This window comes from Loxodonta africana, chromosome 1 (genome assembly GCF_030014295.1).
Source record: "Loxodonta africana isolate mLoxAfr1 chromosome 1, mLoxAfr1.hap2, whole genome shotgun sequence".
Taxonomy (NCBI): Eukaryota; Metazoa; Chordata; class Mammalia; order Proboscidea; family Elephantidae; genus Loxodonta; species Loxodonta africana.
This window is the reverse complement of record NC_087342.1, coordinates 746,179-1,320,349: the sequence shown is the minus strand read 5'-3', so window position 1 is coordinate 1,320,349 and position 574,171 is coordinate 746,179. Positions and strand designations below refer to the sequence as shown.

The following is a 574,171-nucleotide window of genomic DNA, read 5'->3' as shown; positions in this document are numbered from 1 at the left end:
AGAACAACTAAAACTCAAGTGATATCTCTCTCATTACAAACAGCAGGTGGTATTACCCCTATCTTTGTGGCATTGTCCCTCAAAGCAGGTATTTCAATCAATATAGAGGAAAATCACATATTCACGAAGTTCCCTAACTACAGTTTTCTATGCCTCCCATTTCTCTTCCACTTCCTTAAAGCAACTTCCAGCTTCCTGCATAAGTGCAAAGATGGTATTCAAACAGGCCCCAAGTTAAGAGGGATTGTTGTTGTTGCTAATTGCTGTCCAGTCGATTCCAACTAACGATGACCCAAGGTGTGCGGAGTAGAACTGCTCCATAGGGTTTTCAAGGTTGTGACCTTTTGGAAACAGATCACTGGGCCTGTCTTCCAAAGCACCTTTTGGTGGGTTCAAACTCTAGCCTGACCCTATGAATGCCAGTAAATTTCCATTAGTCAGAAAACACTGCCTTAAAGTAAACCAAGCCAGATTTGAGCCAGCTGTGACCATTAGTTGACCTCAGCAGAGGACACAGCAACAGGTGGAATGAATCAGAAGGAAAATCATCACCTGGACCCCGTTCTGAAGTGAGAGGTCTGACAAGAACCACGTTTCCTGGCTGCCATAATTCCTGCCTTCTAGAATTTTCCCTCCCCACTATGCCTGCATGGCCACCATCTTTTGCCCAAATCATATACAAGACCTGCTTCCCCATAGCTTCAGGAGTCAGATCTGAGGAACTTACTCCTGGCTCCTTGTTCTTCGCATTGCAATAAAGTTTTCTCAAAGGCTCGTGTCCAGGTCATTGGCAGGTCTAAGCACACTGGAGAGGACCCACCTTCTAGGGTTGGGCAACAAAACAACCAATCTTTGGCTAATAGTTGAGCACTTAACCATTTGCCCCACTCAGGGGCTCAAAGGAGGATTAGGTAAGGGGGAATCTATCTACACTATTTGGGGGGAAATATTAGACCCAATTCAAACTTTAAACTCTGTTTAAAGTGAGTACACAGCAACCTTAAATGTCATGGATTTTTGTCCCCCAGAAATATGCGTCAACTTGGGTAGACCATGATTCCTGGTAGTGTGTAGTTGTCCTTCATTTTGTGATTGATCTAATTTTCTAATGTGTTGTAAATCCTAATCTCTGCCTGTGGCTAATGAGGCAAGATTAGATTATGTTAAAGAGGATTAGGGTGGGATATAACAGGCTTTCTCAGAACACATTCCTGATTTAATGTAAAGGGAGTTTCCCTGGAGTGTGGCCTGTACCACCTTTTATCTTATAAGAGAGAAAAGGAAAGGGAAGCAACCAGAGAGTGAAGGACCTCATATCACTAAGAAAGCAGCACTGGGGGCAGAGTGCATCCTTTAGACCTGGGGTTCCTTCGTGGAGAAGCTCCTAGTCCAGGGGAAGATTGATGAGAAGGACTTTTCTCCAGAGGCAACAGAGAGAAAAAGCCTTTCCCTGGAGCTGATGCCCTCAATTTGGACTTCTAGCTTACTTTATTTTGAGGAAATAAATTTATCTTTGTTAAAGCCATCCACTTGTGGTATTTCTGTTACAGCAGCACTAGGTGACTAAGACATTAAAGAAAGGGCCTATACTACAGGCATTCAAGTACCCAGGCTTATGAAAACTGCTTACCTAGAAAACACACACACACACACACACACACACACACACACACCTGTCAGGGAAACCTTTAACTTCTTAGCAACATGAGTGACACAAAAAGGATAGATTTCTGATGGGAAAAAGGTGTGACTTGAGAATTATTTTCCACATAAGTGGCTATGTGTGCCTACAGAAAGTAATAACAGAAACTCAAAATCTCAGGAAGCATATCAGTCAAAAACTTTCAGGAAAGAAAATCTATTTTAACGTAGCTTCTAGCTGAGGGATTAATTACCATTAAAAGTAATGAATGAGGAAGTTACATCATAAATACATTAAATTTAATTAGTCATAATAATGGTGACTACAAAGGAAAAGGTAAAGAAAAATATATTAATTCTTGAAAGAAGGAACACATAATGAAGCATTAAAAAAAAATGACACCTTAGACTTAAAGACACAAACAAACTAAAACTCTATGGATGAAAAAAAAAAAATCAAGCAAACAATAATAAAAAAACAGCAGGAATAGCAATATTAATTTCTAACAAAATAGACTTTGAAGTAAAATCCACTGCAAAGGATAAGGAAGGACACTATATAACGATTAAAAGGTCAGCACACCAGGAAGATATAACCATAACAAATATTTATGTACCCAACAACCCGGATTTGAAATACATAAAACAAACTCTAACAGCCTTGACAAGAGAGACAGGCCCACAATAATAGGAGGCTTCAACACACCACTTTCAGTGAAGGACAGAACAGCCAGAAAGAAGCTCAATAAAGACATGGAAGATCTAAATGCCACAATCAACCAAATTAATCTCATAGACATTTACACAACACTCCATCCAACAGCAGCCAAGTAAGTATACTTTCTTTTCCAACACACATGGAACATTCTCCAAATAGACCACATATTAGGCCATAAAACTAGCCTTAACAGAATCCAAAGCATCAAAATGTTACAAAGCACCTTTTCTGACCATAAAGCCATAAAAGTAAAAATCAATAACAGAAAAAGCAAGGAAAAAAAAACAAACACATGGAAACTGAGCAACACTTTGCTCTAAAACTGTTGCGTTATAGAAGAAATTAAGGACCTAATGAATAAATTCACAGAACCAAATGAGAATGAAAACACATCTTATCAGAACCTTTGGAACACAGCAAAAGCAGTGCTCAGAGGTCAATTTATAGCAATAAATGCACACATCCAAAAACTAGAAAGGGCCCAAATCAAAACACTAACCCTACTACTTGAACAAATAGAAACAGAGTAGCAAAAGCAGCCCTCAGGCACGAGAAGAAAGCAAATAATAAAAATTAGAGCGGAATTAAAAGAAATAGAGAACAGAAAAACAATTGAAAGAGTTAAGACGAAAAGCTGGTTCTTTGAAAAGATCAACCAAATCGATCAATCATTGGCCAAACTGACAAAAGAAAAACAGGAGAAGAAGCAAATAATCCAAATAAGATGTGAGACGGGCGGTATCACAACAGACCCAACAGAAATTAAAAGAATCATAACAGAATGCTATGAAAAACTGTACTGTAACACATTTGAAAACCTGGAAATGGACAAATTCCTAGAAACTCACTACCTACCTAAACTAACACAAACAGAGGTAGAAAAATTAAATAAAACCATAACAGAAGAAGGGATTGAGAGAAAGTAATTAAAAAACTCCCAACAAGGAGGTGGAGCCTAGATGGCAAAATAGACAGATGCTTCTGACAAGCCCTCTTTACAACAAAGACCCCAAAAAACAAGTGAAACGAATATATTTATGACAAGCTAGGAGCCCTGAGCATCAAAGGCAAGCTTAGAAAACGAACAGAGGGGCAGGGGGAGGAAGAGACGGTTCAGAAGCGGAGAGGAGTTACCAGACTTGAATGGCGGGGAGCCCTCAGGCATAATTCCCGGAGCGGTGGCGGCGGTGGACTGGTACTAACATTTGGCTGCAGTTTCCTCAGGGAGAAGCAGCCAGCCACGCAGCCTACTCACACCTCTGGAACCAGAGAACAACAGCTCTCTTGGCAAAAACTAAGTACCTGTGTATATTTTACCGTGCCCTCTGCCCCCAAGACACCTTCAGCAGCTGAATTCCCTGGGCTTGAGATAGGCCCTGTTGAGTATCTACAGCCATCCTCCCGGCCTTGGAGAAGGAAAAAATTTGCAAGTGGGGGAAAAGATAATTTGCCAGCTCCACTAACAAGGGGAGCTCAGGACAGAAGCGGATCCTGTCCAGGCTTAAACGGTCCATGGACTTTGAGCACCTTTCCCTTCTGCATGGGCCTGTGTGGGCCTATTTCAGGAAAATAGGCCCTTGTTGGCAGACTCCAACCATTTCAGCTGTGTGGTGGAGACGTGGGTGTTTGACGTTTGACATTGCTTTGGCTATTAAACAGAGTCCTCACGTACCCACATCAGGGGCCTAAGGACTGGTAGCTCCACTCGGGTCACCCAGCCACCTGCAACAGGGGTTCAAGGATAACTGATACCTCCCAGTCCTTACAACCCAAAACACTGGGTGCCCATGGTACATCTGCAGAACCCATCCACCTGCACGGTCTAGGGAACAGGGACATGCTTTCCTCAGAGACACTTGGGGGTCGGTTTTCAGCCCCATGCCTTCTTCAGAGTGTGACCCCTGCTGCAATCAGATACTGATACATACACCAATCACCCCTGCCCCTCTAAGACTGTAGGACAGAGCACATACAACACACTTGATGATCAGCTATCTGGACACCTGAGCTGAATTCATACAAGAAAAGTGAATGGACTCCTAGACTGATATACCTGATAACAGTGCTAGCCATCTGGGAACAGGACGTCAGAGCTCCAAAGGCAAAAATTACCAAGCTAGCTCACTCAGGCAACCCATTTGGGCATAACAAACCAAAACAAAGCAAGAAGCTTATGACACAGTAAGCAAACATAAACTAATGCAATAACTTATAAATGACTCCGAGACAACAGTCAATATCAAGTCACATAAAGAAACAGACCATGATCACCTCAACAAGCTCTCAAAACAAAGAATCCAGGGATCTTCTAGATGAAAGTGCATTCATGGAATTACCAGAGGCAGAATACAAAAGTTTAATATACAGAACCCTGCAAGACATCAGGAGGGAAATGAGGCAATATGCGGAACAAGCCAAGGAACACACAGATAAAGCAATAGAAAAAATTAAAAAGATTTTTCAGGAACATAATGAAAAATTTCATAAGCTGGAAAAATCCATAGACAGACAGCAATCAGAAATTCAGAAGATCAACAATAAAATTACAGAAGCAGACAACTCAATAGAAAGTCAGAGAAGCAGAATTGAGCAAGTAGAAGCTAGAATTTCTGAACTTGAAGATAAAGCACTTGGCACTAATATATTTAAAGAAAAATAAGATAAAAGAATTTAAAAAAATGAAGAAACCTTAAGAATCGTGTGGGACTCTATCAAGAGAAATAACCTACGAGTGATTGGAGTACCAGAACAGGGAGGGATAACAGAAAATACAGAGAGAATTGTTGAAGATTTGTTGGCAGAAAACTTCCCTGATATTGTGAGAGATGAGAAGATATCTATCCAAGATGCTCAACGAGCTCCACATGAGGTAGATGTTAAAAGAAAGTCACCAAGACATATTATAATCAAACTTGCCAAAACCAAAGATAAAGATTTTTAGGGATAAACGAAAAGTCACCTACAAAGGAGAGCCAGTAAGAACGAGCTCAGAATACTCGGCAGAAACCATGCAGGCAAGAAGGCAATGGGATGACTTATTTAAAAAATTGAAGGAAAAAAATTGCCAGCCAAGAATCATATATCCAGCAAAACTGTCCCTTAAATATGAAGGTGAAATTAGAACATTTCCAGATAAACAGAAGTTTAGAGAATTCGTAAAAACCAAACCAAGCTACGAGAAATACTAAAGAGAGTTCTTTGGTTAGACAATCAATAATATCAGGTATCAATCCAAGACTAGAACACTGGGCAGAGCAATCAGAAGTCAACCCAGAAAGGGAAAAAAAAAAAAAGATTAAAAACAAAAAAATCTGAAAACAGCCTAACAGCGATGTTATTATATAAAAGAAGACAACATTAAAACAATGAAGAGGGACTAAAAAATGTAATTATAGATCTTCCATATGGAGAGGAAGATACAGCGATACAAAGAAAAAAACTTAGGTTTAAATTTAGAAAAATAGTGCTAAACAATAAGGTAACCACAAGGAGACAAACTATCCTACACATCAAAATAAAATACAATAAATAAATAGAGACTGAGCAGAAACAAAATCAACAACAATGAATATGAGGAAAGGAGAATACATAAAGATAATCTACTCAGCACATAAAATTAAGTGGGAAAAAGAAATTGTCAACAACACACAAAAAAAGACATCAAAATTCATGTCTATAATTATGCTGAATGGAAATGGGCTAAATGCACTAATAGTCAGAGCGTGGCAGAATGGATTAAAAACACGATCCGTCTATATGCTGTCTACAAGAGACACACCTTAGAGACACAAACTAAGACTCAAAGGATGGAAAAAAATATATCAAGCAAACAACAATCAAAAAAGAGCAGGAGTGGCAATATTAGTTTCTGACAAAACAGACTTGAAAGTTAAATCCATCAAAAAGGATAAGGAAGAACACTATATAATGATTAAAGGGACAATATACCAAGAAGATATAACCATATTAAATATTTATGCACCAATGACAGGGCTGCAAAATACATAAAACAAACTCTATCAGCATTGAAAAGTGAGATAGACACCTCCACAATAATAGTAGGAGACTTCAATACACCACTTTTGGTGAAGGACAGGACATCCAGAAAGAAGCTCAATAAAGACACGGAAGATCTAAATGCCACAATCAACCAATTTGACCTCATAGACATATACAGGACACTCCACCCAGCAGCAACCAAGTATACTTTCTTTTCTAGTGCGCAAGCAAGATTCTCTAGAATAGACCATGTATTAGGTCATAAAGCAAGCCTTAGCAGAATCCAAAACATTGAAATATTACAAAGCATCTTCTCTTACCCTAAGGCCAGAAAAGTGGAAATAAATAACAGAAAAAGCAGGGAAAAGAAATCAAACACTTGGAAACTGAACAATACCCTGCTCAAAAAAGACTGGATTATAGAAGATATTAAGGATGGAATAAAGAAATTCATAGAATGCAATGAGAAAGAAAAGACTTCCTATCAGAACCTTTGGGACACAGTGAAAGCAGTGCTCAGAGGTCAATTTATATCAATAAATGCAAACATACAAAAACAAGAAAGGGCCAAAATCAAAGAATTATCCCTACAACTTGAACACATAGAAAGAGAGCAACAAAAGAAAACCACAGGCACCAGAAGAAAACAAATAATAAAAATTAGAGCAGAACTAAATGCAATAGAAAACAGAAAAACAATTGAAAGAATTAACAAGACCAAAAGCTGGTTCTTTGAAAAAGTCAACAAAATTGATAAACCATTAGCCAAACTGACAAAAGAAAAACAGGAGAGGAAGCAAATATCTCGAATAAGAAATGAGGTGGGCGATATAACAACAAATCCAACTGAAATTAAAAGAATCATATCAGATGACTATGAAAAATCATACTCTAACAAATTTGAAAACCTAGAAGAAATGGATGAATTCCTAGAAAAACACTACCTACCTAAACTAACACAGAGGTAGAACAACTAAATAGACCCATAACAAAAGAAGAGATTGAAAAGGTAATCAAAAAACTTCCAACAAAAAAAAAAAACCCTGGTCCGGATGGCTTCACTGCAGAGTTCTACCAAACTTTCAGAGAAGAGTGAATTTCACTACCACTAAAAGTATTTCAGAGCATAGGAAAGGACAGAATACTACCAAACTCATTCTATGAAGCCACCGTATTCCTGATACCAAAACCAGGTAAAGACACCACAGAATAAGAAAATTACAGACTTATATCCCTCATGAACTTAGATGCAAAAATCCTCAAAAAATTTCTAGCCAATAGAATTCAACAACATATCAAAAAAATAATTCACCATGACCAAGTGGGATTCATAGCAGGTATGCAGGGATGGTTCAACATTAGAAAAACAATTAATGTAATTTTTTTTTTATCACATAAATAAAAGACAAGAATCACATGATTTTATCAATTGATGCAGAAAAGGTATTTAACAAAGTTCAACACCCATTCATGATAAAAACTCTCAGCAAAATAGGAATAGAAGGAAAATTCCTCAGCATAATAAAGGGCATTTATACATTTTTTTTTTTTTATATACATAGCCAAGAGTCAACATCATACTAAATGGAGAGAGTCTGAAAGCATTCCCCTTGAGATTGGAAACCAGACAAGGATGCCCTTTATCACCACTCTTATTCAACATTGTGCTGGAGGTCCTAGCCAGAGCAATTAGGCTAGAAAAAGAAATAAAGGGCATTCACATTGGCAAGGAAGAAGTAAAAGTATCTCTATTTGCAGATGGCATGATCTTATACACAGAAAACCCTAAGGAATCCTAAAGAAAACTACTGAAACTAATAGAAGAGTTCAGCAGAGTATTGGGATACAAGATAAACACACAAAAATAAGTTGGATTCCCCCACACCAACAAAAAGAACATCGAAGAGGAAATCACCAAATCAATACCATTTACAGTAGACCCCAAGGAGATAAAATACTTAGGAATAAATCTTACCAGAGATGTAAAAGACATACAAAGGAAACTACAATACACTTCTGCAAGAAACCAAAAGAGACCTACATAAGTGGAAAAAACATACCTTGCTCATGGATAGGAAGACTTGACATTATAAAAATGTCTATTCTACCAAAAGTGATCTATACACTTAAAGCAATTCCAATCCAAATTCCAATTCTTTAACGAGATGGAGAAACAAATCACCAACGTCATATGGAAGGGAAGGAGGCCCCAGATACGTAAAGCATTACTAAAAAAGAGGAACAAAGTGGGAGGACTTACTCTACCTGATTTTAGAAGCTACTATGCCGCAGTAGTCAAAACAGCCTAGTACTGGTACAACAACTGATACATGGACCAATGGAACAGAATTGAGAATCCAGACATAAATGCATCCACATATGAGCAGATGATATTTGACAAAGGGCCCAAAACAGTTAAATGGGGAAAAGACAGCCTTTGTTACAAATGGTGCTGGTATAACTGGATATCCATCTGCAAAAAAATGAAACAGGACCCATACCTCAATCCATGCACAAAAACGAGCTCAAAATGGGTCAAAGACCTAAATATAAAACAATAAAGATCGTGGAAGAAAAAATAGGGACACCTTTAGGAGCCCTAATAAACCCAGTGCTGTCGAGTCGATTCCGACTCATAGCAACCCTATAGGACAGAGTAGAACTGCTCCATAGAGTTTCCAAGGAGCGCTTGGTGGATTTGAACTGCTGAACCTTTGGTTGGCAGCCGTAGCACTTAACCACTATGCCACCAGGGTTTCCAGGAGCCCTAATACATGGCATAAACAGTATACAAAACATTACTAAGGATGTAGAAGAAAAACTAGATAACTGGAAAAGCTCCTAAAAATCAAACACCTATGCTCATCCAAAGACTTCACGAACAGAGTAAAAAGATAACCTACAGACTGGGAAAAAGTTTTTAGCTATGACATTTCTGATCAGCACCAGATCTCTAAAATCTACATGATATTGCAAAAACTCAACTACAAAAAGACAAATAACCCAATTAAAAAATGGGCATAAAATATGAACAGACACTTCACTAAAGAAGACATTGACGTAGCTAACAGATACATGAGAAAATGCTCACGGTGATTAGGCATTAGAGAAATGCAAATCAAAACTACAATGAGATTTCACCTCACTCCAGCAAGACTGGCATTAATCCAAAAAACACAAAACAATAAACGTTGGAGAGGCTGTTAGAGAGATTGGAACACTTATACACTGCTGGTGGGAATGTAAAATGGTATAACCACTTTGGAAATCGATTTGGCACTTCCTTAAAAAGCTAGAAATAGAACTACCATAGGATCCAGGACTCCACTCCTTGGAATATATCCTAGAGAAATAAGAGGCTTTACATGAGCAGATATATGCACACCCATGTTCATTGCAGCACTGTTTACAATAGGAAAAAGTGAAAGCAACCAAGGTTCCCATCAACAGATGAATGGTTAAATAAATTATGGTATATTCACACAATGGATTACTACGCATCAATAAAGAACAGTGATGAATCTGGGAAACATTTCATAACATGGAGGAATCTGGAAGGCATTATGCTGAGTGAAATTAATCAGTTGCAAAAGGACAAATATTATATAAGACCACTATTTTAAGAACTCAAGAAATAGTTTAAACAGAGAAGAAAATATTCTTTGATGGTTACAAGAGGGGGGAGGGAGGGATTTTGGGAGGGGGTATTCACTAATTATAGTATATAAGAACTACTTTAGGTGATGGGAAAGACAACACACAATATAGGCGAGGTCAGCACAACTGGACTAAACCAAAACAAAAGAATAAACTGAGTGCTTTGAAGGCCTGTGTAGCAGGGGCAGGGGTTTGGGGACCATGGTTTCAGGGGACATCTAAGTCGATTGGCATAATAAAATCTATTAAGAAAACATTCTGCATCCCACCTTGGAGAGAGGCATATGGGTTCTTAAATGCTGGCAAGTGGCCATCTAAGATGCATCGATTGGTCTCAACCCACCTGGCTCAAAGGAGAAAGAAGAATACCAAGGACACAAGGTAATTATAAGCCCAAGAGACAGAAAGGGCCACATAGACCAGAGACTACATCAGCCTGACACCAGAAGAGCTAGATGGTGCCCAACTACAACCGATGACTGCCCTGACAGGGAACACAACAGAGAACCCCTGAGGGAGCAGAAGAGCAGTGGGATGCAGACCCCACATTCTCATAAAAAGACCAGACTTAATGGTCTGACTGAAACTAGAAGGACCCCGGTGGTCATGGTTCCCAGACCCTCCATTGGCCCAGGACAGGAACCATTCCCAAAGCCAACTCTTCAGACATGGATTGGACTGGACAATGGGTTGGAGAGGGATGCTGCTGAGGAGTGAGCTTCTGGGATCAGGTGGACACTTGAGAGTATGTTGGCGTCTCCTCCCTGGAGGGGAGATGAGAGGGTAGAGGGGGTTAGAAGCTGGCTAAATGGACATGAAAAGAGAGAGTGGAGGGAGGGAGCGGACTGTCTCATGAGGGAGAGAGCAATTAGGAGCATGTAGCAAGGTGTATATAAATTTTTGTGTGAGAGACTGACTTGATTTGTAAACTTTCACTTCAAGCAGAATAAAAATTAAAAACAAAACTCCCAACAAAAGAAAAAGCCCTAGCCCTGATGGCTTCACTGGAGAATTCTACCAAACTTTCAGAGAAGAATTAACACCACTACTACTAAAGGTATTTCAGAGCATAGAAAAGGATGGAATACTCCCAAACTCATTCTATGAAGCCAGGGTAACACTGATACCAAGACCAGGTAAAGACATCACAAGAAAAGAAAATTCCAGACCTATATCCCTCATGAACACAGACACAAAAGTCCTCAACAAAATTGTAGCCAATAGAATTCAACAGCATATCAAAAAATTAATTCACTGTGACCAAGTGGTATTCGTACCAGCTATGCAGAGATGGTTCAACATTAGAAAAACAATCAATGTAATCCATCACATAAACAAAATAAAAGACAGGAACCACATGGTCTTATCAATTGATGCAGAAAAGACATTGGACAAAGTCCAACACCCACTCCCGATAAAAACTCTCAGCAAAACAGGAATAGAAGGGAAATTCCTCAACATAATAAAGGGCATTTATACAAAGCCAACAGCCAACATCATCCGAAATGGAGAGAGTCTGAAAACATTCCCCCTGAGAATGGGAACCAGCCAATGACGCCCTACCACTCTTATTCAACATTGTGCTGAAGGTCCTAGCCAGAGCAATCAGGCTAGAAAAAAAAAATAAAGAGCATCAAATTTGTAAGGAAGAAGTAAAAATATCTCTATTTGCAGATGATACGATCTTATACACAGAAAACCCCAAAGAAACCCCAAGAAAACTACTGGAACTAATATAAGAGTTCAGCCAAGCATCAGGATACAAGATAAATATACAAAAATCAGTTGGATTCCTCTACACCAACAAAGAGAACATCAAAGCGGAAATCACCAAATCAATACCATTTACAATAGCCCCCAGGAAGATACAATACTTAGGAATAAATCTAACACAGATGTAAAAGACCTGTAAAAAGAAAACTACAAGACGCTACTGCAAGAAACCAAAAGAGCAGAAAAACATACCTTCCTCATGGATAGGAAGACTCAACATTGTGAAAATGTCTATTCTACCCAAAGCGATCTACAGATACAATGCAATCCCGATCAAAATTCCAATGGCATTTTTTAATGAGATGGAGAAACAAATCAACAACTTCACATGGAAAGGGAAGAAGCCCTGGACAAGGAAAGCATTACTAAAGAAGAAGAATAAAGTGAGAGGCCTCACACTACCTGATTTTAAAACATATTATACTGCCACAGTAGTCAAAACAGCCTGGTACTGGGACAACATAGATACATAGACCAATGGAACAGAATTGAGAATGTAGATGTAAATTCATCCACCCATGAGCAGCTGATATTTGACACAGGCCCAAAGTCCATTAATTTGGGAAAAGACAGTCTCTTCAACAAATGGTGCTGGCATAACTGGATATATATCTGCAAAAAAAAAAAAAAATGAAACAAGACCCATACCTCACACCATACACAAAAACTAACTCAAAATGGATCAAAGATGTAAATATAAAATCTAAAATGATAAAGATCATGGAAGAAAAAATAGGGACACCACTAGGAGCCCTAATACATGGCATAAGCAAAATACAAAACATTACTAACAACGCACAAACACCAGAAGAGAAACGAGATAACTGTTGTTGTTAGCTGCTGTCGAGTTGGTTCTGACTCATAGTAACCCTATGCACAACAGAAGGAAACACTGTTTACAATCGTTGTTATGCTTGAGCTCATTGTTGCAGCCACTGTGTCAATCCACCTCGTTGGAGGTCTTCCCCTTTTCCGCTGACCCTGTACTCTGCAAAGCATGATGTCCTCCAGGGATTGATCCCTCCTGACAACATGTCCAAAGTATGTAAGACGCAGTCTCACCATCCTTGCTTCTAAGGAGCATTCTGGTTGTACTTCTAAGAGAGATTTGTTCGTTCTTTTGGCACTCCATGGTATATTCAATATTCTTTACCAACACCACGATTCAATCGATACACTGTTGCAGCCGTTTTTGAAAGATCTTCAGCAAAATTTTGCTTGTGCGTGATATTAATGATATTGTTCTATAATTTCTGCATTCAGTTGTATCACGTTTCTTGGGAATAGGCATAAACATGGATCTCTTCCAGTCAGTTGGCCAGGAAGCTGTCTTCCATTTTTCTTGGCATAGATGAGTGAGCACCTCCAGCGCTGCATCTGTTTCTTGAAACATCTCAATTGATAATCCATCAACTCCTGGAGCCTTGTTTTTCACCAATGCCTTCAGAGCAGCTTAGGCTTCTTCCTTCAGTGCCATCAGTTCCTGATCATATGCCACCTCTTGAAATGGTTGAATATCGACTAATTCTTTTTGGTATAATGACTCTGTGTATTCTTTCCATCTCCTTTTGATGCTTCCTGCGTCGTTTAATATTTTCCCCATAGAATCCTTCAGTATTGCAACCCGAGGCTTGATTTTTTTCTTCAGTTCTTTCAGCTTGAGAAACGCCCAGCATGTTCTTCCCTTTTGGTTTTCCATCTCCAGCTCTTTGCACAAGTCATTATAATACTTTACTTTGTCTTCTCGAGAAGCCCTTTGAAATCTTCTGTTCAGTTCTTTTACTTCATCAGTTCATCCTTTTGTTTTAGCTGCTCAACGTTTGAGAGCAAGTTTCAGAGTCTCATCTGCCATCCATCTTGGTCTTTCTTTCTTTCCTGTCTTTTCAATGACCTCTTGATGTCATTCCACAACTTGTCTGGTCTTCAGTCACTAGTGTTTAATGAGTCAAATCCATTCTTCAGATGGTCTCTAAATTCAGGTGGGATATACTCAAGGTCATATTTTGGCTCTCATGGACTTGCTCTGATTTTCTTCAGTTTCAGTTTGAACGTGCATATGAGCAATTGATGGTCTGTTCCACAGTCGGCCCCTGGCCTTGTTCTGACTGACGATATTGAGCTTTTCCATCATCTCTTTCCACAGATGTAGTCAATTTGATTTTTATGTGCTCCATCTGGTGAGGTCCATGTGTATAGTCGCTGTCTATGTTGGTGAAAGAAAGTATTAGCAACGAAGAAGTCATTGGTCTTGCAAAATTCTATCATTTGATCTCTGGCATTGTTCCTATCACCAAGGCCATATTTTTCAACTACTGATCCTTCTTCTTTGTTTCCAACTTCCGCATTCCAATCACCAGTAATTATCAGTGCATCTTGATCGCATGTTCGATCAATTTCAGACTGCAGCCAAAACAGCTGGTAAAAATCTTCTATTTCTTCATCTTTGGCCCTAGTAGTTGGTGTGTAAATTTGAATAATAGTCGTATTAACTGGTCTTCCTTGGAGGCATATGGATATTATCCTATCACTGACAGCATTGTACTTCAGGATAGATCTTTAAATGTTCTTTCTGACGATGAATGCAACATCATTCCTCTTCAAGTTGTCATTCCCAGCATAGTAGACTATATGATTGTCCAATTCAAAATGGCCAATATCAGTCCCTTTCAGCTCACTAATGCCTAGGATATCCATGTTTATGCATTCTATTTCATTTTTGATCATTTCCAATTTTCCTAGATTCATACTTCACACATTCCAGTTTCCAGTTATTCATGGATGTTTGCAGCTGTTTCTTCTGAGTCATACCACATCAGAAAATGAAGGTCCAGAAAGCTTTACTCCATCCATGTCATTAAGGTCGACCCTACTTTGAGGAGGCAGCTCTTCCCCAGTCATCTTTTGAGTGCCTTCCAACCTGGGGGCTCATCTTTCTGCACTATACCAGACAATGTTCCACTGCTATTCATAAGGTTTTCACTGGTAATACTTTTCAGAAGTAGACTGCTGGGTCCTTCTTCCTAGTCTGTCTTAGTCTGGAAGCTCAGCTGAAACCTGTCCTCCATGAGTGACCCTGCTGGTATATGAATATCGTTGGCATAGCTTCCAGCATCACAGCAACATGCAAACCACCACAGCACGACAAACTGACAGACACATGGGGGACTAGATAACTAAAAAAAAAAAAAAAAAGGAGCTCCTAAAAATCAAACACTTAAGCTTATCGAAAGACTTCACCAAAAGAGTAAAAAGACGACCTATAGACTGGGAAAAAATTTTGGCTAAGACAAATCCGATCAGTGTCTAATCTCTAAACTCTACAAGATACTGCAAAACCTCAACAACAAAAAGACGAATAACCCAGTTTTAAAATGGGCAAAGGGTATGAACAGGCACTTCACTAAAGAAGACATTCAGGTGGCTAACAGATACATGAGGAAATGCTCACGATCGTTAGCCATTGGAGAAATCCAAATCGAACTACAATGAGATACCATCTCACCCCAACAAGGCTAGCTGTTAATTCAAAAACACAAAATAATAAATGTTGGAAAGGCTATGGAGAAACTGGAACGCTTATACACTGCTGGTGGGAATATAAAATGATACAACTACTTCAGAAATCGAATTGGCTCTTCCTTAAAAAGCTAGAAATAGAACTACCATACGATCCAGCAATCCCACTCCTTGGAATATATCCTAGAGAAATAAGAGCCGTCACACGAATAGATACATGCACGCCCATCTTTATCACAGCACTGTTCACAATAGCAAAAAGATGGAAACAACCTATGTGTCCATCAAGGGATGAATGCATAAACAAACTATGGTATATTCACACAATGGAATACTACACAACAATAAAGAACAAGGATGAATCCGTGAAACATCTCATAACAGGGATGAACCTGGAAGGCAGTATGCTGGTGAAATCGGTCAGTTGCAAAAAAACAAATATTGTATGAGACCACTATTATAAGAACTCAAGAAAAGGTTTAAATACAGAAGAAAACATTCTTTGATGGTTACAAAGGTGGGGAGGCACAGAGAGGGATATTCAGTAACTAGACAGTAAAAAAAAAAAAATTTTTTTTTTTTTTTTTAGTAGATAAGAATTATTTTAGGTGAAGGGAAGGACAACACACAATACAGGACAAGTCAGCACAACTGGACTAAACCAAAAGCCAAGAAGTTTCCTGAACACAACCAAACACTTCAAGGAAGAGAGTGGCAGGAACTGGGGTCTGCGGACCATGGTTTCAGGGGACATCTAGGTCAACTGGCATAACTAAGTTTATTAAGAAAATGTTCTACATCCCACTTCGGTGAGTGGTGTCTGAAGTCTTGAAAGCTAGCAAGCAGCCATCTAAGATGCATCGATTGGTCCCAACCCACCTGGAGCAAAGGAGAACGAAGAACAAAGACACAAGGAAAATATGAGCCCAAGAAACAGAAAGGGCAATATAAACCGAGATTTCATTAGCCTGAGGCCAGAAGAACTAGATGGTGCCTGGCTCCACCAATGACTGCCCTGACAGGGAACACAACAGAGAATCCCTGATGGAGCAGGAGAAAATTGGGGTGCAGAACTCAGTTTCTAGTAAAAAGACCAGACTTAACGGTCTGAGACTGGAGGAACCCCAGAAGACACAGCCCCCAGACTCTCTGTTAGCCCAAAACTAAAACCAATCCAAAAGCCAACTCTTCAGACAAAGATTAGACTGGACTATAAAACATAAAATGATACTTGTGAAGAGTATGCTTCTTAGCTCAAGTAGACACATGAGACTGTGGGCAGCTCCTGTCCCGGGGTGAGATGAGAAGGCAGAAAGGGACAGGAGCTGGTTGAATGGACACGGGGAATACAGGGTGGAAAGAAGAAGTGTGCTGTCACATTATAGGGAGAGCAGCTAGGGTCACATAAAAATATGTGTATGAATTTTTGTATGAGAAACCAACTTGAACTGTAGAAACATTAACTTAAAGCATAATAAAAAAAATTGAACTTTTAAATTTCATCAAATCTATTCTAGCACCAAATTCTAAGAGGCACCACTATTTTGTGTCCTGCTAAGAAACCATGGGAGCCCTGGTGGCGCAGTGATTAAGAGCTATAGTTGCTAACCAAAAGGTTGGCAGTTCAAATCCACCAGCTACTCCTTGGAAATTCTATGGGGCAGTTCTACTCTGTCCTGTAGGGTCGCTATGAGTCGGAATTGCCTCAATGGCAACAGGTTTGATTCAGGTGTAGTAATAAAACAGACTAGCAATGTAAAAGGAATTTATTTCAAATATTAAAAGAAACTTTCAGACTGGTTCAAAATATCAAACTAACTTTCTCAGGGAGGTTAATGTACACAAAAGGATAAGAAAAAATATACCCAGTAATTCAATCAAAAATATGCTAGCAACAATAATTAATAAACTTTAATGATATCAATACTATCAACATAAATATCAATACATTATTAACATTGTTATAACATTAGCATTTATCATTTTTATATTAATGCCAAAAAATACAACAGTGAACAATGCAAAAGGAAAATGGTAAGAAACACCAGACAGTGAAAGAAATCTTGTAATAATAAATGGTGAACTGAGAAAACAGGCTATACCTTCTGTTTCAATGGCCATGGAACATACATGAAAACTGTCATAATGGAAAAATCCATAAATTCCAAAAACAGAAAGAGTACAGATCTCATTCTCCAACCAAAATGTGTGAAAACTAGAAATAAAGCGTGAACAAAAACCTCCATCACACTGCTGTTGACTTAAACGAGAATCTCGGGTAATAATGACACCACTATATTTCAAAGTCTTTGGGGACTGGCCAAAGGTGTGCCAACTCCAAGGAATGTTTCTATTGGTCTTAAGCAGATTCATTAACAAACGAGACAGAACAAATGCATTTCACCAAGATGGAAAAAGAACATAAAATAAAACAGTAAAAATGACCTCGCCCTGCAGAAAACCTGTGCTCACCAGCTGCTGTAGTTGCCTCAAGCATCATCTTATCTCTGCCAGGATAAGTGACCAGGCTGAGGGGGCTGGGGTTGCGTTTCATTCTAACAATCCCATACGGATGTGGCATGGGGCCGGCTGCCTGCTCCCACCGGCCTCCGTGCCCTGGAAAGATCTAAAAAGCATCAGATTGATATGTTCCCTTGAAGTTTTGAAAGAGCTCACCAATAAAATTGCCTAGGCTTGGCCCTTTCTTGAGGGGCCCTTTTTTCCACAACATTCTGTATTTCTTCTTTTTCTTGGTTTGCTCTTGGTCATTTGTATCTTGCTAAAAACAAAGGAACAAAAAACTGATTCTTCATGCAGAATTTCAAATTTATTAGCATAGGAATTTATGACTCATTCTCTCATAATTCTTTTTATTTCCCCTGTTACTGTAGTTCTATTTTCTTTCTCATTCTCAATTTTGTACGAATGGTTTCTCTGGGTCATTAAAAAAAAAGTTGGCAAACTGTTTCTAATGAATTTTTATTTTATCAAGGTTTTTAATTTTTTTTTAAAGGTTTATTTTATGTTCTTTTTCCATCTTATCTAGTTGAAATGCATTTGTTCTCATTCTTGTTTGTTAATAAACATGCTTATGTTAGGGGGTTGGCTGTGATTCAATTTCACCAAAACATTACCTTCTCATTAAATTCATGTTTGACTTTAAAATGTATTGGTTGTATAGCTTTAGTTGTACTTTAGAAATTTGTTTTGGTTTTCATATAAAAACTATAAGCAAAGGACGTTGTAATTCGTATTTTTTTGTACATATTTAAATAACATTAAAGCAGAATAAAATGTCAACACTGATATGCTTGAGAATTCGTTTACATTTAAAAGAGAACGACTACTCTAGGCTTTACGGAGGGAGGATCACTTTCTTTCCAGTGAGTTTGAGTTTCTCTGCCTCTTCTTCCTGCTGTAAAGATGAGTTTGTGGCGAAATGAGGGCACAAGCAAACGGGAAAGGAGGCAAGGGGAACATGGGCTGTGTTTGGTCAAGTTCGTTGGGCTGGCACATAAGGGAAGGATTCCCTGAAGTCGTATATTGTCTTGTCCAGCTCACCACTGGCAGGGATTCCACATGGCACATTCGGAGGCAAAAAAGCCTTAGAGTTATAAACAGAGTAACTGTCCCGAGTGTCCCCTCTGACACGGACCTTCGAAAGCCTAAGGCAACAGGATGTTGCTGGCTAAAGGATTCAGATCCTGTATCTAACTCATCTCTCCTCCTCTAACCAACAGCTGCCTTCCTGCCCCTCCTGAGGGTCAGGCACATTTCTGGGCAGAAGTTCAGTTCCAGGACCAGTGACGGCTGGAGCCAGGCCATGGCACAACGGGCCCTTCCGGTATCTAATCAATGGCCATTCAGGAATTATGACAGAAGAGAATAAGAGTAATGGGAAGGGGCTTTAGAAACCATTTAGTCTAACTTCTCTGCCAAGGAAGCAATCTCTTCTAAAACATCCCTGATAGTGATGCATAAAAATAACCTCTCCCTAAATCTTAAGAGAATTTACTACTCATTCTCTACTACTCTCCAGGTGCACCTTCCATTGGTGAAAACTATCAGTTGTTGGGGGGGAACCGGTTGCCATCAATTCCAGCTCATGGTGAACCCCAAACGTGTGTTACCGAGTAGAACTGCTCCACGGGGTTTTCTTGGTTGTGATCGTCACAGAAGCAGATTGCCGGCCTTTTTCATGGTGCAGCTGGGTAGGTTCAAACTGCTGATCTTTAGCAGTCGAGCGCAAACCGTTTGTGCCACTCAAGAAACCTTTTGTTCAGAGTCTTCTTTAAAACGAAAGAATAGCCACTGCCCTAAACTCGCACTGCATTTGGTTCTCCAGCGTGCAAGTCTGCTTTTTAAACATGACCGTTGCTCTTCTGGAAACCCTGGTGGCATAGTGGTTAAGTGCTGTGGCTGCTAACCAAAAGGTCTGCAGTTCAAATCAACCAGGAGCTCCTTGGAAACCCTGTGGGGGCAGTTCTACTGTCCTGTAGGGTTGCTATCCGTCAGAATTGACTCAATGGCAGTGGGTTTGGCTTTTTGGTTTTCATTGCTCTTCTCTCCAGGTTATACAGTCCCTTGACTCCAAGAATATCTAAGATCACAGGATGTTGTTTCTAGGCCTCTCATCTTTTAAAATGGTGGTACCCCCAAAGTACTCCCGTGCATTCACCTCAGTTCCAGTTCTATTGGTGGTGTCATGGATTGAACTGCGTCCTCCAAAATATATGTCAACTTGACTATTATGTTAATGAGGCAGACTCAATCAACATGATTAGGCTGTATTTTACATCAGTCTCTTTTGAGATGTAAAAGACAGAAGCGAGCAGAGAGGATGGGGACCTCATGCCACCAAGAATGAAGAACTGGGAGGGGAGTGTATCCTTTCAACCTGCGGGCCCTGTGCTGAGAAGCTCCTAGACCAGAAGATTAATGACAAGGACCTTCCCCCAGAGCTGACAAAGATAGAAGTCCTTCCTCTGGAGCTGGCGCCCTTAATTCAGACTTTTAGCCTCCTACGTTGTGAGAGAATAAATTTGTTTGTTAAAGCCATTCACTTATTTGTTATAGCAGCACTAGGTAACTAAGACAGGTAGTAAAAACGCACAACTAAACCTTATTCTGAGCAACAACACGCTTCCCAAAAAGGAGTGTGATGGATAAGGCTGTGTGTGAACCTGGCTGGGCCGTGAGCTTCCGTGGTTCGGCAGTTAGGACGCAGTTTTGCAGTCCTCCGATGCTGCGATCACTTCCACGATGAGACTTGGTATCATGTGAGCACCTCCATGATGGGATCTGCTGTAACCAGTCAGACTGAAAGGGAGTTTCCTTGGGCATGTAGCCTCCATCAAATAAAACTAGACATCCTGGCCGGGCTTGCGGGCTTTTGCTCACTCTGGATCCCGCTGCTGGCTTCCGTTCATCTGACCTCTGGTTCTTAGGACTTGAGCTAGCAGCTTACTTGTGATTCTGCCTGGGGATCTTGGAATTTGTCCATTTTTGCAGGCTGTGAGCAAGAGCCTTGCTCTCTGACTTGCTGATTTTGGGTTTGCCAGCCTCTGCGGCTGCATCAATCAGGAGAAGCCTCTATCCTGACCCGTGGACTTGGGACATTCCAGTCCCTACAACCTTGCGAGCCATTTCCTTGATATCAATCTCTCTCTACATATATGTATATGCTTTACTGGTTCTGCTTCTCTAGAGAACCCAGCCTAAGACAAGGGGGGTGGAAAAAAAACAAACTGTAAATAAAAAACCAATCTTCATGCACTACTGGAATCTTCTATTTAATGCATTTTATAAGTGTCACCTTTGTAAATAATATTTTTACAATTGTGTCTGTTCTGTAAGATAAAATTTTTGCACGCTTTATTTCCCAAAAGTGAGCTTCTTCCGCACCTTATTTTCCTTATCTTTAAAATGAATCGCCATAACAGATGTAATCTTCCTGGTTAATGGAACTCTGGTTGGAATGCCTCTGATAAGGTGACCAGATTACTTATTCTCAGAAGTTAAGATCTACCAAAGAGAAAATTTTAAAACTTGTCTCATTCCATTTTTAGAAATAAACAGAATTCCACATTGCACCTGACATCACAGAGTGGCGACCCATGATAAAGGGTTAAGAAGTATTTTAATTACAAATTTTCCACCAATTCCTGCCAACCATATGACTCTGCATATCACAGATGGAGGCTTTCTCCACTCCTGTCAATACAACAGAAAAAAAAAAAAATCTGTCAAGATGATAAGCACTTTGTTCAGAGTTGGAATTTCTCTCCTATTCAAGAATCTGATTGTCGATCAACTACCAGGACACTTCATTTTTCCGTTTTTGAAGAAACTCTAAGATGTAAACATTCCCTACCCCCAATAATTTTTTTAGTTATTATTCATATACGATATGAAATAAATCACAGTATTTTACCTCACGGATGCTGGTGGCGCAGTGGTTAAGCGCTCAGCTGCTAGCTAACCAAAAAGGTTGGTAGTTCGAACCCACCAGCAGCAGCTCCACAGGAGAGATGTGGCAGCCTGCTTCCATCAAGATTGCAGCCTTAGAAACCGTATGGGGCAGTTCTAGTCTGTCCTATAGACTATGAATCGGAGCTGACTCAACGGCAACTTAAAAAAAAATCTTTATATTTACTTGCATGAAAATCAGGGTAAAGAGGAGAAGTAATGCATATAGGCTGCATGAGAATGACACCTTGAAGTTCACATTTACAGGGTGGTACCTGTTGACATAGGGCCCCAGAAGCCAAGGCCTGCTTGTCTATCGCCATCCACCTGTATGACACAGGCTGGGCCTCAGTTTTGTTAGTTTTCTATCACCCGACTGGAAACCCTGGTGGCATAGTGGTTAAGTACTACAGTTGCTAACCAAAAAGTCAGCAGTCTGAATCCACCAGGCGCTCCTTGGAAACTCTATGTGGCAGTTCTACTCTGCCCTACGGGGTCGCCCTTGGCAACTCTACGGGGCAGTTCTACTCTGCCCTACGGGGTCGCCCTTGGCAACTCTATGGGGCAGTTCTACTCTGCCCTACAGGGTCGCCCTTGAAAACTCTATGGGGCAGGTCTACTCTGCCCTACGGGGTTGCCCTTGGCAACTCTATGGGGCAGTTCTACTCTGCCCTACAGGGTCGCCCTTGAAAACTCTATGGGGCAGGTCTACTCTGCCCTACGGGGTCGCCATGGGTCGGAAAGGCAACGCGCTTGGCTTTTGGTTTATCACGTGATTTCTGTGCCTTATAAAGTGAGTGTGCCGCATGCAAACGCACCTCAAAAGACATCGTGCGTGCTAAGTGTGAAAAGTTATTACTGTAAAATGCTGTATTTTCTCGGCTTTTCGAGTAACGCTATTTACGCTTCAATCTAAGTCAACACTTGGCTGCAAAGGAATCCCTTTAAAAGGGTTCTTAAGCATTAGTCTTATTGGATGAGTCTGAAGTCAGAGCCTTAACTCTGGCAACAGGGTATGACACAAACACACAAAACAGTCACCAGCTCTGAATAACAAAAATAAAACCAAATTCCTTTGTATCAATTCTCCAAAACGCAATAACCCAAGAGTAACGAGGTCAAGATTCTGTGATCTACAAACTGAGGAGAAACAAAGACATGACTTGTCCAAGTGATGAGTCACAAGCGGTAACTGGTGATTGGGAAACAACTTTCACTTAAGCTGCCGCTTATCGGTGCAGAGAAACATCGATAACTAAAAATCCGGTTTCCCATGAATTCCTAAAAATTGCTTCTTCAGCAAAACATTTCGCTCAGACTACATCACCCCAAATCTACAGTGTAGCCGGAGAGTCGGGCTCCTCAGCCACATTTTAAGACAGAGTCCTATTGTTTCTTCGCTACAAAATGAGTATCTCTCAGGCCTTAAAATTCAAGGGGCAACCTAGGTGATGTTTATAATCATAAAAAAGGGAAGGCTTTGGCGTGCAGACTAGCACTACGTGAATATCAGTATCTGGCAAACTGATTTCTACTGGTGTATTTACAGGGTACGGTTACTACTGTGATTACGGCAAGCTTTCTGGAACTCTGAAGACAAGGGAAACATCTGTAAGTACCCCTTCCTGGCTTCTCCAGCACGGGGGCATTGCTGCAGTCGCTACGCTATTAAGTCCTCCGTCAGTCCCTCAGAACTTGCCAGTTTTTGGCTGCTTCAAGCCTTGGATGGAGTTGTTTAGCAATTGGTTAGACACAGGCAAAGGGTTATATTTTAGAAACATTCTCAGTTTATCAAAGTGAAAAGGTAAGTATTTCGAATGTGAAAATTAAGCTCGTGAGAGCTGCCAATTATCTGGGTACTAATCAGAAAGCATCTTCATCCGACTCATTATCACTCTTGGGTTTGGTAAGTCGCTGCAGCTCCTCCCCGTCCTGCGAGGAAACAAGAAATCAGCCGTTAAACCCACACTAGGGAGACACCATTTCTAATGACTGCTAATGATGACTTATGTGTCATCAGTCTTTTATTTAATTAAAGTATAAATATAATATGGTCAAATGAAGTTAAATAAATACTTTTTTAAGTTTTTGGAAAGCTAATTGCAGAAGAACACCGAGATAATGAAAAAGTGAAATGCACTCAGTACTTGGATTTCAAAGTCAACAGGAGGAGCCAAAGCACCCTCTGCTGGTCTTGAGGAGAAATAACTAAAAGGTGAAGGAATAAATTATAGACCTTGCTACCTACACTGGTTTTCCTTTACTTAAAAAAGTAGGGCAAACAGTGTTACTGGCCAGTTGGAGAAGAACGAGGGGCTTCTGAGAGCAAAGCATTTGGTACCCGCGGTTCCAGCCTTTCACCCTGCGCACCTGTCCTCACCACTTCAGGGCACTGCATCAAGCTGAACTGCACCCTGAACCCTAATAAGCAACAGCTTCACTTTCCCAACGAGTGAAATGTTCACGTATGAAATGTTTCCAATGCTGTGCTCACGAAAACTGAAACCTAAAGCTCGACAGAGGAGTCTATTTTAGCTCTGATTTAAACACATATTTAACTCCTTAACTGTATCTGCAGAAGATACCGGATCTGCTAACAACACTACTGACAGACCCTTTTAAAGACAATGACATGCAACGGGCAGATATTCAGAATAACAGCATCAGCATTTGTCTGGAAAATATTTTTCTCCTAAATGCAGAGATCTCTTTGAAAACCTTCTTCTTAGTGGGATTAAGAGGCCCTGCTCTTCTGGCACACTGGTTTATCAGTAACTACAGGGAGAATTAAGGAGCCAGGTTCTCTATTTAATAGGACGTATTTTTTTATTTTTATCAACGTATAAGGTCAAGTTTTCTTACGAATGAGGCTTGTCTCCTGAACAAGGTGGAGTGGAAAGACCAGCGGACTAGGAGTCGGACCCCACAGGTCTACCACCAGGTCTTCACTGATTAGCTGTAAACCAGTCTCTGAGACGGCTTCTTCACTTGCAAAATTAGGGAGACTGGACAAGATAACTTGCAAGGCATCTCCCAGTTCTGTGAGGCTATGGTATTCTATGATACAACTAACTTGTAAGCTCCTTGGGGCCATGGTTTATACTTTTTCTCCACACTTGACAGCATTTATCACAAGCCCTGGCACACATCAGCAGTCCAACAAATGCTGCTTGGCTGATTTTTAAAGTCACAGAGCTCCAGTGCACTCTGACAAATCAGGCCTTTATCTCTGAATAGCCACACTTGGAATCTGAGAGCAACATCCTCACAGCTTACCCCACTGGAGCGCTCCCGAAGGCTGCCACTCAGATCGCGGACCCTTTCTTGTCTAGGTACGTGTTCCAGTCCTTGAGGCTTGCTGGCGTTATAAATAAATATAGAGAGAAGGACTGACGGGGCTTCCAAGAAAAACTCTAGGGAGGGCCTGAAGTCAAACACCAGGACAGACACGGTCATGATGATGACAGTGGTGACCTGGGCCATCAAAACATGGAACATATTATCCAGAAACTTAAGGATGAAAGCCACTGAGAGACCCTGGAATGCAGTGACAAAAATAAGGGCTACTGAAAATGCATTGTGGCCAAAGAACAATCCGCAGTTCTTAACCTGATCGCGGTTACTCCTCTGAAGGCCCAGGGTGAGCGCGTTAAAAAGGACACCAAAGAAATAGAGTTTGCTGTTCTGTATGAAGATGCTCTCGGCGAGCTGCTTCCCCTCCTTCAGGATCTTTTCATTATAGACATTGGCCATCGAGGAGATGAAACACTGTACTATAATAAGGACGTGGCCCAAGCCAAGACGGAAGTGACGGAAGACCCTGGTGGTGGCATTCCACTTAGCTTCAGGGAAAGCCCACTCCTCCGCTGTGCAATTATCTTTTCTGGGACACTCGTGTTTGAAAAGCAGGCAGGAATTGGACGGCTGGAAGAAGGCATCGTGATGAAACCCATGCCCTGCCAAGTTAGGCTGGGAAGCTTTGGTTCCGGCAGTCAGAGCCATAATAGACAAAAACAGAATCAGGAGGGAGGCCCACTGTATCCAGGTCAGGTGCCGCCTAGTCAAAGAGGAAAAACAAGATTTTACTACTGTTTTCTTTTGCTATAGCAGTAACTTCTACTGACAAGTCCAAGAGATGCCCGAGTACTTGGTTGGGCAAACTGTACATTCGTTGCTAGCACTGCCCACAATTCAAGCTCCAAGGAAACATGTTGGTGCCCGTCTTACTTATCTAGCGCTGCCAGAACAGAAATATCCCAAGTGGATGGCTTTGACAAATGGAAGCTTATTCTGTCACAGTCTAGGAGACTAAAAGCCCAAATTCAGGGAGTCAGCTCTGTTGGCTCTGGAGGAAGGTCCTTTTCATCAATCTTCCCCTGGACTAGGGTTCCCATGCAGGAACCCGAGGTCCAAAGGATGCTCTGCTCCCAGAGCTGCTTTCTTGGTGGTAGGAGGTCCCCTACTCCCTGCTTGATTCCCTTTCCTTTTACCTCTTGTGAGATAAAAGGTCACACCCCAAGGAAACTCCCTTCGTGTTGGATCAGGGATGTGACCTGAGTAAGGGTGTTATATCCCGCCCTAATCCTCTTTAACGTAATCTAATCGTCCCGCATTACCCACAGACAAAGATTAGGATTTACAACACACAGGGAAATTATATCAGTCCTACAAAATGGAGGACAACTACACAATACTGGGAATCATGGCCTAACCAAGTTGATACGTATTTTGGGGGGACATAATTCAGTCCATGACAAGGCCTCTGCTTCTCACACGTGGTGTTTTTATTCACTTCTGTCCCTTAAAGCCAGTGAGTCACTTCTCCCCTGCAGATCTGTGGTCAACCTATAGGTTTCAGTAAGCCTCCTTTCATTTCCAGAGGTGATCTCAGGCCCGGACAGCATTTATCATCATATATTATTATTATTAAGTTGCCTGGTAACTTATTTGCTATAAAGCCAGTTATAACAAGGATTCCTAACGAAGTGTTCACGAACCAGAAAGTATGTGGATGAGCTGTAGGAACCTGTGGATTCTCGCAGTGTTTCCAAATCTTCTGTACAGGTGCATTCTCCCCCGCTGGGGCGATTCTTCAAAGCTTCATCAAATTTTCCAAGGTGCTCATGAGCCAAAAAAGGCTTGAGGAGGAAGCTCGCCCCTCGATTCGTGATCTAAGCACAACACGTTATTCAGCAAACTGCTGGAGGATTACACAAGGATGAGGATGATCTTCTGAGCAGTGGTTCACAGTTTACAAGGTCCTAACAGTGTTTTTTCCTTGGCGGCGGGGGTGGGGGTGCTAACTACAAACTTGTGAGATACAGAGGACAGGTATTATGATTATGCCATTTTGCCGATTTATTCAGTTCAACAGACATTTAATAAGCAGCCACCAGGTTCCAGACATCTTAGGGAAATCAAGACTTGACCCCCATCCTCAGGATTTTATACTTCAGTAGGGAGACAGCCATGGAACTAGCTGACGACGATATAATGTGTGGTAACTGACACAAGCAGAGATATGCATGGTAAGAGTCAGGAGCACCGGAAAAGGAGTCACGGATGGCTTCCAAGAGAAAACGGCACTTGAGCTGGTGGATGAAACATAAACTGGAGCCTGCCATGTGAAAAGGAAGGGGGTGGATATGGCAGGCAGAGGAAGTTCTGTGCAAGGTCAAGAACATACGATGCTAATGGTGGGAGGAGCACCTGACCCAGGTCATCAGCAGCATTCTGGGGGGAGCAAAATCTTAGCCAGGTGAAGAGGAACCCCAAGAATGACCTAAGCTAAGGCAGAAGTTTAAAGCAACAGGTGAGAAGCTGAAATTATAAGGCATTTTTGCACTGGCACATTGATGGAATATCTACTATGGGGCCGGGCAATTCCTGCTCGTGAGGAAGAAGCAGTGCTCAATGAGGCTGACTGACTTCCCTAAGGTCACGTATTTGTGAAAGAGTAAAGAAAGGATAAGGTAGCACAGTAGTTAAGTGCTTGACCGCTAACTGAAAGGTCGGCAGTTCAAGCCCACCAGCCCCCGTGTGGGAGAAAGATCTAGCAGTCTGCTTCCGTAAAGATTGCAGCCTTGGAAACCCTACAGGACAGTTCTACTCTGTCCAAAATGGTCACTATAAGTCGGAATCAACTTGACGGCAATGGGTTTTACTGTATATTACAGACAAATAAGGCAAGACATAATCTACTGTTCCTTTAGATTTCAATTCTGACAACTGCAAGCTTTCAGATAACGGTGACAGTGAGAAAAAAAAAAAAAAAAAACCTAAGAAGACACTTAAGCTAAATGGTACCTACTGCAAACAATTACTGATTCAAAGTAACATTTCAAAAATCATTAAAGATATGGCTGAAAATGGTGGATTTCCAACAAAGAAATTACCCTACAGTGTTGGATAAGGATCTGAGTCCTTACACATGATCACTGGCTCTGCATGGTGGGTTCTGTACCTCACAGCTAAGCCAGTGCAACACAGACGTTCATTATTGCGCTCTGCCCACTGCCCCTGTAAAGCATCCCTGCTGGTGCTCAGAGCTGAGCGTGAGCCATCAGAAGGTACTCCACCCGAGTGCCTCTGCTCCTACCAGACTGTTTGTTCATGAAGAGTCTGTTTCTAAATGTGATTCTGCCAGGTGACCTCATTGTTCTGTGTATGGGTGCGTGTATATACAGTACATATGGGTACATAAACTGATAAACTATGAGTGGAAAAACTAAGTTGAGCAACTTGGAAAAACTGTTGTTGTAAAGGGCCATCGAGTCGATTCTGACTCACAGCGACCCTACAGGACAGAGAAAAACTGCCCCCACAGCGTTTCCAAGGAGTTGCTGGTGGATTCGAACTGCCGACCTTTTGGTTACCAGCCATAATTCTTAACCACTGCACCACCGGGGCTCTTGAGCTAATTATAAAAGATGAGGGAACAAACAATAAATCTCTAGAAGAATTCGACTTTAAAAGTATTTTTAAGGACTTGTTTCACTTCAAAGAAACTGAAACCAGAAATCATGGATGACGTATAATAAATGTCGCTTCATGCCAGAAAGAACTCAAAGAACTCCTATCAGCAAACCTCACCCATACTCAAAGGACAAGCCTTAGCTCTACAGGCAAAGAATGATCAAATAAATGTACATTTACGTGTTTTAAGCTAAAATAAATTGCTTAAGGGATCGATTCGGTTGCATGATTCCCCACTCTGAGTTCTAGCAAACTGGACAATTAAGTATAAATTGCATCTGGTAAGTGCACTCCTAACATACCTGGTGGCAGTAAGCCAAGGCAGAGCAAGCATGTGACTAAGTGGAGGCCTGCACAACTGTTTTCTGAGGAAACTACACACATTTCTTAGTAGCACAGAGTGATCAGGAGCACAGCTCTGAGGAATGATGATTTATCAAGTGGATGATTTTGGAGAAAATGCCTGTACTGCTCAGCAGCACTTTCCTTCATTCTTCTGCTGGTTTAGACAGTAACTAAGTTACCATAACTTCCAAGGCATCTATCATATGTTTCAAAATGTTTTTTAATAATTTTTCCCATAGCTTCCCTTTGAAGACATCAGAGAAGCTTAAACATTCTTTTTTTAAAAAGTAAGTGCTGATCTTGGTTACCTTTTGCTCCAAAACCTCAATGTTCAGGTTAATGCTACTTCCCACAGCCAAGACAGACAAGATCACAGGATTTTGCCAAGGCTCAGGAGGAAGCCAGTGAGGTCTCGGGCCCAATGCCTGCTCCAGTTTCCTTTGAACTGGGGCTATATGTCAATGAGCAAATTGGTACATTCACAGAGAGTTCCCCAGAAAAAGACAACAGAGCTTTGGGATGGTGATACTTCACTTGTTCCCACTATCAAATTCTTCCAACTAATCCTTGCATTAGTCCTAGGCTTATTTTTCCTACATCTGTAGCCTCATATTCTTTATCTGTATGGGAACCGGTGTATGACGTCAAGTTCATAAGGCAACAGCTTTACTAACATAGATGAAAAATGAATGAGTTGAGGCAAACAAATTAAGAATGCCATAGAATGCTTACACGGCTGTGCCTAGACCAAGATTTCACTGCCAATGGCAAAACAGTCAAATGACGCATAACCAATCGACTGGGTAGGGACAGACAAAAGACACACTAAACCAACAAAAAGATCAAAACAACAGCCTTAAATGGATTTAAAGTATAATACAATACTGAAAAGACATTCTCATAAAAGATATTATTAGAACAATGTTCACATTATTTCATCTATTTAGAGTAGCTTTAGTGTTGATTTTTCAATCAGTCAAATGAAGACCTACTCAGTGAGCTAAGTTATCGCTTGTGGAAACAGAAAAGATGGAGGGGTTTTATTGTTTCTTTAATGTAAATACCTTCCAGTAATGTAAACAAACAAGGACTGAAACAAAGACGTGAAAAACAAAGCAAACGCGTGTCTGAGATCTACACTGCTGCTCAGAAGACTAGGAGGTAAAGTACATGGAAGAAAAATTAACTATAAAATCTATACCAATGTTCATCATTATTAAAACTAGCAATAATTCAATCGGTATTTTTATAATTAGCAATATTAAAAGCAAACATTTAAAGTTTACAGTATAGATTTTTGATTCAGTTAAACTAAGAATTAACTTTCTTAATACAAAGAGTTAAATGCTTAACATTTTAACAAGAGATCTTTACTGTGGGGCAGAGCTAAGCCTACTGGCCAGTTTCAAGTAGGGCAATCCGTACATTCTATCTTCTCTTTGCTAAGTTCAATTTTAAATTGATGTTATTTTTACAGAACACTTGTATATAATAGCTTACTTACAGTACCATGTGTGCTCATAAATTGTAATTTCATAGAAAAAAATATTTTTACTTCAAGATATCTTTGAGAGTTTTGCTCCCTTATTAAATACTGAGCATTTTATTATGCCTTGCGGTCAATTTTTTCCCCTCTTTGGAAATGCATTTCTCATTTTATCCCAGGAATCAATACAAAAATATCATTGCTGACATTCATTTTCTCAGAAGCCAACTTTTTATCCTTCCAAGTGAGCTACATGTCAACTTCCAAAAGGCTTCAGAACATTTTGAATAGTGTTCTTTAAATTGCAAGTTAAATATTTTTCATAATTCGTAAAGAAAAAGAAAAACGGGATGCATAACGCATATTTCAATGTACTCTAACATTTGAATTGGACTAAATGTAATGTTCTGCTGCTATTCATGAGGTTTTCACTGGCTAATGCTTTTCAAAAGTAGACTGCTGGGTCCTTCTTCCTAGTCTGTCTTAGTCTGGAAGCTCCCCTGAAAGCTGTCCTCCATGGGTGACGCTGGTGGTACCTGAATGCCGGTGGCATAGCTTCCAGCATCACGGCAACATGCAAGCCTCCACAGTACGACAAACTGACGGACACGGCAAAGAATACTGAATATACCACGGACTGCCAAAAGAATGAACGAATCTGTCTCGGAAGAAGTACAACCAGAATGCTCCTTAGAAGCAAGGATGGTGAGACTGCGTCTTACATACTTTGGACATGTTGTCAGGATCCATCAGTCCCTGGAGAAGGACATCATGCTTGGCAGAGTGCAGGGTCAGCGGAAAAGAGGAAGACCCTCAACGAGGTGGACTGACACAGTGGCTGCAATAATGAGCTCAAGCATAACAACGATTGTTTAAGGATGGCGCAGGACCGGGCAGTGTTTCGTTCTGTTGTGCACAGGGTCGCTATGAGTCAGAACCGACTCGATGGCACCTAACAGCGACAACAACAAATGTAATGTTCGTTTCCTGTCCCCATCTTTCACACTAACTATTAAATTGAATGTTTCCTCAGGTTAAAAGAAAATGTTTCATGGATTCCATATACCGGAGAGCAGCAGGTTCATTAATTCATGTACTGAATTTATCTTCAGGCCTAAATGCCAAGTCATTCTTCTCCTCTACATACAAACGTGAAGAAGCACACTCACACGGCACAGTGAGAAACAAGAAATTAGAGGGAGACAGTGAGTGGAAAATTAAAAGGACAACCACGACAAATACGACAAGAAGGTGCTTTTATTTTTATCATCATCACCATCACCCCCACGTAACAAATTAAGCTGGAGTTAAGTCCCCACCAGACCGTCTCTCATCCTTCTTTAGGGCACACCCCGGTCCTCCCTTCCAGGCAGAGCCTATTTACCCAAAAGGAGTCACACTATTCAGGGGTCCTCCTGGAGCTAGGGAAGACTGGCCATGGCCTTTCGAAAAATTAAAAAACCCAGCACTCTTCCTCTCTAACCTAAACTCTAAACGTGAAGATTCCTCGTTCAAGTTCTCTGCCTCAAATCACGTACTTATCTCGAGTCATGTAATGATGAATTTGTCACCCTTCATCACCTCCAAACTCCAAATCACAAATGTACCAATAATCTTTGGAGCCTCCTGGTTTCCCATTAATGCAGAGCGATTCTGCCAAAGCAGCTGCTCATGAATTTTGTTGAAAACTCAGCACTAAAACTTAAGACAGCAATTATAACTCAGTTGATTCTCTTTTTCATGTGATGCTCAAAACTTTCCAACATCTTGTTACAGAGGTTTCAGTCAGGCTAGCAGCGGAGCAGTTTCCAGCAGTTAAACAACTTGCTCGACACACAAAACCAACTCAGCATAAAATCCCGGCCCTGGGACCTGAGGGTTCTGAGCCCTGGGTGTATCACTGCACCGAGGCTGGGCCCTTTCAAAGGAGGGTAGAGGCTCCCACAGTGAATTACTTACTTCAGCACTATCCTGAATAGAAGAGCTGTTGTTATAATGCTAAAATTCGAGAAGAGAACAGCCATGGCCTAGAAAGAAAGAGAAGATAGGGTTACAATCCAAACAAAGTACTGACCTCAGAAATCTCCCAGCTTGCTGGCTCACCTGACAAAAAAAGCTTTTGGTCAAAAGCCAGAGGGGTGATAAGGTCAGTTATTTCACTAGCGGATTCAATTTCATTTTTATCGCTTGCTAAGTTTATTCAGATATGATCAAATGGTTGCAAAGCCTTTGAAAATAGGTTTACATCCGGCGAATGCCGGTGAAAATAACCTGCGCGTGCAGATCGGAGGTCCTCCCACCCAAAGGCTCAGCTCTGAAAGTAACGGCTGCTGTCTTACGAAGTACTTCTTCAAGCTCTCAATGCTCTTTACAGACCTTTAGTGGCGCCTCCACAGCTAGACAGAGGGCAGGTACTGAGAGGCCCACTGAAATGGGCAGAACACGGAAGCACAGGTTTTTAGGCATCTTTACTGTTCAAGGAATAAAATCCATTTTTTTGGTTGAACTGAAGTGACTGAACACCAAACTCCTATCTGACAGTTCTTTGGATTTATTTAAGTTACTTTAAATACTTAGAAGTGCGTTAACCAGATCTTACAAAGACTTGTTCTTGTGATTTCAGTCCCATTTCACATATGAGCCTATTCATCTGAATAAATATATACTTTGCTCAGAAAGTAGAAAATGGTATCACCGCTCCCCATAACCGGACCTGACAACACTAGTAATTACTTTTAACACCAGTCCCGCTGATTTGTCACCCTGCCTTCCTCCTTGCTGCCACTTTAAGTTGATTAAACCCCGAGAGTATCCATAGTCTTATACAATCACTGTAACAGCCAACATGGCTGATGGGCAGCAGAACTGAAGAAATAAGAGCAGACACCTAGCAACAATTCCAAGAATATAACACTGTTGTTTTTCTATTGAATTTTTATGGGAATCAACATTTGAGGTTTTCTCAGTGTATTTCTCTGCAGACAAATGCTTCTGAGCCGCCACTTACAATAAAGAGGAAGAGCTGAGGAGGAAAGAAAGAGTGGCTGGTAAGGGGACGTGGTGGCCGTGATCAGTCAATAAGAGCAATACAAATGCATCCAGCCAAGCAGGCTAGCTGGAGTGGTGAACTCTGAACACTTTCCAGACTCTTTTATCAAGTGGTGTGGAATAAATAAAACACCAGAGCTCTCTGCTCCAAACCTTCTCTGCCTCTCTCTTTCACCCCACCCAGCTGGCGATCCAGTGCGCCAACTGGTTATTTCTCAACACCTGTGGATGCACACAATCAGAAAAGGAAGAGCAAAGCAATAACCTGGAAGAAGAACAGGGAAGTTGCAGTCTTGCTTTGGCACCAGCAACCAAGGCCTAATTTAGAACTAATCTGTTTAATATAAATAAAAGACAACAAATGTGTTTACTGAACGTGAGTAAGTACCTTGTAGGATATAGGGATTCTCAGATCTGAAAACACAGAAAGCGGAAGGAAGAATTTATAGAAGGATACCCTGGTAGCGTAGTGGTTAAGTGCTATGGCTGCTAACCAAAAGGTCAGCAGTTCGAATCCACCAGGCACTCCTTGGAAACTCTATGGGGCAGTTCTACTCTGTCCTACAGGATCACTATGAGTCAGAATCGACTCGACGGCAGTGGGTTGGCTGGTTTACATTCTAGGTGAACTGAGCACTTGCTAGTAGCATGGATCACAGGGCTGAAAGAACTTCCAGTCATCAACTGTCCCAGGCCCCTGCCTTTGGGCCCGAATGGTATCACTGTTCTATTTTACAGACGTGGCAAGTGAAACCTGGGCCAGTTGGGACCTTCCAGTCACACAGCTTCTGAACTGTGGGCAAAAGTCAAGCTCCTGTCTTCTACTTCAGGGCTCTTTCTATCACAGCATGTCACTCAGCTGTTTTCATCCCACTCCAAACTAAGGTGGCCACATGTAAGAGGCTTCACACGGAAGACTAGTACTAATGAAAATCTACTTACAATCAAAATGCCCGAATTCATTTTTTAAAGAAATCTGCAACATTTTGGCAACAAAGGCAACTGGGAGCTTGATTTTATAAAATACTGGGAAAATACGCACATGATCTGAACTGAGTACATAAAGGCAGAAAGAAGACCAAACATGAATCCTGATTACCAATGGCTCTCCAAGTTGAGACAAAGGATGCCGAGAGCGATGAGAAGTATTCTTAGTGTTATGAGTTACAGACGGCATTTATCCCTACCCTCAAAGAACATATTAATAAAAGGATTAAAGAAAAAACAAACATATGTACAAATAAAACACATACAAACTACATTAAAACGAGGCTAAGAGAGCACACAGAATGTATAACCTTCTGAGTTAATCACGGAAGCCTGTCTGGAAGTCCTACATGCTGAAGTTAACGCTAGACGCTGGTGGCTACAGGATGCTCAAGAAATGGGCAGACTGGTTAAGGTTTCAGGAGGCAACTGCGGCTCCTCGGCCAATAGGGCAATCCCCTAGAGCAGTACGCACAGTTGAATGCAGTCATGTTTGACAGAAAGAGACCCTGGCAAGCAGGTTGGTCATTCAGTGTTCAGATGATTCTGGGAAAACCTGAGGAAGGCCACCGAGGGCAACGGAAAATGAAGAGTGCCAAGGAAAATGATGAAAAAGAACAATTAGTTCTGGGATTCTCCGTGTTATTCCACTGTGGTTTTCTTTGTCGTATTTACTTACAGGCTGAAGGTAGGACAGTACGTAGAAGATAATCAAGTTATCCAGGAAGTACAGGAAGGCGGGAATGGACCACTTCATGAAACTGGAGACTTCCTTCCAGGAAGCACATCCCAAGTTTCTACTTTGATGATCTTCTTAAAAAACAAACAAACAAACAGAAAACACTGTTATAAATCAACAGTCTTGATGAGAACGCTGCATCCTGAGAAAGTACACTGCATTTGATTACTGACACAATAGTTTACGATGGGCTTTACGAACTTGCCTCTGGGAGTGACTATCAGCCTTAGGAAGTCAAGACAATCACTGCCTGCCTCGCTGCCCTTCCTCGCTGACAGCCAGCAGCATGTCTGGGATACGGTGCTCCTGATGCCCCTGAGCGTGGGACACAACAGGTAACACTTAAGATGGCTCAGGACAGACGTACGGTTTCTCTGACTACTCGGAGAGCAGAAGGCCGAGAAGGAGATCAACAAGTTAAAACAAGTAGAAAACATATGATGTCTTCATTCTGGGATTTTTCTTGTCTTCCAGGTAAGGGAGACGCTAAGTGGAAATTTACATTTATGGGACTAGAGAAAATGAGCTTTTACTAGTCCCAGTATGGGTCACTGTCCCATCTCCAGATTTACAAAACCTGAGGAAGGCACAGTAACAGAAAATGTGAAACGAATAGGTAGAAAACAGAAGCAATTTCAGTTTAAGCCCTGCAAACAATGCATGAATTTCATGAGATTAAGAAATACATTCCACTAATAAGAAATTCTGTGCCAATTGTGTCATGGCTTGAATTGTGTCCCCCCAAAATATCTGTCAACTTAGCTGGGCCATGAGTCCCAGTACTGTGTGACTGTCCACCATTTTATGTGATTTCCCTGTCTGTTGTAAATCCTATCACTATGACGAAACGAAATGGATTAGTGGCAGTTATATTGATGAGATACACAAGGTTAGATAGTGTCTCAAACCAATCTCTTTGAGATGTAAAAGAGACAGACAGGGAACCCCATACCACCAAGGAAGCAGAGGGCATCCTTTGGACCTGAGGTTCCTCACTGAGACGCTCCCAGACCAAGGGAAGACTGATGACAAGGACCTTCCTCCAGAGCTGACAGAGAGAGAAGAGAAAGCCCTCCCCTGGAGCCGGCACCCTGAATTCAGATTTCTAGCCTACTGGACCGTGAAGGAATAAACTTCTCTTTGTTAAAGCCACCCACTTGTGGTATTTGTTATAGCAGCACTAAATGACTAAGATAGACTGCAACCCTTGAGTGTGAAAAGACATCTTTCCGGACAACCTTTATACTCTAAATCCTATGTTTACCTCATGTGGGAAGGAAGATCAAAGTGACAAGAGAGAGCAAACGCTCAATGAGGTGAAGCCCAGCCCCTGGGTGGTGCGAACAGTTAATGTGTTCAGCAGCTAACTGAAAGGTTAGAGGTTCAAGGTCACCCACAGGTGCCTTGAAAGAAAGGCCTGGTGATCTACTTCCAAAAAATCAACCACTGAAAACCCTACGGAGCACAGTTCTGTTCTGACACACAAGGGGCTGTCGTGAGTTGGAATCGACCAGACAGTGATTTATCATGGTGGTGGGAGGCTACGTGTTCCACAGAGCACTCAATACTTTACAAACATTATCTAATCATTTGAGGAAGGGCTTGCTATCCCTGTTTGATCCCTGAGGAAACTGAAGCTAAGAGAAGGTAAATAATCCACCCTAGAGCAGTCTGGGGGACTCCAGCGCACTAAGCCGCCGCCCCTGCAGGACGCGGGAACTGATTTCAATATGCTACGTGTCAGTCAGAGGGCACAGTGATGCAGAAGATCTGCTGTGTGACCCAGCACAGGAACAGTTAACACGGTGGAGTAATGGGCAGGCACCAGGAAACCTGGAGTAGAGTCCAGGCTCTGCCCCTTCCTACCCATCCTGCTTCTCCATCCGTAAAATACGGGCAATCCTGCTTACTGCCCAAGTGCTGTGAGCATTCGACCAGGTAATAAATACTAAAAAAAAAAAAATTTTTAAATACTAAAGCATCTGTAAATGTCATATTGCTCTCCAAGTACTAATACCAACACCTACTATTATCATTAATAAAAATATCCTGCTTGTACCTTAGCTTCCTCATATGTAAAAGTAATGGGCTGGACTAATTAACACAATATGTTTCAGTCCTAAAAATATTTTGATTTTGTGATTTTTTTTAAACAGATACATAATACCATTTCAAGACTCACCTTTCTTTATAACCCAGAATGACACGAGCACACAGAAAACAAGCTTTACCAGTTCTGAGCAAATGTTCACGGTGGTTGGAAGATAATCATATTTGTTCTCTGAAATGTAACAGAAATGATTAATTTTAACTATATATTTCCCTCAAGATAATGCTTATGTACAGTTCATCGTTTCTAATTATTTTTAGACTTAAAAGTTGGATTTTAACATTAGTTATATTAAGCCTTATCCAGTTGGTTGTGCTCTATATGGATTCTTGAATCAATTCCCCTAACGTATTACCTATTCCTACCTCCTTCAGCTTTTTTTATTATCCTTGAATTTGATCGATATGCCTCTCATACTTTCATTCCAGTTGCTGATATATGTGTTGAGGAGGCCAGGACAAAGGCCAAGAAAGCTGAGAGGCATGGTGTCGACCCTGTCTTCAAAACACGACCATTAATCAAGACTCTCTGGATCTGGCTCATCAACCAGTGAGGAAACACCTGGCTGAGTTATTACCCAGCTCACGGTTCTTCTCATGTCACTTGTTTGCCTTGCTCAAATTGAGATACATTCAATGTATAATATTCTCTTAACTCAGCTTTCCAATTTATTTCCTGTCATGGCACACATAGAAAACGTCAATGTTTCTTCGGCACTTGGGGCTAACAGGTACGTTAAGGTAAAAACAGCAAGCTACTTACGGCAAGAAGCGGCTGGCCCAGGGCTCGGCTACCCCCAGGGCTGAGAGGAAATACTTTGGCACATTCAAACCCCTTCACCAGCTGGGAAGCTAAGTCCTAACTTAGAATTCAATCTAATTAGGAAACAAGGTCTGGTTAGCACAGCTTGGCCTTAGCAGTTACCAGTTTTTTCAAAACGCTTACAAACAACTTAGTTTATGATTTTGCCAAGGACAGGCACAAACTTTATTAGACCCAATGTTCAGGAATGCATTTTCTCTCTTCGGAAAATATCTGCTTATTCTTCTTGGTCATCACACAAAAAACAAAACCAGCAAAGCACAGGGCGGGAAAAAGCCAAGGTGACAGTCTCTCCATCCAGAACATCCTTTCTTCAGAGTCTTTCTTCCTCTTTTCTGCGGTCTCCCCTGACCTGAACCTAAGCAGACTCGTCCTTTACTCCTCCCTGCTCCGTCGCACCCTGTAAACCTCTACGACAGTTACTTGCCCCACTGCTTTACAGTTACTTTTAAGCATCTGTCTTACCCCCAGAACGTAAGCTCCCCATGAGAACGGACCATGTGGTCCCCTTCATGTGAGTGGCACCTTCCGGGGTCCCATGCGAAACAGGCACTTAACGTTAACCTGAATTTAAACATTTCACGAAATAAACATGTGCCTGCCAGGCTTTCCCCATTATTCAAAGCCTGGTTAAAACATCTCCTCCTTCCTTTTCTAAGGTCAAAGCCAGACCTAAATCCCAGTTATCATCCAGTGACAATTTGCATTGATCACTCTCATGTTGAAGAAGACAATTAAGGGCAGACATCTTACTTTGATTTTAAGGTTTTTTTCATCTAGGAAACCAGATATTAACTGTAAAAAGCCTGACCCAAGCTGCAAAAAGCCTCCTAGATGCTGCTCTACCACAACATAAATTTGTCTTTTCCTGCTAGCAAAGGATAGTCAACAACCATTACCTCCTGAATTTAGCTAGAAAAGACTTTGTTAGTTCTGGTTAGGTGCTGTCGAGTTGGTTTCAACTCATAGTGATCCTATAGGACAGAGCAGAACTGCCTCAGAGGGTTTCTAAGGAGTCACTGATGAATTCAAACTGCTGACCTTTCGGTTAGCAGCCTGAGCTCTTAATCACTGCGCCACCAGCACTCCAAAAAAAGACTCTAGGCTCTGCTAATTTAAATCTCAGAAAGTCTCATAACTGCAGGTGGGCGGAGGGCCAAATTTTTACCAACCAGGCCAGGGGTCACCTAGTAACCTGATATCAGCTGATCTCAGTACAAGGCAGAAGGCTGAAAACAACAACAACAACAAACAAACCCACTGCCATCAGGTACATTCCAACTCACAGAGACCCTACAGGACAGAGCAGAAACCCCCACAGGGCTTCCCAGGCTGTAATCTTTATGGAAGCAGATTGCCACGTCTCTCTCCTGCAGAGCAGCTGGTGGGTTCAAACTGCCAAGTGAACTGAGTGCTTAACCACCGCACCACCAGAAAAGGCTCCCTGAAATTTCCATTTCATCAGAATCCAAAGAATCAAGCATGATCTTGCAAGAGAGGGAGACAGGCTTAATTCTGGCAGCCCTAGACGCTGCTTCTTCAGTTTCTTTTTAAACTACACACCGTATTTCTCCACCTCTCTGCTGCTGCTGAGCTGACTCTCTCTCATGTCTCTATTCAGCAGTAAGGCTGGGTGGGTTCACGCTGCCAACCTTAGGTTAGTGGTTAGTGCAAACCATTTGTGCCACCTAGGGACGATACTTTCTCCATCCCTCCCTAAATAGCAGTCGGTGTCCATTCTCTCTACTTTACCCAGGTCCCTAGGTGGCACAAACGGTTTCCACTCAACTGCGAACCTGAAGGTTGGCGGTTCGAACTCACCCTGCAGCACTGCAGAAGAAAAGGCCTGGCGATCTGTTTCCATTAAGGTTACACCCAAGAAAACCCAATGGAGTAGATCTATCCTGTAACACATGGGGTCGCCATGAGTGGGAACTGACTCCAAGACAGCTAACAATCACCACGATCACTTTACCCCCTTTACATTCAGTTTCTTGTTCCCAAGCAGTCTGGTTTCTGATTCCATTACTGTACTCAAGCTATGTGGTCAAGGAGATTACCAAACACCTTCTAATCGCTAATTCCAAACTGTGGCCCTGGAGTTGATTCTGACTCATAGCTACCCCGCACTCCAATTCCAAAGGACAAGTTTGAAACCGTATCTTATCTTGACCTTGCAGTTCACTTGGTCTTTTACTGTTTTGTGTGTTTCTACAAGTCTAAGTACATCTGGACAATGAATAAGGAAGACTGAAGAACTGATGCCTTTGAATTGTGGTGCTGGGAAAGGATATTGAATATACTATGGACTGCCAAAAGAACAAACAAACCTGTCTTAGAAGTACAACCAGAATGCTCCTTAGAAGCAAGGATGGTGAGACTACGACTTACACACTTTGGACATGTTGTCAAGAGGGATCAGTCCCTGGAGAAGGACAACATGCTTGGCAGAGTACAGGGTCAGTGGAAGAGAAGAAAACCCTCAGCAAGGTGGAATGACACAGTGGCTGCAACAATAAGCTCAAGCGTAACAACGACTGTAAGCATGGCTCAGGACCAGACAGTGTTTCGTTCTGTTGTGCAGAGGGTCGCTATGAGTCGGAGCTGACTCGACAGCACCTGACGACAACAAGTGCATCTAGTTCTCACACCTCCCTAACAATTCTTTCTTAATGTCTTTTATAGTCTCTTTTAAATGTTGACATTCCTTAGACCTATCCGAGGCTCTCTGCTTCTCATTCTACAGTGCTTGCGCTGAATACGCCTTCCTCTCCCAAGGAACCCTGGTGGTACAGTGGTTAAATAGATCAGCTGCTAACTAAAAGGTCAGCAGCTCAAACCTACCAGCTGCTCTTCGGAAATCCCCTGGGGCGGTTCTACTCTGTCCTATGGGGTCACTATGAGTTGGAATCCACCCGACAGCAACGGGTTCTCCCATTAACGTTAGTGGCCCTGAAACTAGACTGTGAAAATATTTAACTTACTTCCCACTAGACTATCCACGTGAATAACTATCCCCATTCGCTTCTTTAATTGGTTATTTCCTTCACATGCTCGATGTGTCAACGCTGCAGGACTCTGCAAAGAACAAGGACGTAGCTCCTGGCCTTTTGGAAGGCACGTAACTAGAACTATGTAACCTCAGAACTCTGCCCCGACTTGTTCTTCCTCCCGAGTCCCCATCTCAGCCGAGACACCGTCAATCCACTCAGCATCCAAACCAGGAACGTTTGAGCTCTCCACCATTTCTTCTTCAATCCCCACAGTCAGTATACCCTCCAAGTCCTGTGTTCCTAAATCTACCCACAGCCCATCCCTACTTGCAAAGCCTGCGTGAAGTTTTCATCATCTGTGGCTTGACTGTGCAATGAAGCCTTGACTGGTGGCTGCCCTGCTCTTAGTCTCTTTCCTTGCAGTCCATCCTCCACGCAGCGGCCACAGTAATCTTCCTGGTGTTATTCCTTCGGTTTACTGTCCTGCTAGGATTCCTTGGCCCTTAGCCACCTGATTATGACTTCTCTCTCCAGACAAGCACTCCTTCTCCTTCTCCTCCAAGTCTTTAAATTTTTTGCTTAGTAATTCTGAACTACCTGTTCTCACCACATACCCTGCTTCTTTATGACCCTATTCCTTTTCATAAGCTGCTGTCTCTGTTTGGTGTATCTCTGGCCACTGTGTCTTCTTGAGGATCAGCTATCACCTAACTGGGGAAGTGTTCCCTGGCCCCTCTGAACTCCACACCTTCCCCTCCCAAATAGAATCTACCACTTCCTCCTCTAGACTACCTCAGTATCTGCTGCCCATTTCTAAGGCAGTCTGGTGGTGCAGTGGTTAAAGTGCTCAGCTGCTGACTAAAAGGTCGGTGGTTCAAACCTACCAGCAGCTCCACAAGAAAAAGATGTAGCAGTCTGCTTCTGTAGAGATTAAAACCAAAAGACCAAACCTGTTGCCATCAAGGCGATTCCGACTCATAGCAACCCTATAAGACTAAGTAGAACTGCCCCATACAGTTTCCAAGAAGCACCTGGTGGATCTGAACTGCCAACCTTTTGGTTAGCAGCCGTAGCTCTTAACCACTACGCCACCAGGGTTTCCCTATAAAGATTACAACCTTGGAAACCCTACGGGGCAGTTCTACTCTGTCCTACAGGGGCACTATGAGTCGGAATCAGCTCGATGGTGATGCTTTTTGGTTTTGGTTTCTGCCTACCTCTATTACTGTGTTGACTGTATTTTCATGGTGTGTTTACATGTATGCCTCCTTTAATAAAATCAGTTTTAGAGCACAAGGTCCTCATCTTACCTTCTTTGAAACCTACCAGTAACACTTAGCCCAGTGCCTGACAAATAAATGTGAACAGAAAGAGAGACTTAGATACACATCTGACTCCCCAAGCAGACTGACATAACGACTGCATGTGTCCTCAATAAATAGTGTGGGTACTGTATTTAGTTTTGTGGAATTATATTAAATTTGCTTAAATACAAACTATTACATTTTAAACAAAAAGAACAATCCCTGAGAAAATATTTATCAAAGCTGGTCATCTGGCCCGTTCCACTGTCCCACTGATATGCTACCTTGCAAATGTCAAATGTCCTAACAAATATATGGTGCTTCCTTCAAAATATGCTATAACTGTACGTATTGTCGCAGGCCCAGAAACACCTGTGGACTGGAGCAACGTTCTCATGTAAAGGTCTGACCTGTGCCAAGGGGTTATGATTCTGTACCCAACTAACCCAAACTTCACCCCAGCCTCAAACTTTTTCTGATGAAAGAATGAAAGGCCTAAAAAAGTCCAACTTTCCTATGCTTTATTGGTCACGTGAAGTAGAGTGCTCGATGTTATTACACCATTTTATACACCAAGACACTGATGACAAGGGTCATGGTGTGTGATAAGATGGAAGCGTTCCACACATACTCCCAGTCTTCGCTTACCTTCGTTGGCGGAATATTTCACCAGCAGGAGGCGACTTGAGCTCAGAGCGATGAATATGGCTCCCAGCAGGAAGGTGTACATTGTAGACAAGGACCACAGCACAGGACGGCCACAGCGCTTGCTTTCCATTCTACTGCTCTTTAACTGTCTTGGAGAGAAGAACGCTTTGTCAGCAAATACTCAAAGACAAATAAGTGTGCACATACAAACCAAAAAAACCAAACCCGCTGCCATCGAGGCGATTCTGACTCACAGTGACCCTTCGGGACAGAGTAGAACTGCGCATGGGGTTTCCAAGGAGGAGCTGGTGGATTCAAACTGCCAACCTTCTGGTTCGCGGTCAAGCTCTTAACCACTGCGCCACCAGGGCTCCAGAACAACAGCAAAGGAATTTTTTTACACGTCTTGGCTATAACTGTATCAGAACAGAGTGGAGGAATACAGGAGAAGCTATAGGAAGGAGATGAAAAAATCATAACCAACAGGAGGGGGAATTCTAGAGACAGAAAAGGCAGGGCCAGATTAGAAGTGCTGACAAAGGGAGCAAGTGAGCAAGGACGCTCTGAGGCTGCATTGGAGGAAAAGAAAACGGCAACTATGAGAAAGCGAACTTTCCTACGTTCTGAAGACAACTAAGCGGATCACCAAGGTACACCAGCCACTAATTCCTAAAATAGTGATTTTCAACTGGGGGTGATTTTGTCCCCAGGGGACATTTGGCGATGTCTAGAGACATTGTTGGTTACCACAATGGGGTAAGTGCTACCAGTATCTAGTGGGTAGTAACCAAGAATGCTGCTAAACATCCTACAATGCACAGGCCACTCCCTAACAAAGAATCGTGTCGTCGTTGCTACGTGCCGTTGAGTTCATTCCAACTCACAGAGATCTTCTTTGTAACAGAACAAAATATTGCCTGGTCCTGCACCATCCTGACAATCATTGCTGCAGTCACTGTGTCAGTCCATCTCACTGAGAGTCATCCTCTTTTTCGCTGATCCTCCGCTTTATGCAGCATGGTGTCCTTCTGTAAGAACAGCACAAGGGCAGTGTCTGACCTCCTCTAGCTTCACAAAGCGAAAAGAGAATCAAGACCAACAGCCCAAGGCTGATTCCTACGAGGCAGAGGCCAGACAGGCCTTCTCTCTCCCTCATCTTTACTAATTTTGACATCAACCGTCCCTCCCGCAGCACTCTCCATTTCTCTGCTGGGTTCAACAATTCATTGCAACGGCCACAAAGAACTCACAGACCATACTCACAGTTATGGGGTTTATTCGGGAAACAACAAGTTACAATTCAGGATCAGGACCACTCAGGATACAGTTCTTCCATCAAGACAGCCTCTTCCAAGCCGTACGGCCTCTGCCCAGAGGCACTCAGCTTTCTCCCTCCGTGGGCTGGGAAGCCTACCGCGCCATTTCCTGCTGCAGTTTCTTTGCTACTGCTTCTCGCTGTTTTCAGGGCTACAGTTCTCTGTTTCCTGGGAGCCTCTGAGTGCAGGGACCCAGGGTCCAAAGGATGTGCTGGCTCCTGGCTGTTCTTCCTTGGTGGCGGTAGGATCCTCTGCACTTCCTGCCTTTGCAATGGCTCATTTCAAGCCCAGAAGTATGGCAAAACTGACCAATCCCCTTGGTGGGCTATAATTACCCCATTTGCACATCCCCATCCAATCACTTGGGTGGAGTTACAAGACCATGGCTAGAAAGGCCACACAAAAGCGATCCATTGTACTGCACCTTCTCTAAAGATTGGAACCTCCTAGTAACACGTCCAAAGCAAGTGTGGCAAAGTTTCGCCATCCTTGCTTCTAATGAGCATTCTCTAACCCAAAGTAACAACAGCACCGAAAACAGAGAAATCCTGCCCTAGAAACAGTTGTCTCTGGGTAGTAAAAATGGATAACGTGCTGGGCTGATAACCAAATGGCTGGGCTGATAACCAAATGGTTTGAGTCTACCCAGAGGCAGCTATCTACTTCTGAAAAATCAGCCATTGAAAGCCCTGTGGAGCAGTTCTACTCTGACACACACAGGGTCACTATGAGTCAGAAATGACCTGACAACAACTGGATTACTGGTTTGGCCCTAGAAGCACTGGCAAAGGGCAGATTATGCACAACTCACTTTAACAGTGTCATCAAACATCAGCGTCTCAGGCCGTGGCCAGCTCTGTGACTAGTCTCCAAACAGGTCCACTTCCTTCCCTGTCCTGATCGTCCAGCCGCCGATGCAGGGCACTGTGATTTGTGAACTAGGGAATGGCATGACCTTAATTTAAATACTGCATGTTGAAGACTTCATACACATTACTCCTTGTAATAGCACACGTACACCTTTAGGAGCTCCTGACGATGTTGCTATAACCTCAGCATACGTCATTTCAGAGTGGGAGGTAGTCGTTTCTCAGGTAATATTACCTCTTTCAGAACGGGCAAAAGACCTCTTTAAAGTGCTAAAAAGCAAAGATGTCACCTTGAGGACAACGGTGTGCCTGACCCAAACCATGTTATCTTCAATTGCCTCATATGCGTGCAAAAGCCGGAGAATGAATAAGATAAGACCAAAGAAGAACTGATGCCTTTGAATTATGGTTCTGGCCAAGAATATTGAATATACCATGAACTACCAGAAAAATGAACAAATCTGTCTTGGAAGATATACAACCAGAATGCTCCTTAGAGGCAAGGATAGATAGCAAGACTTCGTCTCACATGCTTTGGACATGTAATTAGGAGGGCCCAGTCCCTGGAGACAGACATCATGCTTGGTCAAGTAGAAAGTCAGCAAAAAGAATAAGACCCTCGAGGAGATGGATTGACACAGCGCCTGCAACAATGGGCTCACACGATTTCAAGGATGGTGCAGGACCGGGCAGTGTTTCGTTCTGTTGCACGTAGAGTTGCTGTGAGTCAGAAGCAATTGGACAACACCTAACAACATCAGAATGGGCAATACTTTGAAATTGGCTCATTATTCTTTTTCAATCAATTCTATTACAGTACTTACAAACTGATTACTGAAATGTCTAGTATCTGTGCTCTTCATTCCAAGAACTTTTTAGTTTTCATTCTTATTAGTAACTCTGCTCTAAAGCAGAATTTTTAGTTTGTATTCTCAAGGCACAGTGGTTAAAGGTAGTATATCAGTTTGAACTCACCAGGTGCTCTGTGGAAAAAAGATTTGGCAGCCTTCTTCTGTAAAGGTTATGGCCTTGGAAACCTTATGAAAGAGTTCTACTCTGTCCTACAGGGTCACTGTGGGTTACAACTGACTTGATGGTAATGGGTTTGCTTTATTCTCTTCCTTAGCAACAACCATTCTCTAGGAAGAAAAAGCTTGCTGGGAGAGATTCAGGAGCAGTGGTTAAGTGCTACGGCTGCTAACCAAAAGGTCGGCAGTTTGAATCCATCAGCCGCCCACTGGAAACCCTATGGGGCAGCTCTACTCTGTCCTATAGGGTCCCTATGAGTCTGAATCGACTTGAGAGCAAAGGGTTTGGCTTTTCTTAGTTGGGATTCTGTCACAGTAAAGGTCAGAATGGAAATATTTGAAACACTGCTTATTTTCACTAAACCAGCGTTAGAAATTGATCTTAAAAATCAGTGAGTGAGTCTAATACAAATCCTTTTTCGATATGTTGGCGGCACTAAACCCCAGGCAGGTGAAGCAACTTTCCCAAAGTCCCCCAGTGTTTCGGCAGGGATGGTGGAGACCACCGAAGTGCGGACATTAGAAAAATGGGCTTAAAGTGTCAATACTGAAATTCCACCTGAGAAAGACACCGCCGGTCAGAGGCCCCACTTCACACATGCGCACTGAAATTCCACCCGAGAAAGACACCGCCGGTCAGGGAGGCCCCGCTTCACACATGCGCAGTAGGAGATCTCCGCAGACGCGCCCTCCCCTCACACGCACGCGCAGTCGTCTGCCCGCGGGGAGCGGTTACCTCGGTCCCCCGGAGGAGCTTGTAGCGGAAGAGCTCACATCCTATAGGTGGGACAGTATCTGCCTAGCACCGCAGTAGCAGCAGTAGGTTTTAAGGTCCATAGGCGGGGAAGCTATGGAGCGGAAAGAGGCGAGAAGCCCCTGTCCTCAAGCCTCCAATTCCGGAGCGGAAGCCTGAGCGGGAAAGAGCGCAGCCGCAGCCCATGGCGCAGGCGCGCCCCCTGTTCCGCTTCCGGTGGGCGGGGAAAGCGGGCTAGTCCCGCCCCCGCGGCGGGGCCTTCCGGCGTCACGTGTCGGGAGCGTCCGGGGTCACGTGTCGGGAGCGTCCGGGGTCACGTGGGGCCCAGGTGGCGGCGGCGCTACGGCGAGAGGGAGAGAGGAAGGGGAGCCGGAAGGGGCGCGCAGGGCGCGGGGGGACGACAGCGCCCAGCGGACCCGGGCTGCGCGTGCGCCCGCTTCTCCCGCCGGCGCTCGGCCGACCCGCTGCCTCCCTTGCGCCCGGGCGACCGCCGGGCCCGGCCCCGCTGCCGCGGGCGCCGAGAGCGCGCCTCCCCCTCGCCCGACCGGTCCGCCCCGTTGCCTCCCGTCCCCGCGGGTGGCGGCGCCCGGGTGCCGATCGGCGGCAGCCGGGACGCTGCCTGACGCCCCGGCTCCGGTCCCGGCTCCCCCGGCTGCCGTGCCCACTGCGCCGCGGGGCCGGCCGCTGCCCGGGCCCCAGAATGCAGAACGTGATTAACACGGTGAAGGGAAAGGCGCTGGAAGTGGCTGAGTACCTGACCCCGGTCCTCAAGGTAGGCCGGGCCCCAGGCTCGCGGGGGCTGTCAGGGACGCGCTCAGGTGTGCAGGGACCGGGGGTCGCAGGGGCTGTCAGGGACGCGCTCAGGTGTGCAGGGGCCGGGGGTCGCAGTGGCTGTCAGGGACGCGCTCAGGTGTGCAGGGACCGGGGGCCTGTGGCCGGCCAGGCTGCCGCTCAGGTGTGCAGGGACCCAGGTTTTCAGGGGCTGTCAGGGACGCGCTCAGGTGTGCAGGGATCGGGGGTCGCAGGGGCTGTCAGGGACGCCTTCAGGTGTACAGGGACCGGCGCGCCCTTGGTCGGCCAGGCTGCCGCTCAGGTGTGCAGGGACCTAGGTTCTCAGGGGCTGTCAGCGACGCGCTCAGGTGTGCAGGGACCGGGGGTCGCAGGGGCTGTCAGGGACTCGCTCAGGTGTGCAGGGACCGGGGGGGCCCTTGGTCGGCCAGGCTGTCGCTCAGGTGTGCAGGGACCGGGGTTCTCAGAGGCTGTCAGGGACGCGCTCAGGTGTGCAGGGACCGGGGGTCGCAGGGGCTGTCAGGGACGCGCTCAGGTGTGCAGGGACGGGGGGGGGGCCTTGGTCGGCCAGGCTGTCGCTCAGGTGTGCAGGGACCGGGGTTCTCAGAGGCTGTCAGGGACGCGCTCAGGTGTACAGGGACCGGGGGTCGCAGGGGCTGTCAGGGACGCGCTCAGGTGTGCAGGGACCGGGGGGCGGGGCCCTTGGTCGGCCAGGCTGTCGCTCAGGTGTGCAGGGACCCAGGTTCTCAGAGGCTGTCAGGGACGCGCGCAGTTGTGCAAGGACCGGGGGTCCAAGGGGCTGTCAGGGACGCGCTCAGGTGTGCAGGGACGGGGGGGGGCGTTGGTCTGCCAGGCTGTCGCTCAGGTGTGCAGGGACCCAGGTTCTCAGAGGCTGTCAGGGACGCGCTCAGGTGTGCAGGGACGGGGGGGGGGGGCCTTGGTCGGCCAGGCTCTCGCTCAGGTGTGCAGGGACCCAGGTTCTCAGAGGCTGTCAGGGACGCACTCAGGTGTGCACGGACTGGGGGTCGCAGGGATTGTCAGGGACGCGCTCAGGTGTGCAGGGACCGGGGGCCCGTGGCCGGCCAGGCTGCCGCTCAGGTGTGCAGGGACCAAGGACCCCTGCCCTGCGCCTGGCCAGACTGCCGCTCAAGTCTGCAGGGACCAGGGGCCCGTGGTCTGCAGGCGGCCAGACTGCTGCTCAGGTCTGCTGGGACCGAGGACCCCTGCCCTGCGCTTGGCCAGGCTGCCGCTCAGGTCTGCAGGGACCCGGGCTCGCAGGGGCTGTCAGGGCCGCGTTCAGGTCTGCAGGGACGGGGGACCCCTGTCCTGCGCCCGGCCAGGCTTCCGCTCAGGTCTGCAGGGACCGGGGGACCCCTGTCCTACGCCTGGCCAGGCTGCTGCTCAGGTCTGCAGGGACCGAGGACCCTTGCCCTGCTCTTGGCCAGGCTGCTGCTCAGGTCTGCAGGGACTGGGGGGCCCGTGGTTGGCCAGGCTACCGCTCAGGTCTGCAGGGACCGAGGACCCCTGCCCTGCGCCTGGCCAGGCTGCTGTTCAGGTATGCAGGGACCACGGGGCCCGTGGCTGGCCAGGCTACCGCTCAGGTCTGCAGTAACCTGGGCCCTTGAACTGTCAGGGACGTGCTAAGGTGTGCAGGGACCAGGGGGCCCGTGGTCAGCCAGGCTGTCGCTCAGGTCTGCAGGGACCCGTGCTCTCAGGGGCTTTCAGGGACGTGCTCAGGTGTGCAGGGACCAGGGGCCCGTGGCTGGCCAGGCTGCCACTCAAGTCTGCAGGGACCAGGGGGCCTGTGGTCTGCGGCCGGCCAGGCTGCCTCTCAGGTTTACAGGGGCTGGGGGGCCTGTGGTTGGCCAGGCTACCGCTCAGGTCTGCAGGGACCCGGGCTCTCAGGGGCTGTCAGGAAGTGCTCAGGTGAGCAGGGACCGGGGGGCCGTGGTCAGCGGCTGGCCAGGCTGCCGCTCAGGTCTGCAGGGACTGGGGACCCCTGCCCTGCGGCCGGCCAGGCTGCAGGAGGTGGTGGGCATGGAACCCTGTCCATACCGTGGTCTAACCCAGCTGCTCCTCGGGGCCCTCTGGCTCCTAGGGAGAAGCTCAGAGGCACGCTGTGCGCACTTGTGCCCGCTCCAAATGCAGTGTGTCTGGGGACCTGGGGTCGGAAGATAAGACCCTCAGACCATCACTTCTGAAGTTGTTTAAACTCCCCGAACAAGGATTTGGGTTGTCCTTTTAAAAAATAAAGTCAGTGTTTGGTCTTAGATGACACGTCAATTTTTTTTTTGTTGTTTCGACTTTCATGGAAAGTCTCCCATAGTTAGAAGTAAGTAAGTCATAGACTGAGACCCCAACTTGTTTGATGTTTCACAGGAACAAGGTGAAATTTGCAACATTGTCTCATTGAAGTGTCATTAGCTAAGAAGCAAAAACCTGCCTCTTGCGAGCTTCTGTAATAGTCATCACTAGTTGTTAATCTTGAACTTACTAAGGAGTAGCTTGACTCTGCTGTATGTGTTTTTTACATTTACAATATGATAATACAGTACTTTTAAAGTAAAAATTATGAAACGTTAGCTATTACAGAAGTTTTCTTCCTGTTTTTAGAAATAAGTTACTAGAAATGCATTCAGATTTTTCTTCTATAACTCTATCAGACTAGGCTTTTTGTTGTCATTTTTTTTTCTTTCTGAAAAGCAAGCAATAGAAATGAATGACAAGTTCTTGCTCAGTTTTTTTTTTTTTTTTTGAATTTTCAGTTTTTAGTGAAAGCTTTACAAATCTTAATGTGGAAATGAAATATTTTGGGGAAGAGTTGGCTTTGTTTATCCAAGAAGTTATGATCATGTTCTCCGAAGAATAAAAAATCAAACTCAGGGCCATAGAGTAACTTCTGACTCCTGGTGACCCTATAGGACAGAATAGAGCTGCCCCGTAGGGTTTCCAAGGCTGTAATCTTTCCTGAAGCAGACTGCCGTATCTTTCACCCTCAGAGCTGCTGGTGGATTTGAACCACCAACCTTTCGATTAGCAGGTGCTTAACCAGGCACCACCAGGGCTCCTAGGAAGAATAGTAGACAATTTTACATTCCTCCCTTTCCGTGACAGAGGGAAACGCTAGGTCTGTTCTTTTGTGTGCTTATTTCTGTGACTGCCTTTAAAAGTGATAATCTGTTGGGCCAAGTTAAAAAAAAATTGGGAGAGTTTAGGAATGAGATTTCCAGCTTTCGAGCTGCTCATATTAGCTTAATGTGAAAGTTATCTTAATTCAAATTATTCAGTCAGCTATTTAAAGTTGAAAATAATTCTGACTTTTGAATCCAGTGCCTGTTTTGTATATTATTTTACCTTTTCAGAATAGCACAGCTACCTAGCTATAAACCTGTTGCCATCAAGTCGATTCCAACTCATAGTGACCCTATAGGACAGAGTAGAACTGCCCCACAAGGAGCAACTGGTAGATTCGAACTGGCGACCTTTAGGTTAGCAGCCGAGCTCTTAACCACTGAGCTACCAAGGCTCCATCTAGATAAATACAACATTTAAGTAATGTAGCAGTGTTAGGCTTCTTGGTTTCGAGAAGAAAAGAACAAGAAGATCTCCCAAATTAAAGAGATGGACGGTTGAACTGTAAAGGAATTGTTAGCATGCCACTATGTATGGTGTATTCTTTTTAGTAATAAGGAAAGCAGAATTAGTGATCCTTTACTTCTTCCTCCCTGTAGAAACTACTAGCTTAAAGTAAGAGAATCCTCGTAGTTTTCTACTAGAGGTGGGAAGGCAAAGAGACAAAATACTCAAAGAAGTAATGGCCTTCTAGCATGTAAAAATTGAGAAAAGTCATTTTTTGTCTGGAAGACATATGTGAGGTAAAAGCTGAAGTCTTTAAGGTGATCGATCTTCCAGGCTCTACTTGATCCCTACAGGTCACAGTCTCATCTACTCTATCCCTTGTCACTCTTGCTTAAACCAGGCTGACCTCCTCTGTGTTACTGTCAAGCAGGCTTTGACCTCAGGGCCTTTGCAGGTGCTCTCCACATTGCCTCAAGTGCTCTTCCCTCCAGACATACTTATGGCTGGTTCCTTTCCTCAAATTCTCTTCTCAGATGTCACCTTATCAGAGAAGCCTTCTCTTGCCATCCTAGTCATCTGCATCCCTCGCCCCACTCCTCTCTGCTTTATTTGTCTTAATGGTTTTCATGACCATTTAGCATAGTTTCTTTGTTGTTTTTTCTCCTCCACTAGAGCTTAAACTTCCTATGAAGTTAAGGATGATGTGGGTCTGTTTTACTCATGGTATATCCCCAGTGCCTTCAACAATGCCTGGCACATCGTTGGTACTTAGTAAATACTTGTTGAATGAATAATGTTCTTAAATGAATCTTTTTGTTTTTGTAGACTCTACCATAAAATCTCATATATATCTTAAAATTTATTTAAAAAAAATTAGTGAAATAACATCCTTGCTTTAGAGGCGAGAATGTTGTATCAAAGTCTTGGTAGAAATGAGAATAATGGGCAAATGCTAAATGGTTTCTAGATTCAGCTTCTATATTGATCAACTGCAGTAAGACATTGGCTGAATTGTGCTGTGTCTAGACACCTGTAAGACGTTTTTATTGTGTTGTAAAATAAAAACTGTTGGTCATCTTACAGAGTTACTGTAAGGCTTCATGTTTATATAAACCTTGGGATGCCTTTCCAAAGACCTTGCTCTATTATAGCACCGATCAAATTTTATTGTAATTTCTTCCATGTCAGTTTTATCTGTTAGACTTATATGTTCCTTGAGGTCAGATACCCGTGTTATATTCTTTTTTTTTTTTTTAATCTGCTTCGTTGCCTAAAAAGGTGCCAGGCAAATTCTTGCCCCACAAATGTTTTTTAATTAAATGAATAAAAGTACAAGTTTAACACAATTATTTTTTTATTCTTTCTGCTTTCTTTAGGAATCAAAGTTTAAGGAAACAGGTGTGATCACCCCAGAGGAGGTAAGTATCCAATTGGAGAGATGTTGAGGCTGTAATATTTACAGGAACAATTACCATACTAAACTCAATGGTTTTTTCTGCTTTGTGAGAAAACATTTGGAACTTTAATTTTGCTTTGAGTAAAATTGGATTCTATTGGCTATGTGCAAGAATTTTATAAAATGTTCTGCTTCCCATAGAAGAGAAGATGTTACTTCCCTCTTAATTTGCCACTTCTCACATTTCTCTACTTCTCTTTATTTAGCAATAAGGGTGGTGGAGGGATGGCGGATATTCCTCTGGTCACTTACCCTCCGCTGGTGTTTCTATCATGTTAACCTTGCAGTGGGGCCTGTAGCGTTTCCTGTCTTTTCTCTCTTTGCACCAGATACGAGTTTTCATGGCTTTCCATTGGGAAACTTGGCTCACTGCTTGAACACTTAAGTTTTCTCTTAGTATTCAGCTTACATAGTTTATTGCAACATACTTAATACTGATTCTTTTCCGCCATTCTTTCACTTTTATGAACTGGGTTATATTGAAAATGCTGCTTAATGTTGGAAACTGCAGCCATCTTACAGGCCAGTTGTGTTTATTGAACTTTTAGCATAAAGTTGTGTAAAGAGTTCTCTTCCATTTAGATAATTTCATTTTGTCCTCGGTAAAGAAGTAAATACTGAGCTAAAAAAAAAAAAAAAATCCCTTTGGAATTCAGTATCATAAGCAGTTATGGTTGTTGTGTCAGACTTATTTTTGTTCTTAACAAATGGCACAGAATTTACCTGAGCCTGACTTTCAATTCTCACTAAAAACACCACTCATTGGCAATAGCTCTTAATTCGTTGTTGTGAAAGGAAGCTTTTGTAGTGAGGCATGGTATATGATCTGGCCACTGCTGTAAATTCAAAGACCTCCAGCCAGAGAATTAACTGGCCTTTCAATTTGCAATTGTCATAGAATCTATAGAATCCCCAATCCTGGTGAATTCTAAGAATAATGTGCTGAACTGATCATTTATCTAAAATTATCTTTATTTTTAGTGAAGACACATGATGGTGTAAAGGAGCCTGGGAGACTCGCCTTCTAGACCAATTTCTCTAATTTTTCCTCAGTGGCTCAGTGGTTAAGTACTATGGCTGCTAACCAAAAATGTCAGCAGTTCAAATCCATCAGGTGTACCTTGGAAACTCTGTGGGGCAGTTTTCCTCTGTATTATAGGCTCGGCTCAACGGCAATGGGTTTGGTTTGGTACTTGGTACACTTGTTTATGAATTGAGAGATTTTGGCTAGGCATTCTCTAAAGGACCCATTCTACTTAGTTACCTAGTGTTGCTGTAACACACACACCACAAGTGGATGGCTCTAAAGAACAGAAATTTATTTTCTCACCGTTCTGGAGGCTCAGAGTCCAAATCAAGGTCGTGACCATGTTGCTGCCTTCCTGGTCTATGACCTGGGCTTCTTTCGTTCCTTGGTGGTAGGTGTTCTTCACAGGGTGTCTGTCTTTCCCAGTCAGTGCGTACCTGCCTCTGTGTCTGTGCTGTTCTTCCTATAACTCAGAAGTTACAGGTTTAAGATCCTCCTGATGCTGTTAGGACCTCAGCTGACTGACTGATGATACTGGAGACATTAGGGGAAGTCATTACATCACATTAGATTAGATTGCATCCACAGGTGTGGGGTAAAATATGTGTTTTGGGAAGACACAATTCAATCCACGTTGTTGTGTTGTTAGGTGCCGTCGAGTCGGTTCTGACTTATAACGACACTGTGCACAACAGAACGAAACACTGCCCAGTCCTGCGCCATTCTTAGAATCGTTGTTATGCTTGAGCTCATTGTTGCAGCCACTGTGTCAGTCCACCTCGTTGAGGGTCTTCTTCTTTTCTGCTGACCCTGTACTCTGCCAAGCATGATGTGCTTCTCCAGGGACTGATCCCACCTGACAACATGTCCAAAGTATGTAAGACGCAGTTTTGCCATCCTTGCTTCTAAGGAGCATTCTGGTTGTACTTTTTCTAAGACAGATTTGTTCGTTCTTTTGGCAGTCCATGGTATATTCAATATTCTTTGCCAACACCACAATTCAAAGGCGTCAACTCTTCTTCAGTCTTCCTTATTCATTGTCCAGCTTTCACACGCATATGATGCGATTGAAAATACCATGGCTTGGGTCAGGCACACCTTAGTGTTCAAGGTGACATCTTTGCTCTTCAATACTTTGAAGAGATCTTTTGCAGCAGATTTGCCCTGTGCAATGCGTCTTGATTTCTTGACTGGTGTTTCCATGGGTGTTGATTGTGGATCCAAGTAAAAGGAAACCCTTGACAACTTCAATCTTTTCTCCGTTTATCATGATGTTGCTCATTGGTCCAGTTGTGGGGATTTTTGTTTTCTTTATGTTGAGGTGTAATCTATACTGAAGGCTGTGGCCTTTGATCTTTATTAGTAAGTGCTTCAAGTCCTCTTCACTTTCAGCAAGCAAGGTTGTGTCATCTGCATAACGCAGGTTGTTAATGAGTCTTCCTCTAATCCTGATGCCCCATTCTTCTTCATATAGTCCAGCTTCTCGTATTATTTGTTTGGCATACAGATTAAATAGGTATGGTGAAATAATACAACCCTGACGCACACCTTTGCTGACTTTAAACCAATCAGTATCCCCTTGTTCCGTCTGAACAACCACCTCTTTATCTATGTAAAGGTTCCTCATGCGCACAATTAAGTGTTCTGGAATTCCTATTCTTCGCAGTGTTTTCCATAGTTTGTTATGATCCACACAGTCGAATGCCTTTGCATAGTCAATAAAACACAGGTAAACATCCTTCTGGTATTCTCTGCTTTCAGCCAGGATCCATCTGACATCAGCAATGATATCCCTGGTTCCACGTCCTCTTCTGAAACCAGCCTGAATTTCTGGCAGTTCCCTGTCAATATACTGCTGCAGCCGCTTTTGAATGATCTTCAGCAAAATATTGCTTGTGTGGGATATTAATGATATTGTTCTATAATTTCCACATTCAGTTGGATCACCTTTCTTGGGAATAGGCATAAAAATGGATCTCTTCCAATCTGTTGGCCAGGAAGCTTTCTTCCATATTTCTTGGCATAGATGAATGAGCACCTCCAGCACTGCATCTGTTTGTTGAAACATCTCAATTGATATTCCATCAATTCCTGGAGCCTTGTTTTTCACCAATGCCTTCAGAGCAGCTTGGATTTCTTCCGTCAGTACCATCGGTTCCTGATCGTATGCCACCTCTTGAAATAGTTGAACACGGACTAATTCTTTTTGGTATAATGACTCTGTGTATTCCTTCTATCTTCTTTTGATGCTTCCTGCGTCGTTTAATATTTTCCCCATAGAATCCTTCATTATTGCAACTCGAGGCTTGAATTTTTTCTTCAGTTCTTTCAGCTGGAGAAACACTGAGCGTGTTCTTCCCTTTTGGTTTTCCATTTCCAGCTCTTGGCACATGTCGTTATAATATTTTACTTTGTCTTCCTGAGAGGCCCTTTGAAATCTTCTCCTCAGTTCTTTTACTTCATCAATTCTTCCTTCTGCTTTAGCTGCCCGATGCTCAAGAGCAAGTTTCAGAGTCTCCTCTGACATCCATCTTGGTCTTTTCTTTCTTTCCTGTCTTTTCAGTGACCTCTTGCTTTCTCCATGGATGATGCCCTTTATGTCATTCCACAACTTGTCTGGTCTTCAGTCACCAGTGTTCAATGTGTCAAATCTGTTCTTGAGATGTTCTCTAAATTCAGATGGGATATACTCAAGGTCATATTTTGGCTCTCGTGGACTTGCTCTGATTTTCTTCAGTTTCATCTTGAACTTGCATATGAGCAATTGATGGTCTGTTCCATAGTTGGCCCCTGGCCTTATTCTGACTGATGATATTGAGCTTTTCCATCGTCTCATTCCACAGATGTAGTCAATTCAACCCATAACACTTAGTTTAGGCCTTATTAGTTTAATACCTTGAGTGCCAAATAAAACTAGGATTTGATCTTAAGGATGTCATTGAAATTCTTGCCAAATGAAGCTACAATTTAGATATGACTCTTGAAACTAAGTATCTGAAATCAAGTGGGAGATGAAAGTAGTCTGTTCTTCTTGTATGCATTGACTTTATCTCCTCTGTGGAGATTACTGATGGGTGAATAAATAGTTCGGGTTAGAGATACAAGTGGCTAGAATTAAGTTAACTCTTTTTAAAGTAGGCATTAATCCTATGGTTTTGGCATTTATCTTCTAACTTAGAATAACTCTTACACTGAATTGATTTATGAATTTCCCCCCTTTTTAAAAAAAATCCAAGACAAAACCAGCCCAGTGGGGTATAAAGCACATAAAGCTGAATTGAGGCAGGCTAGAATGATCCTGAAGGAGCTAAGGCACCATTTGCTTTGTGTAAGTACAGTACCTAGTTGGTCTCTTTCTTTCTGTTCTTCTGTTTCTGGGCTTCTGGCTCTTAGCTTCCAGCTACCCTTTAGTTTTCAACCAGAAGTATGAAAGTATTATGTTTAAAAAGAGGCCAAATAGTATCTAATACTGTATTGTCTAGCTGAAAATATGTGACTGTTGGCTGTGTGTATGATTTGATTAAGTAGAGTACTATTAATAGAGGGTAGCTTGAGAAATAAAGTTGCTCACCAGATGTTAAAATCAGTTTTATCTTGTTGGACTTAGTATTTCATATTGATGATGAATCTCACAAGAGAATGTTTAATCACTAAGAAAAAGCTATAGTAAGCAGTATTGATAATTTAGAAATTTGAGTCCATGTCCATTTTACGTTTTAGCTCATTTGAACGTTTGAAGCAGGTCATTGTTCATAGTCACGGTCATTGTTCGTAGTTGCGGTCATTGTTGGTAGTTGCGGTCGTTGTTGGTGAGGGCAGATGTACACACATACTCATTACCGTCACACTTCATTTCTCCTGTGGCTTTTCTTACTTTCTAGTGTTTCTTGTTTTTTTTTTTAATAGATGCCACCGGAAGGACCGTGGGATAAAACATTAGAGTCTTATGACTTCAAGGCAATTATCATTAACTTTAAAGAATTTTTCATTTTTAATTTTTTGCTGTGCTTAATCACAACCCTATAGGATGGAGTAGAACTACCCGATAGGGTTTCCAAGGAGCAGCTGGTAGATTTGACCTGCTGACCTTTTGGTTAGCAGCCTGAGCTAACTGCGCCACCAGGGCTCCCCCACTTTGACTAGGTTAATACTCTTCTGATGGTGATAAGTTAGTTCCTGGTGACCACAGAGGGAAAGGCAGCGTCTGGTTACAGTGAACCCAGAATACTTGGGGGAGAGGGCGTGTTTGTGTTTTATTTTGGTGTTTGTTTTTACCTCACAATTTAAATAATAAAAAGATTTATTAGAAGAACTAGCGTTTATAAAGTCACTGTTGGGAATACTAATATCACTGTTGCAATACCGTTAAGTCTTATCCTGTTAGTGTATTGCCTTGAAAGAGGTTATTCTCAGAGTTCTTGATAGAATTTTACTCTCTGAAGTTAGGGTATTGTTTGTAGACATACTTTTTCAGAGAGGCATTAGAAGATGAAAGAGATTGTAACTTTTTTGCTGTGGAATAAACCCATAAGCAATATAAAACAAGTTAGAGCTGTTATGAAATAAAAGTGATTGGGAAAGTATGTTCGTACGTTGCTTGAGCTGGAACATGGGAAATTATGCTTACCAGACTTTTTGTTTCCTGCTCTCAAGAGCAAGCAGGATTTCTGTCCTCCAGTAAGGCCAGCTCCTGCCTAGACTGGAACATCTCGAAAGGTGAAAATGTTTCTCCGTTTCTCCCTGAGTCAATGATCAATTTGCCCAGAAAGTGAGAAGTTTGTTACAGGATTCACTTTTCTTAAGGAACTGGGCGTTTCCGAAGTCATTCCAAAAGCTGACTTTTCCCCCATTCTTTGGCACTTCATTTCTGTTTTCAATGATTCATTTAAGAGTAAAAAAGCTTTCAAAATTGGCTATTACCTAAATTAAGCGGGAAGGAGAAAAAGGAGGAAGAACCACGTGGTGCGGTGTAATGACTCGCCTTACACCGTAAGCTGGTATACATTTAGCAGCTTTTTTCAGAGATTTTCAGTGAATTTTCAGCCAACAGCAAATATCTCTCTACATTTTATTTATCCCTGAAATGGTTATTGACATTTTAAATCCTGTAGCCTACCTTTATTCATTTTATCATATTGTGTCCTGTTAAGGAGCTCTGGTGACGCAGTGCTTAAAGTGATTGGCTGCTAAGCAAAAGGACAGCGGTTTAAAACCACCAACCGCTCTGTGGGAGGAAGATGTGGCAGCCTGCTTCCGTGGGGATTGCAGCCTCGGAAGCCCTATGGGGTTGTTATGTGTCGAAATCAACTCAATGGCAATGGGGTTTTTTTGGGGTGTGCTGTTTGTTAGCATTAGTTAACCTGATAATAAAAATTGAATTTTTAGAAAAAAAAGCAATTTTTTTCTTCCAAAAATTAATTTGAATTTTTACCGATGTTAAAAATGTTGCTGTTTTAATAATTAAAAATACGTTTTAAAAAAAATAAATTTTCAGACCGTGCAGAGAAGTTTTCGTGCTGTTGACGTTTTAATGCAGAATCTGGCACCACAGTTGTGCAGGGTGATTGGTTGGTACTTTACCTCCATGTATTCAGTAATGTTTACTTTTTTTGTCTTCTCTTTTCATGTTCTTTCTAAATCCTGAATAGTTCGTGGCGGCTGGAGATCACTTAGTCCACCACTGTCCGACATGGCAATGGTAAGTAATTTTGAGTGAAGAAGAGAAAATGAGATAGAAGCTGTGGCTTCAGAATTATGGCAGTTTGAGAAACAGGTTAGTAAATGAAAATTAGAATGAGCACTTGAACCCTCTTCTATTAGATTTTCTGCTAAACAGTGCCCCCGTGATACTCAAGGTAAAATAAGGGTAGAAAAAAGTGGGTATTACGCCTATTTTGTTTTGCTCTGTTAGCAGAAAAAATGGTCTTTTTGAGAGAAATGCCTTCATTTCCTTTCCTGGTATCTCCTTTCTTTACAGTGTCTAGGCCTGATCTTGTGTTGGTTCTTGAAAAAAAAAATATCGTTCAGGAGTTTAATCAGTTTGTTCAGTTCACTTATTCATTTCATGTTTTAGGTCCCACGTAAACTGCACTGATGACTGGAGAGAGATTCTGCAGTCTCCTGTTCTTCAAAACATAAGATGTGAACATTTTTCTGTTGACGTTCTAAAGCAGCCTCTCTCTTCAGGAATTAGCTCAAAAATTAAAAGGGGCATGATTGAAGTCTGTAACTGTAAATCTGCTTATAAAAGACTTAAAGTTTTTATTTTCTTCATTAACTTTTGTTTTGATTACAAAAGTAACTTAAACAAGTTAGCAGCCCTTATAACAACTGTTTTAAAATATTGTGAATAATAACAATGTTTTAAAAGAAGTGTGGTTTCTGTGTTTCCAAGTACTTACGGTAAAACTCCGTGCTAGTGGCTGAAAAATGACCCCAGTACTGACAGAACCCTTCAGCTTAGGCTGGAGTCTTGGCGTTATCGCCTTTTCGGATATAGGTGCTTCAATACTGACATCCGCCCTACTGCCCGCCTCCCCCCCCCAACACCGTGATAATTTTTTTTATTGTAGTTCAAATGTATATTTTTTATTTTGGGGAAGGGATTCTAGAATTAATGAGATCCTAACTGATAACATTTTAAATATTTAAAGATCTTAAATAAACTATTTTAAACTAGAGTTGGAGCTCTTTTCTACCTGCGGTCTATTTTATTTTCCTTAGTTTTTATTGGCACTGCTTTTTATCAGTTGCTCGTCATTTTCTAGGGCATTGGCTTTTATGTACTCAGCAAAAACCAAAATGTCAGGTTCATTTATTTTTATGTCCTTTTTCTTCTCCATATGTATAAAGTCAAGTTCGTATCATAGAAGGTCTCTGATTTACTAAAGGGTGGTTGACTTTTTTCCTTTCCATCTAAATTGTCTGTTGAAAAATGTGTTTACTAAGTTTTCATCTATATTTATTTATATTTATTAACTTGCATTTCAAAGTCAAATAGATATGTAAAACTTAACTTATTCATTTTATAAAAAGAACTTAGGATTTTCTTCAGCGTAATAGATAATATTGTTCTTATGCACCCTGACTCATAGCGACCCTATTTGCAAAGAACGAAACGCTGCCTGGTCCTGCGCCATCCTCACAGTCATTGTTACGCTTGAGCCCATTGTTGTAGACACTGTCAGCCCATCTGATTAAGGGTCTTCCTCTTTTGTGCTGACCCTTTACCTTACCAAACATGATGTCATTCTCCCAGGACTGGTCCCTCCTGACAACATGTCCAAAGTACATGAGACGAAGTCTCGCCATCCTCGCTTCCAAGGAGCATTCTGGCCCAACTTCTTCCAAGACAGATTTGTTTGTTTTTCTGGCAGTCCGTGGTATATTAAATATTCTTCAGCAACGTTATAATTCAAAGGCATCAATTCTTCTTTGGTCTTCCTTATTCATTGTCCAGCTTCCTCATGCATAGGAGGCGATTGAAAATACCATGGCTTGGGTCAGGTGCACCTTAGTCCTCGAAGTGACATTTTGCTTTTTTAACACTTTAAAGAGATTTAAAAAGCAGCGGATTTGTTCAGTGCAATACATCATTCGATTTCTTGACTGCTGCTTCCGTGGGTGTTGATCGTGGATCCAAGTAAAATGAAATCCTTGACAACTTTAATATTTTCTCTGTCTATCATAATGTTGCTTATCGGTCCAGTTGTGAGGATTTTTTTCTCTTTACGTTGAGGTGTAATCCATACAAAGGCTGTAGTCTTTGATCATCAGTAAGTGCTTCAAGTCCTCTTCACTTTCAGCAAGTAAGGTTCTGTCATCTGCATGTCGCAGGTTATTGATGAGTCTTCCTCCCATCCTTACGCCATGTTCTTCTTCATGTAGTCCAGCTTGTCGAATTATTTGCTCAGCATACAGATTAAATAAATGTGGCGAAAGAATACAGTCCTGATGTACACCTTTCCTGATTTTAAACCACACAGTATCCCTTTGTTCTGTTCCAACGACAGCCCCTTGGTCTATGTACAGGTTCAACATGAGCACCATTAAGTGTTCTGGAATTTGCATTCTTTTAATGTTATCTGTAATTTGTGATGATCCACATGGTTGAATGACTTTGCATAGTCAAGAAAACACAGGCAGACATCTTTCTGGTATTCTCTGCTTTAAGCCAAGATCTACCTGACGTCAACATTGATATCTCTCGCTCCACGTTCTCGTCTGCTTTATTTCATCCACGGCATTAAGGTCGGCCCTACTTTGAGGAGGCAGCTCTTCCCCAGTTGTATTTTGAGTGCATTCCAGCCTAAGGGGCTCATCTTCTAGCACTATATCAGTGTTCTGCTGCACTTTGTAAGGTTTTCACTGGTCAATTTTTTCAGAAGTAGACCTCCAGGTCCTTCTTCCTAGTCTGTCTTACTCTGAAAGGTCTGCTGAAACCCGTCCACCATGGCAACCCTGCTGGTGTTTGAAGTACCAGCGCGTAACTTCCAGCAGTTCAGCAACACACAAGCCACCGCCGTATGAGAAACTGACGGGCGAGTAGCGGATGATAAATACACGTTTTCTTTATTCAGGTTGCTTTGTCATAATCTGTAATTATCTAATTAGTTTAGGTATTGATTTTTGGCATTATTGTAAGGGTTTATATGTGTGGGCAGAATCTTTTTCTTTTAGCAGATACCGGTAGTTTATAGTTCCACTTTATGAATTGTGAGCCCTGGTGGTAGAGTGGTTAAGAGCTACAGGTGCTAACCGAAAGGTCGGCAGTGTGAATCCACCAACCACTTCTTGGAAACCCTATGGGGTAGTTCTACTCTGTCGTATAGGGTCACTGTGACTTGGAATCGACTCAACTACACCGTATTTGGTTAGGTTTTATGAATTGTGGAGGTTGAAATAATTTTATTGTAATTTAGGACTCAGTTATCGTCTACTCCGATGTCCACATGTCTGGCTGGGTTGCTGGGTCCATAGGAATAATCCACTTTAAATCAGTGCTAGAAACAGGTTATTGCTGTGCTGTATCTTCCCACGTATAAGCCCACAGGCCCTTAGGGAACCTTCCTCCCTCATAACTGTGGCCTTTGCCAAGATCGTGTTGAATTTGACACTTGGGAATGGTCTAGAGAAGCCATACCTTGCCATGTATAAGCCCATAGGCCCTTATGGAGCTCTACTCCCTCATACTGTGGCCTTTGCTAAGATCGTGTTGAATTTGACACTTGGGAATGGTCTAGAGAAGCCATACCTTGCCATGTATAAGCCCATAGGCCCTTATGGAGCCCTACTCCCTCATACTGTGGCCTTTGCTAAGATCGTGTTGAATTTGACACTTGGGAATGGTCTAGAGAAGCCATACCTTCCCATGTATAAGCCCATAGGCCCTTATGGAGCCCTACTCCCTCATACTGTGGCCTTTGCTAAGATCGTGTTGAATTTGACACTTGGGAATGGTCTAGAGAAGCCAAGAGGGCTGCCAGATGATATTGAAGTGCTTCCTGGCTTTATCTTGTGCTAAAAATCTACGACCTGAACTTAGGACCGAAGCTCAAGAAGGCAGCAGAGCTCTAAGTTTATGCTTGTATATTTGTGACAGCCACTAGATGCCACCCTGGCTAGCTCTGATGAGTTCCAGTAGATGACGCACAGAAAAATCTTGGAACAAATTCTTCATGAGAGATTTCAGTGTACTCTAGAAAAATGGGGTTCTGTTTTTGAGCCACAGGGGGAGCAACGCTCCAGAGTGGGAACCCTGGGGCCTTTGGCTTGATCTTGCTTGTTCCCCCTTCTGGTTTTGTGTCCCTGGGCAATCTGACCTCTTTAAGTTTTAGTTTACTTACCTATATTGCAGGGATATTGGTATTACCTACCTAAGGTTATGTGGGTTAAATGAAAATAATGCATATTAAGTCTTGTGTTTTGTAAGTATTCAATAAAAGTTTGTCTTATTATTTTTCTCAACATTACCATTTTGAGATTCGAAGCATCTCTTATCCTTGAGTTCTGGTTTTAATACAGCGGTAGGAATGGCATCTTGCCAGCAGCCTGCTTTGTTATGTAATGTCACACAGCTTCTTTTCTGCCTCCTCTTGGTCTCAAGAGGAACACAACTTTAGGGTTAAAAATATGAGATTATACAATGGGCTACAGCTCACTGGGGAACAGCGTTTTTATTTAAAGACAAACATAATGGCCGTTTGATCTATATCATTCTATCCTTTTTTCTGATATCTAATACAAATTCTCTTAGGTCCGTCTGCATCTCTTAGTACATTTCAGTTTTAGTATATGAGCTGTGCTTGTCTGTGCCCTGAGCCAGTGTATACTTTGAGCCCGTTACTTAATGGCATCCTTTCCAAACCAAGTACTAAAACCGCTCTTTCAGGGATATGGATTATGTAGCTTTGAGATGTGTATGTGATATCTTTTGTTCCATATTTGCCTTCTAAATTTTTTTTTTCTTTTCTTTTTTTTGGTGCTGTTCACTGTTTTCAAAGGGCTACAGGGGAAGAATTGAAAGTGAAGGCATACCTCCCAACAGGCAAACAATTTTTGGTAACCAAAAATGGTAAGAATTAATGTGGTATGTATTAGAAAATTTCGCACAATTATATGTATAAAAAAAAAGCAGCACCTTAACACTTACTGGGCTTAATTTGTATTTAAAGCCGTGCCTACAGATTCTTTCAAACGAAAATTTGAAAATTTAATGAAGCCCTACATTTTCTGTTGCTGGAGTTTTTTTTTTTTTTTTCCATTTACTTCGTTGATTTTACCCTCCCCGCCCCCCCCCCCTTTTTTTTTTTTTTGCGAAAAAAGATCTAACTGTGTAATCTCATTGGAAGAAGAGAGCCCTAAGTACAAAGTTGGGCTTCACTTAATTGGGCTGTTTTTGAAGTTAACATCGTAATCATAATCCCTTTAGACATTTGACTTTAATTTTCTTTTGCTTTAAATTTTTCATGGACAATGAAATTGAGACTACCTTTGACATCTCATTTCAACACTGAAGATTTTGTTGTCCAGTGTGTCATTGAAGGATTGCTTATAGGTACAAAAAATGTTTTTGAAACAGGTAGAATTTTGTTTATGAACTTAATACGGAAACAATACCAAAAGGTTGTTATAATCCCTGTTTAATCACGAAGTAATATTTTGATTTGTGTTCGTATTCAACCGATATAGAAATGGGAAAATAATATTTACAAAACAAGTTTTCCCTTATCTGTGGCATACTTTTATTAGGATTGATAATTGTTATACCCTGCCTTGTAAAAAAAATCAGAGTCGTTAACCCTGTTATCATGTTGCTTTTACCCTATTGTTACTCCATTTAAGCCTTGTAAGTGATAATACGTGTTAGTTGATGTATCTGCTGTATGAAAACTTGGCACTAGTGTTGTTTGAGGGAGTAAAATTCAGCAGGTTAGTGGATCTGAAGGTGCCTTATGCATTGAGAATAACTGGAACTTAAATATGAATTACAAAATTCTTGTCGGAAGTTCCTTTTTTACCCTTGCAAACTGGAGGTCACCTCTGCCACCCTGGAGTGTGGCAGGTGCTGTCTCTGTGCTCTAGAGTCAAAGCATGCAATAAGGCATTACTGTTCATCACCCCGAAGTTGAACAGTGTGGCCTCTGGCATCAGCTTCTGTTCTTCACGGACCATCAGGTAAAGGAACGCGTCTGTCACTCCCAGTAGGGCACATTCTCCTGCCTTCTGACGCAGCTATTTAGGGAAAGACGAATGTGGCCGAGGAATCGAGTGTCTGTGGGCTGCCTATGACTCTTAAATTAATCACGTTTATTAGACTTGAAATATAATATTACAGAATATATTGATGTTGCAATTATGTATGGAATAAACCTTGATGAAGAAGAGACTTTTCCTTTCTTTCTAATGGGCCCGTGGATAGTGGGCTACGTGCTAGTGACTGCACTTGCCATTTTCTCACAGTGCCTTGTTACAAGCGGTGCAAACAGATGGAGTACTCAGACGAACTGGAAGCTATCATTGAAGAAGATGATGGTGATGGGGGATGGGTAGACACCTATCACAATGCAGGTAAGAGGAGACCAGGATGGCATATATTCAGTTTAAATTGTTTTAAACTATTTTACAATCTTTTATAATAGCCTTGATCAAAAGAAAAGAAGCTAGGGAATGTGCAGTTTTGTCCCCAGTAAACTCTTATCTGAAAGAAGCAGGGGGACAAATTGGCAAAAAAAATTAAAAAAAAAAAAGCCCTTGGAGTATACCAAATTTTTATACTCCCTTCTGCTTCGGCTATACTTTGAAAATATGATCCCCCCTTTTATTTTTGTTTCTAAATAAAGCCAATCAGAAATACTGTGTGCACTCTACTTAGCTTTAGAATCCCTTGTTACCATGGCATTCCACTGCTGGACTGTGAGCACCTTGAGGGCAGGAGTCTTGTTATAGTCATACTCTTTTGCCCAGATAATATAACAAAATACCTAGCACTGAAAAGCATTGAATAGTTATTGAGTGATTATTGTAAGATGTTAAGGACTCCAGACTCTGTGAAATAGAGTCATTGTTGAATTCTCAGTGTCTGTCACAGTGCCTGATAGAGAATTTATTCAGTAAGTAGTTGTTAAACACATTGACTAAATGTAAGCCTTTCATAAGTGTATGTATGCGTAAGTTTTTGAAACCCTGAATACATGTTTTTTTCATTCCAAGTCCAAAAAAAATCTGTTTTACCATTATATTTATGTAACTATGCAAATGTGTAATACTGTGCACAGGTATAACTAGCTACCATTTAGGACTTGTTTTACTGAAGGAAATGTGTTCTGAGTTGAAGTCCCAGTTATTGCGAGCAAGTTTTCTCCCTCCTGAGTAGAGACTAGGAGGTGTGTGTGTCTTCAGCAGTAGCGATAGAGCGGAACGTCTCAACATTGGCACTGTTGACAATTTGGATCAGCTAATTCTTTGCTATGGGTGGCTTGCTTGTGTGTTGTGAATATTGAGCGGTATCTCTGACCTCTACCCACCAGATGCGAGCAGCATCCCCCCAGTTGTGACAACCAAAAATGTCTCTAGACATTGCCAAATGCCCTGTGGCTGGCAAAACTGCGGCCCTCAGTTGAGACCCACTGCAGCCGACAGAGGGCTAAGTAATGCACACAGGAAAAGTCCCTCTTTAGGTCCGTTTCTCCTCTTTCTGAGTAAGGGACGTGCCACTTGTTTCTCTTGGAGAGAAGGCACAGATTCATAACCCCTCTGTGTTGTTCTAACAAGACTTGGGCTTCTTGACCTGAAACTCCTTTGCTTCTTAATGAGTTGAAAGAGTTGCTGTGTCAAGGCCTACAGGAGGTAATGAACTAAACAGACTTTTAAAACAATTCAAAAATCATCTTCTTCCCCTCCACTGAGTAGTGCTGTTAGATTTTTTTTTTTTCCTCTCACAATCTTTCAGCTGTTTGCTTTAATTTTCCCATGGAATTTTCGGGGCAACGTGAGCAGCACATTTGTAGTAAAATTGTCTGTTGACTGACCGGAGCCATTGGTTACAGCCCTGTTTTTGTAGCGTTGAGTTAATGAGTTACCGTGTTGTCTAGTCATAGCGTCTTTCATAATCATGACCCTAAAATCCAGGTGCATATTTACACAGGCATTCATCACAGAGCTAAGCAGGTGCCAGTACCATTGGATTGACAAAAATCTGTTACAGAAATTGGACTAACAACTAAAAAAATGTTTGCCCTACTTACAGGGGATAAGTAACATTATTTTCACATAGAGAAAACAAGATAGTATTATCCTGCAGGTAATTTGATGTACGTAATACATTCTAACCAATGTCTGTGAGAGATGCCTTTAGAATCTTAGGTTTAAGCCGTATTCTACTTTAATTAGAGTGTGCTTCCAATCGAATCAAAAGGCCAGATGCCTTGGTTTATCCCCGCTTCTCTTCCCTTAGGTTTCTTTCTTTTCCTTCAGTCCTTGAGAATGGTAGCTCAATTAGAGTAGCAGGAGTTCTCTTTTCCTTTACCAGTCATGTCCTGCTTTTAGAAGAATCTGGTTTAATAGGGTGCTGCTACATCGTTGTATTTTGACAGGTTGAAGAGGTTCATTTTCTTTGTGTCTGTGTTCAGGATTCGGCGACTCACTTTGTAATATCAACTACCAAAAAAAGTAATATCAACTAGTTATGTTAAATATCTGGGTTTTACAGTTATAAAGTAACTCGAGTCTATTATGTATAATAGCTTCTAGAAGAACATCTATAAGGTGAAGGCTTTATGGAAGATCTGTGGATTGCGACAGTTTCCTTTAGGGAGAGTGGGCTAATCATTTTTTCTCTTAGGCACGTTGAATAGACGATAGAAAATTTTCAAAGATTAACAAAGGAGCTAAACTTTATTTATTTTATTATTATTGTGATTTAGGTGAAAGTTACATAGAGAATTAGTTTCTCATTAAACAGTTAATACATGAATTGTTTTGTGACATTGGTTGCCAACTCCGTGATGTATCAACTCTCTCCCCTTCTCCACCTCGGGTTCCCTGTTTCCGTGCATACTGTTTTCTGTCTCTTCCTGCCTTCTTGTCTTTGCTTTTGGGCTGGTGTGCTCATTAGTCTAGTATACATGATACATTGAAACACTTCCCTCATGTGTGGTATTGTTGGCCCTATGTTGTTGTTTTTAGGTGCCGTCGAGTCAGCTCCGACTCGTAGCGACCCTATGCACAACAGAATGAAACACTGTCCTGTCCTGAGCCATCCTCACAATCGTTATGCTTGAGCTCGTTGTTGCAGCCACTGTGTCAGTCCACCTCGTTGAGGGTCTTCCTCTTTTCCGCTGACCCTGTACTCTGCTGAGCATGATGTCCTTCTCCAGGGACTGATCCCTCCTGACAACACGTCCAAAGTATGTAAGATGCAGTCTCGCCATCCTTGCTTCTAAGGAGCATTCTGGTTTTACTTCTTCTAAGACAGATTTGTTCGTTCTTCTGGCAGTCCATGGTATATTCAATATTCTTCGCAAGCACCAAAATTCAAAGGCATCAACTCTTCTTCAGTCTTCCTTATTCATTGTCCAGCTTTCACATGTATATGATGCGATTGAAAATACCATGGCTTGGGTCAGGCGCACCTTAGTCTTCAGGGTGACATCTTTGCTCTTCAACACTTCAAAGAGGTCCTTTGCAGCAGATTTACCCAATGCAATGCGTCTTTTGATTTGTTGACTGCTGCTTCCATGGCTGTTGATTGTGGATCCAAGTAAAATGAAATCCTTGACAACTTCAGTCTTTTCTCCGTTTATCATGATGTTGCTCATTGGACCAGTTGTGAGGATTTTTGTTTTCTTTATGTTGAAGTGCAATCCATACTGAAGGCTGTGGTCTTTGATCTTCATTAGTAAGTGCTTCAAGTCCTCTTCACTTTCAGCAAGCAAGGTTGTGTCATCTGCATAACGCAGGTTGTTAATGAGCCTTCCTCCAATCTTGATGCCCCATTCTTCTTCATGTAGTCCAGCTTCTCATATTATTTGTTCAGCATACAGATTAAATAGGTATGATGAAAGAATACAACCCTGATATACACCTTTCCAGTCTTTAAACCAATCGGAATCCCTTTGTTCTGTCTGAACAGCTGCCTCTTGATCTATGTAAAGGTTCCTCATGAGGACAATTAAGTGTTCTAGAATTCCCATTCTTCGCAGTGTTTTCCATAGTTTGTTATGATCCCCACAGTTGAATGCCTTTGCATAGTCAATAAAACGCAGGTAAACATCCTTCTGGTATTCTCTGCTTTCAGCCAGCATCCATCTGACATCAGCAATGATATCCCTGGTTCCACGTCCTCTTCTGAAACCGGCCTGAATTTCTGGCAGTTCCCTGTCGATATACTGCTGCAGCCGTTGTTAAATGGTCTTCAGCCCTATAGACCTATAGACCTGTTCAATCTTTGCCTGAAGGGTGAACCTCAGGAATGACCTCAGTACTGAGTTCAAAGGGTGTCCAGGGTCCATACTCTGAGGGTTTCTCCAGTCTCTGACAGACCAGCAAGCCTGACCTTGGCATACTTTATTTCTAAAGTAATTTAGCTACTATCGTTTGATCGGATTTCCCATCCTTGTTAACCTGTTTGAGAACACAGACAGATATTTTGAATTAGAAATACTATCTAGCTGACTGGTACTGCTGCCACCTGCTTAAAACCTTGACTGAGACAACTAGGTTCTGTGTATTTACTCACTGAGGAAAGCAGGGACAGCACTGAACCAGAAGTCAGCAGGTATGGGTTCAAGTCCCAGTTCCGTCACTTAACTGGCTTTAAGACGCAAATGAATCATTTTACGAACTCTGGAGACCCCATTTCTTCATAGGGAGAAATTATGACCCTAACTACCTCACAGGTAATTAGTGTTTGGATTAAATAAAATGTGGAAACACTTAATAAAGTAGAAAGCCCTGTATAAATTTCTCACAGGGAATGATTATTACCCTAATGACCTCATGGATAATTAGTGTTTGTAAGGGTTAAATGAGATGTGGAAAGAGTCAAGTAGAAAGCCCCATATAAATGTGATGTGGTATTACTACCTCTGGATAGCCTAGATTCCTGAAGCAGGTAGCAGTGCTAACATCACCAGTCCCTCATGCGGGAAATTTTGATGCAGGTTGAAGTGAAGTGTAGATATGAGTCCTGTCACCTCTTAATTGGCTCAGTTTCTGAGAATGAATGTGTACTTACATAGAGACTTAAGAAAGGAAAGGAAATGAGGAATGATAAGAGTAGGATAATTCATGCTGAAATATTGGTATGTTTCCAGTTAATCTGAGAGACGCCTTTGGGATTATTTCTTCCTGTTTAGAGTTCATTTGCAAAAAATGCTGCTAACGTTTTCTGCCTCATTTCAGGGAAGCTGTGTGAGTTTAGATATTTTTAAGTGTCTTTGTGTAGTTCTAATTAGGTAAATGGCGGTGTTTAATGGCTTAATTTTAGTTATTCTTGTCCGTTGAATTTTCAGCAGGTGTTGCAGGAATAACAGAAGCAGTTAAGGAGATTACACTGGAAAACAAGGTACTGATTAGTTATATTTCTAACTTCAATGACCTAATTATTGCTAATAATTATATTTTTAAGGTTACTCATTTTTCTTTTTTTTTTTTTAACGCAAACACTGGTTATTTATTATGGAGTGCTTTCTAAATTCCAGTTTTTTCTTCCCCTTCCCCCTCCATTTTTCTATGTGAACATACCAAAAAATTACTGTTCTCTATAAAAACCAACCAGTGCCCTAGAGTCAATTCTGACTCATAGCGACCTTATAGTTTTTTTTTAGATTCTAACTGGTAAAAACTGTTTTTCACTAATTGAGAAGTCTTGGAATGTGAATTCTAGGCTAATTTAGAAGAAATTGTCTCAGATATCTAGTACGGTTAGAATAGAAATACCTTTAGTGGGTGGCTTTATCGAACAGAAATTTAATTTCTCCCAGTTGAGGAGACCCGAGGGGCTTTCTCTCTCCGTCTGCCCTGGGGGAAGGTTCTTGGCGACCTTGTGGCGTGTATCCTAAGACCCCTCCACTTGTGCTTGCTTATTCTGCTATTTTATATCTCAAAAGAGATTGATGTAAGACAAACCCTACAAGTATACTGCTTCATTAGCATAACAAAGAAAACCTGTTCCCAAATGGGGTTATAACCACAGGTATAACCTGTAAAAAACCCATCGCCGTCAAGTGAATTCCACTCATGGTGACCCTACAGGACAGAGTAGACCTGTCCCATGGGGCTTCCAAAGAGTGACTGGTGGATTCAAACTGCCTACCTTTTGGTTAGCAGCCGAGCACTTAACTGCTGTGCCGACAGGGGTCCAACAGGGTTTAGGATTTACAACACATATTTTTTGAGGAAGCAATTCAATCTGTAACAAAAATGGGTTTTTATTTTTAATTGTATTTAGTAGCTAATTGGAGTCTTGGTGGTGCAGTGGTTAAGAGCTTGGCTGCTAACCAAAAGGTCAGCAGTTTGAATCCACCAGCTGCTCCTTAGAAACCCCACGGGGCAGTTCTGCTCTGTCCTCTAGGGTTGCTATGAGTCAGAATTGATTCGGCGGCAACAGGTTAGTAGCCAATACTGTGCAAGTCGGGGTTTTGGAGGGTTTGCCCACTTGTTGATCGGTAAACATTAATATTAGTGTTTAAAACTTGTAGTTTAAATATTGTGTTAAGCAATTTAATCATTCTTTGGTATTAAATCAAAGCTTGTTTTGGTTTTTTTTTGAAATTTTAAATGGAAACTTGAGCTTAATTTCACCCAGGATCGTGACATTTCAGATGAGTGGAGGCTAAATCAGTGACATTCTTATTTGGGGGGGAGTGTAAAATACGTAATTTGGGTAGGGTTTTTCCTCTTGGAAGTTTGCAGTTAATTTGGGCTGTGTGTATTGTATTAGCTTTTCAATTCTAAAGAGAGAACAATTGTAGTTTTCTTCATATTTTTGGTTGTTTGAAATGATTTGACTAAACGCCTTCACCCTTACCTTTTAAAAATTACTTTGTTAGCAGTCAGGTCTTCATAGAGGCTAGAATATTCGGATGGAATAATTGCATTCCTGTTGTCCTTTGGGAACCCTGGTGGCGCAGTGGTTGAGAGCCATGGCTGCTAACCAAAAGGTCAGCAGTTTGAATCCACCAGCTGCTCCTTGGAAGCCCTATGGGGCAGCTCTGCTTTGTCCTGTAGGGCCACTATGAGTCTGAATCGACTTGATGGCAGCGGGTTTTTTGGGTATTGTCCTTAGGAAACATCGACTGCAACAGTTACTAGATTTTTGTCATTTGAATCTTTTGGGATTGTTAACTGGAGCCTAACAGAAAGTGTTAGAAACTAAAATGAGTTTTATTGTTTTCACCATAGAATGTTGTTTGCTAGGAATTAAAGTTTAGTGGCTCAGCCTGAGAATTTATCGTTTTGAAATTCCACTTTGGGGAGGGTCTGGATGACTCAAGGAGAAATCACACACATAGCTGTGCTTGGTCAGAAGTTCTTGCTCACTCTGCTGTTACCTTCATTTTGTGGCTGATTTCTATGAGCCTTTCATTTAGTCTTGCTCCTAGCGACCCGGTAGGACAGAATAGAACTGCCCCATAGAGTTTCCAAGGAGCGTCTAGTGGATTCAAACTGCTGACCTTCTGGTTAGCAGCCATCATACTTAACCACTGTGCCACCAGGGTTTCCATTGGGTCGCTATGAGTCGGAATCGACTCGATGGCAGTGGGCTTGGTTTTTTTGTCTTCACTTAATCTCTCTTCTGTTTATTTGTGTCATAACGGTAAAGCCATTTAGTAGTGTAGATGCCTCAGACCTTGGGGACGATAATAGCAGAGTAGTGTGGATGAATTTTTTTTGACAGATTTATGGTAATTCTTTCAACTTTTAGTAAATGTGATAATAGGTAATATAGTGCTTTGTATTCCACCTAACAGCCTCACGTTCTGCTGCAGGACGATGACTTAATCAGAATAATTAACGACCAAATTACATCTTTCCTGTCACTTCCTTTTTAATATAGAAATATGCATTATTTATTATTATAATTGAGTGCTTAGGGTACTTGCCATCCAGATCCAGGTATCAGTCTCTTGTCGTTGATGTCTGCTGCAGTCTCCTGTATCCAGTGCAAATATCACCAACATGATTAAAATTTCTCTTAATGGCCAGTTTGTCAGACATGGGACAGACACTGGCAGTCTTTCCCCTACGCTTTCACATTCTGGGTCTAATAGTGATACAAAGGAGTTCAGTTTCTAGCGGTAAATAGAATCATCCCTAAGTAAAACTGTAAATTAGTTGAAACTAGATGCCCGATTTATGACTTACTGTATTGACTTCAAATTTTTCAGAGTGTTAGTTTTATGAAGTCAATAATTGTGTGCTAGCCCTGTCGTCAGTTAGCATTATTCTTTCCTTGTATGGCCAGTATTGTTAAGAAATTGAGCTGGAATTCTGTGTGTTGAAATGCCTATAATGCCTGATGTTGGTGTTGTGTCAAGTTGATCTCAACTCCTACCGACTCTATGTGACAGGGTGGAATTGCCCCACGAGGTTTCCTAGGCTGTAATCTTTGTGGGAACAGGTCACCAGGTCTTTTCTCCCTTGGAGCAGCTGACAAGTTCGAACCACCCACGTTTTGGTTAGCAGCCAAACCCTTAACGGTTGCACCACCAGGAGGGCTCCTTGTAATGCCTGATAACTGTTGTGTAATTCAGCCAGGATATTGGTAACAATGGGGGCTCTCATGGTGTAGTGGTTAAAGCACTCAGCTGCTAACCAGAAGGTTGTGGTTCGAACCCACCAGCCTCTCAGAGGGAGAAAGACGTGGCGGTCTGCTTCTGTGAAGGTTTGCAATCTTGGAAACCCTATGGGGCGGTTTTACTCTTGTCCTGTAGGATCGCTATGAGTTGAGATCAACTTGACAGCAGTGGATTTGGTTTGGTTTGGGGTATTGTTAACAAATTAGGTCATAAGAGTTTGATCTCTAATTTGTAATAATGCATTTATTTTAATTTACAAATGTGATTTACAGATACACCTTTTTCCTCCTCTAAATTTTAAGTATGCAAGTTAACATAACTTTGAACTGAATTTGTAAAACTAATGAATTGGTTAGATAAAAATATTGTTGTTCTTACTAGGAATTGGGAACTATATTTAAACATGAGCTTAAAGTACTCTCAGTGCTGCCATACCTCTTACAGTTCTCAGTCACAGCACTTAGCACGTTTTGTTTAAGGTTGGCTTATGTGCCTGCCATCCCTACTCAAGTGTGAGTTCCTTGAGGATAAGAACTGTCTCGTCACTCTTACTGCACAGTGGTTAGCACTGTGCCAGCGCATGGGGGCAGCGTTTGAACTAGTAAACATATTTAAATGAATTCAAATGTAATTAATTTCAAAGGACAGCATAAAACTCCAAGATTGCTCTGTGATATGTGAGGAAGAAGAGGAAGATGAAGGAGAAGCTGCCGATATGGAAGGTATTTGTCTTCTGGATTTGCTATAATCACATTGTGTATTGACTTGGCCATATTTCTAACTGATGTGGGAAGAATTCTACCCCCCTGAGTTCTAATTATTAATGTTTAGCAACCCAGAGAGAATTTTGTTTAGTTTAAATTTAATCAGTACAAAACTTACCTTGATCTTGGCCTCTCTTACTTTGCCTGGAGCATAGTCTTAACAGCATTATTTCTACTATGAAAAATATTGGTCATAAATCTCTAGTGTTGGATAAAGCAAGATACAGACTCTTATTTCAGAACGTAACAAAGTTTACTAGTGTGTTTTTGTATTTTTTTTTCCCTCCTTTTTGATACCACCTTTCTACTAAAACCCTGAGAGAGTGATTCTTAATGGTGTCTTTTCGAACTGCACAGGATCCCTTCCCCCTTCCCTGAGATTCTGGAATGCCCTGCTAGGATTCCCAGTGGTGGAGGGTCACTGCTTTGGTGGACCGTGGTTAAAATATTGAAATCCACTGCACTCAGAGGGCAGAGTCACACAGGTCTATGAATATATGACTGTGAATAGCTTCCTATGTTATTAATAGGATAACCTCTAATACATATGAAACCTCAGATATTTAAAAAGATGTGAAAGTATTGCTAACACTAGGGTTACCTCTGTGAAGTCAGTCCATCTTTATCGTGCTTGTCTTCCCTGCCTCTGGCTCTCTTAACCTTCTCTCCAGCTTTTTGCCTCCCTTGGTCTCCATGACTGAATTTTCCTCCTCCTTCCTGGGCTGTTCTTCTCAGCCTCGTGGGGCCCTTGACCTACTTCCCAGCTGCTGTTTGATGGGAGCTTTTTTTCCCCTGCTTGCTCTAACTTGCAGATTTCGTTTACTGTCGTGGCTTGTGTACTGGCACACTGTGGTCTGGCATTGAAATCTGTGCAACAGGAAAGATGTATAAATTACACCACATTCTCTGTGAAAGTTTAAATACGAATTTGTGGGCACACACACACACACACAGAATGTGTCAGCAGTTGGAGAAAGAAAGAGAATATGAACAAGTTAAGGGTAGCCATTGGGGGGTGTAAGGTGACTGAATCTCAGCTATAGAATTAAGAATGAGGGGAGATGTTTTGTAGCATTAGAAGTAAAAGATGGCGTCCGTTAGAGTTGGTACACCCTCTTGGCAAGTGGTGGACAGATGGCGTCCGTTAGAGTTGGTACACCATCTTGGCAAGTGGTGGACAGATGGCATCAGTTAGAGTTGGTATACCCTCTTGGCAAGTGGTGGACAGATGGCATCAGTTAGAGTTGGTATACCCTCTTGGCAAGTGGTGGACAGATGGCGTGAGAGCTGGTACACCCTCTTGGCAAGTGGTGGACAGATGGTGTCAGTTAGAGTTGGTACACCCTCTTGGCAAGTGGTGGACAGATGGCATCAGTTAGAGCTGGTACACCCTCTTGGCAAGTGGTGGACAGATGGCGTCAGTTAGAGTTGGTACACCATCTTGGCAAGTGGTGGACAGATGGCGTCTGTTAGAGTTGGTACACCCTCTTGGCAAGCAGTGGACAGATGGCGTCCGTTAGAGTTGGTACACCCTCTTGGCAAGCGGTGGACAGATGGCGTCCGTTAGAGTTGGTACACCAACTTGGCAAGTGGTGGACAGATGGCGTCAGTTAGAGTTGGTACACCATCTTGGCAAGTGGTGGACAGACGGCCGCTAAAGAGGGGCTGACAGCACAGCCCAAGTGCCAGAGTAGCTGACTATCTCTTAGTTCTCTTCCCAAATTACTTTCAGGCCCCGTGAAACCTAGCTGTATATTTGTTCCTAAATTCTCGTCAGATTTTTTTCTTTATTTCCATGGAAAATGCCCATTTCTGAGGAAATCTGAATGACTTACTTGTAACCAAAATTGCTCAAAACAACCTCCCATACCATTTCCTATGCTCAGGACTTCCATATCTAAACCTCCAGACCAGGTCCCCTGAACTTCAGGTGTGCTCGTTCATTTTCATTTCCACCTAGATGTCTCACAGTTGTCAAACTGAACTCATCACCTTTTTGCACAGATATCCTTTGTGGGCTCTGTCTTTCTGTGAATGTCACACAGTTGTCCAAGCTGGGGTTGGGGGATGGGGACAATTTTTAGAGTGCAAGCTGTGGGACTGCCTTAACTATCTGACAGCATTTTAGCATGTTTGTTATATTTCCCTTGGGTAGGAGATAAGGAAAGAATTGCTTTACGTGGAATTTTACGGAAACTCTGGTGGCGTAGTGGTTAAGAGATATGGCTGCTAACCAAAAGGTTGGCAGTTCAGATCCACCAGGCACTCCTTGGAAGCTCTGTGGGGCAGTTCTACTGCGTCCTATAGGGTCACTTTGAGTCAGAATCGACTTGACAGCAATTTTTTTTTTTTTTTTTTTTTTAAATCTAATATAGCAGGTAGTTAATTTCAATTCTTTATTCAATAAATATTTATTGAGCAATACAGTGTCTGTGTCAGGCATGGTTCTTGGTGCTGGAAATTATTAAAGCGGTAGACGTGATCTCATGGAGTGTGTAGTCTAATTAGGGACGGTGGGTGAAAAACAGTAGAGCAAAGTGTATATTGTATTACATGATTGCAAGTGTTACAGAGAAAAATGAAGGAAGGGGGTGAGGGGTCCTGGGGCAGGGATGAGTGTTGCTGTCTTTAAGTAGTTTGGTCAGGAAAGGCCTCGTTGAGATTGTCATTTGAGTAGAGCTCAGAAAGAACGTGTGAACAAGTCATTTGGGTGTCTGGGGGATGTGTGCAGAGAGGCCTTGAGGTGGCTTCTGTGACGCTGAGAGGAGCCTGCTGCGTCTAGAGTGGGTGAGAGGGGAGCCTAAGAGGTGGACCAAAGAGGGAAGCAGGGACCAGATCATGTAGGGCCCTGGCTTTGACTAGATGAGAGGAGAAGCCAGGGAGAGTTTTTCTACGTAGAGGATTGAAGTGATTCGACCTCTGCCAGCATCACGCTGACTTCAATATGAATAGACTGAAGGGGGAGTGGGAGAGTAATGGGAGGCTGTTGTGATAATCCAGGCAAGAAATAATGGCGGCTCCGGCAAGGATGGAACATTGGACATGAGGGTAGGGCCGAAGGGGTTTGCTGCTGAATTAGGTGTAGAATGTGAGAGACAGACGTGGAGTCAAGTGTGACCCCAAGGTTTTTGACCTGAGCACCTGGAATTAACAGAGATGGGAAAACTGTAGGATTGAACAGCTTTGAAGGTGGAATCAGGAGCTCAGTTTTGATATGTGATGTTTGCAATGCTCATGAATCATTCAAGTGGAGACAAAAGTCAAGTCAGGTACAGGGAACACAACAGAGAACCCCTGAGGGCACAGGAGAGCAGTGGGATGCAGACCTCAAAGTCTCACGAAAAGGCCAGACTTAATGGTCTGACTGAGACTGGAAGGACCCCAGAGGTCACGGTCCCCAGACCTTCTGTTAGCCCAAGACAGGAACCATTCCCAAAGCCAATTCTTCAGACAGGGATTGGACTGGACTATGGGATAGAAAATGATACTGGTGAGGAGTGGGCTTCTTGGCTCAAGTAGATGCATGAGACTATGTGGGCAACTCCTGTCTGGAGGGGAGATGAGAGGGCAGAGGGGATCAGAAGCTGGCTGAATGGACACGAAAACAGAGAGTGGTGGGAAGGAGTGTGCTGTCTCATTAGACAGAGCAACTAGGAGCATATAGCGAGGGATATATAAGTTTTTGTATGAGAGACTGACTTGGTTTGTAAAGTTCCACTTAAAGCACAAATAAAAATTAAAAAAAGTCAAGTCAGGGAGTCAGGGAATAAACTTGGGAGTCGTCAACATATAGATGGTATTTAAAGCCGTTGAGATTGATTGAAATCATCAAGGGAGTAAGCTTGAGGAGACGTGAGGCCAGGTTCAGGAGCTGAACCTTTGGTTCCTGCAGCGTTAAGAGCAAACATACAGAGGAGCCTGAGGGGAGTCAGCACAGGAGAGAGTGCAGGGGCTGCAGTGAGGTGGGAGGAAACACAGCACCTGACAAACCAAGGAAAAGGATCGTTCCGAGAAGGAGGGGTTGACCTTGCCAGATGCTGCTGGGTGGTCAGCGAAGACGAAGACTGGAAAGGTGCCTCTGGCCCGGCACAGTGGAGGCCCCCGGTGACTTGAACAGGCTCGTTTATCCAGTGACGTGACCAGCCTGGTGTGTCCTGTGGAGTCACTGTGGGTTCTGTCGTTTTACGACGCCAGCTGCTGTTGCTGATGCTCCGTGATGCGCCGTACCATCGACCAGGCCAGGAGCCTGCCGACCGGTGGTGTGAAGCGTCTGCTGCTTTGGACTTAGCTCGCTGGTATCTACTCAGCGTCTTCAGTTAGGAACAAAAGCCAAAGCCGGTGTTGGAATGATACCCTGAAGTAATATCATGTGGTTTGGTTTAGGGGTTATCTCGGACTCGATTAACCTTTTGTTGCTTTTTATAACAGAATATGAAGAGAGTGGCTTGTTGGAAACAGATGAGGTTTGTAAATTGAGTTTTCTTTAGTTAATTTTTAATGAATGAACTTGGGGATTCGTGTTCTTACTAATAATATTCTGATGTTTCAAAGTTCTTATTTGTGTGTTTACATAGATTGTAACATTTATGATTTTACCTTTTGAGTTTTAAATTATGTCTGCTTATAATGGGAAAATCAGAACGAAATACAGGGTGGGAAAAATACATTTTCTGTAATACCGTATTCATACAAATTTTAATGTTCTAAATGTTTATCCATTATTATATGCCAGGCTACCCTAGACACAAGGAAAATAGTAGAAGCTTGTAAAGCTAAAACCGATGCTGGAGGTGAAGATGCTATTTTGCAAACCAGAACTTATGACCTTTACATCACTTACGATAAATATTACCAGACGCCACGACTGTGGTTGTTTGGCTACGATGAGGTAAAAACGAAACAATGTATGTTTTAATGTAAATGCTTTAAATTATTGGTTTTAATGCCTTCTTAATTAGGTACGTGACTGTATGTTACGTTCTTTTAAATTTCAGAAATCATCTGTTTTTTAATTTTATGATTAATATTTTTTATCTTGAAGACACTGAAGCACTCAGTGGGGTGACAATAATACTAAAATGTAAACAGAGATAATCCATTGCGTGCTTACTCCTTGGCCTCTGATTTCGTCCCTTCAGAACGTGAAGTGGGTTGAACCTGGTTTGTCATGCTAACTTTTGTCTGGAATCACATTTGTTATATGTACAGGCGTTTACATGTGATCGTGTCATATATGTTTTTCCCCTTAAGACACAGAACCTTTTTCACTCATCTATTTAATTGGAGCCCTGCTGGCACAGTGGTTAAGAGCTACGGCCACTAACCAAACGGTCAGCAGTTCGAATCCACCGGCCACTCCTTGGAAGTCCTATGGGGCAGTTCTGCTCTGTCCTAGAAGGCCGCTGTGAGTCAGAATCACCTCGATGGCAGTGGGTTTTATAGCGTTAACCTCGTTGCCGTCGAGCTGATTCCGACTCATAGCAACCCTATAGGGCAGAGTAGAGCTGCCCTATATGGTTTCCAAGGAGCGCCTGTTGGATTTGAACTGCTGACCTCCTTTTGGTTAGCAGCCATAGCACTTAACCACTGCGCCACCAGGGTTTCCTTTGGGTGGTAGTTAATGTCATGTGGACCAGAGGTACAGGCTGGCACAAGTGAATTGTAAACTTCCCCCCAAAGAATGGTGATTCTAAATAGTACGAAATTTTAAATTGTAAGTGAAAGGGGTAGGGGTGGGGAGAATAAAAAGATGATAAACATTGAGATTTGAGGCTAAGAGTTTCTTAACAGTAATTTCAGGGCATTTTTTTTGTACTTTCAGCAACGGCAGCCTTTAACAGTTGAGCACATGTATGAAGATATCAGTCAAGATCATGTGAAGAAAACAGTGACCATTGAAAATCACCCTCATCTCCCACCCCCTCCAATGTGTTCGGTTCATCCATGCAGGTCTGCAGACATTTTGTGTGTATTTGTGTGCGTGTGTGTGTCTCGTCTACTTCATGGGTTTATTACTTGGGATGCCCTAACAGAAAAGATTGACTTAATAAGCAAATAAAATTCCCTTTTATCTTCCTTAGAAATGCTCTTATGCTTAAATGTATAAGGAAAAAGGGAGTGAGAAGCTCACTAAGTGATTTCAAGTTTAACATACTAAGAATGTGTGTGTGTGTTTACTTACAGAATGGGTTTTGTGATTGCACCCCTCTTTTCCGAGAATAGATTCGAAGACCCTGTTTTAGATTTAAAAGTTCTGATCATTTAGACATGGTTTGCTCTAGCATGAATGTGTATCTCTGAATGTAGAGTATACAGTTGACCTTGTACTTCTGCTAGGTGACCTATTTATCCCCGTTTACTGGGGATGTGGTGTGAGGATTTCTGCATTCCTTTATCCTTCAGTTAAGAGGTCTGAAGCCCTATCAAATCAAGTGCATTTTATAATTTGGGATTTCAGCTAACTGTCTTATAAACTAATTCTGTCATAGACAGTGTAGTTCTTTTTTGAGGGAAATAAAGGAAAAGGGGCGTAGAAGTAGGGAATAAGACCCTTTTATGGCCCACTCCGGCTCTGTGTCTTAGTCCTTAACCCTCACCACGAGGCACAGATTGCCTGAGTTCAGAGGCTAGGGTAGTTGTGGAGTTCTGTCCGTGCACTGACTTCCTCTCTGTTTGGAATTGTGGGCTGCCGTAGGGGTTTTCTCTTGCCAGTGTTTTCAGGTGGCTGAGTGAGTGAGGCCAAGCCTCTATGTATGATTCGCTCAGAACTTTCATTTTAAAAATGATGTTACATTCTAATTTCCTTTGGGTTACTTATTTTTAATAGCTAACTTTTGCAACTCATAGAAAAGTACTGATAACATACTGGTAACATTTTTCAGATGAAAACTCTGATAATATTCCATTGACTAGTTAGATGAAACATTTCCTTGTCCCTCCCATCCCCTTTTCCCATAAAAAAAAAAAAAAAAATTAAGATTTTCTTCTCACTCTCTGTAACCTCTTTATTAACTTCTTTATTTCCAAACTTTACCTTGATGAAAGCCTAGTTCATTATTCAAGTTTATTTATGTCAAGAAGCATTAATAACCACTAGAATTATCCAATATAATCTGAAAGGTTTTCACTTCAAAGAGCTTTGCTGTTGGCTCCCCTTAGGGTTTGAGGTTTTAGGGTTGTGCTTATCAAACTGAAGCAGGTTTCTTTCTGAGATATAAATTTTACTCAGAGTTGAGGAAAAGAGAAAAGTAATTTAACCTGTAATTTAAGCATTTTAATGAGTAAACATGGCTGTTTATGGAACGGTTGTAAATACGGCTGAAGGCCTATAAAACAAGACTTTTGGGACATCATAGGCCTTTCTGTGGGCCGTCTCAGAGTCTACTTTCAGATTCTTAAGGCTAATATAGTCACTCTCATCTTCTGAGTTGATTATTATCAAGATTATATTAATAAAAATTTGAGAGGCATTATTTAAGCCTCTTTGATTTATGTAAGGTTATTTCTTTTGTACTTTGCCTTTTTCTTAGTTTTTATGTCTAATTACTTTGGTGTTACTCTTTCCTGTAGCACAGGAGAGATACCAGCTGGCCATGAAAAGATTTGTGCATAGGACGGAAACTTTATTTTTAAATAGAATTAGATAAATTCTGTGATACCCATTAAGGCAAAGCACCAATTAACTTTTCATTGAACCTCTCAGCTTTGGCTTCTTCTCAGCCAAGTACTTAAGCAGTCAGAAATCACAGGACTTTAGATACCTCTGTGCTTTTTTGACCAACAGTTACCAGGTAGCTTTTTGAACTCTCTGGTTCCTCAGAGCAGATGGCCATTGTCCAGCATTGACCCCTGGCATCTCTTCCCTTCCTCTCGTTTTCCACTGCCACACCACCCCTCATCCCAGAGGGAAGCTGACAGTCCATGGTGCCCATCGTGACTACCACAGCTGCCTTGTGGCTCAGCAGTCTGACTGGCTGCAGGGCCAGGGAGGGCATATTTTACAACACATTAATTATTATATGTTAAAAACCAGCTCACTCGTAATAATGAGGTAGATTGCTTCACAAGCAAAACCTTGCTTTTCAGACTATTTTGATTTTATTGATCTGCACTAATGATTTGTTCTTTTGCTTTTAGGCATGCCGAGGTGATGAAGAAAATCATTGAAACTGTTGCAGAAGGAGGGGGAGAGCTTGGTGTTCATATGTATCCTTCTGTGTGTGCGTGTATGTTTGTGTGTGATTGGGGGCAAATGCTGTATTGTGACAGTCACGCTTCGTTCCTGGTTAGCACATGTCCTTATGTACACCAGTTAGCTCTGCCTTATTACCGAGCCTTAGGTTAACACGTCCTTCAGGGCAGCGGCTCGCCAAACGCTTTTGTCTGTCTCCGAGGTAGGAGTGGTTAAGAGTGTGTGAATGGGTTAGCACAAAACCGCTGCTCCTGATGGAAAAGAGACTCAGTGGACTTAATTCATTGATGAAAGATGAGTAACGTACCAATTTAGAAGGTAACGCATGAGTATCTTTTCCTTAAGTCTATTCCCAATTTCATATATCACCATGTTTACTTTTTCCATGTAAATATAAGTTAGGTTGTGTCAGTCTGAGGTCTCTCTGAAGCAAAGAGTTCAACTTAAGTGAGTTGGTTAATTAAAAAGTAATGCTCGTGAAGCGTGTTTCAGATATTCTTAAAATACAGTATTTTAACTTTTCATCAGATAAGAGTGCCCTTGTTGTATCTCACTATGGTTCTGTAGTTTTCCGAGTTTAACAAGAGTAAACTCTTGTATCCCTAAATACATGTACCTGCAGCGTGGATTCATCAAGAGCAGTTAAAGTCGGCGATTTGGACGCCAGACACGTTGAATTGGCTTGGCGCTCGGTTGGCGTTGGGCTTGCTGCTTCATGCCCCGCAGCGTTAGGTGCAGACTGCAGGGTCCGTGGGATTCACCACGGTGTTGGAGCTGCAGTAACCTCAGCGTCACTCACCAAGTATATCCCTTTAGGGAAACTTTCATCTGATTAGATATTGAAACCAAGAAGTTACGGTGCAAGCCAGATGTGCTCTGAAAATCCTACTGGGTGTAGTTTAGCATTCATCTTTATGTTTGTTCCCCAGTAAAAATTAAGTCGGCTCTTGATGCTCCTAAGTGCAGTGGAACACAGAAGAAACTCAGAATTTTCTTAAAGACAGTCCAGTATCACAGACTCTGTGGCAAGTATATATGTTAACCGAGAATCAGTCCATTACGGAGGGTTTCCACTTCTGTTTTCTCTTGCTTCAGCGATTTTATACGCTTCATTCTGCTCATTTTCTCTAACTCACACTCTAGCAATGTCGTGAACAATAAGGGTACCATTCTCCACTTAAACGTGGACAGCCTTGTTCTTATTTTTACATCAAGATAGTTGGGCCTGCCTGTAACAACAGCGTATGAACTCCTACTCATTAGGAAGTCTCAGACTCGGCTATTAAATGGCAGTGGCTGGTCACAGAGTCTTAAAGGTATGGAGAGCCTCATTGAACACACACAAGCTTGGATGAGTGAATTTCTGTGAGATTCTTGTCTTAAAATCTTTCTGTGAAGATGAAACTTTTTTTTAGAGAAATTAATACTTAATAAAATTGCTAATTACAGTGTTAGCTTAAGCCATAGAACCATTTAAAAATCATATTTTCCTTAGCTAAAGACCTTTAGGTATCTTCTAATTTTCTTGAAATTTGTACAAGCTGTCATTCCAACCATAGAATATGACTACACAAGACACTTCACAATGTAATGAAGAGAGTCTAGAATCTATCCTAATTATTGGTTCTGATTTTTAAATAATTAACCCATAGATGTGACCATTGACCATGTTCGCCAATATATACAATTTCTCTAATAAAGGGACTTACGTGTTTATGCATTAAATAAAAAAGGTGTTCCACTACCAGCCTTATTTGTTTAATAAAAATGAATGTAAAGAAACGCTTTTCTTGCTTCTTATCAAAAGGCTATAATGGGATCTTCCTGAATAACAGCTCTTTTAATGAAGAAGTGTGTCGTAGAGAACGATGACAGCGTTTTTGATTCAATTCCTGAGGAAGGTGTTAAATGTGTAATAGCGTGTCTAAGTTTCCTAGCGCTGCTGTAACAGAAGTACTACAAGTGGGTGGCTTTCAAGAACAGAAATTTGTCTTCTCATAGTTCTGGAGACTCAAAGGCCAAGTCAGGGTCTCAGCCGTGTGGATTCCTCCCTTGAGCCTCTCCGTCGGTTTCTGGTGTCTGCTGGCCATCCTTGAGTTCCTTGGCTTGTAGCCATCTTCATGTGTCATCTGTCTTTCCCTGTGTATGTGAGCCTCTGTCTCTTCTGGTCTTTTTAAAACTCAGAAGTGATTAGGGTTTAGGATCTACCCTACACTGGTATGGCCTCAACTGATTGATTACATTGCATCGTATCATGGAGGGTATTGACATTGTACTACATTGGGGGTAAGTAATTGCATCACATTACCTTAGATCGCACCCACGGATCTAGGGTTTAGGATTCCAGCACACATTTTTAGGGGGTACAGTTCAACTGGTAACAGTGTCAGAACTAGGATAGAGGAGACTGCATGCTAGGCCGCTGTCCCTTTTCCTCTTTGTTACCTCGTTTCCCCCTCTGCCTGCCTGCTCGTAGTTGATAGTTAGAAAGCGCTTGCTGTGTGCCAGGAATATGATGAGTGTTGTTATTTATATTGTTTCCTGATTGCTTTATTAGGTTGGTTCCACCAAAAGTCTTTTCTTCAATTAAGGACACAGGAGTCTTTCTCATGACTGTCTGTTAGAGTACTTCATAGTATAATAGAGTATTAGAACAGACAGGGCTCTCTTTATCGTGTGACCTCCGTTTATAGACTTGGATGGAGGCATTTGGGAAAGGCTAGTTCTACCCTGGGACGGCACTGAGATCCAGGGCTAAGAGGACCCCGCTTTTGGACTCTTCCCTGTTTTACGTTCCCTTTATGTCCATACATTGCCTCTCATCCACCTTGTTGAGTTCCCTCTAACGGAACCTTAGGTTTTTTTTTTTTTCCTTCTTCTTCAGGGATAATCTTATCTTCAGATCCCTTTATTTTTCTCCCTTTTCCAGTTGTAGTCTAATTCTTGTATCGCGAAGGAAATCTCTGTAATGTATATAGTGACTTGGTGGAGGTAAGGCAGTGTTTGACATGTGTAATATGGAGGTGTAAGCTGGAAACCCTGGTGGCGTAGTGGTTAAGTGCTGTGGCTGCTAACCAGAGGGTCGGCAGTTCGAATCCACCAGGCGCTCCTTGGAAACTCTATGGGGCAGTTCTAACCCTGTCCTATAGGGTCGCTATGAGTCGGAGTCGACTCGACGGCACTGGGTTTGGTTTTTGGTAAGCCTATGCATCATCCGCTGATAAATATACCAGATAATCCCGCTTGTCTATGTAGCCAACAAGCTATTTCCTTTCTTAATTCAAATGAACCTTCCAAACCGATTTTACTAGAAACTTATATTGTGAATACCTATAATATAAATGTCTCCAGTATTAAGTATTATCAAATTGTCCACATTTTTCTCCCATTTAGGTCCTATTAAAAGTGCAAACAGCCTTTTTTTTTTTTTTTACTGGTTGTCAGCGGTCATTTATCTCAGTCACCACTTGGTGGCGTAAATGATCTTGTTGACCGAACCTTTTTATTTTCACAAGACCTTTTTTCCAAATGAAATCTTTACGTTGATCCCAGTACATAAAAGGAAAGTGAGTATGTTAAGGGTTTAAGTGTGTTTTTATGAGCTCATATTTATAATATTCGTTGAGGACAGTAACGTGAAGTACAGTGAACAATGAAACTTTTGGTAAACCTAGAACTGAAATTCAGCGTATGGATGACAGTCTTAGAAGCTTTAGCATCTGGCTTATTTTTTATTTGTTTCCTAGTGTTTTAAAACTTAAGATTTACATAAATAAGTAGGAGCAAATGGTAATAGCTTTTTGTCTTTTTAATTTTATTTTGAAATAACTTTAGAAGTACAGAAGAGTTAGGAAGATAACGTAGTGTTCAGGCGAACCCTTCAAGTTCCTCTTATGTTAGTATCTTGCACAACCGTGGTACACTTACCTAACCTAGAAGTTAGCATTGACACAATACTATTAAATAAGATACAGATTTTCCCAGTTTCTACTTTTTTTTTTTCTGTTTCAGGATCCAGTTCAGGGCACTACATTGCTTTTACTCATGATGTCTCATTATGGGGTGCTGTGGAGTTGATTCCAGTGCTTATTGACTTCATGTGAGAGAGTAGAACTGCCCCATAGGGTCTCCTAGGCTGTAATCTTTATGGGAGCAGATCACCATAGGGTCTCCTAGGCTGTAATCTTTATGGGAGCAGATCACCATAGGGTCTCCTAGGCTGTAATCTTTATGGGAGCAGATCACCATAGGGTCTCCTAGGCTGTAATCTTTATGGGAGCAGATCACCATAGGGTTTCCTAGGCTGTAATCTTTATGGAAACAGATCACCAGGTCTTTCTTCCCAGAGTGGCTGGGTGGGTTCGAACTGCCAACCTGTCGGTTAGCAGCTGAGTACTTAAACATTATGCCACCAGGGCCCCTTCACGTCTCTGTGGTCTCCAGTCTGTAATGTTTCCTCTCTCTTGTGATCTTCACCCTTCTGAAGAGTCATGTTCAGAGAATTTGTAGAATATCCCTCGGTTTGGGTTTGTCTCATGTTTTCTCAAGATTGAAATTAGGAATTGGGGAAAAATCCCCCAAAGGGGATGTGCCCATCTCTTTGTATAACTTTTTTTCATCTCTATCATTTCCATTTGGTTCTTTCATGTAATGTCTTAACTTTTTGCTAAAACTACCCATCTTTATATGTATGTTCTCCAGCTTTTCTATTAGTGTTTTTAGCGTTATTAACCACAATTTAAAATTTCTTGAAAGATTCTTGCAGTATTTGTATGGTATCTAAGTAGGATTCTGATGATTGCTCTGTCCCTTGGGATTGTGGCCTTGTCGTGTTTTCTTGTACCTTGTTTTTTGTTGAAATGCAAACACGTTGTGTCATACAGAAGAAGCTAAGTTACATACGTTTCTTGCTTAAAAATGGATATGCCTCCTGCTAGGTCTTTAGTGTGGGGGCTTGCAGTAACCTGATCAGGAATTGGGCTGGGCTGGCTTCTGTGGTTTATCAGCTGGATGCTATCTTCACCGCAGGCTATTAACTAAGTATAGCCTGTGATGGGGGTGGGGCTGGCTTACCAGAGCAACGTGTGTTTGATTCTTAACTTTTACACCTTCCTGTTGTGCTGGGCCTCAGAATGGGCTTGCGGCAGGTCCTCGCGTGTCCCTTGTCCTGCTTCCAGCAGCATTCCACCCTCACTTGATATTTGAAGCTTATGAGCCTGGCGGTGGAATGGTGCTGGAGGTAGCTGAGGTCTCTGATCAAGGCGTACACGCCGCCCCTTGGTCCCTGGGTGTGGCCTTGTCAGTTCCGCACTTCTGCTAGCTGCAGTTGTGGGTGCAGACTCCTGAGCCTTCACAGCAGTGAGGTTTTTCATCCTTGTCCTCCGCTCCCAGCTGCAGGGACTGCTCACAGTGCCCTAAGGCCACCAGTGCTCCCCCTTCCCCCAGGAAGTCTTCTGTTCTGAAATGGAGATAGAAGCTGGATTCCTTTCCTAGGGCAACCTACCAAATTATCACAGACTTGGTGGCTTAAAACAACAAAAATCTCTTCTCTCGCAATTATGGAGGCTAGAAGTCTGAAAGGAAAGTGTCGGCAGGGCCACACTCCCTCCGAAATCTCTAGGGGAGAATCCTTTCTTGACTCCTCCAGCTTCTGGTGATTCCTGGTGTTCCTCGGCTTGTAGCAGCATAAGTCCAGTCTCTGCTTCTGTCTTCTCGTGACCACATCCCTTTGTCTCTGTGTGTCCTTTGCTTTTGTAAGGATGCCAGAGTCTGAATTTAGGGTCCACCCTTAATTAGGATGATTTCATCTCAAGATCTTTAATTACATTTGCAAAAACCCTGTTTCCAAGTAAGATCAGAAGCCCTGGTGGCGCAGTGATTAAGAAGGTCGACAGTTCAAATCTACCAGCCACTCCTTGGAAACCCAATGGGGGCAGTTCTACTCTTCCTTGTAGGATCACTGTGAGTTGGAATCAACTTGACAGCAACGGGTAAATAAGATCATGGTCTGAGGTTCTGGTTGGACATGAATTTTGGGGGACACTATTCAACCCATTACAGAGATATTCTCGTTCCAAAAAGAAGAAATTGGATGGATTAAAGGGATCATTGGTCCCAAGCAAGTTTGAAACCCAGCAGGGCAAAGTCCATTAGGTTTCAAGGCCTGAGACTCTGCGGCTTGGTCCCACCAGCCCCTGCCTCTGGGCCAACAACTCTGGCCTCTACCTCTGCCTCTGCATCCACAGCTCTGCACTCCTAGGCATGCTGTCTTTCTCTTTCTTGAAGGGTAGCACGTGTTTGCAGCCAATTCGTTCTATCAGCCTGTTGCCTGCCTGTAGTATCTCAGAAGTCCGGTAGCCTTCTTCATTTTGTCCTTTTGACCCTTTTTGCCAAAGCTAGCAGTGTTTTTGCTGGTATGACATGATCAAAAACTTTGTGCGCCTCCTATGAATGTCAAGAGGATCCATGTCATTGGACAAGACAGTTATCCACAGATCCTTCCTGCATAATCCCATCCCTATTCCTGGCTTCTGCTGAGTCACACACTTAATCTCTTCAGCAACAGGTTGTCCAGCCACTCTCCAGAGCATGGTTTAGCATCTTTTGCCATACGGATAGGCTGAAAGTTTTCTAGTTCATCAATTTCTGGTTCCGCTTGCATGTTACTATAAGTAGCAAGGAGAAACCAGGCCACACCTTGCACGCTTTGCTTGGAAATATCCTCAGTGAAATATCCAAGTTCATTGCTTACGAGTTGTGTGTTCCATCTAAGTTCAGCCCAGTGTTCTGCCACTTTAAAACAAAGATCACCTCTTCCTCCAGTGTTCAATAACATGTTCCCCATTCTCTTCTGAGACCTTACCGGAAGCACCTTTAACATTCATATTTCTAAAGCATTCTGTTCATGACAATACATGTTTTCTCTAAGACGATAGGCACTTTCTCTTGCATGCCCCTAACTTCCCATCTGAGCCCCCCAGAATTGCCCTCATCCATGTTACTACTAGCCGTCTCTTCAAGTCCATTTGGGCTTTTTTTTTTTTTTTTAACCAAGCATCTCAAAATTTTTCCAGCCTCTACCTGTTTTCCAATTACACAGCCACGTCCACATTTTTAGCTATTTGTTACAGCAGCACCCCACTTCCTGGTACCAAAATCTGTAATTGTTTCTTGGGTTGCCATGACAAATGATGACAAATTGGGTGGCTTTAAATAACAGGAATTTATTCTCTCACAGTTCTGGAGGCTCTGAGGGAGAAACAGTTCCTTACCTCTTTCAGCTTCTGGTGGTTGCCACCAATCCTTGATGTTCCTTGAATTGTAGGTGCATCGCTCCAGCCTCTGCCTCCAACTTCACAAGGACTTCTCTGTTTCTCTGTATGTCCACTTCTTTTGTAAGGACACAAGCCCAGTGACCCCACCTTAACTTGATTACATCTGCAAAGGCCCAGTTTCCAAATAACATCACAGTCTGAAGTTCCTGGTGGACATGAGTTTTGGGTGGACACTATTCAACCGATTACAGAGGAGAAAGATATGGGGGAGTTTCTGCACCTTCTACACGGCTGTTGTTGCCCACTCCCAGATCTGTACCACAGTGGATGCTTCTTAGGGCTCTTTCCAGTCTTGTCAGTGAGTGCCAGGTGGAGTTGGTGGAGAAAAAGCCTACAAGAGGATGTGGACTTGCCTAATACCTTTGACGCCAGCCGTTTCACACTGTTTGCCATCCTGCGCTCTGACTTTACCGATTTGTCAGCTGTTGTACCTGAACTCTTATGACCTGTTATATCTACCCCAAGTGAGCAGATACTTGTGTCTCTCCTTCCTGTAGAAGAGAATTTGGACCAAGTGGGACCCATTTTGGTCCAAAATGGACCAGACCTAGTGACTCTCCAGTGGGTTTGAAAAAAGTCTTGAAGTTCACTCCTGTTATTTATTTTTTTCTTTTCACTGCAAGTGGGGAAGCAACACTCCTTCCATCTCTATATTCTGAGGCAGAAGTCTCTGTTTTTTCAAACACCAATTTCAAGATACTCCTCAGTTAAGCTAGATGGTAAAGAATGTTTATCTGAGCTCTGCACATGAATAGTTTAGCCTGGAAATACAATGTGATGGTATGCCATGTAACAATGATAGCTTCACGAATGAGAATCGGCATAAAGGCAATTCCTAGGAGGTGGAGGTCAGTCACATCCTCACTTTCCTGTTCTCCCTTTCTGACACCAGCTGCTGACAGGGTACTCCTCTCTCTCTGACCCCAGCCACCTGGGGTGAGCTCAGACCTTACAAGTTGAGAGGACACCATCTTTGGGTTCATTAATTGGCCGAAATGGGTCACAGAACTCACTAAAGATGTTATACTTCTTACTACCGGTTTTATTATAGTAAAAGGATATACTTCAGGATTGTCATAAGGAAGAAATTCATGGGTGAGGCCTGGGAAGCTTCTCAATGTGGAGGTGCTGTGTCTCAGGGGCACGTCCTCCTAGCTTCACCGACCCGAAGCTCTGAGCCTTCTAAGCCAGTCCTGAGTGATGGCTAACTCATGCCTCCTGAGGCTTCTTAATCAGCCTTACAGGTGAATTTATTCTGGTCTGGCCAGCCCCCACTTGTCAGCGTAGATCTGGTGTGGCCTGAAAGTCCCAGAACAAGTCACCCCAGTTACTTCAAGGGTTATTTCTGCGGAGCCAAAGACAAGGCTGCCTTACTTATGGTAAACCTAGGTCCTTAACCCCATAGATGTACTAAACATTTGCTATATAACATGTTTGTGTTTACAGTTTTTAGCATTTTCAAAAATGGCTGGCGTGTTTTTAAAATATTACTCAAATAAATCTGTAATTTGAGAGCTTCCAGAGTACTTCTGGCAAACTCATTTGTCTAAAGAATGCATAGTTCATTTTGTAGGATTCAGGGTTCTATTTCAAAAAAGGAGAGGCAAGCAAGCAACTTAAGCCTGATTCTCCTAAAATTATTATATAAAAAAAATTATTAGATAAGTACATATAAGAGGTCTTGTAAAAGGAATTTTGTTATAAGCACATGAGGTTTACTAAGTTGATTTATAAAACCAAAAAAAACAAACCCATTGCTGTGATGTCAATTCCAACTCATAGCGACTATAGGACAGAGTAGAACTGCCCCATAGGGTTTCCAAGGAGCACCTGGTGGATTTGAACTGCCTACCTTTTGATTAGCAGCCATAGCTCTTAACAACTATGCCACCAGGGTTTCCAGTTGCTTCATAGGTAAAGTTTATTATTTGTTAGGCTACAGAATGGGGAATGCGGTCACCATAAGTCGGAATCGACTTGATGGCAGTGGTTTGGTTTTGGTTTTCTACATCTTAACAGAGATTTAAAGGAACATGTTAGTTCTTGCGTGAAAACATATATCTGAATAGAAGTAAATGAGCCCTGATCAAAGTATGGAGGTAAGCCGGATAACTCCTGTGAGTGGTAAAATTATAAACTTACTAGAAGAAAATGTTGGAGAATATCTTGTGATCTAGGATGTAAAATGGCTTTTGAAACCCCAACATCTCCCTCCCACCCCCAGTGTAGACCATAATGCAAAAAAAAAAAAAAAATTATACCAAAGTTATGGATTTATTTTCAATGAAAGGTATTATGAATAAATTTAATACACAAATAGTAGTTTGAGAGAGGATATTTGTAAAGTCTAAAACTGACAGAACTTTTTTAATTTTATGCAGAGAACTGTAAATAACAAAAGCAGCTGGGTATTAGTTATCTGCTGCTACATAACAAATGACCCCAAAACATAGTGGCTTAAAACAATAATAAACACTTACCTCTCTCAGTTTGTGTGGGTCAGGAATTTGGGAGTGGCTTAGCCAGCTCTTTCTGTCTCAGGGTCTTGTGATGTTGCAGTCAAGATGTTGGTGCAGTGGTTAAGAGCTCAGCTGCTAACTAAAAGGCTGACAGTTTGAATCCACCAGCCGCTCCTTGGAAACCCTATGGGGCAGTTCTGCTCTGTCCTATAGGGTCGCTATGAGTCGGCATTGACTTGATGGCAATGGGTTACCCAAATGTTTCTGTCTCAGAGTCTTATGGTGTTGCAGTCAACATGTTGGCCAGGATTGCAGATATCTGAAGGCTTGACTGGAGCTGGAAGAGCTACTTATAAGATGAGCCAGTCACATAACCAGAAGGTTGGCACAGGCTGTTGGTAGAAGCCTTCAGTTTCTTACCTTGTGAACCTGTCACCAGGCTGCTAGAGTGTCCTCGGGACATGGTAGCAGGCTTCTCCCAGAGCGATTCATCTAAGAGGCAAGGCAGAAGCTACACCAAAACAAAAAAGCAAACCCAGTGCCGTCGAGTCGATTCTGACTCATAGCAACCCTATAGAAGCTACACAGGTGTCTTTTATGACATACTGTCAGAATTCGCACACCAAATTTTCTCAACATCCTTTTGGTTACACAGGTCAGCCCTATAAAGTGAGAGAAGAAACTATTCAAGGGCATGAATACCAAGAGGCGAGGATCATTGTGGGCCATCTTGGAAACTGACAATTTACACAAGAAACCCAAAAGGTCAACAAGTGTGTAGACATACTCAAACTTACCAGATAGAGGTGATTTAAAATAACAATAAAATGTGTCTTTATTAGAATGGCAAAAATTGTAGGTTAGATCATGCTAAGCACTCAAACAGATGAGAAGGTAGAGAAACCCTCATGCCGTGCTGATGGGAGTGTGGACTGGTACAGTGTTTAGAGAGGAATCCTGCAGTACCTAGTGGAATTACTTATATCCCATTCCTGAGTAATCCCAAAAAAGGACACAGGTCACGAAGGGACACAGGAGAATGCTTTACCTGTGTTTGTGGGCATTCCTCACCGGGAGAGTTACAGAGAGTAGTGTGCAACAATTAGAAGAAACAATAATACGTACATAAAGCAACATGGATAGATTAAACATTTCCTTTTTTTTCTTTTAATTTTTATTGTCCCTTAAGTGAAACTTTAAGAATCAGGTCAGACTCTCACACAAAAACTTATATACACCTCGCTACATAGTTCCAATTGCTCTCCCCCTAATGAGACAGCCCACTCCCTCCACACTCTCTTTTTGTGTCCCTTTCGCCAGCTTCTAACCCCCTCTACCCTATCATCTCCCCTCCAGGAAGGAGATGCCAACATAGTCTCAAGTGTCCACCTGATCCAAGAAGTTCACTCCTCACCAATATCCCTCTCCATCCCATTGTCCAGTCCAATCCGTGTCTGAAGAGTTGGCTTTGGGAATGATTCCTGTCCTGAGCCAACAGAAAGTCTGGGGGCCATGACCACAGGGGTCCTTCTAGTCTCAGGCCATTAGGTCTGGTCTTTTTATGAGAATTTGGGGTCTGTATCCCATTGCTCTCCTGCTCCCTCAGGGGTTCTCTGCTGTGTTCCCCGTCAGGGCAGTCATCGGTTGTAGCTGGGCACCATCTAGCTCTTCTGGTCTTGGGATGATGTAGTCTTGTTTATGTGACCCTTTCTGTCTCTTGGGCTCATAATTACTTTGTATCCTTGGTGTTCTTCATTCTCCTTTGATCCGCATGGGTTGAGACCAGTTGATGCATCTTAGATGGCCGCTTGCTACCGTTTAAGACCCCAGATGCCTCTCTCCAAGGTGGGATGCGGAATGTTTTCTTAATAGATTTTATTATGCCAATTGACTTAGATGTCCCCTGAAACCGTGGTCCCCAAACCCCTGCCCCTGCTATGCTGGCCTTTGAAGCGTTCAGTTTATTCAGGAAACTTCTTTGCTTTTGGTTTGGTCCAGTTGTGCTGACCTCGCCTGTATTCTGTGTTATCTTTTCCTGTCACCTAAAGTAGTTCTTATCTACTATCTAATTAACGAATACCCGTCTCCTACCCTCCCTCCCTCCCCCTTCTCGTAACCACCAAAGAATGTTTTCTTCTGTTTAAACTATTTCTTGCGTTCTTATAATAGTGGTCTTACATAATGTTTGTGCTTTTGCAACTAATTTCTCTCAGCGTAATGCCTTCCAGATTCCTCCATGTTATGAAATGTTTCACAGATTCATCACTGTTCTTTATCGATGTGTAATATTCCATTGTGTGAATATACCATAATTTATCCATTCAATCGCATCAATGGGCACCTTGGTTGCTTCCATCTTTTTGCTATTGTAAACACTGCTGCAGTGAACATGGGTGTGCATATATCTGTTTGTGTAAAGGCTCTTATTTCTCTAGGATATATTCCAAGGAGTGGGATTGCTGGGTCGTATGGTAGTTCAAGATGCATCGATAATTACTGGCGATTGGCATGCGAAAGCTGGAAACAACGAAGAAAGATCAGTAGTTGGAAAATACGGCCTTGGTGATAGAAACAATGCTGGAGACCGAATGATAGAATTTTGCAAGACCAACGACTTCTTCATTGCAAATACTTTCTTTCACCAACATAAACAGTCACTATACACATGGACCTCACCAGATGGAACACACAGAAATCAAATTGACTACATCTGTGGAAAGAAACAATGGAAAAGCTCAATATCATCAGCCAGAACAAGGCCAGGGGCCGACTATGGAACAGACCATCAATTGCTCATATGCACATTCAAGCTGAAACTGAAGAAAATCAGAGAAAGTCCACGAGAGCCAAAATATGTCCTTGAGTATATCCCACCTGAATTTAGAGACCATCTGAAGAATAGATTTGATGCATTGAACACTAGTGACTGAAGACCAGACAAGTGGTGGAAGGACATCATCCATGAAGAAAGCAAGTGGTCACTGAAAAGACAGGAAACAAAGAAAAGACCAAGATGGATGTCAGAGGAGACTCTGAAACTTGCTCTTGAGAATCAAGCAGCTAAAGGAAAAGGAAAAATTGGTGAAGTAAAAGAACTGAACAGAAGATTTCAAGGGGCAGCTTGAGAAGACAAAGTAAAGTAGTATAATGACATGTGCAAAGAGCTGGAGATGGAAAACCAAAAGGGAAGAACACGCTCGGCGTTTCTCCAGCCGAAAGAACTGAAGAAAAAATTCAAGCCTTGAGTTGCAATAGTGAAGGATTCCATGGGGAAAATATTAAAGGATGCCGGAAGCATCCAAAGAAGATGGAAGGAATACACAGAGTCATTATACCAAAAAGAAATAGTTGATATTCAAACATTTCAAGAGGTGGCATACGATCAGGAACCGGTGGTACTGAAGGAAGAAGTCCAAGCTGCTCCCAAGGCATTGGCAAAAAACAAGGCTCCAGGATTTGATGGAATATCAATTGAGATATTTCAACAAACACATGTAACGCTTGAGGTGCTCACTCGTCTTAACCAAAAAATATGGAAGAGAGCTTTCTGGCCAACTGACTGGAAGAGATCCATATTTATGCCTATTCCCAAGAAAGGTGATCCAACCGAATGTGGAAATTATAGAACAATATCATTAATATCACATGCAAGCAAAATTTTGCTGAAGATCATTGAAAAATGGCAGCAGCAGTATATCAGCAGGGAACTGCCAGAAATTCAGGCCGATTTCAGAAGAGGATGTGGAACCGAGGATATCATTGCTGATGTCAGATGGATCCTGGCTGAAAGCAGAGAATAGCAGAAGGATGTTTACCTGTGTTTTATTGACTATGCAAAGGCATTCAACTGTGTGGATCATAACAAACTATGGATAACATTGCAATGAATGGGAATTCCAGAACAATTAATTGTGCTCATGAGGAACCTTTACATAGATCAAGAGGCAGTTGTTCAGACAGAACAAGGGGATACTGATTGGTTTAAAGTCAGGAAAGGTGTGCGTCAGGGTTGTATTCTTTCACCATACCTATTTAATCTGTATGCTGAACAAATAATACGCAAAGCTGGGCTATATGAAGAACGGGGCATCAGGATTGGAGGAAGACTCACTAACAACCTGCGTTATGCAGAATACACAACCTTGCTTGCTGAAAGTGAAGAGGACTTGAAGCGCTTACTAATGAAGATCAAAGACCACAGCCTTCAGTATGGATTACGCCTCAACATAAAGAAAACAAAAATCCTCACAACTGCACCAATGAGCAACATCATGATAAACGGAGAAAAGACTGAAGTTGTCGAGGATTTCATTTTACTTGGATCCACAATCAACAGCCATGGAAGCAGCAGTCGAGAAATCAAAAGACGCATTGCATTGAGCAAATCTGCTGCAAAGAAACTCTTCAGAGTGTTGAAGAGCAAAGATGTCACCCTGAAGACTAAGGTGTGCCTGACCGAAGCCATGCTATGTTCAATCGCATCATATGCATGTGAAAGCTGGACAATGAATAAGGAAGACCAAAGAAGAGTTGACGCCTTTGAATTGTGTGTTGGCGAAGAATATTGAATATACCATGGACTGCCAAAAGAACGAACAAATCTGTCTTGGAAGAAGTGCGGCCAGAATGCTCCTTAGAAGCAAGGATGGCGAAACTGCGTCTTACATACTTTGGACATGTTGTCAGGAGGGATCAGTCCCTGGAGAAGGACGTCATGCTTGGCAGAGTGCAGGGTCAACAGAAAAGAGGAAGACCCTCAACGAGGTGGATTGACACAGCGGCTACAACAATGAGCTCAAGCATAACAACGATTTTAAGGATGGTGCAGGACTGGGCAGTGTTTCGTTCAGTTGTGCATAGGGTCGCTATGAGTTGAAACCAAGTCGAAGGCATCTAACAACAACAGCACATGGTAGTTCTATTTCTAGCTTTTTAAGGAAGCGCCAAATCGATTTCCAAAGTGTTTGTACTATTTTATGTTCCCCCCAGCAGTGTATAAGTGGTCCAGTCTCTCCACAGCCTCTCCAACATTTATTGTTTTGTGTTTTCTAGATTAATGCCAGCCTTGCTGGAGTGAGATGAAAACTCATTGCAGTTTTCGTTTGCATTTCTCTAATGCCTGATGATGCTGAACTTTTCCTCAAGTATCTGTTTGCTACCTGAATGTCTTCTTTAGTGAAGTGTCTGTTCATGTCTTTTGCCCATTTTTTAATTGGGTTATTTGTCCTTTTGTAGTTGAGTTTTTGCAGTAACATGTAGATTTTAGAGATCAGATCCTGATCGGAAATGTCATAGCTAAAAACTTTTTTCCAGTCTGTAGGTAATCTTTTACTCTTTTGGTGAAGTCTTTGGATGAGCATAGGTATTTGATTTTTAGGAGCTCCCAGTTATCTAGTTTTTCTTCTGCATTCTTAGTAATGTTTTGTATACTGTTTATGCCGTGTATTAGGGTTCCTAACGTTGTCCCTATTTTTTCTTCCATGATCTTTATCGTTTTAGCTTTTATATTCAGGTCTTTGATCCACTTTGAGCTCATTTTTTGCATGGAATGAGGCATGGGTCCTATTTCATTTTTTTGCAGATGGATATCCAGTAATGCCAGCACCATTTGTTAGAAAAACTGTCTTTTTGGAGGTCAGCACAATTGGACTAAACCAAAAGCAAAGAAGTTTCCTGAATAAACTGAATGCTTCAAAGGCCAATGTAGCTGGGGCAGGGGTCTGGGGACCATGGTTTCAGGGGACATCTAAGTCAATTGGCATAATAAAATCTATTAAGAAAAATTCTGCATCCTACTTTGAAGAGTGGCGTCTGGGGTCTTAAACGGTAGCAAGCAGCCATCTAAGATGCATCAATTGGCCTCAACCCACCTGGATCAAAGGAGAATGAAGAACACCAAAGACACAAGGTGATTACTAGCCCAAGAGACAGAAACGGCCACATGAACCAGAGACTACATCATCCTGAGACTACATGGTGGCCGGCTACAACCAATGACTTCCCTGACAGCGAACACAACAGAGAACCCCTGAGGGAGCAGGAGAGCAGTGGGATGCAGACCCCAAATTCTCATAAGACCAGACTTAATGGTCTGACTGAGACTAGAAGGACCCCGGTGGTCATTGCCCCCAGACCTTCCATTGGCCCAGGACGGGAACCATTCCCAAATCCAACTCTTCAGACACGGATTGGACTGGACAATGGGTTGGAGAGGGATGCTGTTCAGGAGTGAGTTTCTTGGATTAGGTGGACACTTGAGACTATGTTGGCATCTCCTTCCTGGAGGGGAGATGAGAGGGTAGAGGGGGTTAGAAGCTGGTGAAATGGACATGAAAAGAGAGAGTGGAGGGCGGGAGTGGGCTCTCTCATTAGGGGGAGATTAATTGGGAGTGTGTAGCAAGGTGTATATGGGTTTTTGTATGGGAGACTGACTTGATTTGTAAACTTTCACTTAAAGCACAATAAAAGTTATTAAAAAAAAAAAAGACTGTCTTTTCCCCATTTAATTGTTTTGGAGCCTTTGTCAAAAATATCAACTTTTCATATGTGGATGGATTTATGTCTGGATTCTCAATTCTGTTCCTTTGGTCTATGTATCTGTTGTTGTACCAGTACCAGGCTGATTTGACTACTGTGGCGGTATAATAGGTTCTAAAATCAGATAAACGAAGGCCTCCCACTTTGTTTTTTCTTTTTCAGTAATGCTTTGCTTACCTGGGTCCTCGTTCCCTTCCAGATGAAGTTGGTGATTTGTTTCTCCATCTCATTAAAGAATGTCGTTGGAATTTGGATCGGAATTCCATTAAATGTATAGATTGCTTTTGGTAGAATAGACTTTTTTATAATGTTAATTTTTCCTATCCATGAGCAAGGTATGTATTTTCACTTATGTAAATCTCTTTTCTTTCGGAAGCATTTTGTAGTTTCCTTTGTATGAGTGTTTTACATCCCTGGTAACATTTATTCCTAAGTATTTTATCTTCTTGGGGGCTACTGTAAATGGTATTGATTTGGTGATTTCCTCTTCGATGTTCTTTTTGTTGGTGTAGGGGAATCCAACTGATTTTTGTATGTTTATATTGTATCCTGATACTCTGCTGAACTCTTCTATTAGTTTCAGTAGTTTTCTTGTGGATTTCTTAGGGTTTTCTGCATATAAGATCATGTCATCTGCAAATAGAGATAATTTTCCTTCTTCCTTGCCAATCTAGATGCCCTTTATTTCTTTATCTAGCCTAAATGCTCTGGCTAGGACTTCTAGCACAATGTTGAATAAGAACAGTAATAAAGGGTATCCTTCTCTCCTTCCTGATCTCGATAGTAATGCTTTCACGCTCTCTCCTTTTAGGATGATGTTGGCTATTGGCTTTGTATAAATGCCCTTTATTATGTTGAGGAATTTTCCTTCTATTCCTATTTTGCGGAGAGTTTTTATCATGCATGGGTGTTGAACTTTGTCAAATGCCTTTTCTGCATCAATTGATAAAATCATGTGATTCTTGTCTTTTGTTTTATTTATGTGGTGGATTACATTAATTGTTTTTCTAATGTCGAACCATCCCTGCATACCTGGTATGAAACCCATTTGGTCACGATGAATTTTTTTTTTTGATATGTTGTTGAATTCTATTGGCTAGAATTTTGTTGAGGGTTTTTTTTTTTTTTATTAACTTTTATTAAGCTTCAAGTGAACGTTTACAAATCCAATCAGTCTGTCACATATAAGTTTACATACATCTCACTCCCTACTCCCACTTGCTCTCCCCCTCTTGAGTCAGCCCTTTCAGTCTCTCCTTTCGTGACAATTTTGCCAGCTTCCCTCTCTCTCTGTCCTCCCATCCCCCCTCCAGACAAGAGTTGCCAACACAATCTCAAGTGTCCACCTGATATAATTAGCTCACTCTTCATCAGCATCTCTCTCCCACCCGCTGACCAGTCCCTTTCATGCCTGATGAGTTGTCTTCGGGGATGGTTCCTGTCCTGTGTCAACTGAAGGTCTGGGGACCATGGCCGCAGGGATTCCTCTAGTCTCAGTCAGACCATTAAGTTTGGTCTTTTTATGAGAATTTGAGGTCTGTATCCCACTGATCTCCTGCTCCCTCAGGGGTCCTCTGCTGTGCTCCCTGTCACGGCAGTCATCGATTGTGGCCGGGCACCAACTAGTTCTTCTGGTCTCAGGATGATGTAGGTCTCTGGTTCATGTGGCCCTTTCTGTCTCTTGGGCTCTTAGTTGTCGTGTGGCCTTGGTGTTCTTCATTTTCCTTTGCTCCAGGTGGGTTGAGACCAATTGATGCATCTTAGATGGCCGCTTGTTAGCATTTAAGACCCCAGACGCCACATTTCAAAGTGGGATGCAGAATGATTTCATAATAGAATTATATTGCCAATTGACTTAGAAGTCCCCGCAAACCATGTTCCCCAGACCCCCGCGCTTGCTCCGCTGACCTTTGAAGCATTCATTTTATCCCGGAAACTTCTTTGCTTTTGGTCCAGTCCAATTGAGCTGACCTTCCATGTATTGAGTGTTGTCTTTCCCTTCACCTAAAGCAGTTCTTATCTACTGATTAATCAATAAAAAACCCTCTCCCACCCTCCCTCCCTCCCCCCCTCGTAACCACACAAGTATGTGTTCTTCTCAGGTTTACTATTTCTCAATATCTTATAATAGTGGTCTTATACAGTATTTGTCCTTTTGCCTCTGACTAATTTCGCTCAGCATAATGCCTTCCAGGTTCCTCCATGTTATGAAATGTTTCACAGATTCATCACTGTTCTTTGTCGATGCGTAGTATTCCATTGTGTGAATATACCACAATTTATTTACCCATTCATCCGTTGATGGACACCTTGGATGCTTCCAGCTTTTTGCTATTGTAAACAGAGCTGCAATAAACATGGGTGTGCATGTATCTGTTTGTATGAAGGCTCTTGTATCTCTAGGGTATATTCCTAGGAGTGGGATTTCTGGGTTTTTTTTTTTTTATGGTAGTTCTATTTCTAACTGTTTAGGATAACGCCAGATAGATTTCCAAAGTGGTTGTACCATTTTACATTCCCACCAGCAGTGTATAAGAGTTCCAATCTCTCCGCAGCCTCTCCAACATTTATTATTTTGTGTTTTTTGGATTAATGCCAGCCTTGCTGGTGTGAGATGGAATCTCATCGTAGTTTTAATTTGCATTTCTCTAATGGCTAATGATCGGGAGCATTTTCTCATGTATCTGTTGGCTGCCTGAATATCGTCTTTAGTGAAGTGTGTGTTCATATCCTTTGCCCACTTCTTGATTGGGTTGTTTGTCTTTTTGTGGTTGAGTTTTGACAGAATCATGTAGATTTTAGAGATCAGGCGCTGGTCGAAGATGTCATAGCTGAAAATTCTTTCCCAGTCTGTAGGTGGTCTTTTTACTCTTTTGGAGAAGTCTTTAGATGAGCATAGGTGTTTGATTTTTAGGAGCTCCCAATTATCGGGTTTCTCTTCATCATTTTTGGTAATGTTTTGTATTCTGTTTATGCCTTGTATTAGGGCTCCTAGGGTTGTCCCAATTTTTTCTTCCATGATCTTTATCGTTTTAGTCTTTATGTTTAGGTCTTTGATCCACTTGGAGTTAGTTTTTGTGCATGGTGTGAGGTATGGGTCCTGTTTCATTTTTTTGCAAATGGATATCCAGTTATGCCAGCACCATTTGTTAAAAAGGCTATCTTTTCCCTAATTAATTGACACTGGTCCTTTGTCAAATATCAGCTGCTCATACGTGGGTGAATCTATGTCTGGGTTCTCAATTCTGTTCCATTGGTCTATGTGCCTGTTGTTGTACCAGTACCAGGCTGTTTTGACTACTGTGGCTGTATAATAGGTTCTGAAATCAGGTAAAGTGAGGCCTCCCACTTTCTTCTTCTTTTTCAGTAGTGCTTTGCTTATCCGGGGCTTCTTTCCCTTCCATATGAAATTGGTGATTTGTCTCTCTATCCCCTTAAAATATGACATTGGAATTTGGATCGGAAGTGCGTTAAATGTATAGATGGCTTTTGGTAGAATAGACATTTTTACTATGTTAAGTCTTCCTATCCATGAGCAAGGTATGTTTTTCCACTTAAGTATGTCCTTCTGAATTTCTTGTAGTAGAACTTTGTAGTTTTCTTTGTATAGGTCTTTTACATCCTTGGTAAGATTTATTCCTAAGTATCTTATCTTCTTGGGAGCTACTGTGAATGGTATTGATTTGGTTGTTTCCTCTTCGGTGTTCTTTTTGTTGATGTAGAGGAATCCAAGTGATTTTTGTATGTTTATTTTATAACCTGAGACTCTGCCAAACTCTTCTATTAGTTTCAGTAGTTTTCTGGAGGATTCCTTAGGGTTTTCTGTGTATATAATCATGTCATCTGCAAATAGTGATAACTTTACTTCTTCCTTGCCAATCCGGATACCTTTTATTTCTTTGTCTAGCCTAATTGCCCTGGCTAGGACTTCCAGCACCATGTTGAATAAGAGCGGTGATAAAGGGCATCCTTGTCTGGTTCCCGTTCTCAAGGGAAATGCTTTCAGGTTCTCTCCATTTAGAGTGATATTGGCTGTTGGCTTTGCATAGATGCCCTTTATTATGTTGAGGAATTTTCCTTCAATTCCTATTTTGGTAAGAGTTTTTATAATAAATGGGTGTTGGACTTTGTCAAATGCCTTTTCTGCATCAATTGATAAGATCATGTGGTTTTTGTCTTTTGTTTTATTTATGTGATGGATTACATTAATGGTTTTTCTGATATTAAACCAGCCTGGCATACCTGGTATAAATCCCACTTGATCAGGGTGAATTATTTTTTTGATGTGTTTTTGGATTCTATTGGCTAGGATTTTGTTGAGGATTTTTGCATCGATGTTCATGAGGGATATAGGTCTATAATTTTCTTTTTTTGTAATGTCTTTACCTGGTTTTGGCATCAGGGAGATGGTGGCTTCATAGAATGAGTTGGGTAGTATTCCGTCATTTTCTATGCTTTGGAATACCTTCAGAAGTAGTGGTGTTAACTCTTCTCTGAAAGTTTGGTAGAACTCTGCAGTGAAGCCATCCGGGCCAGGGCTTTTTTTTGTTGGGAGTTTTTTGATTACCGTTTCAATTTCTTTTTTTGTTATGGGTCTATTTAGTTGTTCTACTTCTGAATGTGTTAGTTTAGGTAGGTAGTGTTTTTCCAGGAATTCATCCATTTCTTCTAGGTTTTCAAATTTGTTAGAGTACAATTTTTCATAATAATCTGAAATGATTCTTTCAATTTCATTTGGTTCTGTTGTGATGTGGTCCTTCTCGTTTCTTATTCGGGTTATTTGTTTCCTCTCCTGTATTTCTTTAGTCAGTCTAGCCAATGGTTTATCAATTTTGTTAATTTTTTCAAAGAACCAGCTTTTGGCTTTGTTAATTCTTTCAATTGTTTTTCTGTTCTCTAATTCATTTAGTTCAGCTCTAGTTTTTATGATTTGTTTTCTTCTGGTGCCTGATGGATTCTTTTGTTGCTCACTTTCTATTTGTTCAAGTTGTAGGGACAGTTCTCTGATTTTGGCTCTTTCTTCTTTTTGTATGTGTGCATTTATCGATATAAATTGGCCTCTGAGCACTGCTTTTGCTGTGTCCCAGAGGTTTTGATAGGAAGTATTTTCATTCTCATTGCTTTGTATGAATTTCCTTATTCCCTCCTTGATGTCTTCTATAACCCAGTCTTTTTTCAGGAGGGTATTGTTCATTTTCCAAGTATTTGGTTTCTTTTCCCTAGTTTTTCTGTTATCGATCTCTAGTTTTATTGCCTTGTGGTCTGAGAAGATGCTTTGTAATATTTCGATGTTTTGGACTCTGCAAAGGTTTGTTTTATGACCTAATATGTGGTCTATTCTAGAGAATGTTCCATGTGCACTAGAAAAAAAAGTATATTTTGCAGCAGTTGGGTGGAGAGTTCTGTATAAGTCAATGAGGTCAAGTTGGTTGATTGTTGTAATTAGATCTTCCGTGTCTCTATTGAGCTTCTTACTGGATGTCCTGTCCTTCTCCGAAAGTGGTGTGTTGAAGTCGCCTACTATAATTGTGGAGGTATCTATCTCACTTTTCAATTCTGTTAAAATTTGATTTATGTATCTTGCAGCCCTGTCATTGGGTGCATAAATATTTAATATGGTTATGTCTTCCTGATCAATTGTCCCTTTTATCATTATATAGTGTCCTTCTTTATCCTTTGTGGTGGGTTTAAGTCTAAAGTCTATTTTGTCAGAAATTAATGTTGCTACTCCTCTTCTTTTTTGCTTATTGTTTGCTTGATATATTTTTTTCCATCCTTTGAGTTTTAGTTTGTTTGTGTCTCTAAGTCTAAGGTGTGTCTCTTGTAGGCAGCATATAGATGGATCGTGTTTCTTTATCCAGTCTGTGACTCTCTGTCTCTTTATTGGTGCATCTAGTCCATTTACATTCAGCGTAATTATAGATAAATAAGTTTTTAGTGCTGTCATTTTGATGCCTTTTTATGTGTGTTGTTGACAATTTCATTTTTCCACATACTTTTTTGTGCTGAGGCGTTTTTCTTAGTAAATTGTGAGATCTTCATTTTCATAGTGTTTGACTTTATGTTAGTTGAGTCGTTACGTTTTTCTTGGCTTTTATCTTGAGTTATAGAGTTGTTATACCTTTTTGTGGTTACCTTATTATTTACCCCTATTTTTCTAAGTAAAACCTAACTTGTATTGTTCTATATTGCCTTGTATCACTCTCCATATGGCAGTTCAATGCCTCGTGTATTTAGTCCCTCTTTTTGATTATTGTGATCTTTTACCTATTGACTTCCATAATTCCCTGTTATGTGTATTTTTTTTAATTAATCTTAATTTGTTTGTTTTTGTGATTTCCCTATTTGAGTTGATATCAGGACGTTCTGTTTTGTGACCTTGTGTTGTGCTGATATCTGATATTATTGGTTTTCTGACCAAACAATATCCTTTAGTATTTCTTGTAGCTTTGGTTTGGTTTTTGCAAATTCTCTAAACTTGTGTTTATCTGTAAATATCTTAATTTCGCCTTCATATTTCAGAGAGAGTTTTGCTGGGTATATGATCCTTGGCTGGCAGTTTTTCTCCTTCAGTGTTCTGTATATGTCGTCCCATTCCCTTCTTGCCTGCATTGTTTCTGCTGAGTAGTCTGAACTTATTCTTATTGATTCTCCCTTGAAGGAAACCTTTCTTTTCTCCCTGGCTGCTTTTAAAATTTTCTGTTTATCTTTGGTTTTGGTGAGTTTGATGATAATATGTCTTGGTGTTTTTCTTTTTGGATCAATCTTAAATGGGGTTCGATGAGCATCTTGGATAGATATCCTTTCGTCTTTCATGATGTCAGGGAAGTTTTGTGTCAGGAGTTCTTCAACTATTTTCTCTGTGTTTTCTGTCCCCCCTCCCTGTTCTGGGACTCCAATCACCCACAGGTTATCCTTCTTGATAGAGTCCCACATGATTCTTAGGGTTTCCTCATTTTTTTTAATTCTTTCATCTGATTTTTTTTCAGCTATGTTGGTGTTGATTCCCTGGTCCTCCAGATGTCCCAGTCTGCATTCTAATTGCTCGAGTCTGCTCCTCTGACTTCCTATTGCATTGTCTAATTCTGTAATTTTATTGTTAATGTTTTGGATTTCTACATGTTGTCTCTCTATGGATTCTTGCAACTTATTAATTTTTCCACTATGTTCTTGAATAATCTTTTTGAGTTCTTCAACAGTTTTATCGGTGTGTTCCTTGGCTTTTTCTGCAGTTAGCCTAATTTCATTGTAATGTCTTTAAGCATTCTGTAAATTAGTTTTTTATATTCTGTATCTGATAATTCCAGGATAGTATCTTCATTTGGGAAAGATTTTGATTCTTTTGTTTGGGGAGTCAGAGAAGCTGTCATGGTCTGCTTCTTTAAGTGGTTTGATATGGATTGTTGTCTCCAAGCCATCACTGGGAAACTAGTTTTTCCAGAAAATCCGCTGACTGGTACGCTGGCTCCAGGCTCTGAAAACAATCGCTGCTTCCCCGTATTAGTTCGTTCTCCGTCTCTAAATCTGTGTTTGTTGTTCAGGGTTCGTAGATTGTTATGTATGTGATCGATTCACTTGTTTTTCCGTGTCTTTGTTGTAAGAGGGATCTGAGGTAGCGTCTGCCTAGTCCGCCATCTTGGCTCCGCCTCCTTGTTGAGGGTTTTTGCATCTAAGTTCATGATGGATATAGATCTGTAATTTTCTATTTTTGTGGTGTCTTTACCTAGTTTTGGCATCAGGGATATGGTGGCTTCATAGAATGAGTTTGGTAGTATTCTGTTCTTCTCTATTCTCTGAAATACCTTTAGTAGTAGTGGTGTTAACTCTTCTCTGAAAGTTTGGTAGAACTCTGCAGTGAAGCTATCCGGACCAGGGCTTTTTTGTTGTTGTTGGAAGTTTTTTGATTACCTTTTCAAACTCTTCTTTTGTTATGGGTCTATTTAGGTGTTCTACCTCTGTTTGTGTTAGCTTACATAGGTAGTGTGTTTCTAGGAATTCATCCATTTCTTCTAGGTCTTCCAATTTGTTTGAGTACAGTTTTTCATAGTAATCTGATATGATTCTTTTAATTTCAGTTGGGTCTGTTGTAATATCGCCCATCTCATTTCTTATTCGGGTTATTTGCACCCTCTCCTGTTTTTCTTTTGTCGGTTTGGCCAATAGTTTATCAATTTTGTTGATTTTTTCAAAGAACTACCTTTTGGTCTTGTTAATTCTTTCAATTGTTTTTCTGTTTACTGTTTCATTTAGTTCTGCTCTAATTTGTATTATTTGTTTTCTTCTGGTGCCTGAGGGTTTCTTTTGTTGCTCTCTTTCTATTTGTTCAAGTTGTAGGGATAGTTCTTTGATTTTGGCCCTTTCTTGTTTTTGGATGTGTGCATTTATTGATATAAATTGACCTCTGAGCACTGCTTTCGCTGTGTCCCAAAGGTTCTGATACGAAGTGTTTTCATTCGTATTGGATTTTATGAATTTATTTATTACATCCTTAATGTCTTCTATAATCCAGCCTTTTTTGAGCAGAGTATTGCTCAGTTTCCAAGTGTTAGATTTATTTTCCCTGATTTTTCTGTTATTGATTTCCACTTTTATGGCCTTATGGTCAGAGAAGATGCTTTGTAGTATTTCAGTGTTTTGGATTCTGCTAAGGCTTGCTTTATGACCTAATATGTGGTGTATTCTAGAGAATGTTCCATGTGCACTAGAAAAGAAAGTAGACTTGGTTGCTGTTGGGTGGAGTGTTCTGTGTATGTCTATGAGGTCAAGTTGGTTGATTGTGGTATTTAGATCTTCCCTGTCTTTATTGAGCTTCTTTCTGGGTGTCCTGTCCTTCACTGAAAGTGGTGTGTTGAAGTCTCTTACTATTATTGTGGAGCTGTCTATCTCACTTTTCAATGCTGTTAGAGTTTGTTTTCTATATCTTGCAGTCCTGTCACTGGGTGCATAAATATTTAATATGGTTATATCTTCTCGGTATATTGTCCCATTAATCATTAGTGTCCTTCCTTATCCTTTATGATGGATTTAACTTTAAAGCCTGTTTTGTCAGAAATTAATATTGCCACTCCTGCTCTTTTTTGATTGTTTGCTTGATATATATTTTTTCCATTCTTTGAGTTTTAGTTTGTGTCTCTAAGTCTAAGCTGTGGCTCTTGTAGGCAGCATATAGATAAATAGATAGATCGTGTTTTTTAGTCTATTCTGACAATTTCCATCTCTTTATTGGCGCATTTAGTCCATTTACGTTCAGCGTAATTATGGATAGGTATGCATTTAGTGCTATCATTTTGATGTCTTTTTTTTGTGTGTTGTTGACAGTTTCTTTTTCCCACTTAATTTTATGTGCTGATAGATTATATATTGTCCTTTCCTCATATTTGTTGTTGTTGATTTTGATTCTGCTGAGTATTTTTTCTTGTATTTTATTTTGATGAGTTGGATAGTTTGTCTTCTTTGTGGTTACCTTATTATTTACCCCTATTTTTCTAAATTTAAACCTAACTTTTATTTCTTTGTTTGCTATATCTTCCTCTCCACATGGAAGATCTATGATTACATTTCTTAGTCCCTCTTTATTTTTTTAATGTTGTCTTCTTTTATGTAGTAACATGGCTGTTTCCCTTTTTTGTGCTTCTTTTTTAAAATATTGCTTTGTTTTTTTGATTTCCCTGTCTGGGTTGACTTCTGATTGCTCTGCCCAGTGTTCTAGCCTTTGGTTAATACCTGATATTATTGATTTTTTAACCAAAGAACTCCCTTTTGTATTTCTCATAGTTTTGGTTTGGTTTTTACAAATTTCCTAAACTTCTCTTTATCTGGAAATGTCCTAATTTTACCTTCATAAAAAAAAAAATTTTTTTTTTTTTTTATTTAAGAGACAATTTTGCTGGATATATGATTCTTGGCTGGCAATTTTTCTCCTTCAATTTCTTAAATAAGTTATCCCATTGCCTTCTTGCCTGCATGGTTTCTGCCGAGTAGTCTGAGCTTATTCTTATCGGCTCTACTTTGTAGGTGACTTTTCGTTTATCCCTAGCTTCCCTTAAAATTCTCTATTTTTTTCCAGCAAGTTTAATTATAATATGTCTTGGTGACTTTATTTTAACATCTACCTCGTGTGGAGTTCGATGATCATCTTGGATAGATATCTTCTCATCTTTCACAATATCAGGGAAGTTTTCTGCCAACAAATCCTCAACAATTTTCTCTGTATTTTCTGTTATCCCTCCCTGTTCTGGTACTCCAGTCACTCCTACGTTATTTCTGTTGATAGAATCCCACATGATTCTTAAGGTTTCTTCATTTTTTAACATTCTTTTATCTGGTTTTTCTTCAAATATATTAGTGCCAAGTGATTTATCTTCAGGATCAGAAATTCTGGCTTCTACTGGCTCGATTCTGCTCTCTGACTCTCTATTGAGTTGTCTACTTCTGTAATTTTATTGTTAATCGTCTGAATTTCTGTTTGCTGTCTGTCTATGGATTTTTCCAGCTTATGAAATTTTTCATTATGTTCCTGAACAATCTTTCTAATTTCTTCAATTGCTTTATCTTTGTGTTCCTTGGCTTGTTTTGTGTATTGCCTTATTTCCTTCCTGATGTCTTGAAGGGTTCTGTATATTAGACTTTTGTATTCTGCCTCTGGTAATTCCAGGAACTCACTTTCATCTAGACGATCCCTGGATTTTTTGTTTTGAGAGCTTGTTGAGGTGATCATGGTCTGTTTCTTTATGTGACTTGATATTGTCTCCGTGCCTTCTATAAGTTATTATATTAGTTTTTGCTTGCTTACTGTGTCATAGCTTCTTGTTTTGTTTTGTTTTGCTATACCGAAATGGGTTGCTTGAGTGAGCTGGCTTGATTATTTTCACCTTTGGAACTCTGATGTCCTGTCCCCAGATAGCTAGAGCTGTTATCAGGTATATCATTCTACGAGTTCATTCAGTTTTCTTGTATGAATTCAGCTCAGGTGTCCAGGTAGCTGATCATCAAGTGTGTGGTACAGCCTCTGTCCTACAGTCTTAGAGGGGCAGGGGTGATTGGCATATATACCTGTATCTGATTGCAGCAGGGGGTCATGCTCTGAGCAAGGCAGGGGGCTGAGAACGACCCCCAAGTGTCTCTGAGGAAAACATGTCCCTGTTCCCTAAAGCGTGCATGTGGGTGGGTTCTGCAGACGGACCATGTACACCCAACGTTTTTGGTTGTAAGGACTGGATGTCCTGGGTGGAACTACCAGTGGGCTACCATTACTTAGGCCCCTGATGTGAGGACCCTGTTTTATAGGCAAAGCAATGTCAAACATCAAACACCCACCTCTCCACCACACAGGTGAAACAGTTGGAGTCTGCTAACAAGGGCCTATTCTCCTAAAATAGGCCCACACAGGTCCATGCAGAGGGGAAGGGTGCTCAAAGTCCACGGACCATTCATGCCTGGACAGGAGCCACTTCTCTCCTGAGCTCCCCTGGTTAGTGGAGCTGGAAAATTTTTTTCCCCACAATTGCAAATTTTTTCCTTCTCCAAGGCCGGGAGGATGGCTCTAGGCACTCAATAGAGCCTATCTCAGATCCAGGGAATTCAGCTGCTGAAGCCAGCTTTGGGGTGGGGGTGCACGGCAAAATATATGCAAGTACTTAGCTTTTGCTGAGAGTGCCGTTCTTCTCTGGCTCCAGAGGTGTGGGTAGGCTGTGTGGCTGGCTGCCTCTCCCTGAGGAAACTGCAGCCAAAGGTTAGTACCAGCCCGCTGCTGCTGCTCCAGGAATGGTGCCTGAGGGCTCCCTGTGATTCAGGTCAGGTAAGTCCTCTCCGCTTCTGAACCATCTCTTCCTCCCCCTGCCCTTCTGTTCGTTTTCTAAGCTTGCCTTTGATGCTCAGGGCTCCTAGGTTGTCATAAATATACTCGATTCACTTGTTTTTTCAGGTCTTTGTTGTAAAGAGAGCTCACCGGAAGCGTATGTCTATTCCGCCATCTTGGCTCTGCCACCAATTAAACATTTCTGAATCAAGAAGTCACAATTTCTTTTAACTAATGTGATTTTTCCATACCATGAACCAAAACTCATAAGCAATAACCCCTTTCCTCCCCCCTTAGTCTTATACACCTGGTAACCACTAATAAACTTTTCTCTATACATTTGATCCTTAAATCCATATTTTTGCCTATTCCAAAGAAAGGTGATCCTATCAAATGTGGAAATTTTCAAAAAAAATATCATTAATATCACACACAAGTAAAATTTTGCTGAAGATCATTGAAAAGCAGTTTCAGCAGTACATTGACAGAGAACTGCCAGAAATTCAAGCTGGATTCAGAAGAGGAGGTGGAACTAGGGATATCGCTACTATGTCAGGTGGATCCTGGCTGAAAGCAGAGAATACCAGAAGGATGTTTACCTGTGTTTTATTGCCTATGCAAAGGCATTCGACTGTGTGGATCATAACAAATCGTGGATAACAATGGGAATTCCAGAACACTTAACTGTGCTCATGAGGAACCTGTACGTAGATCAAGAGGCAGCCATTGAAACAGAACAGGGAGATACTGCATAGGTTAGAGTTACCAAAGGTGTGCATCTGGGTTATATCCTCTCACCACACTTAATCTGTATGCTGAGCAAATAATCCAAAAAGCTGGACTGTATGAAGAAGAACGGGGCATTGGGATAGTAGGAAGATTCATTAACAACCTACGATATGCAGGTGATACAACCTTGCTTGCTGAAAGTGAAGCGGGCTTGAAGCACTTACTGATGAAGATCAAAGACCACAGCCTTCGGTGTGGATTACACCTCGATATAAAACAAAAATCCCCACAACTGGACTAATAAGCAGCATCATGAGAAACGGAGAAAAGATTGAAGTCAAGGATTTCATTTTACTTGGATTCACATTCAACACCCAAGGAAGCAGTAGTCAAGAAATCAAAAGATACATTGCACTGGGCAAATCTGCTGCAAAAGACCTTTTTAAAGTGTTTAAAAGCAACGATGCTACCTAAACGACTAAGGTGAGCCTGACCCAAGCCATGGTGTTTTTGATCACCTCATATGTATGTGAAAGCTGGACAATAAATAAGGAAAACCAAAGAAGAATTGACATCTTCGAGTTATGGTGTTGGCAAAGAATGTTGAATATACCATGGACTGCCAAAAGAAGGAACAAGTCTGTCTTGGAAGAAGTCCAGCCACAATGCTTCTTAAAAGCAAGGATGGCAAGAGTTCATCTCACATACTTTGGGCATGATATCAAGAGGAACCGTCCCTGGAGAAGGACATCAAGCTTGGTAGAGTAGAAGGTCAGTGAAAAAGAGGAAGACCCTCAATGAGATGGATTGACACAGTGGCCACAACAATGGGCATGAGGATGGTTCAGGACTGGGCAGTGTTTTATTCTGTTGTACATAGGGTCACTATGAGTTAGAACGAGCACAACGGCACCTAACAACATACATTTGCCTGTTCTTATCTGTTCATATAAGCGAGGTCATACAATATGTGTTCTTTTGTGATTGACTTATTTCACTTAGTGTGATGACTTCAAGCTCCATCCATGTTGTAGCATGTACCAAGACTTCATTTCTTTTACTAGTATTCCATTGTATGTATGTACCACATTTTGTTTATCTTTTTTCATTGCTGTGGTTTTCACAATTGTTGCTGTCATGGATTGAATTGTGTGCCCCCAAAATATGTGTCAACGTGGCTAAGCCATGATTTCCAGTATTGATTGGTCATCTTCCATTTTGTGTTTTAATACAATTTTCCTATGAGTTGTAAATCCCAATCTCTGCCTGTGGTTAATGAGGCAAGATTAGTTTACATCAAAGAGGATTAGGGTGGAATGCAACCACCTTACTCAGGTGACTGCCCTGATCCAATGTAAAAGGAGTTTCCTTGGGATGTGGCCTGCACTACCTTTTATCTTACAAGATATAGAAGGAAATAGAAACAAGCAGAGAGATAGGGGCCTCATGGCGCCAAGAAAGAAGGGACAGGAGTGGAGCAAGTTCTTTGGACTTGTCTCTGCACTGTGAGGCTTCTAGACCAGGGAAAAATTGACAACAAGGACCTTTCCTCAGAACGGACAGAGAAAGCATTCCTCAGGAGCTGGGGCCCTGAATTCCGGCTTCTCCCAGACTGTAAAGAATAAATTTCTGTTCATTAAAGCCATCCACTTGTGATATTTCTGTTATAGCAGCACTAGTTAACTAAGAGAGTTGGTATGCCTGAGTACAATTCTTTTGTTAATTTCTTTTGTAGTTTCCTCTATTTTCCTATGGTCATTTGGTTATCTATTTGGCATCACAAATATATCTAAAACAGAACTCCTGCTTTTGTGTTCACTGTCAAAAAACAACTCCCACAACTGAACACTATCACAATAAAAACCCACCCTCTTCCAGTCCTTCCCATCTCAGTCACGCCACTACTCTCCACCAGTTGCTGAGGCCTTACCCTAGGAGTCATCTTTGATTCCTCTTTCTTCTTCACCACGCATCCCACCCACATATATCCCATGTCTCAGCACCAAGTTCTGTCCTCTCTACCTCCAAAATGCCTCCTGGAGTCTGGGATTCTGTGTATGTAACAAGCACCTCGTGTGATTCTAACATAGGAGATTCCTGGATCACACTTAGAGAAACACTGAGAAGCATTCTCTCTTGCTCTCAATTGAGGAGTAAACTTTTCGTCTTTGATAAATGTTGGGGTTTCTCAATAAGGAAACATTAGATGAAGATATGTTTTTTGGACTTTTTGAAATAAAGGTCACTTCCATGATTCCGTTGTAGTTAATCAGTAGAAATCAATAGCGACAACTGGGAATACCATACTGGATTTATCTCCAGTACAGATGACAGATTGAAATTTTATATTTAATGAACAGGAAGTAGTTAAGAGCTGGGCCTAGAGCCAGTGTTTCATTCCCAGGCCCTTAATTAGCTTTATGTGATCTTGCATGGTTACTTGTCCTTCTGAACCTCCAGGTTCCTTATCTACAAAGTGAGGATAACATTTTCTAGCTATAGAGCTGTTAGGAAGATTGAATGAAATAACATATGTAAAGCACTTGGCACCGTGCTTGGTTTTTATGCTGCTGCGACTATGACTGTGTTGACAATAAATATTGCTACTTCTACTATACCGCTGGTGCCCTGGTGGTGCAGTGGTTAAGAGCTTGGCTGCTAAGAGAAAAGTGGGCAGTTTGAATCCACCAGCTGCACCTTGGAAACCCTACAGGGCAGTTCTACTCTGTTATGTGGGGTCACTTTGAGTCAAAATTGACTTGATGGCAGCAGGTTTACTATAGCACTTGTAGAACTTGTGGTCTTGAGGTCACAAATATCCTACAACCAGCAGAGGGCAGTAAAGCAGCACAAGAGTCAAAGAAGCATTTTGGAGATGTACCAGATTTACCAAAATTCTCTCTTTCTTGTCGTACTTTTCATTCTAATGTAGGGGGGAGATGGACTATCTTAGTGAACCTTCTTGTGTTTGAGACTCACTACCGTTTATTGAAGAACGACGGTGCATCCAGAGCTACTCAATGTTTGTAAATATTTGCAGTCTAGATCTTCTAATATCCTTCACGTTCTGGTCCCAGGGGCCTCCTTTCCCAATGAGAGAAGTGGGCTAGGTGTTTGGTGTTTAAGCCTGGTCCCCAGAGTCCTTGAGTTGCCTCAGGACTGTCAGGGATGGAATGCAGGAGTGCATGCAGACTGGCAGGGCTCCGATTGTCTTCCCCTGTTCTCTTTGGTGTTTGCTTATTTTATTTCGCTCTTAACTGTATTATTTCCTTCCTTTCACTTCTCTGGGTTTACTTTACTCTTATTTTGCTAGTTTTTTTTTTTTTTTTACCTCAAAATTCAGCTTATTGATTTTAGACCTTTCTTCTTTTATAGAATAAGCATTTAAAACCATAAATTTCCCTCTAAGCACTGCTTTAGCTGCATCCAACAAATTTTGATGTATTGAATTTTCATTATTATTCCATTTAAAATAATTTCTAGTTTTCCTTGTGATTTCTTGGACTGTTTTTAAGTCAACTGTTTAACTCTACATTATTGGGATTTTTCTAGATATAATTAATTTAATTCCATTGTGGCCAAAGCATATGCTGTGTATGATTTTGGTCATTTTAAATTTTTTAATTAATTGAGATTTGTTATGGCCCAGCGTATGTCCTATTTGCTGAAAGTACTATCCTTGAAAAGAATTTATACTCTGCAGCTGCAAGGGTACTGCTCTATAAAAATCAATTAGATCAAGGTGATTGATAGTGTTATTCAGCTTTGTTGTTACTAACAATTGTAAGCGTATAGCAAATATGCCACTCGGGCTATGTAGTACATATGGGAAGAGGGAAAGGTTGAAAAAAAAAAAAAACTTCTTTAAGTTTGCTATTTCAGAACCCTGACTTTATAATTTACATCAAAGCTTTCTATGTGTAAGTACTAATGATTAGAGTTAAAGGCTAGGATAATTATAGCTAAGGTATGGGGTTATTGCCATCCCAGTGGGAGGAGAATTAGCTAAAAGCAGGAAGAATTAGTGGAGTTAGATTTATGGCAGTCTGAGACATGGCTGGATCTGCTGTTCAGTGAGTCAGTTGTGTCATGGCAAGCTTGCTAGACAGTCTCACCTAGGGAAGAACGAGAATTTGCCATCCCTCAGCCCCCATCATGTGCAATCATCTTTACCCACATAGCTCATTTTCACTCTTTAAGACAACTTTGTAGGTAGGTATTATTATCTCCAGTTCTCAATGAAGAAACTGAGATGGGGTAATTAGATTGTCAGGTTCATGAGGTTAGAGAAAGTGACATAAACATGCTTTATTTTCTTTAAAATCTTGTTTGATACTTTTCCTTTCTGGGTCACTGTGAGTTGGAATCGACTCCATGGCAATGGATTTGGTTTGATTTGGTTTGGTTTTCTTGGACATGAAAAGTATCCTTCCCAACTCCTTTGAAATTAAGTGGGGCCATGTGATTAGTTCTTATGAGATAGGAGATGAAGCAATAAAAATGCCCTACCCAAGGCTTCAGTGTCTCACTTCCCCTCATGCTGAGATGATGGCGGTACAAATAGAGAAAGCCTTAATTGTTGAATCACTGCTGAAGGAGAGTTGCCCTACACTTGCTTGGATGTTTTCTTTTTAAACAGGTTGCCTGAACTGATTCTATACTGCTGTTAATTGCTGTTACCTAAATCCTCTAAATTGGTTTGCAAAATTTTAAGTGCAGGCATGTATGTGCATTTTTAGGTGGCTAGAAACATTAGAGTTTAGGCTGCTAACCAAAAAGTCAGCAGCTCCAGTCCACCAACTGCTTTTTAGAAACCTTATGGGTCAGTTCTGCTTTGTTCTATTGGGCCTGTATGAGTCAGGATCAACTCAACGGTGACAGGTTTGGTTTTGTTTGGTTTAGAAACAACAGGAGGAGCTCTGGTGGTGCATAGGTTAGCACTGGGCTGCAAAATGAAAGGGCGGAGGTTCGAACCAACCTAATAGCTCCGTGGGAGAAAGCCCTGTCAATCTGCTCCCGTAAAGATTATAGCCTAGGAAACCCTATGGGGATGTTCTATTCTGTCCTACAGGGTTGCCATGAGTAAGAAAGGACTTACCTGCACACAACAACAACAGAAAGAATACAGCTTCGTTGTCAAATATGGTAGCCACTAGTCATATGTGGCTGTTTAGATTTAAATAAATTAAAATTAAGCATAATTAGCAATTCAGTTCCTTAATCACACTAGCCACATTTTAAGAGCTCAGTAGCCCACTTCTACTAGTAGCTACCATATTAGACAGTGTAGATTATGGAACATTTCCATCATCTTAGAAAGTTCTGTTAGACAGTGCTGCTATAGAGCTTTCATCAGTTTTCAAAGGAGCTTGGTCACAAAAATTAAAACAAAGAAACAAAAACATTGAATTGGCACATGGGGTCACTATGAGTCAGAATCAACTTGAAGCCCCAACAACAAGAGTTGCCTCACAGTATATAAGTATAGCATTGACCCTAAGAGATGGGCTATGCCTGTGTTCATGACGACTAGGAAAGGTCTGGAATATGAAATATAAGGACCCAAAGCATAATGTCTGGCCTCTCAGACTGTGGGTAAAGGAAAGTTGGAGGCTTCCTATGTGGGGAGCCTTGGTCACTTTTTTGTGATGTACGAGGGAAATCAGGGAGAAGCATTTTTTAGAGAAGCAAATCACCATGCCCAGAACAATGATAAGAAACAGGCAATTTCTTTACAGAATAAGTTTTTGACGGACACAGAATCAGGAGAGTTTTACCAAGGGCAGGTTTGGATGTGCAAGACTCTTTGAAGGAAGTAGACTCTTCCTATTCATTCATTTATCTATTTGAGAGATATCTATTGTCTACTTTGTGCCTAGGAAGAAGGACCCAGCAGTCTACTTCTGAAAAGTATTAGCCAGTGAAAACCTTATGAATAGCAGTGGAACATTGTCTGATATAGTGCTGGAAGATGAGCCCCCCAGGTTGGAAGGTACTCAAAAGATGACTGGGGAAGAGCTGCCTCCTCAAAGTAGAGTCGACCCTAATGATGTGGATGGAGTAAAGCTTTCTGGACCTTCATTTGCTGATGGGGCATGACTCAAAATGAGAAGAAACAGCTGCAAACATCCATTAATAATTGGAATCTGGAATGTATGAAGTATGAATCTAGAAAAATTAGAAATCATCAAACATGAAATGGAATGCATAAACATGGATATCCTAGGCATTAGTGAGCTGAAATGGACTGGTATTGGCCATTTTGAATCAGACAATCATACAGTCTACTATACTGGGAATGACAACTTGAAGAGGAATGGTGTTGCATTCATCGTCAAAAAGAACATTTCAAGATCTATCCTGAGGTACAATGCTGTCAGTGATAGGATAATATCCATACGCCTCCAAGGAAGACCAGTTAATAAGACTATTATTCAAATATACGCACCAACTACTAGGGCCAAAGATGAAGAAATAGAAGATTTTTATCAGCTGCTGCAGTCTGAAGGTGATCAAACATGCAATCAAGATGCATTCATAATTACTGGTGATTTTAACGCAAAAGTTGGACACAAAGAAGAAGAATTAGTAGTTGGAAAATATGGCCTTGGTGACAGAAACAATGCTGGGGATCGAATGATGGAATTTTGCAAGACCAATGACTTCTTCATTGCAAATACCTTCTTTCACCAACATAAACAGCCACTATACACCTGGACCTTGCCAGATGGAACACACAGAAATCAAATTGACTACATCTGTGGAAAGAGACGATGGAAAAGCTCAATATCACCAGTCAGAACAAGGCCAGGGACCGACTGTGGAACAGACCATCAATTGCTCCTATGCACGTTCAAGCTGAAACTGAAGAAAACCAGAAGAAGTCCACGAGAGCCAAAATATGACCTTGAGTATATCCCACCTGAATTTAGAGACCATCTCAAGAATAGATTTGATGCATTGAACACTGGTGAACGAAGACCGGACAAGGTATGGAATAACATCAAGGACATCATACGTGAAGAAAGCAAGAGGTTATTGAAAAGACAGGAAAGAAAGAAAAGACCAAGGTGGATGTCGGAGGAGACTCTGAAACTTGCTCTCAAACGTCGAGCAGCTAAAGCAAAAGGAAGAATTAATGAAGTAAAAGAACCGAAGATTCCAAAAGGTGGCTCGAGAAGACCAAGTAGAGTATTATAATGACATGTGTGAAGAGCTGGAAAAGGAAAACCAAAAGGGAAGAATATGCTTGGTGTTTCTCAAGCTGAAAGAACTGAAGAAAAATATTCAAGGCTTGAGTTGCACTAGTGGAAGATTCTATGTGGAAAATATTAAATGACACAGGAAACATCAAAAGAAGATGGAAGGAATATATAGAGTCATTATACCAAAAAGACTTAGTCGATGTTCAACCATTTCAATAGACAGCATATGATCAGGAACTGACGGTAGTGAAGGAAGAAGTCCAAGATGCTCTGAAGGTATTGGCGAAAAACAAGGCTCCAGGAATTGATGGAATATCAATTGAGATGTTTCAACAAACGGATTCAGTGCTGGAGGTGCTCACTCGTCTATGCCAAAAAATATGGAGGACAGCTTCCTGGCCAACTGACTGGAAGACATCCATATTTATGCCTATTCCCAAGAAAGGTGATCCAACTGAATGTGGAAATTATAGAACAATATCATTAATATCACACACAAGCAAAATTTTGCTGAAGATCATTGAAAAATGGCAGCAGCAGTATATCAACAGGGAACTGCCGGAAATTCAGGCCGGTTTCAGAAGAGGGCATAGAACCAGGGACATCATTGCTGACATCAGATGGATCCTGGCTGAAAGCAGAGAATACCAGAAGGATGTTTACCTGTGTTTTATTGACTATGCAAAGGCATTCAACTGTGTGGATCATAACAAATTATGGATAACGTTGTGAAGAATGGGAATTCCAGAACACTTAATTGTGCTCATGAGGAACCTGTATGTAGATCAAGAGGCAGTTGTTCGGACAGAACAAGGGGATACTGATTGGTTTAAAGTCAGGAAAGGTGTGTGTCAGGGTTGTATTCTTTCACCATACCTATTCAGTCTGCACGCTGAGCAAATAATCTGAGAAGCTGGACTACATGAAGAAGAATGGGGCATCAGGATTGGAGGAAGACTCACTAACAACCTGCATTATGCAGACGACACAACCTTGCTTGCTGAAAGTGAAGAGGACTTGAAGAACTTACTGATGAAAATCAAAGACCACAGCTTTCAGTATGGATTGCACCTCAACATAAAAAGACAAAAATCCTCACAACTGGACCAATGAGCAACATCATGATAAACGGAGAAAAGATTGAACTTGTCAAGGATTTCATTTTACTTTGAGCCACAATAAACAGCCATGGAAACACAAGTCAACAAATCAAAAGACACATTGCGTTGGGCAAATCTGCCGCAAAGGACCTCTTGAAAGTGTTGAAGAGCAAAGATGTCACCCTGAAGACTAAGGTGCGCCTGACCCAAGCCATGGTATTTTCAATCGGATCATATGCATGTGAAAGCTGGACAATGAATAAGGAAGACCGAAGAAGAATTGATGCCTTTGAATTGTGGTGTTGGTGAAGAATATTGAATATACGATGGACTGCCAAAAGAACGAACAAATCTGTCTTGGAAGAAGTACAACCAGAATGCTCCTTAGAAGCAAGGATGGCGAGACTGCGTCTTACATATTTTGGACATGTTTTCAGGAGGGATCAGTCTCTGGAGAAGGACATCATGCTTGGCAGAGTACAGGGTCAGTGGAAAAGAGGAAGACCCTCAACGAGGTGGATTGACACAGTGGCTGCAACAATGGGCTCAAGCATAACAACAATTGTCAGGATGGCGCAGGACCGGGCCACGTTTCATTCTGTTGTGCATAGGGTTGCTGAGTCAGAACCGATTCGATGAAACCTAACAACAACAACAACTTTGTGCCTAGCTTTTTGCTTATCATTAGGAGTATACAGATGAATGATACATGCTACTGACCATTCAAGTCCACTGCACACACACAGATCTGTACAAGGAATCTTCACTAGCAATCTTTGAGCGAGACTTAGCTCCTCACATGTAAGCGGGGGACTTTTGTTTGGAAGTAATGTTTTTGTGTTTGATTTCCCATGTCTTTATGCCACAGTGGTCAGAGGTAAGCTCAGAGTTGTTTTGCAGAAACTTTGACGCATACATGGCTTGCTCATCCCTGACTGGCTTTCCATCCTGAAACCATGTTTCAGAATATCAGTGAGGAAGGGAAATAGCCTCCCACGGGGGAAAAACATTTTCCCCTTAGGCAAGGAAGTTTCTGTGGGAAGAATGATAATTTAGCCAGGCTCTTCAGGTGACAATTAACAATTAAACACCATACAATCTAGAATTTTAGGGGAAACGTAATTCACTTACTTTACAAACAAGGAAACAGAATTCCAGAAAGGCTAAGAAGGCTTGCCTTCGGTCACAGAGTGAGTTAATAACAGAGCCAGGAAGAGTACCCTGCCTTGGTGTCAGCAACTCTCAGGTGACTCAGAGTGTGCTGGTGTTTATTCTGCATTTATGACAATGCACAGAAATTGAAATAAGCACTCAGAAAATTTTACAGCTGTGAGTCAGAATCTACTCAACGGCAACGGGTTTTTTGACATTGAAATAGCATTCAGGCACTTAATCATTTTTCTAGTAACTCACTTTCACTGATTTTTATAAAAGCATTCGTCACAAGTCGGGAAGGAAAAAACTGGCCCTTCACAATAGAGGGATTGAGAAACACTACTTCACATTATGCTCTCTCTCAGATAGTACCGGCTGGATGGCTGCATTTATTTTTATCACAACTGGGGAAGCTGTCTAAGCACTGGAGGCTGGCACATACAGGAAAACAATGCCAGGGCTCTGCCCTCCTCTGCATCCATTCTTGCTCCACCACTCCCCACCAATGGCAGTCTCTCCAAGGTCCTGTTATCTATCCCCTTCTTGTCTTTCTCCACACTCCCCTTGAGGTCTCATTTACTCTCACGGAGTTACGTCTTGGACATTCTCACTCACTCTCTGCTTCCCAGTCCCTTGTTTTGATTATCTTGCTCCCCATAGTCAACATTACTTCAAGTTCATAAAGCACCAAATTCTTCCCCCTCAATCATATCTTAGTTGAAAAACCTCTAATTGCCACCTGTTATAAGATAAATTTCCAACTTTTGCCTTGAACTGGCACCTTTTTGAGTTCCTTGATTAATTTATGTTGTTTTTTCACAACATAAATTTTTTGATTACTGTGTGCTTGATGTATTTTTTCCATCCTTTGATTTTTAATAAATTTATGTCTGTTTCTAAGGTGTGTGTCCTGTAGACAGCATATTGTTTGGTCCTGTTTTTTTTTTTAATTTTTTTTTTTATGCATTCTATCACTCTGTCTCTTTATGGGTGCATTTAAGCCCTTCACATTCAGTGTGCTTGTTGATAGGTTCGAGTTCACTGTTGCCATTTTGTAGTGCTTTTTTTCTGGAGCTGATGTTTTCTTTGTTCCTCTTAGTCTTCTGTGCTAAATTCCTTTGTGGATTTTTTTTTTGTTTCTTTCATTTTTGTAGATTTTGTGTTTATCAAGACTTTATGTTTTTCTTCTTTATTATTTTGATGAGTAGGTTTATCAGTTTGTTATACTGTGGGGGCTGGCATGTTGATGTGATCCTGGAAGCTATGGCATTGGTATTCAAATACCAGCAGGGTCACCCATGGCAGACAGGTTTCAGCTGAGCTTCCAGACTAACACAGACTAGGAAAAAGGACCCAGCCGTCTACTTCTGAAAAGAATTAGCCTTTGAAAACCTTATGAATAACAGCAGAACATTATCTGATACAGTGTCAGAAGATGAACCCCTCAGGTTGGAAGACACTCAAAAGACGACTGGGGAAGAGCTGCCTCCTCAAAGCAGAGTCAACCTTAATGATGTGGATGGAGTCAAGCTTTCTGGACCTTCATTTGCTGATGTGGCACAACTCAAAATGAGAAGAAACAGCTGCAAACATCCATTAATAATCGGAACCTGGAATGTATGAAGTATGAATCTAGGAAAATCGGAAATTGTCAAAAATGAAATGGAACCCATGAACATCAATATCCTAGGCCTTAGTGAGTTGAAATGGACTGGTATTGCCAATTTGAATTGGACAATCATGGCACATGGCACCTTCTTATGGTCTACTATGCCAGGAATGACAACTTGAAGAGGAATGGCACTGCATTCGTTGTCAAAAAGAAAGTTCAAGATATATCATGAAGTACAGTGCTGTCAGTGATAGGATAACATCCCATATGCTTACAAGGAAGACCAGTTAAAATGACTATTATTCAAATTTACACACCAACCACTAAGGCTAAAGATGAAAAAACTGAAGATTTTTACCAATTTCTGCAGTCTGAAATTGATCTCACATGCAATCAGAATGCATTGATAACTACTGGTGATTGGAATATGAAAGCTGGAAACAAATAAGAAGGATAAAGAGTTGGAAAATATTGCATTGGTGATAGGAACAATGCTGGAGATCACATGACATAATTTTGCAAGACCAATGCCTTCTTCATTGCAAATACCTTTTTTCAGCAGCATAAATGGAAACTGTGCGTGTGGACCTCCCCAGATGGAATACACAGAAATCGAATCAACCACAGCTGTGAAAAGACATGATGGAAAGCTCAATATCATCAGTCAGAACAAGGTCAGGGGCCGACTGCAGAAAAGACCATCACTTGTCCATATGCAAATTCAAGTTGAACTGAAGAAAATTAGAACAAGTCCACAAGAACCAAAGTATGACCTTGAGTATATCCCACCTAAATTTAGAGACCATCTCAAGAATAGATTTGACACGTTGAACACTAATGACCAAAGACCAGACAAGTTGTGGAATGACATCAAGGACATCATACATAACAAAAGCAAGAGGCCATTAAAAACACAGGAAAGAAAGAAAAGACCAAAATGAAAGTCAGAAGAGTCTTTGATACTTGCTCTTGAATGTCGAGTAGCTAAGGCAAATGGAAGAAATGAAGTAAAAGAGCTGAACAGAAGATTTCAAAGGACAGCTTGAGAAGACAGAGTATTATAATGACATGTGTAAAGAACTGGAGATAAAAAACCAAAAGGAAGAACATGCTCGGCATTTCTCAAGCTGAAAGAACTGAAGAAAAAATTCAAGCCTCATGTTGCAATATTGAAGGGCTCTATGGGCAAAATTCTGAGTGACACAGGAAGCATCAAAAGAAGATGGAAGGAATACAGAAGTCACTATATGAAAAGAATTGATGGACATTCAACCATTTCAGGAGGAAGCATATCATCAGGAATCAATGGTACTGAAGGAAGAAGTCCAAACTGCACTGAAGGCACTGATGCAAAACAAGGCTCCAAGAATTGACAGAATACCAATTGAGATGATTCAACAAATTCATGCCGTCCTGAAGTGCTCACTTGTCTATGCTAAGAAATTCGGAAGACAGCTACCTGGCTAGCCAAGTGAAAGAGATCCATATTTATGCCTACTCTCAAGAAAGGTGATCCAACTGAATGTGGAAATTATCAAACAATATATCACACACAAGTAAAATTTTGCTGAAGATCATTCAAAACTGGCTGCAGCAGTACATCGACAGGGAACTGCCAGAAATTCAAGCCAGATTCAGAAGAACATATGGAATTAGGGATACCATTGCTGATGTCAGATGGATCCTGGCTGAAAGCAGAGACTACCAGAAAGATGTTTATCTGTGTTTTATTGACTATGCAAAGGTATTCGACTGTGTGAATCATAACAATTATGGATAACATGGTGAAGAATGGGAATTCCAGAACACTTCACTGTGCTCATAAGGAACCTGTACATAGATCAAGAGGCAGTCTTTCGAACAGAACAAGGGGATACTGGCTAGCTTAAAATCAGGAAAAGTGTCAGGGTTGTATCCTTTCACCATACTTATTCAGTCTGTATGTTGAGCAAATAATCCAAGAAGCTGACAATATGAAGAAGAACATGGTATTGGGATTGACATTATCAATCATGGCATCATTAACAATCTGCGTTAAGCATATGACATGACCTTACTTGCTGAAAGTGAAGAGAACTTGAAGCACTTACTGGTGAAGATCAAAGACCACAGCTTTCCAGTATGGATTACACTTCCACATAATGAAAACAAAAATCCTCACAACTGGACCAATAAGCAACATCATGATAAACAGAAAAAAACTGAAGTTGTCAAGGATTTCATTTTATGTGGATCTATAATCAACACCCATGGAACCAACAAAGAAATCAAATGGTGCATTGCACTGGGCAAATGCACCGCAAAAGACATCTTTAAAGTGTTGAAAAGCAAAGATGTCACCTTGAAGAGCAAGGTGCATCTGACCCAAGCCATGGTGTTTTCAATCACATCATATGCATGTGAAAGCTGGATGATGAATAAGCAAGACTGAAGAAGAATGGACGCCTATGAATTTTGGTGGTGATGGGGAATATTGAATATACCATGGACTGCCAAAAGAATGAACAAACTTGTCCTGTAAGAAGTACAACCAGAACGCTCCTTAGAAGCAAGGGTGGTGAGACTGTATCTCACATAATTTGGACATATCAGGAGGGATTAATCCCTGGAGAGGGACATCATGCTTGGTAAAGTAAAGGGTCATCAAAAAAGAGGAAGACCTTCAATGAGATGGATTGACACAGTGGCTGCAACAATGGCCTTAAGCACAACAATGATTGTAGGTTGATGCAGAAGGAGGCAGTGATTCATTCTGTTGTACATAGGGTAGCTATGGGTTGGAGCCAACTTGATGGCACCTAACAACAATAACAATAACAACAGGTTTGTTAACTTCCTTTGTGTTTGCCTTGAAATTCGCCCCATCTTAAGTTTAAACATGTCTTTCATTACCTGATAATGCCTTGACTTCCTCTCCGTTTGAAAGTTCTATACCTACACAATTTATTCCCTCTTTTATTGTTCTGATGTTGTTGTCATTTACAGATTGACCTCTCTGGTTCCCTGTTGTAAATTTTTTAAGATTTGTTTTATCTTTGAGAGTTCATTATCTAGGTTGGTATCTGGTTGATACTGTCTTAAGTGCTAGATTCAGGTTGGTGTCTGATATTGTTCATTCTCTAACTGAAGGACTCTAATAATTTTTGTAAGTTTGGTTTGGTTTTGACATATTCCCTTAATTTCTATTTATTTAGAAATGTTCTAATTTTGCTGTCATACTTGAGTGAGAGTTTTGCAGGATACAGTATTTGTGGTTGGCACTTTTTTTCTTTCAAGATTTTATATATGTCATCCCGTTACCTTTTTGCCTGCATGGTTTCTGCTGAGTAATCAGAGTTTAGTCTTATTGTTTCTTCTTTCTCTGTGACTTTTCATTTTTCTTGAGCTGCTCTCAGGGTTCTTTCTTTGTCTTTGGTTTTAGAAAGTGTGATTATGATATATCTTGGTGTTTTTCCTTTGAGGTCTATTCTATATTGGTTTTGTTGAACTTCTTGGATGGTTAGCTTTTCACCTTTCATGATATTATGGAAGTTTTCTGTTGGCTAATGTTTAGTGATCCTCTCTGTGCTTTCCATTTTCTCCCCCTGTTCTGGAACTCCGATCACATGCAAAGTTTTACTTTTGATTTTGTACCCCACATCATTCTCAGAGTTTCTTCATTTTTCTCTGATTTTTCCTCAAGCAAAATGGTATCCAAGAATTTGTCTTCAATTTTGCTAATCCTGTCTTCCGTTGTTTCATACCTGCTCCTCAAACCTTCTATGACACTGTCCCTTTCCGAAATCTTGTTGTTTATCTTTTAGATTTCTAATTGCTGTTTTTGTATGATTTCTAATTGTGAGTTTATTTTGGCATTTTGCTCCTGTATTATCTTCCGGAATTATTCCATTGTTTTGTCTGTCTTTTCCATGATTTTGTCTGTCTTTTTCATGATTTTGTCTATTTTTCCACATTTTTCTCTACTTTTTGCTTCAATTTTTGGATAGCTCTGAATATTAAAGGTTTGAATTCCCTATCAGGCAGTTCTAGTAACCTTTCTTCTAGCAGAACATCATCTGGTGTTTTGTTTTGGTTGCTTTCTGGAACCTCTTCTCCTGTTTTTTTTCTTTGTTTGTTTAATATGTTTCGATATCTCTGCTGTCTCCTGGACATTCAGGAGTTATTTTCTTCCTTTATCAGTTGTAGATTTGATTGTTTCATCCCGTTATTTTATTTGGTTACGTCTGGGCAGGTGGGCTGGGTGTGTTTGGTTGCTTGCTTGCCTGTGTGCACAATACTTCTGACCACCTTGTCCAGGTGGGCAGGGCTGGTCACTTAGGTATGGTGTAGGAGGATGGGGCCGGGGGGTGGAGGGTGGGAATGGGTAGTTTGCAGTACAAACTGAGGACTACAGGGTGGGCTGGATTTGGGGGACCTCATTTGTACCGCTCAGGTGCATGGCACTCAATGCATGCTGGAGATAGGCAGGAGAGGGAGGATGTGATGTGCAATGCTTCGTGGGTGGGTAAAAGAAGAGAACAAAGACAGAAACAAATGCAAAAACAAAAGTAATCGAAAAAGCAAAAAAATGATGTAAAAATAATAAAAAAGTAAATATAGTGGCAGTGCAGTAGAATTTGGAGGGTGGGGGTGAGGCAGACTGCTGAGGCCATGTGTGGTGTGGCTCAGCCTGTCGAGAAGTGGCATGGGTGGCACACTAGACTAGGTGGGTGAGAGAATGGAAAAGAAAAAGGAAAGCGAGAGAAGAAATCAACAAAGAAACAAATAAAAATAAGTAAATAATAGTTAAAAAAAAAAAAGCAACAACAAAAAAATGTGGTGGGGGAGGCAGCAGAATTTCAATGGCGGTGAGCTGATGTCTCTCTCCCAGCTGGCACAACAGAGCCCATCAGGAAGGGGCAGAGACAGCGCAGGGCCTACGTGGGAGGGAGAAGGAAATGGAGAAGGGGGAAGTTAAAGAAAAAAATGGCACTGAGGGAGCCGGCCTGTGGAAGCGGCACAGACCTGGGGAGGCCATGTGCCAGACGCTGTCCAGCTGAGTGGTACAGCATAACCCACCAAGAAGTTTGAGATGGCATACAGGGCTGCATGGATGGGAGAAAGGAAAGGAAGGGAGGGAGAAAGAGAGAAGAAACAATATAAAAAACAAAACAATAAATAAATAAAACAGCATTCAGGTAGTGGGTCAGTGATGGTGCCACAGACCCAGGGAGGCTGCACGGTAACTCTCCAGCCGAGCTGTGCAGCATGGCCCCTCCAGATGGGACATGGGCAGTGCACAGGGCTAGATGGGTGGGAGAAAATAAAGGAAGGAGGGGAGAGAAAGAGAAGCAACAAAAAAGTCAAAAAACAATATAAAAAACCAAAAAGAAAGCAAAGAAACCAAAAAATAACAGCCCATCAGGAAGGGGTGGGGATAGCACATGGGGCTAGCTGGGTAGGAGAAAGGAAACGAATGAAGGGGGAGAGAGAGAAACAACAAAAAAAACCCACCCCCCAAAACAAACAAAAATACAAACCAAAAAAATAAACAAGAAAATGGCACTGAAGGGGCCAGCTGGTAGGGGTGGGATGGACCCCAGTGGCAGTGAGCTAGTGTCTCTCCTAGCGAGCAACCACAGCCTGTTGGAAAGTGGCAGAGGTCATGTAGAGGGAAGAAGGATGGAGAGCGGGAAAGCCTGTATTCCTGGTTATCAGGTGCTCTTTCTCCTGCTGGTAACTCTGTGGAGTTGCCTTCCTATACTCCCTGTCCGCAGTCCTTGGTGGCTGAGGTCCATGATGGCGAATCCAACCATGTTAGCTGGTAGGGCACTTCTACTCCATAGCTCTCCTCATTCTCTGTTCTCTGTCTGTTTCTTATTCCATTCAGTTCTTTATTCCTTCATTTGGTGCTTAGGGTTCCAGAAGTGATGTTTGTATCTGTTTTCTTGTTTTTTTCGGTCTTTGCTGCAGAAGGATGTCATGGTGCTTCTGTCTATAGCACCGTGTTGCCTCCACTTCCTTATTTTCTATTTTTAAGCTCATTTTAATCTGTTCTGTGGACACGTCTTTTTGGCATGCTTTCTTCATTTGTAAGAAAGTTATTCTGTCTTTTATTTGCTTTTCTTGTATGAATTTTGTATAAGATTTGACCTCAATACTTTTCTGTTTCTTAATTTAAAGTAAAATTAGTTTGTTCAAACTTTTAGAACGACGAATGATTCAAGGTAGCTTTACTAACTTCTATTTTTTTTTTTTTACTTGTTCAAAAATATGGTAGTTTGCATTTAGAATGGTTTCTGTCCCCCATTTTATATGAATATTTTTTTTCTTCATCTCTGTTATCCCTGTCCAATTCTATTTTGGTGCTGCTCCTAACAGCTTCTAAGGAGGCCTGGTGACACAATGGTTAAGTGCGTGGCTGCTAACCAAAATGTTGGTTGGCAGTTCTAACCCACCCAGCAGCTCCACAGGAGAAAGACCTGGAGATCTTCTCCTGTAAAGACTACAGCCTAGAAAATGCCATGGGGCCATTCTACTCTGTCACATTGGGTCTCTGTGAGTCAAAATTGATTCAGTGGCACCCAACAACAACAGCAGCAGCTTCTATTCAGTGTAGGGCTGTGTCCCGGAAGGAAGCCTTGGTGGTTCAGTTTTGAATGATCATAGACGCAAGACTTCTCCAGCCCCTACAGCACACATAGTGATTTCCTGCTAATTGAGCAGGCAAAGCTCTTTCCAGATTCAGCTGCTGTTCTCTTGGCCCACTGTGATACCCAGTGAGTTCCTGTTGGCTATTTTGGGGTCCTCCTGTTCTCAGATCTGTCAGCTGCCGGGTCATGGCCTCCTGCTTCCTTCTGCACAGATGCTGATACAGTACAGATTTATGCCCGGTGGTAGCTTGTCCTCATCTGCTTGTGTTTTGGGGCCCACAGGAATACTTTCTACATTTTTTTTTTTCAGTAGAAGTTATTGATATGATTTTGGTTTTGCCCTGTCTATTTTAATGTGGGGATTTGGAGAGATTCAGAAATCAAGCCACTGTTGCCACCATCTTCCCAGAATGACACTGAATTCTTGAGTCATGTTAAGAATATAAAATTTTCCAGAATTTTATTCTGATTCTTTTAATAAATCTACTTCAAAGGGAGGAAGTCCCTTTGATTCTTTACAATTGTCTTTCTCTTTGGCTAACAATATCTTTGCATAGATCATGTGATTTTTATCGTCACTCTCCTTCCTCCCTTCCTCTCTTAAAATAAAATAAACTTACAAAAGTTTGTCTGTAATTTCCCAGTACAGGCTTTTTTCCAAGATGAACTGTAGCAAATGCTGTCCGGAGCCCCACCTATATCCGTGATTCTCACTATTTCGGTGCCTACTGTTCAACTTTTAATAGCTGGCACCTGCATTTCTTTGCCTTGAGCTTTTCCCCAGCTACCAGAGCCCTTCAGGTTTACCTAAGCAGCAGGCTGGAAGAGCTAATGCCTCTTCTGGGACTAATTATAAGCTAATGATTGGTGAGAGTAGATGTATGTGGTAGGCAGAATAAGGGCCTCAAAGATGTCTGCATTCTAAACTCTGGAACCTATGTATGTTTCCTTATATGACAAAAGGTATTCTATAGATGTGATCAAGTTAAGGATCTTGAAATGGAAGATTATTCTGGTGGACCCACTCTTATCACAAGGGTCCTTCAACAGAAGTGGGAGGCAAGACAGCTAGAGTTAGGGAGAGAAATTTTAAGATGCTATGCTGCTGGCTCTGAAGACGGAAGAAGGGGACATGAGCTGAAGAATACAGGTGGCCTCTAGAAGTTGAAAGGCAAGGAAACAGATTCTCCCCTAGAGCCTCCAGATGTAGCCCTACTGCCACTTTGATTTTAGCCAAGTAAGAACCATTTCAGGCTTCTGAACCCCGGAACTGTAAGTTCATACATTTGTGTTGTTTTAAACCACCAAATTTGTAGTAAGTTGTTACAACAGCATAGGAAACCAATACAATTCCCCAGCTTATTCAACCATCCAGCAAGATGACTCTGAGGCATGTGTTCAACATTATCCGCAGTGGGAAATTGCTGGGGGGGGGGGGCGGGGGGCAGGGACCGCTTGTTAGCTTTCTTCCCTTCCCTATCTTTTTCTCCTATTTAATGTCTCCCAGATGAATTGCTTGCACTCAAACCCTTGAATTGTGGTTTGCTTCCAAGAAAACCCAATTAAATAAATAATTTCATGAATAAGAATCAGCACAGAGCTGCTTCCTATGAGGCAGAGGCTAAATATATCCTAGATTTCCAACTTCTCCAAGCTGCTGTGCAAGTCCTTCATCTCTGACATGTCACTCCCCTCCCCTCAGCACCCTCTTTCCTCCCTTAAGTTCAGTAATTCACTGAAATGTCTCACAGAATTCACGGTCTGTACTTACAGTTAAGTGGTTTATTGAGTACAACTCAGGAGACAACTCAGAATAGGATGCAACTTGGAAGTAACAGAGTACAACTCACTATCAGAATCAACTTGGAAGTGACAGGATACATCTCAGGGTGCAATCGGTGAATCAGGAAAGCTTTCTAGGAGGGTAACCCTTGGAGCAAAAGTGCTCCTTGGTGGTACAGTTTTAAATCAGTACCTCTGCCACTGGGGGCTCTTCACCACTAACTGGCCCAGCACATAGCCAGTGTAGCAGCTTCAGGACCACTAAACGCCCACATGGCTCTGCTTCTCTTCCAGCCCAGCTCTTAGCCAGCATCTATGTCTCAAACAGGAAAGCTAAAAAACTTCTGTAGTTCAGCCATTTACAAATCCCCATCCGCATCAGTTACAAGGTGGGGCCTCCCTCACCAGACCAGAGTTCAACCAATCCTCAATTACCTGTGAGATGTCAATCGTCTTAGATCGTGTACAAAAATAACATTCTCTGCTATCAGAGACTGACTTCTTAGGTGGGCAAAGTAACAATCTTCTGGGGTAGAGAGCAACCTGGGAGGTCCCCCAGGTTGTTTTTCCAAAGAATTAGGGGAAAGGTAACAGCACCTCAGGCTTAGGAAAAAAATATCCCAAGTTGTTTTCCAAAGAACCAAGGCAAAAAAATAAAACAACACAAAATCCACGCACTGACACATCTGTCAGTTTGTCATACACTGGGGGCTTACATGTTGCTGTGATGCTGGTATTCAAATACCAACAGGGTCACCCATGGTGGGCAGGTTACAGCTGAGCTTCCAGACAAAGACAAACTAGGAAGAAGGGTGTGGCGGTCTACTTCTGAAAAGAATTAGCCGGTGAAACCCTTAGGAATAGCAGAGGAACATTGCCTGATATAGTGTGGGGAGATGACCCTCTCAGGTTGGAAGACACTCAAAATATGACTGGGGAAGAGCTGCCCCAAAGAAGAGCTGACCTTAAGGATGTGGATGGAGTCAAGCCTTCTGGACCTTCATTTGCTGATGTGGCATGACTCCAAATGAGAAGAAACAGCTGCAAATATCCATTAATAATTGGAACATGGAATGTACAAATTATGAATCTAGGAAAATTGGAAGTTGTCAAAAATAAAATGGAATTCATAAAGATTGATATCCTACGCATTACTGAGCTGAAATGAACTGGTACTGGCCATTCTGAATCAGACAATCATATAGTCTACTATGCCAGGAATGACAACTTGAAGAGGAATGGCATTGCATTCATTGCCAAAAAAGAACATTTCAGGATCTATCCTGAAGAACAATGCTGTTGGTGATAGGATAATATTCATAAGCCTACAAGGAAGACCAGCAAAAATGATTATTATTTAAATTGATACACCAACCACTAAGGCCAAAGATGAAGAAATTGAAGATTTTTACCAACTCCTGCAGTCTGAAATTGATCTCACATGCAATCAGGATGCACTGATAATTACTGGTGATTAGAATGCAAAAATTGGAAACAAAGAGGAAGGATTGGTAGTTGGAAAATATGACCTTGGTGATAGAAATGATGCTGGAGATCACAGGATAGAATTTTGCAAGACCAATGGCTTCTTCATTGCAAACACCTTTTTTTCAACAACATAAACAGCAAATATAAAAGTGGACCTCACCAGATGGAATACACAGAATCAAATTTCCATAGTGACTTTCTGTGGAAAGACACTATGGAAAAGCTCAATACCATCAGTGAGAACAAGGCCAGGGGCCGACTGCAAAACAGACCATCAATTGCTCATATGCAAGCTCGAGTTGAAGCTGAAGAAAATTAGAACAAATCCACAGGAGCCAAAGTACGACCTTAAGCATACCCCACCTGAATTTAGAGACCATCTCAAGAATAGATTTGACACATTGAACACTAATGACCAGACCAGACGAGTTGTGGAATGACATCAAGGACATTATATATGGAGAAAGCAAGAAGTCATTAAAAAGACAGGAAAGAAAGAGAAAACCAAAATGGATGTCAAAAGAGACCTTGAAACTTGCTCTTGAACATTGAGCAGCTAAAGCAAAAGGAAGAAATGATGAAGTCAAAGAGCTGAACAGAAGATTTCAAAGGGCAGCTTGAGAAGACAAAGTATTATAATGACATATGGAAAGACCTGGAGGTAGAAAACCAAAAGAGAAGAACATGTTCAGCATTTCTCAAGCTGAAAGAACTGAAGAAAAAATTTAAGCCTCAAGTTGCAATATTGAAGGATTCTACTGGGAAAATATTAAACCATGCAGGAAGCATCAAAAGAAGATGGAAGGAATACACAGAGTCACTGTACAAAAAAGAATTGGTTGACATTCAACCATTTCAGGAGGTAGCATATGATCAGGAACTGATGGTACTAAAGGAAGAACTCCAGGCTGCACCGAAGGCATTGGGAAAATACAAGTCTCCAGGAATTGAAAAAATGCCAATTGAGATGTTCGAACAAATGAAAGCAGCATTGGAAGTGCTCACATGCCTATGCCTAGAAATATAGAAGACAGACACCTGGCCAACTGACTGGAAAAGATCCATATATATATGTATTCTCAAGAAAGGTGATCCAACCAAATGCAGAAATTATCAAGAAATATCATTAATATCACACGCAAATAAAATTTTGCTGACGATCATTCAAAAGTGGCTGCAGCATGCTGAAAGTGAAGAGGACTTGAAGCACTTACTGATGAAGATCAAAGACCACGACTTCAGTATGGATTACACCCCAACATAAATGAAACAAAAATTCTCACAACTGGACCAATAAGTGGCATCATGATAAATGGAGAAAAGATTGAAGTTGTCAAAGATTTCATTTTACTTGGATCCACATGCAACACCCATGGAAGCAGCAGTCAAGAAATCAACAGACGCATTGCAGTGGGCAAATCATCTGCAAAAGATCTCCTTAAAGTGTTGAAAAGCAAAGATGTCTTGAAGTCTAAGATGCCCCTGACCTAAGTCATGGTGTTTTCAATAGCCTCATATGCCCCCAAAAGCTGAAGGATGAATAAGGAAGACCAAAGAAGGACTGATGCCTTTGAATTGTGGTGTTGGTGAAGAACATTGAATATGCCACGGACTGCCAAAAGAAGGAATGAATCTGCCTTGGAAGAAGTACAACCAGAATGCTCCTTAGAAGCAAGGATGACGAGTGTCTCACGTACTTTGGACATGTTGTCAGGAGGGATCAGTCCCTTTAGAAGGACATCATGCTTGGTAAAGTAGAGGGCCAGTGAAAAAGAGGAAGACCCTCAACAAGATGGATTGACACAGTGGCTGCAACAATAGACTCAAGCATAACAACTATTGTGAGGATGGTGCAGGACCGGGTAGTGTTTTGTTCTGTTGTACATGGGATGGCTATGAGTCAGAATCGACTCAGCAGCACTTAACAATAACAACAAGGCAAAAGGCCACATAAAGGAACATTTTGCACCACACCAATCTAAAACAGAACTTAGAATGGCTTTGATGAGAGACGTGACGTGGGTATTTGCTCAAATTCTTCACATATAGATTGAAGGAGAAGGGAGTTTTGTATTTATCTTAAATTTTGATTATCACTTCCAAAAGACAGTGATGTAGTGTAGTGACCTTGAGTATTCAGGTGCAAGCCTTAAGCTCAGATGGTCAGTGGTAGTCCAGTGGTAGAATTGTTGCCTTCCACGTGGGAGACCCGGGTTGAATTCTGGCCAATGTATCTCATGTGCAGCTGCCTCCTGTCTGTCAGTGGAGGCTTGCATGTCCCTATGGGGCTGAATCTGTTTCAGCAGAACTTCCAGACTAAGACAAACTGGGAAGAAAGTCCTGGCTATCTACCTCTGAAAGTCAGCCAATAACAACCTTATGGATAACAATGGTCTGATCCCAATGGTCTCCATGAGTTGGGGCCAACTTGATAAAAATCTAATAACAATTTAAAATCTCCCAAATAAACTGCTTTCACTGAAAGGCTTGGATTGGGATTAGCTCCTGGGGGAACCCAATCTAAAACAGATCTTTAGCTGGCTTTGATGAGAGACTGATGTGAGTACTTACTCAAATTATTCAAGTTAAGATTGAAGGTGAAGGCAGATTTATATTTATTATAAATTTTGATTATTAGTTCCAAAAGGCAGTGATGCTGTAGCCTTGAGCACTGGGGTGGAATGCTGGAGCTCAGGTGCTCACAAAACATAGTCCCTATCTTTTTTTTTGGTATTTTTTGTGTGTTGTTCTGCAGTACTTCTAGTAAGACTCTGTAGGGCCCAGGCTTCTACTTTGTGAGTCTCCTGAAGTGAATCCTAGGAGCTCCCATACCTGCCAGGGACTATCAATCCGAGGGGTGAGTTTGAGGCAAATACTGCAAGTTGGCCCACTCTACCCCAGGGTTTCTAACATGGCACCATTTACATCTGGGGCTAGATAATCCTTTGTTGTAGGGGATTGCCCTGCGCGCTATAAGATGTTCAGCAGCATTTCTGGCTCCTACCCATTAGATGCTAGTATCTTCCCCACCCCAATTGTCACAATCAAAAATGTCTCCAGATTTTGCCAAATGTCCCTGAAGGGCAAAATTGTCTCTGGTTGAGAGTCACTCTTCTACACGACTCCAACTGGTTTTTAGCCTACCTTCTGGTACTACAGAGGCAGGAAAGCTAAAGACTGAATCTCCCAGAATCACTTGCAGTTATGGTTCTGCATGCGACAGCTTCTGAAGACACACCTGGGTGAGGCTTGGAACATGGAAGAGAACATCATGAGGCAGCGATCATGTGACTTTTCTGACAAGCACTGTCATGGAGGTGTTTTCTTTCTAGAACGATCGTGATGAAAATGTATCTAGCCTCTGGCTTTACAGGTATTGAGCGCAGTAGCAACAGTATGGTTGTTTTTTTTTTTTAATTTTATTGTTTTAGGTGAAAGTTTATAGTGCAAATTAGTTTTTCATTAAAAAATTTGTACACAAATTGCTCTGTGACATTGGTTGCAGTCCCTGCAATGTGTTAGTACTCTCCTCCTTTCCCTTTCCTTCCTGGGTTCTCCGTGTCCATTCCTCCAGTTTTCCTATCCCTTCCTGCGTTTTCATCTTTGCTTTTGGATAGGTTTTGCCGGTTTGGTCTTGTATACTTGATTAATCTAAGAAGCGCATCCCTCATGCATGTTATTGTTTGTTTTATAGGCCTGTCTAATCTTTGGCTGAAAAGTGGACTATGGGACTGGCTTCAGTCCTGAGTTAGCAGGGTGTCCAATGGCCATAGCCTGGGGGGTTCCTTTAGTCTCTATCAGACCAGTAAGTCTGGTCTTTTTTTGTGAATTTGAATTTTGTTCTACATTTTTCTCCTCCTCTGTCATGGACCCTCTGTTGTAATTCCTGTTAGAGTGGTTGGTGGCGGTAGCCAGGCACCATCTAGTTCTTCTGAACTCAGGCTGGTAAAAGCTGTGGCTCATGTGGTCCTTTAGTCCTTTGGACTAGTATTTTCTTGCGTCTTTGGTCTTCTTCATTCTCCTTTGCTCCGAACATGATGGGACCTATAGATACATCTTAGATGGCCACTCAAAAGCTTTTAAGACCCCAAATGCTGCTCACCAAAGTAGGATGTAGAACATTTTCTTTATGAACTATGTTATGCCAATTGACCTAGATGTCCCCTGAGACCATGGTCCCCAGCCCTCAGCCCCAGTAACTTGGTCCCTCAAGGTGTAGGATATATCTAGGAAGCTTCTATAACTGCCTTGGTCAAGTTGTGGTGACTTCCCTTATATTGTGTGTTGTCTTTCCTTTCACCAAAGTCAGTACTCGTCTACCTTCTAGTTAGTGATTTCCTCTCCCCACTGGTCCCTTCCCTTGTAACCATCAAAGCTTGTTTTTTTATGTGTACAATTTTTTCTTGGGTTTTTAGAATAGTGGTCTTGTACAGTATTTGTCCTTTTGTGATTGACTTATTTCACTCAGCCCTCCAGATTCATCCATGTAGTAAGATATCTCTCGGATTCATCATTGTTCTTTATCATTGTGTAGTGTTCCGTTCTGTGCATGTACCATAATTTGTTTATCCAATCATCCATTGATGGGCACTGTCATGGATTGAATTATGTCCCCCCAAAAACGTGTGTATCAACTTGGTTAGGCCATGTGTTGTCCTCCATTTTGTGATTTTCCTATGTGTTATAAATGATAACCTCTGCCTGTGGTAAAAGAGGATTAGGGTGGGAGGTAACACCCTGTTCAGGCCACATTCCTGATCCAATGTAAAAGGGTTTTCCCTGGGGTGTGGTCTGCACCACCTTTTATCTCTCAAGAGATAAAAGGAAAGGGAAGCAAGCAGAGAGTAGGGGACCTCATACCACCAAGAAAGAAGCACCAGGAGCAGAGCTCGTCCTTTAGACTTGGGGTCCCTGCATGAAGAAGCTCCTCGTCTGGGACGGACAAAGAGAGAAAGCCTTACCCTGGAGCTGATGCCCTGAACATGGGTTTGTAACCTACTAGACTGTGATTCTCTTTGTTAAAGCCATCCACTTGTGGTATTTCTCTTACGGCAGCACTAGATTACTAAGACAGGCACTTAGGTCTTTTCCATTTTTTGCTATTGTGAATAATGCTTCCATGAACATGGGCGTGCATATGACTATTTGTGTGACAGCTTTTATTTCTCTAGGGTATATTCCTGGGAATGGGATTGCTGGGTTGTATGGTTTTGTTTTTTTTTTTCTATTTCTAGCCATATAATTTTCCATAGTAGTGGTTGTACCATTTTACATTCCAACTAGTAGTGCGTAAGAGTCCCAAGCTCCCCACAACCTCTCCAACACTTGTTATTTTCTGTTGTTTTGATTAGTGCCAGTAACATCAGAGTGAAATGGCATTTCATTGCAGTTTTGATGTGCATTTCCCTAAAGCCTAGTAAATGGCGTGATTTTTGCTAAAACAACCCTCCTGTATAGTTGGACATTTCTCTTGGCTTCATTGCTTCTGACTGTGCAGCACCTAGGTTTGTTTCTCTGGTACTTCACAAAATTCTGAAATGAATCTTTTTCAGATTAAACTAGCTGGAGTTGATTCTGTTATCTGAAATACAGTCATTTTTACCAGGACCATGTATGGAGCACATCAGAACCTAAGTTATGGCTTTGGCTTCATGAAAAAAATAGGAAGGAAAATACTTAGGGTTCAGATTTTGCAGGCTAGAAAGTTAGTGAACCTACTTACGTGATGACAGGACATCTCGTCAAATGATCACCTGTTGTTCTGTGGATGGCAGAACTCATGACGACTAAGCCTATAACATTAGCCAAAGTGTTAGTGTGTGGGGGCTGCTTATTGTTGCTTTCAGAAAAGTCCTACAAGATACAGATCAACCCCAACTAGAAGGGGAAGGCAATTGCATTTGATTAAGACAAATCATAATCCTGTGATCTGCAATCTAAGTAGACAGAGTTTTAGTAATTTTGAATCTTGCTGTGTTAGACAGTTCAATTGATCCCTTACTATAAAACTGGAGTTTTAGAAGGAGATAAGACTGTGACCCCAAGTTTTTTCTTCTCTGGGCAATTCGGGGACACCTGGTTCTTTATGAACCACTCAACACACATGTATTAAGGACCTACCAGTTACCAGTTACTATGGAGCTGACTCTAACTCAGGGTGGCCCCGTGTGTATCAGAGTAGAACTGTGCTCCACAAGGTATCAGTGGCTAATTTTCTGGAAGCTGATCACTAGATCTTTGTTTTGAGGTGCCTCTGTGTGGACTTAAACCTCTAACCTTTCAGTTAGCAGCTGAGCATGTTAACTGTTTGCAGCACCCAGGGACTCCAGTCTCAAGATAGGTATCATTCAAATGAGAACTGGAAGATGGAGAGAGCTTAGTGGCCAGTAAGTGAATCTATTCTGGCTTAAAAATCCATGAGTATACATGTTCACTGAAGGCACTGACAAAAAAAAACAAGGCTTCAGGAATGGATGGAATACCAACTGAGATGTTTCAACAAACACTTGCAGCACTGGAGCTGCTCTCTCATCTATGCCAAGAAATTTGGAGGGCAGCTACCTGGACAACCTACAGAAAGAGATCCATATTTTTACCTACTCCACACAAAGGTGATCCAACAGAATGTGGAAATTATTGAATACCATTTATCACACACAAGTAAAATTTTGCTGAAGATCACTCAAAAGCTGTTGCAGCAGTACATTAACAGGGAACTGCTAGAAATTCAAACCAGATTTATAAGAGGCTATATTGTTGTTGATAGGTGCTGTCAAGTCAGTTCCCACTCATAGCGACCCTATGTACAACAGAACAAAACATCACCTGATCCTGCACCAGCCTCACAATTTTTGTTATGCTTAAGCCCATTGTTGCAGCCACTGTGTTAGTCCATCTCATTGAGGATCTATTTTTTCGCTGACCCTCTACTTTACAAAGCATGATGTACTCTCACCATCCTTGCTTCTAAGGAGCATTCTGGCTGTACTTCTTCCAATACAGATTTGTTCCTTCTTTTGGAAGTCCATGGTACAGCCAATATCTTCACCAACACCACAATTCAAAGGCATCAATTCTTCTGTCTTCCGTATTCAACCTGCAGCTTTCAAATGAATATTAGGCTATTGAAAATACCATGGCTTGGGTCGGTGCACCTTACTCTTCAAGGTGACATCTTTGCTTTTTGGCACTTTAAAGAGGTCATTTTGCAGATGATTTGTCCAATGCAATGTGTCTTTTGATTTCTTGACTGCTGCTTCCACAGGTGTTGATTTTGGATCCACATAAAATGAAATCCTTGACAATGTCAATCTTTTCTCCATTTATCATGATGCTGTTTATTGGTCCAGTTGTGAAGATTTTTGTTTTGTTTATGTTGAGGTATAATCCTTACCAAAGGCTGTGGTCTTTGACCTTCATTAGTAAGTACTTCAAGTCCTCTTCACTTTCAGCAAGCAAGGTTGTGTCATCTGCATAACACAGGCTGTTAATGAGTCTTCCTCCAATCCTGATGCCCCGTTCTTCTTCATATAGTCCAGCTTCTTGGATTGCTCAGCATACAGATGGAATAAGTGTGGTGAAAAATACAACCCTTACCCACACACTTTTCTTGACTTTAAACTACGCAGTATTCCCTTGTTCTGTTTGAACGACTGCCTCTTGATCTATGTACAGGTTCCTCATGAGCACAATTAAGTGTTGTAGAATTTTCATTCTTTCCAATGTTCTCCACGATTTGTTATGATCCACATAGTAGAAGGCCTTTGCATAGTCAATAAAGCACAGGTAAACATTTTTCTGGTATTCTCTGCTTTCAGACAGGATCCATCTGACATCAGCAATGATATCCCTGGTTCCATGTCCTTTCCTGAATCCAGCTTGAATTCCTGGCAGTTCCCTGTGGATATACTGCTGCAGTTACTTTTGAATGGCCTCCAACAAAATTTTACTTGCACGTGATATTAATGAGATTGTATGATGATTTCCACATTTGGTTGGATCACCTTTCATGGGAATAGGCATACATATGGATCTCTTCCGTATGGATCTATCTCTTGGCCAGGTAGCTGTCCTCCAAACTTCTTGTCGTAGACAAGTGAGCACCTCCAGCACTGCATCTGTTTGTTGACACATCTCAATTGGTTTTCCATCAATTCCTGGAGCCTTGTTTTTCATCAATGCCTTTTGCCAGTGCAGCTTAGACTTCTTGATCATATGCTACCTCTTGAAATGGCTGACTGTTGACCATTTCTTTTCAGTACAATGACTCTGTGTATTCCTTCCATCTCCTTTGGATGCTTGCTGCATGGTTTAATATTTTCCCTGTAGAGTCCTTCACTATTGCAGCTAGAAGCTTGGATTTTTTTCTTCAGTTCTTTCAGCTTGAGAAATGCTGAACATGTTCTTCTCTTTTGGTTTTTCACCTCCAGGTCTTTGCACATGTCATTATAAAACTTTACTTTGTCTTTTCAAGCTGCCCTTTGAAATCTTCTGTTCAGCAATTTGACTTCATCATTTCTTCCTTTTGCTTTAGCTGCTCAATGTTCAAGAGCAAGTTTCAGGGTCTCTTCTGACATCCATTTTGGTTTTCTCTTTCTTTCCTGTCTTTTTAATGACTTCTTGCTTTCTCCATATATAATGTCCTTGATGTCATTCCACAACTCGTCTGGTCTGGTCATTAGTGTTCAATGTGTCAAATCTATTCTTGAGATGGTCTCTAAATTCAGGTGGGGTATGCTTAAGGTCGTACTTTGGCTCCTGTGGATTTGTTCTAATTTTCTTCAGCTTCAACTCGAGCTTGCATATGAGCAATTGATGGTCTGTTTTGCAGTCGGCCCCTGGCCTTGTTCTCACTGATGGTATTGAGCTTTTCCATAGTGTCTTTCCACAGAAAGTCACTATGGAAATTTGATTCTGTGTATTCCATCTGGTGAGGTCCACTGTTATATTTGCTGTTTATGTTGTTGAAAAAAGGTGTTTGCAATGAAGAAGCCATTGGTCTTGCAAAATTCTATCCTGTGATCTCCAGCATCACTTCTATCACCAAGGTCATATTTTCCAACTACCAATCCTTCTTCTTTGTTTCCAATTTTTGCATTCTAATCACCAGTAATTATCAGTGCATCCTGATTGCATGTGAGATCAATTTCAGACTGCAGGAGTTGGTAAAAATCTTCAATTTCTTCATCTTTGACACTAGTGGTTGGTATGTAAATTTGAATAATTTTCTTCTTAACTTTCCTTCCTCATAGGCTTATGGATATTATCCTATTATTGACACCATTGCACTTCAAGATAGATCTTGAAATGTTGTTTTTGAAGATGAATGCAATGCCATTCCTCTTCAAGTTGTCATTCCCGGGCTAGTAGACCATATGAAACCATTAGGTGTCATTGAGTCACCATGGGCGACCTGTTGGTATTTGAATATTGGTGGCATAGCTTCCAGCATCACAGCAACACACAAACCCCCACAGTGCAACAAACTGACAGACATTTAGGTGATAAGAGGATGTTGAACAAGGGATATTACTGCCAATGTCAGATGGATCTTGGCTGAAAGCAGAGAATACCAGAAAGATGTTTACCTGTGTTTTAGTGACTACGCAAAGGCAGCCAACTTTGTGGATCATAACAAATTGTGAATAATATTTTGAAGAATGAGAATTATGGAACACTTAATTGTGCTTATGAGGAACCTGTACATAGGTCAAGAGGTAATCATTTGAACAGAACAAGGGGATACTGTGTGGTTTAAAGGCAGGAAAGGTGTGCATTAGGGTTATATCCTTTCACCATACTTACTGAATTTGTATGCTAAAGAAATAATTGGGGAAGCTGAACTCTATGAAGAAGAATTCGGCATAAGAATTAGAGGAACCCTCATTAACAACCTGTGATATGCAGATGACACAACCTTGCTTAGTGAAAGTAAAGAGGATTTGAAGCACTTATTTATGAAGATCAAAGAGTAAAGCATTTGGCATGAATTGCACCTCAACATAAAGAAAACAAAAATCGTCACAACTGGACCAATAAACAACATCGTGATAAATGGAAAATATATTGAAGTTGTCAAGGATTTCATTTTAGTTGTATTCACAATCAACACCTATGGAAGCAGCAGTCAAGAAATCAAAAGACACATTGCATCAGGCAAATCTGCTGCAAATAGTCTCTTCAAAGTGTTAAAAAGCAAAGATGTCTCTTTGGGAACTAAGGTGCACCTGACCCAAGCCATGGTGTTTTCAGTTGCCTCATATGCATGTAAAAGGTGGACAATGAATAAGGAAGACTGAAGAAGAATTGATGCCTTTGAATTGTGGTGTTGGCAAAGAATATTGAATATACTGTGGACTGCCAGAAGAACAAAGAATTCTATCCTGGGAGAAGTACAACCAGAATGCTCCTTAGGAGGCAGAGCCAAGATGGCAGAATAGACGAATGCTTCTTGCAAGAGACCTGAAAAAACAAGTGAAATGAGTATATTTATGACAAGCTAGGAGCCCTGAACATCAAAGGCAAGCTTAGAAAACAAACAGAGGGGCAGGGGGAGGAAGAGATGGTTCAGAAGCGGATAGGAGTTACTGGACCTGAATCGCAGGGAGCCCTCAGGCACCATTACCGGAGTGGCAGCAGTGGGCTGCTACTAACGTTTGGCAGCAGTTTACTCAGGGAGAAGCAGCCAGCCACGCAGCCTACTCACACCTCCGGAACCAGAAAAGAACGGAGCTCTCGGCAAAAGCTAAGTACGTGCGTATATTCTACCCACCCCCCCCCCCCCGCCGCCACCCCCAAGACAGCTTCAGCAGCTGAATTCCTTGGGCCTGAAATAGGCACTATTGAGCACCTAGAGCCATCCTCCCAGCCTTGGAGATGGAAAAAATTTGCAACTGGGGGAAAAGATAATTTTCCAGCTCCACTAATCAGGGGAGCTCAGGACAGAAGCAGCTCCTGTCCAGGCATAAATGATCCATGGACTTTGAGCACCTTTTCCCTCTGCATGGACCTGTGTGGGCCTATTTCAGGAGAATAGGCCCTTGTTGACAGATTCTAACTGTTTCAGCTGTGCATTGGGGAGGTGGGTGTTTGATGTTTGACATTGCTTTGCCTATTAAATAGGGTCCTCACCTACCCACATCAGAGGACTAAGGACTGGTAGCTCCACTTAGGTCACCCAGCCATCCACTACAGGGGTCCAAGGATAAATGGTACCTCCCAGTCCTTAAAACCCAAAACATTGGGTGCCCATGGTCCATCTGCAGAACCCACCCACCCGCACACTGTAGGGAACAGGGACATGCTTTGCTCAGAGACACTCGGGGGGCAGTTCTCAGCCCCCTGCCTTGTTCAGAGTGTGACCCCCTGCTGCAGTCAGATACTGGTATGTACAACAATCACCCCAGCCCCTCTAAGACTGTAGGACAGAGCCTGTACCACACACTTGATGATCAGCTACCTGGACACCTGAGCTGAATTCATATAAGAAAAGTGAATGGACACCTAGACTGATATACCTGATAACAGCTCTAGCCATCTGGAGACAGGATGTCAGAACTCCAAAGGCAAAAATAATCAAGCTAGCTCCCTCAAGCAACCCATCTGGCCATATCAAAACAAAACAAAGCAAGAAGCTACAACACAGTAAGCAAGCATAAACTAATATAATAACTTATAGATGGCTCAGAGACAACAGTCAATATCAAGTCACATAAAGAAACAGACCATGATCACCTCAAAAGCTCTCAAAACAAAGAATCCAGGGATCTTCTAGATGAAAGTGCGTTTGTGGAATTACCAGAGGCAGAATACAAAAGATTAATATACAGAACCCTTCAAGACATCAGGAAGGAAATGAGGCAATATGCAGAACAAGCCAAGAAACACAGATAAAGCAATTGAAGAAATTAAAAAGATTATTCAGGAACATAATGAATAATAATAATAATAAGCTGAAAAAATCCATAGACAGACAGCAATCAGAAATTCAGAAGATAAACAATAAAATTACAGAAGTAGACAACTCAATAGAAAGTCAGAGGAGCAGATTTCAGCAAGTAGAAGCCAGAATTTCTGAACTTGAAGATAAATCACTTGGCACTAATATATTTGAAGAAAATTTAGATAAAATAGTTTTTTAAAAATGAAGAAACCTTAAGAATCATGTGGGACTCTATCAAGAGAAATAACCTACCAGTGATTGGACTACCAGAACAGGGAGGGATAACAGAAAATACAGAGAGAATTGTTGAAGATTTATTGGCAGAAAACTTCCCTGATATCGTGAAAGATGAGAAGATATCTATCCAAGATGCTCATCAAACTCTACATGAGGTAGACGTTAAAAGAAAGTCACCAGGACATATTATAATCAAACTTGCCAAAACCAAAGATAAAGAGAGAATTTTAAAAGCAGCTAAGGATAAATGAAAAGTCACTATGAGTCGGAATCGACTAGACAGCACTGGGTGTTTGGGTCACCTACAAAGTAGAGCCAATAAGAATAAGCTCAGACTACTCGGCAGAAACCATGGAGCCAAGAATGCAACAGGATGACATATATAAAGACTCGAAGGAAAAAAATTGCCAGCCAAAAATTATATATCCAGCAAAACTGCCTCTCAAATATGACGCCAAAATTAGAACATTTCCAGACAAACAGAAGTGTAGGGAATTTGCAAAAACCAAACCAAAATTACAAGAAATACTAAAGGGAGTCCTCTGGTTAGAAAGTCAGTAACGTCAGATAACAACCCAAAACTAGAACACAGGACAAAGCAACCAGATATCAACCCAGGTAGGGGAATCACAAAAATAAATCAAATTTAAATGCTCAAAACAGGGACACAGAGACGTCATTATGTAAAAGAAGACAATATTAAATAAAAAAAAAAAAGGACTAAAAAATGTAGATCTTTCATATGAAGTCAAGGCAATATAAAGAAATAAAAGATTGATTGAAACTTAGAAAAATAGGGGTAAATATCAAGGTAACCATAAAGGAAACTAACAATCCTACACATCAAAATAAAAAACAAGAAAAACATAAAGACTCACCAAAAACAAAATCAACAGCAATGAAACAGAAGAAAAGAAAATATATAAAGAAAAATGACTCAGCACAGAAAATTTACTGGAACAAAGAAAACTATCAACAACACAGACATCAAAATGACAGCACAAAGCTCATAACTACCAATACTTACAATGAATATAAGTGGTCTAAATGCACCAATGAAGAGACAGAGAGTAGCAGAATGGATTAAAAAAACATGATCCATCTATATGCTGCCTACAAGAGACACACCTTAGACTTAAAGACACAAACTAAAACTCAAAGGATGGAAAAAAAACTGTATCAAGCAAACAACATTAAAAAAAACCAGGAGTGGCAAGATTGATTTCTGACAAAATAGTCTATAAAGTAAGGTCCACCACTAAGGATAAGGAAGGACACTATATACTGATTAAAGGCTCAATACACCAGGAGGACATAACCATAATAAATATTTACACATGCACTGACAGGGTGCCAAGATACATAAAACAAACTCTAATAACATTGAAAAGAGATAGACAGCTCCACAATAATAGTAGGAGACTTCAACATACCACTGTTGGTGAAGGACAGAACATTCAGAAAGAAGCTCAATAAAGACACAGAAAATATAAATGCCACAATTGAACAACTTGACCTCATCGACATATACAGAACGTTCCACGAAACAGCAACCAAGTATACTTTCTTTTCCAATGCACATGGAACATTCTCCAGAATAGAGTACATATTAGCCTGAAAAGCAAGCCTTAATAGAATCCAAAGCATTGAAATATTACAAAACATCTTTTGTGACCATAAAGCCATAAAAGTAGAAAACAATAACAGAAAAAGCAAGGAAAAAATATCAAACACATGAAGACTGAACAATACCTAGCTAAAAAACTCTAGAGTTATAGAAGAAATTAAAGACAGAATAAAGAAATGTATAAAACTGAATGAGAATGAAAATCCATTCTACCAAAACCTTTGGGACACAGCAAAAGCAGTGCTCAGAGGTCAATTTATAGCAATAAATGCACACAACCAAAAAGAAAAGGCCAAAATGAAAGGATTAACCCTACAACTCGACCAAATAGAGAACAGCAAAAGAAGCCCTCTGGCACCAAAAGATAACAAGTGATAAAAATTAGAGCAGAATTAAATGAAATAGAGAATAGAAAAACAATGGAAAGAGTTAACAAGACCAAAAGCTAGTTCTTTGAAAAGATCAATAAAATCAATAAACCACTGGCCAAACTGACAAAAGAAAAACAGGAGAGGACACAAATAACCTGAATAAGAAATGAGATGTGCAATATCACAACAGTCCCAACTGAAATTAAAAGAATCATAACAGAATATTATGAAAAATTGTACGCTAAAAAATTAGAAAACCTAGAGGAAATGGACAAATTTCTAGAAACACACTACCTGCCTAAGCTAACACAAATAGAGGTAGAATAACTACATACGCCTATAACAAAAGATGAGAATGAAAGGTAATTAAAAAACTTTTCTCCCCCCGCTAAACAAAAATCCCTGGCCCTGACGACTTCACTGGAGAATTGTACCAAACTTTCAGAGAAGAGTCAACACCATTACTACTAAAGGTATTTCAGAGCATAGAAAGGATGGAATACTCACAAGCTTATTCTATGAAGCCAGCATAAACCTGACTCCAAAACTAGGTAAACACACAACAACAACAAAAAAAGAAAAATACAGACCAATATCCATCATGAACTTAGATGCAAAAATCATCAACAAAATTCTGGCCAATAGAATTTAACAACATATTAAAAAGAAATAATTCACCATGACCAAATGGGATTCATACCAGGTATGCAGGGATGGTTCAACATTAGAAAAATAATCAATGTAATCTACCACATAAATAAAGCAAAAGACAAGAACCACATGATCTTACCAGTTGATTCGGAAAAGGCATTTGACAAAGTCCAACACCCATTCCTGATAAAAATTCTCAGCAAAATAGGAATAGAAGGGAAATTCCTCAACATAATAAAGGCATTTATACAAAGCCAAGAGCCAACATCATCTTAAATGGAGTCTGAAAGCACGCCCCTTGAGAATAGGAGCTAAAGGATGCCCTTTATTACCAGTCTTATTTAACACCGTGCTGGAGGTCCTAGCCAGAGCAATTAGGCTGGAAAAAGAAATAAAGAGCATCCAAATTGGTAAGGAGGAAGTAAAAGTATCTTTATTTGCAGATGAGATGATCTTATTAAAAAACCCTGAAGAATCCACAAGAAAACTACTGGAACTAATAGAAGAGCTCAGCAAAGTATCAGCATACAAGATAAACTTAAAAAAATCAGTTGGTTTCCTCTATACCAACAAAGTAAACGTCAAATAAGAAATCACCAAATCAATACCATTTACAATAGCCCCCAAGAAGATAAAATCCTTAGGAATAAATCTAACCAGAGACATAAAAGACCTATACAAAGAAAAGTACAAGACACTACCACAAGAAACCAATAGAGACCTACATAAGTGGAAAAACATACCTTGCTCCTGGATAGGAAGATTCAACATTATGAAAATGTCTATTCTACCCAAAGTGATCTATAGATACAATGCAATCCGGATTCCAAATTCCACTGACATTTTTTAATGAGATGGGGAAACAAATCACCAACTTCATATGGAAAGGGAAGAGGCCTCAGATAAGTAAAGCATTACTGAAGAGGAAGAACACAGTGGGAGACCTCACACTACCTAATTTTAGAGCATATTATAATGCCGCAGTAGTCAAAAGAGCCTGGTACTGGTACAAGAACAGATACATAGATCAAATGGAGCAGAATTGAGAATCCAGACATACATTCATCCACCTATGAGCAGCTGATATTTGACAAAGCCCCAAAGTTCATTAAATGGGGAAAAGACAGTCTCTTTAACAAATGGTGCTGGCATAACTGGATATCCATCTGCAAAAAAATGAAACAAGGGCCACACCTCTCACCATGTACAAAAACTAACTCAAAATGAATCAAAGACCTAAATATAAAATCTAAACTGACAAAGATCATGGAAGAAAAAATGGCGACAAAGCTAGGAGCCCTTATACATGGTATAAAGAGTATATAAAACATTACCTACAATGCACAAACATTAGAAGAGAAACTAGATAACTGGGGGCTCCTAAAAAGCAAACGCTTATGCTCATCCCAAGACTTCATCAAAAGAGTAAAAAGACAACCTACACACTGGGAAAAAAAAAATTTGGCTAAGATGAATCTGATCAGCACCTAATCTCTAAAATCTACAAGATACTGCAAAACCTCAACGAAAAAAAGACAAACCAATTAAAATATGGGCAAAGGATATGAACAGGCACTTCGCCAAAGAAGACATTCAGATGGCTAATAAATACATGAGGAAATGCTCACGATCATTAGCCATTAGAGAAATGCAAATCAAAACTACGATGAGATACCATCTCACCCCAACAAGGCTGACATTAATCCAAAAAACACAAAATAATAAATGCTGGAGAGGTTGTAGAGAGAATGGAACATTTATACACTTGTGGTGGGAATATAAAATGGTACAACCACTTTGGAAATTGATTTGGTGCTTCCTTAAAACGCTGGAAATAAAAAATACCATAGGATCAAGCACCCCAAATTCTTGGAATTTATCCTAGAGAAATAAGAGCCTTCACATGAATAGATAAAGGTACGCCCATGTTCATTGCAGCACTGTTTACAAGAGTAAAAAGATGGAAACAACCAAGATGCCCATCAATGGATGAATGGATTAACAAGTTATGGTATATTCACACAATGGAATACTGCATAACAATAAGAACAATGATGAATCCGTGAAACATCTCATAACATGGAGGAATCTGGAAAGCATTATGCTGAGTGAAATTAGTCAGTTTCAAAAGGACAAATACTGTAATGAGACCACCATTATAAGAGCTCAAGAAAAGGTTTAAACACAGAAAAAAAATTCTTTGATGGTTACGAGTGTAGGGAGGGAGGGAGAGGCATATTCACTAATTAGATGATAGACAAGAATTATTTTAGGTGAAGGGAAGGACAACACACAATACAGAGGGAAGTCAGCACAATTGGACTAATCCAAAAGCTTTTTCCTGAATACAACCAAATGCTTTGAGGCACAGAGTAGCAGGGGTGGGGGTGTGAGGACCGTGGTTTCAGAGGATATCTAGGTCAACTGGCATAACAAAGTGTTTTAAGAAAACGTTCTGCATCCCACTTTGGTGAGTGGAGTCTGGGGTCTTAAAAGCTAGCAAGTTGGCATCTAAGATGCACCAATTGGTCTCAAACCACCTGGAGCAAAGGAGAATGAAGAACATCAAAGACACAAGGAAAATATGATCCCAGGAGACAGAAAGAGCCACATAAACCAGAGACTCTATCAGCCTGAGACCAGAAGAACTAGATGGTGCCTGGCTGCCACCAATGACTGCCCTGACAGGGAACACATCAGAGAATCCCTGCCAGAGCAGGAGAAAAGTGGGATGCAGACCTCAAATTCTAGTAAAAAGACAAGACTTAATGGTCTGACTGAAACTGGAGGGACTCCAGCAGTCATGGCCCTGGGACTCTCTGTTAGCCCAAAACTAAATTCCCAAAGTCAGCTCTTCAGACAAAGATTGTTGTTGTTAGGTGCCGTTGATCGGTTCCGACTCATAGTGACCCTATGCACAACAGAACGAAACACTACCCGGTCCTGAGCCATCCTTATAATCATTGTTATGCTTGAACTCATTGTCGCAGCCACTGTGTCAATCCACTTCCGTTGACCGTCTTCCCCTTTTCCACTGACCCTGTACTCTGCCAAGTACAATGTCCTTCTCCAGGGACTGATCCCTCCTGACAACACATCCAAAGTATGTAAGACGCAGTCTCGCCATCCTTGCTTCTAAGGAGCATTCTGGTTGTACTTCTAAGACAGATTTATTCATTCTTTTGGCAGTCCATGGTATATTCAATATTCTTCGCCAACACAATTGAAAGGCGTCAATTCTTCTTCGGTCTTCCTTATTCATTGTCCAGCTTTCACATGCTTATGATGCGATTGAAAATACCATGGCTTGGGGCAGGTGCACCTTAGTCTTCAAGGTGATGTCTTTGCTCTTCAACACTTTAAAGAGGTCCTTTGCAGCAGATTTGCCCAATGCAATATATCTTTTGATTTGTTGACTGTTGCTTCCATGGCTGTTGATTGTGGATCCAAGTAAAATGAAATCCTTGACAACTTCAATCTTTTCTCCATTTATCATGATGTTGCTTATTGGTCCAGTTGTGAGGATTTTTGTTTTCTTTATGTTGAGGTGCAACCCATAATGAAGGCTGTGGCTTTTGATCTTCATTAGTAAGTTCTTCAAGTCCTCTTCACTTTCAGCAAGGAAGGTTGTGCCATCTGCATAATGCAGGTTGTTAATGAGTCTTCCTCCATTCCTGATATCCCATTCTTCTTCATATAGTCCAGCTTCTCAGTTTATTTTCTCAGCATACAGATTGTACAGGTATGGTGAAAGAATACAACCCTGACGCACGCCTTTCCTGACTTTAAACCAATTAGTATCCTCTTGTTCTGTCCGAACAACTGCCTCTTGATCTATGTAAAGGTTCCTCATGAGCACAATTAAGTGTTCTGGAATTCCCATTCTTCCCAATGTTATCCATAATTTGTTATGATCCACACAGTTGAATGCCTTTGCATAGTCAATAAAACACAGGTAAACATCCTTTCTGGTATTCTCTGCTTTCAGCCAGGATCCATCTGACATCAGCAATGATATCTTGGTTAGATTAGGCTGGCCTATAAGTTATAAAATGATACTGGTGAGGAGTGTGCTTCTTAGCTCAAGTAGACACAGACTATGTGGGGAGCTCTTGTCTGAAGATGAGATGAGAAGGCAGGGGGGACAGGAGCAAGTTGAATGGACACGAGAAATACAGAGTGGAGAGACGCAGTGTGCTGTCACATTGTAGGTAGAGCAATTAGGGTCAGATAACAATGTGTTTATAACTTTATGTATGAGAGACTGACTTAAATTGTAAACTTTCACTTAAAGCACAATTAAAAAAAAAAGAATGTTCTGGAAGATGCCAGTAGGTGTCTACTAAGTTGAATAGCAATTATCACAAGTAAAGAGGAATTTGCTTCCTTAGAGATCCCTATTTCTAAGGTTTGCTGAGACTTTTAAAATTCATTTTAAAATTAAGCATGACAAATTGCTTCTCTCTAAACTTTTCATGTGAGAATATTTTTATCTCTCTTGATCATTAAGTGAATTAATGACAAATCCTTGATTTTGCTGGTGGCATTTCTCTTTTATTTTTGTTAGATTATTCATCTTATTCATTAAATGAATGAGATAAGAAGCTAAAAAAAAAAAAGAAAGAAAGAAATCAGATGACGCCTTGCATTGGGCAAATCTGCTGCAAGAGATCTCTTTAAAGTATTAAAAAGCAACGATGTAACTTTAAGGACTAAAGCATGCCTGACCCAAGGCATGGTGGTTTCAATCATGGTTTCCTGGTGGTTCCATGTGAAAGCTCATAATGAATAAGGAAGACCGAAGAAAAGTTAATGCCTTTGAATCTTGGTGTTGGCAAAGCATGTTGAATATGCCATGGACTGCCAGAAGAACGAACGGATCTTTCTGTCTTGGAAAAAGCACACCCAGAATACTCATTAGAAGCAAGGATGGTGAGACTTTGTCTCACATACTTTGGACATGTTATCAGGAGGGACCAGTCCCTGGAGAAGGATATCATGCTTGGTAAAATAGAGGGAAATGAGAAAGAGGAAGACCCTCAAAGAGGTGGATTGACACAGTGGCTGCAACAATGGGCTCAAACATAGCAAGGATTATGAGGATGGCACAGGACTGGGCAGCTTTTTGTTCTGTTGTACACAGGGTGTCTATGAGTCAAAGTCGACTGTGCGGCACCTAATAACAACAACAACATTAAATACCAACTCTGTACCTGTACCCTAACTTGTACAAACAGGAAGTAGAATGATAAATCTGTGCATATCTCAAAGGCATTCCCTCCAATGGCCACCTCAGCTATGATCATAGAGGAAAAAGGACAAACGCCATGGATGCTATGATATACCTCCCAGATCCCCTTTGGGATAAAGAATTTATTTCCCCCAGCTTCTAGAAGTATTGTTAGCTGAAATCCCTCAGTTGTCCGTCTAGTCTGAGAATTCCCCACTGCTGAAGATAGTGCCACACACTCCATTTCCTGGAGACAGCCTATTGGCCATTGAAGGCACATAAAGACCCAGTCTCCTTGGCCCAGCTTGAAACTATTCTAAAGGGCCAGTCAGCTTCAGAACACCCCATGGGTGGCTGAGGTCTTTGCTGAGACTACATCATAGCTTCATGTCTCCTGCTCTATACTGACCTCTTCTCTTCACTCATACTCCATGATCCCTGGAGCACTCCAACTTCCTGTATGCTAATATCTGCCTTAGAGTCTGTTTCTCAGTGAATTTGATAATTTGATCTTCAACTACCAGGAAGAGCCTTCCAGAGGGCAGAGGCTGGGGTTGTTGGAAAGACTAAGGAATTCTTTCCACTGCTGAATCAATGCACCCTCATTATTGACCAGTGGGCTACTTGTGTTTCCTTTATGCCCTTTTCTGAATAGGAATGTTTGTCGGGGTGGGGTGGAGGTATCTTTTTCCTAAAATCTGAAAATTATTAAACGTAAGTCATATTGAAATTTTTGCTCTTAGCTTAAAGTAGCCACCCGTCTAATATGAACCATTAATATACAATTACCCAGAAAAGATATGCAAAAACTTGTGTTATTTTTATCAAAACTGAGGAAACATTATCCCATTAGAACTGATTACTGTCAAGTAATAATTTGGGCTAGGGGCACTATCTTCTTTATTTTGTTTGATAGCCTATTGTTCTAAAAGTGGGACTCTCTCGTTGTTTTATTGCTGCAAATAAATCTTCACTCAGCAATAAAAAATTGCCTGATTGTTTTTATTTTAAACACAATCATGGGAATGTTGGGAACATATAACTTTTAGTGCATAGACTGGAATCTTGAGGTGCTACCACAAATGTGATGGGGAGAATATGTTCTCCAAGTATGTGTCCTAGACTTTGGAGAAGCTAACAGGTGAGATTTTGGTACTGTCTCCTTTGAAGAAGGAAGTGTGCTCTTCAGGAAGAAGAGTGTGCACGAATAGTTGAGTGGTCAGCGTGGTGGGCTTCCTTCTCCTTCTTTGTTAGTGACAGAACCTGGGAATTTAGTTGGCTGTTTTGCCATTTTGGATAGAAAACTTTGTTTTCAAGCCTTCCTTGCAGCCTGATGTGGCCATGTGATGAAATCAAAGTCAGTGAGTTGTAGGTGGAGGTTTAGAGTAGGGTTCTGGAAAGTCTTCTTAAAGGGTCTGACTCAACATGGAGGGCTGCCCCTTTTGCCTTTCTGCCTCTTTGTTTCTTCCAACCTACAACTCACACATAATGATTGGATCTGGACCATTCACCTTGGGCCAAGAAGCAACCTTGAAGATAGATGCCAGAACTAAGATGTTGAGGCCAAAAGATGGAAGGAGAGTGAGTCTTTGATGAATGGGAACTGCCATATCGGTTCTATTCTGCCTGTCTCTGAACCTCTTTTGCATGTGAAAAAAAATCTTCTGTTTTAAGCCACCAGTATTTTTTATTTTCCCACAATATACTGCTGAACTTAATCTAAACTGATAAAGAAATCAAGTGATATGACCTTAAAATAGCCCTATGACCTGCCATAATTCTTCCAAGGGAAGGTTAAGAAGGTGCTTCCCAGAATCCTCCATACTCAGCAGGTACATTGAGCCTCACAGGAGGCTGTTTAGGCCTGACAGCTTCATAGCTTCTTATGGTCTAGCCTCATCCATACTATTTCTAGAGTAAATTCCACAGAGGTTCTATACTGATACAAGTCCCTCTCTATTAGACTTTTGCTTGGAACGTGGGTGATGGAGAGCAAATCACATCACTTACTGTATTAGTTTTCTGTTACTGCTGTAACATATTATCATAAATTTAAGAGCAAATCACATCACTTACTGTATTAGTTTTCTGTTACTGCTGTAACATATTATCATAAATTCAGTAGCTTAAAAAAAACACAAATTTATTCTCTTACCTTCCTGGAAACCAGAAGTCCAAAATGAGTCTTATGAGTTTGAGGCTAAAATCAAAGTGTCAGCAGGATTGATTTCATCTGGACGCTCCAGGGGAGAATAGGTTTCCTGTCCCTTCCAGCTTCTACAGCATGCCAACATTCCTTGGCTTGTGGCTGCATCAGTACAATCTCTGCTCCCGTCATCTCATTGCCTTCTCCTCCAACTCTCATTCTTCTGTGTCCCTCTTAAAAAGACTTTTGAGATTACATTGGGCCCACCTGGATAATCCATGGTAATATCTCCATCTCAAACTCCTTAACTTAAATCACATCCTCAGAGTCACTTACGCCCTGTAATATAACATTCACAGGTTCCAGGGATTAGGATGTAGATATATTTGGGAAGCCATTATTCTGCCTACCACATTCACTTAGACATATTAGTTAAAAGTCATTTAGGAAAGACTTCTAATTTTAAAAGCAATGAAAATTGTTAGATATGGCTACTCGAAAAGGGAACTCTTTGTAAACCAAAAACTACTCTAAAAGGACACATGTTGTATGTTTCTACTTATATGAAGGATCTAGAAAAGGAAAATTATATACATCTAAGGTTACTAGTGGTTGCCAGAGGTGGTGGGAAGAGGAGGAAAAGGAAACTTATTGCTTAGGAGATACTGAGCTTCTGTTAAGAGTGTTGGAAAAAGTCAGAAATGAATAATGGTGTTGGCTGAACAACATGAAGAATACAATTAATGCAACTAAGTTTTACGTGTGAAGAATGTTGAAACAGCAAATCCTTTGTTACATACATATTTATCACAACAAAAAAGAAAAAGAACAAACAATTTGATAAAAATATAGCAGGCAAGTGGTAAGAGTTTTGTATATCCAATGTACAAAGTATTAAAAAAATTGGTAAGGAGAGGGCACAGCCAACATGGCACTATATACAAAAGCACCACACCACCCTTCCATAGCAAAGACCCAAAAATCTAAGTAAAACAAAGACAAACGTCAGTCTGGAACCCTAGACCATCAAATGAAGAGATAAAGGACTCAACCAGGCACTGGATGGAATAAGAAACTGACAGAAAACAGAGAGCGAGGAGAGATATGGACTAGAGGTCCGCTATCAGCTAATGAGGCACAGATTTGCCATCTCAGACTCCTCAGCCACTGAGACAGTGGACAGGGAGTACAGGAAGACAGCTTCAAGGAGTTCCCAGCAGGAGACACCACCCGGTAACCAGTGATACATGCTTTCCCACCCCCTATCCTTCTTCCCCCTGCTGGGCCTTTGCTGCTTCCTGGAGGGCTGCAGTCACTTAGCTGGGGAAGGGCCAGCTCCTTGCTGCTTGGATTCACCCTACCCACACTGGCAGTCTCCGTTAGTGCCATTTTTTTGTTGTTTTTTCCTTTTTTTTTTTTTTTGCTTCTTTTAATTTCCTCTCTCTCACCTCCTTCCCTTCCTTTCTCTGAAACACCTGGCTGTATGTGCCATCTGTGTTCCTTCTCAACAGGCTGTGAAGCACTGATCAGCTGGGGGACCACTTCCCTGGTCTGTGCAGCCACACCGGTGGGATCTCTGGTGGCATATTTTTTTTCTCTTTGTTTTTCTTCGTTTCTTGTCTCTCTACTTTCCTTCTTTTCCTGTCTCCTGAATATCTGGTGATGTGTGCCATCTCTGCCCCTTCTAGATGGGCTGTGCAGTGCTGCTTGGCTTGGAAATCACTTCCCCAGTCCATGCCACCACACCAGGGGGCTCCCTTGGGAATTTTTTTTTCTTTTCTCAGTTTCTTGTCTCTCTCTAGCTTCCTTCCTTCCCCTTCTCCTGAACACCTGGTACCATGTGCCATTTACACTTCTTCTTAACAGGCTGTGCAGTGCCGCTCTGCTGGGGAACCACTTCCCTGGTCCATGCCACCGTGTCAGTGGGATCCCTGGGGCACAATTTATTTATTTTTCTTTCTCTCTTCTTTTCTTTTCTCTCTCTCTCTTTTTTTTGTCTCTCTACCTTCCTTCCTTACCCTTCTCCTGAAAACCTGGTGTCACGTGCCATCTCCGCTCCTTCTTGCTGGGCTGTGCAGTATCACTTGGCTGGGAACCTACTTCTGGTGGGCTTCCTTGGGGCACCTTTTTTTTTTTTTCTTTCCTTCTTTTTTTTCTTGGTTTCTTGTCTCTCTCTACCTTCCTTCCTTTCTTTTCTCCTGAACACATGGTGCTGTGTGCCATGTCTGCTCCTTCTTGATTGGCTGTGCAGCACTGCTCAGCTGGGGACCCGCTTCTGGAGGGCTTCCTTGGGGCACTTTTTTTTTCTTTTCTTCTTTTTTTCCCTCAGTTTCTTGTCTGTCCATACTTTCCCTCTTTACCCTTCTCCTGAACTCCTGGTGCTGTATGCCGTCTCTGCTCTTTCTTGATATGTTGCAGAGTGCTGCCCAGCTGGGGATCTGCTTCTGGCGAGCTCCTTTCGGGCATTTTTTTCTTTCTTCTTTTTTTCCTCTGTGTTTTTTTTTTTTTTTTTTTTGTCTCCCTCTACCTTCCTTCTTTACCCTTCTCCTGAACACCTGGTGCCATGTGCCATCTCTGCTCCTTCTTGATGGGCTGTGCAGCACTGCTCACCTGGGAACCTGATTCTGGTGGGCCTCCTTGAGGCATTTCTTTTTTTTCTTTTTTTTTGGATTCTTGTCTCTCTCTACCTTCCTTCCTTTCCTTCCTCTCAAACACCTGGCATCTTTCTTTATTTTATTTTTCTCAGTTTCTTCTTTCTCTCTACATTCTTTTTTTGTTCCTTTCCACCACCACCTAGCCACGTGTGCCTTTCTCTTTCCTTTTTTTTTTTCAGTCTGTTTTATTACCGCTCTCTCCTTTCCTTTCTCCAACCCACATAGCTGTGTGTGCTGTATCTGTCCCTTCTTGATGGACTGTGCCTCAACACCTGGCTAGAAAAGCTGCTGACACATGACTTACCTGGGTCTGACCTGTTCAAATGGCAGACTCCCTCAGTATCTTTTTTTTTTTTTTGGCTCCTCTTTCTCTCTCCACTTTCTTTTATTTCCCACACCAACTTAGCTCCACACAGCACAACTTCCCCCTCCCTCCTGCCTATCTGCACTGTGTACTGAGCATTGCACCACCAAGCAACACAGACACTGTCTATCAAAACTTGCCCTGCACTGACCCCGGCCCACCTTGTCTGCCCCAGTACCTACTACCAACTACCCATGGCAGCCCCTCCCCTTCCACTAGACCTGCACTGCTGAACCATAGCTGAGTGACTGGCCATGTCCATTGGACTACGTGGTGAGATGTATCATGCCCACAGATAACCAAACGTCAAAGAACACCAACCCCATCTGCTCAGGCATAACCAAATAACACAAAAAAGCAGGATGAGACAAACAAATCTACAATCAATAAATGAAGAAAATAACTACTGAGTGTACCAAAGACAGCAAACAATACCAAAAACATATTAAAAAACAGGACAGAATGGTTCCATTAGGCTTCCAAAATAAAACACCAGATGAACTTCCAATAGAAGAAAAAGCACTCAAAGGACCTGATAGGGAATTCAAGTCTCTAGTATACAGAGCTATTCAAGAGTTGAAGGAAAAAGCAGGAAAAAAAAAAATGAGGAAAAAATACACAAAATCATGGAAAAGACAGAAAAAATCATGGAAAGGACAGACAAAACATTGCAAGAATTCAGGAACAAAATGTCAAAATAAATACACAATTAGAAATCATACACAAACAGCAATTAGAAATTCAAAAGATAAACAAGATTTCAGAAATGGACAGTGTCTTAGAAAGTATGAGGAGTAGGTTTGAAACAATGGAAGATAGGATCAGCAAAATCGAAGACCAATCTTTGGATACCACTTTGAGGAGAAATCAGAAAAAAGAAGAAAGAAAAATGAAGAAACCCTGAGAACAATGGGGGATAAAATCAAAAGCAAAAATTTGTGAGTTATTAGAGTTCCAGGACAGGGAGAAAAAACTGAAAACACAGAGAGGATCATTGAAAATTTGCTGACAGAAAACTTCCCTAATATCATGAATAATGAGAAGCTGACCATCCAAGAACCTCAACGAACCCCATATAGGATAACCCCAAAAAGAAATTCACCAAGGCATGTCATAATCACGCTCACTAAAACCAAAGACGAAGAAAGAATCCTGAGATCAGCTCAAGAAAAATGAAAAGTCACATACAGAGGGGAAACAATAAGACTAAACTCTGATTATTCAACAGAAACCATTCAGACAAGAAGGCAATGGGATAACATATATAAAACCTTGAAAGAAAAATTGCCAACCAAGAACAATATATTCTGCAAAACTCTTGCTAAAATGTGATGGTGAAGTTGGGACATTTCTAGATAAACAGAAACTAAGGAAATATGTAAAAACCAAACCATACATAAAGTTTCAGTAAACACAAAATCTACAGAAAAAAAAAGAAATGAAAAAAAAAAATCCACAAACAGAAGGAATTCAACACAGGAGAGTAAGAGGAACAAAGAAATGGTCGGCACCACAAAAAAAAAAAAAAAAAAAAAGGCACTACAAAATGACAGCAATAAACTCACGCCTACCAGTAATTACACTGAATGTAAATGGCCTAAATGTATCCATGGAGAAACAGAGAGTGACAGAATGGATTTTAAAAAACAGGATCCATCTATATGCTGTCTACAAGAGACACAAAACCTTAGAAACAAAGTCGTAGATTTGTTAAAAATCAATGGATGGAAAAAAATATATCAAGCACGCAGCTACCAAAAAGAGCAGGAGTGGCAATACTAATCTCAGATATAATAGATTTTAAAACAAAATTCACCATTAAGACAAAGAACGACACTATATAATGATTAAAGGGACAATCCATCATGAAGACATAGCCATAATAAATATGCACCCAATTTTTTTTTTCAATGATAGAGCTCCAAAATACATAAAACAAACTAACAGCGCTGAAGAGAACCTGACACTTCCACAATAACAGTAGGAGACTTCAACATGCCACTCTCAGTAAAAGACAAATGTCTAGAAAGAAACTTAACAAAGATACAGAAGATCTAAAGGACACAATCAGCCAACTTGAACTCATAGACATATACAGGACACTCCACCCAACAGCTGCAAAATACACATTATTTTCCAACACACATGGAATGTTCTCCAAAATAGAGGACATCTTAGGCACAAAGCTAACCTCAACAAAACCCAAAACACTGAAATAATACAAAGTATCTCCTCTGACCACAATGCCATCAAAGTAGAGATTAACAACAGAAAGAGCAAGGAAAAAAACAAAACAAAACAACCAATTACATGGGAACTGAGTAACACCCTCCTTGAAAACTGCCGGTGATAGAAGAAATCAAAGATGGAGTAAAAAAACTCCTAGAATCAAACGAGAATGAAAACACACCATACCAAAACCTTCGGAACACAGCAAAGACAGTGATCAGGGGTCAATTTACAGGAATAGATGCACCCATCAAAAAAAAAAAAAGAAAGGACAAAATGAAAACATTAGCTACACAGCTCAAACAAATAGAAAGAGAACAGCAAAAGAAGCCCACAGGCGCCAGGGAAAAGGAAATAATAAAGATTAGAACAGAAATAAATGAAATCAAAGTTGACAAACCACTGACCATACGGACAAAAGAAAAACAGGAGAGGACCCAAATAACCCAAATAAGAAATGAAATAGGAGACATTACAACAGAGTCAACTGGAAGTAAAAAGGATCATAACAGACTGTTATGAAAAACTATACTCCAACAAATTTGAAAACCTAGAGGAAATGGACAAATTTCTAGAAACACACTACCTACCCAAACTAACACAAAATGATGTTGAAAATCTGAACAGACCCACAACAAGAGAAGAGATTGAAAAGGTAATAATAATAATAATAAACTCCTAACAACAACAACAAAAAAGCCCTGGCCCAGATGACTTCACTGGAAAATTCTACCAAACACCAGTACTACTCAAATTATTTCAGAACATAGAAAAGGAAGGGATACTTCCAAATGCATTCTATGAAGTCAGCATAACCCTGATACCAAAACCAGGCAGACATACCACAAAAACAAAATTACAGACCAATGTCTCTCATGAATATAGATGCAAAAATTCTCAACAAAATTCTAGCCAATAGAATTCAACATCATATCAAAAATAATAATAATAATACAACATGACCAAGTGGGATTCATACCAGGTATGCAAGGATAGTTCAACATTAGAAAATCAATCAACGTAATCCACCAAATAAATAAGACAAGATAAAAGAATTACATGATATTCCAATCAATGCAGAAAGGCATTCGACAAAGCCCAACACCCATTCCTGATAAAAACTCTCAATAAAATAGGTATAGAAGGGAAATGCTTCAATATAATGAAGGACATCTATACCAAACCAACAGCCAACATCAATCTTAACGGAGAGAGGCTGAAAACACTCCTCCTGAGAACAGGAACAAGACAAGGATGCCCTTTATATTCACCGCTATTTAACATTGTGGTGGAAGTCCTAGCTAGAGCAATAAGGCAAGGAAAAGAAATAAAGGGCCTCCAAATTGGTAAGGAAGAAGTAAAACTGTCCCTATTTGCGAATGATATGTTATACGTAGAAAACCCAAAAGACTCCATGAGAAAACTACTGAAACTAAAAGAAGGATTTAGCAGAGGAGCAGGACATAAGATAAACATACAAAATCAGTTGAATTCCAATACACCAATAAAGAGAACAATGAAATCAGGACAACAATACTATTTGTAATAGCCCTAAAAGAAATGAAATCCTTAGGGATAAATCTAATCAGGGATGTAAAATAAAGAAAACTACAAAACACCACTGCAAGAAACCAAAAGAGACATAAATGGAAGAGCATATATACCATGCTCATGGATAGGCATACTCAACATTGTGAAAATGTCAATTCTACTCAAAGCAATCTACAAATACAATACAATCCTATCCAAATACCAACAGCATTCTTTAAAAAGATGGAAAAGCTAATCATTAACTTTTTATGGAAAGGGAAGAGGCCCCAGATAAGTAAAGCACTATTGAAGAAGCATACAGTAGGAGGACTCACACCACCTGACCTCAGAACCTACTGCACAGCTAAAGTAGCTATAGTAGTCAAAACAGCCTGGTACTGGTACAATGACAGACACATTGACCAATGGAACAGAATTGAGAACCCAGATGAAAATCCATCCACCTACTTGGCCCCTCAAGGAGCTTAGATGTATCTATGAAGCTTTTATGATTGTACTTTGGTCAAGTTGTGCTAACTTCCCCAGTATTGTGTACTGTTTTACCCTTCAGCAAAATTACCACTTATCTATTGTCTAGTTAGAGTTTTTCCCTTCCACCCCTCCATCTCGTAACCGTCAAAGGTTGTTTCTTTCTGTGTGCAAATCTTTTCATGAGTTTTTATAATAGTGGTCTCATAAAGTATTTGTCCTTTTGTGATTGACTTATCTCACTCAGCGTAATGCCCTCCAGATTCATCCATGTTGTGAGGTGTTTTGCAGATTCATCATTGTTCTTTATTGTTGTATAGTATTCCATTGTGTGTATGTACCATAGCTTGCTTATCCATTCATTTGTTGATGGGCACTTAGGTTGTTTCCATCTTTTTGCTATTGTGAATAATGCTGGAATGAACATGGGTGTGCATACGTCTATTCCTGTGATGGCTCTTATTTCTCTAGGATATATACCTAGGTGTGGGATTGCTGAATCTTATGGTATTTCTGGAAACCCTGGTGGCATGGGTTTTTATGGTATTTCTATTTCTAGGTTATTATTATTATTTTTTTTTGGTGATTTAGGTGAAAGTCTACAAACCAAACTGGTTTCTTTACAAATTGTTTTGCGACATTGTTTGTCAACCCCATGCCGTGTCAACCCTCTCCCTTCTCCACCCGTTTCCCTGTTTCCATTCGTCCAGTTTTCCTGTCCATTCCTGCCTTTTTGTCTTTGCTTTGGGCTGCTGTACCCATGAGACTTATATACAAGGTTGAACTATGAAGCATGTCCCTCATGTGTGTTACTTTATTTATTTATTTATTATTATCGTGTTTTAGATGGAGGTTTACAGAACAAACTAGCTTCTCACTAAACAGTACACATGTTGTTTTGCGACATGGTTGCCAGCCCTACGACATGTCAACACTCTCAACACTCAAAAGACCTTGGGTTCCCAATCATCAGCTTTCCTGTCCCCTCCTGCCTTCTAGTCCTTGCCCCCGGGCTGGTGTGCCCCTTTAGTTTTGTTTTGTTTTATAGGCCTGTCTAATCTTTGGCTGAAGGGCGAACCTCAGGAGTGACTTCGTCACGGAGATAAAAGGGTGTTCGGGGGCCATACTCTCGGGGTTTCTCCAGTCTCTGTCAGGCCAGTTAGTCTGTTTTGTTTTGTTTTTTTTTTTGCTTCACAGGTTCTTGTTGGCTCTATAGACCTGTCTAATCTTTGGCTGAAAGGTGAACCTCAGGAGTGACTTCAGTACTGAGTTAAAAGGGTGTCTAGAGGCCACACTCTTGGGATTTCTCCAGTCTCTGTCAGATAGCAAGACTGATCTTTGTGTGTGTGTGTGTGAATTTGAATTTTCTTCCTCACTTTTCTCTCATTCTGTCCGGGACCCTCTATTGTGATTCCTGCCAGAGCAGTCAATGTATTTCTAGCTTTTTAAGGAAGCAGCATATCATTTTCCAAAATGGTTGTACCATTTTCATTCCCACCAGCAGACCATAAGCATTCCAATCTCCCCCCAGCCTCTCCGACACTTGTTATTTTCTGTTTTATTGATTGTGCCAGTAATGTCAGAGCGAGATGGTATGTCAATGTAGTTTTGATTTGCTTTTCTCTAATGGCTAGTGAATGGCTAGTGATCTCAAGCATTTCCTCATTTGTCTGTTAGCTGCTTGAATGTCTTCTTTGGTGAGGTGTCTGTTCATATACTTTGCCCATTTTTTAATTAGATTATTCGTCTTTTGTTGTAGAGGTACTGAATTTTCCTACAGATTTTAGAGATAAGGCTTTTGTCTGATTTGTCACAGCCAAATTTTTTTTTGGCTCTGTAGTTTCTCTTTTTACTCTTTTGGTGAAATCTTTTGATGAACATAACTGTTTAATTTTTAGAAGATACCAGTTATCTAGCTTATCATCTGGTGTTTCTGTGTTGTTAGTTATGGTTTATATCCTATTTATGCCATGTATTAGGGCCCGTAGTGTTGACTCTATTTTTCCTTCCATGATCTTCATAGTTTTTGGTTTTATATTTAGGTATTTGATCCATTTTGAATTAGTTTTTGTGTATGGTGTGATGTGTGGGTCTTGTTTCATGTTTTCACAGATAGACATCCAATTTTGCCAGCAGTATTTGTTAAAAGGAAACCCTGGTGGAGTAGTGGTTAAGTGCTATGGCTGCTAACCAAAGGGTCGGCAGTTTGAATCCACCAGGTGCTCCTTGGAAGCTCTATGGGGCAGTTCTACTCTGTCCTATAGGGTCGCTATGAGTTGGAATCGACTCAGCAGCACTGGGTTTGGGTTTTTCTTGGTTTATTTCTTAAAAAGACTGTCTTTTCCCCATTTAATGGACTTTGGGCCCTTGTCAAAGATCAGGTGACCATAGATGGATGAATTTTCATCTGGGTTCTCTATTCTGTTCCATTGGTCAATGTGTCTGTTGTTGTACCAGTACCAGGCTGTTTTGACTTCTGTAGGTGTATAGTAGGTTCTGAGGTCAGGTGATGTGAGGCCTCCTACTTTGCTCCTCTTTTTTCAATAATTCTTTACTTATCTGGGGCCTCTTTCCTTTTTATATAAAGTTAATAATTAATTTTTCCATTTCATTAAAGAATGGTGTTGGTATTTGGATTGGTTTGTAGTCTATTCATAGCTGCTTTTGGTAGAGATGATATTTTCACAATGTTGAATTTACCTATCCATGAGCATGGTATGTTTTTCCATTTATGTAGGTCTCTTTTAGTTCCTTGAAGTAGTGTTTTATAGTTTTCTTTATATAGGTCTTTTATGTCCCTGCTTAGATTTATTCCTACATATTTCATTTTTTTAGGGGCTATTATAAATAGTGGAAACCCTGGTGGTGTAGTGGTTAAGAGTTCGGCTGCTAACCAAAAGGTTAGCAGTACAAATCCACCACGCACTCCTTGGAAACCCTATGGTGCAGTTCTACTCTGTCCTATAGGGTTGCTATGAGTTGGAATCAACTTGATGGCAATGGGTTTTGGTTTTTTGGGTTTATTATTAATAGTATTGCTTTCCTGATTTCCTTTTCATAGTCCTCTTTGTTGGTGTATAGGAATCCAACTCATGTTTGTATGTTTATCTTGTACCCTGCTAGTCTACTGAACCTTTCTGTTAGTTCCAGTAGTTTTCTTGTGGAGACTTTAGTGTTCTCTATGTATAGTGTAATATCAACTGTGAATAGGGATAGTTTTACTTCTTCCTTACCAGTTTGAGTGACCTTTATTATTATTATTTTTTTCTTGCCTTATTGCTATAGTTAGGATTTCTGGCACAATGTTAAATAGGAGTGGTGATAAAGTGCATCCTTTTCTTGTTCCTGTTTTCAGTGGGAATGTTTTCAGCCTCTCTCTGTTGAGAATGATGTTGATTGCTGGTTTTGTTTAGGTGCCCTTTATGATTTTAAGGAATTTCCCTTCTATTCCTGTTTTGCTGAGAGTTTTTATCAGGAGTGGATCTCTGTCACTGATTCCAGCTGTGGAGGGGTAAAAGAGCCTGGTGTGCTGATAAAGGTAACAAAATGTATCTCTTAAGAAAATACGCATTCACAGTAAAAAACAAAGAAAACAATTGTACAGAGTCAACTCTAGGTCATGGTGCCCCATGAGTATCAGAGTTCATTTATGCTCTATAGGGTTTTGTGTATGTGTGTGTGTGTGGTAAAAGTATACACAGTAAAAACATATATGAATTCAACAATTTCTACATCTACAATTCAGTGACATTGATTACATTCTTCAAGTTGTACAACCACTCTCACTATCTTTTTCCAAATTATGCTACCACTAATAACATAAACTCAATGCCCCCTAAGCTTTTGATCTAACCTTTTGAGTTGCTGTTGTCAATTTGATCCCACATGACAGTTCTTTAAAAGAGCACGATACTCAAAGCAAACATTCTTCACTAATTAAGTTAAACTGTTTTTTGATTTAAAGATAACTTCAGGAGCTCCATGGGGTTTTCAAAGGCTAATCTTTCTGAAGTAGGTTGCCAGGACTTTCTTCTGAGACATCACTGGGCGGCCTCAAACTTCCAACCTTTTGGTTAGCTTCTGGGTGCCTTAACTGTTTGTGCCACCCAGGGACTCACGACACACACATTAGATGTTACATAGGTTCCACATCCCCCCCATTTTATCTAATTAAGATAGACATTTTTATATGCAAAAATCTAAAATAGTGAATCATAAAGTTTTATGCTGAGATAAACAACATTAATGTGGCTCTTTTCAGGTTTGGGACAATAGTCTGAACTCTTGGGCTTATGGTTTATGGTTTCTGACCTCTGGGACCACCATACAGGGGCAGTAAGCCTTGTCTCGGCAGCCATAGGGAAAAGAAAGAAGTTATGTATAGATAGTTCACAGAAAGCAGATGTGCATTTGATCAGGAACGGAAGCTCATAAGATATGTAGAGTCACTCTATACTACACTGTGCGTAGTTGAAATGACTGAATAGTTATTTGCCAACACGAAAGGCTGCTGGGAGGAAATGAAAACGCTGCTGGACCTTGAGCTGTTTAGAAGCAGGGACAGTGACTTTGTATCTCCAATCATACAGCACATTGTCTCTTTGAATCAATGAATGCATGATAGCTGTTTTTAACCTTTGAATTCTGGCCTTGGAAGAAAGTCACCAACCTCTGAGGGAGATACTTAGAAAATCAACTTTCTGTCCTTGACCACAAACGTCACAAATCTGATCCCTCACCCGGATCATAAATGCTGGGCAGATCTGATTAGCTTCTGTGGTTATAAACAAATCTAATTTTTATAAGCGGACTTGGAGAAAATGATTACAGGGTGACCCTAAGGTATCTGATCTGGAACTACTGCATTTTTTTCCGTTCCTCTTTCTAATCTACTTAATCCGGACAACAACTGCAAGAAGAATGTTGAAAATGGAAGTTTCCTTTCATTGATATTCAAGATGTCCTTTGGCTCAGAACCTTATTATTTAGAGAGGTAATGTAGCCAATAGGAGCAATGACCTTGTTCCACTGATACTTATCTACATACAGGTTCAAGACGGTAGTCCTTCCCTCTTCTTCAGAGAAAGTACTTCCTGTCAGTCATTTTCTCCATAACCTCAGATAAGCCTCCACTGATTTAAGGGCAATAAGCATTATCATCTTACAATAACATGATGTTTGGGGGGAAAATTCTAATACTTTCACATAAAAGAAGTTTCAAAATCACAGGCTATGAAAAGTGGGGAGAGTGTATATTTACCATAGGGACTTTTACCGTGAATTTCCTGACCCTGGCTTGATTGAAATCTCAACTTAAAGACTGCAACAATATAGATTTCTTTAAAGTTGAATTGTTCATTTCACTCAGCTTTGAATGAGAAAAACCTCAAGGTGAGGCACAAGGGGAGATACAGCGGAAGGAGAACTTAAGGATGGAGCTGCTTTGCAGATCAGAGCTTTTGAAAGAAACAGTCAATTTCGTAAGAAGCGAAACCACGGAACAGAGTATCACATTGTCTTTCTGTTCACTTTGTTTCACAAAATCATTCGGGCTCATCTTAACTGTCCTCTCCCACCTCCTAGCTCTTCTGTTTCTCAGACGCCGCTGGGGTAGGTAACCTGATTCAACCCTGAAGAACTCAGGGGAAGAAGGGAAGCCTTCTACTTTAGAATTTTTTTTTTCCATCCTTCATAGGCACACAAAATGAGGACATCACTACGCAAGCTTGGAACTGGGAAGTTGCTTTGGGTCCTCTTCCTAATCCCTTATCTGGGCATCTGGAGTATCCACGGTAAGGCACCCGCTTAGATTATTTCTGGGTTTATTTCTCGGGGGGTGTTGGAGGCAATGCTTTCTCTTGCTGAGCTCAGTAGAATGTGATGTTCACGCCAAGTGATAATGGTAGATGAAACCAGGTAGTTAGATTTGCTCACTGAAGACGTTAGAGGACATGAGCAAATTAGAGCATGGCACTCACTCACCTGAAGAGTGGGCACTTGGTCCACAGCTTGGTGAGCTTCCTGAAAACGCATGGTGATGGCGAGGAAAGCTAACGTGTATCTTATAAGCCATTATGTGCAAATCTAGCTGCCACACTGAGGGTGAAAAACAGCTTGTTCTTTCCAAATGGAGACCAGGACAGAGTTGTGCGCTCAGCTGGGTTGACGGTGCTGGATAACCGGGTATACCTAGCTCCATGGTTACTCTCTGATTATGTTGTCTCTAAATATGACCTTGCTGCTTGCTACAGTGGGTTGTGTGTTTTGAAAAGACCAAGTGAGGAAATCATGACAAATACAGGAGGAAACATTCCGTCATTGCCCCAATTTTGCTGTAAGTGAATGATCACTACTCGCCTGTTGTTGTCAATGAAGAAAATAGGAAACAGCTGGGGCTCTGGCATAGCTAACATTCATTCACCCTGTAGAGATTTATACAGCCAAAAAACACACTCTTTCTTCATGGTGAGGTCACTTGCTCCCCTACTTCGACCCTACCCACCTACTACCTGTTGCCACTGAGTCGCTTCTGACTCATAGCGACCCTCTAGGACAGAGTAGAACTGCCCCATAGGGTTTCCAAGGAGCACCAGGTGAATTTGAACTGCCAACCTTTTGGTGAGCTGCCACGGCTCTTAAGCACTAAAGCACCAGGGTTTCCTGGGTACATTGACCCAGGCACCCACATATTGTGAAGGGGGAGGCCTATGGCTAGCAGAAGTGTCTCGTTTCCTCAGTTGGTTCAGGTTTCAAATATCCTGGCTTATTGTGCTACAGGAGTCCCTGAGTGGTGCAAATGGTTAATGCGTTCTGCTGCTAACTGTAAGGTTGGAAGTTCATGTCCATCCAGATGTGCCTCAGAAGAAAGGCCTGGGGATCTACTTCTGAAAAATTAGCCATGACAAATGCTGTGGAGAACAGTTTTTGACCCTGACACACATGGGGTTGACACAAACCAGAGTCAACTCGACGGCAACTCGTTTATCATGGTAACTGGTTTTGTGTGCTGAGCTTTTAAATTTGAAAACATGATCACTAAGGTCGTATGGAATGTCATCTTCATTTCTGGAACTGTGTGGTTTAGTTTGTCTCCATGATGCCAGGACCCCACACAACCAGGTGCAAAGTAAAAATTTTCTTTCAGTCAGCTAAACACTTTTGTGCTTAGAGGATTTGGTGGCTGATCAAATTTTTCATTTTCCATCGGATACTTAGAGTCACATAGATACAACCACAGTTAAATATTATTAAGCAGAACTCTCACCAAATATATGCACTATTTTTTAATGAAATAATAGGAAGTAAAATAATTTTCAGTGCTGTGGCACATTGGCGTGGGGTACAAATTCTATTTCTCCTCCCAGTGTGGTATAGTGTGTTGTTGTTGCTAGGTGATGTGCAGTTGATTCCGACTCATAACGATCTTATAGGACAGAGCAGAACTGCCCCACAGGATTTCCAAGGAGCAGTTGGTGGATTCAAACTGCCGACCTTTTGGTTAGCAGCTGTAGCACTTAGCCACTGCACCTCTACGGCTCCAATGTTGATTACAAAATGGACTTGGGTGTTAGGGATGGGTTCCTTTACTGTCTCTTCCACTTACTGTGACCTTGGTTAAGATTCTTACCCTCTATTCTCTGTAGTTTTCTCATTTATAAAGTAGAGATAATAATTATAAACTATGGGGCTATTGTGAAGATTATAAATGCAAAAACATGGGTAAGGTGCCCAACACAGTGACGGCAAGTACTAAAGGCTCGGTAAATAGTGATGGTGGTTTACTGATATTTTCATTAACCAATCCCACAAAATTCAACTTTTAACATTATCATTTAAAATAGTTGAATTTTTAAGGCTAAAATGAAGTGAATAAAATATGTAATGCAATATATTTTGGCCAAAATATAGCGGATCAAATTATTTGGAAAGTGAGATGGAAACACCTGGTCAAAGTCCTGGCCAAGTATCTGGTGTCACAGCTTATACAGCGGGTTGCAGCATTAGTTGCATGCAATTAAGGATACAGGTTGTGATAAAGGGCATTTGGCAAGATTTATTCTCCCATGCAGAGCTAATGGCTCCATTCCTTTAAACCACGTTAATTACAACTTTTCTATTTTGGGGACTTCCTGTAATTTACTTAATCGCTGCCTTCTTAGCACTGGCACAATTTCAAGATGTTTAAAGATAATTTTTACCGGAGATTTTTTTTTTCCTCACCTGAAAGCAATGTGAGGTCTGTGTGCCTCTTCCCAGGAGGAAGGCTGCACGTGTAACAAGTTGGAAAAAGGGCAATGTTCTCTACAAAACTCCTCTTTAAGGGCCTTCTTTTTATTAAGAAATTATGCTTGCTTTTTTGGTGTGTGTTTCTCAAAAAAAAAAAAAGAGGAAATCTCTACCTCTGATGAAGGTAAATAAAATTGTCAATAGCTTTCCTTCAGGGACTGGCGATGCTGGCACTGCTCGCTGTGGGCCGTGGCCACCCCTGGCTGTTGTCTGTCCCATGACCATAAGAGCTGCTCCAGCTCTGAGGCCCTGGGCCAGTTGTTCAGTTGAGGATCAACACAGGATTTTCTACCCAGACAGGAATTGTTAAGTGTCTTCTGGGGCTTTGACAACGGCAATGCGTGTCACACAGTGTGATCTCTGTAGTAGAACGCTTTAGGAATGTGAGAAAATGTTCTGGGAGGAAGCAGAGATGTACCTTCGAATCATAACACGTACCCCACGCTTGTTCTGGGCATCGCGATAACCACCTACCATTGAAAGCAATATCCAGAAATATCCATGTTGGTTTCTGATAAAATACCAGAGGCTCCCTTTGATGCTGCTTTCTACAACTTCTGAAGTATGCTTTCTCTGTCCTCCTTTTTTTCCTGAAGCCACTGGGACCAAGCTGGGGGGCTTAGCATCCTTAAAGGGTAGGGTCCATTGGTACTAGGGAACCTGAGTCTCTCCTGACCAGAAACAGTCTCTAAAATTATCAACATGGTGAATTTTTCCTTGGCGTTTTTTTAATTGGCTAAAAACTTTTGCTGCTCAAGAGAGATAATTATACATTGGCCAACTAATTCTCCACTAGATACTCATCCTTGTCACACAGGGTGGGCAGGGGTCTGAAGAGGAAGGACACATGGAAACCCTATGGCCTGGGGAGACAAAGGTGGTGACCAGTAGGCAGAACTGCAGAAGGACATTAATCACCTGGGAGAGTTGTAGTGAAGAAGTACTGAGAACAAGCTTGGAAAGTATCCAAAGTTTTTTCACTTCCCAGTTTTGTCCAAGGCCAACCTTGTCAGATCAGTATAATTCTGTAGAATTTCATCTCTCATATAAAATAAGGGTGTCTTTCATCTTCATAAGGAATGTGCTGCCCTTTCTATCCTTGTTTGTTTGTCTGATATTTTTTATGTTATAAAAAAACCAGTCACCATGCACTGCTGATGGTCCTTAAAGAAGCAGTTGGGAATAACTGTTCAGAGTGCAGACACTTTTGACAGGCCTTCTGGGTGTCCAGCTTGCCACTGTCACTTACTGCTTTTGTGACCTTGGATTATTATTTCTTTTTCTTTTTTTTGGTCACTTCCATAGATTCATCCCATCAGAAAGAACACAGTAAAGCCAAAACTAACTCAGTTAATAAGGGGGAAATCTGTCAGAGAAGGAAAACGCAAATATTTTCCACTAAATAGACAGTGATAAAAAAAAGTGATGATTGAATCCTGTTGAAGACAGAAAACTTGCCAAACCCAGAAAAACAAAGCTGTCCATTGAATTCTGGCTCTCATGGTTTTCGCTGTCCTAATTCCTGGCATTTATTGGTATTTATTATGATCCAAGCACTGTGATGACTTTTCCTGTATGGTCTCTTTTACTTTCTAACAACCCTAAAGGCTACAACCTTGTGCTTTGGAGTTAGGCCTGGGGTCAAGTCCTTTCCCTGGCTCTGCTACCCACCAGCTGGTGCCTTTGAGTTGCCACCCACCAACTGATGACCTTGAGCAACTTAAAAATAAAAATAATAGTCACTACCTTATAAAATTATTGTAAGGATCAAATGAGGCAATTTAGGTATGGAACCCAAAAGTGCCTAGCACACAATAAGAACTCAAAAAATATTACAACATGCTTATAATTTGACCTGTCAGAATGGTGCCCAGAAGGGTCCACTGCACGTTGACTATGTGAGGAACGAAGTGGTTTTGACCATGTAGCAATGAATGTGAAGCAGCGACTCAGTGATGACCTCCCAAATATAACTTAAACTGTCCATCTGCTGTCTGACCTGATGACCCTTTAAAATCTCTGCTTGTCATATTCTTAAATATTTCAAGCAGAGGAAATGGCACAGGCACTTAGTAAACTTTTGTTACAAACAGCTATGGAAAATACCAAAATGACTGTTTCAGACAAAACATTTCAGAATTATCCCAACCTAGATAAAACCAAGAGATACATGGCTTAAGCTCTTAAATTGCTCAATACAACTTGATTGAAGAGATAGTCTTTCAGATTTTCCCCCAAAATAGTCATATCGGTAAATATGAGAAATTCTAGCCCTAGAAAAAATTTCTTCAAAGTACACCATGTGAAAGCAGATTTTTAAAAAAGGTTTTACGTTCCATTATAAGAATGTATACTTTTGGAAGAACGGAATTTTAAGAGGAGATAATAATAGAAGATGATTGTGAAAGGTCTCTCGGTTTTCTTGTTTCATGGTCTTTGTTTTTTAGGTAATGGAAATAAATATAGATTCAGACCAGGTGAATTCCTTTTTTTATTGTACTTTAAGTGGAAGTTTACAATTCAAGTCAGTGTCTCATACAAAAACATATATACACATTGTTATGGGACACTAGTTGCTTTCCCTACAATGTGACAGCACACTCCTCTCCACCTTGTATTTCCCATGTCCATTCAATCAGCTTCTGTCCCCTTCTGCCTTCTCATCTTGCCTCTGGACAGGAGCTGGCCACATAGTCTCACGTGTCTACTTGCACTAAGAAGTACACTCCTCACCAGTGTCATTTTATGTCTCATAGTCCAGGCTAACCTTTGAAGAGTTGGCTTCTGGAATGGTTTTAATTCTGGGCTAACAGAGTATCCAGTGGACATGTCCTCTGGGGTTCCTCCAGTCTCAGTCAGACTGTTAAGTCTGGTCTTTTTACTAGAAACTGAGTTCTGCATCCCATTTTCTCCTGCTCCATCGTGTGCTCCATGTCAGGGCAGTCATTGGTGGTAGCTGGGCATCATCTAGTTCTTTCGGTCTCAGGCTGAAGGCTTATGTGGCCCTTTCAGTCTCTTGGGCTCATATTTTCCTTGTGCCTTTGGTGTTCTTCATGCTCCTTTGCTCCAGGTGGGCTGAGACCAATTGATGCATCTTAGATGGCCACCAGCTAGCTTTTTAGACCCTAGATGCCACTCACCAAAGTGGGGTACAGAGCGTTTTCTTAATACGCTTTTTTACACCATTTGACCTAGATGTTCCCTGAAATCATGGTCCCCAGAGCCCTGGCCCTGCTACTCCTTCGCTTGAAGTGTTTGGTTGTATTCAGGAAACTTCTTAGCTTTTGGTTTAGTCCAGTTGTGCTGACTTCCCCTGTATTGTGTGTTGTCCTTCCCTTTGCCTAAAATAATTCTTGTCTACTATCTAGTTAGTGAATACTCCTCTCCCTCCATCCCCATCCTCGCAACCATCAAAGAATGTTTTCTTTCATGTTTAAACCTTTTCTTGAGTTCTTATAATAGTGGTCTCATACAATATTTGTCTTTTTGTGACTAATTTCACTTAGCATAATGCCTTCCAGATTCCTCCATGTTATGAGATGTTTCGCAGGTTCATCATTGTTCTTTATTGTTGGGCAGTATTCCATTGTGTGAATATACCATAATTTGTTTATCCATTCTTCCACTGGTGGGCATCTAGGTTGTTTCCAACTTTTTGCTATTGTAAACAGTGCTGCAGTGAACATGGGTGTGCATATATCTATTCCTGTGAGGGCACTTATTTCTCTAGGATATATTCCAAAGAGTGGGATTGCTGGATCGTAATGGTAGTTCTATTTCTAGCTTTTTAAAGCATCACCAAATAGATTCCCAACTGCAGTATATAAGTCTTCCAGTCTCTCCAACATTTATTATTTTGTGTTTTTTGGATTAACGCTAGCCTCACTGGGGTAAGATGGCGTCTCATTGTAGTTTCGATTTGCATTTCTCTAATAGCTAATGGGAAACCCTGGTGGTGTAGTGGTTAAGCGCTATGGCTGCTAACCAAAAGGTTGGCAGTTCAAATCCACCAGGCGTTCCTTGGTAAATCCATGGGGCCGTTTTACTCTGTCCTATAGGGTCACTATGAGTCAAAATCAACTCAATAGCAACAGGTTTGGTTTTTTTGGATAATGGCTAATTACAGTGAACATTTCCTCATGTATTTGTTAACTGCCTGAATGTCTTCTTTGGTGAAGTGTCTGTTCATATGCTTTGCCCTTATTTAATCGGGTTATTTGTCTTCTTGCTGTCAAGGTTTTGCCATATCTTGTAGACTTTAGAGATTAGACGTTGATCAGATTTGTTGTAGCTAAAATTTTTTTTCATAGTGTGTAGGTTGTCTTTTTACTCTTTTGGTAAAGTCTTTGTATGAGCACAAATGTTTGATTTTTAGGAGATCCCAGTTATCTAGTTTCTCTTACGGTGTTTGTGCATTGTAGGTAATGTTTTGCATACTGTTTTATGCCATGTATTAGGGCTCCTAGCATTGTTCCTATTTTTTCTTCCATGATCTTTATCATTTTAGATTTTATATTTAGGTCTTTGATTAATTTTGAATTTGAATTAGCTTTTGTGCATGGTGTGAGGTATGGGTCTTGTTTCATTTTTTTTTGCAGATGGATATCCAGTTATGCCAGCATCATTTGTTAAAGAGAATGTCTTTTCCCTGGTTAACAAACTTTGGGCCTTTGTCAAATATCAGCTGCTCATAAGTGGATGAATTTATGTCTGAATTCTTGATTCTGTTCCATTGGTCTATGTATCTGTTGCTGTACCAGTACCAGGCTGTTTTGACTACTGTTGTGGTATAATAGGTTCTAAAATCAGGTAGTTGAGGCCTCCCACTTTGTTCTTCCTCTTCAGTAATGCTTTACTTATGTGGGCCCTCTTCCCTTTCCATATGAAGTTGGTGATTTGTTTCTCCATCTCATTAAAAAATGCCATTGAAATTTGGGTCGGGATTGCATTGTTTCTATAGATCGCTTTGGGTAGAATAGACATTTTCACAATGTTGAGTCTTCCTATCCATGGGCAAGGTATGTTTTCCCACTTACATAGATCTTTTTTGGTTTCTTGCAGTTTTCCTTGTATAGGTCTTTTATGTCTCTGGTTAGATTTATTCCTATGTATTTTTTATTTTATCTTCTTAGGGGCTATTGTAAATGCTATAGATTTGGTGATTTCCTCTTCGAAATTCTCTTTGTTGGTGTAGAGGAACCCAAATGATTTTTGTATGTTTATCTTGTATCCTGATACTTCGCTGAAATCTTCTATTAGTTCCAGTAGTTTTCTTGTGGATTCTTTAGAGTTTTCTGTGTATAAGATCATATCATCTGCAAACAGAGATACTTTTACTTCATCCTTACCGATTTGGATGCCCTTTATTTCTTTTTCTATCCTAATTGCTCTGCCTAGGGCTTCCAGCACAATGTTGATGATGATAGAAGGCATCCTTCTCTGGTTCCCATTCTCAAGGGAAATGCTTTCAGACTCTTTCCATTTAGGATGATGTTGCCTGTTCGCTTTGTATAAATGCCCTTTAATATGCTGAGGAATTTCCCTTCTAGTCCTATTTTGGTGAGAGTTTTTATCATGGATGGGTGTTGGACTTTGTCAAATGCCTTTTCTGCATCAATTTATAAGATCATGTGGTTCTTGTCTTTTGTTTTATTTATGTGATGGATTACATCGATTGTTTTTCTAATGTTGAACCATCCCTGCATACCTGGTATGAATCCTACTTCGTCATGGCGAATTATTTATTTTTTTTGATATGCTGTTGAATTCTATTGGCTAGAATTTTGTTGAGGATTTTTACGTCTATGTTCACTAAGGATATTGGTCTATTATTTTCTTGTGTGTGTTTGGTGTCTTTACCTGGTTTGGGAATCAAGGTTATACTGGCTTCATAGAATGAGCTTGGGAGTGTTCTGTCCTTTTCTATGCTCTGAAATACCTTTAGTAGTAGTGGTGTTAACTCTTCTCTGAAAGTTTTGTAAAATTGTCCAGTGAAGCCATTACGGCCAGAGCTTTTTTTTTGTTGGGAGTTTTTAAATTACCTTTTCGATCTCCTCTTTTGTTATAGGTTTATTTAGCTATTCTACTTCTGTTTTTGTTAATTTAGGTAGGTAGTATGTTTCTAGAAACTTGTCCATTTCCTCTAGGTTTTCAAATTTGCTAGAGTACAATTTTTCATAGTATTTTGTTATGATTCTTTTAATTTCAGTTGGGTCTTTTGTGATATCGTCCATCTCATTTCTTATTTGGGTTATTTTCTTTCTCTTCTGTTTTTCTTTTGTCAGTTTGGCAAATGGATTATCAATTTTGCTCATCTTTTCAAAGAACCAGCTTTTGATCTTGTTAACTCTTTTGATTGTTTTTCTGCTCTCTATTTCATTTAATTCTGCTCTAGTTTTTATTGTTTGCTTTATTCTGGTGTCCGAGGGCTTCTTTTGCTGCTCTCTGTTTGAGTTGTGGGGACAATTCTTTGATTTTGGCCCTTTCTTCTTTTTGGATATGTGCTTGTATTGCTATAAATTGACCTCTGAGCACTGCTTTTGCTGTGTCCAAAAGATTCTGGTAGGAAATGTTTTCATTTTCATTTGACTTTTGTAATTTCTTTCTTCTGTCCTTAATTTCTTCTATAATCCAGTAGTTTTTGAGCAAGGTGTTCTTCAGTTTCCATGTGTTTGATTTTTTTCCCTTGCTTTTTATGTTATTGATTTCTACTTTTATGGCTTTATGGTCAGAAAAGATGTTCTGTAATATTTCGATGTTTGGATTCTGTTAAGGCTTGCTTTATGGCCTAATATGTGGTCTATTCTACAGAATGTTCCATGTGTGTTGGAAAAGAAAGTATACCTGGCTGCTGTTGGGTGAAGTGTTCTGTATATGTCTATGAGGACAACTTGGTTGATTGTGGCATTTAGATCTTCCATGTCTTTATTGAGCTTCTTTCTGGATGTTCTGTCCTTCACTGAAAGTGGTGTGTTGAAGTCTCCTACTATTACTGTGGAGCTATCTCTCTTTTCAATGCTGTAAGAGTTTATTTCAGTGTATTCTGGAGCCCTGTCGTTGGGTGCGTAAGTATTTATTGTAACTATATTCCCCGGCTTTATCGAACCTTTTATCATTATATAGTGTTCGTCCTTATCCTTTGTGGTGGATTTTATTTTAAAGTCTATTTTGTCAGAAATTAATATTGTCATTCCTGTTCTTTTTTGATTGCTGTTTGCTTGATATATTTTTTTCCATTCTTTGAATTTTAGTTTTTGTCTTTATGTCTAAGGTGTGTCTCTTGTAGGCAGCATATAGATGGATTTTTTTTTTAATCCATTCTGCCACCCTCTGTCTCTTTATTGGTGCATTTAGTCCATTTACATTCAGCATAATTATTGATAGGTGTGAGTTTAGTGGTGTCATTTTGATGTCTTTTTTGTGTGTGTGTTGTTGGCAGTTTCTTTTTTCCACTTAATTTTCTGTGCTGAGTCATTTTTCTTTATATATTTTATTTGCCTCTTTTTCATTGTTGCTGCTTTTGTATTTGCTGATACTTATGTTTTTCTTGTTTTTTATTTTGATGTGTAGGATTGTTAGTTTCCTTTTTGGTTACCTTAATATTTCCCCTTATTTCCCTAAGTTTAAACCAGTGTTTTATTTGTTTATATCACCTTGACTTCCTCTCCATATGAAGTATCTATGACTACATTTTTAGTCCCTCTTTTTTGTTTGAATGTTGTTGTCTTTTACATAATGATGTCTTTGATTCTCTGTTTTGAGTGTTTTAGCTTTGATTTATTTTTGTGATTTCCTTATCTGTGTTGATATCTTGTTGCTCTGTTCTGTGTTCTAGTCTTGGGTTGTTATCTGATATCACTGAATTTCTAACCAGAGGACTACCTTTAGTATTTCTCATAATTTTGGTTTGGTTTTTGCAAATTTCCTAAACTTCTATTTATCTGGAAATGTCCTAATTCTCCTTCATATTTGAGAGACAGATTTGCTGGTATCTATTTCTTTGGCTGGCAAATTTTTCCTTCAAGGCTTTATTTATGTCATCCCATTGCCTTCTTGCCTGCGTGGTTTCAGCTGAGTAGTCCGAGCTTAGTCTTACTGACTCTCGTTCATAGGTGACTTTTCATTTATCCCTAGCCACTATTAAAATCCTCTCTTTATCTTTGGTTTTGGCAAGTTTGATTATAATATGTCTTGGTGACTTTCTTTGGGATCTACCTTGTGTGGGGTTCAATGAACATTTTGGACAGACACCTTCTCATCTTTCACGATATTAGGAAAGTTTTCTGCCAAGAAATCTTCAATAGTTCTCTCTGTATTTTCTGTTATCCCCCTCTTCTGGTACTCCAATCACTCATAGGTTATTCCTCTTGATAGAGTCCCACCTAATTCTTAGTTTTTCATCATTTTTTAAAGTTCTTTTATATGATTTTACCTCAAATATGTTGGTGTCAACTGCTTTATCTTCAATCTCACTAATTCTGACGTCCATTTCCTGAATTCTGCTCCAGTGACTTTCTACTGAGTTGTCTAATTCTGAAATTTTATTGTTAATCTTCTGGATTTCTGTTTGCTGTCCGTCTATGGATTCTTTCAGCCTATTAAGTTTGTCATTATGCTCTTGTTTAATCTTAAGTTCATCTAATGCCTTGTGTGTTCCTTGGCTTGTTCTGGGTTTTGCCTGATCTCCTCTCCTTGATCTCTTGAAGAGTTCTGTGTATTAATCTTTTATATTCTACCCCTGGTAATTCCAGGAAGTTCTCTTCAGCTGGAAGATTTCTAGATTCCTTTTTTTGGGAGCTTGCTGAACCATCGTGGTCTGCCTCTTTAAGTAATTTTATATTGACTATTGTCTCCAAGCCATCAGTAAGTTATTGTTATATTTATTGTATGTTTGCTTACTGTGTTCTTGCTTCTTGTTTTGTTTTGATACATCCAAATAGGGTGCTTGTATGAGCTAGTCTGATTTTTGGTACATTTGAAACTCTAACTTCCTGGTTGTTAAAGCTGTTACTAGGTATATGAGCCCAGGAGTCCATTTACTTTTCTTGTATGGGTTCAGCTCAGGTGTCCAGGTAGTCGGTCACCAGGTGTGTGGTACAGGTTCTCACTTACAGTCTTAGACGAGCAGGGGTGATTGGTATAGGCATAGGTATGTGGTTGCAGTAGGGGGTCATGCACTAAGCAAGGCAGGGGGCTGATGGCTGCCCCTGAATGTCTGGGGGGAAAGTGTGTCTTGTTCCCTACAGTGCATAGGTAGGTATGTTTTGTAGCCAGACTAGGGGCACCCATTGCTGTTGGCTGTAAGGACGGGGATGCACCGCTTATCCTTGGACCCCTGTCACGGATGGTTAGGTGGCATGGGTGGAGCCACCAGTCCTCAGGCCCCTGATGTGGATTGGTGAGGACCCTAATAGGCAGAGCAGTGTCAAATATCATGAACCTCCGTCTCCACCATATAGCAGAAACAGTTGAAGTTAGAATTCAGCTATATACCCTGTTGTACTGTGCTAATGAGGGCAGAAGCTGTTGAAATAGGCCCACACAGGTCTATGCAGGGGTGAAAGGCATTTAGTCTGTGGACCACTTGTGCGTATGCCTAGGCAAAGAAGCTGTTTCTGTCCTGAGTTCCTGGCTTAGGGGAGCTGGCAGATTATTTTTCCCCCCTGTTTGCTGATTTGTTCCTTCTCTAAGGCCAGGAGAATGGCTCAGGACATGTGATGGGTTCTACTTCTGGCCCAGGGAAAGCGGCTATCACTGAAGCTGGCTCAGGACCCAGTGCAGAGCAGGGAGGGGTCAGGTGAATGGAAGGAAGTTTTTTTTTTTCCAAAGCGGGTGTTTTTCTGATCCTCCTCATTGATTAGACTTATCTTTCACTGATTTGGCACCACCTTTTGCTGACCCTGGAGGTATGAGTGGACTCTCCTCTGCTCAGTGTCTTCCGATGTGGAAAACGCCTCCCAAATGCCACTGCACATCTCACTGTGCTTGCACTAGCAGATCTGGCCTGTGGGACACTGGTTCCTGCTGGGTCAGGTCTGACAACTCCTCACTGTTTCTGAACAGTCTCTGCCTCCCACTGCCGCTCAGCCCGACTCCTTAACTTTTCCCTTGATGTTCAGGGCTGCTAGACTGTCATATATAATTGATTCATTTGTTTTTTTTTGGGTCTTTGTTGTAAGAGGGACCACAGGAAGCACCTGACTACTCTGCCACCTTGGTCCCACCTCCCAGGTGAATTCTTGGTGTGAAGTTAATTCTTTCCAGCTCCATTTTTGCTAAGGCAACTTTTTATCAGGGGTATTGTTGGTTCACTGGTAGAATTCTTGCCTGCCATGAAGGAGACCCAGGTTTGATACCCAGCCTACATACCTCATGCACAGCCACCAGAGCTTCCAGACTAAGACGGACTAGGAAGAAAGGCCTGGCAACCTTCTTCTTTGAAAATCAGCCAGTGAAAACCCTATGGATCTTAACTATCCTATCCACAACCGATCACGGAGAAGGCACAGGATCAGAAAACATTTTATTCCATTGTGCATGGGTTTGCCATGAGTTGGAGGCCAACTTGATGGCAGCTAACAACAACTGTTCATCATGTAAGTGCCTGTGTTGTGTGTTTAAATAGGGAGGAGATAGCTAAAGACAAATATCAAACAACATCCACAGAAAAGAACAACATCTGCTATTACACACCAGTTCTGTGACTGGGGACTCTGTTACATTAGGTGCTGTTTGTCAGTGAGGTGTGTTTTCATGGTAGGGAAATGAGACTCAGTTTTTCATTTCACACCTAAGGTTAAGTCTCGGGGTTTTCCTTAAAATAACAGTGGTCATCCTTTACTATGGAACCTCTGATTTTAATGTAAGTGCGTATGTGCACCATTCTTATTCAGATTTCACCCGATATTCCTAGAATTTCTGGTGATATCTGACTTATAATATCAGTTCTTTTATCACAGAGTTAAAGTGATAAGTTTAATCAACATGACATAATACAGCATTAAGTTGGTGGCTTCTACACGAGGGGCCCCTTGGTGATGCAAAAGATTAAAATCTTTGCTACAAACCAAGAGGATGGTGGTTTGAGCCCACCAAGAGGTACCTTGAAAGAAAGGCCTGTCCATCTCCTTCCCCAGAACTCACCACTGAAAACTCTATAGAGCACAGTTCTACTCAGACACACATGGAATCACCATGAGCTGGAGTTCACTCAACAACTGGTTAGTTATATAATGTGGAAGATTCCCACTCTAACCTCAAAACAAACAAACAAAAACAGTCCTACAAATAGTTAAGCACTTGACTACTAACCAAAACGTTGGCAGTTCAAATCCACCCAGTGGTGCCTTGGAAGAAAGACCTGGTGATCTGCTTCTGAAAGATCAGAGCCATGAAAATCCTTTAGGGTAGTTCTATTCTGACACATATGGGGTCTCCATAACCTTATTCTCATGTCACCCATTTCCGATTCTGTGGGTATATGTCAGCTAGTTTGAGATGGACTGTATTCATTCTGAACTTTCTGATGCATGCGGTTGATTCTCCAAGGCAGTCTAGGTTGATGTCCTTCCAGGACCTCTGATGCATGATTATATGGCTGCCATTGCTGTGTACGGATTTCCTTGATTATCCTCAAGGCATTGCCTGTGGGACCCTTAAGCCCACGCCAATTTGCAAGGGCAGGGGCACTTACTTCCTTTCCCTGATAACCATCATGTTCCACCTCTCCTCACCACTCCAGCTCTTCAAAGTCAGCCAGAACACAACACCAGCATGCTCTGGAGGGCTTTCCCTTCTGAGTGTGAAGACTTCTCCTTCTGTTGACTCCCACAGCACGTTCCTGAAGCTTTTGCTTATTTGTTTATTATCCTATTTTCTGACAGAAGCTAAAATTCTGGTTGATGTCACAGAAAACTAATGGTATATTATGCCTTTAGCCATCATTTTAGTGTTTCAAAAGTTATTTGTTTACTTTTCTTTGGTAAACTCTAATAACTGTCTTAGCTCAAAGACAATCTGCATCCTTTACAGCCATTGATTTCTCTCAGTGAATGTGACCATTCTGAGCTTTCCATAACTTTCTAAGCATTCTTCAATGGAGAGATAGCAGTCCATTGGGACTTTCCTCACAATGGTAGTTATAATCAGACATGTGTTCTTTAACCTTAAGAAATAATTATATGACACAAAAGATTCATAAACACAAACTTTTCATTTTTTAATAGGTAATATACTTAACAAATTAGCCCCCTCTCCAGCTCCCCACATGCAGCTACTCTGCTCGGCTGTATGGAGCAGCCATGCAGCTGTTAGTGGCCGCGCTCCTTTCCAACTGGCTGGACTAAGTGACTGGATCGGGTAGGTGGATGGCCAAGGAGTATCACTTCTTAAATGTTTTGAATATCACTTCATTATGAACGTAAATCAGGCCTTCTGACACTGCATACACATAAGGTCTAGTTCTTCTTTAGTGGTTGTAACCTAACTGCCACGGAGTGTGTTGACGTGCAGCCTTCACTGCAAAGTCTTTTAGCCTGCCCCCCTCTCACAGGGTTTACCTTGGGTCTGATGCGCAGCCTTAGTGCACAGAGAGCACTAGGCAGAGTTGGAAATCTTTCACAGAGCTCTTTCTGTTCAATCTGAGTGGGTATCCACCTTCTCACCTTCATGCCTTTTCTAGGGCTGTCTCCTCCTGCAGTGACACGTACCATGCCACCACGGAGTCCAGACAAGATAGGAAGACAGACGCATAAACAGATATTCAGTTATTATAGTGTGTGATGACACCACACAGGAACAGCTCGACCATTCTCTGGGGGAACACCAAGTGGTCTAGTGTTTCTGAAGTATGAAGGTGCGGTGATTTTGTATAAGGTAGTGGGGGCTAAATGGTATTTAAGGAACTCTGAACATTTTTCGGTAGGCATTGGGAAGTATCTGAAGGGTTTTAAGTAGAAAATCTTGTGATTAAGTTTCCACTTTAAGAATGCAAACTGTGAAAGTGATGTGGAGAATGGATGGGGGTCTGGAGGGAAAGGGGAACGCCAGGTTTGTAGCGTAGCAGACTAGTTTGTAGGCTGTAACAATCATCCACGTGAAGTGTAATGAGACCTGAATTAAGCAATGGCATGGAAACAAACTTGAAAGATATTTTCGGTACTGAATTTACTTGTTGGCTGATTGAATGGGCCAATAAAGAAGGAGGTCAAGATAGCTCCAGGTTCTGGTCCATGTTATTACATAGATGATGGTATTATATTGTGGTAAAGGGAGGAGAATCTGGTTTGCCCACAGAGGCGGGGTGGATGTGGCAGGTAGAAGAGGTTCAGCTCCATCTATCAATCCTCTCCACGTCTTTGAAAACCCTGTCAAAGTGTCACCTCCTCCATGAAGCCCTTCCTGATTGACCCAGCCAGCTGTGATCTCTGTGAGATTGTAATCTTGTCAAGATAATGAAAGAAAAATCTAGAATCATCTAGGCATCTTTTGCACTCCCTTTGCGTTAGAAACTGTCACATTACTAAACGGTCTTGGACAGTGGGACTGGACTGCCCTGGGTGTGGGCAATAAGCGGGTACATAGTCTGTATGGAACATAAGAACAACAATGAAGCCGACTAAAAGTTAGTCTGGTTTAATTAGCAGCATGTACCAGCAATTCTAAACAGTACCAGTGATGAAATGCCTCTCTTACTAAAAGTATTTTTGGTCTGTGTTTACAGTTTTAATAGTATACACGTAAGCTTCTAATTAGCACATTTTTAGTACTTATCCTTTGATAAAGAGCCCTAGTGGCGCAGCGGTTAAAGCAAAGTTCTGCTAACCGTAAGGTCAGTGGCTCACAATCACCAGTGGCTCCATGGGAGAAAGAGGTGGCAGTCTGCTTCTGCAGAGATTTACAGCTTTGGAAACCCTACAGGGTCGCTAGGAGTTGGAATTGACTCGACAGCAGTGGTTTTGTTTTTTAATGCTTTGATAAATGTTGTATACTACATGAAGGTTAGCTCAGAGAACTTCCCAGTTACAGAGTTGGCCCTGGACACATATGGATTCAGCTAACCAAAAAAAACAAAAACCAAACCCATTGCCAACCAGTTGATTCTGACTCATAATGACCCTGTAGGACAGAGTAGAACTGCCCTTTAGGGTTTTGAAGGCAGTAATCTTTACAGAAACAGACTGCCACACCTTTCTCCCCCAGAGCAGCTAGTGAGTTCCAACCACCAACCTGTAGGTTAGCAGCTGAGCACTTAACCACTGCACCACTAGGGCTCCTCATGGGCTCGGCTACATGTGTTCAAGAGTAAATTCGTAATTTCCCCATCACTGGCACTTCCTCCATGCAGCTTATGTCTCCAGCCCCTGTGGAAGTACATTCTCCTCCGTTTAAACAGTAGATTCTAAATGAACAAGGGTACCACAGTCATTGCAGAGACAAAGAGACAGAACTTGAGCCATTTCATTTCTGTCCTTTTATGTGACTGCTTTGAATTTTTGTGTGTAAAATTTTAAAGAGTGAAACAGTGCAAATTGTGAGGTGCGATGTTTTTGTTTGATTCAGTTCACGTGTGAAATGTTTTACTCAATTTGAATAACACCTTTACCACTGAGATTTATTTTCCTTAGTAAATTGTCATAGAACTAAAGAATTAATCAAGAAAATAAAACTTTAAATTAGTGGTACAATTTAGTAGTTGCCTAAAATTTATCGTTTGCAGACATTTCAGTTTTAATAAAATTCACCTACTAGTTAAAAAAAAGTTACTGGACAGTTATTTATATAAAGTAGACACAACTGAAGGCTCACGATTGAAATGGTTTAAGTAGATATAAAAATTGTTGACTAAATAGCGATGCATTTTCCCTTTTTTGTGTCACGTTATCTTTAAAATTTTTTTTACTTGCAGGATTTTATATATGAAGTTTAATAAAAGAAAATATCCACAGCCTATATTTATTTCCTGCCCATTTTTATGGTTCATTTCATGATTATTTCTGACAATATTTTTTCATATAGAGGAAGGAATTGTTAAAAGTGATCCACTCTGGACATCAAATATGCTAGCGACACCTGGTCGTGAAATATACATACTAAAATAATACAGTATACCCACTCCTCGCTTATTGACATGGTTAGGTTCCAAAGACCAGGTCATTATGCAAAAATTGGTGTTACGTAAAAATGAAAGATGACCAAATTAGATCACAAAATAGAGAATGACTACATTATTATGTAACCGCCAAATTGCATCGTTATGTAACTGCCAACTTATCACATTATATAACTAACAAATTAAATCATTGCATAACTGCCCAACCACCAAGAACCATGGCCCAGCCAAGCTGACACATAGTCTTCACCATCACAGCCAGCATTACTCTCCCCTCACATGTATGTCAGTAATGTGCAAGATAGTCAGATAGTAGATTTTTACTATTGTCATTAATGCAAAATGCCAGATAAGGAGATAGTAAGTGAAGAGTAGGTGTAGTAGTTTTCATACAGGAGCTCTGTTAGTGCAATGGTTAAGCACTTGGCCACTAACCAAAAGGTTGGTGGTTCGAACTCACCCAGTGGGTCTGTGAGAAAAAGACCTGGTGATCTGCTCCTGTAAACATTACTGTCTAGAAAACCCTATGGAGGCAGTTCTAATCTGTCACATAGGGTTGCTGTGAGTCAAAATAGACTCGATCACACCCGACAACAACAGGTTTTCCTAAGAATTTTAAAATGAGAGAATTCTAAACCTATAGTGACTTAAAAAAGGTATTTCCTCATATGAGGACTTAGGGCTGGTAGAGGGTTTTATCCTCTTACTGCATGTATTTATTTTAATTATTTTTAAGCATAGCAAATTCCCTACCATCAGAAATGAATGTATGAGGAAAACAATGGGAACAATAGCAGCAGCAATAACTGACAGTTGGGACATAAGTCACAGGCAAAAGTAACTATGATCTTCATTCCTTTCCAGAAAATTTTTGGTTGAAAAGATAAACCCCTTATAGACAGCTCTGCGTGTTCTGAATGTCGTAGGATTGATATACATAATTCTGGACAAGCAGAAAAGTAGCTCCAACATGCTGGTCAGGTGGAAAATTACAGTCGTGCCGTTTGGCTAAGTAGATCATTCTAGCACTAAAAATATTCTTTTTAGTCTCAGAGAGATAGGAAGACTAATATCTGTGTTTGTATACAGGGAATGCTCTTGATAAATTTTAATGCCTGTTTGCAACCCTGCATTCATTCATCTACTCATTTCTCCATTCAAGAAGGAGGGATGGCTGGTGTACCAGTCAGTGAGCCCCATCCTGCTGGTTAGAATATTCAGAATCTACACTGAGGTTTTCATAATCCCGTTGAAAGCCAGTGATGTGATCAGGACTAGCAGCTAGCTCTCTTCTCCACCCCAGCCTACCTTTTGCTCTCCTCCCAAGCATATATGCATAGAATGCTGGAGCTAGAAAGAATGTTCAATTGTGCCACTAGCATTGGGTGACAGTCCTCTGGCTAAATGGAAAGGTAACATAGTGTATTGGAAAGAGAGACTTAGAAGTGATTTCACAGCGTTGACCACAAGCGCTGAAGGAGGTGAAGTTGTATACGTAATTGTGTAGAGGAGGGAAGGGTGTTGTTGTGTGCCGTCAAGTTGATTTTGACTCTTAGCGACCCTATATGACAGAGTAGAACTGCCCCATAGAGTTGCCTAGGAGGGGAGGGTGGGTAAGTACTTTTATATTTTTGTAGTCCGACCTCTTAATCTTATTTCGAAGAAATTAAGGACCAATGAGACTGTGTGTCTATCTCAAGGTCAAAATGTGTTAGTATTTGAACATCCATGTTCAAATGAATATTCTCATTTTTAGTTATTCCCATGCTGTTTATAAATATCCCAATAGGTACTACATTTTGTCATGGTAGACAAGCAGAGCTTAAACTTCTCCCAGGCAGTCTCAGACAACCAATGGTCTCCATGTTACTATTTCAGAAAATCATGGTACAGGTGTGTATCGATTCCTTGAATAAGCCGTGAGGCTCCTGGCCTCTATGCCTTTGTTCTTCCTGTTTCCTCAGTCTTAAAATATCTCCCATGTCCCATTCACTGCTCTGATTGTCAAAGGGCTACTCATTAATTGAGGTTCAGCTCAAATATCACCTTTCTTTGGAGCCTTGCCCCAGTAGCTCCAGCAGGAGTTAATCCTCTGCACTTCCATGCAAAGTGGTTTGTATCTCTTTATAGTGTTGTTTCATTCTCCCATTTGTCATGCATCTTTATGTCCCGTTAGAAGGCAAACCCCATAAAGACAGGACTCTATCTAATGCCCTAACAACTATCATACAGGCCCCCCTGAGCCTGCTTTCGGCTCAGGCAAACATGAAGAAAACAGGAGTGGTAGTTAATCTTGCCTCACTTGTTAAATGTTCTTTTTTCACTTGTTAAATGGTAATCTCCTGGAGGACAAGAGGGTCTCTGTCTGTAACCTCCTTGCAGTTTGCCACAGCACTGGCACAGTTACACAATCCATAAGTTATGACTGACTTACCCAGGCAAGTAAAAGGGAAGTTAGGAGGCTGAGATTGGCTGTTAACTTTAGGGAGAGGAACCAGCTTCTGGAAACAGGGCTTTCACTTGGCTTTTCTGCCTCTAGTGTCCTTGTTTTTGGATCATGAGTCTAACCACATCTAGCTGTCACGTTTTAAGGTACTTCTTTTTGGTCAATTATCTTAACCTTTCTCTTCAGTTTTTTGAAAACCTCATCCTCATAACTTGCCCTTTCATTTGCTTTCATTTTTAATCTGAATTTTTGGAGACAATTGAATCAGGAAGTTTTAAAGTGAACTTGTTTAAGGTCTCAAAGCAGTTATAAATAAATAAATACTCAGAGGTTCTAAAGTTCTGCAGGTCCCTTGTCTCAATCTGGTCCTTGGAAACTCAATCCCAGAACCCAGTGCCGTCAAGTTGATTCCGACTCATAGTGACCCTATGAATCAGTCAGGGTTCATTTATTCTGAACAGAGGCTGATGAGCTGTGAGCAGGAATCATAGTGAGGGGTTTACTGGACATCAAGAACTAGCTAAAAATGAGAATATTCTTGCTGGAAAAAAGTTGGGACATTGTTCTATGTAGGGAGGTATGGGGAGTGTGAGCCCTAAAGCTGTCCCCCAGTTCAATCTCTGACTAACTGTGTCATCATGGACAAGGCCTTTAGCACCCCGGGTTCCGCTTCTTCATCTTTAAAGTGTGAGAGTTGGTGGTAATCTCAGATATGCTTATGTCATTATAACCCATGAAACTGTGAATCTATCCAGAACACTTGGAGATAAGTGACAGAAATTAATGAAGGAAATGGGTTGGATATATTGCTGGGAGAAAGATTAATTCAAAACAGAGAAAGACAGGGCTAAGAAAATAACTTAAGCTTATGGGGAGAGGAACATAAAGAGAAAATGGTAAGGCACGTGCTTAGCCTTAACCTTACTGGAAAAATGTTGTTGTTAGCTGCCTTTGAGTTGGACCCCAACTCCTGGGGACCCAACGCACAGCTGAATGAAACACTGCTTAGTTCTGTGCCATCCCTGTGATCAGTTGCAAATTGGACCACTGTGATTCATAGGGTTTTCAGTGGCTGATTTTTAGAAGTAGACCACCAGGCTTTTCTTCCTAGACCATCTTAGTGCGAAGCTCCACTGAATCCTATTAATCATCACGGCAACACATCCATTGACAGATGGGCTGCATAGGAGGTGCGTTGGCCAGGAATGCAATTCGGGAATCCTGTGTGGAAAGTGAGAATTCTATCACTGAACCACACAACCACGCTGGAAAATTAGGAAATGATAATGCAATCGTCAGGGTCATGTATGAAACGACTTACAGTTTGGATCTTGCAGTAACTACTTTGTCTGCTTGGGGAGCATTTCTTTTTCCTGTATCCTGGTTCTCAGGTTTGTTCCAGATGTTGAGATTACCAGATAAATACTTTTATAATCAGGGTAACAGAACTTATTCAATGACGTAGTAAATGCCTTTTTATTTTTCTGTGCTGCAGACATTATGTACATTTGACAATTACTAACTGAAGGTTCATGGACATTAAGAGGGAAATCTATTTCCTACCAAAAGCTCTCCCCTCTAAAACAAATGAAGTACATTTCCCATATGTCGAGCCAGTAGGCAGAACTTCCAAAAGAGGCATTTCACTGCTCTCCTCCTTCTTGGAAAAATGTAAAAATTCAGGTGATCTCAGAATATCCTATCTTCAGAGGGTAATGTGAATTGCATGTTTCCTACACAGAAAGATTCATGGAAAAAATTGCAAAATAGCATTGCTGTCGTTAGCTGCTGTTGAGTCGGTTCCCAACTCATGGCCATCTCATACACAATGGGATGGGATGGGATGGCTGTAATCCACTGGATTTTCATTGGTTTATTTTTCTGAAGTAGATTGCCAAGCCTTTCTTCTTAATCTATTTTAGTCTGGAAATTCCCCTGAAACCTGTTCAGCATCGTAGAAACATGCAAGTGTGTAATGATGGGTGGGTGGTGGCTGTGCTAAGGTGATCTGGCCGGGAATCAAAACTGGATCTCCTGCATGGAAAGCAAGAATTCTACCACTGGACCGCCGCTACCCCTTAGGCAGCAGCATTGTTGTTGTGGTTGCGTGCCCTTGCATTACAGCCATTGACAAACAAGTGAAGAAAATTCCTAGCGTCACTTATAGTAGGGAAATTATTGTCTACAAAAATTTCATGCTCTGTCCAACTAAATGGAATATATCAGAGTAATAGAAAACGTGATTATGGCTCAAGAAGCAATATGTAGTAATGGTTAATGAGCTAAAGAATAATGAACTCGAGGGTGAGTTTAAATTTTGGCCCACTAAATTATTAGCATCTAATTTTAGGGAAGCTCTTTACTACCTCAGTTTCCTCATCTATAAAACTGGGTTTTTAGGTTGATTTTAGGGAAGCTCTTTACTACCTCAGTTTCCTCATCTATAAAACAGGGTTTCTCATAACATATGTTGTGAGGATTAAATCAGTTAGAATATTTACTGTGTTTTATAACGGTACCTGGAATATAATAAGTAACTGATGAGAAATTATTATTTGCTACCTCTTTCAGTAGCTACAAAAGAAATATCAAGGATACCACGTGCTGCCATAACAGAAATACCACAAGTGGGTGGCTCCAAGAAAGAGAAATTTATTTCCTCACAGTAAAGTGAGCTAAAAGTCCAAATTCAGGGCATCAGCTCCAGGGGAAGACTTTCTTTCTTTGTTTGCTCTGAAGGAAGGTCTTTGTCCTCAATCTTCCCCTGGTCTAGGAGCTTCTCAGGTGCAGGGACCCTGGGTCCAAAGGATGTTCTCTACTCCCGGCACTGCTTTCTTGGTGGTATGAGGGCCCCAGCTTTCTACTTGCTTCCCTTTCCTTTTATCTATTGAGAGATAAAAGGTGGTGCGGGCCATGTCCCAGGGAAACTCCTTTACCTTGGAGTCAGGAAGGTGACCTGAGTAACAGTGGTATTATAATCCTACCCTAATCTTCTCAACGTAAAATTACAATCACAAAATGGAGGACAACCACACAATACTGGGAATCATGGCCTAACCAAATTGATACACACATTTTTGGGGGGACATAATTCAACCCACTACACCAAGGAAATGTGTTGTTTGATTTCTCAATAAATATTTGTTAGATGACCACTGTGTCTCATACAGTCCACTAATGAAGGTTAATTACTAGAAAATGGTACCTAAGGAAATTAAAGAATCATGCTTGAGAAATGAGGCAGAAATTATTGAAGTGGCAAATATCTGGTCCATTCAGAAGAACAGATCTGATTTTATTTTTGTTTTCACCTTTCAGGAGAAAAATCCTGTAATGAACAACTTTACATTAAGAGAGGTTCCATATACTTTGTCTCACCGGGGGACCCATTTAAACTGGAGTGTCCTGTGACATACTGTGCTAACCGACCTAACGTAACCTGGTGCAAGTTCAAAGGAATACAATGCTTAGCTCTTTGGGATGGACTTCGGCAACACACAAGTTGGGAAGAAAGGAAGAATATTTCAACTTTTATTCTGCATTTTGAACAAGTGCTTGCTAGTGACAATGGGTCATACCGATGTATGGCTGATACGTTTACATCTGGACTTATTACAAGCCACTCAGTAACCATTTCTGTGACGGGTGAGTTCTAGACATTGAGACCATCTAATGCCTTTCTTGCCATTTCAAGGAAAAGAAGGACCCAGATTCTAATGTTATTGGGTTAGACACTGACCTAATGTAACACATCAGAAGTTTACTGTGTCCCACAGATTGTGGTGGACACGTATATGTGTATAAATCATATATAAAAGGTATTGATCTTGTCTTTAAGGGGTATTCAAATCTGTTTGGTAAGTCCAAATGTGTATCAGTGATATTTGGGAAGAGTTACAAAGTGAGTGCCAATAGAAGACAGCTCAATTATTTGTCCTTGGGTTAATTTCTTCTTTCTTTTTTTCTGTTTTTGACTTTTGTTGGTTATAATTCTTTGAAGTTGCATGTGCGGTGCTGAAACAATTAAAATAAATAAATAAATAAAAAGAAACAATTACACACTTGTAAATAGTTCAGTTTGCATTAGGGAAAAGGACACACATATACTCCCTAATGAATTTTAGAAATAGCTTCAATTGCTCATATGCAAGTTCAAACTGAAGCTGAAGAAAATGAGAATAAGTCCAGGAGAGTCAAAGTACAACCTTGAGTATTTCCCATCTGAATTTAGAGACCACCTTGAGAATAGATTTGAAACACTGAACACCAATGACTGAAGACCAGAAGAGTTGTGGTATGACATCAAGGACATAATACATGAAGAAAGCCAGAGATCATTTAAAAAACAGGAAAGAAAGAAAAGACCAAAATGGATGTCAGAAGAGACTCTGAAACTTGCTCTTGAACGTTGAGTAGCTAAAGCAAAAGGAAGAAATGGTGAAGTAAAAGAGATGAACAGAAGATTTCAAAGGTTGGCTCTAGAAGACAAAGTAAAGTATTATAATGACATGTGAAAAGACCTGGAGGTAGAAAACCAAAAGGAAAGAACACATTCAGCAGTTTTCAAGCTGAAAGAAGTGAAGAAAAAACTCAAGCTCTGCGTTGCAATATTGAAAGATTTTACTGGGAAAATATTAAATCATGTGGGAAGCATCAAAAGAAGGTGAAAGAAATACCCGGTGTCACTATACAGAAAAGAATTTGTTGACATTCAACCATTTCAGGAGGTAGGATATGATCAGGAACTGATGGTACTGAAGGAAGAGGTCTAAGCTGCACTGAAGTCATTGGTGAAAAACAAGGCTCCAGGAATTGACAGAATGCCAATATAGCTGTTTCAACAAACGGATGCAAGCTGGAAGTGTTCACCGTCTATGCCAAGAGATTTAGAAGACACCTACCTGGCCAACTGACTGGAAGAGATCCATATTTGTTCCCATTCCAAAGAAAGGTGATCCAACAGAATGCAGAAATCATCAATCAGTATCTTTAATATCACACAACTAAAATTTTGCTGAAGATTATTAAAAGGCAGCTGCAGCAGTAAATTGATAGACAACTGCCAGAAATTCAAGTGGGATTCAGAAGAGGACATGGAACAAGGGATATCATTTCTGATGTCAGTTGGATTCTGGCTGAAAGCAGAGAATACCAGAAAGATGTTTATCTGTATTTTATTGACTATGCAAAGACATTGAACTGTGTGGATCATAACAAACTATGGATAACATTGCGAAGAATGGTAATTCCACACCATTGAATTGAGCTCGTTAAGAACCTGTACACAGATCAAGTGGCAGTAGTCTGAACAGAACAAGGGAAAACTGCATGGTTTAAAGCCAGGAAAGTTGTGCATCAGGGTTGTATCCTTTCACCATACTTATCCAATCTGTATGCTGAAAAAATAATCTGAGAAGCTGGACTATATGAAGAAGAACTCAGCTACAGGTTTGGAGGAAGACTCATTATCAGCTTACATTATGCAAATATCACAACCTTGCTTCTTGAAAGTGAAGAGGACTTGAAGTACTTAGTGTTGAAGATCAAAGACCACAGCCTTCAGTATGGATGACACCTCAACATAAAGAAAACAAAAACCCTCACAACTGGACTGATATGCAACATCATGATAAACAGGGAAAAGATTGAAGTTGTCAAGGATTTCATTTCACTTGGATTCACAATCAACACTCATGGAAGCAAGAGTCAAGAAACCAAAAGGCGCGTTGCATTGGGCAACTCTGCTGCAAAAGATCTCTTTAAAGTGTTAAAAAGCAAAGATAACACCTTGAAGACTAAGGTGTGCCTGACCCAAGCCATGGTGTTTTCAGTCTCCTCATATGCATGCAAAAGCTGGACAATGAATAAGCAGGACTGAAGAAGAATTGACAACTTTGAATTGTGGTGTTGGAGAAGAATATTGAGTATGCCATGGACTGCGAAAAGAACAAACAAATCTGCCTTGGAAGAAGTAAGAACAGAATTCCCCTTAGAAGCAAGGATGGTAAGACTACATCTCACATACTTTGGACATGTTATCAGGAGGGATCAGTCCCTGGAGAAGGACATCATCATTGGTAAAGTAGAGGGTCAGAGAAAAAGGAGTAGACCCTCAGCAATATGGACTGACACAGTGGCTGCAACAAAGGGCTCAAGCATAACAATGATAAAAGGATGGTGCAGAAGTGGGCAGTGTTTTGTTTCGTTGTATATAGGGTCACTAAGAGTCGGAACTGACTCGGTGGCACCTAACAACAACAACATACGTATATGTATATACATATATACACATAAATATATATATATGTATAGGAGCCCTGGTGGTACAGTGGTTAAGAGCTCCCCTGCTAATCAGAAGGTTGGCAGTTCTAATCCACGAACCACTCCTTGAAAACCCTATGGGGCAGTTCTACTCTGTCCTATAGGGTCACTATGAGTTGGAATCAAATTGACAGCAGTTTCATTTTTTTATTGTTGTTGTTATATTGCAAAATATACATACACATACATAAATACATATGCAAAAAATAAGTCAGACTTGATCAAAGGTCTAAATGTAAGAGCTAAAACTATAAAACTCGTGGAAGAAAACACAGGGACAAATCTTCCTGACTTTGGATTTGGCAACAGTTTCTTAGATATGATGTGAAAAGCATAGTAACAGAAGAAAAAAATAGATGAATTGACTTCATCAAAATGAAAAACTTCTGTGCATCTAAAGACAATATCAAGACAGTAAAAAGACCATCTATAAAATGGGAGAAAATATTTGCATGTCATTTATCTGATAAGGGTCTAGAGTCCAGAATATGCAAAGAACTCTTACAAGTCGGTAACAAACAACCTGCTTACAAAATAGGTGAAGTACTTGAATAGATAATTCTCCAAAGAAGATACACAAACGGCTAACAAGCACATGAAAAAGGTGCTCCGCGTTATTAGTCATTAGGAAAATTCAAATCAAAGCCACAATGAGATACCACTTCATGCTTACTGAAAAACCACTTCTGTAAAGGCAATTCCATCTCATGGCGACCCTATAGGACAGAGTAGAACTGCTCCCATAGGGTTTCCAAGTCTGTAAATCTTTATGGAAGCAGATTGCCATATCTTTCTCCTGTGGAGCAGCTGGTGGGTTTGAACTGCCAACCTTTCAGTTAGCAACCAAGAACTCAACTGTGGGTTGCACCACAAGGGCTCCTTTCACATCTAAGATGCCTATTATCAGGAAAATGAAAAATAACAAGTGTTGGCAAGAGTGAGGAGAAATTGGAACCCTTGTGAATTGTTAGTGGGAGTGTAAAATTCTACAACTGCTGTGGAAAATGGTTTGGCATTTCCTCAAACGTTAAACGTAGAATTACCATATGACCTAGCAATTCTACTCCTTGGTATATACCCAAAAGAATTGAAAACAAGTGTTCAAACAGAACTTGTACACTGATGTTCATAGCAGCGCTGGTCACAGTAGCCAAAGGTGCAAACAACCCAAATGTTTGTTGACTGATGAATGGATAAACAAAGTATGGTACATCCACACAAGGAAATATTTTTGGCCATATAAAAGAATGAAGTATTGATACACGCTACAACATGGATTAACATGGAAAACATCATGCTAAGTGAAAGGAGTCAAACACAAAAGGTCACATGTTCTGTGATTCCATTGATATGAAATACTCAAAACAGGCAAATGCAGAGACAGAAAACAGATTAGAGGTTGCCAGCAACAGGGGTAGAAAAAGGGAATGGGAGGTGATCACTTAATGGGTCCAGGGTTTCCTTTTGGGGTTTTAAAAACATTCTGGAACTAGATAGTGGTGATGGCTGTAAAACATTGCAAATGTAGTAAATATCACTGAATTGTACACTTTCAAATGGCTAAAATGGTAAATTTTAAGTTATATGAGTTTTACAGTAGCAGAGTATATTTGGATCAAAGAAGAGCACTCATCCTGAAGGTTATTGCAAAAGAGAAACTTCAAAGAGGTTTGGTGCAGTGTTCGCATGTTTGAAATGTTATGCACAGCCTCCTATGTTTCTTTGTTTTATGGACACCGTTGCCGTGAATGCGTAAATTTTGGTATTTTTAAAAATTCATTTCCTTACTTAGTAGGCACAGTCCAGAGTCAGTCTTTAAACTCAAAGTTGCTCAGTGAAGGAATCCCTTTAAGTCTCGTTAGAGTCCTTTAAAATAACTCTAAGGTAGCCTGGTGAGGGAAAGCACAGTGATCTGGTGATAGCTGCAACTCTCTTTCATGCAGCATGGAAGTACAAAGGGAATTGACGGCAGAGCTGGAGAGATCCCGCTTTTGCAAATTTGGGAGCAAACTGAATGGTAGTTACCTGTGACCTTCTGTGCACTGGCCTGTAAACTGTTTTAAACGACTTTCTTTTCTATAACATATACCATAGTACCTGGCTCCTGGTAGGTACTCAGGAGCTATTTCTCAGTAAATCAATTAGTTAAAGAACATAACCTACCCAAAGTGTAAAAACTGCTTAAAGCAGCCTGGAGAAGCCTATATTGAGGAGGTACAGAATGTACACCTTCTGGAGAGAACTGCACTATTAATTCATACCTTCGAGAGAAAATATTGAAAATTTAAAGTACAATTTTTTCAACCGGCAAAATAAATGAATAACAATAAGAAAAGCTTGAAAAACATTTCTTTCAGGATAAAATGATTAAGTGCTATAGAATAGTTTATATAATATGTTGTTGTTGTTAGGTGTCATCCAGTTGGTTCCAACTCATGGCAACCCCATGGACAACAGAATGAAACACTACCCAATCCTGTGCCATCTTCACGATTGTGGTTGTGCTTAGGCCCATGGTTGCAGCCACTGTGTCAATCCATCTCATTGAAGGTCTTTCTCTTTTCGATGGCCCTCTAATTTGCCAAACTTGATGTCCTTCTTGAGGACATTCTTCATGATGTCCCTCTTGATAACATGTCCAAAGCATGTGACAGGAAGTTTTTCCATCCTAGCTTCCAAGGAGCATTCAAGCTGTACTTTTTCCAAGACAGATTTGTTCATTCTTCTGGCAGTCCATGGTATATTCAATATTCTTCACCAACACCATAATTCAAAGGCGTCAATTCTTCTTCAGTCTTCCTTATTCATTGTTCAGTTTTCACATGCATATGAGGTGATTGGAAATACTATGGCTTGGGTTGGGCACACCTTAGCCCTCAAAGTGACATCTTTGCTTTTTAATACTTCAAAGAGGTCTTTTGCAGCAGACTTGCCCAATGCAATATGTCGTTTGCCTTCTTAACTGCTGCTTCCGTAAATTTTTTTTCCCGTGGGCATTGATTGTGGATCCAAGTAAAATGGAGCCCTTGATAACTTCAATATTTTCTTCATTCGTCATGATGGTATTTACTGGTCCAGTTGGTAGGATTTTTCTTTTCTTTATGTTGCAGTGCAATCCATATTTAGTCTATAGTCTGGAAGCTCCGCTGAAACTTGTACACCAAGGGTGACCCTGCTGGTATTTGAAATAACAGTGGCAAGACTTCCAGTATCACAGCAACACGCAAACCACCACAGTACGACAAACTGACGGACACGTAGTGGTTATATAATATATATGTTTATTAATATAATATATAATAAAATTAAATTTAGGTACATGGAATTCACCTTCCTTGGAAGAGAAGTCTTATATAAATTTGCATTGTGTTTGTGTGTGCCAAAATAAGACATTTTCTTTTAAATTTAGCCTTGTTTCATGGGAACCAATTTACTTCTGTCCCACAGGGGGGAATTTAGTTGGAGTCAGAGACAAGCTAATACTTCCTTGTCACGCAAACGTCTCCCAGGAGTATTACAGTTTCTCCTCTATCCCATCTTTGGATCATCCCATGGCTGTTGCACATAGTTGTAGAGTTCGAAAAGTATACTAGGGACCAAGTGAACGCTGAAATTAGGATCAACAATCTGTCTACCCTGGAGGAGCAGGATCTAACTTCAGGGGAAAGAGAGGCAGCATGTCCTCTTCAAAGCCTGTGTCCTGAGGGGATGTGTTTATTACTGTGGGACTAGAACAGAGCACAAAAGATGAAATGATGAGAGGAAGTCCAAGAGCCAAGTAGAAGACATATTAACGGTCTTATAAATCTTGTTTTCTATTCTCCTTGTTTCGTGCTCTCCTACCTTCCTTATCACTCCCTCTCTTGTTGTTTTATTAATTAATGCCCTTACCCCCTTTGGGAACTCCCCAGGACTTTGCTTTTGTACTACTATTGTCTGTCAACACTCTTCTACTCTGTGACTTATTCTTTCCTACAGCTTCTACGTGCATCTCAGACCTTCATTACCTTCCATCTAAACAATTTCAAGTAATTGTCTGGCTGGACTCCTTGTCTTTAGTGTTTCCCCATTTTGGTTCATTTCAGCAAAAATCTTCCTAATACTCCTGTTTCATAATGCCATTCTTCTTTTGAGCCCCCTTCAAGCATTCACAGTGTTCGTATTCGGTTCATGCTTTTTAACCAACTTTCCTGGCCTTCCACAGTCTGTCCCACACAGAGCTTCTCAGCTCCAGCCTAACAGCACTACTTGGCGTTGGCTTGTCTTCCTCATGGCCCATTCCACACTACTCTCACACTTGCAGGGCACCCATTCATCTGTCCCCATCTATCAAAGTTCTACCCCTCTTATCAAGGGCAACTCATTTCCCAAGTCCTCAGTGAAACCATCCACAGTCACCTTAGGGGATTCCTGTTTACCAATTTTTATGGCATTTAAGGTCTGTACCTCTTATTTATTACCATTTCCTTGTACTGTAGTAATGTGTGGAAATGTCTTTTGTCCAATAAAGAATTATAATGTCTTAGGAGGCAGAAACTGCACCATATTTCAGTGGGTCATCTCTGCTTCCTTTATAAGAGTTAGGGGTTGACAACTCATTTGTGGATTTTCTTTTAGCGAAGTGGTGAAAACAGAGATAACAGGGAAAGGGAGGAAGATAAATTCCTTTTCCTTCTGTACCCAGGAGTGCTCAGTAAACAGAGTATGAGGTAAGGAGAGAAATATAGTCAGGACTTATGTTCCAGGATGATGCTTTAAATAAATACATTTTGGAGGTATAATGAAAAAGTATTTTATGTTTTTCCCTGAAATATCTTTCTTTAGGGATTTTGGGAATTTTCTTAATTTTGTATCTGATTCTCCTTTGCTTTTTATGGTCAATTTGGTTTTTGTAAGAACAAGTTTGTGACAGAGTAGGAACTTGGATGCTCATGGGAAAGCGATAGTCTCCCAAAATGAAGACAAATACTTTCCAGAGCAAACCAAAGTCCCAAGAGAGAAGATGACAGAGCTAGGGAACAGTCTCTGGAACAAGCATTGGCCTTCAACTCTGTCCTCTTCAACCAGCCCTTGGCTACTCCCTGCTTAGGGACCCACGAAGGTGGGTGGTCACTATCTGTGCAGGAAAGTAGGGGCAGGACATGGGCAGGAAAAGACAGGCACAATCTTTGTTTCACATTGAGTGCCCAGCAAGTCACCCTGCTTCCATGGAAGCTTACTTGGAGCATCTGTTCAAGGTGTGTCTTGTTATTTCAGGTGCTAGAAGGTGTCATACAGGCTGTATTATGTCACAATACATAAATGAATGGGGAGGAAAGATCAAAGCAGACAGATGAAGGTTACGTTGTTTCTACACAGTTTTTCTGTGAGTCTCAAAATGAATCCAGAAATTTACTTTGTGCTCTTGATCTCAAAGTGATGATCCACACATCATGCAAACTGTCGTTGGACTGAAATATTGTTAGTGTGCAAACACAAGCCCTCTCAGAGACAAGATCTGATACTGGACACGCCTGAGAGTGCGCCCTTCTTGTTTTCATAACCAGTTTCAACTCTCTATCTTGTTTTTCTATTTCAGCACGGACTCAAAATAATTCAGAACACCTTCTAATCAGTAAGTATCAAATTAGTCATTTAAAATTAAGAAAACTAGATTGTTTAGTAGTTGGAGAACTCACAGTAAAAGTTGGATCTTAGCGAGTAGATTTGGTTTGTGTTAGGTTATCATGTTGTGGACCTTAGTCTCTATTCCTATCCATGCCCCTTCCCCAGAGGGCTGGGCCTGCCACCCTTGGCAATGACTTGGGTACCCGACCAACCTTAGCAGCAGCTGGAGCAGGGAAAACACAGCCTTTACTTTTGCTCTAAATTACTAAACCATTTTATGTCTGGCTCCATTTGCCACTGACGATCTTTACCTAAAACCAAGCATCTAGAGAAGCAACTCATACATATAACAGAGTATCTTAGTCCAGTAGTTTTCATACTGTGTAACAGTAACCTGTAATAAAAAGTACGTCTTATACCCTAACCCATAATACAAACATACACGTACGTGAATAACTGAAATAAAAGTTTCCCAAAGCTGTGTTTATCCCAAGCCAGGGTTTCTCAACCTTGGCAGTATTGACATTTCAAGCATTTAATCACATAAGGATCGAGGGGAAGCTGTCTTGTGCATTGCACGGTGTTTAGCATCACCCCTGGCCTCTACTCACTAGATGCTGGCTCCCCAGCCTTGTGATAGTCAAAAATGCCTCCAGACATTGCCAAATTGCCCCAGCTGAGAACCATTGCTCTAGCGTGTGTAATATATTCTGATATTTTCTCTTCTGCTCTGCTTCGTTTTCAAAAATATGCTGTTTGTGACCTACTGAATTATTTTCATGACCTACAAATAAATTGAACCCAGTGTGGACAAATGAGTCCTTAATGTCCATTATCATTGATTAATAGTAACCAGTGCCAGCTGTATACCCACGTGACCAAAGAGTTATGAGGCAAGGAAAGGTTGCCATGTTGAAGGAACTTTATTATCAGAAAGATATGGGCTGGAGTCCCAACTGCCACTCACTGGCTATCCGACCTTGGGCCAGTCTTAGAACAATAAAATGCATCGCAATCATGGAACTGAATACAAATTATGGCTTCCTACTTTTCTTAAGTGGTAAATATGAGAGTTAAATAAGATAATGTAAATGAACAGCATTGATGAGGTACTTTCTGAGAGCTATTATGGATCTCTACAGAGGATTAACCCTAGCCTAAAAAAGGGCTTTTGCAAAAAATAAAGTATAATTTAGGGTGGCATATGCTTAGCAATAAAACAAGAGGTGGGTAAGGGCACCGAGGTAGGGGATTCTCAGGAAAGGCTTCCTGGAGGGAGGGGATGGAGGTGTCCGCCTGTAACCTCCTTCATTCAGGTTCTGATAACACAGAAAACCGGTTGCTCTCAAGAAGATTTCAACTCTGGCAACCCCGTGTATTGCAGAATAGAACTGCACTCCGTAGGGTTTTCAAGGCTTCAACCTTTTGAAGCAAATCACCAAGGCTTTCTTCTCAGGTGCCTCTGGGTGTTTTGGAACTGCCTACCTTTGGGTTAGTAGTGGAGCAATGAACTATTTGTACCACCCAGGGACCCCAACAAAGTAGGAGGCATTGAAAATGCTAATATATCTCAGAGTTCCTGACTGTCTTTAGCATTTGCCAACATTTCAGATGCAACCAGTGCCTCAGGACCTCCCTCCCAGGATGAAACAGCAAACAGAAAATGGCTCCTTTATAGTTTGCTTCCTTTGGGGGGATTATCTCCACTCCTCATTACCTGTTTCTGCCTGTTCTGCTGCCTGAGAAAGTGCCAAGGTGAGTTTCGCCAAGGTGGGTTTCATTTTCCCTCTTCCCCTCTGCACCTACAGTTGGGTTTCTCTATTCCTGGGACCGGTAGATTTTTACCTGGATTCAGCTGTTGTCTTTCGTGATCTTCTGGGATATGCCATGGACAATGATTTCTTGGGTGGCGTTTCATACACTAAAGATCCAAATGGATTAATTCAAGCTCACTCAAGTCATGGAGCAGGCATGCTCAGTACTATATCACAGTCCTTCTGTCAGGGATATGGTAAGAAGGGCACATGGCTGGGAATTTCTCCTTCAATTTGTGTGAATCTTAGGATTTTTTTTTTTAGGATTGTGTCAGAAGAAGCTCTTATAAACCTTGAGGAGGTTGAAATGATCTCTCAGATCATGCCTTTATGATTTGAGTAATTTTGTCTCATCCTTTTTCATAGCCACACCACAGCATCCCAGTCATACACACTCTTGTTGCCGGTTCTGACACGCTACATGCTTGAACTGAGCCCTAACTCAACAATAATGTGTTCGAAAAATGCATGTTTGATTATGATGGGAGAGAGAGAGAGCCAGTGCCGTCGAGTCGATCTTGACTCATAGCGACCCTATAGGACAGAGTAGAACTGCCCCATAGAGTTTCCAAGGTTATGATGGGAGGGGCGTGATATTTTGAAAACAATTACCGTCTGCTTATGTAAAACATCCTTCAACTCACAACCACTTACACACCGTAAGACAGGTAACGTCCTTCAACCTCACAACTACTTACACACTGGTAAGACAGGTTCGCATGGACAATTTTGATCTAGTTGTGGCCTAAACCACTTCAGTTCTCTCTTTTATCCTCTCTTCCATTTTCTCCCATCCCCTTTCCACAACACAGTCACAGAATAACTATGTTGTTGTTGTTAGGTGTTGTCGAGTCAGTTCCCAATCATAGCAACCCTATGTACAGCGGAACAAAACACTGCCTAGCCCTGCACCATCCTCACAATTGTTGTTACATTTGAGCCCGTTGTTGCAATCCCTGTGTCAATCCATCTTGTTGAGGGTCTTTCTCTTTTTTGATGACCCCCTAGTTTACCAAGAATGATGTCCTTCTCCAGGAACTGGTCCATTTCGATAACATATCCAAAGTACGTGAGGCACAATCTCACCATCTAAGAAGCATTCTGGCTGTACTTCTTCCAAGACAAATTTGTTCATTCTGCTGGCAGTCTGTGAATTCAATATTCTTTGCCAACACCATAATTCAAGTGTATCCATTCTTCTTTGGTCTTTCTTATTCATTGTCTAGCTTTTGCATGAATATGAGGCAATTGGAAATGTTATGGCTTGGGTCAGGCACATTTTAGTCCTCAAAGTGACATCTTTGCTTTTTAACGCTTTAAAGAGGCTTAAAAAGCAGCAGATTTGCCCAATGCAATACGTCATTTGATTTCTTGACTGCTGCTTCCATGGGTGCTGATTGTGGATCCAAGTAAAATGAAATCCTTGACAACTTCATTATTTTCTCCATTTATCATGATGTTGCTCTTTGGTCCACTTGTGAGGATTTTTGTTTCCTTTATGTTGAGGCGTAATCCATACTGAAGGCTGTGGTCGTTGATCTTCATTAGTAAGTGCTTCAAGTCCTCTTCACTTTCAGCAAGCAAGGTGGTGTCATCTGCATTTGGTAAGTTATTAATGAGTCTTCCTCCAATCCTGATGCTGTATTCTTCTTCATATGGCCCAGCTTCTTCAATTATTTGCTCAGCATACAGATTGAACAAGTATGGTGAAAGGATACAAACCTGATGTACATCTTTCCTGATTTTAAACCACATAGTATCCCCTTCTTCTGTTTGAATGACTGCCTTTTTGTCTATGTACAGGTTCCACATGAACACAAGTGTTCTGGAATTCCCATTCTTCACAATGTTATCCATAGTTTGTTATGATCCACACAGTCAAATGCCTTTTCATAGTCAATAAAACACAGGTAAACATCTTTCTGGTATTCTCTGCTTTCAGCTAAGATCCAACTGACATCAGAAATGATATCCCTCATTCTACATCCTCTTCTGAATCCAGTTAGAATTTCTGGCAGTTCCCTGTTGAAGTAGTTCTCGAATTATCTTCAGCAAAATTTTTTCTTGAGTGTGATATTAATGATGTTGTTTGATAATTTCTGCATTCTGTTGAATCACCTTTCTTTGGAATGGGAACAAATATGGATCTCTTCCAGTCAGTTGGCCACGTAGCTGCCTTCCAAATTTCTTGGCATAGACTAATGAATGCTTCTAGCGTTGCATATTCATTTATTGAAACATCTCTATTTGTATTCTGTCAATTTCTCGAGCCTTGTTTTTCCCCAGTGACTTCAGTGCAGCTTGAACTTCTTCCTTTCAGTACCATTAATTCTTTATCAGATGCTACTTCCTGAAATGGCTGAACATTCATCAGTTCTTTTTGCTACAGTGACTGTGTATATATTCCTTCCATCTTCTTTTGATGCTTCCTGGGTCATTCAGTGTTTTACCCATAGAATCCTTCAATATTGCATGTGGATGCTTGAATTTTTTTCTTCAGTTCTGTCAGCTTGAGAAATGCTGATTGTGTTCTTTTCTTCTGGTTTTCTAACTCTGGGTCTTTGCATATGTCATTATAATACTTTGTCTTCTTGAGCTGTGCTTTGAAATCTTCTGTTCAGCTCTTCTATTTCATCATTTCTTCCATTTGCCTTATCTACTCTGTGTTCAAGAGCAAGTTTCAGCATCTCTTCTGACATTCATTTTGGTCTTATCTTTCTTTCCTGTCTTTTTAATGACCTTTTGCTTTCTTCATGTATGATGTCCTTGATGTCATCCTTTATTATGTCTGCCACAAGAGAAAGCTTTGTCTGGGTAAATGTGCTTCTGGTGTTTTGCGATGAGGTCTTCTGTGGCCCAGAAACTTTTCGGAATCCTGAGGAATTTCTTTATAATCCCAGCTTTGAGTCTTAAACTCCAGGGCTTTTTCCAGGGTCCCTCTGTAAAGTTTCATTATCTTTCTTGAGGCAGCTGGAACTTCTCTCAGAATGGCAGAAAGAGAAGCAGGGACTAGCTGGTAGGGGATTCTGGGTACGATGGTGACAGGACTGTAGGGTCTCTGTCATTGGGTAAGGAATGTCCCCAGTGCAAGGATTTCCAGTCTTTTAAAAGTGATATACTGGATTCTGTTCCTCCCTCTTGGATGTGCTGTGGGAATATCTTGAATGAGAAGTGATGAAACAGTGAGGAAAATGGCCAGGGTGAATTCTCAGGAGCAGAGGGATGTGTAGCATGCAGTTGTTGTTGTTGTTAGGTGCCATCAAGTCAGTTCCTACTCATAGCGACCCTATGCACAACAGAACGAAACACTGCCCAGTCCTGAGCCATCCTTACAATCATTGTTATGCTTGATCTCATTGTTGCAGCCACTGTGTCAATTCACCTCGTTGAGGGTCTTCCTCTTTTCTGCTGACCCTGTACTCTGCCAAGCATGATGTCCTTCTCCAGGGACTGATCCCTCCTGACAACATGTCCAAAGTATGTAAGATGCAGTCTCACCATCCTTGCCTCTAAGGAGCATTCTGGCTGTACTTCTGAGACAGATTTGTTTGTTCTTTTGGCAGTCCGTGGTATATTTAATATTCTTTGCCAACACCACAATTCAAAGACGTCAACTCTTCCTTGGTCTTCCTTATTCATTATCCAGCTTTCACATGCATATGATGCCATTGAAAATACCATGGCTTGGGTCAGGCACACCTTAGTCTTCAGGGTGACATATTTGTTCTTCAACACTTTGAAGAGGTCCTTTGCAGCAGATTTGCCCAATGCAGTGCGTCTTTTGATTTCTTGACTGCTGCTTCCATGGCTGTTGATTGTGGATCCAAGTAAAATGAAATCCTTGACAACTTCAATGTTTTCTCCGTTTATCATGATGTTGTTCATTGGTCCAGTTGTGAGGATTTTTGGTTTTCTTTATGTTGAGGTGTAATCCATACTGAAGGCTGTGGTCTCTGATCTTCATTAGTAAGTGCTTCAAGTCCTCTTCACTTTCAGCAAGCAAGGTCGCGTCATCTATATAACACAGGTTGTTAATGAGTCTTCCTCCAATCTTGATGCCCCATTCTTCTTCATATAGTCCAGCTTCTCATATTATTTATTCAGTATACAGATTAAATAGGTATGGTGAAAGAATACTACCCTGACGCACACCTTTCTTGACTTTAAACCAATCAGTATCCCCTTGTTCTGTCCGAACAACTGCCTCTTTATCTATGTAAAGGTTCCTCATGAGCACAATTAAGTGTTCTAGAATTCCCATCCTTTGCAGTGTTATCCATAGTTTGTTATGATCCATACAGTCGAATGCCTTTGCATAGTCAATAAAACACAGGTAAACATCTTTCTGGTATTCTCTGCTTTCAGCCAGGATCCATCTGATATCAGCGGTGATATCCCTGGTTCCTTGTCTGCTTCTGAAACCAGCCTGAATTTCTGGCAGTTCCCTGTTGATATACTGCTGCAGCCGTTTTTCAATGATCTTCAGCAAAATTTTGCTTGCGTGTGATATTAATGATATTGTTCTATAATTTCCACATTCGGTTGGATTGCCTTTCTTGGGAATAGGCATAAATATGGATGTCTTCCAGTCAGTTGGCCAGGAAGCTGTCTTCCCTATTTCTTGGCATAGACGAGTGAGCACCTCCAGCGCTGCATCTGTGGCATGCTAGCCACAGCAAATAAACCAATAATAGCATCACAGCATACAATTGGTAGGAGGCCCTTAGGCTGGATAGGCTGCCAACCTTGCTCTAGACACTAAATTTCAATTTAGCAGTCGGATTCCAGAATTAAAACCCAAATTTATAGGGAATTAGGGAAGAGTTTCATGCTGTTCTTTAGTTTCTTTATTTCCCTTTTTGTCTTCCAGAGAAACGAAAGAAGACTTCTGATTCAACAGGAAGGGAAATTAACCTGGTATGTTTGAAGTATCTCTTAAAACAAATGGATTTGAGTTTTACGCTGTTAATATTTAGATATATCTTCTTATTTAATGAATCTGTGTAACACTTATGTGTCCTAAGTGCTATATATATATTCACTCTTTTTTCTTAATTTTTTTTTTTTTTTTTACATTCACCTCTGATGCAAAGTTTCATGAGAATCAACAAGTTTCATAATAAGTGGTTCTCAGGATGGGAGGTGGGAAGCAGTGTAGACCCTCAACAGAAAATTCAGAAACTGCTTCAGCCTATTCACTTATTCTCACAGAAACTTCTTACAGTCTTTCTGGAAGAGAATAGGAAGTTAGTGGAAGAATGAGCACATCCATGACCTCATAAAATGACTGGATTTCCTTGTAAATCACACACACTGATAAAGGGGTGTGCTCACAGGCTCCCTTATTGTGCAAAATCCCCTGATTCTGTGTGGGATCCTCAGAGACAAGACCTCCTAGACTAAGCAAAGGATGTTTTAGAGGCAGTGCCAATTTTTCTTACGATTTCTTGGAAAATAAATTTGGGCCTTTATTTTGGGTTTAATGATGTATAAATATTAGAACTCAGAGAAGAATATAAGATTGGTTAATATGTTTGCAAAAATTTTTTTTATGAATATCTTTAACTAAAAACAAATAACTAGTCAAAAATGAGTTACTGTAAACAAACTTAATTTTTTTCTGTGTGTTTCAGTAAGGAGGAGTAGGAATAAAGAGGTGCTCCCATAAAGATTTTAGCCTAAGAAACCCTTTGGTGCAGATCTGCTCTGTCCCCTAGGGTCACTATGAGTTGGAACTGACTCAGTGACACACAACAACAACAACTGTCTTCAGTGGAAGAAAGGTGTGGCAATCTGCTTTCATTAAGATTACAGTCAAGAAAACCCTATGGAGCAGTTCTAACCTGTAACATATGGTGTCATCATGAATTGGAATCAACTCAATGGTAATGGGTTAAACTTCTTGAAGGCTCCAGAAAAATCAGAGGCAGATATAGCCAACAATTCTACATATAATATTAAATGGCACAAAGCTTTCTTCACCAACCCTCCTAATTTTAAACCAAACCAAATACTTTCAACTTAGTAAACTTGTATTAAATTTTTAGTAAGTATCAATAAACATTGTGTTGGGTGTTAAGGTTGTGTTTCCTGAAGTAGGGAGATTTTCTTAAACATTATTTCCTCTCTTCCTATAGTGAACCACAACAAAAATTCTACATTCTGTCACAATCAGTCCTGTGAGTTATGAAACCGTTTAGAACAATAACCTAAATAATTTCTGTGCAAACAAAATCCAGGTTGGTTAAAATGTGAGCATATTTTTTCTGTGTGAGCTGGATGAATTATTTATAACTTAAACTATAACTTAAAGTTGAATTCAAAATGTGTTTTTCTGTGTGTGCATTTATTCGGGAGTATTGTTTTAAGGTGTTCATGTCTTTCACTGGAATTTGAATTGCTCCACTTGAGTTGTCAGGCATTTCAGGAAATAATCAAAGAGATGACATATCAGACCCTTGGGGCTGAAGACTTTTTTTTTTTTTTATTGTACTTTAGATGAAAGTTTATACAACAAACTAGTTTCTCTTTAAACAGCTAGTACCTATATTGTTCTATGACATTGGTTAACAACCCCACGACATGTCAACGCTCTCCCTTCTCAGCCTTGGGTTCCTTATTACCAGCTTTCCTGTCCCCTCCTGCCTTCTAGTCATTGCCGCTGGGCTGGTGTGCCCCTTTAGTCTCTTGGGGCTGACGACCTTTTCAAGAAGGAACTCACATGGAAGCCAGTGGACTAGAAATACAAAGTAGAGAAAAAAACTGGTAAAAAAATGGCAGGTATATATAAAAGTCAAAGTTCTGATCTTTTTCCAGAATGGTCCTTTGAGGGTATAAAAGTGCTTGGTATACTAAAAACAAACCAATTGTACATTTTTAAAGGGTGATTTTTATGGTATCTGAATTATATCTCAATACTTATAAAAAAATGCTTCATAAACTGTAAAATGCCATACAAATGTGAGCTGTGACTGCCACCTCTGCCTTTATCACCTCTGCCCACCATACCATGGGGCACCAGCCTTGTGGTATACCACCCACATTGATCACCACCCACACTCAGTCACAGAGCACCATGCTTGCTTTCACCCCATTCATTCTGACAAAACTTATCGTGGAAATGAGCTATCTTTTGAGAAGAGAGCCGGGTAACTGAATTAATAGATTTAGTTATTGAAAAGTACAACAGAGACCTTGCTGGTACATTGCAGATTTATGGCTATTAGGTTACATGATAGTCTTTGCTTCTTCAGTGCTCCACTGGCTCACTTTAACTGGGTTCCTGCCAGTGGAAGTCGGCACATTCTATCTTAGTCAAGAGACTGTGAAGGTAAAAGGAAATGCAGCCTCTCTCAATCATCTAGCCTTTGTGTCATTTCCTGGGCAGCCACCTCTATTAGAGGCAAATCCTGTGCTAAGCAGTTAATAACTAGTTTCTCTGGATACCACCAGATATGCTGTCAGGGTGAACTCTGCCAAAAAGGTGTAACAGACGTGCTGATGCACACATTGCAGTGACGACAATGAAGGACCAGACAACCATGTAGACCCTCAAAGACCATGGACCTGATGCTGTAAAGGAATTGAAATTAAAAAAAAAAAGAAAAGAAATAACAACCCCTAGCATTTAGCATTAGTATAACATCTCCATTTTTACCAGGTGGGCCCCGTGTATGTAACTAGGAATGGTTAACAAATAGCTGAAAGCAACAGGGGCTGTTGTATTTTTACTTTCTATAAATTCACCTCATTCTCAGAAGCTGTAAGACATTTGAAGCTTTAAGATATTTATTTGGCAGTGTAAGAGTTTTCTTGTGGTATAAATAACTACAAGAGCAGAAAACAAAATCAGGTGCCACTGAGTTGATTCTGACTCGCAGAGACCCCATGTGTGTAGAGTAGAATCGCGCTCCACAAGGTTTTCATGGCTGTGACTTTTTGGAAGTGGATTATCAGGCCTTTCTTCCAAGGTGCCTCTGGGTGGGCTCAAACTGCAGTCTTTCACTTAATAGTCCAGCACTTAACCATTTGTACCACCCTGTACTCAACGGCAGTGGGTTTGGTTTTTGGTTTTTTACAGGAATACTGGAAACCCTGGTGGGGTAGTGGTTAAGTGCTACAGCTGCTAACCAAAGGGTGAGCAGTTCAAATCCACCAAGAGCTCCTTGGAAGCTCTATGGGGCAGTTCTACTCTGTCCTATAGGGTCGCTATGAGTCGGATTCAGCTTGACGTCATTGGGTTTGGTTTTGGTTTTATAGGAATACTGGAGCCCTGGTGGCACAGCGGTTAAGAGCTAAGGCTGCTAACCAAAAGTTCAACAGTTTGACCCTACCAGCTGATCCTTGGAAGCCCTATGGGGCAGTTCTACACTGTCCTATAGGGTTGGTATGAGTTAGAATCAATTCAATGCCAGCAGGCGACGGTATAGGAATACTATTTTAGGTTTTTTTTTTTTTCCCTTTGTCCCTCAAAAACTGACAGCAATTTTCAAATTCTGTATTTCAAATTACAATAATAGATCATCAATAAACTCACGGCCCTCAAGTTGATTCTGATTTATGGCCACCCCGCAGAGGTTCCACGGCTGTAAATCACTACAGAAGCAGACTGCCACATCTTTCTCCTGTGGAGCTAATGGTGGTTTCAAACCGCTGACCTTTCAGTTAGCAGTCCAGTGCTTTAATATCATGAGTAACTTATAACATTTACTCTTTCTGCCCACTTAATGATGATCTGTTCTGCTTTATCCTTAATTGTTCTAAACTGTGTTAACACTGGCTATCAAATCGTAGGCTGCCTAAAGTTTGGATATTTTATATTTCTTGTTAGCTTGGGCCATGCTTTTCATCTTGAGGAAGGGTTGAAAAGTGCTGTGTTACCTCAAAAGTGACCAATAATAAAGCAAAAAATAACAATTTGGGGAGAACACAGTGGTCCTCGAGCCTTTCACCCTTTAATAACTGAGTTGTTAAAAACTGAATTGTCAGCAGCATATGTAAGGGACGACAGATTATTCCTCCTCTGAAGGTACATTTAACCCCACAGTCAGAGGTGAGCGAGTACTCGCTCATGGGTGAGATTAGCGCTGTAAGACCCGCACCAACCATGGCCTTATGTGATGCTTAAACCTTTTTGTGTCTCCTACAGGCTGCTGTTTCCCAGCCCTTTGGGAGTGAGCAAGATGAAGTGAGCACCAGGCAAAATTCCCAAACACTGCCAACAGAAACTGGTATTTATGATAATGACTCCTGGTTCAGGGCACAGGAAGGGCCTGAGGTTTATTCTAACCCATGCTTAGAGGAAAATAAACAGAACATTGTTTATGCTTCCCTGAACTATTGTATCACTGGAGTGAACCCAAGACCAGCAAGAGATGTGAAAGAAGCCCCTACAGAGTATGCAGCCATATGTGTGAGGAGTTAAATCTTGTCCTGATCTCCCCCAAGCCATCACTGAATGTCTCCAAGCCAACACCATCGTCTGGGCCCAACGGAATGTCAAATAAGATTCTTCGCCTTGAGAATTTTCCCTTCAAGGAGGTTTTTGTTGGTGCTTGGATTTTAAGAATCTATATGACAAGTGACTAAAATTTCTCCTGAGAACTTCTTTGGGAGACTTTTATTATTGTAGCCTCGATTAACAAAATCTGTTCTCCAAAAGTGATTGAAGAGCAGAAAGTTGGAAGATTTTAATCTTAGCTACATTTTACCCAATATGAAAATTCAATATTTTCTTTGGAGCGATCAGAGAGACAGGTGGGGAAGACAGGGTTTGTGTTATCCAGATGAGCTCACTACAAACTCTTGAAAAAGAATGTCCCCATCCAACCAACTAATCTAAAGTACTGTAATGATCCTATATTTATTCCAGCCAATTTTCCATAATAGGAAATTTTCCTATGTCAATGTAAGACTGAGGGTTCTTAAGAGTAAAGGAGAAATAATCTTAGACTTCATGATATAGGGAAAGAATAAGTGGTACAATAGGGATATGGAATACACCATTTGGGTATGGGGTAGAGATGTTCTCCTGAAAACAAACCTGAAAAACAAATCCTTATATCCACCCTGTTAGATTGCTAAGCATATTTAAGTGTTCATGAAGCAATTAACGGATGGTGCATTTTATGCGCAAAGTAGCGGCATCATCTTTGGGTGGCAGACTAATATACATGAATGTGACATAATGCTGCTGAATGAATACACTTGTGGGCACCTGAAACCTTAAAAATCAGTGAAAACAAGTATGATCAGGCAAACACAGATTGATGGCTTAAACGGCTTCATGGGTGACCTGATAGCAAATTAAAATTACCGTTAATGGAATGGAGAAAAGTCTAGAATATTTAGTTGGCCAGTACGAGTCAACACATTTTCCTTCACCACGTTTGTTTCTTGCTGTTCTTCTCATTAAGGAGTCGCGGCAAGTGATACATAATGAAGTTGAAACCACTTAAGGGTATATCAGGAGGAGATGGCTTCAGATATTTTGAATTTCCACTAAGTATTTGAGTCTAATTATTTTAAAAATAGCCTACAACTTTATTCAATAACTTGAGGATCTGAGAGTTCTCAGGTGCCACTGCTACTAAATAACACAACAGCCCTCATATGAAGTGACTAGCAAAGGTTAGGATCCAAAAATATGAACTGCTGTACCAGTGATGGTGTGAGTGTGTGTGTGTGTGTGTGTGTGTGTGTAGAAGGAGAGGTAGGCGACTTGCAGAAATGGTAAAAGAGAAACTGACCAGAGTGACATTCCATTTTCAGTTTGCTAAAGAAGCTCCAAATACCACAGTAAATAGATCATTAAAGAAAACGGTGTATGATGTTATGCTGATGGGTATATGAGTAGAGTACCCACAAAAATAGGCAAAGCTGAGGTTTGAGGTGATGGTGATGGGGCTTTTCTTGGGTAACATTGGCATTAATTTCTGCCTCTTAGATTTTCAGTGTTTTAGGTATTGTTTATGAGTTACTGTTCTGGCCCCTATAGTATTAATACACCTGAAATTTTAAGAAACAAATTTTAGGTAGGCTTTTTTAGCCAAGCTTCCTTTATGGGCAACTTATGCAAAAGATGTGTTGGAAGAGCTACTTGCGGTATTCTTAAAAATAGAAACAGAAAGTATGAGGAGGATATGCTTTTTCTCTTATCAGATAAACACACAGCCAAGCAGTTCCTTCATAATTCTCTTCAATTTAAAAAACAACGTATTTGTTATTGCTATTTAGAATATTCATAGCAGCTCTTACAGTAAAGATCATATCCATAGTGGTTTCACCTCTGTAAATGACTAAATTTCTACTTGTCAAAATTACAAATGATTTATGTTTTTATTCCTTCTTAATAAAAAGTACCGGACATATGTATATATTTCTTCTAATAAGTCTATTTCAGTATTATTTGCATGGCATATTTGATTAATTTATAGGTCCTTTGGGAAAAAGAATATGTAGCAAATTTAAATGATTTTCCATGAATTTTAAGTTGGTTGATTGTTCCAGATAAGAAAGCAAAGCTACTAAAACTCGTTTGGAATTCATTTGGCTTTGCTTTTGTACCAAAAAAATGTATGAGTATGAAATACAAGAGTGATTCTCAAGCTTTATGGCAACTCGAGAGACTTGCTACACTGCAGAATACCAGGTTCTAGCCCCACAGAATTCTGATTCAGGAGGTCAAGGATATGGCTGTATAATTTTTCCCTTTAAAAGGCACCCCAGGTGATTTTGATAGAGGTTTCCCAGTGTCCACAGTTTGAAGAACCCTGAAGTAGAGGCTAGATTTGGCATGTGTGGTTTATTTGAATAGTGCTGTTTGCCAGCCAAAACTAATCTAGCTCTCAGAGTGGATTCTTTGGCCTAATCGTATAATTTCATGGCACTTATCTGTTATTGATGCATTTCAATTGTGGTGCTGGTGAAGAATATTGAATATACTACAGACTGACAGGTGAATGAACAAATCAGTCTTAGAAGAAATACAGCCAGAATGCTCTTTAGAAGCAAAGATGGTTGGATTCCATCTGGCTTACTTTGGGCAGGTTATCAGGAGAGGCCAGTCCCTGGTGAAGGACATCATGCTTGATAAATGGAGAAAAGATTGAAGTTGCCAAGGATTTCATTTTACTTGGATCCACAATCAACATCCATGGAAGCAGCAATTAAGAAATCAAATGACTCATTGCATTGGGAAAATCTGCTGCAAAAGACCTTTTTAAAGTGTTAAAAAGCAAAGATGTTACCTTGAAGACTAAGGTGCACCTGACCCAAGCCATGGTGTTTTCAATTGCCTTATATGCATGTGAAAGCTGGGTAATGAAAAAGGAAGATCAAAGTAGAATTGATGCCTTTGGATTACAGTGTTGGTGAAGGATATTGAATATACCGTGGGCTGCCAAAAGAATATTGAATATACCATGGACTGCCAAAAGAATGAACAAATCTGTACTGCCGGTGCTCCTTAGAAGCAAGGATGTTGAGTCTGCATCTCACATACTTTTGACATGTTATCAGGAGGGACCAGTCCCTGGAAAAGGACATTGTGCTTGGTAAAGTAGAGGGTCAGCGAAAAAGAGGAAGACCTTCAATGACATGTTTGACACAGTGGCTGCAACAATGGGCTCAAGCATAACAATGATTGAGAGGATTGTGCAAGACTGGGGAGTGTTTCATTTTGTTGTACGGAGGGTTGCTATGAGTTGGAATTGACTCAATGGGTCCTAACAACAACTAGACACCTTCTTAGGTGCTGAGGTTACAAGGTTAGGAAAGATTCCGTTTCTGCTTTTCACTATTTGTGGCGTAGATGAAGAGGTAGAAACTAAACAATAATTTACAATATAATGGGTTTCTTCAGTCATAGAGATAGGTTCGAAGTGCCGTGGAAACACCACAAAACTATAAATTCTTTGAGTGTAAGGATCGTGTCTTATACACTTTAGTAGATTTCCTGATCCTAAGACGGTGTTTGGGGGGTTTTGTGGGGACCTAATTAATCACACTCCAATTGAAAAATTAACAGAGGACTCACACTGGAAAAAAATTATTGTTAATAGTAAAGGTGGGTTGGTGAGTATAGCTTGGACCCAAAGACAAGATAAGTTTCCTACCCACTCTTCCGCCTCAACCCTGCTTGGCTTGGGTCTACAGAGAGATAATCCAATGAGCCATGTAGGGGATCTCAGTTTTACCCAAGTTCCCATGACTGCAGATGAATGAGAACAAGGGATATGAAGACTGCTTCCTTGCCTTTTACAGGAGGGCTCTTTCCCTAGGTTAACGTTCAAAGAATGAGAAACTCTGCCTATTTCAAGAGCCAGAGGAGTAAATCTGCTTTTTCTGAGAAGTCAGCAAGAGGGTAAATCAACAGAAGACACTATTTCATACACTGAAGTGAGAACATGATTTTTCTTTCTAATTTGAGAAGATAGTAAATACTCACTGAATGCTGAACTATTGAACTGAATGAATTAAAAAGAAGAAAGAACTACCTTTTTTCAGGGAAATTAAAAAAAAATGGCTTTTGAGTTCTTTCTTAGAGCCAGGAAAAAGGGAGGAGGAAATTCTAGATGGAAAGGAGAGCCATTCAAAAGAGCACGCATGGCACATTCTGAGAATGATCAGAAATGGCCAGTGTATATAGCATAGGTTACATAGAAGGTGTGACAGATATGAGAACAGTTTTAGCTCTAATTATAATTTACATAGATGTACGGAGTTACAAAGTGCTTTCCTGTATATTTTTTAAAAATTATACATTATATTTTAAGTATCTAGTGCTGCTATAACAGAAATACCACAAGTGGGCAGCTTTAACAAACAGAAATTTATTCTCTCACAGTCTAGGAGGCTAGAAGTTCAAATTCAGGGCACAGGCTCTAGGGGAAGTCTTTCTCTGTTGGCTCTGGGGGAAGGTCCTTATCTTTTCTGAGCTTTTGCTCCTGGGTGATGTTTATGTGGCTTGGTATCTCTCTTCCCCCATCTCTACTTTTTCACTTGTTTAATCTCTTCTATAACTCAAAAGAGATTGACTCAAAATACACCCTAATCCTGCCTCATTAATATAACAAACTTAACCTAATCCTCATTAAGATAACCTAATCCTGCCTCATTAACACAATCACAGACAGAGGTTAGGATTTATGACACATCGCAAAATGGAGGATAATTAATCAGATCACAAAATGAAGGACAACCACGCAATGCTGAGAAGCATGGCCTAGCCGAGTTGACACATTCTTTTAGACACAATTCAACCCATGACACATTGGAAGAGATCTATTGCAACTGTTTTCTCGTTAAGCTTCTTGGTTGTCAAAGATGTGTGTAATTAACGTGCTGATATAGCCACAAATTTTATTTTTATCTTAAACAATACCATTACAAAGTCTTAAAAAATGTTTAACAATTGAAAATAATTTTATCTGGTGTTAAAAAGTAAAAGCAGGATTGGCTAGAATTTTAACAAATATTATGAGGTGACAATCAAATAATGAGATGTTAGAAGCTACAAACTGTGACATTTGGCTTTCACAAACTGCCTTAAGATTGTTAAAGATGATAGTTCTAGTCTAGACAACCAAGTCGCATCATTCTTGAAACTTTCGGGAATTAATGTTTTCTTTGAATGCTACTGTATTGGACCACATGGGATCTCAAAGACTATTTGAGTGAGATAAATGTTTAGTGTGTATCTTTGAAAAAGTTAAGAAATGCAAAATAAGTAATATTATAACAAATTTCTTTCAAGGAAGTATTCCAAGTAATAGTGGAGCAAGCCCATAGATGGACTAAAGCTGCTGCTGTCATAGGGTCCCCATGTATGTCAGAGTAGAACTGTGCTCTACAGAGTTTTCAGTGGTTAATGTTTTGAAAGTAGATTGCCTCTAATTGGACTTGAACTTTCAGTCTTTTTGGTTAGCAGCTAAACATGTGAACTGTTTGCACCACCCAGGATCTCCATATACTGTATTGAATTGAGATCTACGCTTTAGAGATTTCTATGGTTCATACCCATGCATTAATCAATCCATAATATTTTACCTCTTATGATTCTTGATGGCCACATCTGCACATATCATGGACAAACTGCTGAAAACAAAACATAAAGAAAAAATCGTGGCAGCAGTCAGAAAAAAATGGTACTTTAGATGAAGGTTTACAGAACAAACTAGCTTCTCACTAAACAGTTGGTACACATATTGTTTTACGACACTAGTTAACAGCCCCACATGTCAACACCCTCCCTTCTCAACCTTGGGTTCCCTATTACCAGCGCTCCTGTTCCCTCCTGCCTTCTAGTCCTTGCCTCTGGGCTGGTGTGCCTCTTTAGTGTCATTTTGTTTTATGGGCCTGTCCAGTCTTTGGCTGAAGGGTAACCCTCAGGAGTGACTTCATTACTGAGCCAAAAGGGTCTCCGGGGGCCATACTCTCAGGGTTTCTCCAGTCTCTGTTAGGCCAGCAAGTCTGGTCTTTTTAAAAAAGGTCATTTTATATACAGGCAAACAATAAGAATGGCCACCAGCTCTTAATGAAAAACAATGCGTTGCAGATTTTAAAGTGCTGAAATTAAAACAAAACTGCCAGCACAGGATGTTATATCCAGAGAAAACATTATTTAAAGATGATGGTAAAGATAGATGCAGATAAACAGAAGCTGACAGAAGTTGTCACTAGAGGAAATGCTCCACCTGAAATGTTAATGGAACATTCCAGACTAAAGGAAATGATAGCAGATGGAAACCTGAATCTACACAAAAGAATGGAGGGTGTCAGAATGTGGTTAATTATAAAACACATTTGAAATCCTATTTTTAAATTTCTTTAACAGAGAGCTGATTGTTTAAATGAATACTGCAATATGGATTTCATAGAATATGTAGGAGTCAAATATATGACAGTAATAGCCTAAAGACTGGGAGGGGAATAAATAAAAGCATAATATTATATCAAGGTAGACCATGATAAGTTAAAGATGCAAATTGAAATCCCTAGGGAATCATGAAAAATTTTAAAAAAACAAATAAAGCTAAAAATACTAATAAAGGAGATTAAAATGGAATATTAAACACCCAAGAGAAAAAAAAGGTAGGAAAGAAGGAAAAAATGGACAAAAACACATGGGCAAATAGCAAATATCAAGGTGCTAAACTTAAATTCAACCGCTTCAGTAATTTCATTAAATGTTAGTGAACTACAAATTGCAGTTAATAGAGATTCTCAGATTGGGGGAGAAAAAAAAAAGCAAGACATCACTATATGTAATTCACAAAATATGCACTTTAAATATAAAGACACATGTAAGTTAAAAGTAAAATGTTAGAAAAAAGACATAACACAGAAACATCAGTCATAATAAAGCTGGAATAGCTATATTCAAATCACTGAAAATAGAACTCAAGACAAGTAGTATTACCAGAGGTAAGGAAGGACGTTTAATAAAAATGTGTAAGTAATTTCTCAAGAAAAATGGCAATTATAAATGCGTATTTTTTGTGGATCTAATAACAGAGCTTTAAAATATGTGAACCAAAAATCGACCAATCTAATGGGAGCAATGGACAAATCCACATTGAAACCCCAGTTGAGAAAGTCTGGACGAGACAAAAGATAATGGAATAAAACAGGGAATCCATAAGCACACTCATGCATCTACAAACAAGTGATTTTTTAAAAAAGATGCCAAAGCTGTTCAATGGAGAAAGGAATGTCTTTAACAAGAGGTGCTGGAAAGCTCTAGAGATGCATAAGGAGAACTTGTTAATTGCACATTTTATTCAGTAGCTGTGGTGTAGAGCTTGAGACTATTTCTAAATGTTCTGAGTGATGCAGATGCTGCTGGTACTCAGTTCACCCTTTGCGTCAGCAGGGTCTAGAACTTTTTTTTTTTTCCTCTCTTTTCTTTTTTTCCCAGTCTGTAAGTTCAGAGTCTAGTGCTTTGATTGCACTAGTCTACAAGTGGAGTATAGGAAAGCAACGTAATTACACATAATTGGATAACACCAAGAACCATAAAAGGCAACACCTCCAGTGGGTAAAATAGAAAAAAACAAAAAAAAACACAACTTTGCCTCAGAATTTAAAATTTTTGCTCATCAAAAGACACTGTTACGAAAAGGCTCAAAAGTTGCTAATCTTATTCATTCATTAATTTACTCAACAAAAATTTCTTGAAAGGCCTCTACATGCCAGGCCCTATGCTAGGTTCTGGGGGATGCCTTGTTGTCTGGTGGAGAAGCCATGAACAGGTAGCTGTAAACATCAAGGTTAATTTAGAATGCCATGAGTGGATGGATGGAAGAAGAGCATTCACCTGGCCTTAGTGTGGGCAACCGTGATCAGGAACAGTTTTTCTCAAATGATCCGATATCACTGAACAATAAACACACAAAAAATATGAGTTCGTTCCCATAGATATTGCTAATCAAGAGACCCTGAGATGAGCAGACAGATGTAAGAAAAAAAAAATGACTTTCTTGAATATCTCAAAATCATTACCCAGAAGAGCGCGCATAATAATAGCAATTACTGACTGCCTACTCTATACCAGGCAGTGTGTTACGGCCTTTACATGATTTATCTCACTTGATCCTCATAACATCCCTATGAGGTAGACACCAACCAAAATCTTAATTTAGAGATGAGAAAACTAAGACATAAAGAGGATTTTTTTCCCTGAAAGCGATTAAAGTTGGGATTATGTCATTTGCAATAAATTTTTAAAAATTAATTTATTTACTAAAACACATCTGATTAACAATGCTTTCCTGTTTAGATGTAGGAGCAAAGGAGGATAGACCAAGGGTGTCTTGTCATGGATGGTTGTCTTGTCATGTGGGTTGTCCATGGGTCACAGAGAATAAAAATTAAAATGGGAAATCTGAGAGGAAGTATTCACAAGGAATATAAGCTTGAGTTCAGGCAGATGTCCAGCCAGGTTGTCTGACCGAAGGGACTAAGTGTAGAGGGATGGAAGCAGGGAGAAACTAGATCAGACTGGGTGGCATGCTTAAATAAAGCAAAGGACGGGAGAAAGGGCATTAAGGAAAACCTTGTCAAGGGTGCCTATCCCAAGAAGATTCTTGGTGAAGTCCAGAAGCTTTCAGATTTTCAGGCTCCTCAACCTTGGGTCCTGTTCTCAGATTTAATGATATCTGGGAGCAGTGGCTTTCAGTTCAACATTTCTAAAGAGGTCTCACTTTGCTAAATGCATTGACAATGAACAACAGCCTGATTATGAGACCTTTTAAGTTTAAGGTTGGTTCTTAAAGAACGCTGTTGGTTGTATTTTTGCCCAGAAAGACAGCTATCTTGGCTTGGATTGTCAGTACTGCTTCAACTTATGCCTCGACAATGAGTGCCAAAGCATCCCCAGGAACCAACCCCTGGAGCCCAGAAAATCAAGGACTTTTGGATATCAAGAGTGTTTCCTGAAGTTGTTTAAGTCTTAGTTAATTCCCTTCTGAGAAATGAATTCATGAATACTAAGCAATAACAAACAGTAATTCCCAAAATATTGTGGTCTGAAAACCCATGTGCCCACACCTCTTGGTTACTATATAGTTCTTTTTCCGCCCCCTCTTGTTCCAACCTCTGGAAAGTAACACTCAGGAAGAGGACTCTGCCAGCTCTCTGTGGGCTCTTTTCCCTTCTCATCGTGGTCAGCCCAATTTCCGGAGCTGGTCTGTGTTCCCTGGCTTCCCTGCCTTGTTTTTGGGAAGATTTCTTCTGAGGACATGACCTTGCCTGATGGTTTCAGTCTCTCTGATTTGCATAGCCAAATCCATAAGTCCATTCTTCTTGCTCATACAGGACCTTTCTGGATAAATATATCTGCCTGTGACTAGAGTGTATTTATTTTTTATCTGCATAGATTTGATTAGGGGTTCTCATTTCCCTGGCCAGGACCACATTCTCTGCCCTGGCAGGCAAATACGTTCCTCCTACATTTTTTTTTTTTTAATTTTTATTGTGCTTTAAGTGAAAGTTTACAAATCAAGTCAGTCTCTCACACAAAAACCCATATACACCTTGCTACACACTCCCAATTACTCTCCCCGCAATGAGACAGCCTGTTCTCTCCCTCTCTTTTCGTGTCCTTTTTGCCAGCTTCTAACGCCCTCCACCCTCTCATCTCCCCTCCAGGCAGGAGATGCCAACATAGTCTCAAGTGTCCCCCTGATCCAAGAAGCTCACACCTCACCAGCATCCCTCTCCAACCCATCGTCCAGTCCAATCCATGTCTGAAGAGTTGTCTTTGGGAATGGTTCCCGTCCTGGGCCAAAAGAAGGTCTGGGAGCCATGACCACCGGGGTCCTTCTAGTCTCAGTCAGACCATTAAGTCTGGTCTTTTTAGGAGAATTTGGGGTCTGCATCCCACTGATCTCCTGCTCCCTCAGGAGTTCTCTGTTGTGTTCCCTGTCAGGGCAGTCATTGATTGTAGCCAGACACCCTCTAGTTCTGGTCTCAGGCTTATGTAGTCTCTGGTTTATGTGGCCCTTTCTGTCTCTTGGGCTTATAATTACCTTGTGTCCTTGGTGGTCTTCATTCTCCTTTGATCCAAGTGGGTTGAGACCAATTGATACATGTTAGATAGCTGCTTGCTAGCATTTAAGACCCCAGACGCCTCTCTCCAAGGTGGGATGCAGATTGTTTTCTCAATAGATTTTATTATGCCAATTGACTTAGATGTCCCCTGAAACCATGGTCCCCTAACCCCCGCCCCTGCTACGCTGGGCTTCAAAGCATTCAGTTTATTCCAGAAACTTATTTTCTTTTCGTTTAGTCCAGTTGTGCTGACCTCACCTGTATTGTGTGTTGTCTTTCTCGTCACCTAAAGTAGTTCTTATCTACTATCTAATTAGTGAGTACCCTTCTCCCACCGTTCCTCCCTCCCCCCTCTCGTAACCATCAAAGAATATTTTCTTCAATGTTTAAACTATTTCTTGAGTTCTTATAATAGTGGTCTAATACAATATTTGTCCTTTTGCAACTGACTAATTTCACTCAGCATAATGCCTTCCAGATTCCTCCATGTTATGAAATGTTTCACAGATTCATCACTGTTCTTTATCGATGCGTAGTATTCCATTATGTGAATATACTGTAATTTATTTATAGATTCATTTGTTGATGGGCACCTTGGTTGCTTCCATCTTTTTGCTATTGTAAACAGTGCTGCAGTGAACATGTTGTTGTTGTTGTTAGGTGCCGTCAAGTTGGTTCCAACTCATACCGACCCTATGCACAACAGAATGAAACACTGCCCGGTCCTGAGCCATCCTTACAATTGTTGTTATGCTTGAGCTCATTGTTGCAGCCACTGTGTCAATCCACCTCTTTGAGGGTCTTCCTTTTTTCCACTGGCCCTGTACTCTGACAAACATGATGTCCTTCTCCAGGGACTGATCCCTCCTGACAACATGTCCAAAGTATGTAAGTTGCAGTCTCGTCATCCTTGCTTCTAAGGAACATTCTTGTTGTACTTCTTCTAAGATAGATTTGTTGGTTCTTTAGGCAGTCCATGGCATAGTCAATATTCTTCACCAACACCACAATTGAAAGGCGTCAATTCTTCATCAGTCTTCCTTTTTCATTGTCCAGCTTTCACATGCATATGATGCAATTGAAAATACCATGGTTTGGGTCAGGCGCACATTAGTTTTCAACGTGACATCTTTGCTCTTCAACACTTGCAAGAGGCCCTTTGCAGCAGATTTACCCAATGCAATGTGTCATTTGATTTCTTGACTGCTGCTTCCGTGGGTGTTGATTGTGGATCCAAGTAAAATGAAATCTATGACAATTCAATCTTTTCTCTGTTTATCATGATGTTGCTCATTGGTCCAGTTGTGAGGATTTTGGTTGTCTTTATGTTGAGGTATAATCCATATTGAACGCTGTGGTCTTTAAACTTCATTAGTAAGTGCTTCAAGTCCTCTTCACTTTCAGCAAGCAAGGTTGTGCCATCTGCATAACGCATGTTGTTAATGAGTCTTCCTCCAATCACGATGCCCCGTTCTTCTTCATATAGTCCAGTTTCTCGTATTATTTGCTCAGCATACAGATTGAATAGGTATGGTGAAAGAATACAACCCTGATGCACACCTTTCCTGACTTTAAACCAATCAGTATCCCCTTGTTCTGTCCGAACAACTGCCTCTTGATCTAAGTAAAGGTTCCTCATGAGCACAATTAACTGTTCTGGAATCCCCATTTTTCACAGTGTTATCCATAATTGGTTATGATCCACACAGTCGAATGCCTTTGCTTAGTCAGTAAAACACAGGTAAACATCCTTCTGGTATTCTCTGCTTTCAGCCAGGATTCATCTGACATCAGCAATGATATCCCTGGTTCCACATCCTCTTATGAAACTGGCCTGAATTTCTGGCAGTTCCCTGTCAATATACTGCTGCAGCCATTTTTGAATAACATCAGTCAGAACAAGGTCGGGGCCAACTGTAGAAAAGACTATCGATTGCTCATATGCAAGTTCAAGCTGAAACTGAAGAAAATCAGAGAAAGTCCACGAGAGCCAAAATATGACCTTGAGTACATCCCACCTGAATTTAGAGACCATCTGAAGAATAGATTTGATGCATGGAACACTGGTGACCGAAGACCGGATGAGTTGTGGAATAACATCAAGGACATCATCCATGAAGAGAGCGAGAGGTCATTGAAAAGACAGGAAAGAAAGAAAAGACCAAGATGGATGTCAGAGGAGACTCTGAAACTTGCTCTTGAGTGTCAAGCAGCTAAAGCAAAAGGAAGAGTTGATGAGGTAAAAGAACTGAACGGTAGATTTCGACGGGTCTCTTGAGAAGGCAAAGTGTTATAGTGACATGTGCAAAGAGCTGGAGATGGAAAATCTAAAGGGAAGAACATGCTCCATATTTCTCAAGCTGAAAGAACTGAAGAAAAAATTCAAGACTTGAGTTGCAATAGTGAAGGATTCTATGGGGAAAATATTAAAGGATGCCGGAAGCATCAAAAGAAGATGGAAGGAATACACAGAGTAGTTATACCGAAAAGAATCAGTCGATGTTTAACAATTTCAAGAGGTGGCATATGATCAGGTACCGATGGTACTGAAGGAAGAAGTCCAAGCTGCTCTGAAGGCACTGGCAACAAACAAGGCTCCAGGAATTGGTGGAATATCAATCGAGATGTTTCAACAAACAGATGCAGCACTGGAGGTACTCACTCATCTATGCCAAGAAATATGGAAGACAGCTTCCTGGCCAACTGATTGGAAGAGATCCATATTTATGCCTGTTCCCAAGAAAGGTGATCCAACTGAATGTGGAAATTATAGAACAATATCATTAATATCACATGCAAGCAAAATTTTGCTGAAGATCATTGAAAAACGGCTGCAGCAGTATATCCACAGGGAACTGCTAGAAATTCAGGCTTGTTTCAGAAGAGGACCCAGTGAACATGGGTGTGCATGTATCTGTTTGTGTAAAGGATCTTATTTCTCTAGGATATATTCCAAAAAGTGGGATTGCTGGATCATAGGGTAGTTCTATTTCTAGCTTTTTAAGGAAGCGCCAAATCGATTTCCAAAGTGGTCATACCATTTTACATTCCCACCAGTAATGTATAAGTGTTCCAACCTCTCCAACATTTATTCTTTTGTGTTTTTTTGGATTAATGCCATCCTTTTTGGAGTGAGATGGAATCTCATTGTAGTTTGATTTGCATTTCTCTAATGGCTAATTATCGTGAGCATTTCCTCATGTATCTGTTAGCCACCTGAATGTCTTCTTTAGTGAAGTGTCTGTACATATCTTTTGCCCATTTTTTAATTGGGTTATTTGTCTTTTTGCACTTGAGTTTTGGCAGTATCATGTAGATTTTAAAGATCAGGTGCTGATTAGAAATGTCATCGTGAAAAACTTTTTCCAGTCTGTAGGTAATCTTTTTACTCTTGGTGAAGCCTTTGGATGAGCATAGGTGTTTGATTTTTAGGAGCTCTCAGTTACCTGGTTTCTCTTCGTCATTTTTGGTAATGTTTTGTATTCTGTTTATGCCTTGTATTAGGGCTCCTAACGTTGTCCCTATTTTTTCTTCCATGATTTTTATCGTTATAGGGTGACTTTCTTTTAAGATCTACCTTATGCAGAGTTCAATGAGCATCTTGGATAGATATCTTCTCATCTTTCACAATATCTGGGAAGTTTTCTGGCATCAAATCTTCAACAATTCTCTTTGTATTTTCTGTTATCCCTCCCTGTTCTCATACTCCAATTACTTGTAGGTTATTTCTCTTGATAGAGTCCCACATGATCCTTAATGTTTCTTCATTTTTTTTAATTCTTTTATCTGATTTTTCTTCAAATATATTAGTGCCAAGTGATTTATCTTTGAGTTCAGAAATTCTGGCTTCTACTTGCTCAGTTCTGTTCCTCTGACTTTCTATTAAGTTGTCTTCTTCTGTAATTTTATTGTAAATCTTCTGAATTTCTGATTTCTGTCTGTCTATGGATTTTTCCAGCTTATTAAACTTTTCATTACATTCCTGAATAATCTTTCTAATTTCTTCAATTGCTTTATTTGTGTGTTCCTTGGCTTTTTCTGCATATTGCCTCATTTCCTTCCTGATGTCTTTAAGTGTTCTGTATATTAAACTTTTGTGTTCTGCCTCTGATAATTCCAGGAATGCACTTTCATCTAGAAGATCCCTGGATCCTTTGTTTTGAGAGCTTGTTGAGGTGACCATGGTCTGTTTCTTTATGTGACTTGATATTGACTGTTGTCTCCAAGCCATCTATAAGTTATTGTATTAGTTTATATTTGCTTACTGGGTCATAGCCTCTTGCTTTGTTTTGTTTTGATATGCCCAAATGGGTTGTTGAGCGAGTAAGCTTGATTATCTTCCCCTTTGGAGCTCTGACGTCCTGTCCCCAGATGGCTAGAGCTGGTATCAGGTATATTGGTCTACGAGTTCATTCAGTTTTCTTTTATGAATTCAGCTCAGGTTTCCAGGTAGCTGGTCATCAAGTATGAGGTACAGGTTCTGTCCTACCGTCTTAGAGGGGCAGGAGTGATTGGTGTAGGTACCAGTATCTGGTTGCAGCAGGGGGTCATGCTCTGAACAAGGCACGGAGTTGAGAACCAACCCCTGAGTGTCTCTGAGGAAAGCGTGTTCCTGTCCCCCAGAGCGTGCAGTTGGGTAGGTTCTGCAGACAGACCATGGGCATCCAATGTTTTAGATTGTAAGGACTGGGAGGTACCAGTTATCTTTGGACTCTTGTCACGAGTTGCTGGGTGACCTGAGTGGAGCTCCCAGTCCTTAGTCCACTGATGTGGGTAGGTGAGGACCCTATTTAATGGCAAAGCAATGTCAAACATCAAACACCCACATATTCACCGCACAGCTGAAACGGTTAGAATCTGCCAACAAGGGCCTATTCTCCTGAAATAGGCCCACACAGGTCCATGCAGAGGGGAAAGTTGCTGAAAGTCCACAGACCATTTATGCCTGGACAGGAGCCGCTTTTGTCCTGAGCTCCCCTGGTTAGTAGAGATGACAAATTTTCTTTTCCCTCAAATGAAAATTTTTTCCTTCTCCAAGGTAGGAGGATGGCTCTAGGCACTCAACAGGGCCTATCTCAGGCACAGAGAATTCAGCTGCTGAAGCTGGCTTGGGGGTGGGAGCACATTAAAATATACGCAAGTACTTAGCTTTTGTCGAGAGCACCATTCCTCTCTGGTTATGGAGGTGTGAGTAGGCTCTGTGGCTGGCTGCTTCTCTCTCAGGAAACTGTGGCTGAACTCTAGTACCAGCCTGCAGCTGCCGTGGCTCAGGGAATGCTGCCTGAGGGCTTCCCACGATTCTGGTCCAGTAAGTCCTCTTTGCTTCTGAACCATCTCTTCCTCCCCCTGCCCCTCTGTTCTTTTTCTAAGCTTGTCTTTGATGCTCAGTGCTGTCATAAATATACTTGTTTCACTTGTTTTTTCAGGTCTTTGTTGTAAAGAAGGCTTGCTGGAAGCGTCTGTCTATTCCACCATCTTGGCTTCTCCTCCTCCTCCTCCTAAGTTCTTAATAAATGTTCTCACAAAATAAATGTTTTTATACATAGGAATCCATTTTCCCAGTAGCTTTTCTCAGGGTCACATTCTCTCTGCTGACTGTTTTCTGGCTCTCTTCTCTGTGTGTGTCACACATCCAGCTCCTTGTGTTCCAACAGTTTCTCTAAAAGTTAACACTGATGAAATCTACAAACTCCTAAGCAGGACACTTTAAAGTCTTTGCAATTCAGTCCCAGTCTACATCCCCAGTTTTATTTTTCCCATTTTCTTCCATACCCAATAGACAGAAAAACATAACCAGAAACTAATGTGAGAATATATAAATTTACCACCTAACCTCAGGGTATCCGAATCTTTGAAGAAATAGTGAATACATAAAAACGTACTGATGTTTGACTCCATTTTCTTCACAATTTATAGGCCAACCCCTGATGTTTCAGCCCAATTACGAATAGTGCAATGCTCACTTTCACAATGCTTTCTCCATGTCTTTTTAATTAAAGCCTTTGTAATAACCATAAAACCAAAACCAAACCCATTGCCACTGAGTCGATTCCCACTCATAGCAAACCTATAGCACCTTAAAATAGGTGACAAGTTCTGTTTTTAGAGAACGTGCATAGAGGTAACAAGGGTGTTCCTTCCCATAGCTTTCTCGCTGGTCCACAGCCTATGAGCCCACCATGTTGCACTCTATACTTTCCCATGTCCTCTTCCACCTCTGGGGTCTTGAAGATTTTGTTCCCTTTGTTTGCCTGTGATTCCCATCATTTGAACCAGGAAAATTCCTGATCATTTAAGACTTAGTTCAAGAGTCACCTTCTTTTTACAGTCTTCCAGAGCTACACAGGCAGAATTATTCATACCCTATCCTGTTCTTCCTTAGAACTTTGGATTATGTGTTTTTGTGTGTCTGAGAGTATCCTGACCCTTTACTTGCCCTTATTTTATAATCACTTCATGCCTGGGTCCCAATTTCTACTTTGTCTGTCCATTATCTCAACTTTCAAAGTTTGCCTATAGAGTTACTTCACATTATCTATTCTGACCAAATAGATATTCCAGACTAGATTCTGCATTCATCTTGTCTGAAGACCTTTCCACTTAAGTCTTCTTTACTCTTAAATTAATGTCCTAGTTCCCATTTCACTCTCCAGACATTTGGCCCCACAAGCCTATCCTCAGGTTAACTCATCTACCTGTACATATGTTGAGGAGAAGCTGATTCAAGGTGTGCTCACCTCTGGCTGGAAGAGAAAGGAGATGCCTAGAATGCCTTCTGGAGAAAATTAAGAGGAGAAATGAAGTCTTATACTTGAAAATAATTAAATACTAAATATTATTGAGGAGACCCTGGTGGCGTAGTGGTTAAGAGCTACAGCAGCTAACCAAAAGGTTGGCAGTTCAAATCCACAAGGATCTCCTTGGAAACTGTATAGGGCAGCTCTACCCTGTCCTATAGTGTCGCTATGAGTTGGAATCGACTTGAGGGCAAGGGGCTAAAGGGTTAAATATTATTGGATCTCCAATATATAACACCAGTGCTCAGAAGGTTATGATGGGTCTTAACTACCAGGCAATTAAATTTGGAATATATTAAATAAGCAACGGGAAGTAATTGAATGATTTGTGAGCAAAGCATCTCCCTCAACCTTTCCGAGGTACCAACTTTTCAGATGAAAAATGAAGAGGTTGGACTAGATCAGGTGTATAACAACTGACTGTAGAACTTTGTCCTGCCCATGAGAATCATTTACAAATCAATTTCCTTGACACTGCAAGGAGCCACTTCTATTGACAAGTTTGCCTTCAAGACAAAACCTGTATGCCATACGTTGTCTTCTCATTCTTGAACTCCAAGTCTTTAATGGTACTCCAGGACCTAGAGATGACAGAAAAAAATGTATAAATCACAGTTTCTGCCTTGAAGAAACATGACATTTTATTGGGAAGAAAGAATTAAGAGAAACTTGTGTACACAATTGCCAAATGTAAGGCTTAGGTACTAGTAATAAAAAATTTTAGAGGCAATATTCTAAAACTCCACTGGATGGGAACATTTCATATGAGACAAAACTCTCATCCCTGTTAAAGTATTCATATTCTTTGGTACTCTCTAAAACAGGAAGTGAGAAATTTCTCTTTTAGCCATTTAAAAAGCGAAGTTGAAAATCGTTATTTTAAAAAAGTTGTGTTTTTTAAGCCTGAGTGGAAAATAAAATTAGTCAGACAGACATATTAGATTCGGGCTGCTGTAGGGAACTGGCCAGCTTCATCTTGTGGGTCTCCTCGTATTAATATCAGTATGTTCAGCTGGGGATGTTAAAGGAGGTGCTTCCTTGGGAGTAAACTATCATCCACTTGCACCTTCAGTGTTCCTTCTGGAGCGGAATATGGGAATAAAAAAACTAACTGCCATTGAGTTGATTTCTACTCACAGTGATCTCATTCATGTTATGTATAGAGCTATGCCCCATAGGGTATTCAGTGGCTGATTTTTTGGAAGTAGATCACAGGACTTTCTTCCAAGGTACCTCTTGGTGGACTAGAACCTTGAACCTTTCAGTTAGCAGCTGAGCACATTATGTGATTATGCCACTCAGGTACTAGATAGATAGATAGCTGCTGTCAAGTCAGCTGCAACTCACAGAGACCTTATGCATAGCAGAATGAAACTTGTCTGGTCCTGCGCTGTCCTCATGATTCTCGGCAAGCTCAACTCCATTGCTGCAGCCACTGTGTCAACTATCTCGCTGAGGGTCTCGCTCATCCTTGCTGGTCCTCTCCTTCAACCAAACATGACGCCCTCCTCCAGTGATTGATCCCTTCTGATGACATGTCCAGAGCAGACGAGTCAGAAAGTGTTTGTTGTGATTCATATGGGTTTCACTAGCTAATTTTCAGAAGCAGATTGCCAGGCCTTTCTTCCTAGTCTGTTTTAGTCTGTATGTTCCACTGAAACCTGTCCACCATGGATGATCCTGCTAGTAATTGAAATACCAGCAGCATAGTTTCCAGCACCACAGCAACATGCAAGCCACCACTGCACGACAATCTGACAGATGGGTGGGAGGCCCAGAGACTAGATGAGCCTAAATCTGCTGGTTATATATGTCAGGTGGATGTAAAATTATTAAAGGAATGAACCTCAGACAAACCGAATGCCTGAACATAAAGAAGGGGCATTCTCAGAAATCTCTCGTGGCTTCATCTGGTTGAAATGTGTTTGGGTTGCTTTATACCAGCTGTTTGTATATAATGAGTGGTAGACTGGTAAACACATAGCCAGAATATCCAGGGAAGTCAGGCAAGAGAAGGTGCTAGGAGGGTCTTAAGTCTTCTCCTGGCCCCCAACCACAACAATGACAAAGATTGCCTGTCAACTTCGTAGATTCTGCATTTTAAACTGGCAGGACCATCTACAGCTGTATGCTACCAAGGAGCCCTTTGGAGACTTGGGAAGTGGAAATTCTGTCAGGGAGAATTCTGTATTGTTCCACGCTTAGTGAAACCATCTCTGTATAATTTATAGCTCTTTTAAGAGTATTCAGGGCTTGTTTGTTTTGTTTTTTAATAGTATGTCACTTTCTCTTCTGCATCATGTCTTCCCATTCTTGGTTATTGATTTAAATTTATTTTACAGGCAACTGCAGTAGTTCTTCTGATAATTTATTTCAGTAAGGTTACTCAGGGGATATATTTTTCTGAGCCCTTCCACTATTGAAAATATATTTCTGCTGCCTTCACATATAGGGAATAACTTGGCTGGATACAAAGTTAGTGGGTAACTTTTTTTTTTTTTTCTTTCAAAATAACGTAGCTACTGTTTTATTCGGTCTTGACATTTCCCCCAAAATAGTGTAGCTACTGTTTGAGCATTATGGAAACACATTCTGTTGTACAGAAGGATTTTTTTTTTTTTTTTTTTGGTGTTAGGTAACTGTTTGTTTTCTTTCTGGTTTTTTTTTTTTTTTCTTCTTCCTGACTGGATATTTGTGGAAACTATTTCTTTTCCTTGAAATTCTGAATTCCGAACATTATGTATCCAAATCTGTGTCTTTCTTGACTCTTCTCTGTTTCTGGAATTTCAACTAAAAGCGTATTTTACCTCCTTGGACTCTTGTCCATTTTTCTTACCTTTCAGCTATTTATATTCAGTACTTTATCCTCTTTCTTTGAGATTGGGATAATTTCTTACAGGTTTTCTAATTTGTTGAACTGGTAATCTGCAGTATCCCACCCACTGTTCGTTGCCTCTTCTCTTTGTATTTTTAATTTTAAGTAAAAATTTTTAGATGTAAAGCACCCATAGAAGAAAAAGTACAAAGAGTAAGTGTACACTTCATTGAATTTGAATTGAACACCCTTGTGTGATCAGCACTCTCCCAGATCAAGAACCAGAGCCTTGCCGGCACTCAGAAGCTCTCCTAACACCTCCTCCATGCCACACTCTTGTTTCCTGAGGAAGCTGTCCTTACTTCCAACACCATATACTAGTTTCTTTAACATAAGCTATTAGTTTGTGTTCCTATTAAAATAAGGAAGAAATGGGAGAAGTAAAGGTTTATGTTTCTTATGTTTTCTTCTATTATGAAAAAATACGTATCACAAAAAAAATTTTGCCATGTCAACCACTCTTGAGTATACAATTCGGTGACATTAATCACGTTCCTTCTTCATTTCCAGCTTTCGCATTCCAATCGCCGGTAATTATCAATGCATCTTGACTGCACGTTCGATCAATTTCAGACAGCAGCAGCTGATAAAAATCTTCTATTTCTTCATCTTTGGCCCTAGTGGTTGGTGCATAAATTTGAATAATAGTTGTATTAACTGGTCTTCCTTGTAGGTGTATGGATATTATCCTATCACTGACAGCGTTGTACTTCAGCATAGATCCTGAAACGTTCTTTTTGACGGTGAATGCAACACCATTCCTCTTCAAGTTGTCATTCCCAGCATAGGAGACTATATGAAGGATCAGTAGTTGGAAAATATGGCCTTGGTGATAGAAACAATGCAAGAGATCAAATGATAGAATTTTGCAAGACCAACGACTTTGTCATTGCAAATATCTTCTTTCACCAACATAAATGGCGGCTATACACCTGGACCTCGCCAGAAGGAACACACAGAAATCAAATTGACTACATCTGTGGAAAGAGACGATGGAAAGCCTTGATATTATCAGTCAGAGCAAGGCCAGGGGCTGACTGTGGAGCAGACCATCAATTGCTCATATGCAAGTGCAAGCTAAAACTGAAGAAAATCAGAGCAAGTCCACAAGAGCCAAAATATGACCTTGAGTACATCCCACCTGAATTTAGAGACCATCTGAAGAATAGATTTGACACATTGAACACTAGTGACTGAAGGCCAGACGAGTTGTGGAATGACACAAAGGACATCATCCATGAAGAAAGCAAGAGGTCATTGAAAAGACAGGAAAGAAGGAAAAGACCAAGATGGATGTCAGAGGAGACTCTGAAACTTGCTCTCAAACATCATGCAGCTAAAGCAAAAGGAAGAACTAATGAAGTAAAAGAACTGGAGATTTCAAAGGGCGTCTTGAGAAAACAAAGTAAAGTATTATAGTGACATGTGCAAAGAGCTGGAGATGGAAAACCAAAAGGGAAGAACACGGTTGGTGTTTCTCAAGTTGAAAGAACTGAAGAAAAAATTTAAGCCTCGAGTTGCAATAGTGAAGGATTCTATGGGGAAAATACTAAACGACACAGAAAGCATCAAAAGAAGATAGAAGGAATACACAGAGTCATTATGCCAAAAAGAATTAGTTTATGTTCAACCATTTCATATGATCAGGAGTCAATTGTACTGAAGGAAGAAGTCCAAGCTGCTCTGAACGCACTGGTGAAAAACAAAGCTCCAGAAATTGATGGACTATCAATTGAGATGTTTCAACAAACAGATGCAGCACTAGAGGTGCTCACTCGTCTATGCCTAGAAATATGGAAGACAGCCTCCTGGCCAACTGACTGGAAGAGATCCATGTTTATGCCTATTCCCAAGAAAGGTGATCCAACTCAATGTGGAAATTATAGAACAATATCATTAATATCACACACAAGCAAAATTCTGCTGAAGATCATTCAAAAATGGCTGTAGCAGTATATCAATAGGGAAAAAATAGGGAACTGCCAGAAATTCAGGCCTGTTTCAGAAGAGGATGTGGAACCAGGGATATCATTGCTGATGTCAGATGGATCCTGGCTGAAAGCAGAGAATACCAGAAAGATGTTTACCTGTGTTTTATTGACTATGCAAAGGCATTCAACTGTGTGGATCATAACAAACTATGGATAACATTGTGAAGAATGGGAATTCCAGAGCACTTAATTGTGCTCAGGAGGAACCTTTACATAGATCAAGAGGCAGTTGTTCGGACAGAACAAGGGGATACTGATTGGTTTAAAATCAGGAAAGGTGTGCATCAGGGTTGTATTCTTTCACCATATCTATTTAATCTACATGCTGAACAAATAATCCGAGAAGCTGGACTGTATGAAGAAGAATGGGGCAATAGGATTGGAGGAAGACTCATTAACAACCTGCATTATGCAGACGACACAACCTTGCTTGCTGAAAGTGAAGAGGACTTGAAGCACTTACTGATGAAGTTCAAAGACCACAGCGTTCGGTATGGATTACACCTCAACATAAAGAAAACCAAAATCCTTACAACTGGACCAATGAGCAACATCATGATAAACGGAAAAAAGATTGAATTGTCACAGATTTCATTTTACTTGGATCCACAATCAACAGCCATGGAAGCAGCAGTCAAGAAATCAAAAGATGTATTGCATTGGGTAAATCTGCTGCAAAGGACCTCTTTAAAGTGTTCAGGAGCAAAGATGTCAGCTTGAAGACTAAGGTGTGCTTGACCCAAGCCATGGTATTTTCAATCACATCATATGCTTGTGAAAGCTGGAAAATGTATAAGGAAGACTGAAGAAGAATTGACGCCTTTGAATTGCGGCATTGGCGAAGAATATTGAATACCCCATGGACTGCCGAAAGAACCAACAAATCTGTCTTAGAAAAAGTACAACCAGAATGTTCCTTAGAAGCAAGCATGGTGAGACTGCATTTTCCATACTTTGGACATGTTGTCAGGAGGGATCAGTCCCTGGAGAAGGACATCATGCTTGGCAGAGTACAGGGTCAGCAGAAAAGAGGAAGACCCTCAACGAGGTGAGTTGACACAGTGGCTGCAACAATGAGCTCAAGCATAACAACAATGGTAAGGATGGCTCAGGACCGGGGAGTGTTTTGCTCTGTTGTGCATAGGGTCGCTATGAGTCGGAACCGACTCGATGACACCTAACAGCAACAATGAACACATTCTCCACAGTATGCAATGGTCACCTCTATCCATTTCCAAAAGTTTTTCATCACCCCATACAAAAACCCAGAACTCCTAAAGCAATAATTCCCCATTTCCCCATCTCCCCACCCCTGCTAGCCACTGGCAAACTTTTGTTTCTATGCATTTGTCTGTTTAAGTTACTTGATATAAGTGAAATCATACAATATTTGCCCTTTTGTTGTTGTTGTTAGGTGCCGTCGAGTCGGTTCGGAATCATAGCGACCCTGTGCATAACAGAATGAAGCACTGCCTGGTCCTGCACCATCCTTACAATCATTGTTATGCTTGAGCTTGTTGTTGCAGCCACTGTGTCAATCCACCTTATTGAGGGTTTTCCTGTTTTCCACTGACCCTGTACTCTGCCAAGCATGACGTCCTTCTCCAGGGACTGATCCCGCCTGATAACATGTCCAAAGTATGCAAGACGCAGTCTCATCATCCTTGCCTCTAAGGAGCATTCTGGCTCCACTTCTTCCAAGACAGATTTGTTCCTTCTTTTGGCAGTCCATGGTATATTCAATATTCCTCACCAACACCACAATTCAAAGGCGTCATTTCTTCTTCGGTCTTCCTTATTCATTGTCCAGCTTTCACATGCATATGATGCGATTGAAAACACCATGGCTTGGGTCAGGCGCACCTTAGTCTTCAGGGTGACAGCTTTGTTCTTCGACACTTTAAAGAGGTCCTTTGTAGCCGATTTGCCCAATGCAATGCGTCTTTTGATTTCTTGCCTGCTGCTTCCATGGCTGTTGATTGTGGATCCAAGTAAAATGAAATCCTTAGCAACTTCAATCTTTTCTCCGTTTATCATGATGTTGCTCATTGGTCCAGTTGTGAGGATTTTGGTTTTCTTTATGTTGAGGTGCAATCCGTACTGAAGGCTGTGGTCTTTGATCTTCATTAGTAAGTGCTTCAAGTCCTCTTCACTTTCAGCAAGCAAGGTCGTGTCATCTGCATAACACAGGTTGTTAATGAGTCTTCCTCCAATCCTGATGCCCTGTTCTTTATATAGTCCAGCTTCTCGGTTTATTTGTTCAGCATACAGATTAAATAGGTATGGTGACAGAATACAACCCTGACACACACCTTTCCTGACTTTAAACCAATCAGTATCCCTTTGTTCTGTCCGAACAACTGCCTCTTGATCTATGTAAAGGTTCCTCTTGAGCACAATTAATTGTTCTGGAATTCCCATCCTTGCAGTGTTATCCATAGTTTGTTATGATCCACACAGTTGAATGCCTTTGCATAGTCAATAAAACACAGGTAAACATCCTTCTGGTATTCTCTGCTTTCAGCCAGGATCCATCTGACATCAGCAGTGATGTCCCTGGTTCTATGCCCCCTTCTAAAACTGGCCTGAATTTCTGGCAGTTCCCTGTCGATATACTACTGCAGCCGTTTTTGAATGATCTTCAGCAAAATTTTGCTTGCACGTGACGTTAATGATATTGTTCTATAATTTCCACATTCAGTTGGATCACCTTTCTTGGGAATAGGCATAAATATGGATCTCTTCTAGTCAGTTGGCCAGGGAGCTGTCTTCCATATTTCTTGACACAGACGAGTGAGCATCTCCAGCGCTGCATCTGTTTGTTGAAAATTCTCAATTGATATTCCATCCATACCTGGAGCCTTGTTTTTCACCAATGCCTTCAGAGCAGCTTGGACTTCTCCCTTCAGTACCATCAGTTCCTGATCATATGCCACCTCTTGAAATGGATGAATATCAACTAATTCTTTTTGGTATAATGACTTTGTGTATTCCTTCCATCTTCTTTTGATGCTTTCTACATCGTTTAATATTTTCCCCATAGAATCCTTCACTGTTGCAACTTGAGGCTTAAATTTTTCCTTCAGTTCTCTCAGCTTGAGAAATGCGGAGCATGTTCTTCCCTTTAGATTTTCCATCTCCAGCTCTTTGCACATGTCACTGCAATACTTTGTCTTCTCAAGAGGCCCTTTGAAATCTACTGTTCGGTTCTTTTACTTTTCAATTCTTCCTTTTGCTTTAGCTGCTTGACACTCAAGAGCAAGTTTCAGAGTCTCCTCTGACATCCATCTTGGTCTTTTCTTTCTTTCCTGTCTTTTCAGTGTCCTCTTGCTTTCTTCATGGATGATGTCCTTTGTGTCATTCCACAACTCGTCTGGCCTTCGGTCACTAGTGTTCAATGTGTCAAATCTATTCTTCAGATGGTCTCTAAATTCAGGTGGGATATACTCAAGGTCATATTTTGGCTCTGATTTTCTTCAGTTTCAGCTTCAACTTGCGTATGAGCAATTGATGGTCTGCTGCACAGTCGGCCCCTGGCCTTGTTCTGACTGATGATATTGAGCTTTTCTATCGTCTCTTTCCACAGATGTAGTCAATTTGATTTCTTTGTGTTCCATCTGGCCAGGTCCAGGTGTATAGTGGCTGTTTATGTTGGTGAAAGAAGGTATTTGCAATGAAAATTCGTTGGTCTTGCAAAATTCTGTCATTCGATCTCCAACATTGTTTCTATCACCAAGACCATATTTTCCAACTACTGATCCTTCTTCTTTGTTTCCAACTTTCACATTTCAATCACCAGTAATCGTCAATGCATCTTGATTGCATGTTCGATAAATTTCAGACTGCAACAGCTGATAAAAATCTTCTATTTCTTCATCTGATCCTGTCTTAATTCACTCAGCATAATATTTTCGAGGTTCATCCCTATCGTAGCATATACCATATCTTCAGTTCTCTTTAATGGCTGTATGGTGTTGCGTTGCATGTACATACCCCAGTTTGTTTATCCATCCTTCTGATGGACATTTGGATTTCTTCTACATTTTGGGTGTTGCAAAGAATGCTGCAATGAACATTGGTGCTCAATTATCTCTTTGATCTCTTGCTTTTTTTTGTTTTGGGTGTATGTATAAATAAGAGTAGAGCTGCTGGGTCATGCAGTCATTTTATGCTTGTTTAACGTTTTGAGGAACCACCAAAATTTTTCCACAGTGGCTGCATGATTTTATATTCCACCAGTAATGGAGGAGAGTTCCAATTTTTCCACATCCTTGCCAACACTTGTTATTTTCTGCTTTTGGGATAATAGCCATTCTATTGGAGTTAGGTGGTATGTCATGGTGGTTTGATTTATATTTCCCTAGTTTTTTTAATGACTAATAATGTTTACAATCTTTTTATGTGCTTATTGGACATTTTTTTTATTGGACATTTAACCCTGGTAGTGTAGTGGCTAAGTGCTATGGCTGCTAATCAAGGTGTCGGCAGTTCGATCCACTAGGCGTTTCTTTGAAGCTCTGTGGTGCAGTTCTACTGTATCCCATAGGGTCACTATGAGTTGGAATCAACTTGACGGCAGTGGGTTTGGGTTTGGTGGTGTTGGACATTTGTATATCTTCATTGGAGATATGTCTATTTAAATCCTTTGCCTATTTTTTTATTTTATTTTATTTTTTTGCTATTTTGTTGTTGAGTTTCATAAGTTCGTTACATATTCTAAATATCAAACTCTTATCAGATATATGGTTACTAAATATTTCTTTTCCATTCTGTAGGTTTTCGATTCCTTTTCTTGGTAAAATTATTTGATTCACAAAAATTCCTTTTTTTAATTGTACTTTAGATGAAGCTTTACAGAACAAACTAGCTTCTCTTTAGACATTTAGTACACATATTGTTTTATGACATTGGTTAACAACCCATGACATGTCAATGCTCTCCCTTCTTGACCTTGGGTTCCCTATTACCAGCTTTCCTGTCCCCTCCTGCCTTCTAGTCTTTGCCCCTGGGCTGGTGTGTCCCCTTAGTCTCATTTTGTTTTATCAGCTTGTTTAATCTTTGGCTGAAGGGTGAACCTTGGGAGTGACTTCATTACTGACCCAAAAGGGTGTCCAGGGACCATAATCTCAGGGTTTCCCCAGTCTCTGTCAGGTAAGTGTGGCCTTATTTTGTGAGTTAGAATTTTGTTCTACATATTTCTCCAGCTCTCTTCTGGACCCCCTCTATTGTGATCCCTGTCAGAGCAGTCAGTGGTAGCCAGGCACCAACTAATTGTACTAGAGTCAGTCTGGTATGGTAGTTATGATCCATTAGTCCTTTGAACAAATCTTTCCCTTATGTCTTCAGTTTTCTTCATTCTCCCTTGCTCCCGAAGTGGTGCAACTAGTGGAGTATCTTACCTTAGATGGCCACTCACAGGCTTTCAAGATCCCAGAAGCTACTCACCAAAGTAGAATGTAGAACATTTTCTTTATAAAATATGTTATGCCAATTGAGCTAGATGTTCCCCGAGATCATGGTCCCCACAGCCCTCAGCCCATCAGTTTGGTCCCTCCAGAAGTTTTGTTGTGTCTATGAAGCTTCCATGACCTAGCCTTTTACAAGCTGTGTTGGCCTCCCCAGTATGGTGTCTTGTCTTACCCTTCACTGAAGTACCACTTATCTGTCGTTTATTTAGTGTTTTTCCATCTGCACCCCCCCCATAACTATCAAAGATTGTTTCTTTTTGTATGTAAACCTTTTCATGAGTTTTTACAGTAGTGGTCTCATACAATATTTGTCCTTTTGTAATTGACTTATTTCACTCAGTATAATGCCCTCCAGATTCATCCACGTAATGAGATGCTTTGGAGATTGATCATAGTTGTTTATTGTTGTGCAAAACTTTGCTGTGTGTATGCACCATAGTTTAGTTTGTTTATCCATTCATCTGTTGATGGGCATCTAGGTTGTTTCCATCTTTTTGCTGTTGCGAAAATGCTGAAATGCACAAGTGTGTGCATATGTCTATTAGTGTGATGACTCTTATTTTTCTAAGATATATTTCTAGGCATGGGATTGCTGAATCATATGGTATTTCTATTTCTAGCTTTTGGGAAGGAAGCGCCATATCCTTTTCCAAAATGGTTATAACATTTTGCATTTCCACCAGCAGTGCATAAGAGTTCCAATCTCCCCACAACCTCTCCAACATTTGTTATTTTCAGTTTTCTTAATTGGTGGCAGTAATGCCAGGGTGAGATGGTATCTCATTGTTGTTTTAGTTTATATTTCTCAAACGCCTAGTAATCTCAGGCATTTCCAGGTGCCTGTTAGCTGCTTTAATGTCTTCTTTGCTGAAGTGTCTGTTCATTTCCTTTGCCCATTTTTAAATTGGATTATTTGTCTTTTTGTTGTAGAGGTAATGGATTTTCCTGTACATTTCAGAGATTAGAACTTTGTCTGATTCGTAATAGCCAAATTTTTTTTCCCAGTCTGTAGGTTCTATTTTTACTCTTTTGGTGAAGTCTTTTGATGCATGTAAGTGTTTAATTTTAGAAGATCCCAGTTATCTAGCTTATCTTCTGGAGTGTGTGTGTTGTTGGTTGTGATTTGTTTCCTGTTAATGCCGTGTAGTAGGGCCTCTAGCATTGATTCCGTTTTTTCTTCTATGAACTTTATAGTTTTTGGCTTTATATTTAGGTCTTTGATCCATTTTGAATTAGTTTTTGTGTATGGTATGAGGTAAAGGTTCTGTTTCTTTCTTTCTTTTTTTTTTTTTTTGCAGATGGACATCCAGTTTGCCAGCACCATTTGTTAAAGGCTGTCTTTTCCCCATTTGATGGACTTTGGGCACTTGTTGACGATCAGGTGACCTTAGGTGGATGGATTTACATCTGGGTTCTCAACCCTGTTCCATTGGTCAGTGTATCTGTTGTTGTACCAGCACCAGGCTGTTTTGACTACTGCAGCTATATAGTAGGTTCTGAGGTCAGGTAGCGTGATTCCTCCTACATTATTCTTCTTCTTCAATAGTGCTTTACTTATCTGGGGCCTCTTACCTTTCCATATGTTACTGATTAAATTTTCCATCTCTTTAAGGAATGTTGTTGGTATTCAGATCAGGATTGCCATGCATTGTATTTGTAAATTGCTTTGGGTAGAACTGTCATTTTCACAATGCTGAGTCTACCTATCCATGAGCATGGTATGTTTTTCCATTTTTTGAGATCTCGTTTGGTTTCTTGCAGTAGTGTTTTGTAGTTTTTTTGTATGGGTCTTTTACATTCCTGGTTAGATTTATTCCTAAGTTTTTTTTTTTTTTTTGGTGGGGGGGCTATTATAAATGGTATTGTTTTCCTGATTTCCTTTTCATGGTTCTCTTTTTTGGTGTATAGGAATTCAACTGATTTTATCTGTTTATCTTGTATTCTGCTACTCTGCTGCATCTTTATATTAGCTTCAATAGTTTTCCCATGGAGTCTTTTGGGTTTTCTATGTATAGTATCACATCATCCATAAATAGGGACAGTTTAACTTCTTCATTACCAATTTGGATACCCTTTATTTCTTTTTCTTGCCTTATTGCTCTAGCTAGGACTGCCAGCACAATGTTAAATAGGAGTGGTGATAAAGGGCATATTTGTCTTGTTCCTGTTCTCAAGGGGAATGCTTTCAGCCTTGCTCTGTTAAGATTGATGTTGGCTGTTGGTTTGGTATGGATATCCTTCATTATGCTGAGGCATTTCCCTTCTATACCTATTTTATTAAGATAGTTTACCAGGAATGGGTGTTGGACTTTGTGTCACTCTCTGTCTTTTTTTGGGTGCATTGAGGCCATTTACATTCAGTGTAATCATTGATAGGTGCGAGTTTATTGCTGTCATTTTGTAGTGCTTTTCTTTTGTGGTGCAGACATTTTCTTTGTTCCTTTAACTCTCCTGTGCTGAATTCCTTTTATTTGTGGATTTTTTTTCATTTATTTTGTTTTTTTAGATTTTGTTTTTACTGAGATTTTGTTTTTCTTCTTTATTTTGTTGCGTAGATTTGTCAACTTTCTTGGTGATTACCTTGAAATTTACCCTTATCTTCCTAGGTTTGAACCATTCTACTATTACTTAGTATCACCTTGCCTTCCTCTCCATTAGAAAGTTCTATACCTACACCATTTATTCCCTCTTTTATTGTTCTGATGTTGTTGTCATTTACAGATCAATCTCTCTGATTCACTGCCGTAATTCTTTTGGTTTTGGATGGTTCTTGAAAGTTCATTTCCTAGGTTGGTAGCTGGCTGATATGATCTTGTGTCCTAGATTAAGGGGGTGGTCTGATGTTGTCTGTTCTGAAACTGAAGAGCTCCCTTTAATAATTCTTATAATTTTGGTTTGGTTTTTCATATTCCCTTAGTTTCTATTTATCTGGAAATGTCCCAATTTCACCTTTATATTTGAATGAGAGTTTTGCAGGATATATTATTCTTGGTTGGCAATTTTTTTCTTTCAAGGTTTTATATATGTTATCCCATTGCCTTGTTGCCTGCATGGTTTCTGCCAAATAATCACAGCTTTGCCTTATTGTTTCCCCTCTGTATGTGACTTTTCATTTTTCTCGAGCTGCTCTCAGCATTCTTTCTTTGTCTTTGGTTTTAACAAGAGTTATAATGACATGCCTTTGTGATTTTCCTTTTGGGTCTATCCTGTATGGGGTTTGCTGAGCTTCTTGGATGGTCAGCTTTTCATCCTTCATGATATTAGGGAAGTTTTCTGTCAGCAATTCTTCTATGTTTTCCGTTTTCTCTCCCTGTTCTGGTACTCTGATCACTCACAAATTTTTGCTTTTGACTGTATCCCACATAATTTTCAGGATTTCTTCATTTTTCTTCATCCTTTTTCCTGATTTTCCTCAAAAAAATTGTATCCACGTGTTTGTCTTCAATTTTGCTGATCTTGTCTTCCATTGTTTCAAACCTGCTTCTCAGCCCTTCTATGACACTGTCCATTTCTGAAATCTAGTTTATCTTTTGGATTTCTAATTTCTGTTTTTGTATGTTTTCTAGCTGTGAATTTATTTTGGCATTTTGGTCCTATATTATTTTCTTGAATTTTTCCCTTTTTTGGTCTCTATTTTCCATGATTTTTTCTATTTTTCCTCTTTTTTTGTCTACTTTTTGTTTGAACTCTTGGATAGCTCTGATATTAGAGATTTGAATTCCCCATCAAGTAATTCTAGTGCTTTTTCTTCTACTGGAAATTCATCTGGTGTTTAATTTTGGATGCCTACTGAAACCATTCTCTCCTTTTTTTTTTTCTTTAAAGAAAAACTAGGTTTTGATATTGTCTGCTGTCTTTGAGACATTCAGTAATTATATTCTTCATTTATTGATTGTAGATTTGTTTCATACTGCTTTTTTGTTTTATTTGGTTATGTCTGAGCAGGTGGGCTGTGCATTATTTGTTGTTTGCTCATTTGTAGGCACGATACTTTTCACCTCCTTGTCCAATGGGCAGGGCCAGTCTCTCAGCTATGGTGCAGCAGGTCAGGTCCAGCTTACGTGTAGGGGCTGGGATTGGTTGTGACATGTACTAGGGCTGACAGGGAGGACCAGGAGTCAGTGCAGGGCAGGTTCTGGTAGGCTGTGCCTGTGCTGCTCAGGGGTGTGATGTTCAGTGTATGGTGCAGGTAGACAGGAATCGGGGGGAGGCTGAGATGTGTGGAGCTAAGATGGATATGGGAAAGAAATGAGAGAGGAAAGAGAAACAAGAGCAAAAAACAAAGCAAAACAAAACAAAAAGAGTGCTAAAGGAGCTTGCCATTGGTATGGAGAGACAAGAAACTGAGAAATGGAGAAAAAGAAAAAAGTAAATAAATAAAAATTAAAAAAAGAAAAGAAATGCTCCCAGGGATCCCACCGTTGTGGCTGGGCAGACTGAGGAAGTGGCTCCTAGGCCTCGCAGTACAGCCTGGCTGGAAGGGGCAGAGATGTCATGCAGTGTTAGGTATTCAGGAGACAGGTAAGCAGTAGGTAAGTGTAGAGAAGGTAAGTATAGAGAGATGAGAACCTGAGTATCAAAGAAAAACAAAAAGGAAAAGAGAAAAAAAATGCCCCCCAGGGATCCCACCAATGCAACTGCAAAGACTAGGGAAGTGACTTCCAAGCTGCATAGTACACCATGGCTGGAAAGGGCTCCCAAATGTGAAAAGAAAAAGGAAACAAAAAAACAAACAAGACAGAACAAAAGACAAGAAAAAAAGGCTCCTGAGATCCCACCGAAGTGGCAGAGTGGACTAGAGAAGCAATTCCCCAGCCGAGAGGTGCTTCACAGCCTTTCAAGAAACAAAGGTGGCACAAGGAGCCAGGTGTTCAATAGAAAGGAGGGGGAGGAGGTGAGAGGCAGGGAAGAACCCTAAAGAAGTGGGAAAAAGCAACATCAGTAACAAAGAAACGGCACTGAGGTAGCTGACCAGTGTGGGTGGAGTGAATCCAAGTGGCACAGAGACGGAGCCAGTGCCTCCTGGCTGAGATTGCGGCCTGTGGGAAGCCGTAGAGGCTGATGGGGGGAAGAAGGGTGGCGGGTGGGAAAGTGTATATTGCTGGTTACTGGGTGCTCTCTCTCCTGCTGGGAGCTCTGTGGAGCTGCTTTCCTGTACTCCCTGTTTAATGATTATATCATGAAAGGCTGTTGGATTTTGTCGAATGCCTTTTCTGCCTCTATTGAGATGATCGTGTGGTTCTTTTCCTTTGTTCTATTAATACAGTATATTATACTGATTTGTGTTCTTATACTGAACCAGCCTTGCATTCTTAGGATAAATCCCACTTGGACATAACATATAATCTTTTTAATATGGTCTTGGATTTGGTTTGCTAGTATTTTGTTGAGTGTTTTTGTATCTGTATTCGTAAGAGATATTGATCTCCAGTTTTTCCTTGTGGTGTCTTTTCTGGCAGAGGTATCAGGGTAACGGCCTTACAGAATGAGTTAGGAAGTGTTCCCTCCTCTTCTATTTTTTGGAAGTGTTTGGACAGGATAGGTGTCAATTTATCTTTAGATATTTGGTAGAATTAGATATTTGAAGTCATCTGGCCCAGACCTTTTTTTTGTCTTTTGGGGGGGAGGTTTCTGACTACAGATGTTAACGTTTTCTCTCGTTACGGATCTGTTGAGATTTGTTCTTTCTTTTCGAGTCAGCTTAGCTAGCTCATGTATTTCTAGGAATTTGTCCATTTCATCTAGGCTATCTAATTTCTTAGCATACAACTGTTCATAGTTTTGTCTTATGATCCTTTTTATTCCTGTCAGGTCACTCGTAGTGTCCCCACTTTATGATTTCTGTTGTTTGTGTCTTCTCTGTTTTTTTTCTTTGTCAGTCTAGGTAAATATTTATCATGTTTATTAATTTTTCCAAAGAACCAACATCTGGCTTTGTTGATTTTCTCTATTGTTTTTCTATTCTCTATTTCATTTATATCTGCTCAATCTTTGTTATTTCCTTCATTCTGATAGTTTTTGCCTTAGTTTGCTCTTCCTTTCTTTTTTTTTATGGTGCTTTAAGTGAAAAAAAAAAGTTTTTTTTTTTTTATTAAGTGAAAGTCTACAAACCAAGTTCGTCTCTCATACAAAAACTTATATACACCTTGCTATATATTTTTTTTTATATACTCCTAGTTGCTCTCCCTGTAATGAGACAGCATACTCCTTCCCTCCACTCTGTTTTTGTGTCCATTTGGCCAGCTACTGACCCCCTCTGCCCTCTCATCTCCCCTCCAGACAGGAGCTGCCCACATAGTTTCACATGTCCGCTTGATCCAAGATGCTCACTCTTCACCAGTATCATTTTCTATCCCATAGTCCAGTCCAATCCCTATCTGAAGAGTTGGCTTTGGGAATGGTTCCTGTCTTGGGCTAACAGAAGGCCTGGGGACCATGACCTCTTGGGTCCTTCTAGTCTCAGTCAGACCATTAAGTCTGGTCTTTTTACAGGAATTTGAGGTCTGCATCCCACTGTTCTCTTTTGCTTCCTCAGGAGTTCTCTGTTGTGTTCCCTGTCAGGAGAGTCATCAGTTATAGCTGGGCACCATCTAATTCTTCTGGTCTCAGGCTGATGTAGTCTCTGGTTTATGTGGTCTTTTCTGTCTCTTGGGCTCATAATTACCTTATGTCTTTGGTATTCTTCATTTTCCTTTGCTCCAACTGATGCATTTAAGATGGCCACTTGCTAGCATTTAAGACCCCAGATGCCACTCTCCAAAGTGGGATGCAGAGTGTTTTCTTAATAGATTTTATTATGCCAATTGACTTAATCGTCCCCTGAAACCATGGCCCCCAAACTCCTGCCCCTGCTATGCTGGCCTTCAAAGTGTTCAGTTTATTCAGGGAAGCTTCTTTGCTTTTGGTTTAGTCCAGTTGTGCTGACCTCTCCTGTATTGTGCGTTGTCTTTCCCTTCACCTAAAATAGTTCTTATCTACTATTCAATTAGTGAAAACCCCTCTCCCTCCCTCCCTCCCCACTCTCATAACCATGAAAGAATATTTTCTTCTCTGTTTATTTTTTGAGTTCTTATACTAGTGGTCTCATACAATATTTGTCCTTTTGCAACTGACTAATTTCACTCAACATAATGCCTTCTAGATTCCTCCATGTTATGAAATGTTTTGCAGATTCATCATTGTTCTTTATTGATGCATAGTATTCTATTGTGTGAATATACTATAATTTATTTATCCATTCATCCATTGATAGGCACCTTGGTTGCTTCCACATTTTTGCTATTGCAAACAATGCTGCCGTGAACATGGGTGTGCATATATCTGTTTGTGTAAAGGCTCTTATTTCCCTAGGATATATTCCAAGGAGTGGGATTGCTGGATGCATTACTATTTCTATTTCCAGCTTTTAAAGGAACAGCCAAATTGATTTCCAAAGTGGTTATACCATTTTACATTCCCACCAGCGGTGTATAAGTATTCCAGTCTCTCCACAACTGCTCCAACATTTATTATTTTGTGTTTTTTGGAATGCCAGCCTTGTTGGAGTGAGAGGGAATCTCCTTGCAGTTTTGATTTGCATTTCTCTAATGGCTAATGATCATGAGCATTTCCTCATGTATCTGTTAGCCACCTGAATGTCTTCTTTAGTGAAGTGTCTGTTCATGTCCTTTGCCCATTTTTAATTGGGTTATTTGTCTTTTTGTAGTTGAGATTTTGCAGTATCATGTAGATTTTAGAGATGAAATGCTGATCAGAAATGTCATAGCTAAAAACTTCTTCCCTGTCTGTAGGTAATCGTTTTGCTCTTTTGGTGAAGTCTTTGGATGAGCATAGGTGTTTGATTTTTAGGAGCTCGCAGTTATCTAGTTTCTGTCTTGCATCATTAGTAATGTTTTGTATACTGTTTATGCCATTTGTTAGGGCTCCTAATGTTGTCCCTGTTTTTTCTTCCATGATCTTTATCATTTTAGATTTTATATTTAAGTCTTTGATCCATTTTGAGTTCGTTTTTGTGCATGGTGCAAGGTATGGGTCTTATTTCATTTTTTTGCAGATGGATACCAGTTATGCCAGCACCATTTGTTAAAGGGACTGTCTTTTCCCCATTTAACTGACTTTGTGCCTTTGTCAAATATCAGCTGCTCATATGAGGATGGATTTATGTCTGGATTCTCAATTTTGTTCCATTGGTCTATGTATCCGTTGTTGTACCAGTAACCAGGCTGTTTTGTCTACTGTGGCGGTATAATAGGTTCTAAAATCAGGTAGAGTGAGGTCTCCCATTTTGTTCTTTTTCAGTAATGCTTTACTTATCTGGGGCCTCTCTCCCTTCCATATGAAATTGGTTATTTGTTTCTCCATCTCATTAAAAAATGTCTTTGAAATTTGGATAGGAATTGTATCTATATATGGCTTTTGGCAGAATAGACATTTTTACAATATTAAGTGTTCCTATTTTTCCACTTATGTATGTCCCTTTTGGTTTCTTGCAGTAGTGTCTTGTAGTTGCTTTTTCTTTTATAGCTCCTTTTTTTTTTTAAAAAAAAAGTTCTTTCTTTTATAGTTTTATAGCTGTAAACCTAGGTTATTGATTTGAGATCTGTATTCACTTTTAATGAATGTGTTTACAGCTGTAAATTTCCATCTGCACTGTCTGCCTACCTATGTCCCATAAAGTTTGGTGTGCTGCGCTTTCATTTTCATCAATTTCTAAGTATTTTCTGATTTCCCCTTTGATTTATTCTTTGACCCACTGGTTGTTTAATATGTATTCATTTCCACATATTTATATTTTCCAGTTTTCCTTATGTTATTAATTTCTAATTTCACACCAGTGTGATCAAAGAAAATGCTTTCTATTATTTTGATATTTTTTAATTTATTGAGACCTGCTTTGTGTCTTAGCATATGATCTATTCTGAAAAATGATCCATGTGCACTAGAGAAAAAGAATGTGTACTGTGCTGTTGCCGAGTGGAGTGCTCTATATATGTCTGTTAGGTGTAGTTGTTTTATAGCATTGTTCAAATTCTCTGTTTACTTATTGCTTTTCTGTGTAGGTGTTCTAACTATTATTTAAAATGATGTATTGAAGTCTCCAACTATTATTTTAGAACTGTCTGTTTCTCATTTTAATTCTGTTAGTACTAGCTTTATGTATTTGGGGGCTCTGTTTTTACATCCATACATATTTATAATTGTTATATCTTCTTCATGAATTGATCTTTTCATCATTACATAATGTCCCCCCCCCAACTCTTGCAACATATTTTTACTTAAGCCTATTTTGTTTTATATTAAGATACACACCTCAGTTCTCTTTAGTCTACTATTTGTGTGGAATATTTTTTTCCATCCTTTCACTTTCAACCTATTTTTCCATTTGATCTCAAGTATGTCTTTTGTACACAACATATAAATGGAACACGTTTTCTAATCCATTCTGCCTTTAGATTGGAGAGTTTAATCCATTTACATTTAAAGTAATTTCCAATAAGGAAGAGCTTTTTTCTGCTATTTTGTTGTTTTCTTGTGTATTATACCTTTTTTGTTCCTAATTTCTTCCAGTACCATTTTCTTCTGTGTTTAGTTGATTTTTTGTAGCAAACCATTTTATTCCCTTCTTGTTTCCTCATGTTTATTTATTTTAGATATTTTTATGTGGTTGCCATGGAGATTACATGTAACATCCTTACATTATACCAACCTAGCTTAAATTGATACCAACTTAACTTCATTAACATACAGAATTTCTATGCCTCTATCATTCCCCCTTTATGTTGTTGTTAACACAAATTATATATTTAGACATGGATTCAATAAAATAAATTTATAATTTTTTATGTATTTGCCATTTTAAATAATGGAGAACATAACAATTAGAGTTATAAACCAAAAATACTCATACATCTGGCCTTTATCTTTGTCCATGAAATTACTTCTGCTGGAGAGTTTTTTTCTTCATACAACTTTGAGCTACTTTAGTGTCATTTCACTCTGGAGAATTACCCTTAGCATTTCCTGTAGTATAGGTCTGGTTGTAAAGCAAGCACTCTCAGCTTTTGTTTTCTAGAAATGTCTTAATTTTGCCCTCATTTTTTTTCCCCTTATTTTTGAAGGACGGTTTTGCCAGATATAAAACTCTTGTTGACAGTTTTTTTTTTTTTTTTTTAACCTTTTAATATGTCATCATTTCCTTCTGGCCTTTATGGTTTCTCAGGATAAACTAACATTTAATCTTATCGAAGATTACTTGTATGTGATAATTTACTTCTGTTTTTCTGCTTTCAAGACTTTCTAACTTTGGTTTTTAAGAATTTGACTATAAAGCATCTCAGAGTTGGCCTCTTTGGGTTTATACTATCTGAAATAAGTTGAGTTTCTTGGATGTAAAAATTCGTGTCCTTGACCATATTTGGGAAGTCATCTGCCATTATTTCTTCAACTATTCTTTTTTTTCCCTTCTCTATCTATCTTCTGCTTCTGGCACTTGCATAATGTATATGTTGGTTCACTTGATGGTGTCTCTCAACTCCCTTAGTCTCTGTTTACTTTTCTACATTCTTTTTCTTTTTTGTTCTTATGATTTGATAATTTCAATTGTCCTGTCTCCAGTGTGCTGATTCTTTCTTCTGCCAGCTAAAACCTGTCATCTATCCTTTTATTGAAATTCTCATTTTATTCCTGTATGGTTTTCCACATTTTCTTTAGTTTTTGGTTCATGTTTTTATTTAGTTCTTTGAGCATATTTAAAATATTATTGTTTTGAAGTTTTCTAGTCTTTCCATTATTTAGCTTCCACAGGGATGATTTCTGACACTTCTTTTTTTTGTGTTCTTTCAATTGGGTTATAATTTCTTGTTTCTCTGTATGCCTAATTATTTTTTGTTGAAACTGGAACATTTGAATAATTGAAAGTGGGAAGTCTGGAGCTCAGTTTGCCTGGGGATTGTAATTTATTTTTTTAATTGTTGAAGGCTGTCATAGCCCATTTGATTGATGATCTCCCACAATTACTTTTGCAAAGACTGCCTTCTGAGATGACCTAGGACTTTGTTCACCAATCTATTTCCAGAAGTGTTTTGAAAGAAATTTTCTTGTGATCCTAGGAGAATCAAAAAGCAAGAAAATGGGGAAAAACCAACCAAACAAACAAAAATTGTACCAATCTTTGTAAATTAACTGTGTGCCAGGGCCTCCTTCAATGCTTGAAGTGGCTTGCAACAATCTTGGGCTGGCTTGCAGTGAGCCTGAGTTGAAAGCACAGGGTCTTCCCAGATGTTTTCTGTGCATGCATCCTGCCCTGATTATGTGCATGGCCCCCACAATTCTCATGTATACATGGTGCCTCTGAAAAGAAACACTCAGTCTGGTTTCTCCTTCAGCCCTTAGGCATTAATTGTATGCTTCAATCACACTGTTTACTCCTGGTTGGAAATGGGCGGACACAGCCTTCAGGCATTTCACTTACTCCCATTCACTTTCTTTGTGTTCTTATCTGCAAATATATTATATTTCTGTATGTTATAGGCTGAACAATACGTTAGATGCATGTTATTTTATACAATTGTTTTTTCTAATAATTTTTATTGTGCTTTAAGTGAAGGTTTACAAAACAAGTCAGTCTCTCACACAAAAATTCACATACGCCTTGCTACATACTCCCAATTACTCTCCCCCTGATGAGACGACCTGCTCCCTCCCTCCACTCTCTCTTTTCATCCATTTCATCAGCTTCTAACCCCCTCTACCCTCTCATCTCCCTTACAGGCATGAGATACAAACATAGTCTCAACTGTCCACCTGATCCAAGAAGCTCACTCCTCACCAGCATCCCTCTCCAACCCAGTGTCCAGTCCAATCCATGTCTGAAGAGTTGGCTTCGGGAATGATTCCTGTCCTGGGCCAACAGAAGGTCTGAGGTCCATGATCACCGGGGTCCTTCTAGTCTCAGTCAGACCATTAAGTCTGGTCTTTTTATGAGAATTTGGGGTCTTTTATCCCACTGCTCTCCTGCTCCCTCAGGGGTTCTCTGTTGTGTTCCCTGTCAGGGCAGTCATCAGTTGTAGCTGGGCACCATCTAGTTCCTCTGGTCTCAGGATGATGCAGTTGCTGGTTCATGTGGCCCTTTCTGTCTCTTGGGCTCATAATCACCTTGTGTCCCTGGTGTTCTTCATTCTCCTTCGATCCAGGTGGGTTGAGACTCATTGACACATCTTAGATGGCTGCTTGCTAGCATTTAAGACCCCAGATGCCACTCTTCAAAGTAGGATGCAGAATGTTTTCTTAATAGATTTTATTATGCCAATTGACTTAATCATCCCCTGAAACCATGGCCCCCAAACCCCTGCCCCTGCTACGCTGGCCTTCAGAGCATTCAGTTTATTCAGGAAATTACTTTTGGTTTAGTACAGTTGTGCTGAGCTCCCCTGTATTCTGTGTTGTCTTTCCCTTCATCTAAAGTAGTTCTTATCTACTATCTAATTAGTGAATACTCCTCTTCCATTCTTCCTCCCTCCCCCCTCTCATAACCATAAAAGAGCGTTTTCTTCTCAGTTTAAACTATTATTCAAGTTCTTATAATAGTGGTCTGATACAATATTTGTCCTCTTGCAACTGATTAATTTCACCCAGTGTAATGCCTTCCAGGTTCCTCCATGTTATGAAATGTTTCAAAGATTCATTGCTGTTCTTTATCAATGCTTAGTGTTCCATTGTGTGAATATACCTAATTTATTTATCCATTCATCCATTGATGGTCACCTTGGTTGCTTTGATCTTTTTGCTATTGTAAAAAAAAAAAAAAATGTAAACCTCCCCCCAAAAAAGAAAAACCCAGTGCTGTCGAGTCAATTCCGACTCATAACAACCCTATAGGACAGAGTAGAACTGCCCCATACGGTTTCTAAGGAGCGCCTGGCTAATTTGAACTGCTGGCCATTTGGTTAGCAGCCGTAGTACTTAACCACTACGCCACCAGGGTTTCCTGTTATAAACAGTGCTGCAATAAACATGAGTATGCATATATCTGTTCACGTAAAGGCTCTTATTTCTCTAGGATATATTCCAAGGAGCGGGATTGCTGGATCCTATGGTGGTTCTATTTCTAGCTGTTTAAGGAAGCACCAAATCGATTTCCAAAGTGGTTGTACCATCTTACATTCCCACCAGCAGTGTATAAGTGTTCCAATCTCTCCACAGCCTCTCCAATATTTATTGTTTTGTGTTTTTTGGATTAATGCCAGCCTTGTTGGAGTGAGATGAAATCTCATTGTAGTTTTGATTTGCATTTCTCTAATGGCTAATCATCGTGAGCATTTCCTCATGTATCTATTAACTACCTGAATGTTTTGTTTAGAGAAGTGTCTGTTCCTATGTTTTGCTCATTTTTAATTGGGTTATTTCTCTTTTGTAGTTGAGTTTTTTGGAGTATCATGTAGATTTTAGAGATCAGGTGCTGATTGAAAATGTCATAGCTAAAAACTTTTTCTGTAGGTAATCTTTTTACTCTTTTGGTGAAGTCTTTAGATAATAATAGGTGTCTGATTTTTAGGAGTTCCCAGTTATCCAGTTTTTCTTCTGCGTTCTGCCATGTATTAGTGCTCCTAACATTGTCCCTATTTTTTCTTCCATGATCTTTATCATTTTAGATTTTATATTTAAGTCTTTGATCCATTTTGAGCTTGTTTTTGTGCATGGAGTGAGGTATGTGTCTTGTTTCATTTTTTTGCAGATGGATACCCAGTTATGCCAGCACCATTTGTTAAAGAGACTGTCTTTTCCCCATTTAACTGTTTTGGTTCTTTCGTCGAATATCAACTGCTCATATGGGGATGGATTTATGTCTGGATTCTCAATTCTGTTCCATTGGTCCATGTATTTGTTGTAGTACCAGTATCAGGTTGTTTTAACTACTGTGGTGGTATAATAGGTTCTAAAATCAGGTAAAGTAAGGCCTCCGACTTTGTTCTTCTTTTTCAGTAATCCCTTGCTTATCCAGGGCCTCTTTCCATTCCATATGAAGTTGATTATTTGTGTCTCCATCTCATTAAAGAATGTTGTTGGGATTTGGATTGAAATTGCATTAAACGTATAGATCACTTTTAGTAGAACAGACATTTTTATGATGTTAAGTCTTCCTATCCATGAGCAAGGACTCTTTTTCACTTATGTAAGTCTCTTTTGGTTTCTTGCAGAAGTGTCCTGTAGTTTTCTTTGTATAAGTCTTTTACATCTCTGGTAACATTTATTCCTAAGTATTTTATCTTCTTGGGGGCTACTGTAAATGGCATTGATTTGGTGATTTCCTCTTCGATGTTCTTTTTGTTGGTGTAGAGGAATCCAACTGATTTTTGTATGTTTATCTTGTATCCCAATACTGTGCTGAATTCTTGTATTAGTTTCAGTAGTTTTCTTGAGGATTCCCTAGGGTTTTCTGTGTATAAGATCATGTCATCTGCAAACAGAAATACTTTTACTTCTTCATTGCCAATCTGGATGCTTTTTATTTCTTCATCTAGCCTAATTGCTCTGGCTAGGACCTCCAACACAATGTTGAATAAGAGGAGTGATAAAGGGCATCCTTCTCCGCTTCCTGATCTCAAGGGGAATGCTTTAAGGCTCTCTCCATTTAGGGTGATGTTGGCTGTTGGCTTTGTATAAATGCCCTTCATTATGTTGAGGAATTTTCCTTCTATTCCTATTTTGCTGAGAGTTTTTATCATGAATGGGTATTGAACTTTGTCAAATGCCTTTTCTGCATCAATTGATAAAATCATGTGATTCCCGTCTCTTGTTTTATTTACGTGGTGGATTACATTAATTGTTTTTCTAATGTTGAACCATCCCTGCATACCTGGTATGAATCCCACTTGGTCATGGTGAATTATTTTTTTGATATGTTGTTGAATTCTATTGGCTAGAATTTTGTTGAGGATTTTTGCATCTACATTCATGAGGGGTATAGGTCTATAATTTTCTTTTTTGTGTGGTGTCTTTACCTGGTTTTGGTATCAGGGAGATGGTGGCTTCATAGAATGAGTTTGGTAGTATTTCCTCCTTTTCTGTGCTCCGAAATACCTTTAGTAGTAGTGTTGTTAACTCTTCTCTGAAAGTTGGGTAGAACTCTTCAGTGAAGCTGTCCGGGCCAGGGTTTTTTGGTTGGGAGTTTTTTGGTTACCTTTTCAATTTCTTCTTTTGTTATGGGTCTACTTAGTTGTTCTACCTCTGTTTGTGTTAGTTTAGGTAGGTAGTGTGTTTCTAGGAATTCATCCATTTCTTCTAGGTTTTCAAATTTGTTAGAGTACAATTTTTCATAGTAATCTGATATGATTCTTTTAATTTCAGATGGGTCTGCTGTAATATCTCCCATCTCATTTCTTATTCAGGTTATTTGCTTCCTCTCCTGTTTTTCTTTTGTCAGTTTGGCCAGGGGTTTATCCATTTTGTTGATTTTTTCAGAGAACCAGCTTTTGGTCTTGTTAATTCTTTCAATTGTTTTTCTGTTTTCGATTTCATTTAGTTCTGCTCTAATTTTTATTATTTGTTTTCTTCTGGTGCCTGAGGGTTTCTTTTGTTGCTCTCTTTGTATTTGTTCAAGTTGTAGGGATAATTCTTTGATTTTGGCCTTTTCTTTTTTTTGTATGTGTGCATTTATTGATATAAATTGGACTCTCAGCCACTGCTTTTGCTGTGTCCCAAAGGTTCTCATAGGAAGTGTTTTCATTCTCATTGGATTCTATGAATTTCTTTATTCCATCCTTGACGTCTTCTATAATCCAGTCTTTTCCGAGCAGGGTATTGTTCAGTTTCCGAGTCTATGATTTCTTTTCCCTGCTTTTTCTGTTATTGATTTCCACTTTTATGGCCTTATGGCCAGAGAAGATGCTTTGTAATATTTCAATGTTTTGGATTCTCCTAAGGCTTGCTTTATGACCTAATATGTGGTCTACTGTAGAGAATGTTCCATGTGCACTAGAAAATAAAGTAGACTTGGTTGCTGTTAGGTGGAGTGTTCTGTATATATGTCTATGAGGTCAAGTTGGTTGATTGTGGCATTTAGATCTTCCATGTCTTTATTGAGCTTCTTTCTGGATGTCCTGTCCTTCACCGAAAGTGGTGTGTTGAAGTCTCCTACTATTATCGTGTAGCTGTCTATCTCACTTTTCAGTGCTGGTTGAGTTTGTTTTCTGTACCTTGCAGCCCTGTCATTGGGTGCATAAATATTTAATATGGTTATATCTTCTTGGTGTATTGTCCCTTTAATCCTTATATTGTGTCCTTCCTTATCCTTTATGATGGATTTAACTTTAAAGTCTATTTTGTCAGAAATTAATATTGCCACTGCTGCTTGTTTTCGATTGTTGCTGCTTGATATATATATTTTTCCATCCTTTGAGTTTTAATTTTTTTATGTCTCTAAGTCTAAGGTGTGTCTCTTGTAGGCAGCATATAGACAGATCATGTTTTTTAATCCATTCTGTCACTCTCTGTCTCTTCTTTGGTGCATTTAGTCCATTTACATTCAGTGTAATTATGGATAGGTATTTTTTTTTTTTTTTATGAACTTAGTGCTATCATTTTGATGTCTTTTTTTGTGTATTGTTGACAGTTTCTTTTTGCCACTTAACTTTATGTGCTGAGTAGATTGTATATTTGTCCTTTCCTCATATTTGTTGTTGTTGATTTTGTTTCTGCTGAGTCTCTATCTTTTTCTTGTATTATATTTTGATGAGTAGGATAGTTTGTCTCCTTTGTGGTTACCTCATTATTCACCCCTATTTTTCTAAATTTAAACCTAACTTTTATTTCTTTGTATCGCCGTATCTTTCTCTCCATATGGAAGGTGTATGATTACATTTCTTAGTTCCTCTTTATTATTTTAATGTTTTCTTCTTTTATCTAATAACATTATTGTTACCCTGTTTTGAGCTTTCTTTTTTTTTTTTATAATCTTGCTTTTTTTTTTTTATTTCCCTGTCTGGGTTGACTTCTTATTGCTCTGCCCAGTGTTCTAGTCTTGGGTTGATAGCTGATAATATTGATTTTCTAACCAAAGAACTCCCTTTAGTATTTCTTATAGTTTTTTTTTTTTTTTTTAATGAATTCTGTAAACTTGTGTTTATCTGGAAATGTCTGAATTTCACCTTCATATTTAAGAGACAGTTTTGCTGGATATATGATTCTTGGCTGGCAATTTTTTTCCTTCAATTTTTTAAATATGTCATCCCATTACCTTCTTGCCTGCATGGTTTCTGCCAAGTAGTCTGAGCTTATTCTTATTGGCTCTCCTTTGTAGATGACTTTTCATTTATACCTCACTGCTCTTATAATTCTCTCTTTATCTTTGGTTTTGGCAAGTTTGATTATAATATGTCTTGGCGGCTTTCTTTAAAGATCTACCTTATGTGGAGTTCGATGAGCATCTTGGATAGATATCTTCTCATCTTTCACGACATCACGGAAGTTTTCTGGCAACAAATCTTCAACAATTCTCTTTGCATTTTCTGTTATCCCTTCCTATTCTAGTACTCCAATCACTCGTAGGTTATTTCTCTTGATAGAGTCCCACATGATCCTTAAGGTTTCTTCATTTTTTAAAATTCTTTTATCTGATTTTTCTTCAAAGATATTAGTGCCAAGTGATGTATCTTCGAGTTCAGAAATTCTGGCTTCTACTTGCTCAAATCTGCCCCTCTGACTTTCTATTAAGTTGTCTTCTTCTGTAATTTTATTGTTAATCGTCTGAATTTCTGATTGCTGTCTCTCTATGGATTTTTCCAGCTTATTAAACTTTTCATTATGTTCCTGAACAATCTTTCTTATTTCTTCAATTGCTTTATTTGTGTGTTCCTTGGCTTTTTCTGCATATTGCCTCATTTCCTTCCTGATGTCTTTAAGGGTCCTGTATATTTATCTTTTGTATTCTGCCTCTGGTAATTCCAGGAATGCACTTTCATCTAGAAGATCCCTGGATCCTTTGTTTTGAGAGCTTGTTGAGGTGACCATGGTCTGTTTCTTTATGTGACTTGATATTGACTGTTGTCTCCAAGCCATCTATAAGTTATTGTATTAGTTTATATTTGCTTACTGGGTCATGGCCTCTTGCTTTGTTTTGTTTTGATATGCCCAAATGGGTTGTTGGGTGAGTGAGCTTGATTATCTTCCCCTTTGGAGCTCTGACGTCCTGTCCCCAGATGGCTAGAGCTGGTATCAGGGATATCAATCTAGGAATTCATTCAGTTTTCTTGTATGAATTCAGCTCAGTTTTCCAGGTAGCTCATAGTCATGTGTGTGGTACAGGCTCTGTCCTACAGTCTTAGAGGGGCAGGGGTTTGGCATATATACCAGTATCTGATTGCAGCAGGGGACCATGTTCTGAACAAGGCAGGGTGCTGAGAACTGACCCCTGAGTGTCTCTGAGGAAAGTGTGTCCCTCTTCCCTAGAGCATGCCAGTGGGTAGGTTCTGCAGACAGACCATGGGCACCCAAAGTTTTTGGTTATAAGGACTGGGAGGTACCAGTTATCCTTGGACCCCTGTCGCGGGCGGCTGGGTGACCTGAGTGGAGCTATCAGTCCTTAGGTCCCTGGTGTAGGTAGGCAAGGACCTTGTTTAATAGACAAAGCAATGTCAAACATCAAACCTCCACCTTTCCACCTCACAGCTGAAACAGTTGGAGTCCACCAACAAGGGCCTATTCTCCCGAAATAGGCCCACACAGGTCCACATAGAAGGGAAAGGTGCTCAAATGCCACAGACTGTTTATGCCTGGACAGGAGCCACTTCTGTCCTGAGCTCTCCCATTAGGGAGCTTGCAAAATATCTTTTCCCCCAATTGCAAATCTTTTCCTTCCCCAAGGCCAGGAGGATGGCTCTAGGTGCTTAACAGGGCCTATCTCAGGTCCAGGGAATACAGCTGCTGAAGCCAGGTTGGGAGTGCGGAGCGTGGTAAAATATACGCAAGTACTTAGCTTTTGCTGAGAGCACCATTCTCCTCAGGTTCTAGAGGCGTGACTAGGCTGTGTGTCTGGCTGCTTCTCCCTGAGGAAACTGCAGCAGAAAGCTAGTAGCAGCCCACCGCTGCCGTTGCTGCTCCAGGAATGGTGCCTGAGGGCTTCCTGTGATTCAGGTCCAGTAACTCCTCTCTGCTTCTGAACAGTCTCTTCCTCCCCCTGCCCCTCGCTTCATTTTCTAAGCTTGTTTTTGAAGCTCAGGGCTACCAGCTTGTCATAAACATACTCGTTTCTCTTGTTTTTTTAAGGTCTTTGTTGTAAAGAGGGCTCACCAGAAATGTCTGTCTATTCCGCCATCTTGGCTATGCCTCTACAATTGTTTTCAAATCTGTTAGGTGAAGAAAAGAGAAAAAATGTACATTCGTACTACCTTTTATAATGACATAAATACCTTTACCAGGGATCTTTGTGTTCTCTCTCTCTCTGTGTACATGTGGATTCAAATTGCCATCTGAAGTTACTTTTGGCCTGAAGAATTCCCTTCTTATAAGGTGGTTATGCTAGTCACAGTTTCTCTCAGTTTTGTTGATTTGGGAATGTCTTTATTTTCCCTTAATTTTTGAAAGGTAATGTGGCTGGATATAGGATTCTTAGTTGACAGGTTTTCTTGTTTTTGCCTTTGAGCACTTTGAATATGTTATTTCATTGCCTTCTGACCTTCATTTTTTTCTAGCGAGAAGTTAGATGCTAATTTTATCGTGAAATCCTTGTAAGTAATGAGTCATTTTCTCTTGCTACTTTCAAGATTTTCTTCGTCCTTGACTTTCAGCATTTTTACTATGATATGCCGATTTGTGGATCTCTTTTAAAAAAAAAAAATTTTTTTTTCCTACTTGGAGTTCACCTGGATGTATAGTTTAGTGCTTTTAAATAATTTTTGTAAGTTTCAGCCATTATTATTTCAATTTTTTTTCCTGCTCTTTTCTCTCTTTCCCCTCCTTTTGGTGCTCCTGTTACATGTATGTTGGTGCTCTTAATGGTTTCCCACATTTCTCTGAGGCGTTCTTCATCTTTTTTTCTCTCTGTTCTTCAGATTGCATAATTTCTATCAATTTGTCTTCACGTGTGCTAATTATTTCTTATGTCAGTTGAAATCTACTGTTGATCTCCTGTAGTAAATTTTTCATTTCAGTTATTGTACTTTTCAACTCTAGAATTTCCATTTAGTTATTTTTTATAATTTCTAATTCTGTATTGATATTCACTATTTGATGCAACAGTGTTATCACATCTTCCATTACTTCTTTAATCATACTTTCCTTTTGTTCTTTGCAAATATTTATATTGGCTAATTTGAACTCTTTTTCTGTTACATCAGACATCTGGCTGCTCTCACAGGCATTTTCTGTTGCCTGTTTTTTTCCCCAGTGTATGAGTCAGGCTTCTCTGTTTCTTTGACCATCTCATAATTTTTGTTGGAAACTGGACTTATTAGATAATATATTGTAGCAAATCTGAATACCTGTCCACTTTGCCCTTTGGCACCCAGGCATGTTATTGATAGTTGCTTATTTATTTCTTTAGTAAATGGCTGGATTATTTCACAAAGTGATGATGACTCACATTAAAATATCCAGTTTCTCAAAGATGTATCAAAATCTCTCCAACCCCAGGTGGCTGACACCAAAAACATCTTAAAAACATGTTGGAAAATGGCATTTATCACATTATCATTAATAACTAGAAATTTAGTACATTTACACTCAAAAAAATTTATCGTGCTTTAGGTGAAAGTTTACAGTGCAAATTAGTTTCTCACTTTTAAACTTTTACTGAAGATTTTTCCAACTTCTGCAGCCTGAAATTGATTAAACATGCAATCAGGATGCATTGATAATTACTGGTGATTGGAATGCAAAAATTGGACACCAAGAAGAAGGATCAGTACTAGGAAAATATAGCTTTGGTGAGAGAAACAATGTCAGAGATTTCATGATGGAATTTTGCAAGACCAAAGATCTGTTCATTGGAAATACCTTTTTTCAACAACTTAAATGGCAGCTATACACTTGGACCTTACCAGATGAAATACACAGGAATCAAGTCAACTACATCTGTGAACAAAAACAGTGGAGAAGCTCAATATCATCAGTCAGAACAAGGCAACACTTGGGGCAATTCTCAAAAACTGAAGATTCACTTTGGTATTTTAATGAAGCTCCTTCCCTACCGATGCAAAAATATAGTTTATTGTTAAAAATATGTTGCTGCATAATTACTGAAACAGAATGATTTGAATCTCTGATTTTTTTTCTAACTTTTACTCAACTATACTACAGTGTCAATAACCCTAAAACATATTCTGTCATATTTACGTGGGAAAACTACTGAGACGGAAAGGCATAACTTGAATGGATGATAACAGAAGATAAAGAGATTTCAGTAGAAAAAATAAGTTTACATTCACTTTCCATTCTTTCAAAGAGGAAATTAAGTATATTGTTTGTTTTTCTAGAGAATTTATTTATTTATTGGCATTATCCTTTTCCCTTCACACTTGAGAAGCAAGCCACGGTTAGGATTCAGCTTTGCCCTAATAATCCTGAAGGAGAGAAGATAGAGTGAGCTAAACACCATTGAAACTGCCTCCACGAATTACGACGAATAGCTGGTGGAAGAGAAGTGCTCCAGTAAGAAGAAGTTGCTGTTGAGTAGACCGTAGAACTGTGCTCTACAGGGTTTTTCAGTGGCTGATTTTTTTGGAAGCAGATTTATTTTGGGGCACTTCTGGGTGGACTCAAACTTCTAACCTTTTGGTTAGCACCCAGGCACATTTACACCACCCAGGGACTCCAGAGAAGTGACCACACCCTGAGAAACCTAACAGTGTTTGATGACTCTTTTCCTGCAGTAATGATGGTTCTTTCTGATGGAACCAGGGGTCCTTAGTGCGGTTACTCAGCACTCCATCTCTTCATTTATGCAACAAGAATATGCTGGAACTCTGCTGGGCAATAGCACAGAAGATGCATAAGATATGGCCTCTATCTTCAAGGAGATTAGAGTCCAGGAGGGGGAGAGAGCTGCAGAGACAAATTAGTACAAGACCATCACAGGTGCAGTAATGGAGGTAATATAGGTAAGATAGCATATGGAAAATATGTGTGTTATAGAGCAATATTCTCATCTTGATATAGAAGATCTGCCCCCAGATTTTATATCCAAGAGCATCTCTGATCAGGTATAAAAAAAAAAATAGGTAATGATAATTTGAAAGAAACAGTTGGTTAAAAAGTTCAACTTACATAAATGTCTTGCGACGATTTTTCTGCCACCAGAATTTTTAAAACCCTGCTCTAACTGGTGACGTCCCATGCTTGCTAGTATGTCTGCCTTTAGTAAATCTGGATGCACCCATCTGTCTGAGGGACCCAGAGTGTAGTTGATTTTGTTTCACCAAGCACATCATCAACTTCCCTTTTTTTACACACCTGCCACGTTATTAACAGAATTTCTGAACTATTTTCAGACTTCTCTTCAATACATTTTACGCTAGAGTTCTCAAACCAATTTTGTGTGTGAGAAACAGGTAAGATATACGCACGTGCACTAGAATGTGTTTGTTCCCTTCCCAGCCTCCGTTCCTACAGTTAAGCCCATCCCCACCATGCTGTGAGTGTTGGCAGCTACAGGCTCACAGCTGCCTGCAGCCCACCTCCTGGGAGACTTGCCCTCAGGTGCTGGCAGCCACTTTTGGGAAGATTACCGCCTCCACCTCCACCACCACAGTCTGCAGCCAATGAGTGACGAACTACTGACTGGGGTATGATAGGCCAACCCCTTACTCAGGGAGACAACTGTTGTGGTGCAATGTAGGCTCTAGTGACACTTACCCTCAGGCATCAGGTAAAGGCTATTCTGTAGGGAGTCCACATTCTTGTTTACCTCTCTCCCCTTCCCTCTTCTGTTTCACTCCCTGCCTTAGAGAGTTTTTCTGAAGAGCGTTTCCTCAAAAATACACACATACATACCCCTTTCTTAGGCTCCATTCCTAGGGAGTCTGACCCAGCTCAGCATATTAATCTCATGTTGTTGTTGCTAGTTGATGCTGAGTTACCCCTGTGCACTATGGAAGGAAAGACTGCATGGTCCTGCACCATCCCCAGGATCAGTTGCCAATTGGACTGTTGTGATCCGTGGGATTTTTAATGACTGATTTCAGAATTAGATCACCAGGCCTTTCTTCCTAGTCCATCTTAGTCTGGAAGCTCCACTGAAACCTGTTCAGCATCATAGCAACATGCTGGCCTCCTCTGACAGATGGGTGGTGGCTGCCCATGAAGTATATTGGCCAGGAATCAAACCCAGGTCTTCTGCAGGGGAGGCAATAATTCCACCACTGAGACACCGTTGCCTCATATTAATCTCATAATTATGCATATTGTGTGTTTTGCTCATTTTATGGAGAAGCAAACTGAGAGAGAGAAGCAAATATGATTGTTTGCAGCTTTTGAAGGAAATGGTTAAGCAGAAGGCCTGCACTCCATTCATTCTCTTTACAGGAGAGCAAGAAGACCAGGGCAGGGTAGGGGAGCAGGGCAAATTCCCTGGTAAACTTGGGAGGTTGGAACAGTGCACCAAAGTACCTGAAGGTGAAACTGGGAGGGCTTGAAGATGCCTCAGGTGCAGGAACCAAGGGAGGTGTGGCTGCAGAGACTGTTCTGTGGTCATGGCCTTACCTGAGCATGTAACTATGTGCAAGTGAGGTGTGCTGCCTTCACGCTTTCACGGTATTTTGACTAAGTCTCCTCTTGTCCAATTTTAATTGCCTGAGGTACATGTGAACCTTTGGAATTATCTAAGCCTTCTTTTCTAGCAAACAATGAACAATGCAGAATTCCAAAAAAGGACCCATAACTACTCTGATAAAGAAAGGAATTGAGGTGGGACTTGTGACTCCTACTAGCTCCCTGAACAATCCTGTCTGGAACAGTACAGAAGGCAGATGGCTCCTGGGGGTTAATAGTAGACTCTGGAAGATTGAAAAAGTGATTCCTCTGATAGCTTCAGCTCTACTTATTATAGTATAACTAAAACTAAACCTATGTAGAAAGGCCAGGGGGGATTGGGGTGCCTTTGTTGCTGAAAGTGAAGAGGACTTGAAGCACTTATGAAGAACAAAGACCATAGTCTTCAGTATGGATTACACCTTAACATAAAGAAAACAAAAATATTCACAACTGCACCAATAAACAACATCATGATGAATGGAGAAAATATTGAAGTTGTCAAGGATTTCATTTTACTTGGATCCACAATCAATACCCATGGAAGCAGCAGTCGAGAAATTAAATGACGTATTGTGTTGGACAAATCTGCTGCTTCTAAAACCCCTTTAGAGTGTTCAAAAGCAAAGATGTCACTTTGAAGACTAAGGTGTGCCTGACCCAAGCCGTGGTATTTTCAGTCGCCTCATATGCACGTGAAAGCTGGAAAATGAATAAGGGAGACCGAAGAGTTGACGCCTTTGAATTATGATCTTGGCAAAGAATATTGAATATACCATGGACTCCCAGAAGAAAGAACAAATCTGTCTTGGAAAAAGTACAGCCAGAATGCTCCTTAGAAGCAAGAGTGGTGAGACTTTGTCTCACACATTTGGACATGTTATGACAGGGCACCCACCTCTGGAGAAGGACACCATGCTTTGTAGAAGACCCTGAACAAGATGGATTGACATACTGGCTGCAACAATGGACTCAAACATAGCAATGATTGTGAGAATGGTGAAGGATCAGGCAGTGTTTGGTTTTGTTGTACATAGGTTCTCTATGAATAGAAACAGACTCAATGGCACCTAACAACAATGACAAGAACGTTTTCTTTTTGATCTCAGTTTCAGAGTCTAGCTAAGCAGTTTACATTGTCATTGAAGGAAGCCAAATGTGCACTTACACTTTTGCCATAGAAATATTTGAATTTGCTGGCGTATTGTCACAATCTAGTGAGGCAGAATAAGGCTTGATTACCATCAAAAGCAAGTTGTTACACTACACTCTTGACATCATGAGAATTGCCTGCTTAGAGGACTTTCAGGGAGGCTTAAGGGCTATGGTCAATCTGACAACAATAGAGGCTGGCTAACAGCTGCAGCTAAAATTCAAGGCCCAGGCCAATATGAGAAATATGTGAGCTGGAGCAGCCAGGAACACTTCTCAAAATGTAAGAAATCATCTGTTAACAAATCTGCCAACAGGCAAGAAACTCAGATACAAGCAGGATTGGCTATTCAGGTTTTGTCAAAAATCAGACTCCTCATCTAGAAATTCTATTGAATCTTATTCACAAACTGCCAGAAAGAAATCTAAATTTCTGTGGGGCTCTGAGTAGGACCAAGTGTTAAAAATTTGACGAAGGTTAGTGACACAGAAGCCCTACTCAGTTCTTAGGAAGGGACTGCTCAGATGATATTATAAGTATCTGTCATGAGGTGCTGTTGAGTCGGTTCTGACTCATAGAGACCCCACGCACAACAGAAAGAAACAATGTCCAGTCCTGTGCCATTATCACAATTGTTGCTATTTTTTCAGCCTGCTGTTGCAGCCATGGTATAAATCCATCTTGCTGAGGGTCGTCCTCTTTTTTGATGACCCTCTACTTTACCAAACTTGATGTCCTTTTCCAGGGACTGGTCCCTACCGATAACATGTCCAAAGTATGTGAGATGAAGTCTTTCCATCCTTGCTTCTAAGAAGCAGTATCTACAGCCAGAATATTTGCAGAATGCAGCTTTGGGCAGAAATCAAATATGTTACCCAATGGGCAACTCTCAAAATCTGCCCTGAAAAAAATTGCTAGCTTAGTACTTGGTTTAGTTAAAACTGCTTTCACCTTAGAAAAGTATCAGCTAATTTGAGGTCAATAATACTGAACATGCCTTTGATGATGCCAGAGAAACAGTTGAGCAGGGAAGAAGCAGTCTAGCAGATTTTACGCATAAGAAGGAAGGGGTATATACAAGAGCACGCCAAGGGGGAAACTCCAGGGGGTGCTCACCACATATAGAAGTAGGTTGCTTCACTGCCTGTAGGGCAATGATAGAGGCTTGTGAGGACCTCCCTGGCCTCATCTCTGTCTGAACCTTACAGCTTTTCTCCCACCTGAGGTAAGGCCTGTTTCACTGCCGTGTTCAAACATCACTGATTGGAGTTTCTGATTGAGGGCCACTTTGCTGTGTGGGAATCGGCAGTAACCTACAGAGCGTAAAACCTCAAGTGAAGTAGGCAATGCAAATCTGCACAAGAGGCAGACTGGGGAGTTGTCTACGTAACACTGGAAGTGGAGTAAGGCTTCTGTCTTCAGGTAGTTGTTTGGATGCTTATAAATTCTTGATCAGAGCCATTGAAAACCATATGGAGCACAATTCTACCCTGAAACACATGGGGTTGCCATAAGTCAGAATAGACTTAATAACAACTGGCTATAGCCAGTGCCCTTGTTATATGCTTAGGCACTTTGGCCTTAGATGACTGGACATAAAGAAGATGCTTGTATGAGGCACTCTGTTTTAGAACACCATACAGGAATTTAGAGGACAAATTAGAGGGTCATCTAATTTAGAGGACAAATTAGAGGGTTATCTAGAGTCCCATAAAAACAAAACAAAGCAAAACAGTTGCTGGCTCACAAAGGGATTGGAGGACTAAGGAAGACGCCTTAGTCATATCCCTAGCTAGTAGCTTCGCGGGTGGATGAAACAAATGCAGGAATGAATTTAGGCCATGCATTGATGGACAGAGATGACACATTCCCCTTGGACCTGATGACTAATGTGATAAGAAACTGTACCTTTGTCATTAAGAAAGAAATCCCTTGAAAAAGCTTGAGTCAGAATCCTTGAGGGCTAGAACCTGTGCACAGCTGGTAAGTGGATTACATTCTATCGTTACTGGTAGTCCCAGAGGGCTACAAATGCGTTAAGCGGGATTGAAACCATACTCCATTGGGTAAATTGAAGCAACCTTGGCAAATACAAAGAAAAATTTGGAGGAGCAAATTATTCATCAGTTCGATCCACTTGGATGTATTTCTTCTGGCTAAGGTACATGTCTTTCTTCTGCTGATGTACAGAAATGAGCAAAGAAAAATATTATCATCTGGCTATATCACATTCCTTCTCACCCACAGCAGGGGCCTCGCTGGGAAAATGGGATGGGACTTGAAACAGTTGTTTCTGAAAACATGTTGAAAAAGATTTTAAGGGTTGGATTAGTCATTTATGTGATTGAACATGAGGGGAAATAAAGTGAGGCCTCCACTGGATGATTTCTAAGATCTAGGGATGGGAATGAGGGTGTTAGGAAGGAGGAAACTACACAACTTTAAAATTTCCCACATTATAAAATATTTTTCATCTTGCCTGATCTGGTCATATCAGGCCTTGGGTTTAGATATAGATGTGCCCAAAGAAGCTGATAAAAATGAACAAGACACAATATCTATGCCATTAAATCTGGCAGTATATATTGGGTTGTACAAATAGTTAATGCTCTCAGCTGTTAACCTAAAGATTGGCAGTTCGAGTCTACCCAGAAGAAAAGCCTGATGATCTATCTACAAAAAAAAAAAAAAATCATGAAAACCTTGGGGAGCACAGTTCTACTCTGACACACATGCAGTTGTCATGAGTCAAAGTTCACTCTATGGAAAATTTTTTTTTTTTTTAATTCCTAAAGGTACTTTTGGGTGGGTCATAACTTCACTCCATGTAGCCATATTTGGGCTAACTATAAATGTCATTCCATTTCCAAGCAGCATTCTTTACCTTTTAAATACTCTGATGTCTTTCTGGGAGTGGAGCCAAGAAGAAGCAATAGCACAGCTGCTGTTATTACCAGCTGTTGTCATTGTTAGGTGCCATCAGGTTGATTCCAACTTAGTGACCTTATGTACAACAGAACGAAACACTGCCTGGTCCTGCACCATCCTCACAAATCATTGTTATGCTTGAGCCCATTGTTGTAGCCACCATGTCAATCCATCTCATTGAGGGTCTTCCTCTTTTTTGCTGACCCACTACTCTACCCAAGCATGACGTCCTTCTCCAGGGACTGGTCTCTCCTGAGAACATGTCCAAAGTATGTGAGATGAAGTCTCTCCATCCTTCCTTCGAATGAGCATTCTGCTTATAATTCTTCCAAGACAGATTTGTTTTTTCTTCTAGCAGTTCATGGTATATTCAATATTCTTCACCAACACCATAATTCAAAGGCATCAAGTCTTCTTCATCTATTGCTAACTAGATGGGTACATCTGCTGACTCAAAAATTTAACCTTGGGAGGAAATGGCATGTCAGAAGGGTAATCATTGAAATCAGGGAGAGATCATCACAGAAGCAAGAAGCACTTGCAAAGGGGTCACAGTCCCAGGGAGGGGTGCGATCACTCTATTTCCATAACAGCATTTCAGAGCAGCAGAGTAACACTCTTAGCTGTCTCTCTCAGAGCTAGCACTGGCCAATGTTGGGAGAAACCTCAGGACCTTTGTCCTCGGAAAACGGAAATTGGACCCCTTGCTGATTTACAAGCTCTACTTAAAAGCTCTGCCTGGACAATTTGGAGAAATGAAGTGCTGCTGCAGTCCCTGGTGACTTAAATACAGGTAACTGACTACAGCTCTCATTTGACTTGTGGTTAGTGAATAAATTAATTGAATAATTACTCTAATTATTATTACTCTAATAATCACTCTATTATAATGGAACACCATACTCATCAACAATAGTGGGTAAGAGATTTTATCCTCACCCAGCAAGGACTATGGGATATACCAATCACTATGGGAACTGATGTCTTTAAAAGTCAGTGGCTGGGATTGTAACAGGGTTGGGCTAGGGGATGAACAATCACCTCTAGTCGCCACCCCAGTCACTGGAAATGTGTGAAGCCCGGAAAAAGACCATTCCTGTTTAGAATGGAATGGAAAATTCTAACTGATGTATGGCCTGTAAGACATTACTTTAATCTCTCTGCCCTAATTATGTGGTATAGCAACTTATTTCTTAGTTTACTGATAGCATTAAATGCAAATCAGACTTATGTAGACAATGCCCTCTGGGATGAAAAATATTTGGGGAGGCTGATTTTTAAAAGCCCCAAATTTATGTAATATCCATGGAAACTGACCAAAAAAGGAAGTAAATTTGGCTTTAGAAAATTACACCTCAAATATCTCCATTGACATATACAGAAAAGCTCAAATAAATATGAATGATGACAGAAGAAGTATAACTGAGGTGATAAAAACTATCAAAACACTTGTGAGAAAGTATGGTTGTGATTGTTGCTGTGTGCTGTCAAGTCGATTCCAACTCACAGTGGCTCTATAGTACAGAGTAGAACTGCCCCATAAGATTTCCTAGGCTGTAATTATTAATCTTTAAGGGAGTTGATTGCTAGGTCTTTTCTCTGTCAGATCAGCAAGTGTGTCCTTTTGTTTTTTTTTTGTGAATTTGAATTTTGTTCTAAATTTTTCTCCTGCTCTGTCTGGGACCCTCTATCGTGATCCCTGCCAGAGCAGTTGGTGGTGGTGACTGGGCACCATCTAGTTGTTCTGGGCTCAGTCTGGTAGAGGTTCTGGTAGTTGTGATCCATTAGTCCTTTGGACTTATCTTTCCCTTGTGTCTTTGGTCTTCTTCATTTTCCTTTGCTCCAGCTGGGATGGGACCAGTAGAGTATCTTAGATGGGACCAGTAGATGTATCTTAAATGGCTGCTGTTTATGAAATGCTTTTAGCCCGATGTACCTGGTGTCTAAGAATCTTAAGGAAAACAAACCTGAAATCTATGGACTTATGAAACATGGCTCTCTGGAAAATGTCACCTAAGCTATGTAACTAGGTGAGTTTAAAATGAAAATGTTTCATGACAAAAACGTCCTTCTAATTCTAAGTATGTACCTGAATATATACTTGGAGACAGAACATTTTCATCACCCCAGAAATAAACCCAGTACCTGTTAGCAGTTACTCTCAGTTCCCCTCTCCACTCAGCCCTCAGCAACCACAAATCTTACTTTCTGTCTCTGTGGATTTGCCTATTCTGGATGTTTAATATAAATGGAATCATACTAGCTGTGGCCTTTTATGTCTGGCTTCTTTTACTTGGCATAATGTTTTCAAGATTCATTTATGTTGTAGCATGTATCTGTACTTCATTCCTTTTTAATGATTGAATAATAATCCATTGTATGGATATACTATATACACTATATTTCCATTCATCAGTTGATAGGGTTGTTTCCTCTTTTTTGCTGTGCAAATTATGCTGCTATCAACACTGGCTGCCATTAGCCTTCTACTATACTTTCACTGTCATGTATTTATCCATTCTTCTGATAATCCGTTTATTCTACTGATATATATTTTAAGGTAAATTATAGAAATCGGTGTATTCCCTGCTAAATATTTTAATTTGAATATCATTCACTAGATTTCAGTATTTGTTTAGAGTTTTTTCCTTTTTATGTAAAATTTTCATGCCATGAAAAACAGAAATCTCCAGTGTGCATTTGCTAAGTTTTGTCAAAAGCATACACCTGGGTAATCAACTCGATGGCACTGCGGTTGGTTGGGTAACCCAAACTCCTATCAAGATATGGGGCATTACTTTCACCCCAAAAATTTCCATCATTCCCCCTCCCAGTCAATAAGCCCTACCACCACTGAAAACTGCTGTTATAATTTTCCACTACAGATATGATTAAATAATATATGCTTGGGTTAAAAATAATAATTTCTGTTTTAAGAATTAATATAACTCCTTCATTTTTGATGAGCCTAGGCATGACTGAGCTTAGTACTTACTTAATATTTCATATTTTCTATTTATCATTCTTTGCTTGTTTCCCCCCTTTCCTGCCTTTGTTCCTTTCCTCTTCAACTTATTTAAATATTTTATATTCTCATTCTGTTCTATAAAGGTGAACTTTTTGTCTCATGCAATAAAATGTATATTTTTTTCTAACAATGTCCAATTTTAACTAGTAATTATATCCTTCAATGGAACAAGATAAGAAAATTGGTGTGTTTAATATACAGAAAGACTTAGGGACAGTGCTCCCTTCCCTAAGTCTTTTAATACATTTTATTGTTATCAAATGGAAGCTTCAGTTTAGATAATTAATATATGTTCAGATTTGCCAATAGTTCTTACTAATTTCTTGGATTGTCATTGCTTCTGGAATGCCACAACTTCTTTTAGGGATAATATTTTTCTCATTGATGTACATTCTCATGAAATTCTTGCAGAAGGAGTTTTGGTGGTAAATATTCTGAAGTTTTGCATGTTTAATTTTTTTTTTAATCTTCATAATTTGGCTAAGATTAGAATCCCAGGGTCAAAGTTTGAGTATTTTTTTTTCAGTATCTTATTGTCTCCAGTGCTACTTATTAGAAGACTAGTATCAGTGGACTCATTCTAATTTTCTTCAGCTTCAAGTTGAAGAAAATTAGAACAAGTCCATGAGAGCCAAAATATGATCTTGAGTATATCTCAGCTGAATTTAGAGAATCTCAAGAATAGATTTGACAGGTTGAACACTAATGACCAAAGACCAGATGAGTTGTGGAATGACATCAAGGACATCATACTTGAAGAAATCAAGAGGTCATTAAAAAGACAGGAAAGGAAAAAAAGACCAAAACAGATGTCAGAAGAGACTCTGAAACTTGCTCTTGAAAGTCAAGTAGCTAAAGAGAAAGGAAGAAATGAAGAAGTAAAAGAGCTCAAGAGAAGATTTCAAAGGGCAGCTTGAGATGACAAAACAAAGAATTATAATGAAATGTGCAAAGACCTGGAGATAGAAAACCAAAAGAGAAGAACACGTTCAGCATTTCTCAAGCTGAACGAACTGAAGAAAAAAATTCAAGCCTTGCGTTGCAATATTGAAGGATTCTATGGGGAAAATGTTAAATGACGCAGGAAGCATCAAAAGAAGATGGAAAAAATACACAAAGTCACTATACCGAAAAGAATTGGTCAAGGTTCAAACATTTTAGGAGGTAGATTATGATCAAGAATTGATGGTACTGAAGGAAGAACTCCAAGCTGCACTGAAGGCATTGGTGAAAAACAAGGCTCCAGGAATTGGCGGAATACCAGTTGAGATGTTTCAACAAATGAATGCAGCACTGGAAGTGCTCACATGTTTATGCCAAGAAATTTGGAAAACAAGTATCTGGCCACCCAACTGGAAGAGATCCATATTTATGCCCGTTCCCAAGAAAGGTGATCCAACAGAATGTGGAAATTATAGAACAATATCATTAATATCACACTTAAGTAAAATTTTGCTGAAGATCATTCAAAAGTGGCTGCAGCAGTATGTCAACAGGGAACTGCCAGAAATTCAAGCCAGATTCAGAATAGGATGTGGAACCAGGGATATCAATGCTTGTGTCAGATGGATCCTGGCTGAAAGCAGAGAATAGCAGAAAGATGTTTATCTGTGTTTTACTGTCTGTGCAAAGGCATTTGACTGTGTGGATCATAACAAATCATGGTTAACATGGTGAAGGATGGGAATTCCAGAACACTTAATTGTGTTCATGAGGTACCTGTACTTAGATCATGAGGCAGTCATTTGAACATAACAAAGGTGTACTGCATGGATTAAAGTCAAGAAACGTGTACATCAGGGTTGTATTGTTTCACGATAGCTATTCGATCTCTGTGTTGAGCAAATAATCTGAGAAGCTGGACTATATGAAGAAAAACCAGCATCAGGATTGGAGGAAGACTCATTAACAACCTGCATTATGCAGATGACATAAACTTGCTTGTTGAAAGCGAAGAGGACTTGAAGCATTTACTGAAGATGATCAAAGACCACAGCTTTCATAACGGATTACACCCCAACATGAAGGAAACAAAAGTCCTTACAATTGGAACAATAAGCAATATTATGATAAATGGAGAAAAGACTGACGTTGTCAAGGATTTCCTTTTACTTAAATGCACATTCAACATCCATGGAAGCAGCAGTCGAGAAATCAAAAGATGCATCGCATTGGGCAAATCAGCTGCAAAAGACCTCTTTAAAGTGTTAAAAAGCAAAAATGTCACCTTGAAGACTAAGATACGCCTGACCCAAGCCATGGTATTTCCAGTAGCCTCATATGCATATGAAAGCTGGACGACGAATAAAGAAGACCAAAGAAGAATTGAAGCCTTCATGTTGTGGTGTTGGTGAAGAATATTGAATATACCATGGGCTGCCAAAAGATGGAACAAGGGTGTCTTGAAAGAAGTACAACCAGAATGCTCATTGGAAGCAAGGATGGTGAGACTACAGCTCGCATACTTTGGACATGTTGTCAGGAGGGATCAGGCCCTGGAGAAGGACATCATGCTTGGTAGAGGGTCAGCGAAAAAAAGGGAGACCCTTGATAAGATGGATTGACATAGTGGTTGCAGTAATGACCTCAAGCTTAACAACAATTGTGAGGATGGTGCGGGACAGAGCAGTGTTTTGTTCTGTTGTGCATAGGGTTGCTACGAGTCGGGAACAACAACATCAGTGAATTCTTAGTCATTTGTAGGTAATTTTTGTTGTTCTTTGGAAGTTCTTAGGCTTTTTCTTCAAAATTTTTGGTGTCCTGAAAATATACGAAAGGTGGTGTGGTTTTTGCTTTTCTTGTTCAGCAGTCAGTAAGAAATTTTTAATCTCAGAACTCATGTCTTTCTGAGATTAGGGTAATTCTCCTATGTCATTTCTTTTCTTCTTCTTCTTTTTTTTTTTTTACTGTGCTTTAGATGAAAGTTTACAGCTCAAGTCAATTTCTCATTCAAAAATTTATACACGTATTGCTTTGTGACACTGGTTGCAATCTCCACAAGGCGACAGCACAGTCCCCCTTTCTGCCCAGGGTTCTTTGTGTCCATTTGTCCAGTTCCTGTCCTTTTCTGCCTTCTCGTCTTGCTTTTGGATGGGAGTTGCTCATTTGGTCAAAAATATGGAATGCTTCCTGAATTTGTCTGTTATCCTAGCAGATGACATGCTAGTCTTCTCTGTATCATTCCAATTTTAGTACATGTGCTGTGGAAGCAAGCACCATTCTCCTGTGTCATTTCTTTAAATGTCATTTATCCCTCATTTGGTATATTCTTACCTTCTGGAGCTACTCTAAAACGAAATTTTGGATCTATTCTACAAAGTCTTTTAAGTTTTCTTTCATACTTTCTCTCTTCTTCTTCTTTTTTTTCTTTGTATGCTTCCTGGGAGAATTCTTGACTCATTCTTCTTACTACGCCTGTCTTCACCTGAGTGTGTTCTACTTTTCAGACCATCTCTTGAGGTTTCATTTCAATAACCAAATTTTAATTTCCATGATCTGTAGTTTGTTATTCTTATGACTTTATAGCCTTTTGCATGTCTCCTGAGGATGTTAATTTTGCTATTTCTTTTTAAGGCTCTATTTGGCTTACTCTATTAGCTCTATTTCCCCCATTGCAAGTTCTTCCTAGTGTTGACCTTATTCTCTCTCTCATGCGTGTGTTGGTTTTCCTCAAATATCTCATTATTCCCAATCATCTGATTTTTTGTAGTGGAGATTTTATTTTCAATTGTCTGGCTGTAGTATTCCTGCAACCTACCAGAACACTGTTTAACTGAAAGTGTGAGGGGAAACACGGTGTGCTGATAGGACTGCACCATAGTGCCCATTCTTTCTGAGTGTGTGTGCTCCTCATTCCTCCAGGTATCACAGTCACATGCACATTGTCCATTCCTCATACTCTCTAATCTAATCTTCCACAGGAACTCCTTCATATTGTAACAACCACTCCTCTCACTGTGACTAGTCAATAGGACAGAGATTGGTCAGCTGGGCTGCTCTTATGAATGACTGTGTTTATTGCTTCTGGTACCCATCATACTCTAGGTGTAGAGTTTTTTTGGTACAAATCTCACATTTTTTATCATGCATAAATTTTTGTGTTGTGTCTTTTTTTTAAACTAATTCAATCCTTGTGATTTTTTTCATTTAGGGATTTTTTCCAAGCTCTGGCCCCCATAGAGTGTTCCATCTTGTTTTTAAGTGCAGTTATGCAATACTCTCCCTCTCTATGTATACACACACACATATATACAGATACAGATACATATACAAAACCCAAAACCAAATCCACTGCTTTTGAATCGGTTTTAACTCATAGCAACCCTATAGGACAGAGTCATTTGCCCCATAGGGTTACCAAGGAGCAGTTGGTGGATTTGAATTGCTGACCTTTTGGTTGGCAGCTGCACCACTAGGGCTCCATATAGATAGTGAGGTGTGTATATATATATATATAAAACCAAAAAAAAAAAAAAAAAAACCATTGCTGTTGAGTCAATTCCTACTCATAGTGACCCTATAGGACAGAGTAGGACTGTCCCACAGGGTTTCTAAAGAGTGGTTGGTGGATTCAAACTGCTAACTTTTCAGTTAGCAGCCGAGCTCTTAACCACTGTGCCACCATATATATATATATATATATATATATATATATATATATATATATATATCTTAGTTCCTGTTGACTTGGTCCCTGACTTGTGGCGACTCCATACACAACAGAATGAAATGCTGCCCAGTCATAGGTCATCTCCATGATTGGTTGTGGATTGGACCATTGTGATTCATAGGGTTTTCACTGGCTGTTTTTTGGAAGTAGATCACCAAGCCTTCCTTCCTAGTTCATCCTGATCTGGAAGCTCTTTTGAAACCTGTTCAGCATCACAGTCACATGCAAGCCTCCATTGATAGACGGGTGGTGGCTGCACTAGAGGTGCATTGGTGGAAATCAAACCCAGATCTCTCACACACAGGGCAAGAATTCTACCACTGGACCACTTCTGGCTTCCAAAACTGTGAAAGAACAAACTTCTGTTGCTTAAAGTCACGAAATTTGTGGTAATTTGCTATAGCGCCAACAGGAAACATGTATGTGTATTGGCATTGTAGTAAATCACCAAAAATTTGGTGGTTTTAAGGAACAGAAATTTATTCTTTCACAGTTTGGGAGGTCAGAAGTTCAAAATCAGTTTCACTGGGCCAAAATCAACGTGCCAAAGGTCTGCACCCTCCAGAGGCTCTAAAGTGGAATCAGTTCTTCCTCAGGCCGGGGGAAGGACAGAGGGGAAACATAATTTATCTTGGAAAGGGCACGGGCCCAAAGCATACTTGGAAAACACTGTTCTGCTACACATGAATCTTTAGCAAAGTTCTGAAATAATTTAAGAGATGGTTGGTTTGTTTTCCATTTAGAAACAAAGTTTGATCATTGTGTGTGGATGTATATGTATATACACCCACACCGATGCACGCACACCTGTATTTATATTTATACTTATACCTACCTACCTACTTGTCTATCTACTGATCTACGTATCTATCTACCCACTTATCTATCTAGTCTTTTTAGATAAGTGGTTGTGCTGTAAGCTCTATTAAAAGGAGCAAGAATGAGTAAGTGGTGATGTGCAGGCTCTCAACGTTTATCTTCAGTGTGTATAAAGTTTATTCATTAAACAGGAAGAGGCTGAGAGAGGGTTTCTTCTAAATTTTGGTATAGAATTGTATTGTATTATTGCCAAGAGTGAAAAGTGTCCTATTTTTTGTTGTAGTCACAGTACTTACTGCAAGCTCTGTAGCATGAGGCACCTAGCAAACATTTGTTGAAGGAATGAGTCAAGTGAATACACAAAGCTCTAATTGGGAATTCATGGAGCTCCTTTTGGTTAGGGATCCTATCTCTTTTATCTCAGTATTTCTAGTTTCTACCACCATAGACCCTGTACAGGCAGTTGTAGATTTTGAATTAAAAATAATTGAGTAATAAATTATGGTATATTCACACAATGGAATACCATGCATCTTTAAAGAACAGTGAGGAATCTGTGAAACATTTCATAACATTGAGGAACCTGGAAGGCATTATGCTGAGTGAAATTAGTCAGATGCAAAAGGACAAATATTGTGTAATACCACTATTATAAGATCTTGAGAAACAGTTTAATCTTTTGTGGTTACGAGAGGGGTGAGAGAGGGAGGGTGGGAGAGGGTTATTTACTGATTAGATAGTAGATAAGAACTACTTTAGGTGAAGGGAAGGACAACACTCAATACAGGGAAGGTCACCTCAACTGGACTGGGCCAAAAGCAAAGAAGTTTCCTGAATAAACTGAATGCTTAGAAGGTCAGTGGAGCAAGGACGGGGGTTTGGGGACTATGGCTTCAGGGGACATCTAAGTCAATTGGCAAAATAAATTCTATTAAGAAAACATTCTGCATCCCACTTTGAAGTGTGGCGTCTTGGGTCTTAAATCCTAACAAGCGGCCATCTAAGATGCACCAATGGGTCTCAACCCACCTGGATCAAAGGAGAATGAAGAACACCAAGGTCACAAGATAATTATGAGCCCAAGAGACAGAAAGGGCCACATGAACCAGAAACTTACATCATCCTGAGACCAGAAGAACTAGATGGTGCCCGGCCACAACCGATGCCTGCCCTGACAGGGAGCACAACAGAGATCCCCCGACGGAACAGGAGAACAGTGGAATGCAGACCCCAAATTCTCATAAAAAGACCAGACTTGAGAGGCGGAGCCAAGATGGTGGACTAGGCAGATGCTAACTTGGATCCCTCTTACAACAAAGACACGGAAAAACAAGTGAATCAATCACATACATAACAATCTACGAACCCTGAACAACAAACACAGATTTAGAGACGGAGAACGAACTAATACGGGGAAGCAGTGATTGTTTCCAGAGCCTGGAGCCAGCGTACCAGTCAGGTATGGCACAAGCACAGAGAGCTGCTCCACCCCCCTGAACTAACCCCAGGAGGGGGACCAGCCGGTTCGGCAGGCGGCGTGGGACGCAGCCGGTAGGAGAAGTCCCCAGGAGGCAGTGACTGGTCTTGGAGCAGGAAGACCAGCGTCCCAGCTGGAGAACCGTCCTGCCGGGATTTGGACTGGACGCAGCGGATTTCTGGAAAAACTAGTTTCCCAGTGATGGCTCGGAGAAAACAATCCATATCAAACCACTTAAAGAAGCAGACCATGACAGCTTCTCCAACCCTCCAAACAAAAGAATCAAAATCTTTCCCAAATGAAGATACAATCCTGGAATTATCAGATACAGAATATAAAAAACTAATTTACGGAATGCTTAAAGATATCACAAACGAAATTAGGATAACTGCAGAAAAAGCCAAGGAACACACCGATAAAACTGTTGAAGAACTCAAAAAGATTATTCAAGAACATAGTGGAAAAATTAATAAGTTGCAAGAATCCATAGAGAGACAACATGTAGAAATCCAAAAGATTAACAATAAAATTATAGAATTAGACAATGCAATAGGAAGTCAGAGGAGCAGACTCGAGCAATTAGAATGCAGACTGGGACATCTGGAGGACGAGGGAATCAACACCAACATAGCTGAAAAAAAATCAGATAAAAGAATTAAAAAAAATGAAGAAACCCTAAGAATTATGTGGGACTCTATCAAGAAGGAAAACCTGCGGGTGATTGGAGTCCCAGAACAGGGAGGGGAGACAGAAAACACAGAGAAAATAGTTGAAGAACTCCTGACACAAAACTTCCCTGACATCATCAAAAACGAAAGGATATCTATCCAAGATGCTCATCGAACCCCATTTAAGATTGATCCAAAAAGAAAAGCACCAAGACATACTGTCATCAAACTCACCAAAACCAAAGATAAACAGAAAATTTTAAAAGCAGCCAGGGAGAAAACAAAGGTTTCCTTCAAGGGAGAATCAATAAGAATAAGTTCAGACTACTCAGCAGAAACCATGCAGGCAAGAAGGGAATGGGACGACATATACAGAACACTGAAGGAGAAAAACTGCCAGCCAAGGATCATATATCCAGCAAAACTCTCTCTGAAATATGAAGGGGAAATTAAGATATTTACAGACAAACACAAGTTTAGAGAATTTACAAAAACCAAACCAAAGCTACAAGAAATACTAAAGGATATTGTTTGGTCAGAAAACCAATAATATCAGATAACAGCACAACACAAGGTCACAAAACAGAACATCCTGATATCAACTCAAATAGGGAAATCACAAAAACAAACAAATTAAGATTAATTAAAAAAAAAATACACATAACGGGGAATCATGGAAGTCAATAGGTAAAAGATCACAATAATCAAAAAGAGGGACTAAATACAGGAGGCATTGAACTGCCATATGGAGAGTGATACAAGGCGATATAGAACAATACAAGTTAGGTTTTTACTTAGAAAAATAGGGGTAAATAATAAGGTAACCACAAAAAAGTATAACAACTCTGTAAGTCAAGATAAAAACCAAGAAAAACGTAACGACTCAACTAACATAAAGTCAAACACTATGAAAATGAGGATCTCACAATTTACTAAGAAAAACGCCTCAGCACAAAAAAGTATGTGGGAAAATGAAATTGTCAACAACACACATAAAAAGGCATCAAAATGACAGCACTAAAAACTTATTTATCTATAATTACCCTGAATGTAAATGGACTAAATGCACCAATAAAGAGACAGAGAGTCACAGACTGGATAAAGAAACACGATCCATCTATATGCTGCCTACAAGAGACACACCTTAGACTTAGAGACACAAACTAAAACTCAAAGGATGGAAAAAAGTATATCAAGCAAACAATAAGCAAAAAAGAAGAGGAGTAGCAATATTAATTTCTGACAAAATAGACTTTAGACTTAAACCCACCACAAAGGATAAAGAAGGACACTATATAATGATAAAAGGGACAATTGATCAGGAAGACATAACCATATTAAATATATATGCACCCAATGACAGGGCTGCAAGATACATAAATCAAATTTTAACAGAAATGAAAAGTGAGATAGATACCTCCACAATTATAGTAGGAGACTTCAACACACCACTTTTGGAGGACAGGACATCCAGAAAGAAGCTCAATAGAGACACGGAAGATCTAATTACAACAGTCAACCAACTTGACCTCATTGACTTATACAGAACTCTCCACCCAAATGCTGCAAAATATACTTTTTTTTCTAGCGCACATGGAACATTCTCTAGAATAGACCACATATTAGGTCATAAAACAAACCTTTGCAGAGTCCAAAACATCAAAATATTACAAAGCATCTTCTCAGACCACAAGGCAATAAAACTAGAGATCAATAACAGAAAAACTAGGGAAAAGAAACCAAATACTTGGAAAATGAACAATACCCTCCTGAAAAGAGACTGGGTTATAGAAGACATCAAGAAGGGAATAAGGAAATTCATAGAAAGCAATGAGAATGAAAATACTTCCTATCAAAACCTCTGGGACACAGCAAAAGCAGTGCTCAGAGGCCAATTTATATCGATAAATGCACACATACAAAAAGAAGAAAGAGCCAAAATCAGAGAACTGTCCCGACAACTTGAACAAATAGAAACTGAGCAACAAAAGAACCCATCAGGCACCAGAAGAAAACAAATAATAAAAATTAGAGCTGAACTAAATGAATTAGAGAACAGAAAAACAATTGAAAGAATTAACAAAACCAAAAGCTGGTTCTTTGAAAAAATTAACAAAATTGATAAACCATTGGCTAGACTGACTAAAGAAATACAGGAAAGGAAACAAATAACCCGAATAAGAAACGAGAAGGACCACATCACAACAGAACCAAATGAAATTAAAAGAATCATTTCAGATTATTACGAAAAATTGTACTCTAACAAATTTGAAAACCTAGAAGAAATGGATGAATTCCTGGAAAAACACTACCTACCTAAACTAATACATTCAGAAGTAGAACAACTAAATAGACCCATAACAAAAAAAGAGATTGAAACGGTAATCAAAAAACTCCCAACAAAAAAAAAGCCCTGGCCCAGATGGCTTCACTGAAGAGTTCTACCAAACTTTCAGAGAAGAGTTAACACCACTACTTCTGAAGGTATTCCAAAGCATAGAAAATGACGGAATACTACCCAACTCATTCTATGAAGCCACCATCTCCCTGATACCAAAACAAGGTAAAGACATTACAAAAAAAGAAAATTATAGACCTATATCTCTCATGAACATAGATGCAAAAATCCTCAACAAAATTCTAGCCAATAGAATCCAACAACACATCAAAAAAATAATTCACCCTGATCAAGTGGGATTTATACCAGGTATGCAAGGCTGGTTTAACATCAGAAAAACCATTAATGTAATCCATCACATAAATAAAACAAAAGACAAAAACCACATGATCTTATCAATTGATGCAGAAAAGGCATTTGACAAAGTCCAACACCCATTCATGATAAAAACTCTTACCAAAATAGGAATTGAAGGAAAATTCCTCAACATAATAAAGGACATCTATGCAAAGCCAACAGCCAATATCACTCTAAATGGAGAGAACCTGAAAGCATTTCCCTTGAGAACGGGAACCAGACAAGGATGCCCTTTATCACCGCTCTTATTCAACATGGTGCTGGAAGTCCTAGCCAGGGCAATTAGGCTAGACAAAGAAATAAAAGGTATCCGGATTGGCAAGGAAGAAGTAAAGTTATCACTATTTGCAGATGACATGATTATATACACAGAAAACCCTAAGGAATCCTCCAGAAAACTACTGAAACTAATAGAAGAGTTTGGCAGAGTCTCAGGTTATAAAATAAACAATCAAAAATCACTTGGATTCCTCTACATCAACAAAAAGAACACCGAAGAGGAAATAACCAAATCAATACCATTCACAGTAGCCCCCAAGAAGATAAGATACTTAGGAATAAATCTTACCAAGGATGTAAAAGACCTATACAAAGAAAACTACAAAGCTCTACTACAAGAAATTCAAAAGGACATACTTAAGTGGAAAAACATACCCTGCTCATGGATAGGAAGACTTAACATAGTAAAAATGTCTATTCTACCAAAAGCCATCTATACATTTAATGCACTTCCGATCCAAATTCCAATGTCATATTTTAAGGGGATAGAGAAACAAATCACCAATTTCATATGGAAGGGAAAGAAGCCCCGGATAAGCAAAACACTACTGAAAAAGAAGAAGAAAGGGGTAGGCCTCACTTTACCTGATTTCAGAACCTACTATACAGCCACAGTAGTCAAAACAGCCTGGTACTGGTACAACAACAGACACATAGACCAATGGAACAGAATTGAGAACCCAGACATAGATCCATCCATGTATGAGCAGCTGATACTTGACAAAGGACCAGTGTCAATTAATTAGGGAAAAGATAGCCTTTTTAACAAATGGTGCTGGCATAACTGGATATCCATTTGCAAAAAAATGAAACAGGACCCATACCTTACACCATGCACAAAAACTAACTCCAAGTGGATCAAAGACCTAAACATAAAGACTAAATAAAGATCATGGAAGAAAAAATTGGGACAACCCTAGGAGCCCTAATACAAGGCATAAACAGAATACAAAACATTACCAAAAATGATGAAGAGAAACCCGATAATTGGGAGCTCCTAAAAATCAAACACCTATGCTCATCTAAAGACTGCAGCAAAAGAGTAAAAAGACCACCTACAGACTGGGAAAGAATTTTCAGCTATGACATCTTCGACCAGCGCCTGATCTCTAAAATCTACATGATTCTGTCAAAACTCAACCACAAAAAGACAAACAACCCAATCAAGAAGTGGGCAAAGGATATGAACACACATTTCACTAAAGACGATATTCAGGCAGCCAACAGATACATGAGAAAATGCTCCCGATCATTAGCCATTAGAGAAATGCAAATTAAAACTACGATGAGATTCCATCTCACACCAGCACGGCTGGCATTAATCCAAAAAACACAAAATAATAAATGTTGGAGAGGCTGCGGAGAGATTGGAACTCTTATACATGCTGGTGGGAATGTAAAATGGTACAACCACTTTGGAAATCTATCTGGCGTTATCTTAAACAGTTAGAAATAGAACTACCATACAACCCAGAAATCCCACTCCTGGGAATATACCCTAGAGATACAAGAGCCTTCATACAAACAGATATATGCACACCCATGTTTATTGCAGCTCTGTTTACAATAGCAAAAAGTTGGAAGCAACCAAGGTGTCCATCAACGGATGAATGGGTAAATAAATTGTGGTATATTCACACAATGGAATACTACGCATCGATAAAGAACAGTGACGAATCTGTGAAACATTTCATAACATGGAGGAACCTGGAAGGCATTATGCTGAGCGAAATTAGTCAGAGGCAAAAGGACAAATATTGTATAAGACCACTATTATAAAATCTTGAGAAATAGTAAACCTGAGAAGAACACATACTTGTGTGGTTACGGGGGGGGGAGGGGAGGGAGGGAGGGTGGGAGAAGGTTTTTTATTGATTAATCAGTAGACAAGAACTGCTTTAGGTGAAGGGAAAGACAACACTCAATACATGGAAGGTTAGCTCAACTGGACTGGACCAAAAGCAAAGAAGTTTCCGGGATAAAATGGATGCTTCAAAGGTCAGCGGAGCAAGGGCGGGGGTCTGGGGAACATGGTTTGCCGGGACTTCTAAGTCAATTGGCAAAATAATTCTATTATGAAATCATTCTGCATCCCACTTTGAAATGTGGCGTCTGGGGTCTTAAATGCTAACAAGCGGCCATCTAAGGTGCATCAATTGGTCTCAACCCACCTGGAGCAAAGGAAAATGAAGAACACCAAGGCCACAAGACAACTAAGATCCCAAGAGACAGAAAGGGCCACATGAACCAGAGACCTACATCATCCTGAGACCCAAAGAACTAGTTGGTGCCCGGCCACAATCGATGACTGCCCTGACAGGGAGCACAACAGAGAACCCCTGAGGGAGCAGGAGATCAGTGGGATACAGACCCCAAATTCTCATAAAATGACCAAACTTAATGGTCTGACTGAGACTAGAGGAATCCCGGCGGCCATGGTCCCCAGACCTTCTGTTGGCACAGGACAGGAACCATCCCCGAAGACAACTCATCAGACATGGAAGGGACTGGTCAGTGGGTGGGAGAGAGACGCTGATGAAGAGTGAGCTAATTATATCAGGTGGACACTTGAGATTGTGTTGGCAACTCTTGTCTGGAGGGGGGATAGGAGGATAGAGAGAGAGGGAAGCCAGCAAAATTGTCACGAAAGGAGAGACTGAAAGGGCTGACTCAAGAGAGGGAGAGCAAGTGGGAGTAGGGAGTGAGATGTATGTAAGCTTATATGTGACAGACTGATTGGATTTGTAAATGTTCACTTGAAGCTTAATAAAAGTTATAAAAAAAAAAAAGACCAGACTTAATGGTCTGACTGAGACTAGAAGAATCCTGGCAATCGTGGTCCCCAAACCTTCTGTTGGCTCAGGACAAGAACCATTCCTGAAGACAACTCATCAGACATGGAGTGGACTGGACAATGGGTTGGAGAGAGATGCTGAAGAGGAGTGAGCTATTTGTATCAGGTGGACACTTGAGACTCTGTTGGCATCTTCTGTCTGGAGGGGAGATAGAAGGGGAGAGAGGGTCAGAAACTGGCAAAACGGTCATGAAAGGAGAGACTGGAAGGAGGGAGCGGGCTGACTCATTATGGGGAGAGTAAATGGGAGTATGTAGTAAGGTATATATAAGTTTATATGTGAGAGACTGACGATTTGTAAACTTACATCTAAAGCACAATAAAAATTATTAAAAAAAAAATAATTGAGTGGACAAGTTAGCCTTCGTCATGGGATTTCAGGCCATTTGTAAGGCAAATGCCCTGATGGAAACTTCCAAGTTGATTCCTGGTGGTTAACTTTTTACTCTCCATGCATATACCTTTTATTTTTTCCACACTGGTAATGAATGTATACCTATAGTGCTTTCTACTCGTGTTTATATATATGTTCTCATTTGATCCTTATAATAACCATATGAGGCAGGAATCCTGACCCTTATCTTGCAGCTGGATAAACTGAGACTCAGAGAGACTGGCATAAGAGCGTATTCTGGTAAACAGCAGATGGACACAGGCCTTTGGTGACAAACTGAGTGTACCATCCTCTATACGAAACTATAAAAATGCTTTTCTATTCTTTAAAATGCTGGGGTAGAGGAGATAGCAAAAATATTAAAAAAAAATGAAAAACCAAATGTTTTCAATTTCAGAATGAGAGAGGAAAGAGAGAAATCATAAAATGAAATTGTACAAAATAAAGTATGATACCTAGAGGCAATTTTAGACTTATTTTGTTTTATCTTACAGGTATGTATTGGGTTGCATGTAGTTCATGTTCAAATCTCTAAAATGCTCTTTCCTCACTGAATGGAAAGTTTTCTTTTTTCTTAATTTCCTGTGGAAAATGGTTTGATATTATGGGTATATTAAGCAATTTATGTCCTTGCTTACTAGCCCCTGGTGTCAAGGGAAAATATTACCAGAGTTTGAGTTCTCAGTTGGAGTTTCCATGACCCTTCTACTTACTTATTGTAATGTTGCATCAGGTGAAATTTCACAGAGCAAATTAGATTCCAATTTGACCATTTGTACGTAACCCTCCGGCTTGTATCCGCCAGCTTTCTCAGTCTTTTAGAAATGGTGTAGTGAGTATATTGAGGCCATTCTTAAATGTAACACTTCATCAGAAGTTTGAGGAGATTATAAAGTTTGAATTGGGCAAAAATTTGTGTACCATTATCCTGTGACCAAGTCGATACTAATCATACACTGAGTTTAACTCAACTGAATGTCTCATTTACAGCCTATAAATATTTTGTGCTAACATTATCCATCTTATATTTGCTTGTTTTATATATTCATTAATTAATTCGACAAAATCGAGTATCTAATATGTGAAGATCCTGTGCTTAGACTAGGGAGACAGGAATGAACAAGATACAGGATCTTGTTATCTACTCAGAACCAAACCCAAACCAAACCCAAACCCAGTGCCATTGAGTCGATTCCGACTCATAGCGACCCCACAGGACAGAGTAGAACTGCCCCACAGAGTTTCCAAAGAGCGCCTGGCAGATTCAAACTCCTGACCCTTTGGCTAGCAGCTGTAGCACTTAACCACTACTCCACTAGGGTTTCCTACAGGCGAATTCATGAGCCTTGCCCTTTAGGAATGGCCTAAGAAAAGGAAAGTTAAAGCTGGAATCACCTAGCCTTGCCTCGGTGCTGCAGAAGAGAGGGCTGAGGCCCCTGGGTGCTAACAGGCAGGATGACCACGCAGAGACTAGTCGTTCTCTACTATAACACTATGCTACTGTTTTTTTCCAGCAGTCGGTTCACTCAGCTGGGTAAGAATCATGAAGAGACTCCGAATGCCTTTTGCAAAGTCGGGGAAGAAGTGAAAAACAGAAAATAGAGGAAAAGGATAAAAAACTGACACTAGGAAAATAAGTCTGTCCTGTTTTCAAATTGATAAATCTATAAAAAGATAAAAATACAGTAGTATTTCCCCCTATCCTCACCTCTGTCCTTGGTTTGTAGCATTTAAAATTATGAGGGTTTCGTGGAAAAGGTAACCTGAGCCGCACCTCTAAACAGAAGCGTCTGTCAAGGGACATAGGAGACCAACTCAGGAGCCTCCAGAATATAAAAAGAATAATTTACAGTGAAAGTGCTATCTATATTTTTGTATCACATAAAGAAAATCAGTGTTACTGTTATTGACTCCATAGGGAAGTTGTATGGCTTATTTCTGTATTTAATTAATTTTTCTTGTGTCCCTCAGCTGTATCTGCTTCCAGAGTCCTGCGCATCCACCTGACATTCGATGCCCTCTGGTCCTCGTCGATTGCTGGGCAATTTGTGTGTGTCTGTGTTTCTTTTTCACCCTCTCTCTGTTGTCCTGAACTTCCACAGGGACATGTGCGGGTTTTTAGACATTTATTGTCCTTGGCACTCTGCTATTTTTCAGTGGCCTTCTTTATATCTGCAGGATTATTTTCTATTATTTCCTTGATGATTTCCTCCTTTGATAATTTCTACGAATTCATTTTTGAAACTCCTTTTTTGGATTTATTGTTTGTTTTGGAAACCCTGGTGGGGTTGTGGTTAAGTGCTATGGCTGCTAACCAAAAGGTCGGCAGTTCGAATACACCAGGCGCTCCTTGGAAACCCGATGGGGCAGTTCTACTCTGTCCTATAGGCTCACTATGAGTCGGAATCAACTCAACGGCAACGGGTTTGGGTTTTTTTTGGGGGGGGGGCAATCATACTTTTAATACCCAGGAGTTTTTTTTTTCACAGCTTGTGTTTGTTTTATTTAAGTGATGACATCTTAAATGTCTCTGAACATACTACCTATAATTTTGTCTTTTAAGGTGTTCTGTTTGCCAAATCATTTCTATTTCTCCTAGGTTAAATTATAGGAGTTTGTTTTTAACTTGGTCTTTCTTATATTTTGCTGAATTCCCTGAAATAGCTGGTGGAGATTTTTGCCTCTTTGATGCTCTGTTTAGGAAGGTGGGGCTTGTCAACTGACAATTTCAGGTTGTGGAAACAAGAAGAGTAGAAGCCAGTTACGTTTCAGGACCCTCAATTGCCTGGAGGAACAGACGTGCAAATGCTCTGCCCTAGGCAACCTCAGATAATTTATCTGTGGAAGGATCCTTTGATTTTTTTTTTCTTTCTTTTTGACTTGGGGTATACATATCTGGTTGTCCGTATATCTACAGAAAATGAGAAATGGTTAAGTACTCAACTACTAATCAAAAGGCTGGCAGTTCGAAATCACCCTGAGGAACCTGGAAAGACAGGTCTGATGATCTCCTTCCAAAAGGCTGCAGGCTTGAAACCCTATGGAGTGGTTCTACTTGCACATATGGGGTCATCATGAGAGGGAATTGACTCGACGGCAACTAACAACAGTAACAGCATAATTACAGTAATTAAGACTGTGTTAATTACATTGGTTCGAATGTAGATAAAATGGTCGAAGGCACAGAACAGGGTCCAGAAACAAACCCATCTGATTTATAGAAAGTGTGACAATGCAGTGTAGTGGGAAACAAAGAGCTCAATTGGATGTTCGCGTGGGAAAAAAGTGTTTTTATCTCCTTCCTCACAAAAATCAACTTCTAAAACCAAAAACAAAGAAATTAAATCTGTTGCCATTGAGTCGACTCCGACTCATAGAGACCCTATAGGACAGAGTAGAACTGCCCCCATAAGAGTTTCCAAGGAGCGCATGGTGGATTTGAACTGCCAGCTCTTTGGTTAGCAGCTGTAGAACTTAACCACTACGCCACCAGGGTTTCCAAAATCAAGTTCAGAAACATTAAATAGCTTAATGTAAGAGGGAAATGACAAGTCTTCTAGAGCTCTATTCTTGAAAAGAGCACATACAGAGCTAACCATCAAAGGAAACATTGGTATATTTAGTTATATTCAGATTAAAAACTTCCATTCATCAAAAGAAACCTTTCAGAAAGTGAAAAGAAATATATAGACCTACAAATTGACAAGAATTCAATATGCTGTTAATCATTAATGCCATACGTGTGAATGAGTTTGAGATCTTTTCTCAAGAGCAAAATTTGATAGGTGAAGAGTAGAAATACCTCAGACGATTGTGAAAGTACATTAAAAAAAAAACAAAACCTGTTGCCGTTGAGTTGATTCCAACTCCTAGCAACCCTACAGGACAGAGTAGAACCACCCCATAGGGTTTCCAAGGAGCACCTGGTGGATTCCATCTGCCGATCTTTTGGTAAGTTGTGGTAGCTCTCAACCACTACACCGCCAGAGTTTCCAAGTGAAAGTACATAGAGAAGTGAAAAAGGCTCAGAGATGGGGAGCTTAGGGTTCAAGATGTGAGAAGAATGAATGTGATTTCTGCCTGTCACAAGTGAATGAGGAAGAATTAATTTATTTCTTCATTCATTCACATAACAAATATTTACTGAATGCCTACTATGTGCCAGGCATTGTTCTAGAAACTGAGTATATAGTAATATAGCTGAAAGGAGAGAATACCAGAAAGATGTTTACCTGTGTTTTACTAACTATCCAAAGACATTTGACTGTGTGAATCATAACAAATTATGAATAACATTGAGAAGAATTGGAATTCCAGAACACTTAATTGTGCTCATGTGGAACCTGTACATAGAACAAGAGGCAGTTGTTCGAACAGAACAGGAGGATACCATGTGGTTTAAAATCAGGAAGGGTGTGTGTGAGGGTTATATCCTTTTACCATACTTATTCAATCTATATGCTTAGCAAATAATTTGAGAAGCTGGACTATACAAAGAAGAATAGGGCATCAGAATTGGATGAAGACTTATTAACAACCTGCAATGCGCAGACGACACAAGCTTGCTTGCTGAAAGTGAAGGGGACTTGAAGCACTTACTGATGAAGATCAAAGACCACAGCCATCACTGTGGATTGCACCTCAACATAAAACAAAAGTCCTCACAACTGGACCAATGAGCAAAATCAAGATAAACGAAGGAAAGGTTAAAGTTTTCAAGGATTTCATTTCACTTGGATCCACAATCATCACCCACGGAAGCAGCAGTCAAGAAATCAAATGATGTATTGCATCAGGCATATCTGCTGCTTTAAAAACCTCTTTAAAGTGTTAAAAAGCAAAGATGTCACTTTCAGAACTAAGGTGTGCCTGACCCAAGCCGTGGTATATGCAATCACTTCATGTGCATGCAAAATCTGGACAGTGAATAAGGAGGACTGAAGAAGAGTTGATGCCTTCGAATTACGGTGTTGGTGAATGATATTGAATATACCACAAACTGCCAGAAGAACACACCAATCTGTCTTGGAAGAAGTACAGCCAGAATGCTCATCAAAGGCGAGAATGGTCAGACTTTGTCTCACCTACTTCAGACACGTTATCAGGAGGGACCAGTCCTTGGAGAAGGACATCATGCTTGGTAAAGTAGAAAATCAGTGAAAAAGAGAAAGACCCTCAACGAGATGGACTGGCACAGTGGCTGTAGCAACGGGCTCAAACATAGCAACGATTGTGAGGATGGTGCAGGACCAGGCGGTGTTTGGTTCTGTTGTGCGCAGGGTCACTAAGAGTCAGAACTGACTGGACAGCACCTAACAACAACAACATGGCAGTCAAAGTTCCTCCTTTCATGGTCAACTTAAGAGGATAGGGCAGAGAGGCAGCAAGAGAGAAAGAAATATGTTAAAATGAAAACCAAAATATACTGTAGTGAAATTGAGGAAATGAATAAATACACTGGGCAATGGGAAAGAGAATGACCAGGGGACTCCTGTAGATGGGTCATCAGAGGGGAAGGAGTCAGGAATTCAGTTGTCGTCTGAATATGGGGAATAAGCCAGCCATGTAGAGCTCTGGAGGAAGAATGTTCCTGGCAAGAGCATCAGCCAGCAGTGAGGTCCTAAGGTGGAAACAAGCCTAGCAGGTTCAGGAAGAGGGAAGACAGCCCAGTGTGGTACAGCCTCCTGACAAGGAGGACTGGTAGCAGATGATGTTGGAGAGGTAACTATGGCCCTGTTCATTCACGTGGGCTCTTGTAGACCAGAGAAAAGAATTTGTATTGTATTCCAAGGGCAACAAGGGGCTACTGAAGATGTTAGGTGGCACGCCACAGCTCCCTCCTAATTTTTCCATAGAGGGGAGGAAATTTTTTCTTCGAACCCCTGGAGGGAAAAGAATTAGAACAAGAATTCCACCTTCTCTGATTGTGGCTTATTTAATTAAAGAATTCTGGGGAATGAACTGAGAAGAGATCACAACATTGTTTTTTTCAATATTCTGATAGACTAGGCCTTTCTCAGGTCCAAGAAACCGATAGTTTTTTGATGTGACAATATTATAGGGATTAAAAAAATATCTAAATTGGTTGTATCTTGAGTTCTTCCTGTACTCATATATAACATTAAAATGTTTAATCAAGCATATTTGGTTGATTAGAAAGCATTCTTCACTATTTTAAAAATTTTCATAAACAATGACTAAAAAAAGTCAATTGACAATACAAACTTTATCATCAGGGCAATTTTTCCTCTAGTTCAAAGACTTTTCCATCAAGTGGAACATGGACATGATGAAATTTAGATGTTCATCAGTTTCTACAAAACTAAAGAAGACAAAGTGGAATCAAAAACACTTTCACTAAAAAAAAAAAAGCCATAGCTTGCTGTTAATACAATTCCTGAAAAACAAAAACTTTGAAAAAGATTTTCTCAAACAAGAGGTGGAAATATTGAAAGGTGAATGAATGAGTCAGGGGAAAACATTTAGAGATAACTTATAACTATCTCTTCATCATTTCCACCAACTAACATAGAAGCAGAAAGAGATCTTAAGAATTGGGAAAATTTTGCACAAAAATGCAATTGTGACTCAATCATGCCTCTACTGACATGTGATCAGACCTTTTTGTAAAAGATCAAATAGTATTTAAATATCGTGTTTTCATAATTAAACTAAAATTTCTGTATTTAATGTAGTGTTTAGTTTTTTTAAATAATTGCTTTGTTACATTTGTTCTGCTATTGATTTCTGTAGTGTTAACGTATGTTCAGCAATTATATTTTTTTAATCTATAATTTTACTCTATCTTTCGTGACATACATATTAACCGCGCTGGAAAGTGTGTGTTTGTTAGCTGTATTAAGCAGACTTAAGTGTACCTGGGATAGATGAGGAGAAACCAGTAGAGAGACTGAAGTAAAACCTAGGAGAGGGAGTATTGGTAGCTTAAAGTCCTGGAGAACCAAGGGCAGATGAAGATCAGGAGCGAGCAAAGGAAAAAGAAAGGACACCCTCTGAGACAGAGAAGGAGGAGAGGACGGAAGAGGATAACGAGAAACACCCAGGCTTAAGCACAGAAGGGCGATGACTTCCTTCTGTGAAAGAGTGGTTCCCACTTTGCTGTGGGTGATAAAAATGGAAAGTACAAGGACAGAGGAGGCAGAGCCATGACTCACCGGATGTTACATTCCATTTCAAAGTTCGATAACACCTGGCAATGGAGGTCAGGAATCTGACAGCACTGAAAGGAATAGGAAGTCCTGACAGGCTGAGGAAGAAGAGGGATACTTTGAGATGAATGAGAGCCTGAGCCCATGCTTGGAAACTTCTACTATGGTGCACCCCCTGTACCAAAGAATAAATGCCTTGCTCTGCCCATCTCTGTCAGGACAGCTTCAGGAAGGTGCCCTGTGCCCTGGACACGTGGAAGGCTCTAGAGTCAGATCCTAAACTTCGAGGTCACCACATGTGTGGAGGTCCAGGGTGACCAAATCCTGACGCTAACAGAAAGGCTTGGAATACAGACCTGCTTCTGGATGCACTCCCGTTGTGGTTCAGCAGTGCACAGAGATGGAAGGGGCAGTGGACTGGTGGGCACCCGGAAGGTTTGTAGCTTTGTAAGCAGTAAAAGACAGCCCCCAAGGTAGGGAAAGCACTACTCTCACAGTAAGTGTTGGCGAAAGCAGTCGTGGGATGTGCCCCAGGACCATGATCTCAGGCCTTAGATATCAAAGAACATATAGTCCTCAGCACATCTGAGAAACCTCCTAGAGGTGCTTCCAGCAATAACTGGAAAGGATTTTGACAGTGGGCATAGGAAGGCAAGGTTTGCCCAAGGTCCTTGGTCAGGTACCAGCTAACAAAATTTGGATTGTCATTGTTAATGATACCTCATTTGTACCCACAGGCTCATGAGATTAGAGGACATTCAGACAACTTGAATTTCAGCAATTCATTTTATTCTATTTCTCAAATAGATATCATCATTAGTTGCTTCAGCCTTTAGTTATGAACTAGAAAGCGGAACACAGATAGCTGCACTCATATGACTGCCATGTGGAAGATTTGGAGATGTGTGGGCGCTATGAAGAGATACTATCTGAACTGGGGGGTTGGGGACCCATGCATTCTTTTGGCTAGGGAGAGAGAAGCATCATGGAACACCGATGTGTATGCCACCCACACTTGTACAAGTTTCTTTCTGTTCAAATTATCAATATATGTTTGCCTTTGCTCTGTTCCTTGGTTGCAGTGCTTAAGCACTCCTGCTGGTATCATTATATGGTCATTATATAGAATGCGCTGAGTAGCAAGTTAGAGAGACAACATCCTAATTTCTCTCAAAGAAACAATGTCTAAAATATCTTCCCACTTGTGCTACTCCACGTGAAATGACTTCAGGTGTGGAATATGTACATTATTCTTGTATTCTAACTCTGAAGGCAGTACCTTACTATGCTGAGGACTTATATCTCTAGTCCTTGTCTCCACTCCAAGCTCACAGATCCAAAGCTATGTGTGATGTCGTCACTTAGCAAATCTAATATAAACCTCCAAGTTGACATGTCCTCTCAGCCTGCTTCTGCTGTCTTTTCTGTTTATGTCAATGGCACCTCACACATTAGTTAGTAAAAAGCCTAGGAATCTATCCATGACTTCTGTCTTACTCTTTCCACACCTTTAACACATCAGCTAATACCGCCCTCAAAAATATGTCATTCATCTCACTTCTCACCATCCCCTTGGCTAGCACCCTTGTTGAAGTCACTATAATTTCTCCTCTGCTTTCCCAATTCTCTCTCCTTCCCCTTTCACGCTAGAAGATCCATCTCCCCATCCCCCAGCCCCAATCAGAGCAATCTTTAAAAAAAAAAAAGTATAGCCTACATTATGTCACATAAACCCTGGTAGCATAGTGATTAAGAGCTACAGCTGCTAACCAAAAGGTCGGCAGTTTGAATCCACCAGGAGCTCCTTGGAAACCATATGGGGCAGTTCTACTCTGTCCTATAGGGTCGCTATGAGTCAAAATCGACTTGACGGCAAAGGGTTTGGTTTGGTTTTGGACATTATGTCACTTCCTTATATAAAATCCTCCCTTTGGGATTTTAGGGAAATAATAATGTCCCTTCTTTTGGCTCTGAGGTATGGATTCAATTAAGAAATAGACTTAAGATTTGGACAGATGAGATGAAAATGTTAGTTTTGTTCTTGACACAAGTTTTGATGGGTAAATGTTGCCTAGTAGTGACTCTGAACATATCTTTTAAGGAGCCCTGGTGGCACGATGGTTAAGTGCTCAGCTGCTAACCTAGGGGCTGGTGGTTCTTCTGGAGAAAGACCTGGCAATCTGCTTCTGTAAAGATTACAGCCAAGAAAACCCTGTTGGGCAGCTTTACTCTGCCACATGAGGTCGCTATGTGTTGGAATTGATGACACAAAACAACAACCTTTAACTTACCTACTTATTTATTTTCCCTCATTTAAAGAGTGGTTAGTATTCATGGCAAGCAACCTCACGAAGGTAAGAATAGGATCGTACTTATGAATTTCTGACTTTCTTCCCCAGAGGGATTCTACACTCCTGGTTCTCATGAGCTTAACTATTAAGCCCAAAGTTTAAACAGAACATAAACATTACTCTTGTCTTATGTTTTCTGGCCTCTGCTGCTCCTCAAGTGATCTACCCAAAAAGTCTGATCTCATTAATAACTTTGAGAGAAGAAATAAGACTTGGTTGGATCCACCTCTTTTGGCATTTATCTTCCTTTCCCCAGGGAACTCTGGTCTGTTCTGTGCCCTGATGTATGCCCCCTAGCTGTGCATCTGTGTAGGTAAGTCGATAAATAAGTATTTTGCCTTGGAAAATTCCTACTTAACCTTTAAGACCCAGCTCAAAGGTCTCCTTCTCTATGAAGTCTTTTCTAGTCGGGACTCGTTTCTCATGCTTCTGTGTTCTTATAACACCTGGTACATCTGCCCTTCCCTAACCTAATATGCTGTATTATAGATTTTTTTTCTTATTGTTGTTGTTTATATGTTTTTCTTTTACATTACACTGAGCTCCTGGATGGTAGAAACAGCGTCTTTTTTGTATTCTTTTTTTTTTTTTTTTTACTTCATGCCTCCAGAACCCAATGTAGGGCCTGGCTTAAAAAAAAACACACACAAAAAAACCTGTTGCTGTCAAGTTGATTTTGACTCATAGTGACCCTATAGGACCAAGTAGAACTGCTCCATAGCGTTGCCAAGGAGTACCTGGTAGATTTGAACTACTGACCTTTTGGTTAGCAGCCATAGCACCTAACCACTACACCACCAGGGTTTCCAGGGCCTGGCAGAGTTGTTTTTAGGTGCCGTCGAGTTGGTTCTGACTCATAGCCCCCTATGCACAAAGAAAGACTGGCTGCTCCTGTAGCATTCTCACAATGGTTATGCTTGAGCCCATTGTTGCAGCCACTGTGTCAATTGGCAGAGTAGACACTCAAAAAATATTTGCTGAATGAATTTCTTTCCCTTTCTTCCTTTCTTTTTTCTACCTTTTAAATTCCCTGAATAATACTATGTACACAATAGGCATTTTCCTGAATAATACATGCCTGTATATTATTAAATATTTTGCACATTAGTCTTTAAATCATCAATTAAATTTTATGAAGATTTTATGTCATATGAGGGTGTTTATAAACTACGGAAACAATATTACTTTGTTGTAATATAATATTAATAGGCAATTTATTATGTTCACATGTTTGCAGACTTCACAGAAGCCCTATATTTTGATATCTCTATTATCTTGCTAATCTTGCAAAAAACGACTTTAAGTACTAAAAAAAAACTGATGTAAAGGTGTATTATCTCAGTATCTGATCACTATCCTTTCCTTCCAAACTATGTAACTGAAATCAATTTTCTGTCTTCCGTCAGTTCATGCTAATCAATTTGCATCTGAAAACAGCTGAACAGATGTTCACAGATGTTAACTAAGGTTGGGGGGTGTATATTTAATGTGGTGAATTAATTTAACAAAGAGCGTGTTGAAGAGCCAACATAACTAAAATGCCCAGAATATCTAGCTGCGAGAGCTGAAACTTGAGGAAAACTACCTTGGTTTTCCGGGTCTCCCAAGTTTTCTGTCTTTGACAGAGTGCAGTCTTACCACTTTTCTATCTCTTGTTTTAGCGGAAAATATTTGAGTTTTTCCTTCTCTGACAGGTTTTTGCCTTACACAGGTTCTGGCTTTGGCAGGTTTTACTGTAGTAACATTACTGGGAGATTATCTTTGTACTTGTATCTTGGTTCTGCTCACCTCTATCTTGGTTCCATCCTCAGTCTGGCTGTCGTAGTTGCCAGGTGGCTGCGGGAGCTCCAGGACACGGATTTGTACAACACCAAGTCCAGCAGAAAAGAAGTCCTTGTCTAAGAAAGTTCAGAGGAGTTTAGAACTGAATCTCATATTTTCTGATTAGACTTAGATCCTGTGTTCATTCTGGAATCAAATTGTCACCAGAGGCAATAAAATATACTGTTTGATTTAGGATTCAGCCATAACTCCACCCTGGAGCCAGGTGCAAAATCAGTTTCACCCTCCATGTGTGGACAGAAGTGTGGGAAAATACAATTTCCTCAAAGTGAACCGTGGTACTGTGACCATAGGTAGATCTGGATTCCAGGTGGTAACAAATGTTCACTACAGCTGCCCTGTTACACAGCGTAGTCTGTGTGCCGTTGTTGATAGTTGTCCTCCAGTTGAATCTGTCTCACGGTGACCCCATGTGTGCAGAGCAGGTATGAAACTTACTTTCAGAGGCACAGAGAGGCAGGCATCCTTCAGAAAACATCAAACAGATTTTGAAAGGTTCTCAGGAGACTGCTGATCAGGAAAAGCCACTTATGTTAAGAGGCCATTATCAGAGAAAAAACACTGGTTTCCAAGATGAGCCCAAAATAAAAATCATAAAAGCAAATGCTTCAGCTACTAAGCATTAATCCATCCCTGAGCTGTTTCTTAAGAGAGCTATCACCAAGGCTGCACCTGGCTGAGTAGCAAGAGGGCTTATTTAATTCAACAGTGGTGACCATTTTGAATAGCAATTGGCTAGTGGTCAAATAGCTAGTGATCAAATAAAGCTGTCCATCTTTAATATGCTCACTCTGGACTCTCTAAAAGTAATTTCCTGGTCTGCACGTGCTGGCTGTGTTCCACTCTAACAAGAGCCGAAAGCGAAAATAGAGGCTTTTTCCCGTCGTTAGAGTAAGGAGGTTGATATGAGTATAAATGCTTTTCTGGAGCTCTTTAGTTCTGGTATTGTATAAGGGAATGCTGTCCAAATGTGTGAGTAAAAGCACTTTCTCTTCTATCAGTTAATAACGTATTTATCGAGCACTTCTAAGGTTTTTAGTCCTGTTGTTGTTTGTTGCCATTGAGTTGATTCCAACTCATGGTGACCCATGTGTGCACAGAGAATAGCTCCGTAGTGTTTTCAAGGCCTGTCTTCTGAGATGTCTATGAGTGGGTTCAAATCTCTAAACTTTTTGGCTTGCAGATGAGCACTCAACTGTTTGCACCACCCAAAGACTCTGTTTTTTAGCCCCACCAGAGTAAAAATAAGAAGAGCATGATACTTAGCTAGATTTACACCAACTGATGATACCACTCATAGCTACGTTGGTTTTTGGGTTCTTGGTTAAGAAAATTTGCATATGTACATAACATGCATTTAAAAAAAGAAAGTATTCTGAAAGCCTGCTATGTGCCAGGTGCTGTGTTAGGTGCTAGGTATACAAGAAAGACACATTCTCTTTCTTCACTGACCTTCCTGCGTAGTTAAGAAGACAGATTAGGAATTTGAGAGGCCTGGGAAGCGGGGCTTGGTGTGTCTGTCTGAATTGAATCAGGAGACAGAAAACACGCAGTTTGGCACACTCCTGTGCATGCCTCAGCACACTCCCGTCCGTGTCTTGGCACACTGTCTTGCACAGTTCAGGCCAGGGAAGATCTGGACCTGCTTTTTGGGATGAAAGTTGGACAGCCAGCTCCCTAGATGACCAGCCCATGGTTCCCCAGTGTACACACACATGGGTTTGAAGAGAGGGTGCAGTGAGTAGTAATCTGAACTGGTCACAGGCTCACACTTTTTGGGGCTACTGGCTACACTGTCACTGCTCTAGTTAAGAACTGGAGAAAACACATGGTGGCCAAACACTGGAGAAAGGTGTACCATGCAGGTACCTAGCACTGGTGAAAAACACGTGGGCCAAACAGTGGAGAAAGCCATGCTCTCCAGGAGCCAGGTGAACACACCAGTGGAACCAGGAAGGAAGACTCCTTCCTCCCGAAATGCCCAGTGCCCTCTACTGACAAGGCTTAGTATCACACCAGCTGCCAAAGGAAAATAATATTTAAAGGGCCCAGATCCACTTTCACAGATCAATCAAGAATGAATTTGGAATCTTCCTATCAAAACCTCTGGGACACAGCAAAAGCAGTGCTCAGAGGCCAATTTATATCGATAAATGCACACATACAAAAAGAAGAAAGACACAAAATCAGAGAACTGTCCCTACAACTTGAACAAATAGAAACTGAGCAACAAAAGAACCCATCAGGCACCAGAAGAAAACAAATAATAAAAATTAGAGCTGAACTAAATGAATTAGAGAACAGAAAAACAATTGAAAGAATTAACAAAGCCAAAAGCTGGTTCTTTGAAAAAATTAACAAAATTGATAAACCATTGGCTAGACTGACTAAAGAAATACAGGAAAGGAAACAAATAACCCGAATAAGAAACGAGAAGGACCACATCACAACAGAACCAAATGAAATTAAAAGAATCATTTCAGATTATTATGAAAAATTGTACTCTAACAAATTTGAAAACCTAGAAGAAATGGATGAATTCCTGGAAAAACACTACCTACCTAAACTAACACATTCAGAAGTAGAACAACTAAATAGACCCATAACAAAAAAAGAGATTGAAACGGTAATCAAAAAACTCCCAACAAAAAAAAGCCCTGGCCCGGATGGCTTCACTGCAGAGTTCCACCAAACTTTCAGAGAAGAGTTAACACCACTACTTCTGAAGGTATTCCAAAGCATAGAAAATGACGGAATACTACCCAACTCATTCTATGAAGCCACCATCTCCCTGATACCAAAACAAGGTAAAGACATTACAAAAAAAGAAAATTATAGACCTATATCCCTCATGAACATAGATGCAAAAATCCTCAACAAAATTCTAGCCAATAGAATCCAACAACACATCAAAAAAATAATTCACCATGATCAAGTGGGATTTATACCAGGTATGCAAGGCTGGTTTAATATCAGAAAAACCATTAATGTAATCCATCACATAAATAAAACAAAAGACAAAAACCACATGATCTTATCAATTGATGCAGAAAAGGCATTTGACAAAGTCCAAAACCCATTCATGATAAAAACTCTTACCAAAATAGGAATTGAAGGAAAATTCCTCAACATAATAAAGGGCATCTATGCAAAGCCAACAGCCAATATCACTCTAAATGGAGAGAACCTGAAAGCATTTCCCTTGAGAACGGGAACCAGACAAGGATGCCCTTTATCACCGCTCTTATTCAACATGGTGCTGGAAGTCCTAGCCAGGGCAATTAGGCTAGACAAAGAAATAAAAGGTATCCGGATTGGCAAGGAAGAAGTAAAGTTATCACTATTTGCAGATGACATGATTATATACACAGAAAACCCTAAGGAATCCTCCAGAAAACTACTGAAACTAATAGAAGAGTTTGGCAGAGTCTCAGGTTATAAAATAAACAATCAAAAATCACTTGGATTCCTCTACATCAACAAAAAGAACACCGAAGAGGAAATAACCAAATCAATACCATTCACAGTAGCCCCCAAGAAGATAAGATACTTAGGAATAAATCTTACCAAGGATGTAAAAGACCTATACAAAGAAAACTACAAAGCTCTACTACAAGAAATTCAGAAGGACATACTTAAGTGGAAAAACATACCTTGCTCATGGATAGGAAGACTTAACATAGTAAAAATGTCTATTCTACCAAAAGCCATCTATACATTTAACGCACTTCCGATCCAAATTCCAATGTCATATTTTAAGGGGATAGAGAAACAAATCACCAATTTCATATGGAAGGGAAAGAAGCCCCGGATAAGCAAAACACTACTGAAAAAGAAGAAGAAAGTGGGAGGCCTCACTTTACCTGATTTCAGAACCTACTATACAGCCACAGTAGTCAAAACAGCCTGGTACTGGTACAACAACAGACACATAGACCAATGGAACAGAATTGAGAACCCAGACATAGATCCATCCACGTATGAGCAGCTGATATTTGACAAAGGACCAGTGTCAATTAATTGGGGAAAAGAAAGCCTTTTTAACAAATGGTGCTGGCATAACTGGATATCCATTTGCAAAAAAATGAAACAGGACCCATACCTTACACCATGCACAAAAACTAACTCCAAGTGGATCAAAGACCTAAACATAAAGACTAAAACGATAAAGATCATGGAAGAAAAAATTGGGACAACCCTAGGAGCCCTAATACAAGGCATAAACAGAATACAAAACATTACCAAAAATGATGAAGAGAAACCCGATAATTGGGAGCTCCTAAAAATCAAACACCTATGCTCATCTAAAGACTGCAGCAAAAGAGTAAAAAGACCACCTACAGACTGGGAAAGAATTTTCAGCTATGACATCTTCGACCAGCGCCTGATCTCTAAAATCTACATGATTCTGTCAAAACTCAACCACAAAAACACAAACAACCCGATCAAAAAGTGGGCAAAGGATATGAACACACATTTCACTAAAGACGATATTCAGGCAGCCAACAGATACATGAGAAAATGCTCCCGATCATTAGCCATTAGAGAAATGCAAGTTAAAACTACGATGAGATTCCATCTCACACCAGCAAGGCTGGCATTAATCCAAAAAACACAAAATAATAAATGTTGGAGAGGCTGCGGAGAGATTGGAACTCTTATACACTGCTGGTGGGAATGTAAAATGGTACAACCACTTTGGAAATCTATCTGGCGTTATCTTAAACAGTTAGAAATAGAACTACCATACAACCCAGAAATCCCACTCCTGGGAATATACCCTAGAGATACAAGAGCCTTCATACAAACAGATATATGCACACCCATGTTTATTGCAGCTCTGTTTACAATAGCAAAAAGTTGGAAGCAACCAAGGTGTCCATCAACGGATGAATGGGTAAATAAATTGTGGTATATTCACACAATGGAATACTACGCATCGATAAAGAACAGTGACGAATCTGTGAAACATTTCATAACATGGAGGAACCTGGAAGGCATTATGCTGAGCGAAATTAGTCAGAGGCAAAAGGACAAATATTGTATAAGACCACTATTATAAGATCTTGAGTAATAGTAAACCTGAGAAGAACACATACTTTTGTGGTTACGAGGGGGGGAGGGAGGGAGGGTGGGAGAGGGTTTTTTATTGATTAATCAGTAGATGAGAAATGCTTTAGGTGAAGGGAAAGACAACACTCAATACATGGAAGGTCAGCTCAATTGGACTGGACCAAAAGCAAAGAAGTTTCCGGGATAAAATGAATGCTTTAAAGGTCAGCGGAGCAAGGGCGGGGGTCTGGGGAACATGGTTTGCGGGGACTTCTAAGTCAATTGGCAAAATAATTCTATTATGAAAACATTCTGCATCCCACTTTGAAATGTGGCGTCTGGGGTCTTAAATGCTAACAAGCGGCCATCTAAGATGCATCAATTGGTCTCAACCCACTTGGAGCAAAGGAAAATGAAGAACACCAAGGCCACACGACAACTAAGAGCCCAAGAGACAGAAAGGGCCACATGAACCAGAGACCTACATCATCCTGAGACCAGAAGAACTAGTTGGTGCCCGGCCACAATCGATGACTGCCCTGACAGGGAGCACAACAGAGGACCCCTGAGGGAGCAGGAGATCAGTGGGATACAGACCCCAAATTCTCATAAAAAGACCAAACTTAATGGTCTGACTGAGACTAGAGGAATCCCGGCGGCCATGGTCCCCAGACCTTCTGTTGGCACAGGACAGGAACCATCCCCGAAGACAACTCATCAGACATGAAAGGGACTGGTCAGTGGGTGGGAGAGAGACGCTGATGAAGAGTGAGCTAATTATATCAGGTGGACACTTGAGATTGTGTTGGCAACTCTTGTCTGGAGGGGGGATGGGAGGACAGAGAGAGAGGGAAGCTGGCAAAATTGTCACGAAAGGAGAGACTGAAAGGGCTGACTCATTAGGGGGAGAGCAAGTGGGAGTAGGGAGTGAGATGTATGTAAATTTATATGTGACAGACTGATTGGATTTGTAAACGTTCACTTGAAGCTTAATAAAAGTTAATAAAAAAAACACACACACACACAAAAAGAATGAATTTGGAGCTGAGAGGCAACATATTGATAATTGGCACAGTGGCAAAGAATGTTTCAAGCTGAAGGACCACCACATGAATAATTCTCTGATAAGAAAATGCTGAGTGTGTTCAAGGAGCTGAAAGAAGGCCAGTGTGTCTGCAGCCTAGTGGGTTTCATTTAGAGTGGAAGGAGATGAGACTGACGAGGTGAGGGAGCCAAGAAAACAATTCAACTGATCAGAAGTAATAAAGGGGATTTGTTTGTCATAACCAAAAAATCTAGAGGTAAGATGAGCTTCAGGCAAGGTTTTATGCAGTTGCTCTGATGTGATCTGAAGGAACTAGTTTATTTCCTCCCTCGCTCTGCATTTTGCAGGTATCTCTTGCGTGTATTCATGACAAGTGTGGTTCCTTTTGTTGTTGCATATGATAGCTGCTAGGGGCTTCTTAGAGCCTCTGTGGTTTCTTGTTCATCATATCTAGGAGAAGGACAAAAAAAAAGTACCTGGTATTTTTTTTGTACAATCTAAGAAGAAAGGTCTAGCATTTTTCTTCCGAAAATTAGCCAATGAAAATCTTACCCATTACAACAGAATATTGTCCGATACAGTGCTGGAAGATGACCCCCTAGGCTGGAAGGCACTACACAATAGCCTCAAACACACCAGTGATCATGAAGATGGCACAGGACCAGGCAACATTTTGTTCTGTTATACGTAAGATTGCCATGCGTCAGAGCTGACTTGACAGCAACTAACAACTCTCTTGGAAGAGCTGAATGCTGCTTTTCCTTAAAAATCCAATAAATACCTCCTCCAGTCTCATTTGCTCAAACTGGGTCACAATTCCTTGAACTAGAGAAATTCTATGTGTTGATTAGCTAAAGTCAATCAGGGCTCACCAATTAAGGTTACTTCAGGTATGGGCAAGGAGCCCTGGTGCCTCAGTAATTAAACATTCAGCTGCTTACTGAAAGGTCGGGGGTTCAAACCCAGCAGCTGCTCTGTGAGAGAACGATGTGATGTGGCAGTCTGCTTCCTTAAAGATTTATAGACATGGAAACCCTATCGGGCAGTTCTACTCTGTCCTGTAGGGTTGCTATGAGTCACAATGGACTCAACAACAATGGGTGGATGGATCAGTTATGTGTGGGACCAGCTTCCTCAAAACACATGGAAGTTGGGATTATGTTTCAGGGAAGAAAAAGGAATGGAGTCTGGGTAGTCAAATGTAGCAAAAATCTACTCTTTCTTGTGAGAACTCTAACAACAATGTAAAACTCATGAGAAGTTTTCCAAAAACCGCTAGCCCCTGTGTGGATAATTAATTGAAGAGGCAGACAAGAGAGGATGGAAGGAGACAAATTAGGAGGTTGTTGAAGCCATCCAAATAAGAGAGAACATTATAGCAGAAATGTAGAGATAGAGGTGGATTCAGGAACCATTTAAAAGTTAGAACCCATAAGACTTGGTGGCAATTTGAATAGGGGGGTGAAACATGAAAGAGGTGTCAATTATAACACCCAGGTTCAAATGCCCCGGAAGGGACGATAATTCCTCCACCAAAGGTTCTGATGGAGATGAAGGGCTTGGGGTGGGGTGGGGGGGTCATCAATTCAACCTTAGATATGTTGTGTAAGTGAGCACAACATTGGAGGAGGACCACAATGCCAGCAGGTAGAGATCTGTTTCAGAATTTCCAAGTTCCAAAGTTATATTTAAAAAACCTGATCAGAGTTCATAACAAAAAAATTCAGAACAAAAAACCCCCACATATCTAAATATATAATACATTTAAATGAAAAAATATATATATAATATAAAACACCAAATAAAACATAAACCAATAACTATAGAAAGGTGAAACACATGTCATCATTCCAACATAAGTGATTACCTGTGCTGCTTTCAGCCACATCAGCCCTTTTAACCCCAGAGCATCTTCCGAGCTTTGCCCTTGATGGGACTGGTTGCTCTGGGCATCAGTGCCCATGTTCTTCTGTGTTTAGTTGCTCGAGCCGACCTGGACCTCTCCTTGGCTCTGGCCCTGCATTGCAGAAGTTTTCACCTGTCATCTGTCCAGCCTATGAGGGGCTGTCCTGCCCATGGTCTAAAACCTGCCCCTCCTTAGGAGAGAGATTCTCCTACTTCAGGTGGCTTCTTCTGCCAGATCCTTGCTCAGTCTTTTTTCTTGGGTGGGGATATGATGGTGAGAGAAAAAGGAAGATGGGAAAGGAACTCAGGCTTGCTGGGACTGTGTAGTCAAGGGGTCTTTCCCAGTTTGTACGGAGGGATGGAGCAAGAGGAATGGCGTAGAGGGTTTGGCTGAAGAGAATCCACCCTTGCCTTTTTCCAGCCCTCTGTCAGTCTTCATTATTTCTCCTATTCATGAAATTTGAGGGTCACTTTCTGAATTGAACCTTCTTTTTCCTGTCCCCCCTGCAACTTACATTCGATGTCAGTAAGCATTTCTCTTCCTTTTTTTGGTAAATGAACAAAATATGCCTTGGGAAATTTCTTAAGTAAGAACTCTGAGTCAATATGAAAGCTAAATTTTAACAGGAAGAAGTTACCCTTTACTAACATCAACAGTGTCACTATTCATTTGGTTTTCCATGAACCTTTTGTAATATTTCTCCTCCAGAAAAGGAGCTCAATAAATTGAATGAAGGCAATGCACAATCATTATGAGGACACAGCGATCACACAAGCCTTCTCAGACTAAAATAGGGTTTTTCTCTAAGAGCCAAAGGAAGATTTAAAGAATACTGTCTTTGAGCGTTTTTTTTTTTTTCTATCATCAACTGTCTTTTGTTCCTTTAGCCCAACAGTTCTCAACAACTTACCCCACAAAAACAGTTCTCAACAAGCTCCCCCACAAAAAAACACCCCAGGGGAAGTTTGTGGACATGAACCACACGGTCCCGTAATATAGAGTTAGGCATATCCTTTAAAACCTGTTGCCATCGAGTTGATTCTGACTCCATGGTGACCCATGTGTGTCTGAGACAGAGTACAGCTGTGTGCCATGAGTTTGTCAGTGGCTGACTTTTTAGAAGTAGATCATCAGGTCTTTCTCCCCAGATGCCTCAGGGTAGACTCCAACCTCCAACTTTTAGGTTAGCGCCCAAGCACGTTAACTATTTGCACCACCCGCAGACTCCTGGCACACACTTTTTCTTCCACTTCATAAAAAAAGTATATTAAAATGCAAGCTTGTTTTTCTCCCTTCATGTGCCCTCTCAATCTTGTGCTAAGATTTGACAGATTGCCAGTTTCAGGGAGATTGTTCAGAGTATTCACATCCAGTCTTTGCCTGGCTTTATTCTTCTTCTCATCACAAAGAATCTATCACATATGACCCAGCAGTTTCTACCTCCTCAGCCCTCCGTTCTCGTGGGTCAGTCAGTCAGAGCTTCCAGCTGCTTCTCTTCTGTGTATTGCGGGCTGCCTCTTGCCTCCTTAAGGAAAAAGGAAATTTGTCTGAGAAAAAAGGTAATTTAATTCCATTTATTCCTTCAAGGGATCATAACTATTGCACGTGTTCTGTTTTCCTGTTATTTTTCCTAATAATACCAGCAACAGGTAGTTCAGTATAGTATTGTTAATTTCAGAGTTAAGCAGTTTTATTTGAATTAAGAGAGACTGGCTAATTTAATCAAGTAGAGAAGCTCTGTCACGAAATGGATTAGAACGTATTTCTAACACTTTGTACTTTTTTTTTTTTTTTTTTTAACAAAGAACTAATTGTTCTTTAAAGGAATTCAGGCCTTGAGTGGGGTAGCAATTTGAAAGAGCAGAACTATTTCTAGTTTGGTACCTGCCAGGGAAAAGGGATGATTTAGTCAAAATTTGTTACAAGCACACTCAAAATGGGAAGTTCTATATTTTTTCATTATTCATTCATTCGGTTATCCGCTCATTTGCTCATCCAATAAACATTTATTGAAAACAACCATGTGCAGTTACTGAGCTTCAAGCAGTTCCAGGTGGGGAGAAAGTCCCAGGGAGAAGTGGCAAGCCTATATGGTTTGCTGAAATACTTGTGATGTCCCACTGGGAAATATAGGACAATTTCTGGAATCTGATTTTCCTCCAAGAAATTTGTGCTTGCTGCTTCTCTCAAAACTGGCTGTCGTGTGTGTGAAACCTGTTCAACCAGACCTGTTGCCTACTATAGAACAGGGTAAAAATGCCCCATAGGGTTTCCAAGGAGCAGCTGATGGATTCAAACTGCCGACGTTTTGTTCTGCAGCTGAGTTCTTAACCACTGCATCACCAGGGCTCCCTTGTGTGTGATGGTCTTGTTAGGTGCCGTTGAGTCGCTTCTGACTCATAGGGACCCTATGCACAATAGAATGAAGCACTGCCTGGTCCTGTGCCATCCTCACAATTGTTGCTATGCTTAAGCCCATTGTTGCAGCCACTGTGTCAATCCATCTCATTGAGACTTCCTCTTTTCCACTGACCCTCTACTTTACAAAGCATAATGTCCTTCTCCAGGGACTGGTCCCTCCTGATAACATGTCCAAAATACATGAGACAAAGTATCACTATCCTTGCTTCTAAGGAACATTCTGGTTCTGCTTCTTCCAAGACAGATTTGTTCATTCTTTTGGCAGCTCATGGTATATTCAATATTCTTCGCCCACACCACAATTCAAAGGAGTTAATTCTTTTTTGGTCCTCCTTATTCATTGTCCAGCTTTCCCATGCATATTACATGATTGAAAATACCATGGCTTGGGTCAGGTGCACCTTAGCCCTCAAGGTGACATCTTTGCTTTTGAACAGCCTAAGCAGTCTTTTGCAGCAGATTTGCCCAATGTAATGCGTCTTTTGATTTCTTGACTGCTGCTTCCATGGGCACTGATTGTGGATCCAAGTAAAATGAAATCCTTGACAACTTCAACCTTCTCTCCATTTATCGTGATGTTGCTTATGGGTCCAGTTGTGAGGATTTTTATTTTCTTTATGTTACTCCTCACCATAAAGAAAACAAAAATCCTCACAACTGGACCCATAAGCAACATACTGAAGGCTGTGGTCTTTGATCTTCATTAGTAAGTGCTTCAAGTCCTCTTCACTTTCAGCAAGAAAGATTGTGTCATCTTCGTAACACAGGTTGTTAATGAGCCTTCCTCCAGTCCTGATGCCCTGTTCTTATTCATATAATCCAGCTTCTCGGATTATTTGCTCAGCATACAGATTGAATACCCCCCCGCCCCGCCAAAAAATCAAACCTATTGCCGTTGAGTCAATTCCAACTCATAGCGACAGACTGAATACGTATGCTGAAAGGATACAACCCTAATATATTCCTTTCCTGTCTTTAACACATGCAGTATCCACTTGTTCTGTTCAAACGACTGCCTCTTGATCCATGTAGTTTCCTCATGAACACAATTAAGTGCTCTGGAACTCCCATTCTTTGCAAGGTCGTCCATAATTGCGTGTGACAGTGGGTTAGAAATAACTCTCTGAGCCATTTTTAAAAATTACTTTATAGATTATTTATTCTTCATGTCGCTGAAGATTCATATCAGGATATGTAATCTCTCTTCTTCTTCTTCACTACAGGCATCATATTTAATTTGAAAATATTCATCCTTTGAGATTCATTATTCCTGCCTTATAATTTGACTGAACCTGGTATCACTGCCTGGCCATATCAAGGGCCTTAGTAAAGAAAGTTGTGGTTTCCTGGGTGGTGCTCGACTACTAGTCAAAAGGTTGGTGGTTCAAAGCTACCCAGAGGTGCCTCAAAAGACAAGTGTAACCATCTAATTCTGAAAGATGACAGTCTTGAAAACCCTATGGAGTGGTTCTAGTCTGTAAACATGGGGTTGCCATGAGTCCGAATCGGCTGGACAGCAACTCACAACAACAACAATGAAGAAGTTTACTATTAAACCATTAGGAGCAGAGTCTCTAAGTGAATGCATGTTTTGTGTCTCTGCCAAAACATAGCAGGCCCCAGTTTTGTAAGAGATGCCAAAACATGCTTGTCACTATCCTAATTGATGAATTGGTAACATTAATTTTCCTACTTTGGCTTCCTTTCATGCTAATTTTTGTACCTTTCCTAGTGTTTATTTTTCTTGGTAGGTCTTTGCAATTTTCTTACCAAGTCACATGGCTAATAAAATCAAGTTTAATTTCTAATTGCTCAAACAGTAACACTAACCAGTAGGATTATAGAAAAGAAGTTAGTTGCCCAGCTTGTACACAGTACTCAATATTGCCATTGAATGCTGATGTGTAGAATGGCATAAGAGTAACTACTACTTAGCGTATGTTTCTATTTTTTCTTTGTACAATTATAATCATATTTTGATTATAGAGTTGAAGGAGACCCAAGTTCAACCTTCTCCCCAATGTAAGGATTCTTTCTATGTGAGATAAAATAATTTTTGATTTAGAAGCAGGGGAGGAAGTTGAATACATTGGGCTTTTAAAAATTAAATGTGATCTGTCTTGCAAATCTGAGTTGGTGGTTTGAGATTCACCTCACTGCATTTTTAATTATGCTTAGTAGAATAACCAGTTGAACTTACTTCAAATAAGGGAACAAGTAAGGTAATGTCATCTTACTGTTTAAATCAAAACCGGCTTAAGCCTTCATATGGAGTTACCCCTCATAATCCTAAACATCTGTCTTCCCTTTTAGTCACCTTCTTCAGGGTAACACCAAATGTTCAGAGGATTTACATATATTAGTCATGTTCATGGAACTGAGACTTAGGCTCATCATCTTGAGGCTGGGTGATGTCAGTATTGACTCCACAAACTCTTCATCCTGGCCTAAGGGAATGGTAATTTCCAAAGAAATTCTCTTCTGAAATTTCTTTTCAAGAAAGCATTCCCTGATGCTGCCCCAGCTGATGCAATGACCCTGGCCCCTGCAGGCTGCTCCTGATTTCCTCCTGGCAATGATGCTTATCTGGGATTTGTTTAGACAAAATCTTTCCAATTCTAAAGAATACAGTCTGTTCCCATGACTGCTGCCCCTCAAACACCTTGTTTCCATTCATGTCCAAGGGGTCATCCCTGACACCAACGCCTTCCTGAGGGACAGGTGGGAAGCCTTAGGTTACAGCCCCCACAGAGCCAGACAGGTACCTTCCTTGTTTGTTACCAACCTATTTGTCCTGTAGTGATTTCTCAAGATGTATGGCTGTATGCAGTGATTTCTCAAGATATATAGGGTTGCTATGAGTGGAATCTACGCCACAGCAATGGGTTTTGGGTGGAAGGAAGTGGAACTCTCTCATCCTGTCCTGGAAGAGTTACACACAGTGATGATTTTTACATGACCAAGTAGTTCTGGGATTTCTACGTTACAACTCTTACTTCCCTATACTTCCCCTCATAACCATTACAATTGTGTGTCACTTAGTGTCCACCACATGTTCTGTGAAATAGGATGTTGTGATTTGAATGTTGTGCAAACACCGTATTCTATGCATAAAAACCATTAAAGAAACACTTCCAGATACACTAAAACATCTTTAACGTAATAACACAGTAATATTAATAATGTTTTGATGTGCCTTGCAAAGTAGTAGCTCCCATTTGTTATTACGAACCATTGTATGTACCTAGAATTTTTAATATAATAGGTTTTGAGGGGGTTGGAACCACAGAAGGACATGTGGTCAGGTGTTGCCCCCATGGATATTATGCAGCACATGACCGTTATTTCCAAAGCACACTTCACAGTGCTATGGTGGATAAGTCAATAGAGGTTTCCATCCTCTGCAATACATTGTACCTTGACGACCTGACCTTTGCCCTGACTTTGAGATTCTGTACTGCCTCGTCCCTTCCACGGTGAGGTTCTTCTGTGGAAGGGGTATCCTTGGTGTTTCTGACTCTGGTGGATTTAAGTCATCCCCCTGTCTCCATCCATCAGAGGTGTCTTAGAAATTTATACTACCAAAGGGATGGGCTTCAAATCCATTCCATTTTAGGAGATCTTAGACACTCTTCCCATGCAGATTTGCTCATTCCCTCCTACCATCACTGAATTTACATACACCAAGAAATATGAGGAAACTCAAGCCAAAATATCTCAGTCGCTTTTATACCTTATCCTTAGGGCAATTAATGCTTGCCCACTAACCTCATAAACAGACATCATATTTAAAATATTTTAGTTCACATTTTTATTTGCTGGCAGATTTCTTAGAACAAAGGAGTTTTGCTCACAGGAAACTTTCCTCCTTCAGCACACTCAGAAGCCACTGACATTTTTAAAAATAAACAAATTCTCATGCTAACTGGATGTATGCTAAATTCTGCCTTCCCAGGCATCCTCCCACTACCTTGTATTTAAAATATTTAAATATACATTGTTATTTGCTGGATAAATACACATGATTTAAGCCTCTCAGTTTACAAAACCATTGATGGAAGCTTAAGTATACCATAGACTCATAAACAAGACAACATAACCATAAACAAACAAGCTGGTAATAAATTACTCAAATTGTAGATCCACGAGTTCAGGGAAGCCAAGGCAGTGAATGCTGGCTAAGGGAAAAAGAAGCCTATAAGGTCACAGTGACAGCCACAGACACATGGTTTTCCCACACAACCCAGCATCTCTCTTCATAACAGCAACGTGTTCTCCATTCAGTCTTGCATCACCCAAAACTTCACCGCATGTATTATGAGTTCCTGAGGGTACTGATGACACACAATTAGCAGAGCACAATCTGAATACAGAGCCCAGCCTTGTCTGGCATAGAAGAAGCTCTCTTCCCGGCTCCAGGCTATTCCCATGCCAGTATCCATGCTTGGATTCGTTGATTAAAACCCTTCTCAGGTTTTAATGAGCTCGGGAGACCAGGAAGTAATGTCAAGGAGTAGAGGGGAGGAAAGAAAACTAACATTCTTTCTCTGCTATACTTTCTCATTTAGGCCTGAAAACAACTTAAAGAATTATTCACATTATTCATACCTCAGGTGAGGGCATGAAAAGTCAAAGTATGTACTTACCATCATGTGGTTAGTACGTTGCACATGGTGAATTTGACATGAGGTCTAAATGCCTCCAAAACCCATCATGCTAGTAACCTACTCATTTTCCTTTTGAAACCCAGAGTTTCTAGGCTAACACCCCAATCCTCTTTCTAATCTGTATCACTTAAATTATAAATGCTTAGCATGAGCAACACAAGTGCTGAAGCTTTACAAAGTCACAATGCAACTTCAAGTTAATAAGGTGCTTTAGCATTAGAAAATTCTTTTACATACATTACATCTTGTATTTCTCTTAGCAACCCTACGAGACTGAGGATGCCTATATCTATTCTAAAAATGAGGACACCAAAATTTAGGGAGGTGACTGGCTTGTGCTGTTACCTGCAATTTTCGTGAGTTAGAGCCACCCTGCTGCAAACCACCAATCCTTGAGACAGGGGTGAAGTGAATGGCAAGAGATTTATTAAGATATACCAGCATATGGACACAGGGGACTGAACTCCTCCTAAAGCTGTCTTGAGAAACTGCAGGCCAGCTCAGGTTTTAAAGGAAAAACGGGCCCTAGATTTTAGGAACTTGTGGAATGTGCGTTCTCCTTCTGTTTGCTTTAGGTGGTCTATTTCAAACATGTTGGTCTTTTCCTGCCATTATCTCATCAGCCCAGGGGGTGGCTGGCGCCATCCTTCATCCTGTTTGATAGGGTTAGATTGGTATCACTTGTTTTCCGGGGTTTTTTTTTAGGAGAAACATTGGTTAACATTTAACTTTTAGGGGAGTTGACAGCAAAATCATACTTGGAGACAGAGACAGGCTAGAGAAAGAAAAAATAGCGCAGGTTCTGTTCAAGATATGGCTGACCAGCCTGTTCCAGTGAGATGGCATAGTAATGGCGGTGCCAGAAAGTGGAGCTAGGGTTCCTGGCTCCCAGTCCAGGGCAGCCACATCACTCTGCTACCTTCTGAATGTTTTGTTGGGGAATCATTTTGTTTTCCCAGGGCGCACCATGAGGGGAAGGAAAACAAAGAGTATGTGTGCTGTCTTATGATCTTTTGTACCAGTTTCCTTCCACTAAGGGCTCCAAAAGATCCCCCTCCCCCATTTCCTCCCCATTTTCCTATCAAAGCCTGAAGTGGTTTACACCCACTGTGCCAGGTATTCAAGCTTCTCTGCCCAGGACAGACGCTGCTGCTTTACCCTCACTTTCTCATGGCCTCCTTCAATGAAAAGTTTAAGCACCATCAACCAGTTCAGAGTGCAGGTGCAGGAACTTTGCTGGTAGCTGGACAGCTTCCAACTCTAGCTGTTGCAATAACCAAGCCTCCTGGCTGCCATCATGGCAATGTGGGAAAGGCTCTCTCTCAATTTGCCCACTCGCATCAGCACTTTGGCCCTGCTTGGATAACCTTTTCTCCCAGTCTTCTTGCAACATTGTCTTTGTCCAAACTCCTTTCCTTGGCAGGTGGGGACCCAAGAGCTTTGGTCTTGGCTGGGGCTCTGGAAGCCGGGGTAGAGTTCGATAGTAACACAGAGCTTCACCAAGGAATGGATTACAGGGCAAAGGGAAGACTGAAGGCAGAATCTGGGAGAAAAGTGAAGTTGGAAGTCAAGTTTTTCCAATAAGTCCAATTCAACGGGGCAGGAGAGGAAACCGGGTCCAAGGGCAAGAGGCCAGGATAAAAATGTGGAGAAATTCAAGGGCTAGCCTGGGGTGCCCGCAAAGATAGAGCATAAGGAGATTCATTGAAGCAGAGACAAGAAGTTCCGGGGGCGGGGGAGGGGGGAGGTGGGGAGTGGAACACAAATGGTTAAGCCCTCAATTACTAGCTGAAAGGTTGGTGGTTTGAACCCACCAAGAGGCGCCTCAGAAGACAGACCTGACAATCTGTTTCTGAAAGGTCACAGCCTTGAAAACCCTGTGGAGCACCGTTCTACTCTGCACACATGAGGTCACCATGAACCAGAACTGACTTGAGGGCAGCAAACAACAAGTAAAGAAAGACAAGTTGCTTTTTAAAAAGCCCATGGGCACTACCTTTATTCTATTCCTTTACTCTTTACTTCAAAATCTCAATTCTAAGTGAGATGGAAGGAATGGAGGTCTCATGAACTTCAACCTGGCAAGATACTCCTTTGAGAAATTTGGGAAAGATTACCCTGAGCTTAGTACCACTAAGGATTGTATTTAATATTCATTTTATCAGCCACAGGATCAGTCCTTCCTTACCTAGTCATTCTATTTTATACTACAAAAAAAAAAAAAAAAAAAATTTTTTTTTTTTTTTTTAGAGTTTGAGTGCAAGGAGCCCTAGCAGCACAAGGATTATGTGCCTGGCTGGTAACCAAAAGGTCAGTAGTTCAAATCCACCAGCTGCTCCGTGAGAAAAAGATGTGGCCGTCTGCTTCTGTACAGATTACAGCCTTGGAAACCCTATGTGGCAGCTCTGATCTGTCCTATAGTGTCGCTATGAGTCAGAATCAACTCAACAGCAGTAGGTAAAGTTTGAGTTCAGGTTTGACACAGACCCTACAACGCCCTGTTCTCGTTAAACCGCTTGTGTTAATTTACCTTCCCTGAAACCTATAGGCATCTGAGTTTGCCACGCCCACTCTAGAGGCTGAAAATAACTTCCCTTGGGATTTTTAATTCCAGTGTTTCAAAATTTACGTCAATCTGACTGTATTATGAAGTCCCCCACCAATCTTTAGGGTCAGGGGTAAAAAATGAAGACAGCACTAAAGAAAAGTGAGCAGACAAACCTCTGGAAACCTTCCTAAAGGAGGCAGAGGGTCTATAGGTGCCATGAAGTCCATTCTGTGGGTATAGGGGAGGATTTTCCTAACCAGTTCACTTCCCCGTTTTTTCTATTTACAATGAGATTTCATAAGAAACCTGAAAAATATAATAAAATCCTTTTGTAAATGCCCATTAGGACCCAGGACACTAAGTTGACTCTAGGAAAGATGTCATGGAGTAACTTTTCACCAACGGCTTAAGTCTTCCTTTGAGTTCAGTGCTGGGAATTGCAGGGTCTGCCCTAAAGATATGATCCTTTCTAACATTTAAAACAGCTATTAGCAAGCTAGCAGCCCTGGTGGCACTGTGGTTAAAGCGCTTGACTGCTAGCCAAAAGGTCGGCAGTTTGAACTCAACCCTGCTCTGCAGGAGAAAGATGTGAGAGTCTGCTCCCATAAAAAAAGGCAGCACTCAGTCTGGTTTTTGGTTTATTAGCAAACTCGGTCTGAATTGCACATCAAAGCTTCCCATGGTCTCCCCAGAATTTGGATACTGGCTCAACTATAGTCCATTATACTCTTGGCACGTTTTCTGAGCATAAACCCCTATAAAGTTCAGCATTGTTTACCAAGGAAATAAAAAGTATTTCAGATCTAAAATGGCCCTAATCAATGGCACATTAGTAAGAATTTTGGAGATGTAGACACGGTCAATCCTTTCAGCAGAAAAATATCTGGCCTTGTCTCCAGTGAGTTAAAATTAGGCATGTAGACATTTTTACTGGGATTATTTTGTACTTAAATGTATAAAGGCTTAAAAAAATTTTTTTTAAATAGAATTAAACATTTGTAGAACCACTGAAATAGCTGTAAAAAAAGTTTACAGCCTTCTGCAACACAGTTTGAAATCCACCAAGTGAGACTGGTTTTCATTTTACAGCCCGCAGCACTTGAGCGACTTCACTAAACCTTTGCAAACGTTATCTTCTTTGTTTCACGCTGCAAACTTATAAGGCCTTGTTGTCTTTAACTCTCTCTCTCTCTATATATATTTGTTGTTGTTGTTAGCTGCCATCGAGTTTGTTCTGACTTATAGCAACCCTATGTACAACAGAAGGAAACGCTGCCTGTCCCTGTGATATCCTCACAATTGTTGCTATGCTCGAGCCCATTGTTGCAGCCACTGTGTCAATCCATCTCACTGAGAGTCTTCCTCTTTTTCACTGACCCTCTGCTTTACCAAGCATGATGCCCTTCTCCAGGGGCTGATCCTTCCTGACAACAAGTCCAAAATATGTGTGACACAGTCTTGCCATCCTTGCTTCTAAGGAGTATTCTGGTCGTACTTCTTCCAAGACAGGTTTGTTTGTTCTTTTAGCAGTCCATGGTATATTCAATATTCTTCGCCATCTCCACAATTTGAAGGCGTCAATTCTTCTTCCATCTTCCTTATTCATTGTTCAGTTTTTGCATGTATATGAGGCGGTTGAAAATAGCATAGCTTGGGTTAGGCGCACTTTAGTCCTTAAAGTGACATCTTTGCTTTTGAACACTTTAAAGAGGTCTTTCGCAGCACATTTGCCCAATGCAATGTGTTGTTTGATTCCATTTTCCCATTAATATATTTTTTTTATTGTGCTTTAGATGAAGGTTTACAGAGCAAATCAGTTTCTCATTAAACAATTAATACACATATTGTTTTGTGACATTGGTTGTCAACACTCTCCCCTTCTCAAACTTGGGTTCCCAATTTCCATTTGTTCTTGCTCCTGGGCTGGTGGGCCCATTTAGTTGCATATACATGGTTGAGCGACACGTATTATTGTTTGTTTTATGGGCCTGTCTAATCTTTGGATGAAAGGTGAGCCTCAAGAGTGACTTCAATAATGGGTTCAATGGGTGTCTGGGTCATACTCTCAGGGTTTCTCCAGGCTCTGTCAGACCAGTAAGTCTGGTATTTTTTGTGAGTTTGAATTTTGTTCTATATTTTTCTCCAGCTCTGTCTGGGACCCTCTATTGTGATCCCCATCAGAGCAGTCAGTGGTGGTAGCTGGGCACCATCTAGTTGTGCTGGACTTAATGCTGCTTCCATGGGTATTAACTGTGGATCCACGTAAAATGAAATCCTTGACAATTTCAATCTTTTCTATGTTGCTTATTGGTGCAGTTGTGAGGATTTTTTTCTTTCTGTTGAGGCGTAGTCCATACTGAAGGCTGTGGTCTTTGATCTTCACTAGTAAGTGCTTCAAGTCCTCTCCACTTTCAGCAAACAAGGTTGTGTCATCTGCATAATGCAGGTTGTTATTGAGTCTTCCTCCAGTCCAGGTGTCCCGTTCTTCTTCATATAGTCCAGCTTCTCGGATTATATGCTCAGCATACAGATTGAATAGGCATGGTGAAAGAATACAACACTGATGAACACCTTTCCTGACTTTAAACAATACGCGTATGTACAGAAGAGTTGCCATGGAGTCGATTCTGGCTCATGACTGAAGACAACCTCATGTGTGTCAGGGTAGAACTGTGCTCCATAGGGTTTTCAATGGCTGGTTTTTCTAAAGTAGATCACCAGGCTTTTTCTCAAGGTACCTCTGGGTGAACTTGAGCCAGCAATTTTTCCCTTAACAACCGAGCTGTTCACTGTTTGCTCATTTTACGTACAAGGAAAGAGATGTACAGAGCAGATCAGTGAGTTGCTCAGGGTCACAGGGCTAGTTAAGTAGAAGAGAGAGAATCAATCAACCTGGTGCCCTACTCACCCATCTCTTGCATTCCTTTATTCTTGTGTCTTTTCTGTGGGATGGGGCAGGACCTAGGACACTCAGCATGAAAAATAAGGACTAAGTACACAGAGGCCATCTATACCTTTAAACAACATTCCTTTGGGAGACTTTCTTTCTTTTGAGCACCGAGGGGGCCAACTGGGCTGCCTGTGTGTAAGGCAGAAGGGATTTTGGCGGCCCTCAGAAGGGTCCATTCTGCCTGGTCGGTGAAGTAAGGCAGAGAATGAGGAGGCAGCCCTGAGAAAGCATTCTTGCACTTACAGATCTCCAGCCACATGTCCTACAGGTGTTGTCTGAGTGGCTGCTCCGGTAGGTACTGCTCTCGCCACCGAGGGCTAGATGTGCACAAAGCCAAGAAAGTTCACAGTGCCACTGTCTGTCAGGAAATGAGCACACTGGATTAAAACGACAGAGAGAGGGGTGAGGATGAGACAGTACAGCCCTGTCCCTGAGCCACAGAGCTGACACCAGGCTCTGGAGAAGGAAGCACAGACCACAAGCCACCTTCGTTTCCCAAGCAGCAATGTCTACCCAGGCTTCTTCACAGAAAAGATTCATTTTTACTATATTGAGTATGCATATGTCAGTTTTTAGAAGCAGGGGGCACTGGGGGGAGCCTTCTTAGCTGCCCCTCTTGAATAGTTTTCCAGTAAAGGAATATTGACGTCCACCCCCTAGGGATTCTGTCTTATCCATTAGGCTCAATAATGTTGGAAGCTTTCCATCCCCTGTGCACAGTCATTCCTCTGTTCTGCCCCCTTTGTGAACTGCCTAACTCCTGCAGATTCTTGGCAGTGACCTCAGCATCACTTCCCTCAGAAAGATTGTTTTCATTCATCCAGGCTGATGTCAGCTGGGCTTTTTCAAAGTATTCACAGAGGCTTTTGTGTACAGGGAAACCATCCTACCAGCAGCCTGCGCTGTGGCTGACATTTAATCTCCTACGGCTAGAAGTTGAAAACCTTGTTTTACTTCAGCTCTTAAACACAAAAAATCCAGTAGATTCATTTGTACATCGAAGCATTTTTAGGTTGAATTAAGCATAATGTGTACTTGTTTATTGATTGTTTGGTTAGCTTATACACTTCACAAACAAAATGTACTTAAACCTTTAAATACACTATACATAAACTTGAATGATTATGTATTTTAACTGTTTATAATTCAGCAAATAGATATATCAATCCAATAATTTCTATACTCCTAAATATTTAAACACATTTTACGGACCTGGTTAATTACATTGCTGTGAATGTTTCCAGCTATAGTCACAATTTCATATAATGAATTTCTTCAAGAACTTCAAGTCTCTACAAAAGCAAACATGTAAGCCTAATTAAAAAAAAAAAAAACTTCCTGGGCATATAACAACTGTAATAAAGCTAACAATAAAACTTACATATTTACCTCTGATTCTCTTAAACACTTCAACATCTTAAAACCTAAACTCGTAAATGTAGTAACTCAGATTATCTTAAGTCTTTAAACATGGATCGTGAACTTAAATGCGTGAATATTCTCAAGCATTTCAATTAATGCCATTTGTTTACTATGCTAGCTTATCTTAAATATCTTTAGAACAAAGCATCCACAAAGCAGCACAATGATTTTGAAACTTGCTACATTTGTATAAAAGCAAGTTTGGCAAAACAATACTCTATTCCTTTTCTTCCCATCACCTACATGTGTTTTTGTTTTGCTTTTGTGCAGTCCCAGGTTTGCAAAGTTATTTGCTTAGCAGAGTAGAACAGAGTTATCATTTCAGACCCACCACAGTAGCTGAGATTACTCTGTCAGAATTGCAGGTCAGAGATTTGAGACCGACACTATCGATTTGGGGTTATCAATCAAGGAATTAAAACCTGGAGCACGTGAACCAACACTGGGAACTTCCCCCAAAAGATTCAGTTCAGGTTTATAGGGTAAGCCTCTTTTCAAGGGTTCTGTTGTGTCAAATGAGAACCCCTGGGGTTACCACTTTGTAAATCACATGGGCCCTAGCGTGTCAACCAAAAACCCCTGGTGTTACCATTTAGTGACTCACAAAGGTCCTGGCCCTCTCTTAAATTTCACCCTTACCAAATTTTTATCATAATTATTGCAACACACAGCCACATTACAATCTTTTGGCTTCCTTACTGGAATAAATGTAATTGGGTAAGGCTTGTATGTTTTAGCAACCATCATTTTCTCATGAACTGCAAATGTCCTGGTCTTGTTATTTAAGCTGGGCAAGGCAGGAGGTGAGCAAACAGTAAAGTTCAATAAAATATGACAGAATCAATGGATTGTAGAAGCTGATACAGTTTTTTCTCAACTTTGTCACCATTGGCATTTTAGACTGGATAATTCTTTGCTCCGGAGGGCTCTCCTAGGCCTTGGAAGCTGTTTAACAGCATCCCTGGCCTCCACCTCCCAATTTTGACAACCCCAAATGTCTCCATACATTGCTAAAATATCTTCTGGTGTGTGTGTGTGTTATATTTGTGTGAATCACAGATAAGAGATAAAGGATAAAAAGAATGACAGAGTCAAGGGAGAGATGGGATTGGAGTACTCCAGGAAGTAAACAGGAAATGCAGGAGGTTGCCGTGTGGCCCTGGGAAGTGCGTATAGAGGTCATGAAGGGGGGACAGTGTCTGTCAGAACAAAGACTAGGATATGGCCACAGGAGTGAGTACCTGAAGTACGGTGAAGGCTCGATTATTGGCCCGGAAGAGCCCAGGGAATTGACATCTATTCGTGTATTGATGTAACCAATACTTGAGACAGAAGTAGTTTTGGAGGCCATGAGAGTTAGTCAGGAAATCGCATATACCAGGAACGAGGAGGTGTGGCCTGGGGAAGTAGATGGCTACAACAAGGAGGAGAGATTGGAAGAATCGTCTGATGATCTGAGATTCAAGGATGAAGATTTTCGTGAAATAGGTACGGAGAACAAACTAGAAGTCTCAACGGCGGGCAAAGAGGGCAGCCCCCACCCCGTTTCCCTATCCAGTGGGTACAAGGAAAGGGAATCTACTGCAAGGGCTGCCTCAAGGGGGCGCCAGGTTCAGTTAGCACAAAAGAGGGAAGAAATGCTTCAGGAAGAAGGTGAAAACAAAAGGGAGTTTGTGGATTATTGGCCACGATTTTCAGAGACCAGAACTGAAGGATTTCAGGAGTTGGAGATGAGATCAGAAAAGAGAATTTATACGGATAGAAGTTAATGTCGGGGAAGTGAGTGTCATGCTGGGAGTTAGTCCTGGAATTTTGGTCTGACAGACAAATAGGGATAAAGATATGTTTGGTAGTGGTGGTAAGGCTGGTGTATTTGGGTGATGTGGTAAGAGGGCTTTTTCCAGGACCATGTAAAATTTGGGGGCTCTCTCTTGATCTCTGATCCATTTTCAGGGCCATTTCTCACAGGGCCCTGAATGGCAATTCTGTGAGAAAGTGTCAGTCAGCAAAACATAGAAAAAAGAGCTTGGGACTAGACTTACAGTAGCTCTGCTCCTGTGGAAATGCTGGTGGCATAGTGGTTAAGTGCTACAGCTACTAAACGAAGGGTCAGCAGTTCAAATCCACCAGACACCCCTTGGAAACTCTGTGGGGCAGTTTTACTCTGTCCTATAGGGTCACTATGAGTCGGAATCAATTCGACAGCACTGGGTTTGGTTTGGTTTGGCTCATGTGAGGACAAGGGTTGACTTTGGGCTGTTTTATTCATCTCAGGTGCCTTGTGTTCATTCATCAGGAGTAACCCCTCATGAAGTGACTGTGTTCACGTAGTTCACCCGGCCACAGGAGGGTCTCTACAGTATCTGGAACTGTCCCAGGAGAAAGGAATAGCTGTGACTACAATCCTGAAATGACCATCTCACAAATCAGTACTTGCTCTTATTGTGTGTTATAAAACCAGTCAGTTCCAACTCCTGGCACCCCCATGTCTGTCAGAGTCAAACCATGCTCCATAGGGTTTTCAGAAGTAGATCGTTAGTCTAGGCCTTTCTCCCAAGGCACCTCTGGGTGGACTGGAATCTTCAACCTGGCAGTTGTCAGCCAAGGATTTTGTGCCCCTCAAGGGCTCCTACTAAAACCAAACTACGTGTTGTATATTCTGATAATCTCTATTTTCTTCTATATTTTCAAATAAAAACAATTTAAGTTTATTTCACGATCTAAATTTGATAAACATGACTTTAATTCATTCTACAAACATTTACTGAGTACTTCCTATGTGGCTGGTTCTGATGGCCCCTGGGATACAAAGAAGAGTAGGGCATTCCCACAGGACCCTGGGGAAAATGAACACTGAACTACTTACCAATGAAGTGCTAAGACATAAATCTGCAAAAGCGAGCAGATGTCTGGCCTGAAAAATCTTCAAGAACACTTAAGCAGTGCCTTGAAGGAGGAGTAGGATTTGTCTAAACAGAAAAAAAAAAAGTCTCATGAGGGCATATATTCTGTTCCAGATGGTTATTTTCTTAGGCTGAGCCACATTATAATTTTAGGTTATAAGAAGAGTGCTTTACCACTTTTCATTGGAATTTAATTCAGAGTGAAACAGACTAGTGCTTTCTAAGTCTCTCTTATGGGCTAGATACCAAGAAAATAACTTTTAGCATCTGAGAAACAAACAATAATTTTTTTAAATTGGGGGGGCGGTCTATGAATGTAGAAGGAGTGAAACAGTGGCGGGGAAGGAGAAGGAAGATCAGAGAGTAAAGACCTTTAGGAGAGGTGCTTTCACCTTCTTTGCAGGAAATTGGAGCTTCTTTAGCAAGGGTCCAAACCCAGTTGCTGTCGAGTCTACTCCGACTCACAGCGACTCTATAGAACGGAGCAGAGCTGCCCCATAGGGTTTCCAAGGAGTGCCTTGTGGGTTTGCACTGCTGACCGTTTGGTTGGCAGCTGTAGCTCTTAACCACTGCACCACCAGGGCTCCTAGCAAGGCTTAGCCCTGGCAATTTTCCTGGATCAGTAATAAATCAGTCTTTTTCCTTCTGTTAATTTAGGAAATACTATTCTCTCACTAGGCTGCAGAGACGCTTTGCTCTCGGTTACTAACCAAGAGTTTGGCAGTTTGGACCCACCCAGTGGCACTGTGGAATTAAGTCCTGGTGATCCGCTTCAGTCAAGACCACAGCTAAGAAAACCCTACGGAGCTCAGTTCTACTCTGTGACACATGGGGTCACCGTGAGTCAGAATTGACTCGGTAACAGGGGGTTTGGTTTATTTTGGGTTTGGTCCTCTCACTAACACAGATCCTGGTCACTAGTGTCCAGAATTTCTACCTCTCCCTTAACTCTGCTGACCTAACTGCTATTTGGTAGGTTATAGAGACAAAGGATGTGACGGGAAAAGGAGGGGGGTGACGGGGTGAAGAGAAGGAAAGCCAACCTGAAGTGCAGGAGAGGGCTTGCTCTGTGTAGACGCACCCTGTCTCTAGTGCAGAGCCAAGGGGATTGCAGTTATACTGCCTTTCTCTCCTTCCCTCCCCTCCCCATTTCCATTTTTTCATCCCTTAAAGAAAAGTGCAGTTGGAAGCCCTAGAATTTGGAGGAATTGGTACTAACAAAAGGCTAGTACCACCATGTACCATTCTGCCTGAACTAAGGCACCAAGCAAAGACTCGTTTAAAATGCACGGAGAGCTGAAAGAACATTTTATGCCCATATATGCTGTCTTTGCTGACAGACTCCTTTAAAACATTTTTTCCCATATTCCCCATCAGTGTTAGTCACAACATACATTCCAAATTTTATTTGTAATCGGAGAGCTGAAGAGCCTTCCTGGGGACACGATGAGTGTTTAAAAGGCAAAAAGTGGTGGTGGGGGCGGGGGCGGAGGTAGAGGAATATCTACTTGAATAGCTCTGGTGGTACAGTGGTTAAGAGCTCAGCTGCTAACCAGAAAGTCGGCAGTTTGAATCCATCAGCTGCTCATTGGAAATCCTATGGGGCAGTTCTACTCTGTCCTATATGGCCACTATGAGTCAGAATTGACTCTACAGGAACAGATGGTGGTGATGGGTGATACTTGAATAACGTGTGAGGTTTTTTTTTTAAGTGCTTGTCATTTCCAGACCGGCCTGGTGTCTCTGCGAGAACCAGAAAAACTGATCGGTAGAGAAGGACAGCTGTCTTCAGTGCGGAAGTGAGTAGTAGTCCTACTGGTTATGCCATAGTGTCCAGGCTTTCCTTCTCCAAATAACACCCTAGACACCGCTGGGGACCAGGCTTCTGCAGCAGCCGCTGGGGGCGGGGCGGGGGGGGGCAGTCCCAAACCATAGGTGGATGTCAGCAATTTATTCTTAGATCCAGGAATAAGTTCTAATACCTAGAATCAAAATTCTACTACTTAGAATCAGAAAATAGATTCATCCTTCAGAAAATAAAGAACATTACCAGCTTGATTGGTGCTCTACTAAAAAAACACATCTGTATGAGTCCAAAAGGTCAACATTTATTCCAAAGTAATGATGAGAAGATAAAGGGACAAGGGAATTAGAGTACTGGAAATAGAACAACCAGAACACAATTAAAGAGAATGTTGACACAATGTGAAAAATGGAACTGATGTCATTGATCCATTCGTGCAGAAATTGTCAAACGGGAGTCTAACTCGCTGTATAAACTTTCTCCAAAATCACAATAAAATATTATTTTAATTTAAAAAAATGGGGAAAATAGATTCCTTCTTAAGAATGGGGATGCAGCATACAAGGGCATAAACATTCTTTAGCACTGACTTAAAGCCCGGGGTTTGGCACTGAATTGGGTATTGGGAGTATGCCCACCACTGCTTCTTCAAAGGTGGCCCGATTGTTGTTTCAACATCTCTAATCGTCAAAAACTTCCTAGTTATGGGTTGTGGTTTCTTTACAAAGCAATTCCTTCAGGAACTTAACAATGCTTCTGTGCTATTTCCTTATAGTTGAGTTCTGTGCCCAGAAAACATCCAACCTTCTTTCCAAGATACAGTTTTCAAGTTGTTTACTTCTTTGCTTCCCCATTTTCATGCTTCCCTCTCTGTTTCAACTAAATTACAGCTATTTGGAAGGCACAGTGCTAGAAGAAGAAGGTATTTCACTCTTTCTCTCCCTCTATTTTTCCAAGTAAGGGACTCAAGACTGAAAAAAGCTAAGAAAGTTTTCAGTCACTTAATTAATAATTGCTGAAAATGAGATTCCAAAATTTGGTGCTGTTTATCTTCCATCAGACCTAGCAGAGGTAGGTAAATGGTTACTGAGCTCCATTGCTAACCAAAAAGTTGGAGGGTCAAGTTCACCCAGAGGTGCCTTGGAAGACAAGCATGGTAATACTTCCAGAAAAAGTCAGCCATTGAGAACCCTGTGGAGCACAGCTCTACTCTGACACACATGGAGTCATCATCAGTCATGACTCAAGCCTCTTTAGCCCTTACGGGCCTGACACCTCCTCAGCAATGTCTGCCAGGCCTAATGTATAAGGTGGTGTCTGGAGGTAAAGAAGGAAAAGAGGAGAAAAGGTAGGAAAAAATAGTGTGCCACAGAAGAAGGGAAAAGAAATAAAAGCTTATTTTGGGGAAACAGCGGCCTTAGGCCTCAGTGGAACCTGAGCCCATTCTTGGAATACCTTACAAATGTTCTGGTTTCTTAGCTATACCTAAACATTTTGCTGTCACAGTTTAAAATACCTTAAAGAATGAACAATCAGAAAACTGAAAATATGGGTTACGTCAAAATTGAATTATCACAGCAGAGAACTATATTTAATCCGTCCATTGACCATTAGTCTCCTCACCTGTAAAATATGAATAATGATATGGTCTTCTAGGTTCTCTGCAAAGATCAAATGAAACAATATAAACTCATGCACAGAATCTGGCTCATAAACTCATAGCACAGAATCTGGCTCATAGTAGCTAACAAATACATACCACCCCCTCAAAAAAACCTTCTGCATTTTACAGGAACACCCTGGGTGGTGCAAACAGTTAACATGTTTGCCTGCTAACCGAAACACTGGAAGTTTAAGTCCACTCAAAAGTGCCTTAGAAGACAGACCTGGTGATCTACTTCAGAAAAATCGACTATTGATAATCCTGTGGATCCCAGGTCTACTCTGACATACATGGGGTCACCATGAGTTGGAATCAACTTAACAGCTGCTAGTTAATACTTTGCAGATAGCATCTAAAATTTGATTCTATCATCCCTTCATGGTGATGACAACTCCAGAAGGAATTGAGATCAGAATAGTTTTGCCAAAGTAGCTGTAAAAGCAACCAGGTAGGGCACAAAATCATGAAGTAGAGGAAATTTGCATTCTGTGACCACTACCTCCCAAAGCCTCAGCAAGACCCTAGGTATTCTTATGCTATATGTAGGACTCCCAGGCCATCAGCTGAAAGCTTAACTCAGGCCTGATTTCCCCAAACCCTGGGCCCTCCTCCCCGTAATATACCTGTCAGCAGTCTATATTGTATCACCTTCTGGCATTTGTTCTTAATTTTTGGAGGATCTCAAACCCTTTGAGATTCAAATGGAAGCTATGGATCCTTCCTTAGATGCAAGCAATAAATCATATATTCAACAAATATTTACTGAGCACTTATTCCATGCAAGGCACCGTGCTCAGTGCTAGAGACAGAACATTGAACATTTCAGATATCCTGTCTTGCCCTTAGGGAGTTTACCTTATAGAAAGGTAGTCAGACATTAAATAGCAAATTATGCAATTATTTACACTATTAATTATTTAAGGGGAGGACATATGGGCCAGGGTAGGGGTGTGTGAATATCTGAACTAGCCTGAAGGGGGAGGTTCTAGAAGTTTTCTCTTAAGAAATTTTATTAGCTGAGAGCTGAAGAATCAGTAGAATGTAGCCAGCCAAATGGAGTAGTGAGGATGTCATGAGGGAAATTTTCCAGGCAGAACGAACAGCATGTGTTCAGGCCCTGAAGTAAACAGAAAAAAGGCATAGTCAAGGAATGGGTGATAGATCGCAATGATGGTTCTGATTCTTCATTCTACATTTCATTCTCATCCTTTATTGTGTGCATTTGAAGTTTCTCTCACTAAAAAGGCAACATCTATTTCTACACTCCTTGAATCTGGGATGGACTTGTGGCTTGCTTTGGCAAAGAGAATGTGGTAGAAGTGACATATGCCAGTTCCAAATCTAGGCAGCAGAAGGCACTGTGTGCCTCCACTTGTTCTCTATTTCCACAGGAATGTGCTCTGGACAGCCTCCTGGAGGCTAAGAGACCTGTGGGGCAGAACCGAGGCCTGTAGGTTTTTCTAGATAGCAGCCAGCTGATTCCCAGACATGTGAGCAAGCGCAGCCAAGATCCACAGAGCTATCTAGTCAATTGAGCAAAACACCATGGTGGTTGTATGCCTCTGAGATTTGGTGGTGGCTAGTCAACATCGTTGTGAGACTAGAGAATCGATTCAGTCAACGTGGCTGAAATACACAGAGGGTGGGGGAAATGGTGCAAGATGAAGTGGGTAAAGCAGCTGGGGACCAGACTATTGTCCCTGTTAAAGATCCTGGATTAGGTTCTAAGAGCAATTGAAAGCCATAATCAATATTTAGAAAGACTATTTAGGTAGTTTTGAGGAGGCTGGATTAGCAATATTTCACATAAGTGATGATAAGGTCTAGAATAAAGGCAGCAGTGGTGGAGATGCAAAGATGCAGCTCTTATATTTAGGAGGTAACATAAATAGGATTTTGATTAATTGGCTATGGGGACAGAGAGAGAGAGACGTGTTCAGCGTGCCTGCCAGGTGTCTGGTTTGTGTGTCTAATGGATCACAACATTCACTGTGACAAGGAAAAGCAGAGGAGGACTGGATACAGCACTGGAAACACCAGGAGTTCAGCTTTGGACCTTTTCAGTCTGAGTTGCTTGTGATGTATCTAAGCAGAGATGTTCAGTAGGCAGTTAGATATACATTTATGGAGCCCAGAAGAGAGGTCTGGGTTAGAAGTAGTAATTTGGATTTGTGAATGTATAGATCATAATTGAAGCCATGGGTGTGGACGAGATCACACCAGGAAATACATATGAAGTCTGAAAAGTATAGAGTGTTGATATCTAAACTTTCAAGAAATGCACATTTTAAAGGTTGGATAGAGGAGGATGGGCTTGAAAGATAAGAGAAAAATCAAGAGTACATGGGATCAAATATGATGATAGCATAGACGAAGAGAGTCTAGACTGAGATACCCTTAGAAGATGTAAAAAATATTTCATTGAATTTAGTGACATGGAGGTCATTGGAGTCCTTCCAGAATTTTAAGCAAATATTTGCCTAAAATTTCAAGCAGCTCACAGAGTAACCCACTCACATGCCAATGAAGTCCACATTAAGAAAGCCTATGGGCAGCATCCTAGTAGCCATCTATTCAGATAACCTAATTGGCTTCAAAGTATTAATTATCTACTCTCTCAAAGTTAAGGAAAAAATCATACCTGACTTTAACACCAAATGCAATTATGCAAGTTTTGTGTACCCAGGTAAGCTAGTGGCCCAAGAAAGAGGTTATAATAATATTAAAAAATATATATATAATTATATAAAAAAAGAGGTTATAATAATATAAAAAGCTTTCCGTATGAAAGCTTGTTTCTCTGGAAGCCTGGAAAGCATTAGATGAATCAACTGTAGGGAGATGGCTGCACAGATATGAAACTCTGCCAGGTATTCCCAAACTATTTTCCAGGCATGGCCAGCATCACCTTCTTCCTGCCCCAGAAACTCACCTTCCTGTTTGGACAAAACTCTATTATTATTAACTCAACTGGAGATAATGGACAATGATGTGAGTTAAATCTGGGGATTCCTAAGAAGTGATTCTGGGAAACTATGGTCAGAAATATCTAAATCTGATGAAATCAAAGCATAAGAGTGTCTTAAGAGACTCCTGTTCCACCGGATGACGCCTCTCTTCTGACCATTAACTGATGAAGCATTCCTCCAATTACAGGATACCAGCTATTTTGTAACTCAGCCCCTCATACTCTTTAGCATCTCCAGTAACTAGAAAGTCATCCTTTTACTTTCTCCCAGTTGGCTCAAGTTCTGCTGTCTGCACCTTTGTATCCATTTCTGGTGGATGTTGTACCAAATTACCAATTTGGTGGTTTAAAACAACAGAAATGTATTCTCTCATAGTTTTGGAAGCTGGAGGTCTGAAATCAAGTTGCCAGTAGGGCCAACTCCCTCCAAAGGCTCTGGGGGACAGTCTGTTCCTTGCCTCTTCTAAATTCTGGTGACTGGAGCCTGTCTGGATATGGCCTTGGCCATGGCTGTATCACTCCAGTCTCTGCCTCTGCTCTCACATGGCCTCCTCCTCTTCTCTGTGTCTCTCATAAGGACACTTAGGATTATGGTCCGCCTGTATAATCCAGGATGATCTCATCTCAAGATCCTTGATTGAGTTACATCTTCAAAGACTCTTTTCCCAAATAAGGTAATATTCACAGGTTAAGGAGAAAATAACCGCCATTACTGAAGACCTACTATGTGCCAGGCATAGGGAAGAATAGTATAGGAAATGTTAGTCTCTATTTTTCCTCGTCCTATTAATTACCATTTCTCTTCCCTGCATTTAAAGCAGTTGGTGGTCTTTGCCAACAGCCTTAGAGAAATGATGTGACAGCGGGACAATAAACAATAACCTATTTTTATTTTGGAGCTCCTGGGTGATGCACGTGGTTAAGCGCTTGACTACTAGTAAAAAAGTTGGTGATTTGAACCCACTCAGTGGCACCTTGGGAGATAGTCCTGAAGATCTGCTTCTAAAAGGTCACAGCCTTGAAAACCATATGGAGCCATTCTACTCTGCACACAGGGTCCCTATGAGTCAAAATCGACTCAATGGCAACTAACAACAACAATTTTATTTTAAAAAAGGCTAAAATCTCAAGCTTTTGGAGGAAAAGAATTGATGCATGTGTTAGGAGGGAAAAGGAGCAGAGCAGAGACAGGGTGGAGGTCTAAGCATGCCAAGAGGAGAGGGCGTCTGGGTAGATCCAATAATGTTCAAACTGTCTGTATCAGACAAGGATACTGTAAGGAGCTTGTGGTTAGTCCCAACAGGAGAATTATAATTCAAGACTCTTTGGGCTTGGAGCAAAGTCATGCCCTTTCAGCCAAAAAACAAACAAACAAAACTATTTCCTTTTGATTACAGCTCTTGGCTTATTATTGGGTCCTGGCAGATCCTAAATGCCTGATCGTTGGGCACCGAGTAACTCTACCTAGATTCATGAACTTTGTGATCTGTCCCACCCAGAGAAAGTGGTGGACATTCTCAGTGATACTAAGTCCATCATCAAGTGGAATTAGGATATATAAAACTGGGCTTGACCAGGGCCTAAAGATACAAGTAAATCGTGTAGGTAATTAATCATTGAATGAATTACATGTGTTGCTTAATGTCCATGATACCTTCTGTGAAATAGGATTGTATGTCATTTGGACGTTGTGATAACACCATATTATATACAGGCAGTCCCCAGATTATGAACAAGTTCCTTTCCTAAGTCTGTCTTTGAGTCATAATTGTACAGAATTTGGAATGTTACATATGGTTCGAATCTAATGTTGGTTAGTCAAATGTTTGTCTTAGTGTATACATACATCATGCACAACAGTGAAAGACTGAAATCTTTCCCCTGAGATCAAGAAAAAGACAAGCATGCCTGTTTTTCCCATTTCTTTTATACTCAACATTGTATTAGAAGTTCTAGCCAGAACAATTAGGGAATAAAAAAAGAAATAAAGGCATCCAAATTGGAAAGGAAGAATTAAAACTATCTCTATATTTTTTTATTCATAGATGACAATATATTATATGCATAAAGTTCTAAAGAATTAAAAAAAAAACTGTTACAGCTAATAAGTTCAGCAAAGTTGCAGGATACATCAATACACAAAATCATTTGTATTCCCATACATTTGGAAAGGAAATTAAAAAGGCAATTCCATTTACGATAGCATCTAAGAGAATAAAATACTTAGGAATAAATTTTATCAAGAAGATGGAAAATTTGTACACCAAAACTAAAAAGGATTGCTGAAAGAAATTAAATATCTAAGTAAATAGAGAGACATCCTTTCCCATGGATAGGAAGGCTAACGCTTTTAAGATGGTGGTACTCCCCAGAGGAATCTAAAGAGTCAATGTAACTTCCACCAAAAACCCAATGGCATTTCGTGTCTGTGTGTGCAGAAATGGAAAACCGATCCTAAAACTGACATGCAGTTGCCAGGAACCCCAAATAACCAAAACAATTCTGAAAAAGAACAAAGTAGGAGGACTCACACTTTCCTATTTCAAAAATTACTCTAAAGCTACAGGAGTTAAAACAGTGGGTACTGGCATAAGACTAGACATATAGGTCAATGGAATAGATTTGTTGTTGTTGTTAGGTGCTGTCAAGTTGGTTCCGACTCATAGAGACCGTATGCACAACAGAATGAAACACTGCTCAGTCCTGAGCCATCCTTACAATTGTTGTTATGCTTGAGCTCATTGTTGCAGCCTCTGTGTCAATCCACCTTGTTGAGGGTCTTCCTCTTTTCCGCTGACCCTGTACTCTGCCAAGCATGATGTCCTTCTCCAGGGACTGATCCCGCCTGACAACATGTCCAAAGTATGTAAGATGCAGTTTCGCCATCCTTGCCTCTAAGGAGCATTCTGGCTGTACTACTTCTAAGACAGATTTGTCCATTCTTTTGGCAGTCCATGGTATATTCAATATTCTTCGCAAACACCACAATTGAAAGCTGTCAATTCTTCTTCAGTCTTTCTTATTCATTGTCCAGCTTTCACACGCAAGTGATGCAATTGAAAATACCATGGCTTGGGTCAGGCGCATCTTAGTCTTCAAGGTGATATCTTTGCTCTTCAACATTTTGAAGAGGTGCTTTGCAGCAGATTTGCCCAATGCAATGCGTCTTTTGATTTCTTGACTGCTGCTTCCATGGCTGTTGATTATGGATCCAAGTAAAATGAAATCCTTGACAACTTTACTCTTTTCTCCATTTATCATGGTATTGCTCATTGGTCCAGTTGTGAGGATTTTTGTTTTCTTTATGTTGAGGTGCAATCCATACTGAAGGCTGTGGCCTTTGATCTTCATTAGTAAGTGCTTCAAGTCCTCTTCACTTTCAGCAAGCAAGATTGTGTCATCTGCATAACGCAGGTTGTTAATGAGTGTTCCTCCAATCCTGACGCCCAGTTCTTCTTCATATAGTCCAACTTCTTGGTTTATTTGCTCAGCATACAGATTGAATAAGTATGGTGAAAGAATACAATACTGACACACAGCTTTCCTGACTTTAAACCAATCAGCATCCCTTTGTTCTGTCCAAACAACTGCCTCCTGATCTATGTAAAGTTTCCTCACGAGCACAATTAAGTGTTCTGGAATTCCCATTTTCACAATGTTATTCATACTTCGCTATGATCCACACAGTCGAATGCCTTTGCATAGTCAATAAAACACAGGTAAACATCCTTCTGGTATTCTCTGCTTTCAGCCAGGATCCATCTGACATCAGCAATGATATCCCTGCTTCCATGTCCTCTTCTGAAACCAGCCTGGCAGTTCCCTGTCGATATACTGCTGTAGCCATTTTTGAATGATCTTTAGCAAAATTTTGGTTGCATGTGATATTAATGATATTTTTCCATAATTTCCACATTCAGTTGGATCACCTTCCATGGAAATAGGCATAAATATAGATCTCTTCCAGTCAGTTGGCCAGGAAGCTCTCTTCCATATTTCTTGGCATAGACGAGTGAGCACCTCCAGCGCTTCATCTGTTTGTTGAAACATCTCGGTTGATATTCCATCAATTCCTGGACCCTTGTTTTCTGCCAGTGCCTTCAGAGCAGCTTGGACTTCTTCCTTCAGTACTATCGGTTCCTGATCATATGCCACCTCTTGAAATGGTTGAACATTGACTAATTCTTTTTGGTATAATGACTCTGTGTATTCCTTCCATCTTCTTTTGATGCTTCCGGCATCATTTAATATTTTCCGCATAGAATCCTTCACTATTGCAACTGGAGGCTTGAATTTTTTCTTCAGTTCTTTCAGCTTGAGAAACTCCTAGCGTGTTCTTCCCTTTTGGTTTTCCATTTCCAGCTCTTTGCACATGTCATTATAATACTTTGTCTTCTCGAGAAGCCCTTTGAAATCTCCTGTTCAGTTCTTTTACTTCATCAATTCTTCCTTTTGCTTTAGCTGCTCGGTGTTCGAGAGCAAATTTCAGAGTCTCCTCTGATATCTGTCTTGGTCTTTTCTTTCTTTCCTGTCTTTTTCAATGACCTCTTGCTTTCTTCATGGATGATGTCCTTGATGTCATTCCACAACTCGTCTGGTCTTCGGTCACTAGTGTTCCATGCATCAAACCTATTTTTCAGATGGTCTTTAAATTCAGGTGGGATGTACTCAAGGTCATATTTTGGCTCTCGTGGACTTGCTCTGATTTTCTTCAGTTTCAGCTTGAACTTGCATATGAGCAATTGATGGTCTGTTCCACAGTTGGTCCCTGGCCTTGTTCTGACTGACGATATTGAGCTTTTCCATCGTCTCTTTCCACAGATATAGTCAATTTGATTTCTGTGTGTTCCATCTGGCGAGGTCCACATGTATAGTCACTGTTTATGTTGGTGAAAGAAGGTATTTTCAATGAAGTTATTGGTCTTGCAAAATTCTATCATTCGCTCTCCAGCATTGTTTCTATCACCAAGGCCATATTTTTCAACTACTGACCCTTCTTCTTTGTTTCCAACTTTCGCCTTCCAATCACCAGTAATTATCAATGCATCTTGATTGCATGTTCGATCAATTTCAGGCTGCAACAGCTGATACAAATCTTCAATTTCTTCATCTTTGCACTTCAGGATACATCTTGAAGCATTCTTTTTGACGATGAATGCAACGCCATTCGTCTTTGAGTTGTCATTCCCAGCATAGTAGACTATATGATCGTCCAATTCAAGATGGCCAATACCCATCCATTTCAGCTCACTAATGCCTAGGACATTGATGTTTATGTGTTCCATTTCATTTTTGACAATTTCCAATTTTCCTAGATTCATACTTCTTACATTCCAGGTTCTGATTATTAATGGATGTTTGCAGATGTTTCTTCTCATTTTGAGTCTTGCCACATCAGCAAATGAAGGTCCCAAAAGCTTTACTCCATCCACATCATTAAGGTCGACTCTACTTTGAGGAGGCAGCTCTTCCCCAGTCATCTTTTGAGTGCCTTCCAACCTGGGGGGCTCATCTTCCACCACTATATCAGACAATGTTCCACCGCTATTCATAAGGTTTTCACTGGCTAATATTTTTCAGAAGTAGACTGCTGGGTCCTTCTTCCTAGTCCATCTTAGCCTGGAAGCTCAGCTGAAACCTGTCCTCCATGGGTGACCCTGCTGGTATCTGAATACCGGTGGCATAGCTTCCAGCATCACAGCAACGCGCAAACCCCCACAGTACGACAAACTGACAGACACGTGGCGGGGGGGAATAGATTTAAGAGTCCAGAAACTAAAGTCATACATCTCTTATGGTCAATTGATTTTTGACAAGAGTGTCAAGACCAACAGTCTCTTCAACAAATAGGGCTGGACAACTGGATATACACATGCCAAAGAATAAACTTGGATGCCTTATCTCAAATCCTATACAAAAATCAACCCAAAGTGTATCAAAAGACCCAAATTTATGAGCTAAAACTATAAAACTCTTAGAAGAAAACATAAGAGCAAATCTTTGGATTTGGCAAGTTTCTTTCATACGACATTCATACCACAAGGAACAAAAGAAAAATAGATAAATAGGACTTCATCGAAATTAAACTGTGAATTATCAAGGATATTATCAAGAGACTGAAAAGATAACCCACAAAATGGAAGAAAATATTTGTAAATCAAATACCTGATAAGGGTCTAATATCCTAATATATAAAGAATTCTTACAGCTCAACAACAAAAAGACAAACAGCCCTATTAAAATATGAATACAAAAATTTGAACAGATATTTCCACACAGAAGATATTTTCATGGCTAACCATGAAAATATGCTGAATATCTTTAACCATCAGGGAAAAGAACAACAAAACCACAGTGAGCTATCACTTCATGCCCACTAGGATTGCCAATAATAAAAAAAGAGTTAAAAAAAAAAAAAAGGAAAAACTGTTGGTGGGAACATGGAGAAACTGAAACCTCGTATGTTGCTAGTGGGAATGTAAAATGGTGCAGTCATTGTGGAAAACAGTTTGGTGGTTCCTCAATAAATTAAGCAGAAAATTACCATATGACACAGCAATTCCACTCCTGGGTGGAATTTCCAAAAAAATTGAAAAAAAAAGTCAAATGTGTTCAAACAAAAAGATGTACATGAATGATCACAGAAGTTTTATTCATTATAGCCAAAGGTGAAAACGACACAATGCCCATCAACTGATAGATGAATGGATAAACAAAATGTGGTATATTCATACAGTGGAATATTTTTATTCAGTCATAAAAAGGAATGTAGTACTGATACATACTACAACAAGGACAAACTTTGAAAATATGCTGAGAAAAAAGCCAGACACAAAAGCCACATATTATATGATTCTATTGGAAACCCTGGTGGCCTAGTGATTAAGACCTATGGCTGCTAAAGAAAAAGGTCGCCAGTTTGAATCCACCAGGTGCTTCTTGGAAACTCTATGGGGCAGTTCTACTCTGTCCTATAGGGTCGCTATGAGTCGGAATCAACTGGATGGCAATGGTTTTCTTTGGATTTATTTAAACATATGAAATATCCAGGATGGGTAAATCCACAGAGCCAGAAACAGATTAGTGGTTCCTAGGGGTGGTTTCTGAAACTTACTCTTGAAAGTAGAGTAGCTAAAGCTAATGAAGAAATGATGAAGTAAAATTGCTGAACAGAAGATTCAAAGGTCAACTCAAGAAGACAAAGAAAATATTGTAATGACATGTGCAAAGTCCTGGAGTTAGAAAACTCAAAGAGAAGAACATGCTCAGCATCTCTCAAGCTGAAGAAAAATTCAAGCCTCAAGTTGCAATATTGAAGGATTCTGTGGGCAAATGGAAACCCTGGTGGCATAGTGGTTAAGTGCTATGGCTGCTAACCAAAGGGCCAGCAGTTCAAACCTGCCAGGCACTCCTTGGAAACTCTACGGGGCAGTTCTACTCTGTCCTATAGGGTCACTATGAGTCGGAATCAACTCGACAGCACTGGGTTTAGTTTTTTTTTGGTTATGGGCAAATACTGAATGGCACATGAAGCATCAAAATTAGATGGAAGGAATACACAGAGCCACCATACCAAAAAGAATTGGTCGACACTCAACCATTTCAGGAGGTAGCATATGATCAAGAACTGATGGTATAGAAGAAAGAAGTACAAGCTGCACTGAAGCCATTGGAGAAAAACAAGGCTCCAGGAATTGACAGAATACCAAATGAGATGTTTCAATGAATGAATGCAGCACTGGAGGTGCTCACTCATCTATGCCAAGAAATTTGGAAGACAGCTACCTGGCTAACAGACTGGAAGAGATTCACATTTGTGCCCATTCCAAAGAAAGGTAAGCCAACAGAATGTGGAAATTATCAAACAATATCATTAATATTACACGCAAGTAAAATTTTGGGGAAGATCATTTCAAAAACAGTTGCAGCAGTACATCAACAAGAATCTACCAGAAATTCAAGCTGGATTCAAAAAAGGACGTGGAATAAGGGATATCATTGCTGATGTCAGATTGTTCTTGGCTGAAAACAGAGAATATCAGAAAGATGTTTACCTGTGTTTTATTGACTATGCAAAGGCATTCAACTGTGCGGATCATAACAAATTATGGATAACTTTGGAAAGAATGGAAATTCCAGAACACTTAATTGTGCTCATGAGGAACCTGTACATAGATCAAGAGGCAGTTGTTTAAACAGAACAGTGGGATACTGCATGGTTTAAAATCAGGAAAGGTGTGAGTCAGGGTTGTATCTTTTCACCATACTTATTCAGTCTGTATGCTCGAGCCAGTAATCTGAGAAGCTGGGCTATATGAAGAAGAACACTGGTTCAGGAATGCAGGAAGACTCATTAACAACCTGTGATATGCAGATGACACAACCTTGCTTAATGAAAGCAAAGACATGATGGTTAAGATTGTGTGTCAACTTGGCTGGGCCATGATTCTCAGTGTTTTGGCATTTGTATGATGTTGTGATCACCTCTCCATTGAGATTCGATATGTGATTACCCCATGATGGGATCTACTGTAGTACTGGCATGAGCAGGGCCTGTGGTGCCTCACCACCACGCCCTAAGCCTTCATCTTTCCACTCTTCACTGCCTAGCTCTTCTTGCTTGCCTTGCTGGGCTTTTGCTTATTCTAGATCCTGCAGCTGGCTCTTGTTCTTCTGATCTCTGGTTCTTGGGACTTGGGTTAGCAGCTTGCATGCTGGTCTTCAGATTTTTTGATCTTCACAGCCTGCTACAGCCCTGCTCTGGGGCCTGCTGATCTGGGGCTCACCAGCCCCTGTGGCTACGGGAATCAGGAGAATCCTCTTTTGTGCCCCAAAGACTTGGGACATTGCAACCTGTAAAAACCGTGTGCACCATTTCTTTGATATAAATCTCTCTCTCTTTCCCTCTCTCTCTCTATTTACATATATATACTTTACTGGTTTTGCTTCTCTAGAGAACCCAGCCTAAGACAAAATAAGACTTGAGGCACTTACAGATGAAGATCAAAGACCACAGCCTTTGGTATGAATTACACCTCAACATAAAGAAAACAAAAATCCTCACAACTGGACCAATGAGCAACATCATGATAAACGGAGAAAAGATTGAAGTTGTCAAGGATTTCATTTTACTTGGATCCACAATCAACAGCCATGGAAGTGGCAGCCAAGAAATCACACGTGGTACTGCATCGGGAAAATTGTCTGCAAAAGACCTCTTTAAAGTGTTCAAAAGAGAAGGTGTCACTTTGAGGACTAAGGTGCGCCTGACCTAAGCCATGACATTTTCAATTGCCTCACATGCATGTAAAGGCCGGACAATGAATAAGGAAGACTGAAGAGGAACTGATGCTTTTGAATTATGGTGTTGGTGAAGAATATTGAATATACTATGGATTACCAGAAGAACGAACAAACCTGTCTTGGACATACAACCAGAATGCTTAGAAGTGAGGATGGCAAGACTTGGTCTCGTGTACTTTGGACATGTTATCAGGAGGGACCAGTCCCTGGAGAAGAATATCATGAAGGTCAGCAAAAAAGAGGAAGACCCTCGATGAGATGGACTGACATAATGGCTTCAACAATGGGCTTGCTATGAGTCAGAGCCGACTGTACTGTACATAGCAACCACAGGGGCGGAAGGGAGGAGGGAACAAGGAGTGACTGCTTGCTTAATGAAAACATTCTGGAACCAGACATCAGTGATCATTGTACAACGTTGTAAATGTACTAAATGCTACTGGATTGTAAACTCTAAAATGGTAAAAATAGAAAATTTTATGTCACGTGTACTTGACCACAATTAAAAAAAAAAAAAAAGTTCACAGTACAAATCAGTGTTAGAATGAAAATTTATCATGAAATCAGGTACAGAATTTATCTTGCTATTTTCCTATGTATGTAAGTAATGACAAGATAAAAATAACTAAGTCTATATAAAAGTGCTCTTCCAAAGAATATAAAACAAATCCTGTAAGGGATAAGAAAATATACATCATAGTTTGAATTGGCGGAGGTTTTTATTTCCCCATTTTTTTTAGGAAAACATAAAATAATGGTGCATCTTACATAATCTTTGGCATCTCAGACTCAATGAAACACAATATTCCATCTAGTGACATTCTTATAAAATTTTTGCTTCCTATTCTAACCAGCTCTAAGTGAAATTACCTGTGAAGACCTTTCAGCCAAACCCATATGTATATCATTAACTCTCTGCATAAGCTTGAGTGACTTATAGTTCTTCATCTGTAAAATGTGGAGGTCATACATGACGACTTTGAGGCACCTTGGTTCAATTATTTTTCTATTCAATGCGGAAAAAAAATAACAAAGATTGGGTCTATGAAATTGGTACCATCATTCTATTTTGCAAAATGTTCCAAAAATATTCAAAAAAATTTACAAAAAATATTTTGTAAATGGAATAATGGTACCCATTGGATAGACAGAATTCCTTTGGTCTCTCTGCATATAAAAACTGGAAAATTACAAGACATTACTGTGTTTATTCGTCTTGATATAAACCACAGTTTTTTCCTCCTGCATCTACCTCAAAACAGTACCAGTTCTCTTTCACCCCATTCCATCCTCCTTCTGTTCCATGAAACTGAGTTCTCTTTCATTCTCTTGGCTTCACTGATGTCCAGTAGAATAGTTTTGAAGAGGTCAGTAAAGTATCTTACTGCTATTTGTTCCTTCTAGTACATGGACAATATTTCTACCTAATTACACTAACTCAAAACGTAGCCTCAATCTACTCTCTCACTAGCTTGTAAAACAGTGAAGTGGGCTGTTTAATTAAGCAAAGGCTAGGTTTTAGGCATTACTTCCTGGAGAAATTAACAAAAGAAGTTTTGATCAAAATCCCTTCAAAAATTTCTAACATGTCAAAATTCTCTTCATCTAGTAATATCTAGCTCTGTCAGTTTATAACTGGAAAAATTACTTAGGCTTCTCAAGCCTCCAGGGTTTCTTTGTTTTGTAAAATGGAATAATGGTATCCATTTTGTAGAGTTGTTGTGAATGTTAAAGGAGATAATTTACAAAGAGCCATCAGCACTATGCCTAGATAAACAAACTGCTTAATAAATGTCAGTTATTTTTATCATCACTATTTTATACCATGTTGCGGTTTTCAACATGCGACCAGTGACTCATTTGAGGTAATTCTTGGGGTAATTCTCACAGTCCTGTATTTAGGTAAGTGTTTTGTCAGGAAATGCAGATTTGGTAGGAGGTGCCTCAAATGACCTCAGATTAGTTTATTTAGGGGTTGATTCTTGTTTGCCCCTCTTCTTTCAAAAAATGATTGAAGCAATTTCAAAATATGCAATATTTTAAAAAGCAGTAAATTAGGAAAATCGAAGCCAAGTAAAATGTAAGCAGACATATAGAAACCATAATGGTAAATACAATTCTACTGATTGTCGTACATGGCTCTCACAAAAATGTTAACAGTGGACTTTTATGGATGGAGGGATAATTTTTTACGTCTCTCCTTCCCTCTGTTTTACTCTACTATACCTCTGTTCTATAATGAGCATGCCTTATTTTTAGTATCAGAAAGACAATTGTTTATTAGACTTTGGCTTCCTGACAGTCAAGACAAACAAGGCAAGAAGGAAAAATTAGCTATGTGTATAGTTCACATCTTGAAGGAGGGAGTGTGCTAATTCCTCAAGGAAAATAATAGTTTTCCTGGTATTGATTTTCACTTGGGGCGCTAAGTAGTATAATGGACCTTGTCTCTGCATCGTTTAACAGCAAGTGCAGTGAAAATGCCCAAATACTTCTTGCAGCATTGTTCCAAAAAAGCAAGGGTGTTAGTGATTCTGTAATGGGCTAAGGTCATGTATCCAAGATTACATGCTAATTCCATCCTTATCAATTAACCCTAAGAATCACTGTAGGATGAGCCCAGAGTGAGTAAAAGGCATGACTCCTGGGTCTGGGTCAAGATGAGTTTGAAGATGTGCTTTGTGCTGGCAATATTAGCTTGGAGTATCTGAGAACGATAAACAAAATAAGCGCTTAAAGCTTTGCAGTAATATTGTGTAACTCCAGAAGTGATGAGATTCCGGGTCCAGATATATCTAATTCTAACTATGAGGAGAAATATTCCAATTATAGAGGAAAGCAATGATGCTGCCAGGCAATATGAAGAGAATCTGACTCCAATTTTACCATCTGCAAAAGTGTGCGCTTTGGTAAAGCTTTGGAGGCCAAGGAAGCCGCTCCAATCTGTATGAGAAACTCTCTCTCTGCCATGTGTCTGACCATGGCAATTTCCTTCTGAATCCTTTTAATCCTGATTACTCAGACTGTGTCAGGTCCTGGTCTTTCTGTCAACTCTTTCCTACTATGGCACCTGTTAAGAGAGTGTTAGCATAATGATTTTAACCCCTGAGTTCGGATGGGAGATTGAGAGCAAAGAATTTGGGATTCTATTTTCGTTGATAAAGGTCTAGAGTCATGGAATTGATGGTTGATTGGGGTCAGATTTTATCTGGATATCAAATGAAAAGGGGGCACAGTTGAGCATATTGTAAAAAGAAAGGAGACAGTAGTGTTATCGCGTTGATGGAATGCCACCCTCAAGTAGCCAAGTCATAGCAACATTGGAAGCAGTCCTTTTTTAATGTTGGGTTATGAGATTTTAAGCATATATACAAAAGTAGAGAGACACACATAATGAACCTCAGGTTCAATGATGATTAACATGTGGCCAATCCTACTTCAGTAACCCCACTACTTCCCTCTTACCCAGATCCAATATGTCGTACCAGTACATCTGTAACTATGTGGAGTCGAAGTGTAAACTGATTTTTAATAAATGCATTTCTGTTTTTTTTCCTATTTGTGATATTTATGCATGTTCACAAGTCATTTTTAAATACATGAGGGTAAGTTTATTTTGTCTGCTATTAGGTGCTAAATTTCTCCAGAGCCAGTACAGTGGGGAGCCTGAAAGGTAGAAAAATACTACCCACTGCAAGACACATGCTGCAATTCTGATCACCATGAACCCTGCTAGCAAAAAACACATATAAAAAGGAAGAGAGAAATGCAATGCTGCTTTCTAACAACTGTATGGTCAGAAAATTATTACGTATATAATTTATTCTCATCAGTCACGGTAGCTATGGTCTATAAAAAAAAAATCACTGCAAACACTGAATTAACAAAGACAGAGTCATTGCTTCTATAGGAAATATAAGCTTAGGTTGCTGTGAGCCTCTGGTCACAACATTTTCATCAATTGATCAGTTCGTAATCTTGTTTTATGTCGTCTGTTTAAAGACATTTTGTTTAATATATTGTTGATTCATTAACATTCAACTTACAGCCACCAGCACTATAACTCATGCCTGAGCAAAGCTTCTCTAACACAAGTATTCTCTCTGTAAGGCACGTAACAGCCTTCTTGCTTTAGGACACCAAACAGAACTTCAGCACTATGCTTGGGCACCATTTTTTTTTTTTTTTGTAATTATACTTTAGATGAAGGTTTACAGAGCAAATTAGTTTCTTGTTAAACAATTAATACACGTATTGTTTTCTGACATTTGTTGTCAGCCCTGTGACATGTCAACACACTCTCCTTCTTGACCTTAGGTTCCCCATTACCAGCTTTCCTGTCCCTTCCTTCCTTCTCATACTTGCTCCTGGGCTGGTGTGCCCCCTTAGTCTCTTTTTGTTCTATGGGCCCGTCTAATCTTTGGCTGAAGGGTGAACCTCAGGAATGACTTCAGTACTGAGTTAAAAGGGTGTCTGGGGACCATACTCTCAGGGTTTTTTTCCAGTCCCTGTCAGACCAGTAAGTCTGGTCTATTTTTGTGTGTGTGAGTTAGAATTTTGTTCTGGATTTTCTCCAGCTGTGTCCAAGACCTTGTATTGTGATCTCTGTCAGAGCAGTCAGTGGTAGTAGTCAGGTACCATCTAACTGTGCTGGGTTCAGTCTGGTGGAGGCTGTGGTAGTTGTGGTCCATCAGTCTTTTGGACTAATCTTTCCCTTGTGTCTTTGGTTTCCTTCACTCTCCCTTGCTCCAGAAGGGGTGAGAGCAGTGAAGTATCTTAGATGGCTGCTCACAAGATTTTAAGATCACTTGGAGGCCATTTTAAACAGTGAAATTACAAAAACAAAAAAAAGGGGAGGAGGGCACTAGATACACCATGAAATGGATAGTTGCCTACAGTATGAGGACTGAAACAAGAAAGCGGAGCTGGAAACGTGTACGTCAGGTGACTGAAATTTTTTGCTGCTCTGTGCATGTCCTCAAATGACTGCAAAATCACCCTGAGTATTGATTTGAGGGGTACAGATAAATTTAGAGAGTAGGCACATTTGTATATATGAAATTCATGAATAATGTAGATAGATTATATATTTATACTAAAATCCATCAGCACCTCTAGTCCACCTCTTTCTTCAAAAAAATCAAGCCACGCATGAGCCCAAGCTTGTGAAACCACATTTTTTCTTTCTCTTCACCTTTTCACCACCGTTGAAATGTTTTTTCTGTTTAGCCTCTGAAACTTGAAGTGAATGGAAGTTCATTCACGCATGGCTTTACAAGTGTTGGCTTCATGAGAGTTCTTGTTTTTATTTTTAAACCTGATGTATCTAGAACTTCTTTCTCCCCAGCTGAAAATGTTCTTTTTCTTAGTTGTCAAGACCCAGGGAAAAAAATTCCCTTGCTGAAAACAATCAAAGCAACACTAAACCCAAAACTAGCCAGAGGAAATCCACTCAACAGAAAAGGAATTTTCCAGAACTTAAATGCAAGGTCAGAAGCATATTTTTTTATCTGAAAAACCAGATGTTTACCTGTTGCCTGCCAAAGAAGCTGAAGGTACATCCAAGGCCAGTCAGTGGTGGGCCTTTGAACTTCATGCAGGAGGAGGTGGCTCAGGAAAGTCGTGGTTTGCAGTAAACCCTGAGATCCTAAAGCTATATATAAACTTGTTATTAGCAGTTAGAATCAGCCTTGCCTCATGGCAACCTCAAGCACAACAGAACAAAACACTGCCTGGTCCTGCGCCATCCCCATGATTGGTTGCAGACCGGACTTCTGTGATCCCTAGGGTTTTCATGGGTTAATTTTTCAGAAGGACATCACTAGACCTTCCTTCCTAGTCTGCCTTAGCCTGGAAGCTCCGCTGAGACCTGTTCAGTACCATAGCAACAGAATAGTCTCCACTGACAAATAGGGGGTGGAATTGAACCCAGGTCTCCCCCATGGAAGGTGAGAATTCTACCACTGAACCACCAATGCCCTCAGGTATATAAACTTAGGAAATGGTTTTCTCAGCCTAGCCAGGGCCCCAAGCCTGATTCTATCAGTCCACATAAAGGTCTTTGTAAGCAACATCAGGATTTTCGGCTGCCCGATTCTGTTGTCTATCCTGGTAAAGAGAATGAGGCTTGTGTGATCTTAGTAAGTACTTTACTTTTCTAGACCTCAGTTTCCTCATCTCTGAGATCCCGTCTAACTCTGACTTTCCATGATTGTTACTCATTTTGTCTTCTCCACAGGGACTCCCATGATGTTATGGCTCTCGGAGTGCATTGGAAAGTTACAGATTACCTGGGGGCATATGGGCTGGTCAGTTCCTGTCTGCTGACCTCTCCACTGTCTTGGTGAGGACACCAGTCTCGAGCTGTTGCTGACATTCACTTATACAAGATGATATCTTTTGATTTCATTTTGGGGATAGGATCTGGTCAAATCAAATACCATATCGACTTGATGGGTCTGGGGTAGCCTCAAGGAATGTATTCTCTGTTTCCAAGGTATTTGTAAATTAAAGCTGGCTCTAAGAGCAAATTAAAAGAAGCGTCTTCCTTCCTCAAGCAGTTCCAACCATGTTTGGGCAGCCCCAGAACTGGCTTGGCCTCTCAGAAACCCGAAGGGACAAGTGGAAAGGAGAAATAAGATTTTAGGGTATTTTTAGGCTCTTTCCCAACAGTGGTCTAGGCAAGTTAGCACCAATATGCTTCCATCAGACTGCTCACCGTTTTCTCAATTGGCCACTGGAATTTTAGTGTTTCTTGATGTTTCTTACCTACGAACAATCTGGTAAGAATACATTACTTAAGAGAATTTAATTAAAGCTATCACCTGACTTATTTTCTAATGAGATATTTACAATACTCTCTTCGATTTATGAAAAGGGACACCAATATGTGTAGAAGTTAAGGAAATTACTAAATACTGAGCTAAATAGCAACACCAAACCAAAATTATGTGGTATTTGAAATCCATCACCTGAGCAACTGGGCTTCTATGCTTCTCTAATGATGCAATTGGACTGGAAAGTGAAAGGTCCTTCCTGAAAGTCCAAATTCCCTTGTCTAGAACCTCTCAAGCCTTTCTGTCATGACCTGTTATTAGCTCTGATAAAGCCACATAACTTGTGGGGATAGAATTCAAGGATGTCAATTTTGGCATCCTCTTTCAGTCTCCTGAGTAAGATTGCAGATTGGTTGTACCCAGTTATTGTTGTTGTTGCTGTGTACCATCAAGTCTATTCTAACTCAAAGAGACCCCATGCAACAGAGTAGAACTACCCCAAGACGTTTTCTTGGCTATAATCTTTACAAAAGCAGATTGCCAGGTCTTCCTCCTGTGGAGCTGCTGGTCCTTTCAAACCATCAAGCTTTTGGTTAGCAGTTGAGCATGTACTCAGTTATTAGCCAATGCTCGATAAAAATGACTTTATATCATTTGTGTTTTATTCCTTTTGTCTTCTCCTCAGGATGAGGAAGGCTACACCCTTCTGGGTGACGGACTTGGGTCTTCCCTTGCTGCCTCTGTTAAAGAAAAGTCCAGTGGGTTTTTTCTCAGTGCACTCAGAGGGCAGCTCCCACTACTAGCACTCCTGCCTCCTCCTCAGCCCCACATCCATCTCTGGACAAGACCGACTGTTGGGGTGAGAAGGGCTAGGGGAGATAAATGAGGACATGAGGCCTGTGTTGTACCAGTGGGTATTTTAAGAGTTCCCAAGGAAGAGCTGCCTCAGCACATAAATTGCACATGTTTGGAGATACGCCACCTCTCGCTTGATCCTTGCAGCCTTGCAGAGAGACAGACTTAGTGCACACTCCAATTTATAATAAAGAACTGTAAATTCAATGAGATTAAGTAATTGACCCTACACCACAAGCTACTAAATGCCAGGGATGGAATTTAAACCCCATTCTTTCCATTCTAAACCTTTTACACATCTCCCTATGCCTCAAGACCACCAGTTTCTACTCTCTAGTTCCATTCTACTCTCCCTAGGGCTGGAAGGATGTCCTGACGCAAAGCTGTTTGAACTACTCTCTCCCAGTAATTTATTGTTGTTAGTTGCCTTTGAATAGGCTCCAACTCATGGTAACCCTGTGGTGTCTATTTTGAGTGCCTTAAAGCCAAAGGGGCTCATCTTCCAGCACTATATTGGATGATAGTCTGTTGTGGTCCATAAGGTTTTTACTGGCTAATTTTTGGAAGTAGATTGACAGGGCTTTCTTCCTAGTTTGTCTTAGTCTGCAAGCACCACTGAAACTTGTCTACCATGGGTGACTCTGCAGGTATTTTAAATACCAGTGGAATAGCTTCCCAGCATCATAGCAACACAAGCTACCACAGTATGACAAACTGACACACAGGAGGCAGAATATTTATTGACCACTTATGGACAGGTTTTTCTAGGTGCTAGGGAAACACAGGCAAGCAAGCAAACAAAAATCTTTGCCGTCATGAATCTTACAATCCAGTGGAAGGAGACAGAAAAAAAACGAGATAAAAATAAGGCATTCAGCATGCTAGGTGGGGTAACTGCGATGGAGAAAGATAAAGCAGGAGAGGGAGACAGGGAGTGTTGGTCAGGTCAATGGGAAATCGGGGCCATGTGGCTGTTTTCAGGAACAGCATTTTCAGGCAGAGAGAAGAGTCTACATACGATGACCTGTGGTGGAAGCATGTCTGGCATGGTGGCAAAATATCAAGGAGACAAGTGTAGCTGGTGGAGCACAATCCAGAGGAAAAGCAGTAGACGATTATTTCAGAGAGAATCAGAGAGCCTAATTGTGTAGGGCTTTGTAAAGACTGTGTTCTGCTCCAAACGGGATGAGAAGCACTTGGGGATTTTATGCAGAACGATAACATGATTTGACTCGATTTATACTTTACAATGGTAGTGTGGAGGAAAGGCTGGAGGGGGAAGAAAGCCAATGCAGGCGGATTAAATAGCAAGCTATGGCAACAATCCAGGAAAAAAATAATGGTGATTTGGACCCGATGGTAGGATTGGGGTTGGTAAGTCAGAGTTGGATTTTGAATATGTTTTGAAGATAGAGAAAACAGGATATGCTGAGAAACAGGGTGTGGGATGGGTTACAGTATTGGTGGAGGGGAAAGACAGGGCCCTGAACAAGACCTTGGGAATCTGAGTTATAGTTTCTACTCCACCACGCCTGTACAGTGGTACCTTAGGAAAGCCACTGAAAAGACTGATGCCTCATTTTCCACATCTACAAAATGATCTTACAAGGCTATTATGAGGCTCAATTGAAATGATGCCTGTGCAAGGTTGGCTCCGGAGCCAGCGTGCTTGGAACTGAATAACAGCTGTGTATGACCTAGTGCAAGCTAACTAGCCTGAGCACCTGTGAGGAGGCAGAGACCAAAGTGGAACATCTGGAGAACAAATACAAAAACCATAAAAAAAAAAAAAAAAATGTTGTGAGGACATAATTAAGAAAGCTTTATTTTAAAAAGTTAAACCCCTTTCCTGAAAAGCTGAGAATAATCACGGAAGAAAGTTAGTTTAAGAAAATTGTCTTCAGAAAGGGCCACAAAAACCAGAGACTCTATCAGCCTGAGACTGGAAGAACTAGACGGTGCCCGGCCACCAGCAATGCCTGCCCTGACAGGGAACACAACAGAGAATATTTGATGGAGCAGGAGAGCAGTGGGAGGCAGACCCCAAATTCTCGTAAAAAGAGCAGACTTAATGGTCTGAGACTAGAAGGACCCCAGAGATCTGAGACTAGAAGGACCCCAGAGCTCATGTCCCCAGACCTTCTGTTAGCCCAAGGCTAGAACCATTCCCAAAGCCGAAGGGGGTTTGACTGGACTACAAGACAGAAAATGATACTGGTGAGGATTGAACTTCTTGGCTCAAGTAGACACATGAGACTATGTGGGCAGCTCCTGCCTGGAGGTGAGATGAGAAGGCAGAGGGGGACAGGAGTCGGCTGCATGGACACGGAAATACAGGGTGGAGAGGAGGAGTGTGGTGTACCATTAGGGGAAGGGCAGCTAGGAGTACATAGCAAAGTGTGTGTAAGTGTTTGTATGAGAGACTGACTTGAAATACAAACTTTCACTTAAAACATAATAAAAAAAAAAATAAAATTGTCTTAACAAAAATGTTATGATTCCTAGAAGTGATATAAAGTTTGTACCCTTTTTGAACCTGGACTTATGAACCTAAGAAAAAAAAAAAAATGAACCTAGTCAGTGATTAATGAATTCATACCACACACACACACATACACAAAAGCCACTATCATCAGGTTTAGTCTTAAGAACAAAGGCCTCTTTTGCTTTTGCTTTTGTCTGTATAGGTTTATCGCCTTGGAATTTTTCTAAATTTTCACTAAGAAATATATGAACACTTATTTTAAGTTACTCAAAAGTTCACAACTTTCCCAAACTTGCCCCAATGTGCAAAGCCCTAGCTTCTCCTTTCCAATTTGCACATTCAGAAAAACCACCCCTAATTAAAGAGTTCAGATGACTAATGGTGGGGGCATGGGGGGTTGGGTAAGCCCCTTCCAGGGGTCAGAGCGCAGGAGCCACAGGGAGAAAGCAAGGCTATGGTGCTGCACCCTGACAGGCTTTCTCAGGCAGAGCATGTTCTGAATTATGCCTCCCCCTCCTCACTTTATTTCTCTGACCCTCCCAAGTCTTCTCCTTCAAAGCTTACTTATCCTGTATCCAAGCTTCTCAATAACACCCTGCTTAAAACAAAAACAGTTACTGTGGAGTCAGTTCCAACTCCTGGTGACCTCCTGTGTGTCAGAGCAGAACTGTGCTCCATAGGGTTTTTAATGCCTGTGACCTTTTGGAAGTCAATTGCCAGGCCCGTCTTCCAAGGCACCCCTGGGTGAATTTGAACCTCCAACCTTTCCATAGTAGCTGAGCGCTTAATTGTTTGTGTCACCCAGGGGCTCCTAAACCAGTTGCCTTGGAAGAAGTTCTGACCTGTGGCAACCCCACGTGTGTCAGAGTAGAGCTGTGCTCCATAGGGATTTCACTAGCTGATTTCTTGGAAGTAGGTCATCAGGCCTTTCTTCCAAGGTGCCTCTGGGTGGACTCAAACTTCCCACCTTCTGGCAGCTGAGCTATTTAACAGTTTGCCCACTCAAGGAGTCCAGTGCCTAGCTGTTATTGCTGTTAGGTGCCATTGAGTCAGCCTGCGTATGCTTCTTGGTTCTTCTTCTTCCACAGCTTATATTTGGAGATGCCTTGATCTTTTCATTAGACGTAGCCAAGCCTAAAACATGCTAAGTAAAGAGATGGTTTTCAAGCAGGAGGTAACTCCAGATAGTACTTAATACAGCTGAAGATCAAATAGATTTTTACCTATGCATACCCTGGTATCGTCGAGTTGATTCTGGCTCATAGTGACCCTATACGACAGAGCAGAACTTCCCCATGGGGCTTCCTAGGCTGTAATCTTTATGGGAGAGGATTGCCAGGACTTTTCTCCTCAGGAGCTGCTGGGTGGGTTCAAACTGCCAACCTTTGGGTTAACAGCCAAGTGTTTAACTCTTGGGTCACCAGAGCTCCTTACGTACCCGGCTGGTAGCTAATAAGCCATTTAACAGGCCAATTTAAGGTGAATCAATAATGATGGAAAGGATTAGTCCTAGGACTCTCTGGGCTCTCTGCACTTTGAGGGTAAGTCCCAGAAAGGTAATGGTCTAAATTAACATTGCAGTTGAACGACGGGATGCTTAGCCATTGTAAAAAACAGCTGTTTAAGTAGGGAGTTCCTTTGAGACAGACTCAGGGAATTTGTTCAGAATGTTGTCTTTTTCTTTGCCTATACTTTGAGCCACCAGTCTTCAGTACTATCCCTGCGACTTTGTCAGGGGGTCTACAAAATCAAAATCAAAACTATCGTCATAATAATACCAATACATTATTTGCTGCTTTCACTCTCATTTTCTCAAAAGTGTGCTGCGGAGTTTTCCAGAAGCTATACAATGTGTCATGTTGACATCACTCTGGTGGTTAATGGAACACGTGTTTGTATGTTTTGATTTTTAAAACCCCTCAGTTTTAATTTCAAATATGCTAGGTATCAGCAAATATAATTCATATTGAAAAGTAAGATTTTTGGGGTCCTCAATAATTTTTTAAATACATAAAAAAGTCCTGACACCAAAACTCAACCACAAAAAGACAACCCAATCAAGAAGTGGGCAAAGGATATGAACACACACTTCACTAAAGAAGATATTCAGGCAGCTAACAGATACATGAGAAAATGCTCTCGATCATTAGCCATTAGAGAAATGCAAATTAAAACTATGATGAGATTCCATCTCACTCCAACAAGGCTGGCATTAATCCAAAAAACACAAAATAATAAATGTTGGAGAGGCTGCGGAGAGATTGGAGCTCTTATACACTGCTGGTGGGAATGTCAAATGGTACAACCACTTTGGAAATCTATAGAACTACCGTACAACCCAGAAATCCCACTCCTCGGAATATACCCTAGAGAAATAAGAGCCTTCACACAAACAGATATATGCACACCCATGTTTATTGCAGCTCTGTTTACAATAGCAAAAAGCTGGAAGCAACCAAGGTGTCCATCAACAGATGAATGGTTAAATAAATTGTGGTATATTCACACAATGGAATACTACGCATCAATAAAGAACAGTGATGAATCTGTGAAACATTTCATAACATGGAGGAACCTGGAAGGCATTATGCTGAGTGAAATTAGTCAGAGGCAAAAGGACAAATATTGTATAAGACCACTATTATAAGATCTTGAGAAACAGTATAAGCTGAGAAGAACACATACTTTTGTGGTTACGAGGGGGGGAGGGAGGGAGGGTGGGAGAGGGTTTTTTACTGATGAATTAGTAGATAAGAACTGCTTTAGGTGAAGGGAAGGACAACACTCAATACATGGAAAGTCAGCTCAATTGGACTGGACCAAAAACAAAGAAGTTTCCGGGATAAAATGAATGCTTCAAAGGTCAGCGGAGCAAGGGCGGGGGTTTGGGGACCATGGTTTAAGGGGACTTCTAAGTCAATTGGCAAAATAATTCTATTATGAAAACATTCTGCATCCCACTTTGAAATGTGGCATCTGGGGTCTTAAATGCTAACAAGCGGCCATCTAAGATGCATCAGTTGGTCTCAACCCACCTGGATCAAAGGAGAATGAAGAACACCAAGGTCACGACAACTAAGAGCCCAAGAGACAGAAAGGGCCACATGAGCCAGAGACCTACATCATCCTGAGACCAGAAAAACTAGTTGGTGCCCGGCCCCAATCGATGACTGCCCTGACAGGGAGCACAACAGAGAACCCCTGAGGGAGCAGGAGATCAGTGGGATACAGACCCCAAATTCTCATAAAAAGACCAGACTTAATGGTCTGACTGAGACTAGAGGAATCCCGGCGGTCATGGTCCCCAAACCATGACCTGTTGGCACGGGACAGGAACCATCCCCGAAGACAACTCATCAGACATGAAAGGGACTGGACAGTCGGTAGGAGAGAGATGCTGATGAAGAGCGAGCTAATTATATCAGGTGGACATTTGAGACTGTGTTGGCATCTACTGTCTGGAGGGGGGATGGGAGGATAGAGAGAGTTGGAAGCTGGTAAAAATGTCACGAAAGGAGAGACTGGAAGGGCTGACTCATTAGGGGGAGAGCAAGTGCGTGTACGGAGTAAGATGTATATAAACTTATATGTGACAGTCTGACTTGATTTCTAAACGTTCACTTGAAGCTCAATAAAAGTTAATAAATAAATAAATAAATAAATCTGACTTTAAAGTATTAAAAAAAAAACTACTAAAAACTTGATGATGACATGTAATAGATAGTTTAACGTACACTTTCACCCATATGAATTAAAATTTAAACAATTCTTTGATGCATTTTTGTAACAGTTTTAGTATAACTAAAATAAATGTAAACAATTATTAGGAAAAAAAAAAAAAGTCCTGACACCAAAATGTTTGAGATTGAGAACTGCTACTTTCAGTTGTCCTGCCTGATCTAGCACCAACTCAGCTGAGAGACCAAAAATGCAGCAAAAACCAGAAGCAGGTGGTAATTCCTGCTAAATTCAAAACTGTGTGAGTTGATTCATTTGCAAAGGTTGGGATCTAACAGCAAAATAAAAACAGTAAGTATAAAAATGTGGCCCAAACAGATGAGATTAAGTCAAAAGGACAGAAGCAGTAGCTTGAAGGGTCTCCCACTGCCCAAACCAGGGACAATGTGAGCACTGCAAAGAATAATGAGAGTATTGGATTAGATTATAATGCATAGGATTAAAAGCTGAGAATGCAAAAAAAAACAGGAGAAATTCTACTCCGCACACCAGATCACCATGAGTCGGAACTGACTAGACAGCAACTAACAACAACACAATCTTAAAGGAGACAAAAGAGGCGTGATGACTAAACTCAATGTGTGATCCTTAATTGGCTCATCGATTTTTAAAACAGCTCTAGAGAATATTATTAGGAAAACAAGGGAAAACGGAATATGGAATGTGATAATGGAATTGTGGTTATACAGAAGAGCGCCTCAGGTCTTAGGATATACACGGTGCGGTATCTGCCGACTAACCAACTGCAGCAAAACATGAGCAGATGGTAGATCTAGATGAAGGAGACCCTGGGTGGTACGAAAGGTTGGAAATTTTGGTCCACCCAGAGGTGACTTGGTTGAAAGGCCTGGTGATCTAGTTCTAAACAGTCATCGAAAGCCTTATGGAGCACAGATTACTTTGACACCCCTGAGGTCGCAGTGAGTCAGAACTGACTTGATGACAACCAGCAGATTTAGGGGAAGGGTATTTGATTTTCATCGTACAATTCTTTCAACTTTTCTATTGGTTTACTGTCTTCAAAAATATTAACAAGTGAGTGCAGAGAGCTATTTTAGCAAAAATAGCTCTGCTCCTCTTTTTCTTTCCTCACGTTTTCTATAGTTTAAAAGGAATATTCCCAGAATAGAAGATACTTGTGTATCAGCAATACCAAGCACACGATGTGTTGGGTGACTATTTGCCCAGAACTCTGTAGCAGACATCAAGCAAAGGGAATTAAAAAAGTTGCTGATAAAACCTCAGTCTTTGGGGACTGAACACTTTCATCTGGGGAAACCATCAGCTGAAGTGTTTTATTCCTAGTGACTTTTCAGCTTCTGGTTATGTCATAAATGTATGCATCTTACTCCTATAGCAAAATCCATCTGTGAGTGGAGGCCTGCCTGTTGCTAAAGTGCTGAACAGGTTTCAGCAAAGCTTCCAGACTAAAATGGACTGGGAAGAGAGATCTGGTGAGCTACTTCCAAAAATCAGCCAAGGTAAACTATGAATCACTTCTGTCCAGCCTACAACCAATCATGGCAAGGATGCAGGATCCATATTTTGCTCCATTGTGCATGGGGTCACCACAAGTCAGGGCTGATCTCATGGCAGCTGGTAATAACAACCAGATTCCTGTAATGTCACAATAAGTTTGATAATATTGGTGCCTGTGACCCAGTTGTTTCCCTGGACCATTGACCAGCCTCTGCTCTTTTTCTCGTAGGCAAAAGTCATAATCTCTGTGTAAAACTCATTACGTGGATGTCTTTAGCATGCTTTAATTTCATTTTCCATCGCAACTCTTAATCAGAAAGGCCTATTGCAACTTTTAGAGGTAAGAGCTGGAGCAGGGGGCAGGTTCCCCACACAGAAGGAAATCGCAAGGATTATCGCTCATTTCCACAGTCCCCAAGAGATTGTCATAAACCAAATACTTAGAGTTGATGCTTTTAATTGTTCAGTATTTTAATACAAAGGTAAGAAACAACCCATAATTAAAAGCTTACTAAATATATAAATAATGGAATTTGACACTTAAAAAAAAAAGACATGCTTTTGCTCCACTTTTGCTCCTAGGTCATTAGATACAGACTGAGAAAGCAAAAGATTGGGGAAGAGCACTCATTTGTTATTTGAAAGTTAGAACAATATTTTCAAAACCGAGGAATTTGCATGCCTGTATTTGCCTCTTCTGCTGTGGTGCGAAGTTGAGTTACAGAAGAAGAAGGCAGAACAAAGTTTATGATTTGCTTGACTGCTGTACAAGAAATCCCCTAAATGTCTGTTTTCATAATACATTTTCATTACACTAGGCTGAGTTCAGGATGATTAAAATAGGGCTGGGCATATTATGAGACAAGCAGGAGGGAAGACTTTTTTTTTTTAATATGAGTCTACTTACTCTGCTGTAAAAATAGATTAGTAAAGTTAAAGTTGCCACTGTTATTCACAATAAATTCAGTCTCATTTGGGTTGTGGTAAATCTCACAGCAACACATGAAGGGTAGCAGTGAAACCAGGGGTTCTAGCGAAGCCGGTTGTTAGCACAGCAGGAACCAGGTAGTAGACTAGATACCAAGTGATACAAAAACAGAATCACGGACCTAAGAGCAACCAGGGAAGAAGGACCATGAAAAGAAAGGTAAAACATAAAACACAGTCTCAGAAAAGTTCTTTGGTCCTTAATCTTTCCATGACCTTTCTTCTCTCTCTTTTTTTTCTTTTTGCTTGTTTCTTTTTTTCCTGGAACGTCATTATTTTTTTTTTTTCATTAGTTTTTGGAACTGAATGGACAGTGATCAATCCAATTCTGACATGCATGCTCACTGAGGTAAAGTGGCCAGCCTAGTGTTGCCACCAGCAAGAGCCAAGGTCAACATATGCACCCAGGCTTCCAGTGTCCTTTCAACAGCGCAACACCACGTAGCTTTACAAAATCAAGTCCTACAACAGACCTGAGAGGTAAAATGCCTTCCTCCTGGAGCTCAGAACAGCACTGGGTAGATTAGATGGCCATAGAAAGTCTTGGAATTCTCAGGCCTTTTGCTCCTGCCTCTTGCTCTTCTAGTCCAATGGAGAACAAATATCTTCTCGCTTGCTTTAAATTCAAGTAGACCAGGGGATAACTTTCAGGGTTTTGTATGACTCCTCTAGGGCTCTGCATAAAGGAAAGACCAAGACATTAACTGAATATTTATTATTTCTCTCCTACTAGGTTTTAAGAAGATAAATAACGGTAGCATCAATAAACATCAGGAAGCGGACATGAGCAGACTATGACTTTCTTTAAAAGGACCTAGATGATCCCAGGAAATAATGGTGTGAAGGATCACCTAGGACAACAAATAAAGGAATACATTTAGAACTCTTAATGATCTAAATGTGTTTTATTTATAATGCCTTGAGCTTTGTTTCTTATGGATACTATCTTGTTACACATCAGGTTGAGAATGGTCACAAAGTAGATGGATAGAGGCCCTTTCAAGGGAAACCGGCCTTCTAGAGCATAAACTGGGAGGATAAAGGCCTCCCTAAAGGGCATATAGACAGTGAAATAAAAAGATCTGGAATTTATTTTTGGTACTGCCACTCAATCTATGTGCAAACTTTGGCAGTTCTTAACCAGATCCCACAAAGCTCTTCATTTGTAAACACTGACAACATTTCTAAGACCAACCATCTGTAGAGAAGGACAATTTTTTCCCCCAACTTAGATCAATACTTTGTAAAATACAACAAAAATGTATTACTGGAAAATGGAATCAAATAACAGAGAAAGGTAAAATATAACCCATTTTTAATCAGATTCAGGAGACCTAAGATTACTCTGTCAAATTGCTATAATAGTGTCTAAGCATGGATTCTCAGTCCTGTGCTTGTTTTGTTGTAGACTGGTAATAAACAATTCTTGGATGGGCAACCCTCCTAGATCGCCCTTGGAGTAACAATACTCTAAAATACGAATGGCTTTTCTCTCTCAGTACCTTCACATGGGCAAGTCTTTTGCTCGGAGCCAATCCTCCCTTCACTCCTCCATGGCTGGCTTACTCTTTTCATTCAGGTCTCTGATTAAAACATCATCACCTCAGAGAACCCTTCCCTAAACAATTCCAAAGAAGCAGTCCTCTCCTCAAGTCATTCTTTTGAACTGAATTCTATGTAATATTTCCTTCTACTTTTCTCAGGTTTTAGGAATATATACTTATTTGTTGATTTACTTATTGTCTCTCTGCCCCACTAGCCTGTAAACTCTACAAGAGCAGTTCATCATCATATTACCTGTGTTGATTACAATGTCAAGCACATGGCACATTCTTAATAAATACTGGTAAAATAAATGAATGAATGAAATTAACCTGTAACCTTCTTACAGGTTTCATCATCCACCCAGACCCAGTGCTGTCGAGTTGATTCCGACTCATAGCGACTCTATAGGACTGAATAGAACTGCCCCATAGAGTTTCCAAGGAGTGCCTGGAGGATTTGAACTGCTGACCCTTTGGTTAGCAGCCGTAGCACTTAACCACTACGCCACCAGGGTTTCATCATCTGTAAGATAGAAATAGTACTAGCTTCCTTATAGGTTATTGTGAGAATTAAACACAATATCTAATATGTCTCGCATAGTGTAAGCAGCATAGGTGTTGTGGGTTGAATTGTGTCCCCCCAAAACATGTGTCAAATTGGCTAGGCCATGGTTCCCAGTATTGTGTGATTGTTCTCCATTTTGTCATCTGATGTGATTTTCCTGTGTGTGTAAATCCTACCTCTATGATATTAATGAGGCAGGATTAGAGACAGTTATATTAATGAGGCAGGGCTCAATCTACAGGATTAGGTGTATTTTGAGTCAATCTCTTTTGAGATGTAAAAGAAAGAATGGAGCAGAGAGACAGAGGGACCTTATACAACCAAGAAAGTAGTGCCAGGAGCAGAGCCTGTCCTTTGGACCCAAGGTCCCAGCACTGAGAAGCTCCTAGTCCAGGGGAATATTGACGACAAGGACCTTCCTCCAGACTGACAGAGAAAGAAAGCCTTCCCCTAGAGCTGGCAGCCTGAATTTGGACTTCTAGCCTCTAGACTGTGAGAGAATAAACCTCTGTTTGTAAAGCCACCCACTTGTGGTATTTCTGTTATAGCAGTGCTAGATGACTAAGACTATAGTTATATTACAAATATCAATTTCATTTGTAGGATGTACATAAACTAGATGCTTACTGCTTGTGCAGTAAAAAAATAAAGAAAAAATAGACCATTCATGAAGGTTTAGAATTAAAATTTTAAAATTTTCCATTTTTTTTTCTAGTTATCACTATAGAAAATGCATAAGTAATCATTTAAAAGTTGAGGATGACAAGTAGAGCAACGGTGAAGACCGACACAAGATCACATACAAAGAATGTGCTTACAACTAGAAAGTTAGGTTGAAACTTCCATTGTTAATCGGTATTTAGTATATGATGTATATCTGATGCACAGGTCAAATATTCCAACACTTGGTTTTATTATTCCGTTTCTATTCTGTCAAATCTAATTACAGTTAAGTGTAGCCATGCTCTAAAACTTGATTTAATGAATTAGCCAGCTTATTTGCTTTTGATTATCCTTGTAAGTCTAACAAACACATTCTTAAAAGATTTCTCTAGCTCTGTCTCAAATGAATTAGGTTTCCTCCTTAAGAAAGAGGGGGTAGATAGTATGTTATCCTAGCATAGAAGCTGGGATAGTAAAGGACTATTTCATAAAGTAAGCTACTCTTACCTCATATAACCATAATACAAGGAGTCCATGGCTTTACTACCATGGTATTATTTGAATGCAATTAATCTACCATTGAATTACAAAGTTTCAGAATTAAAAGTGTCCTTAAAGAGTGTCTGGTCCAGTGGTTTTTAAACATCTTGGTACAATCATAGGAGTTTGGCAGGTGTTGAATGTGTTACAAACCACCATCTTGCCCCATCTTCAATCCCCTCCAATGACAACAGCTCCACTTTGTTTGTTTTACATACTAGTTTGACAGTTTGAGAATGGGTTCAATCCCTAAATAAGATTTCAAACTTCGTGCAATGGATAAATTACTTCTACTATGGCACTGGGTTTTTATACCCCACCTTTTTTGTTTTTTTAAACTCCAACTACTATTCAATTACCTCCAGGGCAGTTGTGTCACCAATGAATCTCTGAATACTTTGAGATGAGCAATAAACCAGTCTCCTTCAACTTAAAAGCATTTGGTCTAGATCTGCCTCTCTGGAAAGTCTAGTCTTTTTGTCACATAAGCATCATTTGAACATCGAGGAACACCCATCATGTTCTCCTTTCACCCCCAACCACATTCCCACTTCCAGAGTTTTCTCTTAGATCTAAGCGTCTTCATCTCCCCATGTGCTACGACTATTTATTTGGAACTGCCAATCTACAATAGCAGAACCTACAATTTTATAGAAGACCGAACTTTTGGCTGGAATCTAGAACAACATTACAAATTATAGGGTGGTTTTCTTTAGAGAACACTAGAATAACTTAAAAAAAAAAATTCTTAAGACTGATTTCGATTGATTGATTTTGTATCCAATTCAAAAAGCCTTTTCCTTCTCTAATACAATGTTCCTGTAACCACTATATCCTTACCCTGTCCCTGGTAAGGCTATGCTTTACTCACAGCCCTTACTAAAAAAGAAACTTTTAGGATTCTTCTGGACTCTAGAATGCCTAAGGACTGCCTGAAGTACTGGTTAATTAACAGATACTGAGGGCCAACCTAGAGATCCTGATTCATTATCTTTTCATGTGGTAATATCCTTTTTTTTTTAACACACCCTATAGGTGGTGCTGGTTAAGGTGATTTGCTGACCACATTTTGAGAAACTGTCTTAGCCAGCAATGTTTTGTACCATGTGATATATTCCCTTTGTGAGGTACAGGTGACTTCACCGATGGTGAGCACCTGACCCATATGTTGATCAGAATTCCATGAACAAGAATAAAGCAAGTAAATCCATTAGGTTCCCTCTCTTGGGACTTTGAATGAAAAAATAAGTAGGAGAAAGAAAGAAGCTAGCTGCAGGAGCTAGGACTGGAAGATTGCATTGGGCCATCTATGTTATGAGAGAACAGAAACTATTTGTAGGCAGAAACAATGAGGTATGTTTATGACACATAGAAAGAGGGTGAAGAAATTGGTGGGTGGAGACAGAAGAGAACAACTTAGTCATGGTAAAGTAGGAGAAACTAGACAGAAAATCCCACTACTCACTGCCTGAAATGGCAGCTTTGGATCTACAACCACCTTCAGGTAGCTGCTCTCCCTGAAGTCTGGGACTTTAGTTTTCCTGGAAACCCACTCACATGCATCCTTACAGTAACTATCCTTATTCCACCGCCTGACTTGCAATAATTTTACTAACAGTTCTCCCTACCAAAAAATAAAAATTCAAACCAAAACAGTTTCTCTTCTCTAAACAGAAAAAAAGAGAAAAATCCAAATATCAAGAAATTGATTTTAGGTATCACGCACACACTTCAGTACACACAGGTTTTTGGCTCATGAATTTTCTTTGCCTATATGTAAATTGAAGAGGAATGGAGTTGCATCCATTGTCCAAAAGAACTTTTCAAGATCTATCCTGAATCACAGTGCTGTCAATGATAGGGTAATATTCACACACCTACAAGGAAGACCAGTTACTAAAACTATTATTCGAATTTACCCACATACCACTAAGGCCAAAGATAAAGAAATAGAAGATTTTTACCAAGTTCCTCGGTCTGAAATTGAACAAACATGCAACCAAAATGCACTGATAATTACTGGTGATTGGAATGCGAAAGTTGGGAAAAAAAGCATCAGTAGTTGGTAAATATGACTTTGGTGACAGAAACGACTCTGGAGTGAATGACAGAATTTTGCAATACCCAAGACCTATTCACTGCAAATACCCTTTTCAACAATATAAATGGAAACTATATACATGGACCTCATCAGATGGAATACACAAGAGTCATATTGACAACATATGTGAAAGAGACAATGGCAAAGCTCATTATCATCAGTCAGAGCAAGACCAGAGGCCGACTGCAGAACAGACCATTAATTGCATACATGCAAGTTTAAGCTGAAGCTGAAGAAAATTAGAGCAAGTCCATGACAGCCAAAATATGGCCTGAGTATATCCTACCTGAATTCAGAGACCACCTCAAGAATAGATTTGACGCATTGAACACTAACGACCAAAGACCAGATGACTTGTGGAATGACATCAAGGAGATCATAAATGAAGAAAGCAAAAGGCCATTATAAAGACAGGAAACAAAGAAAAGACCAAAATGCATGTCAGAAGATACCCTGAAATTTGTTCTTGAACACAGAGTAGCTACAGTGAATGGAAGAAGTGATGAAGTAAGAGAGCTGAACAAAAGATTTCAAAGGGTGGCTCAAGAAGATGAAATAAAGTATTTTAATGAAATGTGCAAAGACCTGGAGTTAGAACACTAAAAGCGAAAAACACACTTGGTGTTTCTCAAGCTGAAAGAACTGAAAGAAAAAAAATTCAAGCCCCAAGTTACGATACTGAAGAATTCTATGAGGGAAAATATTGATGGCTCAGGAACCATCAAAAGAAGATGGAAGGAATAAACCGAGTCACTGTACCAGCAAGAACTGGTCAATATTCAACCATTTCAGAAGGTAACATATGATCAAGAACCAAAGCAGCTGAAGTAAGAAATCCAAGCTGCAGTGAAGCCATAGGTGAAAAACAAGGCTCCAGAAATTGATAGAATACTAACTGAGATGCTTCGATAAACTGATGCAACACTGGACGTGCTCACTCATCTATGCCAAGAAATTTGGAACACAGCTGACTGAAAGAGATTCATATTTGTGCCCATTCCAAAGAAAGGTGATCCAACAGAATGTGGAAATTATCTAACAGTATTATTAATATCATACGCAAGTAAAATTTTGCTGAAGACCATTCAAAAGCAGTTGCAGCGGTATATCAACAGGAAACTGCCAGAAATTCAAGCCTGATTCAGAAGAGAATGTAGAAAGATGTATATCATTGCTGATGTCAGATGGATATTGGCTGAAAGCAGAGAATATCAGAAAGATGTTTACCCATGTTTTATTGAGTATACAAAGGCATTTGACTACATGGATCGTAACAAATTGTGGATAACATTGTGAACAATGGGAATTCCAGAACACTTAATTGTGCTCATGAGGAACCAGTACCTAGACCAAGAGACAGTTGTTTGAACAGAACAAGGGGATACTGTGTGGCTTAAAATTAGGAAAAGTGTGCATTGTATCCTTTTACCATATTTATTCAATCTGTATGCTGAGCAAATAATCTGAGATGCTGGACTATATGAAGAACTTGGGTTCAGGGCTGGACAAAGACTCATTAACAACGTGTGTTATGCAGATGACACAACCTTGCTTGCTGAAAGCGAAGAGGACTTGAAGCACTTACTGATAAAATCAAAGACTACAGCCTTCAGTATGGATTACACCTCAACATAAAGAAAACAAAAATCCTCACAACTGGACCAACAAACAGCATCATGACAGAGAAAAGATTGACGTTGTCAAGGATTTCATTTTACCTGGATGCACAATCAACACTAGTGGAAGCAGCAGTCAAGAAGTCAAACGACGTATCGTATTGGGCAAATCTGCTGCAAAAGACCTCTTTAAAGCGTTGAAAAGCAAAGATGTTACTTTGAGGACTAAAGTGCACCTGACCCAAGCCATGGCATTTTCAGTTGCCTCATATGCATGAGAAAACTGGACAATGAATAAGGAAGACTGAAGAATTGATGCCTTTGAATTATGGTGTTGTTGAAGTATATTGAATATATCATGGATTGCCAGAAGAAGTAGTAAATCTGCCTTGGAGTAAAGTACAGCCAGAATGCTTCTTAGAAGCGAGGATGGCAAGATTTCGCCTTGTGTCCTTTGGACATGTTATCAGGAGGGACCAGTCACTGGAGAAGGACATCATGCTTGGTAAAGTAGAAGGTCAGCAAAAAAGAGGAAGAACCTCAATGAGATGGATTGACAAAGTGGCTGCAACAATGGGCTGAAGCGTAACAATGATTGTGAGGACAGCGTCGGACCTGGCAGTGTTTTTTTTGTTCTGTTATACATAGGGTTGCTGTGAGTCGGAAAAGACTAGACTGCACCTAACAACAACAACAGCATAAGTAATTTTGGATCCTGCTTCTCCACTTGGCTTGTCTCCATCCAAACTTCTCCTATGGCTGCTACTGAAAATGATTTCTACATGCTCTCTCTCCTTCCTTCCAAATATTCCTGCCTATGTGTCCAAACAAAATCAGAGAACTTCTCATACCTTCTTCCTCAAAACCTGCCTAACTTCTGCAGCTTCTCCATCATCTGTCTCTCCCTCCATTTACCTCTTCATAGCAGAAACTTGACTGCTCCTCAATACTTGCACAGTTCATGAAAATAAACATTGATAAAGCCAGAAGGAACCTTAGAGCTAGTAATAACAAGGGCTAACATTTATTGGAAACTTACTACGTTGCACTGGTGTGCTGGACTCACAAGAGTTGATTGCTAAATATTCAGAAATTTTGTATGCTGATGATTAAATTGTTGACAGCTTGAAATTGACCATGGTGGGAATATTTACACAACAGAAGTTGGCAAACGCTACAGAAGTGGGCTTCTCCTCACCCTTTATCCTTAGTTTACCAGTACTCCACTGATTTTAGCCTCTTTTCTAAGTGCTTGCATGCATTATCTTTTAAATAGCACTCTTATAATTACATCTTATCATCCCCATATTATCAAAGGAGGAAAGAGAGGCACAGGGAGGTTGAATGGCTTGCCGAAGGCACTCAACTAATTTGTAAAGAGACAGGATGTGATCAAAGTTGTTTAGTAACTGGTCATAGTTACAAATAAAAATAAAGACCGTCGGGAAACAACCAATCCTATACATCCTTTACAGTCTTCCTTGCCAGGGTTGAGGGTTAAAGACTAAATTCCTGAAGACAGAAACCTTGTTGTAGAAATAAAATATTATATTCAATTTCTCAATTATTTGATTCAACTTTGGTTAAGATTAAGAGACACAAGTTCACCCAAGTCCCAGATATATTTAATGAGAAACCTTTAGAGGACTTTGAAAATACACCTTCTCCTCACTTATCAACAAACTTGTTATCTGACATTTCGCATTTACTACAATAGTAAAAAACTTACTATCCGACTTTTGTGCATTAGCAACATACGTCTGGCAGTAACGAATGCTGAGGTGTGAGGCAGGAGTCACGCTGGCTTTGATGGTTAAGGTTATGTGTCAACTGGCTGGGCCATGATTCTCAGTGGTTTGGCAGTTATGTAGTGATGTAATTTGGCAGTTATATAATGAGGTAATTTTGGAGTTATGTCGTGATGTAGTCATCCACCATTTTGTGATTTGGTGTGGTCATCCTCCATTTTTACATAATGCCTATTTTCACATAATGACCTGGTCTTCAGAACTATGTCAGTAAGTGAGGACAGGGTGTATGTACAAAGCCAGTCCTTTCTCTTTGTTGTATAAATATAGGAGAAGGTTAGAGATTTTTCAAACCAGTGATCACAAAAATCTTCAAACCAGGAGCACTGGCCAGTCATGAAACTGAGTTTCTACCTAGTTTGTTTACTGAAAAGGGCAAGAGGCTCTCATGATAGTTTGCTGTTCATGGAAACTTTTATAATTATCACTCATTGGATATAGTATTTAACATTGAGGTTGTGGTTTTTACAACACTTGTTTTACCTGTTTGTATTACAAAATCTTATTTGGTCACTATCTGCTACAGAAAACTGTGTTTTTACAATATAATGATTACAAGATAACTAAATTCATTCACTTGAATTGTACTGAACACCCTGAGACTTTTTACTTTTCCTGATATTTCTAATAATTTGTCTACTGGATGTTTTATACTTAGATAAATGTCTATATATTTACTTTGTTAGAAAAAAAAAGAATGGTAAGTGGAAGAGCTGCTCTCTTGCATATTGATTGTTGGAATTTATTTGGGTCAGTAAATGGGAATTTTTAAAAAGATTTCTGAGAATTATATAGAAAATATCAGGGCTTTAGGCCCAGCAAGCAAGTTGTCTCTCTTCTGGGCCTTGTATTGATTATTTATATATCCTACATTATCTTACAGAAGCCCTGGTAGCACAGTGGTTAAGTGCTTGGGTGCTAACTAAAAGGTCAGCAGCTTGGACCCACCAGCGACTCCTTGAGAGAAAGATATGGCAGTCTGCTTCCGTAAAGATTACAACCTTGGAAACCCTATGGAGCTGGTCTACTCTGTCTTATAGGATCCTAGGAGTAGGAATTGACTTGACAGCAATGGGTACTTTTCCTTGCTGTACTTGCTGATTTCTTAGCAAGAGACAAGAAATATAATCCTGCAAGGTAGATTCGAAGCTGGACATAAATATCTCGGAGGTCAGTTCAGGACAAATGAATTCCCATTTCCTTCCCTTAGACTCCTCATGTGTAAAGTAGGAAACAAATTTTTCCTTTGCTGGGACAAAAAGGCCAAGAAGGTAAAAGAAAGTCAGGAGGGTGATTGTAGCCTTCTGAAGAAAAAAAAAAAATCTCATTTATAGTTATAAATTATATAATTTATGACACATCTAAAAATTCAATATTGTATATATAAACATATAAAGTAATATATAAATATTATTATATGTTTAATAATATATAGGAGCCCTGGTGGTGCAGTGCTTAAGAGCTCAGCCGCTGACCAAAAGTTCAGCAGTTTGAATCCACCAGCCTCTCCTTGGACACCCTACACGGTGGTTCTACTCTCTCCTGTAAGGTCACTATGAGTTGGAATAGTTTGTTTTTTAAATAATATATCAAATATGTATTAAATTATATATAAGTCATATATTTAAATACATATATTAATCAAATATTATATATTAAATAATATAAAAATAATTTCTGCCCATTTTACTGTAGTGTAATAAAAATAATATGCATGAAAATATTTGTGCCTTAAGAACCAATGAAAGAGCAGTTTATGATGTTCAGAAAATGCTAGCTTTCATTTACAGTAAGTGCCTGGATCACAAGTGTTAGATTTAGTGAATCAGGCATTTATGTTGTTCTCTAAAATGCTTTTAGGATAGGTGTCAAGCGGAAATGCCTCCTGACATCGAGTCCTTCCTATAAGCACGACCTGTGATTGGCTGGTAAAATCCACTGTGGCCTCCTAGCATAATATTGCAAATGATAAATATAGCTACTCAGAAATCCCCTTTGCAGCAAGCTCTCATGAATGGGAAAAGGCCAACTTGGGGTCTTAAGAGACCAGTAATTTGAGTACTAAGACAGGAAGGGAAGTCAAAGTTGTTTATCTTTGTGAGGGGGTGGGAAGAAGGAATACATGAGAATTATGATATCAATAATGCCTCAGGTCTCTGTAACATTACAGTTTTTGATGATTGGAATAAGGAGGAAGGCAGAAGTCATGTTTTTGCAGTATAGTCTTGCGAGACAAAACTTGCCAAATCTTGTAAATGAAGTCTTGCGTGGTCAGAAGGCGATGAGGTACTGACCAGATTCTAATGTTCTCTGAAGGTGGGGTTACCATGAACAAAGCTAAGGTCGTAGAATTACAGAATGCTTGTATTGAAGAGCTCATTTGACAGCTGCCCTTCCATCCCCCTTGCCCTCCTATCCCCTCTTAGCATTGTGGTAGGCAGAACAACTGCTATGGGGTCAATTCTGACTCATACCGATCCTGTAGGGTTTCCAAGGCTGTAAATCTCTATGGAAGCAGACTGCCACATGTCTTTCTCCTGTGGAGCCGCTGGTGGTTTGAAACTGCTGACATTGCTGTTAGCCGTTGATTGCTTTAACCACAGTGTCACCAGGGCTCCTTAGGCATGAAAACGCTCCCCAATAATATCCATGGCCTAATTTCTGGACTTTACGAATGTTACCTTAAATGGCAAAAAAGACTTTGCCAATGTTATTAAACTAAAAATCTTGAGATGGGGAGATTATTCTGGATTATCCAGGTGGGCCCAATGTAATTAAAAATGTCCTTATGGAAAGGGGAGGTAGGAAGGCAAGAAAGTCAGAGTCAGAGTGACTAGATGTGAAAAAGACTTGACTGGCCATTGCTAGCTTGTAATATGGAAGAAGGCCACAAGCAAGGAATGTGGGCAGAAGCTAGAAAAGGCAATAGAAAGAGTTCTCCCCTAGAGCTTCTAGAAAGGAGCATAGCTCTGCCGACACCTAGATTTTAGCCCAGCGAGACCCAAGTCAGGCTTCTGACTTCTAAACTGTGTAAGGCCATGCATTTGTGTTGTTTTAAGCCACTGAGATTGTGAGAGTTAAAGAAACAATAGAAAATTAATACAACATTTATGGTATTTCTCCTTTAGTGGAGCCATGTTGGATATTTTCATAAAGTGAACCCAAATCTTTTCTAGTTCAAAGTTGACTTCTCCAGGGAGTAGGGACTAGGCGCTTGAATCTACTCAGGGCAAAGTTTAGTAATACGGGGTTGACTATGCTGTTGATGGTCACCATGATTCCAAACAACTGGTAAGAGGCACTAGGAAAAGAACGTGTGTCAGCCAAAATGCAAAAGGAGAAGAGAGGTTGGAGAACTGCTCAGCTAGTTTTTCTCATCCCTCAGGTTTTTCATTAATTAGTCTAGCGGATGATCTTAGAACAGGCCCACAGCCAAGAAGCCAGCAAAGTGAGAGTACCATTTGGGGATGGAACTGGCATTTAATTCCTGGGCAAGAGACAGAGATGTCTTGACTCCTAGAGTTGTTCCCCACCCACAGACTGACACGTGGAATTTGGGTCACCTGAGTCCACACGGTTTTGGGTGTTAAGGAGGAGAATGGCTCCAGGCAGGAATGTCCAGGTTAGAAGGTCTGTTAGCTGATGGATTTAATCAGATTATGTCATGTCAGTTTGGCATGGTGAGTGGCATCTGCACCTATGCAAGGGCAAAAATTTTGTAGAAAATTGAATAGTGGCCGTTGAGGCAATGCTGACTCATGGCGACCCCATCTGTGTCAGAGGAGAACAGTGCTCCATAGTGTTTTCGATGACTGATATTTCAGAAGTAGATCACCAGGCCTTTTTCTAAGGTGCCTCTGAGTGGACTCAAATCTCGAACTTTCTGTCAGCTACTGAGCACATTAACTGTTTGTACCACCTGGGGACTTAGGCAGTTCAATAAAGGATCTCTAAATCTTTTCTCATATAAAGTATCACATTTCTTCTACTTGGAACTAGTAGGAAAGTAGAAGGGGAAAAGGGGATTACCACCCACAACCCAGCCTTCATCTGGAAAGCAGAAGTGCAATTTTTTAGCAAAACACAGACTCTTTTATTTTCTGAAACAAATATTTTTTGGATTGCCTTTTCAACTGATGATCGATGTTACCATCACAAACTGTTTATTGGGCACATCGTTCATTTGATGTAAGGAGCCGTAGTGGTGTAATGGTTAAGTGCTTGGCTGCTGACCAGAAGGTCATCGGTTCAAACCCACTAGCAGCTGCACAGGAGAAAAGACCAGGCAATCTGATCCCATAAAGATTATAATCTAGGAAACCCTCTGGCATAGTTCTACCTTGTCATATAGGGTCTCTATGGATTGGAATCGACTCAACAGCACACAACAACAAAAACAACATTATTTGACTTAGTATTAAAACAGGAGGAATTGACAGGCTTTCTCCCAAGAAATGGCAGTTTATTAACTGCCGTTTTTACTGTCACAAAGAGCCCATTCATAAGTTAGGCTAATGTGAAGTAAAGTGAAGGAAATTAAGATAATTATACATCTGATGTGGGTGAAAATACACTTCTGAGTGAAATAGCCAGCTACTTGAAAAAGTTAAATTTGGGTTACACATTTCACATCATCGTCTGGATTCTCTATCATTCCCCAGCTCAGCCATGACCCACTGCCCTCCCCAAAAAAGGCTATTTAAAATAAGATTTCTAAAGATTAATTACGTGTCTATGATGACCCGCCTCAAAGTGAAGCTTCCTTTACTTTTTTTTCTGAGCAAAATGTAACCACTGGTGGGTTGACAAGTGGAAAATGAAAGATTATTCTCAATCCCAAATTTAACTTCATTGTAGCATATGTGGAAAGGGATAAATTTATGACACCTAACTCAAAGGCTAAAGGTTTTGGTTTAACTGGGTTTTCTATATCATCAGTTCTTGCTTATATGCTACATCCTGAAATGGTTGAATGTTGACCTATTCTTTTTGGCACAGTGACTCTGCATATTTCTTCCATCATCTTTATGATGCTTCCTGCATTGTTCAATATTTTGCCCATAGATAGCTTCAAAATTGCAACTTGAGGCTTGAATTTTTTCCACTTGTGAAATGTCAAGTGTGTTCTTCCTTTTTAGTTTTCTAACTCCAGATCTTTGCACATTTCATTAAAATACTTTGCTTTATCTTCTCCAGACACCCTTTAAATCTTCTGTTCAGCTCTCTTACTTCATCATTTCTTCCATTTGCTTTAGCTGTTCTATGTTCAAGAGCAAGTTTCACAGTATCTTCTGACATTCATTTTGGTCTTTTCTTTGTTTTCTGTCTTTTTAATGATCTTGTTTTTCTTCATGTATGTTGTCCTTGATGTCATTCCACAACTCGTCTGGTCTTCAGTCAGTAGTGTTCAATGCATCAAGTCTATCCTTGAGATGGTCTCTAAATTTAGGTGGGATATACTAAGGCTGTAATTTGGCTCTCGTGGACTTGTTTTCATTTTCTGCAACTTCAATTTAAACTTGCATATAAGCAATTGATGGTCTGTTCCAAAGTCGGACTCTGGCCTTGTTCTGACTGATGATATTGAGCTTCGCCATCATCTCTTTTCACAGGTGTAGTTGATTTGATCCCTGTGTATTCCATCTGGTGAGGTCCACGTGTATAGCTGCCATTATATGTTGGTGAATAAAGGTATTTGCAATGAAGAAGTGGTTGGTCTTGCAAAATTCCATCATGCAATCTCCAGCATTGTTTCTATCACCGAGACCATATTTTCCAATTACCGATCCTTCTTCTTCTTCTTTTTTTTTTTTTGATGGGAGGAATACACAGAGTCACTGTATCAAAAAGAATTGGTTGATGTTCAAACATTTCAGGAGGTAGCATAAAATCAAGAACTAATGGTACTGAAGGAAAAAGTTCAAGCTGCCCTGAAAGCATTGGCAAAAAACAAGGATCCAGGAATTGATGAAATACCAATTGAGACGTTTAAACAAACAGATGCAGCATTGGAGGTGCTCACTCAACTATGTCAAGAAATTTGGAAGACAGCTACCTGGCCAACTGACTGAAAGAGATTCGTATCTGTGCCCATTCCAAAGAAAGGTGATCCAACAGAATATGGAAATTTTCAAACTATATTGTTAATATCAAATGCAAGTAAAACTTTGCTGAAGATAATTAAAAAATGGTTGCAGTAGTACATCAACATGGAACTACCAGAAATTCAAGTGGGATTCAGAAGAGGACATGGAACCAGCGATATCATTGTTTATGTCAGATGGACCTTGGCTGAAAACAGAGAATACCAGAAAAATGTTTACCTGTGCTTTATTGACTATGCAAAGGCATTCAACTGTGTGGATCATAACAAAGTATAGGTAACATTGCAAAGAATGGGATTTCCAGAACACTTAATTGTGCTCATTTGAAACCTGTATGCAGACCAAGAGGCAGTCGTTCAAACAGAACAAAAGAACGCTGCATGGTTTAAAATCAAGAAAGATGTCCATCAGCATTGTATTCTTTCATCACACTTATTCAATTTGTATGCTAAGCAAATAATAAGAGAAGCTGGATTATATGAAGAAGGTGGCATCAGATCGATAGAAGACTCATTAACAACCTGCCATATGCAGATGACACAATTTTCCTTGCTGAAAGCGAAGAAGCACTTACTGCTGAAGATCAAAGACTACAGCCTTCAGTGCAGATTACACCTCAACATAAAGAAAACAAAAATCCTCACAACTGGACCAATAAGCAACATGATGATAAAGACAGAAAAGACTGAAGTTGCCAAGAATTTCATTTTACTTGGATCCACAATCAACAGCCATGGAAGCAGCAGTCAAGAAACCAAATGACGTATTTTATTGGGCAAATCTGCTACAAGAGACCTCTTTAAAGTGCTGAAAAGCAAAGATGTCACTTTGAGGACTAAGATGTGCCTGAAGCAATCATGTTATTTTCAGTCACCTCATATGCACGTGAAAGCTGGACAATGAATAGGGAAGACCAAAGAATTGATGGCTTTGAATTATGGTGTTGGCAAAGAATATTGAATATACCATGGACTGCCAGAAAATGAACAAGTCTGCCTTGGAAGAAATACAGCCAGAATGTTCCTTGGAAGTAAAGATGGCAAGACTTCGTCTTATGTACTTTGGTCATGTTATCAGGAGGGACCAGCCTCTGGAGCAGGACATCATGCTTGGTAAGGCTGAGGGTGAGTGAAAAAGAGGAAGACCTTTGACGAAATGGAATGACACAGTGGCTCCAACAATGGGCTCACACATAGCAACAATTGTGAGGATGGTGCAGGACCAGACAGTGTTTTTTTTCTGTCATGCGTGGGATCGCCACGAGTTGGAACTGACTCAAGAGCACCTAACAACTGGGTTTTAATAGAAAGAACTATTATGAGAAAGGTAGAAAATCTCCCTAGGAAATTTTAAGTCAATTATCACTTTCTATCTCAATAATAAAGTGCTGGATTCATGAAAGAGAAAAAAACATTCTGGAGAACCCGTGGGTCTTATTACTGTAATCTCATGGGAAGTGGCTCTGACGATCCAGTCAGGGACAGTGCAAAGGGAAATGCCCAAAAGTCATCACACAGTCCTCCAGAGCACAGCTTTACAGTTGAAAAAATAGCATAAGGCTCTCTGGCATTACACAGAATCACCAGAATAGTAGAGGAAGCCTAACTTCTACCTAAAAAGAACATCAGCCATTAGAGACTATTACCCCTCTGTACAAGAATCCCTGAGTGGCACAAGGGATTAAGTGCTCCACTATGAACCGAAAGCTTAGCAGATTGAATCCACCCAGACGCGTCTTGGAAGAAAGCCCTGACAATCTGCTTCCGAAAGGCCACAGCCATTGAAGACCTTATGGAGCACAGTTCTACTCTGACACAAACAGGGCCCCCACGAGTCAGAATCTACTAGAGGGGAGCTGTTACTGGTACCCCTCAGGATAGAAATGTAAAATTTGCTTATGGTTTCGTGGGGAAGAGATTTTGTGAGTGATTATCATCTAAAATAAACTTTCTTCTTCTTCTTTTTTTTAATCCAGCAAAAAGTTGATCTACTTACCAAAATGAATTTACCAGATTTTTCTTACTGGCTACTGGTAGCTCCATAGGCATGACTGTCTACCCACATCAAGAAGTCCAACCAAGAATTAATTCATTCCCCTTTCTTTTCCCTCCTGCAGACTCTGAAACACACCCAGACACAGGCATACCCACTCAGTTCCCCTCCTCACTTCCCTGTTTCTTAGTCAAGGTCATCATTGTTCAGGTCACCAGGCTCAGTACCCTGGTGACACCTGGTACTGCACACTTCCCTGCCATTCTGGAAGTGTTATGTTTTCAGGAGACGGTGGCAAGAAGAGAAAGAAAACCAACTAAGGGAAAGGAGGGTGGGAAGGCAAATTTGGGAGAACGATTTCTCTCCTCACAAACTGACAATTGGAATTTGTTACGTGAGCAAATAAGAAGTGCCACCATCTTCTATCATTTTCTTTTCTTTCTCCCAACTCTTTGTATAACTTCAATTTTGGTCTTCATGAGCCAGGATTTTTCTCAGGCCTGAGGGTTTAAATCGGCCACCATAACTGATGCTTTGTAGCTATATGGGACCAAGTTGTCTGGCTGTTTAAATTTTTGAAACCAGTCAAAAACCCACTCACTCAAAACGTGCCACTGAACAGTCAGTGAAATCAACTGAATCGGCCGTATGTCATGAAAACATAACCAGCAAAGGACACTCCTGTGCTTGCAAGATTGAACACAAGTCCCAGTGTTTATTTTATAAATAAGAGAAAGGTCGGGGTGCAGAGTTAAATTGACTGTTTTGTTTTGGTCTTTGAGAACTGATAATACATTTAACAAGTGTATTCAGAAAATTCAAGACTTGCTTAATTTGCAATTATTTTGCAAATGCCCCTTTCTTGTGCAATTTACCTTGAACTTGAATAGGTTATATTAGAGGACTCTTGTCCAAGAGGGGCTTTTTAAAACATTTAAATGCTATACTTGACTGCTTTCCCTTTCCAAAAGAATAAAAACAGAAGCACAGACTAAAATGTGGGTAATAACTCCTTTCAAGTCAGCACTGTAGAGCTGTCAGAGATGACTGGAAAAACATTCTGGCACAGGTGAGGAGACCAGGGTTCTAGTCCTAGGTCTGCTGTTAATGAGCTGTGTGACCTTAGGGAAGCCATCTTCTCTCTTCGGGCCTCAGTTTCCAATAAGAAAAGTGAAATGTTTGGATAAAGTAAACAGCCCTTCTGCCTCTGAAGTGCGCATGAATTCTATGAGTTTATGTTTATGCACAAAAAGATTATTTGATCTGTACTCCCCTCCCCCATGGAATAAATAGTTTTATCTACTTTAGCAAAAGGGTTACTGACACTGAAGTTTGGTTGCTGGTTTTATAGGAATTAATCTGGTGTTTATATAAGGTTTGGGTGGCATAAAGTGTTCATAGAACCTAGAAAGTGAAAGATATTAGTCTATTAAACATTAGATAAAGGGGGGAGGTAACATTTGGGTGAGATTTTTAATACAAATCTAAAATAATACTCAAAGCCAACCTTTTTCACTTCACTGATCCCTATCTTTTAGTCATCTGAGACGGAGGAAGCTTGCGTATCACTCCTTAACCTAGGAAATTCTCGTCACACGCACATAAAAGACAGATTGCATTCACTTAAAAAAAAGTACACACTGCCTTCAGGAACCAAAGAAATGTATTTATCTCTCCTTCTTGTAGAGGGAGAGCTATAGCTCTCATTCCTCTTGTTTTACTGCCTATCTTATTTTACGGTGTGTCTTAATTAGCAAGCACTGGTTTTTTACTATAACACAGATACCACAATTGGATGGCTTTAACGAAGACAAATTTATTCTCTCACAGTCTAGGAGGCTAGAAGTCCAAACTCAGGACATCAGCTCCAGGGAAAGGCTTTCTCTCTCTGTTGGCTCTGGAGAAAGGCCCTTGTCATCAAACTTCCCCTGGACTAGGAGCTTCTCAGTACAGTGTCCCTGGGCCCAAAGAACAAATTCTGCTCCTGGCACTACTTTCTTGATGGTATGAGGTCCCCATGTCTCTATGCTTGCTTATCTCTTTTATATCTCAAAAGAGACTGGCTTAAGGCACAATTGAATATTGTAGATTGAGTCCTGCCTCATTAACATAAGTGCTGCTAATCCCATCTCATTGACAACATAGAGATAGGATTTATGATACATAGGAAAATCATATCAGACGACAAAATAGTAGACAATCACACAATACTGGAAATCATGGCCTAACCAAATTGACAGATATTTTGGGGGGGACACTATTCAATCCATGACACAGTGGCTCACAAAGTTTGGCACCCGCTGGCATTTTTGAGGTGCTAAATTGAAACAGGAGAAATGGAATTGAACGAATCACTTGGAAAATCTATCCATCCAGCTATTCATTAATTCATTCATGCATTCACTCTTTTAATGACCATTTATTGAGCACCGTGATAGATGTGTGAGGGATAGAGAAAAATGAACAGTCTTGGAGGGCAGAATGACATGACACAGGTTACTGTAAGGGCGGATCACCTGTATGTTGTCTTTGGGGTCTGAGACATAAAAAGAGAATAACATAGGAAGAGCTACTTAGTGACTGATATATTGGACAATTCCACAAAAAATCTTTTACTTGTATCACTGGCCTGTGGAATTTTGTAAAAGAGAAGAGCTTGTCCTTCTCATTAGCAGGTGGCGGTGGGGCGGGGGGGATCCTGCATGAGTGCTAAGACTTTTTTCACTGGGTTCTGCCATTAGACGATTCCATTTTGGTGGGATAAATACGTCTTCATTTCCTCTTATCAACCCTTACTTGCAACTAATGAAATATTAGCCTTTAAAACATTTTAGTGATTGAAAAACAGAAAGATCCAATCTAATGCCCAATTGTAAAAAAAAAAAAAAAAATGTCCCTGAGCATTTTGGAAACAGCATCATGTATGTAGTTTGGACACAACAAACAAAACATATCATTGCCAGCCCTTTATGAATATCTTCAGATGACCCCCAAACTGACTTAAGAAATCCTTTAACTTGTTTCCTTCTTTGTACCCCTGTGATGACTCACCTCAGTCCTGATTCCGGCGACGTTTCCAGTATAGTAAGATTGAGATTAAAACCAGAAAAATTACCAGGGCAACAATGCTTAGCAATAGTGGAACTGAAAACCGGGCGCCTGTGGATATTGAAGGGAGAAAAAGGAAAACAAAGCCACCAGAAGAAGTTTTCACAAAAGGCAAAAAGTAATAAAGCAACTGTTGTGATAAGTTTTTTTGGAGTTGAACTTTCAATGAAAATTATCCTAAAACACATAGGTTTTGTGGTTTATATTCATGATTTCTTTTATCTTATTATAGTTTATCTTAATAGTTGAGCAATAATAATAACCAGCATGCTTTATGTGATCACTATGTAATAAAAGCTTGGCATGTGTTATCTGATTTAATCTACACAACATCCAAAGAGTTCAGTATTATTATTAATATCCTTATTTAACAGATGAAAAAACTGAGGTTCAGAGAAGTTAAGTCACACAGTAGTAAATGACAGAGGCCAGGCTTGGTCAAAGGTCTGTTTGCCTCCAAAATACATATTCTCCTCTATAGAATCCACTGAAGTAATATATGTTTATTATTGAGGAAAATTTGGAATATCCAGAAAAGCGTAAAGGATAAAACCATGAATCTCATGATCCCAATCCCAAGAAATAATTCACCTCAATATTCTCATTGCATTTTTTCTAATCTAGTGCTTTGTTATTAAATCTCTTGCCAATATTCAATAAATATACCTTTCTACCGAGTCTGTCTTAGTCCGGAAGCTCCGTTGAAACCTGTGTCAAATCATAGCAATGGGCAAGCCTCCACTGACAGACAGGTGGTGGCGTCACTAAGTGCATTAGCTGAGAAGCAAACCGGGGTCTCCCGCATGGAAGGTAAGAATTCTACCGCTGAACAACCACTGCCCCTAAGGATCTCTTTACAAGCGACCAAATGTTGCAATGCAAACCTTTTGGGCCAAATTTACCCAAATATCCATTTTCTGATTAGTCTAGTTTTTGTTCAGGGACACCAGAAATGCCTATAGGAGATACTCCTTACAGGCTACTGCAACCCATAAGTTTATGTGGGGAAGTTTTTCCCAGGGTTTGCTGTTCAAAATGCCACCCCCTTCAAAGAAAGGGAAAAAAAGCAGTAAGATTTTTCAGGAGGCTAGTCACTGAGTGCTTCATCCAGAGTTGGCACTTTAAAACTACACAGGAAAAGAAAACTCTTGCTGTTATCTCTAGAACACCTTATCTCTAATACCACCGTTGATTCTGTTCCCTCTCATAACTTCACCTCTTGTGTCAGTGAGGTCTGGAGCCAGCAGTTTAGACAGAAACACAGAGAGCAGAGGGGGCTTGAACGGGAGGCAGCTTGTTTAAAAGGGGTGTTGAGGACACCTTCCCACAGTGTGGACTAAGCAAAGTTTTCGTCACAGATGTCACTTACAGGAAATCTTTTTAATCACCCCAAATTGAGCTTGCATCCCCCACTCCCCAGCTGTCCCCATGGTGAGCTCTTATTAAAGCATTTAACACACAGTTGTACAGTTACCCAGCCACTTCTCTGTGTCCCCTAGTAGACTAGAAGCTCTCTGAGTGCAGGGACTGAGCCTTGGTCACTGTTGCATTTCCGGTGTTTAGCCCAGGCGTGGCACACAACAACAAAAAAACCCAAACCCGTTGCCACTGAGTCCGATTCATAGTGACCCTATAGGACAGAGTAGAACTGCCCCATAGAGTTCCCAAGGAGTGCCTGGTGGATTCAAACTGCTGACCTTTTGGTTAGCAGCCATAGCACTTAACCACTGTGCCACCAGGGTTTCCGGCATACAACAGGCACTCAATAAATGTTGTTGGAATGCTAGAATAAGTGAATGAGTAAATCTCAGTAAAAGCATTTAGTACGTGGACACTTTTCTGAAAATCTGCTCCATTTGCTTTCCTAACTCTGTTTTCCTTTCCCTACTTATCCCCCTTCCCTCCCCTTGTTAAGAGGGGAAGGTCCCTGTGGGAGAGACACCACCTGCCAGGTGTGCACCCATAGTTGTCATCACAGCCATCTTTCTCCACCTTCTCTTACCTTTGCTCACGGTTTGCCTGATGTCAGTCACAGTCCCCAAGTGCAGCACCTTGCAGATCACCTCCTCGTTCCCCACCTGACTCTTGGGGTCTTTGACCTGCAGGATGCTGGTGACAGACGTGGTCCCATTGCGGTGTAAGACAGTCTTGGTACTGTTCTCAATTCCGGACCCAGCCACCTTCCAGAAGATCACAGGGGCTGGGCGGGCAGTGGCAGAACAGGTGATATTTAAGCCTTCTTCAAAGAATTCGTAGTGAAGGGATACTGTGGGCGGCACTGGGACAAAAAAAAATAATAATGGTCTGCTGTCAGTTACACATCTGGTCAGGCCTTGTATTCTCCTCAGAAATGAGGGCAAGATCCTTACAGAAAGACAGCGGTGGCTAGAAACACAAGGCAGTATGTCCCACCTGAACTGGGGCCTTCCCAGTTCTTTCTGTGTCTAAATCTCTGACTTGCAGGAGGGAGACTGGCCTAGTACAACCCTGTGAGGAGAGAGACCCTTTTCAAAAGTGAGAGGATACTGAGAAGTCAGGTATTTCTCTTCTCTCCCTAGCAGTCCAGAGTTGAATTATTCTATTCTTTTCCATGGGCAATGCAGGAACTCTGCCTTATACTGGGTATTCTGCTCAAACAGATTGACAATAATCCCTGACTGATAGCTCCATACAGGCAGCCCACAGCTCTTAAGAAGCACCAGAACAGAGAGCCCATAGAGGGGCTGCTGCTTAAAGACAGCTGTTCTCTGCTTGAAGCTGGACCAGTGAATGAGATACATGGAAGGTCACTTGGAAAATCCCTGTCTGGAAGATCACACAAAATGCAAATGACTGCTAGAAGAACCTTGGAGTCAAGACTAAATAGCTAGCTTATGAGAAAAGGGTGTTATTTTCAGGCCAGATCTAGCCTGTTCTCTTTTAAAAGAGATTAATGAGTTCATTTTTCTTGGAAACTGCAGTTTATCTCTGCTAGGCAAATGCAGACTTGCCTTTTCATGGTTGACTTTGGAGCCCACAAAATGATTAAGAGCCTTGTTAAACAAAAGTGTGGTCCTTGGTTATTTATTCAAGGAGGATGCAGAAAGGTGGAGGAAATGGGGTTACAGGACTGTGGCTCTGTGCAAAGAGGGTCTGGATTATTAATGTCCATGTGTACTGGATGAAGAGGGATATCATCAAAGGACGAGGAGTATGGCTGATGTGGCCAGACTGGGTGTAGCAAAGAATGGCTTAGATCAAAGCTTTTGGTTGTGGCTAGAAAGGGTCAATATAGAAGGTAACCACAGGATTATCAGCTAGAAGACTCAGAGGACTCCAATTCTGGGGATAAAAATAAGAAAGACAAATATGAGATAAAGAGTGAGAGTAAGAGAAAGAAAAGAAAAAAGTAACAGAAACAAGAAAACACAAGGTAAGAAAGGAAACGGAGAAAAATGAGACAGGAAGGAAAAAAGGAAAGGAGGGAGGAAGGAAAGGAGGGAGAATGGAGGTGAAGTAGAATGAATGAATGAAAGCCATGAAAATCAAGACGGCAGTTGGCCATAAAATCCTGCATTGAGGACTCATTATAGGCAAAATAAGTGAAAGAAACTTGTACTTGGTGTTGTATACCTGTCTTGCATTCTTACCAGTGAGCTTCCTCTTCCTTCATGTCCGATATCCTTGGAGTGCTCAAACTTTCACTTTAATATTACTAATAACCCTGTCTAAGCTTGTTTTTCCTCTCCTAAAGTAAGTTACCCCTTATTCCTATTCCTCAATCCTTAATCTCAGAATCTCATCCAACCAGTCTCTCTGATTTTAAAAGAATGCTTATTATTCAGTTACATTCCAAGTTGGCGTCATTTCAGGTGTGACCAGTCTCTTGTCAGGTCTCCTTACTAACCCAGAGACAGCTACCTTGAAGCAAAATGAGAACCCATCACCATAACCAGCTCTGAGTTTGCCCAAGTTGGCTCTGTCCTTTGTTTCAAAATACTCATAAAGCTTTAAGGGACCTCAGAAACTATCTATGTCACATTAGTTGGGCAGATAAAGAAATTCAGGTGCAGAGAATGGGGAGACCCTCCTAGGGCCACATGACTGCTAGTGGCAGCCAGGTCTGGACCATATTGGTGCTTATGGAGAGTGTGTGCCCATCATTGTCCTCAATTTACTCTTGATGGCAGTGAAATCTTCCAAGGACTGTTGCTGTCACCTGCCATCAAGTCTGCTCTGACTCATGGTGACACCATGTGTGCAGAGTAGAACTGCTTCATAGGGTTCTCAATGGCTGTGACCCTTCAAAAGCAGATTACAAGGTCTTTCTTCCCAGGGCCTCTGGGTGGGTTCAAACTGCCAACCTTTCAGCTAGTAGTTGGGTGCTTAATCATTTGTGCCACCCAAGGACTCCTCCAAGCAAAGATAGCTCCAGGCAAAGATCTGAACGTAGCCTGTGAACTCTCCGATAACCATAACGACAGCTACAGCAGACAAGGAAGGCTAACTTTTCTGTGGTGAGGACCCAGAAAAACTAGGCACAGCAACCATGTTCCAAGCATTCTGGAAAATATTTCCAGCCACAGGTAATGTATTCTCAGAGACGCTCACCATAGAGGGTGAGGCAGGTTTTTCCAGAGATCTTTCCAGATCCAAAGGTATTGAAGAGACACATGAAGCACCCTTCATCCTCCACGGTGGTATTCCAGAAGGTTAGGGTTGAGTTTCGGAGCCCCAGCTGTGTGATGTTCACCCTGTCCTTATAGGGAGGCTGAACTACAACCCCATGGTTCTCGCTGAAGGTGGCCATGTTTTCTGGGCTTGTAGCCTTTATTTTCTGCCATGTCACAATCAAGACTTCCTTGTCAGTTTGCAGAGAGCATCTTAAGGAAGCGGGAGTGTTCAGCAGCTCTATTTCATCCTGGGTCACCACTTGCCCTATGAAGAAAAGAATTTATGATTTAAAACTTTAAATAAGTAAATAAATAAACAAGCAAACACATATTTTTCTGATTACAAAGGTAATGCACGTTCAAAGTCAAATATAGAAAAGGTAAAGAAGGACACAAAGAAGAGAGTGATGTGTATCCACACTCCTGATGTTGCTAGAGAAATGGAGGTTCAAATGTTTGGTCAATATTTAATGGTAGTGCAGCAGAACAGAAATTTGCATGCTTCTTTTAAGTCTTTGGTTAAATTGAAATCATAGTAGAAATGACAAATTCTTAGAGCTAAATGACAATGAGAGTATAATATGTTAAAATCTGTGGAAACAGGTAAAGCAGTTCTCAGATGGAAATGTTTAACCCTAACTATATTTATTAGGAGCTATGACTGAAAAATGAATCATATGCAGGTGCAAATGCCCCCAATTAGAAGCGAATTCATAAAGATAAAAGTGTAAATTAATGAATTCGCATACAAAATGCAGACTTGATCAAAAGCACAAAAGTCTGGTGTGACTTTTTAAAGACTAATAGTATAGATAAAATATTGGCAAGTGCTATTTTTTTTTTAAAAAAAAAAAAAGGCGGTATAAACAAACAACCCCCGCCCCCAACAGCAGGGATGAAAACGCAGGCATAACAACGTATGCACTCGGGAACGCTGCAAGTTTCATAACTCCAATTTTAGTGACGTTCACTCTTGGAAGATGGAAAAAGTTCTGGGAGACAATACCTGCTGTCGAGGTTGGAGCTTCCAGACAGTTTGGCAAGATTTCGTAGAAATTAATGCTTTTAGAATGGACCATGAAAAGGGGGTTGACGTTAGGGGCTAACTCCTTGGGTGATTTTCTCTTTGACTTTGGAAGAAATCATTTAGTGGAAAGTTTACCGTTGCTGCTTATATGGAATTGCACCTAGGTGTCCCCAGCCTGTCTGTAAACCCTGTGGTGGGTACTGCAGAACAGGGTTGTAGATGGCTATGAAACCTGCCTCCCTTCACCAGCATTCCTGGCCTCCGCAGACACCCAGGGAAGGAATTAAAGGCCAGTAGCAAAGTGAGGAGTGGCTCCCAGAGGAATGTACGAGGGTGGTCTGGCACACCTACGAAATTTAGCGGACAAGTAGATGGTGCAGGCACATTTTCTACACAATAGAGAAGTGAACTAACATAACCTTTATATTTCTGTATTTTTCAAAATTTCCTGTAACTAGCAGCACATCCAATTTTAAGACTTACTGCCAAATTACATTCTAAAAAGGTGGTATCCATTCATACTTCACCAAGCACCCCCATTGCAAACACAGGGCATTATTATTTTTTAAAGTTATCCAATTCGATAGGTGAAGAAAATATTAGTTTAACTTAGAAATTATATATATATATACATACATACATACATATATATATATTTTGGATACCTGTTGCTGTCAACTCCATTCCAACTCATAGGGGACCCTATAGGGCAGAGTAGAGCTGCTCCATAGGAAACCCAAGGAGTGGCTGGTGGATTTGAACTGCCGACCTTTTGGTTAGCAGTCGGGCTCTTAACCAATGAGCCACCAGGTCTCCAATGTGTGTATATATATATATATATATATATATATGTATCCACCCACTGCCATCAAGTTGATTCCGACTCATAGCAACCCTATAGGACAGAGTAGAACTGCCCCTTAGAGTTTCCGAGGAGCGCCTGGTGGATTTAAACTGCCAACTCTTTGGTTAGCAGCCATAGCACCTAACCACTATGCCACTAGGGTTTCCATCTGTGTGTGTATATATACACACATACATATATGCATATATATGTATATACATACACATATATACATGTATATTGTGTATGTGTATATATATACGTTTAAGTCTGGTTCATCTATGGACACAGCTTCTAAATACCAAAGTGTTCTTCAACATTAAAAATAAAAATGTAGAAAGCCGAAAGCACCACTGGGACTTCTTCAAGCAAATCACATGTCTGAATAAATCACGCACACAAATGGAGCCAACGCAGCACAAACAACAGGGGCCTAAGGTCGCCAACGCAGAAACAGTGTTTGCTGGGCTCCAGGCAGGGGAATCGGGATCTTACCTTGTGCCCTGCACAGCACCACAGCTGCCATGCCCCAAATCAGACTCCAGGCAGACAGACGGTAGGAGAGCCTCCCGAGCACCTGAAGACAGAAAGCAAAGTACACAAATAGGGGATTTACATTTGGAAAATGCCCAGGAAACTTCAATCGAATCCTCAATTTCAGGGAAGGTTGCAGCTCAAATTTTAACCCACCAGAGAACTTGGTTTTGTGGAAGCAGAGCCAGAGACTATATGAATTAGAAGAAATAACAGAGTGTACATAGGATATGGGGAGGAAAAACAGCAATGCGGCCCCTTAACCATGGCAATTTCTAGCAATTTGGGGCCTTGCTCCTAAAAAGCACAGCGTTAGCAAAGCTACCGTTGCCAAAGCAAGTTCTCAAAGACATACTAAAGAAAACAAACTGCCATAAATACGTACAGAAGACACAGGGTATGTAAATGTTAGCCAGCACCCACTTCCAAAACAAACCACACCTGTTAATATAAAATGTATGTAAAATTAAATAAAATGTAACTGGGGGGGGGGTAACTACTCTTCAGAAATGTTATGAAATAACCTCTAACTTTACTGAGGCAGATTTTCCTGCAAGTTTTATACACATTAAGCAGTTGTTGTTGCTGTTAGCTGCCCTCAAGTCAGCCCCTGACTCATGGAGATCCCATATACAAGGGGTTTGGACCATTGTGATCCACAGGGTTTCAATGGCTGATTTATGGAGGTAGATCTCCTGCCCTTCCTTCCTAGTCTGTCTTAGCCTGGAAGCTCCAATAAAACACGCAGTCCTCCACCAACAGACAGGTAGTGGCTGTGCGTAGGGTGCGTTGGCCAGGAATCAAACCTGGGTCTCCTGCAAGAATTGTACCACTGAACCACTACGTTCCTCTCTTAAAACCAGTACTGGCTTTCAAGCTAATGTTTTCTCTCCATTGTTTTACTTTCATGTGGCTGGGTGGAGATCCTTGGCCTCTTTGCAAATCATGGAGATAATTACGGGAATATTATTATGGGCCATTTTAAAAGCGAGGAATTTGAGGCACAGGGTCACACACCTTGGAAGTGGCAAGGCTAGGACTTCAAACCAGAGTTCATAACCATAACGAGTACACGATATTGCTTTCATATATATAAAAGACAGCAGGTTTTAAAATGTTTGATTTACAAATATAAAGCTATGTTGTCACTGCCCGAGACCAAATCACTGTTTTGAGAGATTACCCAATTGTGACCCAACAGCAGTCCCTGCTTCACTGCCCTGGCACAATGTGATAAATTCAGCTATGAAGTTGGTTTAACCTGGTTTCCACAGAGACAAGCAACCTCTAGGCCACTGAATAATTGTCTAGAAACTATGCTTGTAATGAAATAACTCCCAACCCAACCTGCAGCTCAACACCTACAAACAGGCTCTCTAACTTCACATCATTATATTCTCCTCCCTGCACAACACGCTCTAATTCACTGTCCTCCTTTCAATGCCTTGAAATAGCCAAGCTCTTTCCTGCTTTAGTGCCTTTAAACCCAGTGCCATCAAGTTGATTCCGACTCATAGCGACCCTACAGGACAGAGTAGAACTGCCCCATAGAGTTTCCAAGGAGCGCCTGGTGGATTCAAACTGCCGACCCTTTGGTTAGCAGCCCTAGCATTTAACCACTACACCACCAGGGTTTCCTTTATTTATGCCTAAAATGCGGTCAGTTGAATGACTAAATCAATGAAGGACTGAATGAATAAATGTATAAATAACACCGAATTTATTATTACTTTTTCTCAAAAACAGCTCCTTCTCTGGACCTTTATCTCCCAGACACTCAAATCTCCTGGACTTCTTATTCTTCCTCTTCCCAGTCATGTAATTAGTTACCATATTCAATACACTCTCCCACGTGAAGCCTCTTGCATGGGTCCATCCTTTCCATTACTCCCCTAGCCTCATCTCATAAGACTAGTTGTTTTATTCAATAGCCTTCTCAATGAGCTTTTGCTAATACTTCTTTCATTCATCATCTCTACTGAGTTTGACCTCATGCCAGGCACAGTGGTAGATGTTTTAGTGGATGAGACAGGTACAGTGTCTGTCCTCAAGAAGTTTACCTCCAGTGTATGTATTTCCCTACTATTGACAGATTAATTTTCCTTAAATTCTTCTTTGCACAAGTGGGCACCCCCTTAAGAGCTTTCTACAGCTCTTTGTTGTCCAGAGAGAACAAAGTTCTTAGCCTAACATTTCTATTTACGCAAATTCATCTCCACTGCTCACCTGCACACGCCCTCTAGGCCAGTGAGTCTCAGCTTCCTCTAAAGGCGCCATACGATTTCCTGCCTTGGCACATTTGCTTGAGCCATTCACTCTACTTGAAATGTCTTCTCCCTAGCTTTTACTTAGGTTTTACTTTTTATAAGTCTGTTTACAGTCACCTCAGTGCCTAGGTCTATTAGAAGCATTAGTGCTCCACGCAGCTCCCAGAAGATTCAAGTCTCTTCATCCAGTGCCTCCCTCCTTTGGCCTGTCTTTCAGGATCAGAGAAGGTGACCTCTTCTTAAGGGCAATTGCTAGACTCTTCAAATTGTGCAGTCTACCACACCCTGACAGACTGCTCCCAACATGCTTACCTCGGGGCTTTCCACCTCTCTAGTTCCCCTAGACTTCCAATCTGTCCATTCTCCCTTGTCAGCAGAAAATAAAAAAAAAAAACTGCTACTAAAACAAAACCTCCCCCCCCCACATTTGTCAGTTTGTCATACTGTGGGGGTTTGCACGTTGCTGTGATGCTAGAAGCTATGCCACCGGTATTCAAGAATCAGCAGGGTCACCCATGGCTAACAAGTTTCAGCTGAGCTTCCAGACTAAGACAGACTAGGAAGAAGGACCCGGCAGTCTACTTCTGAAAAGCATTAGCTAGTGAAAACCTTATGAATAGCAGTGGAACAATTGTCTGATACAGTGCTGGAAGATGAACCCCTCAGGTTAGAAGGCATTCAAAATATGACTGGGAAAGAGCTGCCTCCTCAAAGTAGAGTCGACCTTGAAGACACAGATGGAGTCAAGTTTTTCGCACCTTCATTTGCTGATGTGGCACAACTGAAAATGAGAATAAACAGCTGCAAATATCCATTAATAATTGGAACATGGAATGTGTAAAGTTTGAACCTAGGAAAATTGGAAATCATCAAAAATGAAATGGAATGCATAGACATCGATATCCTAGACATTAGCAAGCTGTCACCTTGAAGACTAGGGTGCTCCTGACCCAAGCCATCGTGTTTTCAATCGAATCATATGCATGTGAAAGCTGCACGATGAATAAGGAAGACCGAAGAATTGACTCCTTTGAATTGTGGTGCTGGCAAAGAATATTGAATATACCATGGGCTGCCAAAGAACGAACAAATCTGTCTTGGAAGATGTACAACCAGAATGCTCCTTAGAAGCAAGGATGGCGAGACTACATCTCACATACTTTGGACATGTAATCAGGATGGATCAGTCCCTGGAGAAGGACATCATGCTTGGTAAAGTAGAGAGTCAGCGAAAAAGAGAAAGACCCTCAAGGAGGTGGACTGACACAGTGGCTGCAGTAATGGGCTCAAGCATAACAACGATTGTGAGGATGGCACAGGACAGGGCAGTGTTTCATTCCGTTGTACACAGGGGTCACTATGAGTCTGAGTCAGCTTGCGGGCACCTAACAACAAAACAAAACCTGCCATTTGTGAGGACACTGTTCTCCCTCAGCTTGTGTTAAATTCCTAGAGTTGGAGCATTGACTGCTTGCTTGACTAGAAGTAGTCTTCTGCCTGCCTTTTTTGCCTCAAGGACTTCCCACATTTGGCTTTGTCTATTTATGGATCTCAGAAGTATGATCATGCTCTTCTATAGAGTAGTGAACCTTCTTGCCTATCCTATTTCCTACAAGAGCCTCTATATGTACCACATCCTATTGTCTTAGCAAGATATCCTGGCCACTTTCTCCTTGCTCTAATCTATTACCACAAATCCAAAAAAGGCAACCCATTCTAAATTTATGTTCTGATCAGTCTCTGCTTAGTCCCAGCTTCTACTACTGTAACTTGAAGCTTATTTCCAGAATACTGGACCACAACCACTTAATGGGTTTTGGTTTAGGGTCAAGATTGTTGCCAAAGGATGGTGCTCCACCTATGGGAATCCCATTACCTCATCCCAAATGTTTCCCTTACCTAACTCCCATTGTTGCCATTCCTGTTGGAAACAATGACTTGCTTGCTAGAATTAATTTTCTGCCAACATTCTAAGCTGGATTTCTTGGTCTATCCTTCAGTTTCTCTGAGATTTCTATTGCCATATGAAATCTTTCTCCCTAAAGACTGAGTTCCACGAGGTGGGGAAATAGAGTCCTTGGGAGTCTGAATCTCTCCTTTTTCTGCCTCAAGGACTTCTCGTTCCTTCTCCTGTCCAGTGGGACACAGCCCAATGCCATATCGTCCTTTCTCCCTACTACATGAAATTCTTAATTCTGCTTAGTACATGCCCTTCTCTTCCCTTGGTTAATAAGCTCTGACCTAAACTTAATGGAAAAAATATTTCCTACTACCTAGGTAAGTAGCCTTCCCTAGAGGTATGGCTATAAGGAGAACAGCCCCAATTGCCCTGGGAAGAAGGTAAGACAGTGCAAGCCAAGGCCTGTGGTTTGGGATACTTGAGGTAACAAACACTGGATTCAGTCTTGTCTCAGCTTTTCTGGGGCCAACTTGCACCCTGGAGATGGCTGTGTGTGAAATACCAGATCTGTAGCAATCTGGGTGAAGCCCTGTCATTGAACATCATGATAGAGACTGCCATGTTCTACAACTGTTCTTCTCCTGCACCCACTGTAACTGTCAGAGATATGGAGCCTCCATCACAGTGCTCCTGTAGATCTTTTGGGATGGATGCCTGGAAAGGATGATGTCTTATATCCTTGTTCCCCAGTCTCCACTGCTACCTCATGCCTAAGTGCCCCCTTGTCTTCAGCTGAGGAAGACCAATTCTGTAGATTTGGTCTAGACCCTATGGACTAATGCCATGGTGGCCAGTGATATTGATCTATGTGGCAGAAGTTGCTTCTTCCTTATACCTCTAAGGCCCAGAGAACTAAAAGTTAGGTCACCTTAAGGGGTCAGTCATTATAACAAATTACTGTTCGCAAATATATTTTGTCATCTGATACTCAAGCACACCATGAGCATTCTATGCTTTCTTTGTGCCTTTTCTTCTCTTCATAGGTCTAAGTCCTGTCTCTTTCCTGAAGACTCAGGGCTTCTATGAAGCCTCCCCCAATTCTCCTGAGTTTCACTCAGCCTTCCCATCTCTGAAATTGTTAATGTAGAATTTCATACCCAGATAAATTATCATAAGAAGACTACAAATTGTTGCAGTATTACTAAAGGGTTTCTTTCAAAAGAAGGAAAACGAATCCAGAAAGAATGAACAGAACTCACAAAGCAAAGGTGAACAAGGGAAAAGTGTAACATGTTATAAATCCAAATATGAAATGTGTTCATGTTGAAATTACCAATATTTTTTTAAAAAGGAATTTCTTTTCAAATAAATTGTATGAAGAACTTAACATACATAAATAATAAAATCAGAGCTGATTTGGCTGAAGTAGAGTTGGAAGACCTCACATATTCCCTCCCTTTAGTTGTTTTTTTCTCCTCCCACATTGTTGAGACCCCTGTGGCACCTCTGTAGAAACTCAGGACTCTTAATAGCTCTATTTGCAAGTTATTGTTGTAGTCCTTATCATCTATTTAAGCAATCTGGCCCTTAAACTATTCTACAAGTTATTAATTAAATTTGTAAAAGTCCTATCTCCCTTACTAGGTTGATCGTCTACCAGTTTGAAAGCTAAACAATCTTCTATTATTCTGTTACTAAAAATCTTCTATCTTGTTTATTTTATTTTTCCTAGCACAGAATAAAGTTAAGCAGTATCTTTATGCTTCTCTTGGAAAAAATGTAGAAACTGATACTCTTTCAACTCACTCCGAACTCGCTTTTGCCACATTACATGTTACTATCGTCTAGCCTTTTAGTTCCATCTCGTTTAAACTACAAAAATTAATTACTACTAGAAATATTCCCATTAGTGGTCTTTTTGTTAGAGTCAATGATTAGATTTTCAATATGTTACACTTTTTTCTTGCTCACCATTTCTTCCTGCATGCCACTCATTCTTTCTGAATTCATTTTTCCTCTTCTGGAAGGAACCCTTTAGTAGTTTTTTCAGCAATTTGTAGTCTTTTTATGATACTTTATCTGGATATAGAACTCTACTTTAACACCTATTTCCCCAGTGCATTTGTATTTCACTTATTCTGGAATTTATCATTGCAACGAAAAGCTAATTGTTAGTCTAGTTGTTATGCCAGTACAAGAAACATATCTTTTCTCTCTTGTAGCATTTTATTTTCTTATCACTATGAGGTGTTCAAATGCAGATTTGGTTTATTTTTGCTATTACAGATGCAGAATGCCTCCTCATTCTGAAGACCCCTGTCTTTCATCAGTTGTGAAAAACTCTTAGTTATAGTCTCTTAGAATACTGCATCTTCCCAATTCTCTGTGCCCTCTCTTTTGAGACCGCTTATTGGAGGGAGGTCCTCGTTCTTCTCTTGAACTTCTCACAGCTTCACTGTATATCTCTGTGATGTCTCCTAAGGGATTTCCTCAATTTTCTCTTTCAATCCACTAAGCCTGTCTTCAAACATGTCTAGCCAACTCTAGAACCCTTCTCTTGAGATTTTTTATATCAAAGACTATATTTTTCACTTCCAGGATTTCTTTCTAACAACTTCCGAAAGGTCATCTGTGACCTCAACCAGTAAGAGCTACTCATTCCTGGGCATGTACTTCTTCAGTGACCTCAATTCATGCATTTCTAGATTCCAGAACAACAAAGCCACTTCACTGTAGGAAATCGGAGTTGATGCACCTGTTCTGAAAAGATACTCACGGCGTGCACACAACACCTGCACATCTCCCTCCCTCCTACCAACCACTGCATTCACAGAGGAACAACTCAATCATGTTCTTAGTCAGTACACTCCTCGATTTACTGAAACTACCCCAACAGATCTAATTTTGTAGAAAAACTAGAAAACAGAAGCCAAATGTTTCCTCAGCCTCTGCTGCCAACACCCAAGCTATTTTATTTCCAGGTAAGGCAATCTTGGAGACAGATATTGGCATTCCAATTCCATGCCTTTTTTTTTTTTTTTTTTTAAGACCATCATGTCTCTTTTTCACATGGAAATCCAGGCTCTAGCAAAGTCTGTGATAAGAAACACAGAATGGGCTGGCTCTCAAAGCAAAAATCTGTGTTTTAAGACAGGCGAGAAAGCAAGGCACCCCATAAGATAAGACATATGCACTGGGAGGCAGCAATGTTTAAGAACAACAACACAGTGATTGAAGCAAAGGAAATTAGAAGGACAGCCTTGCTATAAAACATCTATGTATTTTTATTTTATACAGCTCTTTTCCTCTAGCCCATGCAGAGTAATTGAAGATACTACCAACCTGAAAACAGCAGCAATTATTTTTTACAGGGAGGCAGGCTTAGAGGCAATGTTATATGGTAGCTAAGAGCATAGACTGTCACCAAATGGAGTTTGGGCAAAAACAAATATTCAGTGCGTGAGCTAGGACAAATCACTTTACCTCTTTGAGGTACAGGGAAAAATAACAGTATCTACCTCTGTTATAAAAGATTAAATGACTTAGTCTTTGTATAGCTCCTAGAATAGGGCCTGGCAGGACTAAGCACTAAACCAGTGTGGCTGTTATTATGACAACGAGAATTCAGCTTTTCAAGCATTTAGTAAAGCACCTAGGGTAAATGTCAATTTGTGTTAGATAACAACAACAAAAAAATTATTAAATTATGCCATGAGGGTATAATCACAGACACACGGAATCCGCTTATAATCCTTGCCCAGCAAAGCCAGGATTCACAGAGGCCCAGTCTTAACCCGACAACTGCCAACCTGGGGACCTACACACCCCATCCCTACCTCTTCTGCTGAAACCCAAGTCCTGACCCCACCACATGGCAGCCACATGGGCATGTAAAAATGAACTTTCCTGCCTGTTTATTTATTTGTAAAATGGAGTAATAATTCCTTACTCGAAGGGTTATTTGTGAAAATTAGAGGAGTATGTAGCACCCATGGACACTCGCTCCCCAGCCATCACTGTCCTCTGTTAAAGCGAATAGAATCCTGCTTAAAAACCGGCTGTGTGGTCCTGTCAATAAACCATACATGAAAAAATTACATTGAGGGCTTAGTTGCATTTGGATTTTTATCTAATTACACCAGTGGGGTCAATGAAAATCTTCCCCTTCATTTTGTGCCATATAAACAGATCCCAAATAAACAAGATGTCTGCCTCTCTGGATGAAAGTGTTAACCCTTCAACGCGCATTGATCACAGAGCATTTCAATTCTCTCTCACAGGTTGCTGCGGGTTCCTGGCTTCCCAATGCAAGCTCCCAGGAGACGGGGAAAGTGCAAGGCGCATCAAGGAGGGAACCGTCTCTCAGGAGACGGCGGGTCCCGAATTCCGCATGCGATTCACCCCCAGCCCTTGGTGCCAAAACGGAGGCAATCCATCATCCCCCTCATCTACTTCTTGGGGCAGTTTAAAATAGGATGCGTTTTCCTGGCCTCTGGAGCCGGAGCCGGGGACCCAGCCTGCGCAGAGGACCTGCCGGCCCCCCAGCGTGTGAGCCTCCCCAGCCCAGTCTCTCCGGCAAAGAAACAACGATCTGGGAGAAGCATCCTCGGAGCCCTCGCCTGGTGGCACCCGTTTTCCTGGGAACGGGGACAACGACCCCGGCGCCAGGAAGGACCTGTAGACCAGCCTTTGGAAGGCAACTCCGCTTCCCAGCGAGGTTAAGCGCTGAGGGAAAAGCGCTGGCGTCGCAGTCACCCGCCAAGGTCCGGGCGAGCTCCCCGAATTTCGCCCTTCGCTCCCCGCCTCCCCGGGGCCGCCGGCTGAAGGCCGCCGCCCTCCTCCCGAGCCCCTCACCCGGCTCACCGGCCTCTCCATCTTCGCTCCCGGCCGCGGGAGTGGCCGGCCTCACCTCTGGCGCAGGACCCGCCTGTCAGGCTGCAGCCCTCCGGGAGCCGAAGGCTGAGCCAGGCGATTCATTGGGTGGAGACCTTCATCGTGTGCCCGCCCCCCGGCCCCACCACCAGCCCGGGGGCCTTATTGTCTCACCCTCGCCGCCCACCGCAGCGGAGGCCACGTTTGGAGGCTTTCGGACCTATTTGGGGGCAAAAAACCCCCAAATCAAACCCAGTGCCGTAGAGTAGATTCCGACTCATAGCGACCCTATAGGATAGAGTGGAACTGCCCCACCGAGTTTCCGAGCAGCGCCTGGCAGAGACGCACTGCCCACCCTTTGGTTAGCAGCCATAGCACTTAACCACTACGCCACCGGGGTTTCCATTTGGGGGAAATGAACGTTTATACAAGAAGCCCTCGTGGCGCCGTAAAGGGCAGGGCTGCTATGCAAACGGTCAGGGATTCAACCCACCCAGCCGCCCTGCAGAAGAAAGGATGCGGCAGTCGTCTGCGTCAGGAACAATCACAGCCTTGGAAACCCTATGGGGGCAGTTCTACCCGGTCCTGTAAGGTCGCCATGCATCGCAATCGACTCTACAGCGACGGATAAGGAGTTAATGTTTACGCACATCCTTTCTTATCTTCAAAACGTTTTTCATCACTGTTTCTGGAACGGAGAAAGTTAAAGGAAATGGGGGGAGCGGAGGTAGGAGAAAGTGAAAGGACATGGGGCGGGGGTAGGGGGCGAGATGACTTACTTAAATAACTACATTAACACTTGCCATGGGAGCAGACACATAGGAAACAATTTTTGAAAAATGGAAAGGAGTTTTTTTATCCCATGCGTTTAATTTAAGCAATGGACACTTTAAAAAAAACAAATTTCCACTTATTATTTGCATCCAAACTGAAGTGATGTGTTCAGGCAATCAGCTCTGTAAGGTTCCCTCCTGGCATGATGTGACCCTTCTCCTTCAGCTAGGCAGCCATGGTGATTCTTCTTATTGTAGCAAGTTCCAGAGCTCTTGGCACTTTAAAAGAAGAGCAAACGATTGAATAAAATGTCTGCGTGCTGAAAGCCTTTTCTGTTTTACAACCTCCACCCTCTGACAAGGTGCAGGGCCACCTTTTTCCTAAGGGCCCGTGGCGCCTTCATGCGCCACAGCATGGCATGTGGTCAAGGGTGTTTTACAACCTACACCCTCTGACAAGGTCCCTACCCAGATGGAAAACACAACAGAAATTAGAGGTTTTCATTTCCCAGAGTAATTTTTCCTTTCAAGACCTTTACATTGCTTTGATATGTGTTAGATTGATGACAACCACAAGCATTACGCTCACATTCGTTTTAGACATGGCAACTCAAGTGTAGGAAAGTCACACATTTAAGCAATAGAAAAATTAGTCTAAAAGGATTAGAAGAATAGGACCTCATGCAAATGGTTCCACATGCATGGAAGCAGCCTGTGTGGCTTCATATATACCACTCCATCCCTGAATAGCTGTGTGACCTTGGGCAAGTAGGTGAATTGTCATGCTGAAAGCACAGAGGAAACAATGGAGCAATTATAGTACCAAACCCATAATCTCGGCAAGGTAATATTTGTAAATACTGGCACACAGTAAACTCTCAGGAGCTCTGACTTACTATTTGTAACTTAGGCTATAAAAGTGCTATATATTGAACAAATAATCCATGGTTCCTTTTAAAAATTATTTAGACAGTGGATTCCTCCTCTTAACCACTCCTGTTTTCTTGGGATACTCTCTGAGGTTCACTTTTGTTTCTGGACTATCTTATCTACAAGTTAATTAAATTTACTGCTTTAACTCAGGCCTCAGAAACTTTTTTCAAAGACAATACCGGTAACTCAGGAAAGAAAGAACCTTTCATCAGCAAAGCTTTTCCTTCTCCTCATTCAACCACTTTCTCAGAGAGTGCCAATATCTATATAATAGGATTAGCCCCATGAGAAAAGGAAGAAATGGAGGGCTGTAAATAAAATAATGACCGAGCTAATAAAAACAACAACAAAGTAGAAACATGAAATAGATATGTTGAAAGGACTCATGGAGTGCCAAACAGGACATTGGAGCTGCCCCAGAGGGTTTCCAAGGAGCTGATATTAAAAAAAAAAAACATAAGTATTGTCCTTATATTTTGGGAGAAAATAGCAATAAATAAATAAATAAATACAGCCTAATGGAAGATAGGATAGGAGAAAAAAAGAAAAAGTATACTAAAATTAAATATGAAAATTAAAAATTAAATGGAAGAAAATAAAAGTCCTGTTATATCAGTAATTATGATATATACAAATAGGTTAAAAACACAAATCAAAAGATATAGAGACTCAAGATAAGGAATAGTGAACAAAAGTGGAAAAAATTCATGGTGCTTGAATATTGTTTTGAAATTCATTGAAAAAGAAAAAATGAGCCTACATCATTTAAATAGTACTTTGCAAAAAAGGAAAACACGACTTTTAAAGTTCTTGGACAGATTTAAAGGAGTACACAGAGGTACTTTATAACCTTAAACTTATTTACTGCTACCAATTTTGAGCAAAAGAAGCAAACTGTAAACTCAAAAAAATAAGGGCAGAAATCAGTAAAAAAGAACATCAATTAAAAATATAAATATTTTCCCTAGAGATTAAATGAACATATGCCAAGATTTACAGTGACTCTACAGGACAGAATAGAACTGTCCCATAGGTGTTTAGAAGGAGCGGCTGGTGGATTCGAACTGCCAAACCTTTGGTTAGCATCCATAGCTCGGTGTAGCTCTCAACCACTGCGCCACCAGGGCTCTGATTAGGAAAAATAGAAAATAAAAATAAACACAATATGGAATGAAAGGTGAGAAATAATAGTGACATAACTGATAGTAAAAATGATAAATACCTGGTAAATAGTAAAAATCACAAAACAATATGATTTAATTTGAGAAGTAAAAATATGAAGCTAATATAAGAGGGTAAGTTATTGCCCTATGTATTTTATAGATCCTCCTGGCTTAATTTTTCTTTTTACTGGAATACTTCTTCCAAAAATGTTTTAAAGGAGGGTAATAAATTTTCTGAGGCTCATATGTTTGAGAATATATCTTTGAAAACTTATGCAATATAGACACATTTCTGATAGTGACAAAATTGTTATATAATTTTTTAAATTGAATATACAACAACTTTGAAAACAACTAAAACTAAAAAGGCTGTCCCTGCAAAAAAGCCAGAGACCCAGGTGGTTGTTAAGAAATGGAAATCTCTATGTTATAATGTTCCAGAAAAAAGAAATAGACATTTACTAAATTCTTTCTTTGACGTTTGAGTTACCCTCATTTCAAAGCTAGGAAATACGGTGCAAGAAAATGAAGTCAAGTCCTGTTTTACTGATGAATAAAACTTATAATTATAAAACTCCCAAAATGCAAGGATGGTTTCACACCAGAGAATCTGTAAATGTAACTTATCGTATTAGCACAATACGGTGGATAATAGCCTGGCTATCTCCACAGGTGCAGAAAAATTCTGAAGTTTGACAACCAATTTACGATAAAATCAAAGAAACATAGTAATAATAAAACACTTCTTAAACCTGATATAAAACTAAATAGCTAAAAGCCACAATGAGCACCATACTTAAATTTGGAAATAGTCTTTAAGTTCAGAAACAGATCAAAGATAACTGTTATCACTGCTATTATTTAACATAAAACAGAGGCATCCCAAGATGTGTGCTTGTGTATATCCCAGATACATCAATTTAGAATAATAAAAAAAGAAGACGAGAACCTCTATCAGATGTTATCACATAACAAAAGATGATAGCAATAAAACCGCCTGTGATCATGAAGAAACAAAAAATTAAACAATGAAGCAAAGCTGGCTGAGAGAGGTAAAAACAGACCTCCTCTCTGAGAAAAGAACAGATTGTTTAGCAGCTGATGTTTGTAGCTCATTTATGATGAAAAATAAAGCTACATATCAACCCTACATTGTATACAAAGGACTAAAGACTTAAATATTAAATATAAAAATATGAAGCTAATAAATATGAAAGGATACCTTTGTGAACTTAAAGTGGATGAAGACTTCTTAGTAAGACCCCCAAACTCAAACTCTTAGGTGAAAAATCAGTAGATTTAACAACATTAAAGGATTAACTATTTCATTCATTTAATGATATAACTGAGAAATTTAATAGAGTGATGTCGAATGGGGAGAATAAATCAATATACAGTACGTAAGGGATCTAGGATATGAAGAATTTAGAGCAAATATAGACAACCAACTGGGTATCACTTGAGAATGTGTAAACAAGAACGTCACGGAAAAGGAAACCTGAGTGGCTAACAAGTATAGAAAGACATGCTCCTACTTATTAATAATCAGGAAAAAAAATGCAAAGTAAAGCAGCCATTCAATAGATGGTGACGGTGGTGGGATCCTGAATCAGCCTGTGGAGGGTGAATAGAAACTTTCAGAGACATGAATACTACATAACTTCATCTGAACCCACTAGTTCATGAAATTGGATTATACAGTTAAACAAACCTTTGCATCCACTTATTTCTAAAATGATTGTTGCTGCTACCAAAAGCATACTTTGATTTGGAAGCTTAAAACGTACATTTGAAACGTGCAGTGACTGCAAAAATCAAGCACCTGCTCATCACGTGTGTGTGGGAGGCAAGCCATCGCCCACTGTCTCCAAGTGCAGCCGTCTCAGCTCTGGTGTGGGATGAAGTGTCTCCTTTGACCTAGGGAGGTAGCAAGATGGTTTATACAACCCAGATACTCCCTCTAATGGCACTGTAAGAGTATGCTATGAATAAAAAATGACAAGATTCAGATTCAACCTCTCTTAACAGGATTTTACAAGAATATCTTTTCAAAGACATAACCGTTAACCATTTGCCACTGAGTCCATTCCTACTCACGTCGGCCCCATGTGTTTCAGGGTAGAACTGCGCTCCATAGGGCTGTCACCGGCTGTGATCTTTCAGAAGCAAATTGTGAGGCCTTACTTCCTAGGCACCTCTGGGTGGATTGGAGCCACCAACATTTTGGTTAGTAGTTGAGCATTTCATCACTTGTGCCATCCAGGGACTCCACTTCAAAGGCACAGTTCAGTATAAAAATACCCCAGTTACAGAACTTGCGTATTATCTCCACTCTAATAGTAAGAGTCATAAATTATGATTTCTCCTTCCTGAGAGCATACCAGCTCTGCTCCCCAGTTGACAGCTCCAGGTCCCTGGAATGTCAAAGGGACATCTCAAAATTAACATGTTCAAAATTGAAGTCCAGATCTTTCCTCCAAAGATTTTTATTCCTTGAATTTTCACATATTTGTAAAAACTTCCTTCCACCAATGGCAAAAAGCTTGAGATCATCAGGATAACTCTTCTCTTTCTCCCTTTTCCACGTCTAATCTGTCAGCAGTTCTTGTCTTCCTAATATCCCTAATCCCTCCACGCCATTGCCACCACACCAGCCCAGACGACAGTCAACTCCCATCTTGACTCCTGTGATGTCCTCTTTAAAAATCTCCTTCCTCTCAGTCTGGACCCCTGAGAAACGCTGTCCTTATTCCAGCTAGAGAGACCTTTTTAAAGCGTAAATTAGAGCCTTAACTCCCCCGTTTCAAACACTTCCATGGGTTGACATTGAAGATAGAAAAAAAGCCAAATGCTTCCAGATTTCTGAGCCTTACCAGTTCTGGCCCCCTCTGCCATTTCCAAATAATTCTTCCAGCCACACTGGCCTTTTCTTTTTATTTTTGTAACACACCAATTCTTTTCTTCCTGGAACAATCTTTGGCGAGAATTTCACTCACACCTTATTTTCTCGGTCAGTTCCCAGCATAAATATCACATTCAGCCTCATCATAGCTCGGTCAGGTAGACTTATCTCAAGTTTCCATCTCAGGCCTTTTTCCTCATTCAGTGGACCACATCCCACAGGTGTCGAGGTCTCTTAGCAAAATCTGTGCTCACCAAAGAATCTCAAACTCAATTAGCCATAAGCATCAATGATTACTAACAGCCTCAAGTCTCACACAGGGTATCATTCTAACAAGATTAAATAAAGACTACAGTTATCACCAAGCAAATGGAAAAGAGTTTTCCATGGCAGAGAGATTTAACAGAGCCCTTTTTGGATTTTATATATCTATGTATATGTATGTATTATTTATATTAATATATGCTTATTGTGATGGTTAATGTTATGAGTCAACTTGGCTAGGCCATAATTCTCTGAGATTGGCAGACAGTGTATCACCTCCCATTTTGTGATATGATGTGAGCAGCCAGTCAGTTGGAAGAGGCGTTTCCTTGGGGATGTGGCCTCCATTCAAGATATAGAAATGAATGTTCTGGCAAAACTCTCTGTCTCTTGATCCTGCATTCCTCTTGTCATCCTCTGACCTCTTGCTCTTGGGATGTGAGAAGCCCTCAGCTGGCTGCCTGACAGGCAGATTTTGGGTTCATCAGCCCCTGGAACCACGTGAGTGAAAAGAAGTTTCCAGCCTGTCGCCTGACCCACAGATTTGGAACTTGCCAGCCTTTGCAATTGTGTGAGCCATTTTCTTGAAAGAAATCTGCTATATACATTTATATCAGGTAGTCCCCAACTTATGAAGTATTCAAGTTATGATACACTGTGCTTATGACCATCTGTTTTTACAGTGAAAAGATTAGCGGAAGGTTTTTCTAAACTAAATCAGGGGCTTTGGTTGCTTAAAAACATGGACTCAAATGCTGATTGCTTTGTTCAAGTCGACAGACAGACTTGGGAAGCAGTGAGATGTTACTGAAAAATATATGAAAATAAAAGAAAGAACAGAAAAGGACCATACAAAAAACTCTCACTAATTTTCTGACTAGAAACACCACCCCCATTACCAAGGATAATCTACATGGTCCAGAACCTTGCACAAGTGGAGTTATTGCAGCTGACAAAATGCCAGTGTTGTTCAACTCTTCTTCATCAACAGAGTAAATTTTTATGATTTGTGTATTTTTAAATGTAGTTACAGATGTGTTAAAATATATCTGTAAGTTTATATTTAAAATTTTCAATCCTCAAAGACAAAGATCAGGTTTATAAAGATAATGATAATAAAAGGTGACAATAATGAAAACTAAGAAAAAAAAAAGCTTTTGGCTCACATTGGAAACAATTTACAATGGAGTTGCTGGAATGAAACCCCATCCTAAGTCAGGAACAACCTGTATATGCTTCACTAGCTTTGCTTCTCTACAGAACTCAGCCTAAGACACTTATGAATACATATATTTGTATTTTAAGCTAGCCCTGTTTTACCTATCTTCTCAGTCATAAACCAAAAAAACCTGTTGCCACTGAGTCAATTCCTTCTGACTCATAGCGACCATATAGGACAGGGTAGAACTGCCCCATAGAGTTTCCAAGGAGTGCCTGGTGGATTTGAACTGCCAACCTTTTTGTTAGGAGCCATAGCACTTAACCACTATGCCACCAGGATTTCCTTCTCAGTTATAATGCCCCCCCCAAAAAAAACCCAGTGCTGTCGAGTTGATTCCGACTCATAGCAACCCTATAGGGTTTCCAAGGAGCGCCTGGCGGATTTGAACTGCCGACCCTTTGGTTAGCAGCTGTAGCACTTAACCACCACGCCACCAGGGTTTTTCTCAGCCATAGGCAGGTAGTAATACAACTTACTTTTTCTTTCTTGGAACAGTATAGAGAATGACGATAAGTGCAATAGTACTTAGAGAAGACATGAGTGCCAGAACTATAGATTTCGAAATATATGAAGACCAGGAAATACCTGAAAAACACAAACCAGAACATACTGTTTCTGACTATACATCTTACATGCACACTGTACTGACATTTTTGCACCTTGAACCTGAAATGCTCTTTCGATTTACCTCTACTTTGTTGATATTCACCCTACTCCAGTATGACCTCATTAACACAGCAAAAGAGCAACCCTATATCCAAACAGGATCACATCCACAGTTACAAGGGCTAGGAATTCAACACAGAATTTTGTGAGACACAATTCAAGCCTTAATAGTTGGCATATTCCAATTTGTGATTTGGGGAAATTTACTAGGAAAAAGGAACTAATGGATTTCTGTTTCAAGAGACATAACAAACACATTTATCTCTACTCCTGCCTGAGACGCCATTAAAATTATGGTAACAACACAGATAAAAAGGATTAAATGCAAAGCAACAGACAGAAGAGTGACCTTCAGGGGATAAGACAGTGAACAAACCTAACAAAGAGGAAAAATGGATAGAGGACTGGCCAGTGGAATACAGGATGAAAGAAACTGCCACCTCACGGATGCGAAGAGCAGAATATACCTGCAGAGAGAGCAAGGAGGAGCCTGGAGAGGCCCAGGATTCTGAGAGCAAAAAGGGTGAGGTGGGGGGAATGAGTCACAGAACGAATGTTTCAGTTGAAAGCACCCATTTCCATACCCGAAAGCAGAATGTTGGACAGCGAGTGAGTATTCTCCTGCAATATTTGAAGAGGTGATAGCCAAGAATTCTCCCAAAGTAATGAAAGGCATTGATGATCCCATAGATTAAGAAGCTCAGCTCAGGGAACTCTAACCAGAATTAATACAAAGAGCACAACAACTAGGCCCACCGTAATAAAACCACTGAAAAACAAAGGCAAAGAGAAAAGCTGCAAAGCAGCCTAGGAGAAGATACATTTCTTTCAAAGGGGGAAATATTCCTTCAGAGGGAGAGACACATTTCTTTCAAAGGAGCAACAGTAAAACTGAGATGTGTTTTCACATCTCTCAGTGGAAACTCCACGGTGAGTAAGGGAGAGAGTAATGAGCTTAACCTTCACTGACTGTTGTAAATGAGCTTAATCTTCAGTGATTGTGGCAGAAATTCAGTCGAAAGTCTGTAAAGGAAATGGATTCAAAATGTGCCACGTAAGAGACTCTGCAGGAAACAGGACCAGGGTAGGGAGCTTCTTTCTCATTTGAATTATCGAACCACGTATGTGTACGATTTTGATTTGTATTTTGTTTAAATGGTTGTTTTACCCAAACGCTCTGGGAATGAATTTTGAAGAAGGTTAAGTATTTCTCCTTGTTGACCTATCACTTCTACTTACATTCTTGTTTAAGTGAAAGAGGGATAATCTTCTCTTCCTGCCTTAGGGGATGATCCATGCGCACAATCACATTTTGTTGTCCGAGGGACCACACAGCCTCCAGAGAGATGTTGTCCATTTTAGTGACTGTTATTGTGCCATTTGGGTTCTGAGCACGGTATTCCTTGGATGGATGCATCAAGACTTGCGAGGGGGAAAGAGATATCTGAGGAGCAGGCTTTCCCATAGCTGAGTAAATAACTGTAAGGAAACCTTCAGAGTCGGGATTGGACTGGAGTACAGCTCTTAATTCTGACACAGCTGAAGGAAAAAAAAAAAAAAAGAGAAACAAAATTAAATGTAAAAATGTGTCATGACAGATTTCCATGGTGTTAAAGACTGGTTCTCCCGAAAATTTTTATAGGAAGCCAAAGTGTTGAAAATATATCCCTCTTAGATACCTCTCCTCACATTTTACAAAACCTCACAATTCCATCTCCGATACCTACTGACAGGCCCTCTAGTATTGGAGGAACAATTGGTTTCTCAACTTTTATTCAATCTTAAAATTACATCATCTAACCCCCCAGTACTTTAAATTTGTGGGAACATAATAAGGAAATACGTATTATATTTTGTTAATTTGAAGGCTAAAAATACAAAACCAAACCCACTGCGGTGGAGTTCATTCCAACTCACAGTGACTCTTTAGGACAGCGTAGAACTGTCCCATAGGGCTCCCAAGGCTGTAATCTTTACAAAAGCAGACTACCACGTCTTTATTCCACAGAGTGGCTGGCTGGAGGGTTCAAACCACCAACGTTTGAACCACCAGCCTTTCAGTTAGCAGCCCAGGGATTTAACCATTGCCTCCAGGCTCCTTAATTTAAAGGTTGGAGGTCCTTATTCTCTTAGAGTCTTCACCTCTCCTCTTTCTCCTTTAGTGTCTCTTTTTCTTTTCCGCTCTTTCCCCAACTCTGCGGTGAGAAAATCCTGAATCTCTATGAATTTTACCCACTGATTAAAGCCAGTGTGATGTAATATAAGGAAGTTACAAAAGAGGACAAAGACCTAAATTTTTGCCTAGTCCTACACTATGTGACAATAGGCAAGTCATAGAACCATCTCTGGCTTCCATTCTTTCTTTGATACAGTGAAGAATTTGGCCCATATGACCGCTATTGGTCTTTCCGCCTCTCAAGTTCTTTCTCCAGACCTCATTCTTAAAAGACTACATCCCCATGGTTAGTCTCTCAGCAATTTGCCCCTCCAGAAAACACTTATATACTTAGAATATTAAGGCAGATTTGTCTTTCACGGCTGCCAAGTGGAAACACATTAAATAAACAACTGTAGCAGGCTTCGTCTTCCAATGTCACTTCATGGATAGTGATGAACGAGGAATTGGGCTCAATGTGCAGCCGATCTAGGTACGGTGGAAGAATATTTGTCCCGAGTCTACTGCTGTAAGTGGCAATATTTTGTGCTAAAGAGCCTTGGATCTTCTGCCAAGTAATTTGCAGAACATTTTCTGAAGTGGTCAAATTGCAGAACATAGTCACGTTTTTTCCCAATACAGCTGTCACATTATGTCTGTGCTTTAATCTGTAAACAGAATCTGGAAAAAAAAAACAGCTCATATTAAGTAAGAGAAATGTGCTTTCACAGTACTTTGAGCTTACTCATATTGTTTCTCTTTCTGGGTTAAAATTATCATTTACTTGCTTTTCTTCCCCACTAGAAAATGAAGTACCCTATATTCATTGCCACTGAATATTTAGCTTTTGAAAATGTTTATGGTATACACCAACTAATCAAGAAATATTTATTGAATGCATAAATTGAAACAAATTAATCGACATAAGACTATTATTGTTAGTAAAAAAAAATGCTCTTTAGTTAGTAGATTACAATTAAGAATATCATTAACTGATATAAACTAAGGAGTTGGTGATTATGGTCATGGTAGTAGGATAAATATAGGACACAAGAATTTAAAGATAAGAGCCAAGAATCATCCTGAGATCTCCTTCGAAAGGACTGATTTCCTCAAATGTCTAGGATAAGTGCCGTAAGGCTGGTGATGGCTTTGATACAGAGTGAGTGACTCACATATTTCAGAAGGCCACAACTTCTTAGTTGTTTGAGAAAAAAATTGTTAACAATTTTTCTTGATACCACATGGCAATGAAAAATGACATCTGATTAGGTTACCTTCTAATAAGAATATAAAGTGAAATTCAAAATTTGTTCATTAAGTGTGTGTTTGTGTATACCTATATTCATTTATTCAAACTGTCACAATACACAAAACATAATTGAACAAAAATTAAAATTAAAACATATATTAAAAAATTTCCTTTCTAGATAGAGCAGTTTGCAGGAGGTCAACAATTCCACTAATAACAGCTAGAAAAGCTGACTGATCATATAACCATTTATTTAAAGGCATCAGAGAACTGCAAAACCAAAGACAACCAGAGGGAATGAAATTTAAGAGATGAGGGAGTCTTCAGAGGTGAGCTGAGGGTTGGCAGGCGTATCTGGGGTTATTTGTCAATTCTCCATATGAGTTTTTTGGGCAGACAGTCAGTCTCTAAAATTTCATCTAGGTCATGTAAGCCGACACCTTGGGCTCAGAATATTTTCTGATAAGGAGGCTCGGAATTGGGCCTCTCTCTCCCTTCCAGTTGGTTCTTCTTGTTAGGGAAGCCTTCCTCCCTGTTCTGAGCTCAAAGTAACTTTCTCTGTCTCTTACACACAGGAGGCACCATATGTCACATGGCCAGCCCTACCATCTCCATGACCACAATAACACAGTAACATCAAAGAATGTACCCCATGGGGAACTGACCCCTTGATGTTTTATCATTAATCAGAAAATGCAGGATTATAAAATTAATCTTGTAGCCTAGAGGGGAAGGAATATTCTTTTTAGATACACTGTGTGCACCTGAACAAAAGATGCCCACGTGGTAATATGGTAGCCAGGTCAGGTCATCTGAGCAAAGAGCCCTTCCTCTTACCCCTCCTTTGTCTTTCTCTTGCAGTTCAGCACATATACCCCTCCAGTTTATACTGTAAAACCTCCAGGTCCAAGGACCCCTTTATCTTCTTGCCCATGACGTATCAAGGGGTATGTGTGGAAGTGACCAAAAACTCTCACCCTTGTATGAAAGATTTTGGAAGACTCTAGCTCTTGATAAACCCTACTGCATTTATCATCATGATTATTGTAAGCCATGAAAGTCTGTGACCATGTCAGTGAGTAGTGTGATTATTCATTCTGATCCAAAGAGCCCTGCACTGTCTGGCTTATTTCACTTGGTACATTACAGGATTAAATGTTGAAATTTAAGGGCGAGATAAATCAGCAAAGATTTTTAAAGTCCTGAAGGGCTTAAGTGACTCAAGTGATGAAATGGAGAACTTTGTGGCACTTCAGATATGTCTACTTTTCCCCTCAAGGCATTAGCATTAGCTGAATTGCAAAACTTCACAGGGTGGGATAAATCAAATCCTGAGAAAAACAGAGGAATTTTGCCAGTCTCAACCTTCTTAGAAGATAAAAACCACTGTGATAGGGGGCCAAGTTACATAAAAGTTCTGGAAGAAGGGTGAAATCACAATGAAAAGCTGCTTGCACTTTTTTTTCCTGGGGATGCTTGCTGATATCAGCACAGTTCAAGGTAAAAATTCAAGTTTTGCCTTCAGGAGAAAACTGTTGCTGGACAATAGAGAAATGAACAGAGTTTCGGGTGATTGCTTGGGCGAGAGTAACAAAATCAAGAACTTTTGAAAGCCCAAACAGAGAGCTGGTCTCCCTCAAGACATTTACTAAATTCTGAGGCTGTAGCAGAGTGAGAGATGAAAGAACTAAGTCAAATCTCTATAAAGCTCAGAAGAAACCACAAGTCGTTTAGTGCTGACATGCAATTGACAGCTACAGAGGGTCAGTTAGAAAATATTTTGAATGAAAATACAACATATCAAAACATGTAATATGCAGCTAAAGAAGTGAATTAAAAGAAATATGTAACCTTAAATCCATACACAAGAAGAAAAAAAAAAGGCAGAAAATCGATGATCAAAACTTCCATATCAAGATGCCAGTAAAAGAGCAGGAAATCAAAAGTATAGAAAGTAAAAAAAAGAAAAGTAACAAAAATCAGAGCACAAATTATCAAAATAGAAGGCAAAAACAACACGAAAGTGTATTCTTTTACAGGAGGCGGGGCCGAGATGGCAGAGTAGCCAGATGCTTCTTGTGCTCCCACTTATATCAAATGCCAAAAAAAAAAAAAAAAGGGTGAATCGATAACATATGACAATCTAGGAGCCCTAAACATCAAAGGCAAAGTTGAGGAATCAGACTGAGTGGCAGGGGTAGGGAGAGATGGTTCAGAAGCAGCAAGGAGTTGCCAGACCTAATCTGGCAGGAACTGACACTCCGCAGGCCAGATCCACTCATGTGAGTGTGGTGAGGCAAGCAGTGGTGTTTGGGACTCATCTTCAACATTGGGAAAGATTGAGCAACCGAGAGTCCACTCACGCCTCCAGAATCAGTGAAAAGCAGTGCTCAGTGGGCAAAAGAAAGTACATGCATCTAACCTACCACACAGATCAAAAAATACCCCTTTGGAAAAAACCTGTCTCCCATTTACCTGCCCCCTTCTCCCTCTGTACTGGGTTTAAGTTGGTTTTGGAGGTTGCTGCATGTCCTGGGCCAGAAATCGGACCTGCCACACACTCTGAGCCATTTGCCCAGCCTTGAAGATGTAACAAATTAACTAACAGGAAAAAATAATCCGCTGGCTCCCCTTAGCCAGGAGCTCTGGGCAGGCACAGGTCCCTTGCTTAGGCACAGGCAGGAGTGGTCCATCGACTTTGAATGCCTTTCACCCCTGCAGAGATCTGTGTGGGCCCATTTCAACAGCTGTGGCAAGTTTATGATATTTGACACTGCTCTGCCATTAAGCGGGTCCTCACCTACCCACATCAGGGGACTGAAGACTGGCAGCTCCACCCTCGCTACCTAGCCACCCAAGACAGAGGTCCAAGAATAGGCAGTGCCTCCTAGTCCTCACAGCCAACAGTATTGGGTGCCCATACTCTGGCTGCAAAACCCACCCACCTATGTGCTCTAGGGAAGAGGGACACACTTTCCTCCCAGACACTCAGCACCAGGTATCAGCCCCCTGCATTGTTCAGCAGCACATGACCCCCTACTGTAGCCAGACCCTTGTACCTGCACCAATCACCCCTGCCCCTCTAGGACTGTAGGTGAGAGCCTGCTCCACACACTTGTGACTGAATACCTGGACACCTGTGCTGAATCTGTACAAGAAAAGTGAACAGACTCCTGAGCTCACATACCTAGTAACAGCTCTAACCACCTGGTGACAGGATGTCACAGCTTCAAAGATACCAATAATCAAACTAGGTCACACAAGCAGCCTATTTGGGCATATTAAAGCAAGACAAAACAAGATGCCAGGACACAGTAAGCAAACATAAAATAAATAAAAACAATAACTTATTGATGGCTCAGAGACAACAGTCAATATCAAATCACATAAAAAGGCAGACCATGATGACTTTAGCAAACTTCTAAAACAAAGAATCAAGAAAACTTTCTGGATGAAGAGAACTTCCTGGAATTACCAGAGGTAGAATACAAAAGATTAATATGCAGAACTCTTCAAGAGATCAGGAAGGAAATCAGGCAAAAGCAGAGCAAGTCAAGGAATGCACAGACAAAGCAATAGAGAAACTTAAGAGGATAAGAGAAGAGCATAATGACAAATTTAATAGGCTGCAAGACTCCATAGAGAGACAGCAAAGAGAAATCCAGAAGTTAACAATAAAATTTCAGAATTAGACAAACTCAATAGAAAGTCATAGGAGAAGATTTGAGACAATGGAAATCAGAATTAGTGAGACTGAGGATAAAGCCCTTGACACCATCATACTTGAGGAAAAATCAGATAAAAGAATTCTTTAAAAATGAAGAAACCCTAAGAATCACGTGGAACTTTTTCAAGAAGACTAACCTATCAGTTGTTGGAGTACTAGAATGGGGGGGGTAACAGAAAATACAGAGAGAATTGTTGAAGATTTGTTGGCAGAAAACTTCCCTGATATTGTGAAAGATGAGAAGATATCTCTCCAAAATGCTCATAGAACTCATACAAAATAGGCCCCAAAAGAAAGTCACCAAGACATATTATAATCGAACTTGCTGAACCAAAGATACACAGAGAATTTTAAGAGCAGCTAGGGATAAATAAAAAGCTTTCTACAAAGGAGAGTTGATAAGACTAAGCTCTGACAACTCAGCAGAAACCATGCAGGCAAAAAGGCAATGGGATGACATATACAAAGCCTTGAAGGACAAAAATTGCCAGCCAAGTATTATATGTCCACAAAAACTGTCTCTCAAATATGATGGTGAAATTAGGAAATTTCCAGATAAACAAAAATTTAGGGAATTTGCAAGAGCCAAACCAAATTTACAAGAAATACTAAAGGGAGTCCTCCAGTTAGAAAATCAATAACATCAGATAACAACCCAAGACCAGAACACAGGACAGATTAAACAGATAACAACTCAGATAGGGAAATCCCAAAAATAAATCTAAGCTAAAACACTCAAAACAGGGAAACAGAGACATCATTATGTAAACTATGACAAAATTAAATAAAAAAAGAGGGACTAAAAAATGTAGCCATAGATCTTTCATATGGAGAGGAAGTCAAATCTATATAAAGAAATAAAAGATTAGTTTAAACTTAAGAAAATAGGGGTAAATATTAAGGTAGCCACAAAGGAAACTAATGATCCTACACATCAAAATAAAGAACAAGAAAAACGTAAAAAAAAGACTCAGCAAATACAAAATCAATAACAATGAAAAAGATAAAAAGCAAATACATAAAGAAAAGTGACTGAGCACAGAAAATGAACTGGAACAAAACAACTATCAACAACACACAAAAAAAAGACACCAAAATGACAGCACTAAACTCATTAAAAAAAAAAAAATTTTTTTTTTTTTTTTTTTTTTTACCTATCAATAATTAACCTGAATGTAAATGGACTAAATGCACCAATAAAGAGACAGAGTGGCAGAATGGATTAAAAAAAAAAAAAAATCCATCTATATGCCTTAGACTTAAAGACACAAACAAACTAAAACTCAAAGGATGGAAAAAAATATATCAATCAAACAACAATTAAAAAAGAGCGAGAATAGAAATACTAATTTCTGACAAAATAGACTTCAAAGTAAAACCCACCACAAAGGATAAGGAAGGACACTGATTAAAAGGTCAATACACCAGGAGGACATAACCATATTAAATATTTACACACCAAACAACAGGGCTCCATAATACATAAAACAAATTCTAACAGCATTGAAAAGAGAGAGAGAGACAGCTCCACAATAATAGTAGGAGACTTCAACACACCATTTTTGGGGAAGGACAGAGCATCCAGAAAGAAGCTCAATAAAGACATGGAAAATCTAAATGCCACAATCAACCAACCTGACCTCATAGACATATACAAAACAATCCACCCAACGGCAGCCAAGTATAGCTTCTTTTCCAATGCCCATAGAACATTCTCCAGAATGCACCACGTATTAGCCACAAAGCAAGACTTAAGAGAATCCAAAACACTGAAATATTACAAAGCATCTTTTCTGACCATAAAACCATAAAAGTAGAAACCAATAATGGAAAAAGCAAGGAAAAAAATCAAACACATAGAAACCGAACAACACCTTGCTCAGAAACTACTGGGTTATAGAAGAAATTAAGGACAGAATAAAGAAATTCACAGAATCAAATGAAAATAAAAACTTATCCTACAAGACCCTTTGGGACATAGCAAAAGCAGTGCTCAGAGGTCAATTTATAGGAATAAATATATACATCCAAAAACAAGAAATGGCCAAAATCAAAACATTAACTCTACAACTCGAACAAATAGAAAGAGAACAGCAAAAGAAGCCCACAGGCATCAGAAGAAAGCAAATAATAAAAATTAGAGCAGAATTAAATGAAATTGAGAATAGAAAAACAATTGAAAGTGTTAGCAAGACCAAAAAATGGTTCTATGAAAAGATCAACAAAATTGATAAACCATTGGCCAAACTGACAAAAGAAAAACAGGAGCGGAAACAAATAACCCAAATAAGAAATGAGATGGGTGATATCACAACAGACCTAAATGAGATTAAAAGAATCAGAATACTACAAAAAATTGTACTCTAACAAATTTGAAAACCTAGAGGAAATGGACAAATTTCTAGAAACTCACAACCTACCTAAACTAACACAAATATTGGTTTATCAATTGTATCAAATGTACCACACACATGGAATACAAGATGTACAAAATAGGAGAAATAGTGTGCAGGATGGGGGTTATATGAGAAATCTCTGTATTTTATGCACAATTTCTTTGTAAGCCAAAATCTACTTTAAAATGTAAAATCTATTTTTTAAAAAATGACGTTTACAATTGTGCCAAAAATTAAATACTTTGGATAAAATGAATAAAATACGTGCAGGGTCTATATGCAAAAAAATGATGAAATTCTGATGAAAAGAAATCAAAGAAGGTCTAGATAAAAGGAGGGATATTCTATGTTCATGGATTGGAAGACTCAATATAGTTAGGATGCCATTTCTGCCCAACTTGATCTATAGATTCAAGGCCATCCAAATCAAAATCCAGCTAGCTATCTTATAGATATCAACAAACTGAATCAAAAGTTTATATGGAAAAGATCCAGAATAGCCAACACAATCCTTAAAAAGAAGAACAAAGTTGGAGGGATGATCCTGCCCCACTTCAAGACTTACCATAAAGCAACAGTAAAGCAGAAATACAGTAAAGTGCAAGATAGTATGATATGGGCAGAATAATAGGCGTATAGATTAATGGAACAGAATAGAGAGCCCAGAGATAGATCCACACACATAGAGTCAACTGATCTTTGACAAAGGTGCAAAGCAATTCAGTGGAGAAAGTATAAACAAGTAAATAAATAAAATGAGAAGACAAGCCACAGACTGGGATAAAAATATTTGCAAATCACATATCTAATATATTACTTGTACCCAAAATGTACAAAGAATTCTTAAAGCTCAACAATAAGAAAACCAAAACCCAACTTCAAAATGGGCAAAAGTCCTGAACAAGTACTTCACCAAAGAATATATAACCCACTGCCGTCGAGTCGATTCCAACTCGTAATATATATCTATATAAAGACTATATAGAGATGGCAAATAAAAATATGAAAAGATGCTCGAATTATTTTTCTTTAGGAAATTACAGATTAAAACAGCCATGAGATATCAACTCACACCTATTGGAATGGCTAAAATCCAAAAGAAAAAATGAGAATACCAAATGGTGATAGGGACCCAGAGCAACAAAAATTCTTATTTACTATTAAAAAAAAAAAATTACTATTAGTGGGAATAAAATATGGTACGGTCATTTATGCAGAAAGTGTGGTAGTTTCCTACAAAACTAAACTTAGACTTATCATACAATCCTACAAACATACAGTTGTGCTCCTAGGTATTTATCCAAATGAGTTGAAAACTTACATCTACACAAAAACCTGCACACGAAGGTTTATAGCAGCTTTATTCATAATTGCTAAAACTGGAAGGAGCCAAGATAGCCTACAATAGATGAACTGATAAACAAACTGTGGTGCATCCATACAATGGAATATTATTCAGTGATAAATATAAATAAACCATCAAGCCACAAAAAGACACGAATGAACCTTATGTGTATATTACTTGGTGAAAGAAGCCAGTCTGAAAAGGTAATGACTATGTAATTCCGATTATATGACATTCTGAAAATGGTGAAAAGATCACTGGCTGCCAGGGCTTTGGGGGTGGGAAAGACTGTTTGAATAGGTGAAGCAAGGGTAATTTTTAGGGCACTATTTTTTTAATGGATCCCTGGTGGTGCAGTGATTAAAGCACTCATCTGCTAACCAAAAGGTCAGCAGTCTGAACCTACCAGCAGCTCCATAGGAGAAAGATGTGGCAGTCTGCTTCCATAAAGATTTACAGCCTTGGAAACTCTATGGGGCTGTTCTACTCTGAGCCATAGATTTGCTATGAGTTTGGAATTGACTCAAGGGCAATGGGTTTTGGTTTGGTATTCTTTTTAACACGGGAATGATGGATACATGACAATATTCATAGAACTTCACAGCACAAAGAGTGAACCATAATGTATGCAATTTTAACTATATATATGTATATACATATATATTTGTTGTTGTTAGGTGCCATCGAGTCGGTTCCAACTCATAGCGACCCTATGCACAACAGAACAAAACACTGCCTGGTCCTGAACCATCCTTACAATTGTTGTTATGCTTGAGCTCACTGTTGCAGCCACTGTGTCAATCCACCTCATTGAGGATCTTCCTCTTTTCCGCTGACCCTGTACTCTGCCAAGCATGATATCCTTCTCCAGGGATTGATCCCTCCTGACAACATGTCCAAAGTGTGTAAGATGCAGCCTCGCCATCCTTGCTTCTAAGGAGCATTCTGGTTGTACTTCTTCCAAGACAGATTTGTTCGTTCTTTTGGTATATTCATGGTATATTCAATATTCTTCACCAACACCACAATTAAAAGGTGTCAACTCTTCTTCGGTCTTCCTTATTCATTGTCCAGCTTTCACATGCCTATGATGCGATTGAAAATACCATGGCTTGGGTCAGGCACACCTTAGTCTTCAGGGTGATATCTTTGCTCTTCAACACTTTGAAGAGGTCCTTTGCAGCAGATTTGCCCAATGCAATGCATCTTTTGATTTCTTGACTGCTGCTTCCATGGCTGTTGATTGTGGATCCAAGTAAAATGAAATCCTTGACAACTTCAATCTTTTCTCCATTTATCATGATGTTGCTCATTGGTCCAGTTGTGAGGATTTTGGTCTTCTTTATGTTGAGGTGTAATCCATACTGAAGGCTTTGGCCTTTGATCTTCATTAGTAAGTGCTTCAAGTCCCCTTCACTTTCACAGCAAGGTTGTATCATCTGCATAACGCAGGTTGTTAATGAGTCTTTCTCCAATCTTGATGCCCCATTCTTCTTCATATAGTCCAGCTTCTCATATTATTTGTTCAGCATACAGATTAAATAGGTATGGTGCAAGAACACAACCCTGATGCACACCTTTCCTGACTTTAAACCAATCAGCATCCCCTTGTTCTATCCAAACAATATATATATATATATATATATATATATATATATATATATATATATATATATATATATATATATCATTTAGGAGGTCAGAGAATCCCAGGAATGACTGTAGATGGTGACAAGAGAATTTAACTGCGTTACGAATATATGAAACAACCTCAGCAAAGGAGGTATTGGGAAAAGCTACTGACGTAAGTAATTTTGAAGATGAGTAGAGTCTGTAAGACTAAAGGCAAAAGGAATTGTACATCAACACTGTACTCTAGCTGATAATGTTATTTTTCATGGGGATACAGATTAATAGTCCTGATACTGCTATACATGTATACAACCATACATAACCATACCCATTGCTGTTGAGTCAATTCCGACTCATAGGGACTCTATAGGACAGAGTAGAACTGCTCCATAGAGTTTCCAAGGAGTGCCTGGTGGATTCAAACTGCTGACCTTTTGGTTAGCAGCCATAGCACTTGACCAGGGTTTCCACATGTATACTAGAAGTGAACAATTAAGTAAATGAAAGGCAGATGGTAGGTGCCAGGTTTCTCACTGTTGGAGTGGGCGGCTACAGATAAGCAGTAGGAGAGACTAAGATGATACATATTGTAATGGGTTAGAGATGCAGATATAATTATGAGCTCATGTTTAGCATACTAATACATCAGATGGTTGCACATAGAAATAATTACAGATATTTGAATATATTGTATATGCACAGGTGAGTATACGTACATATATTTCCTTGGTATGTAAGCGAGAGGGCATAGAAGCAATGAGACCCTGGTAGCAACAAGCACATTTAGTGCCCACATCTTTATTTCTAATACCATTCTCCAGTAAAGGAACTAGGGCTCCGTACTAAAATAGCTAATCCTAGGACTGGGGCAAGAAATATACAGATGAGCCTGGAGCATCTTGTTGTAGATGTAGAATATAAGGAGGAAGTGCTCAAAAACACAAAACCGAAAGACCCTACATTGACGAGGATGTGTCAAAGGAATGGAGGAGCAACTGAAAGAGTTCCCGATAGGCAAAGCTAGAAAATTTTGAGAAACAAAATAAAGTGGTATTGGATTTAAAGTGTAAAATTATAAAGTATAAGAAAAGTATGAAGTTACAAAGCATAAAGTAAATATTTATTAGGCTGTGGGTTTTTTTACTGATATCAATAAATGAACAAATAAATAAGCTGGGGAGAAGAACCTTCCTTGCATTAGAATTCCCAATAATTGTGCAGACACACTACCATCAAGTAGGGAGTGAATAAATCCTCACTCCCTAAGTGTGAACTATGCACAGTGACTTCCTTCCAGTGAGTCCAGTGTAGAAAGGGAGGTAAAAGAGGAATGTTACAGTGGGAAAACCTGACAAACGACCTCAGCTAGGTGATCGAGGGCAATATCTACAGTTATAAATCACGTTGATAGTATGTGCCCTTGATACAACAGCATGAAAATGGAACTTTACCTCTGTGGTCGTCCTTCCCCAAACCCATAACCCCAGTCTAGTCATGAGAAAATACTACAAATGACATGAGACAAATTCCAATAGAGAGGCATCCTAGAAAATGCTTGACAAGTACTCCTCTAAAGTGTCGAGGTCATCAAAAAAAAAAAAAAAAAGGGAAGTCTGAGAAACTGTCACAGCCAAGGGAGTCTAAGGAGATGTGGCGAATAAATGTCATGTGATGCCTGGGTGGGATCCTGGAACAGAAAAAGGACATTAGGCACGAATTAAGGAAATATGAGTAAATGACAGCATTTAATTAATAGTAATGTACTGATACTGGTTCATTAATTGTAATGAATGCAGCATACTAATCCAAGACATTAACAGTAGGAAAACTGGGTGAGGAGGTATATGCAAATATATATTAATATTTAGATATTAATTAATATTTAAAATATATTATATTGATATTTCTGTAAATCTAAAACCATTCTAAAAGTAAACTTTATTTTTTAAGGAAATCAATTGCATTTCTATATATCTCCAATAAACAAGTAGAAAATCAATATTTTAACATACCATTTCTATATATCTCCAATAAACAAGTAGAAAATCAATATTTTAACATACCATTTACCATAGTGCACCAAAAAAAAGAAGAAAAAAAACCAGTTGCCACTGAGTTGATTCTGACTCATAACGACCCTACAGGACAGAAAAGAACTGCCCCATAGAGTTTCCAAGAAGCGATTGGTGGATTTGAACTGCTCACCTTTGGGTTAGCAGACGAGCTCTTAACCACTGCGCCACTGGGCCTCCACCCTCGTGCACACGCTTCCAAATAAAAGTAAAGAAATATCTGGGAATAAAATCTATTGAAAAAGGTGCAAGTCCTCGCTACTAAAATCTATAAACTAGACTTCAATAAATGGAATGATATCACCATAGTGATAGATATGAAAAAATATAAACATATCAATTCTCTCCAAGCTAATTTTCAGATCCAGTGCAAACTTAATTAAAATTCAAGCAGGTTTTTTTTTTTTAATTTTTGGAAATTGACAAGTTGGTTCTAAATTTTATATAGAAATTCAAAAGTTAAAATAAAAATATACATAAACAAAGCAATGAACTGAAGACTTATCACCCAGATATAAAGTTAAAGTAATATAATGTGATATTGATTAACAAATAGGAAAATAGATAAATACAACAGAATAGAGAGTCAGAAACAGACCCACACATATATAGCCATCTGACACGTATGACAAATGGAATAAATACCTTACAGCATTAGGAAAGGACGATTTTACAATAAATAATGCTGGATCAGTTGGGTACCCAAATAGAAAAAGTATGTATTGACGCCAATCTAAGAGACAACAACAACCTGAGACAAGAGACAAAAACAGAAACAGATGCAAGTTTCTTTAACCACCAAGAAGAGTCTCAAGCAAGCCAAACTTAAAATTAAAAGGAAAATACCATGCAGGGATAGATTCATAAGAAATACTGCAGAAAAAAAAAAAAAAAAAAGATTTGCAAGGACTTTCATTTGCCTCCAGCTGGTATGTGGCTTCCAGCTCAGGCCGCTGGGGTATACTGTAGAAGCAATGCTGATTATCTTTCTTTCGTTCTCTGTTTTATATTAAAAGCAGTTTAAATTAAACTGCTTGCTAAATGCATACAACTTGGAGTGCTGCACGCTTGGCGCATAGAGCCAAACGCAATGCAGAGGTAAGTAGATTATGACTGGGAATCTATTTGGCATAGATTTCAACATTAGCGTTATGCATCTGAGAGAAAAAATAAAAGAACTTACCTAATCCTTGCACCCAGGTGAAAAGCATGAGGAGCTGGAGAATAAGATGGAGTGAAAGGCCCATGGAACTTGATGACAAAATCTTCACCAACATTTGGAGTATTTCTTTTTCTAACTGAACTTCTCACAGAACTTCCCGCCTATATCTGTTACTCATTAACACTAAGTATACTAAAACTTTCTTCCTTATTATAAAACAGGTGTTAGCTGTACCACTAAATTGCTTAAACATTTGCCGGCTTCTCTGTCTGGCCAACCTCTAATTTGGTTTTGGTATTTAGGTCTATGAAGATATTTTTCATTAACATAGCTATCTCTTGTTCTACAGCTATCCCATGATTCATACAAAGGCTCTGAGAAGTTACCAGCTGGCTTGCAAAAAAAGGAACTAGTTCTTCTTCTGGGTGTGTTACCACCAATCCTTTCTGTCTATGCATATCTGTGCATATGATCGTCATCAGACTAGTTTATCCACAGTCAGAATAAGTGAAAAGACTGCTCGCCAGGAATGTATGCTAAGTTTCTAAAAAATATTTTTCGTCATCTAAATCATAATAAATCACTCCCCCAAACAACTGGAGTAGGAAATTAAAGCTGACTTTCCTGAAAAATAATCAGTTTCAAATCAAATACTATTTACATATTAAAATAGAAAGAAACAGACATAGATCCATGCCTGCATCCTATAAACCCCTCTGCCCAATACTACTTTAAATACAGAGAAAGCATTCCTTGCCTGGTATAATTGATTGACTTTTTCCTCCTTTTCTCCCCCAATCTGGCTGCCTGCCTAAAACAAAATCAAAACCAAACACAGTGCCGTCGAGTCAATTCCGACTCATCGCGACCCTATAGGACAGAGTAGAACTGTCCCATAGAGTTTCCAAGGAGCGCCTGGTGGATTCGAACTGCCCACCCTTTGGTTAGCAGCCATAGCACTTAACCATTATGCCACCAGGGTTTCCACCTGCTTACTAGCATCATAATATCAGCTTCCCCAGAATACCTTCTTCCTGCTGGAAGCCTAAAATGCTGTGCTCGTTCACCATCAGTCCAAAGCACACTTTCACTCAATCTATTTGAAAGGGAAGATTTTTTTCCCCCTCTACTCTTCTTATTGCTGTTTTAATGAGTACTGATTAAAGGGCTATACTTTCTACCTTACAGGTTAGAAGTGATCCTTATCTAGAACCTTCTAGAGCTACACTTAATTAGACAAATAGACCAGGAATGGGAGACTGAAGCCAGGGCTAGGACTTGGGGCAAATACCATCCTCAAAGAAGTGCACCTGGTTGTGGTTGCTCTAGAGTGAGATCAGTAGCTGGCTTTCAACCCTCACACACATGCATATACCTTCCCCCCACCCCAAACATATATACAGAATAATGTACACACAGAGAACACACTCACTTAATGTTCCAGGTAATGGACCTTTCCTTTCGTGTCACTCATAAATCCCCTATAAGAAATGATATTTCACTTTCATAACTTCTCCCCCAGGATCTGTCCAAGAGGAAGCAAAGGCCTCCTTAGCCATGGGTGGTCAGACATCCCCGACAATATTCATCTCTTTCCTACTGCTCTAGGTGTTGAAGCTCTTTCTTCTTCTTCCCTGCTTAAGGATCAACCTTCCCTCCATCTAAATTTCAGACCCTAAGCCCACCCTCTAAGCACAATATCTGTTTGAGAGCTGTTGCCTTGGTTAATGAGGGAGAGCAAAGGCAGTTCCAAAAAGGAAAAGTAACCAATGCTATGAATCCATCACCTCGGGTGTTGGGAGCCAATACCAATATAGAGGGAGGGCTCATTGTGAATAAAGTGGTTTTAAGAAAAGATGCCCAGCAGCATCTCAGTTCTGAGTCATTGATTAGCACTGCTGCTGTGTTGGGGGAGGGGTGGGCATGAGATTCTATTGAGGGGAAAACCTAACCCTGACTCTTTGCTTGGGAGTAAGGAAGTTCTGACCACAAGTGTTATGGCTTTAAAGATTGACTAGAATCCCAGCAAAATGCCCTAATGGAAACCATGTCTAAAGAATTAAGGGAAGTGTGAAAATGATGTTCCATCAGATGGAGAAGATACATAGAGAGATAGAAGTCATAAAAAGGAACAAATAGAAATTCTGGAGTTAAAAATATAATAATTGAAATGAAAATTTCATTAGAGGGTCTCAACAACACATTTGAGTGGACAGAAGAATCTTCTAACTTACAGTTAAGTCAATTGAGATTTTCCAGTGAGAGGAACTGAAAAAAAAAGAGTAAGGAAAAATGAATAGAATCTCATAGACCTGTGGTACACCATCAAACATACCAACACACACAAAGGAAAACCCAGAAGGAGAGATGAGAAAGGGGTACAAAGAACATATGAAGAAAGGATAGCTAAAGACTTCCAGATGACACGAAAAATATTAATCTACACATGTAAGATGCTCAGTGAACTCCAAGGAGGGTAAACTCAAAAGATCCATATCCAGATACATCATGACCAAACTGTCAAAAGGCAAAGGACAAAATCTTGAAAGCAGCAAGAGAAAGAAACAAATCACGTACAAGGGATTCCCAATCAGATTAATAGCTGACTTGCCATCAAAATCATGGAGGGCAGAAGGCAGTCAGAAGACAGTTTCGAAGCACTGAAAGAAAAAAGCAAAAACTATCCACCAAGAATTCTATATCCAACAAAACTATCCTTTAAAAATGAAGGGAAGATTAAGACATTCCAGATAATAAAAGCAGAGAGTTTGTCCCTAACAGACCCACTCTGTAATAAATATTATGGGAGTCCATCGGGCTGAAATGAGAGGACACTGGACAGTAACTCAAATTCACATGAAGAAACAAAGAACACAGTAAAGATAGCTACATAGGTAAATAGAAAAGGCAGTATAAATGTATTTTTTGTTTGTAACTCCTGTTTGTTCCATCTGATTTAAAAGATACACAATGTGTAAAGATGCGATTTGTGACAATAAGAGCATAAGATGGGGGCAAAGGAATGCAAGGGTGATTTAATAAAGAGAAATCAATCAATGGGATACACCACATTAATAGAGCAAAGCGGGGGAAGCACATGATTGTCTCAATAGATGCATAAAAAATATCTGGAAAAAAAAATCTGATACCCTCTCATGATAAAAAAAAAAAAAAACTCAGCAAATAGGAATAAGAAGCAAACTTCTCAACATATAAAGGTTAGTTATGAAAAACCCACAGCTAACGTCACAGTTAGTGGTGAAAGACTGAAAGCTTTCTCCCTAAAATCAGGAACAAGGCAAGGATGCCCATTTTACCACTCTATTCAACACTGTACTAGAAATTCTAGCTCGAGCCATTTGGCAAGAAATAGAAAGAAAAGACATCTGATTTGGAAAAGGAGAAGCAAAACTAACTTTCCAGATGGCATGATCCCATGTATATAATATCATGAAGATTCCACAGAAGGTCACTAGAGCTTATAAGCGAATTCAGCAAGGTGCAAGGTCAAAAGTCAGTTTTGTTTCTAAACTCCCAACAAAATAAATAAAATTTTTAAAAAGATTGCTAATACCAAGTGTTGGCAAGATTGATGAGAGTTTAAATTGGTAAAATCGTTTTGGCAGTATCTATTACATTTATATTTTTACATATACTTTGACCCGAAGAATCCACTCTAGGTATACACTTAAGAAAAATGAGGGAATATATCCACCAAAAGACATAAACAAACAGGCATACACTCTTATTTGCAGTGGTCAATATTAAAAACAATTCAAATGTCCATCAACTGTAGAATTGGTGAATAAATTGTGGTAATATTCATACCCAAAACCCATCTGTTGGTTTGTCATACTGTGGTGGCTTGTGTGTTGCTATGATGTTGGAAGCTATGTCAACAGTATTTCAAACAGCGGCAGGGTCACCCATAGTGGACAGGCTTCAGTGGAGCTTCCTGGCTAAGGCAGACCAGAAAGAAAGGCTTGGCGATCTATTTTTGAAAATTAGCCAATGCAAACTTTATGAATCACAACAGAACATTGTCTGATATAGCGCTGGAAGATGAGCCTCCTAGACAGCAAACACTATACAAGAGCCGCAAGAATGGACTCAAACATACCAACAATCATGAAGATGGTGCAGGACTGGGAAACATTTCGTTCTTTATACATAAGGTTGTCATGAGTTGGAGCCAAATCATCAGCAACTAACAACAAATATTCATACAATTGAGTAGTACACAGCAATAAAACAGAAAAAATCACTGCTACATATAATAACATGAATGAACCTCACAGACATAATAATGAATGAAAAAAGCCAGGCACAAGTGTATGGTTCCACTGATATGAAAGGCAAGAACAGACATAGTCAATGGTGATAGAAAGCAGAATAATGGCCATCCTGGGTGGTGTGGTGGTTAAGTGTTACAGCTGCTAACCAAAGAGTTGGTGGTTTGAATCTGCCAGGCGCTTCTTGGAAACTCTATGGGGCAGTTCTACTCTGTCCTGTAGGGTCGCTATGAGTTGGAATCAACTTGACGGCACTGGGTTTGGTTTTTTTTGGTTTGGGAAAGGATATTTATTGGGAAGGAGCACAGGAACTATTCTGAGTTGCTGAAAACACTATCTTTTTTTGGATTGTGGCTTCATGAGTGGATAGAAATATACACCTAAAAATTGAATAGGAAATTTAGTACTTATGCACTTTACTCCGTGTCTATCATCTGTCTCTCTATCTATCTATCTACCTTTCTACCTCTCTACCTGCCTACTTCTCTCTCTCTCTCTACGTGTGTGTGATAATTTATAATTTTCTTTATAAAAAGGTTTTCTTCTACATATTTCACTTTAGTAATACACTCTAACGGTCACACATGGGAAGTCCTTGCAATGCAGAACCATTTAATTTTTGAGGTCTCTATTCTGTCTCTTATTTTCTCTCTTCTTAACGACATCTGCCTCAACTACCAGCTCTTTCTACCTTAGTTACCTACTTACCACGATGCTTGCTTTGTATCTTACTACCTGTCTCCTACCTGTTTTTCAAGTCACCTGCCTATCAAGACTGAAGGTGCTGCCTCAATGCCCGCATCGGTAAACTATACAATGTCCTGAGTATTTCACAAAACCTTTGTATTTTTTTTCTTTGTATACGTAAGCATAGCTTGTCTACAGTTGCTAAGACATTCCCTTATTTGTGCCAACTTCCCATAATTTTCAGAAAAAAAGTTTATTATTTCCATTTATAAATAACTGACGTTACCTCTATTATGAAGCCCTGGTGGTGCACCAGTTAAGAGCAATTAGTGCTAAGCAAAAGGCTGGCAGTTCAAATCCACCAGCCACTCTGGAAACCCTATGGGGCAGTTCTGCTCTGTCATATAGGGTCGCTATGAGTTGGAATCGACTCCACAGCAACAGGTAACTTCTATTATTGTACCTACCACACTATTGATCACTATTTGTTTATGTACAGGCAAGCTACTTGGAGGAAGAAATCACTATTTTTCACTGTACCTTCAAGACTCTCATGTATATTAAAAAACTGCATTATATGTATATATTTTTATGTGTTATTATATTATATATTATTATACATGATTTTTTTTTTTTTGCCAGAGACCCCCGTTTCTTCACCAAACTCACCCATTAAACCAGTTCCTGCCTGTCTTACCAAGTCCAAATCCTGCTTCCTCTGGAAAGGCTTTCTTGATCATCTCAGCCAAAAGTGACCACGACCTTGCTTCTCCTCAATAGTCATAGCACATGGGCAATACCACTCATGAGTGCAATCAACTTGACCACTGCCAACAACACCACCCTAGTTTATCTAGGAAACTCACTTTTACTAGAATTCTGGGAAAGCGCTGTCCATTGGCTTGAATGCCACTGTTCCAAAGCTTAAAATTAACACAAATGATACAATTTCTGGAGGTTTCTTTTTCACCTTTTATTTATTTATTTTAATAAACGCACCACACAGCCTTAACGCTTCAAAACCTGCCTTAGGTATCCAAGGGCAATGTGCCCTGTTGCACCTTCTAGGACTGTATTTCACCAACCAATCAAGTCAGGAGTTACGAACCTGAAGCCAATGGGTGCAGAGCAGGGGCGGGGCATGTGGCAAGTAACTGTCGGTGAGGTTGCAGTTGGTCTTGACTGTTCTGGGGTGGATGGAATAGCTGATCTCCACTTCTCACACACCACAGAAGACTCCTCCCGAGGCTCTGAAAGGTGAGCCCTCCCCTGATTTCCCTTTCGGGAAATTGATGTCTCCACTGGCATCTTCTTCCTCAGCCTGCCTCTGAGAGGAACAAAGGCCCCCACAGTATTCCAACTACAGATTCAGCCATTTTCTTTTGGCTTTTCCGTCTTTCCTATGGCAGTCAGTCCATGATTTTCCCAAAGATCAACCTGACTCTCAGTTTGAATTTCTGTCCCTTAGCCCCTGCCCCTCTCCACTGTTGTTGTTAGTTAGATTCTGACCCACAACGACCTCATCTGTATCAGAGTAAACCCGTGCTCCAGAGAATTTGCAAGGCTATGACCATTTGGAAGCAGATTACCGGGCCTGTCTTCTGAGGCGTCTCTGAAGGGCTCAAACTGCCAACCTTTCAGCTATCAGTATAGCACTTAACTCTTGGTGCCACCCAGGAGCCTGCCCCCTTCCATTACACTCCTTATATCCCAACTCTCCCCAAACTGTTCACCTGGCATAGACCAGGGGTCCAGACCAGGGGCGGGGCATGTGTTCTCCTTGGGTTAATGAGGCACTAAAAATTCAAGCCTCAAAGGAAGGCACACCGGTGCTGTGAGTCTCCTCAGGTGTAAGGAAGAAGGACTCTTTCCGAGTGAAGAGGCGTCAGGAAGGCAATAGGTCACCCACCAACCTCCCACCTTCAGAATCAGTGAGTAAGATGGGTGCTGCCATGTGTGGTAGGAGCTTTCACTGAGGAGGCACCCAACCCCAGTTGTTTATTCATAACAAACCACGAAGCGTGGAGGACTCCAGAGCTGTGCCTTCTTCTGAACACTTCTGTCACCCAATTCCTTCAAAATTTAGCCGTTAAAAAGGGAAAGAAAAAAAGATGTTCCCACTTTCAGGGACAGAGTGAATTCATGTGACTTTCCCTCTATGAGAAACCAAGAATTTTTCAAGACTGACACTAACTATTCAGGATGAATCTACATGTCATTTCTGAGAGGAGAGTCTTTAACTACCTCTCCATACAAAGGGAATTGAAATATTAGTTAAGTTACTGATAAATTAATTTAGAGGACCTTTTTTTATGTGTTCATTTCAAGATAAGCCAATTTTTTTTTTTCCTTAATGAGACATAAAGATATCCAAAGCTTTCAGAAGTCAATTTAAGCTGGAGAAGCATTTTAATTGCGTTGAAAATGTGTTTATTCTCACTCTACTTCTTTACTCATCAAACAAACCTTTTAAAATATTAAGCTAGAGTAAAATTATCATGTATTTGCTAACTTAAAATGAGATTGCTTCTCAGGTGAAAGGTCCATTGGGAGAGTTTGGAGTAGAGATTGAGGAAGCCAAACTGAGTATCTGCTACATAGTCATAGCCAGAGAGTGAGACTCTGCTGCATTTGGTCATATATGTCGTATTCAAGGATAGTCAGGATGGGATGATTTTATTTACTTATGAAAGAAATACTTATTAAAGTTTTCAAATAAGCAATTTTAGAAATGAGAAAAATTTTTCTGGAGATACGTACCTCTATTTTACTTTGGAAAACAATAGACTCTTTAACTCTACGAAACTCTGAAAGCATGTGGGAATGTGTAACTAAGAAGCAGAAAGTAGTTTCCCTTATTGGTCAAGCCTGTGTGCTCCAGGGCCCTTAGTCTTGGAGTAACACGGGGACAAGTTAAGAGGTGGCATTGATAATGTTTTCCTGAGTAGTTCGATGTTGACTAAGAGCAACTATCACCAGTCAATTAAAACGTCCTTCTTTAATGACAAGGACTTCCTGTAGAGCAAGCTTCTCAACTATGACTGCTTATTAGAATCCCTGGGAATTCTTTTTTTTTTTTTTTTAAATTCCCAGTGTCCACCTGGCACCCTAGACAATTCAACTAACCTCTGTGCGTGGTGCCCAGGCATCAGTATTTTTTTTAAACTCCCCAAGTCATTCTAATGTGCAGCCATAGTTGAGAATCTCTGTCTTAGAGGCATGGCTCAACTCATTCTGTTCAATCTCCTAAATTATTATCAAGACCCCTAACCCTTGGTATGTTAAGGGAAGCTAAGGAATTTATAATCTCTTGGAGGGGGTGGGGAAGCATCCCCTGACATCGGGTAACTGGTCTGACATTTATGGCCAGTTCTCACTCCATGTTACCACAGGCCGGTGAGATGCTCACAGTTGGCCATGTTGCTCACCTATTAGTCATAAAAAATCTCGAAGAACATTACTGTCTTAGTTTCCTAGTCCTATAATAACAGAAATACCACAAGTGGGTGGCTTTAAAAAACAGAAATGTATTTTCTCACGGTTCAGAAGGCTAGAAGTCCAAATTCACAGCATGACTCTAGAAGGAGGACCTTCCTTGTCTGTTTCAGGTTCTAAGACCCATTGCTATTGAGTCAATTCCAAGTCATGGCGACCCCATGTGTTACAGAGTAGAATTGCTCCAGAGGGTTTTGTTGGCTGTAATCTTTATGGATGGGGCAGTTCTATTCTGTCATACAGGGTTACTATGAGTCAGAATTGACTCAACGGCACACAACAACAATCTTTACAGAAATCTTTACAGAAATCCTTAACTTTCCTGGGTTCATAGGTGCATCAGCTTCATTGCCTGTCTTCCTCTTCCCCCTGTGTTTCTGTGTCTATTCTGATCTTTTTGCAACTCAGAAGTGATTAGGTTTAGGATCCTTGCTACACTGGTCTGACCTCCTTAACACTACAAAAGAAACGCCTCTATTTCCAAACAGGGTCATATTTACAGGTACAGTAGTTAGAAATTCAACATATATTTTTTTTGGGGGGGGGCACAGTTCAATCCATAACAATCAACATCACGAAAGGTCAGTCTGAGATCATGATAAAGTGAGACACAAAACAAAGTCACCAGCAACCCATAAAATTCTTCCTTAGACCCTCTGCAAAATTACCCAGCCAAACCCCAGATTGTACAATGGCTCTTTCTAACACTCTCTTACTGAGACACTCACTGCTCCCTGTGGTAAGTGGTCTCCCTTACCTCCCAAAATAATAAGCCCAACTTGTCTACTACAGGTGTATTCCTTGCAGCCTTTGGCTGAAGGGCATTAACACCCTTTTCTCACAAAACCTGACTCAGAATATTAAAAAGAAGTTGGCTTCGAGACTACAAACTTAGTCATGTTGCCTTTGAATTGGGTGGATCACCAAGGTTCCTAACCTTGGCAGCATATTAGAATTACCTGGGAAGCCCAGGCCGCACCTCAGACTGAATTAATCAGAATCTCAGTGTTTGTATTGCTCCCCAGGTGATGCTAAATAAAAAGAATAAATACAGGAAGAGAAATTTCACAGACCAGGAAATTATACAGATCAGAAAACTGAAGGCAACAGAGGTAAAGTAAGTTGCCCAGAACTTTCACCCCACAAGCATCAGTCCATTGGGCCTTTATGCCCAGACGGTCTGACCACAGGGTCTGTACTTTTGCCTCGGAGCTAATATGATACAACCATTATAAGTGGCTTTTTGATGCTGGTAACATAATAACAGCATGGAAAATAAGAAAGTATAATTATATAAAGATGACTGCAGGTAATTTTTTTCTGCTTTTGACATGTTTGTTTATTTCAAAAGTGGTCATGGTAAACATTTCATTTTCTCTTTCAAAATTTCATTTGTATGATTAGAAAAGAGTACATAAAAATACAAAAATCTATATATTAGAAACTGAAAAAATAAATCGTTGGATTACAAGAGGAAATGTAATGATGACTAGTGGGTCGCTTAGTGAGGCAGACAGATGAGATGCCAGCAATGGACACTAGAAGTGTTGAGCCACTGCTATGAGAGGCAGAATCTATAAAAGCCCCTGCTTGAAGTTTAAGACCCTTGATGTAAGTTTCCTGCCATGGTGTTATGGGTTGAATTACAAAAACCAAACCCATTGCTGTCGAGTTGATTCCAACTCATAGCAACCCTATAGGACAGAGTAGAACCATCCCATAAGTGGTTGGTGGATTCAAACTGCCGACCTTTTGGTTAGCAGCCATAGCTTGTCATCGCTCTTAACCACTGCATCACCAAGGCTCCATGGATTGAACTGAATTATGTCCCCCCAAAATAGCTGTTGTAAATCTAATCCCTATACCTGTCGTTATAATTTCATTTGGGAATGAGTTTTCTTTGTTATGTTAATGACGCCATATTAATGTAGGTTGTGCCTTAAATCTATCTCTTGAGTTAAAAAAGAGCCGATTAAGCAAACAAGCAAGCAAGCAGAGATGGGAGAAGATAGATGCCAGACCACATAAAGATCACCAAGAACAGAGGAACAGAAGCTGAAAAGAAACAAGGACCTTCCCCCAGAGCTGACAGAGAAAGAAAGCCTTTCCCAGGAGCCAGCTCCCTGATTTCGGGCTTCTACGGGGGTAGCCTCCTAACTGTGAGAAAATTAATTTCTGTTTAAAGCCATCCCCTTGTGGTATTTCTGTTAAAGCAGCGCTAGATAACTAAGACACCAGCAAGCAGGTGAGATTAACCAACTGTGGCTGTTATCTATTACTTCAAACCAAGATACATCGAGACCCTCTTCCAAGAAGTAACAGTGAGAACATGTAATGCCTCCATTGTTTAAGTCCTTTTGCTTTTAGTATATTTATTGCATTCTTGCTTGCTGTATAAATATATAAATGGAAAAACCTGGCCCATCAGTGTGCCAAGTGAGATAAAAGAAAGCAAGGATTGAATATTAGTATGGTCAATTAATTTCTGTCTGGATAAAACAATAAAAAAGATCAGACTGTTCGTCCTGTCCCCACTTTGCAACAGCTGCCAGAGCAAGCTTCCAGAGGCTCGGGTAAGCTGAGGGCAAACCGATCATTTGTCCATCTGCAGAGCTAAGTGACCTGCACAGGCTGTGGTCCCAATGACCGGTGACTGGTTAGATAAAGAATTCTTTCAGACAGTTGGAGAGATGCAGGGTGGATCATAGCTGAATAGCAGTTGGCATTGTGAGTGAACACGGGGTGGCTCTGAGCAGTCTCTGTCTGTCGGGGTTGTGCCTTTTCCATTTTATTTTAATTGAAAGCAGCATAGAATGGGGAACAAACGCACTGCCACGAGATTGATTCTAACTCATGGTGACCCCATGTGTTGCAGAGTTGAACTGTGTGCCATAGGCTTTTCATGACTGTGACCTTTTGGAAGCAGGTTGACAGGCCTTTCTTCCAAGGCATCTCTGGATAGGTTAGAGCTGCTTCCATTTTGGTTAGTAGCCCAGTACTTAATCATTTGTGCTGACAGAAGGGGGAGGCATCCCTAATTTGAAAAGGCCCTAAGCTGCTATTAGAAATAAATGGGAAATCTTAGCCCCCCCATTCTTTTTTTAAGAAAAGCACCAAGAAGGCAAAAAAAAAAAAAAGCCTTATGTCCCTTTAATCCTGTCTGTTTTTCAGAGATTAATAAGAAGCAGATTGAAGACTGACTATGAGGAACAATAGGATGGACATAGGTGACATCGTTCATAATACCACCAAGGTGAAAGAACGTGTCACAACACAGACGGACCATCTCAGGGGATGGTTTTTGATTAATCCTCAAGATCTTCCTGAAATTATTCTAATATTGTCTTTAATCTGTACAATTGGAGGTAAGTGCAACTCTTTTTTTCCTTTAATTTTTATTTTTTAAAGCTGTGTCTTGGAAAGCCGCTATATAGAATTAAGTAGCAACAAAAGGAAATGAGAATTTTTTTCCTAAATTCATACATTTTCCCCAAGATTTCCAATCAAATGAATCCAACAATAGTCTGTCCCTGAGAAGAAACAAATAGAATCTTATCTGGATGTGCTTCATCTCTGCTGGGTTCAAAGTTTTCACACTTTCTTATTTGTTAGGTCATGATCCGATTTAAAGGACTGGGACAATGGGTGAGAATAAGCAGAAAACCAAGGCCTGGGGAATTCTATCATTATGTCAGATATTGAAAACTATGTTAGATTCATATTTTAAAGTTAGATATTCCACTTCTTTTTTTCACTTGGACAAAGAATTTTCAAAGTGATATGGCTTTTGGGTAGTTGGATTACTTTTTAACCTACTTGGATTGGGTGTTCCATAGATTTTTGTCCAAATGGCAAATTATACGTACCTCTTAAGAGAACACTGCAGATCAAAAGAAAGCATGGTCCTTTTTGCACTTTCTTTGACATGATTAAGGATTATATTACAAAGAACAGAAACATTTAAGTTGAAGGAAATGTTGTGATATTGCTTATTGCATGTTGATACCAAAACCCACTGCCAACTCATAACGACCCTATAGGACATGGTGGAACTACCTCACAGGGTTTCCAAAGCTGTAAATCTTTATGGAAACAGACTGCCACATGTTTCTCCCACAGAGCGGCTGGTGGGTTTAAATCACCAACGTTTAGGGTTAGCAGCCGAGCGCTTCACCACTGCACCACCAGGGTGCCTCTTACACCTTGATAACAATGATAAACGTTAGTGAAATAGTCATTATAGGCTTTCTAGCGTGTGATAGAGAACTAGATAACTAGTTTTTCTTATCAGGAAGATCATTACAGTTAGTTCCTCATTGTTATTTATTAACCTCTCATTGCAGAATTGCTAAAGGAACTAATCCCCAATCTATAGTTTATACAAAAACTGCTATAAATATTTCAGTATAGTAACCCAGGAGCCAATGACTGCTAGGAATATTTACTTTAAGAATCTAAGGAGAGTAGATACTTCACGGGAGAGGGGAAGCAGGAGCCTGGTGGATCAACATTTCCACTGATAGTGCATACATGACTGTGAGGAAGTGGTTCAATTACAGAATGACAGTAAGTGAACAGTGGAACAGTATCTCATGGTTATCAGTATTAAGGAATCATATCACATAAACCAAAAAAAAAAAACAAACCTGTTGCCGTCGAGTTGATTCTGACGCATAGCAACCCTATAGGACAGAGTAGAACTGCCCCATAGGGTTTCCAAGAAGTGGCTAGTGGATTCAAACTGCCAACCTTTTAGTTAGCAGCCAAACACTTAACCACTGCACCACCAGGGCTCCATATCACATAAAAGGTTCTATAAATGTGATATTTCATTGCCTTTCAGTAATGACATATATATATTTTTTTGCAGCATTTTTGAACATGTATTTGAAAGACTTTCCAATTCCTCTTCCTGTAATATTGTTTTTATTTGGATGCAGTTTTGAAATATTAAGTTTTACATCATACCAGGTATGTATGTAAATGTAGATATTTTGCACTATATCTAAGAGCTGGATAAATGTAACAGTGACTTAAGAAAATTTGCTAAAATACTCCTTCCTTCAGGGCAGGGTAGGGTAGGAATAGAAAAACACTAAATAGACAATACATAAGTGGTAACTTTGGTGAAGGGTAAGACAGTACACAATACTGAGGAACCCACCACAACCTGTACAAGGCAAGGTCATGGAAGCTCCAAAGACATCTAAACTCCCTGAGGAAGTGAATTGCTGGGCTGAGGGCTGTGGGGACCATGGTCTCGGGAAACATCTAGCTCAATTGGCATAACATAGTTCATAAAGAAAATATTCTACAGTCTACTTTGGTGTGTAGCATCTGAGGTCTTAAAAGCTTGTGAGCAACCATCTAAGGTACTCCACTGGTCTCACCCCTTCGGGATAATGAAGAAAACCAAAGACACAAGAGAAAGATTAGTCCAAAGGACTAACGGACCACAACTACCATAGCCTTTACAAGACTTGAGTCCAGCACAACTATATGGTGCCCAGCTACTACCATTGACTGCTTTGACAGGGATCACAGTAGAGGGTCCCAGACAGAGATGGAGAAAAATGTAAAACAAAATCCTAACTTACAAAAAAGACCAGACTTACTGGCCTGACAGAGAGTGAAGAAACCCTGAGGGTATGGTACCTGGACACTGTTTTAGCTTAGTAATGAAGTCACTCCTGAGATTTACCCATCAGCTAAAGATTAAACAGGCCCATAGAACAAAACAAGACTAAATGGGCACACCAGCCTAGAGGCAAGGACTAGAAGCCAGGAGGGGACAGGAAAGGTGGTAAAGGGGGACCCAAGGTTGAGAAGGGGAGAGTGTTGACATGTCGTGGAGTTGATAACCAATGTCACAAAACAATATTTGTACTAATTGTTTAATGAGAAGCTAGTTTGTTCTGTAAACCTTCATCTAAAGTACAAAAAAAAAAAACCCTCCCTCAAAGTTCTGCCAGTCGATAGATGTGGATGGCATCAGATCAGTTGTGTAGGAAAAGGAACAAGGCTTGAAAGACCTGTAATCTGGCTAAACATAGTCGAAAGAGAGTCTAGGTCTGAAACTTGGCAGGCAGTCGAAATGAGTACACAGATAACTACAAAGAGTCTGCATGGCCAATGAGTGTTTAAGTAGAATTCTAAAGGTCAGGGAAGGAATGGGCTAATAAAATAGGAGCCCAAGGAGACTTTGGGCTACTGGTACCAGACTCTAGCAGCAAAAAATTTGATATTGAACCCATCTATTGCCTCAATTAGAAATGTTTCATAGGTTTTCCATTAGAAGAGAGGCCAGTCTTTAATTCTTCCTGGTTTAGAATATACCAAGAAAAATAAGCTGAACCTCTTTCCTGGAGCAGGGAGTGAGGAGAAAAATGAACAACAGGTATAGTCAAGGCAGCTACAGTACTACAGAGTAGTTGGAATCAGGTAGGGAGAGAGAATACTTATGATAAGGGATGTGGAATATACTATTGACACACTGAATAGCCCTCTAGCCTAGAGGTTGGCAAACCCTTCTCTCTAAAAGGTCATATGGTAAGTATTTTAGACCATGAAGGGCATATGATCTGTCATAACTACCCAACTCTGCCATCAGAATGCAAAAGCAGCCAATACAGAATAGCCCAATACAGAAATGAATGGGTATGACTGTGTGCCAATAAAACATAATTTACAAAAATAGGCATTGGGCCAGATTTGCCTATGGGCTACAATTTGTTGACCCCTGATAAGGAGCCCTGGTGGTAGAATGGTAAAGCACTTGGCTGCTCACTGAAAGATGGACAGTTCAAAACCACCCAGCAGCCCCACGGGAGAAAGACCTGATGATCTGCTTCTGGCCCAGTGGTTAAGCTCTCAGCTGCTAACCAAAAGGTCAGTGGTTTGAACCCTCAGCCACTCTGTGGAAGGAAGATGTGGCAGTCTGTTTCTGTAATGATTTACAGCCTTAGGAACCCTGTGGGTAGTTCTGATCTATCCTATAGGGTCACTGTGAATTGGAATTGACACTATAGAAATGGGTTTTTTGGTTTTGGGCTCTAATCAATCAGAGTGTGAATGAGGAGTCTGAAAATGATTGATTTTTCCAAACAAATTCAGTTAGTCATGTTAAATATGTATATATAGAGAGAGTACATATCATGTGAGAACCAGAAATGGATTACCACTTCACTTGTCTGTCATAAACAGGTATTATAACCCCAAGATTTTGACACAAATGCAAATTTAAGTACTTCTATGAACTTAACTTTATCTATTTGTCAGAACTCTTTAAAGGAAGAGACAGTCTCTCAAGAACTCTAAAAAGCCTGAGATTTCACCCTACTTACATGCTAATAAGTTAGCCTGCCACAGTTTCATGGATGCTGGGAGAACACACAGGACTCCTGAGTCAGAGATCGAGGACTTTATTACTCACAGTAGCACCACAGTATCAGTATTATCTTTTCCAGTTCCTGTAACTCTAGCTTTCACAGGGAGAAGCAAAGAGGGACAGGTAAAACCTGTATACAGTGGGTTGCATTACTGGAGAAGAAACCCGAGCTTAGAGAACCCAAATCTTTGCAATGGGTAGGAAGCTCGTTTGCCCTCTTGCTCCAGAGGAAGACACTAAATAGGATTTAAAAGTATTGTCAAATAAGTATTTCATGATAAACTTGGTTACTTTGTTCATTAATGAACTGCATAACTTTCCAATCTGTATCACTGTCATTCTTCCACACTCATCTTCTACATAAGCCAAGACTAATTATTTCTACTTTCTGAAATTTAATATGGTTGTCTTGGTCATCTGGAGCTGCTGTAACAGAAATACCACAAGTGGATGACTTTAACAAAGAGAAATTTATTTCCTCACAGTAAAGTAGGCTAAAAGTTCAGATTCAGGGCATAGGCTCCAGGGGAAGGCTTTCTTTCTCTGTTGGCTCTGGAGGAAGGTTCTTGTTCTCAATCTTCCCCTGGTCAAGGAGCTTCTCAGGAGCAGGGACCCTGGGTCCAAAGGAGGTGCTCTGCTCCTGGTGCTGCTCGCTTGGTGGTATGAGGTCCCCCTGTCCCTCTGCTCGCTTCTTTCCTTTATATCTCAAGAGATCGCCTCAAGACACAATCCAGTCTTGTAGATTGAGTCCTGCCTCACTGACACAACTGCCACCCATTCTCTCTCATTCACATCATAGAGGCAGGCTTTACAACATATAGAAAAATCGCACAATTCTGGGAATCATGGCCCAACCCAATTGATACACACTTTTGGGGGGGACATAATTCAATCCATGAAAATGGTCATTTGCTCCTTTGTGATTTTGTGCAAGATACGCCATCTACCTGAAATCTTTCTTTCTCTCATATGCCTGAAAATCTCCTACAGAGCCTCAACTACCCGTGTTAATTTACTTCCTTTACCCATTTAAAAAATAAAATAAAATGGGCACAGGGTTATGTAGTAGCTTTCTTCTGTAATTGGAAATAATCTGAAATGGGATTATGAAAATCCAGCAGAGTTAAGACTTTAGCATTTATCAGGTTGTGATGTATCTGGTGTTTAATTAAAACTCTTTCTTGCTTGCTAGAGATAGGAGTGCCTGGCATGTATTCTATGCTTGTAAGAGCGATGGAGGGATGCATAAATGAGAAAATGACTTATTTTTACTATTCTTAGATCCAAGCTTATGCAGATGCCATTCAATGGATGAGTCCAAAATTGTTTTTTGGTATATTTACACCAATAATTATCTTTAATGTTGCATTTGACATGGACATATACATGCTCCACAAGTTAATCTGGCAGGTAAGGAATATTCCTTTTCCATAAAATCATTCATTCATGAACTAGCCCATGTTATCTATGTTCAGATTTTTAAGTGTTTTGCCCCAAAATAGAAAAAGAAAGGGGAAATTACAGGGTAGAGAGTAGTAAACTGAGCTTTATTTTTTAGTGAATCAACAGTGTCTTGGCAATTGGCTAGCATATTGGAGACCCAGGAAAAAATTATTGAGGAAAAAAGTAATTTCGAAAATCTGATAGAACTTGATGCTGTTACCGGAGAAGATGCCTCGGTTCTTGTCTTCGGTGTAGGAAAGAATTCAAATGCTGAGACAGATACTGCCAGGCAAGCAGAGTAGCGAAAGCACACTTGACTAGGGAGTGTCAAGTGGGCTACTCAGAGAGAGAGTCTGAGAGTCCCCACGCAGTCTACAGTTGTTTTCTTAGAGCTTCATACCCTTTTCTCCTACCTCCCCCTTCTTTTTCTCACACATCCTTCCCTTCTATGGGCTGGAACGCTTTGATGGCGGCTTAACGTTTAACTGTCAATTCAGGGACCCCTGTGGGGACTATTTCCTCTTTCTCAAGTGCAAGCTCTCCCCCTCCCCCTTACATCATACATTTCCTTTCTTTCTTTCCTGCGTGCAAGCTCTCCCCCTTACAATGCCAGTTTTACTTTATGACCTGAGATCCCACCAGAGATCCATTTTGAAGTATATTAGGTCCAGTAAAAGGAAACTGATGAGTAAATTTATTTTTTAAATACCCATCTTCTGAAGTTTCCCACATCCTCATGTAAAAAAAAACCAAAGCAGAGAGAGAACTCAGAGAAACAGCTATAACCCTGATTCACAAATTCTAAGGAATTTTTCAGTCATGTAAGATTTGGACCATCTCAAGGAGATACCCTGAGAAAAAACACCCCAGCTCTTAAGCAGAGTATACATTTCTTTTGAAGTACTGTAATCAAGAGTTCTGCAAATATAAGGCCATTACCTAAACTACGTTGTTGTTGTTAGGTGCCATTGAGTCATTTTGACTCACAGTAATCCTGTGTAACTGAGAGAACTGCCCCATATGGTTTCCTCGGCTGTAATCTTCATGGAAGCAGATCTCCAGATCTCAATCCTGTGGAGTCACTGGGTGGATTCGAACTACCAACCTCTCAGTTAGCAGCCAAGCACTTAAACATTGCAAAACATAGTAGGATGATTTACACTTTAAACAGAGTCGAGGCAATTGGAGCTCAGACAAATCATAAAAGGGTGAGATTGAAAGGAAGAGAGATATACAAGTGATCTGAGCTGGCTCAGGGGGTCTCTGCAAGGCATCTCCCGCATCTCTGCTCACGTGGTGGATCAGCTGGCAGGCGGATGATGGAGTTGGCCTCGCTCAGGTGTCTGCTGGTTGGTACTGTTAGTGCTGGCATTGGTCATGGCAATGAGGGGCTGCTGGGACACATATACCCCATCATCTAGCAGGCTATTCCAGGCTTCTTCGTATGGAGGTTGCAGATTCCCAAACAGCAGCAGGAGAGGGCAAGGCTCAATTTACCAGTGCTTTTTTGTGGCTACTTGCATCACATTTACTTACTATTGCTCCTTTTGGCCAAAGCAAATCATGTAGTTAAACCCAAAGTCAGCGTGGTGACGGAACACCCAATGGGAGAAGAATACTACAGCCACTTTTGCAATTAACATACCATACGATTTATCTGGTGGAAGAACAAGGATTTGGGCCTCCTGACTCTCAATCCTCATGACTATGCGTTCCTTTCAACAGAAGTTAGTTATACAGTTCTGCTGATCACCAAAACTTTAAACTGAGAGCTCAGCCACCCCAGCGTTATTGATCTAAGGGACCATGTTGTTTCTTTCACCACCCTGATGCTGCCTCAGTCTTTATCCATCAAAGACTCCCTTTCAGTGGTACCTGGCCTCTGAACCATACATACACACTGTCATTGTTACAGATGTGTGATTAAGTAACTTAAACAAAATCACTCTATGTTGGTACCCAAGCCTCCTGAATTAGAGTCCTGTGCTCAGTCTCCACACCCACCCAGTGTTACTGTCCCTGTACAAATGAAAGAGCAAAACGATTAGAAAGAAGAAAGCTTTAAAGCATTTTAGTTCTTCTGAATTCTTAGAGGTGCCTTCAGACACAATCACCACATTTTCCAAAGTCCATTTGGGAATGAAATTTTGCTAAACATCTACCATAGGTAGAAGAAGAGTTAGCAAGTGTAAGGCAATGGTGGAAAGGCAGAAGGCCAGGTTCTCATTCTAGAATAAAAGGAATCTCTCTTTGTACTTTTTCTATAGTTCTCTGACATTTCCATTTTTTTTCTATTGTTTTATCTCCTTTTTCCTCTTTTATAACCTCTTTCTAAACTTTCTGTTCTCTTTTCTGTATTAATCTGATATGTCTCATTTCCTATCCATAGTTAAAACTGTACAGTAAATTCTTCCAGCACAACTAGATGGTGCCCGGTTACCACCACTGGCTGCTCTTACAGGGATCACAATAAAGGGCCCTGGACAGAGCTGGAGAAAAAAGTAGAACAAAATTCAAACTCACAAAAAAAAGACTAGACTTACTGGTCTGACAGAGACTGGAGAAACCTAGAGACTATGGCCATCAGACACCCTTTTAACTCAGTACTGAAGTCACTCATGAGGTTCACCCTTCACTCAAAGATTAGACAGGCCCATGAAACAATAATACATGTAGCTCAACCATGTATATGAGACTTAATAGGCACACCAGCCCAGGGGCAAGGACGAGAAGGCAGGAATGGACAGGAAAGCTGGATGAATGGAAGTGGGAAACCCAAGGTCGAGAAGGGGAGAGTGTTCACATGTCACAGGATTGGCAACCAATATCACAAAACAATATGTGTATTAACTGTTTAATGAGAAGCTAATTTGTTCTATAAACCTTCATAGAAAGCACAATAAAAAAAAAAATTCAAAGTCATTTCCTGATTAAAAACTCTCAGCAAAATAGAAATAGAGATGAAATTCCTCACATAATTAAGGTATATATGCCAAACCAACAGCCAACATTATTCTCAGTGGAGAGACTGAGAGCCTTCGCCTTGACAATGGGAATGAGACAAGGATGCCCATTGTCACAACTCTTATTCAATATTTTACTAGAAGTCCTAGCCAGAGCAATAATGCAAGAAAGAGAAACAAAGAGTATCCAAACTGGAGAAGAAGAAATAAAACTATTACTACTTGCAAATGACATGATTCTTGATGTTATGTGCTGACCAGTCGAATGAAACACTGCCGGGTCCCACCCCATCTCCACAATCATTATTATGCTTAAACCCATTATTGCAGCCACTGTGTCAATCCACCTCCTTAAGGATCTTTCTCTTTTTTGGTGACCCTCTACTTTACCAAGGACGATGTCCGTCTCCAGGGGCTGATCCCTCCTGATAACGTGTTCAAAGTATGTGAGATGTAGTCTTGCCATCCTTGCTTCTGAGAAGCATTCTGGCCTTACTTCTTCCAAGATAGATTAATTCATTTTTTTGGCAGTTCATGATATATTCAATATTCTCCTCCAACACCACAATTTAAAGGCAAAAATTCTTCAGTCTTCCTTATTCATCATTCAGCTTTCATATACATATGAGGCAATTGAAAACACCTGGCTTGGGTCAGGCACACCTTAGTCTTCAAGGTGACATCTTTGCTTTTCAACACTTTAAAGAGGTCTTTTGCAGCAGATTCGCCCAATGCAATGCGTTGTTTGAGTTCTTGACTGCCGCTTCCATGAGTGTTGTGGATCCAAGCAAAATAAAATCCTTGACAATTTCAATCTTTTCTCCATTCATCATGATGTTGCTTATTGGCCCAGATGTGAGGATTTTTGTTTTCTTTATGTTGAGGTGTAATCTACACTGAAGGCTGTAGTCTTTGATCTTCATCAGTAAGTGCTTCAAGTCCTCCTCACTTTCACCAAGCAAGGTTGTGTCATCTGCATATTGCAGGTTGTTAATGAGTCTTCCTGCAATCTTGATGCCCCATTCTTCTTCATATAGTTCAGCTTCTCAGGTTATTTGCTCAACATACAGACTGAATAGGTATGGTGAAAGGATACAACCCTGAAGCACACCTTTCCTGACTTTAAACCACACAGTATCCTCTTGTTCTTTTCGAATGACTGCCTCTTGATCCATGTACAGTTTCTCAAGAGCACAATTAAGTGTTCTGGAATTCCCATTCTTCACAATGTTGTCCATAATTTGTTATGATCCACACAGTTGAGTGCCTTTGCATAGTCAATAAAAGACAAGTAAACATCTTTCTGGTATTGCCTGCTTTCAGCCAAGATCCATCTGACATCAGCAATGATATCCCTGGTTCCACATCCTCTTCTGAATCCAGCTTGAACCTCTGGCAGTTCCCTGTCAATGTACTGCTGCAGCCCGCCCTTGAATGATCTTCAGCAAAATTTTACTTGCATGTGATATTGTTCGATAATTTCCACATTCTGTTGGATTACCTTTCTTGGGAATAGGCATAAATATGGACCTTTTTCAGTCAGTTGGCCAGGTAGCTGTCTTCCAAATTTCTTGGCGTAAACAAGTGAGCACTTGCAGTGCTGCATCTGTTTGTTGAAACATCTCAATTGGTGTTCCGTCAATTCCTGGAGCCTTGTTCTTTGCCAATGCCTTCAGTGCAGCTTGGACTTCTTCATTCAGTACCATCATTTCCTCATCATATGCTACCTCCTGAGATTGTTGAATGTCCAACCAATTCTTTTTGGTATAGTGACTCTGTGTATTCCTTCCATCTTCTTTTGATGCTTCCTGCATTGTTTAATATTTTCCCAGTAGACTCCTTCAATACTGCAACTTGAGGCTTGAATTTTTCTTCACTTCTCTCAGCTTGAGAAATGCTGAGTGTGTTCTTCCCTTTTGGTTTTCCATCTCCAGGTCTTTGCACGTGTCGTTATAATACTTTGCTTTGTCTTCTCGAACTGCCCTTTGAAATCTTCTGTTCAACTCTTTTACTTCATCATTTCTTCCTTTTGCTTTAGCTACTCGATGTTCAAGAGCAAGTTTCAGAGTTTCTTCTGACATCCATATTGGTGTTTTCTTTCTTTCCTGTCTTTTAAATGACCTCTTGCTTTCTTTGTGTATGATGTCCTGCCATAACTTGTCTGGTCATTAGTGTCCAATGCCTCAAATCTATTCTTGAGATGGTCTCTAAATTCCGGTGGGATATACTCAAGGTCATACTTTGGCTCTAGTGGGCTTGTTCTAATTTTCTTCAGTTTCGATTTGAACTTACATATGAACGATTGATGATCTGTTCTGCAGTCGGCCCCTGGCTTTGTTCTAACTGTGGATATTGAGCTTTTTTCCATTGTCTCTTTCCACAGATGTAGTGAGTTAGATTCCTGTTTATTCCATCTGGCCAGGTCCACATGTATAGTTGCCTTTTATGTTGGCCTCATTTCTATCACCAAGGCCATATTTTCCAACTACCAATCTTTCTTCTTTATTTCCAACTTTCCCATTCCAATCACCAGTAAATCAAAGCACCCTGATTGCACATTCAATCAATTTCAGACTGGAGAAGTTGGTAAAAATATTGAATTTCTTCATCTTTGGCCTTAGTGGTTGGTGCGTATATTTGAATAATACTAATAGTCTTATTAACTGGTCTTCCTTATAAACCCAAAAAACTAAACCCAGTGCCATCGAGTCAGTTCCGATTCATAGCAACCTTATAGGACAGAGTAGAATTGCGCCATAGAGTTTCCAAGGAGTGCCTGGTGGATTTGAACTGCTGACCCTTTGGTTAGCAGCTGTAGCACTTAACTGCTATGCCACCAGGGTTTCTGTCTTCCTTATAGGCGTATGGATATTATCCTATCACTGACAGCATTGTACTTCAGAATAGATTTTGAAATATTCTTTTCGATGATGAATGCAACACCATTCCTCTTCAAATTGTCATTCCCAGCATAGTAGACCATAGGATTGTCCAATTTGAAATGGCCAATATCAGCCCATTTCAGCTCAGTAATGCCTAGGATTTTGATGTTTATGCGTTCGATTTCATTTTTGAGAATTTCCAATTTTCCTAGATTCATCCTTCTTATAGTCCATGTTCTGATTATTAATGGATGTTTGCAGATGTTTTTCCTCATTTTGAGTCATGCCACATCAGCAAATGAAGGTCCCAAAATCTTGACTCCATCCATGTTGTTAGGGTCTACTCTACTTTGAGGAGGCAGCTCTTCCCCAGTTGTCTTTTGAGTGCCTTCCAACCTGATGGGCTCATCTTCCAGTACTATATCAGATGATGTTCTGCTGCTATTCATAAAGTTTTCACTGGCTAATTCTTTTCAGAAGTAGACTGCTGGGTCTTTCTTCCTAGTGAGTCTTAGTCTGGAAGCTCAGTTGAAACCTGACCACCATGGGTGACCCTGCTGGTATTTGAATACCAGTGGCATAGCTTCCAACATCACAGCAACATGCAAGCCCCCACAGTACGACAAGCAAACAGACATGATCCTATACATAGAAAATCCAAGAGATTCCACAAGAAAGCTACTAGATCTAATAGAAATATTCAGCAAATACAAGATCAGGGTACCAGATTAACACACCAAAGTCAGTTGGCTTCCTCTGCATTAACAAGAAGAGCTCTGAAAGGGAAATCAAGAAAATAATACCATTTACTATAGTCCCCAAAGGAATAAAATACCTAGGAATAAATGTAAACAGAATGTAAAAGACTTGTATGAGGAAAACTATAAAATACTACTGAAAAAGCTAAAGGAGATCTACATACATGAAACAGAAGACTCAACATTGTGAAAATGTCAATACTACTCAAAACAATCTATAGATATACGGCACTCCCAATCTAAATCCCAACAACATTCTTTAATGAAATGGAAAAACTAATCACTGACTTTATATGGAAAGGAAGAGGTTCCAAATAGTAAAAGTCATATTGAAGAAGAAGAACAAGGTATAAGGTCTCACACTTCCCAGTCTTAAAACTTAGTATACAGCCACAGTAATCAAAACAGCCTGGTACTGATTCAATGACAGACACATAAACCAATGGAATAGAATTGAGAAACCTGAAGTAAATCCATCCATTTATGGGCAGCTGATCTTTGACAAGGTGTCAGAGTCCATTCAATGGGGAGGGAACACTATCTTTAACAAACGGTGTTGGAAAAACTGGATATCCATTTGCAGAAAAATGAAACAGGATCCATACCTCACATCATACACAAAAACTAACTGAAAATGGATCACCACCCACCATTCTGACCAGTGACACAAAAGAAGGTCCCGAACAGAAAGGAAGAAAAATGTAGAACAAAACTCAAATTCCTAAAAAAAAAAGGCTGGGCTTACTGGACTGATGGAAACCCTGGTGGTGTAATGGTTAAGTGCTATGGCTGCTAACCAAAGGGTCCGCAGTTGGAATCCACCAGGGGCTCCTTGGAAACTCTATGGGGCAGTTCAACTCTGTCCTATAGGGTTGCTATGAGTCGAAATCAACTGGAGGGCACTGGGTTTGGTTTTACCGGACTGATAGACTAGAGGAACCCCTGAGACTACTGCACCAACATACTCCTTGGACTTGAAACTGAAGCCACTCCCAGTTGTTACCTTTCGTCCAAATTATAGATTGGCTTATCAAGTAAACAGTATCACCCATGAGGGAAGAAACCAAAAAAATCCAGTGCCCTCGAGTCAATTCGGACTCATAGCAACCCTATAGGACAGAGTTGAACTGCCCCATAGAGTTTCCAAGGAGGCCTGGTGGATTCGAACTGCCGGCCCTTTGGTTAGTGGATGTAGCACTTAACCACTACACCACCAGGGTTTCCATGATGGGAGAGGAAGGACTATATACAGTAAATTCTCGTTATTCACAGTAGTTACGGTCTATAAAGTCTCCACGAATCCTGAATTAGTACTGAACCTTTGCTCATGGAGGAAATACAGCGTTAGGTTCCTGCAAGCCTCTGATCACATTTTCATTACCGATCTATACATGACCTTGTTTTATGTGTGTTTCTGTGGAAAAACACCTTATTTAATAGATACTATTGCTTTTTTTTTTTTTTATTGCTTCTCATTGGTTCAATAGCATTGTACTCGTGGCCAACGGCACTATAACTCACGCCTCAAGGAAGTTTATCTAACACGTGTTTTTTCTCTGTAAGGCACATCGCAGCCTTCTTCTGCTTAGGAACACTAGACAGCGCTTCAGTTTATACTTGGGGGCTATTTTAAACAACAAAATCATTAACAAAAAGCACAAAAATGCAAAAAAAAATCCTGTATTTTTATGCAAATAATGTGTGCCTTCTACAATTGTTCGCCAATCACGTTCCCCGTCCCCCTGCCAGATATTTTCCTAAGTGCACGATGCTGATTTTTTTTTTTTTTTTACACCAACATGTAAAAAAATTGGCATAGCATCACTTAAGAAAATACCTGGGGGAAGGGGGTAGTAAACAACCAGAGAAAGCACGTGTTATCTGCAAAAAAAAAAAAAAAAAAAAAGCACTGTAAATAGACCACAAAAGAGATACTTGTTTACAGTACGGGAACTGGGTGGCCAGTTTGCCCTCCACAGCTAACTGAAAGATAAGAATTCCTGGCGGTGCAAATGGTTAAACGCTGGGGTTGCCTTGAATCAGAATTGACTCAAAGGTAATGAGTTGGTTTTTTGGGTTTTGAAAGCTGAAACAAAATGGTTGAGCATCACATGTTTGATCTCAACTGGGAGCTCGTGTATTGGGCAACTCAATTTTTTTTTTGCCACTCTGTGCATGTCTGCAAATATTCATGAAAGCGCCCTGGACATTTATTTTGGGTTTACAAATAAATTTTAAGGAGTAGTCGAATTTGCAAACATGAAATCCTTGAATAATAAGGATTGGCTGTGTGTGTGTATACAAATGCATATAAATATATATGGTTTTTATACATACATATATGGTATATGGAAACCCTGGTGGTGTAGTGGTTAAGTGCTATGGCTGCGAACCAAAGGGTTCGCAGTTCGAATCCTCCAGGTGCTCCTTGGAAACTCTATGGGGTAGTTCTACTCTGTCCTATAGCGTCGCTATGAGTTGAAATCAACTCAGCGGCACTGGGTTTGGTTGGTTTTTGGTTATATGGTGTGTATATATATATACATATATGGTATATATATAAATATATACCCAACACCAAACCCATTGCAGTCCAGTCTATTCCGACTCATAGCGACCCTATAGGACAGAGTAGAACTGCCCCATAGGGTTTCCAAGGAGCACCTGGTAGATTCAAACTGCCAGTCTTGTTGGTTAACAGTTATAGCTCTTAACCACTATGCCACCAGGGTTTCCATAAATATAGACACACGTATCCATATCCATATTCAATGACTCTGGTGAAGTGGTGGTTAACCAAAAGGTTTGCAATTCAAATGCACCAGGCACTCCTTGGAAACTTTATGGGGCACCTCTCTGTCCTATAGGGTCATTATGAGTCCAAATCAACTTGACGGCAGTGTGTATAAAGAAAATTAAAAGTTCCTTTTTTTAATTATAATATGAATTTCATTCAACTGGCATTTAAAAGGTCCTAAGAATCTCACTGCAATCTTTGCCCCTTATTTTGAGAGTTACAAGCAGGTAGTTGTTAAATAAAAATTTTCCCTTGATGGGATTACCATGATTCTACATCTGTACTAACCCTGATTATATGCCATTTTTAATAAATTCTAAAGGCAATCTGAGTTTTCTATTCATAAAATCCCTTTGCAGATAATTTTGATTACGATTCCTGGCTTTCTTTTAAATTATACCTTAATTCTTTGGTACCTGTCATCTGTGAATAAATTACCTTTGAAGATCATCCCTTCATTACTATTTTCAGTTATCCTGTGCAGCTCAGACCCCATGCTGACTGCAGCTGCTATAAGAGACCTTGGTACGTATATCTTTTTCACTTCCTGCATTTTGAATACTTTTTTTTGTATTTATCTCAGCTTTGTGATCTTCTGTTTGTTGTAGCATTTCACTCTGTCAAGCAGGGTAGTGATTGGGGATTGAACATAGGCATTTTGCTGGTGATGCTTAGGACAGAAGGAGGTGCCAGTGATGGGCCTACTTAACGCCCAGAACAACTTTAGATCTAACGGTGGAAGAGGATAGATGATTATTTGGAACCCTTGACTTGATGTGTCATTCTTCCCTGAGCCAATAGAACAGTCCTGGGAGCACCACAGCGGTGCATATACATCATTATATGGTTATGGGTCAACATTCCTTTTTCTTTCAAAACACTATTTCTAAGACAAGTTGTTGTTGTGTGCCAGCCAGTCGATTCCAACTCACAGCAACATTTTTCAAAAAAGTTTTTGCCTTTAGAGCCATTGTTACCATGAGGATCGAAAGTCTGTAAAGTAAAAAATAAAATCACCAATTGCATAGGGTTTTTCAATGCATACTATTGTTGGAGGAGAATATATCTCATTTTTTAAAAGTTAATTTAACCAAGAAAAAAAAATTCCAAGAGCTGCATACAAGAGAAACAATTATTTTTCCTCAGCCATTTTTTTTTTTTTTGGAGAATTAACATTTATTGAGCACCTAGTAGGTTCCAGATAGACCTTATGCTAGATGCTCTCCCATTCATTATATCATTGGATTCTCATAACTACCCCCCAAAATAGGTCCTGTTATTTATTACTCTCAGTTGACAGTTTTTGAGACTGAGATGTAGACTAAGTTACTTGAACAAGGTCCTAAGTTAGAAAGGGGTAGAACCAAGATTTCTACCTGTATTAGTTTAGTTTCCTGGGGCTGCTGTGACAAATTACCACGAACAAAAGAAGTTTATTCTCTCAGAGTTAAGGAGGCCAGTAATCCAAAATCAAGGTGTCAGCCGAGTAGGTTCTTTCTGGAGGCTCTGACAGGAATGCCTTCTTTGCCTCTCTCCTGGCTGCTGGTCGTGGCCAACAAACCTGGGCATTCTTTGGCTTATAGACATATCATTCAATATGTCTCCATCTTCACATTGTTTTCTTCTCTCTATCTCTCTGTGGCCTTTTCTGTCTCTTAGAAGGATACTTTCATTGGATTTAGGGCCCACCCTGAATCCAGGATGATCTCATCTCCAGACCCTTAATTAATTATACCTTCGAAAACCCTATTTCCAAATAAAGTCACATTCTGAGGCTCCAGGTGGACATGACTTTGGAGAGGCACTATTCGGTCCACTATACAGCCCATATCCACAATACTCTTAAAACCTGTGCGGTGTCCATCGCATCACACAATCCTCCCATCAAAGCTAAGTGCTCCAGCTCTGCTCTCAGGCTTGTTCCCTCTCGGCTCCAGGTGGTTGTTTACCACTCTCACCCACATTCAGTGAATTGCCTGACTCTTCAGACTCTCTTCCACTCTCCCTTTCCTGTCAGTCAATCCAAATAAAAAATCACAAAAAAGTATCCCCAAACCCAAATTTGTTTTCTTCAACAAGAGATCTCCCCTTTCCTCAGTCCCATTGCCGTGAAACGTCTGCAACCCCTGCACACTGTCCTTTCGTTCCAGAAGTCTCTGCCATCTGTCCTCAGCCCCTACCACTCTGCCTGCTACAACGACTCTTAAACATCCTGAGTGACTGAAGCCAGCAGTGAGCATTTCCACGTGACCACTCTACTCAGCAGCTCAGCAACATCCAGCCTTCTGGGTCCCAGCCTCCTAGAAACCCTTCCCTGACTCAGTTTCCAGGTCATTGCAGTCTTCTGACCACTTTTTTATCTGTCTCCACCTCAGCCACTTTTTAATAATGAGAACGAAAATATTTATTTTAAAACTTTAATGTGGCACACATATGCAGAAACACAAGTACTTTCTCTTTGTCTCTCTCTCTGTCTCTCATACATGCACGCATTCTTTTCAGTTTCATTTTATGGCCAGTTAAAGGGAAAAGAGATTCCTGAGGCAAATAGAAACAGAGTAAGGGAGAGACATCAAGTATAAATATATATGAATAAAGGGAAACAGTCCCAAGACAAGGAGGCTAAGAGTGAGAAGTGAGACTGTAGAAGAAGGAAGTGCCAGCACCCATCACCCAACCCTGGGTTGTTATCCTCCTCCCCACAATCTGTTTTACCATATATCCCTGCCTTATTTAACTCCATCAATGCCAGCCCCTTTACTACTCAAAAGACCTTTGAGAGAAGCTGCAAAGTCTTACAGCCAGGGACATGGATACAGGGAAAAGTGAAGAATTGGGCCATCAAGGCAACTGATCTACCACAGAAACTGCCTTGGCTTTTCCTCAGCACACTTACTATAGTTAGGTTGTGATCATGGTTATAGAGCAGTTGTGTCAAAAACAGGACTTTTAGAAAATTACTAGAAATATTGAAAGTTACCATTTTGCCACTACATTTAAGGACAGGAAAAATTTAGTTACAGATAACTAAATTTAGAATAGAAACCCTGGTGGTGCAGTGGTCAAGCACTCAACCAGTTTGGTTTTGGTTTTTTTGTAGGGTCACTGGAGTCCTAGTTAAAGCACTTGGCTGCTAACCAAAAGGTCAGCAGTTTGAAGCACCAGCCACTCCCTGGGAGAAAGATGGGGCAGTCTGCTTCTGTAAAGATTATAGCCTTGGAAACTCTATGGGCAGTTCTACCTGTTCTATAGGGTAGCTATGAGTCGGAATCGAGTGAACCAACAGCAGTGGGTTTTTTTTTTGTTTGTTTGTTTGTTTTGTTTATGGGGTCATTATGAGTCGGGATCAACTTAACAGCAACAGGTTTGGTTTTACGGTTTAAATTTAGAAGATGAAAGTAGGTAATATCAGTGTGCTCTCCATCCACAGAGATGGATTTCTAGTATTTTTTTTTTTTTTTTTAGATTACAGCTACATTGTCTGGACAATTAATAAATTGTTTAGCTGCAGTGTTACAAAGCCTTGGTCTGTGAATTTATTTTATCCCTCAGTCATTGATTTCTGTCTTGCATTAAATATACCTGACTTATTATGTGTGAATTTATATAGACCAAATCATTGAATTAAAAAAAAAATAATAATAATGACTTTTATGCTTTCATCTCTGCTTTGAAACAAGGACTGAGAGCTCTAGTTGATTATCTCAGTTAAATAAACCATAACTGACGACTGGTGACTTGGCCCTTAGTTACGATGGCTTAGACTTCACCTGGAGTTGATGTGTAATTCAATGTCCTTGAAAGGAGTTTTCAGACTTGACTAGTGTTTTTAAGTATGTGACAGAAATCATCCGTAAGTAAGAAGATCCCTTCACTTGCTGAGCAGATTTTATTCTTTAATATTGATTTTTTTCTCACTTAAAAAAAAAAAAAAAACTTCTCTCCCATAGGTCTTTCCAGATCGCTTGCCAATTTAATTAATGGGGAAAGTCTGATGACTTCTATTATATCTTTAATGTTATTTTCTATTATTTTGGACATAAATACAAACATGCAGGAGACAGTGAACTATTCCTTAGGTAAGGACCTATTTTTTTCTTACTTTTTAAAAATCAGAATCCTGTATTTTCCAAAAGTAGATGTAGATTTAATGACACCTCACCATAATTTAAACTTGTAGAAATATAATGAGCAATAATATAGTGATTTACCTTTTACAATGCACTCTCACACATAACCTTGTTTGATAGTATTTGTGGTTTTGCTTGTGGTCTGGGTTGTGAATTCTCACGAGGATGGGTATGGCAGCAGCATTCCATTAGCCTAAGCTGAACCGGAAGGCTTGACAACAAAGATGGGAAATGTTTTTCTGTGTGTGAAAGATGAGTGTACAAAATAAGTGCATCCCCCAGTAGTGACAGGAGGTGGCTTCTCTTTCTCTTGCAGTGAGACTAGCTGCCCACAGTCAACACAGAAAGCCATCATTGTCACAAGAGGAGGTCTGAGTTATACGGGCAGCTACAGGGCCTGAGAGTAGTACCTATGAGATGAGGGATTGGCAAGATGTCAATGGGCTCTTTCGTTGAGTGCTTTCAGATAGCTTTTTTTTCCTTTATTGTGTGTGCACCTGAGTGTGTATGTGTGTGTGTATTAAATAAATGATACATGTACGCTTTAATGAATGATTAGAAAGTATACAGCTGTGAAATTATCACTCAGGACAAGAGATACAGTGTTACCAGCACCTCCAGAAGCATGTCACATGCCCTCCCTAATCAAAACCCTATCTTCCTCCTAGAACAATAATTCTCACTGTGAGTTCTCTGAATCTCTGGGAGACAGGGATTCCCGAGACTCTTTTAGGACATGCATGAAGTCAAAATATTTTCATAATTGTTTTTGAGCAGGGTATTGTTCGGTTTCCAAGTGTTTGATTTCTTTTCCCTGCTTTTCCTGTTATTGATTTCCACTTTTGTGGCCTTATAGTCAGAGAAGATGCTGTGTAATATTTCCACATTTTGGATTCTGCTAAGGCTTGCTTTATGACCTAATATGTGGTCTATTCTAGAGAATAGAGAAGGTTCCATGTGCACTAGAAAGCAAGTATAGTTGGCTGCTGTTGGGGTAGAGTGTTCTGTATAAGTCTATGAGGTCAAGTTGGTTGATTGTGGCATTAGGCCTTCCGTGTCTTTATTGAGCTTCTTTCTGGATGTCCTATCCTTCACTGAAAGTGGTGTGTTGAAGCCTCCTACTGTAATTGTGGAGCTGTCTATCTCATTTTTCGATGCTGTTAGAGTTTGTTTTATGTATCTTGCAGCCCTGTCACTGGGTGCATAAATATTTAATTTGGCTATATCCTTCTGGTATATTGTCCCTTTAATCATTATATAGTGTCCTTCCTTATCCTTTGTGGCGGATTTAACTTTAAACTCTGTTTGGTCAGAAATTAATATTGCCACTCCTGCTCTTTTTTGCTTGTTGTTTGCTTGATATATTTTTTTCATCCTTTGAGTTTTAGTTTGTTTGTGTCTCTGAGTCTAAGGTGTGTCTCTTGTAGGCGCCATATAGACGGATCACGTTTTTTATCCATTCTGCCACTCTCTGTCTCTTTATTGGTGCATTTAGTCCATTTACATTCAGTGTAATTACAAATATGTGTGAGTTTAGTGCTGTCACTTTGATGTTGTTTTTTGTGTGTTGTTGACAGTTCCTTTTTCCCACTTAATTTTTTGTGCTGAGTAGTTTATATATTGCCTTTACCTCGTATTTGTTGTTGTTGATTTTGTTTCTGCTAACTCTCTATTTTTTTCTTGTATTTTATTTTATTTTGATGAGTAGGATCATTAGTCTCCTTTGTGGTTACTTTAATATTTACCCCTATCCTTCTAAGTTGAAACCTAACTTTTATTTCTTTATATCACCTTGTCTTCTTCGCCATATGAAAGATCTATGACTACATTCATTTCTTAGTCCCTCTTTATTGTTTTAATGTTGTCTTCTTTTACATAATGACATAGCTGGTTCCCTGTTTTGAGCATTTTTTAATCTTGATTTATTTTGGGGATTTCCCTATCTGGGTTGACATCTTATTGCTCTGTCCAGTGTTCTAGTCTTGGGTTGATATCTGATATTATTGATTTTCTAACCAGAGAACTCCCTTCAGTATTTCTTGTAGTTTTGGTTTGGTTTTTAAGAATTCCCTAAAATTCTGTTTATCTGAAGAGACAGTTTTGCTGGATATATGATTCTTGGCTGGCAATTTTTTTTCCTTCAATGCTTTATATGTCATCCCATTGCCTTCTTGCCTGCATGGTTTCTTCCAAGTGGTCTGAGCTTATTCTTATTGGCTCTCCTTTGTAGGTGACTTTTTGTTTATCCCTGGCTGCTCTTAAAATTCTCTCTTTATCTTTGGTTTTGGCAAGTTTGATTAAAATATGTCTTGGTGACATTTTTTTAAAGATCTACCTTATATGGAGTTTGGCGAGCATCTTGGATAGATATCTTCATAATATCAGGGAAGTTTTCTGCCAACAAGTCTTCAAGAATTCTCTCTGTATTTTCTGTTATCCCTCCCTATTCTGGTAGTCCAATCACTTGTAGGTTATTTCTCTTGATGGAGTCCCACATGATTCTTAGGGTTTCTTTATTTTTAAAAAATTCTTGTATCTGATTTTTGTTCAAATATATTGGTGCCAAGTGCTTTTATCTTCAGTCTCACCAGTTCTGCCTTTCACTTGTTCAGTTCTGCTCCTCTGACTTCCTATTGAGTTGTCTAATTCTGTAATCTTATTGTTAATCTTCTGAATTTCTGATTGCTATTTCTCTATGGATTCTTATAGCTTATTAAATTTTTCACTATGTTCTTGAATAAGCTTTTTAATTTCAACTGTTTTATCTGTGTGTTTGTTGGCTTGTTTTGCATATTGCCTGATCTCCGTCCCAATCTTGTTCCTGATGTCTTAAAGAGCTCTGTATATTAATCTTCTGTATTCTGCATCCAGTAATTCCAGGTATGCACCTTCATCCAAAAGATCCCTTGATTCTTTGTTTTGAGAGCTTGTTGAAGTGATCATGGTCTGCTTCTTTATGTGATTTGATATTGACTGTTGTTTCTGAGCCATCTATAAGTTATTATGTTAGTTTATTTTATGTTTGTTTACTGTATCCTAGCCTTTGTTTTGTTTTGATATGCCCAGATAGGTTGCTTGAGTGAGCTAGCTTGATTATTTTCACCTTTAAAGCTCTAATGTCCTGTCACCAGGTGGCTAGAGCTGTTATCAGGTATATGAGCCTAGGAGTCCATTCACTTTTCTTGTATGGATTCAGCTTAGGTGTCCAGGTAGTTGGTCATCAAGTGTGAGGTACAGGCTCTGTCTTACAGTCTTAGAGGGGCAGGGGTGATTGGTGTAGGTACCAGTATCTGGTTACAGCAGGGGGCCATGCTCTGAACAAGGCAGGGGGCTGACAACCATCCCCCGAGTGTCTATGAGGAAAGCACATCCCTGTTCCCTAGAGTGCACAAGTGGGTGGATTCTGCAGAAGGACCCTGAGCAGCCAATGCTTTTGGTTGTAAGGACTGGGAGGAACCAGTTATCCTTGGACCCCTGTTGTGGGTGGCTGGGTGACCTGAGTGGAGCCACCAGTCCTTAGGCCTCTGATGTGGGTAGGTAAGGACCCTGTTTAATAGGCAAAGTGGTGTCAAACATCAAACATCCACCTCTACACCACACAGCTGAAACAGTTGCTGCCTGCCAACAAGGGCCTATTCTCCTGAAACAGGCCCACACACATCCATGCAAGGGGGAAAGATATTCAAAGTCCATGGATCTTTTATGCCTGGACAGAAGCCACTTCTGTCCTGAACTCCCCAGTTTAATTGAGCTGGCAGATTATCTGTTCCCCCAATTATGAATTTATTCCTTCTCCAATTCCAGGAGAATGGCTCAGAGCACTCAGCAGGACCTATCTCAGGCCCAGGGAAATCAACAGCCACAGAAGCCAGCTTGGGGGCTGGTGGCGTGGTAAAATATACGCAAGTATTTAGCTTTTCTGAGAGTACCATTCTCCTTTGGTTCCAGAGGTGTGAGTAGGCTGTGTGGCTGACTGTTTCTCCCTGGGGAAACTGTGGCCAAATGCAACCACCAGCCCACTGCAGTCACTCCCGGGTAAAGTGCCTGAGGGATCCCAGCAATTCAAGTCCGGCAACTCCTCTCTGCTTCTGAACTGCCTCTCCCTCCCCCTGCCACTCAGTCCATTTTCTAAGTTTGCCTTTGAAGTTCAGAGCTCCTAGCTTGTCATAAATATAATTGTTTCACTTGTTTTTTCGGGTCTTTAAGAGGGTTCACCGGAAGCATCTGACTACTCCACCATCTTGGCCCTGCATCCTATTTTCTTAGTAATTACAATTAATATTATATTATATTTGGCATCTTGCATTTATAACATCCTAGGGTAAGTTGATGCCAATTTTAACTTCAGTAACACACCAGAAATTCTGTACCTTCCCCCCATTTTGTTCTTATCATCAATTATATCTTTATATTTCATGTTCCCTATAACATAATTTTATCTTTGTTTTTTATACATTTTTCATTAAACAGCATGAAAGCCAAATCAATTAGAATTATCAAGCGTGGATACGTTATTAATATTCCTTACGCTTGTTCACGCAATTACTTTTACTGGAAATCTTTCTTTTTATATATGGCTTTGAACTATTTTGTAGTGTCTTTTCTCTTTCTTCTGAAGGACTGTCATTGGTATTTTTCGTATAGCCAGTCTGGTGGATATGAACTCTCTCACCTTGTGTTGGTCTGGGAATGTTTTAACTTTACCCTCGTTCTTAAAAGACAGTTTTGCTGGATATAGTATTCCTGGTTGACAGTTCTTTTTTTCCCCATCAGCATTTTAAATATATCATTCCATTGCCTTCAGCCTTCAATGTTTCTGATGAGAAATCGGCATCAAATCTTACTGTGGGTTCTTTATATGTGACTATTCTTGCTTCTTTCTTGCTGCTTTCAGCATTCTCTATCTTTACTTTTTGAGAGCCTTATTATGATGTGTCTTGATGTAGATCTCTTTGAGTTTATCTTGTTTGGATTTCTTTGAGATTCTTGGATTTGTAGATTTGTATTCTTCATTAGATTCAGGAAATTTTCTGTCATTATTTCTTCAAATATTCTTTCTGTCCTTTTCTCTCTCTCATCTTCTTAAGGAATTCCCATGATGCATATGTTAGGTCTCTTGAGGTTGTTCCATAATTCCATTAAACTGTGCTCAGCAGTCTCTAGCTGTTCTTTTTGCTTTTCAGCCTACATAATCTTGACTATTTTATCATCTAATTCACTCATTGTTTCTTCTGACTAATCAAATCTGCTGTTAAATCCTTCCATTGTGTTTCTCATTTCAGTTATTGTCTCTTTCAGTTTCAATATTTCTGTTTTGTTTCTTTCTAGAGTGTTTATCTCCCTTTTTTATCCTCGTTTTGTTCATACATTGTTTTTCTTATTTCTTTTAGATGTTTGTCTATGTTTTCCCCTAGTTCGTTGAGTATGTTTAACATTGTTGAGTTATATTCTTCCATTTTGTTCATTATTTGGGCTTCCATAGATGTGATTTCACTCCCTTCATCTTGTTCATTTGGATGGACCATCATTTCTCTTGTTTTTGTGTGTCTTGTAATTTTTTGTTGGGTGTTAACTTTCTAAGTTTTCCCCAGTATCTGGTGTTTTTACTGAGTTGCTGATCTTGGGTTCACCAACCTCTGCAGCTACATGAATCAGAAGAAGCTTTCAGCCTGGCTCTTGGCTTAGGGATATTCCAGCCTCTGCAACCACATGGGCCATTTCTTTGTTATAAATTTCTCTGTATGTATTTATACACTTTACTGGTTTTGCTTCTCTACAGAACCCAGCCTAAAACAGTTGGCTATGGGAGCAGGCTCCACTCAAGACACCTGCTTCCTACCTCACAGCAGTTTCGGTCATCAGTTCTCAGTGCCAACCAGAAGGAGGCCAGATAGACCCAAACTGCCCCAATGGAGATTTGTCCTGTTATTTTCCGGGGTTTTGCTACAGGTGCACATCCAGGCAGTGTGCTGGTTTTGGGAGCAAGTTACACTGCTAGGGTTCTTCTGTATGAATTTGCAGCAGTCGGGCAGCCGACAGTTACTGGATGGCCTAGGGGCTGGCACCCTCAGGATGGGCTCGCAGAGAAGTCTGCATTGTTGATTTTAGAGCAGAAACTTGGAGTCTTGTCTCTTTGCACAGGCAGAGGGTGTGGTGGCCAGGAAAGCAGGCTCCAGTAAGGGGTCGCTTCCCCATTTCACAGCAGCATGGGGCCTGTGTGGCTCAGGAAGGGGCAGGGATGGTGGGAGAAGCAATTTCCCTACCATATGTGACTCTTCATTGACTTGTTGACTCTTGCTCATCTGCAGTCCTCCACTGCTGTCCTCTGCTCCCTGATCAGGATTCTCTGAAGGCCAAGTACCATTTTCTTGTTGTTTCTTGTTGTATTTGTGGGGAGGGTCAAACGATGATCTGTTTACACCACTATCTTCCCAGAATCCCAATGAGGTATTTTTAAAGACAATGACAAGAAGCTGATCCAGAGTGTCACTAAATATTAAGCACCAAACCAAAACCAAACCCGCTGTAAAATCGTCGAGTCAATTCCAGCTTATAACAACATTCTATTAACTATTTTCTGTTTACTCCCCTTTCTTGCAGCCAGTGAGATTATGGGTGCAATTCAATTACATTTTTTAGCAAGTTTCGTGACTGGAATGATAAGTTCAAAAATGATCCAACTGTGGATGGCAACTATTTTTGGTGATGACGTCAATCATATAAGTCTCAGCTTTTCAATTTTGTACCTCGTCTTTTATATTTGTAAGTGAGGAACTATCACTAATACTAAATTACATAGAAAAATTAAAAAGAAAGGCATAGAAAATACATATCAGGCAAAACCTAGTTAAAAAAGAACTTTCAACTGATCTAGAAGGAATGTTTTTGTTGACATAATCTATTAAAAAAAATAACAGATATCAATATCTATACTACACAAAAACAATGCACCAAAATATACAAAGCAAAAAACATTGGAAAAGAAAGAAGAATTTGACAAAATTACAATTACAGTAATATATGTTAGCATGCTCCTCTGAGGTAATTTAATAACCAATTGAACAATAAATAAGTATGGCTATAAAGACATTTAAATAATAATTTATATGCTTGGTTTATAAGGCATATAAAATTTTTTTCCCCTCAAAACACAATGATATAATTTACATATACCTATGTTGTTGTTGTTCTTAGGTGCTATTAGGTCAGTTCTGACTCACAGCAACCCTATGTACTACAGAAAAAAACACTACCTGATCCTGCGTCATCCTTGTAATTGTTGCTATGTTTGAGCCCATTGTTGCAGCCACCATGTCAATCCATCCCATTGAGGGTCTTCCTCTTTTTCGCTGACCCTCTACCAAGCATGAGGTCCTTCTCCAGAAGCTGGTCCCTCCTGATAACACGTCCAAAGTACATGAAACGAAGTCTCAAAATACACCTATTGACTTTTTAATAGGAGCCCTGGTGGCACAGTGGTTAAGCTTTCAGCTGCTAATTGGGCTGGTTCAAACCCACCAGCCACTCTTCAGAAGAAAGATGTGGCAGTCTGCTCCTGTAAAGATTACAGCCTCGGGAACCTTATGGCGCAGTTCTACTCTGTCCTGTAGGGTCACTATGAGTTGGAATCGACTTGATGGCACACAATATCAACAACATAGAACCTTTAAAAAATGAACTGGAATAGAATAAAGTTTCAATAACTTCTAAAATTTTTAACTCTTAAAAATATATTGTTCAACCACAAAGCCATAAAAATAAATAATAGCTATACAAGAGAGTTTTTTAAAAAATAAAACAACCTAACTGCCTGAAAATCAATTGTACTATTCTAGGTAACTCTTAGAACAAAAAGGAAATCAAAATAGAAGTTACAGGTCATGTAGTGCTAAATACTATAACATCTCTTGATATTATTAATCCAGTTACCACCACTCCATCCTCACAGAAGTATGACTGACCCATAAGGAATTTGTCTTATCACTGTTCCCTGTTACAGCTTCAGAATCATGTTCAACAAATCTCTCCAAACAGCCCTACAAATGATTTGGTGTTGGCATGTGAGATAATACCTATTTACCAAACAATTTTTTTTTTTTTTACACTATATGTCATTCCATTACATTTAGGAAGAAAAACAGTAATGCCTTTCTTATGTCCATGATTAAAAATTGTCCTGCAAGCTCTAGCTAATGCAATAAGAAAAAAAAAAGCTTACCCATATTTTAAGAGAGAAAATGGTTCCATCATTTACCACATGGTAGATTACATTGAAAAACCCAAGAGAGTTAACGAATAAACCAAGCCAGCAAACTCTTTAATGAGTAACTTGATACAAGATAAATATACAAAAATAAGTAAATAAATAAATAATCTTTTTTTTTTTTTTTTTTAATAAACTGCTTAGAAAGTATCATGAAAATTTGAGTCTCTTCACATTGGCAAAATGTTGTAAAATAGAAAAGAAGAAACTTAGCAAGAAGTTTGGGTCTGAAAATAGAAAGCTGCAAGTTTACTGGGAAACATAAAATTTGAATAAATTGAGACAGAAGAAAAACTCCTTAGCAATGCTAACATAGCAAGATTCATGATTGTCAGGTCTGAAGTGAGAAGGGCAGACTATAGGAGCTTGGGGCTTCCTAGCTATTCAATGGATTAAAGGCAATTGTAATCTAATGAGTTTACAGAATCAAGTTAATGATGGACAGTGAGAGAAAGATCAGAAGGTCTGTAGGCGGCTCAAATGGGTTGTTCTTGACTAAAGGTTGGCAGTTGGAACCCATGCAGTGCTATCAGGGAAGAAAGGTCTGGCGATCTGCTTCCGTTAAGATTACAGACAAGAACACCCTGTGGAGCACTCCTACTCTCTACAGAGCACCCGGTGGAGCACTCCTACTCTCCACAGAGCACCCGGTGGCGCAGCCCTACTCTCCACAGAGCACCCGGTGGCGCAGCCCTACTCTCCACAGAGCACCCGGTGGCGCAGCCCTACTCTCCACAGAGCACCCGGTGGCGCAGCCCTACTCTCCACAGAGCACCCGGTGGCGCAGCCCTACTCTCCACAGAGCACCCGGTGGCGCAGCCCTACTCTCCACAGAGCACCCCGTGGCGCAGCCCTACTCTCTAAAGAACACCCCGTGGAGCAGTCCTACTCTCTAGCACATGGGATCTCCATGAGTCAGAATCGGGTTTGGCAGTAGCTTTGGTTTTGGATCTTTTGGGTTGAAAGAAAGGCCACTGTGCTGGACCGTTGAACATGTACTGCTATAAATACGTATACTTAAATTCCTACAACAAATAAATATTCTGACAAACATAGTTTTCTGTTTCGCCCCTCAAAACAGAATGATATAAATTCCATATACCTATGTTGTTGTATAAACATCATTTAGTTAGTAAGCATAGCCTCAAAATTAAGGGTTATACCCAAGAATATAATTTCAAACTTTTAGGGGTAAGATGTCTTAACAGATATTTTAGAAATAAAACTGCTAGGACACAATTCCGTGAAAACAAGACATAAATAGAAATTTAATATAAAGTGCCTTTCACTCTGACCTGGCTTAATGTTGATATTATTAATAACTTCAAGATAATTGTTTTGTGAAAATTGTCCAGATTTCTCCATTACCTAACGAATTGTAATGACTAGTTCAGAACTTGATAGTTTCAAAGTACCTGGGTCAACGCTCTCCTCTTTATTCATAATTCATAAATAACTAACTAAAGTGATTGTTTCTGGCTTAGATACCATTTCTGAGCAGAGCTAAAATAAAGAGTACAAAACTTACAAGTTTTCATTTCTAGAAGGGAAGGCTAAACCATGTCATAAGGATACTAATGTCATCATATCTCTATTGAAATTTGGTTTTGAAATTTTATAAAACAATCCTCATGTAAAAGTCACAGTAATTAAAATACAACTGTTGTGTTGTAATACAGGGATATAAAGTAGGTCAAAGAACAGAGAGGGGATCAGAACTGATTCCTGTGTGCGTGTGTGTGTACACACATGTATATGTATATATACATATTTATACATGTATATACATATACATACATAGGCGTGGTGATGCAGTGGTTGAAGCTCTCCACTGTTAACTGAAAGGTGGGTGGTTTGAAACCCCCAGTGGCTTAAGAGGAGAAAGATGTGACAGTCTGCTTCTGCAGAGATTTACAGCCTTGGGAACCCCGTGGGGTCTCTAGGGGTCGGAGCACTCCCCAGCAGTGGGTTACGTATATATACGATATTGTTGTTGGATTGAGGTGGAGCTGATTTTTGACTTATAGGGACCCCGTGTGACAGAACGTGGTATATCCACAATACTCTTTAGCACTAAAAACAAAATTTTTGTTAACTAAAACAGTGTCTGCTACACACAGAGGCGTATCAGAGGAAAACAGCATAGCTATGTCAAGCACTGAAATTGCCCCCGACGGGCATATCAAGGATAACGAGCGCCCAGGGGCAACCTCTAAATTGTGCTACCTTCCCAATTTCAAGGAGAATAGACAGTGATAGCTGCAATCCATCAGCAGAAAGGCCTTTCACCCTCTCGTCTGGCTGCCTCAGTCAGGCGTCTTGCATATTTGTGGCACCTCAACGTGTCATTCCATACCTCATCTGGTGCCCCTTTGGGCTTGTGCCCAGGGCAGGTGCCCCCTCTGTCCACCCACTAGGCCTCTGTGCCTGTTCTGTGTGAGGAAGGATGTCTAACCGAACCGGGTTCATAGAAACTGCTCAGTACCACTCCCCCACCCCCCGACCCCGGCTCAAGTGGCCCCATACCTGCCATAACTTAGATATGCCTCTGGCGTTCAGTGGGAAAAAAAAGAAGCCGATTACAGAATTACATGACTGTTTAATTTCACTGTGGTGTTTTAAAAATGTGTGACTTTAAATTTTCCTGAAGATGGGCAGAAAAGGTAAGCTCGCAAGGGAAATTACATTATGTAGTTCACAGCTCTATGAGATCAGATAATAAAACCAGAAAACCAGACCCATAGCCCTCGAGTCAATTCCGACTCCTAGTGACCCTATAGGACGGAGTAGAACTGCCCTATAGGGTTGGTTTCCAAGGCTGTAATCTTTACTGAAGCCAACTGCTACATCCTTCTCCCTCACAGGGCCTGGTGGGTTTGAACCACTAACCTTTCAGTTAGCACGTGAGCACTTAACCACTGGGCCCCTGGGGCCCCTAATTCCTCACTTTTGTATCATTCCCACTTAATTATCCTTAGTTGTCTCAATTTATAGAAATTCAGCAAGTATCCTGCAATGCCTGAAGCCGACCCTTGAATCTCATTCTCTATTCTTAAGTAGGTTATCAAATTATTTTCTAAGGAAATACAGTGTTCTCCCTCACAGAAATTCTAGTAAATTTTTCTTTAACTCTTTATATCTGAAGTCCTGGGGGTGGCACTATAGGTGGTTTTCTTTTTTTTTTTTTAACATATAATCTTCATACTCTGCATATTATTTGAATATTTCACAGTGATAATAACTTTCTTTTGTAAACTAGGAGAAGGGCAGGAACAACTCCAATAGAGCTCCTCTTAAGACCATTCCACAAATGGCTCTTTAGGAGTCCCTGGGTGCAACAAATGGTTAAGTGCTTGACAGCTAGCTGAAAGGTAGGGGGTTCGAACTCACCCAGAGATACCCAGGAAGAAAGGCCTGGCAATCTGCTTCTGAAAGGTCACAGATTGGAAAGCCCTATGGAGTGTAGTTCTACTCAGCAATACATGGAGCCCCCCTGAGTTCTAATCGACTAAACAGCAACTGAAAAAACAAACGGGTCTTTACACTTTTCAGTACTGCACAGTTAATGACCAAAACAAAATTAAACACCGGAAAAAAACAAATAAACCCACTACCCTCGAGTCAATTCTAACTCATAGCAACCCTATAGGACAAGGGTTTCCAAGGCTGTAAATCTTTACGGAAGCAGACTGCCACATCTTTCTTCTACATCTGTCTCTCAAGGAGCAGCTGGTGGGTTCGAACCACCGACCTTTCAGTTAGCAGCCAAACACTTAATCACTGCGCCACGAGGGCTTCGTCATCAGGGAAAGCAGACCCATATTGAATCTCTGCTGGCCTTACTCTTGGTCCAATCACAGGATCAAACCATTCCTACCTCCTATGAGGTCCATAAAAAAACTCTTTGGCTAATTTCCAATCCATCGCCCCAGAGCCCCTCTGGGACAATTAGGTTTTCAGAGGGTCCCCAACCAGCCTACATCTCCCAAAGCATTTTGTGAGCTCTGTATCGTTGCCAGTTATGAAGCCAAAGCAATGCGAGAATGTCCAGAATAGACTTTACTACATAATTGAATGTGAGGCTATAGAAAAACAAAGAGCAACAACCACCAAAAAACCACAATAGGTTGTGGTAATAACTGGCAATATTTCTCAGCTGAAACCAAGTGGGGTAGCTTCTCTATAAAGTCACTATCCTTTCCAGATATTTGATATTACCATCTCTGATATAACTTGTGCCACTCTTGATGTTAAAACAATACTTTATTTCTTTTCAAACATAGGTGAGTTAATTGGAATGTCTGGAATATTTACCCTGGCCATTATGGGACTTTTTTTAAATTCTACCAGTTTCAGACCAGGAGTTGAAGCACTTCTCCTCAAGTGAGTGGCTAGCATGTTTTCCCTTTGTTTCGTGTATCAGGAGCTGTAATATTGTAGTTGTAGTCAAATGTACTATGAGTCGGAATTGACTCGACGGCACTGGGGGTTTTTAGTCACATGTACATCTACATGGTCAAAGGAAGATATATCAGCTTGAAAACTACACAACTGAAAACACTTCCTAAAAACTCTTTGTCCTGTGGCTTCAATCCTCTAATTTTAAGTAAAATTTTTAACATCGCCTTGGGTTCACATTGGCTTTATTTCTCCACTACTTCTGCAAATCCTGGTGTATATCCCGATCTACAAGACAGGGCCAGGATTGGGATGAGGCAAGTGAGGCATTTGCCCTGGGCACAGATTTTAAGAGGGAGATAAAAAATTGAGTAATCAAGATAAATATTCAATGCAATAGTTTTTAAAAAAGAAATTGAAATTACTGCCAAAAATCCATAATGAACAAAACACCAAAATTGCAAACACAGTGTCAGTACTACTGATCACTTCTTTTGCCTCAGGCTTCAATATGGCTTAGTGTAGTGTGGCCACTAGACTGGAAGACTGATATTTTAAGAACGATGAAGAGATGGCACACAAAAGAAATTTGAAAATTAAGCTAGGGCATTTGAAGAGGGTTGTCAGTGTTAAAAAGAAAACATGGCCAAATTCAATGTATGCAAAGCTATGGGTGCACACGTGCCAACTGTGCCCGGCTTGAGGGTACCCAGAAATCCTGGTGGTGTAGTGGTTACAGAGCTATGGCTGCTAACAAAAAGGTCAGCAGTTCAAATCCACCAGGTGCTCCTTGGAAACCATATGGGGCAGTTCTACTCTGTCCTATAGGGCCGCTATGAGTTGGAATCGACTCGAGGGCAATGTTTTTTTTTGTTTTGAGGGCACCAAGCTAAAGGGTGAGTGGAGTCTCTGTCAGAGGAAAAGCTCTTCTGTAGTACTCCAACACACCCAATGAGAACTTGGTCTAAATCACACAATGGCAACGTATGTGCTAACAGGGGCCCTGAGTGTAAACAATGATTTTTGGAGTTTGGGAAAAGGTTAGTAAAGCTAGACTGACTTCAAAAATCAGAAATTTAAGGCTGTAAGATCTTACGGGATTCTGGAGCACTTCCCTAAAATTTCATGTCAATTATAATGGATGTCCATTGCACTAGGAGCTAAAAAAAAAACAGAATTAATTGGGCCAGTTGTGGGGAGAATTTAGGTAATACATTTTTTAAGCAAATGTTTACATCTGTAGAAAGTGAATCCCTTCACATTCTTATGCTAACTGAAAGTTGCATAATGTCCCTGCAGACATTACTTCCCTTATATAAGCTGTGGTGTCTTCCTCACCTACATCCCTGGTCCATCCTAGAAGTGAGCCAATGATCCCCCTATTCCTCAATGCATTTCTAGATCATTTTTTCTCCTTCCACAAAAGAACACAATTTTGAAGCTCATGACCTCTGCCATGCCTTTGAGGGTTAAGGTTATCTATAGAACCCTGAGTCACATTCTTCATTTTGTAAGGGTTTTGGTTCCTGTCTCACTGAGACCCTCCCAACATTACTCTGTCACCATTCTCAGCGATGTCAGTATCTGCAGAGTTGATTCTTCCATTGCCATACCTCTCAAATGTCTTGGCTTCCTGTCCTCCTATGAGTATGTCCACCATTCTACTTCAGCCACCCTCTTATATGGTGTCTTGTTACTAGTGCTACTGTAACAGAAATACCACAAGTGAATGGCTTTAAAGAACAAATTTATATTCTCACAGTTCAGAAGGCTAGAAGTCTGAATTCAGGGTGTGACTCTACGGGGAGGTCTTCTTTGTCTATTTCAACTTCTGTTGTTGTTGTTAGGTCCCATCCAGTTGGTTCCGACTCATAGCAGCCCTATGTAGAACAGAACGAAACACTGCCCGGTTCTGCATCATCCTCATAATCGTTGTTATGCTTGAGCCCATTGTGTCAATCTATCTCGTTGAGGGTCTTCCTCTTTTTTGATGACCCTCTACTTGTCCAAGCATGATGTCCTTCTCCAGGGACTGGTCTCTCCTGGTAACATGTCCAAAGTATTTGAGATGCAGTCTAGCCATCCTTGCTCCTAAGAAGCATTCTGGTTGTACTTCCTCCAAGACAGATTTGTTTGTTCTTCTGGAAGTCCATGGTATATTCAATATTCTTCTCCAACACCACAGTTCAAAGGTGTCAATTCTTCTTCAGTCTTCCTTATTCATTGTCCAGCTTTCCCATGTGTATGAGGCTGTTGAAAATACCATGGCTTGAGTCAAGCACACCTTAGTCTTCAAGGTGACATCTTTGCTTTTCAACACTTTAAAGAGGTCTTTTACAACAGATTTGCCCAATGCAATGCATCGTTTGATTTCTTGACTGCTACTTCCATGGGCGTTGATTGTGTACCCAAGTAAAACGAAATCCTTGACAACTTCAATCTTTTCTCCATTTATCATGATGTTGCTTATTGGTCCAGTTGTGAGGATTTTTGTTTTCTTTATGTTGAAGTGTAATCCATACTGAAAGCTGTGGTCTTTGATCTTCATCAGTAAGTGCTTCAAATCCTCTTCACTTTCAGCAAACAAGCTTGTGTCACTTGCATAATGTCGGTTGTTAATGAGTCTTCTTCAAATCCTGATGCTGCATTCTTCTTCATATAGTCCAGCTTCTCAGATTATTTGCTCAGCATTCAGATTGAATAAGTATGGTGAAAGGATACAACCCTGATGAACACCTTTCCTGACTTTAAGCCACACAGTATCCCCTTGTTCTGTTGGAACGACTGCCTCTTGATGTATGTACAGATTCCCATGAGCACAATTAAGATTCTGGAATTCCCATTCTTTGCAATGTTATCCATAATTTGTTATGATTTACACAGTCGAATGCCTTTGCATAGTCAATAAAACAGAGGTAAACATCTTTATGGTATTCTCTGCTTTCAGCAAGGATCCGTCAGACATCAGTAATGATACGCCTGGTTCCACATCCTCTTCTGAACTTTGCTTGAACTTCTGGCAGTTCCCTGTCTATATACTTACTGCTGCAGATACTTTTGAAAGATCTTCAGCAAAATTTTACTTGTGTGTGATACTGATGATATCATTCGATAATTTCTGCATTTTGTTGGATTATCTTTCGTGGGAATAGGTGTAAATATGGATCTCTTCCTGTTGGCTGGCCAGGTAGCTGTCTTCCAAATTTCTTGGGATAGACAAGTGAGCAATTCCAGCGCTGCATCCATTTGTTGAAACATCTCACTTGGTATTCTGTCAATCCCTGGAGCCTTGTTTTTTTGCCTATGCCTTTAGTGCAGCTGAGACTTCTTCCTTCAGTACCATTGGTTCCTGATCATATGCTACTTCCAGGAATCCTTGGAGTTCAGAGGATAGTAGATTCATCTGCCTCTGTTTGTGCATGGCTGTAAACTACATTTTTTGATAACTGTGAGGTGATTAGGTTTAGGCCACCCACTACACTGATAGCCTCATTAATAAAAAAAGGAAGAAAAAAAACTATTTCTAAACAGGATTACATCCACCAATATAGGGGTAAGGATTCCAACAGATAATTTAATCAGTTGCCATTGAGTCTGTTCCAATTCATGGCAACCATCACTTCCCTAAACACCTTGTATAAAATAGAAGTTACCTCTTTACCAACCTGCACAGGCTTTTATTTCTGGGGAATTACCTTCTCCAAAATTTCCGGTACATATGGTCATATCGGAAACCCTGGTGGCATAGTGGTTAAGTGCTATGGCTGCTATCCAAAGGGTCAGCAGTTCAAATCCACCAGGCACTCCTTGGAAACTCTATGGGGCAGTTCTACTCTGTCCTATAGGGTCGCTATGAGTCGGAATTGACTCGATGGCACTGGGTTTGGTTTTGGTTGGTATGGTCATATCATCCCTTTAGACAAGTGGCTGTGCAAAATTGGGCACTACAATAGATGGATGGATGGATGGTTGGATAGATGGATAGGTAGATGGGTGGATGAATGGACGGATAGGTAGGTGAAATGGGTGGATGGATGGATGGATGGATGGATGGACTGACAGACAGACGGATGGATGGATGGATGCATACCTTCCCCTATTAGACTCAGAATCTCTGAGGGTGAGATCATGAGACATCTGACTTTTAAAAACACAACCCAGATGATAATGATGTACAGATGATGTTGTGACCCATCGCTACATTAAAAGTCGTAGTTTTATCAGAACAACTCATGATCTCCAAATGAGGAAAAGGGATTAAAAAAAAAGTTCAGGATTTCTTTTTTCTGTATCTGGCTTACACACACACACACAAACACACACACATCTTTTAGAAGGGTTTGAAATTTGATGGACCAGCTCACACCAACCCTGAGTATGATAGAGACTGATTTCTTAGAGAACATGGTTTCTTCCTCATGAGGGTTCTCCCATTAATTCCTAGTACATATCATCTTGACAGTTCTTCAATATCTGTTGTTTAACTGATTGATTAATTTTTATGTTAATTGACAAAACGGATTTTTGGCATTTGGTGGCATTTTCCTGTATTGTTAGGGTAAGTTTTTGAACCATTTCATTGTTAATGAATGGTAAATTTATGATTATGATTCATATCCACCTTTCATTTGACTGAATTATTCTACTCAATGTTTCCTTTGACTGAATTATTCTACTCAGTGTTTCCAGTTGACTTCATTAATTGTGTGAGTAGGTGGGCGTAATGCATTGCTGGAATTTTCTTTTCATACCCATATACATGGTGAAAGAATTGGATGTGCTTTTTGTGGTGAAGTCAAAAGAAGGGTAAAGGATACAAAAATTACACAATTGCCAGAAAATATATCTCAGTATTTTTTTTTCCTGCAAATTAGTGTCAAATTCAATGCTTGAATCTAGAAGATAACACAATTAAAAGTAAGGCCGTACATAAACAAGAAAGGGATGTAATCAGGTAAAAGTTCAGTCACAGAAAACTATTTTAAAAGACTGGACTCACTATTTCCTATGCTAAAATCTTTTGTACCGAATGTTTCTCTGATAATCCCTTAGTGTGCCTCTGAAACAGAGTTCTGAAACAGAAGTTTTTTATGAATGTAACAGAGAAGGCTTTGCTTTTAGGATCAAATTTATTTTTAGGCCAAAGCAGTATTTCTGGAGACAAGAGTATCTCCAATACCAATACCTGTTGCTGTTGAGGCAGTTCCGACTCCTGGCAACTTCCTGTGTTACAAAGCAGAGCTGCTCCATAGGTTTTTTTTTGGCTGTAATCTTTACAAAGGAGATCACCAGGCTGCTAGGTGGGTTCAAACCTTTAGATCAGCAGCCATTCACAACTGCCTGCACCACAGTGATCTTCAAAGGGTCTCAGGCTAGCAGAAACAGGCTAGCAATGGATAAAACCAAATCTCCTTCCCCTCATAAAGGAGTACCCATGTGCCCTCTTAATGTTTTCAATTAATTTTGTTATAAATATACTATAAGGACATTAAAGAGAGAAAATATACAGAAAGATAAAAAGAAATAAGGTTTAAAACCTAGCTTCTCATGGTCCCAACACCCAAACTTGACCAATATTGGAAGTTGAGTGTCCTTTTTTGAACTGCTTTGTCTGCAGCTGATAAGACCCTGAATTCTAGGAATGCTGCGGGATTTTCCTGGGCTCTGAAGAACCTGTGTACTTACACTTTCACAAGTTCAAAATGGAGACTCTACAAATGGCATTCAAATGAATAAAAGATCCATTCCCACCTTCTGAGAACTAGCTAGATTTTAGGCAACCATAGTCCTATCACTGTTTAAATCAGACATAAGAGTTTACCATTCCTTCTTAAATGATTTTAGCTTTTCCTGTTGAACAAGATGAGGGGGTGGTGGCGGCATTGACAGTTCAGGGGTAGAATTCTCTCCTCCCACGCGGGACACCCTGGTTCAATTAACAGCCAATGAACCTCACGCATAGGTACCACCACCCTTCTTTCAGTGGAGGCTTGCGCGTTGCTATGATGCTGAACAGATTTCAGCAGAGCTTCCACACTAAGATGGACAAGGAAGAAAGGCCTAGAGAGCTACTCCCAAAAATGAGCCAAAGAAAACCCTGTGAATCACAGCAGTTAGATCCACAACCAGTTATCAGGGTGGTGCAGCCCCAGGCAGTGTTTTGTTCTGTTGTACATGGAGTTGCCAGGAATTGGGGGCTGCTAACAACAATTACAAAACAAGGACTTTACAGTCAGTATTTCGAGCTACGTGAATCACAATGCCTGGATGATTGAGTTCTAGTAAATAGAATAGCCACAACCTAATATTCTTTCAAAATCAGTCCAAAAAAAATGACAGTGATTCACATGCAGGGTAAACTGGTTAAAACTGCTTTAGAATTGTTTGTTTACTTGGCTTGGCATTCCTCTCTCCTCAGTTAAATTTCAAGCCCCTTGAGTCTGGTCATCACTCTGGTTCTGGGTTGAGTCTGGTAAATTTCCTTAGTCATCTTTGTTTTCCCTGTAATGTCTAGCACAGTACCTCACATTGACAAGTCTTGCAATAAATATATGTTACATTAATAAACCATAATTATATATTTTTTTTCCTGAAAATACAGATTCTGGAATTGTTTATCCTTTGTTTCATTTCTTATGGTGTTTACTTTCATTGGACTTCTAATTCCTGCACAAACGTATTTATATATATCATTTTCTGATATATACTTTTCTCTAAATATGTACTTCACACTGATTGTCTTAAGGTAAGAACGTCATTTGAATTTTTCTATTTATAGGAAATTGAGTAAGTCTGAAGATAGTCTTTTGAATAATAAAATGTTTCATATCTTAGAATGAATATGCAACTCTAAAAATTTCCAAAGATTCTCAGCAAATTAGTCTCTTTCAGTTTTAAACTGCAGTTCAGACAGTACAAACAACTTGTGAAATTTTTGAAAATTAGAGAGAAGAAACCTTTTCTAATCTTGCTTTCCAGAAGCCACCATTATTAACACTTAGTATAGTTGGTCCTGTTTTTTTTTTTCTATGAGCTTTATGAAGTTAAACATCTATCATAAATTTTTAAAAAATTATCTCACTTTGGTTGCTTAATATTATATAAAAAGTAATTTCTTATTAATTAAAAATTAGAGTTGGAAATAACATTTTTTAAAAATTTGTAAGGAAGTCCTCTTTATAACTATCTCTTCTTTTTGCTCATACAGTTTTTTAGTCCCTTTTTCCAGTTTTAAGAGGTGGAAAAATGTCTACTTCTGTAGGAGATGACATGGAGGAGGATAAGCTGCCATGACTGGAGTCTCACCTCTCTTTAGTTTCTATTACTCAAATTACCAACATTCTACTTGGTATCTAGAAAAATCAGTTGGGTAGTTAACATCAAGTTTGCTAGGGCCAAGTAAATGGGAAGTAGTCCCAAAATATCAGATACATTTAATGTAGAAATGATATGTTACTGAACAAAGAAATACACGTAAATGGACAGATTCAGCAAGGTTAATCTATGAAAAAAAGAAAGGGGGAGTATTTTCCTCTCACCTTTTATTCATTAGATTTGCAGATTTGCTTTTAATCCTTTTTGGAATACAAAGATGGTGTGAAATTACCTTACTATTCTCATAGAAAAAGAAACAAAGAGAATAATGCTATTCTTATAATAATTGTATGGAAGGTCCTGGCCTTCCTTTGGTGCTATGACAATAATGTGTGACAAATGTCACATTTGTCTGACAGTTGGCGTTTCACAGGGATTAAGTTAGAACAGAATGGAATAAAAATGGAAATAAATTTCTGCGACAAGAATAACTTTCTTTAAAAATTATTTTCTCTTTTAGGCTTCTGGTCATTCTACTAATGAGCCCTCTTTTGTCTCGACTTGGTCATGGGTTCAGCTGGCGCTGGGCATTCATAATGGTCTTGAGTGAAATGCGAGGGACGCCGAATATAAACATGGCCCTTCTACTTGCCTATGACTCTTACACTGGAACGGAGAGGGAAAAATCTCAAGTAAAGACCTCTGTATTTTTTATTTTCTAGATTATAAAGCTGTTGCTGTGTGCTAAAAATATTTTTCGTAGTGAGGTAGCTCAGCTGCAGTTGGACTGTAGGAATGATGTAGGTGTGACGGCAAGACTGAGGGTAGGAGAAACAGCTGGCAACCATCTTCTTCCCCATTCCTAACAATCAAATTCCTCCTCAATCGTCAGCATCTATCAACATAGTACAACTTAGCTTAATTTACATCGATAAATATAGAGTATTTTATATGAAATTTTCATAGATAATTTGTATTTTTTTTTCATTCTAGATGTTATTTCATGGAGTGTCAGTATGTTTCATTACCTTGATTTTCAATAAATTTATTTTGCCACTGGCAGTTACTAAACTAGGTAAGTCCTACTAATTAAAATTGTGAGTGAAAAGAAACTATTCTAAATATACTTAAGAAGCACAGATAATGAAGAATCCATGTAAATGCAAGTCAATAGTGCCTAGTTAATGAGAAAGTAGTCTATAAATAAGGCACATTGATGGTTTTGACCAAAAAGCTTGTTTATTTAAAAACATTAGGTTATTTGCGTTAGTCCAGTTTAACTAAAATAATAGTGTACATTTATTCGTTTGTATCATTATTCACCAATTTTTGTGAAGAGCCTACTATATGCTGATAATGAATTGACAGTGAAACATTATGAAGACCAACAAGATTTCTGATCTGGTGGAGCTCACACTAGAGTGAAGAGAGACAGGCAATAAGCAACTCAGATAAGGTCATATCAGAGGGTCCTACGTGCACGGAAGTAAACAAACCACAAAAAGAAATTGAAGAGAGAATATAACAGGTGCTAAATTCTTGAGAAGGGTAGGGAAAGAGTGTGTTTAAAGAACCAAAAGAAGGTTTGAGGAGTTGAAACCTTAGAGAATAATATGAAGAGTAGAAGAAGACCAGATGGGAGAGGTAAGAAAGAGTTAGATACAAAGAACCTTGTAGGCCATAGTAAGAAGTTAGGATTTTATTCTCAGGGCAAAAGGAATCCATTGGTTGGTTTTAAGCAAGTAAGTGTAATTATATGGTTAAGGTCTTAGCAGGACCACTCTGGTTGCTGTAGGTAACAGACTGGGGGAGGGTATGGGAAAGTAGAAACAGAGTATCACTTAGGAGGCTATTGCATTAGTCCAAGGGGAAATGATTGGGGCTTGGACTAGAATTATGGCAAAGGAGAGAAAAGAGCCTATCTGAAATGTATTTAGTGGTAGAGAATGAACGAGAGGTCTAAAAGTAAGAGGAATTAAGGAGCACTTGTAGATATTTGACCTCAACAATGGGTTGGTATTGATGTTATTCACTACCTTGGGGAACGGTCAGTTTCAGAAAACACATCAGAAGTTATTTTTTGTTTATTAAATTTGAAATGTCTAGTAGAAGTCAAGAAGAAAAAACAAAGCGGCTGTTGAATGTGACCTGAATCTCAGGAAAGACGCCAGGGCTAATGATGTAACTATTAAAGTTGTAAAAGATGTAAATCTATATTACTTTGTAGACTTGGACTAAAAGCATATTTCATAAAGCAGATATGTGTGCAGAACAGTACCAGGCCTGTGGCAGGAACTTAAATATTTGGAGAAGTACTGAAGTGTGTTTATTCAGACCTTTGTGTCCAGCAAACAAAACTGACTTAAACATTTCAAGAGATATTAATATGTGTCCTTTGCTAGGTCAGGAAGGAGGGACTGGTTTAGTAAGTGGTATGCTTATACTGGAACCTTGATGGCACTGTCCCCATCTGGAAAATTCACGGTATATATTAGCATCTTACAAGCACCAAGAAATCCTGTAGTAAAGAAACCTGTATAATTGCTTTTTATCTCAAATGAACGTTATCAGTTTAGAAAACACTAAATTTTAGGCCTACTCCAAGCCATTTTATTTTTGTCACCGCTAAATGGCTGTCAGTTTTTTGACAACCTGTTATTTCATTAGATACATAAAGAGATTTTTTCATAAACACGTTTGGTGCTCTCATCAAAATCAAATTCTTTATTGACATGTAACTAGGTACCTATTTCTTAATCACGTGATCCCCTAAAAAAAAAAAATTCAGAGCAAAAGTATAATGAAAATTAAAATGTAAATACAACATGACCATTTTTTCTTAAACATTTCTTATTTTGATCATTGCTAAAATTTACTAATTTCGCATTTCCTTTGGCATTGCTGTCCCTCCACCAGATCATATGCAAAACTTCATTGTTTAACTGAAAATAGGGTTCCTTACTTCTCCAGCCATTGGTTTTCTCTATTGGGATGAAATCTTAGATCAGGGTTCCAGGTCCCTCCTTGACCAATATCAGAAAGAAATAAGTGATGTCAGTGAAAATGACAGAGTGAGTAATTCTGAAATTCCATCCCTCCATGAAAGCAACACCAACAAAAAACTGGCAAAAACTCTCAGAATTTTTTTTTTTTTTTTAAGCTTTAGAAATTAACCAAAAGTATGTGGCTACCCAGGGAGATTTAGTCAAGAAAAACTGAAACTTTCTTGCGTGTTAACTTACTCTGTCCTCATCCTCCACTCCTAGGTCAGTGGTAGTAAAACGGATAGAAGGGATTAGAGTGAGGTTTTGCAAAGAGTATCATCTGTTCTACTTAAGGAGCTAAGCAAACCTAAGATCCTTACTGTGGGTCACCAGTCTCCTTGTACTGGGGCAGTGAGTATCTGCTCCTGAAATATCATTGCTTTCACAGGATGCTTCTATGGCACAAAAAATAGGAATTTGTGTCCAATAGTAGAGTCCTTCAAACCTTAACGAGCTCTTGTTCTGTTTGATCAGCAAATAACTGTCTCCCATATACTCTGTGCAAGTCATTTTACATTCTGTGAATTTCGCAGTTGATATTAAAACATTGCGTCACTGGGTAAGTTGATCAATCATTTAGCATATTGGCAAAAAGCATACGATTTGGAGCTAGGCCACTAACTAACCAGATGTGTGACCCTGAGCAATTTACCTAGCTGTTCTGTGGCTCTGTTTCCTTATCTATCAAACTGGGAGAAAGGACTGACCTCAAAAGATGGAAAGACAACACATGCAAGGTGCTGAGATGTGTTTTCCCAGCACATAGTAAGTGCTCGATAAACATGAGCTCTATTTTTATGATACTTACCATGATGATTTACCTTAGCTTTTGTGAGAAGGTAGGTGAAATTACAAAAGGTTGAAATTGTTAGTGTTTCAATTATCAAACAACTTATGTTGGGTCTTTATTTAATTTTTTAAATACTGAGTGACAGTATGTTGATAAGAACAAAAGGAAGCTTTGTAATCCATATCAAAAGGCTAGAATCCCTACTGTTTGTAAAATTTGTTCTTTGTGCCAAAGGTCTTCGTGATATCACATCAACAAAATATAAATCACTCTATTATACATATAAACATTTTCAAGAGCTAACTAAATCTGTGGCTTCTACACTCAAATTTGACAAAGACCTTGCTAATGCTGACTGGACCATTGTTGAGAAAGCAATTATATTTCCAAACCCATACGCGGTAAGCAAGTAATAACTTTTGTTTATTCCTTCAAAGTAGATATGATTGGCCAAAATAAGGTTAAATGATGCCATCAATATTAATTCATAATTTTTAATACTTGTAGTTGACCGATCAGTTGTATTGGTAGTTCCCTTATTTGTCATAATAGTAAAGGAGACCTTCAGATATTATCAATCAATAAAAAATATGTATTGCTTTTCTATTATTCATAAGGAATTTTGTCATCACTATGGAACCAAGTAAAAGCCACATCTCCTTTGAATATATAGACAATAAATGTTACAAATTCAAAAGAGGGAGCTGAAAGAGAGGGGGGCCAAGATGGCGGACTAGGTGGACGCTCCCGCGGATCCCTCTTGCAACAAAGACTCGGAAAAACAAGGGAATCGATCACATACATAACAATCTATGAACTCTGAACAACAAGCACAGACTTAGAGACAGAGGACGAACAAATACGGGCAGACAGCGACTGTTTTCAGAACTAGGAGCCAGCGCACCAGGCAGGTGACCTTTGGAGCTCGATCTGGGGCAGAGCCCAGGGGGGCAGACGGCACAGAAAGGGGGCCCACCCCTTCCCCCCCGAACCCATCCCGGGAGGAAGCCTAGCAGGTTGGCGCGGGCGGCGTAGGGGCGCAGCCGGAGGGAGAAACACCCGGGAGGCAGTGACTGATCTGAGAGGGGGGAGAACAGCGTCCCAGCTGGGGTGCCCTGCTGTCCGCCGGGAGTTAGGCGAGAAGCCGACGGGGCGCGCGCGGGGGGGGGGGGGGTCAGCTGTGTTTCCCTGGAGTGACCCCAGGGCGGGGCCCACGCGTTCGTGCGGGAGGACGCGCACCCAGTCCGCGCGTGTGGCACGGCACACCAGAGGGAGAAATCCCCGGAGGTGTCTGGTCTCAAAACAGGGAAAGCAGCATCCCAGACGGGGAGCCATTCCGCTGCGATCTGGGCACGCGCACGCGCGCGGGCGGGGCATGAGCGCGGGGTCCATTTTTATTACCCTCAATTGACCCAGAGGGCGGGAACACCTGGTCGTGCGAGTGACGCCCTCCCAGTTTGCGCGAGAGGTGCGGCACACTGGAAGGAGAAGTCCCCGGGAGGAACTGATTGGTCCCAAAGCGCAGAAAGTAGCATCCCAGACACAGTGCCGCCCTGCTGGGGCTTGGGCGCGCGCACGAGCGGGCCGTGAGCGCGGAGTCCATTTTTATTGCCCTGAATTGACCCAGGGGGCGGGCCCACCTGGCCGTGCGGAGGAACTGATTGGTCCCAAAGCGCAGAAAGTAGCATCCCAGACAGAGTGCCGCCCTGCTGGGGCTTGGGCGCGCGCGGGCGGAGCGTGAGCGCGGAGTCCATTTTTATCGCCCTGAATTGACCCAGGGGGCGGGCCCACCTGGCCGTGCGGAGGAACTGATTGGTCCTGAAGCGCAGAAAGTAGCGTCCCAGACGGGGTTCCGTCCTGCTGGGGCTTGGGCGCGCGCACGAGCGGGGCGTGAGCACGGAGTCCATTTTTATTGCCCTGAATTGACCCAGGGGGCGGGCCCACCTGGCCGTGCAGGTGACGCCAACCCAGTTCGCGCGAGAGGTGTGGCGCTCCGGAAGGAGAAGTCCCGGGGAGGAAGTGACTGGTTCCCGAACAGGGAAAGCAGCGTCTCAACCCGGAAGTCATCCCGCTGGGATTTGGGCGCGCGCACAGGCGGGGCGTGACCGCGGGATCTAATTATAATCGCCTGAATAGACCCTGGGGGCGGGCCCACCCGTTCGTGCGGGAAACGCCCACCCAGTGCCCACGAGCGGTGCCGCGCACCGGAGGAAGTCCCCAGGAGGAAGGGACTGGTTTCCGAGCAAGGAAAGCAGTGTCCTAGCCAGGGACCCGTCCAGCCCGGATTTTGGCAAACGGGGGCGGAGCGTGAACGTGGTGTTCAGCTCTATATTCTGTGGTGCTACACTCCTAGCTCTCAGATCCCTCCCCCACCCTCCCCAGGCGACCCCATTAACATCCGAATACCCGGAGCCAGAGAGAGAATTCAGATAGGGATCTGACTGCATTTTTTTTTTAGCTGACTACTTGGAAAATCTAGTCACCCAGGGATGGCTCGGAGACAGCAGTCCATATCAAACCACATAAAGAAACAGACCATGACAGCTTCTCCAACCCCCCAAACAAAAGAATCAAAATCTTTCCCAAATGAAGATACAATCCTGGAATTATCAGATACAGAATATAAAAAACTAATTTACAAAATGCTTAAAGATATCACGAATGAAATTAGGATAACTGCAGAAAAAGCCAAGGAACACACTGATAAAACTGTTGAAGAACTCAAAAAGATTATTCAAGAACATAGTGGAAAAATTAACAAGTTGCAAGAATCCATAGAGAGACAGCATGTAGAAATCCAAAAGATTAACAATAAAATTACAGAATTTGACAACGCAATAGAAAGTCAGAGGAGCAGACTCGAGCAATTAGAATGTAGACTGGGACTTCTGGAGGACCAGGGAAACAACACCAACATAGCTGGAAAAAAATCAGATAAAAGAATTAAAAAAAATGAAGAAACCCTAAGAATCATGTGGGACTCTATCAAGAAGGATAACTTGCGAGTGATTGGAGTCCCAGAACAGGGAGGGGGGACAGAAAACACAGAGAAAATAGTTGAAGAACTCCTGACACAAAACTTCCCTGACATCATGAAAGAAGAAAGGATATCTATCCAAGATGCTCATCGAACCCCATTTAAGATTGATCCAAAAAGAAAAACACCAAGACATATCATCATCAAACTTGCCAAAACCAAAGACAAACAGAAAATTTTAAAAGCAGCCAGGGGAAAAGAAAGGTTTCCTTCAAGGGAGAATCAATAAGAATAAGTTCAGACTACTCAGCAGAAACTATGCAGGCAAGAAGGGAATGGGACGACATATACAGAGCACTAAACGAGAAAAACTGCCAACCAAGGATCATATATCCAGCAAAACTCTCTCTGAAATATGAAGGAGAAATTAAGATATTTACAGATAAACACAAGTTTAGAGAATTTGCAAAAACTAAACCAAGACTGCAAGAAATGCTAAAGGAGATTGTTTGGCCTGATGACCAATAATATCAGGTACCAGCACAATACAAGGTCACAAAACAGAACGTCCTGATATCAACGCAACTCAAACAGGGAAAGCACAAAAACAAACAAATTAAGACTAATTCTAAAAAATAAATAAATAAACAAAATAATACACACAACAGGAAATCATGGAAATCAATAGCTAAACGATCAAAATAATCAAAAAGAGGGACTAAATATAGGAGGCATTGAACTGCCAGATGGAGAGTGATACAAGGCGAAATAGAAGGATACAAGTTAGGGTTTTACTTAGAAAAATAGGGGTAAATAAAAAGGTAACCACAAAAAGGAATATCAATTCCATAACTCAAGAAAAAAGCCAAGAAAAACGTAACGACTCAATAAACACAAAGTTAAACATTATGAAAATGAGGATCTCACAAGCTACTAAGAAAAACGTCTCAGCACAAAAAAGCATGTGGAAAAATGAAATGGCCAACAACACACATAAAAAGGCATCAAAATGACAGCACTAAAAACTTACTTATCTATAATTACGCTGAATGTAAATGGACTAAATGCACCAATAAAGAGACAGAGAGTCACGGACTGGATAAAAAAACACGATCCATCTATATGCTGCCTACAAGAGACACACCTTAGACTTAGAGACACAAACAAACTAAAACTCAAAGGATGGAAAAAAGTATATCAAGCAAACAATAAGCAAAAAAGAAGAGGAGTAGCAATATTAATTTCTGACAAAATAGACTTTAGACTTAAATCCGCCACAAAGGATAAAGAAGGACACTATATAATGATAAAAGGGACAATTGATCAGGAAGACATAACCATATTAAATATTTACGCACCTAATGACAGGGCTGCAAGATACATAAATCAAATTTTAACAGAATTGAAAAGTGAGATAGACACCTCCACATATATAGTAGGAGACTTCAACACACCACTTTCGGAGAAGGACAGAACATCCAGTAAGAAGCTCAATAGAGACACGGAAGACCTACTTACAACAATCAACCAACTTGACCTCATTGACTTATACAGAACTCTCCACCCAACTGCTGCAAAATATACTTTTTTTTCTAGCGCACATGGAACATTCTCTAGAATAGACCACATATTAGGGCATAAAACAAATCTTTGCAGAATCCAAAACATCGAAATATTACAAAGCATCTTCTCAGACCACAAGGCAATGAAGCTAGAAATCAATAACAGAAAAACTAGGGAAAAGAAATCAAATACTTGGAAAATGAACAATACCCTCCTGAAAAAAGACTGGGTTATAGAAGACATCAAGGAGGGAATAAGGAAATTCTTAGAAAGCAACGAGAATGAAAATACTTCCTATCAAAACCTCTGGGACACAGCAAAAGCAGTGCTCAGAGGCCAATTTATATCGATAAATGCACACATACAAAAAGAAGAAAGAGACAAAATCAGAGAACTGTCCCGACAACTTGAGCAAATAGAAAGTGAGCAACAAAAGAATCCATCAGGCACCCGAAGAAAACAAATAATAAAAATTAGAGCTGAACTAAATGAATTAGAGAACAGAAAAACAATTGAAAGAATTAACAAAGCCAAAAGCTGGTTCTTTGAAAAAATTAACAAAATTGATAAACCATTGGCTAGACTGACTAAAGAAAAACAGGAAAGGAAACAAATAACCCGAATAAGAAACGAGAAGGACCACATCACAACAGAACCAAATGAAATCAAAAGAATCATATCAGATTACTACATAAAATTGTACTCTAACAAATTTGAAAACCTAGAAGAAATGGATAAATTCTTGGAACAACACTACTTACCTAAACTAACACATACAGAAGTAGAACAACTAAATAGACCCATAACAAAAAAAGAGATTGAAATGGTAATCAAAAAACTCCCAACAAAAAAAAGTCCTGGCCCAGATGGCTTCACTGCAGAGTTCTACCAAACCTTCAGAGAAGACTTAACACCATTACTATTGAAGGTATTTCAAAGTATAGAAAAAGACGGAATACTACCCAACTCATTCTATGAAGCCACCATCTCCCTGATACCAAAACCAGGTAAAGACATTACAAAAAAAGAAAATTTTAGACCTATATCCCTCATGAACATAGATGCAAAAATCCTTAATAAAATTCTAGCCAATAGAATCCAACAACACATCAAAAAAATAATTCACCCTGATCAAGTGGGATTTATACCAGGTATGCAAGGCTGGTTTAATATCAGAAAAACCATTAATGTAATCCATCACATAAATAAAACAAAAGACAAAAACCACATGATCTTATCAATTGATGCAGAAAAGGCATTTGACAAAGTCCAACACCCATTTATGATAAAAACTCTCACCAAAATAGGAATTGAAGGAAAATTCCTCAACATAATAAAGGGCATATATGCAAAGCCAACGGCCAATATCACTCTAAATGGAGAGAACCTGAAAGCATTTCCCTTGAGAACGGGAACCAGACAAGGATGCCCTTTATCACCGCTCTTATTCAACATCGTACTTGAAGTCCTAGCCAGGGCAATTAGGCTAGACAAAGAAATAAAGAGTATTCAGATTGGTAAGGAGGAAGTAAAGCTATCACTATTTGCAGATGACATGATCGTATACATGGAAAACCCTAAGAAATCCTCCAGAAAACTACTGAAACTAATAGAAGAGTTTGGAAGAGTCTCAGGATATAAAATAAACATACAAAAATCACTTGGATTCCTCTACATCAACAAAAAGAACACCGAAGAGGAAATAACCAAATCAATACCATTCACAGTAGCCCCCAAGAAGATAAAATACTTAGGAATAAATCTTACCAAGGAAGTAAAAGACCTATACAAAGAAAACTATAAAACTCTGCTACAAGAAATTCAAAAGGACACGCTTAAATGGAAAAACATACCCTGCTCATGGATAGGAAGACTCAACATAGTAAAAATGTCTGTTCTACCAAAAGCCATTTATACATACAACGCACTTCCAATCCAAATACCAATGTCATACTTTAAGGGAATAGAGAAACAAATCACTAATTTCATATGGAAAGGAAAGAATCCCCGGATAAGCAAAACATTACTGAAAAAGAAGAAGAAAGTGGGAGGCCTCACCCTACCTGATTTCAGAACCTATTATATAGCTACAGTAGTCAAAACAGCCTGGTACTGGTACAACAACAGGCACATAGACCAATGGAACAGAATTGAGAATCCAGATATAAATCCATCCACGTATGAGCAGCTGATACTTGACAAAGGACCAGTGTCAGTCAATTGGGGAAATAATAGTCTTTTTAACAAATGGTGCTGGCATACCTGGATATCCATTTGCAAAAGAATGAAACAGGACCCATACCTCACACCATGCACAAAAACTAACTCCAAGTGGATCAAAGACCTAAACATAAAGACTAAAACGATAAAAATCTTGGAAGAAAAAATAGGATCTACCCTAGGAGCCCTAATACAGGGCATAAACAGAATACAAAACATTACCAAAAATGATGAAGAGAAACCCGATAACTGGGAGCTCCTAAAAATCAAACACCTATGCTCATCTAAAGACTTCACCAAAAGAGTAAAAAGACCACCTACAGACTGGGAAAGAATATTCAGCTATGACATCTCAGACCAGCGCCTGATCTCTAAAATCTACATGATTCTGTCAAAACTCAACCACAAAAAGACAAACAACCCAATCAAGAAGTGGGCAAAGGATATGAACACACAATTCACTAAAGAAGATATTCAGGCAGCCAACAGATACATGAGAAAATGCTCTCGATCATTAGTCATTAGAGAAATGCAAATTAAAACTACGATGAGATTCCATCTGACACCAACTAGACTGGCATTAATTCAAAAATCACAAAATAATAAATGTTGGAGAGGCTGCGGAGAGACTGGAACTCTCATACACTGCTGGTGGGATTGTAAAATGGTACAACCACTGTGGAAATCCATCTGGCGTTATCTTAAACAGTTAGAAATAGAACTACCATACAAACCAGAAATCCCACTCCTCGGAATATACCCTAAAAATACAAGACCCTTCACACAAACAGATATATGCACACCCATGTTTATTGCAGCTCTGTTTACAATAGCAAAAAGCTGGAAGCAACCAAGATGTCCATCAACGGACGAATGGGTAAATAAATTGTGGTATATTCACACAATGGAATACTACGCATCGATAAAGAACAGTGACGAATCTCTGAAACATTTCATAACATGGAGGAATCTGGAAGGCATTATGCTGAGCGAAATGAGTCAGTTGCAAAAGGACAAATATTGTATAAGACCACTATTATAAGATCTTGAGGAATAGAAAAAACGGAAAAGAACACATACTTTTGTGGTTACAAAGGGGGGAGGGAGGGAGGGAGGGAGGGAGAGGGCTTTTTATTGATCAATCTGTAGATGGGAACTGCTTTGGGTGAAGGGAAAGACAACACTCAAAACAAGGAAGGTCAGCCTAATTGGACAGGATTAAAAGTAAAGAGGTTTCCGAGATAAAATGAAAGCTTCAAAGGATAGCGAAGCAGGGGCTGGGGTCTGGGGAACTTGGTTTGAGAGGACTTCTAAATCAATGGGCAAAACAATTCTATTATGAAAACACTCTGCATCCCACTTTGAATTGTGGCACCTGGGGTCCTAAATGCCAACAAGCAGCCATCTAAAATACATTAATTGGTCTCAACCCACCGGGAGCAAAGGCAAAGGAAGAACACCAAGGTCACACGACAACTAAGAACCCAAGAGACAGAAAGGGCCACTTGAACCAGAGACCTACAATATCCTGAGACCAGAAGAACAAGTTGGTGCCCGGCCACAATCGATGTCTGCCCTGTCAGGGAGCACAAGAGACAACTCCTGAGGGAGCAGGAGACCAATGGGATACAGACCCCAAATTCTCATTAAAAGACCACACCTAATGGTATGATTGCGACTAGAGGAATCCCAGAGACAATGCTCCCCAGAACTTCTGATGGCACAGGACAGGAACCAACCCCGAAGACAAATCATCAGGCATGAAAAGGACTGGTCAGTGGGGGGGAGAGAGATACTGATGAAGAGCGAGCTAATTAAATCAGGTGGACACGGGAGAGTGTGTTGGCAACTCTTGACTGGAGGGGGGATGGGAAGATAGAGAGAGATGGAAGAAGGTAAAATTGGCACGAAACGAGAGACTGTAAGGGCTGACTCAATAGGGGGAGAGCAAGTGGGAGAAGGGAGTAAGATGTATGTAAACCTACATGTGACAGACTGATTGGAATGGTAAATGTTCACTTGAAGCTTAATAAAAATTTAAAAAAAAAAAAAAGAAAGTAAAAAAAAAAAAAAAAAAGAGGGAGCTGTATATTAAAGTTGCTTTTAAAAGGTATCATGAGGCCTTAGAAAATGGTTAGTTATTTTTTTGTTTGTTTTACCAGGTTTGAGGTGGGCAGGGACCTTCGTTTATTTAGGTTACTGTATATGCCAAGCACTTACTAGACCCTAGCTTATGCTTAACGTTATTATTAGTTGGTTTTTTTTTTAATGAAATAGAATTCAAAACTGGTATCATAAGTTTAGCTGTGGGTGAGATGTCACCTCCTGCTTCTGATAGGTGTTTTAGAACCTCTGTGGTGGCCAGACTTATCATTCATTCAAGAGCACTCGGGTTGCCAATCAGTCATGGCTGCCGTAACGGGAAATAGTACACGTTGTCCTGGATCTTCTCCCTGCTGCTACTGCTTGCCATCTGCAATGCCTTTCTCCATCACACAATATGAGGTCCCAACTTCCAGGAGTGTAGAAGTCAGATAATTAGTGTCTGTGGAATGGGATTCCCAAAAACCCATCTCATATTCACTAGACAGTGCTTGAATATCCAACAGGGGTCTCAGAACTAGCCCCTGTACCTTCAAGAATACTGCAAAGATTTCCAGATGGAACAAGTACCAAGCAAAATCCAATTGAACAATTTTCTCCAGTAACTCCCAAAATCTGACTGTAGCCTTTTTGCTGATCCAGCTGCATCAGAATCTTCTGGAAAACTTGTTAAAAATATTTATCTCCCAGCCCCAACCTAGAAGATTCTGATTTAGGAGGTCTAGGGAGGGTCCCAGGAATATGGATTTTTAACTGGCTACCCAGTCGATTCTAATCCAGTTGAGTCAGTGTTGGGGACCACTCCTCTGGTGTGTGATCTGTTTCAGAAGGTTGATGATCAGACAAGAGCATTCCCCTCATGCGAGGACATGAGGGAATTACAGTGGTAAAGCTAGAGCACTGGCGTAGCACTCAGAAGACCTGGATTTATAGCCCAGCTTTGCTGCTTAGTGAATAGCTTTGTGATCCTGAGCAAATCGTTCACTCCTCTAAGGTTTCATTTTTCTCATTTATGAAATGGGGTTATCCATGTTCCCGTTTCATCATACATCCACTTTCTGTCTACCTTAAATGACCAGTTTAAAGCAGTGATTCAGAATCATCTAATGGATTTTTTAAAATGCAGATTGCTGGGTCCCACCCACCAGAGTTTCTGATTCAATAGGTCTAGGGTGTCCATGGGTGGTGCAAATGGTTAAGTGCTCTACTACCAGCTGAAAGTTGGTGGTTTTAACCTACCCAGAGATCTGTTTCTGAAAGATCACAGCCTTGAAAACCCTATGTAGTAGTTCTACTCCGCACACATGGGGTCACCATGAGTCGGAGCTGACTGCAACTAGCAACAACAGCAGGGTGGGGCCTGAGAAGGTGTATTTCTAACAATTCACAGCCGATGCTGATGCTTCTGGGAGGGGCATACAGTGAGAACCACTCATTTAAAGTGTGATCGTATAAGTAGCTTTTATAAATTCCTAATAATGCCATATAAAAGTAAGCATATGATATAATCTCTATCCCCCCCAAATTGGCAAATATTTTACCTCCAGGATAACGGAGCTAATGATGGGAAAACTCATCTGATAATTTTTTATTATCTACCAGATTTTTTAAATCATTTTTCAAACCAAAATAGTATGCCAATTGCTTGAGGTTTGTGCTAATAATACGTTAATATGATTTCTAGGCAAGCCAAGAAGAAACAACAGGCCATCAACTGGTGAAGTGTCCAAGCTGCAACAAGGAAATAGATGAGACCCTTAACATTGAAGCGATGGAGCTGGCCAACAGGCGTCTTTTGTCAGCACAAATAGTTAATATCTTATTATACTCTTAAAATTATTTTTGGCCTAAAATTATACTGAAAACTTTCTCCCTTGCTGAAGACATCTTGATTATGCCCACCAGCATAGTTTAGTAGATTGTTTACAAAGGCTACGAGAAGTCTTCAAAATCTGCTTGGTTGTGGGGAAAAAAAAGTGAGAGAGAGAAAAGAAAAGAAATTAAAATTTGCTTAAGTAAAAGGTGTTTTATTGTGAGGAATTGGGAATTTCAGAGATCCCAATGGCAGGAATTTTAACTGAGCTCGATGTTCATCCAGGCAGTCAGTTCCATAACACTGCCCGTCTCTGAGGCCAAGCCAGTTTTCATAGAAAGATACCACCAAGCCCATTAATTACTGCATGTAGAGGGTAGTATGTTTTCATATCAAAGCTTGGGGAAAAAATAAGAGAAATTCTTTAGCACAGTAGCATACTGGACTCGGGGAAATTGCTAATAGCCTAGTTAACATTTTCTATCTAGGTCAGGATCTTAGCCAACAGCCACGACTCATCTAGTACGCTCTGTAAAAGTTCATGTTGGGTCTTCCCCACTGCATATGGAGCTATAATTTATTTCTCAGTTCTTCCAACCACACAGAATTCAGCACTCTACTTGCTCAGTCCAACTTGGGAAATGGGAGGTCTGTAGGATATGATTGTTCTCTCCTCAGTAGTGATCCTGGCAGACAAGATGAGTCTCAAGGGCACATTTGCTAAGGGCCCCTGAATAACTTCCTTAGACAACTGAGGCAGTGCCAAGAAGGATGAAGGTTATGCCCACATGGCACTTTGTTCCACAAGCAGGTTTCTCACTTGTTCTACCAAATTTGATGCCTCTCTTGCTATTACACTTCCCTTTCTCCCCTCATGGAAACGCTGGTGGCGTAGTGGTTAAGTGCTATGGCTGCTAACCAAAAGGTCAGCAGTTCGAATCTGCCAGCCGTTCCTTGGAAACTCTATGGGGCAGTTCTACTCTGTCCTATAGGGTCGCTATGAGCCGAAATCAACTCAAGGGCACTGGGTTTGGTTATTGGTTTTTTCCTCCCCTCAGAGGTTTTAATATTCTAATGTGCATTACAGATTTTTAACATAGGGATACAGCTGTCACAGTTGCCAGGCTTTTTTAGCCACAGAACTCTGTTTGTTTTTTGGAAACCCAATTAACACCTAGCAGGACACTTATTTCTTACAGAACCATTTGGGGATGTGCTGATTAGCACTGATCTCATAGACTAGACTCCATGGGGAAAAAGTTTTTTTTTTAATAAAGATACTAGATTATTTGGGGATTTTGACTTCTTTATCATATTATTTTACCATAAAGAGAGTAGTAAATCATCATTGTTGTTATGCCATATGTGATTTGACTCAACATTTCTTTTAAGGCAAGCTACCAGAGGCAATACAGGCATGAGACTCTGACCCAGAGTGCAGCCCAGTTGTTGGTAGGTGCAGCAGGAAGCTTTGGTGAGAAGAAGGGAGAGTAAGTATATTGTTAAGAGATGACTTCTGTTTTATGTCACTGCATTTAGGAAACGAGGCAAGTGAGTTTCTTGCTTTTGTCTGGTGACTTGGGATCATTCAGTATACCATGTCCAAGTCACTGCCCGCTCTGCGCCCCACACTCAGTCAGATCATCTACTTTTCATTCCCCAGATTTGCTCTACTTACTCACAGCTCTGTGCGTTTGAACAAGTTTCTCCCTCCAACTAGAATGCTCTTTCCTTACACCTTGGCCCCCCAAAGTTAAGCTGTAGTAAACGACTTTTCCTTTTGGACATGGCAGTGCTCACTAGGGGCAAAGGCTTTCTTAGCGTCTCTCTCTAGGCACATCTTTCTAATGCATAGGTAGCACTTTGTACCATTCTCTCTTAATACTCAGCGTATATATAATGATTTCTTTAGATTTAAGTCTCCCAGTTAAGCAGTGAGCTCCTCAAAGTCAGTGTAATAACGAGTGTCCTCAGATCAATCCCGGTGGAGAAGTGAAGGACATATGATTGGACAAAGGGAAGAAATGCCCACCAAAGCTCAGACCTACCTTCCAGTTCTAGACTACAGTCCTGGTGCTAGGGATGCCAAAATTTCCTGCTCAAATGGTACTAAGCTCATGCCCAGGGTCTGCTGGGAACTCTTCCCCTGGTCCATCATCCCATCATCCTATGAGCAAACTGGTTCTTTAACGCGCACATTCCTAAACCTAAAAGGAAAGCCAAGAGGTGGTTATATGTGCCAGATTATGAATGTGGCAACCTGATATCTATTCGTATGTGTGGAAGGCTGCTTGTAGATAAAGCATAGTGTGGAAAGACAAGTGGCCAGAAATGTGGACATGTTCTCATTGCAGTTCAACTGAATAACTTCAGGGCATCTAAGAGTTTTAATTTCAAATCTAGCCATACAAATCATTATGACATTATATTTGTCAAGGTCGGAAGAAAAGTGTATCTCATTTAAATTTTGTTTTCTCTATTTATATTTCTATATATGGTACAAGGGCCTGCATTTGTCCTCTTGCTCCAGGACTTTCAAATGCGTAAAGGACTTAAATGGAGTTGGGGGAGTTAAGAGGAAGGATTGGGTGGGTGTGATTAATTTAAAGCAGCATGATTAAAAAAAAACAAAACTCGTTGTCGTTGACTCAATTCCGACGCATAGCAACCCTAAAGGACAGAGTAGAACTGCCCCACAGGGTTTCCAAGGAGCGCCTGGTGTCTTCGAACTTTTGACCTTTTGGTTAGCAGCCATGCAGTATGATAAGAACTTTAAATGAGACACATGCACTTTAATGGAAGGCTTTATTTATTTATTTTTTAAAATGAAAAGCATTATCACTGCATTGCCCTGGAGAGGTTAATATAAAAAACAGTATATAGCAATTGAGCCCCTGCAATGATTTTTTCTCTTTAAATCCTCCACAAAGGCAGATGCAACATATATCTATGAAGACCCAGGGTAAATGGACACAAACAGGAGGTCAACGTTGCTGGGCTGAAAGGACTCATAGTGAAGGATGTAGACAAACTTGGGAACACGTTGTATTTTTATTCATGTGTGTAAGGAGTACATATTGAATATCAATATATGCAAAGAAATACGCCAGGCATCGTGGGGAATATCAAGATTAGTAAAATAATGCTCCAACCCCCTAAGTACTTTCTGCTAATTAGACTTATATTCAGTACTTGCTTCTGTCCTGGGCTGCCTTGGAGTTGATTTTTCCCCAGTGATTTTGCTGTCAGTCCTATCAGTAGCCCCATGTGTTAGGGTGTCATGAGCCAAGAAAAACAAGTCTAATGAGAAAAAGGGTGAAAGGTTTAGACAAGGGCAAGAGGGATAATGAACAGTAGAAAGACAAAGAGAATAGTCACTATTTTCCTGGACAGCCACCATGAAAGAAAAACCTATGGGAATTAAGGACTGATTACTCAACAAATGGATACAGCACTGGAAGTGCTCACTCATCTATGCCAAGAAATTTGGAGGAGAGCTACCTGGTCAACCAGCTAGAAGATATCCATATTTGTGCCCATTCCAAAGAAAGGTAACCCAACAGAATGCGGAAATTATCAAACAATATCATTAATATCACACACAAGTAAAATTTTGCTGAAGATCATTCAAAAACTGTTGCAGCAGTGTATCGACAGGGAGCTGCCAGAAATTCAAGCTGGGTTTAGAGGAGAACATGGAATGAGGGTATCATTGCTGATGTCATATGGATCTTGGCTGAAAGCAGAGAACACCAGAAGGATGTTTACCTGTGTTTTATTGACTATGCAAAGGCATTTGACCGTGTGGATCATAACAAATTATGGATAACATTGCAGAGAATGGGAATTTCAGAACATTTAATTGTGCCCTGAGGAACATGTTCATAGACCAAGAGGCAGTCATTTGAACAGTACAAGGGGATTCTGATTGGCTTAAAATCAGGAAAGGTGTGTGTCAGGGTTGTATCCTTTCACCATACTTATTCAATGTGTATGCTGAGCAAATAATCCGAGAAGCTGGACTATCTGAAGAAGAATGTAGCATCAGGATTGGAGGAAGACTCATTAACAACCTGCAATATGCAGATGACGTAATCTTGCTTGCTAAAAGTGAGGAGGACTTGAAGCAGTGACAAAGATCAAAGACCACAGCTTTCAGTTTGGATTACATCTCAACACAAACAAAACAAAACTCCTCACAACTGGACCAATAAGGAACATCATGATAAACAGAGAAAAGATTGAAGTTGTCAAGGATTTCATTTTACTTGGATCCACAATCAATGCCCTTGGAAGCAGCAGTCAAGAAATCAGACAATGTACAGCATTGGGCAAATCTGCTGCAAAAGACCTCTTTAAGGTGCTGAAAAGCAAAGATGTCATTTTGAGGACTAAGTTTCACCTGACCTAATCCATGGTATTTTCAACCGCCTCATATGAATGGGAAGCCTACACAATGAATAAGGAAAACTGAAGAAGAATTGATGCCTTTGAATTGTGGTGTTGGTGAAGAATATTGAATATACCATGGACTGCCAGAAGAATGAACAAATATGTTTTGGAAGAAGTACAGCCAGAAGCAAGGATGTCAATACTTTGTCCCATATACTTTGGAAATGTTATCAGGAAGGACCAGTCCCTGAAGAAGGACATCATGCGTGGTAAAGAGGGTCAGCAAAAACAGAGGAAGACCCTCGATGAGATGGATTGGTGCAGTGGCTGCAATAATAGGCTCAAACATAGCAAAGATTGTGAGGATGGCATGGGACCAGGCATAGTTTCGTTCTATTCTACGTAGGGTCAGTATGAATAGGAACCTAACACCAATTGTCCTGGGAAACAGAACAATGGATGAGATCTGCCCTCAAGGAGTTGACTCCCATTTCCAACTTGACTACTTCAGACGCGAGGGCAAAGGATGAAAACCGACTTTGTTTACCTGGTCACGTTCTACAGTAATGAATGATTTGAGTAAATACATACATACATTGTTGTTGTCATTGTTAATTGCCTTTCAGTCACCTGCAACTCATGGCGACCTTATGTATAAAAGAACAAACATTGCCCAGTCCTGTGCCTTGTTCATGAACATTGGTATGTTTGAATCCAGTCAGACAATAATCTGTTGTGATCCATAAGGGTTTTCATTGGCTAGTTTTCAGAAGTAGATCAGCAGGCCTTTCTTCCTACTCTGTCTTAGTCTGGAAGCTTTGCTGAAACTTGTCCACCATAGGCAACCCTGCAAATATTTGAAATACCAATGGCATAACTTCCAGCATCATAGCAACATGGAAGCCACCACAGTACAACAAACTGACAGGTGAGTGGTGGCCAATTTTTTAATATTGTCTGTTTAATGAGTTAGGCCTACAACTTAACTTCTTGGTTATACCTCTAAAACTTCACATCTTGGACCGTGGCCAGGAAAGTGTTTTACTCTCATTCATCACTGGACAAAATCATCTTCCAGCCTTTGACAATACTCGTTCAAACACGTTATAAAGCATGTTTAAAATTTCTTTCTTTTTTAGATATATGAGTCCTGAGACAGTAAAGAATTACTCTGAAAGCAAAAAATCACTTTACGTTATGAGAAAACTACTCCTCAATTGGGTATACAATATTAGAAAGGAAAAGGGGGTCCCGCCAAGGTAAGTACTTTTGAATCTTGCTACCTTATTCATATGAAATTCTCTGTTTATGGCTTTTTAGATTTACATGTTGGAAACTTTGCAAAATCTTTTGGAAAGGTCGATAATGAAATTTGCCCATCATGCAAAAATTTTTTTTAATAAATAAAATTTAAAAAAAATCACATTATTTTTTATTGAGGTAAAACCTAAATAGCATAAAATTAATTATTCACTATTTAACAGTTTAAAATTCAGTAGCACTTAGTGCATTCATGATGTTGCACACCCATCACCTCTATCTAGATCCAGGCTTTCATCACCCCAAAAGGAAGCTCCAGGCCCTTTAAGCAGTCGCTCCCATTCTCCTCTTCCCCCAGCCCCTGGCAAGTACTAGTGCTTTCCGACTCTATGGACTTGCCTTTTCTGGATGTTTAAGATAATGCAACCATACAATACGTAGCCTTTAGTGCCTAGTTTCTTTCACTTAGCATAATATTTTCAAGATCCTTTCACATTATAGCTGATCCCTGCTGGCACAGTGGTTAAGAGCTTTGTTGTTAGCCAAAAGGTTGGCAGTTCGAATCCAACAGCCACTCCTTGGAAACCCAATGGGGCAGTTCTACTCTGTCCTTATAGACTAGCTATGAGTTGGAATTGACTGGCAACGATTTTTGATTTTCACATGGTAGCATGTATCACGTGTTTCATCTATTTCATTTATTGTTGTGGCTGAATAACATTCCTTTGTATGGATGTACCACAATTTGTTTATCCAGGTGTCTGTTAATGGTCATTTGGCTTGTTTGTACCTTTTCATTCATGTGAACATTCATTTAACAGTATCTGTTTGAATACCTGCTTTCCATTCTTTTGGGTATATATCTATGTGTATAGTGGAATTACTGGGTCATATGATAATTCTATGTTTACTTTTTGAGGAAGTGCCATACTGTTTTCCACAGCAGCTGCACCATTTAATATTCCCACCATCAATGTATGAGGGTTGCAATTTGTCCACATCTTTCCCAACACTGATTATCATCTGACTTTTTTACTGTAGCCATCCCAGTGGGAGTGAACTGGTATCTCATTGTGGTTTTGATTTGTATTTCCCTAACGACAAGTGAAGGAGTCCTGGTGGTGCAATAGTTAAGTACTTGGTTGTGAACCAAAAAGTTGGTAGTTCAAATCACCCAGCAGCTCCATTGGAGAAAAGACTTGGTTATCTGTTCCCATAAACAGTACAGTCTAGGAAACCCTGTGAGTCAGATTTACTCTGTCCTATAGGGTCACTATAAGTCAGAATTGACTCCGTAGCACACAACAACAATCACAATGGCAAGTGATGTTGAGCATCATTTTATTCCTTGGAGAAATGTCTATTAAAGCTCTTTGCCCATTTTAATCAGATTATGTGTCATTTTGTTGCTGAGTTGTAAGAGTTCTTTATATACCCTAGTAACTAGATCCTTATCAGATATATGATTTGCAAATAATTTCTCCCATTCTGTGGGTAGTCTCTTCACTTTCTTGATAGTGTCCTTTGATGCACATAAAGTTTTAATTTTGATGAAGTCTAACTTATCTATTTTTTTCTTTTGTTGTTTGTGCCTTTGGTGTAATTTCTAAAAATCTATTGCCAAATCAAGATCATGAAGAATTACCCCTATATTTTTTTCTAAGACTTTTATAGTTTTTTATAGTTTTAGTTCTTATGTCTAGTTCTTAGCCCATTTTGAATTAATTTTATATATGGTGTGAGGTAAGGATACAACTTCATTCTTTTGCATGTGGATATTCAGTGGCCCTAGCACCATATGTTGAAGAGACTATTCTTTTCACATTCAATGATCTTGGTACCTTTTTCTAAAATCAATAGTTTTAAATATATGTGTTTTTTTCTGTACTCTCAACTCTCATCCATTGATCAATATGTCTACCTTTATCCCATTACCACACTATTTTGACTACTTCAATAGCTTTGAAGTAAGTTTTGAAATTAAGAAGTTTGAGTTCTTCAAATTTGTTTTCCTTTTTCAAGATTGTTTTAGCTATTCAGTGTCCCTTGTGATTTCATATCAATTTTAGGCTTAGCTTGTCCATTTCTGCCTAAAAAAGAAAAAAAAATTCATTGTGATTTTGATAGGAATTGCATTGAATCTGTAGATCACTTAGGATAATATTGTCATCTTAAAAATAAAAGACTTCAAATCCATGAACACGGGATGTCTTTTTATTTATTTAGGTCTTCTTTAAATTTTTTTCAACAAGGCTTTGTAGTTTTCAATATACAAGTCTTTCACCTCCCTGGTTAAATTTATTGCTAGATATTTTATTCTTTTCGACGCTATTGAAAATGGATTTGATTTTCTGTTTTCTTTTTAACATCATTCCTTGCTAGTGTATAGAAATGCAACTGATTTTTCCATATTCATTTTGTATCCTAGAACTTTGCTGAACTCATTTGTTAGTTTTAATAGTTTTTGTTTTTTGTGAGTTATTTGGAATTTTCTATATATACAATCATGTCGTCTTCAAAGAGGGATAGTTTTACTTCTTCCTCCCCAATTTTGATACTCTTTATCTTTGTGCTGCCCAATTGTTCTGGCTAGAACTTCTAGTACAAGAGTGACTAGCAGTAGTGATAGTGGGCATGTTTGTCTTATTCCTCATCTTAAGGGGGAAAGCTTTCAATCTTTCTTCACTGAGTATAAGGTTAGCTGTGTGTCATAAATGGCCTTAATCATATTGAGGAATTTTCCTTCTATTGCTAGCTTGTTGAGTGTTTATATCATGAAAGGGTGTTAGATTTTATCAAATACCTTTTCTGCATTGATTGAGACGATCATGTGATTCTTTTCCTTTGTTCTATTAATGTGGTATATTACACTGATTTCTAATATTGAACCACTGTTGCATTCCTGGAATAAATCCCATTTGGCCATGGTGTATATAATTCTTTTACTATTTGCTTTGCTAGTGTTTTGTTGAGCACTTTTGCATCTATATTCATAAGGGACATTGGTCTGTAGTTTTCTTGTGATATCTTTGTCTAGCTTTGGTATCAGAATAATACTAGCCTCATGGAATGAATTAGGTTGTATCCTCTCATCCTCTATTTTCTGGACGAGTTTGAGAAGAATTGGTGTCAATTCTTCTTTAAATATTTGGTGGAATTCCTCAGTCAAGTACGGGACTTTTGTTGTTGTTGGGAGGTTTTTGATTACTGATTCAATATCTTCACTTGTTATTGGTCTGCTGAGATATTCTATTTATTCTTGAGTCAATCTAGGTAGATTATGTGTTTCTAGGAATTTGTCTATTTCTAGTTTGTTGCTGCACAGTTGTTTATAGCATTCTGATATGATCCTTTTTTATCTCTGTCGTGTTGGTTGTAATGTCTCCGCTTTCGTTTCTTATTGTAGTTATTTGCATCTTCTTTCCTTTTTCTTCGTCAGTCTAGCTAAAGTTTTGTCAATTTTATTGTTCTTTTTGAGGAACAACCTCTGCTTTTGTTGATTATTCTCTATTTCATTTATTTTCTGCTCTGGCCTTTGTTATTCCCATTCTTCTGGTGCTTTAGGCTTAGTTTGTTAGTCTTTTTTTAGTTCTTTGAGTTGTAGAATTAGGCTATTGATTTGAGACCTTTCTTTTTTTTAATTAAGCATTTACTGCTACAAATTTCCCCCATACACTGCTTTTGCTGCATCCCATAGGTTTTGGTATGCTGTGCTTTCATTTTCCTTTGACTCTAAGTACTTTCAGATTTCTTTTTTTATTTTTCCCTTGACCCATTGGTTGTTTAATAGTGTATTATTTAATCTCCACATCTTTGTGTTTTTTTACAGACTTTCCGTTATTTTCTAGTTTCATTCCTTTGTGACTGGATAAGATGTTAGTATGATTTCAATGTTTTTAAATTTTACTGAGACTTGTTTTGTGACCTAGAATGTGATCTATCCTGAAGGAAATTATTCATGTGCATTGGAGAAGAGCGTGTGATATTTGTTGTCATGTGGAGTGTTCTGTATATGTCTGTTAGGTCTAGTTGGCTTATAGTGCTGTACGAAGTTCTCTATTTCCTCACTAATCTTCTTTCTCGATGTTCTGTCCAGTATGCAAAGGGGTATATTGAAGTCTACAGCTGTTATTATGGAGCCATCTATTATGTTCTTCAGTTTTGTCAGTGTTTGCTTCATATATTTACGGACTCTGATGTTAGGTGCATAAATATAAAAATTATATTGCCTTGATGAGTTGACCTTTTTTCATTATATAATGTCCTTCTTTTTCTCTTATAACAGATTTAGACTTAAAATCCATTTTGTCTGGTATCAATATGGTCATACCAGCTCTCTTTTTGTTACTATTTGCAAGGATTTTTTTTTTCTATCCTTTCACTTTCAGCTCATTTGTGTCTTTGGGCCTAAGGTGTGTCTCTTGTAGACACCATATAGATGGATCATGGTTTTTTTATCTATTCTGCCACTCTCTGCCTTTTGCTTGTAGCATGTAATCACTTTATAGTTAAGGTAATTACCAATATGGAAAGACTTTTGTCAATTTTCTAATTGTTTTTTAAGTGCCTTATAACTTTTTTGGAAACCCTGGTGGTATAGTGGTTAAGAATTGCCAACCAAGAGGTCAGCAGTTTGAATTCACCATGCGCTCCCTGGAAACCCTATGGGGCAGTTCTGCTCTCTCCTATAGGGTCACTATGAGTTAAAATTGACTCCACGGCAATTTTTTTTTTATATATATATACCTTCTATGTCCTTCATTTCCTCTAATATTGTCATAATTTGTGTTTAGTTTGTGTTTTCTGTATTGGCCCTTTTTCATATTCTTATCTTCTGTGTATTTTTTTAGTTTGTTATTACCATGGAAATTATATTCAAAATCATAAATTTACAACAACCTAGTTAGTAGTAGTTTAACTTGATGCCAATTTAACTTCAGTAACGTACAAAAGCTCTATTCCTATATTTCCAATCCCCCGTCTCTTTTGTTATCACCAATTAGGTTTTTATACCTCATGTGCCCGCTAACATAAATTTATACTTATTCCTTATGCACTTGGCATATGCAGCTTGTAAGACACAACAAGGTTTGTTGAATTCATGCCTTTGAATTGTGGTGTAAGCAAAGAATATTGAATATACCATGGACTGCCAAAAGAACAAACAAATCTGTCTTGGAAGAAGTACAACCAGAATGTTCCTTAAAAGCAAAGATGGCAAGACTACGTCTTACATACTTTGTACATGTTGTCAGCAGAGATCAGTCCCTGGAGAAGGACATCATGCTTGGTAAAGTACAGGATCAGCAGAAAAGAGGGAGACCCTCAATGAGATGGATTGACACGGCGGCTGCAACAATGGGCTCAAGCATAACAATGATTGTGGGTATGGCACAGGACTGGGCAGTGTTTTGTTCTGTTGTACGTAGGGTCACTATGAGTCAGAACCAACTCAACAGCACCTAACAACAACAGGACACAACAGCTAAAGTTACCAACTGAAAACACCATAAAACTGATCCTTTTATGTGCCTATGACATTACTTTTACTAAAGAGCAGCTGCTATTGCTGCTGCTGCTACTTCTCATTTCCTCCATGTTCTTCTTTTTTCCCTGTGTACTGCCTCAAGTAGCTGTCTAGTGTCTTTTCCTTTCCATCTGAAGAACTTCCTTTAGCATTTCTTGCAAAGCAGGTTTGGTGGTAACCCCTTCAATTTTTGTATGGAGATGTCTTAATTACACCCTTGTTTTTGAAGGACGGTTTTTCCAGGTAAAGAATTTTTGATTAACAGTACTTTGCTTTCAGCATTTTATACACGTCACTCCATTGTTTTCTGTCATCAAAAATTTCTGAGGAGAAATCGGCACTTATGATTATCGAGGATCTGTTATATGTCATACTTCACTTCTTTCTTGCTACTTTCAGGATTCTTTTGTTATCTTTTGTTTTTAAGAATTTAATTATAATGTATCTTGTTGAGATCTCTTTGTGTTTATTCTCCTTGGAGTTTGTTGAGCTTCGTGTATTTGCAGATTCAACTCTTTCATCAAATCTGGAAAGTTTTCTACTAGTATTTCTTCTAATATTCTTTCTGTCTCTTCCTCTCCTCTTCTTCCAGAATTCCAGTGATGCTTATGTTGGTGCACATGATGGTGTCCCACCATTCCATTTGGCTATGCTCATTTTTTTTCCCCCTCCTGTTTCTCTTGGGACACAATATGTTCCATTGCCATGTCTTTTAGCTCACTTATTCTTTCTTCTGTCATGTTAAATCTATTTGTTGACTCCCTCTTATATGTATTTCATTTCAGTTATTGTATTCTTCAGCTGCAATATTTCTGTTTGGTTTTTATATTGTTTCTATCTTTTTATTGAAATTCTCATTTTGTTTCCTAATTTCCTTTTATTCCATTGTTATGTGTTTATTTCATTGTTATGTGAGCATATTAATATTATTGTTTTCAAGTCCTCTCTTTTGTCCATGATCTGGGCTTCTGTAGGGCTGATTTCTGTTTCTTTCTATTGTTCTCTCAATTGTGCCATCCTTTTCTATTTCTTTGTATGCCTGGCAATTTTTTCTTTTTAATTGGAACTTTGGATATTATACAATCATAACTCTGGATATCAAATTATTCTCCTTTCCCAGGGTTTCCAATTGTGTGTTTCTTTTGTTTTGTTTTTGTTCGATTTACCCCTAATCACTGAAGACTGTAAGAGTCCGTTTGTACAGCAGCCTCTTCAAAATATTGTTGAAAAGACTATCCTCCAAAAAGTGTGAATTTCAAGGAATCTGATCCAAAGCCCATGTCTTTTTAGCGTTTTGAAGGAGATTTTCTTGTACCTCAGAGAGAAAAACAGACAGAAGAATACAGGCAATATCTGGTTTTTCTCTTTCTTTGTTGTTGTTGTTGTTAGGTGCCGTCGAGTCAGTTCCGACTCATAGCAACCCTATACACAACACAATGAAACACTGCCCTATCCTGAGCCATCCTTACAGTCGTTATGCTTGAGCTCATTGTTGCAGCCACTGTGTCAATCCACCTTGTTGAGGGTCTTCCTCTTTTCCGCTGACCCTGTACCTTGCCAACCATGTTGTTCTTCCCCAGAGACTGATGCCTCCTGACAACATGTCCAAAGTATGTAAGACACAGCCTCACCATCCTTACCTCTAAGGAGCATTCTGCCTGTACTTATTCTAAGATGGATTTGTTCGTTCTTTTGGCACAAGCAGTCCGTGGTATATTCAATATTCTTCACCAACACCACAATTCAAAGGCGTCAATTCTTCCTCAGTCTTCAGTCTTCCCTTTTCATTGTCCAGCTTTCACATGCATATGATGTGATTGAAATTCTCATTTTGTTTCCTAATTTCCTTTTATTCCGTGGCTTGGGTCAGGTGCACCTTAGTCTTCAAGGTGACATCTTTGTTCTTCAACACTTTGAAGAGGTCCTTCGTAGCAGATTTACCCAATGCAATACATCTTTTGATTTCTTGACTGCTGTTTCCAGGGCTATTGATTGTAGATCCAAGTAAAATGAAACCCTTAGAAACCTCAACCTTCTCTCCATTTATCATGATCTTGCTCATTGGTCCAGTTGTGAGGATTTTTGTTTTCTTCATGTTGATGTGCAATCCATACTAAAGGCTGTGGTCTTTGATATTCATTAGTAAGTACGTCAAGTCCCCCTCACTTTCAGCAAGCAAGGTTGTGTCAGCTGCATAACGTAGGTTGTTAATGAGTGTTCCTCCAATCCGGATGCCCTGTTCTTCTTCATATAGTCCAGCTTCTCGGATTATTTGCTCGGCACACAGATTGAATAGGTACGGTGAAAGAATACAACCTTGATGCACATCTTTCCTGATTTTAAACCAATCAGTATCCCCTTCTTCTGTCCAAACAACTGCCTCTTGATCTATGTAAAGGTTCCTCATGAGCACAATTAAGTGTTCTGAAATTCCTGTTCTTCACAATGTTATCCAGAATTTGTTACAATCCACACAGTCAAATGCCTTTGCATAGTCAATAAAACACAGGTAAACATCCTTCTGGTATTCTCTGCTTTCAGCCAGGATCCATCTGACATCAGCAATGATATCCCTGCTTCCATGTCCTCTCCTGAAACCGGCCTGAATTTCTGGCAGTTACCTGTCAATATACTGCTGCAGCCATTTTCAATGATCTTCAGCAACATGTTTCTTGCATGTGGTATTAATAATATTGTTCCATAATTTCCATATTTGGTTGGATCACCTTTCTTGGGAATAGGCATAAATATGGATCTCTTCCAGTCAGTTGGCCAGGAAGCTGTCTTCCATATTTCGTGGCATACCTGAGTGAGCGCCTCCAGCACTGCATCTGTTTGTTGAAACATCTCAATTCATATTCCATCAATTCCTGGAGCCTTGTTTTTCACCAATGCCTTCAGAGCAGCTTGGACTACCTCCTTCAGTACCATAGGTTCCTGATTATATGCCAACTCTTGAAATGATATAATGACTCTGTATATTCCCTCCATCTTCTTTTGATGCTTCTCGTGCCATTTAATATTTTCCCCATAGAATCCTTCGCTATTACAACTCGAGGCTTGAATTTTTTCTTCAGTTCTTTCAGCTTGAGAAACACCGAGCATGTTCTTCCCTTTTGGTTTTCCATCTCCAGCTCTTTACACATGTCATTATAATACTTTACTTTGTCTTCTCAAGATGCCCTTTGAAATCTCCTGTTCAGTTTCTTTTACTTCATCAATTCTTCCTTTTGCTTTAGCTGCTCGACGTTGGAGAGCAAGTTTCAGAGTCTCCTCTTACATCCATCTTGGTCTTTTCTTTCTTTCCTGTCTTTTCAGTGACCTCTTGCTTTCCTCATGGATGATGTCCTTGATGTCATTCCACAACGCATCTGGTCTTTGGTCACCAGTGTTCAATGCATCAAATCTCTTCTTCAGATGGTCTCTAAATTCAGGTGGGATATACTCAAGGTCATATTTTGGCTCTCGTGGACTCACTCTGATTTTCTTCAGTTTCAGCTTCAACTTGCATAGGAGCAATTGATTGTTCCACAGTTGGCCCTGGCCTTGTTCTGACTGATGATATTGAGCTTTTCCATCTTCTCTTTCCACAGATGTAGTCAATTTGATTTCTGTGTGTTCCATCTTGCGAGGCCCATGTGTGTAGTGACTGTTTATGTTGGTGAAAGAAGGTATTTGCAACGAAGTCATTGGTCTTGCAAAATTCTATCATTCGATCTCCGGCATTGTTTCTATCACCAAGGCCATATTTTCCAACTACTGGCCATTCTTCTTTGTTTCCAACTTTCGCATTCCAGTCACCAGTAATTATCAATGCATCTTGATTGCATGTTCGATCAATTTCAGACTGCAACAGCTGATAAAAATCTTCTATCTCTTCATCTTTGGCCCCAGTGGTTGGTGAGTAAATTTGGATAATAGTCATATTAACTGGTCTTCCTTGTAGGCATATGGATATTATCCTATCACTGGCAGCGTTGTACTTCAAGATACATCTTGAAATGTTCTTTTTGAGGATGACTGCAACACCATTCCTCTTCAAGTTGTCATTCCCAACATGGTAGACTATATGATTGTCTGATTCAAAATGGCCAATACCAGTCAATTTCAGCTCACTAATACCTAGGATATTGATGTTTATGCGTTCCATTCATTTTTGATGATTTCCAATTTTCCTAGATTCATACTTCATACATCCCAGGTTCCGATTATTAATGGATGTTCACAGCTGTTTCTTCTCATTTTGAGTCGTGCCACATCAGCAAATGAAGGTCCCAAAAGCTTTACTCCATCCACGTCATTAAGGTCAACTCTACCTTGAGGAGGAAGCTCTTCCCCAGTCATCTTTTGAGTGCCTTGCAACATGGAAGGCTCATCTTCCAGCACTATATCAGAGAATGTTCTGCTGCTATTCATAAAGTTTTCACTGGCTAATGCTTTTCAGAAATAGACTGCCAGGTCTTTCTTCCTAGTCTGTCTTAGTCTGCAAGCTCAGGTGAAACCTGTCCTCCCTGGGTGACCCTGCTAGTATCTGAGTACTGGTGGCATAGCTTCCAGCATCACAGCAACATGCAAGCCCACACAGCATGCCGATTCCTTAGGAATTGCTATTATTACTTGACGTAGACTGTAGTCGACTGTTTTGTAGTACCTTTTCCAAAATACTTTTATAAAGCGTGTGTTCCAATCCTGTTATCTTTGCAGTCAGTGCCCTGACTGATTTCAGTAGAAGGTGCTTTGGCCCTTTGTACCCTTCCGTGAAAACTGCAACCCTGAAATCTTGGGAGAGAAGGTCCCCACTGCCTGCCCTTGCACCAGCCAGAAGCTCTGAGAATATGGATGGTCTTCCCCACCTCCGTGGCAGAGCTGAAGAATAAGTGGTGGTAGTTGATTTGTGTATATGTGGTTCACCTAGGAAAGATCAGCACCTTGCTCCCTCACTATGCACTTCCCTGGTTGATTTATATGTCTGACCTGCTTCCAGAGTCCCAAAATAGTTAGTTCCTGGACAATGATTTTGTGGAGACTTAGAAATTTACAACTTCCTAATCTACCATTTTGTATGGCTGTACTTTGAATTTAAAGTTCTAACTTTTGCAGGAAATTCTCGTACTTCAGGCTCTACTTCTTTACCACTTAGTAGTCTATTCTTTGTGACCATTATGTTAGTTGTTTCCAGTTTTTTTTCAGGGTGCTTGCAGGTGCCTCTCTCCAGTCTCACAGGAGTACAGAAGCTGGCCACCTCAGAGAGTTGTACCTCCTCAGTTTTTTGGCAACCTCCAGACAGACATGAAGAGTCACACACAACAAACAGTCTGTCGCCAAAAGCTAAGTCTGTTCCCCACACTCCTGGACCAAAGAGGAATGCCAGTTCATAGTTCACAGCCAGCTGCACCTGTTCTGTCAGAACCCTTAGAGCCACAGAGGCAGGGAGGGGGAAGAGCGTATATGATAGAGAGACAAGCTTTCTCACTATGTCATCTTATAATTGGTTCCACTTTCACTTAGAGAATTTAATTCTCTGACTGGCGTCCAGAGTCCTGAGTACATTAGTTCCACCACATTATTTTATTTATTATTTTCTGGTTTTGTTGTGGGAGGATGGGAGCATTCAGCTACTTACACCCTCATCTTGCTGGAAGTCCTGTCTTTGTCTTTTGGCATTTTGACAATACCATGTCTCAGGGAAGATCTCGTTGAATTCATTTCACTTGGAGTTTGTTGAGATTTTTGGATGTGTAAATTCAGGTCTTTATCAGATTTGGGAAGTTTTTGGCATTTATTTCTTGGAATAGTCTTTCTTCCTCTCTCTTCCGGGACTCATATTATGCATATGTTAGTGCACTTGATGGTATCCCACAGGTCTTTTAGGCTTTGTTCATTTTTCATTTTTTTTTTCCTTTTTCTGCTCCTCTGACTTCATAATCTTAATTTACCTTTTCTTCCTTTTTCCTGCTCAAATGTGCTATTGGTCTTCTTCAGTGAAGGTCTAATTTCCGTTATTGTACTTCGAACTCCAGAATTTTTATTTGGTTAATTTTTGTAATTTTTCTCTACTGATATTCTCCAGTTGTTGAGACATTGTTCTCATAATTCCTTTTAGTTTGCTTTCTGTACTTTCTTTAGGTCTTTGAGCATATTTAAGACAGTTAATTTAAAGTCCTTGACTAGCTGATTCTAAATCTTGAGCTTCCTCTTGTACAGTTTCTATTAATTTCTTTCTTTTTTTTTCTATGTTTCTTTGTATGCCTCGTAATTTTTTTTTTTGAAAACTGGACATTTTAAACATTACAATGTTGCAACTCTAAAAATCAGATTCTCCCCCCTCTCCAGAGTTTGTTATTGCTGCCTGATATGCGCTGTGGCTTTTCTAAACTATTTTGTAAAGGCTGTATTCTTTGGTATGTGTGGTCACTGAAGTCTGTGCTCCTTTAGCTGAGTGCTCAGCTGGTGTCTTGACAGAGTTACTTTAAGTGCTTGGAGCCAACAAGAAAGAAGAAGATGAAGGAAGAGGAGGAGGAGGAGAAGAACTCTCCTATTCTTTGCAGATTGGCTCTACGTTAGGACATTCTTTTCAATGCTTATCCAGGCCATTTACAACCCTGCCTCACTCTTCACTTCTTACTCAAGTGGAGTCTGAAAGCCAGCCAAATGTGAAAACATGGAATCTTCTCAGGCCTTTTTTGAGCATGTGTCCTGTCCTAATAATGTGCATAGATTTCTTGGCTCCCCAGTATATGCAGGAGCTTTTTAAAAAATCCTGTTAATCCGCCAGGCACTCCTTGGAAACTCTATGGGGTAGTTCTACTCTGTCCTATAGTTTCGCTATGAGTCGGAATCAACTCGACAGCACTGGGTGGGTATTCTCACATGTATCTCCTTTCCCAAGCCCTTTCTTCCGAGGCATCTCAGTCTGTCTATTGCTTGTCACAAGTGTTATCCCCTTCCCAGGTTGCTGCAGCCAATGTCTATGCCTTCTGTAACTAGCAACCTACATCAAATGCATGGGCTGCCATCTTCGTGACTGATGCTCATCAGAGGAGTGGAGATGGTAGCTGGGAAATTTAAAATGCCACCACACTCTTTGCTGAAGATCATTCAAAAGCAGTTGCAGCAGTACATTGACGGGGAACTGCCAGAAATTCAAGCTGGATTCAGAAGAGGATATGAAACCAAGGATATCATTGCTGATGTCAGATGGATCTTGGCTGAAAGCAGAGAATACCAGAAAAGGTTCACCTGTATTTTATTGACTATGTAAAGGCTTTTAACTTTGTGGATCATACCAAATTATGGATAACATTGCTAAGAACGGGAATTCCAGAACACTTAATTGTGCTCATAAGGAACCTGTATATAGATCAAGAGGCAGTTGTTTGAAAAGAACAAGGGGATACGGTGTCATTTAAGATCAGGAAAGATGTGTGTCAGGGTTGTATCCTTCCACCTTATTCAATAGGTCTGCTGAACAAGTAATCTGAGAAGCTGGACTATATGAATAAGAATATGGCATCAGGATTGGAGGAAGACTCATTAACAACCTGTGAAATGCAGATGATTCAGTCTTGCTTGCTGAAGGTGAAGAGGACTAGAAGCATTTACTGACGAAGATCAAAGACTACAGCTTCAGCATGGATTACAGCTCAACACAAAGAAAACAAAAATCCTCACAACTGAATGAATAAGCACCATCATGATAAACAGAGAAAAGATTGACAGTGTCAAGGATTTCATTTTACTCGGATCCACAACACCCATGGAAGCAGCAGTCAAGAAATCAAATGACACATTACACTGGGCAAATCTACTGCAAAAGACCTCTTTAAAGTGTTAAAAAGCAAATATGTCACCTAAGGACTAAGGTGCATCTGACCCAAACCATGGTGTTTTCAATCACCTCGTAAGCATGGGAAAGCTGGACAATAAATAAGGGACACCGAAGAAGAACTGATGCCTTTGAATTATGGTGTTGAAGAATACTGAGTATACCATGGACTGCGAAAAAACAAACAAATCTGTCTTGGCAGAAGTACAGCCAGAATGCTCCTTAGAATCAAGGATGGCAAGACTTTATCTCACATACTTTGGACATGTTATCAGGAGGGATCAGTCTCTGGAGAAAGAAATCATGCTTGGTAAAGCAGAGAGGGTCAGCAAAAAAGAGGAAGACCCTCGATGAGATGGATTGATACAGTGGCAGCAACGATGGGCTCAAGCATAACAGTGATGATGAGGATAGCACAGGACCAGGCAGTGTTTCATTCTGTTGTACATAGGGTCACTATGAGTCAGAACCAACTTGCCGACACCTAACAACAGCAATAACAACAACACAACACTCTTACCACAAAGCAGCAGCTTCTTTGCTTGTCATATCTCCCGTTTACGTTTTTTACTGAATTCCAGAGTTCTTCAAAAGTTGCCTCTGTAGAGATCAAAGTTTATTAGTGGTTACCAGAGGTGTAGGGGAGGAGAAAGACACAGCGTTCAGGGGCCAGTGAGAATCTTTTAAGGGTAATGGAAACAATGAGGAAGTGGTAATGGTGACGGTTGAACAACATGATGAAAATAGTGTCAGTGAACTGTATATGTGACGATTGTTAAAATGGCAAACATTTTGTTACCTATGTATCTACCACCATAAAAAAGTTATAAAAATATCCTAGAATACAACATTAAAGCCTGACTCTTACTGATAATAAAAACAAAAAGCTGATTCTGACTTGTTGCCAGCTCATTAGTTGCTTTTGGAAAGAGATAGGGCCCCTGGGGTTTCCCTATTCTGTCATTTCCTTTGACGTCACTCTATAGTAACAGTCTTGGGATAAAAACGTTTTTCTGTAATCAAGGTTTAAGAGTAATTTATAAAGTGGATTGACATTAAAGCATACAAATTCGTGTAAGGGCAATGTTTCTAGTGAAAGTTTTGCAGCTGCTGAAAAAACATTCTTGTTCATAATTTATATAGTTTGTATATCTGAATGTTCTAGCTCTCTATTCCTGCATAACAAATCACTGCAAAATGTAGTGACTTAGAACAACAATCATTTATTTGCTCACAAATCTGAGATTTGAATGCGTCTTGATGGGGGCAGCTTTTCTCTGCTCCATACAGCATCAGCAGTGATAGCTCAACTCAGACCAGAGGATCAGCTTCCAAGAAGCCCTCTGACATGGGTGGTAAGTTACTACTAACTGTTAGGTGGAAACTCAACTAGAACAGTTGCATGGATGCTTCCGTTCTTCTCCACGCAGGCCTCTTCTGAGGCCTGTTTGATCTTTCTTGCAAGACGGTAGATAAATTCCAAGAGCGAGTGTTCCAGGAGACAAGAAGTGGGGGCTGACAATTTCTTATCTTAAGACTTTGGCCCCTAAACAGGCACGACATCACTTCTACTGTTTTCTATTTGTCAAAGCAGTCACAGAACCTTCTTAGATTCAAGGGAAGTATAGATGCCTGTATGTGCATGTCTTTTTCAACACACAGTTTAAATACCCTATCTAGTACCAACTGAAAATGCAGTTCTTCTCCTGACCTTAACCACCAGAGCTGGATCAGATATCACATGTTAAAGGGTGTAGTCCTCCAGACTACCAAATCTTCCCAACTTCATATGCCAGCCACAAACTCATGAGTCCCCACAACACCCTCACTTCTGACCTTCTAAATATCACTACCCCCTCAGGATATCAGCCATAAGCTCAGAGTACCCACGACTTCCTCACTTCTGACCTGCTGGCTACAAATTTGGGGGTCCCACCACCCCTTCAAATTCAGTAATTCACTAGAATGATTCACAGTACTCAAGAAAGCATTATACTTAGGATGACAGCTTTATTATACTAAAAAGTATGCAAATAAAAGATACAAAGGGTGTGTTATGGGAGGGTCCCTAATATGGAGCTTCCATGACCTAAAAGGGACACATTCCCTTCCCAATCATCAATGTCTTTCACCAACCAGGAAGCTTCCACAGGTTGAACTGCCTCCCCTAAGACTGGACTAATATCACATGGTGGATCTTTCTAACATGGCCACCCCTACCCTAGTGTCGCCTGTTAGCATAACAAAAATTCCAATCACTCAGGAAATGCTAAGGGTTTAGAGGTTATCTTTCAGGAACTAAGGACAAAGATCAAATCTTGGGTAAAGTTCATTGCATACCCCAAGGGAGGGGAATATAGAACCCTCTTCTCAATAGAAGTATCAAAGAATTTGTGACTATCCACTACATTCAATTAATCTCCAAAGCATATTTTTATATTGTAGTTATTTAAAAGTTTTCTGGAATGACTGAAGCTTCAACTTTCTGAGTAATTATTTCTGTTCATGTAACTTTGAGAAGACCCAAACCAAACCAAACCAAACCCACTGCCGTCAGAGAAGAGATTAGAAATTTAGAATTTACAGTCAACATGACATCAGAAGGTTATCTCAAATATCATTTGGCTCAGTTAAAGTGTGTAGCAGTACAGACTCCAGAATCTGGAGCCAGATGACTTGGCTTAGAATTCCAGGCTCCGTTTATTTGCTGAATGAGTTCACCAGCCTTAGTTTTCTTCTGTTAAAGATCGGTATAGTAATATCTATGCCATATTATGGAGACTAACATACATGTATAAAGCATGTGGCAAAGCGACTGACATGTAGTAGACACTAAAATATGTTATTTGGGTTCTCCTCTACCTACCACACATACAATTTTTGTAAAGATTACTTAAACAGTGCATGTAGAAGCACGTAGCCCAGTGACTAACACTTCACAAGCACTTAACACGTTTGTATTTATTACGAAGTGCTAAATACATTCCATTCAAGGCTGGGTTTTCTAGCCAATGGATGAAGTCACTATCAAAGATCAACAAACACAGAAGGAAACAAAATAGCATGAAAAGGGTCAGCAGAAACAGACAGATTTATAGCCCCAAAAGTTCAGTTATTAGAATTATTCAATGTGGACTCTAAAATAAGTATTATTGACATATTTAAATTAATAACAGATGGAATCACAAACATCAACAAGTCCAGTTACCAAAAGGGCCAGGCAAATGTTTAAAGAAACCAAATAGAAAATGAAAAAAAACCGCAAAAATTTAATTATTGAAATTTAAAAAAAGTTCATCTTAAATTACTCAGTTGAATAAACAAATCATATAGTAGATCTAATCTTTTTTAATTCATCTGTAACTGCACAAAGGAGAAAAAATGCATTGCCTTGACAGGGTTTCTATGTCAATGGCAGGGCTCTGAAAAAAGATTGGGACCTTGAGACCTGAAATGGTAAAATATGGGTGGACAAACCTGAGAATCTTGAATTCCCAGATTCTTATGAGCACTCTGGCCTCGTAGAAACAGCACCCTCTCCCTGCTAGAGGATATGCTGCAAAAGCCTCACAAAGTGAAGTTTGTCCTTTAAAGATCAGTCTTTACCCCTTTTCATTGCTTTCGGGGTCATTACCAGGTCAGGTCTCAACATAGTAGGAGGAGAAAATATTGTGCCTGCTTGAAGAGGTCACAGCTTATCTACTGAAGAACTCGTAGGATCTAACTAATATCAGAAAATACTAGTAAAGCATACGTGGGAATGAATCTTGAGCATATTGGACCATGGGGTTGCAACATAAGGCTTGATCAGGGATGGATACTCTGATCCATAATGACTAAGGTTCACCCTCTTGTCAAGGACACATGGAGGTGGTTCTATTACACTCCTAGGTTGGTTCTTTGAAGCTTGACCAGGCCAATGACCTACAGTAAGTAAGTAGAGATGATAAAGTTGGGAATGTTTGGCTAAATTTCTCATGAAGAACTAATTACACGACCTTGTTCCCTAAAAAGACTCAGAGAACAGTCCTTTTACTAAGGCAGTAGTGAAGGTCTCTGGGAAGCTTGGCTATACATGTCCTCTGCGGGCCATGGTTGCCAATAGGAGAGGCTGTCATGAAATTAGTCTCTCTAGTACCAAAAAGGGACCCCTGGTGGTACAGTGGTTAAGAGTTATTGTAAGCTAAGCCTGCTAACCAAAAGGTAAGCTGTGCAGATCCACCACATACTCCTTGGAAACCCTATGGTGCAGTTCTGCTCTGTCCTACAGGGTTGCTATGAGTCAGAATTGACTTGATGGCAATGGGTTTGGTTTGCTTGTTTTTTGTTTTTTTTTTTTAGTATCAAAAGTGTTCGTAAGGGTGGCGGAGCCAAGATGGCAGAATAGACAAACATTTCTGACAAGCACTCTTTACAACAAAGACCTGAAAAAACAAGTGAAATGAGTGTATTTTTGACAAGCTAGGAGCCCCGAGCATCAAGGGCAAGCTTAGAAAACATGCTGAGGGGCAGGGGGAGGAAGAGACGGTTCAGAAGTAGAAAGGAGTTACCAGATCTGAATAGTGGGGAGCCCTCAGGCACCATTCCCGGATCAGCGGCAGCAGGCTGGTACTAGCATTCGGCCGCAGTTTCCTCAGGGAAAAGCAGCCAGCCACAAAGCCTACGCACACTTCCGGAACCAGAGAAGAACAGCGCTCTCAGCAAAAGCTAAGTACTTGCGTATATTTTACTGTGCCTCCCACCCCCAAGCTGGCTTCAGCGGCTGACTTCCCTGGGCCTGATATAGACCCTGTTGAGCACCTAGAGCCGTCCTCCTGGCCTTGGAGAAGGAAAAAATTGCCAGTGGGGGAAAAGATAACTTGCCAGCTCCACTAACCATGGGAGCTCAGGATAGAAGTGGCTTCTGTCCAGGCATAAACTGGCCATGGATTATGAGTGCTTTTCCTCTCTGCTTGGACCTGTGTGGGCCTACTTCAGGAGAATAGGCCCTTGTAGGCAGACTCCAACTGTTTCAGCTGTGTAGCAGAGAGGTGGGTGTTTGATGTTTGACATTGCTTTGCCTACTAAACAGCATCCTTACCTACCCACATCAGGGGCCTAAGGACTGGTAGCTCCACTCAGGTCACCCAGCCTCCCACGATAGGAGTCCGAGCATAACTAGTATCTCCCAGTCCTAACAACCAAAAACATTGGGTGCCCATGGTCTGTATGCAGAACCCACACACCTGTAGGCTCTAGGGTTCAGGAATACACTTTCCTCAGAGACACGTGGGGGCGATTCTCAGCCCCCTGCCTTGTTCAGAGTGTGACCCCTGCTGCAACCAAAAACCAGTGCCTACACCAATCACCCCTGCCCCTCTAAGACTGTAAGACAGGGTCTGTACCACACACTTGATGATCAGCTACCTGGAAACCTGAGCTGAATTCATACAAGAAAAGTGAATGGACTCCTAGACTAATATATCTGATAACAGCTCTAGCCATCTGGGGACAGAAAGTCGGAGCTCCAAAGGTGAAAATAATCAAGCTAGCTCACTCAAGCAATCCATTTTGGCATATCAAAACAAAACAAAGCAAGAAGCAAAGACACAGTAAACAAACATAAAATAAACTAATACAATAACTTATTGATGGCTTGGAGACAACAGTCAATATCAAGTCACATAAAGAAACAGACCATGATTGCCTCAACAAGCTTAAAACAAAGAATCCAGGGATCTTCTAGATGAAAGTACCTTCCTGGAACTACCAGAAGCAGAAGACAAAAGATTAATATACAGAACTCTTCAAGACATCAGGAAGGAAATGAGGCAATATGCAGAATAAGCCAAGGAACACACAGATAAAGCAATTGAAGAAATTAAAAAGATTTTTCAGGAATATAATGAAAAATTTAATAAGATGGAAAAATCCATAGACAGCAATCAGAAATTCAGAAGACTGACAATAAAAGTACAGAATTAAACAACTCAATAGAAAGAGGAGCAGAATTGAACAAGTAAAAGCCAGAATTTCTGAACTTGAAGATAAATCACTTGGCACTAATATATTTGAAGGAAATCAGGTAAAAGAATTTTAAAAAATGAAGAAATCTTAAGAATCATGTGGGGCTCTATCAAGAGAAATAACTTGAAAGTGATTGGAGTACCAGAACAGGGACGGATAACAGAAAATACAAAGAGAATTTTTGACGATTTGTTGCCAGAAGACTTCCCATATACTGTGAAAGATGAGAAGATATCTATCCAAGATGCTCATCAAACTCCACATAAGGTGGATGTTAAAAGAAAGTCACCGAGGCGGAGCCAAGATGGCGGACTAGGCAGACGTTACCTCGGATCCCTCTTACAACAAAGACACGGAAAAACAAGTGAATCGATCACATACATAACAATCTACGAACCCTGAACAACAAACACAGATTTAGAGACGGAGAAGGAACTAATACAGGGAAGCAGCGATAGTTTCCAGAGCCTGGAGCCAGCGTACCAGTCAGGTACGGCACAAGCACAGAGACCTGCTCCACCCCCCTGAACTAACCCCGGGAGGGGGACCAGCCGGTTCCACGGGCGGCGTGGGACGCAGCCGGTAGGAGAAGTCCCCGGGAGGCAGTGACTGATCTTGGAGCAGAAAGAGCAGCATCCGAGCCGGGGAACCGTCCCGCAGGGATTTGGACTGCTCGCAGGTACGCCATAAACACGGAGAGTTGCTCCACCCCCTGAACTAACCCCGGGAAGAGGACCAGCCGGGTCGCGCGGGCGGCGTGGGACGCAGCCGGTAGGAGAAGTCCCGGGGAGGCAGCGACTGGTATTGGAGTGGGGAGAACAGCGTTCCAGCCGGGACACTTGGTCGCGGCACAAGCACGGGGAGCTACTCCACCCATCTGAACTAACCCCGGGAGGGGGCCCACCTGGTTCACGGGGGCGGCACGGCCACGCGGCTGGAGGGATGAGAAGTCCCCGGGAGGCAGCGACTGATTTTGGAGTTGAGAGTGCACCGTCCCAGTAGGGGAGCCTTGACGCTGGGCGTGGGGCTGGAAGCGGAGGATCTGACCGTGACTCCAGCGGGCCAGACCCCCTGCGGGCAATCTCCACACAGCCAGCACACATAGGCGACGCGCCCGCGGGAATCTCAGATATAACAGTCATTCCAAGCAAGACAAGCAACTCTGGCTATATTCTGAGGTGCTACTCTCCTATCTCTCTGTTCCCTCCCCCACCCTCCCCAGGCGGCTTCATTAACATCTGAATAGCCTGAGCCAGAGGGAGAACTCTGATAGGGATCTGACTGCAGTTTTTTTTTAGCGGATTTTCTGGAAAAACTAGTTTCCCAGTGATGGCTCGGAGACAACAATCCATATCAAACCACTTAAAGAAGCAGACCGTGACAGCTTCTCCAAGCCCCCAAACAAAAGAATCAAAATCTTTGCCAAATGAAGATACAATTTTGGAATTATCAGATACAGAATATAAAAAACTAATTTACAGAATGCTTAATGATATCACAAATGAAATTAGGATATCTGCAGAAAAAGCCAAGGAACACACTGATAAAACTGTTGAAGAACTCAAAAAGATTATTCAAGAACATACTGGAAAAATTAATAAGTTGCAAGAATCCATAGAGAGACAACATGTAGAAATCCAAAAGATTAACAATAAAATAACAGAATTAGACAACGCACTAGGAAGTCAGAGGAGCAGACTCGAGCAATTAGAATGCAGACTGGGACATCTGGAGGACCAGGGAATCAACACCAACATAGCTGAAAAAAAATCAGATAAAAGAATTAAAAAAAAATGAAGAAACCCTAAGAATTATGTGGGACTCTATCAAGAAGGATAACCTGCGGATGATTGGAGTCCCAGAACAGGGAGGGGGGACAGAAAACACAGAGAAAATAGTTGAAGAACTTCTGACAGAAAACTTCCCTGACATCATGAAAGACGAAAGGATATCTATCCAAGATGCTCATCGAACCCCATTTAAGATTGATCCAAAAAGAAAAACACCAAGACATATTATCATCAAACTCACCAAAACCAAAGATAAACAGAAAATTTTAAAAGCAGCCAGGGAGAAAAGAAAGGTTTCCTTCACGGGAGAATCAGTAAGAATATGTTCTGACTACTCAGCAGAAACCATGCAGGCAAGAAGGGAATGGGACGACATATACAGAGCACTGAAGGAGAAAAACTGCCAGCCAAGGATCATATATCCAGCAAAACTCTCTCTGAAATATGAAGGCAAAATTAAGATATTTACAGACAAACACAAGTTTAGAGAATTTGCAAAAACCAAACCAAAGCTACAAGAAATACTAAAGGGTATTGTTTGGTCACAGAACCAATAATATCAGATATCAGCACAACACAAGGTCACAAAACAGAACGTCCTGATATCAACTCAAATAGGGAAATCACAAAAACAAACAAATTAAGATTAATTAAAAGAAAAAATACACATAACGGAATCATGGAAGTCAATAGGTAAAAGATCACAATAATCAAAAAGAGGGACTAAATACAGGAGGCATTGAACTGCCATATGGAGAGTGATACAAGGCGATATAGAACAATACAAGTTAGGTTTTTACTTAGAAAAATAGGGGTATATAATGAGGTAACCACAAAAAGGCATAACAACTCTATAACTCAAGACAAAAACCAAGAAAAACGTAACGACTCAACTAACATAAAGTCAAACACTATGAAAATGAGGATCTCACAATTTACTAAGAAAAACGCCTCAGCACAAAAAAGTGTGTGGAAAAATGAAATTGTCAACAACACACATAAAAAGGCATCAAAATGACAGCACTAAAAACTTATTTATCTATAATTACCCTGAATGTAAATGGACTAAATGCACCAATAAAGAGACAGAGAGTCACAGACTGGATAAAGAAACACGATCCATCTATATGCTGCCTACAAGAGACACACCTTAGACTTAGAGACACAAACAAACTAAAACTCAAAGGATGGAAAAAAGTATATCAAGCAAACAATAAGCAAAAAAGAAGAGGAGTAGCAATATTAATTTCTGACAAAATAGACTTTAGACTTAAATCCACCACAAAGGATAAAGAAGGACACTATATAATGATAAAAGGGACAATTGATCAGGAAGACATAACCATATTAAATATTTATGCACCCAATGACAGGGCTGCAAGATACATAAATCAAATTTTAACAGAACTGAAAAGCGAGATAGATACCTCCACAATTATGGTAGGAGACTTCAACACACCACTTTCGGAGAAGGACAGGACATCCAGTAAGAAGCTCAACAGAGACACGGATAGATCTAATTACAACAATCAACCAACTTGACCTCATTGACTTATACAGAACTCTCCACCCAACTGCTGCAAAATATACTTTTTTTTCCAGCGCACAGGGAACATTCTCTAGAATAGACCACATATTAGGTCATAAAACAAACCTTTGCAGAGTCCAAAACATCGAAATATTACAAAGCATCTTCTCAGACCACAAGGCAATAAAACTAGAGATCAATAACAGAAAAACTAGGGAAAAGAAATCAAATACTTGGAAAATGAACAATACCCTCCTGAAAAAAGACTGGGTTATAGAAGACATCAAGGAGGGAATAAGGAAATTCATAGAAAGCAACGAGAATGAAAATACTTCCTATCAAAACCTCTGGGACACAGCAAAAGCAGTGCTCAGAGGCCAATTTATATCGATAAATGCACACATACAAAAAGAAGAAAGAGCCAAAATCAGAGAACTGTCCCTACAACTTGAACAAATAGAAACTGAGCAACAAAAGAATCCATCAGGCACCCGAAGAAAACAAATAATAAAAATTAGAGCTGAACTAAATGAATTAGAGAACAGAAAAACAATCAAAAGAATTAACAAAGCCAAAAGCTGGTTCTTTGAAAAAATTAACAAAATTGATAAACCATTGGCTAGACTGACTAAAGAAATACAGGAAAGGAAACAAATAACCCGAATAAGAAACGAGAAGGACCACATCACAACAGAACCAAATGAAATTAAAAGAATCATTTCAGATTATTATGAAAAATTGTACTCTAACAAATTTGAAAACCTAGAAGAAATGGATGAATTCCTGGAAAAACACTACCTACCTAAACTAACACATTCAGAAGTAGAACAACTAAATAGACCCATAACAAAAAAAGAGATTGAAACGGTAATCAAAAAACTCCCAACAAAAAAAAGTCCTGGCCCGGATGGCTTCACTGCAGAGTTCTACCAAATTTTCAGAGAAGAGTTAACACCACTACTACTAAAGGTATTCCAAAGCATAGAAAATGACGGAATACTACCCAACTCATTCTATGAAGCCACCATCTCCCTGATACCAAAACCAGGTAAAGACATTACAAAAAAAGAAAATTATAGACCTATAACCCTCATGAACATTGATGCAAAAATCCTCAACAAAATTCTAGCCAATAGAATCCAACGACGCATCAAAAAAATAATTCACCCTGATCAAGTGGGATTTATACCAGGTATGCAAGGCTGGTTTAATATCAGAAAAACCATTAATGTAATCCATCACATAAATAAAACAAAAGACAAAAACCACATGATCTTATCAATTGATGCAGAAAAGGCATTTGACAAAGTCCAACACCCATGCATGATAAAAACTCTTACCAAAATAGGAATCGAAGGAAAATTCCTCAACATAATAAAGGGCATCTATGCAAAGCCAACAGCCAATATCACTCTAAATGGTGAGAACCTGAAAGCATTTCCCTTGAGAACGGGAACCAGACAAGGATGCCCTTTATCACCACTCTTATTCAACATCATGTTGGAAGTCTTAGCCAGGGCAATCAGGCTAGACAAAGAAATAAAAGGTATCCGGATTGGCAAGGAAGAAGTAAAGTTATCACTATTTGCAGATGACATGATTATATACACAGAAAACCCTAAGGAATCCTCCAGAAAACTACTGAAACTAATAGAAGAGTTTGGCAGAGTCTCAGGTTATAAAATAAACATACAAAAATCACTTGGATTCCTCTACATCAACAAAAAGAACACCGAAGAGGAAATAACCAAATCAATACCATTCACAGTAGCCCCCAAGAAGATAAGATACTTAGGAATAAATCTTACCAAGGATGTAAAAGACCTATACAAAGAAAACTACAAAGCTCTACTACAAGAAATTCAAAAGGACATACTTAAGTGGAAAAACATACCTTGCTCATGGATAGGAAGACTTAACATAGTAAAAATGTCTATTCTACCAAAAGCCATCTATACATTTAACGCACTTCCGATCCAAATTCCAATGTCATATTTTAAGGGGATAGAGAAACAAATCACCAATTTCATATGGAAGGGAAAGAAGCCCCGGATAAGCAAAGCACTACTGAAAAAGAAGAAGAAAGTGGGAGGCCTCACCTTACCTGACTTCAGAACCTATTATACAGCCACAGTAGTCAAAACAGCCTGGTATTGGTACAACAACAGGCACATAGACCAATGGAACAGAATTGAGAACCCAGACATAGATCCATCCACGTATGAGCAGCTGATATTTGACAAAGGACCAGTGTCAATTAACTGGGGAAAAGACAGCCTTTTTAACAAATGGTGCTGGCATAACTGGATATCCATTTGCAAAAAAATGAAACAGGACCCATACCTCACACCATGCACAAAAACTAACTCCAAGTGGATCAAAGACCTAAACATAAAGACTAAAACGATAAAGATCATGGAAGAAAAAATTGGGAAAACCCTAGGAGCCCTAATACAAGGTATAAACAGAATACAAAACATTACCAAAAATGACGAAGAGAAACCCGATAACTGGGAGCTCCTAAAAATCAAACACCTATGCTCATCTAAAGACTTCACCAAAAGAGTAAAAAGACCACCTACAGATTGGGAAAGAATTTTCAGCTATGACATCTCAGACCAGCGCCTGATCTCTAAAATCTACATGATTCTGTCAAAACTCAACCACAAAAAGACAAACAACCCAATCAAGAAGTGGGCAAAGGATATGAACACACATTTCTCTAAAGAAGATATTCAGGCAGCCAACAGATACATGAGAAAATGCTCTCGATCATTAGCCATTAGAGAAATGCAAATTAAAACTACGATGAGATTCCATCTCACACCAACAAGGCTGGCATTAATCCAAAAAACACAAAATAATAAATGTTGGAGAGGCTGCGGAGAGATTGGAACTCTCATACACTGCTGGTGGGAATGTAAAATGGTACAACCACTTTGGAAATCTATCTGGTGTTATCTTAAACAGTTAGAAATAGAACTACCATACAAGCCAGAAATCCCACTCCTCGGAATATACCCTAGAGATACAAGAGCCTTCATACAAACAGATATATGCACACCCATGTTTATTGCAGCTCTGTTTACAATAGCAAAAAGTTGGAAGCAACCAAGGTGTCCATCAACGGATGAATGGGTAAATAAATTGTGGTATATTCACACAATGGAATACTACGCATCGATAAAGAACAGTGACGAATCTCTGAAACATTTCATAACATGGAGGAACCTGGAAGGCATTATGCTGAGCGAAATTAGTCAGAGGCAAAAGGACAAATATTGTATAAGACCACTATTATAAGATCTTGAGAAATAGTAAACCTGAGAAGAACACATACTTTTGTGGTTACGAGGGGGGGAGGGAGGGAGGGTGGGAGAGGGTTTTTTTATTGATTAATCAGTAGATAAGAACTGCTTTAGGTGAAGGGAAAGACAACACTCAATACATGGAAGGTCAGCTCAATTGGACTGGACCAAAAGCAAAGAAGTTTCCGGGATAAAATGAATGCTTCAAAGGTCAGCGGAGCAAGGGCGGGGGTCTGGGGAACATGGTTTGCGGGGACTTCTAAGTCAATTGGCAAAATAATTCTATTATGAAATCATTCTGCATCCCACTTTGAAATGTGGCGTCTGGGGTCTTAAATGCTAACAAGCAGCCATCTAAGAGGCAGCAATTGGTCTCAACCCACCTGGAGCAAAGGAAAATGAAGAACACCAAGCCCACATGACAACTAAGAGCCCAAGAGACAGAAAGGGCCACATGAACCAGAGACCTACATCATCCTGAGACCAGAAGAACTAGTTGGTGCCCGGCCACAATCGATGACTGCCCTGACAGGGAGCTCAGCAGAGGACCCCTGAGGGAGCAGGAGATCAGTGGGATGCAGACCCCAAATTCTCATAAGAAGACCAAACTTAATGGTCTGACTGAGACTGGAGGAATCCCGGCGGCCATGCTCCCCAGACCTTCAGTTGACACAGGACAGGAACCATCCCCGAAGACAACTCATCAGAAATGAAAGGGACTGGTCAGCGGGTGGGAGAGAGATGCTGATGAAGAGTGAGCTAATTATATCAGGTGGACACTTGAGATTGTGTTGGCAACTCTTGTCTGGAGGGGGGATGGGAGGATAGAGAGAGAGGGAAGCCGGCAAAATTGTCAAGAAAGGAGAGACTGAAAGGGCTGACTCAAGACAGGGAGAGTAAGTGGGAGTAGGGAGTGAGATGTATGTAAACTTATATGTGACAGACTGATTGGATTTGTAAACGTTCACTTGAAGCTTAATAAAAGTTATTATAAAAAAAAAAAAGTTAATAACAAAAAAAAAAAAAAAGAAAGTCACCAAGACATATGATAATCAAACTTGCCAAAACCAAAGATAAAGAGAGAATTTTAAGAGCAGCTTGGGATAAATGAAAAGTTACCTACAAAGGAGAGCCAATAAGAATAAGCTTTGACTACTTGGGAGAAACCATGCAGGCAAGGAGGCAATGGGATGACTTATTTTAAAAAAATTGAAGGAAGAAAATTTCCAGCCAAGAATCATATATCCAGCAAAACTGTCTCTCAAATATGAAGGTGAAATTAAGACATTTCCAGATAAAGTGAAGTTTAGCGAATTTGTAAAAACCAAACCAAAACTACAAGAAATACTAAAGGGAGTTCTTTGGTTAGAAAATCAATAATATCAGGTATCGACCCAAGACTAGAACACTGGACACAGCAATCAGAAGTCAACCGAGACAGGGAAATCAAAAAGACAAAGGAAGATTTAAAAAAATTCTCAAAACAGGGTAACAACAATGTTATTATGTAAAAGAAGACAATATTAAAGCAATAAAGAGAGACTAAGAAATGGAGCCATAGATCTTCCATATGGAGAGGAAGATACGACAATACAAAGAAATAAAATTTAGGTTTAAATTTAGAAAAATAGGGGTAAATAATAAGGTAACTACAAAGGAGACAAACTGTCCTACTTATAAAAATAAAATACAGGAAAAAAAATAGAGACTCACCAGAAACAAAATCAACAACAACAAATATGAGGACAGAACAATATATAAAGATTATCTACTCAGCACATAAAGTCAAGTGGGAAAAAGAAACTGTCAACACACAAAAAAAAGACATCAAAATGATAGCACTAAATTCATACCTATGCATAATTATGCCTAATCTAAATGGACTAAATGCACCAAAAAAGAGACAGAGAGTGACAGAATGAATTAAAAAACATAATCCATCTATATGCTGCCTACAAGAGACACACCTTAGCCTTAGAGATACAAACAAACTAATACTCAAAGGATAGAAAAAAAATATATCAAGCAAACAACAATCATAAAAGAGCAGGAGAGGCAATATTAATTTCTGACAAAATAGACTTTAAAGTTAAATCCATCAGAAAGGATAAGGAATGACACTATATAATGATTAAAGGGACAATACACCAAGAAGATATAACCATATTAAATATTTATGCACCCAATGACAGGGCTGCAAGATACATAAAACAAACTCTATCAGCATTGAAATGTGAGATAGACAGCTCCACAATAATAGTAGGAGACTTCAACACACCACTTCTGGTGAAGGACAGGACATCCAGAAAGAAGCTCAGTAAAGACATGGAAGATCTAAATGCCAACAATCAACCAACTTGACCTCATAGACATATACAGAACTCTCCACCCAAAGGCAACCAAGTATACTTTCTTTTCTAGTGCACATGGAACATTCTCTAGAATAGACCACATATTAGGTCATAAAGCAAGCCTTAGCAGAATCCAAAACGTTGAACTATCACAAACCATCTTCTCTGACCATAATGCCATAAAAGTGGAAATCAATAACAGAAAAAGCAGGGAAAAGAAATCAAAGGCTTGGAAACTGAAAAATACCCTGCTGAAAAAAGACTGGATTATAGAAGACATTAAGAGTGGAATAAAGAAATTCATAGAATCCAATGAGAATGAAAACACTTCTTATCAGAGCCTTTGGGACACAGCGAAAACAGTGCTCAGAGGGCAATTTATGTCAATAAATGCACACATCCAAAAAGAAGAAAGGGCCAAAATCAAAGAATTATCCCTACAACTTGAACAAATACAAAGAGAGCAACAAAAGAAAATCTCAGGCATTAGAAGAAAACAAATAATAAAAATTAGAGCAGAACTAAATGAAATCAAAAACAGAAAAACAATTGAAAGAATTAACAAGACCAAAAGCTGGTTCTTTGAAAAAATCAACAAAATGGATAAACCACTGGCCAAACTGACAAAAGAAAAACAGGAGAGGAAGCAAATAACCTGAACAAGAAATGAGATGGGCGATATTACAACAGACCCATCTGAAATTAAAAGAATCATATCAGATTACTATGAAAAATTGTACTCTAACAAATTTGAAAACCTAGAAGAAATGGATGAATTCCTAGAAACACACTACCTACCTAAATTAACACAAACAGAGGTAGAAAAACTAAATAAACCCATAATAAAAGATTGAAAAGACACTCAAAAAACTCCCAACAAAAAAAGGCCCTGGCCTGGACGGCTTCACTGCAGAGTTCTACCAAACTTTCAGAGATGAGTTAACACCACTACTACTAAAGGCATTTCAGAGCATAGAAAAGGATGGAATACTACCAAACTCATTCTATGAAGCCAGCATATCCCTGATACCAAAACCAGGTAAAGACACCACAAAAAAAGAAAATTACAGACCTATGTCCCTTATGAACCTAGATCCAAAAATCCTCAATGAAATTCTAGCCAGTAGAATTCAACAACATATCAAAAAAATAATTCACCATGACCAAGTGGGATTCATACCAGGTATGCAGGGATGGTTCAACATTAGAAAAACAAATAATGTAATCCTTCACATAAATAAAACAAAAGACAAGAATCACAAGATTTTATCAATTGATGCAGAAAAGGCATTTGACAAAGTTCAACACCCATTCATGATAAAAACTCTCAGCAAAATAGGAATAGAAGGAAAAATCCCCAACATAACAAAGGACATTTATACAAAGCCAACAGCCAACAGCCAACATCGTCCTAAATGGAGAGAGCCTGAAAGCATTCCCCTTGAGATTGGAAATGAGACAAGTATTCCCTTTATCACTGCTCTTATTCAGCTTTGTGCTGGAGGCCCTAGCCAGAGCAATTAGGCTAGATAAGGAAATAAAGGGCATCCAGATTGGCAAGGAAGAAGTAAAATTTTCTCCGTTTGCAGACGACATGATCTTATGCATAGAAAACCCTAAGGAATCCTCAAGAAAACTACTGTAACTAATAAAAGAGTTCAGCAGAGTATCAGGATACAAGACAAACTTAACAAAAATCAGTTGGATTCCTCTACACCAACAAAAAGAACATCGAAGTGGAAATCAGCAAATCAATGACATTTACAATGGCCCCCAAGAAGATAAAATACTTAGGAATAAATCTTACCAGAGATGTAAAAGACTTATACAAAGAAAACTACAATACACTTCTGCAAGAAACCAAAAGAGACTTACATACGTGGAAAAACATACCTTGCTCATGGATAGGAAGACTTAACATTATAAAAATGTCTGTTCTACCAAAAGTAATCTACACATTTAATGCAATTCCGATCCAAATTCCAACAATGTTCTTTAATGAAATGGAGAAACAAATCACCAACTTCATATGGAAGGGAAAGAGGTCCCGGATAGGTAAAGCATTAGTGAAAAAGAAGAACAAAGTGGGAGGCCTTCCTCTACCTGGTTTTAGAACCTGTTATTCCACCACAGTAGTCAAAACACCTGGTACTGGTACGACAACAGACACATAGACCAATGGAACAGAATTGCGAATCCAGACATAAATCCATCCACATATGAGCAGTTGATATTTGACAAAGGCCCCAAAACAGTTAAATGGGGAAATGACAGTCTTTTTAACAAATGGTGCTGGCATAACTGGATATCCATCTGCAAAAAAATGAAACAAGACCCATACCTCACTCCATGCACAAAAATAAGCTCAAAATGGATCAAACACCTAAATATAAAATCTAAAACAATAAAGATCACAGAAGAAAAAATAGGGACAATGTTAGGAGTCCTAATACATGGCATAAACAGTATACAAAACATTGCTAACTATGCAGAAGGAAAACTAGATAACTGGGAGCTCCTAAAAATCAAACACCTATGCTCATCCAAAGACTTTACCAAAAGAGTGAAAAGATTACCTACAGACTGGGAAAAAGTTTTTAACTATGACATTTCTGATCAGCACCTGATCTCTAAAATCTACATGATACTGCAAAAACTCAACTGCAAAAAACCAATTAACCCAATTAAAAAATGGGCAAAAGATATGAACAGATACTTCGCTAAAGAAGACATTCTGGTAGCTAACAGATACATGAGGAAATGCTCATGATCATGAGTCATTAGAGAAATGCAAATCAAAACTACAATGAGATTCCATCTCACTCCAACAAGGCTGGCATTAATCCAAAAAGCACAAACCAGTAAATGTTGGAGAGGCTGTGGGGAGATTAGAACACTTATACACTGCTGGTGGGAATGTAAAATGATACAACTACTTCAGAAATCGAATTGGCACTTCCTTAAAAAGCTAGAAATAGAACTACCATACGATCCAGCAATCCCACTCCTTGGAATATATCCTAGAGAAATAAGAGCCTTTACACAGACAGGTATATGCACACCCATGTTCATTGCAGCACTGTTTACAATAGCAAAAAGATACAAGCAACCAAGATGTCCAACAACGGATGAATGGATAAATAAATTATGGTATATTCACACAATGAAATACTACGCATTGATAAAGAACAGTGATGAATCTGTGAAACATTTCATAACATGGAGGAATCTGGAAGGCATTATACTGAGTGAAATTAGTCAGTTGCAAACGGACAAATATTGTATAAGACCACTATTAAAAGAATCCAAGAAATAGGTTAAAGAGAGAAGAAAATATTCTTTGATGGTTATGAGAGGAGGAAGGGAGGAAGGCTGGGAGAGGGGTATTCACTAATTAGATAATAGATAAGACCTACTTCAGGTGACAGGAAAGACAACACACAGTACAGGCGAGGTCAGCACAACTGGACTAACCCAAAAGCAAAGAAGTTTCCTGAACAAACTGAATGCTTCAAAGGCCAGCGAAGCAGGGGCAGGGGTTTGGGGACCACGGTTTTAGGGGACATCTAAGACGATTGGCATAATAGAATGTATTAAGAAAACATTCCACATCCCACTTTGGAGAGTGGCGTCTGGGGTCTTAAACTCTAGCAAGGGGCCATCTAAGATGCATCAATTGATCTCAACCCACCTGGTCAGAGAAGAATGAAGCACACCAAGAACACAAGGTAATTATGAGCCCAAGAGACAGAAATGGCCACATAAACCAGAGTCTACATCAGCCTGAGGCCAGAAGAGCCAGATGGTGCTCAGCTACAACTGATGACTGCCCTGACAGGGAGCACAACAGAGAACCCCTGAGGGAGGAGGCGAACAGTAGGATGCAGACCCCAAATTCTCATAAAAAGACCAGACTTAATGGTCTGACTGAGACTAGAAGGACCCCGGTGGTCATGGCCCCCAGACCTTCTGTTGGTGCAGGACAGGAACCATTCCCAAAGGCAACTCTTCAGACAGGGACTGGACTGGACAAAGGGTTGGAGAGGGATTCTGGTAAGGAGTGAGCTTCTTGGATCAGGTGGACACTTGAGACTATGTTGGCACCTCCTTCCTGGAGTGGAGATGAGAGGGAAGAGGGGGTTAGAAGCTGGTGAAATGGACATGAAAAGAGAGAGTGGAGGAACAGAGCGGGCTGTCTCATTAGGGGGAGAGCAATTGGGAGTATGTATCAAGGTGTATATGTTTTTGTGTGAGAAACTGACTTGATTTGTAAACTTTCACTTAAAGCAAAATAAAAATTTGTAAAAAAAAGTGTTGGTAACATTAGGGAATGGCAGAAGCCAGATGGCAGCACTTAAATGCCAAGAAGTCAAGGTAGGCATACTTTCTTTTGTGGGCAGCAAACCAGGAGTGGCAACCCAGTTACCTTGACCTGTGGAACTTGTGGAAATGGCTAACAAGTAATGGTGAGTCAAACTGAGATATAGATGAACAGTTAACTAGGGAGTTTGTTGGCTTGTCTAAAAAGAGAACTGGTGGGCAAAGGGGTAAGATCAACCAATGCAAAGAAAAATCATGATCCCTCAACCTTTTTCTAAGTCTCAATCAGCTCTCAGAACAAGGGCCCTTGCAAGAACACAAGTATATATTATAAATAGTCCCTCAATCTTTTCTAAAATGGACCTTCAGCCATTTTTTTTTTTAATTCCCAGACTTTTAGATATGGCATTTAAGTTGATGCTGATATCAAATACTTGAAATGTTATCATGGTCCTCAAGCTAGAGTGGGGTTTTTAGCAAGCTAGAGCACATAAGAAGTTTCTGGCCCAATCTGTCTCAGAGAGTCCAACATATGTACTTTGCAGTTTTTTTCCTCAGTCACTGAAAGTATAATTGGGATGACTATTCTTAATGTCTGGCTGAACACACCCATTGATTTTGACCTATGGAATAAGAATGATCATGATAAGAAGGACCCAGTGGTCCAATAGAACCCTTAGCCAAAATAGCAAATAAGAGGCAATAAAGCATTCCATGGAAGAATTACAGAAATTAGCGTCAACACTAAAGGAATTATGGGTCGTCCCATCACATCTCCTTCAATTCACCTGTCTGGCATAAACAAGATGGATTATAGTCAACCATAAAGTGCTTTGCCACGTGTGGTATTGTTAGAGAAGAGATTGAAGACATCCAGAAAAGCAGTGTGGAGACAGAGCTGAGAATGGGCAGGGGCGGTGCTACTTCAAAGCTAACAAGGCTGAGCCAACTGGCTTCTCCCTTACACAGACAGTGCCCAAGGCCTTGGAGGGCCCTATCCCTGTGATCACACGATCACATATTTTGGTATTCATAGTTTTCTCTTCTTTTTGTTAAATAGAACCCCAAATTATAAAAACCTCAGACCCGATATAACACAGATCCACCCTTAAGAAAGGGTAAATAATCTAGTACTTACCCAATCTTCAAAGCAATTCATTTCAGTTTTAACAATAATCAGATATTATTGTATTACATGAATAATTGAAATAATATAAAAAAACAAATCCTCCATCTATAATTTCACTCTGTAACATACTTGGTACAGAAATTGTTTTTCAAAGCATATACATACACATGCAAAGCTGAGAAGCTTCTGGTCCTGGGGAATATTGATGACAAGACCTTCCTCCAGAGCCAAGAAAGAGATAAAGCCTTCCTCTGGAGCTGATGCCCTGGATTTGGGCTTCTAGCCTACAAGACTGAGAGAAAAAACTTCGGTTTGTTAGAGCCATGCACTTATGGTATTTCTGTGATAGCAGCACTAGACAACTAAGACACTGATGAGACAATGTTCAGAGAAGAAACAGCAAGTTGCAAAACAACATGTGTGGTATAATTCCTTTTGTGTTTATAGATAATGATTATAGAGACATTAAAAGATTGAAAGAATATCCAAACTGCTAATAGTAGTCATCTCTGAGCAGTGGAATTATTGGAAGGGTGGATTCTTTTATTTTTAAAATATTTCCAGTTTTAATTACCTGTCTTACACTCAAAACTCTCTTTACTAAAAAAGTAAAATAAAAACAAGAGATAAGGAAGGAGAGAAAGAAAGAAGGTAAACCAGCCTCAAGATGTTTAGCAGAGAAGGGAGTTAAACGGACAATGTCTAAAGCAGGATGCCAGAAAATGTTGACGAGTGTTGGCGGTTTCCCACAATTAAGCAGGGCTCTGTAGCTATTGATGATTGGAATAGAATTGAGTATGTAATGCAAATCATTTTATGCAATTCTTTTATCAGATCAAACTTACTTTTTACAGATATAGTTTGCTTCGTCTGTTCCATCAAATAGTATTTACTGAAGAATTTGAATATGTCGGATACCTCGTGATACTCATGAACCTGTTTCCTATCATAATTACTTGGATACCCATTTTAAATCAAATTTATGAGAAAGAATTAAGCCAAGTTAACTACTTTTTTCTTGGATTTTATGTCCTGGAGGCCCTACTTAAGGTAATCTAAAATTTGTGTGCATGTGTGTCTGAGTGAACGGTGCCATTTATCTAACATGGAGACTTCCTAACTTGGCAAGCTTTTAACACTACATACAGACAACTTTTAAAGGACGTATGAAATTGTCTTTCACTTTTCAAAGCAAATATACTTTAATATTTAAAGTTAGTTCCGGGTGATTCAACAGAAAATATGCATGCTTTAAATATTGGTTTTGTATTTGCAAAAATTAATTTTAAAATCAAATGTGTCAAAGACATAGAGTAAGTTTCAAAGTTACTGCCAATCTTCCTAAACTTATGCAGAGTGGTAAGTATGTGGATGTTCATTTTATTATTTTTATATAAGAAGGATAAACAGATATGTATATAGATAGGTATTTTTTATACTTGAGAAATATAACTTGATTTTTTAAATCCACCACAAAAGTAATTATTAAATGGTGAAAATGTATGATCACAAACTAATAATAATGCCATGTCATATGAATCAACAAGTTGTAATATAAAACATTTGAGTTGGAATCGACTCAATGGCAACGGGTTTGCGTTTTTTTGGTTTTTATAGCCAGAAAGTATAAACAGAAGCATTACATCTATATTTGTTGTCATTGTTAGCAGCTGTTGAGTTGGCCCTCAACTCATGGTGACACAGTGTGACAGAGTAAAATGACTCCGTGTAGTTTTCTTGGCTGTAATCATTATGGAAGCAGATTGCCAGGCCTTTTTTTCTATGGAGTGGCTGGGTAAGTTCGAACCACCAGCCATTAGGTAAGCAGCTGATTACAAACAGCTTGCACCACCCACACTCCTTACATCTGATATGTAGACAAAATAAATAAATCTCAAATCTTTACTAGGAAATTAAAATGCTACTACAGAACCATGATATTGGAAAAATGGAATCCAAATTCAGTCACATTGTACATAATAAATTCAAGGTTAGTGGGAAAGACCATAAGAGGTTGCATAAAATGAGGAAATAAAGCAAATAGGATTAAGGTGGGTAATAGAGTGAAGGTGATGGTGAAGACTCCTCTAAAATCATTTGTTGTTGTTGTCATTAGATGCCATCTAGTCGATTCTGACTCCTAACGACCCTGTGTACAACAGAACCAAACACTGCACCGTCCTCACAATCGTTGCTATGTTTGAGACCATTGTTGCAGCCACTGTGTCAGTCCATCTCATTGAGAGTCTTCCTCTTTTTCGCTGACCCTCTACTTTACCAAGCCCGATGTCCTTCTCCAGGGTCTGGTTCCTGCTGATAACATGTTCAAAGTACATGAGATGAAGTCTCACCATCCTTGCTTCTAAGGAGCATTCTAGCTGTACGTCTTCCAAGACAGATTTGTTTGTTCTTCTGGAGTCCACAGTATACGGAATATTTTTCACCAACGCCATAATTCAAAGGCATCAATTCTCCTTCAGTCTTCCTTATTCATTGTCCGGCTTCGCAAGCACATGAGGTGATTGAAAACACCATGGCTTGGATCGGGCACACCATAGTCCTCAAAGTGACGTCTTTGTTTTTGAATACTTTAATGAGTTCTTTTGCAGCAGATTTACCCAACGCAATAATACATAGTTCGATTTCTTGTCTGCTGCTTCCATGGGCATTGATTGTGGATCTGAGTAAAATGAAATCCTTGACAACATCAGTCTTTTCTCCATTTACCATGATGTTGCTTATTGGTTCAGTTGTGAGGATTTTTGTTTTCTTTATGTTGAGGTGTAATCCATACTGAAAGCTGTAGTCTTTGACCTTCATCAGTAAGTGCTTCAAGTCCTCTTCACTTTCAGCAGGCAATGTTGTATCATCTGCATATTGCAGGTTGTTAATGAGTCTTCCGCGAACCCTGATGCCACGTTCTTCATATACTCCACCTTCTCAGATTATTTGCTCAGCATACAGATTGATTAAGTATACTGAAAAGACACAATCCTGACACACATTTCCTGATTTTAAACCATGCAGTGTCCCCTTGTTCTGTTCAAACGACCGCCTGTTGGTCTATGAACTGGTTCCTCATGAGCACAATTACGTGTTCTGGAGTTCTCATTCTTTGCAATGTTATCCACGATTTGCTATGATCCACAGAGTCGAATGCCTTTGCATAGTCAATAAAACACGAGTAAACATCTTTCTGGTATTCTCTGCTTTCAGCCAACATCCATCTGACATCAGCAGTGATATCCCTTGTTCCATGTCCTCTTCTGAATCTGACTTGAACTTCTGGCAGCGCCGTGTAGATATGCTGCTGCAAGCACTTTTGAATGATCTTCAGCAAAATTTTACTTGTGTATGATATTAATGATATTGTTTGATAATTTCCACATTCTATTGGATCACCTTTCTTTGGAATGGGTACAAATATGAATCTCTTCCACTCGATTGGCCAGGTAGCTATCTTCCAAATTTCTTGGCATAGCTGAGTGAGCACCTCCAGAGCAGCATCCATTTGTTGAAACATCTCAATTGGTATTCCATCAATTACTAGAGTCTTTTTTTAACCAATGCCTTCAAAGCATCTTGGACTTCTTCCTTCCGTACCGTCTGTTCTTGATCATATGCTGCCTCCTGAAATGGTTGGACATGGCCCAATTCTTTTTTGATACAGTGACTCTGTATTCCTTCCATCATCTTTTGATGCTTCCTGCATTGTTCAATATTTTGCCCATAGAATTCTTCAATATTGCAACTCGAGTCTTAAATTTTTTCTTCAGTTCTTTCAGCTTGAGAAATACCAACTTTGTTCTTCCCTTTTGGTTTTCTGACTCCAGGTTTTTGCACATTTCATTATAGTCCTTTATATTCTCAAGCCACCCGTTGAAATCTTCTGTTTAGCTCTTTTACATGATCATTTCTTCCTTTTGCTTTAGCTACTCGATGTACAAGAGTAAGTTTCAGAGTCTCTTCTCATATTCATTTTGGTCTTTTCTGTCTTTCATCATGCTTTCTTCATGTATGATGTCCTTGATGTCATTCTACAACTCATCTGGTCTTCAGTCATTAGTGTTCAATGAGTCAAATCTATTCTTTTTTTTTTATATATATACTCAAAGTATTTTCTTCAGCTTCGACTTGAACTTGCATAGGAGGAATTGATAGTCGGTTCTGCAGTTGGCCACTGGTCTTGTTCTGACTGATTTTGAGCTTCTCCATCATCTCTTTCCACAGATATAGTTGATTTGATTCCTGGGTATTCCATCTGGTGAGGTCCCTGTGTATAGTCACTTTTATGTTGTTGAAAAAAAGGTTTTTGCAATGAAGAAGTTGTAAGCCACCACAGTGTGGCAAAATGACAGACAAGTGGTAGAAAAAAATCATTTAGCATGCAACATAGTGAAAGAGTAATGAGCTGGGATTCAAGAGACCTTGGCTCTGGTTTTAGTTTTCTGTGACACAAGCTGTAAGTTGTTGACCAAGTTACTCAACTTTTCCAAACCTTAATTTCCTCCTCAATAAAATGACAGGGTTGGCCAAGAGACCTATGAAAATTTCTCTAGCTCTATTAGTCATTGTACTTTGCCAAGCTGAGCTTAATGCAATCACACCAATTTAAGACACTGTAACTGGACTGCAGATACATTACTGCATTTCATAACAGAAAGGATACTTTCACTGATCACTCTTCCACATCTTTGAGCCAAAGGGTAGGCTTATCTGAGCTTCCAACCTTTCTTTGATAACTTCGCGTTCAACAAACCCTCCCTCATTTGAAGCTCAGGCTATCTTTTTTCACTGTGTCCTTCCTCTCCTGTGACCTCCAGATAACTCCTTCACATTTCTGAATACTTGGGATCTGAATAAAGCTTTGTTCTTTATACCAGTTCTCTTCAAGTTCCTTGCAGAATGATCCAACCAATACTCTATTTCAGTAACAGGGAAATGAGACATCTACAGAGGCTAAATGGTGAATTGGGCAGGAACACACAAGACCAGGATCTGGTCTTCTGGGTCCCAGGTTCAGATATTGAGTTTTCTCAGTCTGATCGAGTGTGAGTAGGCTTAAGGGAAATGGTTCTCTACCACCGTAAAATATAAGGTTCTGCTTATAAGCAAGTATGGCAATTTCTCAATTTATAATGGACCATGTGCATTTTCCCTGGGACAAGAATATGTGTGTCTCCTACACTTTCTTGGAAACAGAGTGAGATGAGGGTAGATGTACCAGGCTGATAAAGAAGACAAATTAATCAAAATTACAAATACATATTCTAAGTATTATAATAAAGGTATATATAGGATGCTGTGGGAACAAAACAGAGCCATGGTGGTGCATTGGTTAAGTACTCGACTGCTAACCAAAAGATCAACTGTTCAAACCCACCAGGGGCTCCTTGGGGGAAAAGACATGGTGGTATGCTCCCGTAAAAAGTAAAACAAAACAAAACAAAACAAAAAGACCCATTGCCATCGAGTTGATTCTAACTCATAAAAAAAAAATAACAGAGTTGAACTGCTCCATAAGGTTTTCGAGGGGTGGCTGGTGGATTTGAACTGCTGACCCTTTGGTTAGCAGCCTGAACTCTTAACCATTTCACCACCAGGTTTCCCATAAAGATTACAGCCTAGGAAATTCCATGGGCAGTTCTGCTCTCACATGGGGTCGATATGAGTTGCAATCAACTCATCAGCAAAACAACAACAGGAAACAAACAGAAGGGGTTCCTTACACAGAATAGTTGAGTCCAGATAGGGAGGCTTTCAAAGGAAGATTTGAGTTGAATCCTGAACAATGAATAGGAGTTAAAGAAGAGAATGACTACAGGGCATTCAGGAAAACAGAGGCAGCAATGCGACATGTGTCAGGGACGTCATTCTCCTGACTGAAGTTTAAGGATGGGCAGGTTGTGGTGGATGTTGGTTAATTCAGAACTCTACTAGAAACCCATACGGAAAATGAGGCAGGAGACATAGACATGAATTGAATAGTCATGAGCCTCATAGGTCATGCTGTCTATTTCCGTGACCTCAACTACCATTCATAATCTAAGGATTCTCGAATTCATCTTTCTCACTCAAATTTTATCCAGAACCTCAGGCAATGTGCTGTATTTTTTAGGCAACAAGCAACCTCCACCACAAGGTATGACACTAGTCCACGGTGGTGGGTGGGGGGGACGTGGAGGGCATAGCCAGCAAACAAACACAGAAGGTGTGCGTTATTTGTGTAAAAATACAGTAGAAAACTGCTGACTGGATCTCTCGGGCAAAAATACTTTGCAGTCATCACAAACAACATGTTCCAAACAAATTTATCTTCTCTAAACCCATTCTTAATTCAGAACTCTACTGGAAACCCAGTTTCCCAAGCTGGAATCCACAATTATCTTTGCCATCTTCCACTCTCTCAGCTATAGAAAGTTTTCAATAAACTTTTTTTTTTCAAATAAAGAACGAATACATGAATGAACTATCATTAAATAACAGTTATGCTGAATATTTTCTCACTTGGAATAGATGCTTCAATGTTTTAACCATTTTCATTGTGAACTAACATAATCATTTAGTACCAAAAAAAAAAGAAAAAAAAAACATACCTTCGAGTCGATTCCAACTCATAGAGACCCTATAGGACAGAGTAGAACTGCCCCACAGAATTTCCAAGGAGTGCCCGCTGGATTTGAACTCCCGACCCTTTGGTTAGCAGCTGAGGCACTTAACCACTACACAACTAGGGTTTCCAATCATTTAGTAGCATGAGTACTATTTTAATTTGTTGATGTTGTTCTTAGGTGCCGTTGACTCGGTTCCAACTCATAGCAACCCTATGCACAACAGAACAAAACACTGCCCAGTCCTGAGCCATCCTTATAATCGTTGTTATGCTTGAGCTCATAGTTGCAGCCACTGTGTCAATCCACCTCGTTGAGGGTCTTCCTCTTTTCCACTGACCCTGTACTCTGACAAGCGTGTTGTCCTTCTCCAGGGACTGATCCCTCCTGACAACATGTCCAAAGTATGTAAGATGCAGTCTTGCCATCCTTGCCTCTAAGGAGCATTCTGGCTGTACTTCTAAGACAGATTTGTTTGTTCTTTTGGCAGTCCATGGTATATTCAATATTCCTCACCAACACCACAATTCAAAGGCGTCAATTCTTCTTAAAAAAAAAAAAAAATGGTCTTCTTTATTCATTGTCCAGCTTTCACATGCATATGATGCGATTGAAAATACCATGGCTTGGGTCAGGCACACCTTAGTCTTTAAGGTGACATCTTTGCTCTTCAACACTTTGAAGAGGTCCTTTGTAGCAGATTTACCCAATGCAATGTATCCTTTGATTTCTTGACTACTGCTTTCATGGCTGTTGATTGTGGATCCAAGAAAAATGAAATCCTTGACAACTTCAATCTTTTCTCTGTTTTTCATGATGTTGCTCATTGGTCCAGTTGTGAGGATTTTTGTTTTCTTTATGTTGAGGTGTAATCCATACTGAAGGCTGTGGACTTTGATGTTCGCTAGTAAGTACTTCAAGTCCTCTTCACTTTCAGCAAGCAAGGTTGTGTCATCTGCATAACGCAGGTTGTTAATGAGCCTTCCTCCAATCCTGATGCCCTGTTCTTCTTCATACAGTCCAGCTTCTCGGATTATTTGCTCAGCATACAGATTGAGTAGGTATGATGAAAGAATACAACCCTGACTCACATCTTTCCTGACTTTAAACCAATCAGTATCCCCTTGTTCTGTCTGAACAACTGCCTCTTGATCTATGTAAAGTTTCCTCCTGAGCACAATTAAGTGCTCTGGAATTCCCATTCTTCGCAATGTTATTCATAGTTTGTTATGATCCACACAGTTGAATGCCTTTGCGTAGTCAATAAAACACAGGTAAACGTCCTTCTGGTATTCTCTGCTTTCAGCCAGGATCCATTTGACATCAGCAATGATATCCCTGCTTCCATGTCCCTCTTCTGAAACTGGCCTGAATTTCTGGCAGTTCCCTGTCAATATACTGCTGCAGCCATTTTTGAATGATCTTCAGCAAAATTTTGCTTGTGTGTGATATTAATGATATTGTTCTATAATTTCCACATTTGGTTAGATCACCTTTCTTGGGAATAGGCATAAATATGGATCTCTTCCAGTCAGTTGGCCAGGAAGCTGTCTTCCATATTTCTTAGCATACCTGAGTGAGCACCTCCAGCACTGCATCTGTTTGTTGAAACATCTCAATTGACATTCCATCAATTCCTGGACCCTTGTTTTTCACCAGTGCCTTCAGAGCAGCTTGGACTTGTTCCTTCAGTACCATCGGTTCCTGATCCTATGCCACCACTTGAAATGGTTGAACATTGACTAATTCTTTTTGGTATAATGACTCTGTGTATTCCTTCCATCTTCTTTTGATGCTTCCTGCTTCATTTAATATTTTCCCCATAGAATCCTTCGCTATTGCAACTGGAGGCTTGAATTTTTTCTTCAGTTCTTTCGGTTTGAGAAACACCGAGCGTATTCTTCCCTCTTGGTTTTCCATCTCCAGCTCTTTGCAAGTGTCATTATAATACTTTACTTTCTCTTCTCAAGATGCCCTTTGAAATCTCCTGTTCAGTTCTTTTACTTCATCAATTCTTCCTTTTGCTTTAGCTGCTCGACGTTGGAGAGCAAGTTTCAGAGTCTCCTCTGACATCCATCTTGGTCTTTTCTTTCTTTTCTGTCTTTTCAATGACCTCTTGCTTTCTTCATGGATGATGTCCTTCCACAATGCATCTGGTCTTCGGTCACCAGTGTTCAATGCATCAAATCTCATCTTCAGATGGTCTCTAAGTTCAGGTGGGATATATTCAAGGTCATATTTTGGCTCTCGTGGACTCACTCTGATTTTCTTCAGTTTCAGCTTCAACTTGCATAGGAGCAATTGATGGTCTGTTCCACAGTTAGCCCCTGGCCTTGTTCTGACAGATAATATTGAGCTTTTCCATCGCTTCTTTCCACAGATTTGATTTGATTTGATTTCAAATTTCAATTTGATTTCTCTGTGTTCCATCTGGCGAGGTCCGTGTGTATAGTCGCCATTTATGTTGGTGAAGGAAGGTATTTCCAATGAAGAAGTCATTGGTCTTGCAAAATTCTATCATTTGATCTCCGGCGTTGTTTCTATCACCAAGGCCATATTTTCAAACTACTGATCCTTCTTCGTTGTTTCCAACTTTCGCATTCCAATCACCAGTAATTATCAATGCATGTTGATTGCATGTTCGATCAATTTCAGACTGTGGCAGCTGATAAAAATCTTCTATTTCTTCATCTTTGGCCCTAGTGGTTGGTGCAAAAATTTGAATAACAGTCATATTAACTGGTCTTGCTTGTAGGTGTATGGATATTATCCTATCACTGACAGCATTGTACTTCAGGATACATCCTGAAACGTTCTTTTTGACGATGAATGCAACACCATTCCTTTTCGAGTTGTCATTCCCAGCATAGTAGACTATATGATTGTCTGACTAAAATGGCCAATACCAGTCCATTTCAGCTCACTGATGCCTAGGATATCGATGTTTATGTGTTCCATTTCATTTTTGATGATTTCCAATTTTCCTAGATTCAAACTTCATACATTCTAGGTTCCGATTATTAATGAATGCTTGCAGCTGTTTCTTCTCATTTTGAGGCATGCCACATCAGCAAATGAAGGTCCCAAAAGCTTTACTCCACCCATGTCATTAAGGTCGACTCCACTTTGAGGAGCAGCTCTTCCCCAGTCATCTTTTGAGTGCCTTCCAACCTGGGGGGGCTCATCTTCCAACACTATATCAGAGAATGTTCCGCTGCTATTCATAAGGTTTTCACTGGCTAATGCTTTTCAGTAGTAGACTGCCGGGTCCTTCTTCTTAGTCTGTCTAAGTCTGCAAGCTCAGCTGAAACCTGTCCTCCATGGGTGACCCTGCTAGTATGTGAATACCGGTGGCATAGCTTCCAGCATCACAGCAACATGCAAGCCCCCACAGTACGACAAACTGACAGACACGTGGGGATATTTTAACATGTTTAAATTTAAATCATCATTTTTAAGAAAGACAGATGTTATGGTATTAAACCATCAGAGTAGGTCACAATTCCAAAATATTTAGAAATAACTTATTCCAGTATTTTAAGTTCAGAGATGAATTGTTATATGAATCAGTGTTAAGGTAGAGTAAGATAAAACTTCTTTTTTTGGAAGAATCCTATAAGAGATCTCTAATGTAGAAATATATGTTTATGGAGTGGAAAAAAAAAATCTATTGCTATGGAGTCGGTTCCAACTCATAGCAACCCTATATGGTGAAGCATACATAGTTTCTGAAATATACTTCGAACATGCATGTATTGATAAAGACTACAAAAAAAAAAACAAAACTTTTTTTCTTTTACAACAAATATATTTTGTTAGCCCTACAAACAAATATATTTACTGAAATCAAGAGGAGCGTTGGTGTACTTGCCAAGATAATTCTGACAAAATGTTTTCTTTTGCTTGGTTTATAGAGATACCAAAATGTCCTTTTATTCAGCATCATCACAGAATACAAGTATACAATTGAATTTAGTGAATGAAGCATAACCTTTTTTTTTTTTTTTAACTTTACTGTCCTTTAGGTGAAAGTTTACAGCTCAATTTAGTTTCTCGTTCAAAAATTTATACATGTATTGTTTTGTGGCATTGGTTGCAATCCCCACAATGTGACAGCACTCTCCCCACTTTCACCCCAGGTTCACCCGTGTCCATTCATTCATGTCCCTCCCTGCCTACTCATCTTAATTTGGGGCAGAAGTTGCCCATTTGGTCTTGTATATTTGATTACAGCATGTTCCTTCCGTGTGTTATTGTTTGTTTTATGGGCCTGTCTAATCTTTGTCTAAAAAGTGGGCTTCAGGAATGGCTTCAGCTCTGTTAGCAGAGTGTCTGGGAGTTATAGTCTCAGGTGTTCCTCCAGTCTCTGTTAGACCAATAAGTCTGGACTTTTTTTGTGAATTTGAATTTTGTTCTACATATTTCTCCTGCTCTATCCGGACTGCTCTATTGTGATCCCTGTCAGAGCAGTAGGTGGTGGCAGCCAGGCACCATCTAGTTCTTCTGGGCTCAGGCTGGTGGAGGCTGTGTTTCATGTGGTCCTTTAGTCCAATATTTTCCTTGTGTCTTTGATTTTCTTTTTTCTCCTTTGCTCCAGACAGAATGGGACCAATAGATGTGTCTTAGATGGCCACTCACAAGCTTTTAAGATCTCAGACACTACTCACGAAAGTAGGACGTAAAATATTTTCTTTATGAACTATATTAAGGCATAACCTTTTAATAAAGAAAACTTTAAATCTTGTACTACTTTAATGAAAATCTTGCTTGAATGTATCACATCAATCGTGCTATAACATGTTCTTGATTATTCAGTATCACCATTGTGGATATCAACCATAAAATGCTGTGAGATGGGATGCAACCCACGGGATTACTGTGTTCAGGGCTGTTTGTTTTAAACTAAAGGACCCTGACACAGTATTTTTTGCTGGAATTCGTCTGCCTTTCCACTGCTGGCTTTTACTGGTGTCACTTTACTTTTTTCCAGTGTCATTATATAAATCCATTTCTTCTCACTTATACCCGTACTATATAACTCTCTGCCATCAAGTCAATTTTTTGTTTCTTTTCTTTTTTTTTTTTTTAATTGTGCTTTAGGTGAAAGTTTACCACTCAAGTTAATTTCTCATACAAAAATTTATACACATATTGTTATGCGACATTAGTTGCAATCCCTATAATGTGACAGCACACTCCCGGTTTCCATTCTGGGTTTCTTGTGTCCATTCAATCAGTTCCTGTCCCTTCCTGCCTTCTCATCCTGCCTCCTGACACGAGCCCCCCATTTGTTCTCGTTTATCTGCTTGAACTAAGAAGCACACTCTTTACGGGTATTATTTTATGTTTTATAGTCTAGTCTAATCTTTGTCCAAAGAGTGGGCTTCAGGAATGATTTTAGTTGTGGGTTAATAGAGTGTCCAGGGGCCGTGGCTTCAGGGGTTCCTCCAGTCTCAGTCAGACCATTAAGTCTGGTCTTTTTATGTGAATTTGTTCTGCTCTACACTTTTCGGCCACTATGTCAGGGACTCTTTGTTGTGTTCCCTGCCTGGGCAGTCCTTAACATAGCGGGGCACCATCTAGTTTTCTGATCTCAGGCTGATGTGGCCCTTTTGTCTCTTGGGTTAGTATCTTCCTTGTGTTTTTGGTGTTCTTCATTCTCCTTTGCTCCAAATGGGCTGGGACCAATTGATGCATCTTAGATGGCACCTCACACGCTTTTAAGACCCCAGATACTGCTCACCAAAGTGGGATGCAAAACATTTTCTTAATAAACTTTGTAATGCCGGTTGACCTAGATGTTCCCTGAAACCATGGTCCCTAGACTCCAGCCCTACCTACTCTGTCCCCCAAAGTATTTGGTTGTGTTCAGGAAACTTCTTAGCTTTTGTTTAGTCCAATTGTGTTGACTTTCCCTTTATTGAGTATTGTCCTTCCCTTCACCTAAGGTGATTCTTGTCTACTGTCTAGTTAGTGAATCCCACTCTTCCTCCTCTCCACCCTTGTAACCATCAAAGAATGTTTTCTTCTGTGTTTAAACCTTTTTTAGAGTGCTTTTAATAGTGGTCTCATACAATATTTGTCCTTTTGTGACTAATTTCATTCAGCATAATACCCTCTAGCTTCATCCATGTTGTGAGAAGGTTTACAGATTCGTCATCGTTCTTTATCATCATGTAGTATTCCATTGTGTGTAAAAAACAGCACAATTTGTTTATCCATCTGTTGATGGGCACCTGGGTTGTTTCTGTCTTTTGGCTGTTGTGAACAGTGATGCAATCAACATTAGTGTGCCTATATCTGTTCATGTGACTGCTTTTATTTCTCTAGGATATATTCCAAGGAGTGGGATTGCTGGATGATATGGAACTTCTATTTCTAGCTTTTTAAGGAAGTGCCAAATCGAATTTCAGAGTGGTTGTACCATTTTACATTCCCACCAGCAGTGCATAAGTGTTCCAGTGTCTCCACAATCTCTCCAACACTTATTATTTTGTGTTTTTTGGGTTAGTGCCAGCCTTGGTGGGGTGAGATGGTATTGCATTATAGTTTTGATTTGCATTTCTTTAATGGCTAATGATCATGAGCATTTTCTCATGTATCTGTTAGCCACCTGAATGGCTTCTTTGGTGAAGTCTCTGTTCATATCCTTTGCCCGTTTTTTAATTGGGTTATTTGTCTTTTTGTTGTTGAGGTGTTGCAGTATCTTGCAGATTTTAGAGATTAGACCCCTACTGGATATGTCATAGCCAAAATTTTTTTCCCAGTCTGTAGGCTCTCTTTTTACTCTTTTACTGCAGGCTTTTGATGAGCCTAAGTGTTTTTATTTTTAGGATCTCCCAGTTATCTAGTTTCTCTTCTGGTATTTGTGCATTGTTATGGTTTGTATTCTGTTTATGCTGTATATTAGGGCTCCCAGTGTTGTCCCTATATTGTTTCTTCCATGATCTTTATCGTTTTACATTTTATGTTAAGTCTTTGATCCATTTCAAGTTAGTTTTTGTACATGGTGAGAGATGTGGCCCTTGTTTCATTTTTTTGCAGAAGGATATCCAGTTATGCCAGCACCATTTGTTAAAGAGACGGTCTTTTCCCCATTTGATGGACTTTGGGCCTTTGTCAAATATCAATTTCTCATACCCATTGTCTTCAAGTTGATTCCAACTCATAGCAACCCTATAGGACAGAGTAGAACTGCCCATAAGGTTTCCAAGGAGCACTTGATGGATTTGAACTACTGACCTTTTGGTGAGCAGCCATAGCTTTTAACCACTACTCTTTCCCAACTGCTCACAGATGGATGAATTTACATCTGGGTTATGAATTCTGTGGCATTGGTCTATGTATCTCTTGTTGTACCAGTACCAGGCTGTTTTGACTACCATGGCAGTATTAAAAAAAAAAAAAAAAAAAAGAGGCCTCCAACTTTGCTCTTCTTCTTCAGTAGTGCTTTATGTATCCAGGACCTTTTCCTGTCCCATATGAAGCTGGTGATATGTTCTTCCATCTTGTTAAAAAAATGTCATTGGAATTTGTATCAAGATTGCATTGTATCTGTAGATAGCTTTGGGTAGAATTGACATTTTCACAATGTTGAGTCTTCTTATCCATGAGCATGGTATATTTTTTCACTTTTGTAAGTCTCTTTTGGTTTCTTGCAGTAGTGTCTTGCAGTTTTGTTTTTTTTTTTGTATAGGTCTTTTACATCTCTGATCAGGTTTATTCCTAAGTATTTTATCTTCTTGGGGGCTATTATAAATTGTATTGATTTGGTAATTTCTTTTTTGAAATTCTCTTTGTTGGTGTAGAGGAATCCAACTGAGGTTTCAATGTTCATTTTCTATCCTGACACTTTGCTGAACTCTTCTATTAGTTCCAGTAGTTTTCTTGCGGATCCTTTGGGGTTTTCTGTGTGTAAGATCATATCATCTGTGACTAGGGATATTTTTACTTCTTTCTTACCAATTTGGATGCCCTTTGTTTCTTTTTCTTGTCTTATTGTTCTGGCTAGAACCTCCAGCACAATGTTGAATAAGAGCAGTGATAAAGGACATCCTTGTTTGGTACCCATTCTCAAGGGGAATGCTTGCAGTCTTTCTCCATTTAGGGTGATGCTGGCTGTTGGCTTTGTATAAACGCCCTTTATTATGTTGAGGAATTTCCCATCTATTCCTGTTTTGCTGAGAGTTTTTATCATGAATGGGTGTTGGCCTTTGTCAAATGCTTTTTTTGCATCAGTTCATAAGATCGTGTGCTTTTTTGTTTCATTTATGTGATGGATTACATTAACTGTTTTTCTAATGTTGAACCTTCCCTGCATAACTGTTATGAATCCCACTTGGTCATGATGAATTATTTTTTGATATGTTGTTGAATTCTATTGGCTAGAATTTTGTTGAAGATTTTTGCATCTATGTTCATGAGAGATAATGGTCTATAATTTTCTCTCTTTTTTTTTGTGGAGTCTTTACCTGGCTTTGTCATCAGGGTTATGCTGGCTTCATAGAATGAGTTCAGGAGTATTCCATCTTTTTCTATGCTCTGAAATACCTTAGTAGTAGTAGTGTTAACTCTTCTCTGAATGTTTGGTAGAATTCTCCAGTGAAGCCATCAGGGCCAGAACTATTTTTTTTTGGTGGGGGGGAGGGAGTTTTTTTTTTTTTAATTACGTCTTCAATCTCTTCTTTTGTCATAGGTTTATTTAGTTTTTCTACCTCGGTTTGCGTTACTCTAAGTAGGTAGTGTGTTTCTAGAAATTTCTCCATTTCCTCTAGGTTTTCAAATTTGTTGAAGTAAAATTTTTCATAGTATTTTGTTATGATCCTTTTAATTTCATTTGGGTCTGTTGTGATATCTCCATCTCATTTCTTATTTGGGTTATTTTCTTTCTCTCCTGTTTTTCTTTTGTCAGGTAGGCCAATGGTTTATCAATTTTGTTGATCTTTTCAAAGAACTAGCTTTCAGTCTTATTAACTCTTTCAATTGTTTTTCTACTCTCTATTTTATTTATTTCTGCTCTAACTTTGATTATTTACCTTCTTCTGGTGCCTGAGGGCTACTTTTGCTGCTCTCTTTCCATTCGTTCAGGTTGTAGCATTAATGTTTTGATTTTGGCCCCTTCTTCTTTTTGGATATGTGCAGTTGTTGCTATAAATTGACCTCTGAGCACTGCTTTTGCTGTGTCCCCAAAGTTATGGTAAGATGGGTTTTTATTCTCATTCGATTCTATGAATTTCTTTATTCCATCTTTGATTTCTTCTATAACCCAGTAGTTTTTAAGCAAGGTGTTGTTCAGTTTACATGTATTTGATTGTTTTTCCTGTGATTTTTCTGTTATTGACTCCCACTTTTATGGCTTTATGGTCAGAAAAGATGCTTTGTAATATTTCAGTGTTTTGGATTCTGTTAAGGCTTGCTTTGGGTCCTAATATGTAGTCTATTCTGCAGAATGTTCCATGTGCACTAGAAAAGAAAGCATACTTGGCTCCTGTTGGGTGGAGTGTTCTGTATATGTCTATGAGATCAAGTTGGTTGATTATGGCATTTAGATCTTCCATGTCTTTTTGAGCTCCTCTCTGGATGTTCTGTCCTTCACCGAAAGTGGAGTGTTGAAGTCTTCTACTATTATTGTGGAGCTGCCTATTTCTCTTTTCAATGCTGTTAGAGTTTCTGTTATGTATTTTTGAGCCCTGTCATTGGGTGTGTGAATATTTGTTATGGTTATGTCTGCCTGCTGTATTGACCCTTTTATCATTATAGTGTCCTTCCTTATCTTTTTTCAGAGATTAATATTGCCACTCCTGCTCTTTTTTCGTTGTTGTTTGCTTGATATATATTTTTCCATTCTTTGAGTTTTAGTTTGTGTCTTTGAGTCTAAGGTGTGTCTCTTGTTGGCAGCATATAGACGGATCATGTTTTTTATCCATTCTGCCACTCTTTGTCTTTTTATTGGTCTCTTTTTTTTTTAGTTCATTTATATTCAGTGTAATTATTGATAGCTATGAGTTTTTTTTTATGAGTTTAATGCTGCCATTTTGATGTATTTTTTGTTTGTGTGTTGTTGACAGTTTTTTTTCTGTGCTGAGTCATTTCTTCTTTATGCTTTTTCTCTTCATCTTTTTCATTATTGTTGATTTTGCATTTGCTGAGTCTTTATGTTTTTCTTCTTTTTAATTTTGATGGGTAGATTAGTTAGTTTCCTTTGTGGTTACGTTAAAATTTACCTCTATTTTTCTAAGTTTAAACCAATCTTTTACTTCTTGACATCACCTTAACTTCTTCATATGAAAGTTTTATGATTACACTATTTAGTCCCTCTTTTTTGTTTTAATGTTGTTATCATTTTTGTATTGGTATCTGTTTTCTTATTTTCAGTGTTTTAGCTTTGACTTACTTTTGTAACTTCCCTATCTGGGTTGATATCTGGTTGTTGAATCCTGCATTCTAGTCTTGGGTTGTTATATGATATTGTTGGTTCCCTAGCCAGAGGACTCCCTTTAATATATCTTATAATTTTGGTTTGGTTTTTACAAATTCCCTTAACTTTTGTTTATCTGGAAATGCTCTGATTTCACCTCCATAGTTGAGAGACACTTTTGCTGGATATATAATTCTTGGCTGGCAATTTTTTTCCTTCAAGGCTTTATATATGTCATCCCATTGCTTTCTTGTGTGCATGGTTTCTGCTGAGTAGTCAGAACTTAGTCTCATTGACTTCCTTTTTTAGGTGACTTTTCCTTTATCCTTAAACCAAAAAAAAAAAAAAACCTATTGCTATCAAGTCAATTCTGACTCATTATGACCCTATAGCTGCTCATAAAATTCTATCTTTATCTTTGGTTTTGGCAAGTTTGATTATAATATGTCTTGCTTTCTTTTGGGTTCTCCTCTGTGTGGGGCTTGTTGAGCTTCTTGGATAGATATCTTCACGATATCAGAGTTTTCTGCTAGGAAATCTTCAGCAATTCTCTCCATATTTTGTGTTATCTTCCCTCCCCCCACCCCGCCCCCCATTCTGGTACTCCAATCACTTGTAAGCTATTCTTCTTGATAGCATCTCACATAATTCTTAGGGTTTCTTCATTTTTTTTTAATTCTTTTACCTGATTTTTCCTCAAATAATTTGGTGCAAAGTGCTTTATCTTCAATCTCACTAATTCTGACTTCCACTGCCTCAGTTCTGTTCCTATGACTTTCTATGGAGTAGTCTAATTCTGAAATTTTACTTTTAATCTTTGGATTTCTATTTTTTGTCTCTCCATGGATTCTAGCAGCCTGTTAAATTTTTCATTTTGTTCTTGTATAGCTTTCTTGAATTCCTCTATTGTTTTGTCTGTGTATTCTTTGGCTTGATCTGTGTTTTGCCTGATCTCTCTCCTGATCTCTTGAAGAGCACTGTATATTAATCTTTTGAATTCTACTTCCGGTAATTCCAAGACTTTCTCTTCCTCCAAAAGGTTTCCTGATTCTTTACTTTGGTCACTTGCCAGAGTCATCTTGGTCTGCTTCTTTATGTGATTTGATATTGACTGTTGTCTCCAAGCCATCAATGTTATTAAATTTATTTATTGTATGTTTGCTTACTGTGTTCTATGTTTTTGTTTAGTTTTGTTTAGTTTTGTTTTGATGTGTCCAAATAGGCTGGACATGTGAGCTACTTTGGTCATTGGCATCTTTGAAGCTCTCCTGTCCTGTCACCAGGTGGTGAGAGCTGTTACTAGGTATATGAGCCCAGGAGTCCCTTTACTTTTCTTGTGTGGATTCAGCTCAGGTTTCCAGGTTGTTGGTCACTGAGTGTGTGGTGCAGGCTCTCACCTACGGTCCTAAATGGGCAGGGCTACATAAGAGTGATTGGAGCAGGCACAGGTACCTGGCTACAGTAGGAGGCTATTTGCTGAGCAAGGTAGGGTGCTGATGGCTGCCCGTAAGTGCCTAGGTGGGAGGCATGTTCCCTGTCCCCTAGAGCACATAGGTGGATGAGTTTTGCAGCCAGACTTTGGGCATCTAATGCTGTTGGCTGGAAGGGCTGGGAGGCACCAGTTATTCTCAGAACCCTGTCATGGGTGGCTAGGCAGACTGGGTGAATCTGCCAGTACTGAGGCCCCTGATGTTGGTAGGTGAGGACCCTGCTTAATGGGCAGAGCAGTGTCAAATGTCATGAATCTGCTATCCCCTCTTGGCTGTTGCAGTTGTAAAATAGGCTTCAGGCATATAACCTGTTGTTCTATGCTAATGAAAGCCTAGGCTGTTGAATCAGCCCACACAGGTCTAGTCAGGAGTGAAGGGCATTTGAAGTCCATGGACCCCTTATGCCTGTGCCTAGGCAAAGGGGCAGTGCCTGCCCTGGATTCCTGGCTGAGGGGTCATGATGATTTTTTAAAGTTGTGCATCTGGTCTGGGCATGGTTAGTCCTGAGTACCCAGCTTAGGGGAGTTGGCAGATTTTTGTTTGTTCATTTGCTTGTTTTTTCCCTAAAACTGTGAGACTGGTTTGGGTGAGATAGCTCGTATTTCTGGCTTAGGGGGCATGACAATTGTTGAATACTGCTGGACTAGTATCAGAGCAGAGCTGGGAGGGAGTGAGGTGAGGGGAAAAGAGATTCTTCTCTGATAAGAAAGTCTCAGAGGGGGAAGGGTTATTTCAATTCCATGTGGTAGGTTAGATGCTTGCACTTGACCTTCACACATCCAACACCACTTCCCCTGGCTCCGGAGGCTTGTGCAGACTCTCTGCCAGCCAGTCCCTCCTGAGGTGGTAAAACATGTCCTGAGTGCCACTGCTTGCCTCAGCCCGAGTGCTTCAGCCAATGCAGCCTGCAGGGTGCCAGCTAGCTCAAGTCTGGCACTTCTTTGCTGCTTCTGAACTGTCTCTCCCTCCCCCTGTCACTCAGTTCAACTCTTCAGCTTTGTTTTTTGGTATTCAAGGCTCCTAGATTATCATCTATAATCAATTCACTTGTTTCTTCAGGTCTTTTTTGTAAGAGCGACCACAGGAAGTGTCTGACTATTCTGCCATCCTGGCCCCGCTTCATTGTCAATTCATTTCTGACTCACAATAACCCCATGTGTTACAAAATAGAACTACTACAAAGGGTTTTCTTGGCTGTAATCTTTATGGAAACGGATTACCAGGCTTTTCTTTGCAGCTCAGCTGAGTGGGTTTGAACCACCAACCTCTAGGTTAGTAGCCAAGCACTTAACCATTTGCGACAATCCTAAACCAATAATCCTATTGAGTGTTCCTCTCCTCTACTACAGGACAATGATGAACTTGATTTGTTTACTTCTTCTTTTATTTGTTTGTTTAATTTTGGTTTCCTATGGTATTCCAGACAAGCAGAGTCTTAAAGTGGATCAGAGAAAAAGCCTAACTGGTAATGTTTCTGTTATTGTGGAAGTGATGTAGTAAAAGCAAAACAAACGAAATAATGTGATTTCTTTTTAAATCAACAGATGGCAGCCATGAGGAAGGAATATTTTTTACATACCTGGAACCTATTCGAGTTAGCAATTACATTTGTTGGTATCATAGGTGAAGCATTTATTCATTTAGAGGACAATAAATATCAATTTACTATCATTAAAACAATGGTCTTCATAAAAATTATTCGACTGCTTCGTTTACTACGCATTTTGAAGGTAAAGAACAGTTAAATCATGCAATTTCAAATTTCTCCTGAACTGTTTCATGAAATATGGACTAAATTGATTTACTAGTCTAATAGTTACCACTTCCTTTTGGACTAACACTTACATTTTAAATTTTAGCTTCCTTTTGACAAATTAAGTTTTATAATATTTAATATTAGGAATAAACCCAAACTATATTAGAAATTTAGCGCATGAAGTTATAGATATACTTGACACAATTTTTCCTTAGAATACAGGAGGGCACATGAAAACTTCCATATAAAATACAAATTAAGCCCAAAATAATGCTTATCTTATAAATACCTGGGGAATAAAATATGAATATCAACAAAACAAAAAACTAGGCAAAGCATTCAGAGTGGCAAAGCATAAACATTTATTCATACAAATAAAAAAAATTTTAAATGTACATTATTATATAGATTCGTGCTATTCTAGAATTGTGGCATTGGAAATTACCTTTGATTAATACATCTTTGCATTATCAAATTCAATGCAAAAATCCACTGCATAACAATAACGATGGGCAGCTATGTATTTTCTCTGTGATTATTTCAATGATGTGAAGCCCATTCCTTCACAAATGGCAATATGAAGCCTAAGTGGACCCAGATGTAGTCTGTCTCTTACTTCCTAGAGTGCCATAACAAAATCCCTCAAAATGAGTGGCTTTAAAGAACGGAAATTTGTTCTCACAGTTCTGGAGATCCAACCGGTGTATTGCCCGTGGCAGTTCCTTTTGAGGGCCTTGAGAGAAAAATCATTCCATGGCCTCTCTTGGTTTCTGGCAGCTGCTGGCAATCCTTGGTGTATCTTTGCTCCTTATGGAAGCATCTGTTTCTCTCACTGAGTGATGTCTACCTCCCTTCCCTCTGTGTGTGACTCTGTTTCCATGTCTGTTATCCCCTTTTATAAGACACCACTAAGAAGGGATTGGACACCCTGGTGGCATAGTGGTTAAGTGCTACGGCTGCTAACCAAAAGGTTGGCAGTTCGAATCTTCCAGGAGCTCCTTGGAAACTCTATGGGGCAGTTCTACTCTGTCCTGTAGGGTCGCTATGAGTCGGAATCAACTCGACGGCACTGAGTTTGTTTTCTTTTTTAAGAAGGGATGGGACACCCTGGTGGTGTAGTTGTTGAGAGCTATAGCTGCTAACCAAAAGGTTGGGGGCTCAAATCCACTAGGTGCTCCTTGGAAACACTACAGGGCAGTTCTACTCTGTCCTCTAGGGTCGTTATGACTCAGAATCGACTCCATGGCAATGGGTTTTATGGGTTAGAAGGGATTAGGGTCAGGATCCACCCTACTCTGGTATGACTTAACAGGTAATACCGTCAAAGAAAGACCCTATTTCCCCAAACGAGGTCACATTCATAGGCACAGGGGTTAGGACTTCGAAGTATCTTTTTGGAGGCCACGATTCAATCTATAGCACTCTCCTCCTCTCTGTGTCTTTCTCTATTCAGACACAAACAAGACACACACACATAGCACATCCAGAGATCCGTATGCTAGACGCTGTGGAGACAGAAAGCCAACAGTGGTAATGAAGCTAACAGATTACAATCTTCACATTTAGCACTTTATTACATAGGTTCACAAATGTCTTTTGCCACTGAGAGGTTATGTTCCAAGAAATCAATCAAGTTTAAACGCATGCAACCAATAGCCTTTTCCCTTTTAGTGTAATATGGGGCCATTAACTAATTTGAATGTGTGATTTAACCTGAGTAAGGTAAGTCTAATGTATTCAATGACTAGTGAATTCTTCCTGATAGAAGAATATACAGATTCTACCAACCATTTTAGAAAAAGAAACCGTTAAACCACTTAGGAAAAGTTTGTTTATACATTCAGGAAATCTTGAACGCTTACCTTATATCAAACAGTGGGCCCTTGGAATATAAGAAAAGTGAGATATAGTCTCTGCCCCAACAGAGCTTTTCGTAGAAAGAATATGACAAGAAATCCATATATACCAACATTGCTGGTAAAGACAGTGACATGCACAGAATGCTGTGGGACAGAAAAGGCTTCCTTTATTACGTAATATTTGAGCTGAATCTTAAAGAAATGAGTATAAGCTTTATGAGGATCAGTTACGGGTTGTTGGGGGTAGAGTATGGGGTTGGGGCGCATAGACAGGGAAAGCATAGGGAACAACCAGCTCTGAAGACAGGGTAACTGAACAATGTTACAGGATAAACAAACCCTTAGCAAATAAATGAAGAGCAAAAAAGTTAATTGTGGAATTTAACAAGGAATATGGTTGTGGTGGGTTCTAACCCCAATGGAGCATCTAGTAGAAAGTTTAGTAGGAGATTTAGTATGCAAAAGTGGAAGTATTTTATGGACTTACTAAAACCTAAGCCCCAAAGGTTAATCACACAGTTTTCCAAGAATTTACACTGGTTGAAAATAGCATCCAATTTTCTTTGAGGGAAATGAGGATAAAGTTGTAAACTTCACATAGGTGCCCAACATTATTAGTTACAGGGAAATAGCTATAATCATGAAGTCATGCATAAAATAAGTAAGAATCTTGGCAAGTTACTGTCGTTACCTTTGAGACTGCTTCATTTCTTATTGGCAGTGGTTAGTGGGTACTCTCATCAAGGAAACCCTGGTAGCATAGCAGTTAAGAGCTATGGCTGCTAACCAAAAGATCAGTAGTTCGAATCCACCAGGTGCTCCTTGGGAATTTTATGGGGTGGTTCTACTCTGTCCTATAGGGTCTCTACGACTCGATGGCAACAGGTTTACCCTGGTCAAACTAATCAACATATAATTAAGAAAAATTTGTATGATTTATATTAAATGGTAGTCCTGTTTTTGCAGCTTGTAACACCAAAGTTGCTGCAGCTGATAGACAAAAGAATGAGACAACAGCTGTCCTTTAGGTATGCTATACTAAAAGGATACGTCCAAGGTGAAGCCGACATAATGACTATAATTGATCACATTTCAAGTTCTAAGCAGGTTAAGCAGGTAAGGAAAACCTTAAATGGTAAGAAAAGAGTTCACCCCCCCCCCTTCAGCTAGCTTCCCCGATCACATTTTGTCTTTTTTTAATGTCTAATCCCTGAAAAGCTGTCCATCGTATTTTTTAAAGTGATAATTTAGGTTAAAAATTCATCAGTTGCAAATGTAAAGATATATTCTAATAGTCCATTTTTCCAACGGGGGTAACATGTCTTCTGTTCTGTAGATGTTGCTAAAGCGGGTAACAAGAAATACGGGACGTGCCATGAAAGAGCTAGGTAGGTGCTTCTCACCCCAAAGATTCAGCGTGACTGCAGCTTATCATCACTTCTTCAGAAAGGCAGTGGTTAGACACTAAACTGGTCTTTGAGGAAACCTTTAAAAAACCTTTACGCTAATAATAATAAAGGAGATAACATCAATGATCAAAGAGTTCCTCTAGGTTGGGTGGGAATAATATCATTACCTCTCCATGCTCCCCTCTGCTTTATTGCACAATGAAGGCCTTTAATGTCTGTTTAAAGAGTGCATATGAGCATGGCATGACTACACATACCATGGTCCACCTTATAAAGTCTATTCTCTTCCAAACTAGACATGCATACCTTCCTGAGCCACAGAAGGAAAGAAGCCACCCTCTCTCTCCACCTCCCACAGAGCTGCCTTAAAACCACTTGCTGTCACGTCAGTCTCAACTCACGGAGACGCCATGTGTGTCAGCGTAGCACTGCTCCACAGGGTTCTCTACAGCTGTGTTTTTGGAAGTAGATTGCCAGGCCTTTTTTCCAAGGCCCTCCCGGGTGAATTGAACCTCCAACCTTTTGGTTAGCAGCCAAGCTCATTAACCATTTACGCCACCCAGGGACTCCTAGGCTTTAGACCTTACGATGAATTGAAGCCAGAACTGTCTCGCTCACAGGTCTCTGTTAGGATTGCTGGGGGATTCAGTGCCCAAACGTGGCAATAGCCCTTTCTCTGAGTTCATGCTCCCGGTGTAACAAATACCCTGGGAGTCACAGACACGCTGTTTTTAACTTGACGTAATAGTAATTTTTGAGGCGTGATAAGGTCGAATGTGAATCAAGACAGAGAGGCTGGAAACATTTAAAGATTATTTATATTCACAGTCCCTGGCGTTCCCTGCACACCTGATGGGGCACATGGGGAAAAGGAAGGGGGGTGTCCACAAGGCAGAGCTGGAGCTGGACTGTTGACAAGCACCTTTATGTGGTTTTCATGGGAAATGTGATGGGGGAAGTCAGAGCTGATAGAGATTTTGTCGTTGAGCTTTATTTGAAACTTGCACTGTGCAGCGGTTACCAAAGGTGAAGCTGGGGAAGGAAGCTCCTTACCTAGGTAGAGCAGACATAGGGGGGAGAAGAGTTACTTTGCAAGATGTGACAACATTGTAATACAGAAGCTAGAAGATATGTTTCAGAAACCTCATGTGAGAGGAGGAAAAAGGCGGTCGGTACCAGGTGGTTGGTGCAAAAAGACAGAGAAAGTCAGGACTGGGAATGAGGTCAGGCTGGAGTGACCCAGCATGGCAGAGAGTTCTCACGCCGGACCAGAGGCACTATCAACAAAAAGCCCAAAATGTAGAGCCTAAGTGGGAAAACTGTGGTGGGTGCCCAGGACTCCAGATCAGATAAGCCTGAGAACATGGATGGATGAGGCTGAGTGAGGCCACTTCATCTGAACAATAGCTGAGCACAAAAATCCCAGTTTAAATGGAACAGGAAAGTGGGTCATGAGCTCCAGATGCAGGGGGATCCATGTGATCCCAGGACTGGGGCTGTCTGTCCTTCTCTATGGGCACAGGCACAGGCATGAGCTGCTGCCAAGGAAAGTGGCAGACAGAATTTTGGTGCACCTGGCAAGCAGTGGGTGATGGCAGCAGTCCCAGCAGGGAGAGAGACATATCACTGTGTGAGAGCTGTACTCCAGCGGCTTGGAGCAGAAATGTTAGCTAATATGCACAGGGAATATTTAAAATGCTGTCTTTATTTCATCTGAAAATATTTTGTTATATTCAGGCTACTTAGAGTATGATCATCCACAAACTGCCATCACTATGAAAACAAAGGAACAGATTAACGTCATGCTCAATATTGCTAGAGAAATCGTGAAGGTTTTCAGGTTAAAAGGAATTATTCATAAAATTGAAGGTTCTGAAATTAATCAGGTAAGATAGAATAGTTTCAGAAAGAACGTACTCATTTGACATATAGTCAGTCGTGATCTTTAAACCTACTTTTGGGTCTTTCCAATACAGGACTTCCCTGAGATATGAATGTCTAACTTAGAATAATTTTCTAAAGATAAGCACCAACCATAAGGAGTTTCCATCCTGCAGCCCCAGTGCCCAACTTCTCTTCCCATTCTTGCCAGTGAGAGACGGTCTCTCTGTTCTGTCCCTAAACCAAGGTCTGATGAGTCTATTCTTCATCCAGGGCTAGCGTGGCTGTCAATATGTTCCTGGGAATTATCTGTGACACCAAAATAATTTCTCCTATAGAAACCAGTACAGGGTCAGCGGAAAAGAGGAAGACGCTGTGGCTGCAACAATGCACTCAAGCATAACAACGATTGTAAGGATGGGGCAGGACCGGGCGGTATTTCGTCCTGTGGTACGTGGGGTTGCTATGAGTCAGAGCAGACTCGATGGCACCTAACAACAATGACATAGAAACCATGATTTATTTTAAAAAACGCACATTAGTAGGGTTAGAATGGCCTGCATTTCCTTTCTCTAAGTCATTTAAATGGTACCATGACATGTAAAAAGACGGAAAGCGTTCTAACTCATTCCATAAGACACCAAATAGAGAACAATTTAAGAATAAAAAAAACATAAAGCTTTTACACTTGTGAATACAAGTGCAAAACTCTTCCTAAATATAATAGTTGCAAATTGATTCTGGAAATATAGTAAAAGAATAGTATGCTGACTGCTTTTATCTCCCCCAAGCAGCTATGTAATTCATTTATAAAGTGATCAATAAAGAAAAACCAATTGTTATAGTTCAACCCTCATTCAGAATGCTCAAGAAATTCTTAGCAGGCTAGTACGGGAAGGAACATTCTTAACTTGATAAAAGGCAGCTATGTCTGCTAACTGAAAGGTCGGGAATTCGAATCCATCATGTGCTCCTTGGAAGCCCTATGGGGTAGTTCTACTCTGTCCTACAGGGTTTCTATGAGTCGGAATCGACTCAGTGGCAATGGGTTTGGTTTTTGGTTCTATCTATTAACAATCTGCAGCAAACATTGTATTAGATGGCCAAAAACATCCTCAGTCAAAATCAGGAACAAAAGAAGGATGACCACTGTCATTCCAAGTATTGAATGAGGCGCCTGGAAGTCTTTGCCCAGACAAGAAGGAAAGAAAGGAATTTGAGAGATGAAAATCTCAGAAAGGACAGAAAATATAGTAGTTGAATGCTTAATGAAAAATCCTAGGGAGTTAACTGATAAGCCACAGGACTGATAAGAATCCAGTGAGGTGTTCAGAAGTAAGATCAACATGCAAAATTCTACCCCAACAATAAAAAAAAAATAGAAAAATATTCTATTCACAACAGCAATTAAAAACTCTAATTCTTTAAGTTTGAACCTAACACAAAATATGCAACACCCATGTGACAAGAGCTGGAACACCGTAATAAAAACCTGAATACATGTTTCACCAGAGCAGAAGTCTGCAAACTTTCCCTGTAAGGGGCCAGATAGCAAATATTTTATGCTATATAGGCCACATCATTCTTGCCATGGGCAAAGAACTTTATAGAAAGTGAGAAAAGGCTATGAAAGAGGCATTTCACTGACACAAAAAGAAAAATTGCCAATGATGATTCAAAAAGGTGTCTAACATCCCTAGTAACCAAGGAAATGAAAACTAAAGAATTAATAGATAACCATTTTTACCTATTAAAACAGCAATAATGAAGGGGGGGAACTGTAAGTGTTTAATGCTGGTGAGGTTATGAGAAAAGGAAAAGCAGTTGCCTTCAAGTTGATTCTGACTCATGGCAACCCCATACGTTGCAGAGTTGAGCTGCACCCCAAAGGGTTTTCAAGGCTGCGATCTTTCAGAAACAGATCACCAAGGCTTTCCTGAGAAGCTCCTCTGGGTGGGTTCAAACTGCCGAACTTTGGGTTAGTGGTTGAGCACGTCACCATTTGTGTCACCCAGGGACTCCTGTGAGAAAATATTCACACTTAAATACACCAGAAAAAAAAATGCTAATAAGTATAGCCATTCTGTAGGGCAGTTTAACAAATGGAAGCTTTAAATATGCATACCCTTTGAATCAGCAATTATATGTGTAAGAATCAATCTTACAGATATTCAAAAGTAAACAAAGATATATGTTCAGACATATATGTTAGAAACTACCTACATGCCCATCAATTTGGGGGGGATTTTATAAAGTGTGATACATCTATGCAAATGAATTATGCATAAATTAACAAGAATATGTACTAACATGAAAAATTCACACATATAGTGTTAGTAGGAATAAAGTAATTCTTAAAACAGTATGTATAATATGATCAACTTGGTTTTTTTTTAATTCTCTATACACATATCTATAATACTTTGCGAAACTATCTAGATGAATATATATCAAACTTTTAGTACTGATTGCATCCAGAGGTAGGGACAGGAAGGGTAGAAGGAAGATGAAGGGAGCCTTAGCTTTTTATTCTGTATTTTTCATAATGCTTGGAATCCTTACTTGGGCATGTTCTCATGTATCACTTGTATAATTAATAAACTGACATTTAAAAGGAGATTTTGTAGCGACATATAGGAGCCCCTTGGTGGCACAAATGGTTAGGCACTGACTACTAGCCAAAAGGTTGGTGCTCTGAACCCACCCAGGGGCACTCCGGAAGACAAGCCTATCCACCTGCTTCCGAAAGGTCACAGCCTTGAAGACCCTGTGGAGCACAGTTCTAGCCAGCACACATGGGGTGGCCATGAGTCGGACGGAACTCAAAAGCAACTAACAAAAACAACATAGCCTCCCAAGCCCGCCAAACCAACCTGTTGCCATCAACCCAAGCCCACCAGTTGCCATAATTTTACTGAGGCGTGCGGAATAATTTCCATAAGATGCAGATGGTCTGGCTTGTGCTTCTATAGGTTATTCTATGACCACACATTGCCTGTGTGCCGTATATGAGTAAGAAAAACTCACCATGGTCAGCGCAGGGTGTTTTTTTAGCTTGATGTTTATTTTACAGTTTAATGGTGCAGTCTGTGGATTCAATTATAGTGAAAGACCCTTCACTGAACAAAAAAACATAAAGTATAACAAAACCTGCAGAAGATCATGGTAAAAATGATGCAGAAAGGGGAATAATAAAAGCATAATAAATAATAATAATAAGTCTGTACTCACTTGATCCTCACAACATCCCTGTGAGTTGGGTATTATTGCTGTCCCTATTTTATAGAAGAGGGAACTGAGACACAGAGAGCTTAAAAAACTTGCTCAAGGCTGGAGAGCTAGTAAGCATGAAGACAGTGTTCTAATCCAGCCATTCTAATTCCAGAGCCCATGCTCTAAAACACAAGGCTATCAAAAACCCCAAGTAGAAAGAGATGTTAGAAAGTAACCAAAAAAAAGACTAGGAATTTTAGACTTAGAAAACCAAGACTGATGCACTTGATTGTGAGGAAAGTTTATCCTGTAGGAAATGAAAATAATAAACAGAAACAATGCAACCTGGAATAGTTTGCATCACAGTGCTAGGTTAAATTCAACTTTTTCCCCATGTGGATAATGATTTATGAAAAGGCCATCTCCCCCAATGCACTCTGTGGAGACTTTGTCATAAATTAAGTGATCGTGTTTGTGTGAATGAGTTTCTGGAGTCAGTTTTATTCCATTGCTCTATTTGCATATCATTGAACTAATATCACACCTTCTTAATTATTGAAACTTAATAATAAGCCTTCATATCTGGCCTTGTGCATCTGCCAGTTTCCTTCTTCAAGATTATTTTGACTATTTTGGTGTTTCGTATTTAATTTTAGAATCAGCTTGTCAATTTTCACTAAATAACTTACTAAAATTTCTATTGGAATTGCATCAATTTGGAAAAAAAATGACAACTTTGTAATATGAATTCAATCTATTAGCATGATATCCCTTTATTTAATTATGTTTTAATTTTGCCTCAATGATTTTTGTAGTTTTCTTTGTGAGTTCTTGCACCTATTTCATTCATGAATCTGCGTAATTACCTCATACCACGTTCAAAAAATTAATCCCAGATGGATTGTAGACATAACTGTAAAATATAAAACAGTTGTTGTCATTGTTAGGTGCCACTGAGTCAGTTCCAACTCATAGCGACCCTATGCACAACAGAACGAAACACTGCCCAGTCCTGAGCCATCCTTACAATGATTGTTATGCTTGAGCCCATTGTTGCAGCCACTGTGTCAATCCACCTCTTTGAGAGTCTTCCTCTTTTCCGCTGACCCAGTCCTCTGCCAAGCATGTTGTCCTTCTCCAGGGACTGATCCCTCCTGACAACATGTCCAAAGTAGGTAAGACACAGTCTCGCCATCGTTGCCTCTAAGGAGCATTCTTGGCTGTACTTCTTCTAAGACAGATTTGTTCATTCTTTAGAGGCATCAATTCTTCTTTGGTCTTCCTTAGACATTGTCCAGCTTTCACATGCATATGATGCAACTGAAAATACTGTGGCTTGGGTCAGGTGCACCTTAGTCTTCAAGGTGACATCGTTGCTCTTCATCACTTTGAAGATGTCCTTTGTAGCAGATTTACCCAATGCAACGCGTCTTTTGATTTCTTGACTGCTGCTTCCATGGCTGTTGATTGTAGATCCAAGTAAAATGAAATCTTTAATAACTTCAATCTTTTCTCCATTTATCATGATGTTGCTCATTGGTCCAGTTGTGAGGATTTTTGTTTTCTTTATGTTGAGGTGTAATCCATACTGAAGGCTGTGGTCTTTGATCTTCATTAGTAAGTGCTTCAAGTCCTCTTCACTTTCAGCAAGCAAGGTTGTGTCATCTGCATAACGCAGGTTGTTAATGAGCCTTCCTCTAACCCTGATGCCCCGTTCTTCTTCATATAGTCCAGCTTTTCGGATTATTTGCTCAGCATACAGATTGAAAAGGTATGGTGAAAGAATACAACCCTGACTCATACCTTTCCTGACTTTAAACCAATCAGTATCCCCTTGTTCTGTCTGAACAACTGCCTCTTGATCTATGTAAAGGTTCCTCATGAGCACAATTAAGTGTTCTGGAATTCCCATTTTTCACAATGTTACCCATAATTTGTTATGATCCACACAGTCAAATGCCTTTGCATAGTCAATAAAACACAGGTAAACATCTTTCTGGTATTCTCTGCTTTCAGCCAGGATCCATCTGACATCAGCAATGATATCCCTGCTTCCATGTCCCTCTTCTGAAACTGGCCTGAATTTCTGGCAGTTCCCTGTCAATATACTGCTGCAGCCGTTTTTGAATGATCTTCAGCAAAATTTTGCTTGTGTGTGATATTAATGATATTGTTCTATAATTTCCACTTTCGGTTAGATCACCTTTCTTGGGAATAGGCATAAATATGGATCTCTTCCAGTCAGTTGGCCGGGAAGCTGTCTTCCATATTTCTTGGCATACCTGAGTGAGCACCTCCAGCACTGCATCTGTTTGTTGAAACATCTCAATTGACATTCCATCAATTCCTGGACCCTTGTTTTTCACCAATGCCTTCAGAGCAGCTTGGACTTCTTCCTTCAGTACCATAGGTTCCTGGTCATATGCTACCTCTTGAAATGGTTGAACATCAACTAATTCTTTTTGGTATAATGACTCTGTGTATTCCTTTCATCTTCTTTTGATGCTTCCTGCGTCATTTAATCTTTACCCCATAGAATCCTTTGCTACTGCAACTGGAGGCTTGAATTTTTTCTTCAGTTCTTTCAGCTTGAGAAACACCAATCATGTTCTTTTTTGGTTTTCCATTTCCAGCTTTTTGCACATGTCATTATAATATTTTACTTTGTCTTCCCAAACCGCCCTTTGAAATCTTCTGTTCAGTTCTTTTACTTCATTAATTCTTCCTTTTGCTTTAGCTGCTCGACATTGGAGAGCAAGTTTCAGAGTCTCCTCTGACATCCATCTTGATCTTTTCTTTCTTTCCTGTCTTTTCAATAACGTTTTGCTTTCTTCATGGGTGATGCCCTTGATGTCATTCCACAACGCATCTGGTCTTCAATCACTAATGTTCCATGTGTCAGATCTATTCTTCAGATGGTCTCTAAATTCAGGTGGAATATACTCAAGGTCATATTTTGGCTCTCGTGGACTTGCTCTGATTTTCTTCAGTTTCAGCTTCAACTTGCATATGAGCAATTGATGATCTGTCCCACAGTCGGCCCCTGGCCTTGTTCTGACTGATGATATTGAGCGTTTCCATCTTCTCTTTCCACAGATGTAGTCAATTTGATTTCTGTGTGTTCCATCTGATGAGGACCATGTGTATAGTGACTGTTTATGTTGGTGAAAGAAGGTATTTGCAATGAAAAAGTCGTTGGTCTTGCAAAATTCTATCATTCAATCTCCAGCATTGTTTCTATCACTAAACCCATATTTTCCAGCTACTGATCCTTCTTCTTTGTTTCCAACTTTCGCATTCCAATCACCAGTAATTATAAACACATCTTGATTGCATGTTCAATCAATTTCAGACTGTAGCAGCTGATAAAAATCTTCTATTTATCTTTGACTCTAGTGGTTGGTGCATATATTTGAATAATAGTCATATTAACTGGACTTCCTTGTAGGCATATGGATATTATCCCATCACTGACAGCATTGTGCTTCAGGATAGATCTTGAAATGTTCTTCTTGATGATGAATGCAATACCATTCCTCTTCAAGTTGTCATTCCCAGGATAGTAGACTATATGGTTTTCCAATTCAGAATGGCCAATACCAGTCCATTTCAGTTCACTAATGCCTAGGATATTGAAGTTTACGTGTTCCATTCATTTTTGGTGATTTCCAATTTTCCTAGATTCATACTTCATACATCCTAGGTTCCAACTATTAATGAATGCTTGCAGCTGTTTCTTCTCATTTTGAGGCATGCCACATCAGCAAATGAAGGTCCCAAAAGCTTTACTCCATCCACATCATTAAGGTCGACTCTACTTTGAGGAGGCAGCTTTTCCCCAGTCATCTTTTGAGTGCCTTACAACAGAGGGGGCTCATCTTCCAGCACTATATCAGAGAATGTTCCACTGCTATTCATAACGTTTTCACTGGCTAATATTTTTCAGAAGTAGACTGCCGGGTCCTTCTTCCTAGTCTGTCTTATTCTGGAAGCTCAGCTGAAACCTGTCCTCCATGGGTGACCCTGCTGGTATCTGAATACCAGTGGCATAGCTTCCAGCATCACAGCAACATGCAAGCCCCTACAGTATGACAAACTGACAAACACATCAGGCTTCTCTCAGTTTAGGAGGGTAGAAATCCAAATTCAGGGCTCCATCTCCCAGGGAAGGCCTTCTTTCTCTTTCGGCTCTGGAGGAAGGTCCTTGTCATCAATCTTCCCCTGGACTAGGAGCTTCTCAGCCCAGAGATCTCAGGTCCAAAGGGCACGCTCTGCTCCTGGCACTACTTTCTTGGTGGTACGAGGTCCCCCAATAAAAATAAAACAGTTAAGCTTCTAAAAAATAACAGAATTTTCATGAAATTGGGGTAGGCAAAGATTTCTCAAATAGGACACAGAATTGGATTTAAATAATATTAAAAGTAAGAACTCTTTATTAAAAAAATAGAATATAAAGACAATCTGCAAAATGGGAGAGCATTTTGCAAAATAAATATGTTCAGAAAGGATTCATACTCAGAATACATAAAAATATCTTACAAATCAATAAGAACGAGAAGAAAACTCACTTTTTAAAGTTTTTTATTATTGCACTTTAGATGAAGTTTTACAGAACTAGCTTCTCGTTAAATAGTGCACATATTGCTTTGTGACATTGGTTACCAACCCCAAGACATGTCAACACTCTCCCTTCTTGATCTTGGGTTCCCTCTTACAAGCTGCCCTGTCCCCTTCTGCCTTCTAGTCTTTGCCCCTGGGCTGGTGTGCCCCTTTAGTCTCATTTTGTTTTCTGGGCCTGTCTAATCTTTGGCTAAAGGGTGAACCTCAGGAGTGACTTCATTACTGAGCTAAAAGTGTGTCCAAGGACCATACTCTCAGGGTTTCTCCATCTCTGTCAGGCCAGTAAGTCTGTTCTTTTTTTTTGTGAGTTAGAATTTTGTTCTACATTTTTCTCCAGCTCTGTCCAGGACCCTGTATTGCGATCCCTATCAGAGCCGTCAGTGGTGGTAGCCGGGCACCATCTAGTTGTACTGAACCTAGTCTGGTGGAGGCTGTGGTAGATGTGGTTCTTCAGTCCTTTGGGCTAATTTTTCCCTTGTGTCTTTAGTATCTTAGATGGCTGCTCACAGGCTTTTATGACCCCAGCCGCGACTCACCAAAGTAGAATGTAGAACATTTTCTTTATAAACTATTTTATGCCAGTTGAGCTAGATGTTCCCTGAGACCATGGTTCCCACAGCCCTCAGTCTAGTAATTTGGTCTCTCAGGGAGTTTGGATGTGTCTATGGAGCTTCCAGGACCGCACCTTGTACAAGTTGTGCTGGTTTCCCCAGTATTGTGTACTGTCTTACCCTTCATCAAAGTTACCACTTATCTATTGTCTATTTAGTGGAGGACAACTCGTTTTTAAGAAACAGGCAAAAGATGTGAACAGGCATTTAGCAAAAGATGATATTCAAGTGGCCAATAAACAGAAGGAAAGGTACCAACTATCATTGTTATAAGCTTAATTTATGTTCAAACCAAAATGAATTGCCAAATATGCAACCACCATAACACCTAAAATTTAAAGAAAATAGAGACGAAAACTGACAGTACCAAGTGTAGGCCACAATGTGGAACAACTGGGACTCTCTCCAGCATTAAGGTGAAAGCATAATTGATGCAGCCACTTTGGAAAATATTGCCTGAAGCCGAGCATATGTATATCCTATGACCCAGTAGTTAAACCTCTGGCTGTGTAGCCAACATTACTCATAATAGTCCCAAACCAAAATAACTCAAGTGTCCATCAACAGTAGTTAAATAAAACTGGTATATTCATACAGCGCAATACTAATCAACAATGAAAATGAATAAGCTTTTGCTCCCTGGAACACCATAGATAAATATCAGAAACATAATATTGAGGAAATGAAACCAGACATAAACAAGTATGTACGTACTCTTTGATTTTATGCACATAAAGCTCAAAACCAAACAGAAAGCTAAACTGTGGTGATAGAAGTTGGGGTAGTGATTATCTTTGGAAAGGGCCAATGACAGAACGGAAACATGAAGGAGGATTCGGGGTCCAGTGAATAATTTCATCTGGCTGCTGGTCACACAGATGTTTTCACTTTGTAAATGTTCTTCACGTGAATACTTGTGCACTTTTTTGTGTGCATGCTCTACTTCAATTTATACTTCAAAAAAGTTACTTTAAAAAAGCTGAACCTATGACTTCTGAATAATGATAACGTAAGGAGGTAGAAAATACTGTAAGAGGTTGGTTTCTACGGGACAGCAAAAGTCTCAGAAGAACAAGAATAGGAAATAATACAAGGTCATAATTGTTTTAAACATTCTACAAACAGCAGTTTGGTTCATCTTCTTTCTTAAATTTTTGTGATTTTAGTTAATCATGGCCAAAAAAAGAGAGATGCTTGATTTCCAACCAACGATCAGGTCTCTTACTATTGAAGAAGCACTGTATCATATTCCATGGCTAGATAAAGACCAAGATCATATAGCCTTCATTCAGGTAACATTTTTATTTCCTAGTTATAGCATCTTCAATGTGCCTACAAATAATCTTGTACAAAATAAAGGTTCAATCATGATACTGCCCAGTTTAAAATTCTTTAACAACTTATTGCCAGTAGGATAAACTCAAGATCTCTTTGAGTGATATGCAAAGTTCTTTGGAAATCTGCCTCCTGCTTACCTCTCGACTGTTATCCTCTGTTGCCCATTCGTCACGTACCCCTTGTACTCCAGCTATATGAGCCATGGTGCCCCAAGCACTTTATATTGTTTCCTAACTCTGTTCCTTTGTGGATGCTATTTACTTTTCTTGAAATGCTCTTTGTTTTCACTTATTTTCAAACTTTCCCTGCTTATTGCTCCTATGGAAATATACTCACCATACCACTGAACTGTTCATTGACACTTTCCGTTCATTCATGTAACCAGAATGTGCTACATATGCCATACGCAATGCTAGGATCTGGGAATGCACACAATAAAAACTAACCTTTACCGAAAACATACTATTTTTCAGGGAGTGTTCTGAGCTTTTTGCATGGATTATATCATTTGATACCCTCAAAAACATTCCCGTAAGAGCAATTATTATCCTTTTTTTACAAATGAGGAGATCAATGCAAAGACTCAGTAAGTTCTCAAGGTCAAATAGCCAGTTAGAGGTAGAGCTGGGGTTCAAAGCCAGGCAATCTAGCTCTACAGCCTGCCATTTTTAATAAAGTGATTAAAGGTACTATATAAACCCATTGCCTTCAAGTCGACCCTGACTCACTCACTGGAACCCCATGTGTTACAGAACAGAGCTGCTCTATAGGGTTTTCTTTGCTGTAATCTTTACAGAAGCAGATCTCAAGGATTTTCTTCAACAGCACCACTGGATGGGTTCAAATTGATACCCAGGAAATATATAATACCTTCCAAAAATACAAAGTGTAGTTCCAATCCTCAAAAGTTCACAGTTTTGTTCATTAATCAGGACAAGAAAGCAAATAAGGAGCATTCCAGGCAGTAGGGAGAACATGAGCCAAGAGTCAGAGGAGCAGGAGAAGAACACATAATGTGTTTAGGGAATCAGGCGTAGTGTTTTCAGAGTTCTACAACATTTGAGTGTGTCGGATTATAAAATGTGAAAGAAAAGAGGTAGGCTGAAGTTTACATAAGAAGCTTAGGCCGTGTTATGTAGGCAATGGGAGAGCCATAAATGGGTTTGCTGCAGTAAAGACAGATGGACTCACTGTTTAGGTAAATGACTGCCAGCCCTGTGTATGACATGTTGTTGTTAGCTGCCAATGAGTTGTCCCCGACTCATGGCGACCCATGCACAATGGAACAAAATGTTGCCCAGTCCTGCACCATTCTCATGATTGGTTTTGGGTGGGACCACTGTGACCCATAGGATTTCCAATGGCTGGTTTTTGGAAGAAGATTGCAGGCCTTTCTTCCTAGTCTGTCTTACTCTGGAAGCTCCACTGAAACCTGTTCAGCATCATAGCAATATGCAAGCCTTTACCAGTAGGCAGTTGGTGACTGTGCATGGCTTGAACCCAGCTCTCCAGCCTGGAAGGCTGAACTACCAATGCGGTACAAACAGTTGTTCTGCTACTAACCGAAAGGTTGAAAGTTCAAGTTCACCCAGAGGCACCTCACATGAAAAGGCCTGAAGATCTAATTCTGAAAAAGTTAGCCATCGACAACCCTGTGGATCACAGTTCTGCTCGGACACACATGGGTTCACCGTGAGTTGGAATCAACTTGATAGCAACTGGTGATTACATTCTTATTACTAGATTATTTCTTTCCTAGTTCACGTATAAATATCTCATCTGAAATTTCATACAGCCATGAATGTTCACCTTCCTCCTTTACAATTCATAATTCCAATTTTGTCTTTTAAATTTACTACTAATCTGATATCTCAGGAGATCTTGCTGAGTGATATTTACTTTAAAAATGTAAAAACTTTAAGTGTAAACATTAGCATCCCCAACCACAGCTAAAATATTATTTATAGCTTACAAATTTGGTGATATTTTTAGGAAGGAGCCACAGTTGTAACATTTGATTGTGGAAATGATATATTTGAAGAAGGTGATGAGCCCAGAGGAATCTATGTAATTATTTCAGGCATGGTAAAGGTAAGGCAGACTTACTTACAAATGCACTTGTGAACATTAGTTTAAAATTTTATAAAATTGGGAATGAATAGCTTTATTCCTTTTGTATTACACTAGCTGCAGTTCAAATGACAATTTTCGTGTTAAGAAACAGTGGAAAAGACCACTCATCTGTCTCTTTAGTCATACTTTATCATAATAATAAGCTATCAAAAAAAAGAGCGTCTTTTAAGATGGAGAATTACATCTTCTATTTATCTGAATTGGAGATTTATCCATTCTACCTGGGTAGAGGTTGGCTGAGTAGGAGGAATTAGAAAGATTAGGGTATTTAAGAGTGTTCTGTTTAAAAAAAAAAAAAAAAAAAAAAGATGCTTTGTTTCTAAGTCATTGCTAATTTAATAAATTTACTTAAAAAGGAAGAGTAATAAGTATTATGAAAACAATATGTATATGTCATAGATTGAATTATGTCCCCCCAAAAATGTGTGTATCAACTTGGTTAGGCCATGATTCCCAGTATTGTGTGGTTGTCCTCCATTTTGTGACTGTAATTTTATGTTGAGAGGATTAAGGTGGGATTATAACATCACCCTTACTTGGGTCACCCCCTTGTTCCAATGTAAAAGGAGTTTCCCTGGGGTGTGGCCTGCACCACCTTTTATCTCTCAAGAGATAAAAGGAAAGGGAAGTGAGCAGAGAGTTGGGGACTTCATACCACCAAGAAAGCCCTGCCAGGACCAGAACACGTCCTTTGGAACCCAGGTCCCTGTGCCTGAGAAGCTCCTCCACCAGGGGAAGATTATGAGAAGGCCGACAGAGAGAGAAAGCCTTCCCTGGAGCTGACACCACGAATTTGGGCTTTTAGCCTACATAGAAAATAAATTTCTCTTTGTTAAAGCCATCCGCTTGTGGTATTTCTCTTAAAGCAGCACTAGATGACTAAGATAGTATATATTAGAAATTTTAAAACTCAAAGGGAAAAAAGCTATTAAACTAGGTAATTTTAAGAAGACAAGTCAACTGACTTATGTATTTTTCTTTCTTTCTTCCTGAACAGCTTCAAAGATCAAAGCCAGGTTTGGGTAATGGCCAAATACCCTGGGAGTCAGAGGAGAAAGACTTTCAGATAACTCACACGGACTATGTGATCAGTGGGGAAATAATAGGAGAGTTAAACTGCTTAACGAATGAACCCATGAAATATTCTGCTACCTGTAAAACTGTAGTGGAGGTCAGAAAATATCACCTTATATCTTATGATCATTTCCGTTAAGTATCTAGCGTCAAGCTTATGGTTGCTTCTTTACTTAGTATATATTCACAGTCTAGTGACAATTTAATTTTTTTAAAAAAACAGAAGTAATACAGATCAAAACTTGTTATAGAATTATACTCATCCAGTAAAGTGTCTTGGCAAAATGGCTTATGTTAACCTACTACACTGAAAGAAGAATTTAACCAGAAAAAAAAAAAAGTGGCTATATGGGCTTTTGCAGGGGGGAGGAATTGTGTTGGATATGTGAGTTATAAAAACCATAATTGAGAAGGGAAGGAAGGAAGAACAAGTCAGAGACCTAGGAACAATTATAGAAAAGTTGAGCAAAGCAAATGAAAGTGCCCAACTTCATTGAGAAGGAAACCCTTAAAGTACAAGGGATTCCCACTAGCTTAATTTGAACATCAAAAAAGAATGACTGCAATTAATTGAAGTCCATCAAATAAGTTGATAATGATATCAATTTTTTATTTCCATGGAGGTTACTAGGATATTAACTTATTACTCTAAAAATTGATTTTTTTTAAAAGGGAAATATTTAAACATTTTTCCTACCTTTCCTCTTTGAACTCTTCTAAGGTAACCAAAAAAAAAAAAAAATGATAAGTTAAAGTTCTTCTTTACAGAAGAATTCCAGCTAACAAACGCAGAATGAAAGAAGTAGAAAATCTTCATTTTGCCATTGCTCGGATCAAGGCAACAATAATGAATCGATGCTGAAACTACTAAGTGGAATATTAATAGTTAAGTTTATAATGAAAGAAACAGACTAACACCACCCATCAATCTTAGCATCACTAAAAGCATGATGACAAGGTGCTATGTGCCCAGTGACGTGGTAACTCGGTAGTACCAGCACCAGCCTTGAAGTCTTCTTGCACAAGAAAAGAGAAAACCTGAAGTTCTTCAAGCCTCTGGACCTAACCAGTTTATGGGAAACACAAGAAGGAGAGAAACAAGTTAATTGAAACTAAAACAGAAAAACAAACTCATTGCCATCTAGTCAATTCCAACTCATAGCGACCCTATAGGACAGAGTAGAACTGCCCCATAGGTTTTTCCAAGGAGCAGCTGGTGGATTCAAACTGTCTACCTTTTGGTTAGCAGCCAAGCTCTCAACCACTGTACTGCCAGGGTTCCATAATAGAGGGAAATAATTAGCTAAATTTAAAATGTGGAACATTCTATAGAACACAAGACCTGATTTCCCCGACAAATTAATGGTAAGAAGTGTAGGAAGGGGAGAGACAAGATAAACTGTTAAAAAGAGATTTTAGAGTTATAATAACCAAAACCAATTGTTCCAATTTGATCAAAACCAACTGTAAAGAGACTATTTTAGACAATTTGGGAAATTTTAACATGAACAGAATATTAGATGATATTAAAATATTATTTTTAATTGTATTATATAACCACATAATGATTATATCTTGAAAATGTCCCTATCATTCAGAGACGCCTATTAAAATATTTACAGGTGGAATTATATGATGTCTGGGATTTGCATAAAAATACTCTAGCCTTCTGCATCTGGTTAGGATGAAGTTAGTGGCAGCAGACTAGCACACCTACCAGAAAAAACCATAAAACTTGACAAAATATATGAGGCAAATGTGTTCAGTCACTGGAAAATAGCAAGTGTAAGTCTGAAACCCTGGACAGCAGAGAAGCTCACAAAGTAAGTCTCACACCAACCCTGACTCTGGCTAGGACAATTTCCCAACTATGATGCAGCTACCAAGCATCCAAGCAGAATATGGTAATCCTGCTGAGCCGAGAAGGAAGAGGATGGAGGTTGAGGCAGGGGAAGTAGCTGGAATCTATAAAGCAGGCATAGGAGAGGTTGTTGCACAGAGGGAGACTCTAGGAGTCTGTGTGGTGGTCCTCCACAAGTCCTTGTTGGAGGGCTGGGCTGCATACGCACAGGATGGGACAAAACTAGATTAACCAGACTGTTAAAAATGGAACAGGAATATTATAGGTCAAGAATTAGCAGAGATTAGGGACTTTGCAGGCACAGTCTTGCCGGAAAGAAGAGACCTTTTTACACCTCAGCTGAGAGACCAGAAAGAACAGCCCATAGGTATAGGGACCATGACCTAAAGTAAAGCCTGCTCTGGATCCACCCTAACAAAGACCAAGAGCAAACGCTGACAGGATCAGGATCCACAGTGGGGGCAGAGTTTGGAGGTTAAGTACCAGCAAGTTACTCAGGCTTGAAAAATGTCTATGATCTTCCACTGATTTACCCAACCAAATCATAAAACCCAGCCTACACAAAATCAAGGTAATCAGCCAGTAAATAAACTGCCTACTACAACAAAATTCAACATTTTCAGGGGGGAGATAACAGAATCTGGAATCTTGACAATGTATCAGCAGCAATGTCCAGAAGCAATTATGAATTACTAAACAGGCAAAATTATGAATTACTAAACAGGCAAAGAAACATGAAAATGTGACCCATAAAATGTCACCTATAATGTAAAAATTAAAAAAAGAGGGGGAGATAAATAGAAACCAACACTGAGATTGGCCAAAATGTGGATTTGGCAGAAAAACCTTTAAAGCAGTTACTAAAAATAGATCAAAAAAATTGAGGGAAAATATGTTCAAATAATTAAAGGAAAATATGTTCTTAGTGAGGAAAGAGATAGGAAATTTCAGCACGAAATAGAATATAGAAAAGAGTGAAATGGAAATTTTTAAGTTAGAAAGCAGATTGGAGATGTGGAGATGGCAGTAAAAAGGAATCAGTGAATTGGAAGACAGGTAATAGAAAGAATATAGCCTGAAAAACAAAGAAAACAAGGACTTTAAAATGTACAAAGACTGTAGATATCTTTGGGGTAATATCAAAAGGTCTAATGGAAACCGAAAAAGGAGAAGAGAGTGAGAATTGAGCTTAATGGCTACATAGTCTGTTTGGGGTGATGAAAAAATTTTGAAAATAGATAGCTGTAATGGTTGCACACATTTTGAGTGTAATTAATGCCACTGAATTATACACTTAAAAGTGATTAAATGGCAAATGTTATGTTATATATATTTTACCACAACTAAAAATATTTAAAATAAAAAAAAATACACTAACATAAAAAATAGGAAGAACATAGTAGAATTGTCTCTCTTTGCCAATGTCATGATATCTACATTTAAAAAATCTCAAAGATATACTAAAACTAACTAGAATTAATAAATGAACTTAGAAAAGTGGCAAGATTAAATTTAAATTCCAAAACTCAACTGTATTTTCATATACTAGCAACGAACAACTAGAAATGAAATGTTTGAATTCCTTTTACAAAACGTATCAAACCGCACATAATTATTAGGAATAAAGTTGAAATGAGAGATGTGAAACGCTTTTACAAAATATTTTCTAAAGAACATAAAGATCTACATAAGTGGAGAGATATACCATATTCATGGACTGGAAGGCACAATATTAGTAAGATGTCCATTCTTCTCAAATTGATCTATGGACTCAATGCAATCTCAATCAAAACCTCGTAAGACCCTTTTTTGTTAGAAATTTACAGGTTGCTTATAAAATTTATAGGGAAAGGCAATAGTCCTGGAATAGAACAAAATTAAAAAAAAAAATCATGGTAGATGACTTACACTGTCTGATTTAAGTCAAGAGTAATCAAGACAGTGTTGCATTGGCTTAATGTTAAAATAAATGAAACAGGAAAGAGAAAAGAGAACCTATGGTCAATTGATTTTTGACAGAAGGCCCCAGATATTTCATTGGGTAAATAATAGTATTTTCAACAAGTGATCCTTAAAACATTGAATATCCATGTGGGAGCAATGAAGCTCAGTATCATACAGTATGCACAAAAATTAATTTAAAATGATCATAGGCCTAAACATAAAAGCTAAAAAAAAAAAAAAAAAAAAAATTTTTTTTTTTTTTTTTTAAGCTAGAGTGATACAGATTGTAGAAGAAAACATAGGAGATTTTGAGACAGGGAAAGATTTCCCAGGACACACACACAAAAAGAAAACACTAACCATAAAATGAAATATTGATAAACTGGATGTTGCCAAGTCCAATTTATCAATATTTCTTCTGCTATTCAAGAGACACCATAAGGTTTATTTAAAAAGCAAGCCACAGGTTAGGGAAAACTTCTTGAAATACCTTCATCTGACAAAAAGCTTGACAAAGGAATATGTAAAGAACTCTTACACTTCAAAAATAAGAAGACAAACTACCCAACTAAAAGTTGGGCAAAGGATTTGAACAGGTACTTCACAAAAGAATATTCCAGTGGCTAATAAACATGGGAAGAAGATGCTCAAAATCATTAGCTTTCAGAGAAGCAGAAATTAAAATCACAAGATATCACCACATACCTGCTGCATTGGCTAAAATTAAAAAGACTGGCATACCAAATGTTGGCAAGGATATAACGCAACTGAAATTCTCAAACATGGCTAGTGGGAGTACAAAAGTTTGCAACCACTTCTAAAAGCAGTTTGGCAGTTTCTTATACAGGTACATATACAGGTACATATACACTTACCATACAACCCGTCAATCCCAAGATATTTACCCAAGGGAAATAAAAACCCATGTACACTAAGACTTGTATGTGAATGTTCATAGTAGTTTTATTCTTCATAGCCAGTAGTCTATTCATTCTAAGCCTCAGCATTTTATTGTTGCCTAAGATGTTTGCTCCTTTCAAATAATGTATTGTTAGAAATACATCTTTGGTTTAAAAGGTTAAATGGTTTTTATTATAATTTGTTTTTTACTGATCAAAATCTATAACAATACCAATGAAACTCTCATTGGATCATATGGCCTTTTGAAATTCAGAAGTCAAAGTCACACAAATATTTACTAACATACACATTTTATTATGTTTCCAGGCCATAAACATGAATTTTCATAATTTAAATTCTTAGCTCTAATGCATTATATAAACAAGAAAAACTTATTCCTTTAACCATAGGTTCACAGAATGAAATATTGAACTTTTCTTATATCCTTCTTTTTCCAGACTTGTTTTATTTCCAGAAAACATTTGTTTGATGCTTTTAAACAATGCTGTCCTCTCATAGAATATAAAATGTGGCTAAAAATTGGACTTTCTATTACTGCCAAAAAGGTCAGGGAAAATTTATCTTATGAGGTAAGAGCTGGTAGGTGATCTTGCCTTCTCTCCAAATGGAAATGCATTAAAATATTGTTAGAAATTAACTACTAGGAATTTATATTAAATTTGTAAACAAATAATAGACTATGAATTTGTGTTTTTCTCATAGGATTGGAACTACAAAATGCAATTACGACTCTGTAACATGTATGTAAAAGATATACCAATGAACACCAAGACTGACATTTACGATGAAGCTGTAATCTATGTTATCCTCATACATGGATCTGTAGAAGATTGTCAGTTACGGAAAGCTTATAAGGCACCTTCTTTAATTCCTATTACATGTCATCAGGTAAAGAAATATTATTTCGTGTCATCAGTCAATATGACATATTTCCAACAAAGTATCAACATTAGAAAAATTATCATATTAATCTCGGGCTTTCCGCCTCCTATCCTTTCCCACACCTGACTCCATAAATACACACACATACAATGAATTCATTGATTACTTTGGCACTGAGTAACCAAGCACTAAGCTATTTCTATTTGATACCAATAAAGGAGGTAAAGCTGTACAGTTTGGCCACAGTTGGATTTGGGTGCAGTCTTCCACGGCGGAAAAGGACCTATAAAATTCATTTACACGTCACAGAGGAACACTTTATCTGGACAGTATCATTAACACTACAGAAAGGTTCTGCCGGACCCATAGCTCAACAGAATATCAGTGCTATTTCCCCGGCTACTTAAGCTGTTGTTGGAGTTCCCCTGCCAAGCAAAACTAGAACCTGGGGCATGTGAAGATGGACAGAAGGGAGGGTGTGGTGTTTATGCGTGTGTGCTTGTCTGTGTTTGCATGTATTGGGGTAGAGTAAGAGAGACATATATATAAGGAATTGAGGGACCTATATTAAATTAAATATGTATATTTTTAAGCAGCTAGTACATGACAGAAAGTGCTAGCTGAAACTGCATTTGGCTGAAGTAACAGAGACAAAACAAACTTGCAACCTGCCTTCAAGAAGTCTCGCAATCAAATGGAAAGAAACAGATATATAAATACATTAATAAAATGTTTAAAGCTATGATAGATGTGCTTTCAGGGTACATTTAGGACACAAGAAAAAAGTGAGGTGGGAAGAATCCCGAGGTGAGAAACAGTCACAAGACTATTTCCTAAGTGGAAGCCATCAGTGCTGGCATGATGCCCAGTCAATGGTGGTGTCCCCTACCTTTGCTATTGAATGTATTATAACAGAGCTTCAGTTTGAGTGGTGGTTGGGAACTTACATAGTCAAGCAAGAGATGCTTGAAACCTGCTCACTCCTTTAGAAGCCCTGGCCACTGTGGATTGGGAAACCAATGTGATTCAGTGTGTATTAAAAACTACCACAAAGTGGAGTGACTTTTTTGAAATCTAATGTTTTTCGATTTTTTCTTTTGCCATGTAGAAAAACATTCTGGGTGATTTTTAAAAGGCCACTGATGATTAACTCTTGAATATTTCTCTCATTTGGAAGAGAAATGAATAAAATATTTAAAAATTAAAGAAAGTGTGTGGAATATTGACTTTAGCAAAACCAGCATATCCAGGAATTTTAAGATGTATGCCTGGGCGATTTACTGATATTTTCAAATTTTCTCCCAAATGTTTAGACAGGGACTGAGATGGTAACTTACCAGAGAAACATTCAATCATACAATACTTCCTGAAAAAATAATTTGTATTCTGTCAACTTTCAGATACAAGGCACTGAAAATTTCACAAAAATAATGATTCTTCAAACTTCAATTGATGTCAAAAAATTCAGATGGAATACTAAAAAGTATGTACCTTCATGTAAACATTCTCTTGCATCACAATCATTAGGTGAGTTTTGTTTCTTTGAACAGCTTTGAAAACTTCCTTTCCATTTATAAAATAGTCATATATGTATTTGGAAACTATTGCATGCAGTCTGCCTAAAGTATTGAAGAATTCTTTTAACTGCCATATTTGATATCTAAGGCATGAATTCATATTGAGGATATCTAGGTTTTAGTCAGAAGTTCTATATTTCATCAAAAGACTATGTATAATTGTCAAAATAATATTTTCAAAGGGATTACAAGATTTTCCCAAAAATTAAAATTATTTTATATAGCAGTAATATTGAAAATAGCGATGTAGTGACTGAATGACAGACATATAAATCATGAAACTGAATGGATAAGCTTGAAATAAAGCCTATTTTCTTTATAAGAATTTCACACAAAAAAGTCAAATCGTAACATAAATAATCAATTAATACCTACCATTAAGTCATTGATTAAAATGTGGAAAATAAATTTGAGATAGATTTAAAAATTGAAGAGTAAAAAATTAAATTTTGGAATAACTAATAATAAAACAATTTAGTATTTGTCATTTTACAAAAGTAAAAATAATGGTATAAATTTAAAAGCATACAAATTAATTTTTAAAATTCTGGGTGTCAATAAAATTATTGCCAATCAATGGATAAACAAGGGCAATGCATAAAAGAGAACTTTATTTAAAAATAAAACATGGATTCTACTCTGGTGAGCAGGGTCTGGGGTCTTAAAAGCCTGTGAGCAGCCATCTAGGATACTCCACTGGTCTCTTCCCTCCGGGGGCAAGGAAGAATGAAGAAAACTAAAGAAACAAGGAAAAGATTAATCCAAAGGACTAATGGATCACATCCACCACAGCCTCCACCAGACTGAGACAAGTACAACTAGGTGGTTCCCAAGTACCGCCACTGACTGCTCTGACAGGAATCACAATAAAGGATCCTGGACAGAGGTGGAGAAAAAGGTAGGATAAAATTCTAACTCAAAAAGAAAGGCCAGACCTGTTGGACCAACAGAGACTGGAGAAACCCTGAGAGTATGGACCCCAGACACCCTTTCAGCTCACTAATGAAGTCACTCCTGAGGTTCACCCTTCAGCCAAAGATTGCATAGGCCCATAAAAAAAACCAAGACGAAAGGGGCACACCAGCCCAGGGGCAAGGACTAGAAGGCAGGAGGGAACAGGAAAGCTGGTAATAGGGAAGCCAAGGTGGAGAAGGGAGAGCGTTGACATGTCATGGGGTTGTTAAGCAATGTTGTAAAACAATATGTGTACTAACTGTTTAATGAGAAACTAGTTTGTTTTGTAAACCTGCAACTAAAGTACAATTTTTTAAAAAATAAGAAGAAAACATGGAAAAATGCTCAACATTACTAGTATCTAAAGAAACAGGACTTGAAACATTTGGTCTACTTAATTAGTGGTTTTTGTTTTTTTTTTTAAGAATTATGATACTCACTGACCAAAAAATAAAGTGAAACTGATATGTATTCTTACTTTGTTGGTACCAATATAAATTAACAAAGTAAATTTTTTTAAAAGATACCAAAAGCCATAAAAGTGTTTGTATCATTTATTAAATAAACTTATTTCTAGATCTTTATCCTAAAGAAAGGAAGCAAAACAATAAGAATGGTAATTGAGCATTATTTATAAGAATTAAAAGTAGAGGTGGGGCCAAGGTGGTGGAATAGTCAGATGCTTCCGGTGGTCCCTTTTACCACAAAGACCTGAAAAAACAAGTGAATCGATTTTATATGACAATCTAGGAGCCCTGAACATCAAAGGCAAAGTTGAGAAACCAGGCTGAGCAGCAGGGGGTGGGCGAGATGGTTTAGAAGCAGCAAGGAGTTGCCAGACCTGACCCAGTGGTAACCGTCACCCCACAGGCTGGATCTGCTGGCTCGAGTGTGGTGCGACAAGCAGTGGCATTCAGGACTTGTTTTCCACATTGGGAGAGACCAAGCAGTGGAGAGTTCACTCACATCTCCAGAATCAATGAAAAGAAGCTCTCTAGGCAAAAGAGAAGTACTTGCATCTAGTCTACCATGCGGACCAAAAACCAAGCCTTTGGAAAAAACTCTCTTGCATTTAACTGACCCCTCCTTTCTCTGCACCAGGTCCTGAGCCAGCTTCAGTGATAGCCAACTTTCCCTGTGCTGGAAGTAGGACTGTCACTTGCCCTGAGCCACCCTTCCAGCCATGGAGAAGGAACGTATTAACAAACAGGAGGAAAAAGTAATCCGCTGGCTCCCCTAAGTTGGGAACTCAGGGCAGAAACAGCTCCCTTGCCTAGGCATAGGCATAAGTGATCCAAGACACTGAATGCCTTTCATCCCTGCACAGACCTGTATGAGCCCATTTCAACAGCATAGGCCCTCATTAGCACAGTACAACAAGGTATATACTTGAAGTCTAACTTCAACTGTTTCAGCTATATGTTGGAGAGGCAGGTTCATGATGTTTGACACCACTCTGCCTATTAAGCACCGTCCTCTCATGCCCATATCAGGGGCCTGAGGACTGGTGGCTCTACCCACACCACTTAGCCACCCTCAACAGAAGTCCAAGGATAAGTGGTGCTTCCCAGTCCTTACAGACAACAGCATTGGGTGCCCATAGTCTAGCTGCAAAAACCACCCACCTAGGCACTCTAAGGAACAAGGACATGCTTTCCTCACAGACACTCAGGGGCAGTTGTCAGTCCCCTGTCTTGTTCAGGGTGTGACCCTCTATTATACTACACAAATCACCCCTGCTCATCTAAGACTGTAGGTGAGAGCTTGCACCACACACTTGGTGACTGACAACCTGGACACTTGAGCTGAATGCATACAAGAAAAGTAAACAGACTCCTGGGCTCATATACCTAGTAACAGCTCTAACCACCTAGTGACAGGATATTAGAGTTTCAAAGGCACCAAGAATCAAACTAGCTCACTTGAGCAGCCTATTTGGGCACACCAAAGCAAAACAAAACAAGAAGCTAGGAAACAGTAAACAAACATAAAATAAATAAATACAGTAAATTTTCAATGGCTTGGAGACAGTCAATATCAAATCACATAAAGAGGCAGACCATGATGGCTTCAGCAAGCTCCCAAAACCGAGAATCAAGAAATCTTCCAGATGAAGAGAACTTCCTGGAACTACCAGAGGTAGAATACAAAAGATTAATATACAGAACTCTTGAAGAGATCAGGAAGAAGATCAGGCAAAAGGCAGAACAAGCCAAGGAACACACAGACATAGCATGAGAGGAACTTAAGAAGATTAGAGAAGAACATAATAAAATATTTAATAGGCTGCAAGAATCCATAGAGAGACAGCAAACAGAAATCCAGAAGATTAACAATAAAATTTCAAAATTAGGCAATATCAATAGAAAGTCACAGGAGCAGAACTGAGGAAATGGAAGTCAAACTTGATGAGACTGAAGATAAAGCACTTGATGCCAACATATTTGAGGAAAAATCACATAAAAGAATTGAAAAAAATGAAGAAACACTAAGAATTATGTGAGACTCTATCAAGAGAAATAACCTACGATGATTGGAGTACCAGAAAAGAGGGGGATAACATAAAATACAGACAGAATTGTTGAAGATCTGTTGGCAGAAAACTTCCCTGATATAGTGAAAGATAAGAAGAATACCTATCCAAGATGCTCATCAAACCCCACACAAGGTAGATGCCAAAAGAAAGTCACGAAGACATATTATAATCAAACTTGCCAAAACCAAAGATAAAGAGAAAATTTTAAGAGTGGCTAGGGATAAACAAAAAGTCACCTACAAAACAGAGCCAATTAGACTAAGTTCAGACTACTCAGAAAAAATCATGAAGGCAAGAAGACGATGGGAAGACATATACAAAGCCTTGAAGGAAAAAAATTTCCAGCCAAGAATCATATCCAGCAAAACTGTCTCTCAAATAATATGGTGAAATTAGGACATTTCCAGATAAACAGAAGTTTAGGGAATTTGCAAAAACCAAATCAAAATTACAAGAAATACTACAGGGAGTCCCCGAGTTAGAAAACCCATGACATCAGATAAAAACCCAAGACTAGAACACAGGAAAAGAGCAACCAGATACCAACCCAGAGAGGGAAATAACAAAAATAAATCAAAGCTAAAATGCTCAAAACAGGGAAACAGAAACATCCTTATGTAAAAGATAACAACATTAAGTCAACAAAGAGGGACTAAAAAAATGTAGTCATAGATCTTCCATATGTAGAAGTCAAGGCGATATAAGGAAATAAAAGTTAGGTTTAAACTTAGAAAAATAGGAATAAATATTAAGGTACCCACAAAGGAAACTAACAACCCTACGCATCAAAATAAATTTTAAAAAAACCAAGAGAAACATAAAGACTCAGCAAATACAAAAGCAACAACAAAGAAAAAGAGGAAAAGGCATATATAAAGAAAAACTACTCAGCACAGAAAATTAAGTGGAAAAAAGTAACAGCCAACAACACACACAAAAAAAAGTCAAAATGACAGAACTAAGCTCATAAAAAAAAAAATCAATAATTATGCTAGATGTAAATGGACTAAGTGCACCAATTAAGAGACAGAGAGTAGCAAAACAGATTAAAAAACACAATCCATCTATATGCTTCTACAATAGACACACCTTAGACTTAAAGACACAAACACTAAAACTCAAAGGATGGAAAAAAATATATCAGGCAAACAACAATCAAAAAAGAGCGGGAGTGGCAATATTAATCTCTGGCAAAATAGACTTTAAAGTTAAATCCACCACAAAGGATTAGAAAGGACACCATGTAATGACTAAAGTGTCAATATACCAGGAGGACATAACCGTAACAAATATTTACACACCCAATGACAGGGCTCCTAAATGCATAAAACAAACTCTAACAGCACTGAAAAGAGAGATAGACAGCTCCACAATAATAGTAAGAGACTTCAAAACACCACTTTGGATGAAGAACAGAACATCCAGAAAGAAACTCAGTAAAGACACAGAAGATCTAAATGCCACAATCAGCCAACTTGACCTCATATACAGGACACTCCACCCAACAGCAGGCAAGTATACTTTATTTTCCAAAGCACATGGATCATTCTCCAGAATAGAACACATATTAGGTCATAAAGCAAGCCTTGACGGAATCCAAAACATCAAAATATTACAAAGCATCTATTCTGACCATAAAGCTGTAAAAGTAGAAATCACTAACAGAAAAAGCAAGGAAATAAAAAAAATCAAACACATGGGAACACCTTGCTCAAAACTACTGGGTTACAGAAAATATTAAGGACAGAATAAAGAAATTCATAGAGTCAAAGGAGAATGAAAACACTTCCTATCAGAACCTTTGGGACACAGCAAAAGCAGTGCTCAGAGGTCAATTTACAGCAATAAATGCACACATCCAAAAAGAAAAAAGGGCCGAAATCAAAGAATTATCCCTACACCTCGAACAAATAGAAAGAGAGCAGCAAAAGAAACCCTGGGGCACCAGAAGAAAGCAAATAATAAAAATCAGAGCAGAATTAAATACAGAATAGAAAAACAATTGAAAGAGTTAAGAAAACCAAAAGCTGATTCCTTGAAAAGATCAACAAAATCGATAAACCATTGGCCAAACAGACCAAAGAAAACAGGAAAGGAAGCAAATAACCTGAATAAGAAATGAGATGGGCGATATGAGTATAGACCCAAATGAAATTAAAAGAATCATAACAGAATACTATGAAATATTATATTCTAACAAATTTGAAAATCTAGAGGAAATGAACAAATTTCTAGAAACACACTACCTACTTAAACTAACACAAACAGAGACAGAATAACTAAATAATCCTATAACAAAAGAAGAAATTGAAAAGGTAATGAAAAAACGCCCAATTTAAAAAAAAAAAAGCCCTGGCCCTGATGGCTTCACTAGAGAAGTCTACCAAACTTTTAGAGAAGAGTTAACACCACTACTACTAAAGGTATTTCAGAGCATAGAAAAGGATGGAATACTTCCAAACTTATTCTATGAAGCCAGCATAACCCTGATACCAAAACCAGGTAAAGACACCACAAAAAAAGAAAATTACACACTAATATCCCTCATGAACTTAGACCCAAAATTTCTCAGCAAAATTCTAGCCAATAGAATTCAACAACATATCAAAACAATAATTCACCATGACCAAGTGGGATTCATACCAGGTATGCAGGGATGGTTCATCATTAGAAAAACAATCAATGTAGCCCATCACATAAATAAAACAAAAGACAAGAACTACTTGGGTTTTTACCTGATCTTATCAATTGATGCAGAAAAGGCATTTGACAAAGTTCAACACTCATTCATGATAAAAACTCTCAGCAAAATAGGAATAGAAGGGAAATTCCTCAACATAATAAAGGGCATTAATACAAAGCCAACAGCCAACATCATCCTAAATGGAGAGAGTCTGAAAACATTCCCCCTTGAGAACAAGAACCAGGCAAGGATGCCCTTTATCACCACTCTTATTCAACATTGTACTGGAGGTCCTAGACAGAGGCTATAAAAAGAAATAAAGGGCATCCCAATTGGTAAAGAAGAAGTAAAAGTATCACTATTTGCAGATGATATGATCTTATACTCAGAAAACCCTGAAGGATCCACAAGAAAGCTACTTGTGGAGTTTTCAGCAAAGCATTAGGATACAAGATATACATACAAAAATCAGTTGGATTCCTCTACACCAACAAAGAGGAATTTGAAGAGGAAATCACCAAATCAATACCAAGAAGATAAAATAAAAAAATACTTAGGAATAAATCTAACCAGAGGCGTAAAAGACCTACACAGAGAAAACTACAAGATACGACTGCAAAAAACAAAAAGAGACCTACATAAGTGGAAAAACATACCTGGCTCATGGATAGGAAGACTCAACACTGTGGAAATGTCTATTCTACCCAAAGCGATCTATAGATACAATGCAATCTCGATCCAAATTCCAGTGGCATTTTTAAATGAGATGGAGAAAAAAAATCATCAACTTCATATCGAAAGGGAAGAGCCCCCAGATAAGTAAAGTATTACTGAAAAAGAACAAAGGAGGAGGCCTCACACTACCTGATTTTAGAAACTGTTATACTGCCACAGTAGTCAAAACAGCCTGTACTAGTACAGCAGATACACAGACCAATGGAACAGAATTGAGAATCCAGACATATATCCATCCACACATGAGCAACTGATATTCGACAAAGGCCCAAAAGGCTGTTAATTGGGGAAAAGACAGTCTCTTTAACAAATGTCTCTGGCATAACTGGATATCCATCTGCAAAAAAAAAATGAAACAAGACCCATACCTCACGCCATGCACAAAAACTAACTTGAAATGGATCAAAGACCTAAATATAAAATCTAAAATGATAAAGATAGTGAAAGAAAAAATAGGGACAACACTAGGAGCCCTAATACATGGCATAAACAGGATACAAAACATTACTAACAGTACACAAACACCAGAAAAGAAACTAGATAACTGGGAGCTCCTAAAAATCAAACTCCTATGCTCATCCAAAGACTTCACCAAAAGAGTAAAAAGACAACCTACAGACTGGAAAAAAATTTTTGGCTATGACAAATCTGATCAGTGTCTAATCTGTAAATCTACAATATATTGCAAAACCTCAACAACTAAAAACAAATAACCCAGTTAAAAAATGGGCAAAGGATATGAACAGGCACTTCAGAAAAGACCTTCAGGCCGCTAACAGATACATGAGGAAATGCTCACAATCATTAGCCATTACAGAAATGCAAATCATAACTATAATCAGATACCATCTCACCCCAACAAAGCCGGCATTAATGCAATAAACACAAAATATAAATATTGGAGAGGTTGTGGAGAGACTGGAACACTTATACACTGTTGGTGGGAAAGTAAAATGGTATAGCTGCTTTGGAAATCAATTTGGCACTTCCTTAAAATCTAGAAATAGAACTACCATAGGATCCAGCAATCCCTCTCCTTGGAATATATCCTATAGAAATAAGAGCCCTCACACAAATAGATATAAGCACATCTGTGTTCATTGCAGCACTGTTTACAAAAGCAAAAAGATGGAAACAACCAAGGTGTCCAGCAACACCTTGGATGGATAAAGAAATTATAGTATATTCACACAATGGAATACTACTCAACGATAAAGAACAATGATGAATACGTGAAACATCTCATAACGTGGAGGAATCTGGAAGGCATTATGCTGAGTGATATTAGTCAGTTGCAAAAGGACAGATATAGGAGACTACTATTATAAGAATTCAAGAAAAGGTTTAAACAGAGAAGAAAAATTTTTTTGATGGTTACAAGGGTGGGGAGGGATGGAGACGGGTATTCACTAATTAGTAAATAAGAATTATTTTAGGTGAAGGGAAGGACAACACACAATACAGGGAAAGTCAGCACAACTGGACTAAACCAAAAGCCAATAAGTTTGCTGAATACAACCAAACACTTCAAGGGCCACAGTAGCAGGGGTGGGTGTCTGAGGACCATGGTTTTAGGAGACATCTAGGTCAATCGGAATAACAAAGAAAACGTTCTGCATCCCACTTTGGTGAGTGGCATCTGAGGTCTTAAAAACTAGCAAGCAGCCATCTAAGAAGCATCAATTTGTCTCAACCCACCTGGAGCAAAGGAGAATGAAGAACACCAAAAACACAAGGAAAATATGAGCCCAAGAGACAGAAAGGGCCACATAAAACCAGAGACTCCATCAGCCTGAGACTGGAAGAACTAGATGGTACCCAGCTACCACTAATGACTGCCCTGATGGGATACAACAGAGAATCCCAGATGGAGCAGGAGAAAAGTGGGATGCAGACCTCAAATTCTAGTAAAAAGACCAGATTTAATGGTCTGACTGAACCTGGAGGGACCCCAGAGGTCATGACCCCCAGACTCTCTGTAAGCCTAAAACTATAACCATTCCTGATGCCAACTCTTCAGACAAAGATTAGACTGGACTCTAAGACATAAATGATACTGGTGAGGAGTGTGCTTCTTAGCTCAAGTAGACACATGAGACTATGTGGGCAGCTCCTGTCTGGAGGCGAGACGAGAAGGCAGAGGGGGACAGGAGCTGGTTGAATGGACACATTCAACTCTCTGGGTGAAGAGGAGAGGTATGCTGTCACATTATAGGCAGAACAACTAGGGTCACATAACAATCAATGTGTGTATAGGTTTTGTATGAGAAACTGACCTGAATGGTAAACTTTCACTTAAAGCACAATAAAAAAATAAGAATAACAATAAAAGAATAAAAAGTAAAAGTAACCAAAATATCTAGTAATAAATGAATTGTTAATTAAATTAACACATCAATCAACATGATTGAATATCATCTAGGCATTAAAAAGTTAATTTTCCATGTAGCAACTAGAAAAACACCAACAATATATGTCAAGCAAAAATACCGATATTGAGTACCAAGTGAAATTATTAATGGTATAACGTTAATTTTAAGTGAGTTTTCTCTTATGATATTACAATACAGTTATGTACTTTGGAATTCATATGGAAACAAAATTGTCTCGTGGGTTCCCACTGACCCGTGATGAAGCATAAACGGGATGTGTTGGGACTTTTGCTACCTGCTCCTTCACTAGCCACCTCCCCCCCTCCCTCTCTAAAACCTAGCCACACCAAGCCACTAATGGTTCACCTACTATATCTGGTGCCCTCTCATTCCTGAGCCTTTGCACTTACTGTTACTCCTGCCTAGAACAGGCTAAACGTCCTCCTCTCCTCATCTCTTCATTTCATGGGGCCGACTCCTTCTTATCCTTTAAATCTCAGCTTCTTCTCCAAGGAGCCCTGGGTGCATCCCAAATACACAAAATTGCATCAGATGACTCTCATGTGTGTTTCCATAGCCTGCTATGCACACAGCCCCGTTTTTATTTTATTTCCATGGGATGGTTTTGTGGGTCTGTCTGCTCCACTAGGTGATAAACTCCAAGAAAGCAAAGACCTTAACTTGGCTGCTTTCATATGTGTTCCCACTGCTTGCTACAGTGCCTGGCGCTCTTAAGTTTGCTGTTGTTATTAGTTGTTGAGTCAATTCTGACTCATGGTGACCCCTTTTATGCAGAATAGAACTGCTCCATAGGGTGTTCAAGGCTATGACTTTTTGGAAGCAGATCGTCAGGCCTGTCTTCCAAGGTGCCTCTGGGTGTGTTTGAACCACCAACCTTTCAGCTACTAGTTGAGTACTTAACCGTTGGCACGATCCAGGGTCTCTTGGCACTCTTAATACATATTAATATAAAAGTATGTTGGGATGGTGGAACTACAGACAATTTTGTCTCTCTACTTTTCAAGCTCTGCTCATTTGTTAGATAACCTTTATAATAAAAGATGTTTAATCCCTTTTTTAAAAGTGACCCCTCTCCCTACCAGTTGAGACAACCACTCATTTCAGGTCCTGAGTATGGATGATTTGAGTCTGATTTAATCTGATAGTTGAACTAATGGAAACAGGCATTCGTTACAGTGGTTGAAATAACACAATCTTTTTAAAAGCAGCTGAAGCCAGACTATTGACAGAGGACCTTCCAGCTAGAATGGATATTCATAAGGTAAATTTAAATCAGCCTTTTTCAAAGTTTTATTTTGGGTAAAAGTGTCTGGAATTTATGGAAACTACTACCAATGTGTTTCTTTTATTCTGAAGAAGTTTACCTGTTAATTATTTTGTAGATTTTAGAATGAAGAATTTCCCTCAGCAGGGTATAGTAAAAACTGTATTTTTAGGTAAATATTAAAGAAATGACAAATCAAAACAAAGCATAAGGGATGCCAGAATATTGTTCTTAACTCATGTTAGCAACGAGGAGATAGCAGGGGTGGCTATGGTTGTAAAATACATGAATGACTTCCTTGGCCGGTCTGAGGCTCCCACTACTACAGTGGGCTATGTGTCTGGGATCTTTGAATCCAAAGGATGTTCTCCCCTGTATCCGCAATGGGTGGCACAAAGTAAGAGCTCAAAAATAAGCGAACTAATCTAACCTACTCCAGGCTACTTTGGTAGTTCAGCAACTCCCACAAATGTTGATCAATTTCAGCACCCACTAAGAACTTGGATAGGTCACGTTGAAGGTCTTGGGATGTTCAAAACCCTAGGGCAAACTTGCAACACAATTCCAATTCTTGAAACACAGTACTACTTGGGAATTTAAACTGTGCAGAGAGATGTAGGGAAGGTACTCACTGCGCTGAGCAGAGAGGTGTAGGGAAGGTACTCAGTGCACTGAGCAGAGGGGTATAGGGAAGGTACTCGCTGCACTGATCAGAGAGATGTGAGGAAGATACTCACTGCATCTATGGTAACAACTGTCTGGATCTTAGGGCGCTCCAAATGGGTTGTAGGTTTTATTTTTAATTCTAGTCTTTTTTTTTTTTTTTGGAAGACAGGCTGGTGATGTATTCCTGAAAGGTCACAGCCTTGGAAACTCTATGGAGCAGTTCCACTCTGCACAAATGGGGTCGCCATGAGTCAGAACTGCCTCAAGGCAACTAACAACACAATGTATTTCTTTTCTATGTCTGGGGTGGGGTGAAGCATTTTGCCTTCACTACTGAATGCAGGGCATCACCATATGGCATATTTACAAACTGCAGTCTCCTTCTTCTAGGACTTGACTCACATTTCTGCACAGGTGAAGTCATGGTGAATGCCCGGTTCTGCTTCCACTAGGAGTTCCTGTTGCCATCAAGTGAATCTCTACCCATAGAGACCCCTTAGGACAGAGAACTGCCCCACCGGGTCTCCCAGGCTTAATTTTGTTTTTAATTGTGTTTTAGGTGAAAGTATATACTGCAAATTAGTTTCTCATTGAAAAATTTGTACACAAATTGTTTTGTGTCACTGGTTGCATGTCCCACAATGTGTCAGCACTCTCCCCTTACTGTTTCCATCCTGGGTTCTCTGTGTCCATTCGTCCAGTTACTGTCCCTTCCTGCCGTCTCATCAGTGCTTTGGGACAGGTGCTGCTCAGTTGGTTAATTCTAGTCCTTGCCAGGTTGTTTGTATTATTTCAAGAAGTGCTGGTTATAATAGCCAAAATCT

General features: G+C 40.1%; 6 protein-coding genes and 1 non-coding gene across 33 annotated transcripts; 3 read left to right on the top strand and 4 right to left on the bottom strand.

The window, feature by feature from the left end:
- Positions 1 to 19,088: 19,088 nt before the first annotated feature.
- On the bottom strand, positions 19,089 to 47,399 carry SLC35A5 (solute carrier family 35 member A5). 7 transcript variants are annotated; one of them, XM_010592955.3, is made up of 7 exons: positions 47,002 to 47,399; positions 43,230 to 43,378; positions 37,535 to 37,633; positions 35,293 to 35,426; positions 32,538 to 32,605; positions 25,049 to 25,829; positions 19,089 to 23,704 (listed from the first exon to the last, which is right to left on the bottom strand). In XM_010592955.3, exons 1-7 carry the CDS (start codon positions 47,040 to 47,042, stop codon positions 23,636 to 23,638), a joined length of 1,341 nt encoding a protein of 446 aa, XP_010591257.1. In that variant the 5' UTR covers positions 47,043 to 47,399; the 3' UTR covers positions 19,089 to 23,635. The 7 variants fall into 7 exon arrangements, with proteins under 7 accessions (XP_010591257.1, XP_003412911.2, XP_023407588.1 ...); XM_003412863.4 differs by having other exon boundaries at positions 35,293 to 35,423; XM_023551820.2 differs by having other exon boundaries at positions 43,230 to 43,374.
- Positions 47,400 to 47,814: 415 nt separating this feature from the next.
- Positions 47,815 to 85,084, top strand: ATG3 (autophagy related 3). 3 transcript variants are annotated; one of them, XM_064277167.1, is made up of 12 exons: positions 47,815 to 47,968; positions 52,941 to 52,982; positions 59,696 to 59,745; positions 64,550 to 64,620; positions 66,009 to 66,116; positions 71,060 to 71,112; positions 74,991 to 75,069; positions 79,540 to 79,574; positions 79,844 to 79,999; positions 80,933 to 81,060; positions 83,248 to 83,316; positions 84,446 to 84,805. In XM_064277167.1, the coding sequence occupies exons 1-12, from the start codon at positions 47,897 to 47,899 to the stop codon at positions 84,519 to 84,521; spliced, it is 939 nt and encodes a 312-aa protein (XP_064133237.1). In that variant the 5' UTR covers positions 47,815 to 47,896; the 3' UTR covers positions 84,522 to 84,805. The 3 variants fall into 3 exon arrangements, with proteins under 3 accessions (XP_064133237.1, XP_064132765.1, XP_064132358.1); XM_064276695.1 differs by lacking the exon at positions 84,446 to 84,805 and adding an exon at positions 84,812 to 85,084 and having other exon boundaries at positions 47,816 to 47,968; positions 71,063 to 71,112; XM_064276288.1 differs by lacking the exon at positions 84,446 to 84,805 and adding an exon at positions 84,812 to 85,084 and having other exon boundaries at positions 47,816 to 47,968.
- An 82,588-nt stretch (positions 85,085 to 167,672) lies between these two features.
- Positions 167,673 to 217,503, top strand: BTLA (B and T lymphocyte associated). 2 transcript variants are annotated; one of them, XM_023551821.2, is made up of 7 exons: positions 167,673 to 168,211; positions 168,297 to 168,393; positions 191,761 to 192,087; positions 200,342 to 200,377; positions 201,964 to 202,125; positions 207,055 to 207,101; positions 211,333 to 217,503. In XM_023551821.2, exons 2-7 carry the CDS (start codon positions 168,306 to 168,308, stop codon positions 211,606 to 211,608), a joined length of 936 nt encoding a protein of 311 aa, XP_023407589.1. In that variant the 5' UTR covers positions 167,673 to 168,211; positions 168,297 to 168,305; the 3' UTR covers positions 211,609 to 217,503. The 2 variants fall into 2 exon arrangements, with proteins under 2 accessions (XP_023407589.1, XP_023407590.1); XM_023551822.2 differs by having other exon boundaries at positions 167,684 to 168,211; positions 201,982 to 202,125.
- A 30,256-nt stretch (positions 217,504 to 247,759) lies between these two features.
- Positions 247,760 to 388,228, bottom strand: LOC100654991 (OX-2 membrane glycoprotein-like). 10 transcript variants are annotated; one of them, XR_002786570.2, is made up of 9 exons: positions 388,092 to 388,228; positions 379,023 to 379,104; positions 376,595 to 376,921; positions 374,007 to 374,282; positions 371,948 to 372,055; positions 352,437 to 352,639; positions 302,956 to 304,519; positions 294,938 to 295,456; positions 282,953 to 283,374 (listed from the first exon to the last, which is right to left on the bottom strand). XR_002786570.2 is itself a non-coding variant. In XM_064268400.1 (6 exons), the coding sequence occupies exons 1-6, from the start codon at positions 388,101 to 388,103 to the stop codon at positions 304,464 to 304,466; spliced, it is 876 nt and encodes a 291-aa protein (XP_064124470.1). In that variant the 5' UTR covers positions 388,104 to 388,228; the 3' UTR covers positions 302,723 to 304,463. The 10 variants fall into 10 exon arrangements, 4 of the variants coding, with proteins under 4 accessions (XP_064124470.1, XP_064126444.1, XP_023407601.1 ...); XR_010317973.1 differs by lacking the exons at positions 352,437 to 352,639; positions 371,948 to 372,055 and adding an exon at positions 341,174 to 341,296 and having other exon boundaries at positions 282,956 to 283,374; positions 302,956 to 303,105; positions 304,435 to 304,519; XR_010317837.1 differs by lacking the exons at positions 352,437 to 352,639; positions 371,948 to 372,055 and adding an exon at positions 341,174 to 341,296 and having other exon boundaries at positions 282,939 to 283,374.
- On the bottom strand, positions 272,826 to 272,930 carry LOC111751458 (U6 spliceosomal RNA). Its single transcript, XR_002786577.1, has one exon. It is a non-coding gene; the product is annotated as a U6 spliceosomal RNA (small nuclear RNA).
- A 686-nt stretch (positions 388,229 to 388,914) lies between the features above and the next one.
- Positions 388,915 to 413,464, bottom strand: LOC104846159 (OX-2 membrane glycoprotein-like). 9 transcript variants are annotated; one of them, XR_010323606.1, is made up of 7 exons: positions 411,786 to 412,190; positions 398,530 to 398,859; positions 397,263 to 397,562; positions 395,834 to 395,942; positions 392,757 to 392,886; positions 390,880 to 390,934; positions 388,915 to 389,152 (listed from the first exon to the last, which is right to left on the bottom strand). XR_010323606.1 is itself a non-coding variant. In XM_064267054.1 (7 exons), exons 3-6 carry the CDS (start codon positions 398,795 to 398,797, stop codon positions 392,799 to 392,801), a joined length of 765 nt encoding a protein of 254 aa, XP_064123124.1. In that variant the 5' UTR covers positions 398,798 to 398,859; positions 410,736 to 410,797; positions 411,786 to 412,189; the 3' UTR covers positions 388,915 to 389,152; positions 392,757 to 392,798. The 9 variants fall into 9 exon arrangements, 4 of the variants coding, with proteins under 4 accessions (XP_064123124.1, XP_023407593.1, XP_023407592.1 ...); XR_002786568.2 differs by having other exon boundaries at positions 392,792 to 392,886; XM_064267054.1 differs by lacking the exon at positions 390,880 to 390,934 and adding an exon at positions 410,736 to 410,797 and having other exon boundaries at positions 411,786 to 412,189.
- Positions 413,465 to 423,455: 9,991 nt separating this feature from the next.
- Positions 423,456 to 564,293, top strand: SLC9C1 (solute carrier family 9 member C1). The gene is made up of 25 exons (XM_064267652.1): positions 423,456 to 423,603; positions 425,109 to 425,209; positions 428,907 to 429,035; positions 438,828 to 438,993; positions 442,419 to 442,547; positions 449,199 to 449,360; positions 455,145 to 455,244; positions 463,094 to 463,265; positions 463,567 to 463,648; positions 466,642 to 466,808; positions 476,955 to 477,080; positions 478,476 to 478,573; positions 482,615 to 482,734; positions 517,374 to 517,569; positions 536,582 to 536,767; positions 539,619 to 539,768; positions 539,989 to 540,040; positions 541,799 to 541,947; positions 551,553 to 551,678; positions 553,717 to 553,815; positions 554,855 to 555,028; positions 560,095 to 560,226; positions 560,360 to 560,545; positions 561,940 to 562,066; positions 564,172 to 564,293. Exons 1-25 carry the CDS (start codon positions 423,456 to 423,458, stop codon positions 564,291 to 564,293), a joined length of 3,399 nt encoding a protein of 1,132 aa, XP_064123722.1.
- Positions 564,294 to 574,171: the final 9,878 nt, after the last annotated feature.

Excerpts from the sequence above, each read along its gene's own strand:
- ATG3 (XM_064276288.1), top strand. The coding sequence starts at position 47,897 with ATGCAGAACGTGATTAACACGGTGAAGGGAAAGGCGCTGGAAGTGGCT. Across the intron at positions 59,746-64,549 it reads CACTGTCCGACATGGCAATG|GGCTACAGGGGAAGAATTGA; the intron begins GTAAGTAATTTT and ends CTGTTTTCAAAG. Across the intron at positions 66,117-71,059 it reads AGACACCTATCACAATGCAG|CAGGTGTTGCAGGAATAACA; the intron begins GTAAGAGGAGAC and ends TTGAATTTTCAG.
- SLC35A5 (XM_010592955.3), bottom strand. The coding sequence starts at position 47,042 with ATGTGTGAAGTGGGGCCTCTGACCGGCGGTGTCTTTCTCAG. Across the intron at positions 43,379-47,001 it reads ACCGGCGGTGTCTTTCTCAG|ACAGTTAAAGAGCAGTAGAA; the intron begins GTGGAATTTCAG and ends CTTCTCTCCAAG. Across the intron at positions 37,634-43,229 it reads GAAATATTCCGCCAACGAAG|AGAACAAATATGATTATCTT; the intron begins GTAAGCGAAGAC and ends GTTACATTTCAG.
- SLC9C1 (XM_064267652.1), top strand. The coding sequence starts at position 423,456 with ATGGACATAGGTGACATCGTTCATAATACCACCAAGGTGAAAGAACGT. Across the intron at positions 553,816-554,854 it reads TTATTTCAGGCATGGTAAAG|CTTCAAAGATCAAAGCCAGG; the intron begins GTAAGGCAGACT and ends CTTCCTGAACAG. Across the intron at positions 560,227-560,359 it reads GGGAAAATTTATCTTATGAG|GATTGGAACTACAAAATGCA; the intron begins GTAAGAGCTGGT and ends TTTTTCTCATAG.
- BTLA (XM_023551821.2), top strand. The coding sequence starts at position 168,306 with ATGAGGACATCACTACGCAAGCTTGGAACTGGGAAGTTGCTTTGGGTC. Across the intron at positions 192,088-200,341 it reads AGTAACCATTTCTGTGACGG|CACGGACTCAAAATAATTCA; the intron begins GTGAGTTCTAGA and ends TTTCTATTTCAG. Across the intron at positions 207,102-211,332 it reads CAGGAAGGGAAATTAACCTG|GCTGCTGTTTCCCAGCCCTT; the intron begins GTATGTTTGAAG and ends TGTCTCCTACAG.
- LOC100654991 (XM_064268400.1), bottom strand. Across the intron at positions 376,922-379,022 it reads GGTGCTGTGCAGGGCACAAG|GGCAAGTGGTGACCCAGGAT; the intron begins GTAAGATCCCGA and ends TTTTCTTCATAG. Across the intron at positions 341,297-374,006 it reads CAGGCAAACCGTGAGCAAAG|CTTTAGGATCTCAGGGTTTA; the intron begins GTAAGAGAAGGT and ends GTTTATATATAG.
- LOC104846159 (XM_023551825.2), bottom strand. The coding sequence starts at position 411,879 with ATGTTGGTGAAGATTTTGTCATCAAGTTCCATGGGCCTTTCACTCCAT. Across the intron at positions 398,860-411,785 it reads CACCTGGGTGCAAGGATTAG|ATTCTGTTTACAGATTAAAG; the intron begins GTAAGTTCTTTT and ends TTTTTTTTCCAG. Across the intron at positions 397,563-398,529 it reads AATCTGCCTTAATATTCTAA|CTGTGTCAGAATTAAGAGCT; the intron begins GTATATAAGTGT and ends TTTTTCCTTCAG.